General features: G+C 41.9%; 4 protein-coding genes across 25 annotated transcripts; 3 read left to right on the plus strand and 1 right to left on the minus strand.

Moving 5' to 3' along the window:
• Nucleotides 1-52,409: 52,409 nt before the first annotated feature.
• KIF2A (kinesin family member 2A) lies at nucleotides 52,410-141,382 on the plus strand. Of its 6 annotated transcripts, none has more exons than XM_037902880.2 (21): nucleotides 52,410-52,915; nucleotides 85,029-85,123; nucleotides 85,818-85,937; nucleotides 86,497-86,551; nucleotides 90,491-90,613; nucleotides 91,191-91,291; nucleotides 93,014-93,109; nucleotides 94,020-94,074; nucleotides 97,882-98,044; nucleotides 101,703-101,793; nucleotides 102,021-102,084; nucleotides 103,346-103,437; nucleotides 103,650-103,792; nucleotides 104,606-104,810; nucleotides 105,837-105,947; nucleotides 121,398-121,465; nucleotides 125,796-125,909; nucleotides 127,331-127,481; nucleotides 128,418-128,519; nucleotides 135,770-135,905; nucleotides 139,619-141,382. In XM_037902880.2, the coding sequence occupies exons 1-21, from the start codon at nucleotides 52,852-52,854 to the stop codon at nucleotides 139,702-139,704; spliced, it is 2,235 nt and encodes a 744-aa protein (XP_037758808.1). In that variant the 5' UTR covers nucleotides 52,410-52,851; the 3' UTR covers nucleotides 139,705-141,382. The 6 variants fall into 6 exon arrangements, with proteins under 6 accessions (XP_037758808.1, XP_037758809.1, XP_037758810.1 ...); XM_037902881.2 differs by having other exon boundaries at nucleotides 52,691-52,915; nucleotides 125,796-125,879; XM_037902882.2 differs by having other exon boundaries at nucleotides 52,691-52,915; nucleotides 90,491-90,556.
• DIMT1 (DIM1 rRNA methyltransferase and ribosome maturation factor) lies at nucleotides 136,547-156,487 on the minus strand. 10 transcript variants are annotated; one of them, XM_043547532.1, is made up of 13 exons: nucleotides 155,252-155,848; nucleotides 154,375-154,448; nucleotides 153,721-153,807; nucleotides 153,135-153,196; nucleotides 152,939-153,032; nucleotides 152,792-152,841; nucleotides 151,542-151,665; nucleotides 151,326-151,418; nucleotides 150,235-150,299; nucleotides 149,778-149,841; nucleotides 148,042-148,148; nucleotides 145,721-145,786; nucleotides 144,914-145,366 (listed from the first exon to the last, which is right to left on the minus strand). In XM_043547532.1, the coding sequence occupies exons 1-12, from the start codon at nucleotides 155,340-155,342 to the stop codon at nucleotides 145,759-145,761; spliced, it is 939 nt and encodes a 312-aa protein (XP_043403467.1). In that variant the 5' UTR covers nucleotides 155,343-155,848; the 3' UTR covers nucleotides 144,914-145,366; nucleotides 145,721-145,758. The 10 variants fall into 10 exon arrangements, with proteins under 10 accessions (XP_037758813.1, XP_037758817.1, XP_043403464.1 ...); XM_037902885.2 differs by lacking the exons at nucleotides 144,914-145,366; nucleotides 145,721-145,786; nucleotides 155,252-155,848 and adding exons at nucleotides 136,547-138,283; nucleotides 155,894-156,028; XM_043547529.1 differs by lacking the exons at nucleotides 144,914-145,366; nucleotides 145,721-145,786; nucleotides 155,252-155,848 and adding exons at nucleotides 137,278-138,283; nucleotides 155,882-156,005.
• IPO11 (importin 11) lies at nucleotides 155,902-451,801 on the plus strand. Of its 8 annotated transcripts, none has more exons than XR_006291241.1 (31): nucleotides 155,902-156,038; nucleotides 157,607-157,751; nucleotides 166,470-166,613; nucleotides 176,348-176,448; nucleotides 191,750-191,822; nucleotides 196,936-197,139; nucleotides 204,294-204,426; nucleotides 206,340-206,398; nucleotides 209,964-210,012; nucleotides 211,440-211,510; nucleotides 215,007-215,199; nucleotides 217,890-218,042; nucleotides 218,362-218,405; nucleotides 221,034-221,124; nucleotides 229,685-229,732; nucleotides 230,388-230,493; nucleotides 247,160-247,286; nucleotides 263,055-263,088; nucleotides 263,287-263,327; nucleotides 264,854-264,970; nucleotides 275,374-275,487; nucleotides 288,084-288,199; nucleotides 289,557-289,633; nucleotides 331,296-331,375; nucleotides 338,646-338,726; nucleotides 349,713-349,808; nucleotides 363,651-363,764; nucleotides 368,584-368,705; nucleotides 398,674-398,761; nucleotides 426,614-426,709; nucleotides 432,070-432,154. XR_006291241.1 is itself a non-coding variant. In XM_037902875.2 (31 exons), exons 3-31 carry the CDS (start codon nucleotides 166,476-166,478, stop codon nucleotides 450,375-450,377), a joined length of 2,928 nt encoding a protein of 975 aa, XP_037758803.1. In that variant the 5' UTR covers nucleotides 155,904-156,038; nucleotides 157,607-157,751; nucleotides 166,470-166,475; the 3' UTR covers nucleotides 450,378-451,801. The 8 variants fall into 8 exon arrangements, 7 of the variants coding, with proteins under 7 accessions (XP_043403460.1, XP_037758803.1, XP_037758802.1 ...); XM_037902875.2 differs by lacking the exon at nucleotides 398,674-398,761 and adding an exon at nucleotides 450,213-451,801 and having other exon boundaries at nucleotides 155,904-156,038; XM_037902874.2 differs by lacking the exons at nucleotides 155,902-156,038; nucleotides 398,674-398,761 and adding exons at nucleotides 156,051-156,176; nucleotides 450,213-451,801.
• On the plus strand, nucleotides 413,136-417,222 carry LRRC70 (leucine rich repeat containing 70). The gene has a single exon (XM_007055351.4). It carries the CDS (start codon nucleotides 413,136-413,138, stop codon nucleotides 415,059-415,061), a length of 1,926 nt encoding a protein of 641 aa, XP_007055413.1. The 3' UTR covers nucleotides 415,062-417,222.
• Nucleotides 451,802-576,716: the final 124,915 nt, after the last annotated feature.

Genomic DNA, 576,716 nt, shown 5'->3' on the forward strand with positions numbered 1-576,716 from the left:
GAATGTTGCTGTTTGGAGGAAAAGCGCTTTCCTTCTTAAAAATCTCTGAAACATTGTTAAAGAAATATGACAAAGTTTGGTTGTCTTATTCATGTTACTGAGTGTTTCTGATGAAGCCTCATGCTCCATGAGGGGGCCATCACATTGTCCAATTGGAAGGGCTTGGATTTCCTTCACAGGCTATTTCCTTTCGCACAAGCTGCTAATAACAAACAGGATTAATTTGCTTTTAAAGACTTTCCCTTTTCTCGAATTGCCTTTTGTCATTAGTTTGTGCCCTGCTGAAAAATGGTCTGTCAAGTGAATCAGATGTCACTTCTAAACTGAATAACTTTGAACAGATTACTGATGCAGAGCACAGGATATTAAACAGGGAAGATGACACATTTGTCCAGTGCTGCAGCCCTTGTGGTTGAACAACTAAAGCTGACACTGAGTCTGAAAACAGGACAAACACTAAATTCGGACCAGCAACCACCCCTGGAACTGTTGGAAGGACCAATCTACTGACCATCTGAATTCAAACAGATTAGAATATGCCTTCTAAAAATGGAAGCTTACTGAATGTTGTGCATCTAGCCCTGCTTCCTGAGTCATATTTTGTTTTGTTGCAACTGTTAATATGGAGGCAAGTTAGAAAAATGAAGCCTTCAGGTTGCTCTGGCTCTTGTTAGAATAAATAGCAAAATGCCCATTTACCTCCATAGGAGTAGGGATGGACCATCTGACAAATTCACAGGGGTGCAGACAGTGGTGGAAGCTATATGGGTGTACGTCAGGAACTGGGTATTACAACTTCGACTGATTTGGCATTCTGTGAGTATGAAAATCCATGTATCCTACAGATTAAAGGAAAAGAGGTTGTAACCTGGAAAGCAATTTACAGGAGAATGTAAAATAAAGCAGAGGGGGCTTCTTTATCTCTTACACTCATTTGCTTTTCCTGATGCATTTTCTTCTTCTCTTCCCTCAACATATAAGTCATCATAAAACATAATGAATTGATTTCAGTTAAGGATAAAGGAAAAGGAGGAACCATAAAAAAGGGGAAGGGAGAGAGAGAGATCCAGGAATGCAGAGCTGTTCCTAAACAGACTGATATTTAAAATTTGCCAAGAGGCATTGACATCTCTTTATAATATTTGAAACCTGTTTAATTACTTAAAAATGTTTGTACTGAAGCTAACAGCTGTGAGAATACATATGCTGTATGGATAAAAATTATTCAGAATAAAGAATTAATCCTCTTATGGAGTCACAATACCCAAAATATGACATAGAAATGTATGATAGTCTTTGAATCAGGTCCTACATATGTTGTCTGATTGGGGGGGAGAGGGGTTTGTACTGGGTTTTTTTACTGACCAAAAAAAGTGAAAATTACTTTACCTATCACATAGTACCAATTATTATCTGCCAGTTTACAGAATAATGGGGAGAGAGAGAGAGAGCTGTTCAGTGGGTTAAACACTGCTTTTAGATACCATCAACCTTTTGTAGTGGATATTTGCCTAAGTTCTGACTTGGATTTCACTACAGCAACTATACTGTGACTAAAAAGGTAATACTATCATCCAGCTAACTTGGTAAAATTGTTCTTACTTTCTAAAGACAGTTATTAAAAAAGAAGGTAATACTACTGTCTCTATAATGTCAAAATTACACCAAGCTGCCCAATAGAAACCACATGAACTTCACCGATAGTAGGATACTATATTCCAGTTGTGAAAAGGTACCGTATTCACGATATGCTACAGAGTAATGGCCCAAAACATTACAAGTAAGATATTCAAAAGCATTCAGCATTGGGTTAACTCTGCTCCCTGTCTGTCTACCTTAGGCTTTTATACTGCCACCCATCACGTCAGTACTGAGTGCCTTCCAAGTAAAACTAATATGAATAGCAAAGTCCCTAGTGGACTGCATTGAGTCTGGTAAAACTCTCCTTGACTTCCATGAGAGCAGAGTTAAGTCAACATCAAGCACTTTTGAAAATTCCAGCCTGGATTTATAATAGTGCTACTACACTGTTAGTGGAATACAATAATGGCCCTCTCCTTAGTAAGGGATACAGTGTGCATTTAAGTCTTGTTAATATTAATAGGAGTTATCTGTGCACCCAACATCAAGGAGGAAACAAGCCTGCCTTCCTCATGTCCCCAGCGCCTGAGATCTCTAATTTGTGCAGAGAAAAACATGGGACCAGATTCCCTCCTGGTGTAAATTGGTACATTTCCATTGTACTGTTAATCAGGAGCTAAAAGGGCAGAGAGAAGCTGAAATAAAGAAACAGCTTTTCATTCACTACAACTAGATCTCTTCTTTGCCATGAAGGTCACTGCAAATGTCTTAAAAATAAGGCTCATTAATATTCAAGTTGAAATATTTATAGCAAGAAACATTGCATGTAGAAACACATGCATTTAAACGTATAGAAATGACTGGACAAGAGAAGGTTGCTAAATATTCAAGTTTCTTCACACTTTATACTTTTAAATGAAAGTACATTGTAAAGTATCACACTGCACACTCTCAAAACAACCTGAACTCTGTACTGCCTCCCATTACCCATCCATCTAACAGGGATACTCTATAAGCACAAACTTACAGAATTTCTTCTTTAATTTTCAGTAGTAACCTGTAATGATGGGCAATAGGGCCCATAATGTTGGAAACATTCAAAGTGTCATTGTGGTAACTAGCTCTAACAAAATCCTTATATTTAATTTTGCAGGAGAACAATGTTTCTTAGCAAATTTTTCTGATGCAGCCAGATTAATGAAAAGACTAAACTAGCCTTAGCCTATCTGGGAATACTGTTGGAGAAGTTTCATTTCATCAGCATTTCATTCTAGTAAAACTGGCTCAGTTGTACCACTTTACAGCTGTGATTTGTGAAGTAAATGGCAAGGCTAAATGTGCTGAAAATCCAACATGTTCCCTGAGCAACAAAGGGACTGAAGGCAAATGTTACACAGTATCACTGACAACACCAGTAATGCTTGTTTAAGCATTTGCTTCATAAACAATGAAAAGCATTAAAAAAAAATTCAGAAACAGGCTTCTCTACCTTTTTATTCCTGCTCCAATTAGCTTTTTCACTGCTGTTTCTCTTTACACTCCCTTTAATTAAAAACTCATTTATGAAGCTTGATATCACTTTTTCCCTTCTGTGAACCTTCCTTCCTAGCATCCTTTGTCCTTTTGTGAAATATGTTTTATTATTTGCATTATTGTAGCATCTGGAAACCACAGCCAAGATTGGGTCCTCATTGTGCTAGGTGCTGTACATATAGATAGTAAGAGAGCTCCTGCCTTGAAAAACTTATGACCTAAGTGCCCAGGGTGGGAGAAAGTAACTATTACCCTCCTTTTTCAGAAGGAGAACTGAGGCATAGAGGTTAAGGGCCTGATCCTAAGAGATCTCAAGTCCCATTGACTTCATGAGCTAAGTGATTGACCCAAGGTGTCACAGGAAGTCTGTAGCCGAGCTGGCAAGAGAACCCTGATTTCCTGAGGCCCAGCCCAGAGCTTTAACCATGAGACTTTTTTTCCAGTCCAAATATTTGCCTGGTCTCTCATTTTTCTCACAACTGTGTAATATGTTCCACCTTTTTAATTTTCAAATATAAAAATTTTACTTGAACCAGTTTTCATTCCCCATTATTTTGACAGGGATCAAATCTCTCTAATAGCTTTTAACAGCATTTATAAGAGGGAGGGGGGACACAGGGCTGAGCTATGTTCAGTGCATCAAAAAAGCAGTGGGGGTAAAAGAGACTAATTTAGAGCAACCCCAGTGCAAAGAAGCTAACTAGAGAGCAGCCTTCTCAATTTAAGGTGCTACAATGACCTCTGTTCAAAGTAGTCTAATGTGTAATGAGCCTAATTCTCCTCTCACTTAAAATGGTGTAAATCTGGAATAACTCCATTGAAGTCAATGAATTTCAATTATAGAAAATTAAGGTGAGTTGAGAGGAGAATCAAGCCCAATATCTCCTCTTGGATTTGGTCATTTTCTATTTGCTATCAATTAAATTAATGTTCTTTCTTTCTTTTCTTTCAGCAGAGCTTCTTACAAGAGTGTGGGCCAAATTCTGCTCTTCTTTCTAGTGACGTAAGCCTGCTAAAGTCAGTGAAGTTGTCCTGAGATGCCTGAGAGTAGAATTTTGACCATTATTTGAAATGACAGCGGGAAGACTCAGTAGTTACAAAGTAATTGTAGTGTTAATCCCCAAGCTGTCAACACTCTTTAAAAAGTATAGCTTTTTCCCATGTGAGCCATTCAATTTCACAATCAAGGAAAAAGTGGTGGTGGCTAACAGTCCGTTGGTGGTGAGTAAGAACTTGCCTATTTGTAGCACTAGATATAAGTAGAGCACAATGAAACTGCAACCATCAACAGGAGGGAAAAAAAGATGTAAAGAATTCCAGTTAGAAATCCTGAAACTTGTTACTCTGAAATATAGATTTTAATGCCCTAAAGACGTTAAAACTACAATGCCCATTCAAAGGGTCTGACACACAGAAGAAAGAAGAGCTTACGTTTTAAAGCACAAGAAAATGAGGTGAAGACTAAAATATAAAAACTTGGAGGTGTGTGGTTTGAAAGGAGCAAGCCTCAAGGCTAAAAAGCTGCATTAACGACTCTCAGCATGCAGCTCAAAAGCCTACAACCCTTGAGCCAGCAGAGGGTCAGTCCTGTGGAAAGATTGCTGTTTCCAAGATGGAGGAGTATGGCTTACGTAATGCCTTGTTCTCAGCTGATGATGCCATGTTCACAGTTTAGGGCAAGGCAGGTTTTCACCCTATCATGGTTCTCTGGACTAGAAATAAGGCTCTGTTTTCCTAGCTGTCAAAAGATAGTTCAAGGGCTTGTCTAAACACAGAGCTGTTTTAGCTCTATTCTAGATAAGAGTGTCCCCACATGGAGCTAATCAGGGACAACTCCATGTGTAGACAAGCCCTAAAGGAAAGTGTTTGAAGAACAGTGTTAAAAAGAGAGGAGCAAACAGAAAGTAACACTACAGTTCTCACATTCCACAGTGCACTTTGGTGGGCTTCAGGGATCTGTTGTCTTGCCCTCCTTTCTTGAGTCTTGTAGATGGAGAGGGAGGAAGCTGACATTTCAAAAGAACAAGTAAATCTACAGCTATTATCTATATTTTGTTTTGCATTACCAGTTATGTAAATGGGTCAGTGAGCTGCTCATACGTAGTGTCTTTCAATGACCAGCTTTCTTCAAAATATAAAGGATAATGGAGAAATAGGGTTTGGCTTTCTAATATTAACAAAAATATACATGCAATGCTCTTTGGGGTGCAACTAGTGGGATGCACAAAACTTTGACTGTAGCTGACCCAGTGAGGGGCCTCCTCACACCATTCCTCAAGACCTACTTCTGCAATGATGTCTGTAGTAAATTGCCAACAGACTGACTGTGGCTAGACAGCCAGCTAGCAGGAGCTTCTGATATTTCTTTTTTTTTAATATATAATAAGCAGTTTTGAGTAATTTTTTATCTATGTACTTAACTGACCTGTGTAAACACCAGAACTTGTTTGAGTTTCCCGTTTCCTTCTTCTCCTACTCTTTCCTGTTTGATGCATGCACTTGCTGTTTTGCATTAAATTACCTTATAAGCTCTTTTGGGTGGGAACTGTTTGTTTACACTATGTTTGTAAAACACCAAATGCATTCTGACCCCCACTTCTGATCTAGGCTTCTAGGTATTTTTTATATATGCATCAATTTTATTTAATATTTGAACAATCATGTTTTCACATTTAGGCCCTTTTGCCCTCCTGTGTTGCATGCCATGGGGGAATCTGAAGAGAGTTAGTCACGTAGTAGGGTTTGTCTTGACTGGGATTTAAAGGTGTGTTGTTTACAAGTCATTAGATGACATGTTCCAAAACTCTAGTGTAGACAAGACAGCATAGACTTCCTAAACTGGTCAAGCTGAAGCCCCAGGCCTAGGGGAAATAACAGTTATATGGTGTGGTAGGGCATTCAGTACCTTTCATGCTTGGGCCCAATATAGTCAGCCATGCAATCACTGAACTCGTTATCAACCCATCTCTTTCCTCAGTGTATCATTTCCTTTAATGGACATGCCATCCTTAGAATTATTTTTTCTCTAGTTATAATTGCAGTTTAATTTCTATTGCATCAGTTTTTTTAAATGACTACATAAAGAAAAAATTCTCAATGTAAGCATTGCAACCATTTTTCTGTTACTTGGTTAACGTCAAATATGATGGTCTCATTTTGGCTGGATCATTGTTTTCGGGTGAGTCTATTAATTTGCACTATTGTCTGAGATAACAAATGGGAAAGACTAAATTTTATAAATTAGCAAGTAAATAGACAAAAAGAAGTAAAAAGAACAGAATATTTTGTTCACAGAATCTTAGAAGATAGAGAAGAAAAATACATGTTACATCATCCACTCACTTTAAAAGTAGGACTATTCCTTACGGTAAATTCTCTGGCATTTTGAAAAGTTTAGTTAAAAAGTCCTAAGCAAAGGGGCTTCCATCACTTTCTTTGGAGGACTGTTTCATAACCTAATACATTTTGTCAGCCATTTTTTATGATACACAGCCTAAGTTTTCCTGTTCTGACCTTCTTCTCATACTGTGCAACATGAAATTACTCCTTTCTGTCCTTGGCGTTTATATCTTGTCAGTTTATTTAGATTATCATATTCCTCTCCTTCCTTAGTCATTGCCTAATGAAGCTATATGGATCTGGTTCTTTTAAACTTTCCTCTTAAATCACTTTCTCCAGTCCCCGATCATTTTTATTGTTCTGCTCTTTAGTTCAGACTTAATGGTTTATACTATACAAGTAAAGGTTCTGCAACATATTTTGTAAAGTGTTGATGTCTTAATGTGAGACCTCTCTACAACTCTACTCTTAAATCTTTGTTGCAGAGTGGGGATAGGGCCCTGATATCTGGGTGCAAATCAAAGTGGGTGGATTAGCAAAATTCAGGTTAGTAATATCTGATTATATTTCTTTTGTAGTTGACTTGGGAAGGACCGCTAGGATCTTCTCCTTTTCTTTTCCTCCTCTTTATTTTTCTCTCCTAACCCCACGACCCAAAAAGGCACTTTGTTGCATCCACCATCTCTTTCCTTGAAAAGGACCAGACACAGGTCACTCCTGAGATCGTCAACACAGATCCAGGCATTTTAACATATGTCTGCACTGGAGATGGGAGATATAATTTCTAGCTCAAGTAGGCATACCTACACTAGCTCTGATTTGAGCTAGCATGCTAAAAATTGTACAGTAGATGGGAAAACATGGTCAGCAGATTTTATTGTTTTGTTTTGTAGGGACCCAGGAGAAATGTAGTACCACAGCATGAGTAGCAGGATGGGCTAGCTGCCAGAGTACAGTCCCACTCAGGACCCCAGGTACATACTCAGGCATCTAGCTACACCCAGCAGCTCTGCCACAGCAACTACTCTTCTGTTTTTAGCACCCAAGCTCAAACAGAGCTAGCATGATAGGTCTGCTCAAGCTGTAGATTACACTTTCCAGCTCCAGTGTAGTCATGCTCCTAGGACGAGCTGTTTAAGAGTAGCAGGAAGCATTTCCACTCTTAAGGGGCTGAGAATGCCATGTGGACAGAACAATGCATGATGCTTGGCACCTACCATCTCAGGACTTGAGATCCATGTTCTGATCCTTCATTATATTAGGCTGGCCAACAACTTTGTGTTTCACATTACCTAGGGTTTGGACTGAACCAGTACAAAGTTGGAAGCCATACAAGCTCTCTTCTGATGTCCCCTTCAAAACTGCAGAATTTAAGCATCCACTTTTAGTTGTGGGGGGAACCCATAAAGCTCAGCTTTTTGAAGCTTTTGGGCACAGAGATGCAAACTACATGTGCAATTGCATGCTTTAATTTGCCAAGGATGCCATGGGTGGACGTGGGGAAAAAACTTATACAAATGGCCAATTCTGGTCATGCATGTGCAGTGTGCACAATTGCAGTAATTTCACACATAATTCATTCATATTTCACAAGGGTTTTTAAAAAAAACAACTCTGTTTGTGTATGTTTTTTGTTTTTTGTTTTTAAATTTGGCCCCAAATGTCTATCCTTTATGCTTGCAAAGAGAATTTCCTAAATGTGAGCCAATGCAATGCTGTATTCCTGTGTCAGCATACAGATTGAAGCAATAGCTCTTGAGAGGCGTAAACATCTAAATGGGATGCTAACTCTGACAGTATAAATGCCAATATTATTTGTTTTATGGCTGATCACTCCTCAGTAGAACCATTAAACTATTGCAAGACTAGGCGGAGTCTGTATGATTGTGAGTTCCTTTGGGGCAGGGATGAATAAACTGCGGAGACTATACTGGCATAGATAGGTCACTGTAGCTATACCAATTACCCCCATAGTATAGACTCATCCTACACCAAGAGAAGTTGGAACACCACCTCCCTGCACAAAGGTATCTACATTGATGCATTCTTCCATCAACATAGTTGTGTCTATGCTGGGGGGTAGGCTGGCATAGGTATGTCGGTCAAGGGTGTGGATTTTTCATACCCCTGACTGACGTAGCTATATTGACCTAACTTTTATGTGTAGACCAAGCCTGTGTCTTCCTGTATGTGCAGAGAGAATACTATTACTAAAATGAATATGTCCCACTGCTTTTTTCCCCACTGGCATTACCCCCTTACTTTGAAAAGAGATTTAAATCTGTTACTACTTTATTAAATGAACATTCTGTGTCTTTCTTTTTTTTTTTTTTTTTTTTGGTTTGTTTGTTTCCCACTGCAGTGCTTTAAACTTTTCCCTATCATTAAGCCATTTGAGTGAAATATTGAACTGATTAATGTGGCATTTTCCACCAAACTGTTTCAGGAAATGTTGCACCTTACCAGTGGGATACTTTTGAATAATGTAATCTCCTTAGTATAATTAAAACTAAGTTCTGAAGTTAGTACCTTTTTTCCCTGGAGGCACTCATCAAAATGTCAAGTGTTCCTTCTAGTGGAACTGCCATCCTATAGTACAAACAAATATATTATCCACTGTTCCTTGCAAGCAGGAGACCTTTGCCTCCATTCTTTGTCACTTTAATTTTAACATGAGTAAATAGTGCATGAAATAATAAACAGTCTTTATGCACAGAAGGATACAGTATTTCAAAAAACTGCTTGAAGAAGAAAGATGAAGTATCACAGGTAAGAATTATAAGAGGTCCTTGTTTTGCTTTGCTAATTTTTCCTTTTAAGTGTTACTCTAAAAAACAAAGTTTAAATGCTTATTTACTGATGGAACAAATGATAAGCAACAAAACATTTGCTTCTCTCAGGATATTCGGTTTTCTTCCCTTAGAGAAAAATAAGGGTTACAGTGCCATCATCTGGATAGATGGGAAAACATGGTCAGCAGATTTTATTGTTTTGTTTTGTAGGGACCCAGGAGAAATGTAGTAGACTTCCAGGCAAAAATCCTGCTTAATAAGGAATTAAGAATGTAATTAAAAGTGGAGAACCCATTAAGAGAACTCTCAAGAAACATAAAACAGCCTGGAAATTCAGAGTTACAGTTCAACTTAAATAATTATTATGTTTGCTGAAAAACCTTCACCCTGTCCCTACCCTTCCTGCCCCATATTTACAGCATGTCAGTGTTGGTTAGGTACATTATTGAAAGGAAGGGAATTGCCTTCCTTTACAACACCATGTTATTATCTACTTCTGAACACAGACATTGGGTCTGATGGTCTGATCTAGTATGCTTAATTCTATGCATATGATAGCATCCCTTTTTAGCTATTAAAGTATTTGGTACAATACAATTTCACAATAGCATTCTATTTTCAGGAAATGTGGGTGATCAGAGGCTCACAACTAAGTTGACTTGTATTCGGTTTTAGATTTCACAGATCTAATTTGGGAAAAAGCAAGACACTTATATTCTCTGTAAATGTATAATGTTTAATTTAAATTATAACCCAATAACATCTGTGAAAACTGTTCAGGAAGCTGACTACATTTGGCCTTTTATCAAGTCACCTGTGCAAGAATGGTTTTCGTCCAACATTTTTATTATCATCATTTATTATTAAAGATGGTTGTAGTGCACCGTACACGCATGTTAAGAACCACCCTTTGGAGACTGCAAAGCCCACACATGAGCTTTCTCTTTTTTAAGAAACCTGAAGCTGTCGAGTAATCTCAACTTTCTTTCTTTTTTTAAAAAAAGTGTCTAGCCCTTGTCTTTGTGTAGACAGATTTCTACTGGTTTGACATTTTCCAGACTATTTAGAATGTAATATACCCTACTGCCTGAGTGCTAACCAAATGGAACAAAACAAAAAAAGGAAGGGCCCAAGAAGTGGAATAGATTTCTCCCTCTTCCCCAGCAGGTTCCCCTCTGTGTATGGGTGCATGTACGCAAGCCCATTTGCACGTTCTTTTCTCGCTTCTCTCTCTCTTTCTCAGTTGTTGTTATGGGAAGGCTAGGTTAACAAACTATGTTTTCACTTAGGACTTGTCCGTATGAGGAAATTACAGTGTCATAACAGATTCAAGTTTTTAACTCAACATAGTTAAACCAGTGCCAAGGGCTGTGTGATAAGTAAAAGGTTTAATTAGACCAAAACAAATCAGTCTTACGCTGAAATAAATGTCCACACGGCCTCTTGCACTGGTTTAATTAAATTGACCTAAAAGTGATCATAGTGATGCTGGACCGGTGTAACTTTCTTGTGTAGATAAGCCCTTAATGTGTAAGGCAGTGAGGTCTATGGTTACTCTCATCTCCTCTAGAAGAGACTTTCATAGTCTTGGCCAGTTGTCAAGAATGCTCTGTCTCCTGCTCTTATGAGCTTGACTCTTGAGGTTGACAGTTCCTGAAGAACATTACTTTAAAGGAAAGTCATGGTCCATAATCAAAAGGTGCTTTTTTTAGGTAACTTTATATAGTGCCATAGAGGACCTTTAAAGGTGTGACCAACACCTTGAAATGTACCTGGTTTTCACTGGGGAGTAGATCACTAGGTTGATGTGCTCTCACTGGCTGTTGTTGCTAGAGAGGTGAGCTGCTGCCCTGTGGAGCAATTGGAACATTTTTAAGATTGGGACACTTTAATTTCGTATTTATCCTACAGACTTTGAGTTATCTTAAGTTTGGTTAAGGAAATACATATGTGTTGAAAGAAAGGAGCTAAATAGCAAGAAGAAGGAAGGCCTTGAAAATGATGAGTTATAAGGGAGAAAGAATGAAGTAGGAACGAGGTCTGGATCAAATAATAACTAATGAGATACGGGGAAGTTTTTAAAAAGAAGGCCTCTGACTGAAGGGGTGACTGCAGATGGTTTTAAATAAAACAAAAAGAATCTGTTTTAAAGGGAGTCAGCGTAAACCTTTCCACCTCACACTCCAGTATTATTTTAAAAGTAAAGCCTCTGTGAACCCAGGTGGAATGAAAAAACTGTTGGTGAGCAAGAACGAGGGGAAGAAAGGCCTTGGGAAGAAAGGAGGTTGTAAATCTTATCTGGATTAAGTCTGGAACTGAGGGTGAATGGTCTCATATTGGTTTTTAGCTGAAGTCAGTAATTGGCAATGACATTTATTCTCTGAAGGGTATAAAAAGAGTTACAAATTTGAAGTTTCTTTGTCAGATCCTACCTGATCATGTGGAGCATGCCAGAATGAGATGGTTTTCCCTAGGTCTGGCCTATTTGTAAGTATACTGATCACATGATTATAAATACCATGTTACAGTATTGGGTGTAGACACAGTTTATTTTTAGGTAGTCAAGCATGTTTAGAGTAATTGTTTAAATAACATTTGGCCTTTGGGCTAAATAAAGGAATTTGTGGTTAAATTAGTGTCTGGTGGTCTCCCTGATAACATTAGAAATTATTACTATTAATAATAATTCCAACAGACACTCATTCCCTAGTATCGCAAATGTTGTAATCCAGCCTGAAAATCATAAAAGCCAGTGGATGCTGCTGCCCAGACTAAATGATGGAGCTACAGGTAACTCTACCCCTGAGCTCTGGATCCTCTTTCACCCAACACTAACTGCCTCAGAATACAGTGTCCCGCCACCACTCGCCTGTGCATGGATTCCTACACACCCTCTCTCCAGGCTGAGAAAAGCCAACACCAGGCTCAGAATTCCTCCCCCACGTATCTGATACTCATCGCCAGCAGGCTCAGGAGTCTTCCTGAAACTTGTTGCTTGGTCTGGAGAAGCAGAAGCAGAAGCCACAGAAGCCATGGGCATAAGATCTAAAATATACCCACAGCAGCCTGTATTCCTTGCTTTGTGCCTTCTCTCTCTCTGCTAGCATCTATGTGCTGTGCAGCTAGAAGTCCCGCAGGAGCAGCCAAGTGAATTGCATCCTCTAGGGGTTGGAGCAGCTCCATCCCTAAAAGGAGTTCCCAAGTGGCAGCAGATGGTACATTACGTCAGCTGCACAGTACACCAAAAACCTGACAAAAGCATGGATCACTGTGACTAGGCCATCATCCAATACTAAAGACTACATCTTTCTTGCCAGCACCAGATAGGGGGCCTTTTTTGTAACCATAGCACTTTGAGTAGTTACAAGCCAGGAGGAGTCCAGACGAACACCCACATCAAGGGTGCCAGAAGTAGTGGGGGGGGGGGCCCTCCCCATCTGTGGCTGGCTGCTCTGGTGGTGAGCTAGCTGCCCTTTCCTCTGGCACCACAGTGGGTGAAAGGTGCCCCTAGTGGGTGAAAGGTGTAATTGCAGACCCTCCCCAGCAGAATCTATTATTCTGCTGGGGGGACGGGATTTGCACTTATGTTTCTTTTGTTTAAAAGTGTTGAGGGGGGCATGGTCTCCTGGTTCTCCCCAGTTCTGGCACCGGTGACGCAAATTATGGACTAACCTCACTATTTACAAATGTAATGTCCACATAATGAGAGAGGTTAGGGTGCTGACTAAACCTTCAGTGTTTTCCTCTTCCCACCAATATCACTTCAGTGTTACTCAAGTTTAGCTTTAGCCTGCTGCCTTTCATCCACTTGTTGGTCTGTCAGACATAGGCACATTTGAGCAATAGCACTCCTGGCACTGAATGTGAGTTGAGACATAGCCAGGTGTCATCCTTATGTTGCTGATGTTTGAGACAAGTTTCCCCAATTGAGACAACTGTGATGTCTCACAGTTTCCCCAATGGCTTCATATAGATATTGAACAGGATGGGTAATGGTATATATCCAGGAGCAGCCACACAAGTGAGTAGTCGGGTAGCAGAGGAGAAGGTGACTGTCATCACACTAAGTGTGGCTTGAAAGGAAAGATCAATGGTATCAAATGTCATAGAAATAGCTAGTAATATGAAACTAGTCAACCTTCCCCTACCTATAGGGACAAGAAGAGATGATCCATTAGGGAAGCTAGTCCAGTTTCCTTTCAATGTCAAAGCCTGAAATCTTACTAGGGGAGACCCTACTGATAGTGGACCCATAGCTGGAGAAAGTTCTTTGCTAGCTCTTCAATTTAATTTGCTCAGGTAAAGAGGTTGGTTATGGGGCAGTAACTGGCTCAGTCTACAGGGTCCATAGATGGCTTCTTGAGTGCTGACCAAACTATGGGGTGCTTTAGGAGGATCACTGCCTAGGGTTGTGCTTTGGAAACCATGTGGCACAGTCACAGATCTCCCAGATATTGAAAGGGGCCCTAGACCAATTCACAGTTGTGGGGCATGGTGCCATGTAGGATATAACTGATGCAGCAAAGGCTGTCACTAGCCAGCCTTCTCTGCTTAATAGCTATTATTGTCTGCCAATAATGAAGGGTAACTCAATAGTGTCAGAGGAGTGTAGTGTCTATTGGAGTAAGCATAAGATTAAGAGCAAGGGATTCTTCTCATGATAATGGCTCACTCATCTTTCATCAGGTGACAATCACTTTTCCTCAGTTTCCTTAGCAATAAAATGAGTACAATAATGTTTACTTACCTATCTGCCCCAGAATATTGTGATGATTAATTTGTTCATGTTTGTAAAGCTCTGCTACATAAATGCTAAAATTCACCTGAAGGCATGCAAAACATTCCAGTGGCTGGGGGGAGAGGAGGGCTGACCAACACTTTAGTTGGACCATTTCTCCCTTTTTAAGTGTCAGCAATTCTGCATGAACCTGAGAACAAGTAGCTGGTCACCCTTTCTGTAGCAGGAAGCTAGTGAAAGGACATCAGAAAGGAGCAAGATGAACAAAATATATACAAAATTCTGCAATTATCTCTACTCTTCATATGTCAACATCCAGCGTACACTGGCAAGGCAGCAGGCTACGGAAGAAGTTCCCAACGTTATGTGGAAAGAAATTGAATATGCAGTTCATAACATAAAGAGAGCGAAGAGCCTGGGAGTGGATGATATTTGGCCAGAATATCTTAAAGCAGGGGACATTCTATAACAGATTTGAAAGCAACTATACTTGAACAAAAACACTTCAGAAACAGACTTCAAAGAGAAACAGCAGAACTAAAATTCATTTGCAAATTTAACACCATTAATTTGGGCTTGAATGGGGACTGGGAGTGGCTGGCTCATTACAAAAGTAGCTTTGCCTCTCCTGGAATTGACACCTCCTCATCTGTTATTGGGAATGGACTACATCCACCCTGATCGAATTGGCCCTGTCAACACTGGTTCTCCACTTGTGAGGTAACTCCCTTCTCTTCATGTGTCAGTATACTTATGTCTGCATCTGTAATTTTCACTCCATGCATCTGAAAAAGTGGGGTTTTCACCTACGAAAGCTGATGCTCAAATAAATCTGTTAGTCTTTAAGGTGCCACCGGACTCCTTGTTGTTTTTGTAGATACAGACTAACACGGCTACCCCCTGATACTTCTCTTCAAATAGTTGGTGCAATGGTTCATCAATATCTACATCAATAGCAAGTGTGTTCCGGATGCATGGAAGAAATCAAAAACAATATCATTGATGAAGAAAGATGATCCAGAAGAATTGAGCAACTACCGTCTGATCACGCTCCTCTCACAAGCGTATAAGGTCTTCACCCGTGTCATACTCAATCGGATTAAGAAGGATCTTGAAATGCATGAAAGCAGAGAACAAGCTGGTTTCCACTCAGGGTATTCGACAATTGGTCACATCCACTCAATTCGGCAGCTCATCGAAAAATGCAAGGAATACAAAGTACCATTGTCTTGCATTTGTCGACTACAAAATGGCATTTGACTCGGTGGAGATAAACGCTATACTCAGTGTGCTCAACAAAATGGGAATCGATACAAGGTACGTTGACCTGTTGGAAGAAATTAACTGCAATTGTTCGACAGAGATAACATTATTCAATGTCCCTGGCATTATTACTATACATAGAGGAGTCAGACAAGGTGACACAATCTCACAGAAGCTGTTTGGAGCAGTATTGGAGTCACTGTTCAAGAAATTGAACTGGGAAGAAGGAATCAGAATTGACAGAGAACAGTTAATGCATCTTCTCTTCTCTGACAACTGTGTAATATTGGCAAAGGACACGGCAGAACTGGAGAACAAATTGCAGCAACTACAAACACTTTCGCATGATTTTGGGTTGGAAGTGAACACGTCAAAGACTAAGTGGATGCGGAATGAGCACTGAGCAACAGGAATCATCACTGTAAATAGGAAATAATTGAGGAGGTTGACAAATATATTTACCTGGGTCAGCAGCTGAATAGAAACAACTCATTCGAAGGGGAATGCAGTAAGAGGAGAAAGGCAGGGTGGGCCAGTTTCTACAAAATAAAGACGTCTCTAATGGATGATGAACTGCCCATGAAGAAAAGGAAAGAACTGTTTAGCTCCATTGTTCTGCCAGCTATGATATATGGAGCGGAAAGCTGGTCAACGACGAAAGCGGAGGAGAAAAATTTGCTATCATCCAGAGAGCAATGGAAAGGCAAATGAGAAGATCAGAAGGCATACTGAGGTGACTGATGTAGTGCAGGCAATGTACAACGCAAAGTGGAGATGGGCGGGTCATGTAGTCCGCAGGCAAGACAATAGGTGGACAACCCACATCAGTGACTGAATCCCCAGAGACCACAAGCGACCGCTGGGCAGACCGAAAATGCACTGGGCTGATCCCATGACAAAACTTTTTAGCTAGAAATTGAAAGAACGTGCTCGCAACAAAACGGAATGGTGTGGTGTCGACTTGCATTCATGGAGGGATAAACAAGGACAAGCTGGACAAAGGTGTCAAGCTAGTGATGGCTTGAAAATCCCTGCCCCGCTTTTAATAGAAAATTAATCTTAAGTTTAGGGCTGCCCCTAAATCATCTCACTGACCATTCCCTATATCCATAAAAGATGTAATTGAACATAGCATTGTGATCAGGGTGGAGTAAAGTCATTTACATCGTTTCAACAGCAACGGTAACATTACCTTCCCTCTGGGAGAACACAATGGGCCAGTATGCTAGTATGGGAGAGTGTAAATTACACATCTCTCTATCTTCAGTAAATTTGATCTTGTGTCTATAAAACTGGTAATGACAAACTGTTAGACATCCCAGGTCTATTTACTTATGGTGGCTGTATGTAATCATAGAATCATAGAATCATAGAATATCAGGGTTGGAAGGGACCTCAGAAGGTCATCTAGTCCAACCCCCTGCTCGAAGCAGGACCAAGTCCCAGTTAAATCATCCCAGCCAGGGCTTTGTCAAGCCTGACCTTAAAAACCTCTAAGGAAGGAGATTCTACCACCTCCCTAGGTAACGCATTCCAGTGTTTCACCACCCTCTTAGTGAAAAAGTTTTTCCTAATATCCAATCTAAACCTCCCGCACTGCAACTTGAGACCATTACTCCTCGTTCTGTCATCTGCTACCATTGAGAACAGTCTAGAGCCATCCTCTCTGGAACCCCCTTTCAGGTAGTTGAAAGCAGCTATCAAATCCCCCCTCATTCTTCTCTTCTGTAGACTAAACAATCCCAGCTCCCTCAGCCTCTCCTCATAAGTCATGTGTTCTAGACCCCTAATCATTTTTGTTGCCCTTCGCTGGACTCTCTCCAATTTATCCACGTCCTTCTTGTAGTGTGGGGCCCAAAACTGGACACAGTACTCCAGATGAGGCCTCACCAATGTCGAATAGAGGGGAACGATCACGTCTCTCGATCTGCTCGCTATGCCCCTACTTATACATCCCAAAATGCCATTGGCCTTTTTTGGCAACAAGGGCACACTGCTGACTCATATCCAGCTTGTCGTCCACTGTCACCCCTAGGTCCTTTTCCGCAGAACTGCTGCCTAGCCATTTGGTCCCTAGTCTGTAGAGGTGCATTGGATTCTTCCATCCTAAGTGCAGGACCCTGCACTTATCCTTATTGAACCTCATCAGATTTCTTTTGGCCCAATCCTCCAATTTGTCTAGGTCCTTCTGTATCCTATCCCTCCCCTCCAGCATATCTACCACTCCTCCCAGTTTAGTATCATCCGCAAATTTGCTGAGAGTGCAATCCACACCATCCTCCAGATCATTTATGAAGATATTGAACAAAACCGGCCCCAGGACCGACCCCTGGGGCACTCCACTTGACACCGGCTGCCAACTAGACATGGAGCCATTGATCACTACCCGTTGAGCCCGACAATCTAGCCAACTTTCTACCCACCTTATAGTGCATTCATCCAGCCCATACTTCCTTAACTTGCTGACAAGAATACTATGGGAGACCGTGTCAAAAGCTTTGCTAAAGTCAAGAAACAATACATCCACTGCTTTCCCTTCATCCACAGAACCAGTAATCTCATCATAAAAGGCGATTAGATTAGTCAGGCATGACCTTCCCTTGGTGAATCCATGCTGGCTGTTCCTGATCTCTTTCCTCTCATGCAAGTGCTTCAGGATTGATTCTTTGAGGACCTGCTCCATGATTTTTCCAGGGACTGAGGTGAGGCTGACTGGCCTGTAGTTCCCAGGATCCTCCTTCTTCCCTTTTTTAAAGATTGGCACTACATTAGCCTTTTTCCAGTCATCTGGGACTTCCCCCGTTCGCCACGAGTTTTCAAAGATAATGGCCAATGGCTCTGCAATCACAGCCGCCAATTCCTTCAGCACTCTCGGATGCAACTCGTCCGGCCCCATGGACTTGTGCACGTCCAGCTTTTCTAAATAGTCCCTAACCACCTCTATCTCCACAGAGAGCTGGCCATCTCTTCCCCATTTTGTGATGCCCAGCGCAGCAGTCTGGGAGCTGACCTTGTTAGTGAAGACAGAGGCAAAAAAAGCATTGAGTACATTAGCTTTTTCCACATCCTCTGTCACTAGGTTGCCTCCCTCATTCATTAAGGGGCCCACACTTTCCTTGGCTTTCTTCTTGTTGCCAACATACCTGAAGAAACCCTTCTTGTTACTCTTGACATCTCTTGCTAGCTGCAGCTCCAGGTGCGATTTGGCCCTCCTGATATCATTCCTACATGCCCGAGCAATATTTTTATACTCTTCCCTGGTCATATGTCCAACCTTCCACTTCTTGTAAGCTTCTTTTTTATGTTTAAGATCCGCTAGGATTTCATCGTTAAGCCAAGCTGGTCGCCTGCCATATTTTACTATTCTTTCGACTCATCGGGATGGTTTGTCCCTGTAACCTCAACAGGGATTCCTTGAAATACAGCCAGCTCTCCTGGACTCCTTTCCCCTTCATGTTAGTCCCCCAGGGGATCCTACCCATCCGTTCCCTGAGGGAGTCGAAGTCTGCTTTCCTGAAGTCCAGGGTCCGTATCCTGCTGCTTACCTTTCTTCCCTGCGTCAGGATCCTGAACTCAACCAACTCATGGTCACTGCCTCCCAGATTCCCATCCACTTTTGCTTCCCCCACTAATTCTACCCGGTTTGTGAGCAGCAGGTCAAGAAAAGCACCCCCCCTAGTTGGCTCCTCTAGCACTTGCGCCAGGAAATTGTCCCCTACGCTTTCCAAAAACTTCCTGGATTGTCTATGCACCGCTGTATTGCTCTCCCAGCAGATATCAGGAAAATTAAAGTCACCCATGAGAATCAGGGCATGCGATCTAGTAGCTTCCGTGAGCTGCCGGAAGAAAGCCTCATCTACCTCATCCCCCTGGTCCGGTGGTCTATAGCAGATTCCCACCACTACATCACTCTTGTTGCACACACTTCTAAACTTAATCCAGAGACACTCAGGTTTTTCTACAGTTTCGTACCGGAGCTCTGAGCAGTCATACTGCTCCCTTACATACAGTGCTACTCCCCGACCTTTTCTGCCCTGCCTGTCCTTCCTGAACAGTTTATAACCATCCATGACAGTACTCCAGTCATGTGAGTTATCCCACCAAGTCTCTGTTATTCCGATCACGTCATAGTTCCTTGACATCACCAGGACCTCCATTGTGTCCTGATTGTTATAGGTTTCTTGTCTATATAAAAGTACTGCTCTTTTCATAAACTGGGTTCTGTCAGACAGTGGGCTCCTGCACTAGCCTAGTGAGGAACCAGTGCTACATCCAAGTCTGTTTCAGGCCCTGGCTTCAGGAAACAGTTTACAAAACTCACGAAGTAACACAAAACAAAGCTATTCCCCTGACTGCACCCATCCTCCTTTCCTCTTGTCTCTCTCTTCCCCTCTGGAAAAGGGACATACCCCTGCTTAATCCTGTGACAGGCTCTTTACTTTTTCCTGGTGTTTCACCATGTCATAAGCATACACAAGAGTGGGATCCAGGAAACACTCTTCATCTAACAAGCCTCCCCCTTCCTGCGAGAAGAAATGTACATTCACATGGGTTGCACCAGATCTGTGGCATACCATGATGGCATAGGACTGCAGAGTCAGTGCATCAGCCTAGAGTTGGTCTCCTTCATAGACTGCAGCCATTACTCATGGGGTGGGGAGGGGTTGGTAACTAGATCTTCTCCATTAGCCACTGAAACATGGCCAGGGCCCATGAATCCCGGAGAAAAGTGTTTGAAACTGTTATAAGCCAAATGGGGTAGCAAAGGCTATTATCTCCCTGGACTCTGAGGCCAAAGGTATTTACCAATACCACTTGGTGAGGTGCAGAGTGGTTATATATGTGGCCTTTCCTACTGTCTCCAATATCTCATCCAGCCAAGTCTAGGCATCAAGCTTCAAAACTGCATTCACTTTCCTTAAGTAAATGGAGAAGTGGATACTCTTATCCGGCTTCAGAAGTAGCATAATCGTCCTGCACAATTTGCTCTGGGACTCCTCTATTGCCCATACTGGAGCATAATCTCCAGTTCCTCCTTCACAGCATCCCTCATCTACACAGAGATTCAGAACCATCCCTTCTGAACAGAGTTCCAGGGCTTATGGGGAATATGGTGATCCACCAGAAAAGTCCTCCCTGGGATGGTAGAAAAGCCATCTTCAAAGTACTCGATCAGCTCCCAGGCTTTCTCCTTTTGTGCACTGGAGAGATTTTCTCTCAAAGGCAACTGTGTGTTAAACCCTAAATCTAGTTTTTGTGTTACCACGTGGACATAGAGCGCCTCCCTCTCTTTCTATGGTTTCAGTAGATTTATAGGATATATCTGTAACCCTTGCTACTTTCCTACTGTGCGGATCTCATAGTCCACTTTTGCAACATGATGCATGATTTCAAAGGGACCTACCACTTTGCTAACAGTTTGCTTTCAGATGAGGGGACCCTATCCCCTCGTTGACAGACCCACAGTTTCTTTTACACATGAAAGGATACATTCTACCTGCAAGATTGATTTTCACCCAAAGAGAGATGCAGTCTGCCCAGGCCTCCTTGGCACACATGGTTGCTCAGGAAGGGATTGTGCCACACTGGACTTTCCTATTTATAGGGCTGTAAGTAGTTTTAATGAAGAGGAATTACACTGATGGGTGAGAAAGTAAGGAGTTTAACTAAAGTCTCTAACTTTTTGGAACTGACTTTTGGAATCGCTATCTAGAGACACATCATGTCACTGCATGGTTCAAGTGTTCTGGGGGTTTCTGTCTGCATTAGATCCCTGACTGCATGATTCTAGTCCTTAGTGTAGGATAAGCTGTTCACATACTGTTGTGCAAGCCACAGACCCTTTGTTAGGCTGTTCGTCAAATTCCTCAAAATATTCAAGATAGAGAGGACAGACAATTGCTAACGGATTCACCTGATAGATTGATTTGAATCCCCTGCTCTTCTTCTGAACTTCATCTCCTTTGACACTAAAGTATGAGTTAGAGACTACTTACATAACAATTAAACTGGCAGCCAGAGTCAAGTCCAGTAGCAGTAACTGAATAAAATCATATATCTAACTATTCTTTTTATAGTGATGTTGCAGCACTTTCACTTGAGTTGAGTATCTTATACTTAACATTATACCACTGTAAACATCATAGGTGAAACCTTATGGGTCACACTTCCACCCCATTGTTTCTTTTTAGATCTAGTTTAAATGGGTTTTCAAGGCTGGCTCTACAGTACTCTTAGCTAAAGGTTAGTTGATGGTCAGCTAAAGAACATTTGGCCTACTCTGTGTGATGTGTCAGTATGTTACAACTCCAGTCTAACAATCAGTGAAGAAAACGCCTTAAAAATACACAGAAGATACTTACCTCAAAAGACCTACATCTGAACAGGGATGTATCAAAGGAGACTAATAATAGCCAGTTTATTCCAATGAACAGTATACAGCACTCTTTGAGGTGAATGCAATAAGTATCAACCCTTTTGTGTGTGGCTTGTTAATTGTAAGTGTGATTGCATAATATAGTTTCCAAGATAACAATTGTTAGTGCAGAGTTCTCTTGCCAACACAATTTCAATTTTCCTGTTGATACAACAAATATTATATGACATTTTTACCCAAAAAGAGAGAGGTTAAACAAAGCCTTTTTCTCCTGAGGGAAAGAAAGATAAGGAATTATTAATAATGTTTATTCAAAATGTTGGTGGTATGTTTGATCAATAATCAACAGTGTGTTTATTCAGCATATTTTTTCAACTTTAAAAATGTCTGGCTCTTACCTGGGATTTATTTATTTTTTTACAAGTGCTTATTAACTTTTAGATGTTTAGCCCTCTCAGGCCGATTATTGCTTAGTTTCCCCAACCTTGTGGCATGATCATTTCTAACAATTTATTATTTCTGTTAGTAATATTTCTACATAGCATAGGTAAGGAAACCAGGGCATTGGAACTGCCATACTAGATCAGAGCAGCCATCATCTGATCCGTTAATTATTATTATTCAGGTAGACGCCAAATAACACAGTCAAGATCAAGGTTCCCTCATACTGGGTGCTGTACAAATTTATAGAATGGCCTGGTCCCTGCCCTGGAGAGTTTACAATCTAGTTTAAGACAAGAAGCAACAAGGGAGTGTAACCAAAGGAGAAGCGAGGATGAGGATACGGCGACCAGTCTAACAGTGTGCATTCCTTGAATGGTCTACAGTGATAGAAGATTATCTTTTTCAAAATATGAAACTGCTGCCTATTAATATTGTAACCAGTGTTGTTGTAGCCAGGTTGATCCCAGGATATTAGAGAGAGAAGTTGGGTGAGGTAATAACTTTTTTTGGACATGGGCCGATACTAGGTATAATCCTGGCCTCCAGCCTTCTGGAGCAAAAAGGGGAGGCTCAATTCCTTTCCTGGAGCTGAGGCTGGGGGGTGTGTGGCATATGTGCCAGAGATTAGCTGCTTGTCTTGTACTGAGGATGCTCACACAGATGGAGCGTGCTCACTAACAGCTGCTGAGGCCACTTCCCTCATTCTAAACCCCCCGCCCCCCCACTCCTCCATCAGCAGGTACAGGTTGTCTCTGTCCTGGAGTATTGCTGGGCAGGGCAGCTATGTGCAGTTCCCCACACAGGACAACTTTTCACACCACAATCTAATTTATTGCAACTGCCAAATCTGAATAGGATGAAATGAGACATCTAAAGAGTGTGGGCATTAAAAAAAGAGAAAAATTTGCTTCAGTTTCTGTCTGGAGCCAGCCTGGGCTGTCTGGATTTGTATCCTCTAAATTATTAAATAAGTCAGGGAAAGAGAAGACTCTCTGAAATATTTTAGTGTCAGGATTCTTTCTTAACACATGCAAATCACACTCTGATTTCATATGAAGTCTCTCTGCAATGAGCTATGAGCCTGCTGAGCATCAGAGTAGTTTGGGTTTCCTTCCAGACCTGTTAAAAGGGCCAGAAACCCTTATTGTACAGGTGAAAAAAGCAGATGTGGCAGGTCTGGTAGTGCTTTTTGGACCTCAACCCATGAAGAGTTGGGAAGGACTGAGGATTCTCTAGCTCCCTGGACAGTTCATCTTGGGCAAGGATAACTAATTTGGCTGTTTGGACTACTGAATATACCACCCATTCTTTGCATGTAAGTGCAGGGACATTGTACCAAGTTGTAGTGAAATATCAATTTTCCTTCAGACTGTTCTCTGAGATAAACAGAAGTGGTCTGTTACTTTTGGTTTCTTGTTCCTGTATATTCTTTAGGCCTGAGTCACCATAGCACTATTCCTGTTTTCACAGCGCTGTAACATCACTGAAATCAATAGTAACTTCAGTTTTGGGTCAGTGTAACATTGTAGAGAACAAAAATCTCCATCTAAATGTTTCATTCCAAATTAATGGCATTAAGGTATCATGCTATAATACAAGGGACATACATGTGGGAACAACCTAAGGAACTCTATTTCCTATTATGGCAAAGAGTAGGTAATCTCATTCCTAAAGTGGCATGCTTGATCTTCAAAAGTAGATGTTCCACAATACCTGTAGGAGACTTCCTAACAAGAACTTACTCTAGGATTTACACTAGGTTTGCACTGGGGACCATATTGTATGGTGCCACAAGATCAGCCAGGGGAAGAAAGGGATCTCTCTTGCTCATTTTAAATAAGTGTTCTGAGGCAGGGATCTTCTTTTAGGTGCCTCTAAATAGAGAGCCAACAAAAACTTGGGTAATGTTAAAATTAATACTAATGTGATGCTGTGAGGTGTTAGCGACTGCTATCAAGAATGTCTGTGACCTATAAATTAATCACACCTCTGGTTAAAGTTGATTGGGGTGCTATCTATTTTCTTTCAGGCTAAATGGAAGGAGTGTGTGTGTGTGTGTGTGTGTGTGTGTGTGTGTGTGTGTGTGTGTGTGTGAGAGTGAGAGAGAGAGATGCAAAAAACAAGAGGCCTGGCTTACACTTAAAATTTAGGTCAATAGCTATGTCAGTCAGATGTGAAAAATCCACACACTTGCACACTACAGCTATTGTGATCTAATCACTATCATTCAGGGAGATGGTATTCTTACAGCACTGGAAAAGCCCTTCCATGGCTGTAGGCTGCCTCCTCATAACAGGGTTATGCTGGCATAGCTACAGCATTGTAGCTATGGTGATATAGTCCCCTTAGTATAGGCAGATCCGTAATGACCCTGGGAGAGAGCAGGGGGACAGAGCTTCTTGGGCATAGAACATGCAGAAAAGGCAGGTATGGAAACTGTGAGAAAGGAAATTGCTTGCTGCTCTTTATTTCCCTGAATGCAGTGGAAACAAGGACGTCATGTATGTTCTTTGTCAACAAACAGTGCTGTACCAAAGAAGCACCTGACTCATTTCATCAATCTATCTCCTAATGGAAACAGTCCAGCAAGGCCTAGAATACTGGCTAACCACTCAGGCCAACAGTAACAATATTAATAATAATTTGGACTATGTACAGTAGGTTACAACTTGACTGTTATATTTATTTCTTCTAAAGTCCCCTGTTTTTCTATGTTAATCCTAAATTTGTGTTCAGCATGTTTTGAGCATGGAAAAAGAATCCTAAAGAACAAAAACAAAATAAATGACCGAAACAAATAATCAGCCTCATTTAAAAAATAAAGTGTGAACTGAAGGAAGCTGGAAATAAAAATATGCACAGGATCACATTGTTGAAAACGTCTGAAGAGAGCAAAAACTGCTAGTTTGGCAGAAAAGCTCAGTGAATCTGACTCGTAAATCAGGTTTGGATAACATTAATTACAATGATATAGACTGTACCGTTGAATTTGCCATAACACCTTCCGTATATCAATTCTCTGAAGATATTTTGACCAAATAATGAAAGTGAACTGAATCATTGCAACACTGTGATTGCAATGTTAACATGATTGTATTTTATATGTATACCATTCCGGCTTTGTCCTATAAAACCTAGATATGCTTTTGTGTCCTAAGAATTTTACATAAAGATGGATGAAATGCTTGATTCAGAACAATAGGTGCTAAGGAAAACTTCAATCTTCTATTTTGAAAAATGCACCAGTACAAATCAAATTTTTCCAGGGGCTTGATGTCCACTGAAGTATGTGCATTTTATATGTGCACGCGCACACACAGATTTTGGAGCAATAACATCTACATGCACAGTTTAACGATTCTAACACCTGCACACACAGTTCTTAGAATGTCACCAGCAAAATCTATTTGGACCAATGGGGTTTGTATCTGAAAATTCTGTCATCTGTGTATGCAGGTGTTAAAATTTGTCATATCCCTGTGCACCAAAGTATGCATTGCAGAAATGTACATGTGTAAATCTAATCATTGGGTCTGGCAGAAGCTATCTGACAGTAGATGCCAGGATATAAGGTGGTCTCTTCCAATGGCATCTACCCATGTCTATCAAAAGATTAGTCAAGTCAAGAGGTGCTTAAATATCATGCCCGAACTGCTAATAATGTTCCTCCAGTCTGCCAGATTCCTAATATGGGGTAGTGTTGCAAAACCATCTTTGTTATTATATTAGCTTGGTGGGTGCAAAAATGTAGCATTGATATATTTTTGTGCTTCAGTAATGTGATTGTATGTTGCCATGCAAAAATAAATGTTTAAAGAGTAATTTTGTTCCATTTGAATACAATGTAACATCTGCTAAGCACAAAGCACTTGCAATAGGATTGTATCTAAAGTTGTTTCTTCTCTTTGTTAGCCTTTGTCAGGTCCATCCATATGCCAGGGGATTCAGAAATCATGTGTATATCCAGAAACACGAAAGTTTGTTCTAAACTATTCCTCTCCGCAAGCTTTTCGGTTAGTGGAAAGTAATACTGCTTCCTTTGTATCCATGTGCTGGATGTTGCTAGTTTTAGTCATTTAGTTATTTTTAAACAATAAAATACTTCCAAATGTAAAGTGACACAATATCAATCTATAATACCTTATAACCTACCAGTCATTATCCATGAATGCCACTGAAATGTAATTTTAACTTCTTTTGAAGATCAGATTAATTACATGGAAACAAAGGCCATTGATCTATTTCAACATATATCTTCTCATATCCTGTCTTCAATCATTGCCTGTACCAGATGTTTCAGGAAAAAAAAGTTCCCACCCCATAATGCCCTTGAATAACTGCAATATACCAGCAGGACACATTTCTTCTTTACACCGGCCAATCATCACTTTGGGTCTTGAAGAATGAGAATTGATACTTTTTGTAATGTTAGCCAGGCTATTTTGAGTGTAAATTCTGCATGTAAACATCTTACTCTTTTGTAAGTCTTTACTAAACAATTGACCAGTAGCAAACCTGTTGCAAGATAGGAAAACAATAGAGGAAGATCAACTATAATGACCTCTTTATTGCAAGAGTGACATCTCAAACATTTTGATATTTTCTGCCCTCTGTCCACTTCACTGGTGTACAGGGAGGTTGGAGAATGAGGTTGGTGGAGTTTTCTCCACCACCACGCTAAGCTATTTTTCTTTTTTCCTCCTATACATTTCTTTTCAAGATTCTTTTTTCATCTTTCCTCCTTTTAGTAATGGTGCAGATAATTTTAAAGCCAAATATCTAGAGAAACTGCTTTAACATTTTTTTTAAAAGCATATAATTTCTCAGTTTTAAACTGCTAGCTTTTTGGAAGGGTAATTATTTAACCCCCAATTTTGCTAATAGTTAAGAAATTAGGTAGCCCACCAGCAACAGGAATGAGTAAACAGGTAATGAAATCTAAATTTGAATCTTCCAAGCTTCACTTTGATTATTCTCTTCTAATATTTTACAAAACAAATTAGCTTCATTGCAGCAGAAATAGAGAGAGAGGCTTTTAAATATAGCGACCTTATTGTGCTATACTCTTAAGGGAGCTTGTCAGCAGCTGTCTGATTAACAACTCTGATCTTGCTTTGCATTGTAAACATCAAAGACACCTTTTGTGTCTTCCCTTCAAAAATCAGTGTCAGAATCCAGGCTAGAATCTTACTGTTTTTTTGTTTTTGGGATGGTTTTTTGCAACAAACTCTGCTGCCTGTGGAACTGATAAGAGCGGCCCTAAATGTTTTTTCAGGTTAATCGACCCATTTCCTCCTGCTTCACCCAGTCAGTATTCACTGTCCTAGTGACTATTACTCCAATTGTATTCTTTTGTGTTTCTTGTAGGGAAATTTCCCTCAGAAACAACAAAAATTGTAGTAGCTTGAATCAATATAATGGCAGGCTTCAAACATTTAAGCTTGTCAGCATCAGAGTATGTCCTTCTTAGTTCTTTTCGACACAACAGACTAGATCCTTAACAGATCCTTGAGTGCCATACCTCTATTGACCTTGTGCCATAGTCTGCTCTCAGTTATGCAGTTGTAAATCCAGAGTAACCCACTGAAGATACTATCGGAACTTTGGATTTGTTGTGCAACTGAGAGCAGACTATGGTTAAGTGTACATCTCTAGAAATTGTGAACGCTACATAGCTCCCTTGGCATGCAGCAGACATACAATTTTATTATCTACATTTTACTTAAGCAATAGTGTCCAATCCATGCAGTTGGGACCTAAGCCAGTTCCCGGTGAAGTCATTTAAAAGACTTCTATTAGCTCCAATGGGATTTGGATCATGCTCTTGTTGCAAGCACTACCTGTGAGTAATAGATCAGGATGTGACTCCGTTCAGGAAACAAAGGCATCAAGGTTCATTATCTGTCCATAGAACCTATAATAACTGTAATACCATCAAATATTATAAGAGTGATCTAAAAGCAATAGAGGAGAACATCTGGAATACAGAATAGCAAGAGGTTTTTTAAAAATGTGAACAGCTTGTATATTCTAAAAGGCTTCTAAAATGGTAGAGCCCAGTAGAAAGAGAATCTGACTGAGACTGCCCATTGTATGCTTCTAACTTTTTCATATTTGTAGTGGTGCATATATGATCAATTATTTGCAGTATAATTATCACATGAATTAAAGCACTGCATTCTACGTTAAACAAGTAAAATGTATGTTGCATATTTTATGCTAATTTTATAATGTGATCCTGTAATGCGTGTGATGGAGCAGAGAAATGGCACAGCAGCAGGAAAAGAGTTGAAGAGAGCCTATGGGCCTAGCTAGCCCTGTCCCACTATATCTGCTGTCAATGCCAGGTCTGAAGGGCAAAGAAAAGGTGAGAACCTGACTCAGTTCAGGGCTGACTGGCAAAGAGGCAGGAGGTAGCCCCGTCTTTCTACATGAGAGAGATGCAACAGGAGGCCAGAAGGTTCCTGGCCTAAGGAAACAGGCACTTCTGCCAGGAAGTCAGGTGTGCTAACTGCTAGGCAGCCTGGCCCTGCAAGTACCCTGTTACATTGTGAATTAAAGCTCTGGGAAATACAATTGCAGATCACTTTAGTCTTACAAAGTTAGTTTAAAAATAAAATTGGTGTTCTTACTAAACATTTTTAAACTAAGACTAATAAATTAGTGACATGCATTTTATAAGTTGGCTATCACCTCAGTCTTTTCAAATAAGCAGAGTTCTGAATTAAACAGAGGTAGACTAATCAGGGCTGACTTTAGCAAGTTAAATATCAGTATACATTTTCATTGCTGTGATAATTTAAAAAGGAGCTGTCAAAATGTCTGCAACATAACCATCTAGTCAGTATTACTGTAGCATCATAACCAGGCTACCACTTGTAATGAGCAATTACAATTTGATGCATTTTAAAGAAATGTGCAGTAGCTACAGTGAAATGTCCAATAATTATTTGTGCCTCAGCTAGTACTTAAATACCTGTGCTGTATTTGGAGAGTGACAAACAGAAGGGGAGACTAAGGGTCCCACAATTGATTCCTTCTGGGGGAGAAATCAATATTGTGAGAGGGGAAAAATCTTTTAATATCTTTTCCTGTCTTTTTAAAGAATTTTAGATGCTCTGTGTTTTATGCATTTGGTGAGATTGCTACAACTATTACAATTACCTCATCTGAGATTATTTTAATCATATAGATTAATTCCCATTATTCTAAAAAAGAACAAACTGAATCTCCAAACATGTACTGGATGTTTAGAGAGAATCTAGGGCACGAGAATATGCAGAATAAGTTTCAGCTTCCAACTAGTGACAGTTTTTTCATTAGCCATAGTAGATTTCTTTTCATGTGTCTAAGATGATATTGTAATGCTGAGCATTAAAATTTTATTTTCTTCATCATGAGAAATAGGAAAACATTTTAAATCATTCTCCAAAATATTGGCTCGTAAGGGAGACCTTTCTGAGTTCATATCCTGTAAAGTGAAGAATACCTCCTGAGAAATGCTGAGTCTCCCTCATCTCCCACTGACTTCAAATAAACTTGCAAAACTAAAAAAGTGACCACGTATCCTACACAATATTCAGTAATGGCAACTTCACTATACAATAAGGTGTAATGTTAGCTCAATTATTACTTTTGGTTCAACCAATATATTGCAACCTATACATTTTCAAAGTTTTAAAAAACTGAATGTGTTTTTGAACATTCTGAATTCTGATCTGTTTTCTTGTCAGTGTCTTACAAGTGGATTTGATGAACATTTAAAATATATCTATCTTACCTGTCTATGCATCTATACCACACTTGTCACAGTATTGCCTGTGCACTGAACAAATTTATCACCATTGTAGAATATAGAAGTGCATGTGGACTAATTTGTTCCCTCTTTTCCCTTTTATTATTTTTATTCCTTTTATTCCTCTTCCATGTTTATCTTCTTCCCTTTTCACTATTATTACTTACTGAAAACACTTGCTGACAACATGGTGTACAATACAAATGTAAAACTGCACCATTGCTTATGATGTATGCTACAGGGTCATTCAAGATGTAGATAGGTTTTAAAATTCAGAAATCAAATTTAAGCAATTTTTCACACAATGTAAAAGAAACAATTCCCGAGTGAATTAAGTTTCTTACAAATGTTAATTACATATATGTTGACTGTTTCAAATTGAGTAGAACGAGGCTGTATTAAATATTCACCAGTAGCCCTTTTCCTAAGTGGGGAATTGCACCAATTCACATTTCATCTTCACTCCTTCTACTTCAACTTTCATCAGAATCTGGTCTAGTCTGTCACAATTCATATTGCATATCTGCAGTGTAATCTACAGGAACCAGCATGAGATTGGGAGTCAGGGAACCTTGACTGTTAATGCCCTGCACTTCTTCTGTGCTGCTGAAGGCAAATCACTTACATGATCACTGGATCTATACATAATAGTTTCCCTACCTGTAAAGTAGGAATAGTAAAGTTTATCTGACTATCACATGGGGCTTGGTTATGATTAATAAATGTTTGAACAATTCTTTGACTGTTTAAGGAGCCGTACAAATACTAAGTGTTAATATTATTCTACAACCATGAGGGCTAGAAACATGGTTTCAAATGAAAGATCAGTTTCTTACACAAAAACATGACCCCAGGAACTAAGAGTTTAAGAAAAACAGCCAATATCATGAGACTTGCAATAAAATCACTAGGGTTGGCAACTCTGCTACTGTTAGCTCTCCTTGAAGACTGTTTGCACAGTGAAGAATGTGGAAAATGTGAGGAGAAACATACAGTTTTAAAAAAACTGTCAGGAAGCTTGACAGAAGGGGATGGGGAAAGATCTAGGCAACAGCGAGCGAAACAGAGAGTAACAGGGTAGCTAGGGATAATGCTGTTTTCCTTATTCTAATAAGTTCCTGTAGAAAAAGCAACTCTGATTCTCTGCTATTGTCACATGACAGTAACCCCCTCTTCTGTAGCCTTCTGCCTGCCCCATGTCCTCTGTAGTCCTCTTCCATGTCCCTGTAATCCTCTCGGTACACCTTCCCTTCACCCCTTCAGAGAGGCGACTAGTAGGAGGGATACAAAGGGGGCACCAACTAAAGAGAGGCACGTGACCTCCCCACATCACCCCCCCACATGACTCCCTCACGTGACTCCTCCCCACCCCACTCCCCACGTGATTCGTCCCCGTACTCCCCCCAGCCCGGGGGCCCCGAGCTCTCCCCATCCCACGTTACCTGGCAGGGAGGGAGGTGAGGGGGAGCTCTGCTCCAGTCCCCCTGCCATGTGTGGAGCCACTAATGCACTCTCCCAGGCAGCCTCCAGCCACGCTGCCTGGCAGGGACGACATCCAGTGCAGTGTCACACCCCCACGACACCTCAGGGCATTCCCTGGGAAGGCAGATCAGCACTGCATGTTGCTAACACTGTTGCAAGCATCGCAAAGCATTTTGGGGAGGGTCAAAGGTATGAGTGTGGAGTGGAAGATTCCTTTGCAGGCTGCGAGAGGCCAAAGGGGGAGGGAGGAAGAGAGCAGAGAATGGGTTAACTCAATACTTCAGCTAGCTCAGTTTGAAGATAAGACGCTGGCCACAGTCAAAGGTCACGGAGCCTGATGAGAAGTCCGCAGCTGTATTCATGTCTTAGCTAACCCCAGCCAGCCGTAAGAAAAGGAGAACCAAGCTGAGCAGGACTGAAGAGATTGCAAAAATGAATGAGACAGCAAAGGCCAGCAGAAAGCAGTGGGAAACAAAGTTTCACGTCCCTGGAGCTGATGTGTTTTGGGAAAGCTGAGGAGGCCACAGAGACCCGGTTTGTACTGGTACAAAGAGCACTGGGAACAGAGGTCACTGAATGAAACGCCCCCAAAAGAACCCAGGACTTAAAAATCCTTCTGAGAGCCGAGGCAAATCGGAGATCAACAGTGGATCCTGGACGACTTGTACACACAGGACAGAACTCCCGTCCACCCCTCCCCCTCTTCTTCTTACATTACACCTAGGCCTGGCCAGCCTTGGGTAGTGCGTGTGAGTATGAAAGTGGGTTAGGGCTTGGGGCACTAAAGCTTTCTTTCTTCTTCTGAGTGACATAGGGAACCACCCCCCCCAGCACTCTCCACTGTTATTTTATTCTTTTATCAATAAAGCTTTGAAACTCAGTTACTTGGTATGCTCCATCATCTTCTCCTAAAGATCCTGCAGCTTCAGCCTGATCACCTGATGCCCCAGGCAGATTTATGTTACCAATCTGTCACAGCGGCACGCAGTAGCTGCACTCTCCCAGGCAGCCTCCAGCCACACTGCCTGCCTGGGACGCTGCCCGGTGTAACACACAGCAGCTGGCAAGCAACACGGTCGGAGACTGCCTGGGAGAGTGCAGCTGCTGCATGGCACACCAGGCAGCGTGGCCAGAAGAGATGGGACTCTGGCCCCACCTCTTCTCTTCTGGCTCTGGGCCTCCCACTTCATCTCCCTGGCTGCCAGCCTTGCCCCCCGCCCCTGGTGTTTTGGGGATGGTCACATGATCCTTCACCCCCCACCCCCATTTACTGTTTTTTTTTCTCCCTGAACCTCTTCTGGCTCTTCATGGTCTTATATCCCCTCCATGCAGCCAGTTGTCTCCCTGCTTCAAAATTTAAAGTGTTTCTCACTTTTATTTTGTGGAATGGGACAAGGAATTGGTGGAGATGGAAAGAAGAGGCATGGAACTGAGGAAATGGTCTGGGTAGCTTGGACTGGGCACCCATCTGAGCAGCGGACTGGGGAGAGATAAGCAGTGCTACTGAGAAAGCTGTGAGGCAAACCATGTAGCTAGGACGCCTGTTCCCAGCCCTTACATTTCCTGCCTTCCTGGTTCACCTGCTCTGCTCCTAACATCGACACCTAGTCAGTCCTTCACCCATGCCTTCTCTGTACCTTCCTACCGTCACATCACTTTCACACAAAAACAGCCTCCTGTTAAATCCTAATCTTATCACATGAAGGCAACAGCCTGAGATGCAAATCATCTTCCCTAGGGAAGAGGCACAATCTCTATCCCCTTAATCTTCTGTGCTTACAATAGACAAGTGCTAGTCTGGACTTAAACTCCTGATGATGCATTTTATGATGTCAGTGGGAAGGATGGAGAGGGGACAAGAATGGAGGGGAGGCCTAGAGAGGGCCTGGCGAGAGGTCAATATTAGGAGAGGCACTGAGATACCAAAGAGACAATGTTAGAAAAGTGTATACCTTACAAAAAATTTTTACCCAAATTATGTGATATTGTTGTTATTTCTGAAGTATGAATTTCTTTAGTGCTCAGCTGAAGCTATACAGTGTGGTTTTGAGCATATGGCTTGAAGGAGTATTTGGATCCAGGGTAGTGATTCAATGCATTATAGAAATAAGGCCCAGCTGCAAAATTCTAGAGCCAGAAACAAATCTAAGTTTCCACAGACTTGAAGGCTGTTCAAATCTAGGGTTTGGGGTTGAGGTTGGGCCCATCTCAGTGTCTTAGTATATTTGCCAGTAACATCCATGAATTATTTTGCAATAATGGTAGCTACAATGTTAATCCTTCTTGTTTTTGGAGTGCTCTTTCATTTTCAGCATGGTATATTAGAACACAAATAAGAGGTATGACTTTAAGAGGAATTAGACTTGGAACAAAGAATAAAACTGCTGGGTAGGCTCTTGAAATCAAATAATACCACGCTGAGTAGTGTTATCACCAAGTCCAAAAAAGATCACAGGTTGGCTAAACTGCAAAATATAAACATTTGAATTTACAGAGTTTCTTCTGCAGACTGAAAACCTGACTTTCTGCTATCTTTAATAAACACTTTTCCCCACTAATCAGAACTTTCCCTCGTGTTCCATTATGGAAAAAGGAAATTTAGTTTCCCTTTTTTGTAAGAAGAAATAATGGAGATCAGAAATGATCTACCCTTGGGGAAGATTCTGTGTCCAAATGGGCTTTCTGCAGCCTTCTGAAAAATAATTGCATGCAGACTTTTAGTAAACATGTTCAGTTATGTGATAGGAAAAAAGAAATTAGAGGAAAATATTAGGCATTTCTAAGAAAAGCAAAGACTCAAAAAACCTACAAGTGTTATTATCCAAATCCATTTGTATAAACAAGAAAATACTAATAAAAATATTGGCTAATTATTTGCTGAGCTAATCAGAAAATTTATTACTGTCTCCGACAGATTTTGGCTGTGGCTTTAGCGCCTTCTGCAATGTACAATGTTTAAATATGTTGCAATAATCTAATGAAAATAAATATTCCATTCCCATTTCCTTAGATACAGTAGGGTTTTTGATGTTGAGTTCCTGCATCTAGCTCTAATTGTATTTAGATGTAAATACTGCCTCTGAGGTGGGCTACATTAAAAGCTCAAAGTTTGGCTAATATTTATCAAACACCTTCCCTCTTCTATCTTAGGACTTTCCTGTTCCCTGAAGCATTCCTGCTATAAAAACTCCACTCCATGTTTGTTCTGTCAGATTGTGCTTTACTTTCTCATACTTCAAAGCATCATTAACATAATTAGCTTTAAATATTACCAAAAAGAAAAATTCTTGCTCAAAACCCCAAGTACCTCAGGGTTGACTCAAACCAAAGTTTCTGGGACACAATTGGACTCTCTAATCTCCTGGGAGACAAGTACAACAGCTCCTCTGGAAGCCTCTGTCCTTCCGCTAGATATCAACCTCCCTTCAAAGGTTTTTATTTCAATAACGGAGTATAGCTACCTTTAGTGAATTATGCTCCAGTGAGATCAGGAACTCCTCCCTCACTTCTCTGAGCAGAGAGAAACTCTCCAAAGTCCTAGCTTCAGCTGGAACCTGCCTTTATCAGGATGAAATCCTAGCTTTGTTTGAGTCAATAGGAGTTTGCCATTGATTTGAACAAGACCAATTTTTACCCCCAATCTCAAGGCCAGTGCATCTTCTTTTTCCTTAGGAAAACTGGGTGTAACAGAAATTTAAACTCATCCTTTTGAAACTCTGACGTGTCTATGCCACCCACCAGAGACTCAGCAGTTTTTAGGGTGTAGTTGCCCTACCATTTAAGACATTTGTAAAGGAACCATTGATTTCAGCTGAAGTTACAGTCAGTGCTTAATTTTGATTACAGTAATGTTCACACATGTGGTAATGGGGAAGCTACACTGGCAGTTTATTCTATTCTTGTTCCTTTCATCACCCTCCTCATTTTGGTGGAAGAGAGAAAAATGGTAATGTATTTGTCCCATGATAGGTTGATAGTACAATTACACTCTGTTTTATACGTTTTGCAATTTCTGAAGTCCTGAAAGAGGGCCTGTCATTTGACTTTTTTCCACTATTTTAATAAACAAACATGTTTACTTTTTTATTGATGAATGACCTGAATAGTGGTTTCTAGTACTTTGTCCATTGTTGTAAGCTCTTTGATTGCTGTCAAAAAAGTAATAAAAATGCCTTTTCAAAAAAGTTCATGAGTCTTTCTGCATGTTTGCAGTACTCATAACTCAAAAGGGTTTATAAGCATAAATAACCCATGTTAGGATAAGCATAAACAATCTATGTCTGCGTCAAATACACAAATCAGTCAGCAGGGTGAGCTATGGGAATAGTGTGGAACTTTATCTTTCATCCTAGAGTCTGCATATATCATTCATGGCTAGTTTTTTCTGGTGAATATTGGGGATATGCAGCATATTTTTAGCTAAGGTATACACAAAGAGTGAGTAAATCTTACAAATGACTTTTGTTTTTCTATTGGTTTAGTGGGAAAATTATTCACATTGTAAAAGCACTTTTTGATCCTCAGAAGAAAGTTATTGTACAAGTATAAAATATTTATTTTTATCAGATTATTAGTACATAATTACATTTTAAAAATATTATTATTTAGTAGTTATGGATTTTTTAAAATGTACTTTTTTTTGTTTTATAACAAACTGAACCAAATTTTTAAGAAAACCCCTAAAAAATGTTATGATCCTAGACCAAATTTTCTGATGTTGTAAATGGGTAAAACCCCTGGAAGGTCAGTGGATCTGTAACTACTTACACCAGCAAAGAATTTAGCCCATTATATATATTTTGTTTTTACTTGGCTTATATTTTCACCATTATAATTTGCATTTAAACTTTAAAGTTCCTTCTCAGTGCCAATTACACTTTTAACTTAACACAAGAAAGATGTCTGGCAGTGCAAAGAGTCTGTATATCTGGCTCAAACAGCCATAATGGGAATCTTCTCATCATAATCAGACCTATGTCACCCACTTCCCATATTCTGCAAAGGGGCGGGGGGTTGGGGGAGGCAGAGTGTCAATGCACACTGTCTCCTGTCCTGGCAGTCTCCAGCTTGCAGATGGCCCCCCGAGGGCTCTTTTAATCAGGGAGTCCTGACTGGCTGAGGACTGAGAAGCTGCAATTTGTCCTTTGTGGCTTTTTCCACCTCTGCTGAACTTAGTGAAGACTGGCCACATCAGAGGACTGAGCTCCTCTCTTTCTGTTTGTACTGTAAAGTGCCTAGCACACACTTAGGAGTTGCAAAAATATATAATAAATATAGTAGTATCAAAGTAATCACAAAAAGACATTAGAATAGAGGCATAGGTAATAAGGAGAAAGACTTCTAAACAAATGTCTTGTGTAACAAAAATTATTGGAAATTCTATATAGAAATAATTTGTTAAAGATTTTTCCAAGGGTTTGTTAAATTGTTTTATATAAGCATTGATACATCTGTGGTATCAGAAGTTAGTTTGGATGATTCTGAAATATACATTTTAAATATATGAGTCACTTATAAGATGAGACATCTCTAAACACAGAAGAACAAGAACAAATTATGTAACAGGTCATTATTTTTTGGGGCAAATCCTACTTCATTACTCACATGAGGAGCCCCATTGATGAGGGAAAGAAAGACCCTGTTTTTTGGGCTGAAGGAGCAGGCTGATGAATCCACTTTAGTATTATTGTTAATATTATTTAGTATTATATAGGATAATAACACAGAACACTTTCTCTGACTGGACAACACATAGTTGGATTTCACAGGCGTTGCCTGGGAAGTATCTTTACCACTTAATTTTATTGCCAAACAGGAGCAATGTTTGAGCAAGAGATTTTCTGAGATTATCCCTGAATGGGGTGGGTGTGGGCGGAAGTTAAGGCTAAAATAAATTATCTCTACCATATTGCTGGCCTGGACTTGCTGGCTGGCAGCAAGGGTCTTTGACAGAGCCATAATTCCACCCTATTTTGCTTGTGTAGTTTGCTATCTAACAATAATTCTGTGTTTCATGGAGTCATTAGAAATGCAAAATGAAATATGATCCTACATACATAGCTGCCTCGGACCAATGATCCAGCAATACCATATGGAATGAATGAGACAGTGTAATGTACACATCAGAGCCATAGTGATCACTCATCAGCTTATTGCAATAAATATATCCAGTTTTGTTATTTTCAATATTTGTGTCTTTGTGACTTTTTGAACTAGTACATTTTTTCCTGCTTGACTGCCATTTTGAGTCCAGTCACGTGACATGGCTCATCTGGTACAGCCACCTCAGCTTTAATCATGTGTATGTTAGTACATTTGAATTTTGGCCCACACTTTGTAACAGGCTTTGGGCAGATTTTCAAAGGCATAAAGGGCAGCTGGGCACCCAACTCCCAGTGAAAGTCAATGCACATCTTGCCAGGAAGGTGGGAAATGGGAAAGGGTGCTGTCAATTTGCTATAATCTTAGAATAATCTCATCCATGCTTTTGATCACATCTTGTTTCTCTTCTTGGTTCCTGGCAATGTTGTCCTCCTCTCAGCAACATAGTGCAGGATTCCTCTGTGCACAATCAGACCCGGCTCCCTGGATGGCCATACTGCAAGAATTCACTCAATATCCTCCATAAAAAGATCAGTTTTCATCCCTTCAAAAGCAAATAAAACTTGCCTTAAATACAAATACCCAAACATTATTCCTATTTGGACTGCCCAAAAACATAAGAACGGCCATACTGAGTCAGAGCAGAGGTCCATCTAGCCCAGTATCCTGTCTTCCAACACTGGCCAATGTCAGGTGCCCAAGAGGGAATGAATAGAACAGATAATCATCAAATGATCCATTCCCTGTCTCCCATTCCCAGCTTCTGGCAAACAGAGGCTAGGGACACCATCCCTGCCCATCCTGGCTAATACCCATTGATGGACCAATCCTCCATGAATTTATCTAGTTCTTTTTTGAACCCTGTTATAGTCTTGGCCTTCACAACATCCTCTGGCAAAGAGTTCCACAGGTTGACTGTGCATTGTGTGAAGAAATACTTCCTTTTGTTTCTGTTAAGCATGCTGCCTATTGATTTCATTTGGTGACCCCTAGTTCTTGTGTTATGAGAAAGAGTAAATAACACTTCCTTATTTACTTTCTCCACACCAGTCATGATTTTATAGACCTCAATCATATCTGAACTTAGTTGTATCTCTTAGTTGTTGCCCTTTTTGACCTTTTCCAATTCCAATACATCTTTTTTGAGATGTGGAGACCACAGCTGCACACAGTATTCAAGATGTGGGCAAACCATAGATTTATATAGAAGCAATATGATATTTTCTGTCTTATCTATCCCTTTCTTAACGATGCCCAACATTGTTTGCTTTTTTGATTTCCACTGCACATTGAGTGGATGTTTTCAGAGAACTGTCCACAATGACTCCAAGATCTCTTTCTTGAGTGGTAACAGCTAATTTAACCCCATCATTTTATATGTATAGTTGGGATTATGTTTTCCAATGTGCATTACTTTGCATTTATCAACATTGAATTTCTTCTGCCATTTTTTTGCCCAGTCACCTAGTTTTGGAATCTGCCTGGAACTTAACTTAAGTCTGCCTGGGACTTAACTATCTTGAGTATTTTTGTAGTTTGAGTAGTTTTGTATCATTTGCAAATTTTGCCACCTCACTGTTTACTGTTTATGAATATGTTGAATAGGACTGGTCCCAGTACAGACCCCTGGGGAACACCACTATTTACCTCTCTCCATTCTGAAAACTGACCATTTATTCCTACCCTTTGTTTCCTATCTTTTAACTAGTTACCAATCCATGAGAGGACCTTCCCCCTTATCACATGACAGCCTACTTTGCTTAAGAGCCTTTGGTGATGGAACTTGTCAAAGGCTTTCTGAAAATCTAAGTACACTATATCCACTGGATCCCCCTTGTCCACCTGCTTGTTGACCCCCTCAAAGAATTCGAGTAGATTGGTGAGGCATGATTTCCCTTTTTAAAAACCTTGTTGACTCTTCCCCAACAAATTACGTTAATCAATTTGTCTGGCAATTTTGTTCTTTACTATAGTTTCAACTAATTTGCCCAGTACTGAAGTCAGGCTTACTAGCCTGTAATTGCACCTCTGGAGCCCTTTTTAAAAATTGGCATCACATTAGCTATCCTTCCGTCATTTGGCACAGAAGCTGATTTAAATGATAGGTTACAGACTACAGTTAGTAGTTCTGAAATTTCACATTCGAGTTCCTTCAGAACTGGTGACTTATTACTGTTTAGTTTATCAATTTGTTCCAAAACCTCCTCTAATTAATTTCAATCTGGGACAGTTCCTCAGATTTGTCACCTAAAAAGAATGGCTCAGGTTTGGGAATCTCCCTCACATCCTCAGCTGTGAAGACTGATGCAAAGAATTCATTTGTTTCTCCGCAATGGCCTTATTGTCCTTGAGTGCTCCTTCAGCATCTCAATCATTCAGTGGCCTCACTGATTGTTTAGGAGGCTTCCTGCTTCTGATGTTCTTCAAATTCTTTTTTGGCCTTCCTAATTACATTTTTACACTTCATTTGGCAGTGTCATAAATATAAAGGGAAGGGTAAACCCCTGTAAAATCCCTCCTGGCCAGAGGAAATCTCCTCTCACCTGTAAAGGGTTAAGAAGCTAAAGGTAACCTCGCTGGCACCTGACCAAAATGACCAATGAGGAGACAAGATAATTTCAAAAGCTGGGAGGAGGGAGAGAAACAAAGGGTATGTGTGTCTGTCTATATTTTGTCTTTGCCGGGGATAGACCAGGAATGAAGCCTTAGAACTTTTAGTAAGTAATCTAGCTAGGTACGTGTTAGATTATGATTTCTTTAAATGGCTGAGAAAAGAATTGTGCTGAATAGAATAACTATTTCTGTCTGTGTATCTTTTTTGTAACTTAAGGTTTTGCCTAGAGGGGTTCTCTATGTTTTGAATCTAATTACCCTGTAAAGTATTTACCATCCTGATTTTACAGGGGGGATTTTTTTTTATTTCTATTTACTTCTATTTCTATTAAAAGTCTTCTTGTAAGAAAACTGAATGCTTTTTCATTGTTCTCAGATCCAAGGGTTTGGGTCTGTGGTCACCTATGCAAATTGGTGAGGCTTTTTATCCAACATTTCCCTGGAAAGGGGGGGTGCAAGTGTTGGGAGGATTGTTCATTGTTCTTAAGATCCAAGGGTCTGGGTCTGTAGTCACCTAGGCAAATTGGTGAGGCTTTTTACCAAACCTTGTCCAGGAAGTGGGGTGCAAGGTTTTGGGAAGTATTTTGGGGGGAAAGACGTGTCCAAACAGCTCTTCCCCAGTAACCAGTATTTGTTTGGTGGTGGTAGCGGCCAATCCAAGGACAAAGGGTGGAATATTTTGTACCTTGGGGAAGTTTTGACCTAAGCTGGTAAAGATAAGCTTAGGAGGTTTTTTTCATGCAGGTCCCCACATCTGTACCCTAGAGTTCAGAGTGGGGGAGGAACCTTGACATGGTGGCAGAGTGGTGGGATTAACCTGAAATCATTTTGAGATCCAGTTGAGATTTTGTTGAACTAGAAATACAGATTTTTAAAAAGGAAGTCCAGAAGCAGCTGAAACTGAAAGCAGCTTGTTTTTTTTCTCTGCTTTGTGGCCAAGCAGAGACAAAAGGGGATTATCTTTGTGAATTGCAGGTTTTCTTTGCCTGGAGGCAGGGTACTTAACTCCTGCAGGGAAATTCACAGTCTTCCAACCCAGAGTTTTTTTTTCCCTAAAAGTAAATAGAAGGGGGGGTGTTCTACCCATTTGCCTGGAGACAAAAGTGGCAAGGGTTTTTTTTTTGGATTTTGATTTTTTACAAGGAGCACAAGTTTAAAAAGGAAACTTGGTTTTTCTTTGGGCTGGGTAAACAGGTTTCAAAGTAGCTGGAAGTTTTTGCTTTGATTTGGGCCCAGAGCAGAGACAAGGGAATTGTCTTTTTTTTTTTTTTGTAGGCTGACAATCACTATCAGAGAATAGGTATTCTATTCCAGCACAGCAAAATTTTACAGCCAAGTTTTTTTTTGTTTATTTCTAAACCTCGGGTGTAAAGTTAGTTAAAAACAGAGAGGTTAGAATGACAATATCTGCGGCTCGACTACGGCTGGAATTAGCCAGATTTCAGGCTGAGGAAAGACAAAGGGAACATGAAAGACAGATAGAACTCATGCGGCTGAAGAAGGAGGAGAAGGAACAAGAAAGGGAGGCAGCGAAAGAGGCAGCGAAAGAGGCAGAACAACACCAAGCGGCTGCTCACAGGAGAGCTATGGAAGCAAGGGACAAAGAGCTGGAGGAGAAGGAAAAAGAGAGGAAGTATGTGGAGGAGATAGAGAAGATAAAGGCTCAGGAGAATATCCCAACAAACCCTAGCTATCCTTCTCCAAGTACCACTTCCCATCCCAGAAAGTTCCCCACCTACAAAGCAGGCGATGATACTGAGGCCTTCCTAGAAAACTTCGAAAGGGCCTGCCTTGGGTACAACATCTCTACTGACCAATACATGGTAGAGCTGAGGCCGCAGCTCAGTGGACCCTTAGCTGAGGTGGCAGCTGAAATGCCTAAAGAACACATGAACAAGTATGAACTGTTTAAATCCAAGGCGAGAGTCAGAATGGGGATAACACCCGAGCAGTCTCGTCGGAGGTTCAGAGCCCTAAGGTGGAAACCAGATGTGTCATTTACCCGACATGCCTACCACATTGTGAAGCATTGGGAGGCCTGGATATCCGGAGCAAGTGTTGAATCTCCAGTAAATTTGCCCTTCCTAATGCAAATGGAACAATTCTTAGAGGGTGTTCCTGAGGAAATAGAAAGATACATCCTAGATGGGAAGCCCAAAACTGTAATCGAGGCAGGAGAGATTGGAGCCAGATGGGTGGAGGTGGCAGAGAAGAAGAAAACTGGTCGCAGTTGGAGCGGAGACCAGAAGGGACAACCCCAGACCACACCCTATTACCGGGGGCCGCCCAAAGCCCCACCTACCTCCCAAAGAACCCTCCAGACCCCTTATCGTCCCTCCACCCCGTTCTCCAGCAACCCTCCTCGCCCCAGTGACCAGTCAGCTGGACGATGTTTTAAATGTAACGAGCTGGGGCATGTAAAGGCCAACTGCCCCAAGAACCCCAACAGATTACAGTTCATTGCACCGGAATCGCACCAGAGGTCCACAGGCCCAGATACCTCCCAGATACCCTTGGAGCGGAGGGAAACTGTGAGTGTGGGCGGGAAGAAGGTCACCGCGTGGAGGGACACCGGAGCACAAGTGTCAGCTATCCATGCTTCCTTAGTGGACCCCAATTTAATCAACCCAGAGATCCAAGTGACGATTCAACCCTTCAAGTCCAACTCTTTCGATTTGCCTACAGCCAAGTTGCCTGTCCAGTACAAGGGCTGGTCCGGAACGTGGACTTTTGCAGTCTATGATGATTATCCCATCCCCATGCTGTTGGGGGAAGACTTGGCCAATCATGTGAAGCAGGCCAAGAGGGTGGGAACGGTCACCCGCAGCCAGGCTAACCAAGCCGTGAGGCCTAGCTCTGTTCCGGAAACTTCTATCAGGACCCGGTCAGAGGTGATGGATCCGGACCCCAGACCAATGTCTGCAACAGCAGTAGTGGATCCAGTCCCAGAGACCCAGACGGAACCAGTCCCAGAACCGGAACCAGCCGAACAACCAACACCAGACCCATTGCCAGCACTGAATCCAGTACTTGCAACCTCAACACCAGAGGGCCCCACCGACCCTGAACCGACAGCAGCCGATAACCCGACACAAGAGGCTCAGCCGGAGCCTGAATCCCAACATAGTTCACCAGCGGAGAGCGGTTCACAGTCAACAGAAACAGCCCCATCCCCTATATCGCTTCCAGAGGGACCAAGCCTAGGTCCACAATCCAATAAGGAACTGATGTCTCCAGCATCAAGGGAACAGTTCCAGACCGAACAGGAAGCAGATGAAAGCCTCCAGAGAGCTTGGACGGCGGCACGGAGCCACCCACCGCCTCTCAGCTCTTCTAATCGATCCAGGTTTGTTGTAGAAAGAGGACTTTTATACAAGGAAACTCTTTCTGGTGGACACCAGGAAGACTGGCATCCTCAGAGACAGTTGGTAGTTCCAACTAAATACCGGGCCAAGCTCTTGAGCTTAGCCCATGATCACCCTAGTGGCCATGCTGGGGTGAACAGGACCAAAGACCGTTTGGGGGGGTCATTCCACTGGGAGGGAATGGGCAAGGATGTTTCTACCTATGTCCAGTCTTGTGAGGTGTGCCAAAGAGTGGGAAAGCCCCAAGACCAGGTCAAAGCCCCTCTCCAGCCACTCCCCATCATTGAAGTTCCATTTCAGCGAGTAGCTGTGGATATTCTGGGTCCTTTTCCGAAAAAGACACCCAGAGGAAAGCAGTACATACTGACTTTCATGGATTTTGCCACCCGATGGCCGGAAGCAGTAGCTCTAAGCAACACCAGGGCTAAAAGTGTGTGCCAGGCACTAGCAGACATTTTTGCCAGGGTAGGTTGGCCCTCCGACATCCTCACAGATGCAGGGACTAATTTCCTGGCAGGAACTATGAAAAACCTTTGGGAAGCTCATGGGGTAAATCACTTGGTTGCCACTCCTTACCACCATCAAACAAATGGCATGGTGGAGAAGTTTAATGGAACTTTGGGGGCCATGATACGTAAATTCGTAAATGAGCACTCCAATGATTGGGACCTAGTGTTGCAGCAGTTGCTCTTTGCCTACAGAGCTGTACCACACCCCAGTTTAGGGTTTTCCCCATTTGAACTTGTATATGGCCGTGAGGTTAAGGGGCCATTGCAGTTGGTGAAGCAGCAATGGGAGGGATTTACACCTTCTCCAGGAACTAACATTCTGGACTTTGTAACCAACCTACAAAACACCCTCCGAACCTCTTTAGCCCTTGCTAAAGAAAACTTACAGGATGCTCAAAAAGAGCAAAAAGCCTGGTATGATAAACATGCCAGAGAGCGTTCCTTCAAAGTAGGGGACCAGGTCATGGTCTTAAAGGCGCTCCAGGCCCATAAAATGGAAGCATCGTGGGAAGGGCCATTCACGGTCCAGGAGCGCCTGGGAGCTGTTAATTATCTCATAGCATTCCCCACCTCCAACCGAAAGCCTAAGGTGTACCATATTAATTCTCTAAAGCCCTTTTATTCCAGAGAATTAAAGGTTTGTCAGTTTACAGCCCAGGGAGGAGACGACGCTGAGTGGCCTGAAGGTGTCTACTACGAAGGGAAATGTGCTGGTGGTGTGGAAGAGGTGAACCTCTCCATGACCCTTGGGCGTATGCAGCGACAGCAGATCCAGGAGCTGTGCACTAGCTACGCGCCAACGTTCTCAGCCACCCCAGGACTGACTGAACGGGCATACCACTCCATTGACACAGGTAATGCTCGCCCAATTAGAGTCCAACCTTACCGGGTGTCTCCTCAAGCTAAAACTGCTATAGAACGGGAGATCCGGGATATGTTACAGATGGGTGTAATCCGCCCCTCTGAAAGTGCATGGGCATCTCCAGTGGTTCTAGTTCCCAAACCAGATGGGGAAATACGTTTTTGCGTGGACTACCGTAAGCTAAATGCTGTAACTCGCCCAGACAACTATCCAATGCCACGCACAGATGAACTATTAGAGAAACTGGGACGGGCCCAGTTCATCTCTACCTTGGACTTAACCAAGGGGTACTGGCAGGTACCGCTAGATGAATCTGCCAAGGAAAGGTCAGCCTTCACCACACATCTCGGGCTGTATGAATTTAATGTACTCCCTTTCGGGCTGCGAAATGCACCCGCCACCTTCCAAAGACTTGTAGATGGTCTCCTAGCAGGATTAGGAGAATATGCAGTCGCCTACCTTGACGATGTGGCCATATTTTCGGATTCCTGGGCAGACCACCTGGAACATCTACAAAAAGTCCTTGAGCGCATAAGGGAGGCAGGACTAACTGTTAAGGCTAAGAAGTGTCAAATAGGCCTAAACAGAGTGACTTACCTTGGACACCAGGTGGGTCAAGGAACTATCAGCCCCCTACAGGCCAAAGTGGATGCTATCCAAAAGTGGCCTGTCCCAAAGTCAAAGAAACAGGTTCAATCCTTCTTAGGCTTGGCCGGTTATTACAGACGATTTGTACCGCACTACAGCCAAATCGCCGCCCCACTGACAGACCTAACCAAAAAGAAACAGCCAAATGCGGTTCAGTGGACCGAAAAGTGTCAGAAGGCCTTTAACAAGCTTAAAGCGACACTCATGTCTGACCCTGTACTAAGGGCCCCAGACTTTGACAAACCGTTCCTAGTAACCACAGATGCGTCCGAGCGTGGTGTGGGAGCAGTTTTAATGCAGAAAGGACCTGATCAAGAATTCCACCCTGTAGTGTTTCTCAGCAAAAAACTGTCTGAGAGGGAAAGCCACTGGTCAGTCACTGAAAAAGAATGTTACGCCATTGTCTACGCTCTGGAAAAGCTAAGCCCATATGTTTGGGGACGGCGTTTCCACCTGCAAACCGACCATGCTGCACTGAAGTGGCTTCACACGGTCAAAGAAAATAGCAAAAAACTTCTTCGGTGGAGTTTAGCTCTCCAAGATTTTGATTTTGACATCCAACACATCTCAGGAGCTTCTAACAAAGTGGCTGATGCACTCTCCCGTGAAAGTTTCCCAGAATCAACTGGTTAAAATCGTCCTTGAGATGTAGAAAATATTGTTAGTCTTTATGTACTTGGTAGTATATTTAGAGATGCATGTGTCTTATTAACTCTGTTTTTCCTAGAGCTCCAGGAAGAAATCCCAGCCAGTGTTTCACCCTAGCTGAGATTTGGGGGGCGTGTCATAAATATAAAGGGAAGGGTAAACCCCTGTAAAATCCCTCCTGGCCAGAGGAAATCTCCTCTCACCTGTAAAGGGTTAAGAAGCTAAAGGTAACCTCGCTGGCACCTGACCAAAATGACCAATGAGGAGACAAGATAATTTCAAAAGCTGGGAGGAGGGAGAGAAACAAAGGGTATGTGTGTCTGTCTATATTTTGTCTTTGCCGGGGATAGACCAGGAATGAAGCCTTAGAACTTTTAGTAAGTAATCTAGCTAGGTACGTGTTAGATTATGATTTCTTTAAATGGCTGAGAAAAGAATTGTGCTGAATAGAATAACTATTTCTGTCTGTGTATCTTTTTTGTAACTTAAGGTTTTGCCTAGAGGGGTTCTCTATGTTTTGAATCTAATTACCCTGTAAAGTATTTACCATCCTGATTTTACAGGGGGGATTTTTTTTTATTTCTATTTACTTCTATTTCTATTAAAAGTCTTCTTGTAAGAAAACTGAATGCTTTTTCATTGTTCTCAGATCCAAGGGTTTGGGTCTGTGGTCACCTATGCAAATTGGTGAGGCTTTTTATCCAACATTTCCCTGGAAAGGGGGGGTGCAAGTGTTGGGAGGATTGTTCATTGTTCTTAAGATCCAAGGGTCTGGGTCTGTAGTCACCTAGGCAAATTGGTGAGGCTTTTTACCAAACCTTGTCCAGGAAGTGGGGTGCAAGGTTTTGGGAAGTATTTTGGGGGGAAAGACGTGTCCAAACAGCTCTTCCCCAGTAACCAGTATTTGTTTGGTGGTGGTAGCGGCCAATCCAAGGACAAAGGGTGGAATATTTTGTACCTTGGGGAAGTTTTGACCTAAGCTGGTAAAGATAAGCTTAGGAGGTTTTTTTCATGCAGGTCCCCACATCTGTACCCTAGAGTTCAGAGTGGGGGAGGAACCTTGACAGGCAGGGTTTATATTCCTTTCTATTTTCCTCACTAGGATTTAACTTCCACTTTTTAAAGGATGCCTTTTTGCCTCTTACTGCTTCTTTTACTTTGTTTAGCCACGGTGGAACTTTTTTGGTTCTCTTACTATGTTTTTTAATTTGGGGTATACATTTAAGTTGAGCCTCTATTATGGTGTCTTCCATGCAGCTTGCAGAGATTTCACTTTTTGCGCTGTACCTTTTAATTTCTGTTTCACTAACTTCCTCATTTTTGTGTAGTGCCCCTTTCTAAAATTAAATGTTACAGCGTTGGGCTGCTGTGGTATTTTCCCCACTACAGGGATGTTAAATTTAATTATATTATGGTCACTATTTCCAAGCAGTCCAGCTATATTCACCTCTTAGACCAGATCCTGTGCTCCACTTAGAATTAAATCAAAGAATTGCCTCTCCTTTTGTGGGTTCCAGGACTAGCTGCTCCAAGAAGCAGTCATTTAAGGTGTGATGAAACTTTATCTCTGCACCCCGTCCTGAGGTAGCATGTACCCAGTCAATATGGGGATAATTAAAATTCCCCATTATTATTTTTTTTATTTTAATAGCCTCTCTAATCTCCCAGAGCATTTCACAGTCACTATCACCACCCTGGTCAAGTGGTTGGTAATATATCCCTACTTCTATATTCTTATTATTAGGGCATGAAATTACTATCCATAGAGATTCTATGGTACAGTTAGGTTCATTTAAGATTTTTACTTCATAGAATCATAGAAGATTTGGGTAGGAAGAGACCTCAGGAGGTCATCTAGTCCAAACCCCTGCTCAAAGCAGGACCAGCCCCAACTAAATCATCCCAGACAGGGCTTTGTCAGGGCTTTTGCTTAATTTGATTCTATGCTTTCTTTCACATATAGTGCCACTCCCCCACCAGCACAACCTGTTCTGTCCTTCCGATGTATTTTGTACCCTGGTATTACTGTGTCCCATTGATTATCCTCATTCCACCAACTTTCTGTGATGCCCATTATATCAATATACTCATTTAATACGAGACACTCTAGTTCACCCATCTTATTATTTAGACTTCTAGAGTGTGTTGTGGTCTAAGGATTGAAATGTACTATTTTCGAAGTTTTGCAAACATTGCAAAAATCATACAAATTCTGGATGTACTTTCTCATAAATGCTGCATAAGGATAGTTTTCCATATTAGCAGCCATCCATATGCAACCCACCATGTAATTAGTTTTTCCTGTACTTTAATTAAAAACGCATAATGTAGTTGTGGACCTCACAGCATTCCTCTACTGTTAACATTGGTTTGAACATCTATTGTTAACTTAAATTGTTGAAAGAGGGGCATATACTCAAAATAGGGAAAAAGGCTATTGTGTCCTTTGGAAAATAATTGTAGGTGATATGCAAATGAAAAATCAACCCTCACTTAGAAAACTACTAGGCAACTTTATTTGCATGACAACTCTCTCTAATGCTCTGTCATACTTTAAAGGCATTTGAATTGATATTTTATTTTTACTATTATACATTCTCCCCAGACATGCAAGGACTTTGATCTGCTTATATCTTCATATATACTGTGCGGTGATGGCAATATCTCATTTGTAACTCGGTGAACTTCCAAGGTGCTAACTTCAATGGGCTAGTCATGTACTTAAAGTTAAGCACATGCTTAAGTGTTTCACTAGGCTGGGGCTAAATTGCTTCACATATTTCCAGATCGAGTCTACAATGACATTTGAATTTTGTTTTACTGTATTTTGTTTTAACCAAAGCCCAAGTTCAGCTAACACTGATGCATGTGCTTAACTTTATGCACAAGTCATCCTGTTTATTTCTGTGGGGTTACTTGTGTCTAAAATTAAACTTGTGTGTTTGCAGAATCAATGCCGAGACACAGAATATCTCTTTGTTTACCTGTAACTTGCCTTTCAAATTTTTTAGTAAAACATTCCTTAAAATTAATAGGCAAAACAATTGGTTCTGAATGAGAATTAATATTATGCCTTGTTTGGGTTTTTAAAACAAAGCTGCTTTTTTAATTATTTTAGAATAAGAAAAAGCATCTTAAATTCACATATTTTCATTTTTGTATTTATATACAATTCAAAACATCTAAACATGTTTTGTCAATTTGACCACAAAATATCACTATCAAACTGAGATTAAGCAATGGATATTTAAACCTGAAAGCATTATTTTACCAGCCTTACTGGAAAAAAAAGAGTTTAAATAACATTGTATTATTTTTATATAGCATGGAATCATAGAAATATAGGGCTGGAAGGGATTTCTATAGGTTATCTAATCCAGCCCCATGCATTGAGGCAGGACCAAGTATCTCTCCACCATCCCTGACAGTTGTTTGTCTGACCTGTTCTTTAAAACTTCCACTGAAGGGGATTCCACAACCTCCTTGGAAGCCTATTCCAGTGCTTAACAGTGCTTAATAGTTAGAAAGTTTTTCCTAATATCTAAACTAAATCTCCCTTGCTGCAGACTGAGCTTATTACTTCTTGTCCTACCTTCAGAGGACATGGAGAGCAATTGATCACCATTCTCATTATAACAGCCCTTACCATATTTGAAGACTGTTATCCAGTCCCACTGCAGTCTTTTTTTCTCAAGATTAAATATGGCCAGTTTTTTTTAACTTTCCTCATAGGTCAGGTTTTCTAAACCTTTTTTTCATTTTTGTAGCTCTCCTCTGAACACTGTCCAATTTGTTCACATTGTTCCTGAAGTGTTGTGTCCAGAACTGGACACTGTACTCCAGCTGAGGCCTCACCAGAAGCTATCTCCTATATTTTACATACAATACTCTTATTACTACACCCAGAATATTAGACTTTTTTTTACAACTATATCATAGTGTTGGCTCTCATTTAATCTGTGACGTACTATAACACCCAGATCCTTTTCAGCAGTACTTCATCCTGGAGTACTTTACAAAATATAAACAGCATAACAGAAGTGCTGCAATCTCAGATTTAAAGATAGTGTACAAAAGAAAATAATCCTTCTTTATGAACTTTGATGAAGGCTTGAAAGATTTGTTAATTCACACTTTCTGCTTTAATATATATTAGGAATATCAAGTCTTGACTTCATTAGTGGTGATCTCCTTCGAAAAATCAAAGAACTGGAGTGGGTACTTTCTGAATTGTTAAGGATTCAACATTTTTTCCCCTTTAGTTAACAAGAGATATTTCCTCCCAACACTTGAGTTATATAGGTATTAACAAAAACAAAAATACTAAAGTATTGTTAGCAGTTTTATAAGTCCATTCCCCTTGATACCTTTGATGGCAACTCTATCTACTACACTACTACTGTATCTCCAGTTGAGAGTGTCTTCCAGAAATAGAAACAGGATGAATAAAACCTAAATTTCTCATGTAAAAAATGCAGAGAAACAAACCTTTTTTGGGTTGGAGGGTGGAAGAATCTCTGACCTTTCAACAGTATAAAGAGGCATAACAGCCCCCCATTTTTAAATGTGCAGGTCAACTTTAAAGGGTGGTTATACTGTTTAAGTACTGATGTAAAAAGCAGCTAGAGGACGCTCTCTGCAGCACACAATGAGTTTTATTGATCCTATGAAGCTCAGGAACTGTGCTACATATTCTTGGGCCTAATCTATTGGCACCTTACCTATTAGTTACCTATTTACATACATACAAATGTGGAGCATTCCTGCATGAATACTCCTCCCCATCAAAGGAAAAAATTGGTTTGTTATCTTTAGTTTCTCAGTGATATATAAAGATCTTCAGCAGCATAGTCAAGTGTTTAGAGGGCAGGGCAATAGCAGCCTGAGTTTTTGGCCCAGCACTGCTTCTGGCTCAATGTGTGACCTTGGGCAAATCAGTTAATCTCTGCCTAATTTTCCTCATCTGTAAAATGGGGAAGGTACTTATCACCTTTGTAAAGTGCTTTAAAATACCACATGAAAAGCACTAATATATATGTTTAAAGTAGTGCCAGAGATACCTCTCTGATGGAAAGAACCATGAGGTACCAAATTTTAGTGACAAACTTTGCTCGACTTAGGGAGTTGTGTAGTGGGAATTAATTGGAGGAGCCAGTTTTTACATCTTCTTGACAGAGTGGGGGAGGTTTTGGGGGGGCGGGGGAAGCTAAATCTGAGGAGTGCATTACTAATGGGTTGGCTTTGTCAGAATGGGGAGGTTGTCAAAGTGTATGTGGGGGAAATAAAGTTGAGGTGCTGATGTTTAACAGTGACTTTGCTGGGGTGATAGAGAGGAGCTAAAAGTGAGGTGCAGATTTTTAATGGACTGGCTTTACTGGAGAGGAAGTCATTGTGTCTTTGTGTTGAGGGCAGAGGAAGAGTGTCAATTTTTACTGAGATACTTTGCTCCAGTGGGGGATGTCACAGGGGGTGGGGCGGAGGAGGAATAAATGTGAATACCAATTGTAAATAGGGGGCTTTGGCATAGTCTGGTGATGTCCGGAGGGATAAACTCAAGGTACAATTTTTAATGGGGTGACTCACCGGAAGCAGGGGAATCATCGTGAGAAAAGGATGAATATGAAGTGTTTTTATAGGATTGTTTTAACAGGTTAGGGGAGTCGTTTGTGAGCTGAAGCTAGTAGGATGTATGTTGTTAACAAAATGGCTTTGGCCTGGCTGGAGGAATTGCTGGCAACTGGGAATAAATCAATGAGAGGTGGTGCATTTGGTAAGGGTGTGGTTTTGCTCAGCACCAGAGAAGTTGTCCTGTCCCTGTTGTTCATTAGTTGTCCCACGTAATTATCTGGTTTTCCAGGTCCTGTGGACCCCCCTCTTAGGCGGGGGAGGGGGGGGGATCCTTTAGCAGTGCCAATAAGACCAGAGCAGTTGTCACAAGAGAAGATAAAGCAGGGTTTTAATAGGGTTGCTGAGGCCTGTGTGGGTACAGATGAGGTGGTGACTTTGTGAAACTGGGGACAGGAGGAGGTGGAGGCATAAAGCTAGGGCACGGGTTGACTCACAGCGGCCTTGTTGGGGGGATAATCCTGAGCTCTGGTTTTAACAGGGTGGACTGGAGTTGCTGAGAGTGCATTACAGGGAGAGCCAGGTTTTGAACAGGGGAACGCTGAGCTGGGGGAGGGAAAAGATAGGAGCAAAGTGCTGGTTTTAACGGGCTGCCTTTACCGCCACGGTCGGGCTGTCACCCTGGGATGGGAGGGTTGATCAGTGCGAGGTGCAGTGTCTAACAGGGTGGCTGTGGGATCAGCGCGGGAGGCGGGTTAGAACAGGGCGGCGGTACCGGGGTGTCTGGGGGCTCAGCGGCCACGGGCGGCGGAATCAAACCGGCGGGGCGGGTGCCCGAGGCGCTCTGCAGTCGGCAGGGGCCATGGCCTCGCTCACCGCCACATCCCCGCGAGCGCTCCCGGGCAGAGCTCCCGAGGGCCAGGGGAGGGGAGCGGGCCGAGCGCCCCCGCCCGCTGGGGGAGGAGGCGGCAGGCGGAGGCCAAGGCGGAGGTGCCACCTTCCCCTCCCATCCCTTAAGCCGGTCCCGCCGAGTGACGCCTCCGTGAAGTGCGCAGGCGCAGCGGCTCCCAGCGCCTGTTGTATCCGGCCGGCGCCTTTTCTCCCCTCCCCCGGAGCCGCTGCCGCTGCCCTGTGCCCTCCCCGCCCCCTGCGCGTCCGCCCGGCAGCGCCTCGGACCCCGGCTGCCCCATGAAGCGATGGCAGCGGCCAACTTCGGCAAGATCCAGATCGGGATCTATGTGGAGATCAAGCGCAGCGATGGTGAGCGAAGGGGAGGAGGCTGAGCGGCCGCAGCCCCCGGCCCCCGCCGTCTCCCCCGCGAGGCAGGGGGCTGCGCGCGGGGCCCATTGTGCGCGTGGGGCCCGGGGAGGGGCCGGGCCTGCTGTCTGCCGCGGTTGTTAGGGCTCGTTGCTGTCGTTTCCCGGGTGCGCTGGGGGCGGGGCGGCGCGAGGACACGGGCGGCAGCCGCCGTGGCTGGAGACAGGGAGGCTGCTGCAGTGCTGGAGGGGGGGAGGAGGAGGGGCTGGCAAGGGGATGGCGAGGGGAGAAGGTCTGACTCGGGGGGTGGGCTGAGCAAGGGGTGGAGGGAATGAGCTAGGGGAGGAAGAAGGGTCGGGGGATATCGGCTGATGGCGGGAGGGGAAGGGAAGGCAAAAATGAAAATGGGTGAGGCGGTGGATAACGGGGGGAGGGGAGGCGAACTGGTTTGGGGTGAAGACGGAAGAGGGAAGTTTGGGCGGGGGGTGGGGGTGCGGTTGAGAGATGGGCTGGGGGGGGGGAAGGAGCAGAAGGGGTGATGTACAGCAGTAACTTCTCAGTCATATTGAAACCCAAGCTGTGATTAGCTGTACTTACAGTGTACTGCAATGTACAGTGCCAGAGAGATGGCTTGGGACACTCCCTCTCTCCATCATTAGTTAACAAAAAAAACCTGATGCTCTTTTGGCTATTTTGTGCCTCTTTGCAATGTAAATACACTGCTCTGTACTTAGACCTCTCTGTTGCTGATCCAATGTTTCCCTTCCTGTCTGCTCAGTAGCATGTGCAGTGGTTCGGGAGACGCACGTGAAGTTAGGAGATGAGTGACTGGGTTTTGAGGTGATATCCCTTGTGTGATGGGTCTGTTGTCTGGATGGAGGCTTATGGGCAGAGGCTGGATGGGGATTTTGGTGTCTGTATCAATGGGCAGGCCTCTCATACCTTCAGTTTTGTAATTTGAATGGAGATACGTCAGCACATCCCCAAGACCAGTTGAGAACGGAAGTCCCGTGGGGTGGGGACATGTTGGGATTGTCTCTGGAAAATCAGTTTATTCTCCAGCAGTGTGACTATTCAGAACCATTCTGGGAAAGTTCAGATGCTTGTGCAGCATCTGAGAAAAACCTGGAGATCCAGGGTGCTGAAACTAGAGTATGGCTAGAGCATGAAGCAGCATATAAGCTGCATGAGGATGTGCTGTTAACTACCTTTCCTTCCCACTCTCTAGATTGAACGTTCTTAAACACTGCATTTTTGTTTTGTCATTAAGACTGCCATCACTCATTATACATAACATCTCAGTTTGCGAATAATGACTTGTGTGTGACACAAAGAACCGGATAGGCTTTTCATTGATTGTGTGTGTAACCTATTGCAGGTTTCTTTATAGATACTGTTTTATTTTTTTATACTTCATTGTGCTTGTCAGATGATTTCACTGAGAGCTCTGTGAGCTTTCAGTAGCCATAATTGGGGATTGTGTGTCTTGCTTACATTTAAAAATATTTGCCTCATACAATAATTGTTTTCCTGACTACTTCTGGTCACTATTGACACCAGAAATGAGAACAGTTAAGTCTTGTATATGATACCCATATTAATAATTAGTTTAAGTGATGCAGCAAAATATGTAATGGTTACATATAGTCCAATAAAAGTATTTGATTTCTGTAAAACATTTTGGGTATTTCTTCATATACACAGAAAAAACGTGGGTGATCTGCAGCTGGGTTAGCCCAACAGGGTGCAGCTGTGCTGTAAATCTATACCCAAATTATGTGTCCTCACTGGTGCTGCACACCCTGGTGTGCCACTAGAACTTCTGGGGCATATCTCATGTTTATTTTTGCTCCCACGCTGAATATTTCCCAGTGAATTGAGGAAAAACTGTCCTTCTGGGCACATGGGGGAACTGTGGGAAGGCACAGAGGACTGTCAGCATTGCAGTGATTTAACCTATGTCTCGGTGCAAAAGAGGCAGATTAGCAGCCTGAGTGAAAGTTTAGGGCAGGAGTGGGCAAACTTTTTGGCCTGAGGGCTGCATAGAGTTTCTGAAATTGTATGGAGGGCCGGTTAGGGGAGGCTGTGCCTCCCCAAACAGCCAGGCATAGCCCGGCCGCTGCCCCCTAGCTGACCCCCCTCCCCCCCCCCCCGCTTCTCGCCCCCCCGGGACTCCTGCCCCATCCAACCCAGCCTGTTCCCTGACCACTCCCTCCCCCCCCGCTGCCCTATCCAACCCTCTCCTCCTTCCTGACTGCCCCCTGGGACCCCGCCCCTATTCAACCCTCCTGTTCCTCGCCCCGACCCTTATCCACCCCTCCACCCCCTGACCATCACCCCAACTCCCCTGCCCTCTATCCAACCCTCCCCGCCCCCTTACCGCACTGCCTGGAACACCGGTGGCTGACGATGCTGCAGCCGAGCCGCCCAGAGCCCCAGGCTCTACAGCTGCGCTGCCCGGCAAGAGCTCGCAGCCTTGCTGGTGGTGCAGTGAGCTGAGGCTGTGGGGGAGGGGGAACAGCAGGGGAGGGGATGGGGGCTAGCCTCCCAGGCCAGGAGCTCAGGGGCCGGGCAGGAGGATCCCATGGGCTGGATGTGGCCCATGGGCCGTAGTTTGCCCACCTCTGGGTTAGGGCAATGCTCAGGTAGGAATCCAGGCTAACTCCAAGTGAACACACACCCTTTCTAAAACAAAACACGAATTCGAGTGGTAAGTATGATCTCTAAAAATCAAGTAGCTGTTTATTTACCTGTTTGTTTACCTGAATATTCTTTAGGATCAGACAACTAAGTTTTGATCAGTTTCTAGGGGACACCAAAGGGTAGGAAGAATCTCCAGTTTGTCCACCAGTCATTTTAAATGTTTTTCTGTGCACAGAACTGCATTGAAATTGTAACACTTTAAGCCCCCCCTTTATAAAATTGTGGACTTTTTTTTTTTTTAAATTATTGTAAGGAATATCAACTTTCTATAAAATACCTTGATTTTGATTCATATATAGCACTTGATGGTCTTACATATTGCAACAAAAAATAAGTATAATGATGGAATAATACACTTGAGAGCAAGGGCATCAGAATACTCCAGTAAGATGAATTATTGTGTTTTTCATTGTGATTCACAGTTTCATAGATACTAAGGTCAGAAGGGACCATTATGATCATCTAGTCTGACCTCCTGCGCAACGCAGGCCACAGAATCTCACCCACCCACTCCAACAGTGGTCTGTTGTAAGAGGCAAATGGAAAATAAGTATAATAGAAATAAAATATATTATTAGAATCAGTAACCAAAATATCATGACAGGTTTTGGATGAAACTCAACATTTCCAAGAAGAGACGTTATAGCAGTTTTTGCAGGGAATTGTCGGTTTCTTCAGATGAGCGTTGGTACAAATGCCGTCTTGGTATCTTGAATTATAATTGTAGAGAATAACTAGTTCCCTTCATTTAGAATGGAACAGCAGTAACCAGCCAACTAATTCAGTTACTTAAAAAGCATCTATTATGTTTAAATTTAATGTTCATGTTTCAAAATAATGAACATGTAGCTGGAAAAGAGCATCTGTTAACCCCATTGACAAGTAACAGCTCTGCTCAGAAGCAAAACCTCAATCACATGAATAACTTAACATAGTTTGAATTTTATGTGCCATATTTGCACAGTTTGAACAACGTTCCCATTACCTCCTAGCCCTATGGACTAAACCTGCTCACCAGACCAAAATATACCAGTGCCACAGGTTGTGCCCGTGTTTCCTGGTTGCTGGGGTCCAAACATGGCCTGTTTCCTGCTTGAGTAATACACCTGAGTAATAGCTGCCCACCACTTATATATATACACACAAACTACACCAAATCAATTAATGCTGCTTCCATTTCACTCACACAGTAATACAGCTAATGATGGCCACTCTCAGTAAATCAATTTATGCTAACTCTTCTCCATAATAAATCATCGTATGTTGGCTTTCCTTCTACAAGTACAATCTTTTGGTGAGATAGGCAAAGCTTACCCCATGCCTGGCATCCCTTTGCTGGGGTGGCTGGAATCCCTCTCCCCTCCCCATGGTGCTCCCTGCCCAGTCCAGCCCTCAGAGCAGCAGCTTTTTCACCCCACTTTTTTCCCTCCTCGCCCAAACAGTATTAGAGCTGTGTCTCTGCAGGCTTGGAACAGTATGAGAAAGAACACTGAAATTATTAAATTATTATAATACCCTTGTACATACTGGTGTTTTCCACCTACGTGGAATACTCTGTTCAGTGCTACTCACTACTTCAAAAATGATTTAGTAGAAATAGAGAGCCCTCACAGGTGGTTGGGAAGAATGAATAAAAGCATAGAAAAACTTTAATATGAAGAGAATGTAAAGACTGGGAGTGTTTACCTTAGGGGATGAATAAGAGGTGACACAATAACGATGTGGTTAAGGCGCTTCCTGTACTGTTAATGATGATTTTCAATAAGTCTTGGAGCACTAGGGAAGTTTGAGAAGACTGGAAGACAACTAATGTTGTGCCCGCTTATAAAAAGGGTAAACGGGCTGACCCGGTAATTGTAGACCCGTCAACCTGACATTGATCCCAAGCAAGCTAATGGAGCAGCTGATAAGAGACTAGATTAATAAATATTAAAGGAGGGTAATCTAATCAATACAAATTAACATGGGTTTATGGAAAATAGATCCTGTCAAACTAACTTGATTTTTTTTGAGATTACAACTTTGATAAAGGTAATAGTGTTGACGTGATTTACTGAGACTTGTGTAAGGTATTTGACTTGGTACTACACAATATTTTGATTAAAAAACTAGAACAATATAAAATTAACATAGCGTACATTAAATAGATTAAAAACTGGCTAACTGATAGGTCTCAAAATGTAACAATAAACAGGGAATTATCATCGAGAGGGTGTATTTCCAGCAGGGTCCTGCATGGATCATTTCTTAGCCCTATGCTATTTGGCTTTTGTATTCATGACCTGGAAGAAAACAACAAATCCTCGCTGATAAAGTTTGCAGATGACCCAAAAATTGGGGAGTGGTAAATAATTAAGAGGACTGATTCAGAGTGATCTGGATCACTTGGTAAACTGGACACAATTTAACAGTATGTGTTTGAATGTGGCTAAATGTAAATGTATACATCTAGGAACCAAGAATGTAGGCCATACTTACAGGATGGGGGATTCTATCCTTGGAAGCAGTGACTCTGAAAAAGATCTGGGTGTCATGATGGATAATCAGCTGAACTTGAGCCACCTGTGTGAAGTTGTCACCAAAACATCAGGGGATGGATCACTTGATGATTGCCTGTTCTGGTCATTCCCTCTGGGACATCTGGCATTGGCTACTGTCGGAAGACAGGATACTGGGCTAGATGGACCTTTGGTCTGACCTAGTATGGCCATTCTTATAGCTAAAGTGATCCAGGGATGCGAGATCCAGGGGAATCTCGTGGGGGAGTAGAGGGGTTATTTTCCCTCTGTATTTGGCACCGGTGTGACTTCTGTTGGAATACTGTGTACCGTTCTGATGCCCACTGTTCAAGAAGGATAATAAATTGCAGAGCGTACAGAGAAGAGTCATAAGAACATACGAAGGATTAGAAAACTTGCCTTACAGTGATAGATTGAGGTCTGAGTCTATTTAGCTTAAAAAAGAGAAGACTAAGGGGTTAATTGGTTATACACTCTGTAAATATCTACATGGGGAACAAATATTTGATAATGGACTCCAGGGCCGTCCCTAAGAGGGGTGAGGGGCCAGGGACATAGGCCCTGAGTTTCTAATCGGCTGGGGGGGTACTCCCCCCATCCCCCCCCCGGCTCTGCCCAAGCCATGCCCCAACTCCACCCCTTCCCCTACTCGCCCTGCCTCTTCCTGTCCCGCCCAGTTCCACCCCCCTCCCCTAAATGCGCTGCACCCTTGCTTCTCTCCCCTTCCTCCCAGTGCCTCCTGATGCCGCGAAACACCTGATCTGTGGCAGGCGGGAGGCGCTGAGAGGGAGGGGAAGGTGCTGATTGCCGGGGTCTGCTGGCAGGCAGGAGGCGATGGGAGGAGGGGGAGGTTCTGGTAGGAGGCTTCTCCCCACCTGCCTACCGCTCGCCTCCCCGTTTGCCTCCTCACCCCGCTCTGCGCCTGCCTCACCTCCCTGCCTGCCTTCTCGCGATTTTATCGAAGCATGGGGACTCCCAAAGCGCAGCGCCCAGGGCGGTCACCCCGATTTGCCATACCCAAGGGACTGCTCTTAAGGGCTCTTTAATCTAGCAGAGAAAGTACAATATGATACAATGGTTTGAAGTTGAAACTAGACAAATTCAGACTGGAAATAAGGCATAATTTTTTTTACAGTGAGGGTAATTCACCACTGGAACAAATTGCCAAGAGTTGTTGTGAAGTCTCTATCACTGATGATTTTAATATCAAGATTGGATTTTTTTCTAACGGATATCCTCTAGGAATTATTTTGGGGAAGTTCTATGGCCTGTGTTATACAGGAGGTCAGACAAGATGATAGTGGTCCCTGCTGGCCTTGGAATCTATGAATGATATGGAGAAAGTGGATCAAGCATTTCCATTCACCTTTTTTCATAATACAAGAACAAGAGGACATTCCTTGATATTGAAAGATAGCTAATTTAAAACAGATAAAAGAGAATAAGCAATACACAATTAGTTTGTGGAACTCCTTGCCACAAGATATCAGTGAGGCAAGAGCTTTGTAGGATTAAAAAAACTATTGAATGTTGACATGGATGGAAGAAATATTGGATGTTATACAAAGAATTAGTGAAACACAAAAAAAAACCCCCAAGAGTCTTGGAAGGGATATAAACCACTGGCTGCAGGACATAAGCTGGCCTCTAACTGATGGAATTTAGGAAGAAACTTTCCATCTGGGCATATTATTCTGCAGTTGCCTGCTGTAGGGTTTATTGTACTTCTCTCTGAAGCAGCTGGTCATGGTCATTTTTAGAGACAGGGTACTGGACTAGATGGACTTCTGGTCTGATCTTGTGTGGCAGTTCCTAGACTTATAGCGATGTTACTACACCTGTTAATCTTAAAAACATGACCTGAGAGTAATTTTTGTAACAATAAGTGCTGTAAACTTAATTTTTTTAAAACAAAACCATAGATTTTGCAGAATTTTGATATTGCTCCTCCTTGAAAGAGCGCTGCTGGCCTCAATTTGTCAAGATCCCCTGTGTCATATTCTTTATGTTCAGCTTCTACTGATATCATTGGGAATTTCATATTAAGGTTGAAAGTCCAATATGACCCTATATAATTGTGTTAAGTTTGGGTCATTTTGCTGTTTTGCAGACCCTTACGGATAACTTGAAGTCAGAGCACACTTTTGCTCTCCTCTTTGGTGACAGATATGTTTTGTGATTGAAGCCATGGGCTTTGCTTTGGGCTCTAGAGTGGTGCAGCTGTAGCTAGCTGTGCCTCTGTAGAGCAGTAGTGTAGACGCTTCCTACAACAATGGAAGGGGTTTGTCTGTTTCTGTAGTTAATCTGCCTCTCTGAGTGGCAGTAGCTAGATCAATAGAAGAATGCTACCAATTGACCTAGCAATGTCTACACTAGGGATTAGGATGGCTTAACTGGGTAGTCAGGGGTGGGAAAAATTCACATCCCTGAGTGTTGTAGTTTAGGTTGATCTAATTTTTAAATGTGCACCAGGCCTGGTTGGTTTTAAGACTACTCAAATGTGCTAACAAATAACTTGACTCAGTTACCTTATCCTGGATAATCCATGCTGACACAATGTATCTTTGTCCTCCAACTAGTGGCCAGACCACATAAAGAGCTTTGAGTCTGGTACTGCATCTGAGCTAATGGACGTGACCCTTTAACTTGAGTAGTAAAGGTTCATGTTCTTAGATTCAGGCATTCTGGTTTCAGTCCCTGCAGACGACATGACAAAGATTGTTGTTACTTGTTGGTGGCATATCATGTGTAATTCAAACTTTAAAAAGCATTAGTTTTTTACTGTGCTGTACATTGGTTTTAAAGTTAAAGATGTAACCTGTAGCCTTTCCTGGTATTTGTGCTGCTTTTCTATACTGTTTGATTATTGTCGTCATAAATATAAAGGGAAGGGTAAACACCTTTAAAATCCTTCCTGGCCAGACGAAAAATCCTTTCACCTCTAAAGGGTTAAGAAGCTAGGATAACCTCGCTGGCACCTGACCAAAATGACCAATGAGGAGACAAGATACTTTCAAAAGCTGGGGGGAGGGAGAAAACAAATGTCTGTCTGTCTGTCTGTGTGATGCTTTTGCTGGGGACAGAACAGGAATGCAGTCTTAGAACTTAGTAAGTAATCTAGCTAGATATGCGTTAGATTATGATTTCTTTTAATGGCTGAGAAAAGAATGGATATTCCTGTCTGTGTGCCTTTTTGTAATTTAAGGTTTTGCCTAGAGGGATTCTCTATGTTTTGAATCTAATTACCCTGTAAGGTATTTACCATCCTGATTTTACAGAGGTGATTCTTTTTATTGTTACTTCTATTAAAATTCTTCTTTTCAAGAACTGAATGCTTTTTTTCATTATTCTTAAGATCCAAGAGTTTGGGTCTGTGGTCACCTAGGCAAATTGGTGAGGATTTTTATCAAACCTTCCCCAGGAAGTGGGGTGCAAGGGTTGGGAGGCTTTTGAGGGGAAAGACGTTTCCAAACAGGCTCTTTCCTAATAAAATAAACCTGGTCAGACGTTTGGTGGTGGCAGTGGAAGTCCAAGGGCAAAGGGTAAAATAGTTTGTACCTTGGGGAAGTTTTAACCTAAGCTGGTAAAAGTAAGCTTAGGAGGTTTTCATGCAGGTCCCCACATCTGTACCCTAGAGTTCAGAGTGGGGAAAGAACCTTGTCAATTATAAATAACTCTTCAAAGTCAAAAATAGAAATCTTCTTCCTTAGAGAAATTTTGTTTTCTTCGGTACTTCTATACCACAGGCTTGTTTAGTGTAAAGCTATTTCTAATGGTGGATTTAAAGCTCCTGTGTGATCACTGGGATTACATAATCATGGTCTCTCTCCCTTCCCAGTTCTTTTTCCCTGATGGAGAAACCCATGCTGTAGCTCAACCTGCCTAGTAGAAGATTTTGGCTCAGCCCCCACTCTGACAAGATGGAACTATTAGTCGGGGAGCAGCTAGAAAGCTACTCTCCGGATCCCCAGCCACTGGCTAAAGAGCTGATCTGAAGCTTCCCTTCAGAAAATTAAGATCTTCCCCTCTCATATTATTGGAGTTGGTGTGGCTGCAGAAGCACTAAGTTCTCCTCTGAAGCACCTCTCTCCTGAATTGCTGAGATAAATGCTACTCAAAGCATGTCAGTGAATGAGGGGTGTAAGAGAAATACAAGAGGGAAAAGGATACAGGTGTGTGGGGAAAGAGAAGATGCGCATACGAAGAGGTGGCTTGTGGGAGAAATTAAATCCATTTAGCTCTTACCATGTCTTTCATTTTGAAAGAATGTTTTTATTTTTCTATACCATAAAATTTGACTAAAGATGAATAGCAGCCCTGAACTGTTGTGTCATTTTTTTGGTAGTTTTTTTAAATTAATATTGTTGCCATTTCAATCCACTGGGATTTGAAGGATAAGGCTATACAGAACTAGAACTAAAAAGGGCTTGGAGCAATTAAAATATGAAGAATGATTAAGATAATTTAATATGTATAGCTTGGGGTGGAGAGTGAAAGAATAAGCGGTGACATACATCTACAAATATCTGAAAGGTGTCAACATCAAGGAGGAAAAAGACCTGTTCAGGTTGGTGTGGCAAGAATAATGAGTAGAGGTATAAAATTGCACAAAGGAAAAAATAGACTAGGCTGTAAGCTAAAAGCTGCTGAAATGTAGGCCCTGTCTTTGGGTTTCTGAGACCTTAAAATTAAGGTATCTGAACAGGTTGATAGTGGCCCTGTAAGCACAAATCCAAGCAAAAGTGGCTTATTACTTCTCCTAGCAAGTGTATGATTTAAATATTTAGTCACAGAGGAAAACTATGCAAAAGTGGCAGGAGGGTTTAGTGTATACATCAGTAATGCAAGGTTAAAAACAATTATAGAGATTTTGCAAGTATCCCAGAAGCAAGTATTACAAACCCAGGAAATTGAATTAAGATTAAATTTAAAAGAAACCCCATCATGTTCAGCCATTTTTGCTTAAATGCGATAGCAACAATTTTGGAAGAGGATAGTTAGTTCATGGAATTCATTATATAGAAGAATATGTTCAGCTTTAGCTGAAGGAGAGTCTTCCAGTTATGAACAATAATGGCAAAAGAGGACCATTCTAAAAGGCTACACTCCAAAAAGATTCTAAACATAAGATTAGATTTTAGTAAGTGTTAACTTTGTTGGAAGTTTGAAGGTCTGAGCGCTTTCATGTACAAAACGCAGTCTAAGGGTATGTCTACGCTGGCAGAGTTACTGCTTCGGCAGTTACAGCGCCGATCAGAGAGCGCTGAAGGGAAACCGCTGTTGTGTGTTCACACTGTCAGCTTGCCTGCGCAATAGCGTGTTCACACTTGCAGCGGTATTCGGAGCGGTGAACTCTGGGCAGCTATCCCACAGAGCATCTCTTCCTCTTTTGCTGCTAAGAGTTATGGGAAGGTGGAGGGGGTCATGGGGCATCCTGGGTCCTGTCCCAATGCCCCCGTGATGCACTGCTTCGCATCCCAGCAATCCCTGTGCTTCCGTCCGCATTTGGCGCCATCTTTCAACGGTTTGTGTCCTGCGTACTCTGCCTCTTCGGTCTGCAGGAATGGATCCCAAACTGTTGACCAGTATGCTACTTGCTCTGATTAACACGTCACGAGTGGCAGTGGAGTTATTCCTTAAACTACAAAGGCAAGAGGAGTGCGACATTGATCTCACCACATGAACTAGCTACGACACGAGATTGCTTGTGTCCACAGTGCTGACCACTTTTGGGCTTCAGAAACAAGCACTGAGTAGTGGGATCACATTGTCATGCACGTCTGGGCTGATGAGCAGTGGCTGCAGAACTTTTGGATGAGGAAAGCCACATTCATGGCATTGTGTGTGATGAACTCGCCTCAGCCCTGCTGTGCACGGACATGAGAATGAGAGCTGCCCTGCCATTGGAGAAGCGCGTGGTGATTGCACTGTGAAACCTGGGTACTCCGCACTGCTACCGATTAGTTGCTAACCAGTTCGGAGTGGGAAAGTTGACGGTTGGACTCGTGTTGATGAAAGTGTGTAGGACCATTAATCGCATCCTGCTTCGAAAGAATGTGACTCTGGGCAACGTGCGTGACAGTGTGGATGGCTTTGCACAAATGGGCTTTATTAACTGTGAAGGGGCGATAGATGTGACGCATATTCCAATTCTGGCACCAGACCACCTAGCCACCGAGTAAATTAATCGGAAGGGGTATTTCTCAATGGTTCTCCAGGCGCTTGTGGATCACCATGGGCATTTCACAGATATTAACGCAGGCTGGTCTGGAAAGGTGGCTGACGCACGCATCTTTCGGAACACTGGCCTGTTCAGGAAGCTGCAAGCAAGGACTTTCTTCCCGGACCAGAAGATCACCGTAGGGGAAGTCGAAATGCCCATTGTGATCCTGGGAGACTCCGCCTACCCCTTAATGTCAGGGCTTATAAAGCCATACACGGGACACCTTGACAGCAGCAAGGAGTGGTTCAACAACTAGATAAGATAGATAAGAGTGGATGTTGTACATTGTCAGTGCTAAACATGTTTTTGGTTGGTGCATTTCTTATCAGTTATGCAGAAAAAAGGTGAAAAATCACAGCACAGACAACATCTATAAGTGATCTTATATTAATGAGCACAGGAGGAACATCAAGTGGGACAAAGCAAAAAATTCCAGAAAGCATTAGATTTCTTGCAAAGAATATCCAAAAAGTGAGACAATCCAGTGAAAAAACATGAAAAAGGTGTAATTTTGAAACTTTCTTTCTGTATCAACCCAGTTTTCATCAAACTACTGTGAACAATCCAAATAGTACTCAATTTACTTTCTGTGATTTGCTATTTTAATGAGATTTTACAAACTAAACATTTAAAACTGTGAAACTGAAAACTTCCAACTCCACCAGGGTGGATAAAAATCCAGTTTTTATTTAAAGCTGACACAAATCACAAGTAAACAAATCAATTGTCTAGTAAATAAGAAATGTTATTCACTGTTCTCTATCATAAGTTTCATGTTAAGCTATATAATTGCTTAAATAAGTGTACATAGTGTATACTACTAGTTAGTAAAAAAGACATACCAAATTATACCAACAAATAAGTCGGTCTTTCTTTAGGAAAATCACTAAAGCATACAAATGCAAAACAGGATTAGAATCATAGAAGTGTAGGACTGGAAGGGACCTCAGTAGGTCATCTAGTCCAGTCACCTGCACTCAAGGCAGGACTAAGTAATAACTAGACCATTCCTGACAGGTGTTTGTCTAACCTGTTCTTAAAAACCTCCAATGACGGAAATTCCACAGCCTCCCTAAGCAATTTGTTTCAGTGCTTAACTAGCCTGACAGGAAGTTTTTCCTAATGTCCAACCTAAACCTCCTTTACTGCAAATCTATTAAAAAAAGGCTTCCTGCATGCCAGTTTAAATCAAAGTGATTTAAATCGGTCTACCCTGTACTATAGAGTTTTAACCAGCAGCTCCATAATAAATGAAACACTGCAACCTGGGTGTGTTCCTTCCAGCAAATTTAAACTTGCAAGTTGACATGAGACACATACCTCTTGTGCGCCTCCTGCTGCATTAGATACTGCAGGCCTTTTTCTGCTTCTAGCGCCCCCTGTACGTTGTCAGCCTCAATAGGCAGGTCTTCAGTGGCTCAGCCTCTGGTTAAGTCACACAGATAAACAATAGATTAAACCCTTCCAGGGTAACAAAGTCCAACAAGAACTTTCAGTGTGTCCCTATTAGTGTCTTCAGCCCAGTCTCTTAGCCCTTTGTGTCTAGTCCCTTTCTCAGGCTTTTAAACTGTGTCCCCTTTCTGGGCTTAGATCACTTCAGCATTGGCTGGTGGTGGTGGTGGATAGGGGTTAAATCTGGGCTCGCCCACTACTCCAGGTCCTGGCCCAGGGACCCTGTACATAGCAACCACATAGTGTTCCCTCCAGTTTGCTGCTGCTATTCCCTGGGCTGTTTCCCACTGTAGCCTGCTTCTCTTCTCCATACCTCAGGGCTGAAGTTCTCAGAGCCTCTTCCTCCTTGCTGAATGTAAAATACCTCCAGAACCCATCTTCTGGTTCACTTTCAAGCTCCTGTGACTGGCCAGGAGAACATTTCCTTGCTTCTCTGGGTTGAGCTAGGAATTGACCTGCTCAGGCCCTCCAGCTCCTTTTATCTGAGCATTCTGGGCTCAGATTAGCTGCTTCTGTGCAGCCTTTTAAAAAAGGCCTGGAGGACCTCCTTCTGCTGCCCCTTCCTGGGGCAGAGAGTGGTAGGGCTGCAGGGCCTCAAGCAGGGAGCCTCAAAGGGCCAGGTATACCCTGTCACACAGGTCCACTGTTGGATTCTGCAAATAAAGAAATTAAAAAAATTAAAGGAATCAACAGTGACATTAATACAAGATGGCTGGTATAGGATCTGACCAGGTAATGGCTACCTTCATCCATAAAATGAGGAAAAATGTGTTTCTACTTAATGCTATTGACTCTGTTTGAAAAGAAAACCATAAGAACTACCATAATGGGTCAGACCAGTGGTCCATCTGGGTCAGTATCCTGTCTCTGACAGTGGCCCATGCCAGAGCTTAAGGGGGAATGTACAGAATAGAGCAATTTTGGAGGGATCCACTCTTTCCTTCCACTCCTTGCTTCTGGCAGCCAGAGGTTTAGGGTAGCTCCAATCATGGGGTTACATCCTTGACCGTCTTGGCTAATAGCCATTGATGGAGCTCTCCTCCAGGAACCTATTCAGTTCTTTTGTTAACTCAGTTATACTTTTGGCCATCACAACGTCCCGTGGCAATCAGTTTCACAAATTAATTGTGCATTGTGTGAAAAAGTATTTACTCTTATTTGTATTTAGCATGCTCCCTATTAATTTAATCAAGTGGCCCCTTGTTTTTATATTGTGTAAAGGGTAAGTAACACTTTCTCCCCACCATTTATGATTTTATAGACCTCTATCATATCCTCCCTTAATAGTCTCTTTTCTAAGATGAACAGCCCTAATTTTTTTAATCTCTCCTTGTATGGACGCCATTGCATACCTGTGAACATCTTTGTTCCCCTTCTCTGAACCTTTTCCAGTTCCACTATATATCCTTTTTAAGATGGGACAACCAGAACTGGATACGGTATTCAAGGTGTGGGCGCACATTGTATTTATATATTTGATATAATGGTATTTTCTGTTTTATTCTTTTTTAATTCTTTTCCTAACAGTTCTTAACATCCTATTAGCGTTTTTGACCACTCCTGTGTATTGAGCAGATGTTTTCAGAGAACTCTCAACAATGACTCCAAGATCTCTCTTCAGTAGTCACAGTTTATTTAGAACCCCTAATTACGTATGTGTAGCTGGGATTATTTTTTCTAGTGTGCATCACTTTGCACTTACAGTATCAATGTTGAATTTCATTTGTCGTTTTGTTGCGCAGTCATCCCGTTTTGTGAGATTCCCTGTAACTCTTTGCAGCTTGGGACTTAACTATCTTGAATTATTTTGTATCTTCTGTAAACTTTGTCTATTCCCTGTTCACTCCTGTTTGCTCTCATCTGGAATATTGTGTACAATATTGGTCACTTCATCTCACACAGAAATATCAGAATTTGAGTGAGTTCAGAGATGGGCAGTGAGAATGATTGGTGCACAGAAAAACTTGATGGAGAGAATAAGATTGGGAGTTTTTATCTTGGAAAAGCGAGAAATTCAAAGGGAGATGATACAAGTATATAAAACAATAAATGACATAGAGAAGGTAGATCTGGAGCTTCTATTCTCTCTGTCTCATAACACCAGTAGTAGGGGACATACAGTGTAATTGAAAGGCAACTAATTTAAAAGTAATTTAAAAAAAATTACTTTTTTGATACAAAAGTTTGTTTCTTTATGTTCTAGTAGCTGAAATTGAAGATCCAGATTTCTACTCAAACCTGTTGTGTCAAAATGATGAGAAATTTGTGAAGTGTCATTTGAAGTCACTGGATAGATGGCAATTGGATCTGGTTCAAATTGAGTAAATGGAAGAAAAGGTTCTCAGAGGAGTCTAGGAATCTGAAGCAGGAAAATCTCTCAGGGTTTTCAATGAAAAGAAAATGAAAACTAAAAAACTCAGACGTGCATCAAAGGGGTGTGCAACCAAAAAGCCTCTGTAAAAGAGGAAACTATGACAAACTTGTGTTCTGTATGTACTGGGAAACTTCATAGACGTACATGGAAAATGAAAAGTCAGCAGAACAGTTGATTGAAATTTGGGAAGACTTAAAAGTGTAGGAAAAGCAAACAAAAAATATTTATAGTAGAAATAGAATATGGTTCCAGGTAATCCATATGGAGGAGGAGCACCAACGTAGCAAGCTTGAATCTGGTATGACTGGTACTCCTAAGATTGGGCTATGTTTCTTATCCACTACCTCAGCGAAAGTGTAGCATGAGTGCAAGAAATGGAGTGGAACTTAGTTCTTTCTCTTGAGCTTTAGCTCTCCAGCTGTGGCGGTTTTATACTTTGGCACTCAACTTGGCACTTCAGTGTCTATTTTTGGGTGGTACCGGTGCCTCTGTACCAATGTGTGTTTGGTGCTCAACCTCCATTTTGGCTTCTGTTGATGCTTCAGTGCCTGTCTTGGTACTCCAGCAGCATTAGTACGTAAAGTAGTTCAGCATTGGCTTGATATGCTGGTGCTCCAGAGATTGATACCTGTTTTGGTGCCTCACTTCTTGTCTGTGGAATAAGCTGCGTGGGGTAAGTTAGGAAATGTCAGAATTGAGGGTTGCCTATGCAGTCTTTCACAAGGAGGAAAATAATATATGCATTATGATTGTATATAATGTAATGTAATTAGAGACTGCCCTTTATTACCACAGGACTCCTCTCTCATTTAATGCAAAGCATAGATGGTGTTCAGTGGTTCAGGCAGCTGTTGAATATTTTTTATTATTGTCATCATTGTGTGTTGTCTTATGCTTTCTTTGCTGCACACCAGCCAAACCCTGCACCCCACAGACATTAACCACTTAATATTTACAACAGCCATGTGAGGTAGGGAGGCAAAATCATTTTACAAATGGGGGAACTGAGGTCCAGATTTAAGGGCAAAATTTGCAAGTGTCTCTGAAATCTGAGTGTTTCAGTGATTGGGTGACAATTAGGGTCTGACTTTTCAGAGTTGCTGAAGATTCATAACTCTCAGTGACTTTAACTTAGTGTGACTGCTGAGCACTTGAAGAAGATTGGGCTCTAGGAGTGTCAGATTGGATGCCAAAATATAGAAACACAGTAGAGGCCATCTGTGGAAAATTTTGGTCTTAGATGTTTTGCCCAGAATCGCGTAAGAAATCTGTGGCAGAGCCAATGATAGATCTCAGTTATTTTGCTATGTATTTAAGTGCTTTAACCACAAGACCATTGTTTCTCTTCCTGCAGACCCATGCCTTATTAGCAACATACTTTCCAATTTAAGTAGCGAATGAGGTAGTGTTTCATAGGCAACAGCCTTGCCCTCTACCTAAAGCTGGTTAATTCACTGAGCATTATCTATCCTAAGCACTGAATGAGGCTGAGGTTCTTTGGAAGAAAACAATGTCATCATTTTAATTAGTCTCTATATCATAATGTGCATATGGGGGCAGAGTTAAGGTTGCATGGACTACTGTAATTCTGGTATATCCTAACTTTGGGCTTGATTTTACAACCTCAGTATTCTCTCTTTTAACATAAATGTTTATATGCTATTTCCAGTATATTTATAAGGATAATTTTTTCAATGTACAATTGCACTTTTACTGTGGAAATTAAAATGGGAATTTTCAGAGGATTATAACATGGCCAGATATGTTTGACATGAACATTATCTTGTTAGTTAACCATTGACTGATGAGGTGAGGATACCTCTTGCCTATTGACAAACTATTTCACAATTAGACACTGTCTTCTTTTAAGGAATGGGAGGCACATGGATGCTACAGTGATGAGGCCTATGTAGGTACTTGTATAGATACCTAGAATAGGTAAACGTCTGCTTTAGGGTTTCTTACAACTTCCTATGAAGCATCTAGTGCTGACCACTGTCAAAGACCACTGGTCTGAATTAGAGTAACACCTCCCACGTTCTTTAAGAGACAAGGTCAGAAATATTACACTAAAGTTCTTTGTTTTCTTTCATGAAAATTGCCTCCAGCAATTCTCATTTTCATGCCACCTTAACCTGGAACTATTACAAACAGTTAGCTGATATTTGAGGTCACATGACTAATTGCACACACCCTATGATGCTTATAGATTGGCTCCAGTGCTCTCCTTCCTGCTACAGTTTTTGCAGGGAGTAATGAGAGGATTAGAGAGCAAATGTGATGTTTTATTGTGTATCGTCAGACCTGGAATCTTTGTGTGGAATTGGAATTAACTTGTTCTATTAGTTTTGCATTTGTTACTTGGGGCTGTGTGGTTTCAGAGGTATTCCTAGGGCTTTAGAAGCTTCTCCACAGCACAGTGCTCTAAGTCAGGATTTCAAATTGCACAGGGAAAAATGAAAATACAGTGTTCCTTGTACACCATTATAACTTTTTTGTTTTTGGGGAAGGGCTGCCCTCCTTTTTCCTGGCTTAAGCTTTGGGCCTGCTGGGACAGTGAGAAGTAACTTAAAATTCACCTGTGGGGAAAATACCTTAACATAGTGTAATTATTGTTAACCAACCATCTTGACATTTTTTCGTCCTATCAATGCTGGCTCAGTGCTGATAGGTAGCTTGCATAATACAATGAAATCTTTTAGAAAGATTCCAAAGCGTTAGTCCCATATGGGGTCATTTCCTCCAGAATTAGGGCAGATTCAAGGAGTTTCTTGGGTAAAAAACATCCAATCCAAGTGTGGGTAAAAAGCTATGTACAATTCAGTACACACACTTACTCAGTATCACTGACTGAATTTAGGAGTTAGTTGGGATGTTTAATTTGGCCCAAGAGTTTTCGCAATTTCTCCTTATTCCTAAACTTTCTCCTGTACTGTTATCCAGTCTCCAAAAAAATTCTCTGAATGTTTGCACTTGCTTTATCTGCTCACTTGTCTTCAGGCTTTCCTTACTGTGTCTGGGAAATGAAGGGAGTGTGGCTGACATTCTTCATTTTTACACCTAGGGTGTCAGTAACACACAGGGTATGTGTGTTGGAAGAATGTGGCTAAAAGCTAAGCTAACTGTATTTTGGTAATTTTAAATCCACATGTCATGTATAATGTGTAGATATGAGAGGTATAGTATAAGTACTGCAGCTTGTGGGAAGAAACATAGGTATTCCTTACACTGTGAACACAGGTTTATTTATACAGATAATACAGGCATTCTACATAACTTCTCAGTTAGACTGATATCTGTAGCAATGTGACTTTTTGGGAAGCTGTTGTGCTGTAATGTGAATCACAATCCTGTGATTATAGGAAAGAGAAATTGAAGAAACACTGAGTTTGAAATCTTAGTGCATCAGGAACAGCTGCTGCATTTTTTTTTTCCCTTTTGGAGAGTCTATGTTGTAGAAAAAAATAATTAGATAAAGAATTTTCTATCTTTGTCCTGTCAAATGCATTTTAATAAAAATCCTTGTATTTGAGATTTTAAATACTCTAACTCCAGAAAATGGACTATGAATCAAGGACTGATGCCTTTCAACAACTCTCTGAAGATTCATTTGGCTATTGTGCTTCAGCATTTGAAATTGAATCTCACTTTATATGCAAGACAAGGTTTATGCCAGCCTAATTGGTTACTGGCATTTCTTAGTCTCACAGCTGCTATATTCAGCTGTGTACTAGAAAAATATAATGGAATAGTGTTTGCAGAGAGCAAGAGGCGATTGTAAAGATATAAAACTTTCTGCCAGTTTTTTTGTTGTAAAGCAGATAAATTTTGAGCAGTAAACTGAGTAGTATCTATTTTAACGTTACACTATATGCTTACTAGTTTAGCTGGGAATATTTAGAAGCTAGCCATAACTTTTTTGGTTTTGGTAGTGTTATTTATTGAATCCTAATCCTAAAAAAAATTAATTTTTTTTTTTTTTTTGCCACAAGGCAGATCACGATTGGCATAGAGTTGGAATGAGTATTGTGAGGTTTTATTATAGTCTGCTGGCTTCTGTTTGTGAGAAAATTCAGTCTTCTCCATTTCAGATCTAGGCTGCTTTGATCTTCTTTCATTTACTATGGCAAAGAGAAGACTTTTGGCTCTTGGATGACCTAATGTGGAATAGACTCCTAGTTTAATAAATAATGCTTTCTTAGATGGCCCATTGATTGAGTTTTGAGAACTGCTTTTCCTTCAAGACTTGCAAAATATGGTTTCTTATTAAAGATGAGTTGTCTTAGGGCATGCCTTCCCTCTAGTATCCCCCTGCTGTGGTCAAATGTGGCATTGTAGGCACTTCCTATCTCAGTTTCCCCTCAACAGCGTATTTTGTCTCTCCCAAGGATTTCCATGGCTCAGCCCTCTGTTTGGATATCACTGAGTTCAGTCACCTTCTGGTGTAATTAAAGTCCAAATAAATGGTTCTTCTGCCCCACTTGGGCTCCTCTTCAACCCACCTACCAGGCTCAGTTTGTGTCTGTACTCTGGGATAGAGCTTGATTCCCAGGCTGCTTCTCTGGAGTCCCCTCACAGTTTTGTCCCCTATAGGTTGCCTTTCAGTCTTCACCGCTTTAGGATAGAGTATGGACTCCCAGGCTATTTTGCTGAAGTCGTTCTAGACTGTACTTCAGGGCCTTCCAAAGGAGCCCAACTTACTCCCTGTGGTTCTTTCTCCAAATGGTGTTTTCTCACACCTTTTATGAGGCCCCGGTGTTTGTCTGTCACCTGTCCCCCATTAGTTCAGCCCCCTTAGTTTGGGGGCCAGTTAATTATAGCACAGGCGGGGCTGATTGAACCAGGCCTACTGGACCTGTTACACAGTTCTATAGAATATTAATTTTCTTCTCTTCAGATGGAAGAAATAGCAGTTCTAAAATATCAGCCAGTGAACAAAGATAATCCTATAATGTCTCACTAGTTAATTAACTAACAAACTTTTCATTTCTGAGTTGTCTCCTTACTCTAGATTGGCAAATGGACTAAACATTAAATAGTACCCCTGAGACAATAGAAAATGTAATCTCAATAAATTTTATTTTCCAGTTTTAAAACACTGGTGAAAGGTCTTAAGGATTTGTAAAGAATGGCTGATTGAGCCTTGCAAATCAACCCCAAAACACTCTTTGTACAACAAGCAGAGATAACGCCTTTACAAACAAAAACAGATATTACTTTCTTTACCAAGAAAACAGATAACTAGTTAAACCAGTTTTGAAAGAAAATCCTTTTGCAAGAGTTCAAATTGTTACAGGTCATTAACTGTGTATGAAAATCTAGTGGAGAACTGTACCTGTTGTCTCACACCAGACTTTTCCTAGAGGTGCTTGCCAGAGCAAGTGAAATAGATTAGGACTGTGTTGTCTCTATCTATTTTGTTCCTACAGGTAGGCCTGCTCCTGCAAATAGTCCCGGGAAATTATTTAAAAGAACATAGGTGTGATGGTCTGCTGTTATAGTGAGGTTTCTGTTGTGGGGTGTAACAGGGTGGCTCATCCCTTAATGAATGGGAATAGCCAACCCTGATTACAGAATGAACTACTTGTGGAGGAGATCAGGGTGATTGCTGTATAAAGAGCAAAGGGGGAAAACTGAGAAAATTATAGAGAAACTGTGGAGTGTGTAAAAGGCTCTTGCAGGGAATACCCTGAGACTGAGGAAGCTGTGATGGCGAGCCAAAGATTTTTTGCTAGAGACCCGTACTAAAGTAAGCCTGCGAGACTTTGAATTGGGACTTTGCTCTGGGAGGAAGGGCTGGGGACTCCCTACCTAAAGGGGGGGAGTGAATGAACTGGGGTTGAAGTCTGGAGGGCCAGTTTATAAGGACTCAACAAATGGAACCCAAGGAGGGGGAGGATATTTTAATTACCTATCTGTGAGTTAAGGGGCCTTGAAGAGGGGAGAAATTGGTGGCAGGGCAGTGGCGAATGACATCTGGTCATGAGGGGGTGATCAGGAGGTGGCTGTCCCTGTTATAGGCGGCAATCGGCTTACCAACGGGAATGGTGAGAGGCTTATGGTAGGCAAGGAGGGCTATGTATGAGTCTTAGACCTTGTCTACACAGGAAAAAAACCTTCAGTATATAACTCAAAATATGAATTTAAACTGATATAGTCATACCAGTTTAAACCCTGTGTGGACATTCCTGTCTCTTTGTAAGGGTAGCTTTTTTTTTTACTTTAGCTTATGTCATTTGTGAAGAGGTGTAATCCAAACAAACAAAAAAGGCACACTCATACTGCAATAAGTGTGTCTTCACAGGGGAGTTATACGGCTATTACTATACCTGTTCGAATTCACACCTTGGGTTACACTGAATTTGTTCCCCCTCACATAATCTACGCTTGTATATCAGTATAATTGGTAAAACTTTTCCCTGTCAAAAAGCCTAGTTATTGCCTATACAGATTTAGGCTTAAGCTTGTGCCCTTGCCATTTGTGCTAGCATTGAAGAAGCACAGTCAGTGGTCCCAGTTAACTTGGATTCTACTGGTGAAACCTGGGCTGTGGCCTGAGGTGTAGACAGTCTGAATGGGCACTGCAGGCTATGCTGAGGGGAAAGGAGGGGGAGAAAGTCTTAGGCGCTGCCCACAAATTGGACAATTGTGGTCAAAGAAGGGCATGGCCAGAGTTCCTGGGAGCACATCTTCCTTGCAGCCTCTGCTAATGTGGTTCCTGGAGAGGAGAACTGACCTAGGCTGGCAGAGGGTGACAATGGTACCACTGCCTGGCCTCCTGGAATCTCCTTTTAGGTGCATCTGCAGAAGCAGTGCAAGAGATTGCAAACTGTAATCCTCATGGATGCAGAGGTGAATTGAGTCCAGCGTGTAGAGGGAGACCTTGTGTCACTATCTAATCCTATCTGAATAACTTAAGAAACGACGTTGATTGGCTCTAGGTGTGTTGGGAAATGGAAGGAAATCCAACAGCCATAACAAAGTGGAATTGAGAGTGATGCAGAAGCAAGGATGTGGAAGAGATTAAAGTTAAGGGAGCCAGGAAGGTGAGAGATGCAGTCAGGAAAAAAGTGGGGTAGAAGAATGTAAATACACAATATCTAGGGATGGGAAAAATCAGATAAAAAAGGAGATTGAAATAGACAGTTGCTTAGCTTTTTTTTTATGGGGGATTAAAGCTTGCAGTTGTACTTTTAGATCTGACAAGGTTACATCCAAACTAAACAGGGTTGGTCTGTGCCTTGCATGGAAGACATCCCAGGGGAAAAGTGTGCTGTAGAAGAAATTGGTTAACTATCTGGTCATTAATGAACTCCTAGCATTTTCATACTGAATATTTAATGTTATGTAGTAATTTTTTGGTAGCCACTGTACAAACACATAATAAAACAGCACAATCCCTGCCCAGAAGTACTAGCCACATTGTCCTGGCCCAATTCCAGTTTAAGTAGATAATGCACGGTATGTTTGCGCCTTCCTTGTGGTGGTTCAGTGGAGCTACACCTGTGCACTACTCAGTTGAAGGACTGTGTACTGTTATATAATGTTAAATAGTTGCTGTATTCCATTCCACCTGTGACAACATTTAATTAGCTGCACATACGTACTTACTTAGCCTTTAGGATGAAAGGATATATTGTATTGGATATTCACCTGAACCTACTAGAATTCTGGGAGTTGAGATCAAGGTAGTAAACTCCCATGATTCCTTTCTTGATATCCCACAATGTATCCAGTTTTAGCAATTCAGTACCATTTTTAAACTTCTGTAAGGCAACGTGGAGGAAGTACTGCTGAGTGCCACAATCTTCGCAACCATTAATACAAACAGTATGCTCCAGAGATATTGACAGTCTGGCTGCATGAGTTGGGAGACAGCTACGAGTATAGTCTCCTTGAAGCCATGCGAATGCTACTGGAGGAGGAGGAGGATGAAACTGAGCATTTAACTTTTGCATGATGTTTTCCTGGAATGGCTTTACTTGGTGGAGTGCTGCTTCTAGGCTTGGCCAGCCAACATTGGTGGGACAAAATAGTGCTGCAGAGCTGGGATGACCAGCAGCAGCTGCAGAACATCAGGTTACAGAAGGCTGCTTTCCTAGAGATCTGCGTAGAGCACATACCACAGTGGCAGAAACCAACATGAGAATTCCCCTCAGTACAGAGAAGTGTGTGGTCATTGCCATCTGGAAGCTTGCCATCCCCAGTTGTTGTCAATCAGTAGCTAACCAGTTCAGTGATGGCAGGTCAACTGTGAGGGCTGCTGTCATGGAGGTTTGTGTTACTGTTAAGAAGGTGCCGTTGCCCCAGGTCATAAAGCTGGACAGTGCACAGGAGATTGATAAATTTGCATGGTTGGGGTTCCTGAATTGTATCCAGATCATTGGGCCCCACATGCCTTTCTTTTTGCAAACCCCCTCCACCTCCGAAAAGTAGGCTTCAGAGTTCATGAACAGAAAAAGGCATTTCTTTATGATGATGCAAGATCTAGTCGATCACCATAGTAGGTTCCAGTATTAACATGGGGTGGTCTGGAAAGGTCCATGATCCCAGGATCACACCAGTTTTAGGCACTGGAAAAATTGTACTTCTGCTCTCAGTACTACTGTGGAGGATTAATAGTGTTGTGATTCCTTCAGTCATCCTGGGAAACCCCACTTATCAAACTCTGCTTCGTTGGCTTATGAAGCCTTTTAGTGGACACTTGGATAGAAGAAAGTAGCTGTTTAACTTTACACTGAGTAGCTGCAGAATGACAACAGAGTGTGCATTTAGCAGACTGAAGGGAAGGTGGAGGTGTTTCATAACTAGGCTGGATGCTTCTGAGAAATATTTGTCTCATGTTATAACTGCTCTCTGTATTTTGCACAACATCTATGAGAGCAAGGGAGAGAGCCCCATTGAGAGCTGGGAGGCACAGGTGGAGAGACTTCCAGGGCTTTCTGAACAGTTGGACTGGGTGCCTCTACAAATTTCCCCAACTTGACAGGGGACCAGCATTGTATCTGCAGAGTCATGGAAGGAAATTGATATGATTTGTATGACTGTTTTACTAGGAATGGATGTTATTATGGGGAATTATACCTCAATGAAATTAGTCAGCAAAGCTTTTTTTTTTTTTTTTTTTTTTTAAATCAAACAAACCAGCCCTGATTTTTTTAGTTGATTGCACTGTGTGCTCTCTATTGTTAAAAGTTTAAACTAGTGGAAATGGGGCAGATGTGCCTAAAGTGCTGAGTGCACTAATCTTTGGGGAAGGGGAGGCACAATGTGTAAAAATGTACAGGCTTGTAGTTGTTTGTTTTTTTGTCTTGTGGGGGTAGAATGGCATGGGAAAGGCCTGCCCTTGTAGTTGGGGAAGTGAAAGGGGTGTCTCAGTATTGTGTTCTTGGCAGACTGCATGACATGGCTAGGTTGGGGTGCTGTTATGCTTTGCTCACGTACAATGTTCTCTAGTAAGTTGTATGCCATATGTCTGATATCTTTTCCTGGATGTCCTCTTCTCTGTCCATGTGTTTCCCTAGATTGCTCCCTGTCCTTTCATTTTTATCCTGGAGTATAAAATCTTTGCTTAACTGTCTTATTCAGTCTCTGTTGGGATTCTGTGATGAGATCAGCAAAAAGTCCTCCCTTGTCCTCTTTCTTTTCCCTCACAGGTTAGCTGGGTGTTGAGCAACTGATAATGCCCCTCTCTGTGTGGGCTGCGTCGTATCAGATGCTAACAGAACAGAGAAACAATACAAGTAGTAACTGTTCTATACTATCTTGCATGGTGACAGGTTTCAGAGTGGTAGCCGTGTTAGTCTGTATCAGCAAAAACAATGAGGAGTCCTGATGGCACCGTAGAGACTAACAAATTTATTTGGGCATAAGCTTTCGTGGGCTAAAACCCACTTCATCAGATGCATGGAGTGGAAAATACAGTAGGGGGGTATAAATACACAGCGTATAAAAAGATGGGAGTTGCCTTACCAAGAGGGGGGGGGCGGGTCAGGGCTAACGAGCCAATTCAATTAAGGTGGAAGTGCGCTATTCTCAACAGTTGACGAGAAGCGGTAGAAATCACTTTTGTAGTGCCAATGAGGCCAATGTAATCAAGGTGACAGTTGACAAGAAAGCATGAGTATCAGCAGGGGGAAATTAGTTTTTGTAGTGACCTATCCACTCCCAGTCTTTATTCAGGCCTAATTTGATGGTGTCCAGTTTGCAAATTAATTCTAGTTCTGCAGTTTCTTGTTGGAGTCTGTTTTTGAAGTTTTTTTTTGTTGAAGAATTGCCACTTTTAAGTCTGCTAGTGAGTGTCCAGGGAGATTGAAGTATTCTCCTACTGGTTTTTGAATGTTATAATTCTTGATGTCAGATTTGTGTCCATTTATTCTTTTGCGTAGAGACGGTCTCGTTTGGCCAGTGTACATGGCAGGGGGCATTGCTGGCACATGATGGCATATATCACATTGGTAGATGTGCAGGTGAACGAGCCCCTGATGGTGTGGCTGATGCGGTTAGGTCCTATGATGATGTCCCTTGAATAGATATGCAGACAGAGTTGGCATTGGGTTTGTTGCAGGGTTTGGTTCCTGGGTTAGTGTTTTTGTTGTGTGGTGTGTGGTTGCTGGTGAGTATTTGCTTCAGGCTGGGGGGGCTGTCTGTAAGCAAGGACTGGCCTATCTCCCAAGGTCTGTGAGAGTGAGGGATCGTCCTTCGGGATAGGTTGTAGATCCTTGATGATGCGCTGGAGAGGTTTTAGTTTGGGGCTGTAGGTGGTGGCTACTGGTGTTCTGTTATTTTGTTTGTTGGGCCTATCACAGAAAGCCACTAGCCATTCTATACTAGTCTCCCTGCCAACAGTGATAGAATATCACTCCCCTGTCAATTTCAGAATTCCTTTCCCCTCTGCTCTTCCAATTCTGGGGTACACTTGAAGATGGTAAGACACTTTCCAACTTATTTCCCCCTTACACAAGTCCCCTGTACTAATACTGAGTATATGGAGCTGGAGGTGTAAGGGTGGGTGTGCCCCCCAAGAGGCAGGTTAGTAACTGCATGTTATGTCTGCAGGCTGTCTCTACACTGCAGGATGTTACCCTGAGGGGTGTCCCCAAGAGATGGAGAGGATTCTATTTAAAAAAGGCAGTGGGATAACTGGGAGATAGGGAGTGCTGCTGTTTATGAGGATGGTGCCCCTCAGCTGGTGCAGGAGTGGAAGGGAAACACCACCTATATGGGCAGCTGCAAGAAGGACTCGTTGCCTTGCAATCAATGTGCCAAAATAGAGCACTGCCGTTGCCTTGAATTCTGTTGTATAACACCTACAGATCAGCACAAAGTGCACTACAAAAGAGGTAGACTTCTTCAGTGAGTGGTCTGAACCCCTTTTGCTGCAAAGGGTTTAATGATTCTGAGGATCGGACTGAAAATGACCATGGGCTTCTGTAACTTGTGTAGCCACCAATGCCTTATACGCTCAGTGCATTGAGCATATCTCTGTAGCCCCATTTGGGCAATTTTCCTCATAATCCAGTGCATGTTGTAAATGTAAAGGTAGCTAAAAGCTCAGGGCACTGATCAGACTGTCATCCAAATTACTTTTCCTGTTGCCTTTTCTCTTTCTCTGTCTGCTGTGACAATAAATATGCCTGCTATACAATGCATTTGGTATTTTTTTTTTTTAGCCCACAGGGTGCCACCATCTTGAGCGGGGGGTAGGGGTAGAGAGACCTGCTATTGGCCAGGAGGGAGAGGGAGCATCAAGGAGAATGGGAAGGGGGGTGAGGACACTTATTCCATAGTTGTGGGATTTGACATAAAGGGAAAGAAACCCTTCTGAGCTTCTGGAGCTGATGCCATTTGGGGGAATGGGTGGGGTGGAGAGCAGGTGGAAAGAGGCCTGTGTCTACTCTCAGCTCCCAGGTGGTATCAGGAACCAAGTTGTTTAAATCCCTCTATGTAGTCAGTATTTGGACAGTTTATTGTAATGCAGCACATAATGTTTATGATTGAGGTCCCCTCTGCAGTATAGTCAGGCTGAGTCACTGCCTGGCTCTCAGGGGTCATCTCCAGTGCTACCTCTGCCTAAGTGTCTGGCTTGGAGTTAGGTGTGCTGAAGAGATTGTGGCTGTTTGGGGAAATCTCCTCCTTGCTGGGGTCTGTGGTCAGCTGGGTGCCTTTGAAACTGTCCACTGCACAGCAGGGTTCTGTGGTGGTCTTCCTCACAACAGTTGGTCTAGCTCCTCATACTATGCACGTTGCTGGGAGTGTTACCAGCGTGCTTGTTTTTGTACCATGTGTTTTCATAATTCTGCTGGAGCTCCTTAGCTTGGGTGTTGCACTGGGCCATGTCCCGGGAGTGCCCCTTCTTCTGCGCTTGCTCCATAGCTGCTCATAGATTGTCACACTCTGATGGCTCCTATAAAGATGGGACTGGACGTGCTTTTGTCCCCCTGAGGGCAAGGGAGTCCTGGATCTCTGGATTGGACCACACGGAAGCATAGGGCCTGGCTACTATGATGGACTGTGGGTATCCATACTTGTCACAAACTGAAATTGCAAATGAGTGCACCTACGTGTGTGCCATCATTTAAACAGGGAGGTGATAGCTAGTCAAGATGATCCTTTGAGCATTGGAGGGCACACAGGTAAACAGACAGGTGGGTCCATGTGTAAATCAGTACAGTATGGGTTGGCAGTAAGACAAGTGCCTAAAGTGGTTTTATCAATTTGAAATAGGAATGTATCCACACAGATCTTATACTAGTATAACTCATTCAGGAACAAAGTTATGTTGCTTCCAGAAAGATTAATTAAAGCAGGAAAGGACGCCAAAAAAATCGAAAAAAGAACTGTGTGTGGATGCAAGAGAGTTTATGCCAGAAAAACTCTGAAAAAGCTTTTCTGTGCAGAAGATCTAACATGGAAGATCCTGTGTGCTGTATCTTTGTCTTTAGAATCCCTTGGAGGATGTGTTTTATAAGGCTTGGCTGGGTCTGTTCTACCATGGCCCAATATCTAAACAAATACTTTGCCTCACTCTTTAATGAGGCTAATGAGGATCTTAGGGATAATGGTAGCATGACAAATGGGAATGAGGATGTGGAGGTAGATATTACCATATCTGAGGTAGAAGCGAAACTTGAACAGCTTAATGGGACTAAATCGGGGGGCCCAGATAATCTTCATCCAAGAATATTAAAGCAATTGGCACATGAAATTGCAAGCCTATTAGCAAGAATTTTTAATGAATCTGTAAACTCAAGGGTTGTACCGTATGATTGGAGAATTGCTAACATAGTTCCTATTTTTAAGAAAGGAAAAAAAAAGTGATCCGGGTAACTACAGGCCTGTTAGTTTGACATCTGTAGTATGCAAGGTCTTGGAAAAAATTTTGAAGGAGAAAGTAGTTAAGGACATTGAGGTCAATGGTAAATGGGACAAAATACAACATGGTTTTACAAAAGGTAGATCGTGCCAAACCAACCTGATCTCCTTCTTTGAGAAAGTAACAGATTTTTTTAGACAAAAGAAACGCAGTGGATCTAATTTACCTTGATTTCAGTAAGGCGTTTGATACTGTGCCACATAGGGAATTATTAGTTAAATTGGAAAAGATGGGGATCAATATGAACACTGAAAGGTGGATAAGGAATTGGTTAACAGGGAGACTACAGCGGGTCCTACAGAAAGGTGAACTGTCAGGCTGGAGGGAGGTTACCAGTGGAGTTCCTCAGGGATCGGTTTTGGGACCAATCTCATTTAATCTTTTTATTACTGACCTCGGCACAAAAAATGGGAGTGCGCTAATAAAGTTTGCGGATGACACAAAGCTGGGAGGTATTGCCAATTCAGAGAAGGACCGGGATATCATACAGGAAGATCTGGATGACCTTGTAAACTGGAGTAATAATAATAGGATAAAATAATAGTGAGAAGTGTAAGGTTATGCATTTAGGGATTAATAAGAATTTTAGTTATAAGCTGGGGACGCATCAATTGGAAGTAAGAGAGGAGGAAAAGGACCTCGGAGTATTGGTTGATCATAGGATGACTATGAGCCGCCAATGTGATATGGCCGTGAAAAAAGCTAATGCGGTCTTGGGATGCATCAGGTGAGGTATTTCCAGTAGAGATAAGGAGGTTTTAGTACTGTTATACAAGGCACTGGTGAGACCTCACCTGGAATACTGCGTGCAGTTCTGGTCTCCCAGTTTGAATTCATCCTTCTTAAACATAGAAGAGGTACAGAGAAGGGCTACTAGGATGATCCGAGGAATGGAAAACCTGTCTTATGAACGGAGACTCAAGGAGCTTGGCTTGTTTAGCCTAACTAGAAGAAGGTTGAGGGGAGATATGATTGCTCTCTATAAATATATCAGAGGGATAAATACTGGAGAGGGAGAGGAATTATTTAAGCTCAGTACCAATGTGGACACAAGAACAAATGGATATAAACTGGCCACCGGGAAGTTTAGACTTGAAATTAGATGAAGGTTTCTAACCATCAGAGGAGTGAAGTTTTGGAATCGCCTTCCAAGGGAAGCAGTGGGGGCAAAAGACCTATCTGGCTTTAAGATTAAGCTCGATAAGTTTATGGAGGAGATGGTATGATGGGATAACATGATTTTGGTAATTAATTGATCTTTAACTAACTATTCATGGTAAATAGGCCCAATGGCCTATGATGGGATGTTAGATGGGGTGGGATCTGAGTTACTACAGAAAATTCTTTCCTGGGTATCTGGCTGGTGACCCTTGCCCATATGCTCAGGGTTTAGCTGATTGCCATATTTGGGGTCGGGAAGGATTTTTCCTCCAGGGCAGATTGGAAGAGGCCCTGGAGGTTTTTTGCCTTCCTCTGTAGCATGAGGCATGGGTCACTTGCTGGAGGATTCTCTGCTCCTTGAAGTCTTTAAACCACGATTTGAGGACTTCAATAGCTCAGACATAGGTGAGAGGTTTTTCGCAGGAATGGGTGGGTGAGATTCTGTGGCCTGCATTGTGCAGGAGGTCAGACTAGATGATCATAATGGTCCCTTCTGACCTCAGTATCTATGATTTCTCTCAAAAATAGAGGGGGGTGTGCGGGAGCGGGAGGCGGTGTCTGGAAGAAATGGCTCTCTAGCCATTTTACCCACCAGGGGCTTTGTGCACTCCTCCATTCTCCCTCTATTTCAGGGACTCCCTACAATTTCTTCTTCCAGTGCTTCTGTGTACTGCCTATTCTCCCTCCTCCCGTACCAGGGTCCGCAATCTCCCCCTCATGCCAGTGGCTCTGTACAAACCCATTTCTGCGTCCTTTCTTCCCTCCTATTGTTCCCTCCATGTCAGTGGCTCTGTGTCAGTCCTCTGTTTCACCCTTCCTCCAACTCCCACCCATGGTAGGGGCTCAGTGTACCTACCCCCAGCTCCCAAAGTAGGATCCCCCAGTATCCTTCACCAGAGATTCTGTGTGCCTGCCATTCTTCTCTCCCACATTCTCTCCCTGTGGTAGGGTCTCTGTGTGCTCCCTATTCTCCCTACCTTCACACCCATACCACAGTCCCTCAATCTCCCCCCTGCTAGGGTTTCTGTGTGCTTTCCATTCCCCCGCCCCCCCCGCCAGGGGCACTGTATGCACAATCCCCACTTCTCTTCCACCCCCATCATTGTTGTTTCTCTGGGAGAAAAGTTATTCAGGGTTTGAACACGTTAAACTATATTGGGAGATTGCATGGAGATGGGATATTGTCACGTTGGAAGGCATTATGGGTACCATTACCCAGTTTGATCTGCAGGCAATTGCAGAGGTGCTTGAAGTTGTGGCTGTACTAAACAGATGGCAGGGCCTCCATGTGTCCCTCATTTTTCCTCTTGCAGTTCCCTCAAAATCAATAGGGTTCTGGCCATTGAGGTCTAAACAATCCCTGAAATTTTGGAATTCATCTGATGCAACATTCAAAGTTGTCCAATTACAGACGGACAAATGCCATCAAGCTGAGTGTATGGCCTTACAAGCTCAGTTGACCAATTTGTAGTACACTAAATATTCATGATGAAAATTCTTCAGTCCTTGTCTCCATATAAAATGTTTCCAGTCTCAATATACTTCATGAAGATTTACATGCTGTTTGCAAAGTCATATCCACAAAACCTCTGCTTCTTCAACAATGATCAATTCATGTTGCTTGCACTTTGATATTTCCGATCTGATGGTGGTGCTAATGATCAAATCCTCTCCATTTTGGTTGGATGACTAGCTTATCCATTCCCTTTCAACTGAGGGCATCAGAAAAGCTGTTCAGGGGGCTCTGAGCCTATTTCAGGAACTCAATAGAAGACTGCAAAAAAGCATATGTTTATCTTGACTATATACAGTACACACAGGTAATGTGAAAGGATCACAAAACAGGAACTGCTAATGAAACCCCTCTAAGCCAAGAAAGTTTGCCAGATTGCACCTCTCCTGCATAATTAGCAGTCAGATTTTAATTTTTTAACTCCTGTGATTCTGTGCATACTAATGTCTTGTCACAAGCTAGTTTTGTGGGCTCAGCCTTGGTCTCAGTGTGTTGTCTGTTTACACTGTGAGCTTTTGGAGGCAGGGATTGTCTATTTTTATATAAAAATCTGCATAGTGCCTAGTTCAATGAGGCCTCTAGGCACTACCATGATAGAAATAAAATAAACTGTCCACATTCATTTTGTTTGGAAGAGTTTGGGGGAAATTGGAACTACTTCCTTTTCTTTCATATCTTTTTGTGAGGGAAGTTGCAAGATCAGAACCAAAACTTCTGGGATGCAGACTGGGACTAAAATAATTTCAGGGAAAATTCCGTAACTGCTAATAAATGAGTGCTAATGTCTCCCTTCTAGGTCGAATACATCAAGCTATGGTAACATCTCTCAATGAAGATAATGAAAGCGTTACTGTTGAATGGATTGAAAATGGAGACACTAAAGGCAAAGAGGTACACTAAATATTTTAGAACTTATCTATTTTTTTAAACTTTTTTCTAGAATAAAGACTATTGGAATGCTCTTTTTAAAAACTGTATATTTTATCTTGAACCTGAATTAGTTCATACAGTAAAACTACTGGACAATGTTTGTTTTTTAAATTAAATTGTGATTCCGTGGTTCCAGATATTGTTTAATGTGCATCACAGAACAAATGACATCAGTTTCTGTGGTGCTATAGTTTATTTCCTGAGTATACATTTCTAGAATAATAATACTGAGTTCTTATGTAGGACTTTTCATTATAGATCTCAATGTTCTTTACACCGGCAGTCAGTCTCATTATCCCCATTTTACAGACAGGGGAAACAGACACAGTGAAGAAAGTGACTTGCATAATGTCATCTAGCAGGCCTGTGTCAGAGCTGGGAATAGAAAAACTCCTTTTTGCAATATAATATCAAACTATTGATGCTTTCTTTTATTTATATAATTTTCAGGCAACCTAAGGACCAAAATTGTTCAAAATTTTCTTTAGCTGAGGATACACGAAGTATCTAAGTTTACAAAGCTAAATGAATGATGGACTAAAATCACTAAAGGTGTCTGCTGGCCTGTGTGTAAATTTAAAAAGAGAGATATGGGTGAATTTGCTTGAGCAGACTCACAAGTGTGCACGTCTTTTTTTTTTTCTCTTGTTAATAGATTGACTTGGAGAGTATATTCTCACTTAACCCAGATCTTGCGCCTGATGAAGATATTGAACCCAGCCCAGAGACTCCACCACCTCCCACTCCTTCAGCCAAAGTAAACAAAATTGTGAAGGTCGGTGATATGTTCAATTAAAATTACTGTTGTCCCATTCATATTAGTATTTTACCCGCAATATTTAAGAATTTTAAGTTTAATTTTCATTTCTGTGAATTATAACCCAATTCAGGAATATTTTAGAAATCCGTATTCATTATGAAAAAACGTAAGAGATTTCTGAAGGGCAGAACTGGAAAAAGAAGAAATCAGCGATTAATCTAAATGATCTTTCAAAGGGGATTGAGTGAATTTCTTAGCTTGGAACCAACTTTAAACTTGTTAAATATAGCTTGTGACCTTTATTGTGAAATGTTTGTATATCTTGAGGAAAATGATATTTGGACCTTTTGTCTTAGAGAAGGTTTTGGAGGTTATTAAATGATACATTTAGCTCGCATCCTGTATCCTCTTCATCATACGTGCTGCTGGGAGGGACTGTGCAGCACCACCTCCCCATGCTGTTCATGCTGATATCTGTGATTACTTCTGTTCACTGAAAGTAAGCAGAGATTGGGCTACAGCTTACAAAAGAGGTGATAAAGTGAATAGATTATAGAGATTTCTCTCTTTATAGAATCGACGGACTGTGGCTCCTATTAAGAATGAAACTCCTGCCAGAGACAACAGAGGTAAACAATCAGTTGTATCTTTCCATTCCACAAAGCAAGAAAGTGAAAATGTTAAACTGACACTTATTTAAAGTTCTCTAGTATCATATGTTCTCTTTGGTTTATTACATGGCCATGTTAAATTTAATGGACAGGGTGAGTAACTACTGGAACTATTAAGATAATGTATTCTTAAAAAGTTAGTATGTAATCAGTTTTATATATAAGGCCAGATTTACACTTAAAACTTCTATTGACCTAGTTACCGCCACTTGGGGAGGTGGTGTTCCTATGCAGTGGGAACATCATCTGTCGCTGTAGGTTGAGTCTATGTTGTGGGGTTATGCTGGCATAGCTATGATACCATAGCTTTGGTGCTATAGTCCCTAGAGTGTAGACATGGCCTAAGTTCAGTATAAGAGATTTAGTGCATGTTTATATTTTATTCATCTATGTATTTACATATTTATGTATCTAATAAATATATTCTTTAAAACAGTCTCTTGTCATATTTCACCATTTCAGACATTCCTTTGTGCTTTTGATACTATTTTTGTTTGTTCCTCAATTCAGTATTTGAATATCTCTAAAAGCATGTCTACAGGACATTCAGGAAAGTTAAGAGTGAATTAAGCTAAAGTGAACTAAAGTCACTTTACCTTTGAATTATGAGCATCCACACAGGAGTTTAATGCACTTCAGGTTCATGTCTTCAGTTAATTTAGCTGAACTTGCCTCTGTCCCTGTGTAGACATGCCCTTAGAGCAGTGATACACAGACTGAGGCTCAGGAGCTGCAAAGTGGCTCTTTAATGTGTCTCCTGCAGCTCTTTGCAGCCCATGATATAAAATATTGTGTGGTTTAATTATTAACCAATCAGGATGCTTTTACTATGTTATTAACCAATTGTAGTGGATTATATATATGTAAAAAAAAAAAAAGACCAAGTATTATTTTATCAGCTACAATTAATTAATGAAACAATGAATTCACATTACTGTGGGTCTTTTGATTAATACTGATCGCTAATTTGGCTCCTGAATCACTGAGATTTGAGTATCACTACTTTAGTGACTACTGTATTTAAATTCTGGATTGATCAACAATCAAAAGCACAAAGGAATGTATTGTAAAAAGCCAGCAGATGGCGCCCAAGTGCGAGCAGCCAAGTCCTGGAGGCTCAATGGCCTAGAGGGGCAAGAAGCCGGAGGGTTCCGGGATGGCTGGAAGGAGCCCGGAAGGTGAGGGGCAATCTTGGCTGTAGTACTGTGGGCAGCCTCTGTGAAAGCGAGGAGGACTGTGCCGCATGCAGAGCAAATGTGTGAGAGCCTTGGGAGCGGTACTGTGGTGGGCTGGGGATGGTGGCGAGCGCTTAGGCTTGTGTGTGTCCTGGGAGAAGGTGACGGCCCCCGGGGAACATTGTATCTCACCAGGTTGGAGGCCCAGACTGAGCAGACACAGAACTGATACCTTACCAGGCTATCACCTCTCAGCTCTGTGTGCACCGCTAGTGGGATTAGAGGCCTCCGGGGGTGGGGTGGTTAGTGAAGGTTTTGGGCACCTCTGGAGGTGGGGGAAGGGATTGTGCTGTTGTTGAATTCCCTTAAGTTTCCCAGCCATATTACATCCCATTGTTCTGTACCCATTCCCTTGCCTTACATTCTTTTATATAAATAGTTGAAATACCCCTCTGTGTGTTGTTGGGTTTTGTGCCAGGAGTTTCCGGACTCACGTAAACAAAGGGGGAAAATGCTCAACCTGGAGAGGAATAGGTGCAGGCTTGCTAGCTTAGGGTATCTACCAGCACCTCTGACCAGCACGAGGGGGTTAACACAGCATGAAATCATGAAATATGACAAAAGAGTGTTTTTAAAAACATATATATTTATTAGATAAATAAATATGTGATGCATAAAGTCCCTAAAAAAATACCAAAATAAAAATGTATTATCTAGCTAAGGGTGTTTTTGTTCTCTCTATTGTGTTAAAATTATTTAATTTTTACTGACTATACATTAGAACAATTTTGTTAAATGATTTAACTTAAAAATTTTGAGTGATCTCTGCATATTCCTATTTGTGGGTTCAAGGCACCTGCATCATAAACTTCCAGAATCTTCTGATGGGCAATTGGGACCACTCTGTCCCTTCTCCCTCCTCAGGCAGAGACATCCATTGGAATAAAAAGGGGAAAAGAAAATTTCAGTGTGTATTGGCGGGGGAGGGAAAGAATTCTTGTTTTAAATTAATTTGATTGACCTAAATTTAAAACACTTAATTGCATCCTTCCTTTAAAAATAAAAAGCGAATTAATATCGTGAAACAATTTATAAATCTAGGTCTGCAAATGTTGATATTGTCAGTGTTGTCTATGTGCCTTTGTACAGTAGTAACTTCAGCTTGGTGCAGGAGAGCTGTACAACTCTCATTCACTGTGATGGGAGCTGCACTTCTTATCCTCCACCTTTTGACCCTAAGAATTTTTCCTTTTTTGGTCATTCAGTTAAGCCTTTGTGTCAGTATACTATTTTGTTCAGTAAGTTGATTGATACTGTAAACTAGATCCCATTTGTTGATGAATTGGAACTCTGATGTCTTATCATATTTTCCCCTCAGCTATACCAGGGGAGTGTTTGTTTGTCCATCCATGTGTTTGCTGCTCCCACAGTTGTCTTCATGCTCTAATTTCATGTTGTCTTTCATGCATGGACTGTCCTCTCCAAACTGCTACTCAAACCATTACCCTCTCCTCCTTCAAATCCCTTCTCATAACCCACTATTTCTGTGATACTTACAGGAACTTGGCCAACTGAAAAGGGATAGTTTTAAGCATCTATTATGGGTACAGTTTAATGTCTCTGAAAAAAATCATGCCGTAAATCTGTGTAAAACATTAAACACCTGCCACTCCCATTGACTTAAGTGGGAAGATGGGATTGCTCAGCACCTCTGAAAATCAGGCCAAATGGATATATAAAAAATGCACATATTTTTATTGTATCCTCGACACCTACCCTTTGTATGTCACCTGCCCTTAGCTGCCAAAATAAAAATGAGATATGTCTATAAGCATTCAGAGTGCTCTGCTTTGTATATTGTATCCTGTTCCCTCTTTCTTTTCTGCCCCACACTCCTTTCCACCCCCAAATATTTCAAGCTCTCTGAGGCAGGGACTATGTATTATTATGTATTAGAGCACCTAGAACAATGGGACCCTTGTCTTGTCTCAGGTCTTTAGCTGTAATCACAGTGCAAATAAATAACTCAGAATTTTAGGCCCCAGTACTACAAATACAAATATATGGTTAATTTCACTCATGTGAATAGTTCTATTTACCTTAAGTTAAATGCTTGCTTAAATGTTTGTGGGATTGAGGCCTGAGTTGCTAGTTTATGTTGATTATAACTAGGGCTCTGTGTTTGTCATGGAGGTTGCGAAAGTCATGGATTCTGTGACTCTCTGTGACTTCTGCAGTGGCCACTGCAGCTGACCCCAGGGCCGCCCAAGCAGCTGGCTCCCCACCAGCAGCGGCCCCTCCAGATGCCCTCCTCCTTCTCCCCCCAGCACCAACCCCCTTAAGATTTAGTCAGTGGTACTTTTAATAAAAGTCATGGACAGGTCACGGGCAGTGAATTTTTGTTTATTGCTTGTGACATGTCCATGACTTTTACTAAAAATACCTGTGACTAAATCGTAGCCTTAATTATAACATTAGGATTAGTAATTCACTATATAGTCTGTCTTAACTAAAAACACACCTTTTATTTTTTTCTAGTAAACTACTTGTTTACTTAGATGTCACTAAAAGACCTTTTTGTTGTTGTTGTTTTTAATCATAAAATATTTCAGAATTTGACAGTAATATGGGAAATGTGAAAAGGTCATTCTATTAAATGAAAAATATGTTAAATTTTCATGTCAAGATTTGTTTTAGACCATTTTATGTTTTTCTTTTGCAGCGGTTGGTTCTGCACGTGCACGACCTACTCAACTTCCTGAACAGTCTTCCTCTGCACAACAGAATGGTAGTGTTTCAGATATATCTCCAGTTCAAGCTGCAAAAAAGGAATTTGGACCCCCTTGTATGTAAACCACGTATCAAGGATTCATTAATTCTAGGCATTACATGTACACTCTCTTGGACATCTGTGTAATCCATAATTGTTGAATGGTCTAAACACACAGTTGTGTCTGTAGATCTCCGTAAGAAGCATTTTCAGATTACTGTGGGAAACAAAAGGTTGAATTCTGTCATTGTCCTATTGGTAATTAGGTTTTAAATTTTTCCTTCAATTTTTTTAAACCTTGACTGTTCATTTAAAACACACTAAAAATATTTTAAATTGTCCAGTCTTTTTTAGTTCAAACCAAGCGATCACATAAATCAGTTAGTATGTTTTTAAGGGCCATCGTCTATTTTTTTATTTGGGTATTTCTTGTCCAGTTCCCATGACTAGTTTTTTAATTCAGAGGCTAGTAAATTTCAGAAATAAAGTTGCAGTAGTTATGCTTTGCAAGTATTGAGCTGTTTTGAGGAGCTAATCAGTGTAAAGATTTAAATAAATTATAATTATTGATAACATAATTGAAAACCGGTAGTGTAAATATTCAATCCATGTGACAATCTGAATATTCCAAAATTGTATCTTTTTCTTTAAGCACGTAGAAAATCTAATTGTGTGAAAGAGGTTGAAAAATTGCAAGAGAAACGTGAGAAAAGAAGGCTACAGCAGCAGGAACTTAGAGAAAAAAGAGCTCAGGTTTGTATTGGTAGTTCAGAGCTGAATTCTACACATCGCAGAAAGCCTGTGTCAAGAAGATCTATGCCAAGTTATTGTGATTTTTATTGTTTATATAAAACATGACTAGCTTGAAACTAAATGTTGTCATCTTATGTACAAAACTGCATGATTAGTCTTCAAGTTCCGTAGTCATTTAGGGTGCATGGTTGTGTTGTTGTGGTAACTCACCTTATCATTTTGTCTGATTCTTTTGTTTCACGTACATTTATTTTTTAAGTTTTGCGTTTGCTGGCCTGGCCGTAAATACTTACAAATGCAATCTCAGTAATAACTGTTGCCTCAGAAAAACATGTGGACAAAAATATGAAGATTCTTCGCCTCAAAATGGGGCATCACATTTGTGACAAATTACCCTTTTCTTATCTTCGTTGGGGTGTGAGTGGTATATTTGAGAGCTTGAGGTTTGAAGAATGTTTTTTAAAAACCTCTACAGACATTTTAGTTTTGTAACATACAAGCAACATGGCACCAAGTTGTTAGAACTTTTTGTTAAAATGTGAAGTTGCTAATCCTGTAACATTAAGATTTTAATATTAATGACTTTGTCATAGGGGAGTAAAAGATTTAGAAAGACCAGTAGCATAATCTTGCTGGCAGTCCTGTATGTATGTTTTAGTCTCTAAGGAGATACTAGCAATCTGCTAATGACATAATAAGTACCACCAGAAAGTAAATGATTCAAGCAACTTGATTTCATGGCTTTATGATGGGCCTAAGCTTATCTAAAAGGATATATGTGGATTTTTTTCTCTCTACTTTTCATCCATTTAAATTAATCAGAAAAGTACTGTTTCTTTCTATGAGAACAAATAATACATAGTATCCTGTTTTTTAAAGTATTTCTTTTTTGAGATTTTGCCCGTATTAAATCTTGAATGAAATCTTAAATTATTTGATTGATTCCAAGAAGCCTTTTTTTGTGTCTAGCATTTCTAACTTCTGTATATGGGAGTTACTCTGCTGATCTATGTGACTGTGCAAGTGTGTTGTGTTCGTTTTCAAATGTTTCTTTTTAAAAATGCAATAGTAGTAGAGTACTACTTTAGTCAAAGCTTTTTCAGTTCTTGAACCCCAAGTGCTAAGTTTTCAGAATAGTAGGAAGGCCAAGACTTTTTTGTAATGAATAGTGTAACTTTCTGAATCTTAGAAAGAAGCAGGCATGAAGGTAACACGTTTTATGTAGATTTCTTTCGGATAATTTTTCAGTTTTTATAAGTGAGTGATGATGAATTTGTAGATGAGCTATTTTATTTTATTAATTATTATTACTTTAGGCAGTATTGTTTTAATGGAGAAGATTTTGGAAAAGGGCAAGAGGTTCCCCCTCCCCCTTTCAAGTTTTCTTATGTTGAGTCCTTATCACGGATGTTTGGGGTTGCCTATTAATCAAAAGTTTATTTTAAAATTGAACAGAATGCTTGTATTTTTTTTTGCTTTTGTTTTTACCGTAGAAATCCAGCTTGTTTCTTGATGAGTAAAATAGTCACATAGTCAAAACTAATGATGTGTGAACAATATGTGGTTTAAATTTTGCAAAACATGACTTTTGAAGAAAGTTAAAACTTTAGCAAACATCATATATCTCTGTTCTTGTTTCTGTAGCTTTTCTATAATTATATCTGGAAAGTATTTGCAAGTGTCATGTTAATGAAAACTTTGTAACTCTATTTTTTTTCATAGGATGTTGATGCTACAAACCCAAATTATGAAATTATGTGTATGATAAGAGACTTCAGGGGAAGTTTGGATTATAGACCATTGACAACAGCCGATCCTGTAAGTTTACCTCAGGAATTGTTTTTAAAAGGCAAGGATTTTCTTCACAGACTTTTTTTTTTTTTTTTTAGCCCTTTAAATTATTTTACCACACTTTAATTTTTTTTAAAGATATTGATGTATTTGTGAAGCAGTAAAGCCCAGATTTTTAAAAGGTATTTAGGCATTGCAGTGTCTAAGTCCCATTTTCAAAAGTGATTTAGGCTCCTAAGTCCCATTGACATTCAATGAGCTTTAGGCTATTAAGTGCTTTAGTTGCTTTTGAAAATGACTTAGACATTGCAGTGTTGAGTGCTGCAGGGTCTAATACCTTTTACAAATCTGGGCCTGAGTGATTCAACACCTAAAAGTAGTTTTTGTACCCTAGGATTATAATTCTATAACTTTTAACTTGTTGAATGCTATTTGCATTGAAAGGAATTATTAAATTTTATGTCATTAAAATGTGTGCTAACTCTACAATATTAGAACTCTACCAATGTACATTTATAAGACAGAATCTTCAAAGGTGCCTAAGGTGTCTAACTCCCTTAGGTTCCTTTGAAAACCCAATTCTAAATGTGTAGATTTAGGGCCTTATCTCCCACCCCCTCAGCTGGTGTAAAATGTCATAGATTTATTGAAATCAGTGGTGCTGTGATGATTTACACTAGCTGAGTATCTGCCCCAGTATGAGCAGAGGTTACTCAACACCTTTCAGGATGTGTGCTGCACCCTGCAGGATCTGGTCGTAAGTGCTCATAGCAGTGAATATAGAGCTGTGCCCATGGTTTGTTGGATACTGCACATTCAGCACTTTTGCTTTTTAAAAGTTCAGATTTACTACCTTCAGAATAATTGCTATAATAATCAGACTTTTAAAATACTCTCCATTAAAATTAGTACTTACTTCAGATTTTTTTTTTGGTAGATTGATGAGCACAGGATATGTGTTTGTGTAAGAAAACGGCCGCTCAATAAAAAAGGTATGACCATTTAATGTTTAGCTGGTATTAGTCTCACTTAACAGCAGCTTCTGGTGGTGTTTGGTAGTATTTTTGTATTATGGAATCAGCTAGAGGCACCAACCAGAATTGGGGCCCCATTGAACTAGGCACTGTGCGTGCATGCATGTAGGAAGAGAGAGTTCCTGCTCCAAAGAGCTTATAATCTAAATAGACAAAATGGACAAAAGGTGGTAGAAAAGTAATAGTAGTATCATCATTTTGCAGATAGAAAACTGAGGCACAGAGAGATTAGGTGACTTGCACAAGGTCACATAAGAAGTCTTTGGTTGAGCTGGGAATTGTACTGTAATATCTTGAATCTCATTCCAGTGCCTTGACCACAAAGTCCTTTTTTTCTAATTCACTCAGATTTTCTTTTTAAGTGATCAATTAACTTGCGTTATCATGTAACCACCTAATGAAAGTTCTTCCTCAGTATATTCATTTGTATAATAGAAAATATGTATCTTTATAACCTAAAATTAAAAATCAAAATGACTGGCCGTTAAACTATAATTATATATACATAGCACAGTCTTACTCAAATGTGTGGTGGGTTTAGTAATACATCCTTTCTGAAACATAAATACCATAGTTAGCCAAGATGACGAAAACAGATTGATTGAAATATTTCATGGGCTTTTTAGAGTAGAAAGTGGTATTATGTCAAGACATTAAATGAGGACAGTTGTGTACAGGATTTTAACAGACAAGATAATGGTTCGAGGTGTGGTCAAAATGGTTCCCCACTTGTGCAATGGAAGACATGAGAACAATATTCCAACAAACCTCTTGTAGAATTCCATCTGATACAAAGAATATTTGAGAACTACCTGGCAGAGAGACCACACTACTAGTCCTGTATTCATATAGTTGCCAGCTTCTCCTTTACTACCCATTACTGACTGGAGTTCAGTCATCACTGAAATAAGTTAACTAACTTTTTGAAAAAAGAAAAGGAGTACTTGTGGCACCTTAGAGACTAACAAATGTATTTGAGCATAAGCTTTTTTCCCTTCTGTTAAAATTTTCAGGGATATCTTGGTTGGCTGAAGATTTCAGAGCATAATTTTCATACCCTCAAAATACCAAAGGGTTGCAGTGAGTCTTTTGGAATTGTGTCCCAGAATGACACATTCTGGAGTATCTTCAGCAAGACAGGAAGTGACAGGAAAATTTTGGAGAAGGGGTGGGAGAGAAAGGTACATTGTTGTTTGTACACAGTGAGAGCTCGCCTTTCTTTCATGTTTCTTCTTTCATTATTCCTTGATTGTTTTATTGATCTGAAAGCAGTCACAAAATCAGATTATTTAAAACTGCTCCCCGCAGCCTGGTTGGTTAGAGACATTCAGCATATGAATCTGGTAGCAATTCAATTTTCATTTTAGCATTGCAGTTCATCTTGAATAAAGTATGACCTAGGAAACTAATACATTGGGGGAAAATGTCATAGGTGATAACTAATTGGACAAAGCTAATTAGAGAGGAAACAGCAAATTGGCAGCCAGTTGTCATGAGTCATGATTTATGGGTCTCTTGTGGTGCAGAACTGGGTCTGGTTCTGTTCCAGTCATCTGTATTGGTGGCTGACATCAGTGAAGGAACTGATTCCGTGCAGGATGCTGGGGAGATGAGCAGCTGGTTGGAAATGGGATACAAGACTGAAGTTTTGCATCTGCAGAAGGAACTAAAAAAATTCACTGTGGAGGAACCATAGCCAAAAAAAAAAGTCAGGTGCACACATAATACATTGAATAACATTCTGAAAAACATGCGCACTTTTATTGTGGAGGGTTAGAAGGAACAATATTTTCAACTGCCCCAATCTTCTAATTGGAGAAGAGAAAAGACTTGAAGAAACTTGTGTACGGTAGCTTAAAAGGAGAGAAGGTGAACAGGGAGCTTATCGTATTAAAAAAAGGAATAACTTATATATTCAAAAAGTAGTGTTTCCCTATTCAAGCTCCACGTTTGGAATATTTTTACTGTATTAGTCATCTAGTTTAAAATGGGACATAAAAGACTCAATTTCTACCAATCTTACACAGGCCGAATTCACGGAAGTCAGTGGGAGTTCCATGCACTGAGAGCTTGCAAGAACTGGGCTGGGCCCTAAAATAGTAAGGTTTGGGTAATTAGAAGATTTCATTTGTGTGATATATTGTTAGTTTCTTAGGAAAAGGGCAGATTCTGAGATTGAAAAATGTTCAGTTTTGTAAAATCTTGATTCAAGAAAAAACGTATTCATGATTTACAATAGCTTGATGAGATCGTCCTAGGATATAGGCCAAGATCCATTCACACTTCAGTGTTAAACTGTAATGTCCAGTAATTAACATAAAGCAAAAATAAATATAGTTTGGATTTCAGAGGTTATCCCAGAGGATTATCCGCAAGTAGCACAGGCTGCCATATCAGATGATTATGACAGGCATTATAAGAGTATTTAAGACTACCCCTTATACACATTCTGACTACTTAGAAGTAAGGTACAGTTTCAATGCAAAGTATGGACCTATTAAACTCTCCTTTCACCCATATTCTTCTGTGTGTCAGTTACACATTTACTGCAGAATAATGCATATTTTAAATGTGCAATACTGCACTTGAAAACTGAGTAATTTACTTGGTAACTTAATTTATACTTTAGTTACTTCCTAATACCTGTGTAATTAAAAGATGATGGCCAAGAATCAAAACATAATTATTGAAGTCAAAACCTTCCGTCTAATTGTGGAAAAGTACATTGTATTCTTAAATTGTGTGCCTCAGAGATTTTATATACAGACAGAAGCAGGGCACATCAGTGGTCTTGACTGTACATACAAAGGATCTTTATTTTTGTGCATCTTGTAGATGACTGGGTTCTCTGTGTGTTTTACTGATTCATACATCTCATGCAATTAACAAACTCTAGTGATGTGTAGTAATTATAGCCCATGATCTTAATAATGCATTTCTTTTGTTTGTTTGAGAAGACCGGCAACATCCTTTGAAATTTGCAGCCTTTTCTTCTTACAAAATCATTTTAAAAGGGTTTTCACTTCAGCAGAATAAAATTTTAAAGATCAATTTTTGTGATTGCTGACTAAAGAATCTGCTCCTGGAGTGATTGTGAATGAAGATATATTGTATATAAAATGGAATAAAAAGTTTCCATGGTTGAAAAAATCTTCACATAATAAGGGTATAGCTATAAGGAGTTAAGCAAAGGGCATGTGTGAAAAAGAAATGGTAGCGTTTGTAAAAATGTCCAGCTATATAGGTAATAATTATATTTATGAATTTAAGACTGATAGTCAAAATAGTGTTGGATTGTAGTTGTCCAGCTGAGGAGGGGATGTAATGAGCAATTTATTTATTTATTTAAAAAAAGGTAAAACATAAGGCAATAATCTTTGGATATGTCATAAATAAACCCTTAGAAGAATTAAAGCATTTTTTTAGAAAGTAATTCTAGAACAAACAGGCAATTGTGAATTATGAAGCTATCATTCTTTCGAGTGATACTAGAAAGGTGCTCAGAAACTGCATTTTCAAAACTTTAGTAATTTGTATAATCACTAGAACTCCACGATGGAATTACACACTTACGAATCATAATGTGCCTGATTTTTTTTAAAATGTAGGGATCAGAAGCCGAGATCCATGGCATCACATTTACTTGGAGCAGTTTCATTACCTTGGACATTGTAAGAATGTAGATGACCAAATGGTGTAAAAGTTAATATGCATAGATAGTATATATATAGATTCATATTTATATATCAATCATTTATTTTATAGAAACTGTAATGAAAGACCTTGATGTAATCACAATTCCTAGTAAAGATGTTGTGATGGTACATGAACCCAAACAAAAGGTGGATTTAACAAGGTACCTAGAAAACCAAACTTTTCGCTTTGACTATGCCTTTGATGACACTGCTCCTAATGAAATGGTTTACAGGTATGTGTTTATACTTTTTGTGACTATTTTCCTATTTCTTTTCACTTTCTCTATTTTTGGGCTTATCTTTGAATCTAGACTTTACTCCTCCTCCTACAATTGGTCTTCAAATCTGTTTGCCACTTCCATAGCTTTGCCCGTGTATATTTTTCCTTTAACTCAATTTGTGCTGAATTCATCTGTCCCATAACCTCCACTTGCCTTGAGTATTGTAATTCTCTGGCCTTCCTCAAATCACACCTTTCTAGACCATGATGTGCAGAATGTTGCTTCCTTCCTTCTCATGCATGCAGTATGTATCATTAACTCTTTCATCAGACCAGTCTGTTGGCCCTGTGGTCACTTTTAGGATCCAGTTAAAAAAATCACCCTTCATATTTTAAAAGCCCTTTATTGATGCAGATTGGAGCATACCTATATTTTTGCATGTTTCTTTTTCTATTTCTTTCACCAGTCCCTCCCTTCATCTAGTGCTAGCCTCTGTTCTGTCCTGGCACAGTGTCTGCCCTCTGGGAACCTTCTATCTGTAGTGCACGTGCTCTAGAACATTTTGCATCCTATTTAATAATCTGCATTTCTCCAATCTCTGTACCTCTTTAATCTCACTCTTCCTTTGGTATTATTTTTCTCTTATCTTTGTAACTGTACTGTTTAACTCTGAAAGGAGTTTTAAGTTTGTATGAAAGTTTGTGTACTTAGATCCTTGTGCATGGTTTCTTTCATAAAACTTAATAAAAACTGCTTGCATATATATAATACACATATGCGTGCGCACACCCACTCTTATACTGAAACAGTAAATCTCAGATCTCTTTTATGTTAACAGAGGTTTCTCTCTTCCCTTCGTACAACATGGTGGTGTGTTTTCTTCCATTTTTTTTTTTCTTATTTGGGAGGATAATCAAATTTAGCCTTCCCATTAAAGAAGTATTTGAAAAAAGATATGTATTTTAATGCATTACCACCATTTAGTTAATGCACAAAGAAAAGACGATTTAGTGTGATGAATTCCAGTTTAATTCAGGATTTTAAATCCCCTCATATTTTCATACTGAAAATTTAAATTTGGGAATCAGGAGTGTTCAGCTCTACCGCATAATCATCTATCTTTTTTTGATGACCTAGTCTATTGCAGTGTTTTCTACACTCATGGCAGTCAGGCTAATGTCATCTTCTTAAATATATAAAAGAAGTTATATCACATCTTAATTTTAAACCTGATACTACTACTGGATTTTCAGGAAGGACTAATCTTTGTATTTCTGAAAGCCTAGGATTGCATTTAAGGAACATACCAAGAGTAAAGTTGGAGTATCTTTGGGCTTGGTATCATGTTAGCTCTTGAACAGTCAAGGACTTATTTTATTAAATATTTCTTAGATATATTTGTGTTTCTGCCTTGTGTTAAAACAACTTCAGTCTGTTCAATATACATTGTAAGTATATAATGTCAAACCCATTTATATGGAAAGCTACGTGTGCATATTCTCAGGCTAGACAGACCATTTTTTTTGTAATAGATCATAAATATAAAAGATACAACTTCCAACCTATGGTAAATGACCACTCTCTTTATAATGTGTATGATAATCAAGGTGGGCCATTTATGCTGGAAATGATGATTTATGCTGGAAATGGCCCACCTTGATTATCATACACATTGTAAGGAGAGTGGTCAGTTTGGATGAGCTATTACCAGCAGGAGAGTGAGTTTGTGTGTGTGGTTTTTAGAGGGGGGTGGGGGGGTGAGAGAACCTGGATTTGTGCTGGAAATGGCCCACCTTGATTATCATACACATTGTAAAGAGAAGAAAAGGAGTACTTGTGGCACCTTAGAGACTAACCAATTTATTTGAGCAATTTATTTGAGCAAAGAGAGTGGTCACTTTGGATGGGCTATTACCAGCAGGAGAGTGAGTTTGTGTGTGTGGGGGGCGGAGGGTGAGAAAACCTGGATTTGTGCTGGAAATGGCCCAACTTGATGATCACTTTAGATAAGCTATTACCAGCAGGAGAGTGGGGTGGGAGGAGGTATTGTTTCATGGTCTCTGTGTATATAATGTCTTCTGCAGTTTCCACAGTATGCATCCGATGAAGTGAGCTGTAGCTCACGAGAGCTCATGCTCAAATAAATTGGTTAGTCTCTAAGGTGCCACAAGTACTCCTTTTCTTTTTGCGAATACAGACTAACACGGCTGTTACTCTGAAACCTGTCTTCCTTCAGGCTCTCCTGTGCCTTGGAGATTTTCATGAAGTAATATTCCCTGTAACAAACTCTCTCTCTCTCGTAGCCAGGGGAGGGGAAATAATATTATCACTTGAAAGGAAAGTTTGTGACCCCATTTCTGCAGGGTTGATGTCCCCTAACAAATTAAGTATTCTCCAGGAATGTTCAAGCTTTTCCTATGTAATCTAGGGTTTTCTAAAACACTGTCTCCAACATTTGTGATCTCTTCAAAACCTCTAGAGAATTTTTTTTTAGTGGTGTTTTTATAAGATCCTGAAATTGAGGGTGGGGGGAGAGAATCTCTATAAATGGCTATTTCCAGGATTTGGTGTTACTGCTCAATGCAGCTATGAGCTAAAAAGTTTTAGTTACTTTTAAACTCTATTTAACTGTTCCGGTGCTTATTACACACTGTATAATTGTTAGGCTCTTTTCCATTGATCTTATCCTGTGCCCAAATCTACTCAGTTATCAAGGGCTCATTCTTCTTTTATTAATTTAGGTCTCCTTTTTATGGTAAATTAGGTTGACAGTAATTGGCCAGTTTTTTTCAAAAGGGATCACTATCCTATGAAAAGCAAAGAATTTGTCCCTTAAATATAGCAAATTATGTATTTTTCAAGAGTACTTCCTCACTGATCCTTTGTAATATAAACTTAAAATGCTTATGCTCTTTCCTTCTGAGAGTTTTCTTTTACCCATGGCAGGTAAAAAAAAAACAACTGAAACAAGAAGATTTCAGTGGCCTTCCCTTAAACTTAGGAAACCTGTGTACTTAGAGGTACACAAAGGTGTTTGTCCAGGCAAATACCTAATAGTCACTTAATATACATTTCCTCCTCCCCCTCCCCCCTTCAAGTAGTACAAATTAATTCCATTCTAAACACAATTTTCATCTAAAGTGACTGCTATATTTTTCTACTGATGGGAGTATTGCTGTGTCATGTCTGATTTGGTTGTTATAGAAGAGATGGGATAATGTGTGACTTGTTCTGTTTTGCCATGTCTCTTGGCTATGGAAGTATCTATTAGAGAATTCAACTGCAAAGAAGTTGTTAGGGGTTTGGAGAGCTTGTGAAATCTTCTCCCTTTTGGAGCGCCTATGTAAGTATTGGTTCCTAGGCAGAAAACATGATGACTGTTACATTTGACTAGGGATGCAGTAACTTGTGTCATAAATTACTCTATTTATGCAAATCCACTGTCAGTATACATAACTACAATAAACTGTTTAAAAGATTGTTTTAATCCTTTGATTTAGACAGTCTTTCCTAGCTTGACTTTCTAACAGTAACTTATTGAACAAATACTTAAGAAAATGTTTAGGAAAAGAAGAAAGAGTTCTTATGATGGGGGAAAATGTTGGATTTACATTTAACTTTGCTAAACTTCAATGAAAAACCTCTAATGCTTCTGCTTTTTTGATTTAAGGTTTACAGCTCGACCATTAGTGGAGACCATATTTGAAAGGGGAATGGCCACATGTTTTGCATATGGGCAAACAGGCAGTGGAAAAACCCATGTAAGCAATTCTTGTAAGCTCAGTAACACAATGTATCCACAATACAATTTTCTTTGCCAACACTTTCACTTAATTGTTTCACTTATTAAATAACCAGACTTGTAGAAGAGCTCTGTGTAGCTTGAAAGCTTGTCCCTCTCACCATCAAAAGTTGGTCCAATAAAAATATATTATCTCACCCAACTTGTGTCTCTGATAATAAACATGTTTTGCCATTTTTATTTTAGACTATGGGTGGTGACTTTTCAGGAAAGAACCAAGATTGTTCTAAAGGAATTTATGCACTTGCAGGTAAGTAATCTGGTGTGTGCATGTATTTTCTTGCCAGTTGCAGGAGATAAACAGAATGTAGAAAAATCTAGTTTACCCATTTTAATTTAAGTGCCTGCATATTTTGCATTATTATAGAAGGGAGGCACCAAAATAGCTTTTAAGCTTGTAAACTTTGTTTATTTCAATATATGTATCAGTGTAGTTAAGAAAGTTTGAGTATAAATGGCTGAGGAATTGAGCTTCCCATTTGTAGGGGTTTCTGTAACTCTCTCCAAAATGCTAGTTTTAACTCCAGAAGGAATTCTTATGACAAATATACTAACTCGTTTTAAAAGAAGGCCTTGGAATGTGTAGGAGTGCCTGGCCATCCCCCTCTGTCAATCTCTAAGGGAGGCCATGCCTCCTAGCCGTCACGCGCTTAGAATGGTAATCTGTAAAAGGGGGAAATTAGCTGTCTCTAGAGCTCAGGCCCTCTGGGCTGAACAGTATTTTGTCGTTGGGGCTCAAGCCCGCAATCAGGGTGGTGCACCCAAACAGTACAAGGGACTCTGGCCCTCTGGCAGGGCACAGCAATAAAGGGTTTAGCGTCCTAGCTCTGACAGATGGTAGACTAACACAGACCCCCTGGCCTAAGGCGGGGAGATTGCCACCCCAGGGGTGAGGTAGTAGGGGGTAAGCCCAGGGCCCTAAAGGTGGTGGATTGTTCTGCCACTAGGACAGCAGGGATCTGGCTGCAACACACTGACCTGGGTTCAGGCAGCAAAGCAACTAGACTGTTCTCAGCTATTCCTGGGCTACTTCCTACCCTCCCTTTGGGGTGTACCTGAATCCTGGGATCATCCTCCATCTCCCCGGGGTACACCACCAATGGCAATCCCAGCAGCTCCTCAGCCTCTTGGAGCTCTGGTGAGTCCTCGGGACAGCAATGGTTTTCTGCACACTCCTGCTCCAGCAGCAGGTTGGAAGTGTATGTCTTCCTCCGCAACTCCAGCTCAACTGAGCTGCAGGACCTGCCTTTTGTACTTTCTGTTCTTGTCCCACCCCTCTTCTTCTGGTGGAGTGGGTGTGGCCTTCCAGGTCCCACCCACCAGGGGGCATATGGCTTTTCCTCCCTGTCAATCTCCCAGGGAGGCAATCCCTCCTCACTACAGAATGGAATAGTTGTAACATGTATGCGAGAGATACACGTTAATAAGACAGACAATTTGTGTATTTAAAGATTCTTGACTAGATGAAAATGCATAACTAGATTTCTGTATATTTGAAAATTTATTCACAGCTCGAGATGTCTTTTTAATGCTAAAGAAGCCAAACTATAAGAAGTTAGAACTTCAAGTATATGCAACATTTTTTGAGATTTACAGTGGGAAGGTAAGTGCAAGTTCTTGATTCGGGAAAAATATCTTCAGAAAATACAAGGGTTGTGAACAGAACACAGAAGGATTTCTCATTTTATTTTCATGTGGATATTTAGAGCATTTTTCTAATCACTTGTTTGGCTGAATTATTCTGAGTTTTATTATTATTATTTAGAATTAAGTGTGTCCTAAAGACCTCTTATTATACACAATTTTTTTTTTAAGGTTTTTGACTTGTTGAACAGGAAGACCAAATTAAGGGTGCTGGAGGATGGTAAACAGCAGGTCCAAGTGGTGGGATTACAGGAACGGGAGGTTAAATGTGTTGAAGATGTACTCAAGCTTATTGAAATAGGCAACAGCTGCAGGTATCTACTATGTTTTTTTTTAATTAGTTTTTCAGTGTAAACTATAGTGAATCAGAACACTTTCACCGTAATAAGCGTGTGTGTTTGTCATTTCAAAGTCCTAGCTTTCTACACTGTACAATACAGCTTTTCTTGAGTTGATTGACTACAGTTGTGCTGTTGCCTCCCTTTTGGATAAAGGTTGTTTGGTTGTCTGCATCTGCCAAGAGGAGTTGAGATGAATTTTCTGTGTGCTGTGAGCTGTATGTATTTATGTAACCAGCTTACTGTCTTAATGTCACTTTGCTAATACTCTGGAATACTGCCAGATTTTTAGGTTTTAAAAGCAAGCATGCATTTATGTTATGTGACAGAGGTTCTTAACTGTAAAATGTTTTTTTTTTTTTTTTTTTTTTTTTAAATCCAGCCTTACTATGTTTAAAAATTGGTTTTTTGCCATGATTATTGCTCTCAGTAGTTTAAAATGTTCTTTCTAGGATCCAGTTTTAAAATGCTTTGAGTCTGATTATACATTTAACGGGGGGGAGGGGGAGGGGAAGAATGTTTGGATACTGCTCTTTCTCTTTCATGCTCTCCCCGCTTTTTCCCAGTAGAAGAGATGGAGCAATAGATGTAATTTTACTGTTGTTGTCAAGTTGTATTTTGGTAGTGTCCACAACGTGTTAGGCACTATCAACACTTATAACAAAAAACTTCCCTGCCCGGAAGAGCTAACTTACAGGATGCTTCAGTGTGGGTGTGGTCCTTCATATGCACTAAATAGTATTCCCCCTCCCCACTTTTTTAATTTTTTTTTTTTTTTTTTATTTTAAGAACATCTGGTCAGACATCTGCAAATGCACACTCATCTCGGAGCCATGCAGTGTTTCAGATTATTCTCAGAAGGAAAGGGAAACTGCATGGTAAATTTTCTCTGATTGATTTGGCTGGAAATGAAAGAGGAGCAGATACTTCCAGTGCAGACAGGCAAACACGACTGGAAGGTGCTGAAATTAACAAGAGCCTTTTAGCACTCAAGGTAAATAAAATTCACTCAAAAGTATTTGAGCAGATGGAAGTCTTCTCGTTCTTCTTCTTCACGTGACAAAAAAAAAGTCTCTAATAAGATGGGTGTTTGTGTAAGTAGGTCTTGTCCACTAAATTGATAAATTGATTGATATGGCATTTTAAATGTTTCCTCTAAATGCTTGAGAACACTTGAACTGTATTTCTACTTGTTAATTACTGTGTAACAAGCATGATATAGAACATAAAATTGGCAATATGGTATGAAGATTTTCTTAGCATAAGCATGGGATGGCAACACTATTAATAAGTGAAATTCAGGGCCTAGATCCACAAAGGGATTTTGTGCCTAAGTCCAACACTTAAGCACCATTGAGATCCTCAAAACCCTTGCTCAGCTGACCTAACCTTGCATGTACTGAATTCCCTAGAACTCCAGATTCACAATCCTAATATGTTTCCTTGCTAGACCACGCTTCCGCCACAAAGTGTGGTTGTGTGCTTGTTTTTCAATGCATTAACTACAGTGCTGTGATTGTGAACTTGGAGACTAAAGGTTTGTCTGCCCTTGACCTGGAGATGTAATTTCCAGCTAAGGTTGACATGTATACGCTAGATTTGATCAAGCAAGCATGCTAAAAATAGTTGCATAACTGCAGCAGCCTGGGTGGCAGAATGAGCTATCCATCTTAGTACCTAGGGCTGCAGGTGGGATTATACTCAGGGTGGCTAGCCTGTCATGCTGCTTGTGCCGCCACTGCTATAATGCTATTTTTAGTGTGTTAGCTTGATCAAAGCTAGTCTGCATATGTCTGCCTACAATGAAAATTACACCCCCAGCTTGAGTGTAGACATACCGTTAGTATTAATTCTGAACTTCTGTCATCACGTTCATTGAAGGTGGACTCCTAACATTAACTTAATATTAATTTAAAGTACAGCAACATATCATCCAGTGCTTATATTTTCTGTATGTGGATTGCATTTATATTGAAATATTTTTGCTTTGATTATGAACATAAACTTGTTTGTTTTTTAGGAGTGCATTAGAGCCTTAGGCCGAAATAAACCTCATACTCCATTCAGAGCAAGCAAACTTACTCAGGTGCTAAGAGATTCATTCATAGGAGAAAACTCCCGTACCTGTATGGTAAGTTTATTTATTAGATTGTAAGTGATATATTTATAAAGAGAACAGGAACTGCCTATTAATGATCTTATGGTTAGTCTTGGTAACTTGCTACTGAGAGTGTGTATTAAACTTGATTGTATCCAACATTTGGCATGACACCTAGAGATCATCTTTCAACAGGAAAATCCTCCCCCTTTTCCTTCTCCCCAGCCAGATATCTTCAGTGTGTGTGTGTTTGGCAGTAGTATCAGAATCTTGAAAAAGATGGGGGTGAAAATGCATGAGAGTCTCTGGCCTGACAAAAAGATAAATTCAGAGCTAGTATCAAGTACTCAGTCTGTAGGATAGTCTGCTTGGAGGTGAGAGGGATTAGAGAAGTTAGTATAGGAGAATTAAAGAAGGGAATAGAGACATACTTATATCAAAGTGCAATATCGTTACTCAGCATACATTCTGAAAAGCAGGAGTAGTTCTGCCAAATTGGCAGAGGGAACAGATTAGGAGAACCAAAGGTTCTATTGTGAAATCTAATTAGTAAAAATGACATTTGGTGTTCCATAACTGTTCTCTCTCAATAACATCTGGATCAAATGTTGAATTTATAAATGGAAATGTGGTGCTCTTCCCGCCCCTCAACCTCCTCCGAATAGCTGACTCAACTAATTTCACCCAGAACCAGAAATCTGAGCTGTGTTCTTTCTGACTTGTGCATGAGCACTAGTGTTAGGGGGCTTATTCCTTCACCCACTTACTTCCCTGGTCCTTCTCGCATGAAGAGAGAGCAACAACACCTGAAGTCCAAAGGTGCAGACAATTCGATGTTTATTGGGGTGAACTTCCAGCAAGCATGATTCCAGTTTCCTTCCTTAGTGTCCCCCTTCCCAGCTCTGACACCACAGAGCCTTACACCTGTGTCCCTGTTCCCATTCCTGCCCTTATCCAAACATGATTCCAATTTCCTTACCCCCATTCCCTGTTCCCATTTCCCCCTTTAGCAAAACATGATTCCAGTTTCCCCACCCCCATTCCCTGTTCCCACACTCACTCACTCACTTCCTGATTGACTGCAGACTATATAGTAAAACTTGAGTTCTGCTTAGCTATACCTTAACCAATCATTTTCCTGAAATTTAACTAACCAATCCTAACATATTGTAACATGTTTCAGAGTAACAGCCTTGTTAGTCTGTATTCGCAAAAAGAAAAGGAGTACTTGTGGCACCTTAGAGACTAACCAATTTATTTGAGCATAACCTTTCGTGAGCTACAGCTCACTTCATCGGATGCATACTGTGGAAAGTGTAGAAGATCTTATTATATACACACAAAGCATGAAAAAATACCTTTTTCATTTTTTTTCATTTTTTCATGCTTTGTGTGTATATGATAAGATCTTCTACACTTTCCACAGTATGCATCCGATGAAGTGAGCTGTAGCTCACGAAAGCTTATGCTCAAATAAATTGGTTAGTCTCTAAGGTGCCACAAGTACTCCTTTTCTTTTTGCATATTGTAACATGATTATGTCACCAATTATATCCCACCATCTTAATTAGTTTACACCCAGCAAAATTAATTATACGGCAGGCAGGAACAATCACAGAACCAGACAGAGACTATACAGACAAACAATAGCAAAGTGGGAACTATAATGACAAAACAATACAGAAGTGAGGATTTCACATCCCAGCTATTGATAAGTGAGTTCTTGCCAGACAGGATGCTATCAAACTAAGTTTCCTTTTACATTTTCTAGGCACTTCCCTTTCTCTGGAGGCGATAGGCATTATCAGGACAGGATTGTATTCCTAACAGCCCAATAGCACCTTATTTCAATATGACTAGGTTGGAATGTGAGGATGTGACCAGTCCCTTCCCAGCTTATGGCTGCCTCTGTTGCTTAGCCAAAGGCCTTAGCCTAAGAACAGGGCCTCAGACTGTCACAGTAAGAGAAGGACCTTACACCAGCAGACAGTGATTTTGATTCTTTCTTTTATACCTCTATAACTAGCCAAGTGATAAGAATATACTTAAATTCTTAGAGTATAGGCCTTTACAGACAGGCCTGAATATCTATATCCTAACAACTAGTAATAAAGATTCTGCAAGTTAGTCTTCCATTACTTGTGCCTGTTTTCCATGAGCAGAAATTGACCCTACAGTTAGTTTCTTTAATATTGTTTTATTACTAGTGCATAAGCCAGAATAGACCAAGCTCACTTTGCCATAACTGTATTAGATCTGCTGTGGTAACAGTGGTGAAAACTTGTTTAAATCAAAAAAGTAAACCGATAGGAATACATACAATAGAGTTATTGAATCAGAGTGCAGTTCTGATTAAAATCATACCACTCTTTGAGTACTACCTAGATATCTGTATATTATTTTCCTGATTTCCCAGGTTGAATTTGCTTAGTTTTATAATTTTGTGACATCTGTGAGAAGAATTTACTCTTTTTGTTTTTTGTTTTTATTGCATTGAGAATGCTGGAGTGGTTCTTATGATTCTTTGATCAGTTCTTTGTGATTTAATTGTGGATGAAACATTCATTTTTTTAATTTCAGAAATATATTCACTGTAAAATGAGCCTCTGAATGTGGGGGTTTGGAAATTTGACTGCATGATATTTTTTTTGTTTTTGTTTTCCAACCACATAATTACAGTATTCCCATAATTAGGAATTTGAAGACCCTTTCATTATAAGCCACATATTTTTCAGGCACTTAACTTTTTATTTTGAATTTTCTCATGCTTATTGTCAGCCTAAAGACAAGATGTTGGGTTTTGGGCTATTTTTTGTATATGTAAGTTTAAACAAATATTTTTGGCTGTGGGGTTTTTTTTTTTTTTTATAAACAGTGAAAAAATGTTTTGTAGCAATTATTTCTTGTATGCTGTTTTTGCATTTAGATTTTTTTTTTTAAAGATTTATTTTTAAAACTCTGTATGGTTGATGTATTTATGAAAACATTTGTAGAAACAAGGTTTATAAGTAACTGGAAAATTACTCATTTTTAACAAAGTAGAGAAATGGGAAAATTCCAGGTATGTACAAATTGCACCACTTGTGAAGTAACGTATTATCAAATATAGTTTAAGATAGTTAGGACAGACTAGTCAGCTGTTCAGCACCTCCACAAACCCTAGCCAGCCTTTCCTACCCTCGAAATAGTCTTTCTGTTTCTTCTGACCACTTTTACTCCCCAACCATTGATATGTTATGAATTAGATCCGGGGTTCTCAAACTTCATTGCACCATGACCCCCTTCTGACAACAAAAATTACTACATGACCGCAGGAGAGGGGACTAAAGCCTGAGCCCACCCGAGCCGTGCTGCCCTGGGCGGGAGGGCCAATTCCAAAACTGGGTGGGGCCTAAACTGAAGCCCAAGAGCTTCTGCCTCAGGCAAGGGCCTGTAATCTGAGCCCCGCCAACCAGGGCTGAAGACCTCGGGCTTTGGCTTTGATCCCGGGTGGTGGGGCTCGGGCTTTGGCCCCAGACCCTGGCAAGTCTAATGCCAGCCCTGGTGACCCCATTAAAATGGGGTTGTGACCCACTTTGGCGTCCCGACCCGCAGTTTGAGAGCTGCTGAATTAGATCATGTCATTGGTGACACACTCAGTTCAAATTTCACATGCTCTAGTCTAGGACATCAACTTAATTTACTGTGCTCTACTGAAAGTGCAAAACTGAAACTGATGCAGAGAGTGTAGCAAAGGGCTTGCCAGCCTTGAGAAACTAAATCTGATGCTGCCTTTTTTCTTACCCCTATATTTTAAAATGGCATTGTAAAGGATGCAACAAACTTGCAGATCTTTTTGCTAAGACTGTCTACACTGCTGTTTTCAGAATTTATACTTTCAAGCACAATGTGTTCTGTGTAAAGGGCGTAAAGTCCTAGTGTGTGAAAAATGTGAGTATGCAATGTAATGACTACATTTATTTGACTGTAGAATACCATGATCATGTGTGTCCTTGTCTCTTTTTTTTTTTTTTTTTTTTAATATATTTATTAAAAGAAGGAACTTCTAAAAACTGCTAGAGCAACTTTGTGATTATTTTACACACACAGATGTCAGGAACTTGTAAGTTATGGTTCTCATAATAATAATTACAACTCTGATTAAAACTTTAGTATATGTGCAAAGTTAACATCTTATGCGGTATGTAAGCTAGAACACATGGGTTGTCAGCTAATACAAACACACCTTTGATTTGCTGAGGCATAAGATTTCAAGTATTTTTAGCCTTACAATGTGGATTATTGTTTTGTTTTGTTTTTAACAAAAAGTAAATATTTTAAAAGAAAATAGTCTCATTTTATTGATCATGTAAAATACTTTACCAAAATTTCACTTTTTTTTTTTTTTTTTTAAATTATCCTGTCTGTTGGCAGTGAGAGAATCTTTTCTTGTAAGGAGATTTGTTTACAAGAGAAATCTGTCTCAAATGTTCTAATTTGCCATTAGAATTCAAAACATTTTGCAAATGTGGGTTGTATATATTATCCATACACTTCCATCTTAAGGAACATCTTGTATGCATGTGAATTCATGACTATCAGGTTCTTGAAATGTGCTAGTGCATACCCACTAGTTCATTTTCTTTTGCACAAATTAGCCTTGGAGGGCTGCTCTTTGAGCCTGAAAAGCTCTTTATGAGTAATTCATGGATTGTTTTATCCAAATTGTCCTTTTATAGTTTTTAGGTTTTCTGTTATAATTTTTAGTACAGTATTAAGCCTTAGTGGGCCTAGTGTTTAAAATGTTCTCTACTGTATGTAGGAAATCAGAATGTGATCCAGAAGCTTCAAGAGTTGAAAAAGAGATGTTCAATGTGGACAGTTATGAGTGGGACCTGTTTCGCTATAAAGAAAGCCACAGATGTAAGATCTGCTTAAAGATATTGTTTTGAGCTATCAGAGCTCAGAAGGAGAAGTTGCAATCATACCTTGCGACCCTCTGAGAAGCAGAACTCTGGTTTGCTGGCACAATACTCTTTCTAGTTTTCTTGCAGTACCTTGAGTATTTGGAAGTTGGAAACATCCAACAAAATCTCCAGCTTCAAAGGAGCATCAGCGTAGCTCCAGACTTTTAGTAAGGGCATCCTTTTTGAGTTTGTAAATACTGTATTATTGCTTAATCTAAGTGGGATATTAAGGGATGTGTGTGTATAAACATAAGCATATATTATTATGACTGTTCTTATTAATTATATAAGAGAGCACTGGAATGTAAAGCCATTTTCCCCAGCTTTTGACTGCTCTAGAAGTTTTACTGATTATACCAAACTGATTGGCCCTTTGAAGCAACAAAGGTAGACTAAATCACAATGAGATATGGGACTTGTCTGGATTAGGATTTAAAGGTGCAATGTTAGCATGTTTTAACTAACGCATGCTAGCATATTTGAAAAGACTAGTGTATATAAGGCTCACTGCTTTTAACATGTATTAATTTCAGTTCACATCAAAGCCACCACTGTAATTTAACTTGTTAAAGTAGCATGCCTTCACTGTGATAGCCTTTTAAAATGTGTGTACAGTATTAGCACAACGTCATGGTTGCAGAACTAACACTTGGTAACTTACTGATTACAAATGTTAAGGGCTAAATATTTGAAGTTCCTGAAATAAGATGTATAAGGTAATGAGTCAAAATCAGCGATACCCCTGGCTCTTACTGCTAATTTAATAAAAACATTAGAGAAAAACTCTGCTATAAAAACTTCACATTGCACTGTATTTTTAAATAAAGCCAGAATGGAGATTTAAAAAAATAATTATCTACCTCTTCTTAAATTCTTAAAGCAGTGTTATGGGTGATACTTAAATGTATAAGAAGCCAATAAATTGAAAAGTTTTGTTTCTAATTATGCTACATTGCAAAAATATTACGTTAAGGCAAATTAACTATATGAAGTACAAAAAACGTTAGGTTTATGCAAGGATGCAAAGTTAGTTGCTGTGGGAATATTTGAATTGACTGATGTGTGTGTTTTTAAGTCTTAATGTTGCATTAACATAGTTGTTTGTCCTTTATCCCCTGTATTTATAAAAGCAAGGAAGCAGAGCATTAAATGTTAATGTATAGTAAAACAAATTTGACTGCAAATTCAAATTAATACAGAGGACCATTAATTTGAATGTGCAGTCCGTACATTCTGGTCATACATTACATGTGCCGAGCTGCTGTAGCGCTTTGGTGTAGGCACTTACTACAGTGATGGGAGGGGTTCTCCTATTGTTCTTGGTAATCCATGTATCTGAGAGGTGATAGCTAGAATCAGATAAATAGAAGAATTCTTCTGTTGACCTGGCGCTGTCTACACCAGGGATTAGGTTGATTTGACTGCATCTTCGGGTTATGGATTTTTCACACCCCTGAGAGATGTAGCTATGCCCATGTAACTTTTCAGTGTAGACCAGCTCTTATTCACCAGTGAGAGAAACCACTGCAGTGTGGGGATCTCAACATTATCCTTACAAACCTGATGGAGCCCCCCCCCCTTTGAGCCTCTTTCTGAATGATCTTTACTCTTGTACTGAAGATGGCCATTTTAGTCACCATTACATCAGTTGGAACTGAACTCCAAGCTCTCATGGTTAACCCTCCTTACACATCCATTCACAGAGATATGATGATATAAAAACTTCATCCCAAGTTGATTCCCAAAGTTGTGGCAGACTTTCATTTGACTTACTTTATCCATTCCCCTCCTCCCCCTAAGAATCCATACCTTTCAGAGGGAGAGAGAATTCCATACTTTGGGAGGGAATATAATATACTAATTTGGCAGAACGAACCCTTTTAGGCTGTCTTGCCCTCCACCTCCGCCCTTCTTTTTTTGCCATCTCCTTTCAAGAGAATTTCAAAATGGATTGCACAGTGTATATCTGTCCTCTATTATAGGATAGTATGGCTTTTATACCAATTTCTTCACATATTAGAGCTCACTCCACTAGAGCACAAGCTACAAACTCTCCATGCTTTATGATTTCTGTGTCTGAAATTTTCAAGGCAGCTACGTAGAGTTAATCCTCTTAATTTCATTAAAGCTGTGCCCTTCACCTGGCTGCTAGATCAGATACCAAATTTGATAGAGCAGTTTCAGTTGTTTTAGTTAAGTGACAGAACTCCTCAGTCACACCTAGAGTGGGATCCACACAGACACATACTTGAAGCAAAAAATGCTTATGTTATAGTCACTGGTTTTTGAGATGTTGTTTGTGTGGATCCCATGATGTGCTGTCCATCACTGCTTTCCCAGTCTTTCTTATCTGGGATTCTGAAATAGTGAGGGAGCTGAGGGATTGCTGAGGGATTTCATATCCAGGGAGGCACATGCACAGTGTGGATGGGGCCCAACACACATTTCTCTTCAGAATATTCTGATTTTGCTGCACTCATGGGGCATGTGAGCACCTAGAGTGGGATCTGCATAGGCAGCAACATCTCAAAGAATCACAGTTACTATAAGGTTAAGTAACCATTCTTTTCACACTCGAATAACTCAGAAAAGATTGAACAGATTAAATTAGATTTTGTTTTGCAGTCCTCTGCTGAGTAAGACCAAGTTTGAGAAATATTAGCTAGGGGTAGCAGTTTAGGAAAATAAGACCCTGATAAAAGAGACTTGGAACAAGCATGTCTTCTCCAATGCTGTTTACTGTCTCCATAATGTCAGCCTGCTTCCAAATCAGTGTGCAACGATGGTTGTCGGTACATGGCAGGTAACTAGAGTGTCAAATTATAACTTGCTAAAGTAATACAACAATAGGCAGCAACAGGTGAATCATTCCTCTTGAGACCTGAATACATTATAAATATTTACAAAGCATCTTCTTTGGCATTATATTACACTAAGAACCTGTTGGTTTTGTCTGTGTACTATGTATGTTGTTTTGTAACTGAATGTCTTTGTCTTTCCTCTCTCATATCTGTATCTGTTGTTCATTTGTGATATGTGAATTTAGAAATATGGGGCTTTTTGTAATGATTTTGGGTTCATGTTTCCAAAGGAAATATGGAGCAGAATTGTTCTCCAAATGTAGCCATTTCCAAAATGATAGAGAGAGGGTTTTTTTTCCTACCAAAGAGTAGAGTGAAGAGATGTAGTTCAGGAACAAAGATTCAAAAACTGTAACCTAATGGAGTAAGGAAAGGTGCCTGACGATTTTAAGAAACGTGCTAACTTTTACCTGGAAAGTACTAGTGGAAATTTTTTTTTTTTTTTTTTTTTTTGCAGTATTGGTCCCAGGATATTAGAAAGACAGCTGCTGTGTGTAAGCTTGTCTTTCCCCAATAGAAGTTGATCTAACAAAAGATATTACCTCATTGATCTTGTCTCTCTAGTGGAAATTTTAACATTTATACCTAAATATTGCAGCGTATGTAGTCCTCTGTCAAATATCTTCTGAATAGATTGATTGTAGCGAGTGAAAGAAAAACTGAAAGTCTTGCTGTGTGTGATGTTATTGATGTCTTCACTCAGAACTCTTTAAGAATGGAATGTGTAAAGAAATGCCAAAGCTGTATTTAGGACAGTGTGAATGATACAGTAGTACATTCACAAAACTCAGTTACTCAGCTCTCTTGAGGTACTCGAACAATTGTCAGGTGAGGGCTTAGTTTGAACACAACTTGATGCAAGCTACTGCCTGATAATCCCTTTACACAGTAATGGCTTTGCAAGGATTTAGAAACTTGCAGATCTTGTTTATTAGGTCCCATAGTAATTCACAAAGAAAAGCTTGTGGCAGTCATGTGATCTGTTTAAATGAATAATTTTTCTCTGTTTTTCTTAGCAACCAGTATGTACTAATATCAGAGGTTTAAATTTGATGTGGGATAGCAGGACTCCCTAGACTTTTCCAGCCTTCCCTACCCCCATATTTTGCCATTCTCTGAAGTAGGAGAATTTCTTCTCAGGATGATTGCCTGTGCTCTTGTACAATACATGATCTTCACTACACTACACTTCATCTATTTCAAACTGATGATGTCTGGATTGGCAGAAAAGTGTTAGTGTGAAGGATTATAGACATAGTTGCCCTGAGTAGTCCTATGTTTACCTTTTCCTACAGCACTTTGAGGGGCAAACTAGATAATGTGGAAGACACAGTTATGCCACTAGTACTTGATTTAGCATAATTAAATTTCCTGAATGTTGAAAAGATGCTTACAGTTGCAGTATTTTACTTTGATACTTAATTGGAAATTGAAACAAGAATAGGATCCAGACCTCTTTGTTTGATACTTAATTAGCAATTTAAATTTCTCTATAAAGTTCCCAATTCAGAAAAGCATCTCTGTTCAGGAAAGCATGTAAGCATATATTTAACTTTTAAACAGACTCATGTACACTCCTGAATTGGGGGCCAAAATGAATCTCTCAAATCAGTACGTCTGTCAGGTCACATGAGTGCTGAAACCGAGAACAGTTCTTTGAGTAGATCAGCCACGTGTTCCACTTAGGTGTGTGCACTCCAGAGCTGGACAATTTTGCGTTGCAGAACCTGTGGTGAGGCAGTGCTTGTGTCTTGTGGCCATAGCCCTTCCTTCCCTGGCTATATGAGGTGGCACCGCCCCAACCCCCTTTAGTTCTTTTACACTGCTCGGGGATGGAGTCAGAGGTCTGTGTGGTCTTAATCTCACAGCTTCTCCCTATTTTAGTGTGTTTTTTTTTTTTTTTTTAATTAGTAGTACCCTTAATGTTGGTTAGATTAGTGTTAGTTGTATTTAGTTAAGTATTCCCCTGTAATGCCCTCTCTGGGGTTTTGTTGTCATGTGGCGGAGCAATTCCTAATAATGATCACCACGCCTGGTGCTTGCTGTTCTTGAGTGAGGCCCATGTCAAGGAATGGTGTTTTGTCTGTAGATGATTTGGTCTCTAGAAACGGATTCAAGTGGCTAGGGATCTTTGCCTAAAACAGCACCTGCTCAAACAGGCCCTGCAGCATACTTTGACACACAGATCCCTTGTCAGATCAGAGGTCACCCTCAGGTTCCGAGAATGCTGCTGCTTCGCACTCTGGAGCAGGCACCTCTCCAAAGAAATGGAGGAGCTGTTCCCTGTCGAATGCATTGAGGGAAAGGTCGCATAAGATCAATTGAGACCACTCTGGGTTTCGTGGGGTCTCCTCTGCCTCCTCCAGGAAGATCGTGGACTGGCCTGGGGTTAGTGCCGGTGCCCAGGATGGTGCGGGTGCCTCTTAAGTGCTCCCTGGTACCAAGTTGGGAGGTTAGTAATCTTCGCATAGATGCAGTCATGTATTCCACTTAGGTGACTCTCAAACTGTACTGTACTGTTGACTCCAGTTCTGGCCTCAGGGCATCTGTTGAGTCCGGTACTGATGGCTGGCACTAACTATTTCCACATCAGTGGCATACCAGGGGCTACAGACTTCCTCTGCCTTTTTGTCCCAACCTCTCCTTTGGTCCAGGACTTTGCAAGGGCTGCATCATTGATAGCCATTGGCTGGACAGGCTGCTGAACCCTTGCGTCTGTTGGCATCACAGCCCAGTGTTCCCCTTCCACAGTCTATGGAAGCAGGACTGGACTCAGTGCAAGGAACTCGGCACCAGGAAACTCCTTGTCACTATTGCAGTCCGCAATACAGATGTTACAGTGGTGGCTTTCACTACTGTCCACTTAGGCACTGGCAGCTGTTTCAGTACCACTGCTGACTTCGGGGTCAACACCACTTCTGGCATTGGTGTACTTGATGCTGGCGGTACTGCTTCCATTATTGGTGCCGATCCCTGCCTCGTTCTGGGTGATAGATGAGTTAGACTGGTTACTTGCTCCCTCAGGACTAGCTTAACCTTTATCCTCAGAAACCTGAGACACCTCAGCATTGAGGTCAGGATCTTTCTCCTGTTCTTCATCACCCGACCCACATCATTTATGGGGAACTACAGGCACCAGGATTGGCACTCGTCTCGCAGTCGGGATGGGGGGCCCCTGGCCTGGTGCCTACTGGCCACCAATGCCCTATCCCCTTACCAATGCCCAATCCATCCTCTCATATGCATCACTCTGCACTTACTTGACTGGGTCACATCCTCAATACAGGAAAGTCCGCATTGGTTCCTGCTCAGAAAATTGAGTTCATTGGGGCCCTAATAGACTGTGCGCGTTCGAGAGCATTCCTGCTGATTGACTGTGTGGTCATTGGCCTGCAGAATTCAGCCGATGTTGGCTAGCATTGAAGACATCTTGGACGGTTTGCTGCATCTTCAGTTGTTGGGACTTACACTTAGCTCGTTGTGGGGCATCTATTGGTGATCTCAGCCTTTCATCTACCCCTTCACATAAGATCGGTGTTTTCCAATGCCATAGTGGCAAGATCCTTGAAAGGAATTCTTCGTCTCCATCCACTGGTAGGGGAACTGGTTCCCTTGTGGGACCTTAACATGGCCGTAGCAGGTCTCAGGGGACCTCTGTTCAAGCCTCTGGCATCCTGCCCCTTTCCTCTCTCATGTCAAAAAACTGCTTTCCTCATAGCAATAACATCTCTGAGTGTGTGAGTTGCAGTCTTTGATGGTGGAGTCTTCTTACGTGGAATTCTCCAAAGACGAAGTGATGTTGCAGCTACACCCGAAATTTTTGTCTCAAGTGGTCTCTTGGTTTCATTTAAGCCAAGCAGTATGTTTTACTTGTGTTTTTTCCTAAATCACATTCATTCCTGGAGGAGCAGTGCCTTCACACATGAGATGTCAGATGATGTCTGGCCTTTTACCCGCACAGGACTAAACCCTTTTGGGCTTTGCCTCTTCTGTTTTATGTCATATGCAGACTATATGAAGGGACAAGCAGTCTCCTCACAGACTATCTCTAAGTGGATAACTTCCTGTGTCAAGACTGCATATGAAATGCACACTACATACAGGTCCGAGCCCATAGCGTTCTTAAGTGATGTGTCAATATTAAACATTTGCAGGGCTGCCACATGATCATTGATACATATGTTTACAAACCATTATGCCATTACAGTGGCATCCAGAGCAGATGCAAATGTTGGGAATCAGTCCTGCAGTTCTTGTTTAAATAGACTCTGAGCCCCACCACCAGCGGGTACAGTTTGAGAGTCACCTAAGTGGAATACATGACTACATCTATGCGAAGAATACTTTACTGTAACTGTGGTTCTTTGAGATGTGATGCAGACATTCATTCCACAACCCTTCCTCCATCCTATCTGAATGTCTCTGGGCATTCAGTGTGAAGGAGCTGAGGGGGGTCTGGGTGATGGCACCTGATCAAGCCAGAGGAGAGGCTATGGCCATGAGGTGTGAACGCCCCCCTCTACAGATACTGCTAGGTAAAATTCTTCAACTTCAGTGCGCTGGGCGCGCACACACCCAAGTGTGCATCACATCTCGAAGAACCACGTTTACAGTAAGTAACTGTTTTTTCTACTGTTTCTTACAAAATTTGAAAGGGGGAAGAAAAAAAATCTGGTAACTCATGCCAGGATCCAGTAAACTGGGCCTCCCACTTATGAGCCTGGCTTTTAAAAGCAAAATTCTGTGACATCTGGAAGAAAATCAACTAAAATTCCCTTCTATTTGATGGGGATTGGGGCTCTTTTATAAAGATTAAGCTGAAATGTTCAGTTGAGAGTAACTCTGCATTTGTACTTGTTATGTCAATTACTCCTGGGGGAATTCTGTGCCAAAAATTAAAAATTCTGTGCACAATATTTTAAAATTCTGCATATTTTTATGTCAAAATAAAATATCATGCCAGTTTCAATTGTTTTGGTAATTTATTTCAAAATACCTTTCAGCAACTATGTCTGTAACAATATGGATAACCAAAAAGATTTAGGAATTACTTTTTAACAAATAGATTCCCTATTAGGCATATTAATATAGAACTTTGAGTAATAATTCATTTAAACTACAATACAGAAACATATTTCCTGCATGCCTCAGAAGCAGTGCAGAGGCTTGGGGGAGTCAGGGATAACGGAAGAGCTGAGGGAGAGGGAAGTAATTGCTGGGAGGGAACCTGGAGGATTGTTGGGTGCGGGTGGGAGAAATATGGAAGAGGTTTTTTTTGTTTGTTTGTTTTTTTGAAGGCGGAGTTGTTAGGGAGTTTGGGAGCCTCCCCCGTGCAGACTCTGGCTGACCCTTAGGCTCTCCCATTCAGTCAGGCACATCTGCTGCCATCCCCACATGTCCCTGCACCCCCCCTCAGCCATCCCCATCTCCATGTGTCCCTGCACCCCCACTCAGCCACTTACTGTCCTCGTGTGGCCCTGCACGCCACTGCTCCCTTTCCCCATGTGGCCCTGCACCCTCAGTCAGCCCCCCCGTCCCCATGTGGCCCACTCCCATTCAGCTGCCACCACAGTCTGTCTTCCCCGACTAGCCCTTCTGAACTCTAGTCTATGTGACTCCCCAGCAGCCCTGTGTGTCCTGCTGTCTGTCTGGCCCCACAGGCAGGGCACTGTGAGGAATGCAGCCTCTCCTCCTCCCTGTCGGCTGCTGACTGTTATGGCCAGTGAGCCAGCTGCCCTCTGTTCTTGTGCGACAGCAGCCCCTGGTGGGCAAAAGGCATATCTCAGTGCCTCTCCAGTAGAACGTATTTTCTGTGGAGAAAAAAAATCTGCAGGGTATATGAATTCTTCGCACGTGCAGTGGCACAGAATTCCCCCAGAAGTAGCCAATGTATGAGAGAACCTAAACATGTAATATATGGGGTTAATTTTATTTGTAGGCTAGAGTTGCTCAGTGAGATGAAATTTAAGCACCAAAATTAGAATGCTAGGATGCTCAGTATTATGAGAGGGAGTGGGAGTAACAACCACCCATTTCTCAGGCGCTCACCTAAAATCAGATTTTATGTTTGTAAATGCTGGGAGTCTGAACATAGGGAAGGCTTCTGAATGAAAGAGAACCATGGAGTTAAATGGATGGAGCTCAAAAGCTGTGATGATTTTACTTTGTGTTTAAAACAAACAAACAAAAAAAAAAATAGAAGTTGTTTGAAGTTGCAGTGCATGGCTCTGGTGCTGAAATAATGAAGTAAGGTCAATGAGATGGACTTAGTGGAAATGATAATGCTGTGTGTTTAATGCTGTTTTGTCAATTTCCTAAAACGTGGAGTCTGTGGTAATTCCTCCCAACACCCTCCCTCCCCCCCCCCCCCCAGTCTGATCCACAGTTCATTAAAGGTTGCAGAAAGACTGACTTCAGTAGGCTTTTGGATCAGACCCCAAGCATTGTATGGGGTTCTGTACCACATCAGAAGAGCACTACGGGTCTAGTAAATGTTAGTGGTTCATATAGGGTGCGTAAATAAATACTTAGTGACATACAGCACTTTCAGGTTGTTTCACTTGTTATTAGCAAATCCGGTATCCTTAACAGTAGTTGTCAGAGCAGACCAGAGGGATGCTGGATAGGAGGGGAAAACCCATATGGCAGTTTGCCATTGGAAAAATCTCTTCCAGATCCCAAAACTGGAGATCTAGCCCCAGGGATCAAAGGAGACCCATTATATTAATTTAAGGGTGGGACTGAAACAGGGGGCCCCAAATAGCTATTTGCCAGGGTAACAAACATAGCCAATCATCAGGTCCTGTTACCGCCCCCACCACCTAATGGCATCAGTGGTGGGTGGTCAGGGCTTGATGCAGAATGTGATAGCCTCTGCCCACGCCCTGTACCATGAAGAATAGGGGGAAGAGGAAGGGGAGGAAGAAAGAGAGAGAAGCAGCTTCCACTTCCCCACCATACACAAGGAGGCAAGTGGGAGGGGGAAGTAAAGGGAACACTTGGCGCACTGCTTTAGCTGCTCCCAGTTGAGATCTCCTACCCCTCACACCTGCTGAGGGTGTCTCCACTGCTCCCGGCCACATCAAAGCCTCACCCTGGCTAGCAGGGTGACCGTTTAAGGTATGGAAAATATACTTTTATAGGGAGAGATGATAAATGGTCAGTCAATTTGGTTTATCCAAAAGAAGGTTAAGAAGTGACTTGATCATAGTCTACACATACCTACATAGGGGAGAGATCTCTGGTAGTAGACAGTTCCTTAATCTAGGAGAAAAAGGCATAGTTTGATCCAGTGGTGAGAAGCTGAAACTAGACAAAATCAGACTAGAAATAACATGGAAATTTTTAGCAGCAAAGGTAACTAACGATTGGAATAATTTACCTTGGGATTGTGGTAGATTCTCCATCACTTTGAAGTCCTGAAATCAAGATTGGGTATTGTTTTAAAAGATGTGTTGAAGCTCAGCCAGAAATTATGGGCTTGATGCAGAAATTACTGAGTAAGTTTCTTTGGCCTGTGTTATGCAGGAGGTCAGATTAAATTATCATTATGGTCCCTTCTGGCCTTAAAAATCTGTTAATCTGTATGACATCTGAAGTGCAAGGTAAACTTATTAAATTCTGCAGTGTTGTTATTTTTACAAAAAGTTTGTTGACTTGTGGTTTGTTTTCCCCAGATTGCTACTATCTCTCCAGGGATGGCATCCTGTGAAAACACTCTAAATACACTGAGATATGCAAATAGGTATGGGAAATATTTTATTTATAGCTAATTTAGCTGTTGTATTAGATCTCTGAATTGTGGTATTCTGTTACTGTGTGACACACAATTATTTTAGGCACTTTCTAATTGTTTTTAGTGATGCTTGCATTTCGTTCTAAAATACAGACCAAAAGACTGATCCAAGCATTATTTGAAGTTAATTTCACGCTTGTGAAAGGTAACAAGTTAACAGCACTGGAAACTGAATTCCAGTATTTATTGGTAGACAGGATGACAACAGTGTGTAAGCACCTTCACACTGACCAATATACTTCAGTCCTGTTCTGGAGGTGTCGCCTTTTGGGGTAAGAAGACAGGTTCAGTCTCCAGGTGGATTCTGTCCTTGAGGACCTCTGCTGAGATGGTCAGTTGTAGCGTGTACACTTTTTCACTAGGAATTGAGACCCTGTCGCTGTGAAAGGCACAGTATTGCTTCCCAGAACCTGAGCTTCCAGGCTGGTCTATAATAGAAAATGTTGCTGCTTTAACTGTATTGGTATAATTACACCCACAAAAAGCCCCTAGTGTGGATGCAATTATACTGGTGTAGAACTGTCTGTACTAGGACTTTTACTGGTGTAACTATAGGTATGTCTACACATACAGCGGTGTGTAGAGTACAGACCCTGCATGCTCAGCTAGCACAGGTATACAGTGAGGCACTGCTTAGGGGAGTAGAATACGGACAGGCCATAACCTTAGGGTATGCTTGTGATGTCCTGCTTAGGACACCCAGAGCTGTGAGCCACTGTTACTGCTCTGTCTCGTTGGAAGTAGTTACTCTAATGATTTCTGAGTGCGTCCAGTGAGAGGGACTGGACGCTTCAGGGAGACATCTCTGGGGACCATGGGAGATGGGGTTCCCTGATTGTTACCTGCAAGGCAAGGTAGATCTTGAAGAGCTGGCTGACAAGGCAGACAGGTTCATGTGTCAGCAAACTGACACACAGCTTGGCAGAAGCAAAGCTCTCACTCTTGCTAAGGCGGAGTGGTAACTCAGTTGCTCACAGCTCTGGGTGTCTTGAGCACAACGTTATAGTGTTCCCTGCATGGCTTTCTACATGCCCACTGCTATTTTTAGCAGTGTAGTGTCCCACTGCTGGAGCCTTTTCCTGCTGCAGGGAAAGACTCTCACAGCTCCCTGCTGTCGGAACCTTTCCCTGCTCCCTTTCCATTGCCAGAATCTTTCATTGCCATGTGTATCAACATACTGCAAGTGTAGACAAGGCCTATATCAGCAAAAAATCACACCCCTCACTGATATAGTTATAACACTCAAACTTTTAAGTGTAGACCAGCCCTTCTAGATTCCTCCTTTTCCCCACTATTTCTGTTTTTATTTTTAAACTGTTTCTTCCCTTCAAGAAACAAAAATGCTTTTTACATGTTTCTGGTTGAGTATGGATATCCTGTATTGCTTTAATTTCTTCGCTTTTACCTTTTTGACACAAGTACAGAAGTATGCAATACAAATAGGATTTTTGTCACCTGTAAATTTAAGTTTTCTTTTAAACTTGATAACTTGATCCGTAAATGCATAGAATAAAGCTGTTGGGCATATATTTTAACTGTCAAGAAGTGGGGAGGTAGAATTTCTCTTATTTTTATACTACTCCTTTTAGAAGAATTGGGCATGTGAGTAGACATGGGTAGTCAGGGACTCCTCAGTTGCATAGTGCTTTTTCCATAGTTCGCAAAAAAAAAAAAAAAACTTTATAGATCTAAGAAACGTTTTAAAGTTACTGTATATTTGAGTATACTGCTGGAACAAGACCTCTGAAATAAATGTTCAGCAGTAAACATATGAGATCATTGAAGAGCTTTACTTTTTCATAATTCAGGGGAGGCAGTTAATTTGTGTTCTATTTCAAGCATATAAAACTGTTCCTGTGCTTGTGATGCTATTATGTTTTGCAAAAATAATGCACTACAAGCCTGTAATGTGTTTTTAATGTTTCTGTAACAAGTTTCTTAGAGAACTTGGTTTACGTTTTCGAGAGACCATATACTGTGCAGAAGTATTAATTATATTTTTCTTTGTATGCCAAAATCTAATATGTACCTAACAACATTTGTAGACTTTGTCCATACATTTAAATCTTGCACTTGCCTTTGTATTTTAACTCTTTAATGCTCTTTTAGCAATGTGCCATTTTCATATCAATTTTAGGGCTGTCAGTCAATCACAGTTAACTCATGCAATTAACTCAAAAATAATCATGATTAAAAAAAGTATTGTGATTGATCACAATGTTAAACAATAGAATACCAATTGAAATTTATTAAATATTTTCATGTTTTTCTACATTTTCAAATATATTGATTTATATTACAACACAGAATACAAAGTGTAGAGTGCTCACTTTATATTATTATTTTTATTACAAATATTTGCACTGTAAAAATGAAAAATACTATTTCTTTTGTTTATCAGTTCACCTCATACAAGTACTGTAGTGCAATCTCTTTATCATGAAAGTGCAACTTACAAATGTAGATTTTTGTTGTTGTTACATAACTGCTCTCAAAAACAATGTACATCTTTAAAGCTTACAAGTCCACTCAGTCCTACTTCTTGTTCAGCCAATTGCTAAGACAAACAAGTTGTTTACATTTACAGGAGATGCTGTTGCCTGCTTCTTATTTACAATGTCACCTGAAAGTGAGAACAGGCGTTCTAATGATACTTTTGTAGATGGCGTTGCAAAGTATTTGTGCCAGATATGCTAAATATTCATATGCCGCTTCGGCCACCATTCCAGAGGACATGCTTCTGTGCTGCTGATGCTCGTTAAAAAAATAATGAGTTAATGAAATTTGTGACTGAACTCCTTGGGGGAGAACTGTATGTTTTCGGCTCTGTTTTACTTGCATTCTGCCATATCTTTCATGTTATAGCAGTCTCAGATGATGACCCAGCACATGTTCGTTTTAAGAACACTTTCATAGCAGATTTGACAAAATGCAAAGAAGATACCAATGTAAGATTTCTAAAAATAGTTATAGCATTCAACCCAAGGTTTAAGAATCAGAAGTGCCTTCCAAAATCTAAGAGTCCGAGGTGTGGAGCATGCTTTCAGAAGTCTTAAAAGAGCAACACTCAGATGCGGAAGCTGCAGAACCCGAACCACCAAAAAAGAAAATCAACCTTCTGCTGGTGGCATCTGATTCAGATGATGAAAATGAATATGCATCAGTCCACTCTGCTTTGGATCGTTATCGAGCAGAACCCATCATCAGCATGGATGCATGTCCTATGGAATGGTGGTTGAAGATGAAGGGATATATGAATCTTTAGCGCATCTGGCAAGTAAATATCTTGCTACGACGGCTACAACAGTGCCATGCAAATGCCTGTTCTCACTTTCAGGTGACATTGTAAACAAGAAGTGGGCAGCATTATATCCTGCAAATTGTAACCAAGTTTGTTTGTCTGAGCGATTGGCTGAAGTAGGACTGAGTGGACTTGGAGGCTCTAAAGTTTTACATTGTTCTATTTTTCAAGGCAGTTATTTTTTTTTGTACATAATTCTACATTTGTAAGTTCAACTTTCATAATAAAGAGATTGCACTACAGTACTTGTACGAGGTGAATTGAAAAATACTATTTCTTTTGTTTCTTACAGTGCAAATATTTGTAATAAAAAATAAATATAAAGTGAGCACTGTGCACTTGTATTCTGTGTTGTAACTGAAATCAATATATTTGAAAATGTAGAAAACATCCAAAAATATTTAAAGAAATGGTATTCCATTATTGTTAAACAATGTGATTAATCACAATTATTTTTTTTAATCGCTTGACAGCGCTAATCAATTTATAAATAAGTGACTTCCTGCAGATATTATATAAACTCTACACACACTAAATAGTAATGTGTACGCAGTTTACAATACGCATAAAACTGGGTAGTATGCAGTTTGAAGTAATTATAACTGTAGTCACCTAATGTTTTGAAAGGAGCAATTCTATGGAATATTCATCTCAGGCCAAATTCTGTTCATTATACCAATGTATACCCAGAATAACTCCACTGAAGACAGTGGAATTATTACAAATTTACACTGCTGTAAATTAGCAGAATTTGGCCAGTTGAATTTTCTTAGGAACATGCTTGAAACTCAAATTTGAGGAAGGCCTAAATATCTCACCACTGTCTCAAAACATGTTTTATCTTAAAAACAAACTGCTTCATTTGTTTCATTCTTTTCAAAACTATAAAGGAGAATGCTAAATGAAAAGTTGTCATTTTAATGAATGTCTTTACAAGAACACTTTCTTTTAATATGCTGCTGTATCTTGCTGCTGCAGAGTAAAGGAATTTGGAATTAGTCCTTCGGACATTCCCTTCTCACAGAGTAGTGGCAGTCGCTCTGATCTCTCTCCTTCCTATGAGTATGACGACTTTTCTCCTTCGATCACCAGGTCTACTTCATTCTATACATGGAATCTTTATTTTAAGTTTTTCTGTTTAGCTGTATAATTTTACAGACCCAAACCTTCATTTATTCCCTTGCCTTGAGTCATCGTATACTTTGTTTTCATCCTGTTTGACAGGTGATGGTACTGCATGGTCTGCAATCATCTTTCCAATTTTTGTTCATTTTTCTTAAACATTTGAATATTTCATATTCAGGCTTGCTTTTCCCTTCATACATAAAAACGGTGATGTCACCTTTGTAGATTTAGTGGATTGATTCTCATAAGTCTGTTTAGAGTAATTCTAACTCTGTGAATTTTACTACCTGATAAAAAATAAAAGGAACTGTAATACCTTCGTTATTTTCATTAGTGTAGTGAATCCTACATATACGCGTGGGGGTTTTTGGTGGTGGTGTTTTTTGTTTTTGTTTTTTTTACTCCATATTAGCAAGTTGTTAAGGTTAGTTATTACTGAAGGATATTTGTCTAACCTTTTTGGTTTATTTGCAAATTTGGATTCATTTAGTTCATAAACTTTTTTTAAAGTGACAGGTTTCAGAGTAGCAGCCGTGTTAGTCTGTATTCGCAAAAAGAACAGGAGTGCTTGTGGCACCTTAGAGACTAACATTTATTTGAGCATAAGCTTTCGTGAGCTACAGCATCCAATGAAGTGAGCTGTAGCTCACGAAAGCTTATGCTCAAATAAATTTGTTAGTCTCTGAGGTGCCACAAGTACTCCTTTTTTTTAAAGTGGACATCCTTATTTGAAAGGATGGTGTCAGCTGCTATTTTGTAAAGTTCAACTTTTCTAAGAATCTCAAAGTTGAAATTGGTTTTAATTAATGATCTGTCCAATCTTTGTGGACACTAGATTGTTTTGTTTTGTTTTGTTTACTGGCGGTGATTTGTTTTTTAAAGTCAAAAAGTGCTGAATCATTTATTAACCAAAAAGATGCACACAAAGATAGAGAAATATATTGGCCAGTTTTTGGTGTACAATCTGTGAAGCTATATTTACACTAATGATTACAACTATTATTGACTTGTTATACAGTTCTTTAATGTTTATGGTTAGGGTTGTTTTTTCCCTTCTTGTACCTGTTTATTACAAAGACAGTCTTGCATTCACTATCTTTAAATCTAAACTGGATGTTTTTCTAACGGATATGTTCTAACTCAACCACAAGTTATTGGCCTTGATGAAATTCTGTGTCCTGTGTTTATATAGAAGGGTAGACTAGATGATCACAATGGTCCTTTTTTGGCCTTAAGATCACATTAAATTTGTGAAGTTGACATCACCTTTATTAAATGAATTAAATTGCATCTGAATCCATAAGCCTTTAATTTATTTTTGCTATTTTAAATAGAACATCATTTATTTTAAAATAAAATCTTTTTTTTTTTTTTTTTTATGATTGTAGGGTGAAGGAACTGACGGTTGATCCTAGTGCGGCAGGAGATATCCGTCCAATTATACACCATGCTCCAAATCAAATTGATGATTTAGAGACACAGTGGGGTGTAGGGAGCTCACCTCAGAGAGATGATCTTAAACTTCTTTGTGAACAAAATGTGAGTAGCTTTCATCATTTTAGGCGTGTGTATATATAATATTGTCTTTGAATTCAACAGTAGATCATATCCTGAGTAACATATGTTTATAAGGCTACTAGCTACTTGGTTGAGTATAGTTAGCCTCTGGACTCTTTCAGATTGTCATAAAGTTAATGCTAATGCTAAAAATGTGTTTTTGGGAGTTTGCTTAGTTTTAGATTTGTTCTGTTTTCCTTGCTGCTAAGGACACTTCAGTAGCGCTGCCTGTTTGTTTTGGAAGTTGCTGCTCTTTCTCTGGATAGTTTTTCCTAGCATGCCTTCATCCCATATTAGGCAACTGGCAGCATTCTGTAAAGCCCTTTCTTTCCATTATTAAGAACATAAGAATGGCCATACTGGGTCCGACCAAAGGTCCATCCAGCCCAGTATCTTGTCTACGGACAGTGGCCAACATCAAGTGCCCCAGAGGGAGTGAACCTAACAGGTAATGATCAAGTGATCTCTCTCCTGCCATCCATCTCCACCCTCTGACAAACAGAGGCTAGGGACACCATTTCTTACCCATCCTGGCTAATAGCCATTAATGGACGTAACCTCCATGAATTTATCCCATTCTCTTTTAAACCCTGTTATAGTCCTAGCCTTCACAACCAGAGCATAGAGAATACTTTAGAATGATTCTGAGAGCTTGTCTGTACTTTGAAACTTGCAGACATAACATAGCTATTCCAGAATAATTATAATGATCATTATTACTGTATAAAACGCCATGTGGATGGTCTTATTCCAAAATAGATTTATTCAGGCATAAGCTTTTGTGGGTAAAATACCCACTTCTTCAGATGCTCTATATATTTCCCTTTCTTATCTTGGGATAGGATGAAACACCTATTTAATTTATTAGTTTTAAAGCAAAATTCATCAAAGAATAATAAACTTTATTATTTTTTCAAGGAGGAAGAAGTTTCTCCACAGTTGTTTACTTTCCATGAAGCTGTGTCACAAATGGTAGAAATGGAAGAGCAAGTAGTAGAAGACCACAGGGCTGTCTTCCAGGTAAAATATTGATCACTGCATTGTATTAATCAAATAGCTCACACTGGCCAGAGAGAAGTTCTAACTCTTTGGACATAAGATGTCATGTGGTATACTAGTGCAGTCAGACCTTCACAGATTTCTAAACACAATTCTTACAGGCAAGGCCATTGTGGCAAGATACAGAGTCAGAATCATATATAATACACCCTGTCCCCCAACCACCAGCTCCTTTGTCACAGTGGCAAAGGAGAAGCATACTGCTATATTGTCTGTGGAAACCCAGTGTAACTTCTGTTGTTTTCTTTTCAGAAGCTGATAGTCTTCAAGAAGTCATGTTACCATAGAGCATTTACTGTTCTTTTTTTTTAATATTGAATTAATCCTTCTGCTTTGGTTCCTTTCTGGTTTTGGCCATGCCTTCCAGTGTTAGTGGCTGCATGTTTTGGGGATGAAGCTTATTTGGCACTAACCCCACAATCTGAGCTTGAAATTTGACTGACTAATCAAAAGACTATATGTACAAACCAAGGCTGATTATAGACAATGAGTCCCCACCAGCGTCCACGACCAACTAATTCAGAGGCTAGTTTCATCAGACAGACCTGCCTCTAGTTGCATGACTAGTTATTTTATGTGGGAGCTAGGTAGGTTGGTTCTTTCACCACAAGCCACTCCATTTAGAAGAATACCACCAAGCACATGGGGTCCTGATTGTGACTAGGGCTCATAGGCACTACTGAAATACAAATAATGAGTAGTAATAATAAAGTGCCAGCTCTCAAGGCCTCTAGATCAGGTAAGGAAAAGTCTTCAGGCAGGCTTGAAACCTGCTCCTAAAGAAATGGTCCTGGTTATGCTGAGCAAAATATTGACCATCTGCTTTTTCTGGGTTGTGGTTTGCCAAGGATTCCCACCTTCAGTTGTTCAGAGGAAAGATGGGTACTGCATTTTGTGGACAACCTTTAACTATGACGGAGTTGATTTGCATCATTTACATTGCTTAGTTGCAGAAATTGCACTTCCCACGCTTACATTCTTTTCTAGTTTTTTGCTGATCCAGGCACTTTTCCTATGAATGGATGGTTTTTTGGTTTTGTTTGTTTTAGGTTTGTTTTGTTTGTTTTAGGTTTGTTTTGTTTGTTTTAGGTTTGTTTTGTTTGTTTTTGTTGAGATTTTTTTTATGTTGTATATTGGGTATATTTTGCCTTATGAATGTACATTGTAACAAGCTAACCCTGATTTTCTTGCTACCAAAAATCCCCCTAAAAACATTGAGCTTTGTGTTTTGTTTAAAGAATGTTGCCAACTTTATGCTGGATAGTGCTCAATGTAGTAATCTTTTGGGGGAAATGAGTATTTAGAAGTTCCCTATTTAAATATTCCTTTGCAGATTGTGTCTGATTAGAATAATCCTCGTGGCCATTGAAAGGTAAAATATTTTTAAAAAGCTTTAAGGTGATATAGGTAATATTTTTGTTAAGATTCTTAATAGCAGGTTTTAAAAGAGATATGGAAATGTATTTATTTTGATTTGCCCAAACAAATTAAACAAGCGCCTATTCTGCGCTGTGAGGGCCTTTTATAAATTTACTTTAAAAACACAGCGGACACAAATAACTTCACCTTGGGCCCAAAACATTAGACTGCACGGAAATTTTCAAAAGTGTCCCATTTTCAAATGTGAAGTAGTCAGCTAGGAGCATAACTCTCATTGAAAGCCACTGGGACTTAGGAGACTAATTGCATGAGTCATTTCTGAAAATGGAACTTAGTCTCCTAAGTCACTTTTGAAAATTGTACCTCTTGTCTAGCTCCTTCCTCCCCGAAAGCCTGAGGTAGATGGGTTTTGTGGTGTGCCCTGATGATTGAACAGTTTGGGCTACTGAGGGTTGGACTAGGGGACAGGGAAAGAATTCATTCCAGTGTTGTGGGTCCATCCTCCAGAACCCCCTGTCAGCGGCTTTCTCGTTTAGACTGAAATGTTTTCAGCTGGAGTGCTTCTCCTGATCATAGCTGAAGCAGGATCTCATTGGGTGAGGGGTAGTCTCCAGAGTAGACCAGTTTAAGCCAGTGAACCCCATTGTCCCCTGCCATAGGACAGCTTTGCACTTCCAGAGTGTTTGAAAGCTGCCCTAAAGCTGGCTTAGCCAGCCCTAGAGGTCTCCCTCAGTGTAGGGGGCGGTTCTCAAACTGTGGGTCGGGACCCCAAAGTGGGTTGGGTCGCCAGGGCTGGTTTAGACTTGCTGGGGTCTGGGGCCAGAGCTGAAGCCTGAGCCCTACCACCCAGGGCCAAAGCTGAAGCCTGAGGACTTTAGTCCTGGGTGGCAGGACTCATAAGAACATAAAAGCGGCCATACCGGGTCAGACCAAAGGTCCATCTAGCCCAGTATCCTGTCTTCCAACAGTGGCCAATTCCAGGTGCCCTAGAGGGAATGAACAGAACAGGTAATCATCCCCTGTTGCCCATTCTCAGCTTCTGGCAAACAGAGGCTAGGGACACCATCCCTGGCCATCCTGGCTAATACCTATTGATGGACCTATTCTCCATGAATTTATCTAGTTCTTTTTTGAACTATGTTATAGTCTTGGCCTTCAAAACATCCTCTGGCAAGGAGCTCCACAGGTTGACTGTGCATTGCGTGAAAAAATATTTCCTTTTGTTTGTTTTAAACCTGCTGCCTATTAACTTCATTTGGTGACCCCTAGATCTTGTGTTATGAGAAGGAGTAAATAGCACTTCCTTATTTACTTTCTCTACACCAGTCATGATTTTATAGACCTCAATCATATCCCCCCTTAGTCATCTCTTTTCCAGTCTGAAAAGTCCGAGTTTTATTAATCTCTCCTCACACAGAAGTCGTTCCATACCCCTAATAATTTTTGTTGTCCTTTTCTGAACCTTTTCCAATTCCAATATATCTTTTTTTGAGATGGGGCGACCACATCTGCGTGCAGTATTCAAGATGTGGGCGTACCATGGATTTATATAGAGGCAATATGATATTTTCTGTCTTATTATCTATCCTTTTCTGAATGATGCCCAACATTCTGTTTGCTTTTTTGCCTGCTGCTGCACATTGAGTGGCTATTTTCAGAGAAGGGGAGGGATAGCTCAGTGGTTTGAGCATTGGCCTGCTAAACCCAGGGTTGTGAGTTCAATCCTTGAGGGGGCCATTTAGGGATCTGGGGCAAAAATTGGGGATTGGTCCTGCTTTGAGCAGGGGGTTGGACTAGATGACCTCCTGGGGTCCCTTCCAACCCTGATATTCTATGATTCTATGACTCCAAGATCTTTCTTGAGTGGTAACAACTAATTTAGACCCCATCATTTTATATGTATAGTTGGGATTATGTTTTCCAATGTGTATTACTTTGCATTTATCAACTTTGAATTTCATCTGCCATTTTGTTATCCAGTTGCCCAGTTTGTGAGATACAAAACTGCTCAAGATAGTTATCTTTGGATCATCTGCAGAGGACCTAGATCTAGGGTGACCATATTTCTCTAAACTGAAACTGGTGTTGCTACTCGTGCCCCCGCAAATGTTTTTCCGCACCCCCAGTGAGCCAAGTAGCAGAGATGGGGGCAGAGGGAAGAGAAATGGATACGGAAGTCAGGCTTACTGGCCTGTAATTGCCAGGATCATCTCTGGAGCCCTTTTTAAAAATTGGCATCTCATTAGCTACCCTCTAGTCATTGGGTACAGAAGCTTATTTAAGTGATAGGTTACAGACTACAATTAGTAGTTCTAACATTTCACATTTGAGTTCCTTCAGAACTCTTGGGTGAATACCGTCTGGTCCTGGTGACTTATTACTGTTTAGTTTATCAATTTGTTCCAAAACATCCTCTAATAACACCTCAATCTGGGACAGTTCCTCAGATTGCCACCTAAAAAGAATGGCTCAGGTTTGAGAATCTCTCTCACATCCTCAGTCGTGAAGACGATGCAAACAGTTCATTTAGTTTCTCTGCAATGGCCTTATTGTCCTTCAGTGCTCCTTTAGCATTTTGATCATCCAGTAGCCCCACTGGTTGTTTAGCAGGCTTCCTGCTTCTGATGTACTTCACATTTTTTTGGTATTACTTTTTGAGTTTTTGGCTAGCTGTTCTTCAAATTATTTTTGGCCTTCGTAATTATATTTTTATACTTCATTTGCCAGAGTTTATGCGCCTTTCTGTTTTCCTCTCTAGGATTTAACTTCCACTTTTTAAAGGATGTCTTTTTGCCTCTCATTGCTTCTTTTACTTTGTTGGCTAGCCATGGTGGCACTTTTTGGTTCTCTTACTATGTTTTTAATTTGCGGTATATGTTTAAGTTGAGCCTCAATTATGGTGTCTTTAGAAAGTGTACATGCAGCTTGCAGGGATTTAATTTTTTGCGCGGTATCTTTTAATTTGTGTCACTAACTTCCTCATTTTTATATAGTGCCTGTTTCTGAAATTAAATGCTACAGTGTTGGGCTGCTGTGGTATTTTCCCCGCCACAGGGACGTTAAATTTAATAAACAGGGATGGTCACTATTACCAAGCAGTCCAGCTATATTCACCTCTTGGACTAGATCCTGTGCTCGACTTCGGACTAAATCAAGAATTGCCTCTCCTCTTGTGGGTTCCAGGACTAGCTGCTCCAAGAAGCAGTCATTTACAGTGTCAAGAAACTTTATCTCTGCATCCCATCCTGAAGTGACATGTACCCAGTCAGTATGGGAATAGTTGAAATCCACCATTATTATTGAATTTTTTATTTTTGTAGCCTCTCTAATATCCCTGAGCATTTCACAGTCACTATCACCATCCTGGTCAGGTGGTCGGTAATATATCCCTACTTCTATATTCTTATTATTAGAGCATGAAATTACTATCCATAAAGATTCTGTGGCACAGTTTGGTTCATTTAAGATTTTTACTTCATTTGATTCTATGCTTTTTTTCACATGTAGTGCCACTCCCCCACCAGCATAACCTGTTCTGTCCTTCCAGTATATTTTGTACCCTGGTATTACTGTGTCCCACTGATCATCCTCATTCCACCAAGTTTCTGTGATGCCTAGTATATCAATATCCTCGTTTAATACGCGGCACTCTAGTTCACTCATTTTATTATTTAGACTTCTAGCATTGGTATATAAGCACTTTAAAAACTTGTCACTTTTAGCTGTCTGCCATTACATGATATTATTGAATGGGACTTTTTTTCATTTGACTGTTTCTCATCAGATCCGACCTGTATTTTATCATCTTCCATCCTCTCCTTCTTTCTAGGACATAGAATCTCCATTAATAGATCCTCCCCTAAGCGATGTCTCTTTCCAAACCATGTGCTCCTCTTCACCTGTCGGCTTTCCCCCAGCCCTTAGTTTAAAAACTGCTCAATGACCTTTTTAATTTCAAGTGCCAGCAGTCTGGTTCCATTTTGGTTTAGGTGGAGCCCATTCTTCCTGTATAGGCTCCCCCTTTCCTAAAAGTTTCCCCAGTTCCTAATAAATCTAAACCCCTCCTCCCTACACCATCATCTCATCAACGCATTGAGACCCTGCAGTTCTGCCTGTCTAACTGGCCCTGCATGTGGAACTGGAAGCATTTCAGAGAATGCTACCATGGAGATCCTGGACTTGAGTCTCTTACCTACCAGCCTAAATTTGGCCTCCAGGACCTCTTTTCTGTCCTTCTCTATGTCTTTAGTACCTACATGTACTATGACCACCGGCTCCTTCCCAGCACTACACGTAAGTCTATCTAGATGTCTCGAGAGATCCACAACCTTTGCACCAGGCAGGGAAGTCTCCATGCAGTTCTCCTAATCATTGCAAACCCAGCTATCTATGTTTCTAATGATCAAATCACACATTACTAATATCTGTCTCTTCCTAATAACTGGAGTTCCCTCCCCCATAGAGGTATCCTCAGTGCGAGAGGATACCACACCATCATCTGGAACAGGAGGGTCCCAACTATGGGATCGATTCCCTCTGCTCCAGTTGGATGTTCTCTTTCACTGAGACTTTCATCCTCCTCAACAGCACAGAAGCTGTCAGACTGGGGGTAGGGCCATTCTACTGTGTCCCAGAAAGTGTCATCTGTGTACCTCTCTGTCTCCCTGATCTCCTCCAGTTCAGCTGCTCTGGTCTCCAGAGCCTGTACATGGTCTCTGAGGGCCAGGAGCGCCTTTCACTGAATGCACACATATACCACCTACCCATAGGGAAGATAATCACACATGCTGCATTGGGTGCAATGAACTGGGTAGCCCCAACTCCATTGCTGGACTTCTGCCTGCAGTATCTTTTTACTCCTGAAGCTTGTTCCCTGGTTGATGTTTCATTTTTATCGGGGGGTGTTTTTGACTCTAAGTTTAAAGAATGTTACGTTTATCTAGCCCAGCCCCCCACGCTTCCCTTCTAAACTTCCTCGCAAAACTCCCGTTAGCTGCTCCTGTTTGCTGTCTCCCTTGGTAACTCAAGTTACAGGCCCCCTGCCTGCGGCTGAAGCTCTTGGGCTTTGGCTTTGCCTCCCTGCCCAAGGTGTTGGGACTCAGGTGGGCTCAGGCTTCAGTCCCCCTCCTGGGGTTGTGTAGTAATTTTTGTTGTCAGAAGGGGCTCGTGGTGCAATGAAGTTTGAGAACCCCTGATGTAGGGGAATCCTCTTGTGGAGTAGAGCTGTTGTAGTGGCTCCTATGGCACAAGCCCCTCCCACAAAGCTTGCGTGTCCTCCTTCTCGGGGTGTCAGAATGGTCCCTTGGACTTGTGGGCAACCAACATGTACTTGCATTACCAGTCTCGCTCAGTGCATGGTGTCCTTATATCAGGGCTACAAGGGTGGCATAAAGCAGAGATTTTTCCCCCCTGTCTGCGGCTATGCTGAGTGCTCCAGACTGTAGCCGAGAACTGGGGCTACTATCTTTGGCCATTCCTGACACAGTCATTGGAATGAAGGAAGCATGTATAAAACATTAGAAACCTAGTTTTGCTACATAGAAAACAAAAATTCAGATACTGAAGTAAATTCGTGAAGTGAGCTGTAGCTCACGAAAGCTCATGCTCAAATAAATTGGTTAGTCTCTAAGGTGCCACAAGTACTCCTTTTCTTTTTGTGAATACAGATTAACACGGCTGTTACTCTGAAACCAGTTCATGAAATTGTTTGTCTAGTAAAAGGGTATAACTAGCTTTGGGAAAGCAGAAAGACTTCGTGAATTCAACCGTCTGCCTTCAAACCTGTCTCGTGGCTAATGCATTCAGCTGTTGTGCATCTCTTGTCTTTTCAGGAATCTATTCGATGGTTGGAAGATGAAAAAGCTCTTCTAGAGATGACTGAAGAAGTAGATTATGATGTGGATTCTTATGCTACACAACTTGAAGCAATCCTAGAACAAAAAATTGACATTCTGACTGAACTCCGAGGTAAGGCTGTGTTTTTTGTCCATTTATGGGTCTACCAGATTCACAGCTGTGAAAATCTCATCATGGACAGTGGAATCTGGTCTCCCCCATGAAATGTGGCCTCCGGTCACTCAGCTCTGAAGGCAGAGTGGAAAGTGAGAGCTTCTGGCCAGGTGTCCATCTTTGAAGACAGTGTCGCCATCAGCAGCAGCCGAGCAGTAAGGGTGGCAATACTGTGACCCCGTAATAAGCTTGCAACTCCCTGTGATGGGTTGCCCCCCCTTCAAGATGCCACCTGATGTGCTGAGATACAACTGAGCCCACTTGTTCTGCCAGCATGGGCCCCCTTTAACCTGTCTTGCTGAGCCAGGCTCTTAAACCTCCTCTAGCATACATACACACAGGCAGGGCCACACACAGCTGCAGAAAGACACAGACACAGAGTTCTGGGAAGACTCATCTTAAGGGATTTACCGCAGCAGTCAGGTGTCCACCTCCCTTGGAGTGCAGACCCAAAAGTATATTGTCTTGTGCTGTAGAGAAATGTATACAACGTAAGCTGATAAATTCACCCCCTCCCTCAATGTGGAGGAAGATATGCACAATTGCATCTCCCCCCCACCCCTTTTTGCCCCCAGTTAGAAATTACAGAAACTGGGTTTAATATAAAGAAAACAAAATTTATTAACTCTAGAAGGCAGATTTTAAGTGGTTAAAGGGATAGCAAACAGAACAAAGCAGATTACTGAGCAAATAAAACAAAACACGCAAACTAAGTTTGATTCACTAAAGAAACAGGTTACAAAAAATAATTTCTCACCCTAAATGTTGAATTAGGCAGAATGCAGAGTTTCTGTAGGTCAGAGTTCTAGTTATTTCTTCTTACAGCCTGGACCCCTGTCTCAGTCTGGACTCACCCCTGCCTTTCCCTTCAGGTTAGTCTCTTTTGTCCGTTCAGGTTCTTTCAGCAGTCCTCCTCCTTGGTTAGGCCATGGAGGAGAGTCTGGAATGCCTTCCCTCCCAGCCTTAAATACAGTTTACATAAGGCGGGAAGCCTTTTGTTTCCCAAACTTGACCGTCTCTTCCTGTGAGTGGAAAATTACTAGAAGTCCAAGGTGGTGTTTAGTACCAGGTGGCAGAACCACCTGACCTAGTAGTGTCACAGCTAGGTCCAGGTGCCTCCCAGGAAGGAGAGAGATTAGAATCTTCACAGTCTCATTGTTTCTTCCTGATGGCCCATCAAATTTGATGGCCTGTTGTCTGGTGGGTATCTTCCAGCTGTAATTGTTACATAGTCCATATTCCTAACTTTAGATACAGAAATGGTACATGCATACAAATTGGATAATCACATTCAGTAAATGATAACCTTTCCAATGATATCTTACATGAGCCATCTTGCATGAAGTATATCTCAGTTATGTCACATCCATATCATAAGCATATTTTCATAAAGAATATGGAGTGTAACGTCACACTCTTTTTTTGGGTCGGGTCCCCCAGTTTGAGAAACGCTGCGGAGGAATCGTACATTTTTCATTTGTTGGACAGGGCATAAATAGCAAATTTCACAAATGTGTTACACATCTGTGAAACTTGCTATGTATGCCATGACCAACCCGTGAAAAATGTGTGATTTCTCCGTGATTTAAATAGACCCCTATTTATGTGTGCATTACTAGCTGTGGGTTCTTATACATCAAAGGGACTAACTAACAATAATGAGCTATAACTGAACATTGTTATGAATTTTCTCTTCCTCCGTCCTACAACCCATATTCAATACAGAGAACACTATAGCTCCATTACACCGGATCAAGGAAGCAAATAATCTGTCTGTACTAGTATAGAGGAAAAATTCTTCACTTTGCTCCCCTGGATCCTGGAAGTATGGAACCCAGGCTCAGTCTTCCAGCTTTTTTCTCTTTGTCTATCTCTCTGTCCTAGTCCATCCAAAACAACAAAGGAAGGAAACAGTCTCAATGGAATTGCAGGAAAAGGGAAAATAAGGCAGAGAGAAATAAATAGTCTGCCAGTTAACTCTCAACTGTTGCTTTATTTCCCAGCTGCGTAACAGAGGCTGGGGAGACTGCTTCTCTTACATTGTCACCCTTCTAAGTCTTCCCACCAGAGTTTAGCTCTGGGTCCAGTTATGAACAGCTCTTGCTTACCAATATGTCCTCAGCTCAGAAGCCTTCATCTCTGCAGCTTGTTTTCAACCTCTCTTTCAATCACATCAGAATGCAGATTCTTCTCAGTGCCCCTGATTGTCTCTTCAAACTGTATCTAATCTAGAGCCACTGCTCACAGCATGATTGCTCACTCCAGTGAGAGTAAGGAGGGTGAATTGGTTTTGGATATATTGGGTTTCTTTGAAACCATAATGTTGGGAAGTTCCTCTAAAAAATGAAAAAAGTTTTAGATTTTGCACTGCAATCTGAGTATGTCCTGCAGGCCACATGAATGCATTTATTGCATGTGTCCCACGAGTTATATATTTAATGCTCCTGCTCTAACACTGTATGTTGGGTTAAGTGTAACTCAAATAGATCTGTCAAAAGAACGTTATACTTTCCTTGTGCCACCTGTGAGCCCATTAGCTAGAGGATTGCTTCCTCTGAGGAAGACAAGTTGGTAGACGTTGGCCGTGGCTGTGGTAAAGCAGCAATTTGGGCAACTCCACTCTCTTTCAGAATCATTACAGGCTGCCTTTGAAATAAGGTGCTGCGAGCATAGCTATTTAGAATAAACACTTGCCTCTGTTCATACTGACTGGTACACTTGCTGTCTATGAATTCTTTGTAGGGTGGGGAAAAAGAGAGGGAAAACGAAATTATTGCCAGTGATTGATTGTACTTCTCCCATTCCCCCCCTTGGAAAGTATTGGTCATGGTGATGAGTACTCCAACTCTTGTTTATTGCTCAGAGATTTGGGAACTAGTTTCCCTATACTGGTCCCAACTTGACTGTCTGATCTCCTTGTTTCTCGGGAGATGGAGCTGTGTAACTAACTGGATTATTGTGTTGCAGGATGCAAAAAGGAAGACAGTGACAGAATAACCTGTAGACACCCTTCTCTTCCAGGCCGTTTCTCAGTATTCTTTAATCCTCTGGAGTTTTGCAGTGAAATAAATAAACATGGAGGAATTCTCCATTTCTTGTGTAACTGCAGTCACAAAAGTCAGTTCCTATGTTACAGGAAAACAGTGGATTCTGGAAGGCATTGTTTGCATTTAGATGTTTAAATCAGTCATGTCAGTATAAAGAATGGTTTCAAATCCAATTCTAGAGACTTTAAAGTTAGCACTGGAAGTTGCATTAATATGTAGAAACCATGTAAGAGATGTAATCCTGCACAGGTCAATTGGAGATTTGGTGCATATAGGTGTGTATAAATGATAAGGAGGACAGGGAGTGCCTGGGAAGCACACTCTGCATTGAATGTGCCACTGTGAAGTTTCCTAGAAACAGGAGTAAGGCCTAAGAGGGGAGCAGGTGGCTAAGAAACTTGTTTATATAGGAATATTACGCTTGAGCTTATGTACTCAAGCGTCCATTATCTTCCCTGGCTCCTTGTTGTCTGTAGCCTCTGCTCACATGTATGGAGGAATGCTACAACCTTGTGCTCTTTGCTGGTGAAATACTTGCAACCTCAAGACTTATCTACAAAACACCCACAGAACATGAGCACAGTGGCATTTCTTTCTTTCTTTTTTTCTTTCTTTTTTTTAAAGATAAAGTGAAATCTTTCCGGGCAGCTCTACAAGAGGAGGAACAGGCCAGTAAACAGATCAATCCGAAGAGACCACGTGCCCTTTGAAATGGGCCTCTGCTGCTAATGGACCCTCCGAACCTTACTGCTGTAACATACAGTTGTTATGAGATGGTGGCTGTAAGAACTCAACTACTTGAAAGCGTAAAAACTTTTGAAGTGTCTGTGGAAATGTCCAGTTTCTCCTTCACCTGAATGACGTTTTCAGTTTTGTGTGAAACACTTCAATGATGTCTCCAGAATGCTTCTAGACCAGACAGCACAGCACAACCATGTAGGGTTCAGAGCTGTGAAGCACTTTGTTTAAAATGTTTCATTTATTCAAATTGTGAATTTTATGTTTTGGAAATCTTTGCCATTTTTTTTAATAATGAAGTAAAACTGTGGACTTTAAAAACTTCACTATTTCCTTTTAACTATGTTCAATTTTGTTTCAAAGACCAGCTGTGCAGTTTTAAATTGTGTTTGCGTGCATGCACACCTCATCAGTGATTGTACATAACTTCTCTTCTAGAGACTGCTGTGCTAACCTCTTCCCATTCTGTGCCTTGATGAAGGCGACTTGACCCTAAATGTCCTTTCTGAAGCACAGCCTTAATAAATGACATTCCTTATTTGTCAATGTAAGTTACTTTTATTGTGTGCACATCTTTAAAGTGTGAGTTTTTTTTTTTTTTGGTAACTAGTTCATTTCACAGGATGTACCATATCATTGAACAGGAACTAAAAGAGCTGTTAGAGTGGCCAAACAGCTGGACATTCCATCCTCATAGAAATCTGGAATCATGATTTATTTGACTACCATAAAAAATGGTTATATAATGCTAACATTTTCTTTGTAAAGAACAATATAAATTAGTTGATGTATAATAAAAGGTAACATGGAGGAGAGTTGTATGTTAGAATAATACAGATATACAGTATGTGTATAAGTGTGATAAATGCTGTCTAGAATAAAGGTGCAATCTGATCTCTACGTATGGGTAGGAGGACTATAAAAGTTCAGGGATCCAGTGAATAGCATAAACAAAATACCTTTTCACATACTATTAAAAATTTGGCTTCTGATGCATGACAACTTACATGTGCATTAACTGTAGTTTGCAGATAGTTTGTATGGAGTAGTACTGTTGCTTTAAAGAAAGTAGCTAATGCATATTTTTCCCTTTGTACAGTGCCAGCAGCTGAAAAGTGGGGTGAAGCTTTATCATTTGAGATTTGCATAATAGGCTGCACAAACTCTACATAACGCTATACAAATCCCACAGGTACCTGAAGTCTCACAAATAGCACCATACGTATCCAGCACTTTTTAGGTGGTGGCACTTGAGTTATTTTTGCAAGGCAGTGTCCAAAAGGAAAAAACCCAACCTTTTATGTAAGAACTTTGTCAAACAACTGTAGCCCTCTCTGAGTTCTCCCTGTTTCCAGGACAGATTCCAGGAGTTAATATCAGCAGACCCTAAGGAATGGTTTTAAACTTGGTTTTTGGAACACAATCCCATTTATGCTGAGACTGAAAGGAAATAAAGGGAAGGCAATGAAAAGAGAGCTAAATGAGCCAGAGATTCTCAGTATTTAATGTTTGTAACTCCCATAGGAAGGTAGGCTACGGGAGACCCTTGTTGCATCATGGTAAAAAGCTCCTATCTGTAAACATGAAAGCTGAAAAAGCAATGTAGATTTTACACAATGTGTTTAATAAATTTAAACAATGAAACATCAATTAGAGATGAGAATTTACTTCTATGTAACTCACATTTGCTTTGGGAAGGAATTTACTTTGTGATCACATCTACTGAAATTAGATGTATCTGATTTTTTTTTAAAAATCATACTTAAAACGCACATGGTGCTAGAATGGGTGTTTTTATTGTAATAACCATCCTGTACAAGCTGGTATTGGGTTTCACTGACTTCAGTCCTTAAACAGCTATATCAAAATGTACTGATCTTTCACTGCATTCATCTAAGAATGCAATCCATCAAAAATTAAGAGGAAATTTTATTAGATAACTAAGTAAAACTAGCTAAAGTGTTTCTGTTCATAGTAACTGATGATGCAAGTTAAAAGCATTCCCTGTTTCTTAAATCAAAAGCTTTCATTAAAATGATCTGAATTGATAAGTCTAAATCTCACTTTTCCTCAAGGCTTGAGCCATATTATGTAGAGGATTTATATACAAGAAGTCAAGATAACATGGGTGGCGTTCCTTTAGCAAGGCACAGCCTTTCTTTTTTCACAGTAGTAGCCGTGTTAGTCTGTATCAGCAAAAACAACGAGGAGTCCTTGTGGCCCATTTCAAACAGTTGGCAAGAAGGTGTGAGTAACAGTATGGGGAAATTTAGTTTCTGTAATGACTCATTACCATGACAAAAGTCGTTTTTCCTCCCTTGGTATTCTACTGTTAATTGAATTGTCTCGTTAGACTGACCCCCAACTTGATAAGGCTACTCCCATCTTTTTGTGTGTGTGTGTGTGTGTGTGTGTGTGTGTGTGTGTATGTATATATATACCTGCTACTGTATTTTCCACTCCATGCATCTGATGAAGTTGGGTCTAGCCCACGAAAGCTTATGCCCAAATAAATTTGTTAGTCTCTAAGGTGCCACAAAGACTCCTCGTTGTTTTAACCTTTCTTTTGTCTACCTGTAAAGAGTCTTGTGAACATAAAGTGCTTTAAGATCCTCTGAAAAGTGTAATCTAAATGTGATTCATTTTGGATTATTGCATCAAACTGCAAATTAAGAATGGTAGATGCTATTCAGACAGCTGTAAGTTTCATGAGAAACTGTGCAGCTAGTTTAAATATGAATCTGCTGTATTTATATAATATGCCTGCTTCTATCCATGTCCAATTTTTAAAATAACTCCCCTGTCAAATATATTTTACTTTTATTTACACTTTCATCACTGCTGATGGGAGATTCTTTTAAAATGTTTTCAGTATTGTTCACGGACTAGTTCTTGTCTCCTACACTAGCCTCGCATCACAAAAGGACTCATGTGGGTTAATAATGGAAAGGAAAGTAGTATGATCACTTAATGTATTTCCCCTTTTAAAAGAAAAAAGGGAGAGTAGCTTCTTAGGAACATTCTCCTATGATGGACAGCCAGTGATATCTTTGTGGCAAACACATTCACCAACGGGTGAGGAACTCTTACACTTAGGGCAAGTGGATGTTTATAGTAGGAAATCAGGACTCTTGCTGATTTGAGGGTTTAAAAGGGTAGAATACTACACCAATTAAGGTTGGCTGTCTCAGCTTGCATTGAGGGAAGTTAGAGAATAGAGTCTAAATCCTATCAAAGTGTGTGTGATAAAACCTTAATTTTACTAATACCCCCGTCCTAAAATGGGACCAGTGCTGCTACTCCAGTCAGCTACTGGCTACAACAGAGGTGGGCAAACTATGGCCTGCAGGACTGTCCTGCCCGGCCCTTGAGCCCCCGGCCCCTCCCCCGCAGCCTCAGCGTGCCACACCACCAGGGATCTGGCCTGCTGCTCCTCCCAGGGCAGCGTGGCTGGCTCTGGCCAGGCTGCAAGCTCCTGCTGCTCTGAGTAGCATGGTAAGTGGGTGGGAGGTTAGATAAGGGGCTGGGGGTCAGTCAGGGAATAGGGAGGGTTGGATAGGCATGGGAGTCCCAGGGGGCCTGTGAGGGAGTGGGGGTGTGGACAGGGGTTGGGGCAGTCAGGACAAGGAACAGGGGGGGTTGGCTGGGTCAGATAGGGGGCTGGAGCCAGGCTGTTTGGGGAGGCATAGCCTTCCCTACCTGGCCCTCCATACAGTTTTGCAACCCTGATGTGGCCCTCGGGCCCAAAAATTTGCCCACCCCTGGGCTACAGATTGGTCTGTCAAGCTAGGCTTTGCTAGTTTTGTAGAGATTGCTTCTTAAGGGGCAACTTATTTTTTGCATGCTGGGAGAAGAAGGCTGTCATGCTAGCCTAAGGTGAATAGAAGCTCTCTTGTCTAGACTCCAAAGCAATGCTTGCTTTTTGAACCTTATGATAGAGTGACATGCTTGTTCCTTGTAAGATGCTGTTCCAGGCCTGCAGAGCTCCAGCTGTTGCATTTACAGATTTTGCACATAAGGCTATCAACCAACTCCTCACTGGCAGAAGGAAGAGAGTGTTATAGAATCAGTGTTCCTAGGCTGATCTACCTTTACCTACCACTCCTAAGCATGGGCAATTTGCACAAGTGCATTTACTTTGTCTTCAACTGTTAATAGTGTGACCCTGTAGCTCTTAACCCATAATTCAAACTATGAGCAAAGACTCAGTTTTAGAACTAGGACATGTGCCCAGCTCCTACAATACCAAAAGTATTAAAATACTTTTTTGGAACATTTTGTAAGTTTCATTAACAAAAACAGAATAATGCAGCTAGCATTGTAACAGAAGTCTACTGCCTATATTCAATGTTAAGAATTAAAAAATTAAAGGGAGATTTAAGGGGGAAAATCATGCAAGAAACAGCCTCTCCCGCTTGCCCAGAGCAGTAATCTGGTAATAATCTCTGATATATAGCACTCTTCAGTACTGTACAGCTGCCTACAGTTTGAGATAAATATTTAAGTATACGGATCTCTATTGAGACTAGATGTACATAGGCTCTAGTATTTAATGTATGCAGTTTAGTGAAAAGCCACTGCAGTTAATGCACATCTTAGGGTTATTTGTATAAGAAAGAGGTAGGGACAGTGGTGATCTCTGTGCCCAGCTCGGCCACTGACATTTAACCTGTGCTCCTCAGTTAAAGTCTGTGAAATGGGATAATACTGCTTACCCAGCCCTATAAAGCACTTTAAGGTCTATAACAGATGGAATACTTAAGTGTACAGTATGGTTAAGGCAGTTTAAGAAAGCTTAAAGGCACCATACAATGTTTCAGTCAAACTGCATTGTTACTGAAGATTTTTATGTGAAAATGATAGTATCATATTCTTAGCTGCCTCTGAATGCAATTCAGGATCTAGCAGTTAACAGGTGTAACTGCAGCTGAAAACAAGTTTGGATGTTTAAGAGGTCTGTACTAGGCAAAAGAACTGTTCTGTCTTTTTAAAGCCTACCATTCTCTTGGGCACCTTGGCTGTGCAACCTGATAGCAAGAGTTTAACTGCCCCAACATCTAGAACATATACAGTGGTGATCTGCTCATTGTAGCAGAAATTTCTCTAATAGGCCAGGGCCGGTGGTAGCTAGCAGAAAGGAAAGGTTAAAGAAATGCACACTTCATCTTTTTTTTTTAAAAAAAAAAAGTTAATTTATTCTAAACTTCCAGGAATGGGCATCTACAAATAGTTCTGTGGTGGCCGAACAAACAGAGGTCTGAATGTAATGGCAGAAGAAGGTGCAAAGTCAGGGAGGGAAAGGTTTAATTTGGGGCCACTCCATATCACAGGGTACATCTAAAAAGTGCTCTGATGGGGAAAAAAAGGTACAGAGCTTCAGTCCTGACAGTTACAATTTTAAAATGCAACACAGCACCTTTACAGCTATTGTCTTCAAACAAGTACTTCTGAGCAGTTATTGCAAAACAGTCAGATGTACTTTGTATGCTGGTGATTGCTCTCAACATGAGAGTTCTTCTTCTATGAACACCTTGGTCCATGTCTCATTTCCGTTCTTCCCAGAGAATGTAAAATGCTCCCTGGTCAGCCATTTATGAAAAATGGATGCCTTCTGAATTGAAGCCATGCAGCACTCTGAAAAATTCAAGTGGTCAGCTTACATGAATTTGTACTTCACACAGTAACACTTACTTCAAAAACTACCTTGATGAAGGGAGTGGATAAGAAGTCTTAAAATACGGCTTTCTGTTCCAGTCATTACAGCAAAGAGCTGTTAATAGGTTTGCAGTAAGGACGAGTAGTGAGCCCTCAACTTTGAAAGGTCAGGACAGATGTAATGCTAGGGCAACCTTGTCTGCCACTCAGTTTAACCTTTACTAGCCAAAGAACAGCAGTTGATTTAGATGGTCACAGCAGCAAGACATGTTGAGTCACTTCTGCCAAGAAGTTGTGATTAGTTATAGCAGACTAATGCCCCTAGGAACCTACCCTCGTGGGTGTAGCTCCTCTCCACCGGAGTCAAGAGCTCAATGCCTGATTAGCTGGCCACATTTCCTAAACAATGAATAGGCAACAGTATAGAAAGGAAAACAAGTACTTCCTTGTATGTAAGCCTTCTAGGCCACTTCTTTAACATATTGTGTTACATTTGAGTAAACAATGTGTCTAAAATATTCTGAAGCTACACATTAAGAGATGGGATTTCTACTGCCTAATTTGATGACCAGCAACAAGAGCACACATGGTCATTAATATAACAGCTGCAGTTTCAGAATCCTGTAGTGTGTCTAATGCTGCTAGAAACTCTAAGGGAGAGATGTAGAAGACTTCAGGGAAGATGAAAATTAAAGCTAACTTGTCATAGTCCTATAATGCAATTTATGGAAGGAGATTTAGGTACTCCAGAATGCTGTAAACAGCAGTTTAATCCATATAATCTGTTTTTTCATACTAAGGGATCAGGATCTTCATCTTTGGTGATAAAGTACTTCTCCCAGCCTTATGTAATCCAACTGTCAAGGTCCTTTTCAACAGAAATTTGATTCAAATGTGTGTTGCTTTGTTGCCCTCAGCCTGTGTGTGTGGCATCATCATGTGTAGTAAAGATGTGTTTAAAGATATATAAATAATGCCCCTCACAGAAGACTCAGATCATTGGAGTCTAGGGCAGCGGTTCTCAACCAGGGGTCTGGGAGTTCGTGAGCCCTTTCAGGGAAGCTGCAGAGGCCTACAACTGAAACCCGGTGCCCCCAGCGCTGAAGCTGGCAGCACCGCTTCCGCCCCAGCTGAGAGCAGCGCAGGGGTGAAGCCGGCAAACCTCCCCCGCCGCCCACAAGCCAGGAGCAGCAAGGGGGCTGAAGCTGGGCGCCCCAGGTGCCTCCCCCTGAAGCTGGGAGCCCCCCCCTGCCTGTACGCAGCCCCTAGCTACCCCCTCACTGTACCCTGAGCTACACCCCTCACTTCACACAGCCCTTAGCTCAGAGGTGGCAAACTACAGCCTGTGGGACCATCCTGCCCAGCCCCTGAGCTCCTGGCCCAGGAGGCTTGCCCCCAGCCATGCAGAGCAATGCTCTGGGCTGCAGAGCCCGGCCTGACCCAGTGCTCTGTGCTGCATGGCATAGCTGCCTGTCCTGGTGCAGCCGCACCGCCAGCTACACCAGTGGGGGGGAGGGGGTGGGGTTGGATAGAGGGCAGGGGAGTTGGGGCGGTTGAATGGGGGCAGGGGTCCCCAGGGGGCAGTCAGGAAGGAGAGGAGGGGTTGGATGGAGTGGCGGGGGGCGATCAGGGGATGGATGGGGCAGGGGTCCCAGGGGGGGCAGTCAGGAAGGGGGGCGAGGGTTGAAGAGGGTGGTGGGGGGCAGTCAGGGGACCGATAGTAGGGGGATGGATGGGGCAGGGGTCCCCGGGGGGGCCATCAGGGAACGGGGGGGGGGAGGTCCTCAGGGGGGGTCAGATAGCGCGCGGGAGCCGGGCCATGCCTGGCTGCTTGAGGAGGCACAGCCTCCCCTAACCATCCCTCCATACAATTTCAGAAACCTGATGAGGCCCTCAGGCCAAAAAGTTTGCCCGCCCCAGCCTTAGCTACTCCCTTCCTGCACCCTGAGCGGTTTTCAAACTTTCTGAACTGAGTCCCCACTTTGAATTATATTTTTTGGTTGTGTCCCCCAACAGCCCAGACAGGCTGGGTGGCCTCCTGAGTGAGTCCGCGGGTGGCGGTGGTGCTCCCTCTTTGGACCCCGCTGTGCGGAGCTGGCTCGAGCCCCACCAGCTCTTGCCCCCTCCGAAAGAGAAGTAAAACTATGCCCATGCCCTAGGGTCCCCCCTGGCCTGGAGCCCTGAGTCCACCCCTCCCCAGGCCCTGGCGTATTTATAGCATTTGGTGGGGGCGGGGGGCTCAGCAAGAAAAAGGTTGAGAACCCCTGGTCTAGAGTAAGTTTTCAACTAACTACAGCACAAATTTCACTTCTTGTTAGTCTAGAAGTTTCCAACAGACTCAGTCTTCTGTTCAGAATCCCTATTGTTTTCATATATATTAATTGTTGGACCTAAAATCATCCTAGACTACTAGAGTTAAAGACTGTAGTAAGAGGTAGTTTTCCCTATATTTACAGTAATTTCCTCACTGGATCCATAACATGTCAGTAGTTCGACATCTTATTTCAAAAGTGGGTGGTGTTTGGGCTATCACTACTTTTCCCCCAATTCAACCCAATGCAAATCTACTAGTTTTATACTAGAGATGTCCCTGCAGTTTTAGAACAGAGCAGTGTTTGAAGTATGAAGGGAATTCACAGAGAGAATGAGTTTACCTAATGAAGTCATCTATATCCATTGAGCGAGCCCGTTTTTCAGAGAAACCTGTATTTTTTAGAACCATCTGTATTTTCTCTGCAATTTTGAAGTCTTCTGGTATTTCCTGTCAATGTAAGTTGCAATACAGATAAGTTATTTCTTCAGTATTAATGATTTTTAAAAGCTTGTGCATTCCACAAGTCTTCAGTTATCTAAGCACCATGCCCAACCTTTGCTATGCATCAAGGTGACTGACCATTCCAGATGAAAAATGCTTTAAAAAAAATTCAGGTTGCTGTTTTCTCACCAAGGTACACAGACTGTCCAACAATCCTGGGTTTTGCAGTACTGTCCCGCTTTGATACACAAACCCTCCAGCTGAAGCAGCTCCTGCCCCATGTGACTGGCTGGACTAGGCTCCCTGCTCCAGGCATTGTGACCTGGCCCCTGCTGTCCAGGTTTGCAACACTGCTCAGATTTGGCCTGGCCCCTGACAGGGGTGGGGGTGGCAAATCTGAGTGAGTGGCATTGCAACTTGGTGCACAGGGTTGCAACACCCTTTGCTCAGATTTGGCCCAGCTGGGCTAAACCTGGGCCACGTTACAACTTATGTGCCAGGGTCCAGGTCACAGTACCCAGAGCAGGGACTTGAGGCCCGCCAGCCCTGCAGAACAGGAGCTGCCACTGCAGAACAACCTGCTTTGCACTCACCCTGCAAAATTCCCCTCCCCACCCCATGCAGGGGACAGGATCTGCCCCATCCTCCCAACCTGTCCTCTCAGTCCCTGGAGGCATTACCCAACCCACATTAGCTACTTTGAATGTTGGGAGGTATGTATACACCTGAGAAAGAAGCAGGAACCATGCCTACCTCTATATTCATAGTACACGGAGGCATGGCCAGGTGGATAAGTATTTCAGATAATGTAGTTATTTTTCTAGATTAGACTACTTAGTTTCTACCTAATTAAACTGTTTATTCTATATCAATGGTTGGCTCTATATGCACAAATAAAAGATCATAAAGTCTAAAGAGAAATTTATTTTTGAATAATGTGTATCCCCACAGCAAATTGGAAGTTTTGATGCAGCACCATGCAAGTTAGGAAGACTAAAGAACTGTACAGCATAGTGAATGTCACATTAGTCAGTATTAAAATGTGGAACTATTGTATATTTTTGAAAAAAAAAAAAAGGTACTTTAGATGTTAAGCACAATTCTATACATAACAGATCACTGTAGCTGAAATTAGCCTGACTAACCATTCTCTTCCAGGGATCAGATCTTATTTTATAAGATAATAAAATATTTATAATTTATAAAATAATTTAAAAAAGGATCAGTGTAGGCCTGGTTTCTAGATTTTTGTAAACAACCTCAAACTCACTGCAGATGAGTCACTAGAAATATTTTCAAGTAGATGCAGCATCAATGGTTTTATACTATGCCAGCTCTGAGCAGTCCTAACATGGGGCCAGGAGGGGAGGAGAGTAAATTACACCCCTGGAGACATCAATGGAATCTCAATATATCCTTTGTTGCTAAATTTTCATGTAAACCCTCATTATAGTTTAGAGGATCTTAGAATTCTGTTTATTTTAAATATTCTGTTATTCTAAGGGTACTCTTTGGTTTTAACTTCTGGATGAAAGATTTTTGTACCATCTTGCCTCTGTTGAATTTTACATCTCATAGTTAGCTCACCTTGTATGTTACATTTAACACATTAAAACCAAAAAACATCCTACTTACAATGTTATGTATAGAACAGTGAATTCGATAATTCTGATCCAGCAGCTGCTGCACCGCACTTGATCTGAAAGTGAGTCAATACAGTGAGTCAACCATTGATAAAGACATCTAACTACAGTGAAACCTGTTTTTTTTAAAAAACAAGTTGTGATTTGTGTGGCTGTTCAGAGGTTTTTAAAATAAATATTCAACAGCTGTACTGAACACAATGGATGATCTCTTAAGGCAGCTGCCTAATTGGCATGTAAAGGTTTCACTATATAAGATTTCCATGACCACAGTGTAAACTGTCCAACCCTGCACTATGGGGATGCCTGAATGGTCTGATTAATATGGTTGTTGAAGCAAGGCTTGCTACAGAACTAGACTGGAGGATTGCTAGGTATTTTTGTAGGCGAAACAAGCAATTCGATAAACTCTTAAACTTTGAAAAAACTCTCTAATAGAAGTAACTTACTTAAATGCTGCAGAAAGTGTCTTGTTTTTCCTGACAAAGGCTATCCTTACTAGACCGTCCCATTCCTGAAATACAAAATGCACAACGTTTGCCTGAAGCAATATACAGCTGCTAATAACCAGGCCAGACTATCTACTATTAATTTCATGACAGCACAATGACAAAGAGGTAAATCTTAGTAATAGCACAACATGGCTTAGTTCTGTACAATATAGTACAAATTGACAAGCTAAATACTTCACTAGCAAAGGCAGGCAGACATTACCGAACTGCTAACTGGACAATGACCCAGATCTCTAGATAGCTATAAGTCACATGGCTGAGGAACATCTGGCTGAACCTGGGCACAACTATGGTGATGATATTAAGGTGTTTCCCTTTTTTACATAAATGTCTAGAGTAATATTGCCCTGGAGCGTTGATCTTCAGCAAGAGCGCATAGTCTCCGAGTCCTAAAGGACTCTTCTTTGCTCTTGATCAATTAAATACTGCCAACAGCCATAAATGTCTTTTAAGCACTTTAAGGTCTATAGATGAAAAGCACTACAAAAGAGCTAGGTATTATCACCACCACCTGCTAGCCAGGAGCTTTTACCTTTCAGTCTGAGACAAACCTAACCACAGCGATCCTGGTCTGTGTCACTTCTAGAAAAGGAACAGGGGTTTTGAGGAAAGTTGAGTTTGAATTGCTGTTGGGGCATCCAGATAATGTTGGAAAGATACTCGATGAGAGTCTGATCAAGAAGGGAGAGGTACAATGGAGAGTCAATGAATGTCTAGTGCAGTGATTTTCAACCTGTGGTTTGCAGATCATGTTTAAGATTTTCAAGGGGGTCCACACCTCCATTTGAAATTTTTTAGCAGTCTACAAATGAAAAAAGGTTGAAAACCACTGGTCTAGTCTTTTGATATGATGGAGTTAGGCCTATTTAAACTGTCTAAAAAAAAATCCTTTAACACTGTTTATGTAAGTTACATGAGTTGTATCGTGTTGCTTTTACACCATTTGAAAGAACATACAGAACAAAACATTGAACAGCACTATTATTCAGTTATTTTATTGGATATGGTCTGCAGTATTTGAATCTCACCTGAAAATTAATAGGTGGTGGAGGGTTCTTTGGCTCTATTCTGACAACACTGGATTCAACTTTGGGTGGAGGCTTGAAATTATTCCTTCCAACCTGTTAACCATTAAAAAGTAGGTAACTATCTCAAACAGCAGGAGGCAAATATTCACATACTTGAGAAAGCCTCCTCACTCTGACATACATTCCTACATTGGTTATAGATGTAGTTTCACTTACTTTCATTAGATGATCCACACGGGCTAATAACTGAGTGTTAATTGAAAGTCTGCAGTATAGTTTATTTCCTGGTTTTGCAACCAAACGAAGAGCAAATTCTCTCTGAAACATAAGTATTGCACACCTGAGAATTAAAGAAATGAAAACATGAGTGCTATATTGCAAATAATTTATTCCTAGAAGCTCTATTACTTGTAGATTGGCTTTTTATTTTAAAGGCAAGCATAGAGATGTGTCATACACTCATATTAGAGAGCCTCAGCCCTGATGTAAGTTAGGCACAACTACAGCAAACCACTATAGCACCTCCTTACCCTCGGTCTGAACTTGGCTATTTGTACCTAGTGGTCAGAAGGAAATTAAGAGAATTTAGTCTCAGTCTTACATATATGACCTGTGTGAAATAATTCCACCTGCTTATACCTCTCATTCTGGACCTCTGAAAGCCAGAGGTTTCTTTTGAAATGAACTTTCCTGAGTAAAATTGTTAAAATAGTAAATTAACAGCCTCCACTGTTTTTAATTGCTTTTTGGTAATTCACTAAGTTAAAGAAGTGCTGATCACCAATCTTGCATTGTATGTGACAAGTTTCCTGACTGCTAATAGGCATATTGGTACCTAATGTCACTGATTAGTACTGTAGCAAGAAGTCTGAATCTGCAGAACTGCCAAACTAGAATAAAAGTGAGCTATTTGCATTTCAAAACTTATCTAATTTTAGGAAAAAAAAACAAACAAAAAAACAGTAAAAATAGATACTCCTACTAGTCCTTCAAATCCAGTCAATGGCATCAACAATAGCACTACTCGAGTTCATGGTATCACTGCTAACTGCCAACAAGTTAAACTATCAGCAAGAGCACTTAAGCAAGCTATGCAACCATATATTAAACATACAGTTGCTTTGATTTCCCTGGAGACACCCCACAACCCCCCAGTCCAAATCTGCTCTACTTCTCCACAACTCTTAAGACACCCTGCTTAGGCCTGGGGTTGTCCTTTCTAGAGTAAGCAGGAGCAAACTCCTATTTACTTTAGTGGGAGCTGCACTTGTTATGCCAAGTCTCAAATTCTTCCTAGGTGTTTAACACTTCGGCACTGGCAACAGCCATTGGGAGTACTATGCTAGGGAGAGTTCTTGACTAGTGGTTTCCTGGGCTGATATCTTTAACAATAATCCCAAATCAGATGTTTTGTAAAATTAGCCTTTGTTTTGCATTAGGCAATCCAGAGAGTCTCATCTACATACCTGAAAAAAGGTCTATGTAGCAACAGCTTGAAAACAAAAGGTGAAGAGATCTAGGGAAAGAGTAACACTGTTAGTACGTCCTCTCTGAACAAGTACCATCAAAAATTCATGTAAACTGTTATTCCACTGCACTTGCTTTGCCCCTACCTGATAAGGCAAGTTAGCCACACACGTATCAAAGAATGGTAAGTCAGTTTTCAACACATCTCCAACCTTTATTTCTAGTTTATTTGCTAGGCATCTAGGGGTGGGAAAACGCACTGTTATTACCTTAGAAATACACATTTCTAAAGAGGTCAGGCCCCTAAAATGCAGTGGAGCTATTTCCAGTGTTAGTACTTACGTGCCCTGGACTCTCTTCTGAAGTTCACCCACAAGTCGTGTGTCAAGTTCACAAGCAATTACCTGAAAACAAGGAGTTATATTTGCAACTTTAACTAAATCAGAACTATGAATAGATTTCTTGCTATTATCTCAGAGTAAGAATAGCTTTTGTTACATCTAAAAAAAATCTTATATTAGGATATGCACATTTTCTATCACCAAAATATCAGACTATATTAAAATTTCAGAAGGATAACAAGGCCATTGAAGAGAACTACACATGTAAAGCACAATTCTTTACCTAAATGTAGTTGAATGCCTTGTAAAAATGGTAAAGATCCACACAAATGTTAATGCAGTCAATTACAATTACATTGCGTATCCAATTATCAAATATTCTTAACTTCACTTTAGAAACACCGTTGTTACTCTATCGGTGGAGTTGTACAGAGAGAAGGATATGAACATCCAGAAAGGAATAGATACATTATCCCCCCCCACCCCCATTTGAATAGAGCAGTTGGACACCTTTTCATTTGTTCATCTACTAAGTAGCAGTTTGTTCAGTGAAAAATCAAGATGAATTTTTCCTAACTCATTCTTACCTTTTTAACTTTCTCTAGCATTTTTACTGTCAGGTTACCAGTTCCAGGTCCTACTTCAAGGACAACATCTGTGGGCCGTAAGGCTGCCTAAGAACAAAGGAGGTTGTAGGAAACCAATACAAAAAAAAAAAAAAAATTGCAAAGTAATCTTAACTAAGGAATTCTATGTGCAGACATTAGTGGAGCTAATCCTGTATATGGTTAACAAATTTGGAGAACCTGTTTTCAAGGCAAAAGCAAAGTTGCCCAACAGTTTCACTTTTAATTGCATGCAACCTTTTGAAAACGTAGCCATTAGGTAATCACATATCTTTTTGTCACACAAAACCCTGTGTGTAACCTTGGCTCCACTTAAGACAATGGGAGCTTTGCCACTGACTTCAATGGGGCCAGGATTTTACCCGCGGCCATTCTGAAGGAAAAGAGAAAGCACTTAGAAAATCTTTCACCAAATGCACATCTTGAATTAACATTTCTCATACCTTTCAAGAGGCCAGGAGGGGATTAAGCACCTCAGACTTACACAGTATCCAATTTTAAGTAATGATGTAAATTGTTTACAAGCATTTGCCTTAAAAGATTTTATGACAGAGAACGTTTGAATGCAACTCTTATGACAGCTATTTTAATTGGTTAGGTCCAGTTATTACCAACCTTCTCTATAATGTTGTTAACAATGAGGGGATTTTTCAGGATGTGCTGGCCAATTCCAGTATTGAACATGATACCTAAAATAAGGTATAACCAAGCCAGTTATATCACTATCATTAAAAATATCACAGTTATTTTGGTACAGCAAACTAAATTTTATACTTCTAAAGCAGTGATTCACATTCTTTTACTGTAACTAGACCACTTTACCAGTCTAACACCTGGTCTACACCTACACCTGAGCTACATGGCTCAGGGCTCTGAAATATCTCATGCCCTGTGTGACAGGTTGACCTAACCCCACTGTAGACACATGTAGGATGACAGAAAGTTGCTGCCTCTTAAAGAGATGAATTACCCACACTGACTGAAAAACCCCTTCCCACCGGGTAGGAAGCATCTACACTACAATGCTACAGCTGCAATGCCACAACTGTGCCTCTGTAGTGTAAACATAAGAACAGCCATATTGGGTCAAGCCCACAATCCACCAAGCCCAGGATCCTGTCTCCTGACAGTGGCCAATTCCAGGTGTCATATTCTAAGACATTAACAATAACAACACTGCCTCTCTCCTTCCATTGATATGTGTGTAGTACACTTATCCCCTTGGAGTATACAATGCCCTTGTGATTGTAAAGGCTGGCACTTGGAATTAATGACATTTCAGAAGCAGGGGAGCCCATAGTATCAACCACCGTAGCTGGAAATACCATTATTAGTGATACTGGGAACAACAAATGTAAAACAATAAGAAAATTGGTGACACTGTACTCAGGTTAAAGCAATAAATTACACATCAACACTACTTCCAGGATCCTAAAACCACAACTATTTTTTTCACTATTGCATTTAGATAGAACTCTTTTAGGACAGGGACCTGGTCTTTTTACACAGCTGCATAGTAATAAAATCGGAGTGACAACAGCATGCTCGCCCGTGTACAAGTACGAGCCAGGAGTGGAGGCCATCAGCCAAAGGGCTTGCGAAGAAGCATGTTCTAAGGAGATCTTAAAACAAGCAGAGCCCGCGCCTTCATCAGCTTGCACTAGGGACACGGGGCGACCGAGGAGAGCAGACTGCAGCCGCCAGGCGGCTGAAGGCTCCCGCCGGGCTCTGCCTGCCCGCGCACAGCTCCATTCCGCAGGCCGCAGCCGAGAGGGGAAGGATACAGCAGCGCCTCCAAGAGACCGGCTCTCCAGCCCTCCCTACCGGCGACTCCGATGGCGGCGGGGCTGCTGAGAGCGTCACAGAGAGCGAGTGACGGCCCCACACCGTCTCCCCCCGCGGCACTCAGAGCCTCGGCTCCTTTGCCACCGCCGCCGTCGCCACCACCCCCCGGTCTGCGGTCCCTTTTCCCCGAGCGGCCCCCGCCGGCGCCTGTCGCCGGCACCGCCACGCCCCGGCCGGAGAGCAGCGGCACACGCCAGCCCTGGGCCAGCTCCCCGCACGCCCGAACGGGGCTAGGGAACGCGACCTGCGGCCGCAGCCCAGCCTCTCCCCGCCGAGCCCGCGCACTCACCTGGGCCCTGGCCCTCGCGGCGCTGCGGCCGGCACCGCTTCTCCGCCTTGACTTTCGGCATGGCGGCGCCCCGGAGACACGCACGCTAGTGGCACACACCCCACCGGAGGAGGAAGCCGGGGCAGTATTGTCGCCTTTCGATGACGTAAGTAATACGCGCCGGCGGGGGGAGGGGGGGAGCGGGGCGCGTGTCTGCTGCAGCTGCAGCCGAATGGTCCCGGCTCGTGGCGCGAGCTTCGGAAGAGGCGGGGGTCGCGTCACGTGCAGCGGCTCTGACCCAACGGTGAGCGCGGGCCCCGGGCGCTGAGGGGTGGCTGGCCGAGCCTGGGGCAGGGTCGGGGGCGGGCCGGGCTGGGGACTGTGCGTGGCCGGGGCAGGGGCAGCGGGACTCACCTGTGCCAGCGCCCAGAGCGGGGGAGCTGCCCCGAGTGTGAGCCAACGCCCCAGCCGGCGCCGCCGGACTCCGGACAGCCCGGCCGGCAGGGCCCCAGCGGCCTCGGGGCACTTGGACCAGGGACCCCAATGTGCAGCCTGTGAAAAGTCCCGAGAGATCGCCAAAGTGCACATCGAGGTGCTCGCCCCTTAGTTCCCTCGCCCTCCTGCCAAGCTACGGTACACCGAGTTTATCCCCCGTGGAAGCATGTAGGATAAAGGCTCATAGCTGCACCTCGGCAGGGATAATTAGCGGAACAGAGGGGGTGAGAGGAGGATGCTAGAGGAGGTGAGGTCCGAGACTTGGATGTGGTAATTGTGGGGGCCTTAAAGGGAGCACAACCTTTAAAAAAAACGGGTGTGGTGATCACTGGGGAGCCAGTGCAAGGATTCCAAGGGCATGTGTGACATGGTCATGTCAGACCAAGAACGTGCCTTCAGTTGCTGTGTTTTGTATGGAGAGGAGATGTGAGTACTGCATAGGGTAGAGGAAAGGTGGCAATAATCAAAATGGGGGATAATCAGGGCGTGGAGGAAGGTTTTAGCTCTTAGAACAGAGAGGATCAGATTTGCTATGTATGTTGTGAAAGAAAAAATAAGATTTGTTTGTAACATAGGTTGATGGGGAGAAGCAAGGAGAAAAGTAAAAGAAACTTCCCCTTTGTGCAGGTTATTCCATAATTATTCATTACAGGGTTTTTTTGCACCTTCCTCTGAAATATTTGGTACTGTTCAGGGTCAGAGACAAGATACGGGATCACTCTTCTGATACAATATGCCATTTGCTGTTCTAGGTGCAAAGAAGACTGTTCAGGATTCTTCTTAGTCTTTGTCTACACTGGCACTTCGTCCGTAACACTTTTGTCTTTCAGGGGAGTTTAAAAAAAAAAACAGCCCCCCCCCCCCCGACAAAAAGTGCCAGTGTGAACAGCTGTGAAGAAAGCTGCTGCCGCTCCTGAGGGGGTGGAAGTTTTTTATTGGCAGGAGCTCTCTCCAGCCGACAAATAGTAGCTACACTGCATGCCTTTAGTGGCACGGCTGTAGCGGCACAGCCATGTCCCTAAAAGCCTTGTAGTGTAGCCATAGCCTTAGCGAGTCTTGTGTTGTCTAGGTGTGTCAAAGTACTTCCTTTTGATATGGAGGAGAAAGTGGGCTATTATCCATTTCTCCAGTCCCACACCTTCAGCCCCATAGTTATCTTCTGGCTTCCTGTTGGGGAAACTGGAAGGACTGAGGCATTAGCTCCATATTTCTTCACAGGCTGTGCTTTTCTCACTTTAGGTTATTTCCCTCTTCCTTCAGAAGATTCCTCCTTCCAGTCAGAGAATTGCCATCTCTTCGTAGAGGTCTTTGAAAAAGCAGGATTTGGGACCCATTCACAACACCATTTTTCACCAGAACTGGAGAAAGGGCTGTCACAGTAGTGGTGAGTTACTTTTCCCTTTTCTAATTTTATTAGAATATAACCTTAGTACACGTGGTACATAATAATCCCACCTTGTCCATGGTATGTATTGGATGGTATCTTGGCTTCTCTGAAAATTAAGAGACTCATAGCCGCATTGCTTTTGGAAGCCTTTGGAACAAATGATCACTATGGGTATATGTTAGCCCTCATCTCCAAATGATACTGTAATCTGTTTACAGCATAAAAACCATGACAGTCATTATAAGGAGGGGTTATTTCTGATGGGTGAGTTCTATAATCCTCAGATCCTTTTTTGCAGTACTAGTTCCTAACTAGTTATTTCCCATTTTGTATTTGTGCATTTGATTTTTCCCTTCATAAGAGTAGTACTTTGCATTGTCTTTATTGAATTTCATATTGTTGGTTTCAGACCAGTTCTCTAAATTATCCAGGTCATTTTGAATTTTATTTTTGTCCTCCAAACTGATTGCAACCCCTCCCAGCTTGGTGTCATTTGCAAATTTTATAAGAACACTCTGCCTCCTGTTTTCCAAGTAATTAATGAAAATATTTAATAGTACTGGGCCCTAGACAGATCCCTCTGATACCCTGCTAGATCCTCTCATTTTGACAGGAAGCCATTTAAGCTACTTTTTTGCTATGATTTTTTAGCCAGTTACGCACCCACTTCATAGTAATTGATTTTGGGCTTTAGACATATTTGAGGTTATTTTAAAAATAGGAGGCACAACAACATGTTCAGTGCTTTCTATTGGGAAAAGGAGTTTTGGTCTCGCGTCATATAATCAGATGGGAAGTCCTGGGGACAAACCAGGAACCATGAGTAAAATGGCATTCCTACTAAAGGAGAGATTAGCGCCACTCACTAAATAGAGGTACTGAAATTATGACAGATATTTTTATGAATAGTTCTGAAATAAAAGAAATCAGTAAATAAGTAGCTACCTAAGATATAATAACCTCTGTGCACTCTGTCCTTGCTAAGAATCTATGGGATTGCTTATCCAAGTTTCCCAGAATGTGCCAATACTGTGTCTCCTAATTATGTTTTTATATATGAATGCAGAAACCTGAATGGCACTTGGTTATTGTGTGTGTGGTGTGGTGGGGAGGAACCCTTCTATGTGGACACAACTCAACTATGTTTGTTGTAATTTAGGGTAAATCATAAGCTGATTATTAGACATGGTTGTACTTGTAGTGCCTTAGCTTTTATTGTGGAGAATCGAAGAAGCATTGCTCTGGAGCATTCTTCAGTCCATGCCACATTCTGTTTGCCCACTTACTTGATGAAAAGTACAATAATATTAGTGTTTTAATTATTGTTATTGTCAGAGTTGGTGAGAAGATTTTGTTATCTGGGCTGGTAAATTTCCATGACGCTAGCTGATATTTGAAATACCATTAGCAATGTCCTTTGAGGACACTGCATGTTCCAGTCTGGAGGATGTAAGTGGAAGTGCAGTCCATTGTAAAGAAATGTAGGTTGACTGGGTGTTAGCCACAGAAATAAGGTTATGTATTTCCCCTATTGTCCCACTTTTAATGTTGTCTAGGTTATGTGGACTAATTCCATAAACAAAAGTTTTGTTTAAAAGGAATTAAATTGGGGATAATGCAAAACCTTAATTGCAAATTATTCTGGGTTGACAAGTACCAAGAGTGAAGTATGTTTTGTGCTCATGGAAGATGCTTGACATTTTAATTAAGGTTTTGTGTTTTGCTCTGAGGAGATTAATGTATAGTATGTTTTCTTATCAAATAGAAGCAGAGTGATGTTCTTTGTGAGTATGAGGAAGTTTGACAATGTCAGTGGAAATGTGCTGTGTGGGCATTAGGGTATAGTTGAGAGGTGTCTCATAACATGGTATTCCCTTGAGTTTTAGGGTTTATGTTGGAGATTGGTGGTGGAAAGAAGCACGTAACCTACCTAAATCCCTTTTAAATAAATATCTTGGTTGTGGAATATCCTGTATTTTTGTATGGAAAATGTAGGCTGTTTTGGGGGGCATGAAAGGGGGATATGGAGGCAATTAAGGTATCAGCCACCCCATTTTACAAGTAAGAGTAACGGAGGTAGTACATGATCTTTTCTAGCAGAGCTGGAAATGGAACCCAGATATGTAATGTAGCATAGACCAGTCTTATCTACTCAGCCACACTGCCTCTCTGATAGAATCTGACAAATATTTGTGCTTGACTACATGCTCCATCCTAGAAGTGGGAGAAGAACCTAGGAGTCCTGATTTCTAGCACTTTTCTGATGTTTAGTAAATAGTTGCTTAACCCACTCCCAAAGAGTTTGTTGATTCCTACTTTAATGGTGATCCACATAGAGGAAGATCTAGGAGGGGTCCTTATGGCTTCACATGGTAGAATTCCTGTTTTTCCATATATATAATATATATATTTTTGTAATAATTGGCTTAATTCACACAGTGAAGAAATTTACTGAGGGCAGGGATATTTCTGGTTCAATTCTAAGTTATGGGAAATAGTAGCCATTTTGAATAAGGGAAGATTGTGACTATATTGGGAAAGGTAGGAAAAGACAGTTAATAGACTGTAATTAAGTAAATTTAAGTTCCTGAAATGTACATTCCAAGTTGGCAGATAAGTCTTAATTATATGGAAAATGTGAATAACAAACCAGCCATTTGTTAGCAAAAGGGCTACAGAGACAGATCACACAATGGAGAGAAAATTCTTGAAGGGCCCATTTTAAATTAATTTTAGTTCACAAACTGAGTAACAGATTTTGCTGAAAAATCTCCAGAAAATTCATGATGTACTCTCAGATTCTGTGCTCTAAGCTCAGGGAACGTACAGTGTTGCGTTACAAAACAAAGAGCTTGAATTCCAGCTTTAAGTGTGAAACTTAACCCCCCTTAATAATAGAAGTGTTACCATGCCAATCTAATATCTGGATAGTGTTTGGATCATTCTAAAAATGGGAGCTTGTAGAAGGGATAATGGTAAAATAATTAGCAAAACTATAGCCTGTGTTCTTAAGAAATTATAACTCATATAATTGAACTTGCTGGTGCATCGTGGAATAGTTCATATGTAATCTTCAATTAAGCAACAGTTCTGTGCATTCTGTATTTCTCTTTTATTACCAAGTGTATTATGGGGAAAGTATAATCTTACATTCTGGAAAAGTCTTTGTTTTCAATGACATGCCTTTTCAGAAGGTTTTTTTGGTCTTTTGGAAAAATGAATTCTTTCGATGCAAACACCATCTGCCTCCGTTTCTCTTAAAAGAAGTGCTGTTGTCATTAGTGTTTCTTGAACACATTCTGGGTGCTGACATTATACATGTTTTCTTAATCCATGACATTTTCTTTCCCATAAAATGATACAACAAGGCTACATATTGCACAACATTCTGGCTTTTGGTAAGCTCTTTATCTATATGTGTGCAAATGCTGGGAAGAATTGTTGCAATAATATTAAATTCCAGAGCAGAAAGATCTGCTGCAGAATGTTTGGCATGCTCCATTCCTGTTTCAGAAGTGAGACAGGGAAAAATAATTCAGATAGGTGTGACTTGATTTTAAATAAAAATAGGCTTGGCAGGATTCAGTTTAAAGTGATAGATGTTGGTAAACATCAATTATCAGCTGAGATACTGAAACAGATGAAAAAAATCCGTTGATAACAGTTGATGTGAGTGCAGCCTCCCTGCCCGCATCAGCACTTGCAGGGATTGGATGGCATCGGCCCTGTGGTAGCAGGGAAAGTCCTGGGAGTTAGTGAGCAGGGCCATGACGCTGAGCTGCAGAGAGCTCCTGTGCTGTCACAGGGCTGATGACCCCGATTCCTGCATGCAGGAGGAGAGGGGAAGGCTGTGGTCCCTCCCAGCTATGACCTGGAGGAGGATGAGACCCTGGTCAGAGGGGAGGCCACCATGCTGCTGATTGGCTCTGACCCTGGGCAGGAGTTATTCCTGGCAGTCCTCGCCCTCTGTTCTGCCCCACCAATACTGCAGCTTCCTTGCACCTTGTGCTGTAGATATCCCGTGTCACTGGCCCTGCAGCTGTGCAGCTCTGCTGTCATGACTCCACTTGCTCAGCAGGAACTGTTCAGCATCAGGGTGGCCTACCCCATGCTCAGGTGCTTGTCCTCCTTGTAGCTGTGATTGAGGGTCTCTGTTCTGCTGGGCCAGGACTACAACCTCCCCCACACCTTGTGGAAAGGTATCTTGGACCCCTTCACCATGTGGGGAGCCCCCTGCAGCCCTGTTGTCAGTACTGGGAACCTCTTGCAGCCCCACTGTCTGTGCTACCCTAACCCTACACAACCCCATAACTTCTTACAACCGTAAAAATAAAAATACTTAATTGTCAAAATTGAAAAAAAAATTGAATTCTGCCAAGCCTAAATATAAAATAGCAACACTGTTTAAATGCTAGATTTAGGTTACAAAGTATATAACTTTAAGGGTTTGGAAAGAGATTGAATGAATTGTTACCACTTGGTGGCAATATAACATACTATTTTATCACAAATTGAGATTTCTGGCTATGAATGAGTTGTTATATTGGGTTCTTTAGGATCCAGGAAATGCAAGATTTACATGCTTTTGCTGAAGTAATCCTTTGATTTATTTCTTTATATCAATTTCCTTGCCAGTACTGTAGCTGTACCCAATTTATTTGTACAATTAGAGTTTTAGTTAACAGGTTATATTAACTAATTCATGTTCTAAACTAGTTAAATTGTCCAACTTTTAAAGGATCAATTTCTTCTTAAAGATAGGTTAGTTTTTAAAAGGAAATCTTAAACTTGAAATCTAGTTAGTTTTAAAAAAGTTAAAAAAATAATTTGCTACTACCCTTGCCTCTGCCAATTTTTGTGGCTTTATTATAATTTTCCTATAATTCAAAAATGTTTTTTTCCTCCTACTGTATGAAAGACACGCACAAAGGAAACTGACTATACACAAAGTGTTGTCAACTGTGTACTGTTAAATTGTAAAAGAGAGAAATAGATTGTCTCTAATCTTTCAATTATGTAATATTACTGGCAGTTATGCAACACCTAGCAGATAAGTTTTTAGAAGTACTCATTAAGTTGATTGCCTATTTAATATTATGCTTTGCATAGTAATTTGATTGAATAATTTTTAAAAAGGAAGTAATTTTGTCAGTGTAGAACATAACGTAATTATTAAACTTAATTTCTTTCAGTTGTAAAGGGCCTATCCGAGAATATGTATGTTGTCCTCATATACTAAAAAATAGAAAATCTGCATGATCTAATATCAGCACTAAAATCCTTCTCACCACCCAGTCAAACTTCTCATCTCGGAGTGAGCCGTCATAAATAGATATGCAAAATTATCTGTTTGACAAAGGGGAGGATCAAGTTCCACATCTTGGGCCCTCCACCAATGTATCTAGATCCTTACATTTTGATCACTCAAGTTGTTCAACTGATGGGGTAAAACATGAGGGGGTGCTGCCTCTAAGATATACAAGATCCAAACAATATAAAGTTTTATAAATAAAACACTTTCAAATTCATGTATAAATTTACTGGAATTTAGTGCAGAGCAATGCTGAGCACTGTTCATATATGCTGCCTGTGGGAAACGCTGCTAAGCAAAGGCAGCTGCATTCTGTGGTAGATAAAATTTTAGTGTGGTTTTCAGATGTAGCTCCAAGTAGAGAACCTTGCAGTAAGTCAAACTAGATGCAACAAAGTTATGGATGAATGTGGTAAAAGCTGCGTCCAGAAGAAAAAAGTTGTAAATTTCTTGCTAGCCTCATCAAAAAAAGCACACTTGACGACTGCTGTTGTCTGAACTTACAGAGCTACTGTAATCCTACAATATCCCTGCTTTGTGAACCTGATTAACAAAAGTTAGGCATACTCTCTCAGGACAGGTATTATTTAAGCCATTTTTCATTGCTTGTTCCTCTACCCTACCACAGTCCAAGAGATAAGATTGTAAACAGGGAGGTGCACGTTCATTGAATTATTTGAAACCTGTATTCAGTTTTTCTCTGTACTAAAGAAGCATTGTTGATATTAACTGCAAAAAGCTTCAGAGGGAGTGGAACAACCAAAAATTGTCTGGTGTTTTTCTGGGGTGAGCGTGAACAAAGAACAAAAAATATTTTGTGCTTTGTTTAGGAACCATTAAGAAGCAGAAAGGAAAATTTTGGATGTGATCTTTCTTGTTCACCTTTAAGACTCTTTCATGTGCTTATCACTGTGGTATGCAAATAGTATCTGTTTCAGGTTTTAGAGGAAACTTGTGCTTTGTTTTATTTTTTAAATGACTGAATTATTTTCTATAATTTAGGTGCATGAAATAAAAAAATATTTTCTGCTAATTTGCATCTGTATCTTGAAATGTTTGTTTAGTACAGACTTAGAACAACAGCTTTATGTCCTATCTAATTTTATTTATAATTATTCCTAGGTGTTTTCCTTTTTAAATTGACAAAACAGTATCTCTGCAATCATGTTAATTACTCCTGGGGGAATTCTGCATCACTGTGCATGCACAGAATTCATGTCCCTTGCAGATTTCTTTGCTTCCATGCAGAAGAATGACTTCTGATGGGGAAGCAAAGGTAAGCTGCAAGAGTGGTCATGCATCTCTCCCTGGCAGCGCAAGCAGGTTGGTTTGGGCACTTGGAGCAGCCAGTAGAGATGTAAATAACTACCCGGGAGCGAGGAGTGCTTTGCAGTCCTGTGTGTGAAAAGGAGACCCCCTCTGTCCCTTTCGCTCGCTATTGCAGCATGCTTGGTGTGGGTGTGGAGGGGCAGGCTTTGGGATGTTTCTGAGGAGGTAGGTGTGGACAGGCAATGTCCCCTAAGACAGAGCAGAATGTAGCAGCCTGCCTGCTTACTGAATTGTTCCCATTCTCTGTGAATTCCCCCAGGAGTATAAAACAGGTGTAAAAGTTTTAAGGCTCCTTTGCATTGCCAGAGTTGTGTAAGGACAGTATGGCCTTATAAATGCTTATGGTGCTTTAGTGATTAGAACTGGTCTAAATTTTTGAACTGAAAAAAATTCCTATCAGAATGTGCTCCAGAAACTGTTTGCTACTGACCTTTCTGGAGATGGTCAGTAGCCAATTTAAATTGTGAGTTTGATTCCCCAGCCCTCACTTGCTCTTCCGTTGTCTATGATATAATACTGAGCATATGGCTGCATATATTTGTTGACTAATAACTAGAAATAAAGGGTCAAACCTAGTTGCATTACTGTTAGGCACGGGTGTTTGGGGATTTCCTCCAATGCTCCCCACTCCCATTCTCCCTCCATTGTTTTGTAGTTTAAATAAATTCCTGAAATAATTGAAACCAGAGTGATTATATTGCGTTATTTTGACAAAATATGCAGAATTTTATATTGTGCGCAGAATTTTTAATTTTTTGCTGCAGAATTCCCCCACAAGTAGTTAATGTAACATCTGCTTCTTTTAATCGGACAGCAAGGTCATTATAAATTCACATTTAAAAGGGAAAGAACTATGAGAACAAATTTATGTTTTGTGGCAAAGTAAGTAATTAGCATTCCCTGTTCAGAAGAATTAGGTTTATGTGCGTTAACATGGATGCCTAATGAGTGCAAATATGCCTAGAAAGTTCTATATCTTTTTGTCTCTAGTTTTGAAGCTCTACAATCTAGCCTCTTAATTTAAATAGATATAAAATGCTTAAATAGATGAGATTGTGTAAATTAAGTATTGGAAATGGATCAGTTACTTTTAACAAAGCAACATTTTATTCAGAATAGGCAAAAGAGCTAATATTTAATTTTTGCTCATCTGACACTTTCATATCATCCCAGGCGGTGCTCTGCCTGTTGTGAAAGTTAAAGCTACTTACAGTATTGCTCTGATCCTGTTGCGCTTTGCAGAAAGTTAATTAATAAAAAACGCCTCCAAGAAACCCTGACTGTTTTTGTAAGGCTCTGGATATGGAGAAAACTTGCAAACATAGATTATGGGCTTGTTCTCCTACTGAAACTTATGAAGCCTATATGCGCTCAGAAGGGCTGTATTACAAGTGAAGACACTGGAAGAACTTTGGCTAATTTATGTCCAAAGTTGTATCCTCTGCTACCAGACAAAAGCAATAAACAGCATTACTCCTAATACTTGTACCATTCCAGGGAAAAAAGGATAAGTTAAGGATATAGTTTATCACAGTATGAATGTTTATATTTTTCTTTTGTCAATAGGCACCACTGAAAGTTGAAAGCTGCTAAACTTATATTCTTTCTGGTATCTTAACAATTACTCACATCCAGTTTTCTCTTAGCATTTTAGGAGAGGATGGGCTGCATGCTACTAATGTGGAAAAATTGGCATTAGAGAGAGAAAATAGTTCTGTGGATAAGGCACTAAATTGGGACTCAGTAAATTCGGGTTCTGTCATGGTGCCCCAGATTTCCTTAAACGAGTCACTTAATTGCCCTGTGACTTGGCTTCCCATATGTAAAATGGGGAGCAGTACTCTGCTTTGCATAGGTGGCGTGAGGATAAATTCATTTATATATTCAAGTGCTTAAATACTATTGTGTTGCGTGCCATAGAACACTATGTACATTTTTTTTGTAAGGGCTTGATCCTATAAGTTGATTAAAACAAAATGTATGCTTAGGTGCTTTGCTGGATTGGGAGTGTAGTGTTCAGCATCTTTCATTAATCTGTACATTAATGTTTTTTCCTTTTTAAATATCCTTATCAGATTTTCATGGATCTCAATAGTGCCAGCACTGTTGTTCTGCAGGTCTTGACCCAAGCCACCAGTCAAGACAGTGCTGTGCTGAAACCAGCTGAGGAACAGTTGAAGCAGTGGGAGATACAGCCGGGTTTTTATTCAGTCTTGTTGGTAAGCTGGAGTGAAAAGTGCTGTTCATTACATGTTCCACTATATATGGCTAAGGTTTGAAGAGGTGGGCAGGACACTTATTTATACTTGGAGGAAGTACCATATATACTCGATCATAAGCTGGTTAGTTTATAAGCCAACCCCCCTCCCCCGCCATGATGGATAAGTAAAAATGGAAAATTTTTATGACCCATTCATAAGCCGACCCTGTAATTAAGGGGTCAGCAAACTTTGGCTCTCAGGCCATCAAGATAAGCTGCTGGCGGGCCGAGGTGATTTGTTTACCTCGAGCGTCCGCAGGTATGGAGGTAAACCTAAGTAAACAAAGTGTCCTGCACCAGCTGCTTACCCTGATGGGCTGGGACAGCAACTGGTGGGGAAGTTTTTTTGGGGGGGGAGAAGCTGGGAGTCAGGGGAGTAACCCCTGTGACCACCTCCCACATTTCCCCATCCCTAGCCCGGGACCCCCACACTCTCCCCATCCCATCCCTTCCCACATTATCTGGGGAGGGCCAGGGGAGGATGTCTCTGGCCTGGCCGCAGCATGCTCCGGTGGGGGGGGCCGGGCGGCACGGCCGCAGCGTGCTCCGGTGGGCGGGTTCCGGAGCTGCAGCTGCTTCGTAGGTTGTGGGGAGAGCAGCGTGGCCAGAAGCAGAGAGGCCCCGTCTCTTCCCTTTTGGCTCTGCTGGCTGTGCTGCCTCTCCTTGCTCCCTTTGTTGTGGAGAGGGGCTGTGTCCCACCTCTCCCTCTCTATCACCGTTCATAAGCTGACCCTCTTCTCTGGTGCTTCCCTTTTTTACTAAAAAAATTTGGCTTATGAACAAGTATATACTGTAAGTCTTAATCTTGCTTCTGTAGTAGTCTGAGAATAGTTTTCTCCTACCAGTGGTAGCAAATAAACTATTTTCAACGCTGGTTCAGGAGTACTTGTTGCTAGTAACATGCCATCTGTGACAAGTCAAGTTTTTAATGTAGTTAGGTCTTCAGTGACTAGGTACTTGTCTTTTGCTTTAGTGAGTCATATCTTAATCACAAAGAGAGGGGAATGTGGTACTCTAAACTTCCACATGTTTGGTTTTTTTTAGAAGAGTTGATGTGGTATTTAAATGTCTGCATAAAAATACTCTTATTAAAAACAGGAGGCAAATCAATTGCCATATGTCAGACTATTATAGTAAAATATGACTGTGGGCCAAATCATAACATCTGCATGGAAAGGAGGAGGATGGGGAAAGTAAATTTCATCTTGCAATTTCCTTGGAATCATCCCATGAGGGGTGTGTGTGGTTTGCCTCTTGTGGAGTGCTGGGTGAGCATGGCCCTTCAAACCAGGTGCTGTCATGATATCCGCAGGGCTTTCCCACAGATCTTACTATATTTGAGGAGGGCTGGAATGTTTGCTTGGAGGCCCAGAAGACTCTGCATTACTCCTAATGTTTCCACTTCCCCTCTCCCAAAATAGCAGTAAGGTTCTTCAGGAACCATTATGACAGCAGTCCCAAACTTCTCCTCCCCACCGTTATAAGGGGATCAATTTGTGGAAGGTCTTAGAGAGGGTTAGCACTATGTTACCTGAGGAAATCTCTGCAGATTTGAAGGGGAATAAGTGAGATAATAAGTGCTGAATAACAGTCTTCTCGCTCTGCCTCTCTTGTCTAGCCACACTCCCTGAAACTGCAGAGCCCTAAACTTGTGGAAATCTGGTTGGAATTGAGGGTGAGGAAGGTGATACTTAAACTCAACAATTCCCCACTCCTCACACTCTTGTGACAGAAATTGGTCCATTTCTATAGTTTTTCATCCCCTGTGTATGGAAAAATAGAAGTTGAGCTAGCCCTGTTTTTATTCTATAAGACAAGAATATTTAATTAAAATGTTTCAATAGCAGTCATTTTAAACTATGGTGATCTCCTTTTTACAATTTTGTTTTCATTGAATGTTTTCTATTGTTTCTAAAACTTAAGGGGGTTTTTATCTCTTTGCACAACACATTGGACCCATTAATGGTAAAGCACATTTTCAACAGAATATTTTTCGTTTGGTGAAAAAGATCAGCAATGATAAAAGAACTGTTTCATTTGACAGTAATGCAGCCAGAGCACATTGCACTTCTTTGGTTAGGGATCTGATGTATTTTTGTGCATTGCAAAATCAGAAGCTTCTTAAAGATGCCCATGTATCTCTTTTGTCTCCTGGCATAAAGTTGACATTGTTTAATTCCCCAACAGCTCTCTTGTACCAACAATTACCTTCTCCAAGATACTGTCTTTAAAGTTAATCTTTTAATTACTTCTGCGCCAAAACATTAACAATTCTGCATATTTTATTTGTCAAAATAACACAATATAATCACACCAGTTTCAATTATTTTGGGTTATTTATTTCAAAATACATGTCAGCAAGTATGTCTGTAACAATACAGACAACAAAAGAGATTCAGGAAATATATTTTCACAAATAGATTCATTACTAGGCATATTAATACAGAACTCTGAGTAATAATTCATATAAACTACAACACAGAACCGTATTTCCTGCACCCCTCAGAAGCAGTGCAAAGGATTGGAGGAGTCATCGGTAATGGAGGAGCTGAGGGAGAGGGAAGTAAATTGCTCGGAAGGAGCCTGGGTGTGAACTTGGAGGGTTGTTGGGTATGGGTGGGAAAAGTATGGAACAGGTTTTTTGGGGGGGCACGGAGGGGTTGTTAGGGAGCTTCCCCCATTCAGAGCCTGGCTGACCCCGAGCCTCTCCCATTCAGTCAGGCACATCTTCCCTGCCCCTGTGTGTTCCTGCACCCCCATGTGTCCTTGCACGCCCTGGCCGCATGTGTCCCTCCACCCCCACTCAGACACCCACTCCCCCCATCCCCATTTGGCCCTGCACCCCCTCCCCCATGTGGCTCTGTACCCCCTCCCTATGTGTCTCTGTGCCCCCAGCCAGTCACTCCCCTGTCCCTGTGTCCCTGTACCTCCTCCCCCTGTCTCCATGTGTCTCTGTACCCCCACCCAACCACTCCCCTGGCCCTATGTGTCCCTGCACCCGCACCCCCCCCCCCCCCCCCCCGTTCTCATGTGTCTCTGTGCCCTCACCCAGCCATCCCCTCTCCCTATGTAGCTCTGCACCCCTCCCCCATCACCATGTGTCTCCGCATCTCCCTACCCCCTGCGGCCTTGTGCCTCCACTTCCATTCAGCCCCTGCCCCAGTCTGTCCTCTTCCATTAGCCCTTATGAGCTGCTATCTCCCCATAGCCTGTCTCCTGACGTGGCCTTTGGCGAAGAAGGCAGGCTCTTTCTCTTTTCTTGCTGGTGGGGATCTGCTGCTTTGTTCTGTTGCCACAGCGCTGTCTGGTGTATAAAAGGAGGAACTGCAGAAGTTATTTCCTGCTGGGAGCTGCTGCAGTTCTTACGCCACAGCACCATCTGTTGGGAAAAATGTGGAACTGCAGCAACAATTCGGCAGAAGCTTTTTTCTGCACAAAAAAATAAAAATATGCGGGTCTCAGTAATTATGCACACACGCAGTAGCGCAACATTCCCCCAGGAGTATTTTAATGGAAGTTTTTGTGGTGTTAAAACGATTTAGAAAATCACATATAGCTGTGGCAAAAAGGTATCTTAAACACACATTTTTCCTGTATTGGGTTGCCTCCATTGCTACACTTTACACGTCTGCTGCCTAGTATTGTCCTTTGCACTTCCCTCTTCATGGTGAGAATGAATTCTGAGGCCTGGAAGTGTAGCTTCAGACTCCTCCTCCTGAATGTCTTATGTATACAGTCTACTCCTGAGGGAATTCTGTGCTAAAAAATTAAAAATTCTGCACACAATATTTTAAAATTCTGCATACCTTATTAACACAATATCACACAAGTTTCAATTATTTTGGTAATTTATTTCAAATTATCTGTCAACAAATATGTCTGTAACAACACAGACAACAAAAAAGATTCAGGAAATGCTTTTTGACAAATAGATTCCTTACTAGTATATTAATACAAAACTTTGAGTAATAATTCATTTGAACTACAATACAGAAACATATTTCCTGCGCACTTCAGAAGTAGTGCAAAGGCTTGGGGCACTTTGGGTTAATGGAGGAGCTGAGGGAGAGGGAAGTAATTGCTGGGAAGGAGGTTGGGAGTGAACTTGGAGGGTTGTTGGGTATGGGTGGGAGAAGTATGGAACAGATTTTCTTTTTTTGTGGGGCGGCGGGGGAGATTGTTAGGGAGTTGGGGAGCCTCCCGCATGCAGACACTGTCTGACCCCCAGCCACTCCCATTCAGTCGAAAATATCTGCTCTTGTCTCTATGTGAGCCTGCACCCCTTCGCCCCCGTCCCCATGTGTCCCTGCACCCCCACTCAGCCACCCCCCCATGTGTTCCTGCACCCCGTCTTCATGGGTCCCTGCACCCCCACTCAGCCACCCCCTCCCCCGTCCCCATGTGTCTCTTTACTCTCCTTTCCCCCATCCCCATGTGCTCCTGGAACCCCACTCAGCCTCTCTCCTCCCCCTGTCCTCATGTCACCCTGCAACCCCCCCCCCCCCCAAGTGTCCCTGCACTCCCAATACCATTCAGCTCCTGGCTCAATGCTGTCACCCCATTAGCTCCTGTTCCCCCACCCCAGGCTGTCCCCCCACTAGCTCTTCTGAATCCCAGTCTGTTACCCCCCATCCCCAGCAGCCCCATGTGTCCCATTCTGTACGTCCCCCCCCATATCCCATGCCTCCTCACCTGGCCCCGCGGTAGGGCACTGTGAGGAATGCAGCCTCTGCTCCCTGCCTCTGTGTGGCTGGCTGCTCCAGCGCGAGAGCCAGCTGCCTTCTGTTCTGGTGCCACAGCAGCCCCTGGTGGGTAAAAGGTGTAATTGTAGCCCCTCGCCAGCAGAATCTATTTTCTGTGGCGTAAAAAATACCTGCGGGGGGACATATATGAATAACATCGGGTATTATGAGATGATTACATCATTTTGAATTCTCTTATTCTTAAAAATTTCCACCATAAACCTTCTCCAATTAATATAAATTTTGAGATGTTTGTGTTTAACTCTAAAGTCAAATTTATTTCAGTAGGAGAGTTCTGGGTCTCTGCTACTTTGTTATTAACCTTGTTTAGAATATAAATCACAACATTAAATTAACTATAATGTTATATCCATTCAGTATACTGTGTCCATATAGAGTAAAATATCCTGGGTGCTGTATAGCCCAGCTTCCATTTCGCTATATCCCTTTGTCATAACCACATGGATATAATATTCATTATTTATTGTATTGGAGAATTGGTCTGAAAACAACAGGATGCAATTCAATAAAGATAAGTGCAGAGTACTGCACTTAGGAAGGAGAAATCAAATGTACATCTACAAAATGGGGATTAACTGGTGAGTTGGTAGTACTGCTGAAAAGGATGTGTGGGTTATAGTAGATCACAAACTGAATATGAGTCAATAATGTGATGCAGTTGTGATAAAGGCTAATATTCTGGAGTGTATTAACAAGACTGTTATACATAAAACACAGGAGGTAATTGTTCTGCTGTGTTTGGCATTGGTGAGGCCTCAGCTGGAGTACTATCTAATTCTGGGTACCACACTTTAGGAAAGATGCCAAAAAATTGGAGAGAGTCCGAAGGGAAGGAACAAAAATGATAAAAGGTTTAGAAAACCTGACATGTGAGAAAAGATTTTAAAAACTGAGCATGTTTAATCTTGAGGGGAAAAAAGACTCAGCGGGGACCTGATATGTCTTCAAATATGTTAAGGGCTGTTACAAAGAGGACGGTGATCAATTGTTTTCCACCTAAGGTATGACAAGAAGTAATGGGCTTAAGCTGCAGCAAGGGAGATTTAGGTTAGATACCAGGAAAAGTGTAGTTAAGCTCTGGAATAGGCTTCCAAGGGAAGCTGTGGAATTCCCATCATTGGTGATTTTTAAGAACAGGTGGGACAAACACTTGTCAGGGATGGTGTAGGTTTACTTGGTCCTGCCTCAGTGCTGGGGGCTGGTATTGATGACTTTTTGGGGTCCCCCCAGCCCTACATTCTATGATTAGACCATATACTAATCTTGTTCTTCTGCATCTGGACTATTTCTTCTGCTCTCATGTCTGGCCTTTTGTCTTGATGATGCATCTTTGAGCTGCCCGGACTCTTTGATCTGACTGATTCCCAGTGATTTCTTTTTGACTTCTAGGACCAATGCCTTTGATCCCATTCAGATTGTTCTTGAGCTGATTCACCTATTCCCATGTCTATAAGTACCTGTTTACTTTGTTTTGGATCTGTCCTTCCGTTTAAATGACTGTCTAAATGGGAACCCCCATTTGTATCTTATATAGTTCTGTCTAAGAATTGTGGTCACCTGGTCACTCTTCACTTTGTAAGGGCTCTTTGAAAATTTGTATCAGCTGATTAACAATTGTCAATGGTTCAGATCTCTCCCTCGGTATTTTGTCCTTGTCTTGATAATAGTGTAGACAGACAGTTACATCTCTTTATCTGGAGCCTGCTGGGGGCCTGAAGACAAGGGATTTGTGAACCCTTCCAATTTGAATGAGATCTTTATTGCCCTCTTTTAATATGGCATGGAAAATATTGTCCAGTATGTCCACTCTCTGTCCTGCTTTCAGAGTCTTGGCTACCATAGACTCCAAATTATGGGAGAACTGAGGGAAGGGTTCTTTCTGTCCTCACAGGGAGCATGAGGAGGCACAGGGCACACTGTGGACAGAGGGCCTCAGTGTACACTGCTCTTTAAAAGAATCCAGTCTCTAGGTGTATATGAGCCTCATGTAGGAGAGTGGAAATCCACACGAACAACATCTTGAAGAACCGCTGTTACTGTATAGTAGGCAATGGCTCTTTCTGCCTTATTAGGGGAGAAAGGCCATCTGTCTGAATCAAAGTTAGAGGTTCCAATTATGTATAGATTAAAAATAAAAGGAACATGTATTATAGGTGGGGCTATTATCACTTGTTAAGGTTGACCGACACTTTCCATTATAATACTCTGTTTTCATTTGATTATAACTTTGTTAGACTTTACCATTTGGGCCAAAATTTTCCATGCTGGGTTCTGTTTCTGGATGCATTTTTCTGGAAAACTTCAGCTAAAATATTGCAGCCATTTCTGAGAATGAAGCTAAGGAAAAGATAGGTTGCTCTGCTCGTAATTGAGGGCACCAGAAATAAATTTGAAAAGTCCTAGTGCCCCCATGCTTGGGGTAGGGTTTTGAAATTTTGGTAAGGGAGGTGGGCTTTTTCAGGGATATGGCTTTTAATTCCCTATGAAAATCTGTCCAAATTTGTTCACGTTTTAAACCTTTTAAATATCGCACTTAGTACATGCTCATTAGAGACTTCTTAGATTTTAGCTGCTAAATTCCCAAAGATTCTGACAAGGCTGGGCATGTTCCAGGCTGAGCAGAACTCTTCTTGCAATTGCGATTCTGGTCTGCTGTGGTTTCCTCTGAGTTGTCAGTGACCACCTGCTTGCTTGGCCCATGCAGCATATACAGGAGGAAGCTGATTTTCAGAGAGGACAAGAGCTGGACTTGCAAGAGGGTGGGTGTGGGAGAGTAAATTGAAAGGAGGAGTCTGGCAGGGAGACTGGGACTGTAGACTGGCAGGGGAGTAGTGAGGGGGAGACTGGGAGTTGGGGTTGGGAGAGACTGGGTCTGGAAGCTGAGGAGGGAAACTGGGATGCAGAGACTGGGAGCCAGTAAGTGCTTGTGACAGGTTGGGTCACAGAAACCCCCTTGGGACTGCAACCTGATGTACTGGGACAACCTCTGAGCCCGTTTTCCCTGCAACTTGGGACTTCAGTACCTTGCCTGGTTGTTCCAGACATGCTCGCCTGCTACAAACACAAACCCAGGTCTGAATCACGTCCCCCAAAAGCTGCTGGCTTAACTGAAAACAGCTTAAGAAGTGCTCCTGACTCCAACACCCAGATACCCAGTTCCCAATGGGATCCAAACCCCAAATAAATTCATTTTACTCTGTATAAAACTTATACAGGGTAAACTCATAAATTGTTCTCCCTCTATAACACTGATAGATATGCACAGCTGTTTGTTCCCCCAGGAATTAATTGCTTGCTCTGGGTTAATTTAATAAGTAAAAAGTGATTTTATTATATGTAAAAAGTAGGATTTAAGTGGTTCCAAGTAGTAACAGACAGAACAAAGTGAATTACCAAGCAAAAAAAAGAAAACACGCACGTGTAAGCCTAATACAGTAAGAAACTAAATGCAGGTAAATCTCACCCTCAGAGATGTTCCAATAAGCTTCTTTTACAGACTAGACTTCCTCCTAGTCTGGGTCGAGCAATCACTCACACCCCTGTAGTTACTGTCCTTTTTCCCAGTTTCTTTCAGGCATCTCTTTGGGGTGGAGAGGCTATCTTCTGAGCCAGCTGAAGACAAAATGGAGGGATTTCCAGGGGCTTATATAGTCTCTCTCTTGTGGGTGGAAACCCCCCTCTCTCTCCCCATGTAGAATCACAGCTACAAGATGGAGTTTTGGAGTGACATGGGCAAGTCACATGTCCATGCATGACTCAGTTCTCTACAGGCTGAGCCATTGCCCACATGTTAACACGAATGTTTCCAGGAAAGCTCAGATGTGGATTGGCATCTATCAAGATCCAATGTTAGCCAAGTACTTCCATTTACTTGAATAACCCCTTCACACTACGTTGACTAAATCTGCGTTAGGTGCTTTCTACAGCAAATACTTTAAATACAAGCATAGAGCCAATGCTCATAACTTCAGATATAAAAATGATACATGCATACAAATAGGATGAATACATGCAGAAGAACATAACCTTTGCAAAGATATGTTACATGGCATATCTAGCATAAAACATATTCCAGTTATATCATATTTATACTTATAAGCATATTTCTATAAAGCATTATGGGGTGCAACGTCACAGTGTTGTTGGGGAGAGACTGGGATCAGATGAGGTGCTTGGGTGGGCGAGGGTTGGGATTAGTTGGACAAGGAGACTAGGTATTGTGCAACTGAACGGCAGGCAATTGAATTCTGTCTACAACTATTGTTTTGTGTTCCTGCAGGATTTAACCCACGGTCAGTTGTTAGCCAGCAATACAATAACCACCAAACCTGCAGACAGCTAGATATAAATATATATAAAACACACACACACAGATTTATACAAATGCCTTCCATGTTCTTCACGCCAACAGTACATATTACTTTTCTGGATTCATTTGTTTAATTCCTCGAGTCAAAGCAAAAATACTTAGAGGGTGATAGATCAACTGATTTAAACAACAAAAAATGGGCATTTTTGATTCATCTAGGTTCTTATACTGCCTCCCTCACCATGCTCTGAGTATTGGATGGCAAGATAAGATAATCTGGGAAGGTTGTTGCATCCTCAGAGGCATCACTTAGAGGTCTAATCTTCAGGTTTGACTTATCTAGACTCCAAGGAATAAGAAAAATTCAAATCCAGCTAGCCTTAGCCTATTATTTTCCCATGATGTAACTAAATGGAGTTCAATCAATTTACTGTATTGAAGGTTCTTCTGGATGAGATCTTACAAACACAGATCTAATTTGCTGTGTATGTACAATAAAGATGACATGGGGAAAAATGTATCACTCATTATGATGATTGGAAGAAAGGGGAAGTCTTAACTTTGGGAGACTTGTGGACCAGACCAAGAAGTAAATAACGTTTTAACTTTTTTTCTTTACAGAATATCTTTACAAATCATACTCTGGATGTAAATGTAAGGTGGTTAGCTGTGCTGTACTTTAAAAATGGAATTGACCGCTATTGGAGGCGTGTAGCACCACAGTAAGTTGTATGTTCCCTTTGTTTACATGTTAGAGTAGATTTTGTTACAGTTTCACCACTGTTTAAAAAAAATATATATATATAACTGATAGGAGGGAAGAAATGTGCCTGGAAGTTATAGATAAGACAACTGGAAGGGACGTGAAAAAGCCAAATAACTCATTAATGAACTAGTTTATTCATACTTTGGCACTTACAATTTGGTCTGTGTTGTGTTTCTTTTAAGGACTGTGTTACCCAGTCTAGTCATGTTTACTAGATTTTTGTGGTAGGCACTGAACAGTGGCTATCTGAAAGTCTTAGTAATGACAGTCATTTGAAAACATTAAAGGCTCTTTTGGATATTTTATGGTTACTCTTATACTCTATTTGTCTAGAACTTGTACTGTAGGTGTATGTGTCAGATTTACAATCGATGTAGGAAATTAGAGATCAGGGAGATGTCTCGAAATCTATGACCTACGCCCTTTCTGTTCCAATTTTGGGTCATTTTGATGATGTGGAAATTCACAATTAAGGTTCCACAAATAAACTTAAATTTCACCATTATTCTTGTCTACCAAACCATATACCTAAAATTTACCTGGGGTTGCTATCATAATATAATATGAAACCATGTATAACTATATATGTCTTACAGGATAGTTTCTTTTTAGGCGTAGATGCGAGTACAGATTTTTTTAGGACTCCCAGCACTATATCAGGAGTTAAATAAGGGAGGCATTTTGGGGTCCTGATCCAGTAACTCTCCAATACAGTACAGTAATCTGTACAATAAGCTTCCAAGATTGTCACACACTATGTCACACTGAAGCCTACAATATCTGTTGAATAAGTGTGAAGTGAGGGAAACAGCTATGAGCGTGGTTGAGAGCTCTTTTTGTCCCGAATATCACCAGAGTCGATCATCACCGAGATGCATGGTCTGTTATTGTCCTGTTTTTAAGTTCTCAGCCATTTTGACTTTGAGTCTTGGACCATTGTGATGTCAGAGGTAACTCAACCAATCACCACCCTTACTCTACACCTAATTTGCACATAGCAGTGTCATTGATTATAGGAGGGGGACTTCGCAGATGGTGGATCACTTGGCCCAGCTGCCTCACCTGTGTGACAACATGGGCTTGTAGCTGCTAGTACTACTTCTACTACTAATAGTGGGATATTATAGTCACAATATAGTTTGAATAGTAGATAATGTAGGCTGGATTCGCAAGCCCGATCTTTCTGGAATTGGCTGTTCTGAACCAGTTGGTGAAGATGTGGCAGCATTTTTGTATTTTCCTTGCTGTATCTAAGGTGGCTAATAGGAATGCCTTTTGCACAGGGACTACATAAACTGTTCTTCTGGACAAGAATAGTGATGGACACTGTGACCATGTTCAAGATCATTTGTTGTTTGCATTGTGTTAGAAATTTGAGAATGAAGAACGTCGCCTCACTGTGCTGTCCAAACATATACAGAGAGATGGTTTCCACCTCATAGAGATTACAAACTAGGTTAAGAGAAGATACAGCTGTTGGGGGGAGGGAGGCAATTTTATGTAGCTGTGCAGTGTACAAGACCTTAAAAGTTCATAATACAACACCCAATGACTATATAATTGAACTGCTAGGGTATTCTTAAATGCATATTCTTATTGGCCTGCAATGCTGACATCTTACATTTGGAATTGCCAATCTTTCAGGGCCAAATACCAGTTTGAGTGAGGAGGAAGGCGCATACCTTTGAGATTTCTTTTCACAGAGAGATAATGCTGCTTTGGTTTACACCAATGGTTCTTATTAAATAAGGAGCACTGGTCAACAAGTGGAAACCTACTGTGGCAAGAGGTTTATATTTATAGTATATTTTCATTTTTATCTGCCAGTCTTTATCTTAGTGGTAAAATCCATTGTCTTCTCCTGGGAAAAGTAAATTGGCTGCAAGTTGAATTGTTTGCGTGTGACTCCATGTTAAATTTGCTACTAGATTTCCATTATAAGCCCTATTTTGATCTCATTTCTAACTTCCTCTGGAAACTTCTTACATATTTCAAGGGAGATTTTTTTTTTTTTTTTTTAAGAAAACTCCCTATTAGTCAGGGAAGGTGTTTCAGAGAGAAATATCTGAAACATGCTATTTTAGGGTGTAAAAGCGGTTCAGTTTATTAACTTTAATTTTATGCTGTTCATCTTTCGTTTGAGAACCAGCCCATTTGAATATTTCTGGACTGATCAAGTGGTTCATTTTGGATTGTTTGCTATCAACTTTGAACCATTCTAAAGTCTGTGAGCTCTATGCGAAATTTATGAAGGGTACAGTTCTTGCCATGAGGTGCTTTAAGAAGTCTACAAGAGTAGCTTTAAAAAAATCTTTTTATATAGCAAAAACGATATCAAGATATGTTAATTAACACATCTGTCATCTAGGATGCCATCTTATTTACATATTTGTGGAGAGTCAATAAGAAACACCAATTATTGCTCACCACAAATTATTTAAATAAATTAATAATCTTGGGTCTGTGCTTGGGCTTTGTGGGAACTCCCATAAATCTAAATTTCTATTCTATTGATTCTACCAGAGCTAGCTCCACGCTATTGCTGCTGAGGTAACTGGAACACTGAAAATAACCTTCACTTCTTTTCTTACTTGCAACAAACTACTAAAACAGGAAAAGAATAAGAAATTACATAATCATAACTTCTTTGCAGAGGAAGGCAGCTGAGAGGTATGCAATTAAAATACATATTGCCGCAGAGCATCAACTACAACACCAGTTTTCTAAAGATATCGTTCTTAAAGGGTTCTCAGACAAAAAAGCTCCAGGAATCTCTGCTCCGCGCTCTCAAAAAAATGTAACAGGTAGTAAGACTGACTAAGGCATGTTTGCTTTGTGAATAGATTAAGAATAACAATATTCTATATATTTGTACCCGCAACTATTTTTAATAATGGACTTTTGGAGGAAGTAACCATAATCATCTTGTGGTGTTGGAGGTGAAGAGAATGGGAGACCTGCTGGGGCCACAGGGAAGACAACAGCCCCTATTTTATAGTTGAAGAGTTTTCTGGAAAATGAGAAGGTGACTCACTGAACTTCGTTTGGCCCCTCCACTCTTCCCCAGGTCTGGGGAAAAGGACTTGGGCATACCAAGAACTAATGTATGTTCACACCAGGGCTGACTATAACATCTTTTCTTCCAGTTGCTGATCTAAGCAATACTAGTTCTAGCTGCTAGACTGGGTAATGGGCTTCCTCTAAAGCAGATTTAATTGTTTGTACAGCACCTGGATATATTGCAAGCATAGTAGTCCAGCTGCTTAAGCTTGATAAGTATGTACTTACATGTCTTTTTTGCAGCACTTCATATCCCCTATTCTAGGAGAGATTGATTTCTCCTTTTCCTTTTGTCTGGCATCTACTTACTTTGACAATGTTGTCTCTCTAGCAGTGTCATCACTTCTCTTCCTGACATAGGCACAGCATAGCATTTGGGCCTCTCAAGAACACAGAAGGTACCACCTAGTTTCTACTTGACATGGAGGCTTACAGCTGCCTCCCCATGGCTTCCTGTGGGCTGTTCAGCAGCCTAGAATTACTCCAGAGGGAATTCTGAGCCAAAAAATAAAAATTACGTGCACAATATTTTAAAATTCTGCAAATTTTATTTGGCAATAAATAAATGTGGCTCTAGCATGGCAGTGGGGAGTATAGGCCACTGGATGAATTGAGGTGGGAGATCACCCTGAAGCCCCCACCTCCCCGGTACAGGGACTTGGCAGTGAGGCTGCATCTGACCCTGACACAGTGCAAGGGCTGGGCCTGCTCCAGAAACAACCTGGGGCCCTGCCCCGCTTTGGCAGGTGCACCAGGTGTAGGTGGGCAGGCTCAGCCCAGCAGGATCCAAGTGTGGAGGGGCTTAGTGTGGGGGATCCAGGTATGGGGAGAGAGGGTTCTGTGTGGGGCAGTCTGGGTGTGGGCAGCTCAGTGGGAGATCTAGATGCACAGGGGCTCATTGGGGGTTCTGGGTGCAGGGGCAATGGTACTCTGCAGGGGATCCAGGTGAAGGTGGTTGGGGCTCAGCGGGATGTGTGTGTGGGGAGATGGGGATCTGGGTGTGTGGGGCTCGCTGTGGGGGTCTGGGTGTTGGAGGAGTGGGGCTTGATGGGGTGGGGGTCCAGGTGCAGCTGGTTGGGGCTCAGTGGGGTGGGGTCATAGGGGGTTCCAGGTGTAGGGGGGATAGGGCTTGTCAGGGTGAGGGGTCGATGGGCCTGCATAATGGGAGAGCCCTAGCTGCTGCCAGGGGAATTCCCCTATCCCTTTTTCTTCCCCATTTCATCCTTCTCTGCCCCATTCCCCTCCCGTCACTCCCACATTCCCCGCCCCCTGCCCTATTCCACCACCCCTTCCTTCCCCACTGCCTTTTCCCCCCGTCCCATCAGCCACCTTCCCTCATTTCCCCAGCCCCACCGCAGGCACTCACTGTTGCACAGAAAACAGGAAGGCTCCTACTACACAGAAGGGGATCACAACTGGCACTAAGACCCAGGAGGCAGTGTTCAGCTGCAGAGTCAGCACAGCTGAGATTCAGCCTCCTTCAGCTGAGCAGCTCTGCCCTTGCAGAAATGAGAGGGAGGGTAGTGGTACATAACCCCGTGTGCCCCCCCATGCCTCGCCTCTGTTTGGGGCCCCCCGAACTGCACCCATATTTTCTGCAGGGAAGCACAGGAATTCTGGTTGGGGGTGGGGCGTTTTCTGAGGGCACGCAGTCCCACAGAATTCCCCCAGGAGTATCAACGTCTGTAGTGCTGAATGCTATGGCCACTTCTCCCTCCTGCTACAAAAAAACACCCATGCCAGGGGCTGAAAAAGAGCAGGGGTTATTGCCCAGGCTGCTATGGCCTCTTTACAGCTCCCTGTTTGTCGCTGGAATTGGGCAGGGGCTATAATCTCGCCAGTTGTCTCTAGGATTCTATCTGTTACACATTCAACACCTCCTTAAGTTGGTGCTTTTCTTGCTCCTCGCTTTTTTCTCTGGGGGAAGTTTTTAAAAGCTGTCTTCTTTTCTGAGCTTGTGTTCCTTTGCTGCATTGTTTTTCTTGCTATTGTGGATTGCTTTTCACTTGGTTCTTGTATATGTGGTGCCCCTCAATTAGGTTATTGTGGTAGCAACTTGAATAATGATCTCTTACACCAAATTTATGCTTGGATTTGTGAGTGCTCAGGATAATTTGTCTTTCATCCTGGATTTCTGGTTTAGAAATAGTAACAGTTTATTAAAATGGTTCCAAAGAGAAATGACAAAAGAAAATATTTATTTGAATGTGAATGTCTGTTTTTCCTCTTTCCACACTTCATAACAGAGCAAGAGCAAGTCCCCCTCTTCCTCCCCTCCAGTCAAAAGAAAAAAAGTGTTTAATTGCCCAAACCTTAATGATTTCAGTACCTCTGATGCCAACTCCTATCTTTCTGACTTCCAACTGAAGCAATTTAATAGTGTTGCCTGTCCTAGCTTTTCAGTCCATGAATTTTAGCACTGAAGTGAAGTTAATTTAGCAAATGGTACTACAGTCACTTTCTCTATTAAATAATTATTTTCTCTGTTAAATAATTATATTACAACTTAAAATATTAAGGGAAGATCACAATCTCTCTCGGTTTTTGACTCTCCAGCAAGTCTTTTGCAGTGGGCTCAACATAATATGAATGGGCAATTCCCATCCAGCAGATGTCACTGTTGCATCACATGAGCTGCTTATCAATTCAGAAAAAAGTGTTCTGTAAACATGAGTTTCTTGTTTTTAAAGTGTCTTGAGACATTTTATTACATGTAATTATTAATGAGCATATTTTTGCTTTTTTTCTTCTCTTGCGCACTTGACAGTTCTTAGAAAGATCAATACGTTCAGAATAAACCTCAGATACGTAACTTGTGCACAAATCAATTTTTCAAGTGCTTTTCAGCACTTTGCCACATTTGCTTATCAGAAGATATTTGTGTCTGAAAATTTTTCTCCTGAATAGTCCATCTTCTCCTACTTGATCCTGTAGTAGAACCCTAATTCTAAATCTTTCACATTATGGTTTTTATATGAAGGTTGAGTTGGGTGTATATATTTAACAGATATGACTATTGTGGGATTGAGTGGAAAGAAAATTTGGCATATGGGATGAGTTCCTGTTAAATAATACACAAAATAAATGAAAACGTATGCAGAAAATTAGCAATTCAGTAGTTTTTTTAATGCTTTCTGTTTTTCCCAAGAGTATCCTTTTGTAATAGTTACTTTTACAATCAAGATTAAATTTCTTAATTGTAAGCACAGTAGCTTACAAATATCAGAAAATGTCACTCAGAAGTATAGGCTTTTGTGATTGGCTATTTTTTAAGACGTACTTGATATGTCTAACTCAGTGGTCCTCAAACTTCATTGCACCGCAGCCCCCTTCTGACAACAAAATTACTACATGACCCCGGGGAGGAGTAGGGGTGGGGCGGGGGAGAGAAGGGTGCAGTGGAGCCCGGATACTGAGCCCCATCGTCCAGGGATGGGGTGGAGCTCAGGCTTCAGCTTCTCATCCAGGTCCCAGCAAGTCAAAAGCTGGCCCTTTTGACCCCATTAAAATGGAGTTGCGATCCGCTTTGGGGTCCTGACCCACAATTTGAGAACTGTTGGTCTAACGAAATAAAATTATGGTAATGTCTGTTTTTTTAAATGGAATCTGGATACTTCAGATCAATAATTGGAATTACTGTTTCCTGAACATATTTTCCACTTTTATAGAGCTATTCAAAAACAGTAGGGTAAAATTTTGAAAAGCATCCACGTCCCATTTCCAAAAAGATACATAAGCATCTAAGTCTCATTGCAAGTCAATTGGACTTAGGCTCCTAAGTGCTTAAATTCATTTTGAAAATGAGACTTAAAGCACTTTTGAAAATTTACCCATATACTATAAATTTGTCTAAGTTAATCTGGGGAGTAGGAGAGAGGAGAGTATATGTGATGTAGCTGGAAAGGAACGTCACTGAAAACTAGGAAAATTGCTATAAATGTTTGATGTAAGACCACATCTCATTTTGCTCTGTATTGTATTGACTTGGACCTTTAAGGCTTGTCTAGACTAGGCTAAAAGGTATATTTTTAAGATAACATATTTTAAACAATAGGGAACTTAGTGGTATTTGCTGGGAGAACTGAATCCTAGAAGGGAATCAGTCTGGCTAGTGTCTGGTACGTTTTTCTCTGTTGCTTGAGAAAACTATGAAAAGGAATGTAGATTCTGGAACTGTCAGCAAACTCAGGAAGATAACACTGGTTCATTTAACATTTGTAAGTGTCTCTCTGCAGCCATAAAGGCTTGATAGAAATGATTTAGGTGAAAGCTTACATTCTGCTGAAAATTATCATTTAGGTCCTTTGCTAGAGATCTTTCCATGTGCCAACAGTTAATGTGTGAGGTTTTTTTTTCTTTCAGGCACTGTATAATCTGTAAATCCTGATAAAATGTTTTAAAAATTCCTTATTTTGAATACACAATATGCCATTGTCTAACAATTTTTTCATTCAGACGTCTCTAAAAAAGATATATAACTACAGTCGTATGCAATATGGTATGTTACAAGAGTGAAAAATGGTTAAATTATATAGTAATAGATAGACTCAAATTGTATAAGAAGTTACATTAAATAAATGTGAAAGGAAAGCTTAAAACTATATTTGCATAAAAGTTGACTTCCCTAATCTGTTTTTCTAGTATGTTATTGCTATATATATGAAGAATTTTCACTCAAATGCTGCCTCTTCTAAAGGACCCTCAGTTTTCCAATATAGCAATATGTTTTCATGGCAGTAAACTGTGAAAGATGTTTCTGGACTTAGCAAAAACCTTTCTTATTATTGACCTAATGGTATAAGAAATCATTCTAAAAGTGCCACATTTGGAATGAAAAATTTGGGCTATGATATACTGTCAGCATTTGCACATCAGCAAAAGTCCAGAATAAGTGGCTACTAGAGTTCTCTCTTCACTGTAACCCTCAAGGCAGCTTCCCCTGGTGCCCGGCGGAAAATGGGGTGGCGTGAAGCCCCAGGCAGCTTACGGTGGCTTCTGCGCTCCCAGCAGGGAACAGGGAGCGGAGGTGGGAGGGCGGCCTGCCGAGATCCTGCCGGCAGCCTGTAGGGCAGCCGGGCTCCCAGCAGGGAGCTGCCAGTGGAGCTGAGAAACCGGGCTCTCATCTCTCCACACTGGCCCTCATAGGTCTGTGGAAGTGCTCCACTGACCCATGGAGGGTAGTGTGGACATGTACCACCACAGTAATTACTGCGGTGGCTGTAAGTCAACCTAATATAGGTCGACTTACATTTCTAGTGTAGACCTACCCTCAGCCATTCCCGCATCTTCCTTCTAGGATTTTCTTAAATCGTTCCTTCAGTTTTGGGAATTATTCTATGATAAAACTGAATTTTTATGAAAAATATTTTCATTTTCATTTTCAGTTCAGTAGTTGTTGGATGACAAATGTTGTTTGAACTGCAGTTACCAAGATCTATTATGTGATTCAAAAGGCTATTCCCGAGGGAATTCTGTGTCAAAAAAATTAAAATTTTGATACAAAAAGAATAAAAATTCTGCACACAATATTTTAAAAAATCTGCATATTTTATTTGTCAATAAATAAATGTGGAGGCTCCAGGATGGCAGAGCGGAGCACAGGCCACTGGCTGCACAGAGGTGGGAGCCCACCCTGCAGTCCTCCCTCACACCCCGGGACATGGGCTGGCGGTGAGGCTGCATATGACCCGGATACAGCAGAAGTGCCTGGCCTGCCCCAGAAATACCCTGGGGCCTGCCCCTCTGTGCCAGATGCACCAAGATATCAATTGAGAGGGCCAGAGTCTCACATGTACGCCCAACGCTGGCCCCCAATCCAGGTGTGGGGGCAAGCAGGCTCAGAGCAGCAGGATCCAAATGTGGAGGGGTTTAGTGTGTGGAGTGAAAAGGTTCTGTGTGGGGCAATCTGAATGCGGGCAGCTTGGGAAGGGGTGTGTGGGGGATCTGGATGCACAGGGGCTTGTGTGGGGATTCTGGGGGAATAGGACTCTGGGAGAGGTCCAGGTGAAGGTGATTGGAGCTTAGCGGGGTGTGGGGGGATTTGAGTGTGGGGCAAATAGGGCTTGGTGGCAGGGTCTGGGTGCTGGGGGTGTGGGGTGGGGGTGTGGGTGCAGCTGGTTGGGGCTCAATGGGATGGGGGTGTTGGATTGGGTAAGGGGGGCTCATCTGGGTGGTCCAGGTGGGGGTTCCAATATGGGGGGCTCAGTGGGGGTTGGTCTGGGTGCAGGGGTGGAGATCCAGATGCAGGGTTGGTGGAGCTTGGCGGGGAGGAGGGCGCGGACTGGATGCAGAGAGGCTCTGGATGCACGGGGTGAGGCTCATCGGGGTGGGGGTTTGGGTGCAGGGGGATCTGAGCATGAGGGGGGGTCCAGATGCATAGGGGTTGGATGTATGGAGCAGCTCCCTGTACAGTGACTCCTCCCCCCGTCTCTGAGGCACGATGCGGGCAGGAAGCGGGGAATTGGGGGAGTGCACAGGCAGGGAGATTTCTGGGTGTGGGTCTGACCTGGCATTGACCCTGACACTCCTTACAGGGGAAGAGGGAATTCCATTCTCCCTGTCCCCTGCCCAGCTGGGACTAGCAGCTGAGCCTGCCATTGGATGTGGCATCACCAGCCCTACCCCCCTGTGGTGATTTAACTCTCTTCTGGCTGCTTCAGGTGCCTGAAACAACGTACCTGCAGTGCTGGGGAAGGGCACGTGACTGCTCTTGCGGCTTCCTTTTACTTCCCCGTTAGAAGTCATTTTTCTGCAGGGAAGCAAAGAAATCTTTGGGGGACATGTATTCTGCACGTGTGCAGTGGCACAGAATTCCCACAGGAGTAGAAGGCTGTGGGATCAATGTTTGAGTTCATATCTTATGCTAACTTTCATGGGCAAGAGCTGGAAATTTGGTAGAGGCATGAGACTTAAACGCTGGAAATCACTCGGCATGTTCTTCAGCAGTTCTCTAGTTCACAGGTTCTCAAACTGGGGATCCCTTAGGGGGTTGCGAGGTTATTACAGGGGGGTTGCGAGCTGTCAGCCTTCATCCCAAACCCCGCTTTGTCTCCAGCATTTATAATGGTGTTAAATATCTAAAAAAATGGTTTTAATTTATAAGGGGGGGTCGCACTCAGAGGTTTGCTATGTGAAAGGGGTCACCAGTACAAAAGTTTGAGAACCATGGCTCTAGTTGGTGCCTATGCTGATTCTGGAGAGAAGTGTTCAGTTTTTGGCTGGGAGAGGGAGACTCAACATGTTGGTGATGGGTGGGGAATGTAACGGGTTCAAATGTGAGAGTTTGCGGGAGATCGTGTAGGTGATGTAATGCCTTAGAACAAGACAGAAGTATCCTTAAGGACAAAATGTCAGAATGTTTCAAATGTTGAATTTCTAATTTTTGATTAGCTATATATTTATCATACTTGGAGTGGTAGTGATATGTGTATTAAAGTTGCATAACCCTTCCCATTGTAATCCTTTGTTTTCAGTTGGTTCTTACTTTTGTTGGTTGTGTATTAATTAAATTGAAATTACTTCAGAATTCCCAGTTAACACTCTGTGGTTTGACAAGTTCTTGTCCCGTGATAAGGCCTGGACTTAGGAGTTACTATTAATTTGGAACCCTGACATGCATGAGAGAAATGCTCATCCTTTTGAATTTGCAATGGCTTTATTAACACAATTAGTAAAAGCACAAGCGCTTCAAGCCAAACAAGTAGGTAAACAGTACAGAATTGTCCTTATATCAGTATCAGGACAATTGTTTACTCACACCATCCTTGTGAAGACCTAGGACAGGACCTTCCTGGACCACCACTTGTCTCACCAGTTCTATCTCTAGAGACAAGGTGTATGAGGTAATATATTTTATTGGACCAACTGCTGTTGGTGAAAGAGACGTGTTTGAGCTTTTGGAGTTTTCAAGCCCCAGGACTTGAAGTAATACAATTTCATGAGAATATCAACTCTCATTTTTAAAAGAGAATGTTTCTAGCCTCATGGATGCAGAGAAAAGCTGATAAATGTGAGTCCTAAAGGTTCAAAAATTGGAAAGCAAGTAAGACATTTATTATTTTTTAAAATCTCATGATTTTTGAGCCAGTCTGACCTTTTTGGGACATGACTCATGATTTTTTTAAAACTAGAGGTTGTCAATACTGCTTTGTACATGTGCAGTAGAATGTTTACAGCTTTTTATTCTTAATTTTCATGTGTCGCTTGCACTGTGCGTACTCCTAGGGCAGGCAAGGGCAAACTACCGCCGGCGGGCCGGATCCAGCCTGTCAGGGCTTTCAATACAGCCCACGGGATTGCCAGCCCCATGGCTCAACGGGGCTAAGGGGGGCTCCCTGCCTGCCCTGGCCTTGTGCTGCTCCCGGAAGCGGCTGGCACCACGTCCTTGCAGCTCCTAGGGGTGGGGGGTGGGGCAGAGGGCTCTGTGCTCTGCTCTTGCCTGCAGGCACTCTCCCCCGCAGTTCCCATTGGCCGGCAACAGGGAATCGCAGCCAATGGGAGTTTTGGGGGTGGTACCCGCAGGTGAGGGTAGCGTGCGGCAGAGCTGCCTGCCCCATCCCAGCCCTTGGAACCACTGCCGGACATGCTGGCCACTTTTGGGAGTGGTGCAGGGCCAGGGCAGGTAGGGAGCCTGCCTTAGCCCCGCTGCGCACCCCTACCACTCCGGAGCCACTTGAGGTAAGTGGCGCTGGGCTGGAGTCTGCACCCTGCACTCCAACCCCCTGCCCTGAGACCCCTGCCACACCCCTCCTCTATCCCAACCCCCTGGCATGAGCCCCCTCCTGCACTCCAACCCTTTGCCCTGAGCCCCTTCCTGCACACTGCACCCCCTCCCACACCCCGCACTCCCTCCTGCACCCCTGCCCCTGCCCTACATTCATGGCCCTGCATAAAATTTCCCCACCCAGATGTGGCTCTCGGGCCAGAAAGTTTGCCTACTTTTGTCCTAGGCCCTGCTAAGTCTCTTGCATTCTTCTGAAGCAGCCACACCCATAAACCTCCAGATGAGACAGATCTGCTGCAATGGCTTTCTCCTGTACCGTGGAAAAATAGTTTGTGATCATGTAGTATAAAGGCTTTACTTGAATAAAGCTGAATGTCCGATGGGTCAGAATTAAAGTTGAACGATCAACCTAAATTGTAGCATTTTCTAATTCTGAGTGCTTGATTTTGTAATTTTACAATTAATGGTCTTTTTTGCCATTAATATTCATAAATCAAAGTTTTACTTTCAAAAGGGGGTAACCAATAAAGTTATAGTATAGAAGAATTGCCTTTGATTGTTGGCCTTTTTAAGAAGGTCTTTTCTCTCCTATTGTTTCTCAGTAGGACTTAGGGTATGTCTATACTGTGGTAGAAGACTTCTGGCACAGCTACGGCTGGCCCATGTCAACTGACTTGGGCCTTCAGATTGTATCCGTGTCTTTGCATAGCGGGTATCCATTTTCCCAGAAAGCAACTTGGTTCATTCTCGTTGAGAACAATGGGAGATTAGAGGCCATTTTGATCAAGGACAGTTCTTGAGTTTCTCTGAAGGAAGGTTTATGCTCCTGCCCCTGCTGACAGATACATTTTCAGTTGTGATAAGCAATGGCACAAATGACTTAATCCTAAAATTTTATTTTCTAAAGCTACTGTTGGCACTGGATCTGTTCAATATCGAAAGTGAGAGAGAGGGGGAACATGCATGCAGATGAATGCAGGGAGAGAGGCAGGGAGAAATTAAGGTCTCTCCATGTTCACAAGTGAATACAGGGAGGTACAAAAACAGGGACAGGGAAAACTGGGATTTGCTGCTGTGGCAAAACAAAGCAGCTCTGAACTCAGTTGAATTGGTCTGTGTGTTTTGCACAACCTAGAGTGGGGTAAATTATTGTGAATCTGGTCATACAAGTTAAAATGATTTAATGTTGATACTTCATATTGTCATATAATTAGAACTATCACATTATAACATTCTCTTGGAGATTCTTGTTTTAGTGTTCATGTACGTAGTTTTTAATTACGTAAAAGCAAGGAAATTCCCAGACAAAGCAATGCTAAAATGGAATTAAAATTGATAGCGCATCTCAATTTAGGATAAAAATAAACATTACTGGGATATTGTAATTATCCCAAAATCAAGTAGGGAAATTCAGAGTTAAGATTTAATTTTTAAGAAATCCAAACATGTTAAGTTATAAACATTTACTGTTATGTAATCCAAACAACTTTAATGTTGCCCTGTAGTGACGATATGAAAGGAAAACAAGAAAATGCATGTTTAAAAATCAGCAGAATGACTTAATTATAATGTTTTTTGCATTGTGTCAATATCACTTAATCTTTTTGGAGCTTAATTTAACCTTATGTGAAAATGATACAATATCTAATAACCTCATAGGTGTTTTGAGGCTTAATTGTTTGAAACATACTTTAAAATACTTTGGTGAAAAGTACAGCGCTGTATAAAGATAAAGTAAAAAGTATTATTTACTTGCATTAGGTCCCTCACTGTTCATCCCTCCTTGTTGTACATCAGCTTACAGTTCTATACATAATATTTCATACACAGTGTCAGTTTGATCCTGTTTTCTATATTTGTCTTACACTCACAAATAACTTGCAAAAGGATATATGTGTTGGGTTTGAGTCTGTTAATAATGGATTGCAACCAAGATAAATCTGTCATAAGTCTGTGTGTATTACCTAGTTACACACAACCACTTGCAACGTGATTTATATGCCCTGCTGGAAGTCAATAAAAAGTTGATGACAAAAGGTCTCATAAGTTCATGTATTCGTCCATCTTTGTGTCCTCCTATTGTCTCTCCACTTTCTCAAATGTCAATGACCTGAATAATGATCTTTTTATACTTCACCAGGCTGAAGTTTTTTTAGTAGCAAGAAAACTATATGCATGAAAATATTCTTCATCCAATCAGATGTATTAAACTCAAATGGAAATGGGTCTTTTCAGGGTGGATTGATTTAAATCAGAGCAATTTAAATCACTGATTTTAATCTTGATTTAAATCAGGATACAGGAAACCTTGATTTAAATAATTGATTTTAATCATATTTTGCATTTGTACTTTTTTAGTTATTTTCCCACAGAAAGGTTTTTTCTTTGGTTGGTAACCATTAAAATGTTAATTTGCAACTAAATACACTAAATACCTTTACACTAAATTTGGTTCTCCTTTCTTATAAGCCAGAGGATATGCTCTGTCTACACCAATTAAGCAGTTATGTAGCTTAATTTACATATATTTAGATTATTAATTTTTACAGTATGTTAGAAAATGTTGAATGACATTACTTGTGATTTGTGACTTGTGATTTGTGTTATGCTCTATTTGGATGGAAATTGGAATTCAATTAAACATGCACAAAACCAGCATTTTATTTTTTAAAATTAATTAAATAAAATTACCTTAAATGTGGTAGATACATAAGAAAAAAAATTATTAAAACACGTTTTGCATTTAAGATTGATTTATTAATCAAAGGACGTATTATCCTTAGTTAGTGAAGTGGTTGTTTCAGGTCGTCATGTCCTGGAAGATTTTAGAACTAGTAGATCTCATGTTCTCACACCTACTTTTGATTCTGATTGGAAGAAAAAACAAGCTTTCATGCTTTTCCAGTTCCTAATTGGTTTCTTAACTTTGAATAAACTAGTCATTGAGCTGAACTAGTTGAATAAGCTAAAATGAAGAAAATATTCTCACTGCACCTGCAGAAGAGGCTACTGCTGTCAAAAGCTGGTTTAGCATGCTCATCATGTTATGGTTCCAGGTGCTTAACCAGTGACTTCCAGCCGTTCAGTGGTCTGACTTTCTTTAAAACTTGGCAGCAAACGTATACTGCTTAATATTATATTTTGTTTAATTTTAAAAGATTTCAATAGATTATAAGTATATGTCTCACAATAGGTTGTCAATTTCAAATTTAATTTTAAATAGGTTATTTTTAAAAAAATAAACTTGTATCTAATGTAAGTAGTAAAAACAATTTAAATTAAAAATGTTCAATTTAAATTAACAAATCTAATATTTTGATTTTTCAAAAAATCATTGATTTTTATCCATCCTGGGTCTTCAGATTTTTTACTGATACAACCTATAAAAATAACTCTCTATAAATATGCATTATAAGTTGGGGGGGATTTATAGTTTGAAAATATAACATGTTAATTAAACATCTTATTATAACAGTGCTCTTTCGGAAGAGGAGAAATCTACATTGCGTGCTGGGCTCATCACCAGCTTCAATGAACCAGTGAATCAGGTTAGTAATGAAATTAATGATGATTAGTTATTCTCTTAACAAGTGCTCTTATTGGGATGTAACTTTTTTTTTTTTAATGAAAGTTTAAAAATGAGATGTGACAGAATTTCCAATTTTCATGTTTCCTTTCAGATAGTATTTCATGTTAATGTGGGATATAAGATTTTATCACAGAATAAAGCTTTTCTTAAGTATCAAGTTTTTCTTAATTTGAATGGATTACCATAATTACACCCTCTTATATTTCAGAATTAAATTTGTATCTTCTTGTGTTATAAAATAACTAATTTTTGCACTTCTGGGTTTGTCTGAGGCAGACTAAAGACTCATTCTTTGAGTGCTGCTCCCTAAGTTTATTCCACTGTGAAGGCAGTGTCTGTTGGTCCGTACATGTGCCCTCTCTCTCCTTGTGCCTCTAATCACGGAGATAAAGGGCAGAGCGGACTGTCTACCTCTCCAATTCCTTCATCCTGCTGCTCGGTCTGGGTTGGAAACTCCAGCATTCAGAGCTTCATCTTCCTTTATTGTTCAATCATATGTATATATTTTGTAAATAGATGAGAATTTTACTTGATAGTTTTTAGTTATGTTTATAGTTAGTTAGATTCTTCATCCCTTCCACCAGTACCCCATTGCGGGTGCTGAACTATGTACAGGACTCTGGGCTTCAAAATCTGTGCTTCTTGTCAACACTTCTTCTCAATCAGTTATGACCATCAGTGCTGCCAGTACAGCCTCGGGGAAGCTCACATTGTGGCAAGGTGCAGTATATGCTGCTCCTTCCCCAGGGGGGTGGGAATTTCGTCTTAAGAACTGCTTAATGGAGAAAGCAGTCGGACTCAGATTGGAGGATCCCCCTCCAGTACATCAGCCTGACTCAGCAATAAGTATACATCCTGTTGTGAGGTCTGACTTAGGAGCTAGGGAATCTACTCCCACAGATCCCACATTGGGGTCTTGTCGGGAGGGCAGGAGCATTCTCATAAAAACAAGAGCAAATTCTCCTCCAAAACCTCTTCAAAATTGGATACAACCCTGCATAAGTCAAATAAGTTTTCCCACTCATCCCATGAGGACTTAGAAAATCCTAAGTCTCAGGATCATGACAAGGGAGCCCCCAAATACAGGGCTCCTTTGCTACCAGACCACGCTCCAGTGACAGTGCTCTGGTACCAACTTAAGCCTAAACCCCGATAAACAATGACACTGACAAAAGCCAAACATAGGGAGCCTCAACCACCAGCAGCATTGGCTCTGCCTTACTTAACTGTGGCACAAACTGTAGCTGCGCTAGCTCTGTCATTCTGGGCAGGCCAGGACCCTTTGTGCTCCAGGGAGAGCAGAGTTTTACTCTACCCCAACAACATTTTTGCTTTCCCGGATCCCCAGTCTCCATCACAGTCCTGCCCTTACCTCATAATGGAGGTCTGGATTCCACCAAGAGATGCAGCTTGTGGGAGGTGTCTGTTTCCCATTCCGTCATCCAACCATGGTTTCCCTCCAGTGGAGAGAACTGCTGATAGATTCAGAATAAGTGTTTTCTTTCTCAGGAGTCTCTGAACCACACAAAGAACCAATGTCTCCTCTACTGAGGCATGCTTTCCCAGATAGGGGACCTGGATCATTCTGAAACCAACACCCACCTCAGCATCTGCCTTGAAGCAGTTGGTACCCCATGCCATGGGGACCTTCCCAACCACTCTTTGACCCAGCTTAGTGCCCGTAATGGAGACTGTGGGACCTGTACCACCTTGCAGAGTTGACACAATCCATTAGGGGGTCAGTCTACTCCTCCCCTGTGAGAGGACAGCAAGAGAGTCCTCCTGACCCGATGGAAAGGGATGATTATGAGCTGGATCTGGCAGTTTTGCCCATAACATCAAGACTGTTCTCAGGATCTCTGGATGAAGCAGTCACTCCAATGATTGCATCTCCATCCCCACAATGACTATAAGCAGTTCGAGGAACTGTTACTTAGGGTTGCGGAGGAGCTACAGATCCTCCAATCCTCCAGATCCAGCCAAATTGTGTTTCTTGTTAATGTAACCATTTTGGAACTAACTAGAACACTCTGACATATCCCAGTCACTTGCATCCATACCCCTAAGAGGAAAGAACAACACTGTTTTGTCCCATCCAGAGGGGCAGAATTTCTCTTTTCTCATTCTGCTTCTAACTCTTTGGTTGTCCAGGCTACCACAGAAACATCTATACAGCAACACTCTAGATCTACTCTGGTCAATAAGGAGGGTATATGCCTTGATTTATTGGGAAGGAAGGTTTTCATTTCTACTAGCCTCCAGTTCAGAATAGCCAATTGCCAAGTACTGTTGGCTAAGTATGATTACTTGAACTATTGCAAATTCACACTCTTTGTCGACAATCTTCCGCAACAATATAGAGCTCAATTTCAAGCTCTCATTGAGGCAGGCAAGTTGGTTGCCAGAACCACTCTTCAATCAGAGGTAGATGCACAGCAGATACATCTTGTGATGTGATGTGAATCATGGCTTCATGCTTTGGGGTTTCCCAGGGAGGTCCAGAATATCACAAAGGACCTGCCATTTGAAGAAACTCATCTTTTTAACCAAAAAACAGATGAATCCTTACACTCTCTAAAGGACCATCACCTGCTCCCTGGGATATGTACCCCTGCCCCAAAGAGAAAATGCCACAGCCAGTCATAGAAGCTTAGACCAATAGCTCAACCTTATGTGCCACTCCATAAGAGGCAAAGCTTTCAGAAGTTCTGTTTCCATGCACCTTCTGTGTTTCCATGCACCTTCTGTGGAAATATAATCATCCCAGTTCCAGCTCCCATCTAAACAATATTTTTGATTGGTGTTCAAGAGCTGCAAACCAGTGACGCCAACACCTGCCAATTCTCATACACCCTTTGGGGATCATCTAGCACTATTTTTCCATCTCTGGAATGCAATAACAACAGAAAAATAGGCTTGTGATCAAATTTACCTCTCTGCCCCTCCAAAACCCCCATCCTCACTCCTTTTCAGGGGCCATTTTCATGAGGAGATTCTCATACAAGAAGTAGAATCCCTCTTACAACAAGGAGCAACAGAGTGGGTGTAACTCTTCAGTACCAAGGAAAGGGTTTTTGCTCATCATACTTCCTGGTTCCCAAAATGAAGAGTAGCTGGAGAACCCTCCTCGATCTCCACCATCTCAGGTGCTTTATTTGCAAACTGAAATTTTGCATGGTCACACTGGCACCTATGTGTATTTTTATTCATTAAACTACATGAGCATTTTTTCCATTTTTGAGCATTTCAATTTGTGAAATAGCTAGGGCTTCAAGAAAGATGCCTTTAAAAAGGATTAAAACCTTTTTGTCTTTTGCAGTAGTATGAAGTTTCTTTTGTATCTTAATTCACAGGCACCTTTCTCTGTAGTACCTAAGTGCCCGTAATCTGGTTTACTGTCTACCTGGTGTATTTATCATGGACAACTGTACAGCTTGATGGGTTGGGTTCTTGGTGAACAGTATTCATTGTTGTTTTCTGACAGCAGGTCTGTAACATGAACACTACAGTCGTGCATAATGTTGCTCATAAGGTTGGGAAATGAAGACTCAGACAAATTAAATTATATAGACAAATAAATCCAGACAAATTATAGAAAAAGGTGTGTGTGCATGGAGATTAAATAAGTAGGATATTACTATCTGGTGAGTAGTAGAGTTTCTGATTTTTGGGAATCCACAAGATATGTGGATGCAGCCCTGCACCCCAGGAATAAATCGACCATATGGAGGGTACAAAGAATCAAAGTGCTTCTGTGGATATCAGTCGGCTGATTCTGATGCTTACAAAACCAACCCTCGTGAATACTTTTTTTTTAGGCTATCCTGCAGATCTACCTAAGCTGCTGACAGCCTTTCTGTTCCTGTTAGCCCTTTGTGCTGCTGTTGGGAAGGAAGAGAAAACAGGATCTGAATTTCACCAGCAACTCTACCTCCTTCTACTGCCAATGACATAATAAAAAAACTGGCAGGAAGGGGTGTTGCACGGGAAATTGGAGATATCAAAACTTAGGTCAGACAATTAAAGAAGCAATGAAACAAGTTATATGTTTTTACCCTTGCAAACTCCCTCTGTCCCCATAGCTTGCTTTGTCTCTCTTTGGCTGGTTGGAGCATATCTTTTGACCCTCCTGACTGGAAGATGTCTTTTTGGATGGAGCAAGGGGCCAATACTGGTTTTTGAACCTGGGCAACTCTTCGTACTGCAAGCTTGCAAGCTGCCTCAGGTTCTGATTTAGCAAAGCACTTACGGATGAGTTTAACCACAAGTAGTTCTAGTGACTTACACAAACACACACCATCCTCTTTAGTTTTAATTTGTACAGACTGGCTGCTGCTGGAAAAGGGTGATGAGTCTGCTCTTGAATCCAACCCATAAAACCCCCCAAAACATAGTCATCCATGGCAAATCTCAGGGGGAAATAGGACAAGTTACTGCTGCTTGAAGCAGACTAGCAAGCTAAGTCCTTGATCCAGTAAAGTGCATTGAGTGCATAACTTTAAGCATGTGCTTAAATGCTTAGCTGCTCCAAGCACTTAGTTTGTGGCTGTTTGAGGCTACAGCCTGTTTTTAGCATTATGTTCTGCCTACACTTTTCTTACCTTTATACAAATAGAGAAGGCAAAAAGGCCATGTACAGAAACAGGAAGTGGTGCTCATATACTATGCTGATGAGTGCCATATGTATTGTTAACACTACCTAGCTTTCTATATATGTGTGTTTATCTTCTGTGTGTGTGTGTGTGTGTGTGTGTGTGTGTAAAAAAACTTTATAGAATTAAACAGGAAGGGAAATGAGGTCAGCTTAAAAACTTTTCATTGGGTCAAGAATGGTCTCTAAATTACTGAATCCTAACTACAATAGGGCTGCTAAAATGTGTACAATGACTCTAGTTGCCCTTTAAAATCCAGTAATACAGTAAAATGTTGGCTGAAGTCTCAACTAAACAACTAGCTTAAAATTTTAATAGCGGGTTTATTAAATGTAACAGAAGTTATGTTTCTGGAATGTAAATTTTATGAAATCTGTCTTGGCCTTATGTGTATCTTTCTGGTAATTGTTTTCTCTGCAGATAGCCACTCAGATCTCTGTGTTGATTGCTAAAGTTGCTAGGCTGGACTGCCCTAGACAGTGGCCAGAGCTTATTCCTACTCTTCTAGAATCAGTGAAAATCCAAGATGACCTCCGCCAACACAGAGCATTACTTACTTTTTATCATGTTACTAAGACTCTGGCATCTAAACGACTTGCTGCAGATAGGAAACTTTTCTATGATGTAAGTAACACTATTGATAATGCAACATGTAATATTCTGGGCTTGAGAGAGGAGTAGAAATGCAGTTTTACATATTTGTTTAAAAAAGTTTGTGATGGTTGTGGAAGTGGGTACATGGGAGGTTTACATGTGAAAGGGTGTCATAAATGGTTATTTATTCTCTATACATGACATGAGTCATAATATGTAATGTATTTTTTTTTTTTTTAAAGTAGGCTAAGGTGAGCTGGTAGTATCACCTATTAGGTTGCCTGATGCTTTCCATGATAAGATCCTGTTTTCAGTTGCGCATTACTCTCACAAACTTTTAACCATTGGGCTGAAATTTTCCATGCTAGATGTCTTCCTCAGGCTGATTTGTTTGTTTGTTTAAATTTTAACCAACATGATTCAGTAATTACAAGTATGAGGCTAGGGAAAAATACATTGCTTTGCTGTGTTTAAAAAAAAAAAAAAATTCTGGTGACCTATTCTCTGAGAAGCTTTAGTGGCTCTGTGATGGTGTGGAGGTCCGGTGTGTGCCCCTTTCGGTTTGGTATGACATCACAGGAGAACCCTTCCTCACTACCCTTAACCTGGGTTATAAACAAGTCCAGACAGATCTTTTTTTAATCAAAGAGCAACCTCCTTGCAAGTGTTTTATTATTTATTATTTATAATTTACTATTGACAGCCATAAGCACAAGTAGAAGCTCACTCAGACACACCCGGGGACATTTATCACCTTGGGCTTGGTCTAACTAGCTGTCTCTGGCTGGCTCCTTCCTTCAGGAGACTCTTTCCTATGTCAGTAAACAGCCTCTGTTCTGGGAAACCTTCCCAGTTCCTTCTTGGGATTACCCCTTTTCAGTCCTTCCTTTCACAAGAATCCCCAGCCCTCCTCTTTGGAATACAACTTTATTGGTTAGTTTTACACTTTCTCCTTATCTAGGAGTCTCCCCAGCTCTCCTCCCTGGAGTTGGGTTCTGTTAATCAAGTTTTCTAGTCCTTCCTAAGCAGCATCTTTTCAGCCTCTTAAAGGGCCATGCCACGTGACGGGGTGGGTGACCATTATGATTCACTATCCCATCATAGCCTCCCTGCTTTGGAGCAGAGACTCAAAATTTATCAGGTGGGATGTGTCTTTTGCTTGTCCTGTGAAAATCCCCCCAAGTTTGGCCAAATTACAAGGCATTGAAAACTCGGTTTGCTCATGCTCAGTAGAGAATTCTTAGAATTCAGCATCTAAAGTGCCAGAAGATTCCATCCACCCTGAGCACGCTCCATTCCCTAACAACTCCTACTGCTGGCCAGACTGAATGTGCACCATACGTACAGAGTGACTCGGCATGCTCCACACTAGGTGTGGCTCAGAAGAATGGAATGTGCCAAAGTGATGCCGGGAAATGGAACTGAGAGCCAGGAGTCTGCGTCTCCAGTGCTCTCAGTGACCCCCTTGCTGGCTCATGGGAAGTGTGGAGGAGGAAGCTGACTGACTTGAATGCAGAGGGAACAAGAGCTGGACAGGGGGGATGGGAAAGGAATAGTTTGGGGCTAGGAATCTGGTGAGACTGGGACTGGGGTGGAAGACAGAAACTAGGACTTGTAATCATTGGGGGATGACAGAGACTAGTGGACAAGGCAGCTGTGAATGAGAGACATGAAGAGGGGATTTGGGGACTCGCTGGGCATTCGAGATGAGGCATGGAGGCTGGCACTGGCAGATGGGACTTAGAGGTTGGTACTGGTTGGGTAAGGAGACTGGGAATGGGAGCTGGAGGTTGGGGCTGGTTGGGCTTGGAGGCTGGGACAGGGAGCTGGGGTGTGTGTGGGTGGCTTGGATTGGGAGCCAGTGAGGGATACTAGGGGAAGATGAGGGAGGGAGGGAAGACACAAAATCAGGCAAAGAGGAGATAGTGGGATTGTCTGGAGGAAGAGAAAGAGAACCAGTGAGGAGAAGGAGAATGGAGAGGGGATGAGTCAGGAACAGCGGGAGAATTGGGACTGGCTGGGCAATTGGGACAAGGAGTCAGGGAAGAGTTTTGTTGGTGAAAAGGGAGACTGAGATTGGATCCAATGTGTGCGCGTCACAGTGAGGGAGAGACGGATTGGACAAGGAGCTGGTAGGATGGAAACTAGAACTGGCTGGGAAGGAGACTGGCACTGGGATGAGAAACTTAAGTGGAGACTGGAAATGCGATAGGAGGACAGGTTGGTGGTGATGGGGTAGAAGGATGAGCTCTAGGGAGGACAAAACAGACAAGCAGAAGGGACTGTGATCTCTAGAGTACTCCTCTCCAGAGCCTGGACCCAAGGTTGCTAAGTTTTGCCATTCCTTTGCTGTCTGTAAATATCTGTGAAACCCACTGGCCAAATGTGTGTGTCATCTCCCTCTAATACTGCTCTACGTAGAGGGTAACAACCTATTATTGCTACCAGTAATTCCATCCTCTAAAGTGGCAGAGGTCTGTGTGCGGTGGACCCAAAGGTTCCAACTCTGCAGAAGAACACAAGGGTGTCAATATGATGTGATGTGATGGAATTTGTTTTTTCAGTTTGCTTTTTTAAAAACCTAGGAAATTACAGAAATAAAACTGAAAAAAATATTAAAGTTGCAAAATGAAGCACTCAAAAGTTAGGAAATTGACAGCATTACAGTATCCTGTACAACCTTTATTCAATCCCCTTATGTTATTCATTATGATACAGTCTTTAATTACACAGTAACTATTTCTTGCCACAGGACCCCTGCCTCATTCAGTGCACAAGATGGAGGGGGCTCAGTTAATAAGAAGCTATTCAACATTTTGTTTTCTTGTATAATATCTGACCCCGTAAGCTTTATTTACTGCACGCTATTCAAACAGTGCTGTGAATACAAAATTATGAATTTACTCTTGGGCTTTTCTGTGACACTCATCACTTTAGTATCAGAGTGTTTCACAGTCATTAATTAATCTTCACAACATCCTTGTGACGTGAGGGGTTTTTATTATTCCTGTTTTACACATGGGGAGCAGAGGCACAAAGAGACGAAGGTCAGAATTGTTCACTAATTTTGGGGGCCCAATATGAGACACCTATGGCCTGATTCTTCAGAGTACTTTACGTTATGTAGCACTTTATATGTTCAAAGTACAGCTTCTGTTGACTTCAGTTGCAGCTGTGAGTGCTCAGCATTTCTGTAAATCAGACTCTGGATTCTCAAGACCAACACCCAGAAATTGGGAACACAATTAGTCCCCGCCTGTAGGAAGTTTGGTTTAAGTAACTTGCCCAACATCACATAGGATCTCTGTGGCAGAGGAGAAATAAAATTCAATTATCCCAGGCAGCATTCAACTGCCTGTATTAATTTAACAGGTCTGAATGAAAATGACAAATCAGGCCTCATGCAACTGCTCTCACCATTGTAAAAATCTATTGATTATAGCATATAGATTTGTCCTATATATTAAAGAATAGTGCATCTTCCACCCACTGTCAGCTAATATGAAGTATATTTTGTAAAGCTGTTTTCTAGCACGATTAGGCACAGAGAACTGTATTAGTACCGTTCTGTCAAGAATTACATTAAACAATGGTTATCTAGAAAGGTGCTGATGGTATTTCCAAATTCATTATAAGCCGGGCATTAATATTCAGGTTCATGTTGTGCAAGGGTGTGTATTCAGGATGCTCAATACTATTTAACTGAACAAACAGGGGCTGTCTGAGTACACATTAGTAGGTGTCCAAATTCACAGAAAAAAAAGTGACAGAAAAATCTCTTTGCTGAAGTGGTCAGTCGTCCTTCCGGGAAAATATAATTATGTGGTAGATGTTCTAAGCTACAGTGTAATGCTTTTAGGGAAATATAATTTCCTTTCCTCTGTCTTTTGGTCTCTTGTGTTTGATTGGGGGCAGCTGTGGCCTTAACAGACCTGTTTGCATTCTTCTTGAAACCCAAGTTTCCTCAGTCATTCTGCCAAAGGTGGCGCATCAAGTTGCTGCAATGCCTTTGTGATCTGATTGACCCACTTTCTTGTACAAGTTACTCCCTAATGCTTCCTGCATAAGATGACCTGCAAGAGTTTGGGTGAGCAAAAGCCCCTAACCCAGGTAAGCTTATTTTGAACATCTGGTTCAGCTGTCCGTATGAAAATACAGCATGCTGCCTCTGATTCCTAAACTGCTCTCTGAGGCCAGTGTGAAGATGCTAGTGCTGATCCCATGATTCGAGAGTGAAACGAACTAAGGGCTTGTCTATTCGGGGCCACTCAGGAAAGTCCAAATTAACTACAGGTGTAAATTTAAAGTGGATTCATTAAACTGCTTTAAATCCCAGTGTGGACACACTCATTCTGAATGAAAATAGTCTTAATGCAGTTTAACTTAATTCACGACAGCATTTAGTGAGGTTGGTGAGGTCCCTGGGTTATGTACTTTTGTTAATTAGCAAAAAAAAAAAAAAAAAAAAAAGGGTTTTTCATCATAACTGTTGGTTTACATAACTGTTGACCAAATGAGCATCACGGTTTACCATGTGAGACTCTGGTTTATGAATTCAGTGTTGATAAGTGCAAAGCGTAATTAATGTTAATAAAAATAATCCCAACTATACGTACAAAATGATAGTGACTAAATTAGCTGTTACCAGTCACAAAAAAGATCTTGCAGTCATTGTGGATAGTTAGAGCTCATTGAAGGCACTGTCTACAATAACAGTCTGAGGTTCCTCTCCTCCAGTGCCACCCTTGACCTTCTCTAGTCCAGCTTCCCCACTTTGCACTCCACTGAAGCCACTCTCGCCAAAGTCTCTAATGACTTCTTTCTAGTTAAAGCTCAGAACCAGTACCTCATTCTCATCCTCCTTGACTTGTCAGCCTCCTTCGACATAGTCAACCTTGTTCTTCCTCTTGAAATATTGTACTCCTGACTCTCTCCTTCTCTGGTTCTCCTCCTACCTCTCTAATTGCTCCTTCAGTGTGACCTTCAGAATGTCCTCTTCATCCATCCTACAGCTTTCTTTGGGGTTCTGCAGGGTTCTGTCCTTGGTCCCTTCTCTTTACCTTATCTCTGGATAATCTCATCTACAAATTCAGCTACTATCTCTATGCTGATGACTCACAGATCCTCCTCTTTATTCCAGGCCTATCTCCTTCTGTTCAAACTAATATCTGGGGATGTCTAACTGTCAGCTCATGCCCAGCATGGCTAAAAAGAAAGCTCATATCCTCCCATCCCCTGAAGGCTCTCTTCTTTCTTTCCTTTTTTCTTGACCACTGTGGACAACACTGCCATCCTGCCTATCACTCAGGCCTGTAACCTGTGCATCATCTTTAACTCAGATCTGTGTTCTAGATCCTCCTGTCTAAATCTTGCTTCGTCTTTCTTCATAACATGTCAATGATACAACCTTTTCTACTCATCCACACAGCTAAAACTCTTGTCCAAGCTGTCCTCATATCATGTCTCAACTAGTGCAGTGTCCATTTGTCTGGCCTTGACAAATGCATCCTTACCCTCTTCGTATCCATTCAAAATGCTGCTGGAAAGATTATTCTCCTAGCCCATTACGTCACCTCATCACTGGCTCCCCCTTCTCTGTTTGTATCAAATATAAATTACTGCTTGCATTCACTTACATGGCGCTTCACAGCTTATCCCTATCATACCTGTCCTGTCTCATTCATTATTGGAAATATTGACTCCCACCTCTGATTGGCCCATGATGCCAGCCTCCTTTGCCCACTTGTTAAATTTTCAACCAAGCATGTTTGTGCTTTTCCCTTACTACCCGTGGAAATGTTTCAAAGGCTCAAATACACCTTTCCATTTACATGAGGAGAATGCAAACTCAGTCAGGGAAGGCCATCTCTGCAGCATTCTCCTCCCAGGGAACAACGGAAACTCTGCAGGTTCTCTACAGACTTCAGACTCCATGGATGCAAAGCATTTTGGGGCTTGAGGAGCAGTTGCTTTCAGTAGTATAAATTCCCTTTCACCTCCAAACCCATGAGTTTGCCCACTGCAGATTTATTGTGACTGAACTAGCATTAACTTGCGCAGACTCCTGGTTGGCAGTGTGGACAGCTGTTGCGTGCCATACACAAGAAGTGTTCTGGGAACAGTGGCTGGCTGGATGCCCCTCACAGCATGGCTCCATCAGAGCTGTGCTGCCAGACAGCCAGAGTGAGGAAATGAGATGCTAGGGAAGTTAGAGTCACGAGGACTCTGCATTAATATTCTTGGTCTCTATTGGCTTACCTGTGTTTTGTGAGGCTGAATCAAGTGCATATACACTCCATCTAATGGGATAAATGAGCAGGAAACTCAGTGCAGACTACTAAATCCTCATTCTCTAGGTTGGAATAACTCATTCTGGGAAATTTAGGGTATCATCCTGTCTTCTTACATGAAAGTAACCTTTATTTCTTCTAATATTTTCTAAATACAGTATGCCCCTTTACTTTTTTGCAGGATGGATAAAAGATTAAGGTTTTTGAAATGTAAATTGAGTTATTTATATATAAAGACTTGCTCCACACTTTTAAATTTGCAACTAACTATCTGTCTCAACCTCACTATCATTTCTTAACTTAAATAACTTGGGGAAGAAAATCAGTTTAATATGCTTCATCAGTGAAGAATATGCATAACTAAGCAGCTGTCATCAAAACAGGGTTCAACACATGCACGTACTGTACAGTACTACTACTTTTTATTACGCAACATAAATATGACTAGAAATTGGAGCAGAGTGTAACAGACATTCACCAGTCTACAATATATGTTGCGTTGAAACTTGTTTGAAAAGAAACCAGTTCTCCAGTTTTGTTCTCCATCAAGAAAAATTGTTGTCGCAAAACCCTTTTTGTAGCCATGTGGATTATCCAGATAAATTCGAATTGGAAATAAAGGAACACATTTTTAATAATTGAAACAAACTACGAAGAGAAGTGGGGGATTCTTTGTCTCTTTGCTGTCTTCAAAATCAAAACTGGATGCCTTTATGGAAGATTTTTTTTTTTTTAATCAAACAAGCTATTATATAGGAGTGATGATGGCCTATGTTATAGTGGAGGTCAGACTAGATTTTACATTCCATTCTGGCCTTAAAGATCTATGAATCTATAAATTTATTGTACTAGTGTCAAATATTGGGATTCAAGTGTATTGTTTTTTCTTTACAGTTAGCATCTGGAATTTATAGTTTTGCCTGTTCCTTATGGAATCATCACACAGATACATTCCTACAACAGATCTTTACAGGAGATGAAGCTGCAGCTACAAATTCATTAGAAAGAACTCTGTTGTCATTGAAAGGTAATAATTAAAAAGATTGTTAAATATGTATGCTTAATGTGCTATAAAAGATGAAATAAGGTTATTCAGGTGACATTTGTGTATTCCTGTTGTTGGGTTACGGTGTCCCTGGCATCTTGTGTGAACCTTGGAAACTTGATCTGTTTACCTGGATCTGCTTTTATCAGAAACCAATTGGAAATAGCTATAACTTGAGTATTTTGGATAACTTCTTTAATAGTTGTTAGCCATTTAGTATAGCTGTTGCACATTTTAGAGTTGCTGTTTCTACTTTGTGCTATGGGTGACCCTAGTCTTATGTTGGGTTTCAAGATATGCAGTTTGTGAATCTCTCTATTCCTTCTGTGTATGGACTATAAACACAACTGTTAGAAACATCAGAAGATTGAAAAGGAAGGCTCTGTGGGCTGTAGTATTCAGGAGTTTCTAGAAACGCCACATTATCTTCCCTGTGAAAACTCCAGAAATGGTAAAATTAGGGCACTGGATCCTTTATGATAGACCAGGAAAAGAAGAACTTCTTTGGAGTTACCTTTTTTTCGTTGTTGTCCATTAGCTTTATTTTGACATGAATGGAACCTTAAAGTAGAGCTGGGTGAATATTTATTGGCAAATAGTAAATTTACCACAAAATTAATTTTTCAGGGCACTGAAGCTCTTTGTGATATTGACATGAATTTTGCTGAACAGTTTCAGTTAAAACATTTTTTGGGGGGGGGCACGGCACTAAGGCACCATTCACAAAATGGCAGGATGAGGTACTGCCACTATCCATCTTATAACTTGTAGTCCAGTGGTTAGGACATTCAGCTGAGATGTGGGAGAGCTAGGTTCAATTTTCTGCTTCATGTGGAGAAGGGATTTGAACTTGGGTTTCCCGCATTGCAGAAGAGTTCCCCAGTCACTGGGCTCTCTGATATTATTGTGTGGGTCTCTTTCAGTCTCTCATGTTGAAGCTGTTCCACTGTATATTATATTATGTATAAATAATAAGTCTTTGGAGCAGGGACGTTAACTATCGATATACAGTCATATGGGTGAATTGGATCTCCGACATTGAGGAAGACTGTCCTGATCCCTGGACTTTAGGGTAGTCCACGGTGGGTCTTTTTCAGTCTCTTGTGCTGAAGCTGTTCCACTTTGTATAAATAATCATTTGGCCAGAAAGAGAGAGAGATTCTGACTTTATATTCTAGTGGTTAGGGCACTCATCTGAGAGGTGGGACACCCAACTTGATGTCCCTGCTCCATTGGCTATTTAATTTAGACCCAATGGAAGAGCTTCACTAGGAGAGACTGAGGGATCCACCTCAGAATATCTCATAGCTCAGTGGGTGGGGCACGCTCTTGCAATGTGAGACCCATGTTCAGATCCCTTCTCCACATTTGGGAGAGAGGAGAGTTGAACCCTGGTCTCCCACATCCTGGGTGAATGCCTTAACAAGTGGGCTAAAGCTTGTACGGGAGGCACCATAACCACCACCCCTTTCTCCTCCCCCTCCAGCAGCTTGTGAATCTAGCCCTTTAAAAATGCCCAGAAACAAAATATTTCAGGTTGAACAATATGTTTTGTTCAACCTGAAACAGACGTTTTTAATTGACTGAAATTTTTCTGAATTTAAATTTTTTCCTAATTTTTCAGAACTGCCAGCTAATCACAAAATCAATTATTTACCCAGCTCTACCTTAAAGTAGTACTGCCAAACTTAAATTAGTGGGAAAAATGCAGGTGAGGAGTCTAAAGGTGCAAAATAAATGCAATTTATTTCATAATTGAATAATTAGAGGCTTTTATAGCAAAGCAAAAGATATTGTAGCTATTTGTTTAATTACTTGATATCTGGGTGGGTGGGGAGCGGGGCAGCATTCTACAAAAATAGACTGTGCAAGCAAGATATTACTGTATTTTTCAGTGCTTCGTAAATTGACAGTTCATGGGTTTGTGGAACCTCATCGGAATGTAGAGGTGATGGTAAGTGATATGTGTGTTTGTTTCTAGATATAATTCAGAATTCTTTCCATGACATTCTAGGCATTGTTAGAATTTCATTCACTTTATAAAAATTTATGAAATGATGCATAATTATATTATGTATAGATGGCTCAAGAGACAAGCCTGATAAATATAAAACAATAAGCTTAATATGTTATGCTGATGCTACGTATTTAAAGGGCTAGGGTGGTGGGAAAAGTCTGAAATGTTCAATTTGGATAAAGATAGCCTGTATGAACTTAGTGACGGGCCTTCTCTAAATGAGAAAGTTTCTGCAGTTTAATATATGTTGTGATTTTTAAACAGCTTAGTTATACCAGTTCAAACATCTCTGTATACACTCCTGTTTTGGTGTAAATCAGGCCTATTTCTGTTTAACTTAAATCAATTTAAGATAAACTGAAATAACTCTGGTTTACAGCAGCTGTTAGCCACAGCTGAAAACTCCACACCCTTTCCAACATTTAGATTATTTTAGTGACCAGTTTTAGAAACCAATAAGTATCAATATGTATCAGATTGAAAATTGCACTTGTTTGAATTATGACCCACTATATTTATTGGTTAACCATTGATATACTGTGAAAACTGTCATTATTTAAGTGCTGATATGGTTTCCCATCACATTACAGAATGTTATAAAATAAAGCATTGATTTTTTGCCCTGAGGCTGAAGTACTGGAATGCAAAATCATACTATTTTGATTACTGTTTAGCTTTTTAAATTAATTAATTCCAACATGATTTTGGCTTGTATCATCTTGATATTTTGCTTGAACTAGAAATCAAATCATTTTTGTACCATCTTAAGCTTTTTCTGGTGATATTGCAGTTATTTGAAATTCTGTATGTTTCTAAGCAATACTACTTAATTCAAATTTTGCCGTAACTAATTTGATATACTTGTTGACCAAGAGTTCTGTTGTACAGGGAGTTAAGCTTTTACATTGTTGCAAAGCAGCCAAACAATCCTAGTGATGATACCTTCTCATGTTCCAAAAATAATCTGGTTATGAGCAGGTCTTTATTTTCTTCAGGGTTTTACTCAAGAGTAAACAAAAAGACTGGTAATAGCCAAGTTTTAATAAATGAATAAAACAACATGTCTAAATGGTTCTGAGACTGCGTTTAGCTAAGCATCCGTTAGTTGTGATAAGCTTTGGGTCAATAAGGCCTTATGTCTTCTGTGTTCTGTGTCTGTATATTCCCAAATTTAGGAGTTGCAGTCTCTGATGCCTTGAGCTTAGAATATTTTAGAAGCTATGTCAGTTTCATAGAGGTGGATACACAAGCTGTAGAATTGGTCGCAAGAGCTGCTAAATCTAAAAAAATTTGTGTAAAGGAGGATATCTCTTATGTTTCTGACTCAGAACTTCCAGTTGTGAACCAAATGTGAATTGCTGCATTTCTGTCTTCCCTTCCAAATCTTGAAACCATAGTTCTGCCATGTGTGGACTTTGCCATTAATTTAATGAGGCATTCACTGTGAAACATAAAATATGATCGTTTCAATGGCAGTATTGTTAACCATTTTATTGCTGATATTCAGAAAATATTAGGTTTGGCAATAGATTGTACACAAAATACTAATATTGCCATTGGCATATAAATGAGTGTTAACCAGTAGCTCTGTTTACTACACAGGGTTCTCAAAGAGGGCCTGCAGATCTAAGCAGTCATTTTTTTAGCCCTGCAGAGATACCCAGACTGTCTTCAGAATTTCAAGTGATATCTATAATTTCAAAGCCGTTGAAATATATGTAGACAGCTTCCTCCCTAAGAGGAATTCCCAGTTAACCATGTATGTTCATCATTTTTTACAATTGTCTTTTTTTTCCTATTATTTTTAACTTTGTCTTAGTGCACAGAAGCATGATTACTATACATTCAGCAAAGTAAACCCCAGCAATATAATACCAACCAAGTATTTGACCGAACGTTATTTCTTTTTAGCAAGTAGTTTTGTGCCCTTATATATGTTATCCTCCTTTTTTTAGTACACTGCAGTCACCTTATGCTTCTCATACATACTTCAAAATTAAGAGATACCAGATCTAGTGGATAGGGGAGTCTCCACTACTATTTCAAAGAAGGGCTGCCAAAGGACATAATTAGTAAATGCATTTTTGCTACAATATAACAAATTTTATAAGGCTACGATGTCCTAAATCCTTCCCCAGTGTTTAAGACAAAGGATCACGGGATCTTACCATTTCCATAAGGTATGTTTCACTCACATAACTTCGTGAGTGTGTAGCTCCTTGTGTAATCAGACTTCCAGTACAATAGGAAGAAGCCTTGCTAAATAAACTATGGGATGTAAAAACAGATTTTTCTTTTGTGATTATAAAGATGTATACCTGCTGCTTTCCATAATTCAGTTATTAATGGACAGAGCTACCAATTATATAACAGTATGTCCTTACAATCACAGCCTTTTCATGATCGTATCAAGAACTCTTTTAATCTTTGAAACCTGAAGAACAGTTGATTTAAGTAGTTGATGTGTAATTATAAACTATGTAATTTATAAGCAACAACTAGAGAAACTGTCCGATTACTTTAATAGATATATTTATAGGTGCTCAGACTTTAATGGATGAAAATAACCATTCACTTTATAAGTGCTTATCAAGCTTATATCTGGCTTATGTTTATTTTGCAGTATCAGTATTTGGGCTAGTCATTTGCTCAGTGCGACATTCCCATTTATCGATGTGTATGATACCACTTGTTAACACTGTGAATGCTAAGGTGCAGCCACTCCTGATGGAGAAATTTCTTATGATTTTGGATTTCATAAGAGTATATTAGACACACACTGTTGGTGAAATGAATTATATATAAATTGGCAATGGAGTGAGCTACTCTACCCAGATCACAGGACATATTTTTATTTTCAGGGGTCATAGCACTTTCAGTAATTTTGCTTCTAAGCACTTAGAATCTCAGTGTAATGTTTCTTTATGACTTAAGTTTATTAAAGTGCTTAGCCTGAGACTGATGTAATGTTAAAGAAATATCTAATTTCTTTCTATCACTAAGGCAAAAATTTTTACTCATAAATAACCACAGGATTTAACCATAGCTTCAGGATTAAGTATGATTTACTGAAATTTCATTTACTGGAGAAAACCCTCACCTCTCGTTTTCAACAAAGTGTTAGCTTACAAAGGGAGAGGTTCAAAGGAGGAAGATCGTCATTATTAGTTCTGCAGCAGCGTTTTTGTTGTTTTTTCTTGAGAAATGATTGGATTGTGAATGAAAAATAGTAAAAATCAAAACAAAATTGTATTTATATAAAATATATAATTCAAATAGAAGAATGTACTTTTCATTATATTTGTATTTAATTTTTCTAACAGTAATGAAGTAATGTAGGGAATTATTTTAAACCCTGCAATTGCTTCTGAACTGACTTCTCAGTTTGACGGATCTTTAGTGAAATCCTCCATCTTTTATATGCAAATAATACTTTTCCTCCCTTCATACAGTTCACAATGGGCTTCACTTTTTAAAGAAATGTGACTTTGATATTTTTCAGGGATTTCTACATGCAGTATTTGAGCGACTAAAACAGTTTCTGGAATGTAGTAAGTACTTTTTTCAAGCATGCTGTCCTCTTCTGGTACATTAATAATATTAAGATTCCCCCAACCTCTAATATTTAAACAAATAGTTGGTGTCTAAGGCATTTTGACATTTTCTCATGAATACAAAACAAACTGTATTTCAATGCGCTTCTCAATCCTAGTGTACAGAAAAGATGTTCAGCAATAATACAGATCTTAATTTTGAATGCTAAATAACCAATATATCTCATATAAACCACAGAACAAAGAGGAAACATACAAAAAAAGGTTACATACATAGAATGTAAAAAGAAACTAAGCCATCTCAAGCTTTTCCTTGGAAGATGCCATGGATGAGTTTTGGAAAATGTCAAATGGGAGAGAATTTGTGATTATTGCCTCCAATGATATCATGAAACAGTCAGTAGTTTTAATCTCAAATTTCATTTACCGTGACAGGAAATATTGTGACAGATGTTTTTTTCAGGTACATTTGTCCAAAAATACATTTGTGGTTCATTTAGTCCAATATCCTGTCTATGGCAATGATCAGTACCAGATGTTTCAGATGAAGGTACAAGAAACCCTGTAGGGGACAATTAGGGAACAACCTACCTATAGGGAAAGTTTCTTCCTGACATTTGGTTAATGATTAGCTTATGCTTTGAAACATTAGTGTTTAATATATCTTTCAGTGTTTATCCTGTCTAATCTAGCAGCGAATGTTCTTATGTAGATATCTACATATATATCCTATTAAGACCTTTGCATACATGGTAGCTTGTGGCAATGGGTTCCATAGGTTTCATTGAATGATGCTGTTTTTGTTAAGTGGGTAAATTAGCACAGAGTTTACCTTTACTATACGATTCATTGTGTCATATATATACCTCTACTGTGTCTCTTCTTATTTGTGTCTTCCTTAAAGAGTCCCGGTCTTATCATTGTATACTTATTCAGAAATGTCTCTGTGCCTGTAATCATTTTTGTAATCAGTCTTTGAATCCATTCTGTTTTGGCTATATCTTTTTGAAATAAGGGGACCAGAAGTGAATATAGTATTCCATGCCGTGGGTGTACCATGGACTTTTAATAATGGAATTATAAGCTTGTCAGTGTTTTCTACCCCCTTCCTTGTCCCTCCTAGCCGTTGTTTGCTTTTATGACAGCTTTTTCACTGAGCTGTCCATAATGATGCTCATGTTTTTTCCTGAGCTTTTTTAGCTAATTTAGAAGTAGCTGCTTGCCCAGTATTTGGGTCTTTGAATTTGTCAGCACTGAATTTCATCTGCCTTAGTGTTATCTGTTCACCTTGCTTCATCTGCAGTTAGGAAGATATGATAGCAAGAGTGAGCTGTGTCTCCAAAGATAATTTTTCCAAATGTGGATATTAGGAAATAAAGCAAAGATTAAGAAATGATGTTTGTTAAATATCTGTGATTTACCAGGTAGAAGTATAGGAACAGAAAATGTATGCAGAGACCGTCTGGAAAAGACTATTATTCTGTTCACTAAAGTGGTAAGTTTCAAGTTCACAATTCCTTTACTAGAATGGAGTTTTCAGCATTTTGAATGAATAATCCACATTAAGTTAAATATATATTCTTTAAAACTCGTTTTATATACTGTGAGGAAGTAGTTAATTGTAATTCATAGCTTCACTCTCTCAAAATATAATCTTGAAAACATGTATTCCTTTTAAGAGAAGAGTATCTGCTTTACTCAGGACACCAATGTGAACTGTCAGAATGTAACATACACTTCAATACCTAAAATAAAATTAAATGTATTTCAAAAGTAAAATTTATAGCCACTGTTTTGGAGCCTGTTGTTGACAGACATATTTTAAAAAAAAGGTAAATATAAGTGATTGTAAACAATTTTCCAGTCTTCTCTATTAAACATCTGCACTCACTTGAAAATGTGGGTTGTGAGTAACAAATAAGAATAGTCATGATCATATTAAGTAACTGACCGTTCTTGATTAGTTTACTTAAAAAATAAACAAAAACCAACTCAGACTTTTCAGCTGCAATTTAGTATTTTAGGCCTGCACAAGGAGTATGTGCTTATGGCAGAAGACAGTTTTAGTAGATTTAGGTGCATCATCTTTCAGACATGCAACACCAGTAACATTCCCAGTATTTGAGGATTCCATCTGCTGGCCCATATGACTTCTTACTTAAACATGGAGCCTGATTATCAGAGATGCCAAGCACTTGCAGTTCCAATTGAAGTCAAGCTGCAGGCAGTCAATATCTCTGAAAATTAGGCCCATAGTTTTTTGATGTCTCCTGCAAACAAAGCATTCATATATCTTTCTTTCTCATTCAAACTAACAACCGGAGAGTACAGGGACTGTTCCCAAATTCATCTTTCATTTATTTTCTTGGTAGATGTGAAGAAGCAATTCATTCTCCTCAGACTAGCCTCCCTGAGGATTGTGTGGATGCAAGCCTTTTGGGCTCAGGTGACCGTGTGTGACTCAAAGAAACAAGGGGGGGTGAGGCAATATCTTTTATTGGACCAACTTTTGTTGGTGAAGGAGACATGCTTTCAAGCTACACGGAGCTCTTCTTGGTCGCAGAAGAGCTCTGTATAGCTCAAAAGCTTGTCTCTGTCACCAACAGAAGTTGGTTCAATAAAAGATATTGCCTCACCCACCTTGTCTCTCTCATATCCTGGGACCAAAACAGCTACAAGAAAACTGCAAACAACATGTCTGACTCAGTCATTTTTGGAGTGCTACAGAAATTTGAAGGAGCTGAAGAGAAAATTCTAGAGTAAAGGCCAGGAAGCTAGGTAACTCAGAACACTTCAGAATTTTAATCCTTATGGATTCGAAGGCTTCATGGAAGAAAACATAGCCTATATACCGCATGAACAAAGCCTGATTCACATAGGAGACTAGTCTTTCTTCCTCTTTTGTCTCTCTCCTGTTGTGCCTATCTTTCTTGGTCTCCTGTGTTCTTTAACTCTGAATAAGCTTGCTACAGATAGAAAATGAATGGAAGTCTAATCTTGTGCTGAGATTGAGTTTGTTGAAAGCACATCTAGAGTGCAATAGCAGAGACAGCACTGAACAAATTGAGGGGAAGACTTTTAACTTTCCCCATTCAAGTAGACAATTTCCATTGCTGCCACTTAGAAAGAATTTCAGAGTAGAGAATGATTATAGTCACTAATAGGGGCTTATGTGAGCCTTTTGTTAACAGGCCCAGCCTTTGGCTCTGCAAAGAAGAATCAGATTTCATTTTAAAAAGTTTCCAACCTTGCAGAGATACCTTTGAAAATACATAGTTTAAAATGGTTTTTATAACTAATTACTAAGGTTTAAAGGAACAAATGCCTGGACAGGAGTGAGGGGGAAAGAAACTGAAGATTCCTTTGTACGCACCTGTCAAGGTTCCTTCCGCCTCTGAACTCTATGATACAGATGTGAGAACTTGCATGAAGGACCCCCTAAGCTTATTCTTACCAGCTTAGGTTAAAAACTTCCCCAAGGTACAAATTTTGCCTTGTCCTTGAACTGTATGCTGCCACCACCAAGCAATTTAAACAAAGAACAGGGAAATAGACCACTTGGAGACGTCTTCCCTGAAAATATCCCCCCAAGCCCTTCCTGGGGAGGCTTGAGAATAAACAAGTTGAGCACAGACCAGCTTGGGTTTCTTAGGACCCTAAGAACCCAATCAGATTCTTAAAAAACAGAACTTTATTCGAAAAACAAAACAAAGATAAAAGAAACACTCTGTAATATTAGAATGGAAGATAATCTCACAGGCAGGCAGATTCAAACCACAGAGAATCCCTCTAGGCAAAACCTTAAATTACAAAAAGCCACAAAAACAGGAATACACATTCCCTCCAGCACAGTGAATTTTACAAGCGAAAAAACAAAAGAAAATCTAACACATTTTCTAGCTAGATTACTTACTAACTTTACAGGAGTTGGAAGGCTTGCATCCTTGATCTGTTCCTGGCAAAGGTATCACACAGACAAAACCCTTTGTCCCCCCTCCTCCAGATTTGAAATTATCTTGTCCCCTCATTGGTCATTTTGGGTCAGGTGCCAGCGAGGTTACCTTAGCTTCTTAACCCTTTACAGGTGAAAGGATTTTGCCTCTGGCCAGGAGGGATTTTATAGCACTGTATACAGAAAGGTGGTTACCCTTCCCATTATATTTATGACAGCACCTTTTTTACAGAAAAAGTTATTCAGTTATAATGGAAGAGTATCCCAACAGATCAAATCACTAATCCTTCTCAAGCCCCAGTACATATTGGTGTGATTATCATAGACAGAAATCTCTTAATATTTAGGGGATGGGCAGCAAAATATTATCTTCCAGGCACATCCCAAAATCCTCAGTTTGTCCCTGTGCATACTGGTATGATGCTTGATTGATGGGGCACCTGTCACAGTTGGAGAACATAGGATTGGCAAAAAAATTTTGTAGGTCTGATTTAAAAAGAAATGCCACGGGTTGGCTCTGCTTGTTAAAATGTTCAGCCCTCTCCGAAGCTGGGATTTGTCATGACCAATGCAGTGTCTAAAAAGCATCTAGGTGGAGTAAACTGGTAAAGTAAATGTTCAGTACTTTAAATATGGTTGGAAACGGGTATGAATGGTGGGTTACTAATAAGAATATTGTTAATTTGGGGGCTAGCTTTTTTCTTGTTTTAGGGAAAATCAGTTCTTACATCTGTGAATTGTTACTTATCAATAAAATAGCACTGAATAGTTGAAAAAGTACATGGTTCCTTAAACTGTCATTCTTATAAACAAAACATTGCTTTGGAATTGAGAATTAGAACGCCAACAGATAAAATGAATGAATCAGTAAGCACCGTAAAAGTGATTTTGTTTTAATTTAATTTTTGTGGCCAACTGTTAGATTTGCACATTACATTAATGTGCTCCTGTTTTTGCAAGATGGTTTATGAAAGTCCTTTGTGCACATAAAATGTGTATGAATTAAGTCATATGATGTTTTTCTTCCCTCACTTTTTAGCTTTTGGACTTCCTGGACCAACATCCTTTTTCATTCACCCCTCTGATTCAGAGATCATTGGAGTTTGCTGTAAGCTATGTTTTCACAGAGGCCGGTGAAGGAGTTACATTTGAGCGATTTATTGTCCAGTGCATGAATCTCATTAAGATGATTGTAAAAAATTATGCTTACAAGCCATCAAAACGTTTCGAAGGTACTGCTGCTCTTTCCTCAGCATGTTTTCCCATTCTTGGAAAAAAAGAAAAAGCTTGCCAGCTGTGACACAACACTAACTTCAAATATTCTTAAGAGAGCCATTTTAAAAGGTGTTTAAAATTCTTAACATTGTACTAGTTAACATGATCATATAATAAATATTGCATATTATTAATATTTTGACTGTGAAAACCAAGCTTTAGGAAAGAATCTCCAAATCGTTTTATAATTACCACTTAAATCCATAAGGAACATGCAGCAAAACAGCTTTCCCACATAAAAATGCAGAGAAATTACTTACTGCTTTGGCTTTCATTAACCGTATAAAATAAAGAGCCCGTATTTAGTTCAAGGGCCAAGTTAATTTATGGTTCATCAAACTCAGTGATGTCTTTTTCCTTTGCTAGGAAAATGTCTAATAAAAGAATGTTTCTACTGTGTACCATAGTTCACAGCAGTACTGTCTGAGCTACAGAATCAAAGTAAAAGTTTCCGCATGTTGTTGAATGCAATTACTTTTTCTGCAATTCTGACTCTATGGTTGTTTCACAAGAGGCTGGCTCGAGCTAAAATTTTTTTAATTTAATGCATGGATAGTTACAATTACTTTCCTTAGTGTTGAAACAAATCTGTCTATAAAGATTACTTAATTTTAGTTTTAGTTTCATCTTTGCATATGATGAGACACCAGCATCTAATTGGATTCAGAAAAAAAGTATTGTGATAAAGTTCTTCCTCTGTCTTGGTGGGTCTTGCGCTTATTGGCGGATTTTGCTCCCCTCAGAGATTCACGGCAGCCTTCAGTTTGGTCACTTTTGCTAGTGGCTCAAACCTGCTGTTCACTCAGCTAACCTCATCACTGGCCAGCATGGGGAAAAGGGAGGAGAACAATCCCCACAGTTTCTGCTGACCCACCTAGTGGGTCGGGGGACAGGCCAAGGACCTTCCTCTCTGGTGAGACCCACAGTCCCAGGTCAACTCCTCTTGTATCAAATAAGGAGTTGGGAAGATGGGGGGAATCTGGACCCGCCCTCTACTCCGGGTTCCAGCCCAGGGCCCTGTGGATCGCAACTGTCTACAGCGTTTCCTGTAACAGCTGTGTGACAGCTACAACTCCCTGGGCTATTTCCCCATGGCCTCCTCCCAACACCTTTGTTTTCCTCACTGCATGACTTTCCTTCTGATGCCTGATAAAGCTTGTACTCCTCAGTTGTCCAACAGTACGCCTTCTCGCTCTCAGCTCCTTGTGCACCTCTTGCTCCCAGCTTCTCGCACGCACCTCACTAACTGAAGTGAGGTCCTTTTTAAGCCAGATGCCCTGATTAGCCTAATTGATTCTAGTAGCTTCTTAATTGGCTTCAGGTGTCCAAATTAGCCGGCCTGACATAATTGGTTCCAGCAACTTCCTGATTGTTCTGGAACAGCCCATTATCTTAGGGAAAAGGGACCTGCTTAATTGGGGGCTAATGTATCTACTTTCTATCACTCTCCTGTAACCATTGGCCTGACCCTGACACAGTATGTAATTTTCCTTTCCAAATTAAAATAATCCAGTGATGGAACTACATTTTTCAAGAGGTTCAGAAATTCTAATGATTTTAATTCAGATTATCAAATCCAGTACTTAAAAATATGTTGCAGGATGAACTGCAGATCTTCAATTGTTTTTTGATATTCTTGTCGCAGGTATTAAAATGTCAATGAACAAATTGTAACATTTTGGATTATGAACTATTAACAGAGAATTAATTATTATGGAAATGCTACTTGCAGTTCCATAATTATGATTTACTTTTTGGAATTAAAGGAGGAGTTAAAACACTTTATGTATGAAGAATACAATGTATCCTGCTAAAAATTACAGCACTTACTCTTTGGGCACCAGATGAATTTTCTGAGAATTTGAAAGTAAGCCTGTTAATTAGTTTGGATTAAAATTAGTTAAAAAAATTGGTTATTTAAGAAATTTAGCATCCTGTCAGGCCATTTTTATGTCCTGAATGATCTTAATAATGGAGCAACATAAACTTTTCAAACTTCACATGTGGTTGAAACTCACTGGAATCTCGTGACTTGGTACAATTCAATAATTATTTTAGGCTTAATGGTCATTTTTTGCGTGTATTATTCTTCATATCTGAAATTTTAATTTTTATCAAAGATGAAGGATATTTTTCTTCTGAGAATTCCACAATGAACTGCCCTCTTTCACAATAGCTGTCATTTTGTATTATTCTCAGTGATGATGTAGCTGTAGGGCTACCCACTAACAAAAATGTCCTCTTTCAGAATGGCCTCCTAGTGTTTGTTTCCAATCACAGTGGAGCCAAGCTGATTCAGGGAAGATGGTGGCTCCTGACAGGATAGGATAACGGTCTTTTCTGAGGGTAGAATCTTTCAGTTATGAAGAACAACAACAAAAAAGACTATTAATCCGAATAATTTAATTAGCAGTCAGGGCTTATTTTATGAGGCATCACTTTCACCAATATTTTCAGCTGATAGAACAATCTTACTTGCTAAACAGTTTTAGGTGCTTTATAAGAAAGTGTCTTTAAGTCAATATGGAGATGTAATTGTTCCTTTCAGTATGAGAGTCTTCAGTCTAGCATTTTCTTTCTTTCTTGATTAATAGGATTCTGGTATAATGTTAAGTCATGGAATGGTAATTGTGTATTACTATTACAGATAGCAGTCCTGAAACTCTTGAAGCACATAAGATAAAGACATCATTCTTCACATACCCAACATTAATGGAGATATGTAGGAGATTAGTCTCTCACTATTTCCTGCTAACAGAGGAAGAATTGACAATGTGGGAAGAGGACCCAGAAGGCTTCAGTAAGAAATTACATCGTATTTTCATCTAATTTTATTAAGATATTTATTACTACCTGTTCCCTTTGGACAGCGCATCCAAAAAATGCTCATAGTAAGATCCACAGGAGAAAGTGGCTGGCATTTTTCTTTGTACAGTCTTGTATAGAGAGATTACATTCTCGAGATTCTATACATAACCTGAGATGTGCAGTAACTCATAATGTTTACCTATCCATAATGTTTTCATACTGATTAAATAAGTCACTAATATTGTTTAAAACCATAACTAAAATACTCGTATTTTTCTGTAATGTTTTCTTGTTTTCTTTATGGACTGTAGCTGTAGAGGAGACAGGAGGAGATTCTTGGAAATACAGTCTCAGAGTAAGTATTTCAATTTGAATGAAAAAAGATTAATTAAAAGGAAAAGTTGTTCTTCGTGCCTTTGCTGAGTGGCCTGTAGCCCAAAGATGTGGCATTTATTAAAAAAGTATAAACCAACATTTGCAGAAGAATCTGAACTTAGTTACTGTGAACTTCAATCTGTAGCATTATATTTGAATTTGTGTTAAGATATTGACTAATGTTTAGTCTTAAATACACTAGAAAGTAAGTGTACAGTGTGCTTTGGTAAAAGAGGTGGAGTTGATATTCTATACAGTACTGTAAAAATACTGAGTGAGTGAAGGTAATTTCTTTATCATATTTTTCATGTTTTATGTAAAAATTCTAGGTCAGAGACCTATCTTTCTCTGTTCTTTGAGACGTTTAGCACATCTTTGAGTACTGTAAAATAAATACTAAATAAAGGTTCCTGAGATTCTTTGGCGTAACATTTTCAAGTGTTACATTTTTTAAAACCAAACTATTGTAACAAACAAGATCAGAGGAAGAAGATGCACATATTTAAAAACCAAAATACCCTACAGAATGTAGCATTTCCGTGAGTCAGCATCTGTAGCTTTCAAAGGTGTATCCTTTGATTTCAAAAGCATGATGATACAAAAAGGCATAATATAGAGCATACGTCAGTAAGGGTTGCGTATGCTGTCTTGGAAGACAAAAGAGCATACACTGTGTCAGTTGACACCTCATTGTATAAAATAAACTAACAAAAAAAGACAGAAACTGTGTGTGTATGTGTACATCTTACACACACACACACACACTTTTTTCTATATATTTTTTCTTTAAGCCTGTTGGTTTATATACATAACACACTTGAGCAAATCAAGTCAGAGAATTTTAGAAAACTTTATTTAATGTTTATACCATGCTGAAAGATGTGCCAGGTTCCTTACAAAACATAGAGAAAGCTCTGCTCTATAGAGTATGCAGTCTAGATCAAAACATGAAATAAAACTGATGGTGATTAGAAACATAAAGGGCTAAGCAATGGGAGTAGGGCACAGTTACATTATTAAGATTACACATTAATTTAGATTAGTTACATACATTTCATGACTGTTCAGTGGAGGCTTTTAGTGGTATTTTTCAAGCCTCCTCTACATCAGCTCTTGCCAGATTCTGGAGTTAATATCCCTGTTTTACAGTCCTTTCCTTGGTCAAAAAGACCATTATGTGGAACAAACACACCAAACAAATATTAGTTTTACTTTCCCTTCTTCAAAGAGTGATTCCATAGCTTCTCTGGCTTCCTCTAACACTCTCCTTTTTCTGGGGTGAGGGCCGGATTTATATAAACTTGTCTTCCAGCATGCCTTATACAGTCCTGGCTTACAGCTGGCTGCTAGGAAACTGCTTTCCCAGTTATCCCACTGTATTAAGGGAAATTTCAATCCATGCTGCTCTTTGAACTCCAGTTTTGGGTACTACACTTAGGAGCCTGGATGTTCATGCGTAACTCAGAATACTTCCTCCGGGACCTCTACTTTGTTTTCCTAGAAAGGAAGAGAATTGAATTAGATTGTTATTAGAATGAGGGCTGCAAAGAGCTCTTTTTGGTCCCTCCCTAAACAGTTCTGCCCTGTTCTTCCTCAGTTCATTGTTTCGTTTATCGTTCTCCTTTGGTTGTAGAAATGAGAGCAGTGTGTTGTTTCAAGAACAGATATTCCATATTCATTGGTCACTTAATACTGGTACACAGGACTTGCTGGGCACACAGGGTTGTACTCTGTGCTTTTTATTGGAGTCCAAAATACACTAAAGGAGGCAGCTTATATCCTTATGTATGTAAAATTTTACTAATATCTTGATTCCCCCTACTTCAATTTAAATATATACGCAACACTAAAATTGCAAAAAGTCTCGGTTTTAAATAGCTGTGAGAACTGGGATTATCCTATTGTTCCCCCCATAGTGCGCATCACATTGTATTAGAAATTCTTGTGTATCACCTCCATTCTTATTTGCAATCATATAACATTCATGTGATATTGACAGCAATACCTTGTACATGGGAAAAGAAAAAATGTTTGTATATTGTTAACTGTCTTTTAATTCATTTTAACAATTGGAAAGAAGGCGCAGGAGTCTGTGATCAGCCAGCTCTCTCCACAGATGAGCAGTAATCTATAGACCACAGTTTATGAGCCACTTGTGTAAAGATCTACTGTATGCAAGACATTAGTAGCAAAGAACTGAAAAATATGCTAAGTGAAAATAGAGCAGAGAGACCTGAAGAATACATTTTGGGTAGCTTTGTTAAATATTGGAAATCTAGTATAAAGGTGTAACTTGTTTGTTGTGCATGCTATAGGAATAAAAATTGGCTAATTATATTTCTCTCCATTATTTTCTGATTTATTTAGTAACTGATTGGCAAACTTGGAATGTAAACCTTACATTGTGAATGTGATGTGACTGTGTCAAAATCTTGCTCTAATTGAACATGCCATATTGTGACAAAGTTACTTTCAGTAAATTGTAGTGTTGGAGTGTTTTCCTTATGAGCTATTTAGTAGTTTAAATGTATTTATTTTACTGTATCTTAGAACTAGGCTAGACTTGTCTTATTTAGGTTTTTATAACAGATTTGTTTTACTTTTTCAGCCATGCACAGAGGTTCTTTTTATTGATATTTTCCATGAATATAACCAGACCCTTACTCCTGTGCTTTTAGAAATGGTTCACAGTCTACAAGGTAAGATTTTAAAAATGTTTTTAATATACTGGAATTTCTATGCTATTTCATTTTGTGCAGACTGTATATTAATCTTAATGTTTATGTATTTGTGAACTCTAAATTTGTATCGTAAAATATTTCCCCCATCTTTCAAATAATTCTGAATGATATTGGAGTTGTTTTGTAAGTATATTGTGATAAAAATGAAGGGTATATTTACAGAAAGGAAATATTATGAATTTTTGTTTTCATGGACCTAGACTGTATGGTGTCTTTAATAACTATATCAACAACATAGGGTTTCGTGGCTGAAAAGGAGGTTATTCAGTGTTTATGGTTAGATTTCTTTAGCTGGGGCAAAATTTGGAGCAAGGTCTGTTCTTTAGTGAGGATTTAGAACTCGTAGGATTTTCTACAGTTGCTGACCACCTTCATAAGTCCCGTGAGTTATTTTACAAGGGGCTTACCAAGAAGTCCTTGATTTGTTTAAATACTCCGAAAGAGTTTATGATGTGTCTGACATCACTGCAGAAGCCACAGAATATACTTAAAGGAGATGATGCCAGAGCTTTTCAATCATCCCAGATGTTCTAGCTGAGGTGAAGAATCTTCGGTTAGAAAAGTTCAATCCTTTTCAGTTAGACAGAGGTCCTCTTGGCCAATCTGAAAATAACCAGGACTGCTGCTCAGTCTCTGAGTTTTACAGTCAACCTAAAGGTGTTAGCAGGCCTCACCATACTTTTCATGATGGTAACCTTTGTTTTTACCCCGTGTACCCTGTTTTCCCCCATAGTGTGCATCACAGTTTATTGAAGAGGTTCTTGTGGATCACTTCCATTCTTATTTGCAGTCATAAAAAATTTGTGATATTGACAACAATTCCTTATGGCACATAAAAAAAGAAAAATATTTGTATATGGTTAGCTGTCTTTCAGTGCCATTTAATAGTTGGAAAGGAGGAGCAGGAGCCTGTTGGTGATCAACCAGCCCTCTCCTCAGACTAGCAGTGATCCATAGACCACAGTTTAAGAGTCTGTAGACCTGTCTACCCTGTAGACCCAAGCAATCAGTTGTCTTTGTGTGATCAGGAGTCAAGACATTTTAATGGATGATTGCAGAAGTTGGGCCTTATTGCTAGCTCTATCTGCTTCATTCCTAGCCAAGCACAGATTTTGAGAGATGAACCGTAAAACCCGAGAATCAATTTTCACAACCCAATTACTTTCCATTTCCCACTTTTTGGGGAATTAACACATCTTTCTTTCTTCTTGGCTTGTTATTTCATTATGTTGGATTGATAGGTTTTGAAGATTGTGAAAGGGCTGCACTCTTTACTACAGATAGGTTAATTCAGTTTCTACTGACATAGTTTTGTTCTTAGACCTAGCGACAATGCCTGTTCTGAGATTTCCTGGAAACTGATCTTTTTTGCCATAGAAAACAACAATAAATGTCACTAGTTCTGCTTCCGACCAGGAAGTTGTCAAAGAGTATCAATGGACGCTTTCCCGAAAGACTAGAGTTTAATAGTGAGGGGATGTCCTTCAGCATTTTCCCTGTTTTTTTCCAATCCCCAAAGTTTTTCACAAAGGAGTGCCAGAGAATACCATATGATCTCAATAACCTCAGAAGGTGGACATCAGAGCTATTAGAGGGAGCTGCCTCTATTTCTTCCCCATCAGTCTCAACTTGCAACCTGGATCGGTGTCCAAAACTATGTTATGGATTTTGAGGATATATTTTTAATATGTACCTAGAGTAATGGATGTTGAATTCTAAATAAATAGAAATAAAGAAATACTTCTTACCCGAGGAATAGATTTTACATCCAGACACAACTTCTGTGCACAGACCTTGGATATTTAAGATCTTAGATTGTTTGAATGCTTTGGTACTGTAGGAATTACAGGTTTCTAGCATGGAGGTGACAAAATTAGACTCCCTTAAGGTAAAAATCTGGAAATGTTCGTCACTCCTCTGCCAAAAGCTTTTTTGTGTTCCCAAGGTAGGGCCTCCACATTATTAGCTGTAAATACACCTGAAATTTTTGAGGTCTCAAGTATTGTCAGCATGGGAATTACCATTGCCAAAATTGTTTAAGGCATAAAAAAGTCAAAATTAAATGTTTAACTTGTTAGAACTTTATTACATTTAATTATATAACAATTCTTTGAGTGATTGCTCGTGTATTCCACAGTAGGTGCGCATGCTCGCCACGTGCACAGGTGCCGGAAGTTTTTCACCTAGCACTTACCCGTGGGGGGAAGTGCCCCCCGCGGCCCCTGGAGTGGCGCCTGCCTGGTGCGGTATAAGGGCAGCTGCATGCTTTCCCAACCCTCAGTTCCTTCTTGCCACCAGTGAAGGTGTGTCCGAACTGCTCTGCTCCAGCTTTCTGTAGCTCGTCCCCAGAATTGTTCATTCATTCAGTGTTACTGCCTGTAGTTCGTTAGCTGTTTAGTTAGTTTAGTCAGTGAGCCTGGGCTGGGGCATGCCCCACGCCCCGGGGTTTAAGTTGTGCGGCTCTTGTAGGCATTCTGTGCCAAGAAGTGACCTGAATGCAGACTGTTTGCTCTGTTTGGGAGAAACCCATATCAGCGAAAGGTGCAAGATTTGCAAGTCGTTTAAGCCTCGGACCAAAAGAGGAAGGGACATTAGGATCCGGGCCATCCTGATGGAATCGGTGCTGACCCCGGCTCCAGCACGCCATTCAGAATCGGTACCCAGCACCACGGTGTCGGTACACGGTGACCCTCCGGTGCTATTGACCAAGCGGCACTGCTACCCCTCCGCGGGGCATGCCAAGAGGGCCAGGAAGACTCCCTCTTCACAGCGGCACCGAGAGAAGTCTGGGACAGAGGCTAGGCCCATGTTGAGCAGTCCTTGATCCCAACTGGGCCCCAGGTCTCCGACTCATGTTGAGTGGAGTAGGCTGGCCCCTTCAGAACAGGCCTCTCTGGATGTCCGGATGCCATCCACGCCTGAAGCCCTCCAGGTGGCTCAGGACGTTATGTCATGCTGGTGCCCGCAGCACCGCCGATGTCAGCCCCATGCTCCAGAGGCAGGCCGCCTCTGGGACCTCTGCAGTCTCCTCCGGCCCGGTACCGGTCTCAGTCGAGGGAATGTTCCTGACTCCGTTCACCGCCCAGCAACCGCTCGGGGCAGAGTCCATGTGGATCGCTCTCAACGCCGACCAGACTGTCTGGCTGGGTTCCGGCCGTCCGGGACTCTCAGCACCGCTCGTCCTCAAGGAGCGAATATTGACGGGACCGCAGCAGGTCTCACCAACAGTCCTCGTCTCGGAGAGGACACTGCAGTTGGTCATGGCACGGTTGTCGACGCTGTTCCCACTTGGACTTCCACTCCAAGTCTCCGCCAAGACATTGCAGCCCTGGGTGTCGATTGCCGTCATCTTGCCCTCGCGGGTCCGCCCGTTGAGGCCCTTCGCGGAGCAGTTGTTACCGTCGGTACCGGTCCTCCACGTCAAGATCGCGGTCCCATGGCCTTTGTAGATCCCAGGACTGCCACTCCTTCCGGTCCAGTGACAGCAGCAGATTTTATGCCAGCCCGGTCTCCAGTCGTAGCCGTCCCTCGATGGGCCAGGCCAGCCAACCCAAACAGCTGGTGCAACAGCAGGTGCAGGGGCACCGAGCATCGTGGGCGGCCCAGTGGTACCAGTGGGCACCGTGGCCTCCAGTGTAGCCCCCAGTGGGAGCCTGCTCAGTGGCTGGAGCTTCAGAGACACCGTCGGCATTTTTTTTTTTTTTGTAAGACTCCCAAGAAAGGAGTCGGTGGGACATATGTCCTCGGCACCATGCCTGGATTCTGACCAGGTGGTGGACCCACCGATGCCGGATGACACCCAGAGAACTGCACCTGCCTCCTCGCACCGCCCGGAGGAGGCAATTGCGGCCCCACCCTCCTCTGTCCCGCAGGAGGACTTCTGGGCCCACCAAGAACTCTTAAAGAGGGTGGCAGCAAGCCTCCACCTCCAAGCAGAGGAGATGGAGGAGCCCTCAGACTCCCTGTTTAACGTGTTGTCCCTGTCGGCACTGGGTAGGGTGGCCTTGCCCCTCCATGAAGGGGTGGCTAAGATTTCAAATGCCCTGTGCAAATTCCAGCCTCATTGGTCAGTCGAGTCAGTCAACCACAGGGAACGGCAGGGTCAGCCAGCTCCGACCCCAAAGAACAAAGAGTCTCGGAAACTGGACTCTTTCAGAAGGAAAATGTATTAGTCTTCGAGCTTCCAGTTACAAGTGGCAAATCATCAGGCTCTCCTGGGCCGGTACGAATTCAATCTGTGGGGCTCCCTGCCCAAGTTTGAGGACTCACTCCAGGAGCACGATAGGAAGGAGTTCAAAGTGCTAGTGGAGGAAGGGGCAGCAGCCACTAGGGCGTCCCTGCAGGCAGCCTCGGATGCTGTGGACATGGCTCCTGCTCTGTGGGCTGTCCAGCAAGGCGCAGTCTTCCATGCAGGATCTCCCGTTTGACGGGAAAGCTCTGTTTGCGGAGGAAACAGATACAAGACTGCATGGCATGAAAGACTCCTGCATGACCCTCCAGACTCTGGGCCTCTATGTCCCGGCTCCGGCAAAACCTAAGTTCAAGCCACAGCAGACTCCCGACCAGGCCGCCCTCCCGGAGTATGGGGCTGCCCATAAGAAGCAGCAGGACTATAAGAGATGCCTCAGAGGCAGTCTCGGTCTGCCCCCCAGCCTGGGTCCTCCAAGGGCAGGCAGGCGGGGAAAAGGCGTTTTTGACGGGACGCTCGGGGGCACCCCGCCAGTCCTCACCAGGGATCCAATAAAGCTACCCTTCTCCAACTGGTTGTGTGCTTTCCTCCCAGAATTGTCGTGGCTAACCTCGGACCGATGGGTCCTCAACACCATCTCCTGGGGTTACATCCTCCGGTTTACTTCCTCCCCGCCCAACAACGCCCCTGCCCCTGTCCCTCTTGGGGGACCCCTCGCACGAAGCTCTGCTTGAGCAGGAGGTGGGGTGGCTCCTAGGAGTAGGAGCGATAAAGGTGGTGCCCGAGGAGTTCATGGGCAGGGTTATTACTCCCATTATTTCCTTATCCCGAAGGCCAAAGGGGGGCTCAGGCCCATCCTGGACCTGCGAGGTCTGAACCAGTACATGGTGAAACTCAAATTCTGCATGGTCTCCCTGGCCTCCATCATCCCCTCCCTGTATCCCGAGGACTGGTATGCTGCCCTTGATCTACAGGACGCATACTTCCACATCCACATATTCGAGGGGCACAGGTGCTTCCTCCGTTCTGTGGTGGGACAGAATCATTACCAATTCACGGTCCTCCTGTTTGGTCTGTCCACTCTTCCCAGGATGTTTACAAAATGCATGTCGGTGGTAGCGGCCTACCTCAAACTGCGGGGGGTCCAGATATTTCCCTATCTGGACGATTGGCTTGTCAAGGGCACCTCCCGGTCGCAGGTGAGGGATCACGTGGTGCTCCTCCTGTCCACGTGCACCACCTTGGGCCTGTTGGTAAACAACACCAAGTCCACGTTAGTAACAGTCCAACGCATAGAGTTTATTGGGGCGCTCCTGGATGCAGTGTTGGCCAGGGCCTCTCTCCTGCCAGACAGATTCGAGACCCTGAAAGGTCTCATCAACTCGGTCACAAGGTTCACGGTGACAACAGCCAGGATTTTCCTGCAACTCTTGGGACGCATGTTGGCGTGCACGTACGTGGTCCGTCACACCAGACTCAGGATGGCCTCCAGCTCTGGTTGGCCTCGAAGTTCTCCCAAGCCACAGACAGGATAGACAAGGTTCTCACCATGACAGACTCTGTGATCACCTCCCTACAGTGGTGGTCTGCCCCAAACAATATGCTCCAAGGGTCCTGTTCAGGGACAGGGGCCCCGTTGTTGGAGCTGTTGTCCGATGTGTCGGACCTGGGTTGGGGGGGGCGCATGTGGGGAGCTTTCAGACCCAGGGCCTGTGGTTGGCTCAAGACCTGACCCTATATAAAAATGTCAAGGAGCTCAGGGCGGTGCGGCTGGCGTGCATGGCCTTCTGCTCGCACTTGGAGGGCAAGGTAGTAAGGATCCTCACGGACAACACAGCCTCGATGTTCTATATCAACAGGCAAGGCGGGGCCCAATCCTCTGCTTTCTGCCACGAAGCCCTCAGGCTGTGGGACTTCTGTATAGCCCACGACATCCACCTGAAGGCCTTCCACCTACCGGGCGCCCGGAACGAGAGGGCGGATCGCTTGAGCAGGGACTTTTCCTCGCAACACGAGTGGTCCCTCCACCCGGAAGTGGCTCACCAGCTCTTCCGAAGGTGGGGAACTACCCAGGTGGTCCTATTTGCAACTCGGAAGAACTGGCAGTGCCCCCAGTTCTGCTCCAAGGGGGACCTGGGGAGGGGTGCTATCTCTGATGCCTTTCTCCTGTCCTGGTCAGGCCGACTTCTCTACGCCTTTCCCCCGTTCCCTCTAATCAGCAGGGTCCTGGAGAAGATAAAGACGGACAAGGCCCAGGTCCTCCTGATTGCCCCGGCGTGGCCCAGGCAGCATTCCCCCATGGCCGTTGCTGCTCCGCCCGGATCTTCTCTCTCAGGACCAGGGCCGCCTCCTCCATCCCAACCTAGTGGCGCTTCACATCGTGGCGTGGCTGCTCAGTGGTTAGGTGGAGAGGAAAGCACGTGCTCAGAACAGGTTCAGCATGTCCACCTCGAAAGTAGACGGCACTCCACTCGCCGTGCTTATTTGGCGAAGTGGTCCTGTTTCTCTAGGTGGGCAGTGGACCAGGGTCTCTCCCCGGTGGCCACCCCAGTCCACCTTATCCTTGATTACCTCCTCTACCTGAGGGCCCAGGGCCAGGCGCCCTCATCAGTCAAGGTGCACCCGGCAGCCATATCGGCCTTCCATCCACCGGTGCAAGGGCACATGGTATTTTCCCATGCTATGACTGGCTGGTTCCTGAAGGGTTTGGACTGTCTTTTTCCGTATTCTAGACCCCCGGTCCCGCAGTGGGACCTAAACCTGGTGTTGGCTCGTCTCATGGGACTCCCGTTTGAACCTCTGGCCACATGCTCCTGGTCTCACCTCTTGTGGAAGGTGGCCTTCCTGGTTGCAATCACGTTGGCCAGGGCCCTGACCTCCGAGCCGCCAAACACAGTCTTTCATAAGGGTAAGGTCCAGTTCCGCCCACACCCCGCGTTCGTCCCAAAGGTGGTCTCCGTCTACCACATGGGTCAGGACATTTTTCTACTGGTCCTCTGCCCCAAGCCTCACTCGTCCAGTGAGGAGCACCGTCTCCACATGCTCGATGTGCGGCGGGCTCTGGCTTTCTACCTCGAGCGGACCAAGCCTTTCAGAAAGTCCTCGCAACTGTTCGTTGCCACGGCTGAGTGCACGAGAGGCCAGCCGATTTCCACTCAGCAGCTTTCCAATTGGATCACTTCGCGCATCCGCTCCTGCTATGAGCTGGCGGGTGTCCCCCCGCCACCCATCGTGAGGGCACCCTCAACTCGGGTGCAGGCCTCGTTGCCTGCCTTCAGGGTCCACGTCCCAGTCCAGGACATTTGTAGGGCCTCCATGTGGTCTTCGGTTCACACGTTCACCTTGCACTGTGCAATTGTTTCCCAAACCAGGGATGACGCCGGGTTCGGCAGGGCTGTCCTCCGTCCTGGGAACTTGTGAACTCCTACCCACCTCCAACAGATATAGCTTGGAATTGCCTATTGTGGAATACACATGAGCAATCACTTGAAGAAAAAAGAGTTACCTTTTCCATAACTGGTGTTCTTCGAGATGTGTTGCTCATGTCTATTCCACATCCCACACTCCTTCCCCTCTGTCTGAGTTGTCTGGCAAGAAGGAACTGAGGGTGTGGGGAGTGCTCAGCTCCCCTTATACTGAGCCATGGAAGCACCACTCCAGGGGTACTGCTAGGAGAAAAACTTCCGGCACTGGTGCACGTGGCGAGCACACAGAGCTATTGTGGAATAGACATGAGCAACACATCTCGAAGAACACCAGTTACGGAAAAGGTAACTGTCTTTTTTATGTAATGTGTAGAAGTAACCAGGTGGTCACTTTTTCTGCAAATAGTCATTACTTGATGGCCATTCTTTACCAATTCCTATTTTTTTTCCAGAGTTTTTTTTTTATAAAATACTTACCTTTGTGAGTACTCTGTAGCTGCATATTTTATGATAAATGTAATTAACTACAACTGCCAAGATGACAAAGTGTGGTACAATAATGATTTTTATTTCCTTTGCTTTCTTCAATGAACATATTGTAGATACTTTGCAATCACAAATTCAGTATTTCAGTAAGGCACAGAAATATTCTTGATATGCAGTATATTCTCTTAATCAGAATGGGTCCTCTCTTAGAGGTTTGAAAAAACCAAAAGCATCAGCATAACAGTGCTGTACTTTTTTAAATACAGGATGCATTACTTTTAGGTTTGTATTTATAAAGAGGCGTGTATATTTCGTTTCTTTGCTATGTACTACTTCACTGAAATATCCATGGGTCTTACATTGTTTGTTTAGTTAATGCGTTTTTTGTATAATTGCTTTTATTTTAACTTTATTGCAGGACCTACGAATGTGGAAGATACTAATGCTCTACTGATTAAAGATGCTGGTAAATTAAATTTCACTTTGTCTTTTAAGGAACAAAGGTGTTTACATATGTGCCTGAGTTCTATAAAATGTCTGAGAAGAATTTGTGAGATGTAATTTTGACATTTTGAAAAACAGAATCAAAATTATTTTTTCATAGACCTGAGTTTGAGCAGTTCAAACAGCAGAAACTATAGGCAAGAATTTTAGAAATAGGGTATATAATAATATAGTACTTTTCAGTACTTTTGCAAAAATTTAATCCTGCAGCATTTCTGTGAGGGAGATGTTCTTTCCATTTCACAAGCAAGGAAATTGAGGGCAGGACAGATGACTTGTCTAAGGCATCTGATGGAATCATTGGTAGAGTTAGGTTTAGAGCTGTGGAGTTCCTGACTCCTTTAACTGCTGTGAACACTACATGACACCCCTCTCAGGAGAACTGAATTTATTTGTAACTAAAGAGAACTCTGAGGGAAGTTTTGTAAGGTTTTGTCATTGTTTTACTCAAATACTCCTTTTTAAATTTCTTAATTTTCAGAATATAAATGTTGGATAATATTCCTTACTGCACAAAAGTGATTTAAGCATAATTTTCAACATTTATTCAATTTTAGTTTTTAGAATTTTAACAAAGTTTGACTAGAGCAAAATCTAATTTCTCTGTTTTTCTCCAGTCTACAATGCAGTTGGGCTGGCAGCTTATGAGCTATTTGACAGTGTGGATTTTGATCAGTGGTTTAAAAATCAGCTATTAGCAGAGCTACAGGTCTCTCATAACAGGTAAGCACCCTAATCTTTCTTTGTATCTTGGCTGTTTATGTAATTTGTTGGTACAAGTTTAAGATGTGGTATGAAGCAAGTGTAGCTCTGGTGAATATTCATTGTTTAAATATACCTGTTAAATGAGCAGAAAGGTATAAAATATTTATTTACAGATGACTGATGTGTACCCTTGCAGGGCTCACCTGAACCGCCTTTCCCATGCCTCCCGGAGCTGGGGCTGACCCCTTCCCCTGTGCTGCCCAAGGTTGAGACTGACCCCCATCCTGAGCTCAGGGGCAGACCCCAACCCCTGAGCCCCATGCTGCCTGGGGCTGGGGCTGATCCCCCTGCCCAAGCCCTGTGCTGTTCGCAGCTGGGGCTGATCTCCCCTGCCCCAAGCCCCGTGCTGCCCTCAGCGGGGGCTGACTCTCCCCCACACGAGCCCCGTGCCACCCAGGGCTGGGACTGGCCCCCATCCCAAGCTCAGGGGCTAACCACCCCCAAGCTCAGCGCCTCCCCAGGCTGAGGCTGATTTCTCCCACACAACTCCCGTTCACTCAGCTGAAGGGAGCCCACCTAGCTCAGTAAAAGGAGGTGAGCCTGGTGAGCCCAGTACCAGAAACCACCCTTCCAGAAGCAGCAGCAAGACACCTTAATCACCCTCCTCCTGCACAAGTTATTGCATACTTCCCCCTACCCCTGTCCTCCCCCAACTCCGAGTGACTGACTGGCTGAACAAGAAGTAGGACTGAGTGGGCTTGTAGGCTCTGAAGTTTTACATTGTTTTATTGTTCAGTGCAATTACTCTTTTTTACATAATTCTACATTTGTAAGTTCCTCTTTCCTGATAGAGATTGCACTACAGTGCTTCAATGAGGTAAAGAGAAGTTTCTTTTTTACAAAAGGAGTACTTGTGGCACCTTAGAGACTAACAAATTTATTAGAGCATAAGCTTTCGTGAGCTACAGCTCCCGATGCATCCGATGAAGTGAGCTGTAGCTCACGAAAGCTTATGCTCTATTAAATTTGTTAGTCTCTAAGGTGCCACAAGTACTCCTTTTCTTTTTACGAATACAGACTAACACGGCTGCTACTGAACCTTTCAAACTGATGACATACGGGGAGTGTATCTAGGACAGGTCAGCTGAAACACAAAGTCATACATAGTTTGGATGTATGGTCTGTGTAAATTGCAATTGTAAAAATTATATAGATTATTGCACTTACCTCTTAATTTTTCTTTGTTGCTGTTTCTCCAGCTGACTGTGAAGTATTTCAGGAAATGGGCTATATAAAAGATTATATTTTACAAATGTTTGAGTAAGAAGTATAAAAAATTTTGAGACTTAAAATCCCTCTGTGGGCCAGTTCCTGATCCCTTGCTCAAGGGTTGTGTAAAAGAGCTTTGGGTGGGAAGCTATCTAAGTGTTTTGGAGAGAGTAGGGGGTCTGAATATTTATTTACCTGACAACTCAGAGGCAAGGCATGCTGCTTCCGTAGAGGCTAGCCACGGCTACTTCAGCTCATAGTCCATAGAACAGTGGTGGGCAACCTGCAGCCCGCGAGCCGCACACCTTTGTGCTTCTCTGAAGAAAGCCAGCATGAAAGAATAGAGGACTCTACAGAGCTTGTTTTGGGTGGGCTTTCCATAGCCTGGCTCTCAATCCTGGATGTGTTTTAAGCCTTACATTCCCAGTGTGATGTTAATTCAAGACAAATTTTGTCATAGCATTGGTTTGAAATCTTCAGTTGGTAGAGATGATTGCACATTCAAATACACCACATATATTTCCTTTATTTTTACAAGTTTTTAATATTTTGTAAGAAAATAAAATGCAAAAAAGAATGTTAATGTAACAGGATGGATTGATTTAAATCAAACTGATTTAAATCACTGATATCAATAATGATCTAAACAGGAAACCTTGATTTAAATTAATTTTTATCCTGTTTTGAATTTGTACTTTCTAGTTACAGTACTTTTGCTAAAGAAAGATTGATTCTCATGGGATAGTACCAGAGGTGAAAGTAAGCTGGTACAGTCTGGTATGGCGTACTGGCGCCATGCCATGTCGGACCAGACCGGCTTCCCCAGGCTGGCGATTTAAAGGGCCAAGGGCCCTGGGCCCTTTAAATCACTGCCGGAGCCCTGCAGCGGGGCTCGGGCGCTTTAAAGGGCCTGGGGCTCCCTGCATCAGCAGGAGCCCCGGACCCTTTAAAGCGCTGCTCAAGCCCTGCCACCGCTACCCTGGGGCTCCAGCAGCCGGGCTCGGGCAGCAATTTAAAGGATCCAGGGCTCCTGCTGCTGCGGAGAGTCCCGGCCCTTTAAAGCACCGCCTGAGCCCTGCCGCTGCTACCCTGGGGCTCTGGCAGCCGGGTTGGGGCAGCGATTTAAAGGGCCCGGAGCTCTGCTGCGGTGGCTGGAGCCCCGGGCCCTTTAAATCTCCCCTGAGTCCCGGGGCTTCCAGCCGCCTCTGCAGCTTGGAGCTCCAGGGGTGATTTAAAGACCCTGGAGCTCCCAACCGCAGCCAGAGCCCCGGGGCCTTTAAATCTTTAAAGGTCCAGCCTCTTCTGGTTGAGACCACACCTCTTCCGGTTGTGGCCACGGCCCCGCTCAGGACTCCTGCATACAGTTAAGTCCTTTTAAGTTACTTTCACCCCTGGATAGTACAAACATTAAAACATGTTGATTTGCAATTAAATAAACCCTTTACACTTAATTTGGTATGAATTTGCTAACCAGGGGGATATATTATCTATACACATTTATTTAAGCTATTATATAGATTAACATACATTTATTTAAGAAGAGTTTACTGCCATCAAAAGATGGTTTAACTTTCCAGAAAACTATGGTTCCAGCTTGCTTACCCAGTGACTTCAATTTCAAAACCATTTCAGTGGTTTGACTTTCTTTAAAACATCCGCAGCAAACATGGACTGCTTGAATTTTATTTTTATTTAATTTAAATTGTTTTAATAAATTATACTAAATGTAGGCCGTAATAGAGGTTGTCATTTCAAATTTAATTTGATGTTGTTTTTTATTTAAATAAAATTAAAATAGATAAAATCAATTTTAAAATACTAAGAGAAAATTGTCAATTTCTATCCACCCTGTAATGCAGATTTAATGTTGAGTTTTTAATCATATCATGTAAGATAGAGTGGAGATGATGTAGGATTAATTTCGGCAGTCAGAGAACAAGAGTCTGAATAGCAGCTTGAAAATTTTTTGGAATGTTTCTAATAACATGATCTTTAGAAGTTCTCCAAAAGTTTTAAATTCCCAGGAAGTTGGCCTCTTGCAGCTGTTGCTGTCTGTCAGAAGGGAGTGTGTAATGGAGTAGGATTTATCCTGTTGCCAAATAAGCACGCACCTGCCTCCACTCTGAACACTGCTTTCTACACACCCACATCTGGACCCATGTCCATATAGGGACCATCACTCGATGAAGAAGGGGAGGTTCCTTAGTGTAACTAGATGTTCTTCGAGATGTGTGATCCTTATTTGGATTCTAATACCTGCCCTCCATCCCCTCCGCTGTGGACTCCATTACTTGCAGGTAAGAGGGATTCTGGAGTGGTATCAACTCGCATGCCCTCTTATAGCCTTGGACTCAGACACAAGGACGATGCATGTGTGGGTCAGTGAACACTAGTAAAAAACAGTTCCGGCTCCGGTGCATGGTGCACGTGCGCACCCATGTCTGGAATCCTGATAGGGACCAAACATCTCAAAGAACCTCCAGTTACAGTAAGTAACCTCCCCTTATGTGCTGTTATCCTCTTACGCACTTTGCCAAAGCATTTTAAAAGAGAATCAGGTTTAGTCTCCTTCAGCTGTTCTTCATCCATGAGCTGATCTCATGGGCCATCTTGGTGGCGGTCATATGTAGTGAAGGATAAATACAGCTGTGTGTCATCTGCATATCACTGGCACTTGAGTCCACATCATCTGACCAGTTCACCTAGTGGTTGCATAAAGATGTTAAAAAGAACCAAAGGAAGAATTGATCTTTATGGAATTCCACAGATGAAGGTATTGTGGTGGTAATGTAGTTTCCTGTCACTAGTCTTTGGGTGCATCCCTCCAGGAAGGACTCAGATCATTTTTGTGCATTATCCTGGACGCATGCAGTCTCTCTCAGGTGAGATGGCAGTCTCTCATGGTCAGCAGTGTTGAACACTGCAGAGGTCCAAGATGATGTTGGTGAGCAGAGGAAAGTATTTTAATGAATTTGCAGTCACGTTGCACTCTTCTTTGAGTGAAGGCTCACATCCGCAATTGGTCAGTTCAAACCGTAGTCTAGGACAGTGGCTCTCAGCCTTTCCAGACTCTGTACCCTTTTGGGAGTCTGATTTGTCTTGCATACTCGCAAGTTTCACCTCACTTAACAACTACTTGCTTACAAAATCAGACATAAAAATACAAAAGTGTCACAGCACACTATTACTGACAAATTGCTTACTTTCTCATTTTTACAATATAATTATTAAATAAATCAATTGGAATATAAATATTGTACTTACATTTGTGTATATTATATAGAGTAGTATAAAAAAGTCGTTGTCTGTATGAAATTTTAGTTTGTACTGACTTTGCTAGTGCTTTTTCTGTAGCCTGTTATAAAACTAGGGAAATATCTTGATGAGTTGATGTACCCCCTGGAAGACATCTGCACATGTCGTCCCCCCAGGGGTGCACGTACCCCGGGTTGAGAACCACTGGTCTAGGAATACTCTTGGATTCCTCGCTGACAGTGAACTCTCACATCTCAATGGCCATGAGCAGCACTTTCTATTTTTTATCATCTTCGCTTGGCCAAGAGATTCCATCTCATCCTACCAGAGGAAGACCTAGCCTCAGTTATTCATGCCTTTGCCACCTCTTGCTGAACTACAGCAATACACTGTACTTGGACCTGTAACCTGCAGCACTTAGGATACTCCAATTACTACAAAATGCTGCAGAATGTCTCCTCAGCAACACAGGCTACTAGGAACACATCACATTTGTCCTCCACACTCTGCCCTGGCTTTCCATAGAACTTCAAATCAAGTTTAAGGTGTCTTGGTCCTTATCTTCAGAAAGATCCATGGCCTGGCCTAGGATACCTAAAAGACTGTCAAAACTCTGGGACGAAGACCATAGTTAACAGCTTCACTCCTATGGCCAAATGTTATTCTCACCATAAGTGTAAAGCTCCTCTCCATAGGAAACAGAACATTTCTCCTGGGGTGGAATGAACTCCCTCAGGAAATATGGATTATTATAAACCATACTGCTTTCCAATCCAAATGCAAGGCACATTTCTTTGACCTTGCGTTTTCTGATATAAACACATAGCAACAGATAGATTTATTTAAAAAATAATAATAAAAATCCCCCTACCAAAAGGACTTCTTTGCATATGCTTCTCCCTCTAGGGAGAAGATGTGATAACAAACATGTGACAGATGTTTAATGCTTAATGCACTACTTGAATGCACTCAGATACGATAATATTGGTATAAAAACCTATAAAGAACAAAATAGTCAAGAAGTGTTTGTGTTACATCAGAGATCTGAACAATTTGGTAAAGACTTGGGTCTTCAATATAATAGCTGTTGCTTTGATTACCAGGATCTCTATGGAGCTATTTGAGCTTTTTACCTGAAGAAGAACTCTGTGTAAGCTTGAAAGCGTATCTCTCTGACCAAGAAAAGTTGGTCCAACAAAAGATATTACCTCATCCACCTTGTCTCTAATATCCTGGGACTAGTACAGCTACAACACTGCTGCATATATTAAAATACCTATGCGCTTGCCAGCTGACTGACCAGCTAGTGGGTATATATTTTTGGATCTCTGCACTTTCCAAGTCAGAAATTACTGGAGCGGGGAAGTTCTTTGTTTTGCAAACAGGTGACCTACTCATGTCAATGACTTTAGAAGGGGAGTGCCCCATTCTGATTCACCAAAAAATTCCTGACAAAGAACCCTAAGGGGGAGGAACCAGCCTACCCACCAACTTCAAGAACTTGGAAGATGAAGAATCCTTTGCATCTGCCTTCTGCCATGGCTGCTGGCTTCTGACCATGTGATGTCACCGTTCCTCGTAAAGAGCCCCATGCTTTTTCCATCTTCCTGACTGGCTACTCATGAGAAGGAGTCCTGATTGGATTTCTACGAACAGCCAACCTGTGGCCAGCTAGAGTGTCCATTGCATTGACTTTAATCACCAGAGCCAAGAAAACCTCTAGCCAAACTTTTATTAATGAGAGTGCATTCAAGGGGTAACCACATAAAATTTACCAAGGATTCTTTTCCAATACGCAATCCCCGAAGTAAGCAATTGAACTTGACTTTGAAAGAAAATGTTGATTTAAGTAATTAAATTAACAAAATAAAATGAATACACACATTGAGTATGTAATTAAGTATATACAATGAAAAGTGAATAAATGAGTAGTACGGGGCATTGATACTTAAAATCGACTGCTCATTACTTACGAAATTCTGAAAAATAAGACAATTGTAGCAAAAATCGATTAACTGGTAGAACAGAGAGACAAGGTGTGTGAGGTAATATCTTTTATTGGATTATCTTACTTTGGTGAAAGAGACAATCTTTTGAGCTGACATAGAATTCATCATGTCTGGGAAAGGTATTCAGAATGTTACAGCTAAATACAAGGTGAAACAGATAGTTTAGCATAAGTAGGTAATAAGTATTGTAAGAGACCATTCAAAATGAAGTGCCCATTTAACACCTCTATGGTCATGGAACAAAAAGGGGGGCTAGAGGCTTACAGATTATTGTAATAAGCAATAAATCCGTAGTCTTTATTAAGTCCATACTTTTTAGTGTCTAGCAAAGTTATGAATTTAAGCTCCCAGGCTCGTCTTTTGAAGGTGTTGTCCAAGTTTCCTTTGAGGACAAGGACTGATAGGTCAGCTATGGAGTGATCACTTTATGACAAGTATACACAATGGGTGATGTGGTGTTTTTGTCTTTTATAATTTTTCTGAGAGAGTTCATTCAAGAGCATAGGGATTGTCTGGTTTCATCCACATAGTCATTACTGGAGCATTGAGTGTACTTTATGAGGTACACTGTGTGTTGTGGTAGGCATGTATAGGACCCATGAAAGGTGTACTGTGGGGGGTTGTTGATTATAGTAGCAATGGAGATACGTCTACAGGTTTTGCATTTATTGTTCTGGCAGGATCTGTTGCTGCTTTGAGTTAGTGTGTCCTGGCTTTTGGGGAGCTTGCTTCTGATGATGAGCTTGGTGAGGTTGGGGGGTTGTTTTCAGGCCAGAAGAGGGAAGGATTTATTTCAGAATGTGGTCCCCAATGAGTATGGACTGCAATTGTTTAATGATACCCCATATGGGTTCTAGTGTGGGGTGATAGGTGACAACTAAGGTTGTGCTGTTGGAGGGTTTTTTTCCCCCAATACTGAAGCAGTTTGTCTTGGAGTATTTGGGTTGTCCATTTCATGATGCAATTTACTTCTCTGGTGTCCTTGCTTGGTGAAGGTGGCCTTAAGTGTGTTAAGGTGTATATCCTGTACTGTCTTCTCAGAGCATATTTTTGTGGTATCTGAGTGCCTGGTTGTAGATAACAGATTTCTTGGTGTGTTGGGGTGGTTATTGGATCTGAGAAGGGAAGTGTGGAGATCTATGGGTTTCTGATATATAGTTATACATAGGGTTCCATTGTTGAAACTGATTGTGATGTCTGGGAAGTTGATGCTGATGTGGGAATATTCTAGAACTGGGGTTCTCAAACTGGGGGTCGGGACCCCTCAGGGGGTCACGAGGTTATTACATGGGGGGTCGTGAGCTGTCAGCCTCCACCCTAAACCCCGCTTTGCATCCAGCATTTATAATGGTTTTAATTTATAAGGGGGGTTGCACTCAGAGGCTTGCTATATGAAAGGGGTCACCAGTACAAAAGTTTGAGAACTATTGTTCTAGAGAGAGTTTGATGGATGGATAGTGGAGGTTGAAGTTGGGGTGGAAATCTGTGAGGGAGTTTAGGGTGTCTATCCAGAGGATTAAAATAGCATCAATATATCTGAGGTATATATCACTGGTTTCATGGTGAATTTGTAGAAAGCATGTGATTCATATGATAGAACTAGTAACATAGATGGGCAAAACTGCAAAAGCCATGAGACTCAACTCTCATGCTAAGTCAGTCAATTACTCCAGGGCACTAAACATATCAAAGGGTATTTGTCTCCTGTTGATGGAGGTTAATGGTTAAGCATCAATATCAATTTAATAAACACGTAAATATAATATCAAATAACCAAGGTTAATTGAATGAAGGTAACTAGATTAAAACACTATTACTGAATTTAATGTAAAAAATCTCTTAAATTGAAGAGAAACTATTTTGATGAAACTAGATAGACTGGATAGAACAATGTAATTGAAAGTAGTATCAACTTAAAAGCTAACAAAACCATTACTAGTTTTTATTTCTGTCTTAAAAATAGTATTCTAAGGGCTGAGCTTGATTCATAAGGCAAATTCCGTCATATAAGCACTACAGGTTGAAATTAAGCAATGTTTAGATACATATGCCCAGTTGAAGTGTTACTAGGACAACATGGAAAATCTAGGGTATAAGAATCACCCAATATAATCAACAGCGCAGAGCCAGTGGGGTTAGCTCTGGTTTGATGGAACTAATAGGCTAAAGTTTGGAAATGGTGGAAGATAGTAACAGAGGGCTTGTCTACCCTGCAATGTTGTTGACAAAACTTTTGTCTTTCATGGGTACTTAAAAAAGCCCCTCCCCCGCCCCCCCGAAAGACAAAAGTTTTGCCAACTCAAGTGGCAGTGTGAACGTGTCTTTGTCGGCAAGAGTGTTCTCCTGCCAACAAAGCTAACGCCGCTCGCGGGGCTGGCGGTATTTTGTCGGCAAAAGTACTGGCAAAATACCGACAGAGAGTGTTTACACACGCTAAAAGAAAAGGAGTACTAGTGGCACCTTAGAGACTAACCAATTTATTTGAGCATAAGCTTTCGTGAGCTACAGCTCACTTCATCGGATTACACATGCTGACTTTTAGCAACAAGGGCAGAGCAGAACATTGATTTAACAAAGCTACCAGGTCTCAGTAGTACTTAAAGTTAGGAAATAAGTTTAAACAAAACAAAAATTAACTATCAAACAATGAATGTTCACAGAGATCTACAGTGTATTGTACAGTTCCAGATACTTGAACATACATAACAAGACAGTTACGAGCTCGAGGTCCATTCTTTAAGCATCAGCAAAATAGCTTTGGTAAGCTAGTAATGTTAGATCAGCCTTAACATATAAAAATTCAAATATTATTTCCTCACAATTACTATGCGCTCTGGATGAAAAACAGACAATTGAATTTAGGCACAAGTACTTAGTTACAAGGCATTAAGTTTAAATCCTGTAAATCCGTCCAATTATGATTCATAGGAGACTACACCTCTATCCCGATATAACGCGGTCCTCGGGAGACAAAACATCTGACTGCATTGTAGGTGAGACCGCATTATATCGAACTTGCTTTGGCTCCCCCTGTTCCTTGTTCTCTGACTGCTCCAACCCCTATCCACACCCCCGCCCCCTGCCAGGCACTCACTGGCAGCGGCGGGAAGCAAAGCAATGCGGCCCCAGCCTGCTCCACTCCGCCACCTCCCAGCTGCGGTGCTCCGCTTCCCACCGCCGGTGAGTGCGGGGAGGTTGGGGAAAGGACACCCTCCGCATTCACCAGCGGCGGGAAGCGGAGCAGCCCAGCCTGCTCTGCTTTCCTTGCCCTGGCCCCAGCCGTGTTGCTGGGGGGAGGAGGGGAGTTTGGGGAAAGGTCCCACACTCACCTGTGGTGGGAAGCAGAGTGCTGTGGCTGGGAGCTGGCGGAGTGGAGCGGGCTGGGGTCGGGCTGCTCCGCTTCCCGGTGAGTATGGGGGGATCCCTTCCCCCAAGCCCCCTCCTCCGAGCGACACACCTGGGGCTGGGGCCGGGGCCAGGGAAGCAGAGTGGGCTGCTCCTGGCGCCCCACTAATTCCCTGGGCCACTCTGGGACTGCGGGACTCCCCAAAGTGCCCCCCCCCCCACAGCTCCTGCCTGCCTCCCAGACCTTGGGGGGTGGGAGCCCCTGACCGTCCCTGAGACCCTCTGCCCCTTCTCCGACCTCTTGGCCCCGGCCCGGCCCCCTTTACATGCTGCTCAGAGCAGCATGTCGGAGCTTTGCCGCTTCGTATGTGAACCAGCGTTATATTGGGGTAGAGGTGTATTTCAAATCTTAAGCCTACTTTAAGACTCTATTCCTTTCCTATTGGTAGTATAATCTTTCTTGGTAATTATGTGGAATTATAATATCTTGATAGTATCAGTGGAAGTGAATTTTATTAATCTGGAATTTCAATTCAAGGACCCAGAACAATTGTTTGGACTTCTGGTACAAGAATCTGAACTACAAGGTTCAGGATTCTAGAAAGGCAATATTTTCATTCTCCAAGGCCAAATTCTGACTTTTCAATCTTCCTACACATTAGAGCAAAGTGGGATTTATCTAATTTTTCCTTTTGCTGTCCAGAGAGTCTTCTGGCATGGTGATGATTTCTTCGATCTTCAGGAAAGCACTTTCTTTCTTAAGGCTACTTATATTTGAGACTTTAAACCTTGAAGGTTCTAAAGCCCAGGTTTTTGTTCATAAAGGACTTTTAGTTAAAAGATACTCTCTTGGAAGAGTAAAATCACTGAACACTGAGAATTCTAGTAACTGGTGTTTGTTGGTCCATGCCTGCAACCTTTCTCTACTTGTGCTTCATGCTGAAGGTATAAGGCAGTGGTACCTTATATCTCAACCAGGAGTACATGTCCCCCTGCAAGTATGCAGAGGTCTTCCAGGGGGTACATCAACACATCTAGATGTTGGTCTAGTTTTACAACAGGCTACAGAAAAAGCACTAGCAAAGTCAGTACAAACTAAAATTTCATACAGACAATGACTTGTTTATACTGTTCTATATACTGTACACTGAAACATAAATACAATATTTATATTCCAATTGATTTATTTAATAATTATATGGTACAAATGAGAATGTAAACAATTTGTCAGTAATAGTGTGCTGTGACACTTTTTTGTATTTTTATGTCTGATTTTGTAAGCAAGTAGTTGTGACGGGTTAGATCACAGCTTGGGAGCTGCCAACTGATGTGCCAAGACTACTTCTGCCCCTGCTTTCCTGCCCAGTCAGCTTAGGACTTCAGTGCCCTGCCTGGTTTGAGCCAGACCTGCTAGCCTGCTGCAAACCCAGACCCAGGTCTGAACCACGTCCCCTTACAGCTGCTGGCTTAACTGAAAGCAGTTTACAGAAGTGTGCCTGTCTTTAACACTCAGATGCCCAACTCCCAACGGGGTCCAAACTCCAAATAAATCCTTTTTACCCTGTATAAAGCTTATACAGGGTAAACTCATAAATTGTTCGCTCTCTATAACACTGATAGAGAGATATGCGCAGCTGTTTGTCCCTCCGAGTACATACTCTGGGTTAATTAATAAGTAAAAAGTGATTTTATTAAATACAAAAAGTAGGATTTAAGTGGTTCCAAGTAGTAACAGACAGAACAAAGTGAATTACCAAGCAAAATAAAATAAAACGCGCAAGTCTATGTCTAATCAAACTGAATACAGATAAAATCCTCACCAGTTCCAGTGAGCTCTCTTTTACAGACTAATCTCCTTCTAGTCTGGGTCCAGCAAGCACTCACACCCCCTGTAGTTACTGTCCTTTGTTTCAGTTTCTTTCAGGTATCCTTGGGGGTGGAAAGGCTATCTCCTTAGCCAGCTGAAGACAAAATGGAGGGGTCTCCCACAGGCTTAAATAGACTCTCTCTCCTATGCAAAGTCCAGCTCCAAGATGGAGTTCTGGAGTCACCTGGGCAAGTCACATATCCATGCATGACTCTCAGTTTTTACAGGCAGAAGCCATTGGCCACATGGTATCTTGAATGTCTCCAGGTAAACTTTTTATGTGGATTGGAGCATTCCAAGATGCATTGTTCCTTAAGTGCTTCTTGATTGGGCACTTAACTTTGTGAATTCCTTTCTCCAGGAACTGACCAAATGCTCTACTAAGGTTATTTAGAAATCAAGCCAGGACATGGCCAATATTAATAACTTCGAATACAAAAATGATACATGCATACAAATAGGATTAATAGATTCAGTAGGTCATAATCTTTACAAAGATATGTTACATGGCATATGTATCATAGAACATATTCCAGTTATGTCATATATATTCATAAGCATGTTTCCATACAGCCTTATGAGGGGCACTGTTTCAGTAGTTTGTAAGTGAGGTTTGGGGTACGCAAGACAAATCAGACTTCTGAAAGGGGCACAGTAATCTGGAAAGGTTGAGAGCCACTGTTATAAGAACCCAGAATTTGCTGGCAGACAGCTTCAGCAGGCACTTTGCCACTGACCATGAGTGGGAGTTACACAGCTCAGTGGTGAACAGCATCTTCACTCAGTGGAGAACACCTACCCGGGATCTGTTCTTCTTCTAGACAAACAGGAAGTATATTTTATACTGTTCTAGGAGAGCTCAGGGCCAGTTCTCCTGGGGGGCGATGCTCTCCTGCTCCCTTCGACAGACCACTTGAACGTTGTCTTTCCTTCTATCCCACTGCTTCCTCAAGTATTGTGGAAGATTTGACAGGACAGAGAACAAGTTTTCTCATCATGTCCAAATGGCCCAGGCAGATCTGATTCCCAGGTCTGCATAAGTCAGCTTGGCTACTCATCAGCATTCATCCCTTTCCACACCTCCTGACTCAAGATAATGGTAATGTCAGACATCCTGTCCCGGAAGCTCTTCACAGTTTGGTATTTGGATGGGTGTCGGACCTATAACCTTCCTGTTCTGAAACTGCTTAAGCTATACTTACTAATAGTAGATATTTGCAAGGCAGCAACGAGGAGTTCCATCCACACATTCACAAGACATGACACCTTGGTCCAAGCCTCCTGTCCTGACACATTTGTTGAAACCTCAGTAGTACAGGCAGCCATATCACTTGCATCCTTACACCGTCCTCTTATGTGAGTACTGCTGGTCAGTCACCCACAGTGAAATATACGTAAGTTCCAGACTTTGAAGAAGAAAAGGAAGTTACTTATGCTTTGTAATTGGAGCTCTTTGAGATGTATGGTCCCCATCTGTATTCCATTACCCACCCACCTGCAGGTGGATGCGAGGCTAGACAGCTCTGTGCACTGCCTCCTCCCACAGGTGCGACCCCCACAGCTCCTATTGGTCACGGTCCCCAGCCAATGGGAGCTGCAGAGCCAACACTGGGGCGGGGACAGTATGCAGAACCGCCTAGCTGTGCCTCCTCCTAGGAGCAGCAGGCACATGGAACCGCCCGAGGTGAGTGTTACCTGGATCAAGTACCCCACACCTCCTCCTGTGCCCCAAGCCCCTGTCCCAAGCCCCTTCCCGCACCCAAACTTCCTCCCACACTCCAAATCCCTCGTGGCTGTTCCTCTGTCTAGGAGCCGCAGGGACATGTCACTGCTTCCGGGATAGCCACGTGGAGCCAGGTAGGGAGCTTGCCAGCCCTGCGCCAACCAGACTATAAACCAGACTGGTTTATATGCTGGTTTATAGAGCTTTCTGGTTGGTAAAGTGCCAGATAACACAGCTTTTACTGTATTATGAATTCGGGAATATTGTGAGATGATAACTTCAATTAATGTATTCCTTTACACATTGTAAAGAGGTGCATTAATGGTCGTGTGGGACGATAGTATCTAGTTTGCTCGAAGATAAGAAATTTTTCCCAAAACAGCTTTGGAGGTGTTTATTTTAGAGAATCTCAGCTTTATGGTCTCACTTGCTGGCTAAGCTTTAATTTTATAGCTTCTTTATGTGGATCTTGACTTTTTAACTAGGAGGAATTGCATGCACTGACACAGAGAAACCAAATTGCAGTATCGTTTGTGTAGGTTTTTGTGTCACTTGTAAGAAGATGAATTAAATCATTTGTTTGTATATTAAGTATATTTTGAGGCTTTTTGGTGTATTACATCTTATTTTATAAGTGTTTTAATTTAATACATGCTTATTGAAAGTGTTAAATTGAAATCTAAACAGAAAAAGATAGGAAGAAGGAACAGGTCACTCTTTTAGTGTCTGGAATGCGTAGGAATGTTAAGAGGCCTTAGTTTCTTCCCTTACAACCATACATTTTCACTTGAAGATATCAAGTTAACATTATGCACTTAAAAGGTCTGTTAGTTCAAGATACAGGAAAAGGATCATAAAACCATTTAAACCAGCTCAGGATTCAACTGAATGTCACTTGGCTTAAAATCAGGCCTTTGTTAGATTTTGATGCAAGAGTGCATGATTCAGATTGGGAGCTATTTCATGGTATCATTACCTTATAACTTTTAAGTAAAAGAATATCAAAATTACATATTCAGGGGCCAAAATCAGATCCTTTATGTGCCATATAGCCTATGCTAGAGATGAGATGGGAGGAGATTGTCCCCTAGCTGCCTGTAATATGGGTAGCCTGCCTTAATTGGCACAAGAAATGTAGTTTCAAAACTAGCTTCTATTTGGGAGTGATTTGAACACCATAACCTAACCTACCCTCCTGCACGCCAAATCAGCCATTTCACTGAAATATAAATGTATCACTTGACATTGAGATTGATAATGCCTTATTACTTTTAGCGCTCATGCTGAAAAAAGACTGCTGTCTTCTCAAATTATTAAATAACGCTTATAAAGAATTGTTAGTGTATACCTGATATGGTTTAATCAACCTGTTAATTAGATTACTTTGGTTTGATCATATCCACTTTTTAATTTTATTTGTTTACATGAATTATGGTCTGTTCATTTTCCTTAGTTACTTAGTTTAGCATATATATAATTGGAAATCTCTGTGGATGCAATGTCATGTCCCCCACTCAGAGACAGGGCTGATAACACTTGAGGCAGAGGAGATAGTGTTCTTTGATCCAGCTAGTGGTGTTCCATATAACTCCACCTGTTATGCTCACTGCACAAAAATGCTACATTATTTGTCAGTTAAGATTTCTTTATAGCATACCGAAGAAAACCTAAAAAGCAAAGCAAATCAAAGTTAATGCTTCTAACAGTATATCCTCCTAACTCTGCATGAGTAGGGATCCTAGCGTTTCAGCACTTTCTTCTTCAAACCTGAGAGTTGGTAGTGTCACACTGTGCCTTCTTCACAGTCCTGTGTACAGAGTGGAGACCTGGTCTTACAACAGATAATCGGTAGCATCGAATGACTGCTCCAACCCTTGTTTAGATAGTATAGCCCCCAGTGCATGTAAGTATAATTAATGCTGATTGTAGAAGAGCTTCCCACACCTGTAGTGCTGCGGTAAAGTAATTTTGTTGCTTCATTAGCAGGTCCAAATCTTCTAACAAGGTATTCCTTAGGCTTTCCTTCTGCTCACTGCCTTAGTAGTTGTAGGCTATGTCTATACTTAAAACGCTACAGTGGCACAGCTGCAGCTATATCACGGTAGCATTTCAGTGTAGAGACCTATTACAGCGACGGGAAATAATCCGTGGCTTCTCTCCAGCTAGTACTGTCTTCACCAGATTTTCACACCCCTGAGGCACGTAGCTATGCTTATGTAACTTTTCAGTGTATACCAGCTCTGAGGGTAGACCATGAGTGCTGGCAGTGGGATCCATGTTTCAATGTTGCTGCAAGCTGCAGGTTCTGAGGCAAGCATCTCGGAGCTGTGACCTCTGTCAAGGGGTTTTCTTAAGGCAGAAGGCCCTGGAATCCTCTAATCAGGCCTTCAGGTGCTTCATCCTAACTTCCTATCTAGTGCCAATGAGCTCTCAAAATGGATTATACCTTTGGCACTGACTGAATCAGGGAGATCAAGTGGACCCTCTGGTTACCCTGGTGGGCATTATAGAAATGCTGATCTCTTTCTAAAAGGGGGGAAGGAGGAATGGGGGCCTACAAAGGGAGAGACTCCTGGGTTATAGTTAATCCTAGCAGACAACATGATAATAAAGGGGTAGTTTTATTTTTAAATATATTGACATTGATTTATTGTGTGCAGAGTAGATTCTCTCTCTAATGGAACCTGGTAAATATAAAGCTGAGCTTTATATAAAATAAATAGAAGTCTTAAACTATTTCCTTGTAAGCTTTGTGGGAGATGTTGGTATGAAGGAAGGACTTAAATGCGGCGAGGTGGTGGCCTTGCATTCCATTTAAAGAAGGGCATTAGCATGTTTGGCCGTGATCTGAAAGAAAACACTGAGATGGTTTGGGAGAAGAGTATGAATAAGGTTTTTTTGGATGATGTCCTTGGCAGAGCAGAGGGGGCATGGAAAAACAAGGGGCACAGTGAAATCAATGTAATAAGACAAGGCCAATAAATAAGGAAGGGCAGTTTTCTCAACAAAAATAGTGCCTGCTAGTGAGGCAGTATCACTTAATACTTCAGAACTTTAAAGGTGTAGTTCTCACCAGTCATGTTTAAGGAAAGATGTGAAAAATGGATTTGTTGGACATTGTCTTACAGTATTCTTCTAAAACAGTTTTTCTTAATACAGAAATTTATTAACAAGGATAGTAAGAATCTGGTATAATAATTCTTTTTTGTTTTAAAGGTATAAGCCAATACGCCGGCGAGTAATTTGGCTGATCGGACAATGGATTTCTGTAAAATTCAAATCTGACTTGAGACCAATGTTATATGAGGCAATTCGTAACTTGCTTCAAGACCAAGACTTAGTGGTATGTATACATAAAAGTAACTATTTTTAACAAATATTTTAGATTATGTTTCATTTATTTCTTACCTACATTTAGATGAAAAGTTTTAATTCCCTACACTTTAGAATTGAACAGTATATACTTCAGGAGCAAAATTATCTTGTCAGGGAGATCTCTGGTGTATCTCTTCTTTCCCTAAAAATATCTGCCCAAGGGCAAGGCATTGGATTTCATTTTGAATCCTGCCTAGAAGTTGTGGGAAAAGTTTCCAAATCCGCACTTCTCTGACTTATTCATAACCTGTTTTCAAGCATCGCTAATCCTCATCTTGTATTAATTATACACATCTCTCTCTCCTGCTAAGTAGCTAATCAATATACATGCATTTTGTGATTGTTGAGGCACACCTATTTTGTACTTCAGTGAACTTGTTTGGTTCACAAATTGTTTAACAAACACACAGTCATACTAGTTACATAGAGTTGCGTGGTATTGTTCATACCTTCTGGTACAGTGTTCTACTACACAGCTGTGTTTTTTACAAACACTACCTTGAGAGATGGTATTGCTACAGAGAAGGCTACATAGCTAGTTAACAGTGTATTACTGTATCACTTCTGGGATTACGGCTTTCACTGACTTTTCTGCAAATGAATTAAAAGTATAGTGGTGTTTGTGATGGAGAGTTTGATAAATTGTATCCATAACTTGTTTCATGTCTTCAATGAACTACCAGCTTTGAAAGTACACAAATGTCTTTAAAAATTGTGCTTTTTCTTAAAAATACTAAAAGATAGCAATTTGCTCTAGAAAAATGAGTTTGATAACTCACATCTTTGATCAGTCTTCTACCAGTTATAGTGTTACTATTTAAGTCATTAATTTGTGAGAAGTTTAATAGAAACAGGTAGGTCAGAATGTTTGATAAATAAACATCATGTAGTGCTGGAATCTTTATTAAATATCTGTATTCACTGTAATGTAGTTGTTTCATTCCCAATGTTATGTTGTAATTGAAGGCTGTAAGTTAAAATATTGCAGGTTTTTTCCCATTTTCTAACATGATGGTTACAGGGCTAGCTGTGCCTCTGTCTCTTTCTTTGACTGTCTGAGTTTATCCCCTCAGGTGTTATGCCTAATGCCCTTACCTTTTTTGGGGAGGAGTCTGCAGTTCTCCTAGTCTTAGACAGGGTCTCCAGGCTACAGCCCTGTGTGCACCAACTGTGATTGCTCAGCCAGCCTGACTGGGTTCAGTCCCAAAAATTCATCAGGGTACTGTGACCAGTGGTTAACACCAGACAGCGTTCTTAAAAAGAACTATTCTTTAAACTTAATGGTAGGAACACAGCAAAGCATAAGGGAAAAAAAGGATTATAACACAATGAAAGGTCTACATGCAGAGCTATCTTACCTGAAGTACTAGGTAGGCTTATCTTACCTCTGGAGTCTGGTTCACATTAACTCAATACCACAGTCTTCTCTCTTCAGGTAGGGTATCTCTTTAAGTCCAGCCAAGTTCTTTGTTTTCTCCTGTGTCCCTTGAGCCTGGTCAAACTGGTTTGACCAGCTCCCAAGGGTAATGAACTTCAAAACGGTGGTTTGTGCGTTGTCTCAAGTGTTTTATGAGCAGCTGGTTTCAGGAAGCATTGTGGTTCTTCCTGCACAGGTGTAGCCAATTCCTGTCTGAATTAACTCTTTATACTCAGACAGTAAATAACAATAACTATTGGACAAACGTAACATATACTCATAAATTATTGCAGCAGAAATTATTCACAACCAACAGAAACTACTTGCAATGAAATTCTGATGTTCACTGAATCAGCTCCATTGCTCTTTTTTTTTCAGCAGCAGTGCTCTTCACACTAGATTTCCAGGTTTCTATTTAAGGGAGATATTCCTGTCACATTCTGGGGTGCAATCCAGACCAGTAAGGGGTTGTCACCACCTGTCTCACAACTTTGAGTGCCTCACAATGCTTTGCTGTTGTAGCCCCACCCTGGGCTGTTCACAAACAGCCAAACTCATCAGATCCTGAGTGTCTGAGTATAGTTGCAGTCCTGGCCTATCAGCCAATCAGCAACACACCAGTTACAGTGGCTTCCACCAGCCTTGGTTACTGCTTTCAGGACGTCCTCAACACACGCTCAGTCTCAAACTTTCCAAAAACGTGTTCTGCACTGTCCAGCCCTTTCTTCAACCGTTCAGATATTATGATCTGTTGCCCCTTTAAGGAGAGAATATTCAGCGGTTTGCTACTTTAACTGGAGTTACAAAACAGTTCAATTTAAGCACAGAACTGGATTGTCTTATTAAAGATAAAAACAAGTTTATTAACAATAAAATAGAATTTTAAATGAATTCAAGTTTGAGATTAAGTTAGAAGTGATTACAAGCAAATAAAAGTGAAAACATGGCTAAAAGTCTAAAACTTCATCTGGCAAATTTTGGTTCAAGGCTTTGTTTAAGATGGCTTTCTCACCCACAGTCTTGCAGCAAGATAGCGACTTACCCTTTTGTTGGTCGGGATCTCTCCCAGAGGCCCAAAAGTGCTCATGCCTTTGTCGTCTTAGGTGAAAGAGAGTGAACTTGGGATTCTCTGCCCCTTTCTGTTATAGTCCAGTGAATCTTTTAAGTGGATTTTTCGACGGTTACCCTTCAAAGTAAAGTTTATTCAAGCAGTATAGAAGGTGACATGGAGTCTGGTGATATAGGAGTCTTCATGCTCTTTCTTTTACCATGTGTGTTTTCTGAAATCCAAATTGTTCTGTTTCCTGCCATCTCCTCCCCCTGCTGTCTCGAGGACCGTGTTTACTACTTCTGGTTAAACTGAGGTAAACACACCTTCCTTTATTTAGGATAGGCTTGTTTAAAAACTTCTATCTAGGCAGGGCTGTATGGTTTTGAACATGTGCTAATAACATACGGGGGGAATTCATAACTTTACATATAATGTTGCTATATACATTTCACTGTGATATTCTTCACCAGTCAGTTATTAGTTTTCAAATGATACCTCACAAGGCATATTTTGTACAAAGATTATTACAATAGTGTGTAGGGTGTAAATTACAGGGTTGCTTTCAGTCAGTTCCCCACGCAGATTAGTTGGTAGTAGATTAGATTATTGTTTTAAATGCCGTCTTTATTTTTGAATTCCTTTTATTCTGATGAACAGACTTTATTGGGACCATTTCTCTTCTAGTCATCTCCCACTAATGGAGGATCCTAAGGGTATAAGAGAGCAAGTGGCCCCAAATTCCCTTAAGTTCCTTTGACTAGTTCAGGGAAATGCAAAGGGTCTACAGCTAGCCTGGTGGAAAAGTTGCGTGCCAATCCAGGTCTCCCACTGCACAAGGACATTTTCAGTTACCCCAGAGCACAACTTACATCGAGGCATCCATTGTGGTCTCAACTGCGAGATGAAAATCTGTCAGAATCAACACTATGGTGCATTGACTGGTCACCTAAAGACTTATAGAATTGTTTCCTTGTTGCTGATCTGACCGTTCAACGGCTTGGATTTGACCTGCCACGTCACGTTTGGCGATCAGGTTCCGAACTGTCCAAGGAATATTCACATCCAGCGTCTACTCGTGGGGGCTGTGCAATGATCCACATAATCATTTTGGCCTCCATCAGTCAATGGTGCAATGTTGTTGACAAGTGTCAACTGACAAGATTTCATGGTGGCCTAAGGGCCCTTCACTGTTCTGATGAAGCTGCTGTTGGGTGGCTCAGCAAGCACTGCAAATGCTAGAATTTTGAAAGTTGCTTTCCTGTCCCATCTGTAAAAGGTTAGATTGAATTGCAGGATTCAGAATAACAGAATTGAACTGAGTAGGTCTATCACTTGTATGTTATGTATATTTAATATGTATCCATTGCTTTCATCACTATATTCCTCTGTTAAACACTCTAATTCTTCATTTTAATGAATGTGTCCCCTTTTACCATATCTGATATGTGCTATGTAATTGCATCTGATCAGCATATTGTAGATTAGTTGGGTATATGGGAATTTCTCTGGTTAGAGAAATATTGTTTTGCTTTGTAGAGCAGGGTGCAGTAAATCCACTGTGCACAACTTCTCAGGATGGACAAAAAAATAGTTACTTAAGAAAAGTAGTGTTCGACTGAAGGTGGATTACATTTATTGCAAAAATGTTTGGGGAAGGTTTGGTTTCATCTCAAGTAGGTATTTTAGAATGGATGCTTACAATAGTGGTGGCCTTAAATAGCCTCACTTTATATTATGTCTCATTTGCTAGTCATTCTAGATAACTGTCAAGAAGTAATTATTCAACTGTGAATAATTAATTACTTTGAGTGGCCTCTGTATGCTCGTGTCACCATCCCATCTTCCAGTTTAGTGTCGTGCTCAATTTCCATCTCTTTCAGGCCACTAACCTGTTTATATTTCATCATTCTCACCATTGCCAGGTGTTCAACTGCCAGGAGATATCAAAGTGTAGTAAATTAAGTTTTATATGCACTATCTAAAGGGATGCCTTTGTCATAGAATTTTGCAAAGCTGCTTTTGAAGCAGTATATGGGCTTTAATTTTATCTCTCACCTGAGATCTGATCTGAAAGAGTGAAATTAGTCATTTCTAATCCTCTTGACCTGCCATCCAGTGCTGATGCTCATTTTGGCAGGTCTACAGTCCTTGTTTGCTTAAAATGCCTTGCCTCACTTTACTGGGCATTATGGTGCTTGGTAACCTCCCACAAGCCTCACTGTATAGAGGCCACTTAAAGAAAGAGAAGTTATGTACCATTAACTCTTGTTCTTCCAGAATCTTGAGCTAGCATATTCACACTCTTTGCTCACCTTCCCCACTTCTCCAGAGCCTTAGTGGAATCCCTGAGATAGTGGAAGGAACTTAAGGGCATATGGGGCCACTTGCTTTTTTTATACCCTCAGAGCCCTCCATGAGCAGGAGCTGACTAGAAGGGAAATGCCCCGATAGACTCTGCTCATCTGAAAATTGCAGTGGCTTGCAGTACAGACACCTTAACCTCAGAAATAGGGATATAGAGAGGGAACATTCTTGAAGAAGAACAGTTACTATAAGTAATTTTCTTTCTTATCCCTACATCTAGCTACCAAGAATAAACCACTAAAATATTTTAAGTATCTTAAATATAATAAAGAGTAATTAACAGTTCACTAGGAAGCTGTTAAAAGAACAGGAGTACTTGTTGCACCTTAGAGACTAACAAATTTATTTGAGCATAAGCTTTTGTAGGCTACAGCCCACTTCATCAGATGCATAGAATGGAACATACAGTAAGAAGATATATATATATATATATATATATATATATATATATATATATATATATCATACAGTAAGAAGATATATATATATCATACAGTAAGAAGATAGAGATATATATATATATATACATACACACACACACACACACACACACACACACACACACACACACACACACACAGAGAACATGAAATAGTGGAGTAAGAGGCTAATTAATTAAGATGAGCTATTATCAGCAGGAGAAAAAAACTTTTGTAGTGATAATCAAAATGGCCCATTTAGACAGTTGATGAGGAGTGAGGATACTTAACATGGGGAAATAGATTCAATATGTGTAATGACCCAGCCACGCCCAGTCTCTATTCAAACCCAAGTTAATAGTATCTAGTTTGCATATTAATTCAAGCTGTTGTCATTGACAGTCTGATGTGGACTGGAGTCAGCGAATTAGGCTCCTATTTGAATATGTAAGAAAACTTTAGCTTTAAAATTTGTAAGTAAGATTTATTTTTATTGCCTTTTTGGTTCACAGTTAAACCATCTTAAAATTACTTATTTAAAATGATCTAATCTTACAACAGTTTTGGAAATTTCTGCTTTTCAATGTGTTTTTTCAATAGAAACTGCATTCTTTGTCTTAACTCACATCACCAGTATTGGCAGTTTCCACTGAAATACTATTTATATCACTCGTAAATTAGTTAGTAATGAAATAGTGACAGGTATTTTAAAAAGTCTTATTTCAGCAATATATACAATGATGTTTAAGGCATTGGTAGACTGAAGGGAGTCAGACTTGATATTGAAGAAATGAGAACAGACTGAAGGTGTGGGGGAGTTGTTCAAGGCCACGAATGTTAGGATGAGATGCTTGCACAGTAAATTTTTAATAATTGTTTAAACAGATCTCAGGATGGCTTTAAAAAAAGAAAAGTGTTGTTGTTTCCTCACATGTATGTGGATTTTTAGATCATATACATAAAAGTGGTGACTTCTGGCTCCTGGGTACCGATATAGCCAAGACTCTGAGATTAGTAGCTAAGATGAATGAAAACCTTGTTTCAGTTTTGGTGTTCTAGGTAAATAAAATGTGTTTAATTTTTTTCATTAAAAACTAGGAAATAAGTCAAAACTTTGTTAATAGAAAATTAATGGTGCAAAGCATTCAAGCCAGGAAATGCAATAGTTAAGATTTCACACGATCACATACTATCATTTCCAAAGGTCTTGTCTCTTCCAGCATGAATCGTGAATGCTATAGTGAATGAAGCATATATTTTTAATTGACTTCATTAGAACAGATTTGAAGAGAAGGTGCACATAGATCATCTGCAATTTGTCAATACTTTAAAAACTTCTATGCAAACTGAAGTTATTAAATTGTTAAAATATTTATCATGAATTATCACTGTTAAATGAATATTTTTGAATTGAGGGCAAAATTTATGGTAAATCCATTGACACCCCATCCCCTGCATGCCCTCATTTGTTGGTGTGGACACTTCATGCTAACCCCATTGCTAATAGTAGACTCTAAACCCACTGCATTTAAACTGTGTCCTCCCTGAGATGATCTGATGCCCTTAATCGATGTACACAGCAGATGCCTCTTCTGCCTCAAGGAGGAATATATTCCTGATAGGTGTTCCATCTACTGCTGCTTCTCATTCTGGACCCAGAAATTTTGAGATACAAGAATCAAACTAAACCTCTTGGAGCAATGCCTGGAGATCACATCTGATTCTGGAGAGGAGTTGTCCTTCAAACTGGGGCCAAGGAGATTATATTTGACAAATGCCCTAGCTGCTAGTCACCCTGCCTTGTCTCCAGCAAGGAGCAGAAAAGAAAAGAACTTCAGTATCCTGTCCTGTCTGGAGGCATTCCTCCCCCCCCTCCCCCACAGCATCTAGTAGACTCATAATTTTTTTTTTTCCAGTTTAAAAAAAAAAAAGTAAAGACACCTTCTGCATTCCTCCCTGCTTGAGGAGGACACCCCCTGCCCAGAGGCATGCCTGGCTCTCTCTGCTCCAAGTGGTGCCTCTCCTGCCAGGAGTCAGTTCCTGTAATGGCCAGACACTCTCACTGTGCCTGGGAGAGCCTCACAGAAGTGCTTTACCTGCCACAGCTAAAATGGCAGCCTCACAGGAGCTGGGAGCTGAAGTTAAAACTCCTCCCTATGGAGAAAACACTTCAGTCTGCAGGGGACTCTGGTGAGTGCTGACCCCGGATCATCCCTGGAGCCTTCACTTCAAAAGGGGTCGAGTCGTGAAGAGGAGAAGAAGAAGAAGGGGAAAAAAAAAGCCACCAGCAGACTCCCCCCTGGAAAGGCTCATAAAAAGAGCTTCTCCAAGCAACTGGCTAGCCAGAGGGGTTCCCCAGTGTGGCCATCTCAGCACTGATCCAAACACATGCATTCCGAGTAGCTGGCCAGCCAGTGGAACTCCTCAGAGCGGCCACCTCAGTAGGACAACACCAGCAGCTCTGAAGCAGGGCACTGAGAAGCGGCCCCCTGCTGTGACCTCTGCCCTGCTGTGAGCTCTGCTCTACGGCACCGTCAGCACCGCAGCTCTGAAGCAGGCACCTGAGAAGGGGCCCTCTGCTGTGACCTCTGCTCTGGTGCAAGCTCTGCTCTGTGACCTCTGCCCTGCTGCGAGCTCTGCTCTGCGGCACCGTCAGCACTGCAGCTCTGAAGCAGGCACCCGAGAAGGGGCCCTCTGCTGTGAGCTCTGCTCTGCAGCACCGTCCCCAAAGCACTGTTCCAGAGACGCAAGGAGCTTCCACAGTTATGCTCTGAGGCAACGGTGGCGCCCCCTAAGGAGAGGGGACAATTATCGTACCATCTCTAAAAGAGTGTCACAGAGAAACCCTTTGGTACCAGGTGCAACAAAACTCCCATCTAGGAAGTGTTCTGCACCTTCCCAACCATCGATACTGACAACATACTACAGATTCTCCTCTGAGGTACCACATGAGCCCATGGTAACACATGTGCTCTGATACTCTGGAGACCTGTGGCCTCAGTACCCAGGGAGAGAGAATTACCGTACCATCTCTAAAATAGTGGCGCCAACAAACTTTCTGTAGTGGGCACAACCAAATTCTCATTTAGGGAGTGCTCTGCCCAACTGTCGGTACTGACAACGTACCACGCACACTCCTTTGTGGTACCAAATGAACCCATGATACTGCATGAGCTCTGGTACCCTGGAGACCTGATGATTGGGGAAGAACCGCAATCCCCATTACTTGGTACCAGGACCTTGGTATCGAGTACATCCTGGAACCCAGAATCACTCTTGGCACCAGGCTATATACTGCCAATACCCCAGTCAGCACCACCCTTACCCACTGAAGAATCTGACACTGGCCAGGAGGAGATCATTTCCCTGGCCCTCATCATGGCTCACCATCACACTACAAGGGTCCTCCCCAATTCCATCAAGCCAACCTACAATCGTGGTAGGGGCCCCCTGAGGTAAGCCTACCGCCCATGCCCGGCTTCTTCCCTCTCCCCCTCCCAAGGCCATATTGTAATTCTTGGGTGACATACACACACGTGTTGTGACTATCCCCAGTGTCTCTCAGGGAGAGTCCACCAGATGATTTGCTAAAGCCTGGCTGTCCAGAACACCTAAGCCAGGGCAAGAGGAAGCTTTTTCAGAACAGGAAAAAGAACCTTAAGAGGAAGCGACCCCTCCAGCCCCAGATGAGGCTGTGCTGCCCAGCCCTCATCACTAAGTGAAGATTTTAAGAACTTTCTCAATCTTACCAAGAGGGCTGCAGACGAGCTGCAGATTCCCCTACAGGAGGTGGCAGATACACATCACAAGTTGGTGGAAATTCTGCATACCACCTTCTCATCTAGAATTGTCCTCCCAATTAATGAGGCGGTTCTAGATCCTACCAAAGTCATCTGGCGGACACCTGCCTCCATCGCACTATCCAGCAACAGAGTGTAAAAAACAAACAAAAAAAACCCCTACATCTCTACCCGAAGAGACAGACTTTGTTTTCAACATCCACAACTCAACTCCATCATAGTGGATGTGGTTAATGCATGAAGCAAGCAACATGATGCCAAGTCAACTCCATACGATCAGGCTTGGAAAGATGGTGTATTTGTCAACAACATTACTGTTTAGAGTCATAAATTACCAAACTGTCATGGTCAAATACAGTTTTATTAATTATGTGAAACCCAATGTATTTGTGGAATATTACTGGAAACACGAAAAGAACAGATTCAGACCATTCTTAGAAACAGTCAGTTAATAGCCAGACTGGTTGTAGAGACAGCTGCCCTCCCGGTCTCCATGACAGTGGTACTGAGGTGGGTGTGTGTTTTTGTTTTGCTACACCTCTCTAGATTGCTCAGTCTGTGACATCTCAAACTGCCTCTTATAAGCACTGTTGATGAGCACGTCGAGGGCCTGAACAATGATACCTTACAGCATCAGCTGCCATCTATACACCTGTCACATCACTCAGAAGTCACCTTGCCCTACTTCACAGCAGTTAGGACCAGCTCTAAAGCAAGGAGATTGATTTCTAGCTGTGAACCTATAGGGTGCCTACTTCTATATCTCAAAACAACCATCGTACAGCAGATTTGCTACTGCTTACCTTTGGGGCAGGATAATTTTCAATACAGACTGCTTCACAGAGGGTATTTTCAAGGGTTCTCTTCATTGTAGTGGCATACTAACCCCGGTACAGTGACTGAACTCTATCAGCACCAACCTTAATACAGTACAAGCGAGAGCGTTCCTCTCGCTACCCACATTCACCACCCTGGGACACATGTCTCCCTAATACACTGGGAGATCACATACACAACCACAAGGTTCAAGACAAATGGTCTTCCACAGAAATGACCTTCCATATCACTCTTTTGGGGCTAAGGGCTATCAGGAGTGTCTGTGCGCACTTTCTGCCTTTCATCAAAAACAACACACAAAGGTCATGATGGACCTAATGTGACCTGTATGTTTTGTATAAACTGCCAAGGAGCTCCCAGATCTCCCTCCCTCTACAAGACAGCACTCAGACTTTGGAATTGATGCACCCATCACAATGTGTTCATCTCAGCTGTCTATCTACCAGGGATACAGAACGTCAGAGCCGAGTCTCAGTTGCAATTTTCTCATGACAATGAGTGTGTACTGAATTCAGAGGTGCTTCAAGATATGTCCGCCCTTTGGGGAACCCTGACTATGGATTTCTTCACTACTTAACGGAACAAGAAAGGTCCTTGTTACTGCTCCAGGGCCGGCCAGGGGAAACATTCACTGGCAGTTGCCCTCATCTTCCCAGGGGACAGGGCCCACTAGTATGTCTTTTCCCAGTTTCCTACGCTGTCCAAGATTCTGTAGAAAATTCAACAAGACCAAGCGAGAGTTATTCTGATTGCCCTTCTTAACCATGACAAGTTTGGCTCCCTTAGCTGACACAGATGGCAGTATGCCCTCCTGTTTCTGTTCAGCCCATCCCTCACCCATTCTCTTAAAACAATGGGCTGACCCTTCACCCCAATCCGCAGGTCCTCCGCCTCCAGGCTTGGGTCCTTCTTAGTTCCAAGGCTTAAAGGCAACACAACCAAAAGTTGACCACTCAACATACTTATCTACAAAATGGAAGCAACTCCAAGTTTGTGTCATTTCAAAGACACAGACCCAACCTCATCTTTCCTCCCTCTGATTTTGCACTACATTTTAAACTCTCACTCAGCTCCCTTGAGGTACATCTTGCGGCGAAAATGGCTTCCCACTTGGTGTTTGCTCACCCACAAATGTGTAAATTCTTTAAGGGCATTAGGAATCTTTTCCTGCATGTGACACCACCCACTCTAGCCTGGGACTATAACCTAGTTCTCAGGGTTTTGACTAGACCTCCCTCTGACTCCAAGGCAACTTGTTCTCTCTTACACCTGTCCACGAAGACAGCATTTCTAATTGCCATCACCTCAGGTAGGCACATAGGAGAAATAGTGGCCCTGATGGCACATCCATCATTCACAGCCCTTTTTTTTTAAAGACAAAGTACCTCTAAGGCCATATCCCAAGTTTCTCCCTACTTTCTCTGCACTTACCATATGAATCAACAGATCCATCTTCCTGTTTTTTCCCAAAACCACTTTGTGATAACTGGGAGACAATTGTGCATATGCTAGATATTAGAAGGACATTAGCATTCTACTTGGACAGGACTAAGGACTTCAGGAAATCCCCATAACTCTTCCTTTTGTCCACAGAAAGATCGAAAAGCTCTGTGATAATCAGCTCAAAAACTATCCAAATGAGTCTCTAGTTGCATTAATCACTTATCAAGGGCGCAACTTGCGTCTGTCCAGAGTCCATACGCACTCCACGAGGTCAGTTTCTACCTCAGTCATATTCTGTAGGGATATCCCGGTCTCAGCAATCTATAGAGCAACAACTTGGGCCTCTGCCCATGCTTTCGCAGAACATTATGCGATCACTGAAGATTTGGCCACTGACACCATCTTCAACTCCACAGTACTCTCTGTAGTAAAAGACTCCACTCCGAAGTCCCAGCCTCCAGTGGTGGGTACTGCTCCGGAGTCACCTATAGTGGAGCACCCATAGGGACACTACTCGAAAAGAAGAGGAAGTTACTTACCTTGTGCAGTAACGATGGTTCTTTGAGATGTGTGTCCCTATGGGTGCTCCACAACCCGCCCCCCTCCCCTCTACTTTGGAGCTCTCTGTAGGGCTCTGTGGTAGAGAAGGTAGTGGGGTGGGGGGGGGAGGTTCGCCCATGCAGTGCTAAATAGCCTTGAGGCAGACCATGAGGGAGGGCACATGCGCGGGTTCAACGTGACACTGTTACAAAAAATCTCCGATTAGAGGCGCAGGGGCACAGACACACCTACAGTGGAGCACCCCTAGGGACACACATCTCGAAGAACCATTGTTACTGCACAAGGTGAGTAACTTCCTCTTCCTCCCTGCATTCCAGCGGAGGCCAAGAGAGGAGGGGTGTCACCCTTTCCCACATAGAAAAACTGTACTTTGTGAACAGGGTGTGGCAGTTTGCAATTCTGAATTGTAGGATGCCTATTAATAGGCCTTTTGTCTAAAGGTCTAAAGAGGTTCAGTTTCTTGGAATCCTTGTCTAACCTAAATCTCCCTTGTTTCAATTTAAATTAAGCAGATGGCTAGTTTATATTACAGTATTTGGAGTTTTTAAAGATGTGTGGCTTCATTCCAGATATGAGTTGCAATAAATAAGTGTGACAGGAGCGACTGTAACAACTATTTCCCTTCTTAGTATTATGGGAAAAGCCTTTGCCCGAGTTGTCCTGAACAGACTTCAAACCCTTTCAGACAGAATCTATCCTGAATGACAGTGCGGCTTCAGAGCTGAAAGGTCTTCTATTGGCATGATCTTCTCTCTGAGACAACTACAAGAGAAATGCAGAGAACAAATAAGGCCCCTCTACTTAACCTTCATCAATCTCACAAAGGCTTTTGACTTTGTCAGTAAAAGTGGACTATTCACGCTCTTAAAAAGGATTGGACGTCCCCCCAAGCTCTTAAGCATGATTCAATCCTTCCATGAAAACATGTACGGCACAGTCCAATATGATGGCTCTGTGTTTGAACTTTCCAGATTTGTAGTGGAGTTAAGCAAGGTTGTGAACTTGCCCCATCTTTGTTTGGGATCTTCTTCTCCCTGCTACTGAAATAAGTTTTTAGTTCCTCAACTGAAGGAATCTACTTACACACAAGATCTGATGGAAAGCTGTTCAATCTTGCAAGACTCAGATCTAAAACCAAGAATCGGGAGGCCCTTATCCATCACCTTATCTTTGCTGATGACTCAGCAGTGACAACCCATACAGACGCTCATCTTCAAAGCCTAATGGACAGTTTTTCCAAAGCCTGCTGAGACTTCGGGCTTACTATAAGCCTAAAAAAGAAAACATAATGTGCCCAGGAGTTGAGGAAGCACCCTCCATGAAGATCAACAACTATGACCTTAAAGTGGTGAACGAATTCATATACCTAGGCTCCACTATCGCAGTCAGCCTTTCACTTGAAACAGAACTCAATATCTGCATTGGAAAGGCCACCACAACAATGCCTAAACTGAACGAGAGGGTATGGCAAAACAACAAACTGACAGAACACACAAAGATGTGTGCGTATCGTGCATATGTTATCAGCACACTTTTATAAGGGCCTTATACTCCCATCAGGAAAAGAGACTCAACAGCTTTTATATGCGTTGCCTACGTCAAATCTTTGGAATCTCCTGGAGGGACAGAGTCACCAACACTGAGGTGCTCAAACAGGCCAGCATGCAAACACTCCTCAAACGGAGACCTCTCCTCTGGCTTGGGCATGTGTGTCAAGTGAATGATGGATACATCCCAAGGGACATCTTCTATGGTGAATTGGCATCTGGAAAAAGACTCAAAGAACTCCCCAAATTGTGTTTCAAGGATGCGTGCAAGCAAGACCTCAAAGAAATGGACATGGATGTGGACAAATGGGGGAAGGTCACGCTCAGGACCGCAGCCTTTAGAACCAAGAGCTTAACAGAGGTCTCTGGAGTTACGAGAGGAAGCAGTCCAGCTTAGTAGAGGAGAAGAGCTCGCAGAAGGCAGACCCCAAAGGGTCGAAACATCACCATTAAATGTGACAGATGCAGCAGAGATTGTCTCTCTTGAGTGGGTCTCTTCAGCCACGTTTGTGGCTGCCATAAAACCAACTGAGTAAATTCTTTACCTCGCCAGGGCACATACCCATAGTCTCCCGAGACTGAAGGATGCCCACTAAATCCTCCTTTCCATGGTTCTTTTGTCATTCAGTGGCACCGAGTCCCAGAGGGCCCCAAGGCTGCAGGGACTGACTTAACTTTCTGAGAAATGGTGCTATTTGTTTGATGTAAAAGATGTAGAATTAGGTGTCATCTCTATGATGCAGGCCCTTCAGTTTATATTGTCTTACCAGCTCTCCTAATGGCTTCACATAGATGTTGAGTAATATGGGGGAGAGGAATAAATCATAGGAGATTCTACATTACTGTTTTTGAGGTGGAAGAACAGATGCCAATAATAGCTATCTGGATTTAGTTTGAGAGGAAGGTCTTGAACCATATCAGGGCATTTTTTTCACCTCTGCAGCTTCCTGTGGATTGGACAGGTTTGTTTGGTGATCAACAATATCATATGCAGCAGCGAGGCCCACAGAATAAATATATGTTTTATTTCCATGTATGTGATCAGGACCAGAGCAGGATACCAGTAGCTGACAGTTGGCATTTGGGAAGCTAGCAAAAAAAAAAAAAAAAAAAAAAACCCCTAAAAAAAACTAGCCTTCGTTAGTTGGACACTGGTTATTAGGTTGAACTCTGTAGCATTGAGCAATGATTTTTGTGGTGCTCGGTGGCCTAGTGCATGGTTTAAGGCAGGAGTGGCCAACCTGTGGCTCCGGAGCCACATACAGCTCTTCAGAAGTTAACATGTGGCTCCTTGTATAGGTACCAACTCCGGGGCTGGGGCTGGAGCTACAGGCACCAACTTTCCAATGTGCTGGGGGGTGCTCACTGCTCAACCTCTGGCTCTGCCACAGGCCCTGCCCCCACTCCACCCCTCCTTGCCCGCCCCCCCACCCCCGATCCTGCCATACCCTTGCTCCTCCCCCTTCCTCCTCAGATCCTCCTGCATGCCACGAAACAGCTGATCGGGAGGGAGAGGGAGGCGCTGACTGGCAGGGCTGCCAGTGGGCAGGAGGCGCTGGGAGCGGTGGGGGTTAGAACTGTTGGGGGGCTGCTGACGTATTACTGTGGGTCTTTGGCAATGTACATTGGTAAATTCTGGCTCCTTCTCAGGCTCAGGTTGGCCACCCCTGGTATAAGGTGAGGCAATAAAATCCTTAAATTTTCTCTGTTAGTAGGGGTCCCAGTGTTCTGTCTTACCATCTAGATGGGGTAGGGCTGAGTGTAACTGGTTATGGCCGAGGTTGCAGTTAATGCTTCCTTGAGTGCTACTTCTCATAATTGTCTAAATTCTTGGAAATAGGGTGTTCATGGCCCTGAAGTTGGTTTGTTGGTGGTAGCCCATGAGAACCATCCCAGAAACAGGTGATCCCCTCTGTCTCAAGAATTCTCATCAAAGCCATAGGGCCCGCTTCTGAATCTTTACTTGACTTAACTGAGTGTTTTGCCTGAGTAGGGAATGCTGAGCAGGTCCTGCAGGTGGTGTGGTTCTTGGCAATTTGTAGTCATTTTTTAAATCCTGAAAAATTCTAATTTATGTAAAAACTGCTCCTTATAAAAAATATAAAGCTAAAAACCCTGGGAAAATACAGAAATATGTCAGGGTTAAATTAATTTTATTTTATCTCTGGAAACATGTAGAGTATATGTGAAAGCTTAACAATTTCAGATCTGAAAATATTACACTAACTTCTGTGAGATAATCAAAGTAATATTTTATAAGGGTAACAGCATGGTATTTCCTGATTTTTGTCTTTCAGGTCCGCATTGAGACAGCTACAACACTGAAGTTAAATATCCTTTTCATTAACTACAATTTTCTATTTTATTATTACTTTATTCAAAGCTACTGGAAATTAATTATTTTTGATCATTAATAATTCAGATTTTAATAGTAATTGTGTAGCCTCACTAACAGTTGAATATCAGATTGAGTCAAAGATATTGTAATAATGGTGTTCAATCTTCAGTTTTTCTTTAACTGTTGTTCACCTGTAGATGACTTTGAGTTTAGAACTGACCAGTTTTTACCGGTAAGGGCATTTATGTGAGTGTGAGTGCTTGTGTGGGTGGAGGAAGGGAGGGAAAGAAACAATTCCAGTTCCGTTTCAGAATAAACTGTTCAATGGTTGCTGTATTTATTTAACTTCAATAACAAGAAAAAAGCTATTCTTTTGTTGCACAGAGACTTTATTGTGCAACAGTTAAGGTTTCCACACACACATCTTACCTGACACAGAAGCAAGGAAAAGCCTCCTGACAATACATATATACTCCACTCTTCCACCCACAGGTACACACCTTGTCATTACCACAGTTACCACACATCTGAGACTAAACATTATTCCAAGTATGGGTGCCAATCTTCACTAAACTTCCTCTTCCACTTATACCTGATTTCCCTTCAGAGCTCCTTCCTGCACACACTGCTTCCTAAACTACCCTTTGCCAGAAATATTAGTTGCAGTTGTTTGGTGTAATGCAATATATTAGGAATGTAGCAAAATTTCCCCAGCGTTTATCTTTGTGAACACAGTGTTGGCAGTAAATAAATAATGAGATAGTAATTACTGTACAGTAGATTGTTGTCTGTTTCAATTCATATTTTTTTGGTGTGATCTATTTGATAAGCTATAAAAAGTATCATCTTATAATTTATACTGTTGACCACTTGTGTCTACATGCATTATGCATTTGGTATTTTTGGTTTAGCTGTTTGAAACTGTTGGGATAAGTAAGAAAAATGTCATCATTAATAACTTTAGGAAACAAAATTTTTGTCAAAGTTTATAACTTTTGCCAGACCTCTAGCAAATTGTCAGAGACTGCTTAAGAGAATCTGCTGCCCTATGCAAAACTTCTGTGTGCCACCCATCCCTGCCACCCACTAGAATAGACTCTAAATTGTGGGGGAGGGCACACGGAGGACTTTCGGGGTTGGGGGGAGGGTGATTGCAGTGAGTATTCTGGTCTTTTGGTGGTTATGGTAGCATAACTGGAGAGGGGGCCTTGCAGCACCACTCACTAAGGTTTGGCCCAGTGCTTCTTTGTCATGACAAAGGGGCAGCCAGGCCAAATCTGAGAGTGGCATTGTGACCTGGTGCACAGGGTTACAGCGCTGCTCAAGTTTGGCCCCTGTTGCTCTAGGCAGTTGCCTCGTTTTCCCATAGATAAAGTGGCCTCTGAGTATCATTACCTCCAGAGATGCTGATAGCTTCCAACTTTTAGGAATTTAAACTTTGAAGTAATTTTAATACATTTAAACCTGAGAGCAAAGCTTATTGAAACTGGTCCCACACTTGAATTCTTATGCAAGCCTAGTACATGTTAGGTACTGAAACTTTTTAAAGTTCAATTTTGGATTATGAGTGGTCAACATGTATTAGATTATTTTTCGAAATGCAAGACCAACATGTTGCAGAACTTCCAACACACTAAAAGTTCATGAGAAATTTCAGGCCAGTGCTGTAGGCAGATAAGAAAATTGCTGTTTTAGATTTCTATTTGCATTCTTGATAATCTAACTAATCCATAGTTTTTGAATTTCTTTTTATTGTAGTATCTGGAATCCATGTTCACTCTACTCTTTCAGCTACTTCAAGAAGTCACAGAATGTGACACAAAGATGCATGTTCTTCATGTTCTTTCTTGTGTGATTGAAAGAGTCAATATACAGGTAACTGTTACAGACTATAATATGAAATTTGAAGCCTAGCACACTTGTCCATTGATGAGAGCAAAGAAGATTTTTTTTCTATATATTGCTATTACATTATATCAAAATGATGGAAGAGATTTTATGTATATATATAATCTATCTAGTAATTACCCCACAGTGTTTGTTTTATTTCAGTAATCTACACAGCTCTGCTTCTACTTCCCCTGTTCACATTTGTAACCTCTTTTTTTTGCCCAACACACTTGCTCTGCCTGGTCTCCTCCCTCTCAACTTTCTGTATTTTTTTGCTGTTCCTTACATATGGAACAGTTCTTCCTGTTCCGATGTGCAAAATTTAATTTAATTTTTATAATTCCCTTCTTTGTCTTAGACTTTCATCTCTAATCACCCTCTCTCACTTCTGCCTTTTCATATTTTTTGTTATATCTAATTACAACATATGTTTTTGAGATGCCCATCATTGTAGTGTCTAGGCAGTTTAGTTTATAGCAGTTCAAAGACATGGAGCTCAGTTTCCTACAAGGTTATAAGGTTAAAATTGTTGGCCTCACCGTTACTACTTCCTTTCCTTAGTATGGAAGTATATTTTCAGTTTAAATTTAGGAAATTCAAGATGTTCCTGAGGAAATAAAGTTTGATTGTTGTCTGCAGTCATCTCTTAACTTTCTAAGGTACTCACCTCAAGTGGGGTAGAGAAAAGTAAGGCAAGGTAGAGGTAGTAGCAGTTCCTCTGACCTGTAAGTGGTCCTCGAAGCAGCAGCTTTCTTTGTGAATTTCTGAGACAAATGTAACTTTTCTGTTTATCCCCTGTATGAACAGAGAGACTGGTAGTGGCTCCTCACTCCTTTCATAAATGTTTCTTCTCCCTCCACAATAGTTTGTCCTAGTGGCATCTCCTTTTCTCTCCATGGAAAGAGCGCTGTTGATTCCTGTTTTTCCTTTACCCATTAATGGAGGTCTTGATATAGTGATAGGAGCAGTAAGGCTGATAGGGGCTCGATGTGGGTGGTGGAGGATAAGTGATGCTTAATTTAAAATAGTTTTAAAGTGATTGTTTTATATCCTGGCACGCTTTTGTGTGCATTGCTCATCATCTTGGATTGCGAACTCTTCATGGTGAGGTTTGCATCTTACTCTACATGTGGAAAGCACATAGCACATTCTGAGTGCTGTTGTAATGCAGATAATAAAGGTATGTAAATTGTGAGAGTGTCTGGATAAGAGATGAAGTTCACATGAGATTTACTTTGGCACTAATACTGATGCTGCTCTGGATTATGTGAGTGTTTGAGGCACATATAGATCCTCTCACTTGGACTCCTTCATCACTGGAATTAGTTTTGCGGGAATGCAACCATCTAGCACAGCCCTTAATCTCTCCTAATTTATGCTAGCCAGCTGTGTTGATTGATGACTGGCTCCATGAACTGGAAACTGCTGGCAAGCAATATTTTTCTTGTCATTTCTGGCTGAAATAGTATACCATGCTTAATTAAGCTGATGATTTAGTGTATCCTAGCATTAAATTTAATTCTATATGAGATTATTAAAATAGGGACAAGAAACATACAAAATATGTAATAAATGAGACAAAATTTACAAAGTTTTTGTCCATACTTTGTGTTGAACATACCATGTGAAGAAAAAACAAGTTATCCTTTCAGCATTAAAAACTAATATGTAGAAGTTGTTAATTTATGATACTCTATATAGGTAGCTAACAAAATGAATTGGAAATCTGGAAATTTATAAAGAAAGATAATTATACAACATGCACAAGGTGTTAAGAATTATACATCTTGTAGTTTTTATTGTACATTTTGTTAAAACACCTTTTGATTTATTCTACTATGATGTCATAGAACTCATGCAAGGAAGAACTTTTACAATGTGCAATAAGGATGTGCAAATAAAACAGTAATTTCATGTTTCAACTATTTGAATTGGTGTTAAATACAACATGCTGTATTATAGTTACATTAGTTTCATGGTTGTGTTGTTGGTGGTGGATTTAATGTTATGAACTCAGATTTCCAGTTTATAATTCTGCTATAAATACTTGTTCTGACTGAAACTTTTCATATAATCTGATATTCTGCTAGGAAATTTATTCCTTCTTTGAGTAGTGTACCTGTGGGTGCTCTACTTCAAGTATGCATGCTCTCTGTGCCTTTCATTAGAGACTTTTGGTAGCAGTGCCCATTTGATCTGTGCATGTTCCTTGCCCATCCTTGTGTCCCATACCGAGGCTATATAGGAATGTGCAGCCTTACAGCCTTTTCAACAGTGCCTTTTCAACCCCCTTCAGCCAGACATGGAGTTTAGTGTGTTCTTGTTTTCTCCAGAGTTAGAATAGTATATAGTGTTAGTTCTTTAGCAATTTATAGAATACTTAGTATCTTATAGTTGTTGGAACTGTTGTTCCTGTTTTCTACTCCTTCCCCTCCACTCCCCCAATTGTTTTTCTCTTACTGAGGGGGTGTACAATTCTTTTTTTGGGGTGGGAGGGGATCTGGGAGGTTGGGCTCCCCAGATTTTAAAAGGTGCCTTTTCTGTTAAGAAGCCATTCCCATCAGCAATGGGCATTAGAATCATAGAATATCAGGGTAGGAAGGGACATCAGGAGGTCATCTAGTCCAACCCCCTGCTCAAAGCAGGACCAGTCCCCAACTAAATGATCCCAGCCAGGGCTTTATCAAGCCTGACCGTAAAAACTTCTAAGGAAGGAGATTCCACCACCTCCCTAACTAACGCATTCCAGTGCTTCACCACCCTCCTAGTGAAAAAGTTTTTCCTAATATCCAACCTAAACCTCCCCCACTGCAACTTGAGACCATTACTCCTCATTCTGTCATCTGCTACCACTGAGAACAGTCTAGAGCCATCCTCTTTGGAACCCCCTTTCAGGTAGTTGAAAGCAACTATCAAATCCCCCCTCATCTCTTCCGCAGACTAAACAATCCCAGTTCCCTCAGCCTCTCCTCATAAGTTATGTGTTCCAGTCCCCTAATCATTTTTGTTGCCCTCTGCTGGATGTTTTCCAATTTTTCCACATCCTTCTTGTAGTGTGAGGCCCAAAACTGGACACAGTATTCCAGATGAAGCCTCACCAATGTCGAATAGAGGGGAACGATCACGTCCCTCGATCTGCTGGCAATGCCCCTACTTATACATCCCAAAATGCCATTGGCCTTCTTGGCAACAAGGGCATACTGTTGACTCATATCCAGCTTCTTGTCCACTGTAACCCCTAGGTCCTTTTCTTCAGAACTGCTGCCGAGCCATTCGGTTCCTAGTCTGTGGCGGTGCATGGGATTCTTCCGTCCTAAGTGCAGGACTCTGCACTTGTCCTTGTTGAATCTCATCAGATTTCTTTTGGCCCAATCCTCCAATTTGTCTAGGTCCCTCTGTATTCTATCCCTACCCTCCAGCGTATCTACCTCTCCTCCCAGTTTAGTGTCATCTGCAGACTTGCTGAGGGTACAATCCACACCATCCTTCCAGATCATTTATGAAGATATTGAACAAAACCGGACTGAGGACCGACCCTTGGGTCACTCCGCTTGATACCGGCTGCCAGCTAGACATGGAGCCATTGATCACTATCCGTTGAGCCCAACAATCTAGACAACTTTCTATCCACCTTATAGTCCATTCATCCAGCCCATACTTCTTTAACTTGCTGGCAAGAATACTGTGGGAGACCATGTCAAAAGCTTTGCTAAAGTCAAGGAACAACACGTCCACTGCTTTCCCCTCATCCACAGAGCCAGTGATCTCGTCATAGAAGGCAATTAGATTAGTCAGGCATGACTTTCCCTTGGTGAATCCATGCTGACTGTTCCTGATCACTTTCCTCTCCTCTAAGTGCTTCAGAATTGATTCCTTGAGGACCTGCTCCATGATTTTTCCAGGGAGTGAGGTGAGGCTGACTGGCCTGTAGTTCCCAGGATCCTCCTCCTTCCCTTTTTTAAAGATGGGCACTACATTAGCCTTTTTCCAGTCGTCCGGGACTTCCCCCGATCGCCATGAGTTTTCAAAGATAATGTCCAGTGGCTCTGCAATCACATCCACCAACTCCTTTAGCACTCTCGGATGCAGCGCATCCGGCCCCATGGACTTGTGCTCATCCAGCTTTTCTAAATAGTCCTGAACCACTTCTTTCTCCACAGAGGGTTGGTCACCTCCTCCCCATGCTGTGCTGCCCAGTGCAGCAGTCTGGGAGCTGACCTTGTTCGTGAAGACAGAGGCAAAAAAAGCATTGAGTACATTATCTTTTTCCATATCCTCTGTCACTAGGTTGCCTCCCTCATTCAGTAAGGGGCCCACACTTTCCTTGACTTTCTTCTTGTTGCTAACATACCTGAAGAAACCCTTCTTGTTACTCTTGACATCCCTTGCTAGCTGCAACTCCAGGTGTGATTTGGCCTTCCTGATTTCACTCTTGCATGCCCGAGCAATATTTTTATACTCTTCCCTGGTCATTTGTCCAATCTTCCACTTCTTGTAAGCTTCTTTTTTGTGTTTAAGATCAGCAAGGATTTCACTGTGAAGCCAAGCTGGTCGCCTGCCATATTTGCTACTCTTTCTACACATCGGGATGGTTTGTCCCTGTAACCTCAATAAGGATTCTTTAAAATACAGCCAGCTCTCCTGTACTCCTTTCCCCCTCATGTGTACATTCTCAGGGTATACGTTACTTGGGAGACTTGCATATTCCCAGCAAGTGCAAAATTTGCACTTCTTTTAAGGGAAGATACCGTAAAAACAAGGAAATGAAGTATAGACTATTAGTGATGGAGCAAGCCTTAAGATTGGCTTTGGACCCTGATACAGAAAACCCCCATGTACAGGGTCCCTCTGCTTCTGTTAGTGCCCCATCTACATTGAGATCATGGCACCCGAGAGCTTCCAAGATGAAAGCAGCGTCAAGACCATGGTATACAACACTCTCTGAGTGAGGTAACGATAACTGTGCCACCAGTACTGAGAACTTCGTACTCAGAGATTAAGGAGGGGCATAAGAGGAGCAGAACTAAGAGTTCCCCCTCAAAAAAAGATTTTGTCACAGGAGACCTCAGGCCGTGAGAGGAGTGCTATTGAGGCTCTGAGTACTTTGGGTAACATGAGTACTCTAAGACTTCATCTAAGTTCCATATCTCTGCGCTAATGGCCATGGTACTGAAGACCGCTACTGCCACCATCAGGGCCAATGATAGGAAGAGAGCAGCCTTACTGGAATCTGTGGTACCCTCAATATCGGCACCAGCACCTCAGAGACATTGGTAACAAGCTCCCAGTACCGTAGGAGTTGTGGTACCCTAAAGACCTTATGGTACTGAATGAGCCTGAGTCTCCTGTCCTTGGGATCTCTGGACACCTCTCAGTAGTGAGATCTGTTAGGTCACAGACCATACATCATGTAGTGAGACTATTCCACTATTCAGAAAGAAGGGTTGTCACTTTCTGTACAATATGTGGAGGAGCATTCAGACTCAGAGCTTTCAGTTCAAGGCTCTCCAGTTTACTCTGGGAGTCGTTATTTCCCTCTGCAGATGCAAGAAAGAAAGGATACAAGACATTTGCATCTTAATACTTGGGATGATCAATGATGGATACTTCCCCCTCCTCCCCATGCCTTATGGTCCTCCTCACTGGCCTTCTTGGGACCCGTGGGCTATTTACAGCCAGCAGTTTTGAAGGGCCCTGATTCAATCTTATAAGGAACACAGAAGACCTCATTCCCTGGTACTATCCATCCATCCCTCCCCTCCAGTCTGAATCAGCAGAGGAGACCTTTGAGGAGCAAGAGGCGAGGGCGTACTAGGCGGTCACCCCTCTTACAAATATCTCTTCATCACCTGATAAGGCAGTAAAGCCACCACTGCCATCATTAGCTGATGACTTTTGGGAGTTCCAGGATCTGATGAAGTGAGCTGTAGACCTGCTTCAGATTCTGCTGGGACTTCTTCCATCACAGGCTCCTGGACATATTGCATACTTCTTCAGCACAGGTGGTATTGCTGATGAACTAAGCTCTTCTTGAGCCAGCTAAGACCATCTGGCAAACTCCAGCAAAGGCACCCCCTAAATGCAAGCATGCCAATTAAAAAAAAATGCTACATCCTGGAAAGGTTTGTGCCGGATGTGAAAACAGAGACTCATAAGTTCTTTGGTTGTGGACACAGTTAATGAAAGGTGGAGACAGCATATTCTAAAAGCTACTCCATATAACAAGGACGTCTCTTTATTCCAACAGGCATGGGAGGCTTTAATGTTGGACAGATGGGTTTTGGAGCCCATTATATCTGGTTACACAAATCATTTTACCTTCATCCCTCCTTTCTGCTCCCTCCAGCCCCCTTCTCCCCTTTCAGGGACCCCTCTCACCCCCCACTTTCAGGGACCCCTCTCAGTCTGTTGCTGAGACTGAAGTTTACTCCTAAGTCCCACGGCCATCAAACCAGTTCCATTTCAACACAGAGGAAAAAGATTTTGTTCGAGGTATTTTTTGATACTTAAGAAAAAAAGGGGTTGGAGGCCAATACTAGATCTCAGACAACTAAACATGTATGTCAGAGCCATGAAATTCCAGATGGTGTCCCTAGCAACTGTAATTCCCTCCATGGAATCCGGGAACTGTAATTCTTGACCTCAAAGATGCCTACTTCCATATAGCAATTCATCCCTCTCAGAAAAGATTTCTGAATTTCGCATTCGATCACAATCACTACCAGTACTGGATCCTAACCTTCAGCCTTTCTTCTGCTCTCAAAAAACATGGCAGTTGTAGGTGCCCACCTCTATCGTCTAGGAATAACAGTCTTTCCCTACCTTGATGACTGGCTTCTTGAGGGCTGATCTCATCAGGGGTTCTATTGGCAGTTAAACAACAACTTCACTATTCCCCTGTTTATGTCTACAAATAAATCTCAAGAAATTGGTCTTGACCTCTACACAATAAATACTTTTTATAGGCATGTTTCTGGATTAGATGATGGGCAGGTTTATCTCCCTTCCAACAGGTTCCTCACTCTGAAGAACGTTATCCAAAGAATGCAGCTCAGTCTTCAAGTTCTGGGAAATGTGGCACCTTATGTTTTCATAACACAAAATGTCAGGTTCCATCTTCAATGGAAGTCGCTCCGGACAGTTTATATACCCAACAAACAGGTCCGAACAAGCAAGTGTCGGAACCCAGTGGTGTCCTGCAGTCACTCACCTGGTGGAACGATCCTTCCAAAGTATGTGCAGGAATCTCATTCATACAGACTCCCTCTATGGTCATGATAACATTAGACATTTCCCTCTTGGAATGGGGAGCACATTTAGGTCCTCACACAGCCCAAGACAAATGGTCACAGCAAGAACAATGCTTGCACATCACTCTTCTGGAGTTAAGGGTGGTCAGAAATGTCTGCCTCCTGTTTTTACCCTAGCCAAAAACAAGTCAATCAAGATCATAACAGACAACATAGCTTGTATATATTATATCAATCATCAGGGAGGAGCACATTCCTCCGCTCTCTGCACTTAAGTGATAAAGCTCTGGAATTGGTGGCTGGCCAACCAGATAGTCATTTTGGCTTCTTACTTCCTGGATATACAAAATTCCATGGCAGACAATCTCCGCAGAAATTTCCCCCTAAATTACAACTGGGAGTTGGACTCTCAAGTCCTCAAACAAAATGATCCTATCTTGGGGGTTTCCAGAGGTCAATCTTTTTGCCACTGCAACCAACACAAAATGCAGAAAATTCTGTTCCAGAGGAGGACTCAATCCCCAGACTCTAGAAAACACTTTTCTCTTTACGTGGGCAAAGGGTCTTTTTATGCATATCCACCAACTCCAGTGCTCATAAAGGGTCTCAACAAGATTGAGAAGGACTGAGCCAAGGTCATTTTGACTGCACCAACTCATCCAAGACAATTTTGGTTTCCTTACCTCATCAGACTCACTTCTCACCATGCATGGTAGCTTTTGATCAGTTCTCAGCTGATGTCTCAGAATGCAGGTTGAACACATTACCCCAATCTGAGTGTTCTGTAACTCCAAACATGACTCCTCAATGTTTTTTGGGACTATATAGGAGCATCCTGTTCATTGGGAGTACAAAATGTTCCCTTAAATAGCAGGAGGGAAACTACAAGATACACTTACCTTCAGAAATAGAGACAATATTGCCTTTGGTGTAACTGCCGTCATCTTTCGCCTGTCCAACCATCTCTTTCCATAGTCTTAGGTTCAATCCCAATAGGTAATCCATCAAGGTTCACTCAGCATCTATAACAGCTTTCCACTTGCCAGAAGAAGGTATGTCAGTTTTCACATAACTGACCATAGTGAGATTCCTGAAACCTTTTTCTGCAGATTAGAAATGCTAATCTGCTTTGCGATCTCACATTGTTTGTAACCATCTCATGAAACAGCCTTTTGAGCCACTAGCTATGTGCTCTTTGTTACAGTTGTCTGAAGGCAGCCTTTTTGGTGGCCATCACTTCTGCATGAAGGTTGGGCAGATTGGGGCTCTAATGGCAGACCCTCCATTTACTGTGTTCTTCAAGAAAAACGGCATCTTTACAACTTTTACAACATCCAAAACTTTTACCTAAGGTTTCTTCTGTGTTTCATATTAACCATACTATTCACCTTTCAGTTTTCTTTCCTAAGCCATATCAGTCTATGCAGGAAGCTACTTTCCATGCAGTAGGTATTAAGAGGGCATCGCCCTTTTACTTGGACAGAACCAGATCATTCAGGAAATCCCCTAGACTTTTTGTTTCTGTTGTGGCTAGGTCTAGCACAGGGGTGGCCAACCTGTGGCTCCAGAGCCACATGCAGCTCTTCAGAAGTTAATATGCGGTTCCTTGTATCGGCACCGACTCCAGAGCTGGAGCTACAGGCACAAACTTTCCAGCGTGCCGGAGGGTGCTCACTGCTCAACCCTTGGCTCTGCCACAGGCCCTGTCCCCACTCCACCCCTTCCCGCCCTCTCCCCTGAGCCTGCCATGCCCTCGCTCCTCCCCCCCCACAGAGCCTCCTGCAAGCCATGAAACAGCTGATCGGGAGGTGCAGGGAGGGAGAGGGAGGCGCTGGTTGGCTGGGCTGCAGGTAGGTGGGAGGCGCTGGGAGTGGGGATGGGGGGAGCTACTGATGTATTACTGTGGCTTTTTGGCAATGTACATTGGTAAATTCTGGCTCCTTCTCAGGCTCAGGTTGGCCACCCTTGGTCTAGTGGATTCACTGTCTCCATGCAGAGACTTTGATTGATCTTTGGATGTATTATTGCCTGTTATAATTTGGCTCATATGCCATCCCCCTTCTGAGTGACTGCACATTCTACTAGATCAGAATTTATGTCTGTAGCCCTCCTCAAGGATGTTCCAGTTGCTGAAAACGGCAAAGCTGCATCATGTTCTTCGGTGCATACTTTTTCCAGCCATTATGCTGTAGTTCACACTGCTAAATTGGATGCTGCTGTGGGCAACATAGTTCTCTCCTCAGTGCTGGCCTCTGTTCCAAAACTCCTGCTTACTTAAGGGGGTTACTGCTAAGGAGTCGCCTGAAGTGGAGCACCCACAGGAATACTACTCAAAGAAGGAGAGGTTACTCACCTTGTGCAGTAACTGGAATTCTTTGAGATGTGTGTCCCTGTGAGTGCTCCACTACCTGCCCTCCTCCTCCTCTGCTTCTGAAGTTTCCCCTGTGGGACTTTGTAATAGAGAAGGAACTGAGGGTGGTTTGTACACAGAGCCTTATATAGCCTCAGTATGTGGCATAAACATATATGTAGGGTGCATGCACGAGTCGAGTGGGCACTGCTACCAAAAATCTCCAGTCAAAGGCACAGAGCACATGCACACCTGAAGTGGAGCACCTACAAGTGGACACATCTTGAAGAAGTCCAGTACTGCACAAGATGAGTAACCTCTCCTTTCCTTTTACTGAACTTGGTTTTTCTTGGACTCTTTCTTCCCACACAATTGAATTATATAAACTATTCTAATCCCTACTTTAGGCAAAACCACTTCAATATGAAAACATCGTCAGTTACCAAAATACATTTTCTTCTTTTCATGCATGCTTAAGCTTTTACTCACATTTTCATAAAGTCTGCTATGAATAACATGTTCTGTGTAATAGTTACATAATCATGGACCATTTAACTCTCTTGGTAAGAAATGTTAGGTATTTTTGTTAATGGAAAAAGAAGGAGCAAGTTCAAAACAAAAATTATATTTACTATTGTGACAAAACCAACTGAACCTAGCTTGTGCAATTTTGTCTCAAAGATAATGTGTGAAATTTTTGGAGATTTAATAGCTTTTGTATAGTTTCATGGTTAAGTAAAATATTTTACTCTGTTAAAAATATTGTCATTTTGATTTTTTAACGGTAGATACGACCATATGTAGGATGTTTGGTTCAGTATTTACCTCTCCTTTGGAAACAAAGCGAGGAGCACAATATGCTGAGATGTGCCATTCTAACCACTCTAATTCATCTTATTCAGGTAAAGTATCAAAATCTTCCTGATATTTTCTCACATTTGTATATTCTGTGTAATATTTTATGCTGGTAAACTGAAGATAGAATTTAGCTTTATAGAGTATTATTTACATCTTAGTTATCCTTAAGTGCTTTATAATAGTATATTAGAAACATAGTGCTATAATTGTGTAGGCAAGAATTGCAAGTATTATACATTCAATGGTTTTGTTTACATAGTTTTGGCCATTAAAAGGTGCTTTATTGAGTTTTGTTGTTGTTAAGGTAATCAAGTAACTCTTCATTTTGGAATTGTACCTTTTAATCTTCTTTATGAAGTAATGAAGAATGCCTGAAAGGTTTTAACAATTTGCTTTTTTCTGGCTTCTTCTCCTTCCCTTAATCCAAATGTTTAGGTTGCATGTCTCTTCTTGCAAATACTGGAGATAGTTCAGAGTTGTCCACAAAACTCTTGGGCTTGGCCACATCTCTTCCACTTTTGCACCACATTCTTTGCCTATTGAGGATGTATTCCTTCATTTACTCCTCATTTATATCTCAAAGTATGGAGAGCTCTGAGGCTTGAGACCCTGTCCAACCCCTCTCACTCTAAAAGCTAAGACCCAAATCAGAGTAAGAAGAGTTCTTACCCTTGAGACATGTTTGGATCCATGAGGAAGGTGGCAGCCACTGGCGATGGAGAGAGAATAAGCAAGCTAAAGGCAAGGACAAAGATGTAATCAAACAGGAATGGAAAACTCCTGAGAAAATGAAGAGATTCTGTGCTGGGTCCTAGAACACAGACATTTTCTTATTATCCTACCTCAGATTGGGGCAGCAGGGCTATCCCAGGTAAAGGGTTTATCTGTTGAATTTTCAGGTCAAGTTAAACAGTTAGTTTTCTGTACTGCACTGCTTGGCTTTTGCCAAATGATAACTAACAATCCACTTCTTTGAAATTGCATTAATTTTCTACAGTTCTGAGCGTCAGTCTCTTTCTACTGTGTATAAACTGAATACAAACCGTTTTGCTTTTGGGGACTGCCCACCCTATGATATTCAGTGCTTTCACACCTGTTTTTATAGGAAACGTTTATAGAAGGATAATGAGGGTGACTCCAGTTTCTTTAGCCTTCATCTATTCAATTTTTTCAGGAGCTCTCAACACATTCCTTCCTATTTAATAAATGAAAATGTACTGTGATTGCCTCTTTTTTCCTTGATGTTTTTAATATAGCATATTCTTGGTTTTGACAAGAACCAAAAAGAAAATGAGATGGTAGCTTTTGGAAAATCACACCTTGGACAACTCCATCTTTACACAATACCAAGCCAGCCCAAACAGGACCAAGTACTTGTTCTGAAATATGTTTTTACCAGCTTTTAGAAAAGGAAAGGCATATTACAACCCTAATGGGGGCAGGAGGGAGCTGTATATATGATAGTTAAAAGTGTGCTCTATGTGCAGCTGCAGTATTTAATAAAATAGCACACATAAAGCATAGCATGGAGAATAATATGGAAAATGTCCTAATGCTATTATCTAAATCAATGCTTTGCCCTTACTGGGAATACTGCATTCAATACTGGTCATTGATCTCAAAAAGGATTTTCCAGAATTAGAGGGAGTCCAGAGATGATCAGTAAGAATGAGTAGGGGACTGGAAAAACGCTCACACAAAGAGATATTGAGGTTGAGCAGAGATTCACGGCATCTCAGTAAAGGGGAGTTACATGGCACCAGAGGAACTCCAAGTTCTTGAGGAACCTGAGTCATCTTTATTTTCAGTTGGGTTTAGCATTGCCACCGTATGTACTCTCACTGTTTCATCAGTAATGGGCTCCTCTCTGGCACCAGCTGCTACTACTGTGTTACAATCCAATACTCTTGCCTCAGCAGCCCATCTTTAGAGGTAGAATTTTCTTGTTCTTCATTTGGCTCATAGCACAATGGGGAAGGATCTCCCACATGTTCTCTTAGGCCCCTTTCTTCTGAGTTCTTGGGTTGGAAAGGGAGTCTAGCATTTCCTATAAACCTAAGCTCCGAAGGAATTATGAGGGTAGCCATATTCTCTGGTACTCTTCCTCTTGCGCCCCTGGTTTCTACCTGTTTAATGTTCCTGTATGGCCACACTGGAACCCTGGGGTCCTTATCATGAGCATCCTCCTCATGCACTACCTCATAATGAGACTTCTATCAGAAGAACATAACAGTGCAACATCAGAATCTCCTCATGATCCTCAGCCTGCAGAGGAAGTCTTTGGGGAGGAGGAACAGCTCCAAAATGAGGACATTACGCCCCAGTTGGGTATTTCATCTTTGTGTCCGGAGGAGATGTTAATCTGTTTAGCACAGTCTCATTTGGATGACTATAAATTTTCAGGATTTACTGAGAAAGGTTGCTGAGATTAATAACAGCCACACTGGGTTAGACCAATGGTCCATCTAGCCCAGGGTCTTGCCTCTGACAGTGCCAGATACTTCTGAGGGAATGAACAGAACATGGCAATTTCGAGTGATCCATCCTCTCTTGTCCCTCTCAACTGCTGGGAGTTGGAGGTTTAGGGACATCCAGAGTATGGGGTTGTGTCCCTAACCATCTTGGCTAATAGCCATTGATGGACCTATCCTTCATGAACTTACCTAGTTCTTTTTTAAACCCAGTTATACATTTGGTCTTCACAACATCTCATGGCAATTAGTTCCACAGGCTGACTGTGTGTTGTATGAAATAGTACTTCTGTTTGTGTGTTTGGAATCTGGTGCCTGTTAGTTTCATTGGGTAACCCCTGGTTAGTATGTTATGCAAAGGGGTAAATAACACTTTCCTATTTAATTTCTCCATATCATTATGATTTTATAGACCTCTCCCATTTTCCCCCTTAGTCGTCTTTTTTCTAAGCTGAACAGTCCCAGTTTTTTTACTCTCTCCTCATATGGAAGCTGTTCCATCCCACTAATCATTTTTGTTGCCCTTCTCTGCACCTTTTTCCAATTCTTCTATATCTTTTTTGTGATGGGGCGACCAGAGCTGTACCCAGTATTCAAGGAGTGGGCATACCATGGATTTAGATATTTTCTGTCTCATTCCTAATGGTTCCTAACATTCTGTTAGGTTTTTTTTGACTGCCACTGCACATGAAGCGAATGTTTTCAGAGAACTGTTCCATTTGAAGAGGTGCAGGAGACCCCTCACAAATTGTTGCATATCCTGTATACTTTGATGCCAAGGAGAGTAGCTCTTCCTATTAATGAGGGTTTATTGGAACTTGCTAAAAATATTTAGCAAACAGCAGCAACTGTCACCGCAAGTTTAAAAACAAACAAACAAAAAAAACCCCAGACAAAAGATACTAAATGCCATTTTTTCAGAATATCTTTGTTCAAATCTGGTACCAGGCTCTTTATCTGTGGCTGCTGCAATCGAGAAGATTATACAGCCCCAACCCAAGATTACTCCATTTGAGGAAGAGCTGAAAATAACTAGATCTGTTTGATCATCAAATTCATCGGCAAGCTTACAATTTAGAATGCTTGCCTGTTATTTTTTTAATTATAATTAAATTCACAGATTAAGTTGCTATAGAAACATAGGAAAGACTTCAAATTCCTGATTAATGAAGGACAGTTAGTTTGCAAAAAGCACTGGAAGCAGCAGATGATGCCTTGCGATCTATGGTAATATCTGTAGTAATGGGGCAATCTTCTTGGCTCCAAAGTTTCAGTATCCCAAGAAAAGTACAGTCAACAATGGAGGATCTATCCAGAGTTTTGATAGTAAACTTTAAAAAGTAGAGTTTGGCAAGACATATAATAAAACCTCATTTTTGAGGGTTTATGTTAATATCTGATTATATGATATTAGGAGGAGATTTCCCTAGAGTGCAGATTATCTCTCATCTTTCTTCTGTGGCATTTCTTGCATCTTCCTCTGAAGCTTATGGTGTTGGTTACTTTTGGAGACAGAATAGTGGACTAGAGGGACCACAGGCCTGATCCATTCTGGCAAGTCCTATGCGCCTATGAAATATATTTTCATTTGTATACTAAGATTGTGCTTTCTGAATATATTTATTATTTTTGTGTAGCACCTTTGATTTGTTTTCTTTGTTCAGAGTCTTTAAATAGAGAAGTCCTTCCTCCCTTTTGCAGAGGCATCTGCTATTTTTATATTGAGATGCCGCCTGCTACATGAAACACTTCTTTCTTCTAAAGACCTCATTTTTGTTCTTTCCTGACATCCAAAGATACTTCAGATTTGGCACTTCTCCCTGTGTTCGTTCTGTGGAAAGACAAAGGAGAAAGCATCTGCTCTAGAAATACATGCTTTAGCAGTTTTCTACCTCATAGGGAATTTGCTCAGAGGAATTCACCGAGACTTTCCAGGAGACTACTGCTTACCAGATGTCCTAATAAATACAGCTCTGTATGTATCCCCAGGAAGTCAAAGCAGTTAACCCTCTTGAAAAAGGAATCTAAAATAAAGGCAACAAGTTATGAAAGTTGGAAAACTTCCTGTTTTCTTTTCTTCCATATATAAACTCCTAAAAAACAAACTAGTTAACAATATATGGACAGAGGACAAAACTAAATACAGGACCGAAAGAGAAAATACAACATAATTCAAAACCAAAATGGGGCCTGAGGTCTAAAAAGGGTTATCCGAATGATAGCCTCAAAATAATTCAAAAACAGGCATGAAGTCCAGAGTTGAGCAAATAATATGCACCAAAGTCTGTGGTGTTGATGGAGAGCATGCTCTAAAAGGGTAATTCTCAGTGATACGGGAATAAGAACCAGAAGTAGGCTTGAGACCGTGGCAGGATCCAATGCATAAAGGCATGCAAATATATTTTATGGAGAAGTGCATTAATTCTTCAGTCGTATATTCTATAAATAAGATGATAATGAAAGGCTCCTGTCATAAACATCATGAAGATTTAGGACGCTTTTTCTTTTTTTACTCACTCTTAATCTGGTCCTTGAAAATTGCAGGTTAAAACAGACATTTTAACCAGTTGGATTAGAAAATAGTCTAGAAGTGATGCAATCCTGGTCCCCTTGAAATCAAGGGGAATTTTGACATTGACTTCAAATGAGCCAGGTTTTCATCTAAGATTTTTTCCGCCAGATGGAATTTCTAAAGTGAATACTTATTTGCCTTGCATACAAAGTGTGATAGGTTGGACCCCTTGGGAAGCCACCTGATCTGAGATATCACTGAGACTACTTGTTCTGCCAGCATGGGCCCCCTTTAACCTGTCTTGCTGAGCCAGGCTCTTAAAACCTCCTCTATCACGCACATAGGCCGGGCCACACAAAGCTGCAGATCAGCTCTGGGAAGACTCAGCTCAAGGGGCTTGCCATGGCACCTAGATGTCAACCCCCACCCTTGGAGTACAAACCCAAAATTATATGAAATTCACCTCTTTCCTCAATGTGGAGGAAGGTATGCACAACTTCTCTCCCCCTAGTTAGAAATCACATAAACTGGGTTATATTGTAAACCAGAAATAAATGTATTAACTATAACAGATGTATTTTAAGTAGTTAAGGAGGTAGCAGACAGAACAAGGCAGATTACTAAGAAAATAAAACAGAGCAAGCGAACTAAGGTTAATACACTAAAGAAACTGGTTACATGTAAGTTCTCACTCTAAACGTGGTTCTGATCATCATCTTCACAGCTAGATGCCCTTCCAGCCTGGGTCCAGTTCTTTCCCCCAGTTCAGTCTTAATTGTTTCCAGCAGTCATCTTGGGTGGGGTAGCAGGGGAGAACTGATGACCTGGATTACCTCACTCCCCACCCTTAAATAGGATTTGCATAAGGCGGGAGTCCTTTGTTTTCTAGTTTGACACCCTCCACCCCTCCAGCTTCTCATGGAAAAGTACGGAATTCAAGATGGGTTCCAGTGTCAGGTGACATGGTCACATGCATCTGTAGGGCCTCTGTAGCCATTCTTTACAGGCTGACCCACATGTTCACAGGATGATTAAGCTCTTTTGCAGTCCATTGTCTCTTGCTGATGGGCCATCAGCACTGTCTGGATTTTTCATTATTGTACCTGAAGTGTTAGCAGGGGGCGTCACCCAAAGTAACATAGTTGAAATATAGATACATAGTCAATATTCCTAATTTCAGATACAAAAATGATATATGCATACAAATAGGATAATCATATTCAGTAAATCATAACCTGTCCAATGATACCTTACAAGGTCCATCTTGCTTATGGTACATGTTAGTTATGTCCGCCTATCATAGTATAGTATAGTATATACTCCTATCATAAGCATATTTTCATAAAGAATATGGAATGACACATCACAAGAAGAATATAAATGAGAGCTTTTAAGCATATTATATTTAAGTAGTTAAGTTTTATAAAGCAGCTTTATCAGCAGATATCTTTACAATTTTATATTTGTTTTAGAACTACAAGATTCACATTTGCCTTTCTTAAATTTCTAAGGCAGCTACTAAGTTTTGCAGTTTGGGATATTAATAGTTTCATTATACATGATTTCATATTTCATGAAATGGAAAGCGAACACAATCTAGATGTAACAGTATGTTACATAATTTTAGAAATGTAACCAATATGGGTCAAATAACTGTCTTGGCATGGCATTGTAGGCTTGTCTTCACTAAATAAAAAAAGGCTACATAAGAATCCAAATTTAATTTAGTGATTTTATATTAACCTACAACGGGTTCAGTTCCTGTTCTACAGTTTCAAGCTCAACAGAGTGAAAATCACCTCTGGTGCTTTTCTCAAATTTGGCAAATCCAGGAAGACCAAGGATAGTGACCAAAATCACAAGTACAAAGTCTTATCTCTACTACAAGTTTTGTTAAAGCATTAAGTAAAGTTACAATTACCCATGCATATATAAATCGTACAAAAACCCAAGCAATGACTAAGAATGTATCCCCAAACGTATTCAAGGCTCTGATGGGTTTCTCAACGGATGATCATTGATAGAGCGGTGCTTCCTGCAGGGATTTCCTGTGTGTCTTCCGTTGGGGTCTTCCCACTTTTACTCAACCAGGGAACCTCTTTTATATTGCTGTTCTGACCCTGCCTAACACCTTATGCATATGAATGAGGGTTTCAACCCTCTTTTCTTTATCTGTACTTCCACACCCCCTGACTATTGGGGCGCCCTGTTTTTCATAGGTTGTTTTCTTAGTTGCCCTTATTCTCATGTGTGTCCGTGATAACCTGCAGTCAGACCAGGATGTCCTATGATCTTACAATCAGGTGTCTTGTGGTCTTGGACAGTACATTGCGGTCTACATCGCGTATTGGCACAACTTCTACAGCATTGATTCTCAGCCAGGGGTATGTGTACATCAACTCATCTAGATATTTGCCTAGTTTTACAACAGGCTACAGAAAAAGTACTAGTGAAGTCAGTACAAACTAAAATTTCCTACAGACAATGACTTGTTTATATTGCTCTACGTACTATACACTGAAATGTAAGTACAGTAGTTATTTTCCAATTAATTTATTTTATAATTATATGGTAAAAATGAGAAGATAAGCAATTTGTCAGTAACAGTGTGCTGTGACACTTTTGTATTTTTATGTCTGATTTAGTAAGCAAGTAGTTTTTAAGTAAGGTGAAACTTGGTGGTACGCAAGACAATCAGACTTCTGAAAGGGGTACAGTAGTCTGGAAAGGTTGAGAGCCACTGTTTTACAGTAACCCTGTAACACTACTAGCATAGGGTTATTCCTAGGTCACACATTCATCTCAGACATTTTTAAGCCTACGCCCCAGTATGGCTAAGCTAAAATCTTACATGCCTCAGCCTATTGGCCTTGCATTCCAGCCATGTTTTACTCATGTACCTAATAGACGCTCATTATTCCTAAATGCTTGTCAATCTTATACATATATATTCTTACAATTTAAATCTATTTAGCATACATTGATTATATATGAAATAGCATATGAGTTGATCACAATACTAAATAACATAATGATAAATGGATAAAATGAACTAATTGGCTACAGTTAGCTTGAGCTTGAGGTTTGCCCTTAGCCTAATTCCCATCTACAAACAAAAATCTCTAAATTGAGTCAAATGGTGCTTTAAACTAGAGTTAGCTGGCCTATCAGGGTTGAAACTCAAATGCTGCTGATTATCAAGCTAGTAATGCAGCGGAAATACGGCAGCTCGAGTTATAGCAGCTCAACAGATGCTAATCCAATCACTCTTTGATGCTTATCAAATTCCTCTGTGTAGCTCTAATCAGGGCCAGATTAAGGCATAAACTAACTAAGCTACAGTTGAGGGCCTCTCAGTATGAGGGGCCTCTAAAAAATAAAGAAACTGACTCCATTTCAAATTTTATCAAAATCGGTTGATAAATAAAGGAGATCTGGGGAAAAGAAGATTCTCTCTAAATAATGACAAAAATATATACATCTGGCTACCCTTACCCTTCACTAATTGTTCATTATTGGCAGGCAGGAGGCCAAGGCTAAGAAAAAAATGATAATTGCACTGGTAAAATTAGTATTTCTACGAGTAAATCTGCTATCAGTCTCCTAAGGCAGTGTTTTGTTGGCCAGCTGCTACTGGTAAAATTCTGACTGTGCCTTCATAACGTATCTAAATAAATAAATAATCTCACTACCGATAAAATCGGGGAAAAAGTGAAATTGGAGATGGCAGTGTCGTGAAGAAATCCTGCCGAGCTCATACTCGTATGGGACTTGTGCTGGGAGTGATGTCATGTATAGCGTCCCCCTTGGCTGGTAATAGCTGGAAAGCCGCCATCTTTTGCTTACGGTCCAGCACGCTCAGTCATATAGTGTCTTCATTCCTGTTTTTCTTTGTTTTCTTAAGTGTTAGTGTGTTCTTTCTTTTTTGATCTGTACATATGTACAATTGTGTATTTTAGTGTGCACACCACCTTCTGCTTCATGCACTATCCATGCTTCACATGATTGAGTTTGCAGGTGAGCATCTTATGGACTTGGGTCAAGTGGATCTTGAGGAGAATAAATTTGTGTTGGCTTCCCTCCGTCAGTTTTGGGAACCTTCACAGTAAATATCAGAGAGTGCTGACAAAAGGATAAATAAAGGGTTTTGAGAAAAATGAAGGAAGATATATATATATATCAAAATATTCTGAGTACTTGGTGAGCAAGTTATTTCAAACTATCTGAATATATGATTTATAGGCTATTAAGGCCTATAATATTCATTATGTTTGCTTGAATATAGGCTAGTTTTTCCTCACTTTCTCAATGTCTGTCTATTGATTACCAGTCGTTTTTCTGGTAAATTTTTTCTCTGACAACAAGCTATATGCGTGAGTCTGTGTCCCCAAGGTGTTTACTCGAGATTAATTAGTGGCTCTGGGGGAGACAGCGGACAGAGAAGCAAACGCGAAGAGAGAGAGCTTTTCTTGCAGCATTTTCTAGACAGACATCTGCCCTAAGCATTCTGTGCACTGAAAGTGACAAACTCCGTAGCTTATCATTTGAGGATGTCATCAATGACTTTGCTCTCCAAAAATCATGAAAGAAAATGTTTTAAATTTCAGTGTTAAAATTAATGTGATGTGCAAACAGACATACTGTAGGTTGTACTGCTTCCATTAGGTAAGCTGGTCTGTGTAACTGTAACTGCTTTTGTGTTGCTGTAGATATAAAGTTTTCATATCTACTAATTAAGAAATCATAGACAAAAATATGTTCATTTGAAACTATTTTATAATGTAAACAAGCATATTGCAAGACATGTTTTAGTTAGATTATTATTCTGTTTTTACAACTTTGACTTTGTATATATGCAAATATAAAGCTTTCGTGTTTATATATTAAATGTCCTTTCTGTGAAAATAATAAATTATTTTTTTAATGGTATGGGGCCTCTTACACTTGACACACTTTAGGGCCTCAGAATGTCTTAATCCGGCCCTGGCTACAGAAGGTAGAGGTGGGCAAACTACGGCCCGTGGGCCACATCTGGCCCACGGGACCATCCTGCCTGGCCCTTGAGCTCCTTCCCAGGGAGGCTAGCCCCCAGCTCCTCCCCTGCCGTCCCTCCTCCCCCACAGCCTCAGCTCGCTGAGCCGTCAGCGCTCTGGCCCGCCATGGCTGGCTCTGGCATGGTAAGGGGGAGGGGAGCAGGGGGGTCGGATAAAGGGGCAGGGGGTCACAGGGCGAAATCAGGGTACAGGGAGCAGGGGATGGTTGGATGGGGCAGAGGTTCTTGGGGGGGAGGGGGCGGTCAGGGGACGGGGAGCAGGGGGAGTTGGATAGGGGATGGGGTCCCAGGGGTGTGGATAGGGGTTGGGGCAGTCAGGGAACAGGGGGAGTGAATGGGGGTGGGGTCCTGGGGTGTGGTTAGGGGCGGGGGCGGTCAGGGGTCAAGGAGCGGGGGAGGTTGGATGGGTTGGGGGTTCTGAGGGGGGCGGGAAGTGGGAGGGTGCAGATAGGGGGTGGGGGCCAGGCTGTTTGGGGAAGCACGGCCTTCCCTACCCGGCCCTCCATACAGTTGTGCAACCCCGATGTGGCCCTTGGGCCAAAAAGTTTGCCCACCCCTGCTCTAGAGCTTGGTCTCTCTCGAGCTAGGCTAGCTTGAGTGGAGTAACTTGATAATAGAGATAAGGTAGTATCAGAGATTGAGGTGTTTTATCATTTGAATTTGAATTATTGTTTCAACCAGTTTATCAGGTACAGATTTAAGATTTACTGGACTGTAGTTTCCCAGTTCACCCCTAGATTTTTTTTTTAAAATATAAGTACAGCATTTGCTACAGTGGTGCAGGAGATGTTTTTAGTGAGAGATTGCATATATTTGTTGGAAGTTCAGCCACTACATACTTAAACTCCTTCAAACTCTTGGATGTATACCCTCTGGGCCTGGTGACTTATTACTTTCCAAAATATTAGTTTCTCCAAGCACCTTTTCTTCTGACACGTCAATCTCTGATAGTACCTCATCTCTATTATCGGAAAAGAGGAAGTCCAGAGTAGGTATCTCTCCATACCACCTTATAGTCAAAGAAAGGAACTGTTGAGATAGAGTTAAGGTTGAGAGTACAATGCAGTAATTTAGGGTGAAATATGTTACAGGCAAGGTATAATTATTACAAAAACAAGAATTCACCCAGGAATTTCTGAGATAAAATTAAAGCATAAAATAAATCCAAACATTAGCTTATGGAAATGGAGAGTTACTATATCAAACTTCCTTAATTCTGCTCCGTAGTGAGAATATACAATAACCATGTTTTAAAATTAAGGCATGTTAGTCCCAGATTAGATTAAATTGATTTTAAAGATGTGTTAGGTTGTGTGCTGTGTTTTCTGTGCCTTATAGCCACAAGTAGAGGTCGTTCTTTATATTAGTTATTAGAAAAATAACTGTCATTATAAATATGAATCCTTGTTAGAAGAATTTATATTATTCCTGTTTCAAGAACATTTCAAAAGCTTTAAGGTGTGATAAAATCCACAAAGTAAATTTTGACAGCTTTCCCTGCTTCAAATTTTGTATCCTCTTGTTTCCATTAAGTATTTATAGGCTCCATCTGTGCTACTCTAAAGTTTTTCTAGAGAAAGCATGATCGACATTGAAATGATTTTAAAATGTGTATACTGTTTATAATCAGTTTTGCAAACTTTTCATAATTTTACTGTCCTCTAAATATTTGAAGAGGGATCAGGAGTGATATAATAATTATATTTACTTGCTGTGTACAATTGATATATTTTAGTTTGTATATCATTAGTCATATACACCTCTACCCCGATATAATTCTGTCCTCGGGAGCCAAAAATCTTACCGTGTTATATCGAACTTGCTTTCATCCACCGGCGCGCTCAGCTCCCCCCTTTCCCCCCCCCCGGAGCACTGCTTTACAGCATTATATCCGAATTCGTGCTATATCGGGTCGCGTTATATCGGGTTAAAGGTGTAGTTCCAAAGTCTGGTTTGAGATCCTTCTGCTGATGCTGCTCTAGTAAGCCCCAGAACCTGTCTTAGGCCTTATCCTCTAAAAAGTGGTGGTGGGATTTCCTGACTCAGGTGATTAACTGCAGAGGGATATATGGGTGGTAGGACTTAGATGGAAGGTGCTGTGAAACCCCAGCCTCTCTTCCTCGTCAGTCCATTAGTTTTTATTTTCTCATATGTTCACCTCAAAGAGAAGAGAACAGGCCATCCCCAAATGCTGCTGCTTCTACTCTCCCAGTGGGTTTAAAGATTAAACCTGAATGGATCTAAAGACAAATCTTAATCAGTTTTCCCTAAGTAGTGAAAGTCTAAATTGTTTTGCTGGTGTGTCTGTTGCCCAAGACATTTTAAAGTGTGTGGTTTTATATATATATGCTCTAGTGTAATATGTGGCATAAAAATGTAGCGACTGTGTGTGCTAGGCTTATGGTTTTATTTTTAGTGCCAGTATGCTAGAATTTGTTGTGTTCCATTACTAATTATCAAAAATGAAATCCAGCTGACTTCGTTCGTGTAATGAGTAATGGTAGAAAATAGGTGTGGCCTAAAAAGAAAATATCTTGAATTTTCTGTTTCAGATCAGATTTTTTTTTAAATTGTTTTACGTTCTTTTGTTTATTCCTCCTGCAGGGATTAGGAGCAGAGAGCAAGAACCTCTACCCTTTCCTACTTCCAATTATTCAGCTAAGTACAGATGTTTCCCAGCCTCCACATGTTTATCTTCTGGAAGATGGCTTGGAATTATGGTAAGTGGAAGAACTTTGGTCAGCAGATTTTTTTTTATTTTTTTTCTTATTTTCCCCAAGAGAAGAGAACAGTGCACATTAACATTTCTATCACTATTACAAAAAAAAAAAAAGACTTGCTTAGAAACATATATGTAATATGTACACTAAACTGACCATGTGGCAAGCTCAGATTTGGGATCAAGCAAACTATGGACTATTGCTGCTTTGACCAGTGGAGGAGATGCTAAGTTTTAAGGGGTGAAATACAGGTTAATAATTTTCAAGAACTCCTGCTGTCTGTTGAATGAATTAATGTTAAAAAAAAAAAAAAAAAAAAAAAAACCTCAGTAACCAGGTTTACTGGGAAGAATGAGTTGCTGATAATATCAGAGGTAGATAAAATTCTAAAGACAAAAAATAGTGATTCAAGCTGAATTACTGCCCTCCTCTGTAGTGAGAGGTTCCTATGGCATAAATTGGCACCCCAATTACAAACCACATATGCCAGTCTCTAAACAAGCTTTTTTATCTATAACAAACAGTAAGTTTAAAAACATTTTTATGGGAGTACTGGATGCAGTAATCGTGAAACATAGGGTGCTTGATTCTGTTTCTAAGTCAAGTGCCATAATACCCTTTCAGTTTACCAATTCATGGGTCTTGGACATTTTATAGCAGTGCTGGTGTTGGGAACAATCCAGAAGGTTTGACTGTCTGAGCATGTAGTGTTTTTTTAATCATGTGCTTTGCTTATAAACATAATGAGAAATTTCATTGATTCTTTCCATCCACAGGAATTATAAATTGGAACACAGAATGATGAATGTAGTCTGCTCTCACCTGATTATCACCAATGCAGGATATTACACCTCAGAACAACGATATTTTGAGGGGATAAGGAGACATTTCTGTAGCATGGGTTTCTTTAACTGGTGACTCTTTGAAATTTCTTAGAGGTCTAGAATGCTACTATGTTGTCTTGATGCATGTAGCATGCAACTTTATCCACCTTACCTGCACTCTGCCCATTAATCCCCCTCCCATGTGGATACTTTGAACATTCCAAACTGCTGAGCAGCTTCAAACAGTCATCATTTAAAAACAAAAATAGAGAGGCATAAAAATGTTTCCTTCTTTCCCCCATTCTTTTGAGATGACAGAACAAGCAAGTATTCCACAGACCAGCAGCGTGGGAAATACTCTTCTGAAAGATAATCATTTCAAATAATTGTAGCATTCTTCATTTGGAGAGATTTTATATCGATACTAGAAGATTACAATATTTTTACACCTGTCAAAATTGTTCCTCTTATCATGTTTATTATGCGAAACAGGGAACTAAATATAACCAATGTTGTATTTAATCTACTCTTAGGTTAGTGACATTGGAGAATAGCCCTTGTCTTACTCCTGAGCTGCTGCGAATCTTTCAGAATATGTCTGCCCTTCTTGGTGAGTCTTCATAATAAGGATTCTGTTTGCTATACTAACAACGTTGTTCATGTTCTATTAATAAGATAACTAAGGCTGTAAGAAGTTGAGATATCAAAATTCTTACTATTCAAAATGCTTGAACAAGCTTGAACAAGCTTTGACTGACTTAAAGAATTTCCCATTTTCTTGCACCCTGATTGTGTTTAAATCAATCAACATTTTAAGTGCTTTGTACTTAAAAAGGCAAAGAAACAAACTGCAGATGATGCTTTTTATTAAACTGTTTCCTAGTTAAAGACAAAGGGCGACATTCTGGACCAGTTGAAGTCAATTGGAGATTTGCCATTGACTTCAATGGGTCCGAAATTTCATCCAAAATATTTGCTGGTTGGTAGGCTAATTTTGATAGGTATCTCTGCACAAATATCTGTTTATTCTCCATGGTGTAATTTTTATTTATGAGACTGTATGTTCTTGGAGGCATATGTTTCACAAAAGATTCCGTGGGTCTTATGTTTGGAGACTATATGATGTATATTCATACATGCAGTGTGAGTGCTATTAAAATGTAGAACTAACTGAAGTTGCTTAGCAACTGAATGTTACTTGACAATTAATTTTGGAAATATAATTCAGCTATATATAGTTTATTAGCTTACTTATTGCAAAAAAAAAAATCAACTGAGTTGGACTTCATAGTGTTCCATCAAGACTGCACAGTCACTGATTTTATAAAAGCCCCTCAAAGCTTAACACCAAATCAAATAATAACATTGCGTTTGTGTGTAGAGAATAGCTGACTATTCTACTTGCTTAATCAGATAATAATCCTACTTGCTACTCAGGAGAACATAAAGAATTAATGGCTCCATTCCAAATCATTAATATTCAGGTAGTAAATTTTCAAATTGTGTGTGTCTTGAAGTAAGTTATCCAATCAGGCAGTAATGACATGGATGGGGTAGGTTTATATGTGTGTCAGTGAAATATAACTTCTTGCTGAAACTTTAGGGGGTTCAATCCTTAGGAAGTGGATTTTCTTCACCTTTTTGTATAACTCTTTTGAGAATTTAAAAATACTGCAGTAATTTTTAGAGAGAGAAGGTGGTTGAGATAATATCTTTTATTGGATCAACTTATGCTGGTGAGAGAGACAAGCTTTTGAGCTTTTACAGAGCTCTTCTTCAGGTCTGGGAAACTTACTGAGGTCTGGTCTACACTACAGATGTATATGGATATAACTACGTTGCTCAGGAGTGTGAAAAACCCACACCTCTGAGCGACATAGTTATACTGACCTAACCCCATGGCATAGACAGCATGTCGGCTGGAGAAGGTCTCCTGCCAACATAACTACCGCCTCTAGGGGAGGTAAGTACACCCATAGGGGAGGATTAACTATGCCGACAGGAGAGCTCTCTCCTGACAGTGTAGATTGTCTTCATTAAAGCGCTGCAAAAGCACAGCTGCACTGATGCAAAGTTTTAAGTGTAGACTTGCCCTTAGAGTGTCACAGCTAAACACAAGGTGGAATGGATTGTTTGCCATAAGTAGTTAACATACATTTCAAGGGACCATTCAAGGTGAAGTGGCCCATTAACACCCCTCTAGTAATAGGGAGAAAAGGAAGGAGGAGGGTAAACAGCTGGAAGGGGAGTTATTTGTGGGTTATACATAGGGCCTACCAAATTCATGGTTTGTTTTGGTCAATTTCACAGTCCTAGGATTTTAAAAATCACAAATTTCATGAGTTCAGATATTTAAATCTAACATTTCATGGTGTTGTAACTGTAAGGGTCCTGACCCAACTCTGAAGGCAGTAGCTCAGAAGTAAGGGTGGCATGATAAGGTATTGCTAGACTTACTTCTGCACTGCTAGTGGGTGCTGCCTTCAGAGCTGGGTGTCTGGCCAGCAGCTGCTGCTCTCTGACCACCCAGTTTTAAAGGCAGTGCAGGAGTAAGGGTGGCAATACCGCAACCCCCCTACAATAACATCACGACCCTCCCCCATGACCCTCTTTTGCGTTGGGACCCCCAGTTTGAGAAATGCTGGTCTTCTCTCCCCCACCCCCACCGCAGTGAAATCTGTATAGTATAGGGTAAAAGTACACAAAAGCCCAGATATCACGGGGGAGACCAGATTTCACAGTCTGTGATGCATTTTTCACAGCCATGAATTTGGTAGGGCACTAGTTATACATTGTAGTAATAAGCCATAAATCCAGTGTCTCCAGTCAATCCATGATTTTTAGTGTCTAACACAGTTATGAGTTTAAGCCCCCAGGTTTGTCTTTTGAAAGTAATGTGCAGATTTCCTTTGAGGATGAAGACTGATGGGTCAGATACAGAGTGATCGTTTTGTGAAAAGTGTTCACCCACAGGTTATGTGGTGTTTTTGTCTTTTATCATTTTCCTGTTTGAATCCATTTGAAAGCATATTGTTTGTCTGGTTTCACCCATGTTGCTATTGGGGCATTTAATACACTGGATGAGGTACACCACATGTTGTGATAGGCATGTTGTGAGCTGTGAGCCCACAGCTGGACCAGGGTCAACTTCCCTTTTGGGGGATGCAGGAGTGTCTGACTTTTTTTGGGGGTGGGGGAATAGTTCAGTGGTTTGAGCATTGGCCTGTTAAACCCAGGGTTGTGAGTTCAATCCCTGAGGGGGCCATTGAGGGATCTGGGGCAAAAATTGGGGATTGGTCCTGCTTTGAGCAGGGGGTTGGACTAGATGGCCTCCTGAGGTCCCTTCCAACCCTGATATTCTATGATTCTATGTGTTGGACCCATGAGTCTTGAAAGATGTGTTGTGGGGAATGTTGATAATCGTAGCCATGGAGATGTCTGCAAATTTTGCATCTGTTGTTCTAGCAGGGTCTGGTGCTGCTTTGAGTTGGTGTGTCCTGGTCTGTGCGGAGCTTGCTTCTGATGATGAGCTTGGAGAGGTTGAGGGGTTGTTTGAAGGCCAGAAGAGGGGGTTCAGGAAAGATTTCTTTCAGGATGGGGTCCCCATCGAATATGGGTTGTAGTTGTTTGATACCCCATATGGGTTCCACTGGGGGTGGTAGGTGACAACTAGGGGTATGCCGTTGGAGCGGGTTTTATTTCTGTACTGAAGCAGGTTCTCTTGGAGTATTTGGATGGCCCATTCCATGATGTGATCTACTTCTCCGGTGGAATGTCCTTGTTTGGTGAAGGTAGTTTTGCGTGTGTTACAACAATACAGTACACAGTAATTTTTGTTATGCAAATATTTCTTTGCTTTCCTTTAATTATTTTCTGCACTTTTATGTGCTTTTGGAGATTAATGAACTAATTGCTATAGCAAATGGATTTTTCAGAAGAATAATTTTAAATCATAAAAGAAAATGTAGAAGTTAACATTTCTGAATTGGTCATGACCTTTTATCATATTTTCTAAGATTAATTTCAGTACTTCATATTTTATTATGAAGGTTGATGAGATGTGTTCCGTATAGTAGGCAGGCTTAACGTAGTCCCTCTCCTATGATCTTCCCATGTATCTTAATACTAATGATCGAAATTGTGCTTCAAGGAAAAGTACTGCAATTACAAAGAGCCAAGGTTTTGTAGATGGTTCACTATTTAACTTCAGATTTACATGTCCACCATCTTTGTAATTGCTAGACGCTTCCTGTTAATCTTCCTTCTGTATCTTTTGAACATCTCTTTTTGGGTATAAATTTGGTAACATAGTATTGTCGAAGTGGTCTTGATTTTCATAGTTATCCTACATTGCCCTTCCACGTATCTTAAATTCAGAGATTACCCGTGTTTTTTCTCAGTCATACGTCTGCATTAGATGGAGGGAAGTAAAAGGTATGGAATGAGCAGCTCATACCTTCGTACACGCTCCTAATAGTTGTTAAGAAATCTCCTATGTTTGTGATGCCTGCCTTATTTTAAGAATTTACCCCAGAGCATACTGATGCTTCTCTTTGGAAGAATTCAAGTTGGAGAGGAAATTCTTTAAATATGTACTTAAATGCCACAGTTAAAATTAAGCAGAGCTAACTTTATGCTTTGGGTCTACAGTAATTAATTTCATATTTTTATTAAGATTTTATTTTGATACTGTTTACCACCCTACCAAAAACAATACCACCAGCAGCTAAAAAACTGTGCAACAAAAATAAGATAAATCTCCCACTTTCCGTATGCAACCCTTAGGAAATATTTACTTTTGTAAGCAGCTTTCTGAGAAAGAAGTGCCGTTGAGCTTGTTCTCACGTCAACACATTTTGGTCGCTGTAAAACAAAATGGGGAGTGCTTTCTACAGGAAAGAGACCTTCATGCAGAGCATCCTGCCAGCAGCCCACTATTGTTTACGTCACGGGGAGTGTAACAGAAATACCACCACAGATTTCAACTATGGCAGTACAGCATGGGGTGAGAGATTGTATCTCAGGTAGGATGGTGCTATAGGGTCTTATAGATCTAAACCAACACCTTAAATTACGCCCAGAAACTCACAGCCAGCTAGTACAGATCATGGCCCACTGGTTCAGTATATTTGTAGCAGGACACTCCACTTAAAATTTGCTTCTGAATGGGCTTTAGGTATAGCCCCACAAAGAGCAAAATAATTAAATCCATATTGTATTGAGAATCAGTGCCACATTCAACAATTTGATAAAAGTTCTCAACTGAAGTTTCAATGTTTTGCTCAAGTAGTTGTCAATCATCTGGTGGAAAGGAGTTCGATGTGCTTCAGCAATGATCTTTTAGAATTCAGGACTTTGTTTAAAAAAAATGTCATAACCATCAGGCGAGAGTAGCCATTACTAGTCATAAAAACAAATATGGCTTTGACTTGACTCTATGCAAATATTATTTTTGCACCAACTTATTATGGAGTGTAATGCTTTTTCTTTAGGCAAACAAAAGTGTTTTCCCTGATGGTGGGAGGGAAGGTAAGCAATTAGACTCTTTAGTTCAACAAATTTTCTCTTCCATGTTAAAATGCACTTAATTAATAAAACCACCTAATGGAAGCTAGACCTTGTGGCTTTCTGCTCCTTGTTATTCAAAAGGAGAACCCACAATAACTCTGAAAACAAATGGTTGTAGAAAATAATGAACAAGGATGTGGCTTGGAATTCTTGATGAAATCACTAGGAAAGGTCAAGTCCCCAATCCAGGAATTTCCTGAAACATTCCAATCGACTGAGCTATGGAGCATCTCTAGGACATCGGAGCACTGGAGGAAAGTGCCCAGGAAGGAAAGGTTCATCCTGGTTGTATTTCATCATCTTTGTGGGTTTCAAGACGTCTTGGGCACTGCTATTCACAACATACCATCCTCAAGACTGAAACTCTGCCTACAGTATTGGCAGCAATATTACCTGAAGAATTCATGTCAGTATATGTGACCGAAACCCATTTATCTTTCTCACAGGTAGTATTGGGTATACACATCCATTTCCTATTCTATTCTATTCTATTCTATGTATACAAATGTGTCAGTAAAGTGAGTTCTAAATGAGTCAGTGCTAGTTATGCAGGTCCTAGTTCTCTGCAATAGGGCAAATTATAGTCCAGAGTCCCATAAATACTACCATCATGCAAGACCTGCTTCAGTTATGGACAGATTTCCATTCAAGCTGAACTTAGCCGCATGATAGCCAAAAGGAAGATCCTGAGATGCAAAAGATGTTCTGGGTGCATAATTGGCTCATTTGTGGCTCCAGAAAGAAATGGCCAGAGTGTACTGTAGGGTATAAAGAATTAAAATCTAATTGAACATAGGATTAACCAAAGGAAACCACCTGTTCTTCAGCTAACTAATGTCTTTAACTGGGTACAATAAATCCAGTCTATAGAGAATGTTTCACTCTAGTAGCCACTATTCTGGCCAGTCCCTGTAGATCCTAATAGTATCCAGGCATTCTCTCCTGCACGCCCCACCCCCAGGCCTTAGGGAGCACTAGCAGGACAAATGAAATTTCATCAAATGTCTGAGATTTCAGTGGACTCTAAAATTCAGTCTACACATGAGATGAAGTGTCCCAGTCACCATATTATATCTTGTGTGACTTGACAGTGCCTCTTGAAGAGGCAGGATAGCGGATTTTCAGATATAATGACCCCAGAGCTGTTCAGGAGAATGAAGTCCTTCAGCCATCTGGGAAAAAGACTGATTAAGTTCCAAGAGCTACTTTTCCAAATTGATGTGTAACTTGCTTTGGCCAGGGGGATTTCCAGATGGTAAGTGAACACTCCCCTAGCAAAGTCCTGATGATTATGACCACAGATTCATTGTTAAACATCTTTTGGCTGTCATCAGGGGGAGGGGGAAGGCAATATCCAGAATGGATTAAAAGTTACCTATTGTACAAGTAATGTAACAATGATGTGACTACATAATTGGAATGTAATGAATTTTTTGAGTTGATGGACACAAGAAATTCCCTTAGTATAGTATCTGGAGTATTGTGTGGGAAATTTCTTTAAAGAAGTATAGAGAGGCAAAGTAGGTGAGGTAATATCTTTTAATGGACCAACTTCTGTTGGAGTGAGAGACAGGCTTTTGAGCCACACAGAGCTCTTCTTGAGGTTTGGAAGAGCTCTGTGTGGCTTGAAAGCTTGTTTCTCTCACCAACAGAAGTTGGTCCAATAAAAGATATTACCTCACCCACCTTGTCTCTCTAATATCTTGGGACTGACATGGCCACAACTACTGCATTTACAGAAGGATATCATTCAGAAAATCTTATTTAGGAGTCAGAGATTTAAAATAAGGTAGAACCTCAACCTTATTACTCAGAGTGTGGAGAAAGAGAATGTAGCAGTATTAGTATTAATAGAAGCTGTCTTCCTATAAGGTTCTGGAGCAATGGCCTGTTCTGCAAACTCTGTAATTCCAGAGCTTGTTTTGATGTGATCCTTAGGGCAGAAAGACAAAATTATGTAGGGTATCCATGCCTTATTACCATTTAAGTCCCAAGAGTCTGTATTAGAATTGTTCCGGGTGTCTGTAAAATATCGTAATCTTATTCTGGCTGACCAGGCTTGTTTTGGGGCTAGCAAAAACTGTGCCAGGATCTCTGCAGACAGGATGCTTGAAGACCCAGGATAAAATCCAGACAGAGGAACTCTTTGAGTGGCTTCTTCCTGCCTAGAGTCTGCTAGTCTTGAAACAGTCATGATCATCACTTTTGGTGAAACTAATCACTTTTCTGGAGAGAGAATGGGTTGACTGTGTGGAGAAGGGTTTGAATTTCAGTCCTCCCTCTTAGGTTAGGGAAAGGATCAGGAATTTAGAGTGCTGGACAGAGGGGTTTACTTTGGATTCCACAAATTCTGTTTGGTCCACGTTCTGAAATGTTTCTCCCACTTTCCTATCGTTTAGAACATTGAGTCATGTTCTGTTCCTAAGCTTTTGTATTCCATGACCTTAGTCAAAAGTCACTTCACCCCATGGTATTGTTACACAGGGTTTTCTGAACCCAAAGGTCTTGGTAACTTTATTCTTTGTGAGGCAGTGTCAGGAAATAAATCAATGGGGACACAGCACATTTGTCTGATAGGTAGCTGGTATAAACAGTGCAAACAAGAGTGTTTTTTCGCTTAAAACTTTTATTTTATTTAGTCTCAGGCACTTACACATGTCTGCAATAGGTTGTTAGAGCACCCCACATCAATAATTACCAAAATCTGTAGTGGTCTTTAAGTGGGTCTGTCAAGGTTCCTTCCCCACTCTGAACTCTAGGGTACAGATGTGGGGACCTGCATGAAAGACCCCCTAAGCTTATTCTTACCATCTTAGGTTAAAAACTTCCCCAAGGTACAAACTTTGCCTTGTCCTTGAACTGTATGCTGCCACCACCAAGCGTTTTAAACAAAGAACAGGGAAAGAGCCCACTTGGAGATGTCTTCCCCTAAAATATCCCCCCAAACCCTACACCCGCTTTCCTGGGGAAGGCTTGATAAGAATCCTCACCAATTTGTACACGTGAAAACAGACCCAAACGCTTGGATCTTAGGAACAATGAAAAATCAATCAGGCTTTTAAAAGAAGAATTTTAATTAAAGAAAAGGTAAAAGAATCACCTCTGTAAAATCAGGATGGTAAATACCTTACAGGGTAATCAGATTCAAAACATAGAGAATTCCTCTAGGCAAAACCTTAAGTTACAAAAAGACACAAAAACAGGAAAATACATTCCATCCAGCACAGCATATTTTACCAGCCATTAAGCAAAAGGAAATCTAACGCATTTCTAGCTAGATTGCTTACTAACTTAACAGGGGTGTAGGACTGCATTCCTGATCTTTTCCCGGCAAAAGCATCACACAAACAGCCAAACCCTTTGTCCGTTGTCCCCCGTCCTCCCCCCTCCCTCCCAGATTTGAAAGTATCTCGTCCCCTCATTGGTCATTTTGGGTCAGGTGCCAGCGAGGTTATCTTAGCTTCTTAACCATTTACAGGTGAGAAAGGGTTTTGCCTCTGGCCAGAAGGGATTTTATAGCACTGTATACAGAAAGGTGGTTACCCTTCCCTTTATATTTACGACAGGGTCAGTGACAGGTTTCTGGTGGCCGGCCTTCCATCTGCTGCGGGGATCTTAAGATATGTCCATGAAGTGTCCACCTAACTCAGACCTTTTATGCATGTTAGTGTTATATAGGTTGTCAATCAAAAAACAACACATTAAGCAAGAGTTAAGCAAGAAGTTTCCAGTCATGAGTTGAACAGATGTGTTTTTGCAGAGTCTGCAGTCTTGTGGGCCCCGACAAACACACACCAGAAGTCAAATATAAACCGACTTTGTGTTTTTCAAAGCTGCATACTTCAGCAGTTTAAAAGAAAAAGCCCAATAGGATGGTGCAGGGTCTTGTGCCTAATTCTTGTGGTAACTCACCGCCCATCCTGGCTTGCCTAATTATGCTAAGGTTGCTGCAAAGGCCTACTAGCCTAGCTGTTTTTGACAATAAATGTAGTAACCAATGTTCCAGTTATTGTCAGTGGCCTAGGCCATTTCCTGGACTGTCAAAATAATCCCCTACAGTAGAAGTGCTCATGGATCTAGCCACTGTGTGTGCCCTATTAACTGTCTATCCAAAATCTGTCTGATTATGTATACTAAGCTCAAAATTGAAGAATTTCAACCTGTTAGAGGTATTGTAGAGAAAGGTGGTGATATAGGGTTCCTCCCATATTTGATCTGTTGTGGGCTTTGTCCCATTTGTTCACTACTAATTGATGACATTACCCTTATCGAGCTACATGACTTTAGCTGTAAAAATGATATGGATGGACAGGGTTCATGTCATGATGTTGTATGCTCTGTGAAGAGTGTTGTCTTCATACCTGTTTGTGATACTCTATACCTTGGGGGAGCCACCCTGTAACCCCCATATTCATCACTTTTATATATAGCATGCCATGCCATACAAGGTATCATGTGATGTACGCATGCCATGTAAGGTATCATGGGAAAGGTTATGATCTGCTGAAAGCCATTGTTCTATCTAAATATGTATATCATTAGTGCTTATGAAGTTATGAGATTGTATTGTATGGGTATTAAAATATGCTGTGAGTTGGGGAATTGCCCAGATATTAGCTCCGGAGAGACAAGAACAATGGAGGTAACCAGCACCCAGGCGGGTATCAAACAACCATCAACACCCGTTGACCAGCAAGGGAGTTACAATTCAGTGACTCACTTGTACAAGGCCACACCAGGGGAATTACCTAGCGTTGCCTGGTGACTCAGCAGCACCCATCAGACGTGCCTGGACTTGTGTTCTCCAAACACATGGAATGAGGATATAAAATAGAGGACAGAGGCCTTGTGGTTTATACTTTCTCGTCTGCCACCTACGCTGAAGACAACGAGAACACTGGAGCTGAGGAAACTGGTCCCTAGGCTAACAGGAAGAGGCTGCATACAAAAGACTAACCAACCTGCGGTATCGAGTGGGATGAGAAAAACTGCTTAGTCTAGATATTGCTTATTATAGATATTACCTAGTCTAATAAGGTTGAGAATTTAGACTGTGTGCTTATCTTTTATTTTCCTTTGGAAACTACTCTGACTTTGCCTATCACTTATAATCACTTAAAATCTATCTTTTTTACTCAATAAGCTTATTCTAATCCTTACCAGTGAGCTTGACTGAAGTGCTTGGTAAATTTGCTCAGGTTACAAAGGCTGGTATATGTCTACTTTCCATTAATGAAGTGGTAAACCAATTAATAAATTTACCTTGCTCAAGAAAGGGTTTTAGCAGTGTAAGATGGTGTATTCCTGTGGTACAGTGCTGGGAGCTGGAGGGATTTGGCTGGTGCCTTTCTCTGTTTGATTCGTAAGTAGCGCTGGGAGCATTCATGCAATCTAGGTGGGTGAGGGTTTTCACATGCAGTTGTACTGAGTGGTAACAGCACCTGGAGGGATTGTGAGAGACAACACAGAATAGTGAGTTAAGGGGGCACAGTGGTACCAGAGTCCTAGATTGCACCCCAGGGATCCCATCACACAGTTACAGTTGTGGAGTAGAAAGATACAGTGTTGATCATTAAAACCTTGTTTATACAGGATAAGCCACTGAGAATCTGAGGTGTGGCCCACCTTGATTATCAAACACAATGTAAGGAGAGTGGTCACTTTGGATAAGCTATTACCAGCAGGAGAGTGAGTTTGTGTGTGTGTTGGGGGGGGGGGTGAGAGAACCTGGATTTGTGCTGGAAATGGCCCACCTTGATTATCATACACATTGTAAGGAGAGTGGTCACTTTAGATAAGCTATTACTAGCAGGAGAGTGAGTTTGTGGGGGGCGGGGGGGGTGAGAAAACCTGGATTTGTGCTGGAAATGGCCCAACTTCATTATCATACACATTGTAAGGAGAGTGATCACTTTGGATGGGCTATTGCCAGCAGGAGAGTGGGGTGGGAGGAGGTATTTTTTCATGCTTTTTGTGTGTATATAATAAGATCTTCTATACTTTCCACAGTATGCATCCGATGAAGTGAGCTGTAGCTCACGAAAGCTTATGCTCAGATAAATTGGTTAGTCTCTAAGGTGCCACAAGTCCTCCTTTTCTTTTTGCGAATACAGACTAACACGGCTGTTACTCTGAAACCTGAGGTGGGAATGGCTGCATCTGGCTCCTAGGATTATGCAGTACTTATTCTCAAAGTCCTTAAAGACAGAAACTATCTTGGTTTAATCCCAGGATATCATCAAGCAAGTAGAATGTTACTGTGGATTGATCAGGAGTCTGCCTCTCTTAAATGCACCTTTGGCTTCCAAACCAGAAGAGGTAATAGGTCTGACAATGATATTCCCAGAGCCTGTTCTGATGATTGTTATCCTCCTACTCTTCTAGAGCATCCGCTGATATCTTACATAATTTATCTGATCCTGAAGGTGATTCATAGTTTGTAGGACCAATTTTAGTAATGTGGTAGCATTGATCTTCTTCGAGTAGTGTCCCTATGGGTGCTCCACTGTAGGTGTATGCGTGCCCCTGCGCCTCTAATCGGAGATTTTTGGTAGCAGTGTCCTGTTGAGCCCGCGCATGTGCCCTCCCTCCCTCATGGTCTGCCTACAGGCTATTTAGCACTGCACAGGCAAACCCCGCCCCCCCCTTCCTTCTCTACCACTTTGGCCTCAGACTGAATGAGCAGTTGTCCCTTCCTTATCTGTGTCATTAGCATAAGTAGTGTTTGTTTGTTTTGTTCTCCTTTGTTCTCCTTAAAAGTAGGTAGGCTAGTGTGTGTTTATTTTATTTTATTCCTTTGGGTTAAAAAAGAAGAAGAAGAAGAAGAGCTAGAGAGAGAAAGGAAAAGAACTTCAGTTTCCTGCCCTGTCTGGGGGCATTTCCCCTTCCCCCCCTCCGCACCCCCCCCCCCCCCGCATCTGTAGATTCATCATTTTTTATTTTCAGTTTAAAAAAAAAACAACAAAACTAAAGACACCTTCTTCTGCATTCCTCCCTGCTAGAGGATGACACCCCCTGCCCAGGAGCTTGCCTGGCTCTCTGCTCCAAGTGGTGCCTCTCCTGCCAGGAGTCAGTTCCTGTAATGGCCAGACACTCTCACTGTGGCTGGGAGAGCCTCACAGAAGTGCTTTACCTGCCACAGCTATAACGGCAGCTCACAAGAGCTGGGAGCTGAAGTTAAAACTCCTCCCTATGGAGAAAACACTTCAGTCTGCAGGGGACTCCAGTGGATGCTGACCCCGGATCGTCCCCGTCCCTGGAGCCTTCACTTCAAAAGGGGTCGAGTCGTGAAGAGGAGAAGAAGTGGAGGGAAGCCACCAGCAGACTCCCCCTGGAAAGGCTCATAAAAAAAGCTCCTCCAAGCAACTGGCCAGCCAGAGGGGTTCCCCAGTGTGGCCATATTGGCACCGATCCCAGCACATGGGTTCCGACTAGCTGGCCAGCCAGTGGGGCTCCCCAGAGCGGCCACTTCAGTATGACGACACCAGCAGCTCTGAAGCACCTCACCAATAAGGGGCCCCCTGCTGTGAGTTCTGCTGGGGCACCTGCACCAGAGTTCTGAAGCAGGCACCCGAAAAGGGGTCTCCTGCTGTGAGCTCTGCTGCCCCACCATCCACAGGGCACTGAGGGGCTTCAGGAGTCAGGCTCTCAGGCAATGGTACTGCCCCCTAAGGAGAGGGGACAATTACCATATCATCTCTAAAAAGAGTGGCACAGAGAAACCCTTTGGTACCAGGTGCAACAAAACTCCCATCTAGGAAGTGTTCTACACCTTCCCAAGCATCGATACTGACAACATACTACAGACGCTCCTCTGAGGTACCACATGAGCCCATGGTAACACACGTGCTCTGATACTCTGGAGACCTGTGGCCTCAGTACCCAGGGAGAGAGAATTACCGTACCATCTCTAAAATAGTGGCGCCAACAAACTCTCTGTAGTGGGCACAACCAAATTCTCATTTAGGGAGTGCTCTGCCCAACTGTCGGTACTGACAACGTACCACGCACACTCCTTTGTGGTACCAAATGAACCCATGGTACTGCATGAGCTCTGGTACCCTGGAGACCTGATGATTGGGGAAGAACCGCAATCCCCATTACTTGGTACCAGGACCTTGGTATCGAGCACATCCTGGCACCCAGAATCACTCTTGGCACTAGGCTGTATGCCAATACCCCAGTCAGCACCACCCTTACCCACTGAAGAATCTGACACTGGCCAGGAGGAGATCATTTCCCTGGCCCTCATCGTGGCTCACCGTCACACTACAAGGGTCCTCCCCAATTCCATCAAACCAACCTACAATCACAGTAGGGGCCCCCTGAGGTATGCCCACCGCCCATGCCCGCCTTCCTCCCTCACCCCCCCCCCCCGGCCATATTGTAATTCTTGGGTGACATACACACACGTGTTGTGACCATCCCCAGTGTTTCTCAGGGAGAGTCCACCAGATGATTTGCTACAGCCTGGCTGACCAGAACACCTGAGTCAGTGCAGGAGGAAGCTTTTCAGAACGGGAAAAAGAACCTGAAAAGGGAGCGACCTCTCCAGCACACTTCTCCTCATCTCTCCCAGATGAGGCTGTGCTGCCCAGCCCTCATCACTAAGTGAAGATTTTAAGAACTTTCTCGATCTTACCAAGAGGGCTGCAGACTAGCTGCAGATTCCCCTACAGGAGGTGGCAGATACATATCACAAGTTGGTGGAAATTCTGCATACCACCTTCTCATCTAGAATTGTCCTCCGAATTAATGAGGCGGTTCTAGATCCTACCAAAGTCATCTGGCAGACACCAGCCTCCATTACACCAACCAGCAACAGAGTGTAAAAAACAAACAACCAACCAAACCAAAAAAAAAAAAAAACAACCAAAAAACAAAAAACCCCTACATCTCTACCCACAGAGGCAGACTTTGTTTTCAACATCATAGTGGATGTGGTTAATGCATGAAGCAAGCAACGTGATGCCAAGTCAACTCCATATGATCAGGCTTGGCAAGATGGCGTATTTGTTGACAACATTACTGTTGAGAGCCATAAATTAACAAACTATCATGGCCAAATACAATTTTATTAATTATGGGAAACCCATTGTGTTTCTGGAACATTACTGGAAACACAAAAAGAACAGATTCAAGCCATTCTTCAAGATGGTCCGTCAATAGCCAGACTGGTCCCAGAGACAGCATTGGATGTAGCTGTTACAGCTGCCTGCCCAGTCTCCATGACAGTGGCACTGAGGCGGGTTGTGTTGTTTTTGTTTTTTGGGCTACTCCTCTTTAGATTGCCCAAAAAGCTACAGACTTCCAGTTTGAAGGGCCAAACTCTTTGTGGAGAAGACAGATTTCTCTCCACATCCTGAAGGATTCTTGGACCACATTACACTGCTTAGGAATCTACACTGTGGGACAGAAGAGAAGACATACCTCTCAACCACACCACAGGTCACAGTCTTCTCAATATCCACCATCTCAGTGCTGTTATGAGCCACAGTGTAAGAGGACCAGGGCTCAAAAGTGGGAACAGGGTGCACCCCAGTCCGTGACCTCTCAAACTGTCTCTTATAAGCGCTTTTGATGAGCTGGTTGAGGGCCTGAACAATGATACCTTACAGCATCAGCTGCCATCTATCACACCACTCAGAAGTCACCTTGCCCTACTTCACAGCAGTTAGGACCAGCTCTAGAGCAAGGAGATTGATTTCTAGCCGTGAACCTATAGGGTGCCTACTTCCATATCTCAAAACAACCATCATATAGCAGATTTCCTGCTGCTTACCTTTGGGGCAGGATCATTTTCAGTACAGACTGCTCCACACAGGGTATTCTCCAAGGTTCTCTTCATTGTAGCGGCACACTAACCCCAGTACAGTGACTAGACTTTATCAGCACCAACCTTAATACAGTACAAGCGAGAGTGTTCCTCTCGCTACCCACATTCACCACTCTGGGGTACATGTCTCCCTAATGCACTGGGAGATCACCTGCACAACCACAAGGTTCAAGACGAATGGCTTTCCACAGAAATGACCTTCCATATCACTCTTTTGGGGCTAAGGGCTATCAGGAGTGCCTGTGCACACTTTCTGCCTTTCATCAAAAACAACACACAAAGGTCATGATGGACTTAATGTGACCTGTATGTTTTGTATAAACCGCCAAGGGGCTTTCCTCCCTTTACAAGACAGCACTCAAACTTTGGAATTGATGCACCCATCACAATGTGTTCATCTCAGCTGTCTATCTACCAGGGATACAGAAAGTCAGAGCCGAGAGTCTCAGTTGCAATTTTCTCATGACAATGAGTGCGTACTGAATTCAGAGGTGCTTCAAGATATGTCCGCCCTTTGGGGAACCCTGACTGTGGATTTCTTCACTACTTAACGGAACAAGAAAGGTCCTTGTTACTGCTCCAGGGCTGGCCAGGGGAAACATTCACTGGCAGTTGCCCTCATCTTCCCACAGAGCAGGGCCCACTTGTATGTCTCTTCCCAGTGTCCTACTCTATCCAAGATTCTGTTGAAAATTCAACGAGACAAGGCAAGAGTTATTCTGATTGCCCCTCTTAACCATGACAAGTCTGGCTTCCTTACCTGACACAGATGGCAATATGCCCTCCTGTTTCTGTTGAGCCCATCCCTCACCCACTCTCTCAAAACAACGAGCTGACCCTTCACCCCAAACCACGGGTCCTCCACCTCCAGGCTTGGGTCCTTCTTAGTTCCAAGGCTTAGAGGCAGAATGCTCTGACCAGCTGAAGGATGTGTTACAACACAACCAAAAGTTGACCACTCAACATACTTATCTACAAACTGGAAACTACTCCAAGTTTGTGTCATTTCAAACACAGAGACCCAACCTCATCTTTCCTCCCTCTGATTTTGCACTACATTTTAAACTCTCACTGAGCTTCGTTAAGGTTCATCCCGTGGCAAAATCAGCTTCCCACTTTTGCGTAGATTCTTTAAGGGGATTGGGAATCTCTTCCCGCATGGGACACCATCCGCTCCAGCCTGGCACTTTAACCTAGTTCTCAGGGCTTTGACTAGACCTCCCTCCGAGTCCAGGGCAACTTGTTCTCTCCTATACCTGTCCATGAAGACAGCATTACTAATTGCCATCACCTCAGCTAGGCACATAGGAGAAATAGCGGCCCTGATGGCACATCCATCATTCACGGCCTTTTTTTTTTTTTTTTTTTTTTAAAGACAAAGTACCTCTAAGGCCATATCCCAAGTTTCTCCCTACTTTCTCTGCACTTTCCATATGAATCAACAGATCCATCTCCCTGTTTTTTCCCAAAACCACATTGTGACAACTGGGAGATAATTGTGCATATGCTAGATATTAGAAGGTCATTAGCATTCTACTTGGACAGGACTAAGGACTTCAGGAAATCCCCATAACTCTTCCTTTTGTGCACAGAAAGATCGAAAAGCTCTGTGATATCAGCTCAAAGACTATCCAAATGGGTCTCTAATTGCATTAATCACTTATCAAGGGTGCAACTTGCTTCCGTCCAGAGTCCATATGCACTCCACGATGTCAGTTTTTACCTCAGTCACATTCCGTAGGGATACCCCATCTCAGCAATCTATAGAGCAACAACTTGGGCCTCTGCCCATGCTTTTGCAGAACATTATGCAATCACTGAAGATTTTGCTGCTCACACCATCTTCAACCTCTGTAGTAAAAGACTCCACTCCGAAGTCCCAGCCTCCAGTGGTGGGTACTGCTCCGGAGTCACCTACAGTGGAGCACCCATAGGCACACTACTCAAAGAAGAAGAGGAAGTTACTCACCTTGTGCAGTAATGATGGTTCTTTGAGATGTGTGTCCCTATGGGTGCACCACAACCCGCCCTCCTCCTCTCTACTTCGGAGTTCTCTATAGGGCTGTGTGGTAGAGAAGGAAGTGGGGGGAGAGGGGGTTTCGCCCATGCAGTGCTAAATAGCCTCGAGGCAAACCACGAGGGAGGGAGGGCGGGCACATGCGCGGATTCAACAGGACACAAAAATCTCTGCTTAGAGTCGCAGGGACACACATACACCTACTGTGGAGCACCCATAGGGACACACATTTCAAAGAACCATCGTTACTGCACAAGGTGAGTAACTTCCTCTTTTTACACTTTGGTTAGGGTGGGAGAATCATAGAATCATGAAACGAGGAAGCACAGCTGGCAGGACATGGGGAGAGTATCTTTAGATTGTTGTGATCTCTTCTGTAAGAAATGCTTTGAGGTATTCAGTTAAAATATAGGGGGTTTTGTAGCATTTTTCATCTGAAAGTAAAAAAAGTTGAGGTCATCCAAGGTACAAACAATCCTTGGTTAACAGAGGTACCTGTGTATTCAGTGGGGTAATGGGACCCAGCAGAATAAGGGACTTGGTAGGGGCAGAGAGACTGGGTGCCTAAAAATTCAGGGATTTCAGTGATCTAGAAAAGCCTCCCTTTTTGGTCTCTGAACACAGGAGCAGTGAACATGTCCACATCAGGCACATCAGATTTCCTGTTTGTAGGAAGGTGAAGAGAAGACAATGACATAGAATCAGTGATAAGTAATTTTCTCATATCTAAGGTCTCAGCTGAGATTGATGTGATTTTACTGTTAAGCAGTATATCTGTGAGACTCATGTTTATAGACAGAATGACACCAGCTTTTGGCTCCTTGGGATGAGGGCATACTTGACTGTGTTTTGCCTCTGTGAGTCCTGTCATCTTATTCATGTCACTGCTCTTGGGAAATATGTTTGCCTATATTATAAGGCAGGGTGGACATAGAATGAATAACTAAGAAGATGTTGTATCTTCTTGAATGTGTTCCAGTTGTTCTAGTGTATCTACATTTTCATATACCACATTGATAATATGTTAGCAGTGATTCCAACATTTAACCCTTGAAATACTAGTAGCATTAGACTTTCAGTGCAAGTAGCACTACTGTTCACTTCCAGTGGAACAGTGGTGACTTGTATTTTATTCTATGTAGGTTGTTGTGCCAAGGCACTGTCCCACAGCTTGAAATTAACTACTGTAGAGGTTACTGATGAGATTAAGTTTGGGAATCCAGAGGAAGTGATAAAGTTTCAAACTGGACCCCCTGTCAAGCACTAGTTGAGAAAGAGAGGTTTCACTGAGCTAATGGAAGCTCCTATTTGTTGCTATAAATAGTGAGGGTCATTATCACTAATGATTAAACTTCGAAGTTCGGATGATCACACTTCTCTTAATGACACTAAAGGGATTTAGGAAAGATATTGCATTATTTCTGGCTTGCAGACTCAAGAAAACAAATATGCATTGATTTACATGTCAAGAATTTCTTAACTATAGGTGGCCTTTATCTGTTTTTCTTTAAATTAAAGTTTACTTTTTTCTCACTGAAAAATCTGTAGACAGACCTGTTTCTGAGATTCTCCACTTTCCTTGAGGAAGATGCAGGGAAAACATCTCCTATCTCTTTGCTTCTCCTCATGATATATTTGTGTGTATGTCTGTGTATTTATAACTTATAGTGTGTGATAGTTTTCAGTAGTCATTTCATGTAATTGCCGTGAAAAATAATTACAGGATTTTATATGGCTGTCCAATTGAATCAATCAGAAATTACTTCTGCACATGTTTCCTGGTATTAACAAATAAAAAGCTTTGACAGAGAAGATTAAGGACACACTGATACAGTGCATATACTATCTTACTATATGTTTGACAGTTCAGACTGAAGGAATGAACAGGTAGAGCAAATGAACTGTTTTTCTTGAAACTGCCAATTTTGAGTGTGAAACTGATGTTTTCCCCAACTTTCTTGCTTTTCTTTGTTTTCAGATAAATTGAAATGAAGAAAAGTTATTAATATTACTAAGAGTCCTATTCTTTGTCTAAAAGTCATTAATTATCTGCTTGGGCAGATAAAAAAACAGTTACCTATCCTTAACAGCTTACAATCAAAATGAAGATAGATTTTTTTCACTCCTATTTCCTACATTGTAGTTCTATTTTTGCCCCTAATTAGATTTAGATTAATAGATTTTTAGGTCCAGAAGGGATTTTCATGATGGTATAGTCTGATGTCCTATAAAACACAGGCCATAGAGTTTCATCTGGTGATTATTGTGTCTGGCCCAACAACTTGTCACTGAACTAAAGCATATCTTTTTTGAAAGATTCCAAGTGAAGAAAAATTTACACTTCTTCGAGAGAGATGTCCCTGTGGGTGCTCCACTCCAGGTGTTGGTGTGTCCCTGCGCCTTCGCTCGGAGATTTTTACAACGGTACTCGTGTCGGTCGCGCACGTGCAGAGCCTGCTCCCCGCCCCCCCACACACACACTCCGAGTGTACCTTAATAGTACGCATGCACAACCGGTCTCCTCAGTTCCTTCTCTACCGTCCTGGCCTGAGACGGAGATCAGCAGACTCGTTAGAGATTTTCTCTGCCTTTGTTACAGTTACCTTTCTAGTTGGTTAATTGTTACCAGTAGTACTCAGTTACCATTTTTCTATCTTTTCTCTAGGAAAAAAAAAAAAAAATTCCTTCATTCCTGTCAGTGGCAGCCACTTCCGACATGCCTGCTCCCCAAGCTTTAAGCGCTGCTCTACCTGCAATGATGCCATCCCTCTGTCGGATGGCCATTCAAAATGCATAAAATGTTTGGGGGAGTCCCACATCCACCCAAAATGTGCCCACTGCAGCAAACTTAAATCCAGGGCACGGAAGGACAGGGAGCTGAGGCTAAAACTGCTCCTCCTCCAGAAATCCTTAGGGTCAGCTTCAGACCAGGGCACCGACTCCACTACACACCACAGCCCCCTCACCTCAAAGAAAGATAAGAAAACTTAAAAAAAACGGCACCTTCTCTCACCGGCAAAGGGAACTTTGCGGCACAAGCCTTCCCCGGGCAGGTCTACAGCCTCCCTCCCAGCGCTTCCCCGGCTGAGTACTTTTGACGCTCCAGGCTCCTCCGGCATCGCGCGAAACCCGCCTGCGGCTGCAGCGATAGCACAAAACTCCAATGCCAAGGCTTGAGGCTTCCAGTTCCCCGCTCATCTAGCCGGCAGTGAAACAATGCTCAGGACACCGGTGCAGAGGAACTTTTCTTCACAGCAGATTCCTCTTGCACAGCCCTCACCTCACAGAGGAGCTCCAGCACCACAATTTAGGGACCTGCTGGTGTCATCTGTCCTGCAGTCACCCCTACTTAATGCCTACTTCTCTCCAAATGCTCAGTCAGGGTCCGGACAGCCTTCCTCCAGTGAGGAGGAAGCTGGACTGAAGGGGGAATTTTCACCATATCAACCCCACCATCCTCAGCTCCCAATCAATAGAGGCCATAGAAAAATTACCTCATTCTACTCTGAGGATCCTGCCCCGTGGTGCATAAACCCCTGGATGGCACCACCTATGCCCTTCCCACCACAGTGACAATATTGGTCTCCATGGGCAACTTATTCTCAAGACCACACTTGCTATGCCATCACAGCCAGGCACGATACCTGCCTGGCACCCCCAGCTGATGAACCTGCCACTGACGTAGGAGACCAGGCAGCACCGTCACAACTGCAGGATCAGTCACGACCTGCCTCAAACCCAGTAGACCCAGTTGTAATGCCTGGTGAAGCCTTACTTCCTCCTCCCCCGACATCTTCAGATGACTTCTCAAAATTTCAAGACCTTTTAGAAAGAGTTGCCAGTGAATTAAGAATTAACTTGGAGGAGGTTCCTGAACAGCAGCGTGAGTTAACGGACATCCTGCAGCCGTCTTCTTCTAGGATTGCATTACCGATCAACGCAGCCCTTTTGGAAACTGCTAAGGCCATCTGGCAGACTTCCTCTGTAAGCCTACCTACCTGTAAACGAGCGGATCGCAAGTACTTCATCCCTTCCAAGGGCTCTGAATTCTTTTTCACTCATCCGGCCCCAAACTCACTGGTAGTAGATGCAGTTAAACAAAAGTCCTCCACCCCATCCGACAAGGACAGTAAGCGATTAGATCTGCTTGGACGTAAAGTATACGTATCTTCTACATTACAATTTCGCACAGCTAATTATACTGCCGTTCTGGCAAAATATGACCACAAAAATTACAAAATATGACCACAAATTCATGGACTTTATTGATGATATTCCAGAAGAAAAGAAACAACAATTCATGGCTCTAGTTTCTGAGGGACAGATCATCTCACATACCGCGCTTCAAGCGGCCCTCGATGCAGCTGATACTGCAGCAAGATCCACTGCTACAGCAGTGGTCATGTGCCGAGGGTCATGGCTTTCCTTCTCTTCCTTTCCTCGAGAGGTCCAGAATACCATTGAAGATCTTCCCTTCGACGGCGACAAACTCTTTGCCTCCATGACGAACGACATTACTTCATTCAATGAAAGACTCCAGGGCAACTCTCCGGTCTTTAGGGATTGAAACCCCTACGACCAGAAGGTGACAAGATAGATATCAACCTTACCAGCATCCACGGTACCCCATATATACCCAGCAATTCCAAAGATCACATGAGCAAGAACAACAACAGGAACGCCAGAGACCCAGATACCAGTGTCGCTATCCCAGTTCCTCGGCAGCATCTCAACCCTCTCCAATTAAGCAGATCTGAAGCCTTGGTTGAGGGTTTAGAAAACAAGATTCCCACTTCAGTGCTTATACCGCATGTCCCTATTTTTGGACACCACATACGACCATTCTCCCATCAATGGCAGAACATTACCACCGACAAGTGGGTTACAGAGGTCGTCACAATTGGCTATTCCATCCCTTTCCTATCCTTGCCTCCTACCCACCCACCCTCCCCGTCCCTCTTCAGGGACCCTTTTCACGAGCAACTGCTCCTCCAAGAAGTACAACTTCTCCTTCTATTGGGAGCAATGGAACTTGTGCCCAAACGACACAGAGGGAAGTGGTTTTATTCCCATTATTTTGTAAAAGAAAAGAAAACCAGGGATGGCGATCGATCCTGGACCTCAGGCGGCTCAACAAATTTATCAAAAAGCAAAAGTTCAAAATGGTTACCCTCACCACCATACTCCCAGCGCTGGAGCAGGGCGATTGGTTTTCAGCCCTCGATCGATAGGACGCCTATTTTTATGTGACTATACACCTGGCCCACAGACGTTTCCTTCGTTTTACCCTCGGATTGACATATTTTCAATACAGGGTACTACCTAGCCTAGCCACCGCGACCCCCTTCCCCCCCACCCCCCCGTGTTTTTTTCCAAGCTCCTAGCCATAGTCACTGCCTACCTCAGGAAACAATGGGTCATAATATTTCCTTACTTCGATGATTGTCTCCTCGAAGCCTCAATGCTCGACGAAGCACTTCGATTCACACAGCTCACCGTCAATTGTTTCCTATCCCTCGGACTACAAATAAACAAAAACAAATCCAAATTATCTCCTACCCAGCACCTGGAGTTCATAGGAGCACATCTTCGATTCCCGGACGGGAATAGCATCTCTCCCGCCTGATTGCTTCAACAACATAAAACTATTGGCAATGAGACTTAGCAACAGTCCGCAGGTCACCGCTCAAGACTGTCTGCAACTACTAGGTCACATGGCCTCATGCACTTTCGTGGTCCAAAACGCATGACTATACATGAGGTGCTTCCAAGCTTGGTTGGCCACGGTTTACAGACCGAATGCGCATGCTCAAAACAAGCCTCTATCCATACCTTTCAGAGTCAAAGACTCTCTTCTATTGTGGACAGTTCCCTCCAACCTCTGCTCTGGAGTCCCCTTTTTCCAGGATGCCTCATCCATCATAATGACTACCGATGCATCCCTCACAGGCTGGGGTGCACACATGTCCCACCACACAACCCAGGGGCTATGGTCTTCAACCAAAACCTCCCTCCACATAAATATCCTAGAACTTTGAGCCATACGCAATGCCTGCCATCACTTCCTCCCATTAATCTGGAACCAGCGTGTACAGATAATGACAGACAACATGGCCTGCATGTTCTGTGTAAACAGGCAGGGAGGAGCTTGCTCTCACTCGCTTTGCACAGAAGCTATGAAGCTCTGGAATTGGTGCCTTGCGAACAACATTCGGATATCAGCCACCTATCTTCCCGGAACCATGAATACCAGAGCGGATGAATGAAGGAGATGCTTTCCCTGGGATCACGAATGGGAGATAAACAAGACAATCATCCACAACATATTCTGCATGTGGGGCTACCCAACCATAGACCTCTACGCAACTGCAAAAAACACCAAATGTCCCAAATTTTCCTCCAGAGCGGGATTGGGCAAACATTCTCTGGGAGATGCGTTCATGATCCGATGGCACCAGGATTTGCTATACGCTTTTCCTCCGATACCGGTTCTCCACAGAGTTCTCACAAAGATACGGCCAGATTGTGCCATGATAATTCTGATTGCCCTGTCATGGCCCAGACAACCATGATTTCCGTTCCTCACCAAAATGTCAGTCCACCCACCAATCTCGTTGCCCCTCACTTCGAATCTCCTATTACAGCAACACAGCCAATTTCTTCACCCCAACCTGTCCATGCTTCACCTCAAAGCTTGGTTCCTACATGGTTCTCCCAAAACGAACTAGCATGCTCTGAGCAGGTTCAAAGAATGCTCCTGCGTAGCAGAACACAATCTACTCGCATCACCTGTCTCCAAAAGTGGAAGCGATTCACACAATGGTGCTCAACTAAACAACATCCTCCTACTTCTTCACCTCTTCCGCTCATACTTGACTACCTATTAGACCTCAAGCAATCAGGCCTTTCTTTCAGCTCCATCAAAGTCCACTTAGCTGCTATTACAACTTTTCATGACAAGATTGACAATACCTCTGTTTTTGTTCATCCAATCACCAAGCATTTTCTCAAGGGACTCCAATCCCTATACCCAGACATTAAACCTCCTACCCCTCCATGGGACCTTCACTTAGTTTTATCCTGCTTAACCCAACAACCATTCGAGCCACTTGCTCCCTCTTACACCTCTCTATGAAAAAAGCATTCTTAGTGGTAATCACCTCCGCCAGACAGGCAGGAGAAATAGCAGCTCTCATGGCAGACCCACCGTATACACTAAGTTTTAAGGACAAGGTTACCCTTCGATTACACCCCAAATTCCTTCCGAACGTGCATTCATCATTCCACATCAATGAGTCGTTGACACCTACCAATGTTCTTTCCTAAACCAAATGCAAACTCTTTTGAATCCACCATGCATACGTTAGATGTACGCAGGGCTTTGTCCTTCTATTTGGATAGAACCAAGCCCTGTAGGAAGTATTCTAGACTCTTTGTCTCCATCATAGAGCATTCCAAAGGGACACCTATTTCTACCCAGAGTCTTTCAAAGTGGATTTCTGAGCGTATCCGACTGTGCTATCAGATAAAGAAAGTGACGCCTCCAGCCGACATCAGAACTCACTCCACTGGATCTGTGGCTACCTCCGTGGCTTTTCTATGCAAAGTTCCCCGGCTGACATCTGTAAAGCGGCCACTTGGTATTCTGAACGCACATTTGTTAAGCACTGTCCCTTGCTCAAGGCCTGTCTTTAATACATGATGAGGCAGAGCTGTATTATCTACTGCATTCCTACCAAATCCGAAGTCCCTACCTCCTTGAGATACATTGCTTTTCAGTCACCTGGAGTGGAGCACCCACAGGGACATCTCTTGAAGAAAAAGAGGTGGTTACTCACCCCGTGCAGTAACTGACATTCTTTGAGATGAGTGTCCCTGTGGGTGCTCCACTACTCACCCTCCTCCCTTCTACTTCGGAGTTGGGGTAACCTCTATTGTAGAGAAGGAACTGAAGAGACTGGTTGCGCACGCATACTATTAAGGTACACTCAGAGCCGGGGGATAGGCTCTTTGCGTGTGCGACAAGCACAAGTACTGCTGTAAAAAATCTCCAAGCGAAGGCGCTGGGATGCACCAACACCTGGAGTGGAGCACCCCCAGGGACACTCATCTCGAAGAACGTCAGTTACTGCATAGGGTGAGTAACCTTCTCATCCCTTGGTAATCTGGTCCAATGGTTAATTACCTACACTGTTAAAAAATTGCATCTTATCTCTAGTTTGAACTTTGCTGACTTCAACTTCCAGCCATTCGATCTTACACCTTTGTCTGCTAGAAGAGTCCCCTAATATCAAATATCTTTTCCCTGTTTAGGTAATGATATACACAGACCATAATCAAATTGCCCCTTAATCTTCTCTTCAATAAAATGAATAATTTGAGCTTCCTTTGTCTCTTATTGAATTAGACATGTTTTCCAGACCGCTAAACATTCTTGTAGCTCTGAACACTCTCTAATTTAGATAATGCTCATTTTCTTTTTATCAGTTCCTTTGTGGCCCATACCTATTTTATTTTAAAACTTTTGCTGATTTTTTTTCATTTTTTTGTTGTTTTATTTTAACCCTTTTTATATTTTTAGTTAATGTTATGGTATTCTTATTGATCATTATATCAGTCCCACTTTTCCCTTCCTTATTAGAGCTATCTCCAGCTTTGGTCAGAGAACTTAGCACTTGTCACAGCTTCCTCAACTGAAACTCCAAATGAGATTCCCCTTTCCCTCAGTAGCAGCATATAATCAAATCAAGAAAGACACTTTTCACTGAAGCATCGTCCAGATGACAGCATCTTACTGCTGGGACTGTGATGATATTCCTTCAGTTCGGGTGGCTGATGCTGTGCCGCCTCCTAGGTGAGGTGAAGATGTTAAGATTTTTTGTATTTGTGTCTTTTACAGTGACATGCACATATTGGTACTTAATAACTATTCTGTTCCATGTTCTTTGCTGGATGACTAAATTATGTGTGCTGCCAGAATACTGCAGTTGTCATAGTGGCATGGCGGTGATTCTCTGATTTAAAGTGAAGATGGGCATTGCAGTAACTCATAATTCAGTTATTTGTTGCTCTGGTTAAAAAAAAAATCTTATCAATTTAGCACTTAGATAATTAACTTCGTCTCTGGTTGCCATGAGCCTGGATTTTGATTCAGTTCTCAGGGAAAAGGTAATCATTAAATTTAAAGGAAAAACACCTTTGTACTGTAAATAAAATAATTTATTTTATTTTATTTACAGTACAGGGTCCAAAGTCTGAGCAAGCAAATTCATGTGTACATCTGTATGTGCAACTGACTACTTAGATACTTAGTAATTGTACATGCACTCACTTAACTTACAGCACAGTTGTCAATTCCAAGCAAAAATGTAGTGATCCCATTCTAAAGCCATTTTTGCCAGTACAGATGGGCCTCTTATCAAGTACAAAGCTTCTTTTTTAACATCTGTCTCCATTTGAATGCATAAGAAAGAATGAGAAATTTTAAAAAATGTTTTAATGTACATTCCTTTTATAAATGTAGGATAACAGAAAAGTTAAATTTACTACTAAAAATAATAGAACTTAACTTAGAATAACTTCTAAGGTCCCTGCTGGTCATATATTGGTTGTAGTGGATTTCTTATGCCCTAATTTAGCTGATTGGACTATATCAGCTGGAAAGCATTGATAAAATGGTCACTGTGCTCTCACTGAGGTCATGTCTACACTACAAACTTAAGTCAACCTATATTAGGTTGATTTACAGCCACTGCAGTAATTCAGCTGTTTGTGTCCACACTACTCTCCCTCTGTCGGTGGTATGCGTCCTCACCAGGAGAGCTTCCACCGACTTAAGAGGGGCAGTGTTGGGGGCTGAGAGCCTGGACTCTTGGCTCCAGCCTGGCTGCCCCCTGGGCTCTTGGCTCCCTCCGGGCTCTTGGGTCCCCACTCTATGCCAGGAGCTCAGCTGCCCTCCACCTCCTCCCTTCCCCCAGCCCCGGCTCAGAGCGGGGAGCTGGGAGCATGATCGTCACCCAGCTCAGAGAGGGGAGCATTAGAAGCGGCCTGGCTGGGAGTGAGGAGCCATGATCGCAAGGGGGCAGCAAGGTTCCCAGCAGAAAGCCCTGCAGGCAGCGTGAGCCAGGGTGGCAGCCCGGCTGGGAGCAGAATCAGAATTGGGCTTTCTTGTCAATTTCACAGCTCCAGCAAGGAGCCAAGAAATTGGCTGCTGGCTGTCGTTGTCAATGTAAGTATCCCACAGTGTCTACATGACCACTGAGTTGCCCTAACTACACCGACATAAGCCCTACGCCTCTCATGGAGGTGGAGTAGTTATGTCAGTGTAGTAGGACACTTAAGTTGGTGGGAGAAAGGCTATAGTGTAGACACTGACATAATTAGGTTGACATAAGCTGCCTTACGTCAACCTGACTCTCTGTAGTGATAACTGGTTTCAGAGTAGTAGCCGTGTTAGTCTGTATCTGCAAAAAGAAAAGGAGTACTTGTGGCACCTTGGAGACTAACACATTTATTTGAGCATAAGCTTTCGTGATAACTGTAGCTTTCGCGGTTTCTTTAAAAAAATGATATTGAAGTAATCACAAGGGTTTTTTTCTAAAAGCTGCTTTGAAAATTACATTTAGTTAAAGATGTATAACAAATCTTTAGGTTTTCCTTTAAATGAGAAAGATGAGGAAATTCATAGGAGTTTACCTCTAATTTACCTTTTATGTTTTTTCATTTAGATATTACAGCAATCTGTAAATGGAATGTGGTTTTACATGTCCTGTCCTATGCTGCAGTATTTAGAGCCTGCATATACTATACTACATGTGTAATGTACTATACAATTTATAAATCGATGTAGTGTAAAATTCTTCGTAATTTTTATTCTGGTTTTTCTGTTGCAGTGTTTCATTTTACCTTAAAATCCATTCCTTTTTTCTTGTAATCTTGTGTTCAATGAGCTGAACATTTCCACCCACTATTATTAATCTGTTTTAGCTTCTGTTAGTTTAAAGAATTAATTTTACGGTTTTAGGGATGACCTTTTTCATGAGATGACTTTCTGTATCCTGAAGATTAAGATCCAGTTTATACACTTAAGGTGTAGCCAGCAGCCATATGACAGCAGTCTTTTTATCTGTTCCTCCTGAACTGCTTAAACCAATTGGAAATTCAAGATTCATTTCATGCACTGTTTGTCTCTCAGGTGTTTCCCTACAGTACTTTATGCTGTTTGGCTTTTGGTAAAGCCTCTTTTGAAAATATGTGGCTCAGATTTTAATTGTTTCTTGTTTAATACCATACATTGTACCAAAATTCATTTTATTTGTTGCATGTGGAATGCTTGTTCTAGCTTAGGGATGTTTATATAGAATAGAGTTAAATTAGAAGGAATTTTAGAAAAGAAGACGGTTAAGGAAGGAATTTAGCTAGCTAATCTATGTGGCTTATATTAACCTATGACTGATCCACTTTCCTCCCAAATAGAGTTCCGTGGGAATAAAAGGAAATAGGTTCCAACCTCTACTCAATTTTCTCATGACTGAAGATATTTCAAACTCTTAGTACACTATAATCGCGGTTAACTCGTGATTAACTCAAAAAATTAATCACGAATGAAAAAAGTAATCGCGATTAATTGCTGTTTTAATCACATTGTTAAACAATAGAATACCAATTGAAATTTATTAAATTTTTTGAATGTTTTTTACATTTTCAAATATATTGATTTCAGTTACAACACAGAATACAAAGTGTACACTGCTCACTTTATATTATTTTTATTACAAATATTTGCACTGTAAAAATGATAAAAGAAACAGTATTTTTCAGTTCACCTCATAAAAGTACTGTAGTGCAATATTTATCGTGAAAGTACAGCTTACAAATGTAGATTTTTTTTGTTACATGACTGCACTCAAAAACAAAACAATGTAAAACTTTAGCGCCTACAAGTCTGCTCAATCCTACTTCTCATTCAGTCAATCTCGAAGACAAACAAGTTTATTTACATTTACGAGAGATAATTATTTACAGTGTCACCAGAAAGTGAGAACAGGTGTTCATATGGGACTTTTGTAGCCAGCATTGCAAGGTATTTACTTGCCAAATATGCTAAACATTCGTATGCCCCTTCGTGCTTCGTCCACCATTGCAGAGAACATGCTTCCGTGCTGCTGACTGAATTCCTTGGGGGAGAATGGTATGTCTACGGCTCTATTTACCCGCCTTCTGTCATATATTTTATGTTATAGCAGTCTCAGATGATGGCTCAGCACATGTTCATTTTAAGAAAACTGTTGCTGCAGATTTGACAAAATGCAAAGAAGGTACCAATGTGAGATTTCTCAAGATAGCTACAGCACTCGACCCAGGGTTTAAGAATCTGAAGTGCCTTGCAAAATCTGAACAGGACAAGGTGTGGAGCATGCTTTCAGAAGTCTTAAAAGAGCAACACTCCGAATCAGAAACTACAGAACCCAAACCACCATAAAAGAAAATCAACCTTCTGCTGGTGGCATCTGACTCAGATAATGAAAATGAACATGCATCAGTCCACGCAGCTTTGGATTGTTATCAAGCTGAACCTGTCACCAGCATGGACGCATGTCCTCTGGAATGGTGGTTGAAGCATGAAGGGACATATGAAGCGCATCTGGCATGTAAATATTTTGTGATATCTGCTACAACAGTGCCATGAGAACACCTGTTTTCACTTTCAGGTGACATTGTGAACAAGAAGCAGGCAGCATTATCTCCTGCAAATGTGAACAAACTTGTTTGTCTGAGCAATTGGCTGAACAAGAAATAGGACTGAGTAGACTTGTAGGCTCTAAAGTTTTACGTTGTTTTATTTTTGAATGCCATTATTTTTGTACATACATTTGTAAGTTCAACTTTCATGATAAAGAGATTGCACTACAGTACTTGTATTAGGTGAGTTGAAAAATACAATTTCTTTTGTTTTTTACAGTGTAAATATCTGTAATCAAAAATAAATATAAAGTGAGTACTGTACACTTTGTATTCTGTTATAATTGAAATCAATATATTTGAAAATGTAGAAAACCTCCAAAAATATTTAAATAAATGGTATTCTATTATTGTTTAATAGTGTAATTAATCATGATTAATTTTTAGTCACTTGACAGCCCTAACTTATTATTAGAACTCACGAAAATTAGAGCCTCAAATCTCAAAAGATGGGAGAGACTCTTTAGGTTCAGTTGACTAAATCCGGCGATGTGTAAACCCCCCATCAACTTTGAAGGCCCAGTCAAAGTGGCTTTATGCCTATCAGAAGTAATACCAAGTTGCCTAGATCTGTCCAGGTTGACCAGGTCTGATGCCAAGATCCATCACCATTGACTACTGGAGAACTGGCAGTTTTCTAGGGCAAAATGCAGGGGTTTGTGAAAGTGTTTTGTGGATTTGTTGCTTAAATGGTTTGATCGGATTTAATAGTTCCTGCAATGTGGTGTCTTGTGGGAGCACAACAGTGCTACATTGATGTCAGACTAACACGAATGCAGAGTTGGTACCTGTGACAAAGGGCTAGACAATATCCTGTTTTTAATTAATCTTTGTTTTTTTTATTGATTATTACTGTATGGGTATTTATCCTTTATCTTTAAGGCAGACATCCTTAAAGAGTAGAAAACCAATGTAACCTGGAATTAGAGGTGCTACAAGCTAAAAAGTATCTGGAACCTACACCTAATTCCTCTCTTGGTCAAGAAGCAATGGGCAATTGTGTCCTCTTCCAGTGAGCTGTGTTGCAATCAGGCTGCAAGAAATGAACACAAGGGGAGAAGTCTTAAGGACCAAGATGGGGATGAAATTTCAGAGGGTGTTGGTCACAGTACATCTGTACAACACTGGGTTGTAAATTATCTGGATCTCCCATAGGCAGAGTCTGGCTTGGCCAGTACTTGAATGAGAGACCTCTAGGAATTAGTGTTAGTTATTCATTAGGCAGTGCTCTTCTCTTTGGGTTATTACTGATCAACTGCCTCAGCGTGTATGTTGTTTCATAGGATCACAGAAATATAGGGCTGGAAGTCATCAAATCCAGCCCCCTGCATTGTGGCAGGAGGAAGTAAACCTAGACTATCCCTGACAAGTGTTTGTCCAAACTGTTTTATCAGGTCCCCCCTTGGTCTTTTCTCAAGACTAAACATGCCCCTTTTTTTAATCTTTCCTCATAAGTCAAGTTTTCTAAACCTTTTATAATGTTTGTTGCTCTCCTCTGGACACTCTCCAGATTGTCCACATCTTTCCAAAAATGTGGTGCCCAGAACTGTATACAGTACTCCAGCTGAGGCCTCACCACTGCTAAGTGGACTGTGGCAATTATCTCTTGTGCTTTGCATACAAAACTTTGGTTAATACACCCTAGAATGATATTAGACTTTTTCTCAGCCTCATCACCTTGTTGATGCATAAGAATGGCCCTACAGGGTCAGACCAAAGGTCCGTCTAGCCCAGTATCCTGTCTTCCGACCGTGGCCAGGTGCCCCAGAGGGAATGAACAGAACAGGTAATGATCAAGTGATCAATCCCCTGTCACTCATTCCCAGCTTCTGGCAAACAGAGGCTAGGGACACCATTCCTGCCCATCCTGGCTGATAGCCATTGATGGACCTATCCTCCATGAATTTATCTAGTTCTTTTTTGTTGTGGTCTTGGCCTTCACAACATCCTCTGGCAAGGAGTTCCGTAGGTTGACTGCGTGTTGTGTGAAGAAATACTTCCTTTTATTTGTTTTAAACATGCTACCTATTATTTTCATTTGGTGACCCCTTGTTCTTGTGTTATGAGTAGTAGTAAACAACACTTCCTTATCTACTTTCTCTATGCCAGTCATGATTTTATAGACCTCAATCATATCTCCCTTTAACCGTCTCTTTTCCAAGCTGAAAAGTCCCAGTTTTATTAATCTCGCTTCATACGGAAGCTGTTCCAGACCCCTAATAATTTCTGTTGCCCTTTTCTGAATCTTTTCCAATTCCAATATATTTTTTTTGAGGTGGGCCGACCACATCTGCAAACAGTATTCAAGATGTGGACGTACCATGGATTTATATAGAGGCAATATTCAATTTGTAATCCACTATGACCCTCGGATCCTTCTTTGCAGTACTACCACCAAGCCAGTTATTTCCCATTTTATAGTTGTGCATTTGATTTTTTCCTTCCTAAGAGAAGTACTTTGCATGTGTCTATATTGAATTTCATCTTGTTGAATTCAGACCAATTCTCCAATTTGTCATGATCATTTTGAACTCTAATCCTGTCCTCCAAGATGCTTGCAACCCCTCTCAGCTTGATGTCATCTGCAGATTTTATAAGCGTATTCTCCACTCCATTATCGAAAATATTAAATAGTACTGGACCCAGGACTGTGGGCCCCAAAAGATACACCCGCCCAGTTTGACAGCAAACTATTAATAACTACTCTTTGAGTATAGTTTTTCAGCTAGTTGTGGAGCTAATTTATCGTAATTTCAACTAGACCTGATTTCCCTAGTTTGCTTATGAGAATATCATGTGAGACTTGTCAAAGCCTTAACTCAAGATATATCACTTCTACTGCTTCCTCCCCATCCAGTAGTCCAGCAAACCTGTCAAAGAAGGAAATTAGGTTGGCTTGGCAGGATTTGTTCTTGACAAATCCATACTGGCTATCGTCCCAGTGCTTACAAATTGATTGTTTACTAATTTGTTCCATTATCTTTCCAGGGGTCGAAGTTAAGCTGACTGTAATTTCCCGGATCCTCTTTGTTCCCCCCAGGATAATTGCTAATAGTTCCAAGATTGCTTCAGCTAGTTCCTTAAGTATCCTAGGATGAATTTCATCAGGACCTGCTGCCTTGAATATACCTAACTTATCTAAATAGTCTTTAAACTGTTCTTTCACTACTTTAGCTGCATTCCTTCCCCCTACTTGTTAATATTAATATCTGGTCACCATTAATCTTTTTAGTGAAGACTGAAGCAAAACAGGCATTAAACACCTCAGCGTTATTAATGTTATCAGTTATTAGCCTCCTTCCCTGCTAAGTAGAGCACCTACACTTTCCTTAGTATTTCTCTTGCTCCTAATGTGTTTAAAGAACCTATTCTTAGCCCTGGTCTATGCTACAAGTTTAGGTCGAATTTAGCAGCGTTAGATCGATTTAACCCTGCACCCGTCCACACAACAAAGCCATTTTTGTCAACTTAATGGGTGCTTAAAATCGATTTCTGTACTCCTCCCCGACAAGGGGATTAGTGCTGAAATCGACATTGCTGGGTCGAATTTGGGTTAGGGTGGACGCAATTTGATGGTATTGGCCTCCGGGAGCTATCCCACAGTGCTCCATTGTGACCGCTCTGGGCAGCACTCTGAACTCGGTAGAGTGGCCAGGTAGACAGGAAAAGCCCTGCGAACTTTTGAATTTCATTTCCTGTTTGGCCAGTGTGGCAAGCTGATCAGCACAGGTGACCGTGCAGATCTCATCAGCAGAGGTGACCATGGAGTCCCAGAATCGCAAAAGAGCTCCATCGTGGACCAAATGGGAGGTATTGGATCTGATCGCTGTATGGGGAGACGAATCCATGCTATCAGAACTCCATTCCAAAAGAAGAAATGCCAAAATATTTGAAAGAATCTCCAAGGGCTGAAGGACAGAGACTATCACAGGGACCCACAGCAGTGCCACGTGAAACTTAAGGACCTTAGGCTAGCGTACCAAAAAACCCAAGAGGCAAACGCCCACTCGGAGTCAGAGCCCCAGACATGCCACTTCTATGATGAGCTGCATGCAATTCTACGGGGGGCCCCTACCACTGCCTCACCCCTGTACGTGGACTCCTCCAAGGGGGGAGTCTCACACAACAGGGATGAGGATTTTGGGGACAAGGAAGATGATAGCACACACCAGGCAAGCGGAGAAACCGTTCTCCCTGACGGCCAGGAACTGTTTATCACCATGGATCCAATACCCTCCCAACCCGGGCTCCCGGACCTTGAAGGCGGAGAAGGCAGCTCTGGTGAGTGTACTTTTGTAAATATAATTCACGGTTTAAAAGCAAGTGTGTTGAATGATTACTTTGCCCTGAAGACTTGGGATGCATTCACGGCCAGTACAGCTACTGGAAAAGTCTGTTAACATGTCTGGGGTTGGGGCAGAAATCCTCCAGGGACATCTCAATGAAGCTGTCCTGGAGGTACTCCCAAAGCCTTTGCAAAAGGTTTCTGGGGAGGGCAGCCTTATTGCGTCCTCCATGGTAGGACACTTTACCATGGCAGGCCAGTAGCACAAAGTCTGGAATCATTGCATAAGAGAGCATGGTAGCGTGTGGTCCCGGTGTTTGCTGGCATTCAAGAAACATCCGTTCTTTATCTCTCTGTGTTATCCTCAGGAGAGTGATATCATTCATCGTCACCTGGTTGAAATAGGGGAATTTTATTTAGGGGACATTCAGAGGTGGGCGTTCCTGTTGGGCTGTTTGCCTGTAGCTGAAAAGAAATCATCCCTGCTGTTAGCTGCGCGGTGGGGGGAGGGGTGAAGCGCTAATCCCAGAGAAATGGGGGGTGGGGGAGGTTTGTGCTGCACGTTAACCCGAAAACATCAGCCCCTCCTTTTAAATGGCCAATGTGTCTTTTTCAATTTTAATCTCCCTTTTTTCCCTCCCACAGCTGCAAATGTTTCAACGCTGCGACTAGCATCTCCATCCCAGAGGCTAGCACAGATAAGAAGGCGAAAAAAACGCACTCGCGATGAAATGTTCTCTGAGCTCATGCAGTCCACCCAAACTGAAAGAGCCCAGCAGAATGCATGGAGGCAGACAATGGGAGAGTCCCAGAAAGCACAAAATGAACACAAGGATAGGAGGGATGTGCGAGAGGACATGTGGCAGGAGTAACAGGAGAGGTGGCGGGATCAAGAGGAAAGGTGGCAGCAGCATGATGAGAGGAGGCAGGATACAATGCTGAGGCTACTGGAGGATCAAATTGATATGCTCCGGTGTATGGTTGAGGTGCAGGAAAGGAACAGACCGCCACTGCAGCCCCTGTGTAATCAACTGCCCTCCTCCTAAAGTTCCATAGCCTCCTCACCCAGGTGCCCAAGAACCCGGGGGGGAGAGGGGCGCCCTCTGGGTACCCAACCACTCTGCCCCAGAGGACTGCCCAAGCAACAGAAGGCTGTCATTCAATAAGTTCTGAAGTGCAGTGTGGCCTTGTCCTTCCCCCCCCCCGCCCTCCCACCCCAACCTGTGCTTTCCTCCTCCCCCACTCCTCCCAGGCTACCTTGGCAGTTATCCCCCTATTTGTGTGACAAATTAATAAAGAATGCATGAATTTGAAACAACAATGACTTTATTGCCTCTGCAAGCAGTGATCAAAGGGGAGGGCAGGTGGCTTACAGGGAAGTAGAGTGAACCAAGGGGGCGGGTTATCATCAAGGAGAAACAAACAGAACTGTCACACCGTAGCCTGGTCAGCCATGAAACTGGTTTTCAAAGCTTCTCTGATGCGCAGCGTGCCTGTTGTGCTCTTCTAACCGCCCTGGTGTCTGGCTGCACATAATCAGCGGCCAGGCGATTTGCCTCAACTTCCCGCCCCGCCATAAACATCTCCTCCTTGCTCTCACAGATATTGTGGAGAACACAGCAAGCAGTAATAACAGTGGGAATATTGGTTTCGCTGAGGTCTAACCGAGTCAGTAAACTGTGTCAGCATGCTTTTAAACGTCCAAATGCACATTCGACCACCATTCTGCACTTGCTCAGCCTATAGTTGAACAGCTCCTGACTACTGTTCAGGCTGCCTGCGTACGGCTTCATGAGCCATGGCATTAAGGGGTAGGCTGGTTCCCCAAGGATAACTATAGGCATTTCAACATCCCCAACAGTTATTATCTGGTCTGGGAATAAAGTCCCTTCCTGCAGCTTTTGAAACAGACCAGAGTTCCTGAAGATGCGAGCGTCATGTACCTTTCCCGGCCAGCCCACGTTGATGTTGGTGAAACGTCCCTTGTGATCTACCAGTGCTTGCAGCACCATTGAAAAGTATCCCTTTCGGTTTATGTACTGGCTGCCTTGGTGGTCCGGTCCCAAGATAGGGATATGCATTCCGTCTATGGCCCCACCACAGTTAGGGAATCCCATTGCAGCAAAGCCATCCGCGAGAACCTGCACATTTTCGAGAGTCACTACCCTTGATAGCAGCAGCTCAGTGATTGTGCTGGCTACTTGGATCACAGCAGCCCCCACAGTAGATTTGCCCACTCCAAATTGATTCCCAACTGACCGGTAGCTGTCTGGCGTTACAAGCTTCCAGAGGGCTATCACCACTTACTTGTGATCTTGGTATTCTGGCCCTTCAGGGCAGGGGACAGCAAGTTACAAAGTTCAATGAAAGTGCCCTTAAGCATGCGAAAGTTTCGCAGCCACTGGAAATCATCCCAGACCTGCAACACTATGTGGTCCCACCAGTCTGTGCTTGTTTCACGGGCCCAGAATCAGCATTCCACGGCATAAGCCTGCCCCATTACCACCAGGATGGCCAAATTGCTGGGGCCCGTGCTTTGAGAGAAGTCTGTGTCCACGTCCTCATCACTCTCGTCACCGTGCTGCCATTGCCTCCTCACCTGCTTTTGCAGGTTCTGGTTCTGCATATACTGCATGATAATGTGCGAGGTATTTACAATGCTCATAACTGCCACGGTGATCTGAGCAGGCTCCATGCTTGCTATGGTATGGCATCTGCAGGAGAGCAGAGTGGCAGCGGAAGCGATCGTTCAATGACGATGGTTTGCAGACCTACTGCACCATCTGCTGCCAGGACACAATAGATGAGTGGGCTGAACGCTTGCCGTGTTATGGCGAGACAAGAGCAGCCAAGCAGAGTTGCAGTGGAAGCGGCCCTGCGAGACCAGCAGGAGAGCAGAGTGGCAGCGGAAGTGGTGGCTGATGACCTGCGAGGTGGATTCATGAGAGCAGAGTTGCAGCGGAAGCGGGAGCCCATGAGAGACAACATGGAGAAATTCGCTGTCAAGACTAGCAGGAGAGCAGAATGGCAGCGGAAGCGGTGGTTCGATGACTATGGTTAGCAGTCCTACTGCACCGTCTGCTGAAAGCAGTATGGCTCCCGCATGGAAAAAGGCCGCGAAACGATTGTCTGCTGTTGCTTTCACGGAGGGAGGGGTGACTGACGACATGTACCCAAAACCACCCGCGTCAATGTTTTTGCCCCATCAGGCATTGGGAGCTTAACCCAGTATTTCAATGGGCAGCGGAGACTGCAGGAACTGTGGGATAGCTACCTACAGTGCAATGCTACAAAAGTTGACGCTCACCTCGGTACTGTGGACGTGCCCTGCCAACTTAATGCGCTTAGTGGGGACACACACAATCAACTGTATAAAATCACTTTCTAAAAATCGACTTCTATAAATTCAACCTAATTTTGTAGCGTAGACATGCCCTTATTGTCTTTTATGTCTCTTGTTAGGTGTAACTCCATTTATTCCTCAGGCCTGGTATACACTAGCAATTTATGTTGGTATAACTACATTACTCAGCGTTGTGGAAAATCCACACACTTATACTGACTAATTCCTGGTTTGACAGCAATATGTCGATGGGAGGGCTTTTCCCATTGATATAGCCACTGCCTCTCAGGGAGGTGAATTACCTGCGCCAATGGGAGAAGCTTTCCTGTTGGTTTAGGTAGCATCTTCACTGAAGTGCTGCTGCAGCCTTTTAAGTATAGACAAGTTCTCAGCCTTTCTGATTTTGTTCCTACATGCTTGTGCTATTCTTGTGTACTCCTCTTTAACAATGTGTCCATTTTTGTTTAAAAATCTTGACCTGTAATATGTATAAACATGTTTTTCCTCATGCTAGTATGTTTTCCTTCAGTAAAGATGTAAAGGAGTGGCATAAATAGAATTAAAGATACTTTGTGCAAAATATGCACCTGGTTATCAAGAAGTGTGTTGATAGATATCAGTAGATTTACTGCAGAGTTCTGTGCTTGCTTTGATTAATGACTACATATGAAAATGTTGCCTATAAATTGCAGTGCAGTGCTATTAAGTTTTGTACTTAATGCTCACTGTAGAAGCACTTGCCCTTCTTTCCTCGGATTCCTAACCCACCAGCAGTCCTTCAAGCACCAGTACCTGCAAACCCATTTGTTGTTTTCTCTTGTGATTTTTCCCAAGAAGTGCTGATTGCCCTTCTAGCTACCAAACATTCCTGCTAGCAGACTTGACCTCCATTCCAGCTGCAATTTTACAGCCCAGGGGAATAACCATTTTTAGTTGCCTAGCCTCTCCCATGTTGCATAGGGAGTTTTGTAAGTGGCTTATACATGGTGTTAGTCAGTAAAGTAGACCTAATGCATGATTAAAAGCAGTCAGATTTTTTTAATGATTTCCTTTACATTGTGATTCATAGTCATATTTTTGCATTATTTGAATGTCTTTTAAGAGTGATTATTACCTTTTTAACAAGTGTAGCCAGTGTAGACACTTGCAAGAACAAAGATATAGACCAGGGATAGGCAATCTATGGCACACATGCCAAAGGCAGCACGCGAGCTGATTTTCAGTGGCACTCACGCTGCCTGGGTCCTGGCCACTGGTCCAGGGGACACTGCATTTTAATTTAATTTTAAATGAAGCTTCTTAAATATTTTAAAAACCTTATTTACTTTACATATAATAATTATAAACTTTTAGAAAGAGACCTTCTAAAAAGGTTAAAATGTATTACTGGCACGCGAAACCTTAAATTAGAGTGAATAAATGAAGACTTGGCACACCACTTCTGAAAGGTTGCCGACCCCTGATGTAGACACTTGCAAGAACAAAGATCAATAGGCACCTGGATCAAGAGAGCCTTTTAAGTAAGATTGCTGTTTAGTTGCATCATATTTTTGATTTGTTGAAAGATGTGTAAATAACTCATACTTCTCCGCTTTTCCCACCCTCAGGAGGTCAAAGAGAGTACATTTTGCTCAAGGATATTTCTAATGGTTTCACACCTCCACACAAGAGCTTAGTGATTGAGGAGAAGCTATGGTTTAGGGGGAAGACAAACTGAACCCAGAACCCTGCGGTTCAGTGCCGATCTTTTCTCAAACAATTTGCCAATGTACAACTGCTACCTTACCTGCCCAGCCCATGTGGCCAAAGGGCAGTTTGAGTTGTAGGCTTATAGTTTACAAACATGTGTATGAAGTGGGAGTCACAGTGATGAGGGTTGCGGTCTTAGGAGTGGATTCTTAGAGATGTGGTTGGCTGCTAATATCAGGAGTAGACCCAGAAAAAGGTTGAGGACCTTTTGTTTGCTTGAGGACCTCTATGGAAATCAGGAGGAGGCTACATTGCACAGACAAAAGCCCCTAAGTAAAAATTAGATCATTTGGCGACTCAATAAAATAGCAGACTGAAATGTGTGCACTTTATTTTAAAGCTGCAATTATTCTTGATCCAAAGCTTAGTTAAAATCAATATGAATCAGTTCTATGTCTGATAGAAGACCACGGACTGGGAGAAAATGAAGGACAGGTGGCAACTCTGAACTGTAAAAGATAAGTGTCTGTTATGCATGATTTAATTGAAGATGTTGCATAATAGAGCTGCTGTTTTAGTTAAGCTTTTTATTGAAACTTCATCACATTTTTACTTTGTGTGTTTTTGTTTTTCCTCTTTGTTCCTTTTTTCTTCATACTGTGTCTCATACAAATCTGTTGGCTATCAGTACCTGAAGCCTATATAATATCTCTAGAATGTCTCCATCACTGAAATATGCAAGGCAGTTACCTGAAGCTCAGTACATTTACTCAGTATTCTCTTGACTTGACAGCTAGCGCTGAAGTCCAGTTTGGAAGAGCAGTCCTGCAATCTTTGTTTCACTAGCTCTACTCAGATTTGCTTTGTATAAGGTAAAAAGAAAAGGAGTACTTGTGGCACCTTAGAGACTAACCAGTTTATTTGGTTAGTCTCTAAGGTGCCACAAGTACTCCTTTTCTTTTTGCGAATACAGACTAACATGGCTGTTACTCTGAAACTTTTGTATAAGGTGTTTATCATTGCTTCTTAATCTACAGATACTTTTTGAGAGAGAGAGAGGGAGATTACTTACCAGTAACTGTAGTTCAAGAAAACTGCATGTATAGATCCCACCTCTTCATTCATTTTTTTTTGGTGATTCTTAAATGGATTCCTGAATAAGCTGAAGGAACAGAGTGGCAATTGAAACTGTTGTTTCTCACTTTTATGGGGTGCTGCTACGATGCATGTGTTACTCCTGGGAGAATTCTGTGCCAAAAAATTGAAAATTCTGCACACAATATTTGAAAATTTTATTTGTCAAAATAACACAATATAAGCATGCCAGTTTCAATTATTTTGATAATTTATTTCAAAATATCTGTCGGCAAGTATGTCTAACAATGCAGACCAAAAAAAAAAAGTGTGTTTTTTTTTTTTTTTTTTTTTTTTTTTTTTACAAATAGATTCCTTACTAGGCATATTAATACAGAACTTTGAGTAATTCATTTAAATTCTAATACAGAACTGTATTTTCTGCACCTGTCAGAAGCAGTGCAAAGGCTTGGAGGAGCCAGGATTAGTGGGGGAGCTGAGGGAGAGGGAAGGAGCCTAGGACTGAACCTGTTGGGTGTGGGTGGTAGGTTTTTTTTGTTTTGTTTTGTTTTGGGGTGGGGGGGGGGGGGAGATTCCTAAGTAGTTGGGAAGCCTCCCCTTATGCAAACCCTGGCTGACCCAAGCCCTCTCTCATTTAGGCAGGCACATCTGCCCCTGTCCCCACAGCCCCCAACCCCATGGTCTCTGCAACCCCCTTCTCCTGTCCCCAGGCTCAATGCTGTCATCATATGAGCTCCTAAGCCCATGCCCCAGTGTGTCCCCTCCACAGGCCATTCTGAACTCCAGTCTGTGACCCCCCCCCCCCACCCCCCGAAGCCCTGTGTGCCCCACTCTGTCCTAACCTGGTTCTGCGGGCAGGGTGCTGTGATGAACTTCCACTCTTTGGGGAATTCTGCAGCACTGGGCATAGCTTTTTTTCCCCCTAGAAAATATATTCTGCCCCAGAAGTGCCGCAGTTCCCCCTTTTGCCCACCAGGGGTTGTTCTGACATCACAGTGGTCTCTCGTTGGCAAAAGGCGGAACTGCAGCACTTTAGGCAAAATGTATTTCATGCAGGAAAATACAAAATTATGTGGGACAGAGGTATTCCACGTGTCTGCAGATGCACACAATTCACCCAGGAGTAGTGTGTGTGGCCTCAGTGGACACTGCTAAGTATTGAAGTGCCACACAGATTCCAATTGTGCATATCCACACAGGCAATTGTTTTACTGGTAAATAAACTTAATTATTTTCCTTTGTGAAAAATATTACACTAAAAGGGTAATAATTTATTACAAATTTCTACTCATCTGCCTTTTCCCCTCAGTTGATGTATTGTAATGCTTGTAGTAATATTTCATTCAAAAATAGAATGGGATATTAGAGAGCAGACTTACTTCCCCTCAATTAGTGGGTATATACCATTTGCTGTCAAGGTGGCTTTTCCCAAAGTTTTGCTTGTAGAAAGTTTATTAGCCATGTATTGGGAGTATGAATCCAGGTATATGGATCTGTAATTCCTGACTTATTTGGAAAATAATATCCTACCAGGTAAGTAATTCTGTGATATAACAAAACAATAAGAGGAAACTAAAGCAAACAAATATCACACAAAGGTAAATATGACTAATTGTTTAAAAAGTTAATTTTTAGTTAAATCCTTGTAAAAATAGTTTGTTGGCAAAGACACTGAATCATCTGACACTTATTTTTGCAGAGCTAAGTTCAGAAAACCTCAGAACCTGCTTTAAGATCATCAATGCTTATATTTTTTTATCATCTTCTGAATTTCTACAGGTATGTGGGGAAATGAAGTTACTATTTTGTGAAGCTTTGTGTTCACCATTTAATTTTGATTGTTAGTAGTGTATTGTGCCAAAAGACACTTTTCAACTTTTTTCTATATCAGGACATATTTTTCATATCAAAATATTATTTTGCTGTAATAACTGATTCATTGCACATTGTGGGCTTTCAGTAAAATAATGTAGTTGAAGATTCTGGTTTCTAGACTTATACAGCATTATATTAACCGTATTTACAATTTTAAAATATCCATTGAAACATTCTTATTAGGGAACAATAGTTTGAAATTTTTAATAAAAATAATAATAATGTTTTTATTATACTAGTGCCCACAGGCACTAAGTTAGTTCTGAAACACATTGTGCTAGGTGCTGTATACATACATAGTAAGTGATAATCCCTTCTCCGAAAGAGTTTACAATTTAATTAGGCAAGACAGACTAAGGAAGGAAGTTGGTAGTACTGTATTCTCATTTCATAGATGGGGAATTTAGACCCAGAGATTAAGGATCAGATTTTTGAAGGTATTGAAATCAATGGGCGCTAAGTGCCTAAATACTTTTTAAAATCTGGGCCTAAATGACTTTTCCAAAGCGTCTGAGGAATTCTGTGGCGGAGGTGGGAATTGAATCGAGATCATGTGATTTCAAGCGCAGTGACTTAACCATAAAATGATCCTAGTCCATCTCTTTCTCTGTTGTGCCTCCCTTCCTATTCCATTTTGATTGTAACTCAAAGGTTGAATTCCTTTCGTTTTAAATAGGAATGTAAGAGACATGCAAGAAGTATTTTTTAAATTTATATGTGGGTTGTCAGGAATAGCCTGTGTGATGCTCAGCTGTGCAGAAGTAGAATTAATGCATCCAGAATCAACTAGGGTTTATTGGAAAGAAAAGGGAAGTTTTCATTTTAATAAAATTGACTGCATTACATTTGTTTTCTGGTCAACCATCCTCTGTCACTTGAAACTGGTTATTGCTTGAGTAGCGTAGAATCGCCCATTTCACTGTAATTGAGACAATCTGAACTGTCACCTGTTAGGCTATTTTTAACTGTGAGAGAAGGAAATCAGACCTGTTTGTTACGCCATCCCCTAAATCTCTGTTTTTGCAAGAAGAAAGATGTAAAATACAGAAAAATTGAGAAAAGTTGGGCTTTATGTATTCTTTTACCTAAATTTATTCCTGTACTTTGATAAAGCTTAATTGGGAACTTAATTTGCTTATTAAATAGCTATTACTAAAATAAGGTGTATACTGATCCTATAATTTTAATTTCTTTAATAAGCAGAAAAGTCAAATGTCAAGTGAAAATTATTGGAGACTAAACTATGTTCCATATGAAACTCTGCAGAGTTCAATTTAAATGGATTTTACTTCTGTACCCAATCTGATTTAAAATGTAATCTCACTTAAATTCTAAATGGAGAAATTTATGATTATATACATATTTTTTAAATTGTTGAATCATAGTCTCTCAGGGTTATAACATTTAAAGGGGCAGTGGTTTTCATTGAAAACGTAAGTCAAAAGTATTCCCCCTTCCCCATTTGGCTGTAGAATTAATATTTTTTGTGACTTGATTTCCATAATGTTTAGTAAAGCAAGTGTTTAACAGGAAATGAAATTATTGAAGTAATTCTTACTTTCTGGACAGTACTAAGTTGTTCTTTGATTAACATTATTTTTAAGTGTAGAATTCAAATTTTTGTAGATATTGTACATGACAGGATTCTCACAGAAGAGACTAGTGGTGAAAATCTGTTGAATGCTCTTTTAAAGAAGAAAGATATTATGCACCGCTTCAGTTAAGAAACATTTTTGAGTGCCCTCAAGATTCTTTTGAAAATTATATCAGAAATGCTGTCACTGGAAGAATATTTTATTCCTATGCAGGTTTTGCTAATGGGTAGTTAAGGTTACTAACTACACTTCTTAGTACAATAACTAAAATTCTAGGAAATCATCAGTTAAACCAACAGTCTCATCCAGTCCAGCCTCATCTCAGATGCTCTTCCATGCAAACATCGTAATACCAAAATAAATATTCCTCAGTCCTTCCACAGGTGACTCTCTTTTGATTCCATAATATAACCAACCACAGTGCACACATGTCCTTCCTCATAATCACAATTAAATGCATAACTTGAACTCTGATTTTTCAGCTAAATTAAGATGTTACATGTAGAATTATGTGCAGCATTAAATTTAATGTATTTGTAAATGAACAAGTATGAAGTTAGAGTTAAGACTGTGTTTGCAGAAGTCCTGAGTATCTGCACTTCCCAGTTGAAATTGAGTTCTCAACATTTTTAAAGAACAAGATTTCTCAAGATGGGTAACCAAAAATGAAACATCCTAAACTTTGGTACTATTTTTAATTATACAGTACTTGTGAAAGGTAAATAAATAAAGGGGATCTGCTGGGGCCCAGCTGAAGGGAGAAAAAGAGACATAGTACTGAGAATTAGGTAATCTACAGAACAGAAGAAAATATAAATAGGTGACTGATGGAATGGGAATTGAGATTGAAAGAATGGAATAATATAGGAGGCAAAGGGACTGCAGAATCCAGAGGAAAAGGGATAATGAATTGGAGGGGAGGAGGGAGAGCTGTAGAGGAAAAAGTCAAAAGTTAAAACAGAATGAACAATAAGCAGAAAAAAAAAATGAAGAAAATCCTTAGAGATAAAAGGAGAAAATGAAAGGACAAAGATGGAGAAAACAATAAACAAATAATGACACAACACTGATTACTTAAAAATGCATATCGTTATCCACTCTTTGGCTTTATGTTCAATTCCAGCCAAATAATATTTCTGAACAGCTGCATTCTACACTATCTGAAGATTCCAACTGGAAGTAAAAGATTTCAGGTTTATCAGTCTGCTTTTTCCAGGTATTAATCCAGATTCTGAGCTTTGGTACACTGCTAATACTAATCAAATGAGAATGACAGAATCTTGTATACTTAAGAATTTGAATGGAGTTGCATGTAGTCCACCCACACTACAGTGGAGTGGACCATTGTTCCTCACTAGTGAGGGAATGAATGGCCTCTAAACAAGAGGGATTTTTTAATTCCTACCTCAGAAAGGGTAAGCTGCCAAGAACTTTCAAACAAGCAGTGGTCAGCCATCTGCCTGTCACAGGGTCCACTCACCACTAGGGTGCCTCCTCCTGGCTGCTCTGGGCATTAAGTCCTTCCAGGTGCTGTGCCTTCTGCTATCAGTCTCTCAGCCCATCTCTGCAACTCCATGTGCTCTATCTTCGTGACTTGGTTCTCAGGCCAGGTCACTATGGTCCTCCCCTTCTGGGGTAACAGAGTATTTCAGGGCAAACCATCCCAGGCAGTCTACTCTCCACTGCCTGGCCTGTGCCACATCCCCAGTGGTTAGCAGGGGAATCTGGGTCCACGCTTTACTCCAGGATCCAGATCAAGGGCCCTCTCTTCAGCAGCCAAGATCTGTATTATCTTATTCCTTGCTGCTTTTCCTCTGAGTCTTTCCTCCTTTCTGGCTCTCCCCCATTTCTGGATTTGCCAGCCCAAACTCCCTTTTCCCAGGGAGTGACTGCAGACTACTTCCCTGCAGCCCCCAGCTGCTCTCAGCTACTGGGCTTTATACAGGCTCCACCTGTTTCTGTCCAGCTGAACCTCATCTAATTAATCCTTGGCTCCACCTCCAGGTGCATCTGGGGAATAAATTGGCCCATCCAGCCACCTTAACCTCTCCTGGGAATGGTGGAGGGCAACACCTCATCACACTGCCCAAGAAATCAATTGTGGACACTGTTGCTTCTTGCCTCTCTTTTCTGGAAAAGATCCCTGAGAAGGTGGTTGTTGGCCAACTCCAACATATGGCACTCATAGGTTCTTTGGACTTCATCCACTCAGGTATGATCACCCTATGGCACAGAAAGAGTGCTTATAGTTGTGGCTGACAATCTCAGGGCAACGGACAGAGGCCAGGCTGCCACAGTGATCTGTGGTCATAGGGTATTGCTGACCTGACTACAAGACCTTTTAAAGCTGATTGAATTAAACTAGAATAGTTCCACTTGTTTCTCTCAGTACTAACTCGGATACTAGTTTTGGTTGGCTGCTGTTCCTTTCTGAAGACTTTCATTCATAGATTCCAGGATTATTCTGATCACCTCTTCTGTTCAGTGATAGACATGTTTATATATGAGACAATATGGTTTACAGTGTTTTCAGCAGCTTTTGAAAAATGTATCTTGCTCCTATTAGCCTATGGACTAGAGCTATAGGCCAGCATGAAAAATACCTGTATTGTCACACCTCCTGTAATTTAAAGGAATAAAACAACTCTGAATTTTTGTACTGTATTTAATTGAAGTATATTGCAAAATCAACTTCATGTTTTCCTGCTTTGCTGATTTTCAGTTTTCCTCCTTATTTATTATTACTGTAATCAGCCAGTAGATGGTACCCAAGTGCAAGAAGCCAAGTCCTGGAGGCTCAGTGGCTTAGGGCGGTGGTTTTCAACTTTTTTTCATTTGTAGCCCCCTAAAAAATGTTTAATGGAGGTGCGAACTCCTTTGGAAATCTTAGACATAGCCTGTGGACCCCCAGGGACCACAAGTTGAAAACCACTGCTCTATGGTGGTAACAACCTTTGCGAACCCCAGGTTGAAAGCCACTGACTTACAGGGTCAAGAAGTCAGAGGATTCCAGGACTGTTGGGAGGAGCCATGGAGAGAGGTGGTGTAGAGGTCACCACTTGGCAGGACTGTGTGGGTGTGGGCCTCGAAGAAAGGAAGAAGGACTGTGTTGTCCTGGATGCAGAGCGTAAACCTGGGGGGAAAGGACTTGTGATGGACACTGCTAATTTGGGACTGGTGGTGAACACTTTGAACGTAGACCAACAAATTAAATAAATAAATCTCTACAGTTAACAGAGCAGTTTATTTTTTGCCTTATGGCCTGGATCACAGACATTCACTTGCTTCACTTGCAGGATAAACCCCACAATCCGACCTCTGTCATCAATTTGTTTTACACACATGCATCCCCCATTCCATCTGGACACAGGTGCCGGTAGATGTCCTAAGACACCTTTTTCCACTTTGAGATGAGCAGAGACCCTGTTTGTTTATGTTCATCTGGAAGCCCCTGATACAAAGACCCAATTGCACACACAGGAGTTTTGAGACCATTTATATAAAAGAATATTAGGCAAGGAAATAGGTACAGACCAATGGGCCAAAATGTGATAGAGGACTGGGGAATTCAACAGCAACAGTGAAATATTTAAAAAAAAACAACAAAAAACACAATCCATTCTTCTGCCTCTAGAAGTATCCAACCCCACCAGCCACCTAAGGCCTCTGATCCCACCAGTGGTGCATATAGAACTGAGATGCAATAGCCTAGTGAGGTTGCTGCTCAGTGTCTGCTCAGGCTGGACCTCCAGCCTGATGAGGTAGGATACTCCTCAGCTACTCATACTTCACCTTCCCTTGGGGGACACACGCGCACACACACACACAAACCTAAGTCCAAAGTGCTTACCACCAGTCCCAGTCTAGCAGTGGCCATCACAGTCCTGTATCCTGGGCTCACCCACATCCAGGACAACACAGTCCTTCCCTTCCACCAAGGCCCTGCCCCACTTGGCTCCTCCCAAGTGTCCTGGAATCCTCTGGCTTCTTGCCCCTCTAGATCATTGATCCTCGTAGACTTGGCTTCTCACAGTTACATGCCATCTGCTGGCATATTAAATTATCCTGGATATTTGCTTGAAAACACAATCTTTGTTTCTCGGTTTATCAGTTCCTGATACTTACTACTGCCATTATCACATGGATTTTAAATCATCCCTCACTATAGTGTCTGGAGGTCAGATTCTGTCACTCTTATGCATAGTAAGTAGTACCTTATTCACCAAGTAGTTCCACTGATTTGGGCTACTGTCTGAGCAATGTACTGCCTACTGTGAGCAAAGGTGACAGAACCTGGCCCTTGGTGGCATTTTTTCTCTTTTTTTACAGAAATCATTACAGACGTTAGGGCAGAAGGAACCATTATGATCTACGACAAAATTTTCAAAAATGCTTAAGTGCCACTTTCAAAAATGATGTAGATATGTAGGAGCTTTTAGGTGTGAGAAAACCATAAGGCTTATGCTACACCAGCCGATCAGCCAAAGAGACCCCTTCATTCCCTCCTCAAGCTCATGAGGAAGATGAGTGCTGCTCAGAAGGGGAGGAAAAACAGAGGCGGGCAATCCTTATATGGGGCCAAGAATTTTCTTTCCCCTGCTGTTCTAGACAAAGTACTGAAGATTCAAGGGCAAGACATTTGGAGTTTTTTAACTTCTGTTTCCAGCCACTGGATTTTTTTGTGTCTCTTTGCCAGATTAAAGAGTCATCTGGTACCAGATGTCTTCTCCCTGTATAGGTACTTGTAATGGAGTCACCTTTCAACCTTTTCTTTAATAAGCTAAAATAGTTTGAGCTTGTTTAGTCTCATGGTAAAGAATATTTTCCAGACCACAAATCTTTCTTGTGGTGCTGTTCAGAGGCCCCTCCAATTTTCAACTTACTTTTTAAAATGTGGACACCAGAAATAAGCACAACATTCCAGTAGTGATCTCACCAATACCAAACACAGAGGAAAAATTACCTCCCTAATCTTCAGTATTCCTGTTTATACAGATCTAGAAATATCCACAAGTAAGGTATATAGCCTTTCTTCACTGCCTAACTGTGATTAATCTATAATGCTGTTTGGAGAAGTTAATTGTAATATTATAGAAGTTTTGATAGCTTTTTGGATTACATATAAATAACAACCGATTAGTTTAGAAACAACAAAGATCCTCCTCTCTATGGAAGTATTGCTAGCAATAAAAAAGAAAGAAATGCACATAAGGGGAGAGAAAGATACAAAAAATGTGATGCAAATTGATGAAATCATCACAATTCTCAGCAATTTTAAAAAAAATTCAAAGACACTAGCTGGTCATTTTGGATTTTTTGTGGCTGTACAGTAGATTATAACTTTTCAATAACTACCATTTTCCTACAATGTAGAGGGTAAAGTTTAAATGTCATGCAATTTAAATGTACATCTTGCTGCAGCTTATGACAGAATTAGTTCTTTGAGTTTCACTCAGAATAGCAGTTGTAAATAAAATTGATTTACAGAATTCATAATATGTCAAGGTTTAAGGGGTTTTTTTTGCCCTTCATATAATGCAAATAGCAAACGTTTCATTTTGGTTTTCATTTAATTTCAGGTGTATTCAGGTGACCTATGCCAATCATTTTGTGAGCTCTTAAAGGACATAACTACTGAAGGTCAAGTTCAAGTGCTGAAGGTAGTGTATATTGTCATTTTTGATGTTCCACTTAAAGTGAGTAAAAAAATCAGTAACTTATTACAAACAGCAGGCCTTTGTAACACGTTTAGGTATAGCATTTAGCTCTTACAATCATCTTAATACTCAAGGGGCCTGATAGAAGAAAACCTCTCATTGTTTCCAGTAGTAATTACTAGTGAAAGCACCGGTTGTTTTTTTGTTTCGTTTTTTTTGACATTTTAACCATACAAATTTTAACATGCTCACTTGATGAAATAATATTAGTACATTTAGTTATGAAGTCTTCTGTAATATAAAAATGGAACAGGAAAGATTTGGGATTTTTATAGGAAACAGTAAGTAAATTTCTGAAACCTGTCATGGGTAACAGAAATATCTGAAGACGAGTTCTGTGTAGCTTGAAAGCCTGTCTTTCACCAAAAGAAGTTGTACCAATAAAAGATATTACCTCAAACACCTTGTCTCTCTAACAGAAAATTATCAGTCATATAGTGGTAAAGGTATAATGCTCATAGATTCATAGATATTTAGGTCAGAAGGGACCATTATGATCATCCAGTCTGACCTCCTGCACAATGCAGGCCACAGAATTTCACCCACCACTCCTACAAAAAAACCTTCACACCTATATCTGTGCTATTGAAGTCCTCAAATCGTAGTTTAAAGACTTCAAGGAGCAGAGAATCCTCCAACAAGTGACCTGTGCCCCATGCTACAGAGGAAGGTGAAAAACCTCCAGGGCCTCTTCCAATCTGCCCTGGAGGAAAATTCCTTCCCGACCCCAAATATGGCGATCAGCTAAACCCTGAGCATATGGGCAAGATTCATCAGCCAGATACTACAGAAAATTCTTTCCTGGGTAACTTGGATCTCACCCCATCTAATAGCCCATCACAGGCCATTGGGCCTATTTACCATGAATATTTAATTACCAAAACCATGTTATCCCATCATACCATCTCCTCCATAAACTTATCGAGTTTAATCTTAAAGCCAGATAGATCTTTTGCCCCCACTGCTTCCCTCGGAAGGCTATTCCAAAACTTCACTCCTCTGATGATTAAAAACCTTAGTCTAATTTCTAGTCTAAATTTCCTAGTGGCCAGTTTATATCCATTTGTTCTTGTGTCCACATTGGTACTGAGCTTAAATAATTCCTCTCCCTTTCCGGTATTTATCCCTCTGATATATTTATAGAGAGCAATCATATCTCCCCTCAACCTTTTTTTAGTTAGGCTAAACAAGCCAAGCTCCCTGAGTCTCCTTTCATAAGAAAGTTTTCCATTCCTCGGATCATCCTAGTAGCCCTTCTCTGTACCTGTTCCAGTTTGAATTCATCCTTCTTAAACATGGGAGACCAGAACTGCACACACTATTCCAGGTGAGGTCTCACCAGTGCCTTGTATAACGGTACTAAAACCTCCTTATCCCTACTGGAAATACCTCTCCTGATGCATCCCGAGACCACATTAGCTTTTTTCACAGCCATATCACATTGGCGGCTCATAGTCATCCTATGATCAACCAATACTCCGAGGTCCTTTTCCTCCTCCGTTACTTCTAATTGATGCGTCCCTAGCTTATAACTAAAATTCTTGTTATTAATCCCTAAATGCATGACCTTACACTTCTCACTATTAAATTTCATCCTATTACTATTACTGCAGTTTACAAGGTCATCCAGATCCTCCTGTAGGGTATCCCTATCCTTCTCTAAATTCGCAGTACCTCCCAGCTTTGTATTATCCGCAAACTTTATTAGCACACTCCCACTTTTTGTGCCAAGGTCAGTAATAAAAAGATTAAATAAGATTGGTCCCAAAACCGATCCTTGAGGAACTCCACTGGTAACCTCCCTCCAGCCTGACAGTTCACCTTTCAGTAGGACCCGTTGTAGTCTCTCCTTTAACCAATTCCTTATCCACCTTTCAATTTTCCTATTGATCCCCATCTTATCCAATTTAACTAATAATTCCCCATGTGGCACAGTATCAAATGCCTTACTAAAATCTAGGTAAATTAGATCCACTGCGTTTCCTTTGTCTAAAAAATCTGTTACTTTCTCAAAAAAGGAGTTCAGGTTGGTTTGGCACGACTTACCTTTTGTAAAACCATGTTGTATTTTGTCCCATTTACCATTGACTTCAATGTCCTTAACTACCTTCTCCTTCAAAATTTTTTCCAAGACCTTGCATACTACAGATGTCAAACTAACAGGCCTGTAATTACCCGGATCACTTTTTTTCCCTTTCTTAAAAATAGGAACTATGTTAGCAATTCTCCAATCATACGGTACAACCCCTGAGTTTACAGATTCATTAAAAATTCTTGCTAATGGGCTTGCAATTTCCTGTGCCAATTCCTTTAATATTCTTGGATGAAGATTATCTGGGCCCCCCGATTTAGTCCCATTAAGCTGTTTGAGTTTTGCTTCTGCCTCAAATATGGTAATGTCTACCTCCATATCCTCATTCCCATTTGTCATGCTACCATTATCCCTAAGATCCTCTTTAGTCTTATTAAAGACTGAGGCAAAGTATTTGTTTGATATTGGGCCATGCATAGATTATCCTTGACCTCCACTCCATCCTCAGTGTTTAGCTTTTTTCACAGCCATATCACATTACCTCAACCACCTTGTCTCTCTAACAGAAAATTATCAGTCATATAGTGGTAAAGGTATAATGCTCAGATATCCTTCTTAAGATTTGACTGATTTTCTGTATGCTATTATTTATGGTGAGTCTGATGCCACTTGTTGGTTAAAGTATTGATTAGAGGATGGAAGTCCTAGAGAGGGAAAGTAAAACACAGCAGCAGAAAACCCAAGTGTAGATGTAAAGATCAAGATTTAAATTAGTAATTTTCTATTGTGAAATGTCTTCAGAAGATCCCCATTTTAAGAAGCTTACCAAGCTGTATGATCACTGGACCATTTTAAGCAGTTTAGCCAGTAATAAGCGTGTACTCTTTAATCCAAATATGACTGTACAAGACTTCACTTCTGTAATGGAACTTATTTTTCTTCTTCTCCTTTTTTTGTTGATAGATGGAAGAAATCTTGAATAATGGTATTAAGCCACTGACCCATAAAAGCAAGAATGTCATGATGCAACATAGAACTTGCAAAAAAAAAAGTTTGGGTCATTTAACACAGCTCAGGGTCGGAGGCGAAGGTGGCTCTAAGCTACCTTTTTATCTCCCCCAGGCCTATCTTGGAGCAGCCTAAAGGCACCAGCTCTAGTGCTCTGGTCATGCTTTCCCCAGATGTTTCACACACATCTGTTCTTTGCACTGATGGAGCTGGATTAAAGTGGTCATGAGATTTTTTCCCCAGTCACTTAACTCTACAGGCAGCTTGGAGTATGGAGCTTAGTGAGGACTTGTGAGTGTAGTGGCCCAGTGAATGTAATGTGACTTTAAAATAATTGTATTGGTTTGTTCCATAGCCTAGCAGCAATACTTTTACACTGTAGAGACAAATTTGTGAGTGGCCAACCATTGTATTGTAAAGCTGTTGTACTCAGGAAATCTCAGGGACCTAGTTACATTTGCCTTTACTTGCATTTGGGTATGATGAGAGAGAACTAATGGAAGCTAGATAGTTGTGCTATTTATACTTTTTTAAAAAACAAACAAACCTACATTAACAATTCACCACACTGGAACATTCCACGTTCAAAGAAAGACCTTGGGGTCAGCACTATTGTATTTAATATATGGCTAGCAGTGAAATCTTGGAATCTGCAGGAAGCTAATCACAATTGTATTTGACTATCATGGCAGTTCAGATACGAAAGGGATATTGTGTGAGGTGGACATAGGTTTAAATAGGTAGGTATTTCGTATAATGTGGCCTAAAATATAATATAGAGGATACACATCACTATTAACTAAAAAAGAAAATGCAAAAAAATAATTCACAACTCCAAATACATTTTAGAAAATTGCTATTATTTTATTTTTAAACTTGGTTCTGAATTTAGTTATAGTTTTAGAATATTTTACTTTTCATTATTTGGATAAAAGTGCAACATTAAGAAATTGTATTTAATTCTAAAATTGCTTAAAATATTTCTTAACCTAGATTATTTTGTAATAAATAACAAATGTTTCTCACTGACATATTAAAAGGTAATTAACTTTGTCTAACACTCCAGAAATCTTAGGGTTCTTCCCATACATCTAAGTATTTGGTCATATGGGTAGTGAAAACTATTTTATCTTGTGGCTGCTTCCTTTCTGTAAATGTAATATTAAATGTGGTATATTTTAGTTGCACTCTTTAGTATACTTTCAGCCTGCAAAAATGTCATCCAGTTCAATTATTTTAAATACAAGTACAAACAAGCAAGAAATGTCAGAAAAATTTTGGGGGGGAGGCATGAGTGTATGTGTGTAGATTCTGTATTACCTTAGCACCGAGGAGTTCTAGACATAGTTCATAGGCACTGTATAAAAACAGAGAAAAAAGATTATCTCTGCCCCAAGGAGTTTACAATCCGAAATATAAAACAAGAGACAACAGATGGATACAGTTGGAGTATGAGAAAACAATGAGACAATACTGGTCATAATAGGCAGTTGTCACAACACACCAACATCTTAACCACTGTCAAGTGTTTTATAGGCACAGTGGCAAAGCAGAGTTTTGAGGAGGGATTTGAAGGTGAATAATGAGATAGCTTTGCAGATGTTTACAGACAGTGCTTCCCAAGTGTGTGGGGCAGCATGGGAGAAAGCACAAGGGTGCTTGTTTGAAAATTTAATAAATGGGCAAAGAAGTTTGTCATCATAGGCTTATTGGAAGCAAGCTTTGGCAGCTCTGTAGTGAATGAGAGATGTTAGGTAAGCTGGACATTGACTGTAAAGGGCCTTGAAAGTGAATACACTCAGCTTATGTTTGATGTACTAGAGAAGGGGAAGACAGTGTAGGGATGCAATGAGGGATGTGACGTGGTCAAAGCGACACGGTAGAAGAATGATCTTTGCAGCAGCATTCTGAATGGAGATGAGTGGGGCAAGATTGCATTTGTCAAACCCAGAGAGAAGGGTGTTTCCATTAGTCAAGACACGAGATGAGAGTTTGGACAAGATTTTTAGCTAGATGGATGGTTAAGAAAGGCCATATCTTAGAGATGTTATGGAGAAAGAATTGGCAAGATTTATGCATAGCTTGGATGTGAGGACCTAGAGAAATGTTGAAGTTGAAGATGATGCCCAGGTTATGGGCCTGATGGTGATATTGTCCACACTGATCAAGAAGGGAGATAGCAGGGAGGGCTTGAGGAGGATGATTAGGAACTCCGTTTTAGCCATGTTGATTTTGAGCTGATAGCTAGACATCTACAAAGAGATGTTAGAGAAAGAAGCTGAGATTTTTAGTACGGACAGAAGGAAATAGGTCTGGAGTAGCGGTAGATCTGTGAGTCATCAATATAGAAATGGTAGTTGAATTGAGATTTCCCGGAGATAAGGTGTAAAGGGAGAGGAGAAGAGGACTAAGGACAGAGCCCTGTGGAATCCTGACAGAAAGTTGAAGGACAGATGAGGATGATCCTCTGAACAACACACTGAAGAAGTGATGAGAGAGGTAGGAGGAGTACCAAGAGAGGATGGAGTTATGGAAGTGAAGGGAGGACAAGATTTCAAAAAGAGGAGCATTGCTGATGGTGTCCAAGGTGACTGACACGTCAAGGAGGATGAGGATGGAGTACTGCTTCTGAGCTTTAGCTGGCAGAGCTCATAAAAGACTTGGCAAGAGCAGTTTCAGTGGCATGCAAGAGTCTAGGATAGAGTTAGAGGAGAGGGACTCCGGATAGTGATTGTAGATGGCGCATTTGGTGAGCACTGTTTAGAGCGGAAGGATGGTCTTGTGATTTAGGCACTGGACTGAGAGTTGGGAGGTCTGGGTTAATTTCCTGGTGCTGCCACAGATTTCCTATTTGGCTTTGGGCATCTGATTTAATTTCTCAATGCCACAATTTCCCATCTTTAACAAAGTGGATAATACTCCCTTTTTCCCACCCCCTTTGTCTTGTTATTTAGATTGTAAACTCTTCTAGATAAGAATTATCTCCTACTTTGCATTTGTACAGTGCCTTGCACAATCTTGGTTAGGGTACTAGTTGCTACTGTAATATAAATAGCTGTTTTTATAAATTGTATTGTTGGGTTCATTCATGTTACCTTTTTTTTTTTTTTAATAAAGTTTTTGGGAACTCCAAATAGATATTGTGAAAAACAAATCTTGGTAAATTCATTTCTGAGATCTAAAAATACAAGTATTGACACTTTAAATATGCCTTTTGAGGAAACTCGGAAGAAAATAAGAGATTCATACTGTGCAATTCAGATGTTAGAATAATTATGGTTTATTACTGTCACTGTTTGAAAAAATGATGTCTTTGCTAGGAGGTTTAACTGTGTCTCTTAAGTCTTAGTTTGACTTGCATTCTATTTTATTAATACAACATTATTATTCATATAGCAGAAGTCTTCAATGAACTGATTTCTCATTGTGATATACTATTTATGATAAAAAAAATTGCAGTGTATTTTGTCCCAAGGAAAGCCAAGAAAAACATTTTCTGTTCTGAAGTATTCATGATGGAACTTGAAAGTTAATAAGCTCCTTTTTTGGTACCAAAATACTGGAGAAGCTTTGTTTCCATTCTCACTCCAGTTCCCATCTCCCTCCCCCCAAAAAACTATCTATATGGGGAGAAGATTTCCAATAGTAGAGGCCTTTTTTATCTGGCAGACAAAGGCATACTGAGATGCAGTGCCTGGAAGAAGAAGCTGAGCTGTATACAATTTTCTGCATACAGTACTTGTCACTTAATGTACCTAGGCTGGGGGTGTGGAGCCTTTGGTTTGGGGGCCACTTTTGATCCTTGAGATGCTAAATTGTGGCCCTCGAGGGCACTTCTATTCAGAAGAAAAAAATTATTTGATTATTAATTGAAAATGTGTTTCCTGAGCCAGGCCCTGTGATTTTTAAAGTGAAGTACTTGAATCAACCATCTCACTCTTGGGGTTATGTCCACACTGCAAATGTTTAGACTTGGGCTGCAGCCCAAGCTCTGGGACCCTCCCACCTCACAGGGTCCTAGAGCCTGGGCTCCAGCCTGAGCTCAAACATCTACACCGCAATTAAACAGCCCCTGAGCCCAGCAAACCCAACCCAGCTGGCATGGTCCAGCTGTGGGTATCTAATTGCAGTGTAGATGTACCCTGGGAGGAGGTAGTGGACACTGTTTTCCCACCTGCCTCTCATTGCCTTCTTGCAGCCCCAACAACAATTCTGATGGGATCCCATATCTCTGCAAACAGTTCCATTAGGCAGTTCATTGGCCACCCTCCATCACTGTTGGGATGCGAGAGCCACAGAAGGAACAGATTGCAGCCCAGATGGTTTTTAAATGGCTTCCCTTACTCACAGTAGCCTGGTGGAGGGGAAAAAGGGAAGAAGCTGACAGTCATACCTACGATTCCTAGGTGGCTTGTGGCTGCAGCACTAGCTGATTATGATCCCCAAGAAATCATATGCCACTTGACTATAGCCAGAGTGCATTGTACGCCAGCCGTTCCCTCTCCCCATCTTCAATATGTTTCTGCACATCTCAACATTTCCCCTATGATAGATAATGTGGGGAAGGGAGACATCAGAGCCACATATACTGGCTCTGTACCCTACTAGTGACTCTCACGCACTGGGGGAAGTCCCAAAAAGAGATTTGTGGGTGATTTCTGCTCCCTTTTTGCACCCTGAGAGATGCCAAATGGAGCAGAGTGGCCCAGAGGATCTGTCCCAAAATATTGATTGTAGCCTCTTGACCTTTGTGAAATAACATGTTTGGCCCTCAAGCTGAAAAGGTTGGATACCATCTCATTCACTGCCTCATTCATTCACCTTCTTTTTGTGAACAAGTAGAGACAACTTTAGTCTTCTGATGTTTAGCAATGTGGTATCAATTTATATTCTTTTTTTTTTTTTAGTCTCCCCTCTTAGTCTTCTATCTGGTTGTATCTCTGAAATATACTTGGAGGAAATTACTTTGTTTTGAAAAATGCACCAGTATTTTGTATGCAAACATCTGTCTTATACTACTAACGTTACAAATTATGCATAATGTTTTTAAAGACACATGCTTTATTTTAATTACTTTGTAATTCAGGGAACTTTCTCAGTGTATATTTCAACAATCTAATTTACATTAAATCCCATAAATTACTGACCAGCAAACTGTCATGTTAAGGTTTCCTTCCATATCAAAAATTGACATGCCATATTTTCCTCTCAACATTTTAATATTAAGGCAACTTTGGGGCTTAGATATGGTATGAAAATTTATACTTTAAAGAAAGTAATTTGAATACATTGATTTTGAATAATCTTGTAAACTAATCTGTTGAATTTAGATAGGCTGGAGCTTTCCTGACAAAATTTTGTTTTCTTAATATCTACAGTCAGTTTCCTCTGGGTGTTTATAATTTTTGTGTAGGGTTAAAAAGGCTCTGTGTACTAAGCATTTAGAATCTAAAATAGAGTTATTCTGTGTTTATAGCCACTGAAGTACAAGATGTCCATCTTGAATTAAGATGACCAAATGGTTTGCATGTACATTTGTGGTGTCAACTCATGGAGTACTGGATTACTGTTCTTGATAATTTGTGATTCTCACTTGGAGACATTCAGAAGAATGAAAGATTTGGAGATGGAAGGGCAAAATTCTCTCTCCCACTCCATCCTGCTACAGTGGTAGAAAGGGAATGTAATCTGTGCAACTGATCATTCTCCCAACACAAGGAGGCCTCCAGCAGATGCAGACCTGGAGTATTAAGCCCCTATGCAGCCTTAATCTCTGTGCCTGGGGTGTAAAGGAGTCTTGGCTGGATTGTGCTGCACTTTGGGTATCCTCTCTGCTAGATGACCCTTTGGGGGCCCCATTGCCTATTGGCACAAGTTAGAGCAGCCTTTAGAACTACTCTAAACTGGATTGGAGCTGATCAGAAAGTGAAGGAGTAGTAATTGGCTTTGATGGCCTTTCTTCCACCCCCTTTGTGTCCTGAGCTTATCACAGCCACAGCAGAGAATCTGGCTCAAGATATTTAAAGGAGAGACATTGCTCAAAGCTGTACTATTTTGAGCTGCTACTCTAAAAGTTATGCTTAGAGTAGTAGAAAGAGGCTTAGTTACTCCATTTATAAAAGAAGAGGGCTTGGCCATTCCTCACTGAAATTTTTCAATGGTAACTGTGGATTCTTCAAGTTATTGTTCCTATGGGTGCTCTACCATTGGATATGTGCATGCCCATGTGCTCTTGATCAGAGACTTAAATTAGCAGTGTCTGCAGGTCCGCACCTGTTCATTGTATAACCGCGTGCTCCAGTGCAAGAGCATATAGGGAGACTCACCACCATTTCAGTTCCTTCTTAACTGCTTTTGGCTCCAGATCTGTTCCACCTACCATTTTGCTGTGATGCTGGGAGTACCTTTCTCAGACCTGAAGAAGAGCTCTGTGTGGCTCGAAAGCTTTCTCTCTCTCCAGCAGAAGCTGGTCCAGTAAAAGATAACACCTTACCCACCTTGTCTCTCTGCTGCTCTCTGACCTTCAGCCCTCTCCAGCCCTGGCTTCAGAAAGTCAACCTGCAGATCCTTTTTAGTGCTCTTGCTTTGTCTTTTCCCAGGAACCATCTACAGTTCCCATCTAAGACCTTCCACAGTCTCCTGATCTCTGACAGCTCTCACTTGCCCTTTTCCTGACTGTCCGAGTCTGTGCTGTAAGGAGACCCTTACTCACTAAGACCTTGTCTACGCTACAGGGCAAATTTGATCTAAGCTACACAATTTGAATTACGTGAATAGTGTAACTCAAATCGACGTAGCTTAGATCTACTTATTGCAGGGCCCACACTATGTGATGTTGATGGGAGACGTCTACTCCCCCTCCTCTTCTCGATCCGGGCTAAAACAGGAGTCGACGGGAGAGCAACCTGCAGTCAATTTAGCGGGTCTTCACTAGACCCGCTAAATCAACCACCGATGCACCGATCGCCGCTTGTTGATCCCCCGGTAAGTGTAGACAAGCCCTTAGCCCTGGTCTACACTAGGAGGGGAATCGATCTAAGTTATGCAACTTCAGCTACGTGAATAACGTAGCTGAAGTCGACGTACTTAGATCTATTCACCGCGGTGTCTTCACTACAGTGAGTCAACTGCTGCCGCTCCTCTGTCGACTCTGCCTGTGCCTCTCATAGTGGTGGAGTACAGGAGTCGACAGCAGAGCGCTTGGGGATTGATTTATCGCGTCTAGACTAGACGCGATAAATCGACTCCTGCTGGATCGATCGCTGCCCGCCGATCCAGTGGGTAGTGTAGACATACCCTTTGACTCTTCCTTTCTCAGATTCTTCCTGATCCTATATAGCCCCAGGAGCTGCCCTTCCCTCTTAATAGACCAAACTGGGAGCACCTGTTCTTGCACAGGGGAACTGTATCTGCTTTATTGACAGAGTTCATCCCATGTGATGGGGCTTATACTAAATAAATTGTCACAGATTGCTTGCTAGCTAATATTTTACTTAGCTGTGGAACCTACTGTCCTGTGTCTCCCTCCCACCAAACACCTTTTTACTTTAGTCTTCAAAATTGATTGTATGTGGTATTTTTTATCTGTTCCAAATGCAAATCAGTTAGAAACAGCAAAGCGTCACCAATCAGCTGCTTACATATGTATTGGTTCAGTTGTACTGTTCAGTTTAGCAGGATATTTATGAATGCATTTGATAACATTTTAAGGTTTGTACATTTCTGAAGAGTATTGTAAATGTCTGTTTTTTATAGTTTATGAAATAGCCCACATTCTATCACCCAGACTAATAGACATTAATATGCATAAGTCATGGAGCTTCCATTGTAGTTTTTCAGTGTGGTTTTTTGCTTGTTTTTTATGTTTTTGTTTGTTTTTGTTTTTTTAGGTTGTGGAAAATGTCCTAAAAGTAAACCCAGCATTGGGGCCTCAAATGTTTCAACCCCTTTTGCCATCTGTGTTCAGGGGGATTATAGAGGGGGAGGTAAGAATGATTTTCTTAAAACTACTTTAGTTTTTCATGGCAAATGTATTTGCTTTCAACTTATTTTCCATACGGTTGTACCCAGATACCTATATTAAGTAAGTAATAGATTTAATTTTAAAAAGCAACGACTGGAAAATGAAATGTTGTGACTGGAATATTTCCTGTGATTTCACAGGCTTATTTCTTACCTTTCCAAATGAACATATACACCACTATACTTTTTCACCTCTGCCCTTCTGAATTCAGTTTTACAAATTCAAATATTCTATTTGGGGTAGTTTTTAATTACATTTTATGAAGTGTGTAGTATATTAACATCATAGAAGAAATTCAAGTCATCAAGTACATCCCCCTGGGAGTCAGGTATAATGAAGAATAGATGAAGTATCAAATTTAATTACAGATATTAAATTGATTTTACCCTTGATATTAGTAGTTCTACTCTCTTCTGTATATAAAATGCAGGTTTTATAGAAAATACAGATTTTAGGAAAGTTCTTAAGGCATTTGTTTCTCATTACTAGAGCCTTCTTATAATGTCTACTGATCCCTGCTGCTCTTGGCAAGTCTCATCAGAACCCCACCAGCTCATATTGTGGGCCTAAGCATTAGGCCCCTAAGCCTTAAGATCAGTTCAAAGCTAATGTTTTTCACCACAACCCCCCAGCAGTCTGCACTTTCCCAGCTGTCCAGCCATTTAAAAAAAAAAAGCAAAATCTGTTCTTGCATAAATACATTTAAATCTCAAAACTTTAAATCAGTGAAACATTATTTAAACTTGGCTCACTTCTGAGATCTCAGTGAGATCTATAAAACAAGCCTAAAATGGGTTACATGCAGGCAGACTTTTGTGCTTGTGCAGAGCCTCAGGAAAGTCATTGGAGTTCTGTGTAGTTTACTCCTGAAGACATTCTGTGCTAACAAAATAAAAATTCCATGCATATTATTTTAAAACTGCAAAATTCTGTAAATTTTATTTGTCAAATAAATGTGGAGACTCCAGCATGGCATTGGGGAGCACAGGCGTCTGGCTGCACAGAAGTGGGAGATCACTGTGCAGCTTCCACCCAAGACACGGACTCAGCGATGAAGCTGTACCCAACCCTGACACAGCACAAGGACAGGGCCTGCCCCAGAAACACCCCAGGGCCCTGCCCCTCCATGGCAGGTGCACCAGGTATGGGCAGGCAGGCTCAGCAAGGCAGGATCCAAGTGTGGAGGGGCTTAATGTGGGGGGATCCAGGTGTGGGTTGAAAGGGTTCTGTGTGGGGCAATCTGGGCATGGGAGGCTCAGTGGGGGATCCAGGTGCAGGGGGGATCTGGATGCACAGGGGCTTGTTGTTGGGTTCTGGGTGCAATGGTAATGGGACTCTGAAGGGGGGGGGGTCCAGGTGAAGGTGGTTGGGGCTCAGCGGGGGAGAGGGATCTGGGTGTGGGAGGGATAGAGCTCAGCAGGGGGGGTCTGGGTGTGGAGGGCTCAGTGAGGGGTCCAGATGCTGGGGGAGTGAGGTTCAGTGGGGTGGGGATCCAGGTGTGGTTGTTTGGGGTTCGATAGGGTGGGGATCCAGGTGTGGGTGACTCCTCAGGGTGGTCCAGGTGCAGGGGAAGTGGTGCTTGTTGGGGGGTTCTGGGTGCAGGGAGGGTAAGGCTCAGTGGGAGGGTCTGGCTGCATGGAGGTTGGGTGGTTGGGAGGAGCAGCTCCCTTTACAGTGACCCCTCCCCCTGCAGCAGAGGAGCAATGAGTGTAGGAAGCGTGGGGAGGGGGAGTTTGCATTGCTTCCTACAGGTGGAGGAGAAATCTGGGGGTGGGTCTGACATGGCCCCAGATGCCGTGCAGGGGAAGAGGAAGTCCCATCCTCCCCAGCCCAGCCGGGACTAGCAGCTGGAGGGTGGGAGCCACCAGCTGGGTCTTCCACAGTCACACGCCCTACCCCACAGTGATTTTACCTTTCTGCCGGCTGCCCTGGGCACCTGAAATATACTGCTAGGGAGGGTCACATGACCACACTTGTGGCTTCTCTTTGCTTCCCTGTCAGAAAGTCATTTTTCTGCGGGGAAGCAAAGAAATATACAGAAGACATAAATTCTGCGCGTGCACAGTGGTGCAGAATTCCCTCAGGAGTAGTAGTTTCAGGGATCCTTTTATAATGCATTGCAGGATTGGGACTTAAAGTTTTAGCAAATTTGTGATTGGTTAAAGCATTGAAGTTGTGTGTGTCTAATTTCTGATCATACTGTGTGGGAAAGTGTGTGTCAGTTTAACCCAGAACCAAAAATAAATGACTTCTTTGATTTTGCTCAGACCTTAAAAAAAAAAAATGTTTAGGCTGATACTAAGTAGGGAAAATTTCAGCCAAAATTAATTTGTTTCAGAATATGTGGCTGATGTTGAAAATAGATTAAAAAAATGATAGTTTATATATACTCATAATATCACCCAAAACATGGTGTGTATTGTAAACTATTATACAATACTGTATTAATTGACAGGTTTCAGAGTAGCAGCCATGTTAGTCTGTATTCGCAAAAAGAAAAGGAGTACTTGTGGCACCTTAGAGACTAACAAATTTATTTGAGCATAAGCTTTCGTGCTACAGCTTATGCTTATGAAAGCTTATGCTCAAATAAATTTGTTAGTCTCTAAGGTGCCACAAGTACTCCTTTTCTTTTTGTATTAATTGAGTTTGTACAGCACCTTATGAACAATAAGGTTCTCCACACTAATTAGAAGTGTTTTGAGTTTTTTTGTTAGCAACTAATTAATTCAAATTCAAAAAAGATGCATAGGTAAGTAAATAAAGCAAATAAATGGTGGAGATAAAATGTGGTAGTCTGGGAAGTTATAACATCTTTAGTATCACTTATTTGGGTAGAGTTCTAATATCGCATTTGACTAAGGAGCAACCTTTTGTTTTAAGTGAACATTTTAAAGTACCTCTCAGGTTTCAATTTTAGTGAACGTAAGAACATAATATCAGCCATACTGGGTCAGACCAATGGTTCATCTAGCCCAGTATCCTGTCTCTGATGGTGACCAGTGCTAAATGCATTGGAGGGAATGAACACAACAGGGCAATTTTGAGTGATCTCTCCCCTATCATCCAGTCCCAGCTTCTGGAATCAGAGGTTTAGGGACACTCAGTGCATGGGGTTGTGTCCTTGACCAGTTTGGCTAAAAGCTATTGATGGACCTATCCATCATGAACTTATCTAATACTTTTTAGTACCCAGTTATACTTTTGGCCTTCACAACGTCCCATGGCAACGAGTTCCACAGGTTGACTGTGCATCGTATGGAAAAAGTACTCCCTTTAGTTTGTGTTAAACCTGCTGCATATTAATTTCATTGGGTGACCCTTTGTTCTTCTGTTATGTGAAGGAGTAAATAACACTTCCCTATTCATTTAATAAGGAATGTCAGTCATTTAAAACCTACATTTACTGTACACACTTGATTCCATTTTGTTACTGTAAAATATACCCATATAATTATATATTATAAGTAATTTAGATATTAGAATATTGAATTAAGAGAATGCGTTTAAAGAAAACATATACTAAATAAATTAATACCATGTCTTTATTTTAAATCTTTGTGCACTGAAATTTATCTTGTCAGTCAGTTTTTTCTTCCTTTTGTTTAAACTTTGGCAGACAGAACAACTATAGAGTTTCAGGGGGTTACTTCATCCCCTTCTGTTACATGACCTAAGGTTTTCATTTCATTTCTCTTTTTCTCTGTGGTTTTTAAGTATACCTGATAAATCCTATTATTTTCTCACATTGAATAAAAAGACTTGAAATAACCAGTAGGTGATACCATGAAGTGGTAAAATAACATATTTCAGCACTTTCTCTGTCATCTGTTATTTCACCAATTTGTGTATTTGCACGCTGCTATTCCTTAACTGTTACCATGAGGAAGTGTCACCACAGAGAATTACCCTGATGAGTTGCTGTTGCCAGACCAACAGCACTTTTATAAAGCCAACAAAAGGGCTGATAAATTGGGAAAGGAACCAAACTACTACTGGCAATTTGTTGAGTCCCCTGTGCCAGGGACAAATGAACTAGATAAAAAAGGAAAAGGAGACAGTATCAAGCTGCTACTGATGTTCTGCATAGCTCAGTGACTTGAAGTATCACTGAATAAGGATGCTAACTGAGATAGGAGAGAAGTATGCTATTTTGCTTTTGTTTTGTGCTCAGAATTCCATGTTCTCCCTTTCAGTGGTGCTGTTGTATCAACATTGCGTAGATTGAGTGGGTTAAACACTGCTTTTCCGGCATTTTTCTTGAACTTTGAGAGGATATTCTGCATTTCTTAAAATGGGGGCAATGTCGTTCCTAAATTCATAATAACGGTTAAGAGGCAAATTTTAATTCAGTCAATAGCCTGAATAAATGAGCTGTGCAGCCTAAGTAAAGGAATGTGGAATTTCATGGGAATTGGGAAAGTGTCTGTTGTGTAGCCTTTGTGGGTTTTGGAATTCCTTGCTGTCCAACATACTGCTCCAATGCGCTAGAGGAGTTCAGGGAATCACCACAAAGCACAACACAGCGTGCAAGAAGTACAGAATACTTGTATGGTGGCTTAGTATCCTTCCTATATCGCTGCACAAAAATTCCACTAATTCAGAATGTTCCTACAACCATCTTAATTCTGTACCTTGTAGCATATGCATTTTTTTCTTACAGTATCTCTGCACTTTGAGCTTGAGGGTGTGATTCCCAGGTTGAGGAGACATACTTGTGCTACCTCTCATCAAGCTAGTTCACTAAAAGCAGAATGGAGCTGCAACAGCAGGACGGCTAGCCAGCCCAAATTCATATTCGTCTGAGACCCTAGGCATGTACTAGGAGTGGCTAACCCATCCCGTTGTTCGTGCTCCCATGGCTACACTCTATTTTTAGTGCTCTATCCTGATGAAAGCTAGCACGGGTAGGTCTCCTTGAGCTGGGAATCACACTCCCAACTCAAAGTGTAAACATACCCTCAGTGACACCTGTGTAACTCTTGGACTTCAATACAGGTACAAAGGTGTGACTGATTGTAGCATGTTAAACAACTGTTGATGCACAAGAAAGAACAAAATACAGCTTACTCTTTGAACGATGTTGACTCCTGCTATGCTAATAGGAAGAAAAAAGCAGTAAAAACTTAATTTTGTTACAGTCAGCACATATAATTATGAATAGCAGATAGATTGAGTAAAACGGTGCTGGTTTTACAGTCAATTTTTTAGAGTCAAACTATACTTTCAGAAGTCAGTATTGTCAACCTGTTAGCAAAGATATTTTCAAGTCTAAGTATTATTTATTCTTTTTTGAGATGTGCTGTATGTTTTCCGCTCTTGGGTGTTTGAGCATTGGAGACTGGAATTGTTTTGATCACCACTTCCCATTGGCCCACATTCTATCTGCCCTCATGCTTCCTATTCTAAGGACATAAAGAGGTGGGTCAACCAATCTTAGTTTCTTCTAATGCAATGAAAGCAGTGTCTTTACTCTAGCTAAGTCTATTTCCATAGTTTATTTACAGTAAATTTTGACTATAGTTAGTATTCTACTAGTTTTTAGTAGGTTAGGTTTCATTTGGGCAACTTTTCTCTATATATGTAGCTCTTTGCTACGTAGTCCTGGGTCTTCAGTCTTTATGACTGAACAAAAATTCCCTGGCTTTAAATACTGTCACCCACGTGACACAGCCATCTCACCTAATGATGGAATCAGGCTTGTCAGCCATTGGGAACAGAGAGATACACTCTAATCCTGATACCACTTCCCTGATCTATCAATTTGCATATGTTCCATACTCCTTATCACAACTGGGGCTTGGGACATCAGAGCTAGTAGTCGGAGCCAGAGTCAGAATCTGGAGTCGAGCCAAGGGTCAGAAGTGGGTTGGAGTCGAGACTCAAACCAAGGAGCAGGAAGGCAGGGACCAGGACAAGGCAGAGAAGCAGGGCTCAGGAGTCAGGCGCGAAGACAGGGGTCAATGTAGCAGCCAGTCAGGAATTCACCCAGTTGCATGGACAACTTTCTTTGCCTTCTTCTGGCTTAAATAGCACAGCTGGACCAATCAGTGGGGTCGGGCACTGCTGTAATCAGTACTCCCATGAGTAGTGCCTCAGATGGGGTTAGGCTTCCATTAGCCACTCAGTCCATCAGTTACTAACAAGATGGATGGTGGCCAGGATGCAAAGATTGCCTGGGGACCCACGGACCTGGTTTCAACTCCTGTAGAGCTTCATACTCCTGGTTATACCGGACTTCTCGGGGCCCTCAATTTTTGAGAAGACTGTGTCATGAAAATATTCTAGACCATCGTCCCCTTCTCCAGTCAGGCCATATGCATCTTGTGCAGAACAGCAGCCTCATGTTTCTCCAGGTCAGCAGCAAATCCAAACTTCTAAAGAAGAGCAGTTTCATCAGACTGATTTCCTCCAGCTGCACTTTTATCTTCTTAGCCTGCCAAAGCTGCGATCCCATCTTCTTCAGCACCACCTGAGGACTCTCATACATTTCAGAAGCTTCTGAAGAGATTGGCTGAAACATAAGAGAGCCTGGTGGAAGTGGTGAGTGAAAAATCCCACAGACATCTAGACATATTAAATACTGCACTTCTAGAAAGGCTGACAATGCCAGTTAGTGAGGACCTGCTGGAATTGGCTCAGCTTTTGTGGCAAACACCATCACAATTCCTGCTTCCTCAAAAGAGATCAATAGCAGGTATCAGGTACCATCATCAAGGTTTGAATTGTTCTCTACTGACCCCATACCAGGCTCTCTTGTGGTTGTAGCAGGTCAGAAGCATACTAAACAACTAAGCTCCAAGTCAACTGCAAAGGAAAAGGAGCCCAATCATTTAGACTTGCTGAGAAGGAAGAGCTTTGCCTCTGCCAGTCTTCAAATGAGAATCTCAAATTATCAAGCTCTCCTTTCTAAAGGCAACTATCTCTGCCGGAATAGGATCTCCAGGTTCCTTGACAAGATACCCAGGAGTCCAGATCAGAACTGCAATCTCTGATTAATGAACAACTATCTCCAAAACCCCATTACAAGCCGCAATGGATGTATCAGATGCTGCTGTGTATTTCATGATGACTGCCAAAACAACGAGGCAAGTGTCTCGGTTCCAGTCTTTGGGTATCCCACATGAAGTTGAGAGCACTACTGAGGATTTACCATTCTAGAGCTGAGAGCTACTTAGCTTTAAAACAGATGACATCCTACATATCTCCGTAAGATCCACTGAAAATTTAAGGTTTCAGAGTAACAGCCGTGTTAGTCTGTATTCGCAAAAAGAAAAGGAGTACTTGTGGCACCTTAGAGACTAACCAATTTATTTGAGCATAAGCTTTCGTGAGCTACAGCTCACTTCATCGGATGCATCCGATGAAGTGAGCTGTAGCTCATGAAAGCTTATGCTCAAATAAATTGGTTAGTCTCTAAGGTGCCACAAGTACTCCTTTTCTTTTTTTGAAAATTTAAGGTCATTTGGAAGAATACAGGCAGTTGGGGGCGGGGAATTCCTGCAGTCTCAGATGATGATGTGTCTATTACAAACCTTGTATCACAAATCTTTTGGCCTGCTAGTAAAAAACAGTGTTTCCATCAAAGGTACCCATCTGCTTCAGTTACGTCTATCAACAGGCAGCAAGTTTGATGGTCATGTCGAGAACTCAAAACTGATTGTTATGCATCTTTTTCTCTTACTTACCCCTTTTGGAAACCATCTATTATATTTTTGAGAAATCTGGAATAATATTTCATCAGACAAATAGGGCAAAGATGAGGTTCCTCATCGATTCAGGGGAAGAGGTTTTTATTCTTATTTATTCCTTAGCCCCTAGGGCATTAACAAAAGTGCCTGGTGGTCATTGCAGCATTTCTATGAAAGCAGACCATTGGAGTTTATCCTTACCTCAGTGATCAGCTGATACATGTGTCCTCCCCTCAGCAGGTCTTGGAAAATATTCATTGCATTCTTCAGCTCTTGGCCATTCTGGACGAAGTGTAAACAAGGAAAAGTCTGTACTGATTCCATTTAAATAATAGAATTCATAGGTACTCTTCTGGACCCCATGGCATCAGCTTACCCACCTCAGTCCAGATTCAAGAAGATCATGCAAATGATAATTCAATTACAGAACACCCAACACAAAACTATAAGATACAGTTAAGAGTCTTGCGTTACATGGCATTGTGCAAGTTTGTTACTCCTCGTGGCAGACTTCGCCTTTGTTTGCAAGGATGGCTGAAATCAGTCTACATTCCATCAAGTTACCGTATAGACATGCTAGTGCAGATCCCACAGTATGTCGTCTTTTTGCTTCAGTGGTGAAAAGATCCAGTTCATGTATGCAAGGATCTTCTCTGTACACCTATTTCCAATGTTAACTCTGTTGCCAGATGAATCCAAACAAGGCTGAGGAGCTCACCTGGGGCATCATCAAACACAAGCACCATGGACAAAGGATGAATCCCTTCTACGTTTAAACATTTTACAACACAGGACGATTCTTCTCGCCTGTCTAGTATTTTGTCTCTAACCCATGGCAAGTCTATACAGGTAAATGACAAACAACACCACTGATATTTTTATATAAACAGGCAGGGAGGAGCACGGTCATCTCCCCTATGCCAAGAAGTAATCCAGCTTTGTGAGTGGTGCATCAAACATGGAATTTTTATTCAAGTTATTCATCTCCCAGAACTGATGAACACTGTTGCAGATTGTCTGAGTAGGAACTTTTCTTCTGACCATGAGTGGTCCATAAATATCTGTTGTTCAGCAGATTTTTTCAGAAATGGGGTCACCCAGTTATAGATCTGTTTGCCATGGCATTGATAGTCAACAGCTTTTACTCGAGAGGCAGACAGAGTCCAGGGTCTTTTTCAGATACCTTTCTAATTTTGTGGTCAAGAGGACTCATGTATGCTTATCTGGAGATACTTTTCATACAGTGAATTCTGACAGGTTTCAGAGTAGCAGCCGTGTTAGTCTGTATTTCCAAAAAAAAAAAAGGAGTACTTGTGGCACCTGAGAGACTAACAAATTTATTTGAGCATAAGCTTTCGTGAGCTACAGCTCACTTCATAACTATTTCACATTTGGGGACAATGTATACCTTCAAATCAGCAGCACTGCTATGGGTACCCGCATGGCCCCACAGTATGCCAACATTTTTATGGCTGACTTAGAACAACGCTTCCTCAGCTCTCGGCCCTTAATGCCCCTACTCTACTTGCGCTACATTGATGACATCTTCATCATCTGGACCCATGGAAAAGAAGCCCTTGAGGAATTCCACCAGGATTTCAACAATTTCCATCCCACCATCAACCTCAGCCTGGACCAGTCCACACAAGAGATCCACTTCCTGGACACTACGGTGCTAATAAGCGATGGTCACATAAACACCACCCTATACCGGAAACCTACTGACCGCTATTCCTACCTACATGCCTCCAGCTTTCATCCAGACCACACCACACGATCCATTGTCTACAGCCAAGCTCTATGATACAACCGCATTTGCTCCAACCCCTCAGACAGAGACAAATACCTACAAGATCTCTATCAAGCGTTCTTACAACTACAATACTCACCTGCTGAAGTGAAGAAACAGATGGACAGAGCCAGAAGAGTACCCAGAAGTCACCTACTACAGGACAGGCCCAACAAAGAAAATAACAGAACGCCACTAGCCATCACCTTCAGCCCCCCCAACTAAAACCTCTCCAACACATCATCAAGGATCTACAACCTATCCTGAAGGATGACCCATCACTCTCACAGATCTTGGGAGACAGGCCAGTACTTGCTTACAGACAGCTCCCCAACCTGAAGCAAATACTCACCAGCAACCACACACCACACAACAGAACCACTAACCCAGGAACCTATCCTTGCAACAAAGCCCACTGCCAACTGTGTCCACATATCTATTCAGGGGACACCATCATAGGGCCTAATCACATCAGCCACACTATCAGAGGCTTGTTCACCTGCACATCTACCAATGTGATATGTGCCAGCAATGCCCCTCTGCCATGTACAGTGGTCAAACTGGACAGTCTCTACGTAAAAGAATAAATGGACACAAATCAGACGTCAAGAATTATAACATTCAAAAACCAGTCGGAGAACACTTCAATCTCTTTGGTCACTCGATTACAGACCTAAAAGTGGCAATACTTCAACAAAAAAACTTCAGAAACAGACTCCAACGAGAGACTGCTGAATTGGAATTAATTTGCAAAGTGGATACAATTAACTTTTTAAAGTGAATGAATCCGATGAAGTGAGCTGTAGCTTATGCTCAAATAAATTTGTTAGTCTCTAAGGTGCCACAAGTACTCCTTTTCTTTTTAGTGAATTTTGGGGAAACTCAAGAAGGATACTGCAGTGATGATTCTCATTGCACCAGCTTGGCCGAGGTTTTCCAGACCTGTTAAGAATGTCAAGTCGGACTCCAATATTGCTACCTTTAATTCTGTATTTGATCTCTCCAGATGAGGGGAGAACTCTTTATCAAGATGTACCATCTCTGCACCTTACAGCTCAGATCCTTGCTGCTTAAATGACTTGGAGAGGTCCTGCTCCCAGGTTGTCTAAAGTAGTCTAAAGGATAGCTCAGTGGTTTGAGCATTGGCCTGTTAAACCCAAGGTTGTGAGCTCAATCCTTGAGGGAGCCATTTAGGGATCTGGGGCAAAAATTGGAGATTGGTCCTGCTTTGAGCAGGGGGTTGGACTAGATGACCTCCTGAGGTCCCTTCCAACCCTGTGATTCTGTGAATTACTACTCCTAGCCTGAAACTGAAGTAATAGTAGAAAAGACTTTAAAATCTACCCATAATGCCAAATGGAAATGGTTCACCATTTGGGCACAGTGACATCATGTTTTACCTTTCCTAACAGGCATCCTATATATCAGGGGTGGGCAAACTTTTTGGGCCGAGGGCCACATCTGGGTGGAGAAATTGTGTGCAGGGCTGGGGCAGGGGGTTGGGGTGTGGGAGGGAGTGCGGGGTGTGGGAGGGGTGCGGGGTGCAAAAACGGGCTCAGGGCAAGGTATTGGGGCAGAGGAGGGGTGCGGGGTGTATGAGGGGGCTCAGGGCAGGGGTGCAGGAGGTGTGCAGACTGCGGGAGGGAGCTCAGGGCTGGGGTTTGGGGTGCAGGAGGAGTTCAGGGTGCGATGGGGCTTAGAGAAGGGAGTTGGGGTGCAGGAGGGGTGCAAAGTGCAGGCAGGGTGCTGGGGTGCAGGAGGGGTGCAAAGTGCAGGCAGGGTGCTGGGGTGCAGGAGGGGTGCAGGGTGCAACAGGGGGCTCAGGGCAGGGAGTTGGGGTGCAGGAGGGGTGTGAGGTGCAGGCAGGGGACTTAGGGCAGGGAGTTGGGCAGGGTGCAGAAAGGGTTCTGGCTCCGGCCCTGCGCCGCTTACCTAAAGCAGCTCCAGGGTGGCAGTGGTGCGCACCGGAGCCAGGGCAGGCTCCATGCCTGTCTGCCCTGGCCCCATGCCACGCCGCTCCAGGAAGTGGCCGGAACCACATCCCTTTGTGGCCCCTGGGGGAGGCAGGGGGCACAGGGCGCCGCCCACTGCCCTTGCCATGCCTCCAGGTACCTCCCCCGAAGCTCCCATTGGCCGTGGTTCCCCGTTCCTGGCCAATGGGAGCTGCGGGAGGTGGTGCCTGGAGGCAAGAGCAATGCACGGAGCTGTCTGCTCCTGTCAGGGTGGTTTCAGTCTCTGTTAAATGGCTAAACAGGATGCTTCTGTTCATATAAAATCTCTCTCTGCTAGAGGTCAGGCTACTTCAGTGGCTTTCTTTAGAAATGTTCCTATTGCCAGAATTTGTAGAGCTGCCACATAGAGTTCGATCCATACATTTACTAAACAGTATGCAATAGCACTATGAATAGGGAAGGTTTCCAGAGCTGGCACGTCTTTTGGCATGGCAGTTTTTCAGCCTTTAGTTACTTAAGATTCAGATTTCCGACATCCTTGCATGGGAGTCTACGTATATTCTAAGGCCAGAAGGGACCATAATGATAATCTAAAGTGACCTGCATGTTGCAGGCTACAGAACCTCATCCACACATATAATATGCCCGTAACCTCTGGTTGAGTTACTGGAGCCCTCAAATCTTGATTTAAATACTTCAAAGTTATAGAAAATCCACCATTTACGCTAGTACAAACCAGCAAGTGACTCATGCCCCATGCTGTAGAGGAGGTAAAAAAAACCCCAGGGTCTCTGCCAGTCTGAGCTGAGGAAAAATTCCTGCCTGATCCCAAATATGGCGATCAGTTAGATCCTGAGCATGTGGGCAAGACCCACCAGCCAGACAACAATTCTCTGTAGTAACTGAGCCCTCCCCATCTAATGTCCCATCTCCAACTGTTGGAGATATTTGCTAATAGCAGTTTCAGATGTGCCCTATGCCATTATAGGCATTCTCCATAAACTTATCAAGCTCACTCTTAAAACAAATTAGGTTTTTTGCCTCCACTACTCCCCTTGGAAGGCTGTTCTGGAACTTCACTCCTCTGATTAGAAACCTTTGTCTAATTTCAAGCCTAAACTTACTGATGGCCAGTTTAGACAACAGCCGTATAGGCAATCGCTTGAAGATGTGTTGTCTATATATGTTCCACGATCTTCCCTCCTTTCCTACAACACTGAAATCTCTAACAATTGAGAGACGGTTGGCCCCACCTGTTTTGCTTTCCCCTTGTGAGGGTATACAAGGGTAGCTAGGGCGCAAGCTGGAGAAAACAATTCAACTCACTGGTGCTGGGGCCATGCAAACACCCAAGAGTGGAAAACATATAAACAACACATGTCAAGAACGTCCATTACTGTAAGCTAAATAACCTCTTTTTATGTGTTTATTTAGAGACAGTAATATGCTTGTTGGTTTACAAAACACAAAAATAAAGACAGTCTCTGCCCAGAAGAAAATATAATCTAAAAGATGCACAAGACAAAATATACAGAAAAAAACTGGATGTGGATATTAAAGATGTTTTCTCTCTCATAATTATAATAAATTCACTTGCCCATATCTAAAAAATCTCAGATATCATTGTGGGGTATCTGCTTTTTCATTTTTCAAGTACAAAATATTGTAAAATATTTGTTTATAACTTGCTAGAGGCAAGAGTCAATACCAGAAATACCATTGATATCTCCTGAATTGAACAATATTAACTGATACAAATATCTTACAACAATCCTGTGAGCTTCTGAATACTAAGGCCATTATTGTAACTAGCTAAGGCACATCTTAAAAATATAAACTGAATTTTGGGAGACTAGCAAATTAGCCACTGTATAGACTTGCCAAAAGCTATCAAAGAGAACTGTAACAATATTTTAAGAGATATTAAACAGTTCTAGATATAATTAATAAATACTCATTTTACAAAAATACATTCCAAATTTGCATTTGCTAACAGAATGCCATGTTACCAGTACAATACATGCTTCATAGTGTAAGATGCAATTAGTCTAAACTGTACAGTATCTTGAAAGTTTGCATCTGACAGCATTTACTACTCAGTGGTATAGAATCTAACATTACAATAGTTTGTCCAGATTGGTAGAATAGGAGCTACCTTTGTGGTAATGGTAGGTCAATACTGTATCTCTGGTGGCTTCTGCAGTACACGTCAATAATTCCTGATTTGGTAAAGGAAGGTAAGGCATCAAGAAAGGGAATTCATGCAAGCATTCTCCCTATATTGCCTATACTGTTTTGGTATTTCTGTAGTGTAGTATGTATTTTTTCTACATTAAAATAAAAATCTTCTGTTTTCTTTATTTTTGTTTCAGAGGTATCCAGTGGTGATGTCTACTTACTTGGGAGTCATAGGTAGAGTTCTGCTACAAAATGCAAGTTTTTTTTCACTGCTTCTGAGCCAGATGGCATGTGAGTGTGGTCAAGAGGTAAGAGGATTTGTCTTGGCATTTCAAATGAACTGTTTATGAAAGGCTTGATCCTATGAACACCAAGTGCTATTATTCACAAGAGTAAAGTTACTCTCACACTTTATTGGTTGACATACCCCAAATGTGCAAGTGGAAATAAAAGGTCATTCTGCTTTCACCTTCTATCTTCTCCCACTCTCCAAGAAAGTTTGTTTTAAAACATTTTGAAATGTCTGTGAAATATTTTCCTGTTGTGAATTCCAAGGACTGCCCACAACCATGTGTAGACCACTAGACAAGGCAACCATCAGGCCTGGGCATTTCTGAGAACTCATCCCTTTTAAGAGAAGTCAGACTGATATCTAATTTGCAGGGAAGGGTGTGAGGGGTTCCCCGTGGTGAAACCTGGAACTGGGGTACTGCTGGGCCCTTTGGTTTACCAACCTGGACTCCCTCTCACACTGTGATATTGTGACAAGCTGCAAACTTTTCCAGGTACTGCACTTATACAGACATCCACAGACAGGGAGTTACATGAATGCTGCTCATGGACCAACAACAGAGAGGTTCTTGCCAATTCCCCACAGCTCCCCAGCCTAGGATCTCATAGCTGTACCGTCCTGCCCCGATCAGAAGCCTGACCAGTGTAAGTTTATAACCCAGTCTGCCCCTCCCTTAATGTGGAGAAGACATGTACCAGCTTTTGTTCCTGAGCTGAGGTTTCCAAAGCACTTCAAGCAAAACACACTGTTTTAGGTAAAATATAAAACCAGTTTTATTAACTACAGAAAAATAGATTTTAAGTGGTTATAAGTGGTAGGCATAAAAGGACAGAGATGGTCACCAAATAAAATAAAAATAAGCGCCCAATGTATATTCTATAAACTAAACAGGATTTGAATCAAGCAATATTCTCACCACATTGGATGTTCCAGTCCTTAATGTACAGACTTTCCTCCTGAAGTCTGGACCAGTCTCCTCAGATGATCTTTGTCTTCTTGGCGTCCTGGTTGTTTCCAGTGTAGGTGATAGAGGAGAAAGGCCCTTGCCTGCTGCAGTTGTCCTTTATTTTATACCCTTGTGCCTGGCATTCTAGCAGATACTGGCCCAGGCATATCCTGGTGGGCTTTGCTGAGGGCTTGTCTACACTGGCTTGTGTAGTTGCGGCACAGCGCCTGTGCTCTAAAAAAACCACCTCCACAAGGGGTGTAGCTCCCAGCGCTGGGAGCGCGGCTCCCAGCGCTGGTGCACTGTCTATACTGGCATGTTATAGCACTGAAACGTGCAGTGCTCAGGGGGGTGTTTTTTCACACCCCTGACCAAGAAAGTTGCAGCGCTGTAAAGTGCCAGTGTAGACAAACCCTAAGTCACTGGGAATGATCAGTTCCCATTGTGTGGTGCTTGCATAGTTGAGTCACACAGTTGATTAATGAGTGGTCAGCACCCACCTGGGCAGGGATTCTTTGTGTGTCACTAGCAAAGTGACAGCACATTTCAGTAACAACCATAGCACACTAATGATACGCACGTTTGGGTAGAACAACGGGTTTCAGCAGATCATGACTTTCATATGGTACCTTACATGGCATGTTTTATATGAAATATCACAACTATATATGAATAATGAATATGGGGGTTACAGGGTGTCATTCTGAGGCACAGTGTGTCACAAAGGGTTATTTCCCCAACTCTTGAACACTGAAAGATTAAGAGCAGCAGCCACCCTTCCCATCAATTTAACTCTTTGGAGGAAAATCTAACCCATGCTGCCAGGATGAACTGCCGCAGATGCCACTAGCTTCAAATGTACTGGCATACATCAGCAATAACCAGGACTGTGTCTGGGATAAGAGATCCCATTCTTCCTGTATCTTTTTCACTTGCAAACTAGCCGCTGGGAAACTATGACATAGCTCCTGGTCGTCTTAGCCATTCTGTGACCTATCAAACAATTAGTGTCAGTCTGTTTAATGCATTGCTTTTAGTTTGCCTTTCTGGTCAGACTCAGTAATGTTACAAAAGGTAGATGTCTCTTTGCCAGCTAAGCTAGACTCTTATTAGACAGAAAGCAAGCAGAGAAAAGAAGAAATAGGAGATATAAAGTGGGGAAAGAAAAATTACATATTAGGGAGAGGGGGTCAAAGCATGTTGGCAATGCTGTATGTTTTTCAAAATTGATCCATTCCTGATTGGTGGTTATGTTCTCTGATTGCATCCTCTCTCTCCATTCACGAAACCTAAAGCCCAGTTTTGTGATATTAGAAACTGGGTTTACAGGAGGTGGTGTCAAACATGATGGTGAATCTCACTCCCTTAAACTATTCAATCTACAAATTTAGATGTTCTGTACACTGGCTGTCAGGTCAGATAAGTGCAGAGAAAAGGACAGTCTTTCAGATTTAGTAGTCAGTTATCCTTTATCATTGTACCTGGCCTCCACCAAACTCATGATGCCAATTCACCCAGCAGGAGTAGCCTGAAAAACTGAGGAAAAGGCAATCTCAATCAGTATTACTCCCAACTCTTACCCTGAGGCGTGCTACCAAAAGCCCACACAACAATAAGAAAGGTTAGGGCTGCCACATCACCAATATATGCACCACTGAAATCCTCTGTAGTAGGGTCCTTGGTGGTAGGGTTGCCAACTTGGTAATATTTAAAAAACAGACACTCCAGCAGGAGTGCCGGATCCTCCCCTGCCCCACTTATTCCCCCCAAACCCTACCCTGCCCGCCTGTTCCCCCAAAGCCCCACCCATGCCATGCCTATTTCAAGAATCATGGACTATCAGGGTTGGAAGGGACCTCAGGAGGTCATCTAGTCCAACTCCCTGCTCAAAGCAGGACCAATCCCCCATTTTTGCCCCAGACCCCTAAATGGCCCCCTCAAGGATTGAACTCACAACCCTGGGTTTAACAGGTCAATGCTCAAACCACTGAGCTATCCCTTTCCCCAAAGCCCTGCCTCTTCCTCAGGTCCCACCCTGCTTCTTCCCCCCAAAGCCCTGCCCCCATCCACTCCTCTCACCCCCTCCCCCTGTCGCTTGCTGCTTTCCCCCTCCAACTCACCCTGCCTTGGTCAGGAGGGACTTGCCTGCGTAGCCAAGGCTGGGAGCTGCAACCACCCAGCGCAGGCAGGAGGTGGCCCTGGCTGAGTGGGGGTTGGCGTGGGTGATGACTCGGCGCCTCCCCATCTCACCTGCCTGCAATAGCCAGACCACTGACATACAATTCGCTTCAGACTGTACATCCTCCCCAGGGTGCTCTTTGAGATTTGGACTTATTTTCTTCCTCTGTCTCAGTTCATAGCCATTGGATTACAAGGCCAAATATCTCCCCCTCCCACACACCTTCTTGACCTTCATCCACTGAAGTCATCATGTCCCTTCACTCTTCACTTGGGTTTTTCTTGCTTATATTGCACTCAGATTAGCATCTGGGCTTCTCCATCAATTGATTCATTCTCTTTGTCTGTCTCTCACCTCCCTTTTTTTCCCTTCTGGCCTGCCAGCTTGTGCTAGTTCTCTCTCGGTCTGCTGATCCTGCTTCTATTGGAGTTAATGGGAGTTTTTTTTCATTGACTTCAATAGGAATAAGAATATGCCTTTTAGTGTCAGCAGTTACTCTGATTCTTGAAGATAAACGTGTATGCTAGCTCTGAGGTTGAATCACATGATCACCTCAGATTGTTAAGGAAATGTGTTTAAAACAAAACAAAAAGAAAATATATGCGCGCACACACACACCATCCAGGTCACTCATTTGAAAGGCAATCACACACCTGGGTGGAATTAACATTCCAAGGAACTGTAAGAAAGCAACATGAAAGTAGAGGATGCACTTTCCTTCTTTAAATATACTGCCCAACAGTTGTGTTCAACATAACTATTTACAACTGAAAATGCATACTCTTTTCTAGTTTTTTAAGAATTTAATCATTCTTGATTTGCTTACAGTGTACTATAGTATAAATTTACCATGAAACCATTGCTCAGAGGGTGAAAATATAGTGCACTTACCTAATGTATTCCCTAGCATCCAAAATGCTGTTTCTGTGCAGCGAATTAATTATTAATTGAAAAGTATGAATTCACACAGATTAATCTGAAACTTCATAATATAGATTCTGAGTAGGAGTGGGGAGGTGATTTTACTTCTGTATATGGTGTTGCTGAGACCAGTACTAGAATACTGTCTGATTCTGGTGTCCACATTTTAAAAGGGATATTGAAAAATTGGAGAGGGTTCAGAAAAGAGCCACAAAAATAATACCAAGGCCCAAGAATATGCCTTACAGTGAGTGACTTAGAGCTCAATCTTTTTAGTTTGAATTAAATGGGAGAAAATACTGGGTACTAAAGGGCCATTTAATTTAGATGAGAAAGGTATAACAAGAACTGAACCAATGGCTGGAAATTGAAGTCAAGACCAATTCAAATTAGAATTAAGGCAAAGATTTTTCACAGTAAGGTAATTAATCACTAGAACAAACTACCAAAGGAAATGGTGGTTTTTCTATATCTTGAAGTCTTGGAATCAAGACTGGATGCCTTTCTGGAAGATATGTTTGGTCAATCTCAAGTTATTAGGCTCAAAACAGGGGTAAGTGAGAGAAATTAAATGGCCTGCTTTATACAGGAAGTCAGATTATATGATCTAAATTAAGAGCAAAATTAAAATAATTGAATTTCTAATATACTGAAATATACACATTCAGATTATGTGAAACAAGTCTCACTTTTACATATTCACATACAGGGAAATACTTTCCTACATCAAGAGTTTAACACTGCATGTGTAGACTATATGTAATATTTTGGCGGGGATTGTTTTTGCAGTTGGACCAGCTTCTTGGTAACATGATTGAAATGTGGGTTGACCGCATGGATAATATTACCCAGCCAGAAAGAAGAAAGCTTTCAGCTTTGGCATTACTTTCACTTCTGCCATCAGACAATAGGTAAGCAAAATTTAATAGATATCACTCTTTATCACTAATATTAAAACAAATTAAAAAGAACTTGCCTGATGATTTTTAAACATTTTAAGAAGAATATATTGATAAATAATTTTGCTGTATCTGTTGTTAGTGACCAAAGAAATGAAAAAGCTTAATATAAAATAGTATGAAATAATTCTTCTCTTTTATAGTTCTGCATAGTTACTATAATTTGTCTGCTTCTCTCCTGGACAGCATTACTTGAACATATTGAATATATGAAGTAGATAATTGTGCTTCAGGTTCCCCCCAGTTTAAAACTAAAGAGTTGCTGCTTCTCTCTTCCACATTTAAGTAGTTGGATCAATTGGCTCGTTAGGCTTTTGATGTTCCCTTGTGAGGACAGTTTTTGTTTAGTCTCATTTCATATCAGAGCAGATCTGTCTGCTATAGGATCTTTATCAACATGACAATGAGGCGGGGGGGGGGAAAGCTGCATGTGTAGATGTATGTGAACCCAATAGGTGCAACTTATTTTATTTTGCTGCTTTTACTCTTGGGACCTATCATGGAGAAATAAGGCATTCTAAATAAGCTTTGTCTGTGCGTATGGAGGCATTGCCGCCACCACCATATGATCTTCCACCATATGATGGACTCTGAGCCTAGGACTCAGTTTGAGAACATGGGTCCAAATCTGATTCAGCTATTCCTGTATATAGAGAAGAACAACTGTACCCCTCCATCCAAGGTTTGTAGTTATTACCACCTTAATTCTTTTTTGAACTCAGTTATACTTTTGGCCTTCACAACATCCTCTGGCAATGAGTTCCTCTGGTTGACTGTATGTTGTGTAAAGAAGTACTTCCTTAGGTTTCTTTTAAACCTGCTGCCTATTAATTTCATTGGGTGACCACCTGGTTCTTGTGTTATGTGAAGGGGTAAATAACACTTCCTTATTCACTTTCTCCACACCATTCATGATTTTATAGACTGCGATCATATTCCCACTCAATTGTCTATTTTCTAAAATGAACAGTCCCAGTCTATTTTAATCTCTTATCATGTGGAAGCTGTTCCATACCCCTAATCATTTTTGTTGCCCTTCTCTGTATTTTTTCCATTTCTTATATATCTTTTTTTGAGATGGGGAGACCAGAACTACATGTAGTATTCAAGGTGTGGACATTCCATGGATTTATATAGTGACATTATAATATAATATTTACTGTCTTATTATTACATCTTTCCTAATGGTTCCTAACATTCTGCTAAGCTTTTTTGTCTGCTGCTGCTGTAGAGTGAGTGGATTTTCTCAGAGAACTAGCCACAGTGGGTCCAAGATCTCTTTCTTGAATGGTAACAGTTAATTTAGACCCCCATCGTTTTGTATGTATAGTTAGGATTGTGTTTTCCAATAATTTTATCAACACTGAATTTCCTCTGCCATTTTATTGCCCAGTCACCCAGTTTTGTGAGATCCCTTTGTAAGTCTTCGCAGGCTTCTTTGGACTTTACTAGTTTAAGTAATTTTGTATCATCTGCAAACTTTGTCACCTCACTGTTTACCCCTTTTTCCAAATCATTTTTGCATATGTTGAACAGCACTGGTCCCAGTACAGATCCCTGGAGGACACCAGTGTTTATCGCTCTCCATTCTGAAAACTGACCATTTGTTCCTGCCCGTTGTTTCCTGTCTTTTAACCAGTTCCTGATCTTCCCTCTTATCCCATGACTTCTTGGTCTGGTTAAGAGCCTTTGGTGAGGGACCTTGTCAAAGGCTTTCTGAAAGTCCAAGTACACTATATTCACCAGATCATCCTTGTCTACATGTTTGTTGACTCACTCAAAGAAATCAGGTAGACTGGTGCAGCATGATTTCCCTTTACAAAAGCCATGTTGACTCTTCCCCAACATATCGCATTAATCTACGTGTCTGATAATTCTGTTCTTTTCTGTAGTTTCAACCAGTTTGCCTGGTACAAAAGTTAGGCTTACCGGCTTGTAATTGCTAGGATCGCCTCTGGAGTCTTTTAAAAAAAATTATCACATAAGCTATCCTCCAGTCATCTGATACAGAAGCTGATTTAAGTGATGGGTTACATACCACAATATGGATCCTGGACAACAGGATGGATCTCTCAATCTCCGTTCTGTTCACTCCCTCTGAAGCATCTGGCACTGGCCACTGTCCAAAGATAGGATACTGGGCTAGTGCCAAAGAATTTTGCATTTACAACATGTAGTTGTATAGAAGTTGCTATGTGGAAAGCTGGAGATTTTGGCAGCTGGTTAGGGAGCATTTGGACTTTCAGCATCAGGCAGGAGTTGGGAGATTATTTAAGGTTTGAACATCTGTTAGGTGTTCAAAGCTTTTGAGATTAGGGAGTGAATGTTCTTCCTCTTCCATTCTCCTTTGATGAGCAGGACATAGTTGATTTATCTTTAGGGAGAGATGGGGGGGTTGAATATCTAATATATTGTTAATGAACAAAAAAATGGAAAAACATGAATTCCTCCCCCTGCAGACCACACTAGCAACCAGCTACATCATTGCCCCTTCCTCAGTATGCCCTACTACATCCACCAGTGATAGATAAGTACATAAACTGGATGGGGTTTTTTGTTCTGATTTTTTGCTAAAATGATGAACAGTGTAATAGCAGGCATTGAAATTATCACTGTTGGAATTCATAGTTATCATATATATAGATAGATAGATAGATAAGAAAGGGCATTTCACAGTTACCTGAGAAATACTGTTCAGTCTGCCTTGAGACTCAGGAAGTCAGTATGGCATAAAGTTAAACTTGGGGTTCACAATTTTTCCATGAGCCCCATAATTTTTTTTGAATGCGGCCAAATTCTACAGTCAGTTCTGTATCCATGAAATTATAGAAAACATAGGCCTAGTCATATCTCCCCAAATGGGGAGCATTTGGGTGAATAGCTCAGCTCAGGAGGGATCATTGCTTTTATAATGAACAGAAGCTTATCTCCAGTCCACCAGGGCAAGGCATCTAGCCATGAGTCTGAACCAGCGTGTGGACTGCCTCAATTGCTTCTTGGGAAATGCTCTTAAAAAAATTTCAGCAGGTCTGCACAGAATAGAGTTTGGTGGACTTATTTGTAACCAAATTCAAAACTTAGCTGAAGAGGTTTTATCGTAGATTCAGGTTGTCGGGAGTTCTGGCAGTGGATGGAATCTTTGATGCATGTCTTTCCTCCTTCAAAGAGTCTCTGAAAGACATGAATGTAGGGAGCAAAACTTAGGTTGATCGCTTTAGACTGGTCTTTCCAACCCTGGTACTAAAAACATTTTGAACCACAGTTATCTCATTCTGCTTCTAGCTGCTCCAGATTTCCTGTTGTAAAGATCAAACCTTCCTGGTGAGCCTTAAAGATGAATTACTGCAGGAAAGTGTTTTTTATGCACTCTCAAAGGTCAGCATCAGTCATAGACAAGACTCCAGGGTACATTGAAGACCAGTCTGTTGGGTCCCCAGTCCAGTAATTAGTTTCTTTTTCATGGCATTAGAGAAATTGGCTGCCCACCTTAGCAAATGATTACCTGCTTGGAGGATCAGTTTAGTGTTATGAAGATTTCCCTACCCTCCTTGAATCTGTTGACTCATTTTTCTTTCTTGGGCAGCCCTCAAGGTAGTGTTCCAGTAAGGAATTACCCTAGCCTTGTATCTGGGATACTAGCAGCCCTGTTTTGTAAATTCTCTTTTATTGCTTTTGCTGAGGTAAAATTATTGTTAGAACAAGGTCTGGGATATTCATTTAACATTTATTTGGTCTAATCCCAATTTGGCTTTTCCCAATATTTCCCTTTTAAAGCAAAAAACAAAATAAAGTTGACATTCATTGGATTTACTTAGAACTTTAAAGTTTTGTCTTTCAGCAGAACTCAAGAAATCTGATTCCCTTATGTGTAATCTAATGTCTTAAGAATTGCCAAAAAGTCACTCATCCTTAGCTAATGGGATACAATCTTGTATCAAGCAATGTTATTAGGCTAAAGGGGGTCATTTCACTCCTTGCTGTGAGCTCACACTCTGCCAGAGGCCTTCTTGAACATATGGTAATTCTGTTTCAGTTGTAGTGACGTTTCTTAGTCTGACTTGGTACATTTTCCATAGGCATTAACATGCTGACTCAAACTTCTCTTCAGATCCAACATTCAGAAGAAGAGATTTGAGTGCAGTAGTACATATCAACACAGTGTAGTCCCTTTCAGCTGACCTTGCCTGTCACAGGTGTGATGGTTTACTATAAAATGTGCTTTTCGTTATATGATCATTTAATGTTGGGTCTTCATATAACTTAAGACAGACAAAATGTACTTTTGAAATGAGTGTTTTACATTCTATCATACTGATTGTGTGTTGACAGTATGTGGGTTTTATACACAATAACATGTTCTGTGCTGAATGTTGTTTGAGGAGAAAAGGTGCGTTATCTAAAAGGGAGAAAAATGTATAGTCTGATTAAATGATGAGGATTCCAAACTATAGTATTGTTTGTGACCATGGGACAGATGAACTTAAGCGTATTTTTGAAAACTATTAAGCTGCTTGTTATTGAAGATGGGAAAATTGCACAAAATATAAAAGAATCTGAGTAAACCTCAAGTGAAGGATGCTCTTTACTTTTGGGGAATACTTTCCCATTTTTTTTCTCTCCATCTCCAAAAGTTGGGCTACTTCTTAAGTTAACATTTTCATTTTCAGTTGTTTACCTTACCTGAGACCTAGTTGCAACATTATGGTATGGAAAGTATATGTGGTTTGCACATAGCCTTGTTTTCCCCTAGAAGTCTTCCTTCCAAATACTAATGTGGACGAGCCCTACTTAACTTGAAAATATTGGGCCTGTACCTGAAAAGCCTTATTCATATGAATAACACCATTTAAATCAATAGGATTATTCATTCAAGTAAGGATGGGCTTGCAGGATGATATTAATGAGGTGAGGCACACAGTATTCATGCCAGCAAGCAATGCTCTTTCAACTTTCTGCAATTACATATTTGTGATTCCCATAATGTATTCATTTCAGGATATACTAGCTATAACATTTGAGTTTATTACACCATTAACTTTAAAATCTTATAAATGTAGTGAGCAAATTACAAGTTCTTTTTGTGGGGTTTCCAAGTCATTGTTGCAAGAAAAAGATGCTGAGGAATTCTATCCTTGAGTAAAACTTCAGTCGTTAGCAAGCATATTTATTTAATTTATGTCACATGTACAAAATCAGATCATCATAAAATTTCACAATTTTCCTATATGACACCTAGTAAGATTGCCAGGTCCAAAATACCCTCTCAAAGAGAATCAGTTGGGCTATGAAAATCACCGATCAAATAACTGCCCTGCCACTATTGAAGATTATGGTCCTATACATCTTCTGCAGTTCCAGGAACTTATACTTCATGTACTCAGTACACAGGTCTGTAACTTGCATTAAAAGAAAGGCCTTCCAAATTCATTAGTCATTCAAGCACAAGTTAAGTTGGAAATTTTTAAACAAAACCCTTTTGTGTTATCCAAGCACATGCACACACAGAAAAAGTGAGTAAGTTTTTCCCCTAAAGATTTCCCATTCAGTTGACTTGATGCTTCAGCCATGTGACAAGGTGGGTTTGATCTGTCTTCGTGTTTCTTACTGTGGAGAACACCAGATTAATCCAGAATGAGGAGGAGGGACTGAAGGAGAGGAATGGCACAGTAGAGATGGTGAAAACAGCCTGACTTTTGTTTCCTTCCCCTTTCTGCCTTCTGAACTGCTTAGTTTTGCTTTGGCTTTTTGTAGATGCTTTTCCTAGTGTGCTTTTCCTAGTATGCTCTTCTAGTCTGTGGCCCTTTTAATCTGACAGAGACTTGCAGCTGCAGATTTAAAGTCACCATTTTGGTTGTGCTTGCTGCAGACTTTGCCTCCTTCCCATCCGGATGACAACTTAATTTACGTAAGAGCCTAGTTACCCCTTTCCATTCTGAAAATTTACCGTTTATTCCTACCCTTTGTTCCCCGTCTTTTAACCAGTTCTGAGTCCATGAAAGGATCTTCCCTCTTATCCCATGACAACTTAATTTACATAAGAGCCTTTGGTGAGGGACCTTGTCAAAGGCTTTCTGGAAATCTAAGTACGCTATGTCCACTGGATCCCCTTGTCCACATGTGTGTTGATCCCTTCAGAGAACTCTAATAGATTAGTAAGACATGATTTCCCTTTACAGAAACCATGTTGACTTTTGCCCAACAATTTGTTCCTCTATGTGTCTGACAATTTTATTCTTTATTATTATTTCAAATAATTTGCCTGTGACTGATGTTAGACTTACCGGTCTGTAATTACTGGGATCACCTCTAAAGCCCTTTTTAAATATTGGTGTTACATTAGCTATCTTCCAGTCATTGGGTACAGAAGCGGATTTAAAGGACAGGTTACAAACCATAGTTAATAGTTCTGCAATTTCACATTTGAATTCTTTCAGAACTCTTGGGTGAATGCCATCTGGTCCCAGTGACTTGTTACTGTTAAGTTTCTCAATTAATTCCAAAACCTCCTCTAGTGACACTTCAGTCTGTGACAATTCCTCAGATTTGTCACCTACAAAAGACAGCTCAGGTTGGGGAATCTCCCTAATATCCTCAGCCATGAAGACTGAAGCAAAGAATTCATTTAGTTTCTTTGCAATGACTTTATTGTCTTTAAGTGCTCCTTTAGTATCTTGATTGTCCAGGAGCCCCACTGATTGTTTAGCAGGCTTCCTGCTTCTAATGTACTTAAAAGACATTTTGTTGTTATCTTTTGAGTTTTTAGCTAGCTGTTCTTCAAACTCCTTTTCGGCTTTTCTTATTACATTTTTACACTTAATTTGGCAGTGTTTATGCTCCTTTCTGTTTACCTCACTAGGATTTGATTTCCACTTTTTAAAAGATGCCTTTTTATATCTCACTGCTTCTTTTACATGGTTGTTAAGCCACGGTGGCTCCTTTTTAGTTCTTTTACGGTTTTTTTTAATTTGGGGTATACATTTAAGTTGAGCCTCTATTATGGTGTCTTTGAAAAGTGTCCACGCAGCTTGCAGGGATTTCACTGTAGTCACTGTACCTTTTAATTTCTGTTTAACTAACCTCCTCATTTTTGCGTAGTTCCCCTTTCTGAAATTAAATGCCACTGTGTTGGGCTGTTGCGGTGTTCTTCCCACTACAGGAATGTTAAATGTTGTTATATTATGGTCACTATTTCCAAGCGGTCCTGTTATAGTTACCTCTTGGACCAGATCCTGCGCTCCACTCAGGACTAAATTGAGAGTTGCCTCTCCCCTTGTGGGTTCCTGTACCAGCTGCTCCAAGAAGCAGTCATTTAAAGTATCGAGAAATTTTGTGTCTGCATTTCGTCCTGAGGTGACATGTACCCAGTCAATATGAGGATAATTGAAATCCCCCTCTATTATTGAGTTCTTTATTTTGATAGCCTCTATAATCTCCCTTAGTATTTCATCGTCACTATCACTGTCCTGGTCAGGTGGTCGATAATAGATCCCTACTGTTATATTCCTATTAGAGCATGGAATTACTATCCATAGAGATTCTATGGAACATGTGGATTCATTTAAGATTTTTATTTCCTTTGATTCTACATTTTCTTTCACATATAGTGCCGCTCCCCCCTACTCCCTGCACAACCTGTTCTGTCCTTTCAATATATTTTGTACCCCAAATGATTGTGTCCCATTCGTTGTCCTCACTCCACCAGGTTTCTGTGATGCCTATTATATCAATATCCTCCTTTAACATGAGACACTCTAGTTCACCCATCTTATTATTTAGACTTCTAGCATTTGTGTACAAGCACTTTAAAAACTTGTCACTGTTTATTTGTCTGCCCTCTTATGATGTGTCAGATTCTTTTTTATGTGACTGTTTCTCATCTGATCTGGCCAATACTTTATCCTCTTCCATCCCCTCCTCCTAAGTAAAACCTAGAAAATCTCTATCAATAGACTCTCCTCTAAGAGAAGTCTCTGTCCAATCCACGGGCTCCTCTCCAGCAATCGGCTTTCCCCCATCTCTTAGTTTAAAAACTGCTCTGTAATCTTTTTAATGTTAAGTGCCAGCAGTCTGGATCCACTTTGATTTAGGTGGAGCCCATCCTTCCTGTATAGGCTCCCCCTTTCCCAAAAGTTTCCCCAGTTCCTAATAAATCTAAACCCCTCCTCTCTACACCATCGTCTCATCCATGCATTGAGACTCTGAAACTCTGCCTGCCTACATGCCGCTGCTCATGGAACTGGTAGCATTTCTGAGAATGCCACCATAGAGGTCCTGGATTTCAGTCTCTTTCCTAGCAGCCTAAATTTGGCCTCCAGGATGTGTCTCCTACCCTTCCCTATGTCATTGGTACCTACATGTACCATGACCACCAACTCCTCCCCAGCACTACACAAAAGTCTATCTAGATTCCTCGAGAGATCCGCAATCTTCGCACCAGGCAGGCAAGTCACCATACGGTTCTCCTGGTCATCACAAACCCAGCTATCTATGTTTCTAATGATCGAATCTCCCATTACTAACACCTGCCTTTTCCTAGTGACTGGAATTCCCTCCCCCAGAGGGGTAACCTCAGTGCGAGAGGATACCCCAACATCATCTGGAAGGGAGGGTCCCAACTATGGGAAGGTTTCTCTCTGCTCCTGTTGACTGCTCTCCTTCTCTGGGCCTTTCATCCTCTTCAACAGCTCAGGGGCTGTCTGACCGGAGGTGGGACAAATCTACAGTGTCTTGGAAAGCTTCATCAACATACCTCTCTGCCTCCCTTAGCTCCTCCAGTTCCGCCACCCTAGCCTCCAAAGCCCGTAAGTGGTCTCTGAGGGCCAGGAGCTCCTTGCACTGAATGCACACATACACCACCCACCCACAGGGCAGGTAATCATACATGCTACACTGAGTGCGATAAACAGGATAGCCCCTACTCTACTGCTGGGCTTCTGCCTGCATTCTCTCCTACAGCTACCTAAGTTAATGGTAGGGTTTTTGTTAAAATCAAGAAGTTTTGATTGTAGTTTAGTTTAAAGACTTTAAAGAATGGCAAGTGTACCTTGCCCCCTTTTCACTCCCCTTCCAAACTCCCTCTCGAAACTCCCTGTTAGTGGCCCGTTTGCAAAGCTCCCTGGTCAGTTGCTCACTGCTTTATAAAGCCCTGGCCTTCTTGATAGCCCCACCCCCTGACTAAGGCTCATATAAAACACCACAAAATAGAACACAAACGATAAACAATGGTTTCTGGCCCATTCTGGTACAGTCTCTTATGTATGTCTCTCTGTGGAGAGCTTTCAACAGAGATTACCCATCCCGATGAGTCGAAAGAATAGTAAATATGGCAGGCGACCAGCTTGGCTTAATGGTGAAATCCTAGCGGATCTTAAACATAAAAAAGAAGCTTACAAGAAGTGGAAGGTTGGACATATGACCAGGGAAGAGTATAAAAATATTGCTCGGGCATGTAGGAAAGATATCAGGAGGGCCAAATCGCACCTGGAGCTGCAGCTAGCAAGAGATGTCAAGAGTAACAAGAAGGGTTTCTTCAGGTATGTTGGCAACAAGAAGAAAGCCAAGGAAAGTGTGGGCCCCTTACTGAATGAGGGAGGCAACCTAGTGACAGAGGATGTGGAAAAAGCTAACGTACTCAATGCTTTTTTTGCCTCTGTTTTCACTAACAAGGTCAGCTCCCAGACTGCTGCGCTGGGCATCACAAAATGGGGAAGAGATGGCCAGCCCTCTGTAGAGATAGAGGTGGTTAGCGACTATTTAGAAAAACTGGACGTGCACAAGTCCATGGGGCCGGACGAATTGCATCCGAGAGTGCTGAAGGAATTGGCGGCTGTGATTGCAGAGCCCTTGGCCATTATCTTTGAAAACTCGTGGCGAACGGGGGAAGTCCCGGATGACTGGAAAAAGGCTAATGTAGTGCCCATCTTTAAAAAAGGGAAGAAGGAGGATCCTGGGAACTACAGGCCAGTCAGCCTCACCTCAGTCCCTGGAAAAATCATGGAGCAGGTCCTCAAAGAATCAATCCTGAAGCACTTAGAGGAGAGGAAAGTGATCAGGAACAGTCAGCATGGATTCACCAAGGGAAGGTCATGCCTGACTAATCTAATCGCCTTTTATGATGAGATTACTGGTTCTGTGGATGAAGGGAAAGCAGTGGATGTATTGTTTCTTGACTTTAGCAAAGCTTTTGACACGGTCTCCCACAGCATTCTTGTCAGCAAGTTAAGGAAGTATGGGCTGGATGAATGCACTATAAGGTGGGTAGAAAGCTGGCTAGATTGTCGGGCTCAACGGGTAGTGATCAATGGCTCCATGTCTAGTTGGCAGCCGGTGTCAAGTGGAGTGCCCCAGGGGTCGGTCCTGGGGCCGGTTTTGTTCAATATCTTCATAAATGATCTGGAGGATGGTGTGGATTGCACTCTCAGCAAATTTGCGGATGATACTAAATTGGGAGGAGTGGTAGATACGCTGGAGGGGAGGGATAGGATACAGAAGGACCTAGACAAATTGGAGGATTGGGCCAAAAGAAATCTGATGAGGTTCAATAAGGATAAGTGCAGGGTCCTGCACTTAGGACGGAAGAACCCAATGCACCGCTACAGACTAGGGACCGAATGGCTAGGCAGCAGTTCTGCGGAAAAGGACCTAGGGGTGACAGTGGACGAGAAGCTGGATATGAGTCAGCAGTGTGCCCTTGTTGCCAAGAAGGCCAATGGCATTTTGGGATGTATAAGTAGGGGCATAGCGAGCAGATCGAGGGATGTGATCGTTCCCCTCTATTCGACACTGGTGAGGCCTCATCTGGAGTACTGTGTCCAGTTTTGGGCCCCACACTACAAGAAGGATGTGGATAAATTGGAAAGAGTCCAGCGAAGGGCAACAAAAATGATTAGGGGTCTAGAGCACATGACTTATGAGGAGAGGCTGAGGGAGCTGGGATTGTTTAGTCTGCAGAAGAGAAGAATGAGGGGGGATTTGATAGCTGCTTTCAACTACCTGAAAGGGGGTTCCAAAGAGGATGGCTCTAGACTGTTCTCAATGGTAGCAGATGACAGAACGAGGAGTAATGGTCTCAAGTTGCAATGGGGGAGGTTTAGATTGGATATTAGGAAAAACTTTTTCACTAAGAGGGTGGTGAAACACTGGAATGCGTTACCTAGGGAGGTGGTAGAATCTCCTTCCTTACAGGTTTTTAAGGTCAGGCTTGACATAGCCCTGGCTGGGATGATTTAACTGGGACTTGGTCCTGCTTTGAGCAGGGGGTTGGACTAGATGACCTTCTGGGGTCCCTTCCAACCCTGATATTCTATGATTCTATGATTCTATGATTACAACTTTGAGAGAGACCTGCCTCTGGAGCATTCTTCTCTTGGTAAGTTAAAACCAAGGTATTATTTCTCAAAATTATTTTGCATTTAGTCTTAATATATCACCGATAACTAAAACCATTTATAAATGGATCAAAAGAATTTTGTTTAAGGACAGCTGAGTCCTGTTTGGTATATCCTCGATAACCTAAACAATATCTAATTGGCCAAAGTAAACAACCTTAATTAAATCCTGTGATATCAAAGAAAATGGTTTAATCAGTTACTTAGGTCTTGTCTACACTAGATATGCTACAGTGGCACCGCTGCAGCTGCACTGCTATAGTGCTTCACCTGAGACACTACCTACATCAACAGGAGGAATTCTCCTGTCAGTGTAGGTAATCCACCTCCCTGAGAGGTGGTAGATAGGGGGAGAGGTAGCTCACAGGGGGAGAGGTAGCTCAGTGGTTTGAGCATTGGCCTGCTAAACCCAGGGTAGTGAGTTCAATCCTTGAGGGGGCCATTTAGGGATCTGGGCCAAAAATTGGGGATTGGTCCTGCTTTGAGCAGGGGGTTGGACTAGATGACCTCCTGAGGTCCCTTCCAACACTGATATTCTATTCTATTCTATTCTATTCTATGGCTTTTGTTATGCCCAGGTCAGACTAGATTATCATTATGGTCTATTCTGGCCTTAAAATCTATTAATCCATAAACTCTTTTAAAATTGTCCTCTATCTGAATAGAAGCATTTTCATGAACAGGCCTGTTAAACTTACATTTCAGTTAAACTCTCTAGTGAGATGTACCTTAATTTGGAATAGCCGTTGACTTTTAATTCTTAATATTATGTAAGGTGTTAATAAGAAATATACAATTGCTTTTATTTGTTTTCACTGTTTCATGATCATTTAAATATATTGCAGAAATTTCACTACATTTCTGTGTGGACTGTAATATGCCATATTATTAATTAGGAGTTTAATATCATATTATGTCTCTGTCGGACCTAGTTTAAAGGCTGATCTACACACACACACAAACCAAAATAGCAAATAGTGTAAACTAAAAGTGATCTAGTTATTTTGGTCCAAGTCTTTGTGTGGACAATCTTATTTTTGGAATAAAACTGGCTAATGTCAATTTAGCTAACGTTGGTAAGAAAGTGTGTCCAAACCCTAACTGATATTGAAATAACTTAGCTGGTTTTAGGAACCCAATTTAGTTAAATCAACACATGTTTGCGTATAGCCTAGATCTAATTTATTTGCATTTTTATGGTTTGACTTTTAATTTTTTTTTGTCTTAAATTCTGATGGCCAGTTTTTATAGTAGGAAGGGTGGCACTGGCTACTTGTGCAAACCTTAGGCTTGTGATTCTGAGTTTACATTATCAGGTCCAGGTTCCCAATAGGTCTCTTCTCTGCACACTGTTATGGAGAAAATAGACGTTTCATACCAAATGTTTCAGTGCTAATTTGTAGCTTGGAAATAAACATGCTATTGTGAGTGCTATGATTAGCACTGGCAGTGCCAACAAAGCAAGTCAGCACTGAATGAAGGTACGTTGAACTATAATCTCAGGAATCTTGAACAAATACTTCTGTGCACTCCCCTGAGGGCTTCATAAAAGTGGTTTGAGGGGCTCTGTGTCTGTAGTTGGTTACTGATCCTAGAAAACTAACCTCCTTAGAACTCACTTAAGAAATCTTCCATTCTCCTTCTTGAGTATTGCTTGTGCAGATCCCCCTCTTAGTCATGTACCAAGCCTCAGGGAACAGGAGTTGTTAAACACAACTAATCCATCTTAGAATATTCTGGGGCATCTGAACTATGGCACTGAGACCACCTGAGGTGGAGTAAAACTTAATGGGACCTACATCTAAATCAAACAAAGGCCTCCCACTCTCCCTCCAGAAATTTAAAATATTTGCATAGGGCTGGCAGTGAAGTAAAACATACATGTACTTGTAAACCTGGCACATTTGGCATGGAAGTCAGTGAGACAGTAAACCTGGAATACTACAATGCCGTGTTTACAGTCACTTTTCACAGTAACATCACTCTTTCTTCCCTCCTCCCCCCAAAATTGTATATGGTCATGTATTGCCCTGAGAGAGATCTGCCTGAAACAGTCACTCTAAGAACTATAAACTTACACATTCATCTCTATGGGCTGTTACCTCCAAGACCCACAGCTCTTTGGGGTCCTCCCCATACCACTTCAAAATATGATTCTGTGTGTTAGTTGATGAGAGCATCAGGTCCAGCTCCTCCACCAAAGCAGCCAGGCTGTCAATACTAGGAGGGCTCCCTCCTACCCTGCCAATTCTCCCCCCGCCACCTCTCACCCCACCCCGCTGTGGAGAGGAGGTCACTGCTGTGTCTTGGGAGCAGAGGAGGAGGGGACCTGTGTTCCTTGGCTTGCCTCCCTCAGAAGGAGAGGAGGTCCTGTGTTACCATCACTTCAAGTTGCAGGGGGCAGAAGCAGGACTGCAGGGAGGCCCACATCATGATGTGTTGTTAACGGGGCCCTGAGTGTAGGAATTGTGTTCATTTTACAGAGCTAAACATACTGTTAGCACTTAGCAAACAATTAACAGCATCAGTGCTGCTTACAATATATAGTGGTTACAAAATAGCATTTCATTAATAATTTGAGAAGCATGTAATTATTTTCTGGGTTTAATCAGAAAGAAAATACACAGTAATCTGTCGTTAATTATTTTAAAATAGAAAATCAAGACTCATGATATTACAGGTATTGTAAAGACTTACTAAAATAATATAACACTTAATTTTTTCTTGGCTTTGTATTTATTATTTTTTAGTGCAGACTTTGTATGAATTCTGCTAGTCTGAAACCCCCTAACCTCCCCGCCATTTCCCAGGTCAACAAATTATTTATTTGTATATTTTTCTTGTTGTCTGTACAGAAAGGTATGTTGTTTCATTCAATGATGTTGTTTAAAAACCAATTAAGTCTATACATGTTTCAATATGTGGGCTGTATAACATCTCAATTGAAAATGTTTGTCCTTCAGACCTCATTGAAAATCCAATAAGTGGCAGCTATCCAAGAACACTGACGCTTTTAAATGACACAGTCAGTTAATTATACTGAAATATCTGTAGATTAACTTCTGTTTATTTAATTTCTTCACTCAAGGAAATAAATATCTTCCACAGGGTATGTTCATCAGTCTGAATGCCTTATAATTCTTAATGTACTTATCTTTACAATACCTGTGTGAGTAGGAAAGTGCTATTATCCCCATTTTACAGATGGGGAACTGAGACCCTGAGAAGCTAAGTGACTTACCCAAGGTTACAAAGGAAGTCTGTGGTAGAGGAGGAAATTGAATCCAGGTCTCCTGAATCCCAGGTTAGCACCCTAACCTCTGGACCAGCTTGTGTATGTGTATAGCTAAATAAAGGGAGTGCTTTACATATAGATAGATAGATAGTTTATTTATATAGAGACAGCAAGAGAGACCATGCTCACCGATAACAACCTCTGTATTTAGGTTGCTTTATACTTCCCATTATAAAAGATTCTTGTGGCCTTTTATCTGGGAAGCTGTCTCACCACCTTTGTTTTCTGCAAGACTTCAATGTTCATCAGGGAAATACCCTCAGTTTCAGCCGTATTTTATTCCGTGAAATTTTGTTCAGCCTTTGCTCAGATATAAATTGTTTAAAATCTCCATTTTCCTTTTCTGTCTTGTATTGCTCAAGAAAATGCTAGGAGCCTGCTAAAAATAACTGAACACACTAACATTTTGAAGCCAGGCTCGTGCCTCCTTCTCAGACTCTCCTGGGGAGCAGGAGGGATGAGATGACCAGTCTAGGTAACCCTACTGCCCCCCCTCAAGCCCTCAAAAAAACCCCACAAAAAACAGCTGGACCCATCGGTCTTTTCCTCACCCCAAGGCATTCCATGCATCTCAAGCTCTCAACTCCTGTTGCAATAAGAGACAGACACAGGCCTCATTCCTCCCAAACACCCCCTGGACCAGCACATGTCCCCAGCAGCCTGTCCTATTCTCTCTAGACCACATGGGGCAAGAGATCCTCAACTTCTAGGCGGTGGGGAGAGAGCCAGAAGAGCATGAGCTCTCCCTGCCAACTCAATAGACATCCTCTCTGATAAGAGTCTTCTCCTGTTACTAACACTGTTAGTCCTGTAGCTCAAGTGGTAGCAGTCTGTATTGCAGTGGTGAAAGTTCAAGGTTCAGATGGTGCTCATAATTCATCATGGGACAGACAATGTCACAGTTGTACATAATAAAAAAAAAAGTTTTTATATTTATCCTTACAAAAAAACTTTGTTAAAAGAAAGTTATTTAGGTTGTAAAGTCAAGCACTTGAAAGTTAGGAAATGCCAGACTCACAGTTGCCTGCGCAACCTTAATTTTGTCTCTTTGTGTATATATGTTATGGTACAGTATTTAATTACATTAACACCTAACTATTTCATCCACTGGACCCATGCCTCATTCAAAGTACAGAATGTACTCACAAGGGTTGCACAGGCAACTGTAAATCTGGCATTTCCTCACCTTTTTGAGTGCTTGTAACCTAAATAACATAAGGTATTTTATGTATGTGCACATATAGTTAGCTAGATATAAATAAATGTTTGTAAAACAAAATATATGCAAGAATAATTACTACAGACACATTTATTATGACTAATTTAAATTATAGCAGATAAAGGCACATTTTTCATGCAGCATCTACATAATTAAATGCTCATCTTCCCTTTCAACATCTAGAACATCTAGTCACTGGGTAAGATGTTGGTCAAGATTTCAGAAGACTGATGCCGAAGTTAGGCTACAAAACTACGCATTTTACAGCTTTGGTGGTGGTTGTTCGTATTTGTGGTACTACCCAATCAGGATCAGAATCACGTTATGGTAGGATTACCCTCTTTTGCTGTTGAAAGGGAAGATGAGCATTTAATTATGTAGATGCTGCATGAAAAATGTGCCTTTATCTGCTATAATTTAAATTAGTCATAATAAATGTGTTTGTAGTAATTATTCTTGCATATATTTTGTTTAACTTGTTAAACTGTATCTGTAGGATAATGTGGAAAACTCACTTGGGGAATAACGTTAACCGGGACGACATTAGGTGAGGAGTTCCTGTATCATCTTCATGCAATGCCTCAATATGCGCACAGTCACAGAGACCCTTAGCACTATAAGGTTTAGGAGGTTCCAGGTCCTAGCGTACACTCATACCTAGCCAAATCCCCTGAAAGAACAGCACACACGTACAGTTGAAGGACCACTTAGAATCATAGAATCATAGAATATCAGGGTTGGAAGGGACCTCAGGAGGTCATCTAGTCCAACCCCCTGCTCAAAGCAGGACCAATCCCCAATTAAATCATCCCAGCTAGGGCTTTGTCAAGCCTGACCTTAAAAACTTCTAAGGAAGGAGATTCTACCACCTCCCTAGGTAACTTCACACTCCCTTATACTTATTCACAGATTACCATCATTTCACTTCACCATTATTAAAGCATCAGAATGCTCTCTTATTCCACCTCCTTGCTGACAATATTCTTTATAATAAAAGCCCTGTGCCCTGGTATTGACATAACTGACACAATTCTGCATAGAAATTATGCACGCGTTGTACCCCTTCCCCTTCCTCAAACACATGAGACTGGAAAATGTAGGTCTCCTTATATCACAGTCACAGCTCTGTCACACATGTCAGAGTAATACACAGATCTTGCAAAGACACCTCTGCCAAGCAGAACTGACTGCTTCCACCATTCAGTACAGCTACACGTGACTCTGACCATACTCACGTCACCTGGTATCAGAGCCGTCCCTTGGGTACAGTGAATCGGAGCCCTGGCCCCACGCTTTGGGGAGCCCTGCAGGGGAGGCAAGCGGGGAGGGGAGGCGAGAGGTGAGCGGTGGTGGGGGTGAGGAGGAGCCCCCCCACCAGAACATCCCCCTTCCCCCAGCGCTTCCTGCCTGCCGGTGGGCCCTGCTGATCAGCATCTCCCCCTTCCTCCTACCGCCTTCCACGGATCAGATGTTTTGCGGTGTCAGGAGACGCTGGGGGGAGGCAGGAGGAGCGAGGGCGCAGCATGCTTGGGGGAGGGGATGGAACTGGGCAGGAAAGAGGCTGGGGGGGCCGGAAAAAGCAGCGGGGGGGTAGGGCTTTGGAGGAAGGGGCAGGGCACCCCCTGGGAGATAGGCGCCTGGTTTGCATGCAGATAATAAATGCTTAGACTGCTCTCGTATCCCAGCTTGCTACTGACCATATCCTTTGTAATAATCTGTGCCTTGCTAATTATATAACATACACAATTCTGCATTGAAATGAAGTACACTGGCTCCTGAAGGTACATAGCTCTTCCCTCTGTTCTTACACATCTGAGGATGCAAAACACAGATCTCCTCATATAATAATAATCACCACTCTATCACACACCTTAAAGTAATCCACACATATTCTCACATCACCAACACACCTTTATCGAGCAGGCCCAACAACTGCCTCCACCTTTTAGTGCATGTACACCTAACATGCTGACTGCACCTGGAATGTATTGAAATAATTCTAGTTGGCTTCTGCCAGCACTAGGGGAACAGAGGGAAGGTGACACTTCCTTTTTGTCCTTTAATAGTGTTAGATGGAATCCTGTAGGTGAGAGTGAATGGGATGTAAAAGGAGGTGAAGAACTTGTACATTTCAGCAACTCTAGTAGTGACAGAGTGAGGGTATGTGTGTGAATGTGGTGTATTGGGGCATTGCTGAAAGAGGGCAGAGTTAAGGTTGAATTTCTGCAAGGGGATGACAAACCACCAAGCAACCTTACCTCTGCGTTCACATAGTTTTTTGTCATTTCATTTCCTAGTCTTCTTTTAACAGGAAAAGATATGCTGCTGTTAGGAGTTAGTAGTCATTTAGGCAGTTGTACATACATGTCCCACAATTAGCATACTGAGTCAGCCGCCCCCTGCCAGACACATCAGCCCTGCTTTGGCATACCTCCCCAGCCATGGCTCAACCCATTCACTGCATTTCCCCTCCCCACTACTGTACCTAGGCCTCCCCCACCACGAACAAGGAATGCATCTCCCTGAAGTCTTTACTTGATATAAAAACATTCTACTGCAATTACTTCCTGCCTCCTAAAACCTGACTCTCATGCTGTGCCTGACCAAAGGACAACTGTTACAATAGAATAGTGTTGGGGTGCGGGGGAGGGGGGGAGGGTTGATGTCCACTGGCAGAGCTGTGGGATGCAGGGAGTTTGCGTTGCAGGAAAGTAGGGGTGCACTGGCAGAGTGGTGGTGTGCAGGAAGATGGGGGGCACTGGCATAGCTGGGGGTGAGGGGGAGCTAGGATGCACTGGCAGAGCTGGGATGCAGGAAAGTAGGGGTGCACTGGAAGAGCTAAGGCTGCAGGGGGGTTGGGGTGCACTGGTAGAACTGGAGGGTTCACAGGAGCTGAGATGCACTCTCCGAACTCAGGCTTCCAGGAGTTTGGATGAAGGAAGCAGGGATACACTGGCTGAGTTGTTAAATGCAGAAAGGTTATGGTTCAAGTTGATTGGGGTGCAGTGGCAGAGCAGGGGCTGCAGAGGGCTAGGGTGCAGGAGATTGGGGTGCACTGTCAGCTGTGGGGTGCAGGAAGGTTCGTGTGCGGGGGGAGGAGTGCTGGGTGGTAGTGGCAGAGTTGGCACTTCCCTCATCTGAGCCCCAAAGCACTCTCCCCTCCCTTACCATCTATCATTTATTTCCCTCCCCATAATCCTCCCCTCATGGCAGCCCCCAAACTCTTCTCCCGCTGTTCCTCCACTCCTCTGCCTCCTAATACCTTTCCCCTCCCAGGAAGCATTCACATGTACAGAAGGAGTACAAAAGAATAGTATAAACATTTAGGAACAAAATCAGAAAGGCAAAGACACAGAATGAGTTACTCCAAGCAAGGGACATAAAAGACAAGAAGAGGTTCTTGCTCCTATATTAGGAACAAGAGAAATACAATGGAAAGTATAGGTCCTCTACTTAGTAGGGAAGGACTGCTAATAACTGATGACATCAAGACAGCTGAGGGGTTTAATGCCTAATTTGCTTTAGTCTCCACTAAAAATGGTTAATGGTGACCAGATACTCAACACAATAACAACAAGAGGGAAGGAATGCAAGCCAAAAAAAAAAAAGAGGGGGGGGGGGGAAGAACGGGTTAAAGAATATATAGATACATTAGATGTATTCAGGTTATCAGGGCCTCATCCTCGGGTACTTAAGGAACTAGTTGAAGCAATCTCAGAACTGTTAGCAGTTATCTCTGAGAACCCATGGAGGACAGGTGAGGTCCCCAATGACTGGAGAAGGGCAGACATAGCACCCATCTTTTAAAAGGGGAACAAAGAGCACCTGAGGAATTATAGACCAGTCAACTTAACTTTAATACCCGGAAATGTAATGCTACAAACTATTAAACAGTCAGTTTGTAAGCATCTAGAGGATGATAGGGTTTAAGGAATAGTCAGTATGGATTTGTCAGGAACAAATCATGCCAATCTAGCCTAATTTCCTTCTTTGACAGGGTTACTGGCCGGGTAGATAGGTAGGAAGCAGTAGACATTATGTTTCTTGATTTAAGTAAGGATTTTGACACCATAGTCTCAGAAGCAAACTAAGGAAATGTGGTCTAGATGAAACTACTGGTTGAAAGATCGTACTCAAAGAATAGTTATGGTTTGTTGCCAAACTTGGAGGGCATATCTAGTAGGGTCCCATTAGGGTCAGTCCAGGGTCTGGAAATATTCAGCATTTTCATTAATGACTTGGATAATGGAGTGGAAAATCTGCTTATGAATTTGAAGATGATGCCAAGCTGGGAAGGGCTGCCAGCACTTTAAAGGTCAGGAATAGAATTCAAAACAACCTTGACAAATTGGAGAATTGGTCTGAATTCAGCAAGATGAAATTCAATAAAAACTATTGAAAAATATTTAATTTAGGAAGGAAAAATCAAATGCACAACCGAAAAATGGGAAATAACAGGCTAGGTGGTAGTACTGCTGAAAAGAATCTGGGGATTATAGTGCATCACAAATTGAATATGAGTCAACAACGTGATGCAGTTGCGAAAAAGGCTAATACCATTCTAGTGTGTATTAACAGGAGTGTTGTATGTAAAACACAAGAGATAATTGTCCCAGTTTGCTTGGCACTGGTGAGGCTTCTGATGGAGTACTGTGTCCAATTCTAGATGTCACACTTTAGAAAGATGTGGACAAACTGGAGAGAGTCCAGAGGAGAGCAACACAATTATAAAAGATTTCAAAAACCTGACCTATGAGGAAAGGTTAAAAAAACTGTGCATGATTAATCTTGAAAAAGGAAGATGGAGGGGAGACCTGATCATACTCTTCATATATGTTAAGTCCTGTTCTAAAGAGGACAGTGATCGATTGTTCTCCATGTCCACTGAAGGTGTGGGACAAAACGTAATGGGCTTCATCTGTAGTAAGGGAGATTTAGGTTGGATACTAGGAAAAACTTTCTAACGATAAGGAAAGTTGGCATCTGGAATTGCCTTGCAAGGGAGGTTGTGGAATCCCCATCATTGAAAGTTTTTAAGTATAGGTTAGACAAACACCTTTCAAAAATTATCAGGTTTACTTGATCCTTGCTCAGCCCAGGGTGGCTGCACTTGATGATTTCTCGAGAGCCCTTTGAGCCTTACATTTCTATGATTCTGTGTCTACTTCTCTCCTTCTGAAGACATTGATTAGATTTCCACCAAAATAAAAATGCAACCCTTGACTCACTTCCAGCCACTTAGTCCAAAACTCCTTTTGTCTTAGGTGGGGAGTTGTGATTAACTTATCTTTACATGTTAGTTGAAGGGTGAGTTCACAACCATCAAGAGGTCTGTGATTCATGCAGTCATTAGTACCTCTGTTTAACAGTAAAATGCAGCAGAAGGAAAACTTTTTATGGAAGCTATAACTCAAGAACCCCTTGGTCAAATGACCCCAAATGGGGATCATTAACACTACCTCACACTCCCATGTGTAACACCAAATTTCAAGTATTTTGATTAACCACTTGGATTTCAGAGAATAAAGATGGTGGGAATAGAAATCCTTTCACTGCTTTTCTGTATTAGTGAATGTGTACAAAATTAACATTTTCGTAAATGCTATTCTCAGTTTGGGTCCTCCAAATATTTAGTGGGTGCCACGCACTGCCTTGGGTAAAACTCGACAGATTGGGACCATTTTGATGTGCATCGTATCAATAATTTGTTCTCTAACACTGGGCAAACCCCCCTCCACCCTCCAAACCTGGAAACTTTTTGAAAAATGGCTAAGGGGTGGGGGGTCAGGGGAGGTTGTGTCTCCAAAACCTCTGGCTCAAATAACTGTAAATTTGCATCACTAACTCTAACCTGCACCCTTCTGAGGCATACCAAATTCCAAAGACATCTGACGAAGCATGTTGAATTTAGAGGACTTAGAAAGGTCAACCTTTCAACAGATGTCATGACGAAAGCTCAATTAGAGTGGCACTGCCACACCGTTGTAATATAATGAGAAAATATTGTAGAACTTTGAATACAGACATAATATAGTTCAGACTCTTCTTTTCATTTATAATAGGAACTTGTGATTACTTTGATAAAGTAATTATAGCACAAAGGCTTACTGAACAAAAGATTGGTGTTTAAGTTGCGGTTTTTCACATTGCTAAATCTTTGACTTTTTCATTTTTCTCTGTCCAACAGAAGGACTTGAGTTACAAAGGAATCTTTTAATGATGAGTAGGCTAAGCCTCTGGCAAGCCTATTTACAACAAAAGAAAATGTGCATTTTCATTTTCATTGAGATAATTGTTATAATTTGCTCTCTCTTGGCTCATGAGGATAGTTGAAGGACAGGTAAAGTAACAAAAATTGTTAGTGATATTCATCATAATTAAAAACTTAGGTACCACAGATAGCCTTCTGTTCTCTGATGTAACATTTGAACAACTTGCAAACACTGTGAGAGGGAAATAATAATCAGGTTTCAGAGTGGTAGCCGTGTTAGTCTGTATCAGCAAAAACAATGAGGAGTCCTTGTGACACTTTAGAGACTAACACATTTATTTGGGCATAAGCTTTCGTGAGCTAAACGCCACTTCATCAGATGCATGGAGTGGAACATACAGTAGGGAGATATAAATACACAGCATATAAAAAGATGGGAGTTGCCTTACCAAGTTTGGGTTCAGTGCTAAGAAGCCAATTCAATTTAACTTGGAAGTAGGCAATTTTCAACATTTGACAAGAAGGAGTGGAAATCACTTTTGTAGTGTTAATGAGGCCAATATAAACAAAGTCGCCCATTTCAAACAGTTGACAAGAAGGTTTGAGTATTTAGCAAAGGAAAATTAGTTTTTGTTAAAACAATGAGGAGTACTTGTGGCACCTTAGAAACTAACAAATTTATTTAGTTTCTGTAGTGACCCATCCACTCGCAGTCTCTATTCAGCCCTAATTTGATGGTGTCCAGTTTGCAAATTAATTCCAGTTCTGCAGTTTCTCGTTGGAGTCTGTTTTTTTTGTTGAAGAACTGCCACTTTTAAATCTGTTATTGAGTGACCAGGGAGATTGAAGTATTCTCCTACTGGTTTTTGAATGCTACAATTCCTGATGTCAGATTTGTGTCCATTTATTCTTTTGTGCAGAGACTATCCTGTTTGGCCAATGTACATGGCAGAGGGGCATTGCTGGCACATGATGGCATATATCACATTGATAGATGTGCAGGTGAACGAGCCCCTGATGGTGTGGCTGATGTGGTTAGGTCCTATGATGGTGTCCCTTGAATAGATATGCGGACATAGTTGGCACTGGGGTTTGTTGCAGGGTTTGGTTCCTGGGGTTAGTGTTTTTGTTGCGTGGTGTGTAGTTGCTGGTGAGTATCTGCTTCAGGCTGGGGGGCTGTCTGTAAGCGAGGACTGGCCTGTCCCCCAAGGTCTGTGAGAATGAGGGATCATCCTTCAGGATGGATTGTAGATCCTTGATGATGCGCTGGAGAGGTTTTCGTTGTGGGGCTGAAGGTGATGGCTAGTGGCGTTCTGTTACTTTCTTTGTTGGGCCTGTCTTGTAGTAGGTGACTTTTGGGTACCCTTCTGGCTCTGTCAATCTGTTTCTTCACTTCACCAATATATTGTCTATTGCCAGAAGCCCTTCAATAATGCCCCCTCTATCCTAAAACAGTGGAAGGAGTGGTGGATTTTCTAGTCTGGGGACAGTTGTGGGGCCTTATGGAAGAGGCTCTTTGACAAAGCATTGGCTACTTTAGTGAAAGACATCATCTTTGTAGAAAAGTATGTGCATTGCAGAACAGCTTTGAATAATATGCAACACATAGTTTGTGTATTAGTAAATTGTTTTTTAAAAAGTGAATTCCTTGTGGGAGTGATGGCTAATCCTTTCTAGGTAGCATGTGTGTTAAGAGTTGCAGGATTCAAAGGCATGAGGATGCTCCCTTTTAGCTTGATAATAACCTGCCTAGTCCTAGACTGAGAAACATTTGAGCCAAAGTATATTGATCCTACAATAAACATACCACCTCAAGTTTTTATCTATATAATCATAAAGTGGACTGAATAAATTCCAGCACCCAGCAACAACAATATGGGGAGGATTATGGGGTGAGAAGGGTCAGGGTCAGAGTATGATGTACTCTGGCAATCTTGGTCCCTTGAGGGCAGTTTTGTTGGTGCTAGTTAGAGCAGCACTTTATCTACTCTAGTTTAAGATAGGGAGGAGAAGAGCAGTTTTGTCAAGTCATCAATAGCAGAAGGTGAGCAGATTGTTGTAAAGCTGCTGATCTTGCAACCCCACTAAATGAAGTGCAGTACCCAGGCGTCCAAGCTTACCAGGAGCCATTAAGGGTATTCACTACTCCTAGTCTCCAGCAATGCTTACTACGCGTGCTATACAAAATCTAGATATTAGATTGGTGAGCCCTGAAGTATAGGCAGTAGCAGGCTAGCTCTATGCTCTGCAACGCTTCACTTTATTTTTCATATCAAAGTGGCTGAATTCCTGCTGCAGGTACAAAGTGGAGCCTGACTTTAACTCCCATCCGGTGACTTCGCCTTTCCATGACTTCCAGTCCATAAGTGGTTTCTCATCTCCTCCCTATCCTCTCTTCCCTTTCTGCCTTTGATGTGGCTGTTGATTCTCTCTAGGATTCACTCTCTCCCATCCTTAACTCTTTTGACCTCTCTCCCATTGCAAAGTCTGCCCCGCCAGCCCCCATCCCTGGCTCACCTGCAACATCCACTTCTAATGCTTCTGCTCTCATATTTCAGAGCATCTCTGACAGAAATCCTGTGACCAGACTGACTTCCTTCACTACAAATTAATTTCTCTTTCTTCAATTCTGCCATCTTCCTTGCTAAGCAACTGTGCTTCGCAAATTGAATTGAATCCCACACCCACAATCCCAGCTGCCTTTTTGACACCTTTGTCTCACGTCTCAAAACCCTCTCCTCTTTCTGCCTCCACTTGTCTCTCTGTGCAGGATCTTGTCAATTTCTTCCAAAAGAAAAATGACAAAATACAACGAGGCCTTCCTTTCCTACACTCTCTCCTCTGTGACAGATTTCCTTTACCAATCTGCCTGAGGCATCAGGTGATCAGGCTGAGGCCGCAGAATCGTTGGGGGAGGAGATGACGGAGCACACCAAGTAACTGAGTTTTAAAGCTTTATTGATAAAATAATAACAGGGGAGAGTGCTGGGGAGTGGTCACTCAGGTCACTCAAAGGAAGGAAGAAAGCGTTAGTGCCCCAAGCCCTAACCCACTTTCATACTCACACCCACACTACCCGAGGCTGGCCAAGCCTGGGTGTAACGTAAGAAGGAGAGGGGGAAGGGTGAACGGGAGTTCTGTCCTGTTCACAGGTCGTCCAGGGTCCACTGTTGATCTCCGATTTGCCTCAGCTCCCAGGAGGGTTTTTAAGTCATGGAGTCTCTTGGGGGCGTCTCCTTCAGGGCCCTTTGTTCCCCATGCTGGTTCTACCAGTCCAAACCGGCCTTATTGGCTTCTTCAGCTTTCCCAAAACACATCGGCTTCAGGGACACTACAGCGGTTGTTTACCCCCTCACCGGCCTTCACTTTCTCGCTGGGTTTTACAGCCCCTGCAGGTTTGTGCAGCTGAATCTTCCTTTCTCACAGTCGGGGGTGGGGGAATCCAGGCCCCCATCTTTCTGGGCAGGCAGCCCAGCGTCGGTTGTGTGCTGTGGCCTTGGGCGGGAGCCAGCGTCTTATCTTCGGACCTGGATCGTCAAGTTAACCCATTCCTTTCTCCTTCCGCCCCACTTTAGGCCTCTCGCAACCAGCAAAAGAATCTTCCACTCCACACTCACACCTTTAAACCTTCCCCAACATGCCTTGTAATGCTTTCACAGCATTAGCAACATAAAATGCTGATTTGCCTCCCCAGGGGACCCCCTAAGGGAGGGGGCCCTTGGGTTGTGACACCTCCTCCAGCATGAGACACACAAGCTTCTAATCTGCTCTCCTCCTCTAACCCCTCCACTTCCATCAGTGAACCCCATGCCCTCCCCTGATATCCCTTGTGCCCACTGTCATGCCTTCCCTACTCTTCGCCTGAACTTCTTTCCCATGACTCTTTCCCCTCAAAACATAAGCTGCTTTAGTCTTTCCCAGATTTAAAAAACCCACCTTTGACTCCACTGTTTCTCCAAATACTACCCCATCTCCCTTTCATCTCAGCTGTTTAAACACACTGATTACAATGTGCACTCAATTGAAACTGCTTTCACCAAAATATCTAGTAACCTATTCTTTGCTAAAGCACAGAACTAATATACCACCTTCATGATCCTTGGCCTGTCAGCCAGCTTTGGCATTTCCTTCTTTAGTGTCCATAATTCTGTCCACTCCTGGTTCTCCTCCTACTTATCTAATTGCTCATTCAGTATATCCTCTAGTGTTCTTCCTCATCCCCCTTCAACTTTCTGTGAGAGTTCCACGGGGCTCTGTCCACTTCTCTTCCCCCACTGCACCTTATTTCTGTAATATCACCTGCAAACATAAATTCAACTACCTTCTCTGTGCTGCCAACTCACCAGTCTGCCTCTTTGCTCCAGATCTATCACCTTCTATTCAAACTAAAACCTTGACCTGTCTCTCTGACATCTCCTTGTGAGGGTCTAGCTGTCATATCAAGCCCAACATGGCTAAAACAGAGCTCTTAATATTACTCCCCCTAAGCCCTTCCTGCTACTTCCTGTCTCAGTCAGTGTGGACAACACCACCATCCTGCCTGACACAAAGGGCCTGTAATCTGGGTGTGACCTTTGACTCAAACGCCTCTAGATTTTCACATCCAGGCTGTGTCTAAATCTTGCAGATTCTTTCTGCATAACATCGCTAAGATAAAACCTTTGATATCCATCCACACAACTAAAACTCTCCTCCAGGTACTTATCTTGCATCAGGATTACTGCAACATCCTTCTCTAGGGCCTTGACAATTGCAGCCTTGCCCTGCTCATATCCATTCAGAATGCTGCTGCAAAGATCAGTCTTCTACCCATCTCTTTGACCATGTCACTCCTCTATTTGCATCCTCCAGTGGCTTCCACTCTCTATCACATATATTATAACCTACTTGTATTCACTTTCAAGGCCTCTCACAGACTATCCCCACCCTACTCAAAGAGGTGTCGACTCCTGCCTCCAGTTGGCTTTTGAAGCCAACATTTGTCACTCACTTGATAAATCTTCAACCAGGCACCTTCATGCTTTCTCCCATGCTGTTGCTCATGCTTGGGAGGAGCTTCCTGTAAAAATCTGCAAAATTACCTCATTATCCTCCTTCAGATCGCTCCATAAAGCTCTCTGCCAGGATGCCTACAAAAAATCTGACAAAAGCTAGGCTGCTAGTGTGGTGAGACCCACTGTTTCCTTGTATCCCCACATCTGTCTCTCTATCCATCTGTTATCTATTGCTTTATACTTACATTGTAAGCTCTTCGGAGCAGAAGACTGTCTTTTTGTTCTCTTTTTGTACAGCACCTAGCACAATGGGATCCTGGTAACTAGTGATCCCAAATACTATAACAACAATAAAAATAAGTAATTATCAACAACTAAAAAGTCCCTTGAGATGTGGGATGTTAATGTGGGCGTGATAAAACGGATGAAAGGTTCTTTTGAACCACTCAGATCCTGTAAAATCTTCTTTTCTGAAGACTAACCATGTTGGTTTTAACCTTTCCTCATTGGTCAGCTTTTCTAAATCTTTCGTCATTTTGTTGCTGTCCTCTGGACTCTCTCCAGTTTGCCCACATCTTTCCTAAAGTATGGTGTCTAGATTTGGACACAGTACTCCAGCTGCAAATAGCCCCCAAAATTGCCTTTTTTGCAACTGCATCACATTGTTGACTCATATTCAATTCATGATCTACTATAACCTCAGATTCTTTTCAGCAGGACTACCACTTAGCCTGCTATTTCCCATTTTGTAGTTGTGCTTTTGATTTTTTCTTCCTCAGTGAAACACTGTGCACTTGTTTTTGTTTAATTTCATCCTGTTGAATTCAGACCAGTTCTCCAATTTGTCTCAGTCATTTTGAATTCTAATCCTGCCTCACAAAGTGCTTGCAACCCCTCCCAGCTTGGTATCAGTTGCGTATTATATAAACAGATTTTCCAATCCATTATCTTATGTTCTTATCCAAGTAATTCATGAAAATATTGAATATTTCCAGACCGAAGACTGACCTCTGTGAGACTCCACTAGATACACCCTCCCTGTCTGACAACGAATCATAGATAACTGCACTTTGTGTATGGTATGTCGAACAGTTGTGCACCCATCTGATAGTAATTTCATCTAGACTACCCTTCCCTTGTTTATTTATGAGACTGTCATGTGGGTCTATGTCAATAGCCTTACATAAAAGATGATTTTCCTAGAGACAGCTTGCAGAGTGAGCAAATTTCAAGTCCTGGTGACTTTTATCCAACTTATCTAAATTTTACCAGGATATGTCAGGGCTTCAGAAACATCCAAAATTCCTTTACAAGAAGATGAGGGAATTCCACCTTAATGATCCTATTGTCTTATAAAAACGTTTTCCCATCCTGGTGAAGTCATTCTCCACATGCTCAGTATTAAAAGATCTTTGGGGTTGTATTTGGAACAGTTTTTGCCTAGTTTTTTAATTTTATTTATGCAGTGTTGGGAAGGAAAACTTACATGTATGCAATATTAACCAAGAGAAAAAGATGATTTTAGCAAAAACTGACTTTTCCTAATGAGAAAATTTCAGGTGAAATCCTGGAGGTTTTTTATGTAAAACAGAATTTTTTAAAAGCCACAAATTTACTGAATTATCTTGAAGTGAGAAGATTTTCAGGCTATATTTATTCACATCTTTATTATTTGTTTATTATAGTCTGCGTGCATATGAGGTTCTCCAATTTATTTATTTATTTATTTTTGCATGGACAGACTTGTTTGCAACATAATTTACACATCTCAATTTCAGTATTTAAAGTGAAGTGATGTAGGCTGTTTGTCACTTAATTCCCACCACCAGTATGAGAAATGGGTCCCTAGGTTGTTCTGCTCATGACAGCTTCTGCTGTAAACAGAAGCCTGCTCCCAAAGTCGAGAGTAACATCCCCATACTTTTAGTTTTACAACTTGAGTACTGCCAATTACATAATTGGTACACTGCAAGTATATGTATTTATAGTGTGCAATTATAAATCCTCATTAGGTAATTACAGTTAATTATTATGTAGTTTTGCTTCCTTCTGCCACTTGGTAATGTCAGCTTAAATTATGAAAATAAAATTTCATCACAAGAGGTTTTATACACAATTTAAGAAAAGGATAAAAACTGCTTTATAAAATTGTGTATGCCCCCTCAAGGTACTTACATAACAGGCTTGTTACTTCACAGGCACAAGAATAAATAATTTTAGCATACATCCCTTACCCCTCCCACCCACTCACACTCACTCACCCCACTAGCAGAAATGTTCCCCTCTGATATTGGTACATTTGGGGAGTTGTGGCATAGGTGGGGACACATCTCTGTAATGTCTGTGGCAAAAGATGAATACCCTTTGCCCTTGTAATTATGTGCACTGGTGGACATGTTGACTGCCAGATAATGGGACAGTTTGAATTACTTCAGTAAGAATTATGGCCTCAGCCTTTAGTCTAGTTACCAATGTGTTTTATTTCTGCATCTACTTGAGTGTCGTAAGCAAAGACTCTTCAGCATGGTGAGTGTTTTCTCTAATGGCACTGGCCGGAGACATAGATTTAAAGGCCAGAAGGGACTGTGGTAATCATCTGCTGTATAACACAGGCCATAGAATTTCCCACAAATAATTCCTAGAGCATGTCTTTTAGAAAAATGTCCAATCTGGATTTTAAAATTGTCAGTGATAGAGAATCCACCACTACCCTTCGTAAATTGTTCCAATGGTTAATTTATGCCTAATGTCCAGTCTGAATTTTTCTAGCTTCAACTTCCAACCATTGAATCATGTTATATCTTTCTTTGCTAGAGTGAAGAGCCCATTATCAAATATTTGTTCGCCAAGTAGGTGTTTATGGACTGTAATTGAGTTCCTCCTTAACCTTCTCTTTATCAAGGTAAATAAATTGAGCTCTTTGACTCTGTCGCTACAAGGCACGTTTTCTAGTTCTTTGATCATTCTTGTGGCTCTTCTCTGTAGTCTCTCCAATTTATATCAACATCCTTCTTGAATTGTGGACATATATACAATAGGCAGACACTATGCAAACTTTCTTATATAGCTCTCTATGTATGTATGTATGCAGCTACCCCTCTATTGGCACTTGTTCACGTTTCTTGAGGCAGGGATTGCCAGTTGAATGGTCACTTAAAGCCTTTTCTGTGCTACAGAATTTACTCATTGCTGACATGTTTGCAGAGAAACTGTTGCACTTTTGCTAACTTCAGGAGTCAAAACTCATGAGTTAAGCCCCTTAAAATCAAGAGATTTGGTTAAAAAAAAAAAATGGATTTTTAAAAAATAATAAAGTTGGGGTATTTTTTATTTGTCTTGCCTTCTGTGAGCTGTTAGGGTGCACTCACTTCATGTCTGCAAGCTTTATTTCCACAACCATACGGACTAGAAACTAAAAAAAAGGAGAGAGAGAGAGAGAGAGATTTCATGAGTATTTCTTTCTTCTAGCATCTGGAACTTTAAAAAAAATCACCAAATATCACAAGACTCTCAATAAAATTGCAAGGGTTCACCAAAACTTATTGATGTGTCTCATTTCTTGAAATACTAGTTAGTCTGGTCCTATGAATGAATGGTTGTGTTTAGACAGACTATGACTTGCAAGAGATTGTGTACTGCATGAGTTAATATTCAGGAACTTCCCAATATCTAGTAACACTAAAATAGTTAACATTTTGATTTTTCAGGAAAACTGTACAATATATTACTAGTTATGGAAAGTTTGTATTGTCTTCAATTTTCAGGAAGTCTGCTAAGCTTTTTATGCTTCCTCTGTTTTGTGTAATTACCTGGCTCTTGAGATGTTCACAGCTACTTGTGATGACAGCATATCAGTAGAGCCCTGCAAATCTGCGGATATCTGTTTTATATCTGTGGATATCCGCTAATCATGTTTGCAGATTGCAGGTGGATGCAGATCCAAATTTTATATGTAAAGCCTTGCAAATCTGCGGATATCCGCTTTATATCCATGGATATGTGTGGACCACGTTTGCAGAGCATGGATTGAATTCAGTTACAAATTTTGTATCCACACAGGGCTTTACATATCAGTGCTGTCTCCTGAGCCATCAGGCAGTGAAGTGTTGCTGAAAGCTGAAAGTTCAATTGTTTCAGTTTTTAGTCTAATCCCAGAAGACCTGTTAAATTATTATGATTTAAAGGTAGACATTAACCTCAATATACTTAAATCTCTCATTTTGAATTTAACTTGCCATCATTTGTCATTGTGCAATTGGAACTCAGCATCAAGGAAGCCAGATGTTCAATAGTATTATAAAGAATTAGGTGGTAATGTAATAATGACAAGACCTTTCCAGTATTGTAGACATGTTATAATTTTTTCAAAAGACATTTGTGTTACTGTTTAGATACATTTATTAGATTTTCCCATTTGTGGTTTGAACTGAATTTGATGATTTTATTTAAGTGTATTTTGTTTTAGTGTGCCACAGCTGCTCACTAAACTAGTGAGTAACATTTCTTGATGCCATATATACTGCTTTATTTAAATGCAGTATGTTATATATTTACTGTATATAACTGCTTGTTTTATTCTGCTCAGTTTGCTTGGCAACTATCGCTTGCTAGAACTTTCTAGTAAAAATTGATGTTTTGTACACAGCTATTATAATTTGGGGTACAAACTTTGCCAAGTCACCTTAGAGCCTTGCTAATTAATGATTCTGGTGATGAAATCTTACATTTTATTGGGTGCTTTCGGTGAGTTCATTTGATTTAGGATTAAATTTGAAAAAGGCTTGTGAAGATAGAGCTTGTTCATTTTGCTACTTGGGAGAAAAAAAATGTGTATTAATTTCACAGTTACTGCATGTAGAGTATATAGTAGTGATTATGATTGTTTCTAGCATGTTTGAATGACAGGTTTACTTTTATGGGTTTCCTTTTATAATTGGAATTTACTATTTTTTATTAAACTAATAGGATAGCATCATAATTTTGCAATGGATTTTATGATGTTGGATAAAAATATCAGTTAGTAGTGTTGCTGTGTTTTTAACTAGTGGTTTTAGTTTGTGAAAGGTTGTTAACGGGATATAAATATTGTTAAAAAGTCTGAGAACTGTTGAGATTTTTTTTTTTTTTTGCTATTTGGATTAATCACTGTTTGCTAGTGATGAAAAATAAATTATCCATCAGCTGTTTCATGTCCTATATTTTCAGTGAGATGGTGTGAGAGTATCCATCTCACAAAAATTAACATTATTATTATATAAATAGAAGAATCCAAATATTCCAATATCGTACAGAAATGTTTATTTCATTTATGGGAAGAAATATTTTTATTTGGGGAGCTGATATGCCAATTGAAAGTTGATTTGGAAATGTTCCAGGAGATGCTGTTTATTTTATGTTACAACAGTACCTAGAGGCTCCAAAATCAGGATTGGGCTGTGCTCTGTACAGTTACATAGTAGGCAACAGTCCCAGGTTCAAAGAGTCTGTTGGCTGAACAGACAAATGAAGGGTAGGGAGGGGAAACAGAGGTACAGAGAGGTGCAGTGGCTTCCCAAAGAGTGCAGAAGATCAGTAATAGAGCCAGGAATAGAACAAGGTCTCTTTACTCCCAATCCCGTGCTCTGTTCACTAGAGTATACTGTCTCGAGATTTTGGAGGCATTTTTGGAAATAAATTGGCTCAATTAAAGTGACAGTTTCTTTAGATTTTTCAGTTCATTATCAGAAATTCTTGCAATTGATTGAGCGCATACATTATTGGAATTATTTTGCGTGGGAAGGGTTTTTCATGGGAGAGACCATTTAATAGAGCCCTCAGCCCCAGCTGGGGAGTGGGATCGGGAGCTTGCCCCGCTCGGTGCGGCTCCCAGGATTTGACTCGACCCCCCCTCGGGCTCCTACGTTGTACGTGGAGATGGGGCCAGGCGGCCATGCGCACCGCCCTGTCCGCAGTTGCCACCCCCACAGCTCCCACTGGCCGTAGTCCCGGCCAATGGGAGCTGCTGGGGTGATGCCTGTGGATGGGGCAGCGCGCAGAGCCACCTGCCTGCACCTTGGAGCCGGAGAGGGGACATGCTTCCGGGAGCTGCTTGCAGTAAGCGCCGCCCGGAGCCTGCACCCCTGAGGACCCCCTCCCCCCACGACCCAATCCCCTGCCACAGCCCTGATCTCCCTCCCGCCCTCTGAACCTCTCGATCCCAGCCCAGAGCCCCCTTTTGTACCCCAAGCCCCTCATCCCCAGAGCCCGCACTCCCAGCCACTGCCTTCACACGCCCCACAAGCCTGCCCCATCCCTGATCCCCCTCCTGCCCTCCAAACCCATTGGTCCCAGCCTGGAGCACCTTCCTGCACCCCAAACTCCTCATTCCTGTCCCCACCCCTGAGACCGCACCCCCAGCTGGAGCCCTCACACCCCTCCCCCGTACCCCAATCCCCTGCCCCAGCCCTGATCTTTCTCCTCCACCCTAAACCCCTCATCCCCAACCCCACCCCAGAGCCCTCACCTCCTGGTACCCCAACCCGGAGTCCCCTCGTGCACCCTGAATGCTCATTTCTGACCCCACCTCAAAGCCCAAACCCCTAGCTGGAGCCCTCACCCCCCCCCCCCACACCCCTACCCCCAGTTTCATGAGCATTCATGGCCCACCAGACAATTTCCATATCCCGATGTGGCCCTCAGACCAAAAAGTTTGCCCGCCCCAGATATAGATGGATGGCGGTTGAATTTGTGTGAGTTGATGAGATCTCTCTGGCAATCCCCTGGAGAGTAGGGGGAAAAAATCTTGAAAGAAGCATTGAACAAATCATCAGAGTAGTAGGAGGATTTAAGTCACAAAAGCCAAGGAAGGACAATATTTTTTGGAGGTTGTGATTGATCGTGGCAGCAGTAGAGAGGTCCAAGAGATTGAAGATGGTATAGAGACCCTGAAATTTGACCCTAAATTTTATACTGAGATCTTGACAGTGTATTGCAGCTGAAACCACAATTGTATACTATTTTTACGTTGTTACATACTTTTTTCCTACCTTTTATGAAAAATAAACACTGCCATAAGCAAAGTTGGCTCTGCAAGTTAAGGAGCTTCACTGTGATTTTTCCTGTCTAGCATACTTAAATTTAAAAAGGGAAAAAGATCAGTACAGAATTTGCAAGTTCGAAAGAATAATTGTGGCGATATGAATTGTTTTTCATCTATTGTGTGCAGTTTAGTGTAATTTGTAATAATTATAGGTTTGGGTTTCTCTGTAAAAATCCACTTTGATACCATCTTTAATGTTGTTATTTTCTGAATAAGGTAGAGGTGGATCAATTTAGTTCTTGTTTTGAATTTACTGCATAATTTCCTGCTATGCATAAATTGATACTCTGAATTGGTTAAAATTCATAGCCTGAATTATATTAGCTTTAATCTAACACAGGTTGGCGGGTAGAGATAAGATACAGGTGGCTTGGAAAGATTACAGTTGATGCAACAATTGTGTATTCACAGCCTGCATCTGTAGACCAATCTTTTCATTTAAATCTGACAAATTACTGTGTCTGCAACTTAGTATAAATATTTACAAGTATTATAAAAGGAGTACTTTTTGCACCTTAGAGACTAACAAATTTATTTGAGCATAAGCTTTCGTGAGCTACAGCTCACTTCATCGGATGCTTGCAGTGGAAAATGCAGTGGGGAGATTATATATACACAGAGAACATGAAACAAAGGGTGTTACCATGCACACTGTAACAAGAGTGATCAGGTAAAGTGAGCTATTACCAGCAGGAGAGAAAAAAAACAACCTTTTGTAGTGATAATCAAGGTGAGCCATTTCCAGCAGCTGACAAGAACCTGTGCACGTTCTTGTCAACTGCTGGAAATGGCCCACCTTGATTATCACTACAAAAGGGTTTTTTTTTTGTTTTTGTATTTTTTTCCTCCTGATGGTAATAGCTCACCTTACCTGATCACTCTTGTTATAGTGAGTATGGTAACACGCATTGTTTCATGTTCTCTGTGTATATAAAATCTCCCCACTGTATTTTCCACTGCATGTATCGGATGAGGTGAGCTGTAGCTCACGAAAGCTTATACTCAAATAAATTTGTTAGTCTCTAAGGTGCCACAAGTACTCCTTTTCTTTTTGCAGATACAGGCTAACAATGCTGCTACTCTGAAACGGGTATTATAGTAATTTATATGCATTGTTTATGCCTTCTGACATTAACTTTTAACATGTAAAATTCAATGACATTAGTAATTTTTATCCAATTGTAATGTGAGCATATTTAGGTGGAAGTCACTACAGCATTCAAAATAAATGTTATTTATTAACGTATAAGACTTGACGTTTCCATTACCATTGGAGAACAAGATCAGTAATAAGTTGAAATGCAGTGATCTAGCGCCACATTATTTGGGATAATTCTTTTAAAAGTTGTGATTTTTTTTTTTAATTTACCAAAGTGTGGTTTTCAGCCATTTATGAATGTTGTTTCTTGAGAGGGACCTAAGATTTTGGGAAGCAGCTATTTCAGTTGTGTACCAATCTCATGGTGGGTACATTTTGGTTCTCTCCCCGCTTGCACCTTCTTTCCTAAGGAATTAATTATCATCAAATACTGTTGCAGTACAATAACCGTTGTGGTAGCACCTAGAGGTCCCAACCAAGATCAGGGGCCTACGGTGTTCAGTGCTGAATGTACAAAGTGAAAGACAGTCTTTGTCCCAAAGATCTTACGATGTAAATGGACAAGACAAAACAAACGGTGAGAGAAAGGAAGCATTATTGTCCCCATTTTGCAGATGGGGAACAGAGACAGAGTGATGTAAGTGGTTTACTCGGGGCCACAGTGGCATGAATGCTGCCTGTGGCAGAGACAGGATTTGAACCCAGATCTCCAGAATCTCAGTTCAGCACCTTAACCACAAAATCATAATTCAGCGACTTCTTGGTTATTATTTCAGGGTTGTTTTTTTTCTTGTGATGCTGCAGATATGTTATACATTTTTTAAAATAAAATGAGACTGAAGATATTGAAGGCTTTTACAGGCATTTCACTAACTTTTAATGAGACTTAGACTCCTAAATGCCTAAGGGCTTGTCTACACGAACATTTAGTTCACGCCAAGCTGAGATGGGAATCTACCTCACACTAACCTGCTGCACACTGACTGTCTGTGTAGACCTTGCTGATGTCTACTACCCCATTGCCAAGTGGGATGGATTAAAGCATACTAAGGAACTGTTAGTGCACATCAGCAGGGCCCACATGGACAGTTAGTGCATGGCAGGCCAGTGCAGGGTTGATTTACACCCCAGCTTGCCACAAACTGTATGTTTGTGTAGACAAGCCCTAAGTTAATTTTGAAAATGGGACTTGAGAAGCTAAGTCATGTAGGCATTTTTGAAATTTTTTTGGAATCTTCTTTGCATGTTGCTAAAATTTTTCCTTTGGAATAATACATTTAAAGACTCTTTTTTGGTAACACTGATCTCTTTATTTACAGTTACACCCATGGATATTTTGTATTAAGAATCAGTAATATCAATTTAATAAGCATATTTTTTTGTCTCTTCTACACCAATCCATAAACAGGAAAAACAGGGTAATCCAAATACCATACTGGAATATGGCATTTCCAGTAGGAAATAGGAGGAAACTAATTCTAATTCACCTACGTGCAAGTTTAGCACTTCCCCATTTCTGATCACACCCTTTCACTAGAGATAAGTCTGAGTTCCAGTGTGCCCTCCCATATTTCCCAAAAATTTTGAACTATTCAGGACTTATCTCTGTTTCTTACTTCCTGTTTCAGGAAGCATAGAAGCTGATTCCTGTCATGGTTTGGAGAGGATTCACAAATGTCCACCTTCTTTTTCTCCTGGATTATAGAGAAAAATCAAGAGATAAGGAGCACAGTTTCATGAAATCATGGATGGCAGGACGTTATTGATCCCTGGTTTCTAAATCTCCCACTCCTGAGATCCTAGGCTCTTTGAATTACAGCACTGCCTACTGTTATGATCTGTGCTAAATAGCTCTCCAGTGCCTTCAAAACCACAGTCTTTGTGTAATCTCTATTACATGTTTCAGGGGGTTTTGCCTCCATATTGTCTCTTTCCCTTAATTGGTTTCTATCCCATCAGGGTTCATGGAGCTGCTCCAGCAGCTCTTTTGGCCTCATTGACATTATAAATTTTGGTAATTCTAACATCAGTTATCTCTGACTGAGGCTCCAATACCTGCTATTGAGGACTACCTATTCAATTCCGGACTAGTTATGAGCTTCTTAAAGGACCACGTGGCAGCAATACAGCTAACTATCCTGCAATTCAGTATTTTCACACCCTACACTTGTTAGATTCCTGAAACGCCTTATGCATATGTAGTCTTGGGCAGCCACCCCTTCCTTGAGATATTAATGCTGACCAGATTGATGCGTTCACCATCTGAGCCCCTAGCTACAAATTACCTTTTCTGCCTATCCATCAAAACAGATTTCCTAGTAACAATAACATCTGCTAGAAGGGTGGGAGAAATAAAAGCACTTATCACAGGACCTCTCTATGTACTTGACACCTCATTCAAAATTTTTACCAAAGGTAGGTTGTGACTTCCTTCTCAACCAATTGCTACACCTACTTGTCATCTTCCATAAACCTCATTCCAACAAAAGGGAGAAGCCAGACTTCACACCCTTTTGTACGCTGTCTTTTTATGTAGACGGGACTAGGCCTTTTAGGGTGCTCCCCTCCACTGGGAACTTTGTCGTTTACACAGATAGGGTAAAAAGTCAGGTTATACTGACCCAGAAATTATCTAATTGGATTTCTACACGCATTAAGACATGCTGTGATTTAACTAGCTTAGACCCACCATGAAGAATTACAGCCCTTTCCATCAGGGATTTGGCAGCTTTGCCATGTTCTTTGAGAAACTTTGCAGTCTTAAAAAGAAAAGGAGTACTTGTGGCACCTGAGAGACTAACAAATTTATTTGAGCATAAGCTTTCGTGAGCTACAGCTCACTTCACTCACGAAAGCTTATGCACAAATAAATTTGTTAGCCTCTAAGGTGCCACAAGTACTCCTTTTCCTTTTGCGGATACAGACTAACACAGCTGCTACTCTGAAACTTTGCAAACTTAGAAATCTGTAGGACAGCAATATGTGGTTTGGTACGTACATTTACAAAACTTTACTCCTTAGTAGAGGCAATAAGATCTGATTCCCACTTTGGCAGAGCTGTCTTATAATCACTATTCAGCTAGAGTCTGAGCACCCCCTTCTTAAAAATTAGGTTATTACTTGTGCGTTACCAAGAGTGGAATACATACGGACAAGCACTTAAAGAAGAAACGGTTAATTGCCTTAAAGTAATTACTGTTTTTCAAGATGCATTTTCCATAAATATTCAATGACCCAGCATCCTTTCCCACTACTGTGAAGTCCTTTAAAACCTGGATTCTGTAATAGGCAAAGGAACTGCGAGACAGCTGGGGTTGCCCCACTCTTTATACTCTCTGATGGGGAATTCTGCAATGTGCTTAAGTGGAATTTGGAAAGTAAAACCCAAAAGGAGCTATGTTTTACCTGTAATGTTAAAATAGAATTATTATTATGCCTATGTACAACAAGATAATTTCAGACAGTAATTTATGGTTTTCTTTTAAAGACAACAAGACAGTGTTTGCTTCTAATGTACGAAAGAAGCACAGCGTGCATTTTATGAATATGGCCTTGCCGCTATTCTACTAGATTTGGACATTCTAATTTTTGCTTCCCTAGAAATTTGTGTTAGCATCTGTCATTACAAAACAGCTTGCAGAACTAACACTCAAGATTGAAAGATTTTCAGGGCAAGTATTGTACTTTTTGTCAGTAACATATCATGCATATTTATGGCACTATATAAATAATATTTGCTAAATTGAGAAATAAATCTGGGAAAAAAATGCGAAATACAGATTGCAAAATCAGAGTAATTACTTCAGCAATAATGACCAAACCATGGTGCATTTAGTTGGGATAAAAGGCTAGGTGGGGATAATTCATTTTGCCTCAGCCTGTTTGCTCCAGCCATTTATTTGTCCAAGAGATACTCTGTTACAAGGCCATTACTGCTTTTATAAGGTGAAAATGAAAAATGTAGGCTTTTGGCTATTTTTATAGGTAATGTTGTTTTAGGCCCAGATCTTGCAAATTACAGTGTATGAGCAAGCTGTTGCAACCACACACTATCATTTGCAGACTACTCAGTTGGTGTGTACATGACATTTGCAGTGCTCTGTCCATGAATTAACAAGACATTCTAACTTCTTTTTCATGTACATTCCATTTATGTTGGAATTGCCGTGTGTCAAAAAAAGTGACAGTTACTTTTTTAATCCTCTCCAAAAAATAGTTTGAAATTAACTTTTGGTACTACTGGTTGTTTAGTTACAACAGTTGTGAAATTAAGCACAAAAGACAATTTGTACTAAAATGGCAAACTACATTACTACTACAAATTGCTGCAAAAGATCTATATGCTCACTGATGGGACAAGAAACATAAGAAATCATTAAAAAATGAGGAGTACTTGTGGCACTTTAGAGACTAACAAATGTATTTGCGCATAAGCTTTCATGGGCTAAAACCCACTTCATTGTTATTCAGTGTTTACTATGTACTCTACAAAAGCTTCTATAAAAATGCCCACTGATTGGGCATACCAAGGATCTGTCAACAACATTCTGTGCAGCTGGAATGCTGTTCATCTGTTCCATTTGCAGTGTTGGGATTATTTAAAAGGGTGACAAACCTTAGGAAACCAAAATTTCATACAGAGGGGAAGGATTGTTGAAAATCCCAGGTTAAAAATCTCTGAGGATGTTACTCTGTTAAAGTAATGGCAAGAATTTGGCCTTCTACAAAGAATTTGTACCAATTTACCTTCTGCAAAGAAACGTCCATAATTTTATGAAGCAAACATGTAGGAAAGATGATAAATCAACCCTTTAAACTTGTATATACATTGACTATACATATACTTAGCATAACCTTACTGAGATGAATAATGCAGTTTGGAGCAGAGTTTAAAGTGGCTGGAAGTTATTTCCATGTCAGCATTTTTGTGCCAAAAATACCTTTTTTTTATAGGCGAGGCTGGTAGCAACACCTGTAGTTAAGGTGTTTCCATTATAAGACATTATGTTCAATTGCTTACAACCTTGCAAAATTTAGGGCTTAAATTTTCCCTGCCAGATGTGTGCCTTGGGATGATTTTTTGTAAAGTTTTAGCAAAGACAGTTCAGTGGTTTCTGAGAACAAAGTTAGGGAAAAGTATGTTGTTTTGCCTGTGTTTGGTTGTGGTTTTTTGTTTGGTTGGTTGGTTGGTTGGTTGATTTTTTTAACAACCATTTCATTGAGAAGCTTTAGTGCATCCAGGTATTGGAGCAGAAACTTGAAATTTGTCTGGGGGTTTCACCGTGATATTGAGCATTTGCCCTTTGCTGTCCTCATGAAAATCTACCCAAAATTAATTTCCCCATACTAATTTCCCCCTACTGTTACTCACACCTTCTTGTCATCTATTTGAAATGGGCTACCCTGATTACATTGGCCTCATTACCACTACAAAAGTGATTTTTCCTCCCTTGGTATTCTACTGTTGAGAATAGCCCACTTCCATTTTAGTTGAATTGTCTCATTAGCACTGACCCCCCACTTGGTAAGGCAACTCCCATCTTTTCAGGTACTGTGTATATATACCTGCCTACTCTATTTTCCACTCCATGCATCTGATGAAATGGGTTTTAGCCCACAAAAGCTTATGCCCAAATAAATTTGTTAGTCTCTAAGGTGCTACAAGTACTCCTTGTTGTTTTTGCTGAAAAATTACAGTTTGCCCATCCACTGTAGAGGTTTGTTAGAGGTAGGCAGCATTATATTCCAAAGACTCATCTGCACTGAGAATCCTCCATTGCCACACAACTTTTGTGTGATAACTGGAATGCACACAGGACATCCCCACAGAGGGACTGTGTGGTCCGTTCTGGAGATTCAGGGACTGGGCAGGACTTTTCCTGGAATTGCTCATTCTAGCTGCCAAGAGCAGTTGTGGTGCCACATGCCAGAACTGAAAGCAGGGAGACTCTCTCTTCTACGCTATAAATTCTCCCCTCCTAGCTGCAAGGAGGAAAAGGAGAAAGCAGCCTGACTAGAATGCAAAGGAGTGAGGAGTCAAGGGGGGAAAAGAAGTAGGAACCAGGGAAGGGATAGGAGCAGTCTGAGGCCAGAAACAGGCAGAAGGATCTATAATAGCTAGAGCATGCTAACATCCAGAATCTGCAATTGACTTGAGTTGATTCTGGTGCTGTTTAGCAAACAGCTGTGAAACTTACTGGCAAAGCCCCCTTTGGTGGCTGAGCCACATAGAAGATAACAACTTACTACTGCTACTTGTTAGCTCAAATGGTAAAGGTCTGTGCTGTGGATCTAAAGTTCCTATTTCTGCTGATGACCCATGTTGAGTCAATATGGTTCTAGGTGAATAAAATGCTTATAAGATGTTACATGCTTTGAAAAATCAGGCCCTTAGGCCTCTCAAGTTGGGCTCCCAAAGTTAAAGGACGCTTGAAAAATTTGTTCTTAATCTTCCTATGGTTCAATTTCTTATCTGTAAAGTGGGGATAATATCTTACATTGAAGAGGTGTTGTAAAGATAAATTCATTAATGTTTGTGAATGGTTCTGGGTGTCATAGAAAAAGCCTCTGAGGAAATTTAATAATTTTTTATTCAGTGCAGGTTTTAAATACTATGCAGTAAATAAGACATGGGGACATACATTGAATGATGATGATAAAATGGAATAGTGACTAGATACCCATTCAGAGAATATTATCCATCTTGTGCACTAAATGAGGCAAAGTCCTATAGAAAAATAGCACACAATCATGTAAATAAAGATTGTCTTAATGCACATTGACAGAGGAGCAAATTAAGGTTCAACAAGCAACCTAATTTTGGCAGTTTTCTGACTTTTGAGTGTTTGACTTTGCAGCCTTAATGTTATTAGCACAGTGTTTTTGTATGTAATATGCATTCTCAATAAGGACAGACTCTTCAGAGATCATGTGTGAAGTGATATTTTTCAGAGGCTTATTTATTATTTGGCCAAATTTGAGTGGATTTTCACAGCGATGGCAAACACACACATCTCTGAGCCAAAGCCCTCCCTCCCCAGCCAACTTTAAGTCACTGTTCCAAAGCAAGGGGACATTAGATATCCTCAAAGAAAAAGTTACCAGCGTGTTTTAATATGGACAAAGCAATGAGTTTATCCCTAACCTCATTCATGGAAATGGCAGAACTGTTTTAACTGAATTTTTCCCCAAAAAAAGTTCAGCGTCAGGCAGATATGCAGCATTGGAAAATTTCAACCGTAACACTGCAGTTTGGGAAAGCTTTAAGCAACTGAATCATGTGGGAAGTGTCAGGCAACCTTAATATCGGGCGGTGCTACCAGCCCTGCTTATCATAGGGATGACTGAATTGCTGCTGAAACATAAAAAGTTATATGTGAGATATGTCATGAATTCTACATACATAACTACAAAACTATGTTTTAAGAGGGGACAAGAATAACTTCTCCAGTTGAAGCTGCAGGGAGAATTTTAGGCAGTCATATTAATTTTGGCTGGAACATGGATGCAGAGATTTCCAGTTTAACAGTAATTATCACAAGATCTTTTAATTATCGCAAGATTTCACAACTTCCGTTTTTATACCTCCCAAAGATGATGCGTAGTATTTTCAGAAGCACCTAAGTGATTTAGTAGCAAATATCTCATTGAAAGTCACTTGCGTGCTTTTGAAAATTGCATCGGACACCCCCAGCAACATAATGGCATGTTATGATATGCTGGATCAAGTTCAAAAAATGACTTAGATAAAATATTGCTTTCTGTTGTCTCACCACACCATTTCCTACACAATCTAAGATTTCGTTGCTTTTCCATCCAAATACTGACCAAACCTGATTTTGCTTAATTTGTGAGACCTGATGAGATCACAGCCCAAGTCCCCTTTTATAGACAGTACTTTCTTACTTGGTAAGAGTACATTAATTATGTTGTTTGCATTAGGAACAACTTTTCTCTGTAGTCAGTGAACTGTGTAAATGCTTAAAATGATTTATTTTCTGTTTGTGAAAATAACTTTTACGTTTACAATGTGTGTTATCACAATAGATAAGTTTTACTCTGTGATATTTAGATCTACCTAGCCATCTGACATGCAACTCTTATTGTGCACCACCAGTTTTTAAAAAGTAAGCATGTATGAACTGTAACGGCTATGTACTACAACAAGTGAATTTATTTCTGGGTTTTCTAGAAATAAATAGCTGAGATTTCCTTTCCAACAATACTTTAGAAGCACAGATAAAATGACTTCCTGTCTCACTATTTCCTGTATCCATGGTAACCTCTCTTTAACCACTCACTGTGGAAGAGCCTATAGGAAGACTGTTTCCTGAGTGAACAGTTGCAAATCCTAGGGCAAAAAGTGAGTGCTCTGATAAACCGGAATGTTGCTAACAAAAGTCTTACAGCAAGTCTAAAAAGTAAACTTGTAAGTAAATCAAATGAACTGCCTCACAAGCCAACCGATAATATGAAGTTGTGGTTTGCGGTAAGACTTTTTTTTTTTATATATATATATATATTTTTTGACCTTAACTGGGCTCACTTGAAAGTAAAATTCAAAACGGGAATGAAAGGTTATGGATGAAAAGAAACTTGTTTCAATGTATAAAATAAGTCAGTAAGTATTTCTTTATGAATGCCAGTAAAGCTTTAAAACTAGGCATTTTCAAATATATAAAAATAAGGAAAAGAATTTGCAATGTGTTGAACTTACTGAAAGCCATTGTTATGACAGAATTAGTTGCTTTTAAATCTTTGAAATGATAACTGATTAAATATATTTCAACTAGCTTGGCAAGCGTATTCATTTTACCATTCTTTTACTCTATTTTTAGTGCCCTTCTAATATAGGGTAATTGCCTAAGAAGCAGTATAATCTTTATGATGTTTAACTATTTAGTGTCCAAAGAGAGAAGATGTAGAATACAGTATTTAAAAGTACTGTTTGTTCATTTATATGGCATATTGTCTGAGAATATTAAAAATATCACAAAGAGTTGCATCTGTTTTTTAAAATTATACGAATAGAATCTTAGAACTTTAAATGAGCAATATTTATAAATTTGATTTTTTTTATCTCTAATAGCTAAGTCAGAGATGACTGGAAAAGCCAAAGACAGGGATGTGTGTGGACTTCAAAGTTCTGTACCCTGCACACGAGTATTCCTCCATATCCTTAACTGTTTTCTTTTGTTGCTGCTCCAGAAAGAGGTACTTGGCTGTCCATCCGTCTGCCAGCTCTGCACTGGGAAACAAGTTAACTGTCGTAACTTAGGTCTTTCAAGCATTCCAAAGAACTTTCCAAAAAGTACAGTACTTGTATACCTCAGTGGAAATAATATATCGCATGTAATTCCAAATGAATTAACAGGCCTTCAGAAGCTTGCTGTGCTCTATTTGGATAATTCCAGCATTTCATATGTGCATCCAAAGGCTTTTGTTGAACTTAGTGAACTGTGCTACTTACATCTAAATAATAATCACATAAAACGTTTGGATCCAGGAATATTTGAAGGGCTTTCAGATCTTCATTGTTTATACCTTCAGAATAATCAAATATCTTTTGTTCCTAGAGGATTATTTAGTGGTCTTATTTCAGTTCGATACTTAACGCTTAAAAGAAATCGCCTCAGTATCCTTGGAAGTGGCACTTTCTTGGGAATGATTAATCTTCAAACGCTTAACCTAGCCAACAATAAGATTTCACGGATATCAGATACAGCATTTCATCACCTTGGAAACCTTGTGTATTTGTACCTTGAAGGTAATAATTTAACACACGTGCCATCAAAGGCTATTGGAATACTTAAAAATCTAGAAAGACTTTTCTTGTCTCACAACCCTGTTGGGTCAATACATCCTTTTGCATTTAAAGGACTTGTCAGGCTTGAATATCTATCTTTAAAAAGTGCAAAAATAAAAAGCATTGTCATGAATGGATTTGCTGGATTAGATAACCTTAAAAAGTTAATTTTAAGCCATAATGATTTAGAACATGTAAATTCCAACACTTTTACTGTGTTGCATAATTTAATGTACCTGCAACTAGACAAGAATAAAATAGTTAGCATTGGTGATAATACATTTGAAAAAATGGGATCTTCTTTGAAGATTCTAGATCTAGCATTTAATAACCTTACCTATTTGCAGCCGAAAGTGCTCAAGCCTTTGGTTTCATTAACTCATCTACAGGCAAATAACAACCCTTGGAACTGTAGCTGCACACTGCTTGGGCTACGTAATTGGCTGGCATCATCTTCAATCTCTGTCAAAATCCATTGTCAGAATCCCTCAAGATTGCGTGGTAGACCTTTGCATTATGTTAAATGGACCGAATTTACAAATTGTGCTATCGCTACCACTAATCCAGAAACCGCCTGGAGTGTAGCATCTGTAGGTATCCATCATAGCACCACCACTTTAGTGATGGCATGGCATATGGTAACCAAATATGATACACTTGTACATTTGGAAAATGCTGGAACTAAACACGTTACTTTCTGGGGAAGAGCTCCAACCACATCTGCCAGTCAATTTCTTTATGAAGAATATGCTGCTGGGAATCCATCAGAAGCAACAACAGTGTTATCAGTATTACCAGTGCAAACAGCTGCACAGATTGTGCCAGTTAACTTGACCATGGAACAAAAAAGTGTATTTCCTCCAGATGCTGCATCTGTATCCTTAAAAACATCTCTAATCTGTACACAGCAGATGGAGAAACTGAATCAGGCATTTGACATTTTATTAGCCTTTTTCATTTTGGCTTGTGCTGTGATCCTTTTTCTAATCTATAAAATCGTCCAGTTTAGACAGAAGCTGAAGATGCTGGGAGATTCAGTGGAAAAGGGAATAGAGTACTACAGTTTTTACGAGGCTGGTAGATACAATGTAACTGACCCAGTTCAGTCCCTACCTCAAAATCCAATGAGAAGTTCAGAATTGGACCAAATTAGGCTTATCAAACGAACAATGCCTGAAAGTCAGGCACAAGTCATCTTGTTTGAACATTCAGTATTGTAACTTACTCAGCTAGACTTTTGATGTTGAATCTATTGTGGTTTGAAATGTCAAGAAATCAAGTGTATTAAATTCTCTTAAAAATAGTTGAAATTTTTCTGTTCAGTTAACTGGTTGATGGTTTTGTAGAAAATGCTATAATTTGGAACTTATATCATGATTCTTACTCCAAATGTCACAAAATTTCTTAACTTTTAATAGCTATATGGTCATTTGAATCTTAAATCTGTGTCATGGACAAATCTCATTCTACTCTGTCCCCATATGAGGGAATCCTTCATTCATAAATCCTGTAGCTAAAAATGAGTGTTCACCCTGTGTGAGAAGCTAAAACTATGCTTTTAAAAGGTTTTGTTCTTTTCAAATATTTATTATTTTTAATAGAAGCAACATAAAATAGCTTGTAAATGAGTAAGCAAAACTGATGGTGATTGTTGTTGTCAGCATCATGAAACTGAAATATTTGTGTGAGAAAATGGTTCTCTTAGGAAGATTGTCTCTTAATATGTGACTAGTAATTCAAAATGACTATCTGAAATGGAGCAGAAAACAAAAGGGATGAGCATTCCTTTTCATTTAACTTGGATTAGGTTAAATCTTCTGAGAAACAGGCAAAATAAACTATACATTATTTGTATTTAAACACAAAATATATGTTGCTAATATTCGGAGTAATTGTTACAGTGTGTATAGTATGTATATTAAAACAATATATACAGTATAATTAATTATCCAAAAATCATAGTTATCCGAATCCACAGTAAGTCCCCCTATGTTAGTTAATAGCATTTCCATTATCCAAATGCCCAGTTATCCAAAAGTTTTGGCTGTCCCCCAGGCATAGGCAGCAGGTGGCTAAGACTAGAGGGCGCTCGGCCTCCCTAAATCTATCTCTGCCTCTGTGGTATAGTCACGAGTGGGTTGGGTGGGTCTTAGCACCCAGGCCCACCCAAATCTGAGCACCAGCCACAGTTCTTAAAGTGATGGCGGTTATGGAGGGGTCTCAGCCCTAGATTTTTTATTTTATTTTTTTAAGATTGAGCCAGGTTGCCAAGGGGCATAGTCTTCTAGTAGAAATGCTGCCACCTCATATCATTCTACACATCTCTGCTTCCCGATCAACACAGGCTCTGATTGTTTGGAAGCTGAAAGCCAATCAAGTTTTGGCCAGGGTGCCCACCCAGCAATGGATGAGGGCAGGGCCTCCAGCAATAGGAAAGGAAGTAACCTAAGCTGGGTGGCATTGGCTAGAGATGGAGTTTGTATTGATGGGGAACGGAACAAAGCCTGGGACTGGCAGCACGAGCCTGTTTACCAGGTCTCAAGACCACTCCTTGGTGCAACCACTTCTCTCACACTCATGCAAAAGAGGGACTCTGCCCCTTACTACCTAGCTCTGGTTACTCCTTTCCCATGGGCTACTATCTCCCATAGCTAATCTGATTATAGCCAACATCTGCCACCCACCCAGGGCCGTGGATGGGTTGAGGCACGCTTCAGCCAATGGGGAATCAGTAACCAGAGCTGTATGGTGTAATGGCAGAACCACTTCCCTATTGTCATAACGGAGCAGTGGCCAGGCCATGTTTGAGTGGCATTGTGACCTGGCACGCAGGGTCTTACTACTTCCTGCCTCTTCTCTGCTCCCACATGGACACAAGCTGCACCCACATAAGCCTACGTGTGGCTATGCCCGTGGTCATCCTCCCCTTCCCCCTGCGCCCCAAATATATCACCATCCTCCCAGGCCACGTGGATAAACAGAAGTGAACTGTATATTGTTTGTTCATGTATGTATATATCTTCTCTCTGCATATCACACTAAGTGGAAAATAGGGTATATAGAGAAATAAATTTTCCTGTACACTGAAAAAAGGACTTCATAATATCCAGCATCAGAGGCCTAGATAATTATTGCTTAGTAGGAGGTATTTTTTCATCCCAAGGTTAATATTTTTTTTCCTATAAACTTGTAAATGCCAGTTTATGTATCATTCATCATCCCATTTAAGATTTTTTAATTAAAAGCGCCGTATTATTAGATAGCCTTGGCTGAGTGGTCCATTTTGAATCACAAGGTGAAATGACTTTGTCTCAGCCAGTACCAGAGATTTAGCTCTTAAGATCAGGATTCATCTTGAATAAATGTAAATTAGTTTTTAATTCGTACCTTGCATCTGTTTTAGCTATTTATTTTTACTCAGCATATTGTTTGATTATGTCTGCTGGTAGCCTGGGGTGTGTTTTAAACTGTTTTAATTTTCTTTTATTTTGGGGCTATATTTATTTGATGTTTTCCTCCCCAAACAATGTGAATGATAGCACTAAAAAAGGTAGGTATAAAAGTTTGTCACAACTACTAATTTAGGGTCAGATTTTCAGCCAACCCTAAACTGGGTCTCCATTTTTGTAGGTGCAGTTTTGCATCCATAGGTAGTGCCCAGAAATGTAGATCATTTATGTATCAAAGCAACCAAATCTACAAGCACAATATTTGTGCCTATAGTTTTGCGCCAGTAAAAATGGAGACCAGTGTTTGAAAATGTGTTCCCAAATGTGAAATGAATTCATGTTGTTCAACTATAGAGCCAGATCCTTTATTTTCAGAGTACCAGCCGTGTTAGTCTGTATTCGCAAAAAGAAGAGGAGGACTTGTGGCACCTTAGAGACTAACAAATTTATTTGAGCATAAGCTTTTGTGAGCTTGCATTCGATGCATTCGATGAAGTGAGCTGTAGCTCACGAAAGCTTATGCTCAAATAAATTTGTTAGTCTCTAAGGTGCCACAAATACTCCTTTTCTTTTTAAGATCCTTTAGTGTTGCACGTCCCTTTTTCATCATGCTGCCAGTAGATTCTGGTCAGTCTGCCATGGGACGATCACCACAATGTGCAAAGGGCATCCTCTAAAGCGATGTTTTTCAAAGTTCAGGTCGCGACCCAGTACTGGGTCGCGGCATGTAAGGCACTGGGTCACCTTGCTCAGCACCCAGGGACCCGAGTGGTTCTGGTGAGCACTGCCGACCGGGACGTTAAAAGTGCCGTCAGCAGTGCTGCCCAGCTAAGGCAGGCTAGTGCCTACCTGTTCCAACACCGCGCCGCTCCCCAGAAGCGGCCAGCAGCGGGTCTGGCTTCGCGCGCTGCCGTGCTCCAAGCACTGTGTCTGCACTCCCAGCCAATGGGAGCTGGCAGGGACGGTGCTGTGGGCGAGAGCTGTGCGGAGCCACTTTTGCATGCCTCTGCTTAGGAGCCAGACCTGCTGCTGGCTGTTTCCAGGGCACAGCACAGTCTGCGGTGCCAGGACAGGCAGGAAGCCTGCCTCTGCATCCTGACTGTGCCGCTGACCAGGAGCCACCAGAGGTAAGTCCACACCCCAACCCCACGCCCCTGCCCCAGCCCTGAGCCCTCCCCCCCAAACCTGGGACCCCTTCCTGCACCCCCAACTCCTCATCCCCGGCCCCACCCCAGAGCCTGCACCCCCAACGCAAAGCCCTGACTCCCTCCTGCACCTCAACCCCTTTTCCCAGCCCTGAGATCCCCCCAAACCCAGAGCCCCTCCTGCACCCCAAACCCCTCAACTCCAGTCCATTGGGTTGCAGGCATCAACAATTTTCTTCAACCGGGTCCCCAGAAAAAAAGTTTGAAAACCACTGCTTTAAAGGCATAGAACCACCAAAGGGCTCCTGTATCATCCCACTTTCCTGCTGGCAGCATAGGGCACATGTCTGAGATTCCTCTATGTTGGATTGATCCCCAGCTGCAGTTTCAGCTTCTCAGGTTACTCTAAGCTGCTATTGAGGACTGCTCCTGTTCACAACAGCCCCAGTGCAAAAACAAGCTTTCCACTACCTTCAGACCTGTGCTCTCAACCTACGCTGCACTATATACTCCTTGCTATAGCTGAGTGTGTGACCCATGATTTCTTTGTATTAAATGTGGTGCAGCATCAGCATCCTTTAATGAGACTTTTCTATTTTAGGTCATCTATTTTAAGTTTAAAAATGGATCACTAATATGCTACTAAGGCAACAGCTACTATGGGTCACATGACCTTGTTTCAACCAATTGGCTTATTTGGCATTAGAAGGATACTTTTACAACTCTGTGTGCTATAGAGATGTTAAGTATAATATGCACATGTATTTAGAGGGGAGGAAAGCATGGAAAATATTTACTGCCTTGGATTCAGATTTAAAATGAGATTTATATATCATGGTCATTGAAGCTGAAACAGAGCTATCCAACATCTTAGCTTTCTTCTTGCCCCATTGTGCTTATTGTCGCATTCTGGTTCTTATATAGAATTTCACTGATCTGGTGGTGGTAGGTTTTCTTGTGGGGTTAGTAACAATTACAGAATATGAAATGAGTGGATATTTTAAAATATTTCCGTCTTCCTAAACAGTCTGTAACATTTTATATGTCTGTACTTAGTAGTATGGGATCAATATAATGTCCTAAGTTAGAGAAATTCATGTGGCTTCTCTTATAACAGAAGGGATCATATGGACCATGCTTTTCAGTTTTTATACATTTGTTCCTTAGATCAGGGGTTCCCACTGTTTCAGAGTATAGGTTACATTTTAATACAGCAACCCCTCAAAATCAGACTGCCCTCTCATTTTTGATTGCGTAACATTCCTGAGGCAGCTACAGCCATTGCTTACATGCACAAGTGATATTAGGTAATTATTTAATGTAGTTTTAGGCTGTTTCTCTATGTGATTTATTAGTTGGAAATGAGGAGAAACCAGTTCCATGTGACCAACAAGTGCTCTGTGGACCACAAGCATTCCACTGACCACAGTTAGTGAAATTCTTCATTACATTTTCTTAAAGATACTACAAAGATGGTGTTGATATGGAAGCAATTTTGAGAAAAAAATTCCATTGTCAAATGAAAAATACCATTGGTCTGATTTTTCGAAGTGCTGAGCACCCAAAAATCCTGCCGATGTTGATATGAGGTTTGGAATCAGACTGGGGGTGAGGGTGGGTGTATTTTTTTCTATTAAAGGAAGCATGCATTAATTTTCCAATATTCACATTTAATATATTTTTTTTTAATTCAAATGCTATTTTAGTAAATGAAAAGAAGTATATTCATTGTGGTGTATTTCTGGCGTTATTCCCATCCTCCTAGCCCATGGAGAAAAAGAGTGAAGTTTTAATCTACCCTTGCCACCTCTGCTACCCTTGGCCAATAGGGAAGTAATTTTAATGTTCTTTCCCATTGACTTATCAGTTCCTACATCAATCCTCTGGGCCGTTGTGGAAGAGTATTGAAGATTTCACCTCTGTACTTTTCCTCCTGATCTTCAAGAAAGGGAAGCAAAGATTCCAGTTCCCAGTCCAGCTCGTCCCCCTCCCTCCTCCTTCCCCCTCACCCCCCCACCAAGGTGGTGATCTCACAACTCCCTTTCTGACAGACTAACAGGATATACACTTTAGGGGCAGGGGCAATGTGGTTGAGTACCCACTTTTTGATTCTTCGGGGTATGTGTTTTATTAAAATGATGGTGGCAGAATTTTGTCTACAGTAGTTTGGTATGTTGTTGATATGGTGAAGCTGAATTTTTGCACAAACTTATTAGAATAATAAAAAATTGTGAATAGCATGGTTGGTGGAGTAGAGAGAGGGCAAACGTTTATAATATTTTCCCTGGAACCCACACCATTTGGATGCTACATCTCACTTCCATTTTTATTCTGAGAAAGTAAATATATATTAAAACAAGAGATGTAAACCTAAACATGTCACAAGTACACATACTACATCCTGGTGTAATTTTAATTATAGCATAAGTTTTTACTTGCAGACAGGCCCTTCCACCAATTAAAATACTGTTTATGGAGCATTGGAGCTGGGTCCTACAGTCCTTACTAACAGGAGATATAAACCAGCGGTGCTGGATCCTAAGTTTTTTTCACAGGATTCCAGAGAAAAGTTATGCTCTGAATAATGAGGGAAATGCGATTATCATGAAAGCACCACCGGCTAGTAATAAAAGTATTTTCATTGGCTGAAATAGAACTATATGGAATAAGAGGAGAAGGGTATGGCCTAGATGCTTACTTTTTTCTGTATTAAACTCCTACTATAGACAATATTAATTGTTTAATTTTTGAAAGAAAAGTTCATTTGAACCAGGGGTGAGCAAACTTTTTGGCCCGAGGGCCACATTGGCGTGGGGAAATTGCATGCAGGGCCATGAATGTAGGGCTGGGGCAGGGGGTGCAGTGTTCAGGAAGGGGCTCAGGGCAAGAGGTTGGGGCAGAGAAGGGGGGTGGGGTGTACAAGGGGGCTCAGGGAAGGGGGTTGGGGTGCAGGAGGGGTAAAGGCAGAATGCGGCAGGGGGCTCAGGGCAGGGGGTTGGGGTGTAGGTGGGGTATGGCGGGGGCTCAAGGCAGGGGGTTTGGGTGCAGGAGGGAGTGCGGGGTGCAGCAGGGGGGTCGGGGTTGGGGTGCAGGAGGGGTTCAGAGTACGGTCTCCGGCCCAGCACTGCTTACCTGGAGCAGCTCCAGGGTGGCAGCAGCACGCAGCAGGGCCAGGGAAGGCTCTCTGCCTGCCTGCCCGCGCTGGCCTCGGCCCCGCGCCACTCTGGGAAGCAGCCAGCACCACGTCACTGTGGCCCCTGGGGGACGGTGGGCCGAGGTCTCCACGCGCTGCCCTTGCCTGTGGGTACCTCCCCTGAAGTTCCCATTGACCGCAGTTCCCCATTCCTGGCCAATGGGAGCTTCGGGGGAGGTATCCACAGGCAAGGGCAGTGCGCGGAGCCCTCTTCCCCCCTCCCCCAGGGGCCGCAGGGACGTGGTGCCAGCCATTTCCCGGAGCGGCACAGGGGTGGCAAGCTCACGGGCTGGATCCAAAGCCCTGAGGGGCCGGATCCAGCCTGCGGGCCGTAGTTTGCCCACCCCTCATTTAAACACAGTGTCCCTAGTGCTGTCTTGAATCGGCCTTCCACTTTGATTTGCCAGTACCTTTCTAGGAACAGACACTGGCTAATTTTGTAAATCCTTTATTTTGTTACATTGATTTGCAAGAGGTTTACTTGAGAATAAGTGAGAGTAAGACATAACACATTTTATATTGCCCTTGATCTTTAATGTAGGTTTGTTTTTAGACAATGGTAACCATGCATAGACTTGTTTTTTTCAATATGTGTCTTGTATTCTAAAAAAATTGTACTGTTTAATTATTTGATATTTGGTAAGGGTTTTGGCATAGTTGGAAAAAGAAACTTTGTTCCTTTTGTTCCATGGCTGAAAAGTCACACGCATCTTTACTGAGCACTATAATTTTTACCCACTTTTGGCAAGTGTTCTGCATTCCCTGACTATCAACTTTGCAGTAGTCTACATTTTTTAATCTTTTTACCAGATCCTGCAAGCACAAAGAATAAAAATGATAATTTCTCTTATATATAAATGTAATAGAAAGATCCTTTCTCCACTCCCAGATAAGAGGAAGAAAACGATGATGAAACAAATTTATAATCCAGATTCCTCCCTTTCAGAATGTTCCTGACCAAACAATGTTACCACAAAGCTCTATACCACTTCTTGCTTCCACCCTAGCTCCAGATGACAGGATCTCAGGTTCCCAATGGTCAATCTTCTCCGATATGGTTTGGAGAATCACAGATCCTTTGAAGCTTAGGTGTTCAGGTGGGCCTTCCTATGAGCTTTTGCCACCAATTTTGTAAAAACTGAAACCCCCCAAAAATGTGAATAAGAGAGCTGCCCAGTGTAGTTTGCACTCTGGCCACTTAAGATAATCCACTCAAGAGACCCCTGAACAGGTGGATTACAGTTGGCCATTTCCTGTCCTGCAGAACTGTACTTTCCATAGACCAGCCCTTGTTGATATATAGATACCAAAACCCCAACAATGGTCCAAGAATCATGCATCTTGAGAGCAATAGAAAATATATGCCAGATGGCTTGTGCTTCTGATTGAGTGTCATATGCTCAAAGGGTATAGTCTACACCTCCAGAATCCCAGAGCTATTCAAATGCAGGAACTCGTTGAAACCAGCCCTGTATGTTCTTTGCATGCTTGGGCCATGTGCCATATCTGCTATACTGTGTCCTGCTTGTGTCCCCTTGTTGCGTCCTTTTGTGTACAATTAGACTATTCTACGCTTCATACTGAAGCATTTGATAACTGATGTGGATTTTTGGTGTTAGACGTTTTAACACCAAGTTACAAGTTCATTTCCTAGAGGACATGTTCTAGACTTGAGTGAAAGATGGGACAAAAGCTTTTGATGTCAGGATGGTTATTTAATCATAGATTAAATAAAGTAATATCAAAGCAGGTTTTAAAAAAACTTTTCATGTATTCACTATAAAACTTCAGAAACAAAGACATGAAACATCCTAGTGCTAGATGCAGTGTGTCTATTTTTCCTAGGTATGTAGTATATTTTCTTCCTTTTTTGGATGAAAAGAGAACATATTCAAATAACTATAAGTAATCTGAAAGCTGCATTTTATAATCTTTTATAAGCAATTCTCATCTTAAATATGAAAGTAAAATGAGAACCTGACAAGAATTAGAAAGTAGAACTTCAATTAAAAAAAAAACAATTTTAGATTATTTTTACCACCACTTAAATACAGTTTTACTTTAGAAAATAGAATATTTAGAAGATAGGACTGAGGTAAGCCAACTGCAATATACCTGGGCATGAAGGCTTCAACAATTAGGAAACTCCAGCTAGTATAAAACACTGGGGTAAGTCTCCTCAGCAACAGAGGCTACCACAAACACATCACACCTGTCCTCCGCTCTATACACTGGCTTCCCATGGAATTTCGAATCAAGTTCAAGGTCTTCATCCTTATCTTAAAGATGCTCAATGGCTGAGGCCCAGATTATCTAAAAGATCCACCCCAGTTTGAAGATAAAGTCCAAGGCTGTGAACTTTGCTCTTCTGGCACAGTGGAACTTTCTACAATAATGATAGCTCTTTCTTGGGAACTGGCCCAAGACAAAAGAATGAACTTCCACAAGAACTAATAACCATCACAAATCTCACTACTTTCCACTCTAAGAGCAAGGCATATTTCTTTGGCCTTGCCTTTTCTCATATAAACATATAGCTCTGTGTGTATGTGTGTGTAAATATATTTTTTTAAATCCAAAGTAAAACATTCCATTGCACACAGTCTTCCCCTGGGGAGGAGATGAAAGAACAAACAAGCAACAGATTTTCGTCACATTGCTTAATGCATTACTGGAGGGTACTCAGATATTATGGTTAAAGGTGCGGTATAAGAACCTATATAGAACAGAATAGTATATACGTAGGCCGTGTGCTGTTAAAGTGGCTTGTTAAGAGGTTGGATGCTCCAGCAGAGTCGATAGGAGCATTCTAGTGCCTTCATGAGACTAAGCAAGCACTGCAATATCTGTATCAGAAAAAAATGTTTCCTAAAGTATTACATGCTTCCAGTATCGCCCTTCCCAAAATAGTGAAAGTTATGAGGCCAGTTCAACAAATCCATTTGCAAGCTATGAAAGGATGAAATGGGCCTTAAAATAGAACAGGAGAGTCACTACCATCAACCTGTCACAATGAAGTATAAAAGACTGTTTTATAGCTGTCTTCAAAGCTAGGTACAAGGTCTTGTTTCCCTTAGCTGCTTCATTCAAACTAAAACTTTGAAAAATTAAACTTTTAATAGAGGGCTCTTCAATCTACCAGACAAAGGCATAAAAGATACAATGACTGGAAGCTGAAGCTAGATAAATTCAGGCTAGATTTAAGGCACAGTTTTTTAAGAGTGATGATAGTTAACCATCGGGATGTTGTGGATTCTCAATCACTTAAAGTCTTTAAATCAGAATTGGATGATGCTCTAAAAGATGTGCTGGGTGAAATTCTGTGCCCTGTCTTACACAGTAAGTCAAAACAAGATCATATTGGTCCTTACTGGCCTTGATGTAAAAACAGCCTATTGCTGGTAAGGGTATTCATTCAAATCCAAGATTTTTCTTGAATTTCATTTCTCACATGACTGTTGAATTCAAAAATTAAATTTAAGTAATTTTGTTATTCAAGAAGGAAAGCATTTTTGGGGTAGCCACAATTTGTTCACAAGCTTATATACAGTATTTTAGTACAAAGCCATCTTTCATAAAGACAATGTTGATATGCTCCTCCTGTAATAGCAAATTTTAGAAGTTGTTTAAGAAAAATTGTTCTCCTTAACCTCTGAGGATAGGACAAGAAGCAATGGGCTTAAATTGCAGCAAGGACGGCTTAGGTTGGGCATTAAGAAAAATTTCCTGTCAGGGTGGTTAAGCACTGGAATAAATTGCCCAGGGAGGTTGTGGAATCTCTGTCATTGAAGATTTCAAGAGTAGGTTAGACAAACATCTGTCAGGGATGGTCTAGATAATACTTAATCCTGCCTTGAGTGCAGTGGACTGCACTAGAAGACCTCTCGAGGTCCCTTCCAGGTGTACAATTCTGTGAAATATATTATTGCTATTAGAAACCATGCTTCTTAGAATCAGTCCAGTATCACTCTTTCTCCCATACTTTTAATCTTCCTTAGGATTACATAGTCTTTTTTTAAAAGAGCAAAATACATTCTCCCTCCTCCTTGTAACAACCTTTTATGTACTGGAAACTGTTATCATGTCACACCGCTCAGTCTTCTCGTCTTCAGACTAAACAAACCCAATTTTTTCAATCTTCCCTCATAGGTCATGTTTTCTAGACTTTTGATCATTTTTGTTGCTCTTCTCTGGACTTTTTCCAATTTGTCCACATCTTTCCTGAAATGTGGTGCCTAGAACTGGACACAATACTCTAGTTGAAGCCTAATCAGCGTGGAGTAGAGCAGAAGAATTACTTCTTGTGTCTTATTTACAACACTCCTGCTAATACATCCCAGATTGATGTTCTCTTTTTTTGCAACAGTGTTTCACTATTGACTTATATTTAGCTCGTGATCCACTATGACCCCCAGCTCCCTTTCCAGAGTACTCCTTCCTAGGCAGTCAATTCCCATTTTCTATGTGTGCAACTGATTATTCTTTCCTAAGTGGAGTACTTTGCATTTGTTCTTACTGAATTTCATCCTATTTACTTCAGACCATTTCTCCAGTTTGTGCACATCATTTTGAGTTTTAATCCTATCCTCCAAATTTAAAGATGAATTGCACTCATATAGTAATGATAAATGTTTTCCCCTTATTTAAGATACTTCAATTTTTGTCCAGTTTTGTAACTGTCTACAAAGTTGTATGGTATAAGTTATTGGTAGACGTATAGTGCAGTCTCATTCTTCTAAAGGGAAAAAAAAGAAAACTCTACATTTCTAGTTATTTACCTCTTAGATACTTTTGGTCACTTGTTTTGCCAGTTGCTTCCTAGCTGTTTTGTGTAATTTATTTTAAAAGTTTTGAAAAGCTACTTGACAATGTGCTCAGCTGAGCATTAAATAATGAAAACATTGTAATATAGGTGTGCCCTATGCTTATCAAGCAAATTTCCTGTTTAGCTAGTCCAGCTAAAACATTTTCCTGTTTTTTTCCAGTGTTATCCAAGATAAATTCTGTGGCATCATTAACATTTCTGTGGAAGGGCTGCATGATGTTATGACCGAAGATCCTGAAACAAGAACATACAAAGAGTAAGTGGAAAATCTAATTAACCCTTGTGTGCTGAATAGTACTAGCAGTTTAAGATTTGTGCTCTCGCTCTCCCTCTCCCTGGAAAAACTGCTTTGGGGAGTTGAGACAGTTGCATGTTCTGAAGAAGTCTGTTTTCACAATAGTAGATTTTTTTTGTATGGGGGTTTCATGGGAGTATTGAAGCATGAGAAAAGTTTTGTAATTTTGTAACAAGCTTGAAGTGGGAGTAGACTAAATTAGACTTTGGCTAATAAATTCACCTAGCACATGGTTTTACAAATTGTGCATGTGCGTGCGTGTGTGTGTGTGTGCTCCGATTTGTAAGACATTGTGGTAGGTAAATGTATGAGGCAATGTCTAATTTGTAAGGCTGTCGATTAATCGCAGTTAACTCACGCGATTAACTCAAAAAATTGTAATTAAAAAAATTAATCGTGATTAATCACAGTTTTAATTTCACTGTTAAACAGTAGAATACTAATTTAAATGTATTAAATATTTTGGACATTTTTCTACATTTTCATATATTGTATTCTGTGTTGTAACTGAAATCAAAGTGTATATTATTTTTATTACAAATATTTGCCCTGTAAAAATTATAAAAGAAATAGCATTTTTCAATTCACATCATACAAGTACTGTAGATTTTTTCGGTTACCTAACTGCACTCAAAAACAAAACAATGTAAAGCTTCAGAGCCTACAAGTCCACTCAGTCCTACTTCTTACATTTAGAGGAGATAATGCTGCCCTCTTATTTACAATGTCACCAGAAAGTGAGAACAGGCATTTGCATGGCACTTTTGTAGCCGGCATTGCAAGGTATTTACATGCCAGATATGCTAAACATTCGTATGCCCCTTCATACATAGGCCACGTTTCCAGAGGACAATATTTAAATAAATGGTATTCTATTATTGTTTAACAGTGTGATTAATCACGATTAATTTTTTTAAGCGCTTGACAGCTTTATTAACTTGATCTCTTTATTGCATGGCTTTTCATGAGCATGTGTATGTACACCCCTATGTATATATTAAAGAGCATTTGGTTTATAAATTATATGTACTTCATTCAGTGTTTCTCCTAAGGTGGTACACCTCTACCCTGATATAACGCTGTCCTCAGGAGCCAAAAAATCTTACCACATTCTAGGTGAAACTGCGTTATATCGAACTTGCTTTGATCCACTGAAGCATTCCCCCCCCCCCCCCCCCCCCCGAGCGCTGCTTTACCGCGTTCTATCTGAATTCGTGTTATATCAGGTCGCGTTATATCGGGGTAGAGGTGTATCAATGAAAGCATAAGTTTTTCGGGCTTGTTCCCAAAGCAACAAAGCTTGCCTGTTGAGACTAAATTGTATAAAATGGACATAAAATGACCTTGATTTATTGCTTAAAATGAACCATGTGTTTTTGCAAGATATCCTGTTTCTAGTGTTTGGGGAGAAAATCAAGACTGGATGAAATTTGGTACCCAACTTACAGCACTGGAGAGACTGGGAGCCCATTCTACAAGAGTAACCCTTCCTCCACAGCTTGTTTACATAATAGTATCTGCATCTTAGATGTAAAAGTCTTTATTTAAATGGTCCTCATCCCTCTTCACGAGAATTACTGTGTGCTAATCTTCTGCAAGGCATATCTGATGATGCAGTTTCTTGAGAGAGAAAGGAACCTTATTAATCAGTAACTGGAGCTCCCAAAATATATTGTTGCTGCAGATCCACATTTATCCATCCTCCTTCCTTGCTTCTTGGGAGTACTGCACCTAGTTTAGACGAAGTAGAGAAATGAATACTTATGTGACGAGGCCTGGTTCTTGGGTCCGCAGATGGAAATCCCCCTCCCCCCCATGTTTAAAATATGTTAGAATGGTTGTGAAATTGCAAGGCCAGTGTGTCTCTGCGGAGGTTATATATTCTGAGAACTCTAGTCATTGGTAAGAAATTTTCCTTCTACAGAGGTCATAAGCACTGTGACTCAGGTGTTTTCGGACTTACAAAGGATTCCTTAACAACCTTAGAAGTACTTCTAAGTCACAATGTATTTATGGTCAGGTAGAGCCTTTGTAATTCTGAATGTGCTGCTCTGCCTAAATGCATTAAAACAACGTAAATTACAGAGGTATTTCGGAGTGTAAAAAAACAAATGTAGGTACTGCTTTCACGCGTCCAATTCCTTTATGCCTTAATCCTCCTTACACATTTACAATGAAATATAAAAATAAATAAAATAAAATGAACAATCGTGAAGAGTAAACCTTTTTGTTAATGGAAAAAACAAAGACTAGCAATAACACATCAATATAAGCTGCCATCATATTTTATTCCCCAAGCAGAGACCATATCAGCTACAAGAGAGAGAAAGCAGGATTTTACGTATAAATATCTTCCTATTGACAACACTCACACATATGTATGAGGGGGAAAAATCTGTTCTCCAATGCTATGGTTCTAAGGATATCAAAATACAATGTATTCTAGAAAGCAAGAGTGTCATTATGGAGATTTTCTCCAGCATGTTTATCTTCTGTCAAGTTAGAGGATGTTTTAGCTGAAAAATAATTTGAATTCAGTTTACAACTTTATATTGCAAAAAATCAGTGTTGTTCAGGCTCATAAATAATATACACTGTTCCTCTGTTTAATTTGGCAGCAACAGGGATATTAAACAGGAAGAAGTTAAATTCTGCTATATATTTTAACCCCCTGCTAAAAAAATTAAAAAGTGTTCCGTTTGAACTACATCAAACACATCCCTACAAGAAAAAAACAGAACTTTAAAACTCAGAGATAACACACAATTTCTTTATCTCATCAGCTCCAAAATTCAGTGTCAATCTGACAAAAAAACAGATATCACAATGAAAGCAGAGTGTGATGTCATAGCTGACATTGGTTCAAAATATGGATTATCCATTGTCAACAGATCCCTCTTGTACCTGTGAAGAGAACATGGAGCTTAAGCGTTATAATGCAGGAATCAAAAAGGTCTTACTATAGGAGAGGAGCGTTCCTTTAATTTCAACCATCTCTTAGATATAATTTAAACACATTGAGGGGTTTGTTAATTAAGTAACTGTCAGTATGGAAGAGAAATGTACAAAATATAAATTGATTGAATATTTTGTTTTTTCCATTGCAACGCAGCATATCTGAACACCACATCAAACCAGTAATCTGTGTAGCCTGATATCCTGTCGCTGATAATGACCAATGCAACATACTTCAGAGGAAGGTTGCAATAAACTCCATAGTAGATAAATAAGGATAAACTGCCTGATAGGGGACAATTCTTTCTAACCGCTTTGTTTGTATGTTTTAATTGGTTTATGCCCTAAAGCAGGAGGTCTTTATATCTGGTACAAAAAGTTTTTTTACCCTATGTATGTAACTGTGGATGTTCCCATTTTTCATCCAAGTGTGTAATCCTTGTGACAATGAGTTGTACAGGTTAAGTATGTGCTGTGTAAAAAGAGTATTTTCCTTTATCAGATTTTATATATTACTTTTAAATTTCATGGAATATTCTTTGTTCCACTCTGCTTCTCAGAGATTCATTGTCCTAAATTAAAGTCTCAGTTTGTTCATGTAAAGAAGCAAGTTTACTTGCTGTACTGGTTTGTGTAAGTCACCTAAACTCCATGCTGAGGTATGAATCAAATCCAATTTCTGTTCTACTGATTCATGTGTCATTATCAGAGCAAGTTTTTGTGTGGTTAGAACTTAGTAACATTTTCTGCCTCTTCATTTTGTGTAACTTCTGAAAGTATTATTTCAGCTGTAAGTTGCAAAGTCTGATTTTGTTAACTGCCAGATGGTCCATAATACTACTACCTCCTTACCATAGGCTTTTGCAAAGAGCTCTGTGGATCTGGTTATTTTATGGTTGGTAGTTTGTTACTGGTTAAGAATCTCTCTCTAATTGCCTTCCCCAGTGTTTATTTAGACACTAAAGGAACTGGGATAGGGTTGTATTAATGTTTTGTCAAGGGCAGTTTTTGTTTTTGTTCCCCCCCTCCCAGAGACAGTTTATTTACTATCCCCAGTGAAAAAATACTCAAAAATCTTAGACTTCAATTATAATGCAGCCTGGAACCTTCATTGGCAACTTGGGTTTACACTACAATGGTGCAGACTCCATGGCTTATCTTAAACATAAAACAAGGGAAACCCTTGGGTTCTGTGGTTGCTGTTCAAACACAAACTTCTCTTTCACATTGCTAATATATATAGTTTTGTAGTATGCTCTTGACTTGCAAAGGGGACAGAAAGGATCTGTGAACTAACTAGTGTCAGAACTGATGCGAGTCTTGTGATACATTTCCCAAGTACAGATATGTCCTAAGAGAGAACAGTCTTGAAACAAAGGGAACTGACACCTTCTTCATTAGCTCATTGAGGAGCACTTGGACTGCAGCGTCTTCACCACAGGGGGCTTATTACATTATTTATTGGCTCATCATAACTTTGGGGTCAGAAATTTGCAGCCCCACATCCATATGTGTGCCTTTCCTTTCATTTCTACCTATCTACATCAAATTATGGAACACACATCTCCTTTTGAAAATAAATTTCTTATTCACCAATTCACTTTTACTGAAGACCCTAATCACTTTTTACTGTAATAAAACAAACCTCTGAGAGCCATTTTTAAAGTGCACCAAGCATTTGTGACGTGAAATACTGGGATTATATAGCACTGTTATTAAACTGAACCTTGAAAAACCTTAATGAAAGAATAAGTTAAACCACCACAGAGCACAAAAGTAGAGACAACTTTATTAGTAAGCAGCATTCAACAGTAGGCTTACTTTGCAGCCTTGGCACATGCACAGTTCTTATAAAGCAGAACCAATCCCTCAGCATCTGAAATTTTTAAATTTTACTTCAAAACCTGACTTAAACCAGAGACTTAAATAGAAAAACATTTGAGCCCTCCCTGTAACCACAGTAACTTCTAAATCCATATGTCTATTTAGTGTAGCAAACAAACTGAAAAAAACGGGACTTGGTTTTACATATGACGTAGGAATACATGTTTTAAAAACTGGCTCAATATATTCTAGCTGAAAACAAATTGTCTAAGCAAGTTGGCAATTTAAAAAGGACATTATTGCCTCTAACAGTGGAAGCACCCCTTTACAATAAAATAGGTACCGCTAAACCTCTTGAGTGACATGGGACCCTTTGTTATCTGTTGATAATCCTGTTGAGGTGGCTACTGTTAAAAAGCAATGCTAGTTTTTAAATAACTTATAAATATTTTTCCATTATCTTGAAGACCTAGTCTGCCATTTATTTCTTGAGTGTTTTAATTCTTAGTGTGAATTTACAATATCTGTATTCCTGTTCTTAGCTGCATGTTGATGTCTCATTTTGAGGAGCCCAAAATGACAGAAGATGAGGAACCTCCTACAGAACAGGACAAAAGGAAGAAGACGGTAAGTTCTTTATATCTTTAGTTAAATGTTTGGAGTTATAATTTAATACAGTAGTCAACCTTAAGTCTTTGCCACTGGATTTGGTTCATCCATTGTTGTCATTTATAGTACGCTTTAAAAACTCTACTCCCAATCTGAGAGGTCAGGAACCTTTAGAACAAATTGCATAGAATAGACAATTATACTTTTGCATTTTTTTCAGACTCTAAAGTCTAGTAAAGAACAAAATAGTCAGACACATAGCAGAACATAATTTTTTGGGGAATAGTCAACACGTTTTTTGTAAAGGGAAATCATACCTCCCCAATCTACTAGAATTCTTTAAGGGGGTCAACAAGCATGTGGACAAGGGGGATCCAGTGCATATAGTGTATTTAGATTTTCAGAAAGCCTTTGACAAGGTCCCTCACCAAAGGCACTTAAGCAAAGTAAGCAGTCGTGGGATAAGAAGGAAGGTTCTCTCATGGATTGGTAACTGGTTTAAAAGATCGGAAACAAAGGGTAGGAATAAATGGTCAGTTTTCAGAATGGAGAGAGGTAAATAGTGGTGTCCCCCAGGGGTCTGTACTGGGCCCAGTCCTATTTAACATATTCATAAATGATCTGGAAAAGGGGGTAAACAGTGGGGTGGCAAAATTTGAAGATGATACAAAACTACTCAAGATAGTTAAGTCCCAGGCAGACTGCGAATTGCTACAAAAGGATCTCTCAAAACTTGGTGACTGGGCAACAAAATGGCAGATGAAATTCAATGTTGATAAATGCAAAGTAATGCACATCAGAAAACATAATCCCAACTATACATATAAAATGATGGGGTCTAAATTAGCTGTTACCACTCAAGAAAGAGATCTTGGAGTCATGGTGGATAGTTCTGTGAAAACATACACTCAATGTGCAGCAGCAGTCAAAAAAGCGAACAGAATGTTGGGAATAATTAAGAAAGGGATAGATAATAAGACAGAAAATATCATATTGCCTCTATATAAATCCATGGTATGCCCACATCTTGAATACTGCATGCAGATGTGGTCGCCCCATCACAAAAAGGATATATTGGAATTGGAAGAGGTTCAGAAAAGGACAACAAAAATGGTTAGGGGTATGGAACGGCTACCGTTTGAGGAGAGGTTAATAAAACTGGGACTTTTCAGCTTGGAAAAGAAATGACTAAGGGGGGATATGATTGAGGTCTATAAAATCATGACTGATGTGAAGAAAGTAAATAAGGAAGTGTTATTTACTCCTTCTCTTAACACAAGAACTAGGGGTCAACAAATGAAATTAATAGGCAGCAGGTTTAAAACAAACAAAAAGAAGTATTTTTTCACACAACACAGTCAACCTGTGGAACTTCTTGCCAGAGGAGGTTGTGAAGGCCAAGACTACAACAGGGTTCCAAAAAAAGAACTAGATAAATTCATGGAGGATAGGTGCATCAATGGGTATTAGCCAGGATGGGCAGGGATGGTGTCCTTAGCCTCTGTTTGCCAGAAGCTGGGAATGGGTGACAGGGGATGGATCACTTAATGATTACCTGTTCTGTTCATTCCCTCTGGGGCAACTGGCACTGGCCACTGTCGGAAGACAGAATACTGGGCTAGATGGAACTTTGATCTGACCCAGTATGGTCGTTCTTATATTCTTAAAGAAATGCTGCCAAGAAGTGATGGGGGGGAGGAGAAAAAAAATCCCTCAGTATGTCTTCCAGTTTTTGGCTATGTCTCAAACGGGAACATTACTAAGGATTTCCAAAAATTTAGCCTTTCTTGCAGGGAAAAAAAAAGTATAAGCACAGAATAGTAGTTAGAAACTTGAAACATTTTCTATCCTCTAGAAAGAAGTGACAGTACATATCTGTAATGATTTACGTCATATTTCATTCTTTCTTTGGTAGGAAGCCAACATCTTATATAAACATTTGGCTTTCGTGTTTTTTGGTATATAGTTGGCAGTTTTCTCAGGTGGTTCTTAATTTCCTTAAATTGTATGAAAGGTTTCAGAGTAGCAGCCGTGTTAGTCTGTATCCGCAAAAAGAAAAAGAGGACTTGTGGCACCTTAGAGACTAAGAAATTTATTTGAGCATAAGCTTTTGAGAGCTACAGCTCACTTCATCGGATGCATGTAGTGGAAAATACAGTGGGGAGATTTTATATACACAGAGAACATGAAACAATGGGTGTTACCATACACACTGTAACAAGAGTGATCAGGTAAGGTGAGCTAATACCAGCAGGAGAGCGAGGGCGAGGGGGGGGATAACCTTTTGTAGTGATAATCAAGGTGGGCCATTTCCAGCAGTTGACAAGAATGTCTGAGGAACAGTAAGGGGGGGAAATAAACATGGGGAAATAGTTTTACTTTGTGTAATGACATATCCACTCCCAGTCTTTATTCAAGCCTAAGTTAATTGTATCCAGTTTGCAAATTAATTCCAATTCAGGAGTCTCTCGTTGGAGTCTGTTTCTGAAGTTTTTTTGTTGAAGAATTGCCACTTTTAGGTCTGTAATTGAGTGACCAGAGAGACTGAAGTGTTCTCCAACTGGTTTTTGAATGTTATAATTCTTGATGTCTGATTTGTGTCCATTGATTCTTTTACGTAGAGACTGTCCAGTTTGACCAATGTACATGGCAGAGGGGCATTGCTGGCACATGATGGCATATATCACATTGGTAGATGTGCAGGTGAACGAGCCTCTGATAGTGTGGCTGATGTGATTAGGCCCTATGATGGTGTCCCCTGAATAGATATGTGGACACAGTTGGCAACAGGCTTTGTTGCAAGGATTGGTTCCTGGGTTAGTGTTTTTGTTGTGTGGTGTGCGGTTGCTGGTGAGTATTTGCTTCAGGTTGGGGGGCTGTTTGTAAGCAAGGACTGGCCTGTCTCCCAAGATCTATGAGAGTGATGGGTCGTCCTTCAGGATAGGTTGTAGATCCTTGATGATGCCCTGGAGAGGTTTTAGTTGGGGGCTGAAGGTGATGGCTAGTGGCGTTCTGTTATTTTCTTTGTTGGTCCTGTCCTGTAGTAGGTAACTTCTGGGTACTCTTCTGGCTCTGTCAATCTGTTTCTTCACTTCACCAGATCAGACAAATCAGACATCAAGACGTCTCTAAGGTGCCACAAGTCCTCCTTTTTTAAATTGTATGCTAATTTTAAGTAGAGCCGATTAATGTTTTAGGTCAACTCTGCATATTAATCTAGCTAAATCCACTTTTCATTAAGATTGCAGTATCCCTAATTATAATAATCCCATTCAACTGTTTTTAATTTTGTATTTTTAATTCTAAACTTCCATAGTTTAAGTTAATTAGAACATATTCATTAAAAGAAATAATAAAACAGTTTCACAATCCACAAAAATATTATCCTACTGATACATAGCAGGTTTATTGTATCCTTTTATAATGATAGTGGTTTGGTTGCTTTAATAGAGCCAAGTTCAGTAAGAATGCAATGCTTGTAAATTGTTTTGAAGACCTGTTTGCAATAAAATTCTATGCTAAGTACTCCCTTTTTGGCAGCAGGTACCCAGACCCAACAATGCTAATTCGGGATATATTTGCTATTGCATAAAATAATCCACTTCTTCTCTTCGCCTTAGTCGTTGTCTTTTAGTCCAAGCTTGAATTTTTGTTCTTCCTCCCTAGGTTTTTTTTTTTTCCTGATAGGGTACTAATATATAAAACCCATCATCTGAACTGTCATAGACCAAGCCACAGAATGACATTGTATGCCATTCACCTTTTAATTTACTTTGTGTGTCTCATTTGAGACAATGCAGACTCACTACCAACCAGGCTTTCCAAGCACTGGTGTTTACAAGAAATCCACCATCTTATATAGGGAGGTAGAGTAGCTTAACATATTTCTTTCAGGTCGGAAGGAAGTAATGTGGAGAAGCAGAGGAGGGAGTCCTAGATAACAGGGAAATCTTCTTCAGTGGTAACTTGTCGTCATCCTAGTAGTCACAGTAAGTGACAAGGAGAAATCCAGCATCTGCACTTCTGCAACTGAGCCACCAAAAGCAAATTTGCCAGTGAGAGGGAATGTAAAATCTCTCTAGTGTAATTTTGTTATTTCATTAGACAAAATATTTCTTTGAGTAACAGAACATTTAGATAAAAGGGCTGCATCTGGTACGCCAAAAATCAGTTTTTGAAAATGACATCATGATATTAAGCATGTGCATTTCTTTTTTTGTCTGCATTGTTTTATCAGCTGACTTCTAAGAATGAATGGTTCTTCAAGTGTTTTCTCATGTCGATTCCATTCTAGGTATGCGCACGCCCACGTGCGCGGTCGTCAGAGATTTTTGCCTTATTTTTGCCTGGATTATTTAATTTAAACACCACTAAGGTTCTTGAAGTTAGTGGTATTCGTAGAGCTAGCTGTGGCGCCATCTCCAGTGCTGCACTCATGCGTCGGTATATCAGGTGCCACCGGCTCTATGCTCTCTCAGTTCCTTCTTACCGCCTGTGGTAGTTAGTCGGAGCACCTGTCTTTGCATAGCAAGGGCTAGCGGTTTCATCTCTTCCGACTTCGAGCCTTAGGGCCTTGTAAATAGTTGTTAATAGTAGTTAGTGTTACGTAGTTGTTAAATGTAGTCAGGAGTTAGAAGTTAGAGTCCCAGCGGGGACTTTGCCCCAGGTGAAGCATGCCCCAGTCTCCAGGGTTTAAGCCCTGTGCGGACTGTCACAGACCTATGCCTGTAAGTGACCCCCACAACTGCCTCCTCAAGTGCTTTGGGGAGTCACATGTGAAAGACATGTGCCATATTTGTAAAAATTTTCGACCTCGGATTCAGAAAGAGCGGGATATTGGTTTGCGGGCTTTCCTCATGGAGGTGGCCCTTTGTCTGACTTCCGAGTCTTCCCGCCAAGACTCGCCTAGTACCTCGGCCTCAGTGCACAGCACACCCCTGGCACCAGGCTCCGCCCGGAACCTCTCCCCATCACCCAGAAAGAAAATGAAGAAGCCCAAGACAGGCAGCATTCTCTATTTCCATGCCACAGATCTCCAGCAGCACAGCCCAGATATTCTGGGGCTCACTGTCGGTCACTGGCACCACAATCATGATCCCCACCATCTCGATGCAGATCGCCTCAGGGAAGGCGCCAGTCTCCGTTGCACTGGCACACCGTTCATCCTCCACCGGTCATCCTCAGCCCAGCTCTCGGTTGCCTGCCCTGTGGGAGCGCTCCCCGTCGCAATTCCAGTCCCCCTGGCCCTCTTGATACCAGCACAGGTCCTCCCACTCCAAACATCGGTCTCCGGCAGCAATGGTCAGCAGGCAGACACAGGGGTCAATGGCCCCGCCGTGGTCACCAGAAGGGGATTCCTCTGGCACAGAAGGGCAGTTCAGCCCCTCGCCAAGACCCCACCAGCGCGAATGGTCACCTAAGGCCGCGTCGACATCTACGGTCGCCTTGGTAGCACAGCCAGTGGCCAGCGCAGTGGCCTTAAAAGAGTGCATGGGTCATGCTGGTAATGCACTGCCAGTGGAGGAGATGGCTGAGCAGGTGGACACCTTGTTCAGTGTCCTCTCAGCCTCCACTCCGGCATGTGGTGCACTACTAGTGCATGACGGGGTCCTGAAAATTGCCATGGCCCTCTGGTAAACCCCGTCATCCATCCCTCCCACCCCCAAAAGGGCTGAAAAAAAGTACTTCGTCCCATCCAAAGGGTTTGAGTACCTTTATACCTGCCCACCTCCAGACTTGCTGGTTGTCTCTGTGGCCAATGAAAAGGACAAGCATGGGCAATCTAGTTCAACTGCCAAAAATAAAGAGGCCAAAAGACTGGACATTTTGGAGAGAAAAATGTATTCAACAGCCAGCCTGCAATTCCAGATGGTGAACCATCAGGCCCTCTTGGGCAGGTACAATTTTAACTCATGGGACTCCCTCCGTAAGTTCAAGGCTTCCCTCCCTCAGGATCTAGCCCAGGATTTCGGTACCCTGGTGGAGGAGGGCACCACGGCAGCTAGGTGCTCTCTCCAGATGGCGAGGGATGTGGCAGACTCGGCAGCTAGGGTGGTTGCATCGGGGTGGTCATGAGGTGCAGCTCCTGGCTTCAGACTCCCAGCCTGTCCCAAGATATGCAGACCTCTATCCAGGACCTCCCATTCGATGGGAATGGTCTCTTTTCAGAGCAAACTGATGCGACACTGCATTGGTTAAAGGACACTCGGGCCACCCTTCACTCGCTGGGCATGCATATGCCCCAGTCTGCATGGAAGCAGTTATGGCCGCCCCTGCCACCAAGCCCTTGGCAGCCTCGTCAAGGGTATACAAGGAGAAGGGAGAAAGACACGAGCTTGTGAGTCTCCTAGAATGGAATCAACATGAGCAAGCATGCAAAGAAGAAAAAACGGTGACCTATCTTTTCGTACCTGTTGTTCTTCGAGATGTGTTGCTCATGTCCATTCCATTACCCGCCCTCCGACCCCTTTGTCGGGGTTGTCGGCAAGAAGGAACTGAGAGGGCGTAGGGCTGGTGGCGCTTGATATACCGACACATAAACGCAGCACTCAAGGGGGTGCCAGAGCTGGCCCTATCGATACCGCTAAGGCAAAAAGCTCCAATGACCACACACGTGGGCGCGTGCACATCTAGAATGGAATGGACATGAGCAACACATCTTGAAGAACAACAGTTATGAAAGGTAGGTAACTGTTTGTTTTTTACTTTTGAATGATTGACAGTGCAGCCTGTCAGAAATCTACTGTATTATTTTTTCATGCATTATGGAGAGATACTTTATTTGTAAATATAGTTTTATAAGAGGATAGCAAGTTAGTTACTAGAGTGTTGTTCTCTCTATATTTAAGAGTGTTTCAGTACAGCAGTTAAAAGTTTTTCTAAAGTACATCATGCTCCATTAACTGTAAATCTAGGGCCAGACTCTCAGCTGCACTTAATCCATCTTGCAGTAAATGGTCTGAATTCAAACAGTAGTCCCATGACCCATGAGATGTTGGGAACACAATGCAAAAAGTCTCTGTAAAATGAAGGTTAAATAATACTTTCTGGTCAGTTAAGGATTATTTAATTTAAACACCACTGAGGTTTATCTTGGAATAGAATGTTAATTCATTGCTTTATAGTTTTAGAGACAGATTTCTTCTGATAATGAGTATCACAACATAACTGAAACATTTTTAAAGTGACATAACAGTGTGCACTGCGTACTAGGGAAAAAGAAAAGGAGGACTTGTGGCACCTTAGAGACTAAGAAATTTATTTGAGCATAAGCTTTTGTGAGCTACAGCTCACTTCATCAGATGCATGTAGTGGAAAATACAGTGGGGAGATTTTATATACACAGAGAACATGAAACAATGGGTGTTACCATACACAAGAATGTAACAAGAATGATCAGGTAAGGTGAGCTATTACCAGCAGGAGAGCGGTGGGGGGGAACCTTTTGTAGTGATAATCAAGGTGGGCCATTTCCAGCAGTTGACAAGAACATGTGAGGAACAGTAGGGGGGGAGATAAACATGGGGAAATAGTTTTACTTTGTGTAATGACACATCCACTCCCAGACACCACACGATCCATTGTCTACAGCCAAGCTCTACGATACAACCGCATTTGCTTCAACCCCTCAGACAGAGACAAACACCTACAAGATCTCTATCTAGCATTCTTACAACTACAATACCCACCTGCTGAAGTGAAGAAACAGATTGACAGAGCCAGAAGAGTACCCAGAAGTCACCTACTACAGGACAGGACCAACAAAGAAAATAACAGAATGCCACTAGCCATCACCTTCAGCCCCCAACTGAAACCTCTCCAGGGCATCATCAAGGATCTACAATCTATCCTGAAGGACGACCGATCACTCTCACAGATCTTGGGAGACAGGCCAGTCCTTGCTTACAAACAGCCCCCCAGCCTGAAGCAAATACTCACCAGCAACCGCACACCACACAACAAAAACACTAACCCAGGAACCTATCCTTGCAACAAAGCCTGTTGCCAGCTGTGTCCACATATCTATTCAGGGGACACCATCATAGGGCCTAATCACATCAGCCACACTATCAGAGGCTCGTTCACCTGCACATCTACCAATGTGATATATGCCATCAAGTGCCAGCAATGCCCCTCTGCCATGTACATTGGTCAAACTGGACAGTCTCTACGTAAAAGAATCAATGGACACAAATCAGACATCAAGAATTATAACATTCAAAAACCAGTTGGAGAACACTTCAATATCTCTTGTAACTCAATTACAGACCTAAAAGTGGCAATTCTTCAACAAAAAAACTTCAGAAACAGACTCCAACGAGAGACTCCTGAATTGGAATTAATTTGCAAACTGGATACAATTAACTTAGGCTTGAATAAAGACTGGGAGTGGATATGTCATTACACAAAGTAAAACTATTTCCCCATGTTTATTTCCCCCCCTTACTGTTCCTCAGACATTCTTGTCAACTGCTGGAAATGGCCCACCTTGATTATCACTACAAAAGGTTACCCCCCACCCCCCTCGCCCTCGCTCTCCTGCTGGTATTAGCTCACCTTACCTGATCGCTCTTGTTACAGTGTGTATGGTAACACCCATTGTTTCATGTTCTCTGTGTATATAAAATCTCCCCACTGTATTTTCCACTACATGCATCCGATGAAGTGAGCTGTAGCTCTCAAAAGCTTATGCTCAAATAAATTTCTTAGTCTCTAAGGTGCCACAAGTCCTCTTTTTCTTTTTGCAGTTACAGACTAACACGGCTGCTACTCTGCAACCTGCATACTAGGGGTCTGAGAATGCTTAACTTTATATTGAAGTAAATGATTTTTTGGTTGAAGTTAGATTACTTTCATATGGGTATGTATTTGGAACTTTTTTTTTATTCTCTTGCCTAGTATTTCTTATAATTTGCTGAGAAAATAACATATATATATATATATATATATATATATATATATATATATATACACTGTGAGAAATTGTACTTGTTCACTGCTTATAATAATAAAAAAAAAAGTTAACCACTGTGATTATAAAGAGACTATTGATTTGTCTCTCTTATTATATTGTAAATCTAACTCTGAGGATTAGGCTGCATTTGACTCATCCCTGCCTGATCTTGAATTAAAGTATTTGTCTGATCCTTTCCTGTGAGATAAGTTCATCCCTGGGGAAGTCATGCAATGCCGTTTTTCTGATGAGACTGTAGATAGCTCAAGATACTTAAAGGAAAACAGAATCCAGTTTGCATAGGCATGTTGGCTGAAATTTTTTAAAATAAAGAGCCTTTCTCACAATAAGGAACCCATGAGAGACCTTCCTTGTTGCAGCCATCTTGCTGGAAAATGATTTTTATTGGGATTTTTTGTACATAATATAGTGCATCACACACAAATATAGATTTGTAAAAAGTATACAGAAATCAATAAGAAAAATATTGGTACAGTACTAATTATAAATAGCTTTATTTGTTTTTTTTATTAGCTTGTTTGCAATACAATGAACACAGTAAAATATTGTTTCCCATACAGTGCAACAGTATTGTTGATAGCATGAGAACAATTTGGTGTTAATCAACGAAACTGTGGATTATTTCTCTTTAACATCTTCAAAGTTCTACTGGCATTGAACCCTCATTGCTTAAGCTTAAAAAAAACCCATGAATTTTATCTCTTTTCAAGCTTAAAGCCACATTAACCTTTCTCCCTGTGTGCTGCAAGTTCTGTGCTAGGTCTCTAAGAGGCTCAGTCCAGAACCTCACCCTCTGTCTCTGCTCATTGGGAAAGGGACTTCTATATTCTATACTTCTATATTTGTACAGCACCCAATCCTGATCATGACCTCTGGATGCTTTCATAATATAAATAACTGGGAAATGAGAGCTATAGCAGATTCAGTGACTTGATTCCAGTGCACACTTCTGAGTCAGTTCTGACCTCAGAGAAGTGGCATCATCATAAATTAGTGACTGCTTTGAGGTACTTAGATACTACACTGATGGTAGCCTGATAAATACCTAGACAAAGATTACTCGTTTCAACATTAAAAGTACTATTTATCAGCCTGTTAGAAAGCTATGCAGCAGTGTTTCATATGCCAACTACAATGGTATCTGCTTTATTGGGAAACCTTTACTGAGTGTCTGTCATCGTGATTAAGCAGTTGTTCTGATAATCTTTTTTTCATAAACAGTCTGAAAAGCTTTATAATGAGGGTTAACACTGAACTGAATAAAAAGGCTGATACTGAGCTGATATTCAATACATTTCTTCTTTTAATCCTTCCTTGGCCATTTCTGAATTCGAAGGCTAAGCATTTCAAATGTAAATATTACTTAACCCCTTGACACTGACTGAATCCTCATTGAGCAGAATTTTTGCTAGTGCTGTCCCAATTAAGTAACAATCAATGCCATACATTATAATTAGGCTAGTTCAATTTTCAGGAAAATGTCTCACTTAAGTTGCTGTCCTTATTAAGAATATCCTAATTCAATTTAGTAGACCAATTATAGCAATAATAATATGTATTTCTATAGGGCCTACCTTATGAAGATCTCCAAACACAACACATGTTAGTTAGAATTAAATAGTATTATTCCCCACGTTTATCCCCGTGTGGAAAATGAGGCACAGAAATTAAGTGCCCAGGGTTACACAGGAGGTCTGTGGAAGAACTAGAAATAGAAACCAGATACTCGATCTGAATTACATGTCAAATTTATTTTTCCCATGGGGAGTTTTCCTGATTCATGTACAGAGTAAGACCAAGAATCTTGTCAGGTGTATATACATTACCAAGCTTGTTATTTTATGATCATGTAGAAAAGTTTCCATTCATATAATGCAATAACTTCAATAAAATCCCAACACAAAATTTAAACAAAGATCCCTAACTAAAGGTCAATTTCAATACAAACTTTAAAAAAAAAATTCTTGATACAAAATCACAATATTTTAGAAGACGGTGCAGTTTAAATATATGCAAATTGTTCAAATCTGTCAGTTTGCTGTACAAAATATTAAAATGCTTTACAAAAATAATATTAAGTGCCTTTCATATAACTGTCATCTGAACAGAGACCTGTAAGGAACAACTCATTCACACTTTACCATGTACGGTAACTGGTAACTTATTAATAGTATCTCAGCTCTCTAGGCAATAATGAGAAATTATCAGTTATTCTGTCAGAGAGATTAGTTTAACCAATCTTAGCATTCTTGTCATTTTAAATTTCTCATTCAAAGATTCCTAGCAGCTGAGTTATTGGTGGGTCTCCTACAGATTGGCCTACCTAGCTGCCTTACATCCCAGGGAAAGTTGAACCTTAAACTTAAGCTTCACTAGTATATTAGACTTCCAGGTGAGCACAATTCATATGCATGAAGCTGACATGGAGGTAAGCAAACCTAATGCCACGGTTGCTAACAATTTAATTCAGCTTGGAAAGAGGGTCCAGATTTTGTAAGGATATTCAGTTCAGAATAACCAATCAAAGGGAGGGAGCACTTCAAAGAAAATATGATGACATAAGTGCAGAATATCTGAGGAAGACTTGATTGCTAAGAATGCAGCTTATCACTCAACGTACCTTTCTTCCTAGGTCCGTAAAACAAATCATAAAGCAAAACCATCTAGTTACACTGCAACAATACATGCACCTGATGACATTGCATTTTATCAGGTGATGGAAGAGCTAGACAATGGTCTCATGTACAACAAGGCTCGTCTCCTCTCCAAGCTGCTACAAAGATATAAAGCCCTACTTCCCTCAGATGTAGAAAATGCAAGCTATTCCAGTAGCAAATTACAGGCAAAATTAGGAAGACACTATGTTCTGCAATTTCATTCCATGCACAGCATGGACAAAGCAAGTCTACCCTTGTTCTATGCAGTTCAGTAACATTAACTGATGCTATCCAAGCTGCTAGTAATCTCAGACAGGAATTTAAATTCACATTTTGTGAATGTTCTTCTGGCGAGTGAGCCTGATGAGAAGCTTTCAAATGAACAAGTGGTTTTATATAATTCTGCTTCAATCCTTCACTCTGAAATAGGCAGAAGGAAAGACTCTGTATTATCTAAAGCCAGGTGATTGTAGTTTATAGAGGTCAGCTACTTTTATGCCCCACTTGGAGCAGAAGTTTGTCCTTTGGTTGATAGATAAAGAGCCATATAATTCAGCTAGCAATGAGTATCATCATTCAGAAGACATTCAAATTGTAGAGTACATAGTATTTAACTGGTCCAAAATTATGACACCACTACACATAAACCTTGCTGCACAGCTACACCGTGAATTTAATAGAGATACTACACTTCCATGGATTTTTTTTTTATCAGTGATGATGAGCTGAGTCGGTTAATCACTAATGCTGCAAAAACTGAAATAGAAAGACTCCAGGTAGATTTGTTAATTCCAAATTGAATTATACCACTTTGTGCTGGTTGTAATCTCATCCATAAAGAAGGTGATAATATAGACATCACTACAGAGGCCGGTAATGGAACAAGCACCTTCCATTCATAGTCTAGAATAGTAATTCAAGAACAGTCTGCAGATAGTCCAGCGTCACAAGAAATATCATGGAAGGTGGGAAGGAAGTCACCTACTCTTCCTGGGCAACCCAAGTCTTTTATACAGTGTGCAGCATTTGAGAACCTAGAACATGTCCAGAACCAACTCCCCATGAAAAAGTACTTGAGAAAATAAACTCTTGTCACCTACAAATAAACACCATTTGAGCTCGCTCTTGGTGACTTTTAACAGTACTACCTCCGACCAATAGCAAAATGATGGTGATATTGTTAACACTCAGGTGATTCTATTTTGGGTTGATTTAAACCACAAGCTTGCAACAAAGAATAGCACCTACACAGCAGTTGCATATGCACTTATTGTGGATGTCCAACCAGCTGTCATGGCCACAGTCTATGCCAGAATGCTGAAACGTAAGGAAATGTCAGCAGCTGTTGGACAGCTACATGCCATTCAGACCATAGATCAGCAGCTCTGTGCTGTTGCTCAGCAAGTGACATGGACTCCCCCAAATGAACTTGGTACCAGTGTGATTTGTCGGGGTGCTTTTCACCTAGACAAATCACATTGCAAGTCCTTCTTATTGATTCTGAGGTGTATGCAGCTCGTACTGGAGATCAAATGCTTGCTGGGAAGTGATTCGCCTTGCTCTACACAGCTTGAATCTAGTGTTTGAGGCCCTGAGTGTGCTAAAACTTTTTTCATTTGTTAAATCGTGTGAGCAGGGAGGAGGTGCTCATGTAGTTCCAGCATTTGTCAGGGAAATGTTGGATGACTCAAAAGGTGTTTTGAATCTGCTGCCTACCCATTGGCCCTTTGTGTGCTCCTGCTCTCACTAGTTTCTTCCTGCTTTACCTCTTCACCCTCCCCAGTCCCACTACCCTTCCATATCCCCCCAGGTGGGGTACGTCACATTCCCAGTGCTGTGTGGAGAACCAGCCCCCGGACAGAGCGCTCAGCTCACCACCAGCCTGGCCAGCAGGCTCCTTCCTTCCTCCACTGCCTCTGGAAAGTCCAAGCCCACCACCCTCCAGCCTGGGGCGCTGGCCAGGAGGAGCTGAGCCCTGCATGTGCCAAAGCCCTGCACAGCGCTGGCATGGGGAAGCCTCTCCACCCATCAGCTAAGCTCTGGAGTGGGGTAGGAAGCAATTTCCAACCTGTTCCTGCTCCTGCCCAAAGGGAGTGCGGGGATGCTTCATCCCCTAGGCACCCTCCCCAGCTGAGCCACCTCACTGTTAAAATTCAAGCACATAAGTGCTTTGCTGATTTGCAGCCTTTAGTTTGTATCTAAGTTTGTATCTCTGGACAGGTTTGCTGAAGCCCCTGCAGTCTGGTTCCCTGGGCCCTGGTGCACAATGCATCCTTAGGGTTTAACTCCTTCCTGCCTGCACTGAAGCTGGAAGCAGCTGGGTTATGTTGGTGGCCAGCAGCAGCCTGGAGGTGTTAGCTGCCTTTTGACACTGTGTGAGCAGGAAGGGACAAGCTGCTTCCAGCCACATGGGGTAGGGGTGTGGAGGGAAGAAGAGATGAGCTCTACAAAGACAGGGGCCAGGTCATCCCTTCCCCGGCTCTTCCTTCCCTGCACCTGGAAGTAGCTCCCATCTCTTCCCTCCCACAGGGCTGCTGCTGGCCACATTCTGGTGTGAACCCTGGCAGAAATCTGGGGGGAGGGGGCATGTGACCCTGTGTGCCCCCCACTTGTTGCTTTGGGAAGCTGCGACACTAGGTACCAGGAGAGGCAGGTCTGTCCCAGAAGCCCAGCTAGGCATAGAGTGCGGAGAGAACCGGGCAGGGAGGGTCGGGTGGATTGGTCACACCACCACCCACCCCGTGTGAAAGAGGTGTACTGGAGTGTGTGTGTGTCATCTCTCCCCATGTGTGGTGGGGTAGAGGGGTGTCACCCCTGCCCGTGTGAACCCTAAAGCCTTAAAGAGAAGAAGATAAATAAAAAGAATCCAACTATGCAGAATTTCTTTTTAACAGGGGCTCAGTCAACTTGATGTTAATTTGAATGTTTGTACTGCATAGTTCTGACTGATTGCCGTTGAAGTCGCTTGAATATGAGTACTTTTACCAGGTGTTCCATATTCAGCATAGGGAAATATGGTCACCCTATAGACAAGTCTACATTCTTGACATGTTAAATCTCCCTGAAGAAGTAAACAGTGGCTCTGAATGGTGGAATTTGTCACCCATGGAGTGACAAGGGAATAAAGAAACTTTCATCAGGGACTCAAAGGATAGCAGTGGGATTGTAGGACTGACAAGAAAGAAGCCAGCCCTTGTCAATCCTATCACTCACCTATTTCGGTAATAAAGATGTTGAAAAAAGGTAGTGCTTTTAAAAAAAAAAAATTGGAAAGTACATATTTTCCACTCTGCTCACATTCAGGAACACCTGTATCTGGGATCAGAGCCCCATTGTATTAGGTACTATAACCACACACACAAGGAAAAGTTGCACCCTGCCCCTTACAACCTAAGTAGCCAGTGAGACTACTCATGCCTAAATGCTTTGCTGGATCAAAGCCAAAATGCTCAGAACCTAGTGGGATCAAGACTTTAGTTCCATAAGGAAGGACATTTTCTTCAGATATAAGAGAATGGTATGAAGTAGATTTCAGATTTCTCCCTCAAGCCAGGTACTAATCTGGTTTATAAAGATAATACCTGAGAAGTAGTTATTAACCTCCCTTCCCCACTATTAGTGTCAAGTGGATTGGTCCTGCTTTGAGCAGGGGGTTGGACTAGATGACCTCCTGAGGTCCCTTCCAGCCCTGATATTCTATGATTCTATGACCCTGAAAAAGGATCCACAAAGAAGTACCCCTGTGCCTCTAGTACACATTAGAAATAGCTAGTGTGTTCCAATTTGTGGAATCTCATTGATTACACTGGGGATCTGCATTGGTGCCTATATGATTTGTTTTGGCAATCATTATAATCATATATTAGTTATGATTTCTGATGGGCTTTGTCTAGAAATCCTTGAAAAGAGCTTTAAAAATTCAATTTTCAGATTGATTCTGGATATCAGGTACAAAAAATCCTAACATATATTGGAGAATACTGTAACATGCTTAAAGCACATCAACTCCCACTGTGGAGGTTTTTTAAATTTACAAAAAACAAACAAACCTATTTGGAGCATGTATGTTTTAATGAAATCAAATGTAGTACCCCAAGCTGTAAATCTTTAAAAGTAAAAGACTGTAGCTCAAACATAAGAAGCATTCATTGGAGTACTGAAGGTCATATTTGGCCTCGAGATATTAGATCGGTGGTTCATAAATTGTTCCAGTCATGCCCCGTTTACCATTAACAGAATCTGTGTGCAACTCCCCCCAGCCCATTACTGGACAGCCAAGGCTTCCTCACCAGCGGAGCTTGGGCTGAAAGCAGATCTGGGGTCAGAACTGGGGATGGGGAAGGAGCTGGGGCTAGAGGCGGAGCTGGTCTGGGGGCAGAGAGGGAATGAGGGGAGAACTGAGCTAGGGGTGGAGCATGGGGTGGAGTGGACCTGGGGGCGGAGCAGGACTGTGGTGGAGCTGGTCTGGGGGCAGAGTGGGACTGGAAGCATGGTGCTCCTTCACTGCCCCCTATGGGGGCTAGCCCGGGCCTGGAGGCAGAGCAGGACTGGGGCCTGAATGGTGGTGGGGGAGGAGCGAGGCTGGGGGCAGAGCTGGTCTGGGGGCGGAGTGGGGCTGAAAGAATGACGCTCCCCCCCACCCATCATGGGGGCTGGCCTGGGCCCACTGCATGCTCCCCTCCCCCCCGCGAACGTTCCTCTGTGCCCCTCCTCGCCCGCCTGTACCCCACAGTTTGGGGACCACTGTTCTAGGCAGAGTGGGTAGATTAAGAGTCACTTTGGATTGTCTGGTACTTTTAGGTTTGTGAGATTCCTCACGTTGGTTTTTTTCATGATTAATCACTTTAGTAACATTAAATATTGTATAAATCAATAATATTAGATATATTATTTGGTGGATTCTGAAAACGTCTAATGTCACTCCATAGAATGCATTTATTATTATACACGTGCATCCAGTGTTTAAAGTTCAGTTGCGCTTTGTACCTAAAGCAGGGATTTGAACTCCTTGTTATGTATGAAGAATACAGTGTATCTGCCCCAAACTTTTAGCACTTGCTATTTGAGTTCAGAATGATTTTTATGAGTATTTACAAGCAACTTTGTTAATTAGTATGAGTTAAAATTAATTAAAAACATGACATTTGAGAAATTCAGTGCCATCTCACCTTTTCTAAGGCTGAAAGATCTAAATAACAAAATAGTAGACTACTCAAATTTTCCATATGGTTGACACTCACATAAAACTCCATCCTCCAATCTAGCAGACATATCAGAGAGGAACAGAGGGACAGCTGGGGTTAAGGGCTTTATACTCTTGATTCCAGAGTGTTGGAACATAGGGTCATGCACTCCCATCCAGAAGGGCTAATTGCTTTGAAATGGGTTCTGTTACTGTGTGGCAATGCATGCACTCTACCAATATAGATCTTCAAAAGCAATACCCTCAGAGAACAAGTTACCTTGGCGGTAATGGGTGTAGTATAGAATTTGCTTTTTTGCATACAGTAGAACCTCAGAGTTACGAACACCAAAGTTATGACCTGAAAAGTCAACCACACACCTCATTTGGAACTGGAAGTACGCAATCAGTCAGCTGCAGAGACACGCCCCCCCCGCCCCCCTCCCCCAAAAAAATACAGTACAGTACTGTGTTAAACGTAAATCACTAAAAAATTAAAGGGAAAGTTTTGTTTTTTGTTTTTTTTTTTTTAAAGAATTGACAAGGCAAGGAAACTGTTTCTGTGCTTTTCATTTAAATTAAGATGGTTAAAAGCAGCGTTTTTCTTCTGTATAGTATAGTTTAAAAGCTGTATTAAGTCAATGTTCTGTTGAAAACTTTTGAAAGGACAACCATAATGTTTTGTTCAGAGTTATGAACAACCTCCATTCCGGAGGCGTTCATAGCTCTTGAGTTTCTACTGTATATATCTAAACATTATTAATATATATTAATGAATAAGACTTGATGGTGTTATCTTAGCATATACATTACAAAAACTGCTAGACATGTGAAATTACTACACGTTAGAAATAACTAATGTGTTTCAATTTGCAAAGCCTTTTACAATATGGAAACTAATGTACATAGGTGCGGAAACATTTGCTATACAGAGATCACTAAAAAGAAGAAGTTGGGATTGAAAGTATAAGAATAGTTGGAAGAAGTTATAGAAGTGCAAAGTATTTTAGCAGTTTGAGTCCATGGGTGAGAATGGTCATTTAACTAGTTTGAAACTACAGATTAATTTTCATTGTGGAGGTAACTGAGTTCTCCTTGGAAGAATTTGACTCAGTGAGACCATTTCTCAGCATAAGTACAAAGGAAAGCAAAAGCTTTTTATTACTCCAGCTCAGATTATAAAATAGATGTATGAGTCACTGGTGTGTTGGGACTCCCTCTTGCCTGCATTACTATATTTTTGCGCTTATCTGTTTTCCACAGCTTGCACTGAAGGACCCTGTACACACTGTGTCGCTGCAGCAATTCGTCTATGAGAAGCTAAAGGCACAGCAAGAATTACTGGGAGAACAAGCCTTTCAGGCACTTATGGAAACAGTGGATACAGAAATAGTCACACAACTACAAGAATTCTTGCAAGGCTTCTAAAGAGTCAGAAACAAGATTTTGGATCTCTAACTCTCCAGTTCAAAAATAGGGGAAAACACCTAGCCTTCCATCTTACATGCAAAAACCTGCTTAAAAGCTAAAAATAACTTGTGTAAAAAATAACAAAGCAGAGACAGTGAAACTGATTTTTTTTTTCTTTCTGAAGGATTGACACAATAAACGTAAATTGGCTCCTAACTAGAGTTTACAAACCTGTTTCACAAGAGTGTAATTTTATATATATGAGGAATAGCATGAGGTAATGTGTACAGTGAAAACAACTGCTTAATTTACTGTTAATAGAAAAAGAAATGTTTTCATTATCTGATAATCATGTGTGTTTAACACTTTGAGGAAAAGTGAGGGCTAATGTTGGAGATATTTTGTGTAACAACAGCTCAATTTGGCTGCCTTACATTTTTAATTGTTTATTACACCATAATTAAAAAACCCAATTCTGCTCAGCCATTTAAACAAGTGAAATTATTGCAGCAGGAGACTAAAAGACATTGTCTTTAATTGGATTTTAATATTATATATTACTTACATCCATATACGTACATATTCGTAAGATTTTCATGCTTGGGGAGATAAACACCAATTTGAAAAGAAAATAGATTTATCAGCCAAATGTTTTATTTTCATGATACTGATCCATGTATGGGTAAACTTGTTCGAAAAGGGAAATTGTCTTATTTTATTTTCTGCAGACATGTTTTCTACTTAAATATGTAGTGTAAGAACCCAAAGATGTTGGGGTAATGCACTTCTGTCCTGTATCAGAGACCCAAGTTCATTTTCTGATCCTAGTCTCTTTCTCTCAGGCTGGTGGGAGCTGAGTGTATTGTGGATATATACTACCAGCCTTGCGAGAAGTTGGGGTGAAAGGTATGCTCTGTGTTGCTGAATAGTGCGCTCTTCAGAAGATTAAGGATCTGATCCGTAGCCCTTTGACTTCCATGAGCTTTAACTTCGGCTCAGACACGATGAATGGTGATGAGAATGGTAAATTAAGAAAGATGGAGGAAGGAATGTTCAGGGCTCTGTCAGTGACACAAAGGAAAGTTTCTGTCCATCCCTCTTTCCTGTCCTCATCCCCAGGAGAGAAAAAAAGTGTTTTTTGTTGTTTTTTGGGTGGTTTGGTTTTTTGAGGGTTTGGGGGTGCTTTACATTTCCTATCTGCCCTCTATTGTCAAAACCCTTTTTAGTTGTGGATTGTTTTTTTTTTTTTTAAAGGAAACTGTTGAAAACATGGTAGCAAAATGTACAGTATGAATTTTGTATAGAAACCTGGGTACAGTATGTAACTGGAGAACTTACTGCCCCTTTGTAATCTTATAGAACTGAAAATGTGCTGGAAATGTTGATTCTTCCAAAAAGACAAAAACAGTAAAGTTTCAATTAAACTTTCCAAAGATATCTCACCTCTGACTGTCTTAATCTTTATGCTTTTATTCTTAAGTATTCAAAACACTCTCAATAATTTAGAGATTCATACGTCCTTCAAGAGTCTTATTGTACCTATAAGGTATAACAGTGCTGTGAATTGTAAATGGCAATATTATGGTTCTGAATTCTTCACTAAAGATTTAACTTTTGTGCTTGGTGATTCAGGCTAAAAGCTACTTAGCATGATCCCCCCCCTCCACTGTTAAAATATTTCCATTACACATTCTAAAATAAATTTAAATAGAACATATTAAATAGGCTTTTCTGACATATTCTGTAGACTGCCTATGTCTGTTAATGTGATGATAAATACTAAGGCATAAATATTTTTTAAGATAGAAATTCTCACAGAATGCACATCTTTCCACCTCCTGATGGGTTTTCAGCTTAAGTATTGATACAGCAGATTTACTAAAATAGCTATTTTAACTATTACTTTATTTAAATCCCTCGATAAAAATATAGCTTTTAATTCAAAGTGCCAAAAACACCCTAAGTTCTAAGAGTATTTTTGTTAAAATGCAATCACAAAATTAACAAAAAGTTATTTTGAAAAATATGTGGTCTTTAATGTCAAAACAATACCTCGCTGATTCCTAATGTGCCCACTCTCCAGGAGAATGAGCTTCGAAACAAAGTTTTTTTGCATGTCATACAATGTTATGTTATAAATGGATAGTTCTGGAGCTGTATGACAGAGATTTCTTGAGGGAGTGTGTACTAGTCTGTAACTGATTCCAGCAATACATGCTTAACACTGCTTTTTTGGTAGTTTTGTAATTGTATGTCCATTAACTCTTGTTCTGCGTGTGGAACATACCCAATCACCCCTCAGAAGAAATGTGTGATAGGCAAATCCTAGAAAGTTGTGAGATTTGGTTGCTATGGATTAGAAAGGAACAGGAACTCAAGGGTGGTTGGGGCCATTCCCCCTTTTGTATCCTTTCAACCCTCCATGATGGGAGGGGCAAAGGGTCCCAATGGACACAGCATTCCAGAAGGTTCTGGAAGCCGATGGCATGGGTGCCTTGATCCCACCATGCAGACACTCGTCTCAAAAAACTCCAGTTACAGGTAAGTAACCTTCATTTTCTTAAGAGAGCTATGCTAACCTTGATTTCCACTGGTCTGGAAATAAATGGAACAGACTCTTTCTTACAGGATTTTGGTACTTCTTGAACTATGTTTGCAGAGCTGAGAGTGACTTCTTAGAGATCAAAAATCCTATCCCTATTAGCAAAATTCTTACTATAATCAGGAAAATGTTCTTGTGTTTAGTTTTTGTTTTTCTCTCCCTTGGCTAAATCTATGGTATCTCTTTCCCTCTGTGTTGAGTAATTAATTTAAATTAACAGTCTCTTATGACTGATTTCATAAAATGCTGTAATCCAGTACCTCAGGTCATTGGTTATTCATCAGAGGACAGCACCAGGATCTTGCCCGTTCATTCAAAATGTAATTAGTCTTTGTCTTCCTCATAATTCCCATTGAAAAGTCCAGCTGAGATAAAAACAATTCAAATAATTATCTGTAAGCCTTAGACACAAAGACAGCTTGAAATAACATTAATTAATTATTATTATTATTTATTAATTACCTAAACAAATGCAGGAATGACAGGGAACATTTCTGTTTTCTGCATGTCATTGTTTTTCATATTAGAGACTTGATCCACCCTTGACTAATTAACAGACTAGTTGTTAATGTTAAATGACTGTTGCGATTAAAAATGTAATAGGCTTTCACAACACTGTTATTGTTAATCAATTACTTTAAATAATAATTAAAAAAAAGATTGTTCTCCATTTTGGGGGATTTCATATTTTAGCCCTGGACTATTAAATCCAATGGTAGCTTTGCCATTTACTTCAGTGAGAGTAAGATTAACCCTTAGGCCCAGATTTTCAAAAGTATTTAGGTGACTGAAGATGCAGCTAGGCACCTGGGTGCTTTTGAAAATCTCACTAGGTACTTTTATGTTACAGATTCTCATTCATTACTAGTGGACAGAGGCAGATTATGGTTTTGTGGGGCCCTGGGCCAGAGCAAGAAGGGGGCCCTCCCCACTGTGACTGCATTTTGCCCCTCCCCTGCCCCTCCCAGCACTCCTGCCGGGGAGCAGGGTCGGGCATGGGGGCTTCTCTCACTCCCCACAGGAACACCGGGCCAGTGGAGCAGGGCAAGCCCCCACACCCCGACTCCACTGCCCAGCAGGAGCACCAGGTGGGCAGAGCGGGGCAAGCCCCCACATCCTGACCCTGCTCCCCGGCAGGAGCACCGAGCAGATCGGGGCACAGGGGCGCCCATTCTCCTTCGCCCTCCTGCTGAGGGAGTGTTTGCTGGGGCTTTTCTCCTGCACACAGAGTCTCTGTAGCACGCTCACCGCCCACCCTCCAGCATGTCTAGGCAGGCAGAGAAGCTTCTTTGTCCCTCCAGTGTAGTAGCCCTGCCTCAGACTGCAGCCTCATGGGAATTGTGGCTGCCTGGCTTTCAGCCCACAGACCCTCGCTCTGCCAGGAAAGTGGTTCAGATTTGAGGCAGCAGTGGAATGGGAATTGTGCCCTCTGAGCATCAGCCAGAAACCGTGCTGTGCCATGAATAGGGGCTCAGACTCTGAAAGGCAGGAGAGGGTCTCTGCCTCTTTCTGTCCCCTTCCCTGCCCCACATTCAGCAAGGCAAGCAGGAGACTGCTGCTTTCGCTTCTGCCTGCCCTGGCTCAGCGCCTTGCCTGGGCCCCTGCCCTGCTGGTTCAGTGCCTATACAGCAGGCAGGTCCTACAGGAAGTGCAGTTTCTTCCTTCCTTCCTCTTAAAGGACAGGCATGGAGGACAGGGATTAGCTGGGGGGTTGGGGGGAGAGGGAGGAGGAGACAATCACAAGTGGAGGAGCAATGGAGAGAGTGAGGTTGGTTTGGGGGAAGAAGAAGGAAATTCTGAGGAATGGGAATAGAGGTTGGAGGGATTGTGGAGAGGGAAAAGAAACTGTCCAAACGAGAGGCTGGGGGAACTTCAGAGGGAGGACAGAATGAAGTATGCTGGGGCAAGAATGAGGTAAGTTTGGGAAAAGGGAGAGCATGTGGGGAAAGGGCTGGTAGAGGAGAGACTGATGTTTGTGAGGAGGGGAGAGGGAGAACATATTGGAGGCGTTTGTGAGAAGTAGATGAACCAAGTGAGCTTTCAAGTGGAGAGACACCTACGGGGGAATTCTGGAGGGGGTGGAAATATGGCATGCTGTCTGAAGACTGCTGCAGCGCCGGATGGGAGCCTGTCCAGGAAGGTATCATAGGAGAGATGGGCAGAGGCCAAAGTAAGTGCTAGAGGCTTGTTTATGTGTTTTTATTGAAGGGGAAGAAAGTAGCTTGTGTTAAAACATATTTCTGCTGCACAACTTCTGGTTCATAACAAATGCGTAACACTCCGGCCCCTCCACTTGGGAAGTTTGGAGGTGGTTTAATATTATTGCTGGAGGCTCCAGGACTAATCCATGCCCTTCAATTCAGTCCACCAGAAATTCTGCCTCTGGCAGTGTAACAAGTTTTATGACTTTAATTTTTATTCATCTTTGTGCATTAGCGACTTCATTTAAGCTCCTAGCTCCTCTCTCCTTGTCCTCAACTGAGGAATCACCTGCAGGAGCACTGAGGCTCTAACCCTTTTGTTCAGCACTACTCCAACAAGCTCCCTCTCCTCCTTCAACAACAGTAGGGAAGTCTTGTAAGCATCTAGAGCTTTGTCAGCTCTTCCAATTCCCCCCGTCCCTGACATGATTTTAGCTGGGGTGGAGCCAGTCTTCGGGTGATACCAGAAGTTCTAGCCCTCTAGCAAATTGGTGCCCTCTGGTTGTCTGCCCACTTGCCCTGGGGCAAAGCTGCTGCTGGCAGTGCTTGCATGCTCGCTCTCTCTCTCTGTAGATGTTAGTCTTGTACTCGCTGGCATGTTATGCATCTGGGAAGCCATTCAAAGATGGGAATCAGTGATCCCTCTCCACAGTCCTTAGTTATACTGTGTGAAGTGTGCATCTCTGCCTCATCTGAGAAAGAATGGCAAAGTAAGTTTCTGTTCCTCTGCAGGGGCATCCTTTGGTAGAAAGGTGCAATTGTACACAGTTTCTTTGGGGACCACATTGTATTAAGTTTATAAATGGTTTATGTATCACTGTAAGCCAGGGATTGTATGCAACTCGGGGGGGAGAGGGTTACCACAGCTCCTCCAAGGACTAAAAATAGTGGGGAATGATTAAAGTGATTCACTCAGGTTGTAACACCCCCCTTCCCCCCCCTCCCCTCTAGATGTACAACCCCTTGGGGAGGTTTGCATGTACTAGTTCAAACTGGGTTTTCCAGAGACCAACAGATAAAGAAAAGGCTTTTGGTATAAAATGGCTGAGTTTAGACTAACAAAGGCCTTTTCATTCAGCAAATGGACAGGATCCTCTGCCCAAGGGAGGACCGCAACCCTTGTGAAATGATGTTGGCTTACTGGACCCCATAAAACCGATGGGAGACCGCTGGTAAGCTTTTAACATGTGCATAGAAACTTTTATTCTTTTTATATGTTTCCTCTGTAATGCTTTTACCCTAAGAATAAATGTGTTTTTCTTTCTGAAGACTGGTTGGTAACTGGTATACATTCTTATAGCCTCTGGAGAACGTTTAACCACAAGCACTAGACCCTAGTCAGACCTCCTGGGGAAGTCACAGTGAAGTTCAGAGGAAGGCAAGCCTAAACCTCCAGTCTGGAGAGCGAGAGACATTGGTCTCCACTTGAGTGAGCTGACAGCTAGGAAGCCTGAAACCTTTATGTGGCTGCCCTCGAGGAAGACCAGGATGGGGACCAAGTGTGCTAGAGGTTACTGGATTATTTCGCAAATACTTTTTTCAGTTACTAAGCTTTTGCTTTATATGGGGGGAATTTCATCTTGCTCATATTATTCTACTATTATCATTAAAATTCTGCTTTATCCTTCTCCCTACCTACTCGGGGGAATCGCTTCTCACTACTTCCTATTTGTGATGAGTCAGGAGAGATGCTATGCAGCAAAATGAGAAATTTCTTACCTGTTGATAATTTACTTTCTTCTGGCAGTTTCTTTCCTCCTTCAACCCATTGATAGTCTGGTAATGACCCAGAATACAATATATAACAATTAGAACTTTTTCTCTAAAGGGAAACTTAAACATATAATTGCCTTAAGGTTTGTCAATGTAATGTCAAGTTTTTATCTTAATGCTAACGGTTGGTGGCTGGAGTGTTTCTCCAATTTTGGAAAAACTTGTTTGGTGGTCTTGATGGAAGAACGGGGTTTAGTCCAGAGCCTCCAGCAATAATATTGACCATCTCCAATTTCTACATTAGTTATGAATGAGGGGAAAAAATCAGCTTAGAAATTTCTCATTCTGGCACTGAGGAAGACTGGTCTTGCAGGGCTGCAAAGGAATGTATCTGTCTCCTCCCAACCCCAATTTTTGGGCAAAATTATTCAACTGATACATACCAACAATGTGCTAGACCAGTGGTCCCCAAACTTTTTACATTATGCTCCCCCTTACCTCTGTCCATACCCCCTCCTCTCCCGAGAGCTGGGAATGGGGCCACAGCAGATGGGATCCAGGGGCCAAGGCTAGGGGTGTCTGGGCCAGGAGTGAAGCCACGGCCAAGCTGGGGCTGAGGCTGGGGGGGCAGAGCTGAGGCTGCGGCCGGGAGTGGAGCTGCGGCCAGGTCAGGGCCACCAGCTGAGGCCACAGCCAGGTGCAGAGCTGCGGCCTGGTCAGGAGCCATGGGCCAATGCTGGGACCACAGCTGGGGTGGGGCCAGGAGTAGACCTGGGGCCAGAACAGAGCAGGGCTGGGTGGCACTCCATCCCCACCCCCTATAGGGGCTGGCCCGGCCCTGCCACGCCCTCCGAAACATTCCTCTATGCCCCGTTAAGTGGGCACGCCCCACAGTTTGGGGACCATTATGCTGGACACTGCATACAGATGTGAAGACAAGGTTCTGACCAAAAGAGTTTATAATCTGAATGGTAGTGGGAAGCCGTGAAAGCAGTGTGATTAAATAAGAAGTTTAGCATGTAGCCAAGTAAATATGTGAGTTTTGTTGTTGGTTTTTAAATTGGAATCTTGAGAAATAGTTGTTGTGGGGGGGAACAAATGGTTTTGGTTTTGTTTTGTACAGATCTCTGTTGCACTGACCATCAACACAGTGAAAAGCTGTGGAAGTGCTGCATTTCTAACCTAATGTGCACCTCAGGTTGCTCATGAATGATTAGGCCCTAAATGCTGTTTATTCAGTAATTATTTTAGCCATCAATAAAGTACAGCCAGCTTTGGGGTAAAACTATTTAACAGTGCATAGCAACACTCCACATAATTATTTGTTTGAAATTGGAGATACAAGCATGTCCAATGAAACTACAGAAGGAATTTGGCCAGGACACTAAGGCTAGTACCCTTGTTCTTAAAAAATTTGCTATTGGATCATTAATGGCCCGGGGCCAGACTCTTGGTTTTACTTATCACCCAAGCACCAGCTTATGTCAGTGTTCCCTAAAAGTAAATCCTGCTTTTGATGTTGACTTGGTACTGACCTAGGTATTGTTATAGGTATTGAATTGACACCACCTCTTTCTGTGGCGCTTGACTTTTCATTGGAAGCTTCCTAAGTATTGATCAAACTGGATCCTGTTTAACTTCTGATTGGTCAGGCTCACAGCCTGAGATGGTATGACCAGTGCTTAGAGACCTGCTTTTCATAACTGCCATGTTCACAAAAGCTTTGATATAGTGTACGTACTAAGAGTTGTTTACCAAAAACCATACATTTTCAATGGTAGCATGATTTCCACCCAATACCATTTGCTCAGCAGGAATATTCTACCTTGAGGCAGTTGGAAGTGTGCTAAGTTCTCATTTCAGGGCATCCACTGGTTTGCTAATAGGGTGTGATCTGTATAGGTGCTAAATATTTCATCATGATTGTGCTGTATTGCCATCTTCAAGTTACATTATTTTATTATTTATTTATTTATTTATTACTATAGCACCTAGCAGCCCTACTCATTGATCAGTACCCTATTGGGCTAGGCACTGTGCCTCAAAGTGCTTACAGTCTAGGGGTGATTGTGGGATCATTGCTGTATGAGTATAAATAAAATAATAGACAGCCATGTATAGCACGCTGCAATTCCATTGATAATTAAATTGTATTACATACCCACAACCAGACTAGCATTTTCCTATTGGCATTGCTTTAAAGAGCATTTAATCTGGATAGAATTTAAATTATAATGTGAAGAAAATAAATCTAGAATAAAAGTTGTAAACACCCCACCAGTTAAGTTAAAAAAACAAATCCTATTGATTCTAACCATGGCCAGGCCATCCTGACTGTTTGAAAATTGTCTACTTTATGGAGTCTATTCCTGTAGCTTAGCTGTCCATCAAAAATCTGTTTTTTCATGGATATTTAGATCCTTTTATGATAAGACTACTGAATGACAGACAAGTTATCGACATGGACATGACTCATCACCTATCTGCATAACCAATGTTTCATTTTCTTTGACAGCTCAACAATTATAAAATTCCATTTATAGTTCACAAGATAATCACAAATCCATTGTCAGATCTTTACTCAATGGTATTAGCTATAGTTTAATAAAAAAAATTTTCGATTGTTTATTTCCAAACTCTTTATAATGCTTAATTTAGAGATTTTAAGGAGATTTGAACAACTGAACATACTATGTCTTGAGTTAGCAAATACAGCATATTTATAATTAAGGTGCACATTTTGAGGGCTTTCCAGACTCATTTACTTGTCTTGCTTGAATGCTGCTGCTTCAGAAAGTAAATGATTAATTGCTAATTCTTCAAAGTTCTCAACTTCCATCTTACTTCCTAGCTATAATTAATAATGATGAGTAATCATCATATAATCAGCTTGAACTGCTTCAGAAGAAACTTTCCATAAGGTACAGTAGTTGCACATACATACTGGATTTTGCTGACTCTTGGGGAATGCAAAATGAATGGAAGAAAACTGACTACAATTAACTTTTGTTCAAAAATCTATTGTTGAAGCTATTTGGGGCAGTTAGAGGACAATGATACAGATTATCACCTCTAAATTCCCACCCACTATCTAAGATTCTGCTGTGCTTTACTGCAGTTAGCACATAATTTGTGTTTAAGAAAAATTATTTAGTGCAAGAATTTCCTTTCAAACGTCCTTAAAACTGATACTATGAAATATGGATTTTTGGTTATACAATGGGAAACTTACACCAAGTGCAAAAGAAGGGAAGAAAGAATCAGGGGGGAAAGCAAATATGTCCAAAGCAACTTTTTATATAATTTTTATATTGAAATCAGAAACTTAGAATCAGTTTTCCAGGGTTTGCACCATAAAAACGATTCTCGCAGTTTTACTTAGTCAAGAACAGAAATTATACCACATAGCCTGTGTGTCAATTCAGAACTAATGACTATGTCCCTAACATCAAATATTGACAGTGACCTACTTGTGAACAATCTGCTGGGCAAGAATTAGTTACACACATTTGACAAATAATTTCAAATAATGTTTAAATTTGAATATAACTTATGTTGCTCATAGGCAGATCACAAACAAAAAAAAACCCCTAATTTTTTAGGATAATTACAGTACTAATTATTTTCTCAGTGGCAGTGCCTCATAATAGAACATGTCAGGATCCTGGGTAAAGGTAGGCAGAACTAGTGGCAGGAGTTTGGGTGCCAGGAACCAAAGCCAGGGGGTCATGGTCAATGCCAGAGTCAAGCTGTCTCGGGGTGCTCCACTCACTGCTTGTCTGGTGCCTCCTCCTGGTCATTCTGGAGATTAGCTCTCAAGGCCGACGCCCCCTTCCATGGTTTGCACGCCGTTGCTCTGACTCTCTCTCTCTACTCTGCAGCTTCTCTCGCTTCAGGACCCACAGCATCCTCCTGATGACTCAGCCCTCCAGTCAGGTCACTCAGCGTTCTCCCTTTCAGTGTACAATCCATCACCAGTCCCAGGCAGTCTTCCCATTCATTGCCTCAGGTCTGTGACATGCACTTAGTGGCTGGTAGGGGAACCCGGGCCCATCCTCTACTCCAGGTTCCAGTCCAAGAACCCTCAACCCAGCAGTTCTGGGCTTTCCTCTCTCAGTCCTCACTGCTACTTCCCTGGACTGCTTCCTACCACTCTGGTTCTCCTCTGTCTGGGAGTACCAGCTCCAAACCCTTTTCCCAGGGAGTGACTGCAGAGTGCATGCCTCTACAGCCCAAACTCTTCTCCCTCTTCCCAGGGAGTGACTGCAGCCTGCACGCCTCTATAGCCCAAACCATTCTCCCTCTTCCCAGGGAGTGACTTCCCTTTCCCACAGCAGCCCAGTCTGTAGCCCGCTAGCTGGCTTATGGCCTTGCCTGTTCCTAATCAATCTCCTGCTCCCTGCACCTGCTCCAGGTGCAGCCTGTGGAGTAAATACCTGGCCACCTTTACCCTGCTCAATTCAATGTGGGGTAGACACCCCATCACACAAGCCAAGGGTCAGAGCCAGAGATGGAGTCAGGAATAGGGCTGAGGATCAATACCAGGTATTGGGATTGGTGTTTGGGTTCCAGGAACCAGAATCCAAGTCAGAGACAGGAGTTCGGAAGCTGGGTGGTCGTGGCAGCTAGTTAGGGATCTGCTTTGTTGTCTGGACACTTCCTGGTGTGCCCCAGGGGTTTATAGCGGATCAAGGATCCAATCGGAGATTGATAAGACAAATATCTGTTGGATCACTCAAGATGGGACTTTCTGTGGTGTGCTACCTCTGTGGATTGTGGGTCACAGGCAGTGTCTGGGATACAGCTGGGGATGTTGGTTGCCAGGTAGCCCTTCAGGCCCATGTTCAAGTCCCACTGATCCCTACATCACTCCACCCCCACCCCATGCCTGGAGGTGCATAGTCGGGGCAACAAGGTTTGTCTGGGTGGACTGTATGGAAGGCTACCACTAGGTCGGGTGCATGGACCTGGGATGCTGGCTCCCACAGTGAGATACCAGAGGGAGCCTGTATTTTGTTGACCACATATTTGTCATGATCCTGGACCTGAACTTGGCAGGGGAGGTGGTTGTATTCAATGTGCAAAGAGATTGTTGGTGTATGGCTTCAGTAAAGATACATGAAACATTGAGTGACCCATGAAAGATCTGTGTAGTCGGAGTCAAACAAACAGTCACAGAGTTGATCACCTGGCTAATCAAGTATGGGCCAAGGTACTGGTGATCCAGTTTGTGATAGGGATGGTCCCCATGGGGGTGTTGTGCTGAAAGCCACACCTTCTGTCCCACAGCAAACACTGAGCCTTCCTGATGCAGCCAGCATGTCACCTGTAGTCCTTTGCATTCCCAAGGTGTGATTTAAGCTCCTCCTGGACCTGCCAGACCCAGTGTGTGGCTGTGGCAGTGCTTAATTTGTGCCAGGGCTGAACCTCAGCACCTCTAGGCTTGGCAGTTCATTTCCCTGTAACCTCTGGGCTTGCTGCATCAGTTTTGAATGTAAAAATATTGCTTGAGCACCAGCACCTAATTGCTTAAGCCCCGGCACCTCTTTCATTACAAATTAAGCACTGGGCTGTGGGGTTTGTAGAGGTGGTAGGTACAGTCAAGTAGAGATGGGGATGGAACTTGAAGTTCATGTAGAAAGGACTCTGGCTGGTGGAGACATGGTAAGTGTTGTTGTACACACCTGCTATGGGCAGAAGAACTGACCAGTCATTTTCATAACTCATAAAGCGTCGCAGGTATTGCTCCAAAACCTGATGAGAGAGGTCATTAGTCTGTGGAGGACATATGAGCATGGACCTTGAGCAACAGTATTTTCGCACCAAAACCATGATATGAATTGTGGTCCTTGGTCATACATAATCCATTGAGGGAGTCTGTGGAGACAGATAATGTGTATCACCAGGAGCTGGTCTGTTTCCTCTGTGGAGGGCACATGTGCCATGAGGGTGACTTTTTTTTAGTCACTCTACCATTGTTAGGGTGACTGTGTGCCTATATGATGTTTTGGGGTTCACCCAGGTCAGTAAAGGGTTTGGTCGCCATCTGCCTTGTAAACCTGGGTGTCTTGTGGCTGTACAGCTTTGGTCTAGAACTCTGACCCCAATAGCCTTCTAGCAGCCCACAAAGTTCACCCTGGCTTTGCCCAACTTGTTTACTCCTTGCAGGCTGTACACTAAGCCTCGAATTCTCCCTAAAATCGTCTTACTGCAGGGACCAGTCTCTCTCACTGGACCCTTACAGAAAAAGTGTTAGGTTTACTGCCTTTACAGAGACAATAAAACACTCCAACTTTTTAGCTTTCTAGATGAACACGCTTTACTGAACTTACACAGCACTGACGATTTATAAAATGAAAGCAAAACAAGCTTATTAACAAAAGAACATGGACTAAGTGATTAATCCGTGTTCCATGGAATAAGTAAAAGGGATAAAGGTAGAAATGGTTACAAGCAAATAAAAGTGAAAATATACATCTAAAAGACTAAAACTTAATCTCTCAAGATATAGGCCTTGTCTACACTATACAGTTTTGTCAAGAGAAGTCAACTTTTGTCGACAACACAGTGGAGGTATACACACTGCAACGCTCCTCCCACTGATTTAACTCTCCTGCTATGCCAACATAATAAAACCACCTTGATGAGCTGCAAAGAGCTTTTTGAGACAAAGTTAGAGTGAGGCAGTGTCCGTGTAGACACTGTGCTTGCTTATGTTGCCCTAAGTTGCCTCCAGAAGGTGTCCCACAATGCCCATTGTAACTGCTCTGGTCAGCAGTTTCAACTCCGCTGCCCTGCAGCCAGGTACAGAGGCATGTGCCCCTCCCCATTTAAAACCATGGGAATTTTTAAACTTCCACTTCCACTGTTTGCTCGGCTTGGAGAGTTCACAATGCATCTTCCCAGCTCACCATGCCGGCTTTCCGCAGAAAACATGCTCACTCCTGGAGTACACTGGAGTTGTTGGCTCTATTGGGTCTGTGGGGAGAGGAGGCTGTGCAGTCGCAGCGCCAATCCAGCCATAGGAACTTTGCTACCTATGCGCAGATTGCACGTGACATGGAGAAGAAAGAGCACAAAAGAACAAGCAGCAGTGCCATGCTAAGATCAAGGAGCTGAGGCACGCCATACCAGAAGGCAAGGAAGGGCAACCATTACTCTGGTGCCACTTCTCCAAAGAGCTGCATGCTGTCCTCGGCAGTGACGCCACCACCAACAGCCCTATGGATACTTTGCGGGGACTGGAGACAATGGCCAGCAGAGTCAGCCCCAAGAATGAAGTGATAGACAAGGAGGTCGAGTTGGAGGAGGATGTGAGACAGGTGACAGGGTTGTCTGGTGGCGTGATGAACCAGGATCTCTTTTTGACTCCAGAGGGGACTAGCCAATCCCAGTACTCCAGCTCTGGTGTGCCTAAAGCAGGAGAGGGGAGTTCTGGTAAGTACTTATTTTGCTTTGATGCTGTACAGTGACATGAGGCAGAGGTGGCCTTTATTTTGATACATGGTGCAAGTGGGAGAAGGGATAGATATTAACAACACTCTAGTTACTGTTTGCATCTGCTTCTCATTCCCCTCTGGAGTTACACAGTGGGGCCACGCAGAAAAGTTTAATGCACACTGGAATCTCCTGGAAATCCTCCATAGAGATCTCTAGGAAACTTTCCTGAAGGTACTCTGCAATCCTCTGCTGGAGGTTCCTTGACAGAGCTGCTTTGTTTCTTCCCCTATTGTAGGAAACTTTGCCATGTTAATTGGCAATTACTTCTGCAGAAACCAAAGGAGCACACAGGCAAACAGCATATGGACCCAGTCTGAAGCCGCATGCATGCAGGAGATGTATCCTTGGTTACCCTCAGTAGTGAGATATCAGCTTTGATCACCCCTGCCTGTAGAAGATGGTGCCAGTATTCAGAATAGTGTCCCTAGGCACTTGTAGGTGATCCCCTTCTGATACCACCCAGATCCTTTGTCCCATTTTGCACCTCCCCCAATCCCAGCCAAACTCACCATGTTTAGTGGTTTGGCCATGCTGCGTGCTTGCCAAAGGAAAGTGAGAAAGAGATATATGTAACTTTTATGATTCAAAACTTCCTGATACACTCCATGGTCTTATATATGATCAAGGAGCCAATCGGGGATCACTATGGTAACTGTCTTTCAGATCAGTCAAGGTGGGACTTCCTGTGGAATGCAATCTCTGTGGATTGTGGGTCACAAGGGGTGCCCACATTACAGCTGCTTCCAACTGGTAATGTTGGTTGCCTGGTAGCCCTGCAGGCTGGGTCTCAAGTCCTGCCAATCCTTACGTCTGCAACGTTTTCAGCACAAATGGGTTTTTCTTTAGTTATAGGTAATGTCATTGTGTCACAAGGTAATGAGCTTATATTTAATTTGGAGACTCTAGTTTTCTTCTCTAGACCTTAAGAAGAGCTCTGTGAAGCTCGAAAGCTTGTCCTTTCCACCAGCAGAAGTTGGCCCAATAAAAGATATTACCTCGTCTACCTTGACTCTCTCATATCCTGGAACCAACATGGCTACAACAACCCTAGATACACATGTATATTTAAAGGCTCAAACTTTGTTTCCTCCTGTCTGCCAGTGATGCCTGCCTTGAGACACTGTTTTAATAAGCCACTGGCTTTTTGAAAGAATTGAAATATGGAAATACAGAACAATATTAAGGATAAATAACAAATCCATACTGCCTCTAGGAAACGAGAGACCTGAAATTGAGATTTAAAAAGCAATGGACAAAACAGAACTTTATAATACCCAGAAGCACAATTTAAGGGAAGTTGCTCTATAAAATCTGACAGGGAGTTAGAGGATCAAGATAATGAAAATAAAGGTGTTACCTCCTTCCTTGAAAGGAAGATCAGAGAGAACTCAATTTTTTGAAATAAGCAATTATGGGGACAGATAAGAAGTGTAGAGGTGAGTGACATCTGAAACTATCAAAAGATTCAAAGGTTTCAGAGTAACAGCCGTGTTAGTCTGTATTCGCAGAAAGAAAAGGAGTACTTGTGGCACCTTAGAGACTAACCAATTTATTTGAGCATGAGCTTTCGTGAGCTACAGCTCACTTCATCGGATGCATACTGTGGAAATCGCAGAAGACATTATATACACAGACACCATGAAACAATACCTCCTCCCACCCCACTCTCCTGCTGGTAATAGCTTATCTAAAGTGATCATCAAGTTGGGCCATTTCCAGCACAAATCCAGGTTTTCTCACCCTCCGCCCTCCCACAAACAAACTCACTCTCTTGCTGGTAATAGCCCATCCAAAGTGAACACTGTCTTCACAATGCGTATGATAATCAAGGTGGGCCATTTCCTGCAGAAATCCAGGTTCTCTCACCCCCTCACCCCCCTCCAAAAACCACACACACAAACTCACTCTCCTGCTGGTAATAGCCTATCCAAAGTGACCACTCTCCTTACAACCTGCATGAAAATCAAAGTGGGCCATTTCCAGCACAAATCCAGGTTTTCTCACTCCCCCACCCCCATACTCACACAAACTCACTCTCCTGCTGGTAATAGCTCATCCGAAGTGACCACTCCCCCTACAATGTGCATGATAATCAAGGTGGGCCATTTCCAGCACAAATCCAGGTTTTCTCACACCCCCCCCACACACACACAAACTCACTCTCCTGCTGGCAATAGCTCATCCAAACTGACCACTCTCCCCACACTGTGCATGACAATCAAGGTGGGCCACTTCCAGCATAAATCCAAGTTTAACCAGAACGTCTGGGGGGGGGAGGAAAAAACAAGGGGAAATAGGCTACCTTGCATAATGACTTAGCCACTCCCAGTCTCTATTTAAGCCTAAATTAATAGTATCCAATTTGCAAATGAATTCCAATTCAGCAGTTTCTCGCTGGATTCTGGATTTGAAGTTTTTTTGTTGTAAGATAGCGACCTTCATGTCTCTGATTCAAAGTTCCACCCCAGAATGCTAAAGGGAGCAGAGAATGAACCAGCTTTGGCAAATATTTTTAGAAGCATACCTCTTAAGGAGATGGATCAGCCACATCAGATCACCAAAACAATCTGAAATATAAATTTAACAAGTGGGTCCCCCCTCTCCACTCCTCCAAAATTTGCCACTTTATTTCCCAGTTAGCTCTGCCTGTCTGCTATATTAAAGAAAAGATGGTGTTTAATTCATAAATGAGACTCCAGAAAATTCCACACATATTCTAACTTATAAAACACTCTAGTGAGACCCATCACATCATAGTAGTATTCCTACAGAGCTTTCTAGCCATGTACATGTGTGTATTTTCATGTGATTGTTAATCATGGAATTGCACAAAATGTTAAAAAACAGATTTCTACAACTATAACAATAGAGAAGCCTGAATACGAACTCTTCGGCCTCATCCTACTTCTTCTTACCCATATCATATGGGCTACTTTGTATAAATTTAGATGGAGAAATGCCAGAAATTTTTTTTTAGAGGGACAAGGTGGATGAGGTAATATCTCTTCTTGGACCAATTTCTGTTAGTAAAAGAGACAAGCTTTCGATCTAAACAGAGTTCTTCTTCAGTGTAGCTCAAAAGCTTGTCTTTTTTACCACCAGAAGTTGGTCCAATAAAAGATATTACCTCAACTACCTTTTCTCTCTCATATGCTAGGACCACCAGGCTGCAATAACACTGCAAACATAAATTCTCTCTGTAGTAAAGAACTGTCATCTCTAGTTCCTCACCATTAGTGCTGGCCTGCCCACTGTGAAAAGAACCTTGCTGAGGTCATCTGCAGTTTAAGTACTTTTTTGGTATCAAGTAATAGCTTGATCCCATCAGAAGCCACCCTCCATAGTTCCTGGATAGAGCCTGTAAGACAGTGTCTCTCACAAACTGGAGGATCCCAAGTGAGCTTTGAATGCTCTGGAAATCACACAGGAGTATCCTGCTCCTTTGAATGCAATAAAGCTCTTTGGCTCCTTGCCGCTATGATCCCCATTCGCTTACAGTTCTTGAAGTGCACTGCTTCATAGTTGCTCACTCTAGAAGCCAAGCATCTAGCACAGCAGCCAGCATCCATCTATCCTGGAGCAGCAGGGCTATTGCCATTATTAGTCGGAGCAGCTCCCTATAGAATATCAATGTAATAATCAACAAGTACATTTGGCAATCTGATTTTGGAAATGACTAAAGGAAAACAGTGCCTCTCCACTCTGTTAGGGTTCTTTGAGCATGTCAGCAAACTAGCAGATAAAGAGAAAACACTTGACATAATTTAAACTTTTGTAGCCGGCGTTGCAAGATATTTACATGCCAGATATGCTAAACATTCATATGCCCCTTCATGCTTTGGCCACCATTCCAGAGGACATGCTTCCATGCTCATTAAAAAAATAATGTATTAATTAAATTTGTGACTGAACTCCTTGGGGGAGAATTGTATGTCTCCCGTTCTGTTTTACCTGCATTCTGCCATATATTTCATGTTATAGCAGTCTCAGATGATGACCCAGCACATGTACGTTTTAAGAACATTTTCACAGCAGATTTGGCAAAACACAAAGAAGGTACCAATGTGAGATTTCTAAGGACAGATACAGCACTTGACCCAAGGTTTAAAAATCTGAAGTGCCTTCCAAAATCTGAAAGGGACAAGGTGTGGCGCATGCTTTCAGATGTCTTAAAAGAGCAACACTCCAGTGTGGAAACTATACAACCCGAACAACCAAAAAAGAAAATCAACCTTCTGCTGGTGGCATCTGACTCAGATAATGAAAATGAACGTGCGTCGGTCAGCTCTGCTTTGGATCGTTATCGAGCAGAACCCGTCATCAGCATGGACGCATATATTCTGAAATGGTGGTTGAAGCATGAAGGGACATATGAAGTTTTAGCGCATCTGGCACGTAAATATCTTGCGATGCCGGCTTCAACAGTGCCATGCGAACGCCTGTTCTCACTTTCAGGTGACATTGTAAACAAGAAGCGGGCAGCATTATCTCCTGCAAATTGTAACCAAACTTGTTTGTCTGAGCGATTGGCTGAAGTAGGACTGAGTGGACTTGTAGGTTCTAAAGTTTTACATTGTTTTGTTTTTGAATGCAGTTATTTTTTGTGCATAATTCTACATTTGTAAGTTCAACTTTCATTATAAAGAGTACTTGTATTAGGTGAATTGAAATATACTATTTCTTTTTTTACAGTGCAAATATTTGTAATAAAAAATAAATAAGAAGTGAGCACTGTACACTTTGTATTCTGTGTTGTAATTGAAATCAATATATTTGAAAATGTAGAAACATCCAAAAATATTTAAATAAATGGTATTCCGTTTTTGTTTAACAGTGCGATTAATCGCGATTAATTTTTTTTATTGCTTGACAGCCCTAGTTAGAAGCTAACTAAGAGGCAAAGACAGAAAACAAAGACAGAATAAGTGGTCAGTTTTTAACATGATAAAAGACTAATAGAGGGGTGCCTCAAGATTCTGTATCAGGATCAGTGTTTAATATCTTCATTAATAATTTGGAAAAGAGGATAAACAGTGAGGTGGCAAAATTTGCAAACGTCATAGGAACTTTCAAGAGTCTTAACCAAGTTAGGTGAATAGGCTGCACAATGGTACATGAAACTGAGCGTTGGAAAATGCTCGTGTTACAGGGTAAGTGAGGCCTTTCAAAGGAGTTGAAATCAAGGCCTCACCTGTGCCTAATTTTCCTTGCATATTTGTAGCCCAGAGATCAAGTTGCTGAGACAGAGAAAGATCTGCTGGTCAGGGAGAAAAGCTTCCTATTGTCAGGGGTGTGGGGACAGAGCCCTGACTAATGGTGGGTTGGAAAAGTCCTTCTAGGGCTGACATAGTTCTCTGTGGAGAGGGAGCTGGGAACAGAGATCGGCTTAGGAAGGGCTTGAAGGAGACTGCCTCCTAAGACGCGGCCATGGGGAGCAATGAAACAGGGCAGTTTTGTGGTTAGGACAAAGAACTGCTCCGTGGTTTAGGGTCCCAGAGCCAGATTCCTAGTAAAGTGAGGGGCATGAGCCAACTCTGATAACTAGAGGTGCTGTTGAAACCCTGTGATGGGAGGGTGAAGATATTTCAGCCCTGGTAAAACAAAAAAGGACTATAGCTACCCCTAGACTAAACAAGACAGGAAGGTTATGTGGACCCAGAGAAGAGAGCAATACCCAGTAAAGGGAAAGGGACTGCTTTGCCCAGAGAAGGCGAGGTTCTGTTGGTGGAGCCCCAGCACCAACCAAGGAATGATGGACTGTTATTTTGGTTTTGGCTTTTTATTTACCCCAGAAGAGGAGATTTGATCTGGCCAGAGGGCCAAGTCACCCCACCAGCCTGGAAAAGACAGGCTTCCTCAAGGAAACTGAGGCATGGCCACATAGCTGATGGAGAGGTGAACTACACCCACACAGCTATCTACTGCAGGAGAGAGTGTTTGGATTTACTCTGTATAGATGTATGGATTCTAAATCAACTGTAGCCACTCTGTATGTAGGAACTGCGACGGTGCTCATAGACAGAGACATAGGGGAGAAAGGTAGGCTCCTTTAGCCCTCTTCTACTTAGCCCTCGCTGCAAGACCAGGCACAACTGAGCCCTTTTTGAACAGTGTTTCCTAGGAAGGTTCAGACTCTATGACCCTGATCCTCAAAGATTTATGCATGTGCTTATCTTTGCACACTGTGAGTCATCCCACTGACTTCAATGGGACTACTTAAATCTTTGCAGGAGCAAGGCCTATGTTTGCAACAAATGACACAGTTATGGCTAAGGGTTTAAGGCACTGCCTCTGGGTTCAAATATTAATTCATTTCACTGATGAAATGCATGTAATGGTCTTTGCCTGAGTTCTTAGATTACTCACATGGCAAAAAAGCACAAAACTAACTGTTTTAGTTCAGAATATGCCCACACATAGAATAGCGGAAGGGCTTCTGGGCATGCTTTGATGTATGGGCATTGGCAGAGTTTCATGGGAATGTGTTCACAGCATCTACTCCCACTATACCTCGTGTATGAGTTCCTTATTTTCGTAAGCACTAAAAGTCACTCACTAAATTAGAACATAATGCGTTATTACCAATAAAGAATCAACAAAAGTAATCTGGTTTAATTTACACTGTGTAAATCAGTTATAAATAGTAAGAGGTAAAATGACAGAAAATAGCTTTAAAATCAGACTTATGTTATTCCAGTCTTTTTATTAGCATTCTTACGTTCCATTAAAGTTTTATAGAACGTTTAAAGGTAGCAGAGCATATCAGAGTATTTTGTTTTAATATTTTATTCTGAACTTCTTTCATCATTTACTGTAATGTATTTCAGGATGCTGTTTCTGATTCCTGCACTGTGTTAAACTAGTATTTCGCTGCTTGCCATATTCAGAAGGTTTAAGACATTCATTAATTTTGCAATACTTCTACCTTTCCATGTACAGTTCTTAAGCCAATGTTACACGTATCATTAATTACCTGTTAAAGTTATAGTATAAAGAATAATTTACATAATTCGTCTAAAGAATCAACCAAACCAAACTTGTTAATCTGTACCTGAAATCCACGTGAGTCTGAGGGTGCATAGAATACAATGTCAATATTCTATACAGTCATCTCTGTTAACTGAGGTAGCAAGAAAAAACAGAATGTGCCACAAATACAGACATGTTTTGCCAAGATCCAACTCAATGGAGCTAACAGAAAATGGCTACAAAGACAGGATTATTCATTATTTACTTGGACCATCACAAGAGAAATCAAACACTGTTTACTAAAAAAAAAAAAAAAAGAAAGGAAAAAAAATATTTTTAATGGTGTGACTTGACTGCTCTGAAAACTGTACAAGCTTCCCGATATGGCTCTACCTATACACCTCAGCCCTAATTTATAATATCCCTGCTTCTCCAGTTCTGGATGATATGCAGTAGTTTTGTGAGAATTTAGTTGAAACCTCCAAACTCGCTTCTTTTGACACTTATGATAAGATTAGAGCTTAAGCTTGTGTCGGTGATGGCTACAGTCAGACTGTGAACCTCTCATTGACTAGCAAGCGACTGCATAAGTAGTCCCAGTGAAATCTGCTAAGAGAGTAAACTGGGTTCTCTTCCTTCTTGTGCATCATTCGCACAGTAGTTTACTAAATTCCAATTAGTTAAAGTCATGAGAACCCACTGAAGACAATGGGCTTACACAGGTGATTCTGGGGGCCATAATTTGAAGACAATTGCATACTAGTTGTCACTGAGGGTCTAGTGTAGCTTGTAGAATTCTTATTAGTGCTGATGCTCAAGAAGGAAAGAACCCACTTCAGCCTCAGATCCCCAGGGCAGGTTGTAGGGTTGGCAGTTAGAAACAGAGGATGGGACTTTCAAAAGCTTCCAATATATTCCTAGCTCTCAGGTCCCATTGGAATCAATGGTGAATGTTTGTGTTTTACTTGTAAACAAAACACATTTTGTTGGAAATCCGGACAATAAGCAGGGACCCCACAATGCCACTTTTACAGAGCCAATTCTCAGCATAGAATTGCACATTAGACACTGCATTTCCAAAACAACAAATCTTTGTTCTCAGATGAGTGGTTTTACTGTGTAGCTTGTGTTTGGGCAGTTTGAGTGCTCCCCCTTCCAGAAAGTAAATGCAGCCAGCACAAGGGCTTCCTGAGTAGGAATTTGAGGAAATGGACTGAGGAAAGTGGGGAAAAAATAGAATATGTGGGCCCTGGAGAAATAAATAAGAGGGGGCAAATGAAGAGAGGGAACAAGCAAACTGATGGAAAGAAGGGAAAAGGGAATTTGAACACAGACAAGAAAAGAATGAAAATTGAGATACAGAAAAGATTAAAAGAAACACAAAAGGGTGAGGTGCAAGAAAAGACAGAGACTAACTACATAAATTTGTTAGTCTCTAAGGTGCCACAAGTACTCCTTTTCTTCTAACTACATTATGGTAAGACATGTTTAATACATGTTTATACTTGTTTGTCTTTGTTTCAGGGGCAGATGTCAAGGATATAGACCAAGATTTTCAAAGCTGGTTGGCAACGTAAGCTTCTGGGTCCATATTTAAGCACCTAAATGAGTGATCTGGTTTTCAGAAGTCAGTGGGAACTTCTGGGTGTTCAGGTGTTATGAAAACCAGAGCATTATATAGGTGCCTAAATATGGAAGCCTTACTTTAGGCACCCAGTTTGAAAAACTTGGACTTGATCTGCAAGCTTTATTCAAATCAAAAACAGTCAATTAGTAGAATAGAATCATAGTACTGAAAGGGACCTCGAGAGGTCATCTAGTCCAGTCCCCTGCACTCATGGCAGGACTAAGTATTATCTAGACCATCCCTGACAGGTGTTTGTCTAACCCACTCTTAAAAATCTCCAATGATGGAGATTCCACAACTTCCCTAAGCAATTTATTCCAATACTTAACCATCCTGACAGTTAGGAAATTTTTCCTAATGTCCAACCTAAACTGCCCTTGCTGCAATTTAAGCCCATTGCTTATTGTCCTATCCTCAGAGTTTAAGGAGAACAATTTTTCTCCCTCCTCCTTGTAACAACCTTTTATGTACTTGAAAACTATTATCAGGTCCCCTCTCAGTCTTCTCTTCTCCACACTAAAGAAACCCCATTTTTTTCAGTCTTCCCTCATACGTCATGTTTTCTAGACCTTTAATCATTTTTGGTTGCTCTTCTCTGGACTTTCTCCAATTTGTCCACATCTTTCCTGAAATGTGGTACCCAGAACTGGACACAATACTCCAGTTGAGGCCTAATCAGCATAGAGTAGAGCAGAAGAATTACTTCTTGTGTCTTGCTCACAACATTCCTGCTAATACATCCCAGAATGATGTTTGTTTCTTTTGTACATGTTACACTGTTCACTCATATTTAGCTTGTGATGCACTATGGTCCCCAGGTCCCTTGCTCCTTCATTGGCAGTTATTTCCCATTTTGTATGTGTTCAACTGATTGTCCCTTCCTAAGAGGAATACTTTACATTTGTCCTTATTGAATTTCATCCTATCTACTTCAGCCCATTTCTCCAGTTTGTCCAGATCATTTTGAATTTTAATCCGATCCTCCAAAGCACTTGGAATCCCTCCCATCTTGATATTGTCTGCAAACTTTATAAGTTTACTCTCTATGCCATTATCTAAATCATTGATGAAGATATTGAAGAGAACCAGACCAAGAACTGATCCGTTCCGGGACAATATAAATTATTGTCCTTTTCTTTTTTTTTCTTTTAAACACAGAGACTGGGTGGTGGAACTTTAATCTCTAGAGCTGTCAGTCCATCACCTTTAAGTTTTTTAATTGAATTTAATTTTTGTATGTTACTTTACACTTTTTTTTTTACTGAAAAATCCCATATTAATCTAAAAATCTGAGCTACTTTCCACTGCAAGTAGTTGTGTTTATACTTGAAAATGTCAATAAAATATTTCAGTAATAAAAACCTACATAACTCAAATAGTTCAAACATGTCCATGTTAGTATAGGATGCTCTCCTTGTGTGCAGTTTCCTAGTCAAATTGAAGTGCTAACTCATCTTGGTTTTCCAATAAAGCTGGGGACTATACTATTAAAACTACAAGTGAATGCCCATAAATATGATAGCTTAGTCCAAACAAAAATCTATTCTGTCTTGGGGTGCAGTGTAAAATATAAAGGTTATGGCATTATGTAACAAATCATATTGTAGCTGAAACACACTATCACTGGAAGAAGTACTGGCAGACATAACCAAACAAAATACTGTACGACTTTGAGGTATCCTTTTCTGTTTGTTCTCTAGCTTGTGGTGTATGATATGAGAAACTTGGTAATGCATAGATATTTAGGAGTCAGAGGATTTGTATGACAAAGAATTGCTGAGGAGGAAAATGCCATGTCATGCATGTTAGTCCTTTATATTTATCTCAACCTACCTCTCCTGGTCTCCTTTATAATCTTTAGTACTTTTAAATTAAAAAAATGTTTAGGGCCAAATTATGGCAGCTTCAGCATGAACAAATGAAATGGAGAGAGGTTACAGGATTCAGCCATCATTCACCTGCTGGCCTTGGGTGTGTAAGGGGTGTGTGTGACTGGCTGTTGCTGCCAACAGCATAAGGGACACCAGAAATTGGTCGGGAAGGTTATTTAGACAGCAGCAGGATCATAGCCCTACCCCAGGCTTCCTATCAGCTCCAGGCAGAGCTCTGGCTACATATATTACACATCTCTCAACACTCCTGCCCCTCAGGACTTAGGGGAATTATGCATTTCAAAGACCTAATGCCTCCAAGCACTAACACTGCCTCTAAAGAAGATTAGTCATTTACCAGGCCCCATGGGAGCAAGAGAGAGAGTGATGTGACATAGGATATGTCTACAGAGGGATAAAAGATCCACAGCAGGGCCATGGCTGTCCAGAGACAGATGACTCAGGCTCGCAGGGCTCGGGCTGTGGGGCTAAAAATCAGGTCCCAGAGCTTGGGCTCCAGTCCGTGCATCTACACAGTAATTTTTCAGCACCAAAGCCCGAGCCCAAGTCAGCTGACCTGTGCCAGCTGTGTGGGTATTTTATCCCTGTGTAGAAAGAGGTTCAGATGGTGCAGTGGGAACATGACATTGTGGGATAAGAGAAATAGAGTGAGGCACATGTTAACCTATGAATTCCTACATAATATGTCACAATATAACAAAGTATCACCAGTATGTCCACTGCAAATATCTGAAATACAGAGACCAGTTCCACTCTCAGTTACATCAATATAATTGAGTTAAGTATAGAACACGGTAGGTGTGTCTGAGTCATTGTGTGACATATCTATATTTGTCTTGTGACGTATCACAAAACATCTCATAAATACTACAGCAATAACCAAAATTGATTAGAAAGAGAGTGACATTGTGGGCCTAAAGTTGCTATCCACAAACAGGCAAAACTCCCGCTAAAAATAGAGGGAGTTTTTTCTTGTGTAAAGACTGCTGTCTTGGCTACCAAAATGCTGTAGGAGAGAAGCAGTGTAAGTGAGATGTTTATAGGATTTGCTAGGTGAGAGTACTCATGGGGAAGGAAAAAGTAATTCATTCACTGTAATTAGTTGTAACAGAAGTTCAGCTACCCAAAATATGCAGTAATGTTTCTCTATCCTGATAAATGATAGCACTTCGTGTAGTATGGGGTATTCTTGAATAGGGATTGACAATTACTATAACATATGCTTCATTGGTTTTGTTATGTTCACAAATGGGGAAAGGTCTACACTCACACTAGAACCTTTAGCCTGTCAGAGACTAGGATGTGGGCAGCTGTGCTTAGTGGTTGGAGCAGGAATCAGCTGCTAGAGCCAAAGGTCAGAACTGGAGTCAGAGGTCAGGAATTGGAGCAGAAGGTCAGAACCAAAGTCAGGGGCCAGATGCCAGAGCCAAGGGTCACAGCTGAAGTCAGGAATTGGAGCCAAGGGTCAGAGCTGAGTAACGGGAAGTGGTTCAGGGGGCAAGGCAGGAGCTGTCACAGCCATGGGCAAATGATTTGAGCAGCCATTGCACAGCTGCTGGACTTAAGAGCTTGTCTGCTGACTTCCCTCCAGACAGGAGGTGTAGCCACTACATGCCAGCTGCACTTGTTAGGTTGCTTGGAGACTAGCTCTTCTGTGGGCCCTGATTTCTTGCACAGCCAGAACTCAAGTTCTTCTCTCGAGGTGAATGGACAGTGCCATTCACCCTTGGAGTCTTCTCGTCTTGGTACTGTATTGTACTGCCTCTTTTCTATTAAAATAGACACTAAATAGTACTTATGTTCTGCTACTTTTAAAAAAATTCCATATTAGAAAATATTTAGCTGTGAAACAGTGACACAACAAATTGTCTCAGGAAGACTTTATGGGCATGAGTTTGGGATGACTCCATTACTCATGAGTAATGAAATTGCTCAGTTAAAACAAATACTAATAAAATCTTTGTGCGGCACACCACCAACATGCAAAATGTATATTTTAGAAATGTGTGAGAGTTTGAAACATTATCAGGTGTATCCTTCTGCCCACAAAGCCATGTGCCTTAGTTACCATGACCTTAACTGTACATGACGAAGGGAGAGAAATAGAATGTAATTTGTAAAGTTTCTTCTACAATATTTTCTCTCTCTCATAATATTGTGGCTTCAAGGACTGATATCTTGGAGCCTTCCAGTGCTAGTAGCATATGTTGTATGTCCCACAAGAAAGTCAATATTCTTCCACTTCTAGCCCAAATGATTCATGAGACATTGGATTTGGTTCAAGACTGAATCTAGTGAGTCCTGAAGAGGGCCTCAGACTAGAGTAATTTGGGGTGGCAGAAAAATTGCTCAGTTCTTTGGGGGTGGGAAGGATGCAGGGGGCAATTAATTATACGGTTCTTCAGTGTATTGCATATATATCCTTATAACATATGTATATCTTTAATATACACTACCATGTAATAAATTGTATTTATCATGAATCTTGACTGGTTCATCTGAACTCTGCCCTCTACTCCATCTACCTGGGACTGTCTAACATTCCAAACTTTTGAGCAGCTACAAACAGGCATGACTTCAAACAGAAAACCAACCTGTCAGAGAAACATTTGCTTTTTTCACCACAATGTGGAATTTCCCCCCAAATTATACCAGCCCATGGCCCAGGGTAGGGAATATTTAGGTCTGCACCAATGGAGGGCTTAAGGGTAACCTTGACCCGTCAGGGCTTTATTTTATTGGGGACAGTCCCAAATTTCCAGCAGAGCCGCACACTTGCTTCTAGCTTTGAAAGATTCAGCAGCATTGGGCCTTAACACTCATAGACTCTAAGATCAGAGGGGACTTTTGTGATCATCTCGTCTGACTTCCTCACATTGCAGGCCACAGAACCTCACCCACCCACTTCTGAAATAGACCGCTAACCTCTGGCTGAGTTACTAAACCTCAAATCATGGTTTAAAGACTTCAAGTTACAGAGAATTCACCATTTACACTCGTATAAACCTGCATGTGACCCGGGCCCCATGCTACAGAGGAAGGCTGACTTTTTAAATGCGTCTAGAAAAGCAATTTTAGGTCACTTTTATAGGGCTTTTGGCTCCATCTGAGGCAAATGGTGACTAGTGCAGCTGGTGTTACAGTTGGAGGATATTTTTAAAAAGTCCCAGTAAATGCTCTAAAACAGTTTTTCTGTAAAATACGTGACATACATAGAACACCCAATACGGTCTGGTATAAATGTTTTCTTGGTACTTGTTTGGGATGGCCTGAATAACTGCCTTTGTTAGTTCTGAGTAATGCAATTATCCCACACTCATGATATTAACACCTTAATAATGACATGTTGTTATTGCACACAGACATTTAGCTGAACATTTGTAAGGGGAATGAATTATTAATAATAATTATCATAAATAAAAATGCCAAAACAAAGTTAGGAACATAGGCATTGCCATACGGGATCGTACCTGAGGTCCATCGAGTCCCATGTTCTGTCTCGGGGGATGGATCACTTGATGGTTACCTATTCTGTTCATTCCCTCTGGGGCACCTGGCACTGGCCACTGTCAGAAGACAGGATACTGGGCTAGATGGACCTTTGGTCTGACCCAGTATGGCCGTCCGTATGTTCTCAGACAGTGACTGATACCAGATATGTCAGAGAAAGGTGCAAGAACCCCCACAGCAGGCAGATATGGGATAATATGTGTCACACATAGGTCTCATCCTGATCTCTGATAGAGATTACCTTAAACCCTGAACTCCTTCCACAAAATGTATCATTATAATTATGATAGCTCTGGGTATTCTTGGTATCCACATAAGTATCCAATCCCTTTTTGAATTTTGTTGTCTCTCTGACTTCCACAGTTTAACTTCACATTGTGTGAATAACTATAAAATATATGGTTTATACTCTGTAGCAGCCACAGTAGCACAAGAGGGGGTTTCAGATTCAAAATGAAAAAGTTAGTCCCAAATTGTGTGCCAAAATCAGTCAAATGAGTGCTAATTAGCTAAGCAGTTGGTGGAGCAAGAATAAAGAGTTCTGATGATCTTGGTGAAGTGTTTGAAGTAAATGTCAGAGTAATGGTGGTCAGCAGTAGGATACTTGTCATTGCTATGGAGAAAGTGTTTACTGAAAGGACTGCATTAGGCAATGTGAACTGAGGTTTTTCCAGATAATTGTGTGGACTACTACTTAAAAGCAATAACATGAAAATACACGATAGCTATTCCACAGGATATTATGGGCATTCTTTAAACTTTGTGATGTTCAAGAGAGATCTGTTTGTCATTGTGCAGTCTTATTGATAAAGGCTAGACATCTGTTCAATAGAGCCCTGTCACTGATCAGAGAGATATTGTTTATTAAGTGAGAGACTATAAACAAAAATCCTAGGTTTTTTCTAGTAGGGAGAAGTGCAATTATAAATTCATAATGGATTGTGTTGGAGTACGTGCTGGGGAAGGAGAGGGTTGCTCTGTATCTCTAGCAAATCTTCACTGTAGCAAACCTGGTACAAATATTGCATATTTTGGTACAGTTTTAGAACTATGTGACTTGTCATCAAATACCTTTAAAGTAGTTTATGTTTCCTTCATAAATTCAACAAATCCACCATATTCAACCAAAAGAACCACTTTCTTTTAACATATTTCGGGATACCAGCAATTGTGAAGCATTTGGCCAACCTCAGGCAATACTTGAGTGGATTTCAAGCAGGGCCATACATAGAAACTATATCAAACCCAAACTTTGCACTCCATGCAGAGTCAAACTTCATCAGGATTAGTGTATACAAACTATTTGTTTTCACAATATAGAGCATAGAATGTACTGGAGCAGCCTACACTTGGGGTACTTCAGATGCTGCCACATCCTGAAGCCAGGAAAACTGCTCTCACTCACATCCTCTGCTCCCAGTGCCAATGAACTGCTATGAACCAGGGTCAAGGAGGATACTGTTGGCCTGATTTGTCAGAGATGCTGAGTAACCTTAGTTCCTGTTGACTTCAGAAAGTCCTGATTTTGTAAAGGTCCTTAGTTTGGCCTCCAATTTTGTGGGTGCAATTTTTCACTTATGGTTAATTACAGGTGCAAATTCTTTACTTACGTATCTTCATTTGATTTGTAGTGTGGTCAGACAGCTAAACATGTGCTAGCATTTGTGTCTTCCATGTCAGAGATTATGTTGAAGAAGTAGGCTCCAAACCACATGGCAGCATGAGGGAAATTGATATTCCTCTTGTTCCATGTAACTCCATTGCTGTGCATGGCTGTTAAACACCCCTAATAGCTTTATTTCTCTTGAGCCTTGAAGGGTTATTCCATAAAATTGCTTGGAACTGAAACGCAATCCTATGCCCTATTGACCTTCAGTACCATGGCGAAGATGAATGTTGTATTGCCCAGATGAATAAATCACCCAAACACTGAGCCTTGGTCTACACTAGGAGTTGAGGTTGAATTTAGCAGCATTAAATCGATTTAACCCTGCACCCGTCCACACGACAAAGCCCTTTTTTTTCCACTTAAAGGGCTCTTAAAATCGATTTCCTTACTCCACCCCCGACAAGGGGATTAGTGCTGAAATGGGCCTTGCTAGGTTGAATTTGGGGTACTGTGGACACAATTAGATGGTATTGACCTCCGGGAGCTATCCCAAAGTGCTCCATTGTGACCGCTCTGGACAGCACTCTCAACTCAGATGCACTGGCCAGGTAGAAAGGAAAAGGCCCCCGAACTTTTGAATTTCAATTTCCTGTTTGGCCAGCGTGGCAAGCTGCAGGTGACCATGCAGAGCTCATCAGCAGAGGTGACCATGATGGAGTCCCAGAATCGCAAAAGAGCTCCAGCATGGACCAAACGGGAGGTACGGGATCTGATCGCTGTATCGGGAGAGGAATCTGTGCTATCAGAACTACATTCCAGTTTTCGAAATGCCAAAACATTTGTCAAAATCTCCCAGGGCATGAAGGACAGAGGCCATAACAGGGACCTGAAGCAATGCCACGTGAAACTTAAGGAGCTGAGGCAAGCCTACCAGAAAACCAGAGAGGCGAATGGCCGCTTTGAGTCAAAGCCCAAAACATGTTGCTTCTATAATGAGCGGCATGCCATTTTAGGGGGTTCAGCCACCACTACCCCAACCATGATGTTTGACTCCCTTCAGTGAAGATGGAGGCAACACGGAAGCAGGTTTTGGGGACGAGGAAGACGATGAGGAGGAGGTTGTAGGTAGCTCACAGCAAGCAAGCGGAGAAACCGGTTTTCCCGACAGCCAGGAACTGTTTCTCACCCTGGACCTGGAGCCAGTACCCCCCGAACCCACCCAAGGCTGCCTCCCGGACCCGCCAGGCGGAGAAGGGACCTCTGGTGAGTGTACCTTTTAAAATACTATACATGGTTTAAAAGCAAGCATGTTTAATGATTAATTTGCCCTGGCATTCACAGCTCTCCTGGATGTACTCCCAAAGCCTTTGCAAAAGGTTTCTGGGGAGAGCAGCCTTAGTCCGTCCACCATGGTAGGACACTTTACCACTCCAGGCCAGTAGCACGTACTCGGGAATCATTGTAGAACAAAGGATTGCAGTATATGTTTGCTGGCATTCAAACAACATCCGTTCTTTATCTCTCTGTGTTTTCCTCAGGAGAGTGATATCATTCATGGTCACCTGGTTGAAATAGGGTGCTTTTCTTAAGGGGACAGAAAAAAGGCGCGGAACGATTGTCTGCTGTTGCTCTGATGGAGGGAGGGGCGACTGACGACATGGCTTACAGGGTTGGCTTAAAGGGAATTAAAATCAACAAAGGTGGTGGCTTTGCGAGAAACAGAATGGTCCCCTCAAGGATAGAACTCAAAACTGGTTTTAGCAGGCCGTTGATTTCATGGGGGGAGGGAGGAGAAAATGAATACAAAACAAATCTGGTCTATTTCTTGTTCTGATCCACTTCATCTATCTTTATACATCTTACTGGCAGCAGACTGTGCATTCGACCGCTAGCCATCGTCATCTCCTGGGTGCTCGGCAGAAGACGGTGCAGTATGACTGCTGGCCATCGTCTTCTGCTGGCTGCAGATTAAAAGACAGTGCACTGCCGGAAGGACTGAATCACCATGAAACGAAACTTGAAAGGGAAATGACTTGGCTGAATCACTCCCATGTTTTGCCCAGGCGCCCCTGACCTCATTGAGGTCGGTTAAAAGAGAACCCTGGACTACGTCGACGATGGCTACCAGTCATATTGCACTGTTTGTTGCCAAAAGGCAATAAACTGTTGCTGTGTAGCAATGCAGTACCGCATCTGCCAGCACCCAGGAGACATACGGTGACGGTTAGCTGAGCGGGCTCCATGCTTGCCGTGGTATGGCATCTGCACAGGTAACTCAAGAAAAAAGGCGCAAAATGATTGTCTGCTCTTGCTTTCACAGAGGGAGGGAGGGAAGGAAGGGGGGCCTGACGATATGTACCCAGAACCACCTGTGACAATGTTTTAGCCCCATCAGGCACTGAGATTTCTACCCAGAATTTAAATGGGTGGCGGAGACTGCGGGAACTGTGGGATAGCTACCCACAGTGCAACCCTCCGGAAGTCGATGGTTACCTCGGTACTGTGGACACGCTCTGCCGACTACATGCACTTAGAGCATTTGTGTGGGGACACACACAATCGACTGTATAAAAACGCTTTCTACAAAACCAACTTCTATAAATTCGACCTAGTGTAGACATACCCTGAGACAGCAGCCTCCTCACCACAGGAGACCACACATTTAGATCATTGCTAAATCCTATCACATCTCTATAAATCCATCCTTTCTTTGCTATTTCTACCATCAATATCTTCATTTAGGTTTCTCCCACCTCATTCTCTCTGCCCTACCTTACACCCACCCCACTTCCTTGCATTCAAGATGTCTCAGCCAAACTAGTCTTCACTACATGCTGCTCTGATTATGTCTCTCTCTAGGATCACTTGGTAGTCTGCACCTTTGAAACACAAGACACTCTTAAGGTGTCTAAATAGAAATGTAGGTGCCTAATTTTAGGCACCCACTCTTGAAAACCTTTGGTCTGAATCTTGATAGGGCACGATACAAAATTTAAAAAAATAAAGCTGCCTGGAATCCAGCAAATTTTCCAAACTCTATTACATTTTCACTTGGGTGTTTGTGCCCATCTCACTTCATTCTTTCTCTTCTGTTTCCTTGTCTTGCATCTCCTTCTTTACCTGGTTTGCGATCGTGAGAGGGAGAAAGAAACAACTTATGCACAGGAGCCTGGCTGATTACATGCATGTTCCACAGAGGAGGTATTGTGAGATTTTTTTCAGAATATGAAAATTGATCTATGGGAGGTGGAATACGATTTCTGCTCTTGGGCTTGCATTCAGTGTGATAACATTACAGGAATTTGAATAATGATGGAATAAAACAAGCATGACCTGGGGAGTGCTCATAAAGACATGAAAAGGAATGTAAGACTTGCAGCTTGTTTGGTTGCATTAACTCCAGTTTAGGAAAGGAAGATCCTGTGAACAATCAAGGAAGTGAAATAAGACATCCATTAAAACCAAACAGAATACACATCAGATCAAAGATACACATTTCAGACAACTAAGGTGTATCTTTGTTATTAGGGATGTGTGGACTTCTGAAATTTTGGAATTTCAGTTCTCACACTTCCCCAGGCTTCTTGAAGTTACAAGTAGAAAGTTATATTAGATGTGTCAGGAACTGATTTTTTTTTTTAATTGTCAGAAGTTTAGTAGGAAAATTTGTTATAATTTGTTTGATTACTTCAGGTTTTCTGTAGTAAAAACACCAAGATGTTGCAGAGGAGAATGGAGAGGTACGTGGAAGCTGCGCTTGCAGAGAAATGGGGACTGGATTTAGACTAAGACAAAGTACAAGTAGGTCAGCTATTTGTGATAAAACAGATATCTGAGAAGTACACAGAACACAGCATAATGGTTACAACAAACTTATAGACTTGAAACAGGCATTTGACAGCATTTGTCAGAAAGGGTTATGACAAGTCTTCAGAATGTTTGGGATCCCCAAGAAATTGATCAAGCTGATAGAACATACCTACATCAAGTCAATGGGCATGGTGAAAGTAGGCAAGAAGCTGGTAATGTGGTTCAGGATGACCAAAGATGCACGCTTTTGCCAGTTTTGTTCAACTTTGTACTGGAAGCAGTAATGGCAGTAGTACTAAAAAATGAAATGAGAGGCGTCATATTACAATAGAGGATAGTGAATAACCTTATGTTCCCAGATGATATTGACCTCATACATTGACCAAGGAGGATTTATAGAGAATAACTGACAAGGAAGACTGGGAAAGCAGAAATTCTGACTGAAGAGCAGCATGGAGAAGACAAAATCTGTGGCAACTGGAAGATAAGAGGAAAAGGTAAAGATCAAAGTTGAAGTCAAAGAACTAGAACAAGTGGAAAAATGTGAGTATCTTGAAGGACTAGTATCATAGAATGGAACTGTGAACATAACATAAAAGGGAGAATTGAACCTGCTGCTATTGCATTTGGGAAAACTGCAAGATCTGGAAAGCTAAAGACATTTTGATAAAAATGAAAATCAGTGTACATGAGACAGTTGTCAAGTCAATACTGCAGTATGGGTCAGAATGTTGGAGTATGAGGAAAGCTGACTGCAGAAGTGAACTGGCTGAGTGGAGATTACTGACAGTTTCAAGACTGCGGAAAATGAAAAAATGAAGTGATAAGATAATGGCCAGGGAATGAAACAATGCTGTACTTAATATTCCAGAAAGATGACTGTGATGATTTGGACACATATTAAGAATGGACCCCAAAAGGATATGTGATAGACCCAGGCAAGTTGGGTATGGCAGAGTAGCAAAAGGCAGATATACTGGCCACTGGATTAAGTTTTCTGTTCCCTGACTGACCAGAGCAGGGGCCGCTCCAGGCTAATGAGAACGCCTGACTCCAATTAACCTGCAAAGAGTCAGGTGAGGCCATTAAGCTAATGTGACCACCTGATTCTAATTAAGGCCCCTCTGATACTATAAAAGGGCTCACTCCAGTCAGGCAGAGGGGAGCCAGAGGAGAGGAAGTGTGGCTGAAGGGCTGGTTAATGAAGACACCATCAAGTCATTGGTAAGGGTGAAGAAGGGATAAGCAGGAGGGCTGTGGGGAAGTGGCCCAGGTAATGTAGCAACTCTGGCAGTGAAAGGTTGGCTGCCAACAGCTGCTACCGTTAGGGTCCCTGGGCCGGAACTCGGAGTAGAGGGTGGGCCCAGGTTCCCCCCAACTCACCAGTACAGAAACACCTCGTGGGAGGGGAAAACAGGCCCCTGTCAGGACAGGAGGCTAAACTGTTTTGGTATGAGGTCATAGGAGCAACAGAGACTGTGGGAATTCTCTCACCAACCTCCTTGATGGCTGAGGATGAAAAGGGCTCAGTAGACTGTATCCCTGGCCCTAGAGAGAGAAGGGCTATGTGGAGGGTTGCAGTGAGCCTCTGAAGCTAGCATAAACCGCCTGGAAGTGCGGGACCCATGGGGACAAGGTCGGAGTTCTGCCACAGATATTATACATGGCAATATGTACCAGAGTGTGAGGAACTAGAAATAGAGGAAGACCAAGGTGCTTTGGATAGATACAGTGAAGAATGACATAGAACAAAAATGCTTAAAGATGAACAAAGCTGTGAGGCTGGTACAAGACCGAAAGTGGTGGAAAGACTTCATTAGGTCCCATTGTTACTGCTGAGCTGATAGATGGGAATCAAAAACTAACAGTACATTTATATAAATGTACAGTGGGGAGGTTAATCACTGCTTCTGAATAGTCTGTTATTCTCACTCATAATTCTATAGTATTATATTAACTGACTGGAGATAATTCGGCAAGTGTTTGAAATCATAGTATTATAGAATATCAGGGTTGGAAAGGACCTCAGGAGGTCATCTAGTCCAACGCCCTTCTCAAAGCAGGACCAATCCCCAACTAAATCATCCCAGCCAGGGCTTTGTCAAGCCTGACCTTAAAAACTTCTAAGGAAGGAGATTCCACCACCTCCCTAGGTAACGCATTCCAGTGTTTCACCACCCTCCTAGTGAAAAAGTTTTTCCTAATATCCAACCTAAACCTCCCTCACTGCAACTTGAGACCATTACTCCTTGTTCTGTCGTCTGCTACCACTGAGAACAGTCTAGATCCATCCTCTTTGGAACCCCCGTTCAGGTAGTTGAAAGCAGCTATCAAATCCCCCCTCATTCTTCTCTTCTGCAGACTAAACAATCCCAGTTCCCTCAGCTTCTCGTCATAAGTCATGTGTTCCAGCCCCCTAATCATTTTTGTTGCCCTCTGCTGGACGTTTTCCAATTTTTTCACATCCTTCTTGTAGTGTGGGGCCCAAAACTGGACACAGTACTCCAGATGAGGCCTCACCAATGTCAAATAGAGGGGAATGATCACGTCCCTCGATCTGCTGTCAATGCCCCTACTTATACACCCCAAAATGTCATTGGCCTTCTTGGCAACAAGGGCACACTGTTGACTCATATCCAGCTTCTCGTCCACTGTAACCCCTAGGTCCTTTTCTGCAGAACCATTCGGTCCCTAGTCTGTAGCGGTGCATGGGATTCTTCTGTCCTAAGTGCAGGACTCTGCACTTGTCCTTGTTGAACCTCATCAGATTTCTTTTGGCCCAATCCTCCAATTTGTCTAGGTCCCTCTGTATCCTATCCTTACCCTCCAACGTATCTACCTCTCCTCCCAGTTTAGTGTCATCTGCAAACTTGCTGAGGGTGCAATCCACACCATCCTCCAGATCATTAATGAAGATACTGAACAAAACTGGCCCGAGGACCGACCCTTGGGTCACTCCACTTGATACTGGCTGCCAACTAGACATGGAGCCATTGATCACTACCCGTTGAGCTCGACAATCTAGCCAACTATCTATCCACCTTATAGTGCATTCGTCCAGCCCATGCTTCTTTAACTTACTGGCAAGAATACTGTGGGAGACTATGTCAAAAGCTTTGCTAAAGTCAAGGAACAAGACGTCCACGGCTTTCCCCTCATCCACAGAGCCAGTGATCTCGTCATAGAAGGCAATTAGATTAGTCAGGCATGACTTGCCCTTGGTGAATCCATGCTGACTGTTCCTGATCACTTTCCTCTCCTCTAAGTGCTTCAGAAATACACAGTTCTTTCACAGCTTGGTGCTTCATATCTATGTCAGTTCTTTGTATTAATAATATAGGTTAGAACATGGGGCTGAGAGTCTGAGGACCCATTTTCAACTCTGGCTATGTGATCTCAGGCTAGACATTTAACCTCTACATCAGTGGTTCTCAAACTTATTCCACCGCTTGTGCAGGTAAAGCCCCTGGTGGGCCGGGCTGGTTTGTTTACCTGCTGCGTCCGCAGGTTTGGCTGATCGCGGCTCCCAGTGGCCGCGGTTCGCTGCTCTGGGCCAATGGGAACTGCTGGAAGCGGCGGCCAGTACGTCCCTCAGCCCGAGCCACTTCCTGCAGCTCCCATTGGCCCGGAGCAGTGAACTGTGGCCACTGGGAGCCACAATCAGCCAAACGTGCGGACACGGCAAGTAAAGAAACCGGCCCGTCCTGCCAGGGGCTTTCCCTGCACAAGCGATGGAACAAGTTTGGGAACCACTGCTCTACGTCAAGGTAATCCACTGGCAAGCCATGAGATGGTTTGTTTACATTGACCATCTGCAGGCACGACCGCCTGCTGCTCCCATTGGCCGTGGTTTGCTGTTCATGGCCAATGGGAGTTGCGGAAAGTGGCACGTGGGTCCTTCCACTCGGAGGTCATCAAAATGATCTTCCAGAGATGGGGAACTCCCCAAGCGGACCTGTTTGCCACCTGTTCTGCTCCCTTCAGGGGCTCAACAGCGGATCGCTTTCCGATGCTTTTCTCCTGTCTTGGACAGGTGACCTGATGTACGCCTTCCCGCCAATCCCACTCATCAGCAAGGCCCTCCTGAAGATCAAGAGGGAAAAGGACAGGGTCATCATGATCGCACCAGCATTGGTTCGGCATGCTCATGGACTTGGCAACAGTGCCCCATGGACGCTTCCCAAGCGTCCAGACCTGCTCTCTCAGGCATTATGACAAAGACCTGTTAAGAAGATGTCTTTGCCAAGGGCTGATTTTTTTTCATTGGTAGTTGGCCTTCAGCTTAAGCTGCTACAGTGACAAACAGAAATTTGGCCTGATGCTTGGTTTATCTTAACGTGCTGGGTTATATCCTCCCACCTTTTTATACTACTGCTTGGGGGAAATCACAGATTCACTGTTTCTCTTTTAATCATGATAATTATTTCTACAACTCCTTAGTAAAGCTATTGCATTTTTTCCAGGTCAGGTATTTTATTATACTTTGGCCAAATTATTTACAGAATTGGCAATCATAATGGCATTTACCCCAGGAGGGCTGGCATTACAATAGTTTCTGCAGTTAACACAATAGATAGGCTATTTCATTATACAGTTTAATAGTAAGCTATTATTTTCCTGCTCTGTACAGTCCACCTGCCTCCTACCATCTTCCCTGCTTACAGTTCAGCTGCGATAGACACCAGATGGTGCTCATAATGCTACCTTAAAGATGCTTTATGAAACAGAAACTCATGTAGATTAAATAAAGTCTAGTCTCGTTATGCAACTCATTTTAATTCACTATTGCCCATTTCAACCAGGTGCCTTTCTGTAACCAGAAATCAGGAGCAGCCAAGTGAGTCAGCTCTGACAAGAATTCCATTCTAGATAGGATTAGTCTTCTGTAGCTGTTAATGTTATCCAACTTTACTTTGGAAATGATCAGTTGGTAGAAAGGTTGATGTGAAAAAAGAGAAATGGCTACGCCAAGCTGTATGCTTCCATGTGTTGCCTTTCCACACAAAGGGAACAAGCTACCATGTGCTAAAGGTGATGTATGCCTCTGGAGGCCCTTCTACTCCCACTGGCAGTTGGGGTCTTTGGCATACAATAGCAGAGATCTTCATGGAGGGGCCGTTGCTGGCTTGGTTCTCACTTTGGCAGCATGAAACTTTGAATTAAGGTCCCTCTCTAGCTTGGCACTGGGAATCTCTGGGAAGAAGTTATTCCTTCTAGCATCAAAGAAATTCATAGGGAGACTGTGGTTTGGTATGTCCTTTGGGATCAGCATCCCTCCTCATTACAGAAATCCCTGGTTGGATCCTGATATCTGCCACATATTTCACTGTCTCCTAGAGTTGTTTGTTATTTCCTAACACTAGAGCAGTTGGGAGAGGTAATTTAAATAAGTCTCCAGGAGTCTGAAAGTTGTGTTTTGAATTCAGCTGGAAAAAAAATAATATTTAACATTTAGACTTATAATTGAATTTCACTTTCTGAGTGTTAAGAATATATATTGCTCCTTTTATTTATATTTTTTTTAAAAGAAAGGCTGTTTCAGTTAGTCAAAGAGCATCAGCAAGGAAATCAGTGTTTAAGATTACTAGTTTTACATCTTAATACATAAGCAGCATTTCTGAGGGCATAATAAATGCACTAGGGTGGTATTGCAAGGCAATACCAACAAGGACCAGGAAATATACTTTCTAAAAAGTATACTTCCATAGTACAAACTCTTGTTCAGTATTAAAGATCCTGTGTGGGGAAACTGATTGATTGATTTGCAGGACATCCTGTAGTTGAGAATTTGGCCTCATTGCACTAGATGCTATATAAACTTATAGTAAGGGAGAGTCCTTGCCTTCAAGAGATGTCAGTTTAAATATACCAAGCAGTCAAAGGAAGGGGGTGTGTGAATGAGTACTACCAACCACATTTTTCAGGTAGGGAACTGAGGCATAAAGAAGTGACATCGACTTCCAGCTTTAGAAATCCCAAGGCTGGGGAGAGATGTGGACATACCATGTTTGTCTGGAGCACCTCAGGACAGAGCACATTTAGAAAGTACCTTATCACATTTCATTGGTAATTGACAGGTTTAAGATACATACCAAAAATCTGATTGACAAAGTTGTTTTTTCCCCCAGGGAATATTTTCCAAGTTTACAGATGTACAGGAATTTAGTTTTAAAGTTACTGTAGATTTTTTCTCCAATAGCTTGTATTCCTGCTGGAACAACTTACAGCATGTGGAATGTTCTGCACTTCAGACGGGTTCATTTCTGGCACAAATGGTGTTTGACTCTGCGCCTGTAGTCAGAGATTTTGGGAGGACCACCCACGTTTGTGCAAAAACAAGTGAAATTAGTCCACTGACGACAATCTTCCTCCACAACAGCCTGGGTGCTTGAGGCAGAGCACTGTAATGTCTGCATGCACAATGTGGTAATGACTTCTACTGTGTACTACCCAGGTCCCCTGAAGGGTAAAATCGTGAACACTTATCTGCGTTTTTGGGGGGTCAGGGAGAATTACGTTTTTTTCCCCTTTCTTGAGAGTTGCAGCAAAATATTTGCAGGTAAATACTGGTAAATAAGCTTCTGAAAAACTCAGAACAACAGTCTACTTCATGTTTCTTTTGTTCTCTGTGGGAACATTTCTTTGGAAATGGGATTTTTGTTCCATAGAATTTCATTTGCTCTTTCTGTTTGTCACTGGAAGTTATACTCCTCTCTGTGATCCAATCATCTCCAAATAATTGTCTGATATTTGTAAGCTCCAGTGCTGTGCTCATTTCTGTACAAGATAGGGTGATCATATTTCCCTATGCTGAATACGGGACACCTGGTAAAATTACTCCTATTCAAGGTAGTTCTCTGGCAATCAATCAGAACTATGCAGTACAAATGTTCAAATTAACATCAAGTTGACTGAACCACTGTAAAAAAGAAATACTGTGTAGGTGGATTCTTTTTATTTACCTTCTTATCCTTAAGGCTTTAGGATTCACACGGGGAGAGGTGACACCCCCCCACAACTGTACACCTCTCTCACATGGGGGGGTGTGTGACTGATTGACCTACCCCTCCCTGCCTGGTGCTCTCCGCCCTCCATGCCTGGCTGCATCCCCAGGATGGACTCTCCTCTCCTGGTACCTGTTGCATGTCTTCCCGAAGCAACACGCGGGGGGGGCGGGGCACACAAAGTCACATGCCCGTCCTCCCCAGATTTCTGCCAAGGTTCACAGCAGAATGTGGCCAGCAGCAGGCTTTCAGCACTGTGCAGGAGGGAAGGGACGGGAGCTGCTTCCAGCCACAGGGAAGGAGGAGGGGGGGAAGGGATGACCTGGCCCATGTCTTTGCAGAGGTCATCTCCCCTGTGGCTGGAAGCAACTTATCCTTTCCTGCCTGCACAGTGTCAAAAGGCAGCTAACACCTCCAGGCTGCTACTGACCACCAGCATAACCCAGCCACTTCCTGTCACCTGGCTACCGCATGGGCAGGAAGGGGTTAAGCCCTAAGGATGCAGAGGCTTTGGTGAGAGGTGGCTCAGGAGGGGAGGGTGCCTATGGGATGGAGCAGCTCCATTCTCCCAGGGGGCAGGACCCAGGGCAGTGGCGAAGGGGGTGCTAAGCCCCTGCCCGGGGGGGGTTGCTGTGGAGCCGGCAAGGTTGGGCCGTGAACATGCTGGAAATCACTTCCCCCCGCCACTCCAGAGCTTAGCTGAGGGGCGGGAGGCTTCCCCCTGCCATAGCGGTGCAAGGCTTTGGCACACGCAGGGCTCAGCTCCTCTTGGACAGCACCCCGGACCAGAGGGTCTTGGGCTTTCCCAGGGCTCCGGCCCAGCCAGAGGCAGTGGGGGAAGGGAGGAGCCTGCCGGTCAGGCTCTTGGTGAGTTGAGCGCTCCTGCCAGGGACTGTTTCTCTGCACAGCGTTGGGAGTAGGACGTGCCCTGCCGGGGGGATATGGAAGAGCAGCAGGGCGGGGGGTGAAGGGGCAAAGCAGTGAGAGGACAGCAAGAGGGGGAGCATGTAAAGGGCTGATGAGTGGGCAGCAGAGGCGACATGTAACTAGCCGCTGCCTGGTGCCTGCCCGCACTCACCAGCTAGTGCAGCTCGCAGCGCGTAGCGAGTGACGGCTGGAAACGGGACAGGGGGTGGGGCCCTGCTGACGCACCAGCAGGGGGAGCGGTTGGTCCGGCACGCTGCAGCTTTGGCCCGCCACCAGCCTTGCACCCCTACCCCCATCGTGAGCCACTGGATCCCTCCCCCCACCACTCACTGCTGGTGGGTGGGTGGCTGGTGAGCAGGGATCCAGACAGCAGCAGGGCCCACCAGTACTGATGCGTGGGGGAGGAGAGAAAATATGGGACAATTTGCCCATTTTTAAGAAAAAGTCAGGACATCTGCAGGAGGGCTTAAATACAGGACTGTCCCTTTAAAAACGGGATATCTGGTCACCCTAGCACAAGACCCAAAAATAAAGATGACTTGCCACCAAAGAAAGTACAGTCTAAAGCCTTCCCAGGTCTTGTAAAGACTTACAAAAGGGCTTAGCTTTATGCACTGTGAGTAGGCCCACACCTCAATGGAAAGATGCACAATGCATAAAGTTAAGCATGTTTATAGCAGAGCAGTAGCCTAGAAGACAGGACGCACTAGCAGACTCACAGCAGGGAATAAACTTAGATATATTTTTATTACTTATTTATATTTGTATTTATTATTAATACATATAAAATATGTACGTAAATTATATATATAAATATAAAAATTGGATATATGTAAATTATTAATATTTTCATTTCCTTCCTCCTTTTTCATGTTTGTGAACTTTGCATGAAAATAAAGTCTTTCAGAGGGATTGAAATTACTACTAGAATTACCAATTAGGGAGGAATAAGCCAGGAGGCAGGTGACCTGATAAGGGAAAAAATGACCGTGCAAAGGTCCATGCTAATAAAAAACCAGGGAAAATAAAATCAGAAATGCCATATATTAGCACACAGCGTATAAACGTATGTACGTACGCAGGCTGTCTCACCAGAGAATGTTGACAAGGTTTTTATGAGGCAGCAGTAGAACTTTAAAAGAAGGGAGGTTCTGTAAATAGAAGTCACCAACATCAATTTAAAAAAAAATCAAAGCAATTGAAAATAAAACCAAAAGGTTGCAGGAAGGTGCTGTTTGGTCACTTTAATGTCATTGGTAGCGTGTGGGTGGGCCCTTGGTCCTGTGTGGAGCCCCCTGTTGGAATCTTCAGATTGGCAGATTGTTGGCACCCCTATAAAACCAACTTGATGCACCTGTATTTTGTGTGTGTGTGTGTTACTGAAATGTATGTCGTACTTAAAATGTCTCACAACTTCCACACATGGAAATAAGTTAACCTACAGCAGATGTCAAACAAAAGGACTTTCATTAGTTCTTAATGCTTCATTTGCAGTCTTTTTCTGAGTGATGGGACAGGGTGAAATCATAAGTAATACTTGGGAAGGGGTTGAGGGGGAAGGTCTGTGCAGAAGGGAAAAAGAGTCACTCTTGACTCCCAGCTAGGTAGTTTTCTCTTTCCTAGCTGCAGCTGCTGTGGAGAGTTCTCAGATTTGTCTAACTGGGTGTGTGGCTAAGGAGGGCAGGAGGAGTTGGGGAACAACAGTTCTCTCCCCTCACAGGACAGTATAAATTATGATGCAAAATACACTGAAATTACTGTTCCTCCAAGCAACACCAATTCACTTTTTGTGGCTTCTGCCTACCAAGGAGAGAGATATAGGCAGCAAAGGGGTTTAGCCATTGCAGTATGGTACGTGTGCAAGCTGTTTTCCCATTTTTGGTGTGTGGGTGGAAGGAACGCCCCAATAAGGACAATGGGAGACCCTCACACGTAGCCAGAGGCCGATGAAATATGCCTTGCCATTCCCTATGGTTCACAACCTACCAGATACATTCTTTCCCTACACCCTTCTTTTCCAGATGGTTGGGTAGGAGGCCATATGACTGTAGATTGATATGCTCCCCTTCAGTAAAGCTTTGCAGGGGAAAGGAAGCATTCTGACCCCCTAGGGAAGGCTTTCATTTCATGGTCTCTGTGTAAATGCATATCCCACAGTGAAGTATTGTTCAGAAAGGAATATGAAATACCATAATGAAAAATCTTTAGAACTGTATGGCAGCTTTCCCTTAAGTATTCAGAATTAGACACTGCTGTAATAGTTAAAACTGAAATTTCTGGATCTCAGGGGGAGTGTAAAGAGGAGGAAGGCAAGATTAAGTTGGCTCCAGTGAAAAGAGGCTTTCAGGCTATTTTGAAGCCAAATCTTCTGAGGAATTATGCTGAGATAATATAGTGCATTAGGAAGTGTGTATAAATGAAGCCCCTAATTTGCATTGGACCACATATTCCACTTATGAGGAATAGTTCCCTATACCCTTAGTGTCCCTACTGATTTCAATATGGCTATTTGTAGAGTAAGGGTACTATTCAACTTGAGTAGGAAATGCCCTTTAAAAGGAGTGAAACCATACTGGAAAGTTGACTGGTGACCAGACAATCAGAGGAATGGCAGTTGTGAGGGAAGGTTGCTGAACTCCTAAATGTTGTGGAAGCTGGGGATCTGGATTGGTGACATCTTGAGTTTTTTGCCTTCTTTTTTTCTTTTTGGATCACATATTGACTGCAAAAAGATTGTGTTTTTCTTACATTTGCATGTTGTTTGAAATTATTGGCCAAATAATTTTTTAAAATAATTTTTGGTCTATGGATTGCTTCCAACCCTGATATTCTATGATTCTATACAGACATTTGTTTGTATTCAATATTCAAAATTATAAGCTGGCTGTCATTGGCTTTCTGTCTATGTTTCTGTTCAAATCCTATGACTTTCCGAGCTGGAGTCTGTTGTGTGATGTATGAGATAGCTATGTTCTTTGTTTTGCAGTGATATTTTGTTTCTGTAATATGCAGATCCATTGTGGATATTAGTTATTTCCTTTGCTTAAGACTTACTGCCTTTCATAACAGAATCTCCCAATTAACTTGAGTGAGTGATATGACATGACTTGTTTTCCGACTTTGTTCACCTGGGGACGTCAGCTCTTCAAAAGACCATCCTTCTATTCTTCCAAGCAATGCTGCAAACAAAAGTGAGGTATTGCTGTTTAAAGCATTAGCGGCAGGTTTGGATAATTTTTGGTGGTGCCCAGAATGGGTCCAAGTCCCGCCTCCCTGGGGCACGGGGTTGGGGTGCAGGAGAGGGTGCGGGGATCATCGCTTACCTTGGGTGGTGCTGGCTCCTGAAAGTGACCTGCACACCAGTCTGGCAGTGGCTTGGGGCGGGGGCAGTGCGCAGAGACACCCACCCAGCCCCCGGGGCCTCAGGGACGTGCCGGCCACTTCCAGATGCAGCACGGAGCAGGGAGGCAGGAAGCCGCCTTAGCCCCGCTGCACTGCCAATGGTGGCGGACGGGGGACCCTGGGCCTTTTAAATTGTCCTGGGGCAGCAGGAAGGGCCAAGATGCTCCAGGGGACATGCGTGGGGGTGGCAGGCAGGGCTGGGGGAGAGACCCGGCACCGAACATTGATGGAGCCTGGGCACCACAGGCCCAAAGAATTTGCCGCCCCTGGTTTAAAGTGAGACTAATTACACATATTTACATTTTTAAAATATGCTTACTGGAAATGTGGAGTTTCATTTCCCTTTGAGATGAACAAGGACCCTAACAGAAGAAGAAAAATAGAGTTCAGAAAGTTCTGTGTTTGTGGTATTAAGGGTATATCATGGAAGTTCTTGAACACTTCTCTTGACGGTGTACGTGCTAACTTTTGCTGCCCTCCTCATTACTTATCTGCTGGGTAATATCAGTTCCCCTAGGCGATTCATCGCTATTTTCAGAAGTTGGATCTCCTAGGTTTGTGGTACAGTGTGTCAGGAAACTGTCATTAAAAGTTTGTTGAAGAGAATGAATTACATTTCTTTGCAGATACAGAAAATAACTATTCTTTTACATGTGTCAATGTGTCATAAAACTTGAATAATGTTTGTATTACATTAATTATAACTATATAAGGCTAGTTTTGGCGATCAAAGCATTTGCATATTAATGTCATAAAAATAGGGCTGTGAAAAGTGTATTCTGGAAATGTAACAGACTTTAACATATTGAGTTTTAAATAATCTGATGGGACAGATTATTTTCCGTTTACAATTCTATTAGAAATATTCAGCCGGATTCTTGGATATGGGCGAGGAGACAAAAGCGCAGATCAGCAGAAGACGTGTGTGCAAAGGTTGGTGTATAGTTCACATCCACGTCCTTTGATCCTGAACTGCCAGAAACCTATAGTCAAACAATTTATAGTCAGGCCTCTACTCAAAAGTCAACTTTGGACACCAGTATCTTACTACTGAGTCTTTAACCTCTCCTGTTAAAGAATATCACTGACAGATCAGTGGCAGGTCACCTAACAACCTCAAGTTCAAGTTTACCCCAATCAAAACTTCTTTTAGTAGTGAGATTATTGATCCTGTTCTTCTCTGGAAAACTCAGGGTCAGATATTCTGTAGAGAAAGGAATGAAAATTTGTCTATTAGAATTCTCAATCAGCTGAAAAGTGACTGGCAAAAATTGCAAAGGCTAACAGAACCCAGAACGCTACCGGGGATCAGAGTCACCTCACACTGACTGATACAGTGCCATCTTTCTAATAAGTGCTTTAGAATTTGAGTTTTGATGGTTCAGTTTAACAAAGAAAAGGCACAGGAAAGCTTTCAGCAGGAGTGTTTCTATGTTACTAGGAATATCCAGGCATTTCATTGGAGAGACAGCGGTATCTTCTTAATGGCTCTTTACCTCATTGCTCCTTTGCTCTACAACTACCCCTACTACCACCGCTGCTCAAACTACCCTGAGAAGTTCCCAACACCACTACTGCTCTTTGATTAGTTCTCACCTTGTAAAATCTCTCTCTCTGATATGCCTCGCCCTCGGATGAGTTTGTTAATGTTTTTCTGAAAGTAATAGCCCAATACAGTACAGTACAATAGCCCAATACAATGCTGAATAGAGGGGAATGATCACGTCCCTTGATCTGCTGGCAATGCCCCTACTTATACACCCCAAAATGCCATTGGCCTTCTTGGCAACAAGGGCACACTGTTGACTCATATCCATCTTCTTGTCCACTGTAACCCCTAGGTCCTTTTCTTCAGAACTGCTGCCGAGCCATTCGGTCCCTAGTCTGTAGATGTGCATGGGATTCTTCTGTCCTAAGTGCAGGACTCTGCACTTGTCCTTGTTGAACCTCATCAGATTTCTTTTGGCCCAATCCTCAAATTTGTCTAGGTCCCTCTGTATCCTATCCCTACCCTCCAGCGTATCTACCTCTCCTCCCAGTTTAGTGTCACCTGCAAACTTGCTGAGGGTGCAATCCACGCCATCCTCCAGATCATTAATGAAGATATTGAACAAAACTGGCCTGAGGACCGACCCTTGGGGCACTCCACTTGATACCGGCTGCCAACTAGACATGGAGCCATTGATCACTACCCGTTGAGCCCGACAATCTAGCCAGCTTTCTATCCACCTTATAGTCCATTCATCCAGCCCATACTTCTTTAACTTGCTGGCAACAATACTGTGGGAGACTATTTCAAAAGCTTTGCTAAAGTCAAGGAACAACGCGTCCACTGCTTTCCCCTCATCCACAGAGTCAATTATCTCGTCATAGAAGGCAACTAGATTAGTCAGGCATGATTTGCCCTTGGTGAATCCATTCTGACTGTTCCTGATCACTTTCCTCTACTCTAAGTGCTTCAGAATTGATTCCTTGAGGACCTGCTCCATGATTTTTCCAGGGACTGAGGTGAGGCTGACTGGACTGTAGTTCCCCAGATCCTCCTCCTTCCCTTTTTTAAAGATGGGCACTACATTAGCCTTTTTCCAGTCATCTGGGATCTCCCCCGATCGCCATGAGTTTTCAAAGACAATGGCCAATGGCTCTGCAATCACATCCGCCAACTCCTTTAGCACTCTTGGATGCAGCGCGTCCGCCCCATGGATTTGTGCTCGTCCAGCTTTTCTAAATAGTCCCGAACCACTTCTTTCTCCACAGAGGGCTGGTCACCTCCTCCCCATGCTGTGCTGCCCAGTGCAGCAGTCTGGGAGCTGACCTTGTTCGTGAAGACAGAGGCAAAAAAAGCATTGAGTACATTAGCTTTTTCCACATCCTCTGTCACTAGGTTGCCTCCCTCATTCAGTAAGGGGCCCACACTTTCCTTGACGTTCTTCTTGTTGCTAACATACCTGAAGAAACCCTTCTTGTTACTCTTGACAACTCTTGCTAGCTGCAACTCCAGGTGTGATTTGGCCTTCCTGCTTTCACTCCTGCGTGCCCAAGCAATATTTTTATACTCTTCCCTGGTCATTTGTCTAATCTTCCACTTCTTGTAAGCTTCTTTTTTGTGTTCAAGATCAGCAAGGATTTCACTGTTAAGCCAAGCTGGTCACCTGCCATATTTACTATTCTTTCTACACATCGGGATGGTTTGTCCCTGTAACCTCAATAAGGATTCTTTAAAATACAGCCAGCTCTCCTGGACTCATTTCCCCCTCATATTATTCTCCCAGGGGATCCTGCCCATCAGTTCCCTGAGGGAGTCAAAGTCTGCTTTTCTGAAGTCCAGGGTCCGTATTCTGCTGCTCTCCTTTCTTTCTTGTGTCAGGATCCTGAACTCGACCATCTCATTGTCACTGCCTCCCAGGTTCCCATCCATTTTTGCTTCTCCTGCTAATTCTTCCCGGTTTGTGAGTCAGCAAAGCACATAAGCACATGCTTATATTTATGCTCAGGCCCAAATCCCATTGACTTAAATGGGACATAAGCAGAGGTGAAAGTAACTTAAAGGACTAACTGGTATGCAGGGTGTCCAGGCTCCTGGGCAAGGTGGGGGGGCGGCTCTGGCCCCTGAATGGGGTGGAGCCTCAGGCGGAAGGGGCAGGGCTGGGGCCAGACTCCCCCAGCCAGCCCTTCAGCACTGCACTGCCCAGCCTGTGCCGCTCAGCGCTCTGGTGGCGATTTAAATGGCCCGGGACGCCGACCTCTGCTGGGAACCCCAGGCGCGTTTAAATTGCCAGGCCGCGGGGCAGCTGCCCCTTTTGCCCCATCCCCCATCAGCAGCCATGCCGGTATGGTCCTTAAATCAGACCACATCGGCTGCGTACCGGCCTGTATCGGCGGCCACTTTCTTACTGGTACACCGTACTGGCCTGTACCGACTTACTTTCACTTCTGGACATAAGTGTTTTGCTGAACTGGGGCCTTATTGAGGTACCACTATAGCATAATTATATCAAGTAACAATTCCATCCCTTTATAGATTTTCCTCTTGGCTTATGTTAGTACAAAATATAATCACAAGTACCCTCCATACTATAGTCACAAAGTGCAAACCATTACTAATGAGGATTGGAAATGGGAAGGCTTACTTACTCTGTGATATCTCACTTAAGAAAACCTCAGACTAAACTGGGCCTGTCTGTCCTTGAGGTTTGATCTTGCTGTAGTAGATAGTTCGGTGTTTCTTCGTAGACCAAACTAAGCTGCCAAAGGGATATATTTAAGAGGATTGTTAGTGCAGTTAATCACAGCAGTAATTTCTTATGCACAAGGGGACAAAAAAGTTTGGTTCATGTTTCTAAATATGGGTCCTCACAACTCCATATTTCTGTTTGTAAGTCTATTATTTTAGTTGTATTCTCTAGTCCAAATAGCCCAGGGACTGTCACATGTTCTCTAGTTCTTCTTTGAGTGCTTGCTCATGTTGATTCCATTCTAGCTGTGCGCGCGCCCATGTGCGTGGTTGTCGGAGATTTTTGCCTTAGTGGTATCCATAGGGCCGGCTGTGGCACCCCCTTCAGGGCCACACTCATGCGTCAGTATATCAGGCATCGCCAGCCCTAGCCCTCTCAATTCCTTCTTACTGCCCATGGTGGTTAGTCGGAGCACGTATCTTTGCATTGCAAGGTCTAGCAGTTTTGTCTCTCCTGACTTTGAGCCTTAGGGCCTTGTAAATAGTTGTTTATAGTAGTTATTGTTAAGTGTAGTTAGGAGTTAAAAGTTAGAGTCTCAGCAGGGACTTTGCTCCAGGTGGAGCATGCCCCAGTCTCCAAGGTTTAAGCCCTGTGCATACTGTCACAGTCCTATGCCTGTAAGTGACCCCCACAGCAGCTGCCCCAAGTGCTTTGGGGAGTCACATGTGAAGGACAAGTGCCTTATTTGTAAAAAATTTTGACCCCCGATTCAGAAAGAGCGGGATTCATGCGGGTATGTGTATGGAGGTGGCCCTTCGTCCGGCTTCCAAGCCATCCCGCCATGACTCACCTAGTACCTTGGCCTCAGTGCACAGCACACCCCTGGCACTGGACTCTGCCCGGCACCGCTCCCCATCACCGGTGCCCAGAAAGAAAATGAAGAAGCACGGCTCCCTGGCACCTGGCAAGAAAAGCCATGGGGCATCAGTTTGGGCCGTGCTACCACTCCAGAGCCACATGGACATGCATCCCAGTTTGGGGCCCTTAGCCCCTTAAAGGTTCTACCACGACTCCCAGGAGCGGTAGGGGACCCAAACTTCTGTCAGCATTGAAGACTTCCCAAGCTCCCCCGGTGCTGAGAGAGCAGACACTTCCGTCCACGCCACTGGCACTGCACGTGCCGCAGGAAGTAGCAAAGTTTCCCTACGAGGGCAAGCCAGCCGCTAAGATCCATAACGGGGCAGTGGAGCGCCACAGATCTGGCATGCCACCCTTGACTTTGAGGATGCTTATTTCCATATTCCAAGGTCACGGATGTTTCTTCTGTTTCATGATGGGCGAATGCCATTTTCAATTAATGGCACTGCCCTTTGGCCTCTCATTGGCCCCCGAGTATGTTCACAAAATGTATGGCGCCAGTGGCTGCTTACCTGAGATGTCGAGGCGTTCAGGTCTTCCCGTGTCTCGAGGACTGGCTCATTAAGAGTAAGTCTCAGGAGCAAGTGCAGAGGAGCCTCGATCTGGTCCGTTCCCCCTGCCACAACCTGGGCCTGTTAATAAATGAGAAAAAATCCACCTTATCACCAGTCCAGTGAATAGAGTTCATTGAGGCAGTTCTCGACTCCGCGCGAGCCAGAGCCTTCCTTCCGGAAGAGTGTTTTCAGGCCATGTCGGACCTGATCTCCCATGCAAAGAGCCACCTGCTCACCAGGGCTCATGCCTGGCTGTGGTTGTTGGGCCACATGGCCGCGTGTACATATGCAGTCAGCCATGCTCAGCTCCATCTCCAGCCTCTGCAAGTGTGACTGGCATTGGTCTACATCCCCAACAGGCATGACTTAGACCGGGTAGTCAGGGTACCGGATCATATCAGGTCGTCCCTGGATTGGTGGTTGGACCCCAGGTTGGTGTTGGAGGGTGTTCCCTTCGCGATCCCGTCACTGACCCTGGTCTCTGATGTTTCGGACCTGGGCGGGGGAGCCCACCTGCGCGAGCTGAGCACCCAGGGATGCTGGTTGCAGGCCAGTCTGGCCCTCCACATCAACGTCAGGGAGCTCAGAGCAGTTTGTCTGGCCTGCCAGGCTTTCTTGCCCCACTTGAAGGGCAAGGTGGTGCAGATCCTGACGGACAATAGCGCTGCGATGTATTACATCAACAGGCAGGGCGGCGTCAGGTCTTCAGCCCTTTGTCAAGAAGCTCTCCACCTTTGGGATTTTTGTGTGCGGCATGCCATTCATCTGTTAGCCATGCACCTGCCCAGAACCAGGAAAGTCTTAGCAGACCACCTCAGCAGGACTGTCTCGTCTCACCACAAGCGGTCGCTCCATCTGGAGGCGGTCAGCATAATCTTCCAGAGGTGGGGGACTCCCCAGGTGGACCTGTTTGTGTCCAGGCAGAACAGAAAATGCCAAGTGTTCTGTTCACTCTGCGGGATGGACCGGGGCCCCCTATCAGAGACCTTTCTCATTCTGTGGACGGGGGCACTGATGTATGCCTTCCCCCAGTGCTGTTGATTCACAGGGTCCTTGTGAAGATCAAGCAAGACAAGGTGAGAATTATCCTAATAGCCCCCTCTTGGCCTTGCCAGCACTGGTTCGTCACACTGCTGAGCCTTTCAGTAGCCGACCCGCTGCAGCTGCCCCTCTGGCCGGATCTGCTGTCCCAGAACCATGCAGCCTTTTGCACCCAAACCTAGCAGTGCTACACTTGACAGCTTGGCTACTGCATGGCTAAACATGGATGAATGGGCATATTCAGCCCATGTTCAGCCCAGGTGTTGCTAGGGTAGCAGGAAACCCTCTGCCAGAGCGACTTACCTGGCCAAATGGAAAAGGTTCATGTGATGGGCCTTGGAACGGCATATCTGGGCTGAGCAGGCCCCACTGCTGGAGATCCTGGATTATCTGATGCACCTCAAACTCCAAGGTTTGTCCCTGTCATCGATCAAGGTCCACCTAGCCACTATCTCGGCTTTCTCCTATCTCGCTATCTCCTCCATTCAAAGTCACGTCGATCTTCGCTCACAACATGACAGCAAGGTTTTTGAAAAGTCTGGAGCGTCTCTACCTGCACATCCAGGATCCCGTCCCTCCCTGGGATGTGAATCTCATGCTGTTGAGGCTCATGGGGCCTCCCTTTGAGCCTCTGGCTTCCTGCTCTTTCCTGCTTCTCTCCTCGAAAGTTTCGTTCTTGGTCGTGATAATGTCGGCCCGCAGGGTGTCTGAGATCAGGAAGCTTACTTCAGAACTGCCCTATATGGTCTTCTACAAGGATAAGGTCCAGTTGTGACTGCACCCAGTATTTCTGCCCAAGGTTGTTTCCCAGTTTCATGCTGGCCCGGACATCTACTTACCAGTCTTCTTTCCAAAGCCTTATATGTCAGATAAGGAGCGCAGGCTACAGACCCTGGACGTCAGGAGAGTGCTGGCCTTTTACGTAGATAGAACAAAGCTGTTCTGTAAGTCAGTGCAGATGTTCATTGCGGTGGCAGACACAATAAAAGGTCGCCCCCTGCTCAGAGGATTTCTTCCTGGATTTCGGCTTGCATCTGCCACTGCTATAAGCTGGTAAAGGTGCCTCCTCTGGTAATCATGATGGCACACTCGACTAGGGCACAAGTATCATCAGTGGCCTTCCTGGCACAGGTGCCAATCCAAGAGATCTGTAGGGCCGCTACCTGGTCATCTGTCCACGCGTTCGCATCTCATTATGCGCTTACCCAGCAAGCTCGAGACAATGCTGGCTTTGGCAGAGCAATGCTGCAAGCTGCAAGACTGTGAACTCCGAGCCCACCTCCATGGACACTGCTTGTGAGTCACGTAGAATAGAATCAACGTGAATAAGCACTCGAAGAAGAAAAACGGTTACCTACCTTTTCGTAACTGTTGTTCTTCGAGATGCATTGCTCGTGTCCATTCCATTACCCACCCTCCTGCCCTTCTGTTGGAGTTGCCAGCAAGAAGGAACTGAGCGGGTGTAGGTCCGGCGGCATGTGATATAGCGATGCATGAGCATGGCACTCAAGAGGGCGCCACAGCCGGCCCTATGGATACCGCTAAGGCAAAAATCTCTGATGACCACGCACGTGGGCACGCACACACCTAGAATGGAATGGACATGAGCAACACATCTCAAAGAACAACAGTTATAAAAAGGCAAGTAACCGTGCTTGTTTTTTACTTGGGATGGAAGAACTTCTTGGTTTAAGCAGAGTAACAGAACATATTATAACCAGATTGGCACGCTAAGGCTATGAGAGGATATTATAAATTAGATGTAATACTCCACTGGCTTTTTGAAGTGGGAGCACTAGCTAGTGGCCTACAATGGTGAGAGGTTTCATTCATTCATTTATTTTTTTTCTTGAGGCTAAATTCAGAGGCAGACATGAAGTCTTTTGAGATATTTTTTTCCTCTCACTACCATTAGCACAAAGGGAAAGTTTCTGGGTAGTCCAAAGGTAAAGTAGAAAAAAGAAAAAAGATTTGATATCCGATGTAGTGATTTCCATTTACTGTTACACCAGAGCTGTTTTGTTCATGAGCTTTTTCCACATCCCCTGCAGAGGACTCTACAGCAACCATTTGAATTATGAATACTGTACTTTTAACAGGGCTACTAAATAATTCATGTCAATTTGCCCATTTATTGCCAGACTCAAACTCTTCCATCCCAGTCATTATATTGGGGAAGACTTCTTATTAAAAATGGTTGTGCCATATGTCCAGGAATCCAGCTGAAGGAGGTTTGATTTGATTGGAAAATAAGTAAAGCTGCACAGCTGTACTGCTTGTAAGGTCACTTTTAGTCAGGTCTCAGTAGAGTCTCTGCCCAGAGAGTACAAATCTGCAGAGATCCTTAAAACAAGTGTTCAGAGGTTAATAGTGATGAGAAGGGGATTGTGCACAAAGAGAAAGGTTTATTGATTCTTGTTTTCTGTTTTGCCAGAAATATAGATGCCTTTCTTGTCCACTGAGATATCTTCTCTTGATATCTGGCCCATCTGAATTTAAGAGAAAAGAAAGACTTCCATTTCAGGAAGGAAGCCAATAAACTTAAATTACAGTCCTGAAGAACTGACCTAAAAAATTCAAACCAAAGAGATTTCCTGAAGAAAAGATCATTAAGTCAGGTAACAGCTCAGGATTAATGGGTTATACCTAATATTCAGAAAAACTTTAAATGCTTTCATCATTGTGTAATCTCTCAGCAGGTTATATAAATCCTCAAAATCAACGAGTTACAATTCATGCCAATGTCCAATCTCTCAATATACCCAGATAGCCCTTTCCAGTTACTCATGCTGTCACCTTAAGTGTTGCTTCAATCTTCTCTGTTAGAAATGAGTCACTTCTACTAAGCCATTATATTCTTGTCAAAAGTACCAGACTGTAGTGTGTACAGAGGTGTTTCTGTCAGATCAGAAAATCATAGAAATGTAGGACTGGAAGGGATCTCAAGAGATCATGTAATCCATCCGTCTGTGCTGAAGTAGGATTAAATATACCTAGCCCATCCCTGACAGGTGTTTGTCTTACCTGTTCTTAAAAACTTCCAATGATGAGGATTCCAAAACCTCCATTTAAAGCTTTTTCCAGAGCTGAACTAAGCTGACAGTTAGAAAGTTTTTCCTAATATTTAACCTAAATCTCCCTTGCTGCAAACTAAGCCAATTATGTCTTGTCCTACCCTTAGTAAACAAAGAAAACAATTGATCACTGTCTTCTTTATAACAGCCCTTAATATATTTGAAGGCTGTTGTCATGTCCCCCTTTGGCCTTTTCCTCTCCAGAGTAAACATGCCCAATTCTTTCAACCTTTCCTTCTGGTAATGTTTTCTAAATCCCTTAAAATTTTTGTTGCTCTTCTCTGGCCTCTCCTATTTGTTTACCTCTTTCTTAAAGTGTGGTGCTCAAAACTGGAGATAATTCACCAGCTGAAGCCTCACCAGTGCCAAGTAAAGTGGAACAATTACTTCCCATGTCTGAGGGCTTGTCACATGGTGAGTTAGTGCACAGCAAGCTGGGATATAAATCTAGAGTGCCGTAGCATGCCGCCCATTAACTATCAATGTGAACCCTACTGCCATGCACTAAATGTTCCCTAGTGTGCTATAAAATCAACTTATGTTAATGGGTTCAAAGCACGCTAGGGAATGTTCAGCACCTGGCAGCAGGCTACACACAGACAGTTAGTGTGCAGCACGCGTATGCACTATAGATTTACACCCCAGCTTGCCACACACTAACTCACCATCTAGACATGACCTTACATATGGCACTCCTGCTAATACATCCCAGAACAACGTTTGCCTTTTTCGCAACAGCATCACTTTGTTGGCTTATGTTCAGTGTGTGATCCACTCTAACCTCCAGATCCACTGCAGCAGTACTGCTGCCTATTCAGTTGTTACCCATTTTGTAGTTGTGCATTTGATTTTTCTTTCAAGTAGTTCTTTGCCCTTGTCTTTATTGAATTTCATCTTGTTGATTTCAGGCAAAATTTCCAGTTTATCAAGAACATTTTGAATTCTAATCCAGTCCTCCAAAGAGCTTGCAATCCCTCCCAGCTTGTAGACATCTGCAGATTTTATAAGAATACTGTCCATTCCATTGTTCAAGTAATTAATGAAAATATTGAATAGTACTGGGTTAGTCACAGATCCCTGCAAGACCCCATTTGATATGTCCTCCAAATCTGATAGTGAAGCATTGATAACTACTCTTTGAGTACAGTCTTTCATGCATTTATGCACCCGCTTTATAGTAATTTCATTTAGACCATATTCTTCTAGTTTGCTTATTAGAATGTCATGTGGGATTGTGTCAAAAGCTTTACTAATGTCCAGATATATGCTGTCTACTGTTTCCCCCATCCACTACTATGGTTACCCCATCAAAGAGGGAAATTAGGTTGGTTTGGCATTATTTTCTCTTGTTGACTGTTGCTTATCACCTTAATGATGATAAGGTTAATCATCCTTGGTTGGTTTGGCATTATTTTCTCTTGTTGACTGTTGCTTATCATCCTTAGTGACGATAAGGTTAATCATTGGTTATCAATGTTGACTGTTGCTTATCACCTTATAATCATCTAGGTTTGAACAATTTGGTTGTTTAATAATTTGTTCCAGTGTCTTTCCAGATATCAAAGTTAGGCTGACTGGTTTATATTTCCTGAGGTCCTCCTTTTTTCCCCTTTTTGAGGATAGGTATTATGTTTGCCCTTCTCCGGTCATCTGGGATATCACCTATCCTCCATGAGTTCTTGAAGATTGCTTTGGCTAGTTGCTTAACTCCTCTATGTTCTAAGAACTTGTTGGACAGTATGTGTCTTGCTATATTGTTTTTCCAACAGATATCTGGGTAGTTAAAGTCCTCTGTTAACATCAGGTCCTGTGCTTTGGATAATTCTGTTGTTTGTTCTAAAAATACCTTATCCACCTTCTCCTTCTGATTTGGTAGCTTATTCTAGATCCTACAATTGCCCCCAGTTTTTTCTCCTTTTTTATTTTATTTTATTTTATTTTATTTTGTTTTGTTTTCACTCAGATGCCATTATGCTGTTATTTTCCTGCTTTGGAGCGCAAGTGTTCTTTTCTACTTCACTTCCTATTCCACACGCTTGGTACAAAAAGTTTGAGTTTATAAAAAATAGAAATCACTAGTTACTTTTAAAAAAAACTATTTCTTTGTGAGTGTTGTTTACTACTTGGTAAATTAGCACCTCCGCTTTGGTAAAGAGAGAACCATTTGATGCCATAGGCCAACATTTAAAGCTAAAATTAGGCATGTGCATCCATAGAGATATGCTCATATTTACCAAGAAGCTTAGCTCCCCCAAGTTCTGCAGTGCTAAATCAGTATGTGCTGCTGGGTGCTCAGCACTTCTGAAAATGAGGCTACTTATTTCGATTCCTAAATATGGATGTAGGTGCCTAACTTTAGGAACCCAAGATTGAAAATAGTGGCTGTAGTTAATATTTTGACCTGCCTTCTGACCATTTGGCAAAAACCAGTTTTCCTACTTGACTATCTGCTTTCAAAGAAACATTTTAGAATTATTTATTAGGCTAGTTAGAGTTATCATCAAAAGGGTAGGCTACAGAGCTTCAGTGTTGCTTTACAGCCAAATTAATTTATTTTCAAAAGGTGATAGTCAAAATCTCATTTTCTACTAGTTGTCTTCATGCTTTGTGTGGTTGACATGTTACACTGCAGCACCATTGCTGCAGCATTTGGCTGTGATCCTCAGTCTCTGGCAATATTACTGAGATTTTTCATGTTAAGGTAGAATTTTCCTTTTATCAATGACTGTGACATCTGTGTATATCTGGAGGGTTCAGCCAAGGCCTGTGCACCGTTCAGCTCCCATTTAATCCTGCAAAATGAATACATAAATGGGTGTGTTAGTAGTGCTGTAATCTTTCATCTAGAGTATATGCACAGTATTTCTAATTTCATGTCAAGTAATGCTGGCTTAATTTGCCTGATGGATTGATGTGTGAAGGAGAAGTGATGGCACTAGATAATCAAATGCTCAAAGAATAGAGATATGATCATTTAGTTAAGTCTTTGTGGAATTCCCATGAGGTTGGAATCTCAGCTAGGTAACCATAATGCAGTGTACTGATAGAGTCTATCACAAAATACTTGTAATAGTTCTTATTTGGCTACTCACTTAGAAAGAATCATAGGAGTTGGACTTACTTATACTTGCTTTATAGAAGAGCACTTATCAGCTCTGTTTAACACTTCGGTACCTTAAGATGAATACGAACATGTCTTTCTGTGAAACATTCAAATACATTGATATTTATTATTATTAATGTATTTAGTTCTATAACCATAGCACCTAGGAGCCATAGTCATAAACACGGACCCCCAGTGTGCTAGGTGCTGTACCAACACAGAACAAAATGACAGTCTGTGCTCTAAGGAGCTTGAAATCCAAGTATAAGACAAGAGACAACAGCTGGATACAAACGGATGGGGAAGTACAAGTAAACAATAAGACAATATTGGTAAGGGTGATGGGCTGTGGTTAGGCAGTGGTTCCAGCAGCCTAGCCATTCTCAAGTTATTTGTAGGCATGTAATGACCTTCACTGCAGAAAAAATGAGCTGTTAAAGCTCCAAAAGGCAGATATTATCAAGCAGAATGTACAGCAACAGGGATATTTCAAGATTTAGGATTAGGCCAGTTTTCTTTCAGACCTTAAAAGTTATGTTTAAAAAAATGGATATCCTTAGGCAAATGGGGAAAAGGAAAATAAGAATAAATCTAAGTCTCAATGTAAGATAATGTAACCATATTTATTAGGTTTCCATTTCAGTTTGAAGGAGATTAATTACATTAACTTCATCAGGTCTGCTGGAAAAACATGTAGCTGGCTTTCTTTGTATTTAATAATGCTGTATATCCATGCTTTTGAGTCCTTTGGGCACTGTGACTTCTGACAGATGGATTACCAAAATTATAGTCTTACTCATTCTAGTTCCTTATTAGTAATCTCTTCACTAGGGGCCAGATTCTGACCCTTTCCCTCTGGGGAGGGATCTCAATTACGTATCAGAATCCAGATTTCATTACTGTTATTTTGCTAACCACTTGCTCAGACGTCACAATGCACATGATTGGAAATGGTCTGTTGTTCAGTTTATATAAATTATGGGAAGGATTGAAATCTTCTAAGATGAAAAACTCTATTTCATTGCCCAAAGGAGCAGCAGTATCATACTGTCTGTAAGAATATAGCTTTATCAGCACCACATCTCTAACATATAGCTTTTGGTATTCTACATAAGAGGTGTAGCCCAGCAGAGATTCAGTACAGTCTTTGAGTGAATATATATTGAGTGGTCTTAGCGCATTGATCCATAATGTATTTTTCCACGTTGCAAATTCATAAATGCATGGTTATAATAGGCTTGGCAGGATTCAGTTTTAATTGGTAACTGTCAGTAAATGTTGATTTCAGCTGACACACTGCAATCACCCTCCCCCCAAAATCAATCAGTAACAGTCGGGGTGCCTGAAGGGATCAGTTGTCGCTGGTCCTGCGGCCATGCAAGGAGCCCTCCTGACATGGGATTGAGTGAGCATGTCCGTGACAGCAGATCTGCAGATGGATCCCTGTGTTGCCTCAGGGCTGGTGATACCCAAGCCCCAAAGGCATAAGGTATGGGAGTGGGTGGGGAGTGGGGAGGCTGTGGTTTTGGTGGGGCAGAGCAGAGACTCCTAGCCAGGACTGCAAGGAGGAGGAAGAGGACAAGCCCTTGCCTGTGGGAGAGGCCATCCCGCTGCTGAAAGACTTCTGTGGCCATGCAGGGAGCCCTCTGCAGCTCTGCTGTCATGGACCAGCTCTCTCACTCACCAGCTCGGGGATCTCTGCTCTTTCCCACCAGCGCTGCCCTAATTCTAACACCAACCCTTCCCCTCACAAATGTAAAAATAAAAATAGAGGAAAAATCTTAAAAATGAAAACTGATAAAAATTATTGAAATTAGTAAAAAAGATCAAATTCTGCCAGCGTGCTTATGAAACCAGTAGGGACAGGGACCATTGTAACCATCTAGTTCAAGCCCCTATATTACACTGGCAATAGGATTCCTCTGAATTCATTCCTGTTTGAACAACAGCATATCTTTTAGAAAAGCACCCAATCTTGATTTAAAAATTGCCAGTGGTAGAGAACCATCAGAAGCCTTGGAAAGATGTTCCAGTGGTTAATTACCTTCACAGTTAAGATGTATTTCCAGTCTACATTTGTCTAGCTTCATCTTCCAACCACTGGATCTTGTTATACCTTTGTCTGCTAGAGTGAAAAGTGTTCTGTCATCAAATATTTGTTCTCCCTGTAACTACTGATAGACTGATCACTTCACTCCTTAACCTTCTCTTCATTAAGGAAACAGATTGAGCTCTGTGAGTCTTTCACGAGAAGGCATATTTTTCAATCCTTTACTCATTCTTGTGGCTCTTCTCTGAATCCTCTCCAATTTAATCAACATGCTTCTTGGATTGTGGACACCAGAACTAGACACAGTATTCAATGGAGGTAATATGATCTCTCTACTCCTATTTGCTATTCCGCTGTTTATGTAGCCAAGGATTGCATTAGCCCTTTTGGCTACATTGTTGCAGGGGAGCTCATGTTCAGCTGATAAGCCACCATTACTTCCAAAAAGAAAAGGATTACTTGTGGCACCTTAGAGACTAACCAATTTATTTGAGCATGAGCTTTCGTGAGCTACAGCTCACTTCATCAGATGCATAAAGTGGAAAATGCAGTGAGGATGTTTTATACACACAGACCATGAAAAACTGGGTGTTTATCACTTCAAAAGGTTTTCTCTCCCTCCACCCCACTCTCCTGCTGGTAATAGCTTATCTAAAGTGATTGCTCTCCTTACAATGTGTATGATAATCAAGGTGGGCCATTTCCAGCACAAATACAGGGTTTAACAAGAACGTCTGAGGAACAGTGGGGGGGGGGGGGGGTAGGAAAAACCAAGGCTTATGCTCAAATAAATTGGTTAGTCTCTAAGGTGCCACAAGTACTCCTTTTCTTTTTGCGAATACAGACTAACACGGCTACTACTCTGAAACCTGTCATTACTCCCAAGTAGAGCTGGTCAGACAAGACAAACAAGAATGTCAGTTTCATTCAGCAGCTGCAGGTCCTGGGAAGCAAATTTCATTTCAGAAACACTGTGTGTTGGTGTTTCCAAAGCAATTTTTTTGAAAGATTTCTGGTTCGCAAGACACTTCAAAATGCCCAAATGTCTTGCAAACCAGAAATCCTGAGTTTCAATGGGCACTACTCCCAATTCCTTTTCAATCGCTGCTTTCCATGTATGCTTGACTTTACATTTGGGCATATTAAATCAATATATTATTCACTTGTAACTGACTTAACTAAGCAATCGTTCAGTATCAATGACCTATTCTCTTCAGAATTTCTCTCTCCCCCAATCTTTGTGTCATCTGCAAATTTAAGTAGTGATTTTCTGTTTTCTTCCAGCTCATTGGTAACATTGTTAAATAGCACAGCATTGAGAACTGATCCCTGTGAGACCCCACTAGAAACACAACCAATTGATGATGATCCCTCATTTTTTTAATCCATGTAATTGATTTTGTGTCATTCTAGTGTAACGAAAATGTCAGATTAAATGCCTGACTGAAGTCTATTATGTCAACACTATTACCTTTATCAACCAAACTTGTAATCTCATCAAAAAAGTTACCAAGTTAGTTTGACAAGTTTTCTATATTATTATATTTATCTTATATTTTCTATAAACCTGTGTTGTTTGAAATTATTTCTGTTACCCTACTTTAGTTCTTTATTAGTCATGTGCCTATATCTGCTATTCCATTAGTTTGACCAAGATCAGTGTCAGGCTGACAGGCCTTTGATTGCCCAGATCATCCCATTCAACTTTTTAAAATGGGACAAGGCATTAGGGGATTGGTCAGTGGTGTATTTGGTATGTCTGTTTTTTATTTTCCTTGAGGCTGTAGCTGGGCTGAAGGAGTGCCCCCATCTTTTTGAAATTATTTTGTTTAGTTAATTTTGAAATCATGGTCTTAAGCTACAGTTTTGATCTTGCTTGTGGTTTTATATATATATATATATATATATATATATATATATATATATATATATATATATAAACTCTAGCTTAAGACCATGATTTCAAAATGAACTTAGCAAAAAAAATCTTAAGCTAGAGTTTTAGAGAGAGAGGGAGAGAGCTTATATGTATCTTAAGCTAGAGTTTTGATCTTGCTTTTGCAAGATCAAAACTCTAGAAAAAAAAATATTAACATATTGGATACTGAATACAAATCTCCAGTTATTGTACCCTGTTCTAGCAGCATTTGCTGGTGGGGAAATCACATTTTTCCAAACTGATTTATAGCATCTTCTCAGCTGCATGTTCTCCAAGCTTTCTGTGGAATAAAATAATCTTGCTTCAAGTTCCTAATAATCACATCACGACCCAGAGCACGTTTCCCGTTTAATGTTACATCTTGACAGTCAAGATACCTTTAACAAACGATTTTCTTGCTTATGTCCTTCCATGCTGGTATGCGGTTGTCTGTCTTCTTTTGCGGGTTAGCTAAGGGAATAACTCAGTGGTACAGGAACTGGCTTGAAGCACAAAGAGTCTCTGGAATCACGAGTTCAAATTATAACATTGGCAACTCAGCATTCCATCATCATCATTATTGTTATTTATTATTAATTTATTTGTACTGAGGTGGGTCCTCTAGGTTCCAACAAGGGATCAGGGCTCCATTGTACTAGACAATGTACAAACATACAGCAAAAGGACAATCCATGTCGCTCTGTGTGTCTGTGTGTGTGTGTAGAAAAATCTAAACAGCTTACAAGCACGTGGGTTTTTGATTAGTTACATAGTGCTACTCATCTGAAGAGTACAAAACACTTTACAAAGATGAATAAGTGTTGTTATACCTATTTCCCAGTTAGGGGAGCTGGCTGGAAAATTTCAAATCGTTTCTAAATGTCAATGGAAGACACAAAATTTCAATAAAAATTTTTTGCAGAAAATTTTTTCCCATTCTTTTGATCAGCTCTAAAATTGATGCACAGGGAAGTTAAATGCCTTGGTTAAGGTAACACAGAGAGTCAGGAATAGAGCCTAGCTCTTCTTGCTCCCAGTCCTGTGATCTAACCACTAGCCATTTTCCTTTGAAGCACTGGCCTTCACTGAGAATAGTGTGGAGACCCAGTGCCCCGGGGGAGCGCTAGGAAATATTGTGACACAGGCTGGCAAAATCCTTCTAAGAGATCCAAGAAATTGTGATGTTACTGCTTAAGCCTGATCAGTCATCCCAGAATAAAAGACAATTAATTGAGGAGAGTCATGATCTGTTATATAGTTGGGGTAACCAGGAAGATACTATACTGAGTTAATGGTTTAGTATGTGGGAACTTGAGAAGGCTATAGATAACAGCAAGAATACATCCCCAGGTAAATATAAGATGTATACCATAAAGTTTAATCTCTCTCTGAAAGCAGTTTGAGGGGTCTCTTGGAATTGTACAACACTATATGGGAAAAAGGAGTGATAAAGAAAGGGTGGAAATTCCAATGGGAAAACCAGGCAAACTATCCATAAAAGTGGATGCCACCACATCCTGTCCAATTGCCCATATTTCCTGTCTGGGTAACATTATGGAGAGAATGATGGATGAAAGATTGGTTGCCTATCTTGAAAACAATGGCAGTACAAATAAGGTGCAGAGTGATTTTAGGAGAGGAAGATGCACCATTGAATATGTTGTTAAATTAGAAAATGAAATACAAAATGTATGTGGCACAAAAGGTTTAACGATAGCTGTCTTTTTAGATATCGAAAGGGCTTATGACATTCAGTGGAGGGAAGGCTCGTTGTATGGAGTAGGTGCTCTAGGGATAAGGGGAAGAATGAATGGGTATAGAATGAATGGGGTGTGTGTGTGTGTGTGTGTGTGTATATATATATATATATATAAATAAAATTAAAAATGGTACATGACAGGGAAGTGTTATCACACCAACCTTATTTAATATTATGATAAATGATCTCCCAAAACAAATAAGTGCCAGGGTAGGTCTTACTGTATTCACAAATGACTGTGCTCTGTGGGTTAGGAGCAGTAATATTGAGGTGGCAGAAAAGAGAATCAACAAAACATTACAAGAGACTTCTGACTGGGGAAATGCATGGAGTTTCAAGTTCTCCATTGCTAAAGCCAAAGGATGAATGTTTACAAAAAGGCAAGTTACAAAGGAATGTAAACTGTGGGTCTTTATGGAGAATCAATAGATATAGTTAAAATGTTAACATTTGACTCAAAGCCTAATGAATGCTTGGAAGAAAAGGAAGTTAACAAAAATCAGCAGTCCCTTCCTTTCTATTAATGTGTGAAATCTCCCAATAAATGTCACAGAAAAGTCTCTCAAAGTCCTCCACCAAAGCCAGGGAAATCTGGAATTCATGTTCCTGATTTTTCTAAGATACCCCAGATTTTCTGGGGGGGCGGGGTATGATGATAAACAACCTTCATTGACAACCCTGTAGACTAGGGATTGGCCCTACAACAAAGAAAGGTCTACAGCAGGGATCGGCAACCTTTGGCACGTGGCCCATCAGGGAAATCCCACAGCCCCCATTGGCCTGGAACGGTGAACCACGACCAGTCCACAGGTTCTGCCAGCTGTTGAACTGCAATTGGCCAAACCTGTGGATGCTGCAGGTAAACAAACCATCCTGGCCCGCCTGTGGCTTTCCCTGATGGGCCACATTCCAAAGGCTGATGATCCCTGCTGTAGACCTTTCTTTGTTGTTGGGCACAATCCTGCAACAAGATCTTAGTTGCTTTAGTTGGTGTTGGTCCTGCTTTGAGCAGCGGTTGGACTAGATGACTTGCTGAGGTCTTTTCCAACCCTAATCTTCTACGATTCTGTGATCTGCTAATGAGGACCCTTGCATACATTCACAGTCCCACTAAAGTCAGTGGGGTACCATACAGTGTAAATCTGTGCAGGTTCAGGAACTAAAAACAAAAAAGGGCACAAACCCAATTTAAATATCTTTTGCAGATCACTTTTAACTTTAGAAATTATATTTTGTGCCAAGACAAGTTCTACAAAAGAACAGCTCTCTTTAGGAGAAAGGGAAAGTTGGTAAAAGTTAATTAAACTTTAGAAAATTAATGATTTAAACTATTTGTTTAATTTTTCATTTGCAATGTAAAGGCATTGGCTTGCATGTAACTCCTGCACAGGCCCAGCATTTGATTGCTTTAAGTCTGCCAGGGCTTGATTCTGGCCACAACTTCACAGGTGTAAATCCCATAGACTGAGGGCACAGTTAGGTCCATTGTAACACATTTTATGAAAAAGAGAAGAGATCCATTCACACGCATGTGCACACTTTTTATACCTGCAGTTATTGCAACTGCATGTGGAAATCAGGGCTTGATCCTGCAGGGTTCTGAGAATGGTGGTCTTAGTCCAAGCAAAACTTTTACACATCTGCTTCTCTTTAAATGCATGAGTAGTCTGATTGATTTACATTGGACAACTCACATACTTAAAGTTAAGCTGATGCTTACGAGTCTTTCTGGTTTCGGGCCAGACTGCTTAGCACCTCACAGAAGTGAGCCAGAACTGCAGAGCTCCAGCTGGTTTTACATAGCATTGCTCCAGGGTATGTCTACTGGAGGTATAGTTTTCAGTTCTGGTTGATGTACTCATGCTATACCGCTAAAAATAGCAGCATAGCCATGGTAGTGTCGATGGCAGGATGGGCTTGCTGCCTGAGTAAGTACTTAGGGTCCTTGGTGGGATTGTACTTTGGGCAGCTGGCTCATTCCGCCAGACCTGCCATTGCAGCTACACTTTTCTTTTAGTGCACTGGCTTGATCTAAGCTGGTCCAGGAATGCCAACCAAGCTGGAAGTTACATTGCTAGCTTGAGTGTAGACATACTCTTAGTGAGGTCAGGGTTTGCCCTGTTGAGAAAGATGGGGAAGAGGTGAATGTAAATGGCCTTCAAAATAAGGTTGTGAAAATATCACACTCCGTATACAACTTTGTTTGGTTGCCATTTATAAAGACCTTTGGCTGTCTTGAAAAATTATCTTCGACAGTTCATTAAGTCCTATGATCTATGTGCTTAATAATATATTACAAATCTCTTTAAGTTTTGTCATGGGCCATTGCTCTTAATAGAGGTCATGCATATATTGGAGCTGACTGTGTTAAAGAAGATTATCCTAATAATGGGAGGAAGAAAAGAACAGTTTTTTTTTAAAGCTTGTGACAGTACATGACCTTTAGCTAGTTAAAGGACAGAAAATACAGTTTTCCAGTTTTACATAAGTACGTTACCTACACTAAACCCTAACACAGACAAAGTATTTGATCCCACCTTCCTGAGAGACTCTGAGCCCACAGATCTCACACTGACTTCAATGGGAGTTCAGGGCACTCAGCACCTTGTGGGGAGGTGCCTCAGCATCTTACAGGATCAAGCTCTATAAACCAGAGGATGTTTACTTCTGCATATCAAAAATTTAATAATCTTTTCAGGAAGATATAGAGAGAGTTTAGTTTTCTCCAAAAAGGAGAACTGAAAAGCTACCATATGAGTTTCATAAAACCCAGAGCTAGTTACTTATGGGAACACTCTCAGGCTAAACATTATGGGCTTGATCCTGCAAACACTTAAGGCCTGATTTGCAGAGGTGCTGAGCACTTGCAGCTCCCATTCCCTTGAGCTGGAGTTGTGAGTCCTCAGCACCTTTAAAAATCAGGCCCTAACTGTACTAGCAGACATAGTGCTTTCTGCTGTGAGAAGTCAGTAATAAGCGTTTGCAGGATGGGGGCTGGATGGGGGTGGAGAGAACCCTACATGTTTCCTCTCCTGTATCATCAAGATCATCTTAACTTATTACAAATGAAAGAATACTAAAAGTCCTGTTTCCTTTTCTCATGTTGCTGTTTGTTTACCTTTTTGCCTCTTACTCATCTTATGTAATGGAACTAGATGACTTAACTTCACTTTTGTTTCTAGTCAATTTTGCTTTCTGGTTCCCATGTACTCACACAGCATGGCAATGTTTGGACTACAAATAATTATATTCATGAAATTGTTCTAAGACATGTTTCTAATTATCCTGGCAAAAGTACCTAAGTCCCATACTCAAAAAATTATTTAGAAACCTAAGGGTATGTCTACACTACGAAATTACGTCAAATGTATAGAAGTCGGTTTTTTAGAAATTGTTTTTATATAGTTGATTGTGTGTGTCCCCACACAAAATGCTCAAATGCAATAACTCGGCGGAGTGCTTCCACAGTACCAAGGCTAGCGTCGACTTCGGAGCGTTGCACTGTGGGTAGCTATCCCACAGTTCCCGCAGTCTCTGCCGCCTATTGGAATTCTGGGTTGAGATCCCAATGCCTAATGGGGCAAAAACATTGTCGCAGGTTGTTCTGAGTATATGTCATCAGGCCCTCCCTCCCTCCTGAAAGCAGTGGCAGACAATCATTTCCCGCCTTTTTTCCTGAGTTACCTGTGCAGATGCCATACCACGGCAAGCATGGAGCCCACTCAGCTCACTGTCACCGTACGTCTCTTGGATGCTGGCAGACGCGGTACTGCATTGCTACACAGCAGCAACCCATTGCCTTGTGGCAGCAGACGGTGCAATAGGCCTGATAACCATCATCATCATGTCCGAGGTGCTCCTGGCCGCCTCGGTAAGGTCGGTCAGGAGTGCCTGGGCAGACATGGGCGCAGGGACTAAAATAGGAATGACTCGACCAGGTCATTCTCTTTAGTCCTGCCAGCAGTCCTATTGTACTGTGTTCTGTCGAGAAGCCAGGAGATGAGGATGGCTAGCAGTCCTACTGCACCGTCTGCTGCCAGCCAAAGATGTAAAAGGTAGATGGAGTGGATCAAAACAAGAAATACACCAGATTTGTTTTGTATTCATTTGCTCCCCCCTCCCTCCGTGAAATCAATGGCCAACAATCATTTCGGTGAGGTCTGTCAGGGGCACCTTGAAAAGTTTAATGGAGATTCAGTCCTGCCTGAAATACTGGGGGGAGGGATAACTCAGAGGGTTGAGCATTGGGTTGAGCATTGGCCTGCTAAACCCAGGGTTTTGAGTTCAATCCTTGAGGGGGCCATTCTGTGTGACAGTTGTTTTTGTTTCTCCTTGATGTAAAGCCACCCCCTTCGTTGATTTTAATTCCCTGTAAGCCAACCCTGTAAACTATGTCGTCAGTTGCCCCTCCCTCTGTCACAGCAACGGCAGACAATCGTTCTGCACCTTTTTTCTGTGCAGGCGCCATACCACGGCAAGCATGGAGCCCGCTCAGATCACTTTGGCAATTAGGAGCACATTAAACACCACGCGCATTATCCAGCAGTATATGCAGCACCAGAACCTGGCAAAGTGAAACCGGGCGAGTAGGCGACATGAGCGCGGTGACGAGAGTGATGAGGACATAGACACAGACTTCTCTCAAAGGGAATGTGGGCATCATGGTGCTAATGGGGCAGGTTCATGTGGTGGAACACCGATTCTGGGCCTGGGAAACAAGCACAGATTGATGGGACCGCACAGTGTTGCAGGTCTGGGATGATTCCCAGTGGCTGTGAAACTTTCTCATGCGTAAGGGCACTTTCATGGAACTTTGTGACTTGCTTTCCCCTACCCTGAGGCGCAAGAATACCAAGATGAGAGCAGCCCTCACAGTTGAGAAGCGAGTGGCAATAGCCCTGTGGAAGCTTGCAATGCCAGACAGCTACCTTTTCAGTAGGGAATCAATTTGGAGTGGGCAAATCTACTGTGGGGACTGCTGTGATGCAAGTAGCCAATGCAATCAAAGATCTGCTGATATCAAGGGTAGTGACCCTGGGAAATGTGCAGGTCATAGTGGATGGCTTTGCTGCAATGGGATTCCCTAACTGTGGTGGGGCCATAGATGGAACCCATATCCCTATCTTGGCACCGGAGCACCAAGCTGGCAAGTACATAAACCGCAAGGGGTACTTTTCAATAGTGCTGCAAGCACTGGTGGATCACAAGGTTCATTTCACCAACATCAATGTGGGATGGCTGGGAAAGGTACATGACGATCGCATCTTCAGGAACTTTGGTCTGTTTCAAAAACTGCAGGAAGGGACTTTATTCCCAGACCAGAAAATAACTGTTGGGGATGTTGAAATGCCTATAGTTATCCTTGGGGACCCAGCCTACCCCTTAATGCCATGGCTCATGAGGCCATACACAGGCAGCCTGGACAGTAGTCAGGAGCTGTTCAACTACAGGCTGAGCAAGTGCAGAATGGTGGTAGAATGTGCATTTGGATGTTTAAAAGTGCGCTGGCGCAGTTTACTGACTCGGTTAGACCTCAGCTAAACCAATGTTCCCACTGTTATTACTGCTTGCTGTGTGCTCCACAATATCTGTGAGAGTCATGGGGAGACGCTTATGGCGGGGTGGGAGGTTGAGGCAAATCGCCTAGCTGCTGATTACGCACATCCAGACACCAGGGCGGTTAGAAGAGCACAGGAGGGTGCGGTGCGCATCAGAGAAGCTTTGAAAACCAGGTTCATGACTGGCCAGGCTACAGTGTGAAAGTTCTGTTTGTTTCTCCTTGATGAAACTGCCCCCCCCCCGCCTTGGTTCACTCTACTTCCCTCTAAGCTAACCACCCTCCCCTCCTCCCTTCGATCACCGCTTGCAGAGGCAATAAAGTCATTGTTGTTTCACATTCATGCATTCTTTATTAATTCATCACACAAATAGGGGGATAACTGCCAAGGTAGCCCGGAAGAGGTGGTGGAGGAGGGAAGCATCGGGAGGGGTGGTGGAGGAGGGAAGTACAAGGCAACACAGCACTTTAAAAGTTTAAAACTTTAAAACTTATTGAATGCCAGCCTTCTGTTGCTTGGGCAATCTTCTGGGGTGGAGTGGCTGGGTGGCCAGAGGTCCCCCCACCGCATTCTTGGGCGTCTGGGTGAGGAGGCTATGGAACTTGGGGAGGAGGGCGGTTGGTTACACAGGGGCTGCAGCAGTGGTCTGTGCTCCTGCTGCCTTTCCTGCAGCTCAACCATATGCTGGAGCATATTAGTTTGATCTTCCAGCAGCCTCAGCATTGAATCCTGCCTCCTCTCATTACGCTGCTGCCACCTTTCAGCTTCAGCCCTCTCTTCAGCCCGCCACGTACTCTCTTCAGCATGCCACCTCTCCTCCCGGTCATTTTGTGTTTTCCTGCACTCTGACATTGTCTGCCTCCATGCATTCGTCTCTGCTCTGTCAGTGTGGGAGGACAGCATGAGCTCAGAGAACATTTCATCATGAGTGTGTTTTTTTCGCCTTCTAATCTTCGCTAGCCTCTGGGAAGGAAAATATCCTGTGATCCTTGAAAAACATGAAGCTCGTGGAGAAAAAAAAAAGGGACAGTGGTATTTAAAAAGACACATTTTATAAAACAATGGCTACACTCTTTCAGGGTAAACCTTGCTGTTAACATTACATTCATAGTACACGTGCTTTCGTTATAAGGTCGCATTTTGCCTCCCCCCACCACGTGGCTACCCCCTCAACCCTCCCCCGTCCCCGTGGCTAACAGCGGGGAACACTTCTGTTCAGCCACAGGCAAACAGCCCAGCAGGAATGGGCACCTCTGAGTGTCCCCTGAAGAAAAGCACCCTATTTCAACCAGGTGACCATGAATGATATCACTCTCCTGAGGATAACACAGAAAGATAAAGAACGGATGTTGTTTGAACTCCAGCAAACATACACTGCAATGCTTTGTTCTGCAATGATTCCTGACTATGTGCTACTGGCCTTGCATGGTAAAGTGTCCTACCATGGTGGACAGAATAAGGCTGCCCTCCCCAGAAACCTTTTGCAAAGGCTTTGGGAGTACATCCAGGAGAGCTTTATGGAGATGTCCCTGGAGGGTTTCTGCTCCATCCCCAGACACGTTAACAGACTTTTCCAGTAGCTGTACTGGCCGCAAATGCCAGGGCAAATTAATCATTTAACATGCTTGCTTTTAAACCATGTATAGTATTTTAAAAGGTACACTCACCAGAGGTCCCTTCTCCGCCTGGCACATCTGGGAGGCAGCCTTGGGTGGGTTCGGGGGGTACTGGCTCCAGGTCCAGGGTGAGAAACAGTTCCTGGCTGTCGGGAAAACCGGTTTCTCCGCTTGCTTGCTGTGAGCTATCTACAACTTCCTCCTCATCATCTTCCTCGTCCCCAAAACCTGCTTCCGTGTTGCCTCCATCTCCATTGAAGGAGTCAAACAACACAGTTGGGGTAGTGGTGGCTGAACCCCCTAAAATGGCATGCCGCTCATTATAGAAGCAACATGTTTTGGGCTTTGACTCAAAGCGGCCATTCGCCTCTCTGGTTTTCTGGTAGGCTTGCCTCAGCTCCTTAAGTTTCACACGGCACTGCTTCAGGTCCCTGTTATGGCCTCTGTCCTTCATGCCCTGGGAGATTTTGACAAATGTTTTGGAATTTCGAAAACTGGAACATAGTTCTCATAGCACGGATTCCTCTCCCCATACAGCGATCAGATCCCGTACCTCCCGTTCGGTCCATGCTGGAGCTCTTTTGCGATTCTGGGACTCCATCATGGTCACCTCTGCTGATGAGCTCTGCCTGGTCACCTCTGCTGATGAGCTCTGCACTCACCTGCAGCTTGCCATGCTGGCCAAACAGGAAATGAAATTCAAAAGTCGGGGGCCTTTTCCTGTCTACCTGGCCAGTGCATCTGAGTTGAGAGTGCTGTCCAGAGCGGTCATAATGGAGCACTCTGGGATAGCTCCCGGAGGCCAATGCTGTCTAATTGTGTCCACAGTACCCCAAATTCAACCCAGCAAGGCCGATTTCAGCGCTAATCCCCTTGTCAGGGGTGGAGTAAGGAAATTGATTTTAAGAGCCCTTTAAGTCGAAAAAAAGGGCTTTGTCGTGTGGACGGGTGTAGGGTTAAATCGATTTAACGCTGCTAAATTCGACCTCAACTCCTAGTGTAGACCAGGGCTAAGTCTCATTGAAGTCAATGGGACTAAAACTGGTAAGTGCCTGAGTCACTTTTGAAAATGAGACTTAGGCTACTAGGTCACATAGACACTTTTGAAAATTTTACCCTTGAAAGCATATTACAAATATGGGTCAAATTTTCAAGGTAAACTTTTCCAAACTGTACACACAAATGGTTCTGTGCACATCAACCTCATTTGTATTCCGGCTAGCCTTTCAAGTATTTATTTCCTCTTTAATTTTATATGAATCCACGAACAGAACAGCCGAATCCCAGCATGAAGGCTGAATGGCCAGTTGATTTTTACTCTATTGTTTTTCTGTCAGGGAAGTGTTTAAACTAAAACCAAACCAGTACCTTTGCTTTCTAAGGGCTGTGAGAACAGGACTTAGTGACTCTTTTTTTGAGGAAAATTAGAGAATATAAATGACTAATTGGCTGATGATTAATACTTATTTACAATAAATGAAAATGAACATGTGCTATAACTATCTCCCCACAGGATTGATTCAAAAAGGAGATTGAATCACCTATAACTATTGGTCATAGGTTACCTGCACTAATAGTCTAGCCAAGCTGAAGTAAGTGAGAAACTGTAAGAAATGTACATTGTAGTTATCCCCACTGTATCTAACGTAGCTGGATGATAAATATTATACTCAACTTTCTCGTGCTGCAAGTTTTGTATGTACTTTAATTAACTTAATTGCTTTTATTTAAACTGAATCTCTGCTAACCCTGCACAGCTCTCAGTGGGATATGATATGGGAATATAAAAGAATAGTGCTTTTCTACCCTAACCTTTCACTGATGGAAAGAACAATAGGCCACATACTATACTAGAACTAGATTGTGTTTGTTCCTTGTATAAATCCATGGAGTGAAAAGGGAAAGGTACTTGGAATCTCCCAATATTACACCCTATTATTTGCCTATGAAAACATTGGCAAAACTGTTTCTGTACATTTGCTTTGATTTACTGAAAGAAAAGATGCCACATTTTTGAGTGGCTTTAAAAAAAGGGAGCTTGGAAATTATTGACAAAGTGGTAAGTGTATGAACTGGAGGTATTAGTAATTGCCCAAAATCATCATTAATGCACAGTTAAGGTTGCCCGGTGGGATCTTGTGCCCTTCCAGAACATCAAGTTTAGGAAAACTCAGATCCCTGGAAACCAGGAAATAGAGTTATGGTACACACCCTTACAAGCTTAACTCTGCCTCCCTGGGGCTGGCAATAGCCACTGGGAATTATCTCCATGCATTTCAGCTTCATTCACTGTATTAGGTGGAGCTGTATTGAATGGTGGAGGAATTAGTTGGAGCAGTTTGGCAGAGTCATGATTGTGATATGAGGAGCTCTGCCCTTTTGTGGGAGGTGTCTGAGCGATTCTCTCTCCCTACATGCATGTGTACCGTGAGAGACCCAGTGTGCATCATTCCAGCACTGTGTTGTGTAGGTTTTCAGTAATAGGGAACAGGGGTCTTTTTCCCATGGGGATTATCAACGGTAAGGTGGGATATGAGAGTGATCTGTGTGTTTAATGATGGGAGAGTGAACCTATAGTGTTAAATAGCATCTTGTGTGTATGGATGAAGGAGCTGTAAAAGGGGTGAAAGGGCTATAACATTTAGCAGGCAAAGAGTTTGAGTGTAGAGCACCTAAGCAGGTTCTGCCATAGCAAAGAGAAAGCAGTAGACTCTAACCTGCAGTAATCACATGCTCTATTACTTGAGTGTCCTGCACTGTCTGTAAAGTCAGAGCATGAGTATGTGTGTTATGAGCATTAACTCTTTCTCCCCCCAACCCCCTGCGATTTGCAGAAGCATGAATTGCACTGAACTCACTGTTCCGGGAGAGCACAAGATACCACTAGGCAGCTTCAACTCTGTGTTAACAAAAGTCTTTGTCAGTGTATTTCCTAGGTTTTTTTTTAAAACAGAAAGAGAAATGTTTTTTGTAGGAGTTAGTGTTAATTTAGGCAGATGTAATATCCCGTAGGATTGCAGTCGAAGTGCTACTGTAGCTAGCTAAAGGTAAAGGATGCTGTGTGATTCCTAAGTGGTCCGTCCCCCCCTTCTGTATACTTCATTATAGCGATAATGTCTGGAGGGTGGAGTTGCTGATAGAGCAGGGAGAGAAATCACAGATGTGGTCTATGTCCCAAAATGTTGACAGTTTTATTATTTGGTGGTTACAGTAACTTTAAGCATGTGAGAGAAGACACTTGTGTTTCTCTTCACCTGTGTTCCCGCCATCCCCCTGCAACATAGCCCCCCTGCCAATATTTCCTGCTGACCCTCCCCTTTCCATCTCATTGAGCCATTAGCACCGTAGAAGCTGTTAGCATGTGAAAAGTTGCTCCTTGTGGTCTGGAACCCTCTGTTGCTGCTTACACATATCACAGGCAGCAGCTTACTGGGAGGTTGCCCACTTTCTTGGTTATATAGCCTGAGCTGTATACAGAACTGGGCCCCATACCCCACTGTGCCTCGCAATTGGTCTCCCCATCCCTTCTTCACACAGACTCTCAACTGTGCCTCTGACACATCCAGCCAACCCTCCACAGGGGCGATGTGTACCTTAACTTGGTATTTCTTCATTTTCAGAGGTATACAATTTGTGTAACCTCAGAGCTTTTCCAGATCCTGGCTCGCATCATGGGGGACAAGGAGAGAGACTCAGACCTGCCCCAGAGGGGCAAGGTCTCCCTAGATCCTGGCTCCCACATGAGGGGGAGGATGTCAGGGAAAGGGTCTCACACACCCCGAGAGGGTCAGAGCCCCCAGATCCCAGCATGCACAAGAGGCAGGGAGATGAGCTTTGACCACTTAGAGGAGCAGGGATCCCCCAGATACTGGGGCACTTGGGAGAGGAACTCAAATATTCCCCCCTCCCGAGTGGGAGGGCCCCCAGATCATGGCACACAGAGAAAGGAAGAAAGTAAGGCTGACAGGTGCTCCCACTCCTAATTCCCCCCATTCCTCCTAATTGCCAACCCTTCTCCCCTCCTCCATTCCCTTTATCCTACTCCCCAAATGCAGACCCAACCCCCTTTTTCCCTATCTGTAGCTGAGGCCTGGACTGACATGAGTAATATAGGATTAGGGAAGGAAATAGGATAGGATTAGGGAAGATAGGATTTGTGAAGGAAATAAATTATTAGGTTGAAAACAGAATGTTTGTGTTAAATAAGATAAGTAAATAGGTCAGTAGGCTAAGAAGACAAAATGTCTGAGCCAGCTAAGATAAGAGGCAAAACACTCAGGAAACTATTTACTATGAACTAGATAAGTAGGGACAAAATAAATTAGGAATGTAGAGATCAAGTAAAGAGGAAGTCGAAGCATGGACAGTGCATAGACAGCGCATGCTGCACAGGGTTTTGTTCCTGCAAAGTAACCAATCCAATCCAAACGTGTGATACAATGTATAGTAAATGCAGTGAGATTTGGAACCGGTATAAAGGGAGAAGTTTCTGTGTAACTTTGGAGCTGTGACATACACTGCATCCATCACTTCTGCATTTGAGTGTGATCAACACAGTTTAGCACTGCTGTATGCCAAATAAAGATACCTGAGTGATGAAGGCTGGAGCTGAACTCAGTTCTTGGGAAGCCAAGTGGAAAGAGGTTTTAGAGGGAATCTCAACACTATCCCCCACGCTCCTTTATGTTGTGATGAGTAAGCCTATAAATTTAGCCTAATTGTGAGCTCAAATGTAAAAAGGGAGTGAAAGTTTATAACATATCACAGTAACCTAAACACATGTTGATGGGAAAAGGTGTACAAGGACGATAGGCTGAATTAGTCCAAACAAAAAGGCCTACTGATATAACTTGAGGACTGTGTTAAGATCATGCCTGGTAAACAAGAGACGTGTGGGACTGGAAATGAATGTACCAAAGTTGATGTGTTGGAAAGTAAGCCTAACTGGTGAACAAAATAATGAGGGGATGAGCTATTCCATGCATCACTCCTTTTTGGGGTCTATCATGGGGTTCTCCAGTCACTGCTGCCCTGGCACCTCCTCCTGGTCACTCTGGGCATTAGCTCCTGAGGTAGACACACCCATCCGTGGTTTGCATGCCATCACTCTGACTCTGGTCTGCAGCTCCTTTTGCACCAGGACCCTCAGTGCCTCTTTTGTGACCTAACCCTCAGTGTTCCCGCTTCAGAGGGGTTCAGTCCATCACTGGTCCTAGGCAGTCTTCCCATTCACTGCCTCAGGTCTACGCCATGCTCTTGGTTGCAGGTAGGGGAACCTGGGCCCGTCTTCTTCTCCAGGTTCCATCCAGAGATGCTCAGCAGTTCTGGGCTTCCTCTCTCTGTCTTCACTGCTTCTTCCCACACTTCCGGTTCCCCTCCTTTCTCCGGGCATACCAGCTCCAAATCTTCCTCCCTCTTCCCAGGGAGTGTCTGCTGCCTGGCTTCCTGTAGCCTTTCCTAGCACCCCCAAACATGCCTCCCTCTTCCCAGGGAACGACTGCCCTTTCTCAGCCACCCAGTCTGTCGCCTGCTACCTGGCTTTATAGGTCATTCTTGTTCTCTTCAATCAGCTGTCTCCAGCCTAAAGCTTCCCTGTTTGCAGCCTAATTAGATATTGGGCACACCCAGCCGGACCCAGCTCTTGCAGGGCTAATGTGGGGAGCTCTCCCCATCTCAGGGTTATTGAAAGAAGAGCATTAGAGCATTTGTGTGTGTGCGGGGTTGGGGGGAGAGGGAAGCTGGGTACTGTGACGCTGGCTGACTGAAGGTAGGGGAAGGAGCAAGCATCACCATCATGGCTGCTGCCTTCACCATCTTCTGGGACCCCAGGACTCAGCATGACAACATTGTGCCTTCATCCTGATCAGACTTGACCAGAGAGAGAGACCCCAATGACATTGTCATCTCCACTGGCTCTGGCTAAATCCCAAACACCACCTCGGATGTCAGACTTTGTCACACATACCCATCCCTCCCCCTGTGTCCTTTTCCTCCCCGCTTGTTTCTTCTCTTTCCTATCTCTTTGCTTTTGCTTCTATCTAATAAGAGTCTAGTCCAGCCAGCCAAGACAATATTTTCAGCACTGCTGAAACCCTGTGACCAGAAAGGCAGCTAAAGCCAATGCCCTACACAGCCTGATGCTGGTACAAGTTTGTCAGGTCTCGGAGCCGCTAATAAGACTATGTGCCGGGCCTGGGTTTTTCCAACAATGAGACTGCAAGTAAAAATCGACACCAGAGACAGAAAGTTCATTTGCTATCTTTGCTGTTCTTCTCTCTTCCCTCCTGTGAGTGTTTGTCTTGTCTTGTCTTTTTTAGGAACTGGGATTGGCCTTTAACAACAACAGCATCTCCAGCCCATCTCAACCAACTTCTTTTTTCCCTAAAAGAGGCCAGTTATTAGCATTTTTAATACCATTTAACAGACTGTGAACTTTGGTTAAACAGACTTTGACTCTTTGGGCCCATTTATTCCCTCTAAATTAATACATCACCCTCTCTCATCTCTCTGCGCTTTCCCATCCCTGACACCATGCAGCAAGCATTCACACATGTAATCCATTTTCATTCTGTAAATAGTTTGAACTACTTCTGAATTATCTGTTGTATCCAGATTATATTCCCTCAAACTAAAAAGCCCCATTGACAAAGGTGATAATAGGTACTTGCCTATAGCTCTTTCTCAGATCTCTATCCGGGGTAGGGTTTGAACTTACAGTAACTACTTGCAGCATAGGTTCAATAGCCACAACATGTTCTCTTGTGCCATAAAGTTCATACTTGAAATCCTCTTAGCTAGTCTTTCTGCATATGTGCGTTGCAATCTGCAATATTCTTTTCTGAAAGGGGCAGTGGGTGCCATGTACAAGCTGAACTAAATGTCGAGTGACTGAGATTAGCTTTGGGACCCATGGTTGGAGTCCCAGATGTGTGCAAAAAAGGGTAGAGTCCGTTGACTTTATGAAAATGCTATTTCTCTCCCCCCCCCCCCCCCCCGATGTCTGTATGTTGGGAACTTCTGGCTGAAATTACCCCAAATTTGGATCACTAATGCTATCCTGCACTCCCCATGCAACAAAGAAAATTTCAAGACAATCCAACTAAGTCTCAGTATTTTAGAGCACGTAGAAGAATTGTTCTTTAAACAGAAAGGAGTTCTTAACCTTAACTGTAGCAGATCTGGTACTATAATGAGAACACAAAAGATCAATTTGTATCTAGTGTCAGTTGCATTAATTAATTCAGTTACAGAGACGAGAGCACAAAGAGTGCCAAAACTCAAAGGCTTTTCTTTCATGAAATGATAAAATGCACTATTTCTGAACCTTGGAATTACAGTGCCACTGTTTTGGTTGTTAGACTGATGTGTTATCAGGAAGAAGAATTATAGCAGCCTAAGCTATTGTGTCTCATTGTGGTCATATTAATCTCATTATTGTTGCTCTTAGAACTCTAAATGGCAGCAGATAACTGTGCTCTCCATATGTGACTGGCACTTTTGCTTATATTTAGAATTTGGACATCTTATGTCACAACTGCAGTTGTTGCTAACCTATGAAAATGCTAGGAAGTGCAGAAGTAAAGTACTGGTTTGTTGTAACAACTATAGTCATATGTTTCTTTTTGGATTTAAACTATTCCCTTTGGTTATTAACAACCCTAAAAAAGACAGCTGATTTTTATGCTTATGCTGCTTCACTACAAACTGGATCAAATTCAATTCTACAGTGTGGAATGGTTAAGAAGATTATGAATACAGAGCTCCCTATCAGCTTGTGAAAGTTTGAATAGTCAATATGTACAGTCAGTATGTTTGGTCTTTAGCAGATTCCTTAAACGAAACTAAAGACTTGTCTATACAGGGAAATTTACTGGCCTGATTATATCACTGTAGTTATACCAGTATAACTCCAGTGTGGACACACTTATACTAGAATAAGAGTGCTACACAGGAAGTTATATCAGTATAATTATACTGGGAAATTTCCTTCTGTAGATAAGTCCAAAGCCTCAGTCCTGTGATGAAATTTGCTGTTTTGGCATTTAATGGGACTCTGCAGAGCTGCCAGAATCCATGCTATTGGATCTTACCGCAGGATAAAGGCTTTAATTTGTATTTTTCTTGGTGCATTATGGTTGTTAATTCAAAATCTTGAAGACTTTTATTTAATTTTCAGACTACAACTCTTCTAAATTCATTAGCAGAGAGATGTTAACTTGAAGAAGTTCAGGGAAAATAATCAAAACTGTTAAGGGCCTGGAAAGAGACTTCTGAGCTAATGCTAAAAGTATTAAGTTTATATAGCCTGGCCAAACACCAAGTGTGACAGAGAGTCTGGGCCTCTGTCCATAATCCACAGGTCATGACAAAAGGAAAAAAACCCTCCTGAGTGGGGCTTACCAATAGGCTTGACTGAAACTGGCTAGAGCCAGCTATGATGGGCTGTGAAAGGTGTTGTCTGAGCCTGGTAATCATAGGTAAGATTTATCTTCCTCAGTAGACCGTCTCCTGGATGATGGGGACTGAAACTGTTTGCCAGACTCCATGGTGTGTTTAGGTGTCTGGAGAAAACTGTTTGGAAAGCAGGGATAGCTGCTCAGAATCAGCAAGCACAGGAGCAGGGCTTGGTAAGAGAGATCTCTTCACAGCAGGGAGTTGCTGTCCAGGGAGCAAGTGATACAGACAGGTAGAATAAAGTGGTCAGAGAGCTTTCAAGGGGTGTAAGCTATTCAGCTTTTGTTTGTTTCTCTGAAAGTAATTTGTAATTTAGTATGAATTGAAGACTCCAGTATGGAAACCTCAGAGGCTTTTAGGCAGGAACTCTCAAACAAATACCTTGAAAGAAATTTAAAAGCTGAACCTTCAGTGAGTCAAGAGAGACAAATGGTCTGCAGAGACAATGGCTGCACCTGGGTTCCAAGGCCCAAAGCTAAATCAGACCTACATAAACTGGCAAGGATAGGTTGAGTTTGGGTGGGATGATATGCATTTCGGCTTTTGTTTTAACCCTTTCCTCTCTCTTAATGTTGCTGTGAATAAATATATAGTACTGGTTTTAAAGAGGCTGTCCTTAGTGACTGCAGTTTCATACTTATCACACTTATAGCAGGGTCCAAACCCAGTGAAGCCTACTGAAATAATATGGTTGGTAAACAGGGGTGCTATAGCCTGGTAAATCCACTGTAAATGTCGGGTGACTCATGGGATTCCACTCTGAGAGAATGCAGGTGTTGCTTGGAAGAAGAGCCTGGGGAAAGGTACAGCTCCATCCCTGAACCACGTAACAATAACTCCATTGCTTTGGATGATCAAAATTAGTTTGGACAATGCACTTACAAGTATCACTGTTATCCTCATACTCCCCTTCCCATTTCCTTTCTTTTCTTCATTCCATCCAAGACTTTACAGTGTCTTGTCTTAAATTAGTCTGTAAATTCTTTGCAGGAAAGAACATATCTTGTTATAACTATGTACAGTACCTAGTATAACAGGTCTCCAACCCTATGCTATAAAACATATAAATAATTAGCACTACTAATAAGGGAACAATCCTGCATGGGCAGGAAAATGGCCTTTGTCACTAGTATAGATTGTGTGTCTCTAAATCTTTGATTTCTGTGATCATCTTACTACAATTTTAAAGCTCAGTTCCTTGATCACTTATATTATCTTAGAGAAGAATAATAGGAAACCATTCACATTATGGATTCAGTTTCCTGAAAATTAAATTTCAAAAACGACATTTTTTTAAATTCAGTAGTCAACACACACACATGTATGTATGTGCAACTCTCATTGTAATGTTTCACTTCCTATTATATTTTTCTTTTTAAGAAAAATTCAATAAGGACTCAATTCTACCATCTGCACTTACGTCGAGTAGTACTGCAAGTAGTCCCCATGCAAAAGGGTGGTAGAATACATCCTAAAAAGTTTCACTACACAATTGTATAAAATTCTCTCTGTCTCTCTCACAATTTGTTCAGAAGTATTGCTCCTGGACTGAAGGCCTTAATGCTAAACTTCAGCCCAAACTTTCAGAGCTAAGCTCTAAATCCCTGGAAATGTCTATGGACTGTTATCACTTGAGCACCAGCGGGTGTCGCTATAATAATATTTATGTAAAAATTACAATAAACCTCAGCACAGAGGGTATTCTCATCCGATAGTGCTCACTGTTAAAATACCTTAGCTGTCAGCTGCTGAGTTACCTTACCCCAAAGAACATTTGGGATAACAGCTAATAACTACTAGAATGGACACATTGCATGAGTAGTGAAGAACCTGTACTAAAAAATACAGAACACATTGTAACAACTCAGGTTGAAGGCTTTGATGTACTCTAAACCCTCTTCCCTGTACACAATAATTTACTTTCCATACCGCAAAAGATAAAAACGTAGTAGCTAGATGGCATTGGAGAGTGAAGCCTTCTGTTGATAAATGGTGTGGAGGACAGAAAAAACGTAGTGCTATCTTTGCTTCGGTGCTCTGCCAATGTGCTTCATCATTATTTTGAGGAGTTAGAAATTAATACAGTCTCCAAGGTACATTACAAAGCCTATTTCCCTCTCCCCTCCCATGGGGAAGGTTATAGATGGGGGGTTGAATTTGTAATGGTTTTGAAGAATTTCTGGATTGAAATTATCCATTTGAAATGTGTCTGTATCATCTAAAGAAGGGGGGGAAATGGAGAGGAGGAAGACTTAAAATAAAACATCCCCTGAAAGCATTCTTTTGCCTTCTGCTGTACAGGGGAAGTGGAAAAAATACTTTGAGCAGTTCAACATAAAAAAGTGATAAGAATGAAATTGGCTTTTTAAATCAGCTCTGAATGCTTTCTTTCTTTGTGGATTTTGGACTAGGTATATTTGGAATAAGCTTCAAACAAGGGCTCTAAAGTTCAGCTCAAAGTGCTCAAAACAATTTTATTTCACTATTTAATATGGATGAAATTCAACTCTGTGCAGAAGGCCAGCAAAAAGCCTGTTCAGCACTTAAGACTCACTTCAGCCCTTTGAAATCTATATGCTCACGTACAATTTTTTCTTTATCTCTGAAGTGTAATCTTTGAAATCTCTGAGAAGTAAATTTAATATTCAGAATTACTTAGGTTAAAAAAGCACACCAGATCAAGGAATTTTGCAAAGAGCAATTCAAAAGATCACAAATGACATGTACACTGTGGGGAGAATTCAGGTTTCAGAGTAGCAGCCGTGTTAGTCTGTATTCGCAAAAAGAAAAGGAGTACTTGTGGCACCTTAGAGACTAACAAATTTATTTGAGCATAAGCTTTCGTGAGCTACAGTCATCCGATGAAGTGAGCTGTAGCTCACAAAAGCTTATGCTCAAATAATTTTGTTAGTCTCTAAGGTGCCACAAGTACTCCTTTTCTTTTTGTGGGGAGAATATTTTCATATTTTCACAATTTTCATAAAACTTCAGCAGGTATGTCAGAGCTAAGCCTCTTGCTCTTTTTGCTATCAGGAGAGATGAGTGCCCTTGCTAAAGTACCTTTTGATTCAAATTTAGGTGAAGGAATCTTGTTCCAGTTTTTCAGCATACACTTTTAAAATATAACATGGCTTTTTTTTCCTTTTTGGATTGATCAATGAAGCTTAAATAATGTCATTTCTCTGAAAAAGCAAATACCTGTTACATTGCCTCTTACATGCAGTGCCTGACAGAAAATCCCATGTGTGTAATATAATTGCAAGCTTCTCCAATGAGACACATTGAGGATTGTAAGGGTTACCAAGGTGTTTTGTAATCACCTCTCCTTGTTTTCAGTTCTACAAAAACAAGGTACCCATTTTCAGTTGAAGCCACCATCTATAATGATCATTTTGTCTCGTCAGATGATCAGATTGGAGAATACTGTCCCAGTAAGGTTTGCATGCATTTATTAATCCTATAATGGACATTGTAATGATTAGAGATGTGTCCGTTTCAAGGGTGGGGAAAAGGGTATTTTAGCACATATGAAACTGGATGCAAATTTTATATATACCCCTTCTCTTTGTATTGGGCTGATTGAAACCGAAATGTGACAAAGGTAAAGAATCCAGAAAGAGTCAATATCTTATAACATTGAACAAGGAATTTTATGGCTTTAAGGATACAGTAACACATAGCTTTGCCCTAACCCTGCATCTGAACCTCTCCCTGATGTTTAGGGGCTTTCAAAAGCCCATTTTAAGATTGTTGTAAATGTATCAGGCTAATGGGGACTTGCTTTGGTAAAGAGTTTTTGCATCCTTCCTTCTGAAAAGATACAAAGTTTATGTGGGGTGAAGTGTGGTGTGGCATGGCGTGATGTGGCTGGGCCGGGTGGAACATTCCAGCTCAGGAGTCTGCTCATACACCTTTCTCTCTCTCTCTCTCTCTCTCTCTCTCTGCAGCAGCTTCATTGAGGTTACAAAGGTTGTTGGACTTCACACTAATTTGACCTATCAAGGCTTGGTCCAGCTAGTGCACAGCTGACATATGCAGGAGTAATAGATTTACATGGCTTTTACTTCTGCATAAACATGGGGCAGGATTTGGCCCTAAGATAGCAAGAATAATGTTACAGAGGGAATAATCTTTGGGAACAAGCCCCATGGAGTGGGTGAGGATCCACTTCAATATTTGATTTTTATTCTCCCTTTAGGGGAAAAAATGGACTGAGACTTTATTGAAAGAAAAAAAAACTAGTATTTAATATTAATAGTAAATGGATATAGGATGACAGGTGAAGCAACGGTCCTTTCACTTCTTAGAGCATGGGAAGATCCTGTAATATTAGCTGTAAACACTGCTGCATATATGGCTTTGAGAATCAGGGAAGGAACGTGTACAGATTGAGCCTTATGTTATGAAGTGTTGATGTATTCTTATAAATTTTATGTCATCTTGTCCAGAAAGATAGAAATGACTTTGCAGTATGTCGGTTATTTTGGGAGGCATTAAGGAGCAGTTGTCCTATTTGGACAGTGTCTGTTTGCCTTATAGATATAATCTTGTGTCATCTTTTTAATCCTGGTGAAAGCAAACACACGCCTCCTGCCTCAGACCTTTTTCAGATACAAACATGGTTAATCAGTGAAGTGCTTTGCACAATGGAGCACTAGCTGCTACTTCTTTTTTTTTTTTTTTTTTGCCTTTAGTCAATAAAACAAGAGCCAGAACATCATTTTGGGCTTCCCAGCGATGGAATAATTAATCCTTTTGTCCCATTCCATGTACTTTTTGGAAGTATGCCAAAGCCCATACTATATTTGGGTTGAAAGGCCTTAAAGGAAGAAAAGTACCTAAACATCGAAATAAGAAATCATTAAAAATATCCCCAGACTTATTTACAATAATTCATCTATAGATCTGAAAATGCTTTACAAAGGATCATTGGACCTATTATACAAACAGTTGGACTTGTCTTGGTACCTGGGAAAATGACTAATAGCCTAGTTATAGATCCACTGTTATAACATTTGAGTATGTGCAGTATATTTCCATTTACCCAAAACGGTGTTATCTGAACCTCCACATTAGCCAAATCCCTTCCTTGTCCCTCAGCATGAGATGCCTGAGATAAATGCCTTCTGTAGCATGTATCTCACACTGGGGGGACAAGGAAGGGATTTGGCTAATGTGAAGGTTCAAATAGTAGAGCACAGACCCCGCAGCCAGGAGGAGAACGAGCATCTGTGGGGGAGGCCACCCTGCTGTCTTCTATAAATTTCAGTCATTCATCCACAAAATAATAAATCAACCTTTTTGGCAGAGTCTAATGAACAGATCCTAGAAATGAACACCACCCGGCTTAAAAATTTAGTTTTGTATCTAAATTTTAGGGAAAGATGGTAAGTCATTGCTGATGTGTTTTGAATTTCCAGGGGTTTTCAAGAAATTCCAAGAGCTTGGTCCAAAATGAATGAAATCCATAGTCCAGCAATCCCACACAGCATGCCAACATTTCTTGGGAATTACATTACATTTTGTACATGTATCACTGTTATGCTTTTCCTTTTTTTAAAAAATGACAAATTGTCAAAAGATTCTGGCTTTGTGAATTTCTAGTCCGTTATATTAACAGTATTAGCAAGAATTTTGTTCCAAGCACTATGATGTAGTTGCCTGAGGGCAACAGTAACAGATTCATATTAAAGGACAAATCAAACCCCTTCTTCAGTGGCTCTTTGTAGTGACACTTGAGCATTTCAGCTGTGTGAACTCAGGGTCCTGAAAATGTCGGGGGGAGAGGGCATGTTAGGAGCGTGTACCGCCTGTGCTGCATAGGTCTCTTGCACACAAGTAGTGAACAGGTATTAGGACATGGATGGGGAAGGACACTAGATTTTGCTGCTACGTGGGTCTTTCTAGCCCTCCTTTCAGAAGGTTTTCTTCGCACCTACTAAAACCAAAATCTTACTTTTTTTTTAAATTGAAGTTTGTTTGCTATCTATCTGTCTGTCCGTCTGTCTGTCTATCTGTCAATTTTTATACTGCCACCCACCTCTGTAGTATCTGAGCACCTTCCATATAAAATCAATAGCAATAATGAAATTCCTAGTGGACTGCCTGAAATCTTTGGCACTTCTCTTTTAAGGGGTCAGAACTCTGCTTGAGGTAGGGTTTTTGTTTTTGTTTTTTTGTGGGGGAGGTTGGGAGGGGCTTGGGGGGAAAAGGAGTGCTTTGAATCGTGTGGTAGACTTATGGTAGAAAGACTTTGCTAAAGAGAAAGATATGTTTCCTAAAGATGGCCGGACTCTGGATTTGCCTTATTGCCTCTGGCAATTTGTTCCATCGCTAGGTCCCCTTGACTGAGAATGCTTTTTGCCCAGTTCTTATGAGTTTTGTCCTGGGCTTTCTGATCTGCATTGTCACCGAGGAATGCAGCTGTTGTTGTGGTTCACAGATTGAAACGTGGTCTCTGATGCAGTGAGTCTTGATTTATTAATTTTTTTGAAGATTAAAACTAAGGCCTTAAACTGGCATCAGAACTTGACTCAGAGCCAGTGAAGGGACATGAGACAAGCCCGATGGTGGTGCAGCCACTTCCTGTACCAGCTGGAGCCTGTGCATCATATTCACATTCAGCTTCAGGTACAATGAATTGTCATAGAATTGTAGGACTGGAAGGGACCTGGAGAGGTCATCTACTCCAGTGGTTCTCAAAGTCGGTCTGCCGCTTGTTTAGGGAAAGCCTCTGGCGGGCCGGACCAGTTTGTTTACCTGCCGCATCTGCAGATTTGGCCGATCGCGGCTCCCACTGGCCGCGGTTCGCTGCTCCAGGCCAATGAGGGCTGCGGGAAGGGCGGCCAGCATGTCCCTTGGCCCACACCGCTTCCTGCAGCCCCCATTGGCCTGGAGCGGTGAACCGCAGCCGGGGAGCCGCGATTGGCCAAACCTGCGGACATGGCAGGTAAACAAATCAGTCCGGCCTGCTAGGGGCTTTCCCTGAACAAGCGGTGGACCAGCTTTGAGAACCACTGATCTAGTCCAGTCCCCTGCACTCAAGGCAGGACTCAGTATTATATAGACCATCTCTGACAGGTGTTTGTCTAACCTGCTCTTAAAAATCTCCAATGACAGAGATTCCACAACCTCCCTAGGCAATTTATTCCAGTGTTTAACTATCCTGACAGTTAGGAAGCTTTTTCCTTATGTCTACCCTAAACAACCCTTGTTGCAATTTAAGCCCATTGCTTCTTGTCCTATCCTCAGAGATTAAAGAAAACAATTTTTCTCCCTCCTCCTTGTAACAACTTTTATATACTTGAAAACTGTTATCATGTCCCCTCTCAGTCTTCTCTTCTCCACACTAAACAAACCCCATTTTTTCAATCTTCCCTCATAGGTCATGTTTTCTAGACCTTTAATCATTTTTGTTGTTCCTCTCCTGACTTTCTCCAATTAGTCCACATCTTTCCTCAGATGTGGTGCCCAGAACTGGACACAATACTCCAGTTGAGACCTAATCAGCGTGGAGTAGAGCAGAAGAATTACTTCTCGTGTCTTGCTTACAACGCTGCTGCTAATACATCCCAGCGTGATGTTTACTTTTTTTGCAACAATGTTACGCTGTTGACTCATATTTAGCTTGTGATCCACACTGACTCCCAGATCCCTTTCTGCAGTACTCCTTCCAAGGCAGGCGTTTCCTATTTTGTATGCATGCAACCAATTGTTTCTTCCTAAGTGGAGTACTTTGCACTTGTCCTTATTGAATTTCATCCTATTTACTTCAGACCATTTCTCCAGTTTTAGATCATTTTGAATTCTAATCCTCCAAAGTACTTGCAACCCCTCACAGCTTTGTATAGTCCACAAACTTTATAACTGTACTCTCTATGCCACTACCTAAATCACTGATATTGAACAGACCTGGACCCAGAACTGATCCCTGTGAGACTCCACTCAATATGCCCTTCCAGCTTGGAACAGTTTTCTAACCTGTATTGCACCCACCTTATTGTATCTCCATGTAGGTTGAGGAGAGGGGGCTTGGGGCAGCTTTGCGCGGGGGGCTGGCTGGGAGGGCAGAAAGGGAGTGGGGGTGGCTGGCTGGGGGAGGGAAAGGGAGAGGGGGCTTGGGCCAGCTTGACACAGTGGGGAGTGAAAGGGAGAGGCGGCTCAGCCAGCTCCACGCGGGAGGCAGGGAGAACCTCACTCTCTACACAGGCTCTGTCTGTCTTATAGAATCATAGAATATTAGGGTTGGAAGAGACCTCAGGAGGTCATCTAGTCCAAACCCCTGCTCAAAACAGGACCAACACCAACTAAATCATCCCAACCAGGGCTTTGTCAAGCCGGGCCTTAAACACCTCTAAGATAGAGATTCCACCACCTCCCTAGGTAACCCATTCCAGTGCTTCACCACCCTCCTAGTGAAATACTGTTTCCTAATATCCAACCCTAGACCTCCCCCACTGCAACTTGAGACCATTGCTTCTTGTTCTGTCATCTGCCACCACTGAGAACAGCCTAGCTCCATCCTCTTTGGGAGCCCCCTTCAGGTAGCTGAAGGCTGTTATCAAATCCCCCCTCACTCTTCTTTTCTGCAGACTAAATAACCCCAGTTCCTTCAGTCTCTCCTTGTAAGTCATGTCCCCAGCCCCCTAATCATTTTTGTTGCCCTCCGCTAGACTCTCTCCAATTTGTCCACATGCCTTCTATAGTGGGGGGACCAAAACTGGATGCAATACTCCAGGTGTGGCTTCACCAGTGCTGAATAGAGGGGCATAATCACTTCCCTCGATCTGTTGGCAATGCTCCTACTAATACAGCCCAATATGTGATTGTCCTTCTTAGCAACAAGTGCACACTGCTGACTCATATCCAGCTTCTCATCCACTGTAATCCCTAGGTCCTTTTCTGCAGAACTGCTGCTTAGCTATTCAGTCCCCAGCCTGTAGCGGTGCATGGGATTCTTCCGTCCTAAGTGCAGGACTCTGCACTTGTCCTTGTTGAACCTCATCAGATTTCTTTTGGCCCAATCCTCCAATTTGTCTAGGTCACTCTGGACCCTATCCCTACCCTCCAGCATATCTCCCTCTCCCCCCAGCTTAGTGTCATAGAATCATAGAATATCAGGGTTGGAAGGGACCTCAGGAGGTCATCTAGTCCAACCCCCTGCTCAAAGCAGGACCGATCCGCAATTAAATCATCCCAGCCAGGGCTTTGTCAAGCCTGACCTTAAAAACTTCTAAGGAAGGAGATTCCACCACCTCCCTAGGTAACGCATTCCAGTGTTTCACCACCCTCCTAGTGAAAAAGTTTTTCCTAATATCCAACCTAAATCTCCCCCACCGCAACTTGAGACCATTACTCCTTGTTCTGTCATCTGCTACCACTGAGAACAGTCTAGATCCATCATCTTTGGAACCCCCTTTCAGGTAGTTGAAAGCAGCTATCAAATCCCCCCTCATTCTTCTCTTCCGTAGACTAAACGTCCCCAGTTCCCTCAGCCTCTCCTCATAACTCATGTGTTCCAGCCCCCTAATCATTTTTGTTGCCCTCCGCTGGACTCTTTCCAATTTTTCCACATCCTCCTTGTAGTGTGGGGCCCAAAACTGGACACAGTACTCCAGATGAGGCCTCACCAATGTCAAATAGAGGGGAATGATCACGTTCCTCGATCTGCTGGCAATGCCCCTACTTATACATCCCAAAATGCTATTGGCCTTCTCGGCAACAATGGCACACTGTTGACTCATATCCAGCTTCTCGTCCACTGTAACCCCTGGGTCCTTTTCTGCAGAACTGCTGCCGAGCCATTCGGAAGGAGGAGCAGGGAAGAGAACATGAGCTGAGGGGCGGGACAGGGAGGGTGGAAGAGCAGCGGGGGCAGGATCAGCGTGATGGGCCACGTCGGCCCATATGGTAATCCACCACTGATTCTACTGTGTCAAAGGCTGCGGAGAGGTCCAGCTGTATGAGCTTGGAAATCTTACCTGTGTCCTTGGTCAAGAGGGGATTGTCTTTAGCACTGTTAGAGATATCCAGGATGTTGGCTGATGTCATGTGTTGTTGGGGGTTGGTCATGACTATTTTCTCTGCATTCTGCAGAACCTGAATCTGTGATGCATGTCTGATACATGCATCATGCAGGCCTGATCTGACCTGGAGGCCCAATGTTTTTCACCTCTTTCTTAAAGATCTGAACCTCCTAAAAGATGTTTTGCTCAGAATGCTTATGAGCATAAAGGCTTCTAGTGGAATTTTCTGCAGTCATCTTTTTTTTCCTTTTTAACTTGTGGGGATATGTGAAAATATCAGTAAAATATCTGTGGTAATCACAAAGCCTGTAATTTCTATAATATATAATGTATGTATGGACAAACGGCAAGTATTTGCAGATAAAACTGTTATACCGTTAGTCACAAGAACTTAAATGTGAATAGACAGATTTGAGCACTCATCAATTGTTTGTTTGGTTATCAGTAAATAAATCTAATGTACTCATTATGCCCTATTAGATTTGTTGTTCCTATGCATGAAGGGAGAACACAGGATGATATTTAGGATTCAAAATTACAAGAAAAATCCTAAAAAGCCATGATTCTTCTCTCATGTTATGTGTTCTATGCAATACAACACTCCAGAATAGTGTCTGGATCTCAAAGGATATGAACCATGCACTAACAAATGTATCATCTATGAAAATTTAATTAGTGACTTAAAAACAGATAAACCTACTGAAGTGTGATTCCACTGTGGTTTTAGTTTAATTTATTGACATGTAGTTACACATGTTTGGGCTGACCTCTCTGCCACTCATGGGGAATATGGTATTAATATTCGGGAATAAAGCTTTCAGAAGTTAGGATGTACAACTTGAGGTGGAAAACTCAAGCACTCAAAAGTCAGGAAGGCAAAATTAAGGATGAAAGTGCAACCTTAATTCTGGCTCCTTGCCTATCTACCTTGTCTGATCCACTCTGACCCCCAGATCCCTTTCTGCAGTACTCCTTACTAATCCGGCATTTCCCATTTTGTGTGTATGCAACTGACTGTTCCTTCCTAAGTGGAGTACTTTGCATTTGTCCCTATTGAATTTCATCCTTTTTACTTCAGACCGTTTCTCCAGTTTGTCTAGATCAGGGGTTCTCAACCTTTTCCTTGTTGAGGCCACCCTCAACATGCTATAAAAACTGCAAGACCCAGTGGGGAGGGGGACTCGGGGCTCCAGGCCAGGGGTGGATACCCTTGGGCATAGGCATAGTTTTACTTCTATTTTGGAGGGGCAAGGTCTGGTGGGGCTCAAGCCAGCACCACTCAGTGGGGTCCAGAGAGGGAGCACCACCTCCACCCCCTAACTCACTAAGGGGCCACCCAGCCTGCAAACAAAAAATATAGCTTGAAGGGGGGACTCAGTTCAAAAAGTTTGAAAACTGCTCAGAGTGCAGGGAGGGGGTAGCTAGGGGCTGTGTGAAGTGAGGGGAGAAGCTCAGGGTGCAGATAGGGAGTAGCTAGGGGCTGTGTTAAGATGGGCGGGGGCTCCCAGTGCGGCTGACAGCTTCGGCGCTGGGGCTCGGGGCACCTGGTTTCAACCACAGGGCCCTGCGGCCCCCCTGAGGCCACAGCCCCTGGTTGAAAATCGCTAGTCTAGATCATGTTGATTTCTAATCCTATCCTCGAAAGTATTTGTAACCCCTCCTAGCTTGATATTGTCTGCAAAGTTTATAAATGTACTCTCTATGCCACTATCTAAAGGGTTGATATAAAGAACATAAGAACAGCCATACTGGGCTAGATGGACCTTTGGTCTGTCTTCCAACAGTGGCCAATGGCAGGTGCTTCAGAGGGAATGAACAGAAGAGGTAATCATCAAGTGATCCATCCCCTGTTGCCCATTCCCAGTTTCTGGCAAACAGAGCCTAGGGATAGCATCCCTACCCATCCTGGCTTATACCCATTGATGGACCTGTCCTCCATGAATTTATCTAGTTCTTTTTTGAACCCTGTTATAGTCTTGGCCTTCACAACATCCTCTCAAGGAATTCCACAGGTTGACTGTGCGCTGTGTGAACCAACTCCTTTTGTTTGTTTTAAACCTGCTGACTATTAATTACATTTGGTGACCCCTAGTTCTCATGAGAAGGAGTAAATAACACTTCCTTATTTACTTTCTCCACACCAGTCATGATTTTATAGACCTCAATCATATCCCCCCTTAGTTGTCTCTTTTCCAAGCTGAAAGGTCCCATGGGATCTTATCTACCAACTCCCTGAGTTTGCTGAAGTCTGCCTTATTGAAATCCATTATCTTTATTGTGCTGTTTTCCCTCCTTATATGGCAGCCATTCCATACCCCTAATCATTTTTGTTGCCCTTTTCTGAACATTTTCCAATTCCAATATATTGAATAGAACTGGATCCCTGTGAGTGATCCCCCCCACTCAATGTGCCCTTCCAGCTTGACTGTGTACCACTGATAACTATTATCTGGAAACAGTTTTCAACCAATATTGCACCCACCTTATCGTATCTGCACCTAGGTTGTATTTCCCTAGTTTGTTTATAAGAATGTCACACGTCAAAAGTCTTACTAAAGTCAAGATATACCACATCTACTGCTTCCCCCTATCCACAAGGCTTGTTATCCTGTCAAAGAAAGCTATTAGGTTGGTTTGACATGATTTGTTCTTGACAAATCCATGCTGACTGTTACTTAAGTGTTTGCAAATTGATTGCTTAATTGTTTGCTCCATTATCCTTCTGGGTACTGAAGTTAAGTGACTGGTCCGTAACTCCTCTGGTTGTCTTTACTTCACTTTTTTATAGATGGGCACTGTATTTTCCCCTTTCCAGTCCTCTAGAATCTCTCCTGTCTTCCATGACTTTTCGAAGATAATTGCTAATGTCTATCTCTTCAGTTACCTCCTTGAGTATTCTAGGATGGATTTTGTCAGTTCCTGGTGTCTTGAAGACATGTAACTTGTCTAAGTAATTTTTCACTTGTTTCCCCCTCCCCTATTTTAGCCTCTGATCCTACCTCATTTTCACAGGCATTCACTATGTTAGACCTAAAATCGCTACAAACCTTTTTGGTGAAAACTGAAAGAAAAAAGTCATTTAACACTTTTGCCATTTCCACATTTTCTGTTGTTATTCCCGCCCTCATTGACTTATGGGCCTATCCTGTCCTTTGTCTTCCTCTTGCTTCTAATGTATTTATAGAACATTTTCTTGTTACCCTTTATGTCTTTTGCTAGTTTAATCTCATTTTGTGACTTGGCCTTTCTAATTTTGTCCCTACATACTTGTAGTATTTGTTTATAGTCATCCTTTGTAGTTTGACCTACTTTCCACTTTTTGTAGAACTTTTTTTTGAGTTTTAGATCATTGAAGATCTCCTGGTTAAGCCAGGGTAGTCTCTTGCCATTCTTCCTATTTTTCCTATGCAATGGGATAGTTTGCTCTTGTGCCCTTAATAGTGTCTCTTTGAAAAACCGTTAGCTCTCTTGAAAAGTTTTCCCCTTAGTCTTGCTTCCTATGGGATCTTCTCTGCCAACTCCCTGAGTTTGCTGATGTCAGCCTTCTTGAAATCCATTATCTTTATTGTGCTGTTTTCCCTCCTACTATTCCTTAGAGTCATGAACTCTACCATTTCATGATCACTTGCACCCAAGCTACCTTCCACTTTCAAATTCTCAGCCAGTTCCTCCTCCCTATTTGTCAAAATCAAACCTAGAACAGCCTCCCCCCTAGTAGCTTTCTCCACCTTCTGAACTAAAAAATTGTGTCCAATACATTCCAAGAACTTGTTGGATAATCTGTGCCCTGCTGTATTATTTTTCCAACAGATGTCTGGGTAGTTGATGTCATGCATCACCAGCAAGTCCTGTGCTTTGGATGATTTTGTCAGTTGTTTAAAAAAGGCCTCATCCACCTCTTCTTCCTGGTTAAGTGGTCTGTAGTAGACCCCTACCATGACATCACCCTTGTTTTTTACCCCTTTAATCCTTACCTAGACGTGTTCAACAAGTCTGTCTTCTTTTTCCATCTTAACATCAATCCAAGTGTATATATATATAAGGCAACATAATATATATATTAATATATATTAATTAATTAATATATAAGGCAACACCTCCTCCCTTTTTTCCCTGCCTCTCTTTTCTGAATGAGCAGTACACTTCTATACCAATATTTCAGTCATGCATATTATCCCACCTAGTCTCTGTGATGCCAACGATGTCATAGTTGTGTTTATTAACTAGAATTTCAAGTTCTTCCTGCTTATTCCCCATTCTTCTTGCATCAGTATACAGACATCTAAGATACTGATTTCCCCTCTGTGTTCTCTCTTGTCCCTCTCTTATCCCTGCTATAATGGCCCATGCTCCCTTCCCCACCCCCCATTTCCAATCCTTCTCCATGTTTTGGACTTACCTGTGGGCTTTTGTGCAACATTAAACATTTTGTTTCAGTAACAGAGATGGGATACTTTTATTGATGCTATAAGTAACAAATGTGTACATGCAATTTAGAATTTCCCGAGAAAGTCAATATGAACCTTGCTCATGATGAATGTGGAAATATTTCCTTATATATATTTTAGCTACACTTACAAATTAAAAATACAAACTTTTCTTCATCTCCAAGGCTCCATATCATTGAACTAGTTCCTTCTGAAATTCAGTGTTGGGGGGGTGATTTCACTATTTAAGAAATCTTACAATATAGAGAGGCTAATCCATCAGAGCATTTTATGTTGGCATGAGGAATTTTTTAAACTTCACTTAAGAAATTCTTGGCTTTGAAAATTTTTCACATGCCTAAAAAGGTTCAAGAATAAAGAAATATTGCCCCTGTAACTTTCATGGATTATGGTTATATAATTGCTTATGCTGAATTATTTCTTAGGGCTTGTTTATACTTACCGGAGGATCGACGCTGTGGTGATCAATGCATCGGCAGTTGATTTAGCAGGTTTAGTGAAGACCCACTAAATTGACTGCCGATCGCTCTCCCGTCGACTTCTATACTCCACCGGATCGAGAAGAGTAAGGGGAGTCGATGCGAGAGCGTCTCCTGTCAACATCACATAGTGTGGACCCCGTGGTAAGTAGGTCTAAGCTACGTCGATTTGAGTTACGCTATTCATGTAACTCAAATTGCGTAGCTTAGATTGACTTTTCCCTTTATTGTAGACAAGGCCTTAATAAATGTAACCCTTCTGCCAGGCCAAGTTGATAGCAGCAAGGGCCGGGTTCAGTACACAGGGGTTCCCTCTCATCAAAGCAAATGCAAAACTGGCTCGAGCCCCCACCCAGTGACCTGGGAAAATCTTACACACCCCCTGAGCGCCTCAACGAAGCAATACTTCCCCTCTCTACTTCCCCTCTCGCAAGCACAGAGTCTCGGTGTAGCAGAGAATCTTTAATAACATGAGGTAAATGACATCAGCATTAAATTGGGGAAACACCACAACTAGTGTTCATTAACCAAACCATGAGCAAAGACCGACCCCAGCAAATTGGGCCACATCCTTTCCCTCGGGTTCTTGAGTCCCAGAACCCAAACGTCTCTTGAGTCCAGCAATCCACAAATCACCCAAAGTTCAGAAAGTCCAGCCCCAGAGTTCAAAAGTTCATCTGCAGAGTGTTACTCCCCAGTCTGGCTAAAATGTGCCTGTGTGTGGGGGAAAGAGGAAGGGGCACCTTACGTGTCCTGAAGCTGACTGCCCCACAGGGCTCTGCTCTGCTCCGCTCCGCTCTCACGACCGGCTCCGCTCTGCACAGTTCGCCGTCTCATGAACAGCTCTGCTCAGCTCGCCGTCTCACGAACACTTCACTGTCTCACGAACGGCTCCGCTCTGCACAGCTCACCTCGCCGTCTCACGAACACTCTGCCAGCCTATCCGTGAACAGCACCACTGCACTCTAGTTCTTCCAGCTCCCCACTACTTGACACAGTGCTCAGTGATTCCAGCTCTCAGTGATTCCAGCTCATAGTAGTGGGAGCCTTAGTGCTGGTGCACCATAAGGCCAAAGTGAATTCAGCACAGTACCTGTAGCAAGACTCTTAATAAACCCAAAATTAGCTCTGACATTCCACAGTGGAGAGAGACAGAGGTGCAATTGGTCTTTCAGGCCCTCACAAAGGGGCCCACACCACCAGGTACAAGTACCTGTCTCAAGCCTCTCTCCATTCACAGAGTTTTGGAACCCATGTCCCTTGCCTAGCAAGTGCTACTTAGTTGATGGTGAGTCCCTCCATCATAACAAAAGGCCAATTACAGTTCCAAGCGCAGTTCCCATAATCAGGGTAATAACAATTTATTCTTCCTGCCCCAATAACAGAGACACTGGGGATCCCACAACAGCCAAAGTGACCATTTGGGCAGTTATGGCCTCATTCTAGGCGGGGTGGGTGTGCCTATGCAAATGAGATCAGCCCCTGAAGTTCTTTTCCACAACTTGCCACACCTCACCACCAGATGTCAGCGTGGAGCTCATCCTGACTCTGCTTACATAAAGAAAAATGTTTACCTACTCATCTACATTACTGCAACCCCATTGACTTCAACAGAGGTATTTCTGTGTGTGAGAGGAGAATTAGTCCCAAGGATTTACAATATCTCCCATTCCCATAAGGTAAAGGGTGCCTCTTGCAGAAGGAAGTCTCATAGCTGGAGTTCTGTTTCTTGAAAAACTATTGCTACAGATTTTGTATGTAACTATTTTGACCCTCTTCTTTAAGGGTTATTGGGCAGTCTGCTTACATGCCATGAGAGAGCATGTTCTTGGTAGAGAGTGTCGGATATGAAAAGAATGACTTGACCTTCAGCTAATACAAGCTCTAACTGGTTTGGTCAGAACAAAAGATTCCCTTTGGGCTCCCTGGTAGAGCACCAGGCTTTGGACAAAGAGTCGTGTTTTGAATCTCTCTTGCAGCGATATGTGGAATACCCAGCGAGTCCAGACATTGCATGGCTGACTTCACTAATTAGATAGGTCTGCTAAGCTGCCATAGTGTGTTACCATAAAACTTGCTTCTGGCCTATGATTCAAAGAGAGGCCCACTAGACCCTAAAGAGTTTGTTCTTTCTCTGACTGAAAAATAACAAGCAGTAAGAGCAGATGGCTGAGAGACCATCCTTCTGCAAATAAAGAGAGCAAGCAACCAGCTCTGGTAATCATACCAGCTTGTTGTCCTTAAGAATATTTATTTCACAAATATGGCAATGAAAAGATTTATAAAAGCTGTGAGCTTAATGCAGCATACAGACGACTAGCTATGATACAGTACATTCTATCAGCCGGCTCTGTGAAATCAGCTGGAACATGGGGATAGTCACAGATACTTAACCTAACAATGCAGCTCGCTCAGGGTCTTAACACACAATACACCACCAGAAGAAACTTCCCTTAAGGAATGAAACCACACAAGTGTCTTGCCACAACTAACAGACAGAACAGCAGGGCAGACTTAGCATTTTGGGACAGGCACAAGAAACACATTTTTGCTTCCCTTTCCTTCAGATGCAACTGATTTCTGTCCTCTGTAATCACATGGACAGGGCTGGCATTGGATTTGGGGGATGGTTAGTGAAATTATTGTTTGGGATATGCTTTTATTTAAAATTAATTTAAAACATATTTGTATTTTTAGATTCCCCCTCAACCTCCTGCTGCAGAAGTAGAGCTCAGTTGTCTTTTCCTTTCATCCCTAGCAATCTATTGCATTGGTTTATGTTTTCAAAACTATCTTCACAAGGAAAAAGGCTAGCAAATTCTGTTTTAAAAATGAAAGCTGAGATTCTCCTTTATATTTCAGGGTCCCCCAAATCAGAGCGACCATGCCCATAGGCTTCATGGCCCTTAATGGCCCAGCCCAGTGGAACAGAGACCTATTAAAAAAACTTAATTTTTCTCCATTTCTAAAACGCAGCTTCAGGGTAATTCCTGCTTCTGGTAAATGAAAACTCACAGAAGGATACAGCAGTTGACTTTATTTCAAGAACAGAACTCTGAAAAAGCTCTAGCTACCTACAGTACACACACACTACATATAGAGTAGCTTAAAAGTGTAGCCTGCCTACTTCATGCTGAGTTTAACTGCCCTGAAGGGAAAATGACATTTGGCTCAGGCGAAAAACACACTGCAGGGCTGGCATACTTTTAGATGTATTGTACCTATCAGAGTCCTAATGTCTGTATTTTGAGAAAAAACAAATGCATCAATGTGGAAAAAAGAATCCCTCGTGCACTAATATTTTAACATATTTTCTTCATTAGTATTTTGATCTAGGCTATAACAGATCTGGCCTTTGGCAAACATCAAATTATTCAGCAATGATATTAAAATAACTTTAAAAGGTACATGAAAATTTACCCTTGTAAATAAAAACATGATGCTCTTATATTCCAGAAGTGTAATTGTATGCATTAATACATGTATGCTCTTAAGAACTGTATTACAGAGAGTATATGTGGTCACATAGAAGCTGTGTGCTATGGAAGAAATATAATTTGCATACCATTTTGCCAAATGCATGCAGTTAAGTCTGCTGTGTTTTCTAGGATCAAGAGAGATAATTGTTCCTCCCAGTTAAGATTTTGTATTGTGCTTGAGTTCAAGATATCAAATTACTTTAACTTGTTCAGAAATGCTTTATAGTTATCAGCCACACATGGAGTGCAATTTCTGGAGTGCTGCAAGAAGTTTTAGGAGGGGGTTATCAGTCTTAAATAAAAGCATTTAGCCACCCACAAGCACGCTTAATATTATAAATTTTATCCACCTAAACTTTGTTAAGTTCACAAACACTGAACAATTTATACATAATACAAGGTCATTAAGTCACTGTGCATGGAAAGGATTTCTGCTCGCCTTCCCTACGGAATGCTGCTGGCAACAGGGACACAAAATTTAATAAAATGTCTGAGGCAAACAATTTTTAATGCACAAGTGAAGTAGCTAGTTATGTTTTGTGGAGATATTATATATTATTTATGATAGCCACATTGGTATCAAATTAGTACATCATGATTAATAGCATTACAATGGATGCAGATTAAATTAATAATGACTGGCCACTTACTGTAGAGGATTAGGACAACAGACAACCCCATATATGAGGGTTCCCAAACAGACATTTCATTCACATATAAATTGCAATAAATGAATAAATAAATAAAAATATCTCCACGGATAGGATTGATCTGATGGTCCAAAGTAAATACAATCTGCTGTCATGAGGGGGATGTGAATTGGATTTTCAAATAAAAAAGGTCGGCGGCAGAACAGGGTAAGTCTATCAAGGTCTTGGTTGCACCATCAAGGTAGTATGTGTGAGTGGAGGAAATGAGACCCTTAAATTCAACAGCTATGGTCCTGATAATCACTCAACTGGACCACTGAAAATGTAAAAAAATCAGATGTGTCAACATCTTGCATGGGACTCCAGTGTAATACCAGCTGAGCCTATTGACTTCATAGGTAATTATTTGAGTTGGTGAAGTACAAAATTGCCAGGCTGTTTAATTTGAAAAGCACTACATGTTTGTTAATGAGAACAAACAGGACCAGTGGAGGGTAGAAAGGCAAATTTAATACAGTAAGTGAAAAACAAGGGATGGAAAATATGCTAAAATTAAATAAGGAATCTATTGCTTATTTGCTCTACCATAGCTCAATAACAATAACTCTAATCCCATTCCTTGTACACAAAAGTAATGCTTCACAAGTCCATTGCTCAGTGGTAATTTACTAGGGAATACCTACAGGATGAACTAATTACATGAATGCTAAACGAATTCATTAAGAACAATGTTCTTACAATGCAACTCAACTGAATTGATTACAACTGAACTTTTAAAGTGCTATAGTACTAAGTATTGGCACCTCAAAGAGAGGAAGTGTGAAAGGCATGTTACATTTGCATGACTATTCCTCCATAATAGGTTGAGTGCTGAAGGCAGAACCATTACTCTCACTGCCCTTTTCATCTCAAAGTTGCTGTCAGATTCACTTTCCTTCATAGCTGGGTTAGGGTTGCCAGATGTCCAGTATTTGACCGGAATGCCCAGTCGAAAAGGGACCCTGGTGGCTCTGGTCAGCGCCACTGACCGGGCCGTTAAAAGTCCAGTCGGTGGTGCAGCAGGGCTAAAGCAGACTCCGTGCCTTTCCTGGCTCCATGCAGCTCCCGACATGTCTAGCTCCTAGGCACAGAGGCGGCCAGGCGGCTCTGTGTGCTGCCCATGCCTGTAGGCACTGCCTCCGCAGCTCTGGCCAATGGGACCTGCTGGCACAGGCAGTGCACAGAGCCCCCTGGCCCCTCCGCATAGGAGCTGGATATGCCGGCCGCTGTACAGAGCCAGGGCCGCAGGGAGCCTGCCTTAGCCCAGCTGTGCCATAGACCGGGAGCTGCCTGATGTAAGCATTGCCCAGCTGGAGCATGCATCCTGAACCCGCTCCTGCACTCCAAACCCCCTGCTCCTGGTCGGAACCCCCTCCCGCACCCCAGCCCCAGCCATGATCCCCCTCCTGCACCCAAACTCCCTCCCGGAGCCCACACCCCAACTCCCTGCCCCAGCCCTGAGCCCGCACCCCCTCCCGCACCGCAGCCCCAAGCCTCCTCCCACACCCAAACTCCTCTTGGAGCCCACATCCCACACCTCCTCCCACCCCCAACCATTTGCCCCAGCCCTAAGGCCCTTCCTGCACACCAGCCCCCTCATCCCCGGCTCCACCCCACAGCCCATACCCACAGCCAGAGCCTACAACCCCTCCCACATCCCAACCCTCTGCCCCAGCCCTGAACCCACTCCCGCACTCCGAAATTCTTGGCTCCAGTGGGATAGGGGTGGAGCCTTGGGGAGGGGGCTGGGAAAGGGGCAGAGCAAGGGTGTTCAGTTTTGTGCGATTAGAAAGTTGGCAACCCTAGCTGGGGTACAACATTGTTTTGGCTTGAGTTAGATGAGAAAAAGTGATACATAGTGTCTGGTACCCTCATCTGTACATACCTCTTGGTCTTTCAACAGTTTGCTTACTGGTCCTTGGTGTTGTTCAATAATATATCTAGTGTCCTCCTGCTGGCACTGATGATAAGTTACTATTCAGAAGGTCCCAGATCTCCGTGCAGCTCCCGGAGTGGTATTTAGGCTCCTAATTTCTACTGATTATGATATCTTTGAGAATCTGGACTCAGGCCTTCTTCTGGGGATAAAGAATGGCAAAGCCAGAGAGAATCAATAGGATGGTTGTAGCATCCACCATTCTAACTTCAAGAGGAACCTAAAAAGTATTTAAGGCTGCTACTGATAAGAAGGCATGACCACTTCCCTTTCTAGTGAGTTTATCTTTTTCATTTTATTTTGGCACAGCAGAAAATACAAAAGAAATTGAAATGACGAGGGTTTATCTGCAGATGTTTGATATAGCTCGGGCTGGGAAGACCTTTAGGGTGCTCCTTGTAATGTCATGGCATTAGATCAATGGTTTTCCACCTGTAGTCTGTGGATCCCTCGGGTTCACAGGCTATGTATAAGGGATCCACAACAGGTGACTATGAAAATAAAGTTTCAGATCCCAGAAAAGACATTCTGTTTTTCTGATCAATCAAAAGTATGTGAATACCCCCACCTACAGGTCAAAAACCCAGAAGTGTTGTCGTTACCATAGAAGCCCACAGTTTAGTACCCTTTCTCACTCTTTGGAGTAGACTACATCCACCCTGATCGAATTGGCCCTGTCAGCACTGGTTTTCCACTTGTGAGGTAACTCCCTTCTCTTCATGTGTCAGTATATAATGCCTGCATCTGTAATTTTCACTCCATGCATCTGAATAAGTTGTTTTTTACCCATGAAAGCTTATGCCCAAATTAATCTGTTAGTCTTTAAGGTGCCACCGGACTCCTTGTTGACTTTCTCACTCTGCGTCAAATGCCATACTGAGCATGTGCAACGTTTATAGGTGAATTCTGTTCAGTTAGTTTTCAGTCTAAGACTTCTATGGTAGGAGTCCACGGAGAACAGGTTGAATTTCCAAAGGGGTCCACACCTCCATTTGAAATTTTTTAGGGGGTGTGCAAATGAAAAAAAGATGAAAACAACTGCATTAGATTAAAAGAAGTAAGTGTGAGTTAATACATCAGTTATATTTGTTTGCCATTTATTTATTTCCCGATAAAGAGATATGACTTTGGTCTTATTTCAGTTAGTGACACTGAAGGAAAATAAAAAGAGAATTAGTATACAGTACTGGCCCTAGTTCCATTAAAGGGACCTGGGAGCTAGGGTCTTCCTGCAGTTGCAGAGTACACAGCTGTCCCTGAACAGCCATGTCCCAACTATCATTCACTCTCCTATCTTCAGCTTTTTCTGCTTACCCATTGTGGCAAGGCTTCTTGTCAGGTGCAGAGCTAGGTGAATAACTGATTTTTTGGTGTGCTGGCAGTTCCAACTTTCTCCTGTTGAAGTTGTTCCACTTTCAATAAACTACGTGAATAGTCATTGAGCCAGAAAGAAAGAGAGCATGTGTATGAAAATGACTCACTAGCCTATTGGTTAGGATACTCACCTGAGAGGGGGAAGCCCCAAGAACCCGTTCCAATGAATATGATTACTTATACCAAGTGGAACAATTTCAATAGGAGAGAATGAGAGTCTGTTCTCAGAATAGCCAATAGCCTGATGATTAGAGCACTCCCTTCAGAGGTGGGAGACTTGGGTTTCCCACATACCAAATGAATGCCCTCACCATGGGGCTAAAAGTTGTAAGATAGACACCACCTTCTCTGACTGTTTTGTGAATCTAGGTTGACCCCCACCAAAAAAAAAAAATATTTCTGACTGAAACTATTCACTAAATTCATGTTAAATTTGCAAATAGTTTCAAGTCCACCCAAACTGCATTTTTCAGTGAAGAAACTATTCATCTAAAAATTTCACCCATCTCTAGTCATGTGTGTTTGTTTGTGGGAAGCCTGGTGGCCTGCTATGTAACCTCCCTCCAGGCCAACCAGGAGCCCAGGGAGTGGGATTGGATATTTCACAATGCCCCAGTTCATTCTTGGGAAGTGATTGTAACGATTAAATGGACTTTTGTGAATGAAACCTGGGTTCCATAATGGTTAGAGCAGGCCTTCCATTAGCCTCCTTGCCAAACCTTGCAAGCAACAGAGGGAAATAGAAGCCTCTGGCCCACCCCAGGAAGAAGACAACAGCATGTAGTGAGGAAAGGATTTGTAGTGAGAATAAATTGGCCTAGTTCCCCCTCGAAAGGCTTGAATAAGCTTTGTATCTTTTTCCAAAGAACAGAAGCATAACTCAGATCAGTTCAGTTTCTCTCCTCAATAATCCATACTCAAATATACCATGACAGGACTTTTGAATAATGACAACAGTTCTCCAGAGGGAGAAGAAGATACATGTGACATGGGATTGTGTGTGGGTATGTATGTTTGGAGGGTATGAGACTGTAAGGGGGTCTTTTGATGGAGGGCTTGAGATTCTCAGAAAGATAAGAAGGTCATTAAGTAAGGGTAAGGAGAAGGGACAAGCATTAATGGACTAAGCAACTGAGAGTGGGTGGGTTCCACTGGGGTAAGGAAAGAAGGTGGCATAAGTTAAGGAAGGAGGTTTTGGGTGGGTGAGTGGACAGGAATTTTGAGGGGGGGTTGCTGGCCACTGGATCTACAAATCACGCTGCTGGGCAATGCCAGGCTACTTAGAATGTTCTCTCCGCTTGCATCTGGTGTGGAATCCATCTCCGGGTGTGAAGTCCTTCTTGCATGTACACTTTTTTAGTCTCCACCCCTGCAAGGATTGCCACCTGAAGCTGATGAGTAAATTACTTGGACATATGTTACATATAACCATATTTCCTCTGATACTGTTTACAGCAATGTGCTGTTTTTCTACAGTATTACAGTGTCATCAGTTTCATTTTAAGTCTTTTTAGATTTATTTCCTTTTTTAACAAAAGAAACCAAATGAGCTGCAATCAGAGGAAAAGCCAACAGAGGGAGTTTGCCTGGGAATGGTCTGAGAGGAGCTATGGTGAGTGCTGCATTGGGGGGTCTGTGTTGTGAGCTGATGGGGTGAATATCTGAATGTCCGTCTGCTGTGACCATTTATTTGACTAGTGCTAGTTGCAGGGACTGTTTGACCCTGTGTTTGTTTGTTTGAAAAGTGTGAACTGGGAGTGCTTTGTTCCAGGTGGGCTGAGAGTGATTGATTGTGCTTTGAGCCCGGGCAACTGCTTTGAGCCAGCAGCCTTTTAAAAAAGCAGCCAGTTGCGAACTGAGTGAGCTGAGAACAGAGGAGAAGCCAACAGAGGGAGTTTGCCTGGGGGGAGTTCCCACAGAGTTTTTGCCTTTCAGGCTTCTGTGAGCAGTAATTACATCTGAAGAGGCTCTTAGAAGGAAGTCTATATGAATAGTGAATGATCAGCTGTTGTGACCTGCACAAGATGTGCCATGTTTGTCTTTCTCCCAGAGGATAGAATCGACTTTGTCTGTACGAAGTGCAAGCTGGTCTCCATATTGGAAGAGAAGGTTAAATACTAGAGACCCAAGTATCAACCCTGTGTTGCATCAGAGAAAATGAAAATTTTCTGGATAGAAGTCAGCGTTTGGTACTGCAGGCACAGCATCCTGAAGAATCAGAGGGCAATGCAGAATGGAAAGGAAATTGGCAGCATGTGACCTCCAGAAGAAGAAAAAGGAGAACCCACGTACCCCCAATGCAGATAGAGGAAAGAAACCGTTTTCAGGCACTCCACACAGGTACTATCGTGGAGAATGCTGTGGAAGAATCATCTGAGGGAAGGGATCAGAAGGATGCCCCATTGACTGGAAGGCATAGGGTGCATTGTCTTAGGGCTTGGAGGACTACCACTCCCAAGAGAAGGAGATGGGTGGTGGTGGTCGGGGACTCCCTCCTAAGCGGGATGGAGTCATCCATCTGCCATCCAGACTGGGAAACTGGAGAAATGTGCTGCTTCCTTGGAGCTAGAATTCAGGATGTGACGGAGTGTCTGCCAAGACTGATCAAGCCCTCGGACCACTACCCCTTCCTACTTCTCCATGTGGACACCAATGATACTGCCAAGAATGACCTTGAGAGGGTCACTGCAGACTACGTGGCTCTGGGAAGAAGGATAAAGAAGTTTGAGGTGCAAGTCATGTTCTCGTCCATCCTCCCTCTTGCAGGAAAAGGTCCAGGTAAGGACCATCGAATTGTGGAAGTAAATGCGTCGTTATGCAGGTGGTGTCGGAAAGAGGGCTTTGGATTCTTTGAGCATGGGATGTTGTTCCAGGAAGAAGAATTGCTAGGAAGAGATGGGAACCACCTAACGAAGACGGGGAAGAGTATCTTCACAGGCAGGCTTGCTAACCTAGTGAAGAGGGCTTTAAACTAGGTTAGCTGGGGGATGGAGACGTAAGCCCTGAGGTAAGTGGGATACTGGGAGGATAACAAGAAGAAGGGTGCAACAGGGGAGGCCTCCTGATTCATACTGAGAAAGTAGGGCAATCAGCTAGTTATCTTAGGTGCCTGTACATGAACGCAAGAAGCCTGGGAAACAAGCAGGAAGAATTGGAAGTACTGGCACAGTCAAGGAACTATGATGTGATTGGAATAACAGAGACTTGGTGGGGTAACTCACATGACTGGAGCACTGTCATGGATGAGTATAAACTGTTCAGGAAGGACAGGCGGGGGAGAAAAGGTAAAGGAGTTGCACTGTATGTAAGAGAGCAGTATGGTTGGTCAGAGCTCCAATATGAAACTGGAGAAAAGCCTGTTGAGAGTCTTTGGGTTAAGTTTAGAGGTGAGAGCAATAAGGGTGATGTCATGGTGGGCGTCTGCTGTAGACGACCAGACCAGGAGGATGAGGTAGACAAGGCTTTCTTCAGACAACTAACAGAAGTTCCAGATCACAGGCTCTGGTTCTCATGGGGGACTTCAGTCACCCTGATATCCGTTGGGAGAGCAATATGACAGTGCACAGACAATCCAGAAAGTTTTTGGAGAGTGTTGGGGACAACTTCCTGGTGCAACTTCCTGGTGCTGGAGGAACCAACTAGGGGCCATGCTCCTCTTGACCTGCTGCTCACAAACAGGGAAGAATTGCTAGGGGAAGTAGAAGTACTGGCAAACTGGGCAGCAGTGACCTTGAGATGGTCCAATTCAGGATCCTGAGAAAAGGAAGAAAGGAGAGCAGCAGAATACGGACCCCGGACTTCAGAAACACAGACTTTGACTCCCTTAGGGAGCTGATGGGCAGGATCCCCTGGGAGGCTAATATGAGGGGGAAAGGAATCCAGGAGACCTGGCTGTATTTTAAAGAAGCCTTTTTGAGGGCGCAGAATGCAACCATGCCGACGTACAGAAAGAATAGCAAATATGGGCAGGTGACCAGCTTGGCTTAACAGAGAAATCTTCAGTGAGCTTAAACACAGAAAGGAAGCTTACAAGAAGAGGAAACCTGGACAGGTGACTAGGGAGGAGTATAAAAATATTGCTCGAGCATATAGGGGTGTAATCAGGAAGGCCAAAGCACAACTGGAGTTGCAGCTAGCAAAGGATGTGAGGGGCAACAAGAAGGGTTTCTACAGGTATGTTAACAACAAAATAAGATCAGGGAAAGTGTGGGACCCTTACTGAATGGGGGAGGCAACCTAGTGACAAATGATGTGGAAAAAGCTAAAGTACTCAATGCTTTTTTTGCCTTGGTCTCAAAGGTGAAAATAAGCCAGTCCGGTCCCATCCGGTGTACCGGCAAGAGCCAGTACGCCGTGCTGGACCGGACCTGCTTCCCCAGGCGGGCGCTTTAAAGGGCCCGGGGCTCCCCCAGTGGCCGGAGCCCTGGGCCCTTTAAAGCGTCGCCCAAGCTCCGCTGCCAGAGCCCCTGGAGTAGCGGCGTCAGGGCTCCAGTGGCGCTTTAAAGGGCCCGGGGCTCCAGCCTCTGCGGGGAGCCCCGGGCCCTTTAAAGCACCCCCCGAGCCCCGCTGCCAGAGCCCCTCTGGCCACTGTGGGGAGCCCCAGGGGCACTTTAAAGGGCCCCAGACTCTACAGGTCCCGGGGCTCCCCGCAGCAGCCAGAGTCTGGGGCCCTTTAAAGTGCCCCTGGGGCTCCCCGCAGTGGCCAGAGGGGCTCTGGCAGCGGGGCTCGGGGGGTGCTTTAAAGGCCCCGGGGCTCCCCGCAGCGGCTGGAGCCCCGGGCCCTTTAAAGCGCCACTGGAGCCCTGACGCCGCTATCCCAGGGGCTCCAGCAGCAGGGCTCAGGTGGCACTTTACAGGTCCCGGGGCTTCCCGCAGCAGCCAAAGTGCCACCTGAGCCCTGCTGCTGGAGCCCCTGGGATAGCAGCGTCAGGGCTCCAGTGGCGCTTTAAAGGGTCCAGGGCTCTGGCTTCTGCAGGGAGCCCCGGGCCCTTTAAAGCGCCCCCAGGGCTCCCTGCAGCGGCTGGAGCCCCAGGGCCCTTCAAAGCACCACCCGAGCCCCGCTGCTGGAGCCCCTAGGGTAGCAGCGGCAGGGCTCCGGGGGTGATTTAAAGGGCCAGGGGCTCCAGCTGCTGCAGGGAGCCCTGGGCCATTTAAAGCGCCACCCAAGCAAGGAGCCCCCGGGTCTCCCCGCAGTGGCTGGAGTCTCCGGGCCCTTTAAAGCACCACCTGAGCCCACTCTAGGGTACAGATGTGGGGACCTGCATGAAAGACCCCCTAAGTTTATTCTTACCAGTTTAGGTTAAAAACTTCCCCAAGGTACAAACTTTGCCTTGTCCTTGAACAGTATGCTGCCACCACCAAGCGTTTTAAACAAAGAACAGGGAAAGAGACCACTTGGAGACATCTTCCCCCAAAATATCCCCCCAAGCCCTACACACACCCTTTCCTGGGGAGGCTTGAGAATAATATCCCAACCAATTTGTTACAAAATCATCAAAGACCCAAACCCCTGGATCTTGGAACAGTGGAAAAATCAGTCAGGTTCTTAAAAGAAGGATTTTATTAAAAAAAAAAAAAAAAAGAAAGGTAAAATCTCTGTAAAATCAGGATGGAAAATACTTTACAGGATATTCTGATTCAAAACACAGAGGATACCTCTCTGGGCAAAACCTTAAAGTTACAGAAAACAGGAATAAACCTCCCTCTTAACACAGGGAAAATTCACATAAGACAAAAGATAAACTAATCCACCTTGCCTGGTTTACCTATACTGGTTGTAATATTGGAGACTTGGATTAGGACGGGTTGGAGAAGATGGATTTCTGTCTGGCCTCTCTCAGTCCCAAGAGAGAACAACCACGTAAACAAAGAGCACAAAACAAAAGCCTTTCCCCTCCCCCAAGATTTGAAAGTATCTTGTCCCCTTATTGGTCCTTTGGGTCAGGTGCCAGCGGGGTTACCTTAGCTTCTTAACCCTTTACAGGTAACAGGATGTTGCCTCTGGCCAGGAGGGATTTTATAGCACTGTATACAGAAAGGTGGTTACCCTTCCCTTTATATTTATGACAGCCCCACTGCTGGAGGCTGGGGTAGTGGCGGCAGGGCTCCAGCGGTGATTTAAAGGGCCCAGAGCTCCGCTGCGGTAGCAGTGGCTGGAGCCCGGAGCCCTTTAAATTGCCCCTGAGCCCGAGGCTCCCAGCTGCCTCTGCAGCTGGTAGCTCCGGGGGTGATTTAAAGGCCTGGGGGCTCCCAGCCACAGCCGGAGCACTGGGCCTTTAAATCTTGATTTAAAGGGCCTGGGTATTTAAAGGCCCCACCTCTTCTGGTTGAGGCCACGCCTTTTCTGGTCTGGGCCACGCCCTCCTGCTCAGGACTCCGGAGTACCGGCAAGTCCTTTAAGTTACTTTCACCCCTGCTCAGTCTTCACAGACAAGGTCAGCTCCCAGACTGCTGCACTGGGCAGCACAGTATGGGGAGGAGGTGAACAGCCCTCAGTGGTGAAAGAACACGTTAAGGACTATTTAGAAAAGCTGGCCATGCACAAGTCCATGGGGCTGGACGCAATGCATCCGAGGGTGCTGAGGGAGTTGGCTGATGGGATTGCAGAGCCATTGACTATTATCTCTGAAAACTCATGGCGATCGGGGGAGGTCCTGGATGATTGGAAAAAGGCAAATATAATGCCCATCTTTAAAAAAGGGATGAAGGAGAATCCGGGGGACTACTGGTCAACCTCACCTCAGTCCCTCGAAAAATCATGGACCAGGTCTTCAAGGAATCCATTTTGAAGCACTTGGAGGAGAGTAAGGTGATCAGGAACAGTCAACATGGATTCACCAAGGGCAAGTCATGCCTGACCAACCTGATTGCTTTCTATGATGAGATAACTGGCTCTGTGGATGAGAGGAAAACAGTGGACATGTTATTCCTTGACTTTAGCAAAGCTTTTGATACAGTCTCCCACAGTATTCTTGGCAGCAAGTTAAAGAAGTATGGGCTGGATGAATGGACTCTAAGGTGGATAGAAAGCTGGCTAGATCGTCAGGATCAACAGCGCAATGTGTAGTTGGCAGCCAGTATCAAGTGGAGTGCCTGAGGGGTCAGTCGTTGGGCCGATTTTGTTCAACATCTTCATTTATTATCTGGATGATGGGGTGGATTGCACCCTCGGCAAGTTCGCAGATGACATTAAGGTGGGGGGAGAGGTAGATACACTGGAGGATAGGGTCCAGAGTGATCTAGACAAATTGGAGGATTGGGCTAAAAGAAATCTGAGGAGGTTCAACAAGGACCAGTGCAGAGTCCTGCGCTTAGGACGGAAGAATCCCATGCACCGCTACAGGCTGGGGACCGACTGGCTAAGCGGCAGTTCTGCAGAAAAGGACCTGGGGATTACAGTGGATAAGAAGCTGGACAGTATGCCCTTGTTGCCAAGAAGACTAACGGCATATTGGACTGCATTAGTAGGAGCATTGCCAGCAGATTGAGGGAAGTGATTATTCCCCTCTATTTGGCACTGGTGAGGCCACATCTGGAGTATTGCATCCAGTTTGCTCCCCTCAACTCCCACAGAAGGTATGTGGACAAATTGGAGAGAGTCCAGTGGAGGGCAATGAAAATTATTAGGGGGCTGGGGCATATGACTTATGAGAGAGGCTGAGGGAACTGGGCTTATTTAGTCTGCAGAAGAGAAGAGCAGCCTTCAATTACCTGAAGGGGGCTTCCAAAGAGGATGGCTCTAGGCTGTTCTCAGTGGTGGCAGATGACCGAACAAGGAGCAATGGTCTCAAGTTGCATTGGAGGAAGTCTAGGTTGGATATTAGGAAAAACTATTTCACTAGGAGGGTGGGGGAAGCACTGGAATGGGTTACCTAGGGAGGTGGTGGAATCTCCATTCTTAGAGGTTTTTAAGGCCAGTCTTGACAAAGTCCTGGCTGGGATGATTTATTTGGGATTGGTCCTGTTTTGAGCAGGGGGTTGGACTAGTTGACCTTCCGAGGTCTCTTCCAACCCTAATCTTCTATGGTTCAATGATTCTATAAACAGAGTGGTGATCACTCACAAAAGGGAAATATTTTTCAGTCCGATTCAAGGAAAACATTTTGAGAAATAATTTTTGTAGACCTTGTGGAATGGATAGGATTATTTTCCATCTTTGCATATTAAACATAACCATAAATAGTAAAAACATATCAACAAAAAAGTGATTAAAGATATGCATGAGGAGCTATACTTGATCTATTATTCAACCATCTGTTCTAGTCTAGTAGCAATGAATTAATTTTGTTGCAAACTTATTTGGTTATGTGTGAAGTTCAAGTTTTCATCACATACCAGAATTGGAAACTTATTTTAGATGAGTTGTCATTGATGTAATCTGAAGAAGAACTGGACAGTTTATCTGATATAACAGGGAAAGGAAAGTTTATCTTCAGGTGTAGATGAACTGTCAATTGAAAGGTTATGTTTAAATACAAAGACCTTAAGAGAAACGTTGAGAGTGAAAGAAAAGGACTTGAAATATAAATTAATGACTTGTATAAAATCCCACTTAGTGATGACCTAATTCTGTGAAGTGCTCAGGACCTGATAAGATCAGGCCCTAAGTGAATATGAAAGTTTATGTTTGTTCTGTTTTCTTATTTTCATTTTTGCATATGATAAGTTTTGTACTAACTGACCAGTGAGGCAATGGATCAGCTACAGTTGATAATAAAAGAAATGTAAATACTCAAAGGCGAAGACGATATTCCACTTTCTCCCCAATCACATCAATTGGGCCAGTTTAAATAAAAGTTAACATGACAGTCAGAAATCAAATTTAACAGCCAAAAAATGTTTTCAATTTGATTTTAATAGAAATAATGGAGTCAGCCTGGTGAATCTCTCTCAGAAGAACATTCTATCACTCAAGTGGCTAACTGGGCAAAGATACAATATGTAGAGACCATAAAAGGGAGAAGTGGGGGAGCCACTGAGTACAAGAAATGTGACTGGGATGTGTCAAGAATCAAATCAGAGAAGGGGCAAAGGTACAACATTTCTTAAGCACCAAAAATAGAATTTTAAACATAACTTTCAAGTTTATCAGCAGCTAATGTAGATAACTAAAGAAGTGATATGAGAATAGTAAGGGGAAAAAAAGTTAACCTAGTAGCATCATGCTGAGTAGACTGTAAGTTGTGAATGGAGGAGACAGAGTCCTGCAATTGTAGATGAAAAATGAAATAAAATGGCTACCCAAATTAATACAAGCGCCTCAATTTTATCCCTTCTCTTATATATCATTTTGTTAAATCCTGTCACCTGAGATAAAGCCATGCTGTTTCTTAAACATGTCACAGTATTTATTAATGTATTTTCACTATTCTAGACTCACCCATAAGGCAATCAGTGCAAATGGAAACCGTACCAATTCTCAGATTTCTAAGTTGACTTAGTAAATTACATTCCCAATGTGAAAAATCATAAACTTGGGTGATTATACAGGCAGGTATTTCTGAAATAGCAACTTCTCCCATATTTGGCCTGACCTTTCATTAAAATTGATGGATGCTTGTAAATTCCACAGCATATGCATGTATGATCCTGCCTCCCTGTGTTGTCTCCAGCATAACCTAGGTTATAACCTGGACCCAATTTCTAGAACTTCAGTGACTCCAATATATTCTATGAATAATTTTACAGTAAATTCAACTTATATTATTTTCTCTTCCCTTAAACCCGCTTAGCTTAGTAAGAACATCATTCCAGCTCTCCCTGAATATATGATTCTTTCAAATCCCATCATTCAGCTTTCCTTGCAAATATGGAAGGGTAACTCTGGGGAAACTGAGACATAATGTTGTGATGCTAGTTTTCAAAATTTGACTCCTCTCTTTACAAATTCATAGAGTTGTATCATCGGTTCTTATCTTTTTCATATATTTATTAATACAGACTCTCAGCTGCATGTAGCACCAGAATTGTTTCTCATGTGTTTCTATATGGGCTTCTAGAAGGGAAGTTGATGTTCTCTTTTCATGTATTGTGTGTGGATTTCGGTGGCGTTTTACTGACGTTGGTTTTGCTCATGTTTTATGTGGTTTTGGTCTCTTATGGATAGGGCGGTTTGTAATGCACTGCTGGATCTATTTGGGTTTGTTTCTTGCAGTGGTGATGCTATGTTTTTGGAAATGTTTAATTTTTTAAAAGTATTTGAAGGTGAGTTCTGGCATGCTGTACAGCAGACCTATTTTAAATTACCATGAACACTCAGACAGGTGGGTGAAGTAATATCTTTTAGCAGACTAACTTCTGTTGGTGACTAGGGTTGCCAACTTTCTAATCACACAAAACCGAACACCCTCGCCCTACCCCACCCCTTCCCGAGGCCTCGCTCCCACTCACTTCATCCCTCCATTGGTCGCTCTCCTCCACCCTCACTCACTTTCACTGGGCTGGGGCAGTGGGTTGGGGTGCGGGAGGGGGTGAGGGCTCCAGCTGGGGGTGTGGGCTCCAGGGTGCAGGAGGGGGCTCTGGGCTGGGGCAGGGGTTCAGAAGGGGGTGAGGGCTCTGGCTGGGGGTGTGGGCTCTGGGGTGGGGCTGGGAAGGAGGGGGTGTTCTTGGTTGGGGCTGAGAGGTTCGGAGTGTAGAAACGGGGTCAGGGCTGGGGCAGCGGATTGGGGTGCGGGAGGGGATGCAGGCTCTGGGAGAGAGATAGGGTGTGGGAGGGGGTTTGGGGTGCAGATTCCAGCCAGGTGGTGCTTATCTCAGACGGCTAGTACCAGGTTTACAATGGTGCCACTGGCACCAGGCCCAGGCTCCAAAGGGGCCCTGGCTCACTCTGCTTGGGCTGCAGTCCAAGGCCCTGCCAGCTCTTCTCCGCCCGCCGCCTCCATCTTACACCCACCGGCAGCCAAGCTGTCCCCTCCCCGCCTCTTCTCCGCCTCCTCCCGCAGTGTGCTGCATTCCTGCTCCTCCCTCTCCCTCCCAGCGCTTCCCCCCCCATCGAACAGCTGTTTGCTGGTGCTCCGGGGGGGAGGAGGAGGAGTGGGGTTGCAGCGCACTCGGGGGAGGGGGCGGAGAAGAAGTGTGGGGGGGTCTTTGGGCAAGGGGTGGAATTGTGGCATGGCAGAGCAAAGGCGGAACCCCTGCACTCCCAGGGCAGGGGGTGGGGTGGCGGGCTGGGAGCACCCCCAAACGACCCCAGTCCACACCCCTAGACCCCTGCCCTGACTCCTGCACCCCCTCCTGCCCTCACGACCCCAGGCCTGACTCCTGCACCCACCACACATACCCAGCCCCCCTACACCCCATGCCCTGGCTCCTGTATCCCACCCCACACCCTGAGCACCAAATGGGAGTTCCTGCACCTCCCACATTCCCACCTGCACCCCTCGCATCAAACAGGAGCTGCCCCATGTAAGCGCTCCACACCCCAACCTCCTGCCCCAAACGTGAGCCACCTCCTGCACCCTAACTCTCTCTCAGACCCTACATCCCAAGCCCTGACTCTAGATCGCAGGCCCTGGTTCTCATGGGAGACTTCAGTCACCCTGACACCTGCTGGGAGAGCAATACAGAGCTGCACAGACAATCCAGGAAGTTTTTGGAAAGCGTAGGGGACAATTTCCTGGTGCAAGTGCTGGAGGAACCAACTAGGGGCAGAGCTCTTCTTGACCTGCTGCTCACAAACGGGGAAGAATTAGAAGGGAAGCAAAAGTGGATGGGAACCTGGGAGGCAGTGACCATGAGATGGTCGAGTTCAGGATCCTGACACAGGGAAGAAAGGAGAGCAGCAGAATACAAATGCTGAACTTCAGAAAAGCAGACTTTGACAACCTCAGGGAACTGATGGGCAGGATCCCCTGGGAGAATAACATGAGGGGGAAAGGAGTCCAGGAGAGTTGGCTGTATTTTAAAGAATCCTTATTGAGGTTACAGGGACAAACTATCTCTATGTGTAGAAAGAATAGTAAATATGGCAGGCGACCAGCTTGGCTTAATAGTGAAATCCTTGCTGATCCTAAACACAAAAAAGAAACTTACAAGAAGTGGAAGGTTGGACAAATGACCTGGGAGGAGTATAAAAATATTGCTCAGGCATGCAGGAGTGAAATCAGAAAGGCCAAATCACACCTGGAGTTGCAGCTAGCAAGAGATGTTAAGAGTAACAAGAAGGGTTTCTTCAGGTATGTTAGCAACAAGAAGAAAGTCAAGGAAAGTGTGGGCCCCTTACTGAATGAGGGAGGCAACCTAGTGACAGAGGATGTGGAAAAGCTAATGTACTCAATGCTTTTTTTTGCCTCTGTCTTCATGAACAAGGTCAGCTCCCAGACTACTGCACTGGGCAGCCCAGCATGGGGGGTGGAACATGACCAGCCCTCTGTGGAGAAAGAAGTGGTTCGGGACTATTTAGAAAAGCTGGACGAGCACAAGGGGCCATGGGGCCGGATGCGCTGCATCCAAGGGTGCTAAAGGAGTTGGCCGATGTGATTACAGAGCCATTGGCCATTATCTTTGAAAACTCATGGCGATCGGGGGAGATCCCAGATGACTGGAAAAAGGCTAATGTAGTGCCCATCTTTAAAAAAGGGAAGAAGGAGGATCCTGGGAACTACAGGCCAGTCAGCCTCACCTCAGTCCCTGGAAAAATCATGGAGCAGATCCTCAAGGAATCAATTCTGAAGCACTTAGAGGAGAGGAAAGTGATCAGGAACAGTCAGCATGGATTCACCAAGGGCAAGTCATGCCTACTAATCTAATTGCCTTCTATGACGAGATCACTGGCCCTGTGGATGAGGGGAAAGCAGTGGACGTGTTATTCCTTGACTTTAGCAAAGCTTTTGACACGGTCTCCCACAGTATTGTTGCCAGCAAGTTAAAGAAGTATGGGCTGGACGTATGGACTCTAAGGTGGATAGAAAGCTGGCTAGATCAGGCTCAACAGGTAGTGATCAACGGCTCCGTGTCCAGTTGGCAGCTGGTATCAAGCAGAATGCTCCAAGGGTTGGTCCTGTGGCTGGTTTTGTTCAATATCTTCATTAATGATCTGGAAGATGGCATGGACTGCACCCTCAGCAACTTTGCAGATGACACTAAACTGGGAGGAGAGGTAGATACGCTGGAGGGTAGGGATAGGATACAGAGGGACCTAGACAAATTCGAGGATTGGGCCAAAAGAAATCTGATGAGGTTCAACAAGGACAAGTGCAGAGTCCTGCACTTAGGACGGAAGAACCCCATGCACCACTACAGACTAGGGACCGAATGGCTAGGCAGCAGTTCTACAGAAAATGACCTAGGGGTTACAGTGGATGAGAAGCTGGATATGAGTCAACAGTGTACCCTTGTTGCCAAGAAGGCCTATGGCATTTTGGGCTGTATAAGTAGGGGCATTGCCAACAGATCGAGGGATGTGATTGTTTCCCTCTATTCAACATTGGTGAGGCCTCATCTGGAGTACTGTGTCCAGTTTTGGGCCCCAGACTACAAGACGGATGCGGAAAAATTGGAAAGAGTCCGGCGGAGGGCAACAAAAATGATTAGGGGGCTGGAACACATGAGTTATGAGGAGAGGCTGAGGGAACTGGGGATGTTTAGTCTACGGAAGAGAAGAATGAGGGGGGATTTGATAGCTGCATTAAACTACCTGAAAGGGGGCTCTAAATAGGATGGATCTAGACTGTTCTCAGTGGTAGCAGATGACAGAACAAGGAGTAATGGTCTCAAGTTGCAGTGGGGGAGGTTTAGGTTGGATATTAGGAAAAAGTTTTTCACTGGGAGGGTGGTGAAGCAGTGGAATGCATTACCTAGGGAGGTGGTGGAATCTCCTTCCTTTAAGGTTTTTAAGGTCAGGCTTCACAAAGCACTGGCCGGGATGATTTAGTTGGGGATTGGTCCTGCTTTGAGCAGGGGGTTGGACTAGATGACCTCCTGAGGTCCCTTCCAACCCTGATATTATATGATTCTATGACTCCTGCACCCACCTCACACATCCCCAGCCCCCTGCCCTCCCTGACTCTTGTACCCCTCTCACACACACCCAGCTCCCTGCCCCTTACTCTGAGGACTGACCTCCCCATGCCATGCTCCTTTGCCCCTATGGGGGCCCACAAATATGTTTGGTGCCGGGCCCACAAAAGGTTAATCTGGCCCTTGAGGTGGCTCCCGGTTGGCGGTGCAACAGTGCTAAGGCAGGCTTCCTGCCTGCCCTGGCTCCGCGCGGCTCCCAGAAGCAGCCAGCATGTCTGGCTCCTTGGCACAGGGGCAGGCAGGTGCCTCTGCACCTGCAGACGCTATCCCCGCAGTTTCCATTGGCCACAGTTCCCGGACAATGGGAACTGTGGAGCCGGTAGTTGGGGCGGGGTCAGTGCGCAGCGCTTCCCTGATTGTCTCTGTGCCTAGGGGGCCACAGGGACACCGGCCGCTTCCGGGAGCAGAGCCAGGGAAGTCAGGGAGCCTGCCTTAGCCCCGCTGCACTGCCGACCAGACTTTTAATGGCCCGGTCAGTGGTTCTGACTGGAGCCACCAGGATCCCTTTTTGACTGGGTGTTCCAGTTGAAAACCGGACACCTGGCAACCCAATTGGTGACAGAGATAAGCTTTCAAGCTAACACAGCTCTTCTTCAGGTCTGGGAATACTTAGACAAAACACAAGCTCCATTTCATCTTAATGCACCACTGCTGGTGGTCATAGTCCCATTATTAATAGAAAGATGCCCATATCACAAAACCACCACCAGAACTGGCATCTTGCTAGCTATTTGAGTGGCCAGTGACTAAATGGAACTGGAAACTGAATTACCTTCTCATCCCTAGTGTTACCCCGAAAACAGATTTAGGGTACACCAGAATGTAATTAATCTGTTCTCATTCGGTATGGATCTCCAGGGTGGCTAAGGAAATATTTGGAGGACACAGATACAGCCTTCCGATAAATAAATGATTGACACAAACCGTGTTCTTTCCAAAGCAAGGCACCTTTTTACTGATACAAGTAACAATCCCTGATACAATAACAATCTAAACACAAATCCCTTATAACAAGTTAAAACACTTCAAACCACATTGCCTTATAGTTTGAAATTATATTAAGTGGCTGCTCCCTGCTTACGGTGATCAGTCATTCACAGGTAGTTGACAGCAATTTTCAGATGTTCATTTGGTTTCACACATATAAATCCCTCTCACAGTCAACACACATCCATCCATCCATCCATCCATCTGTATGAACCCCCTCACACACACACACACTAACACCACTATACTATGCTATAACTATTCCTTAGTCTGACATACTCAGCTGACTGCACAGTATCTTCTGTTTCCTCTCAGCTCACCTCTTCTTTTCCTTTGTCTCACCCTTACCTCCTTCTCACCTCTCTCTCTCTCTTTCAAACCTTTCTGCTGTGCCCTTCTTCTCTCTCCTCTGTCGGCTGCCTCACCCTACTTTGCTAACGGTCACCTGTCAATCATTCCCTTTGACTGTTATTTCCATGATCTGTCAATCATTGTTTACCGCCTTCTTTTTCCCGCCAATTCTATAATGTGACCTTTAGCCTACATTCTATTTACCTCGCAGTGTTATCATCTGTTTACCACTTTTCCTGCCAATTTGTTATTTAGTGCTATGTGACCACTTAATGGTGGTTTTACTCTTGCATATTTAAAATGGAAGTCAGGAACATAAAATGGAGTTTCTCTGGTATCACTAGATGTGATCTCTCTAAGTCAGTGGCTCTCAACCTTTCCAGACTACTGTACTCCTTTCAGGAGTCTGACTTGTCTTGTGTACTCCAAGTTTCACCTCATCTAAAAACTATTTGCTTACAAAATTAGACATAAAAATACAAAAGTGTCACAGCACACTATTACAGAAAAATTGCTTACTTTCTCATTTTTACCATATAGTTATAAAATAAATTAATTGGAATATAAATATTGTACGTACATTTCCATGTATAGTATATAGAACAGTATAAACAAGTCATTATCTGTATAAAATTTTAGTTTGTACTGACTTTGCTGGTGATTTTTATGCAATGTTGTAAAACTAGCTAAATATCTATATAAAATGATGTATCCCCTGGAAAATCTCTGTGTAACCTCAGGGGTACACATACCCCTGGTTGAGAACCACTGATCTAAGTAACGGTTGAAGTGAATTATAGCCATGTTAGTCACATAAACCCTGATGTGAGGGAACTTGCACTAGCATAACTATCTTTATTGCTGTGTCCTATTTGCCCAGTGGATAACACATTTGAGTCCTCAGGGTTTTCAATCTTGCACCTTTCATGATAATTTACAGGTCCAGCTTTTTGGTGTATTAAAATATTAAGAAAGAAAATAATTTAATTGTGCATTGCCACCATTTTAAATGCTTTCAGCTTTTTAAGCTGAGAAATCTGTCATTTACCTCTCTAAATTAAATAATAAACTACCTTTTCATCTTAGTGGAGTGTTTACATTCTTCTGAACTAAACCTTTACAAATCAAATGTAATCAGAATCCTCCAAATATCTCCTACTTATTAATAATACTGTAATCATATGCAGCTCTCATATATGAATCTAGTTACTCTTTGAATAGAGTACAACTCTGTTTTGTTCAAATTAAGCCTAAAAACTTGAGAGGACACTGAAGTTGCCTGTTAATTCCAAGACAGATAAAAGAGAGGTAGCAGGATTCCCTCACATAAATAAAATATCATATGGACGCACAACTAATTTGGATGTTCTCTTTCCCATTTGTATCCCAGAATGCATCTCAGTTGCAAAGGGGTTATAAAGACAAGGAAAATAATAGGAAAAAGCAAAGACAGCTAGTTCCTAGAGAAAGAAAGAAAGATAGGGAGATAGATCTGTTTGTTGGTTACAACTGAGTTTTTAAATCCATTTTCAGATATTGATCCTAGAACCAAATATATTTTGTATGTGAATGAGATTACATCCATTCAAATTCTGCTCTGAGTTGGCAGCGATATGGACTGAATGACTTAATAGGTTTTTTCTATCTTTAATTGTTATAGTTCTATCAAAGACTTTTTCTGTATCAGCAGACCATGGCTATTTCAATGGCTTAGAAGCATATATTAGATGAAGGTGCCTTTGCAGATTGTCCACCGCAATTCTACTTGTAACTCATTGAATGAATAAGTATAGGCATAACCTTTCCCTACCTCACTGCCAGTATTCAAGAAAGCAAGTTACTGCCCAATCTCAATAAGGGAATATAGGTATAATTTGCAAAAACAATGGCTGAATCAACAATAATTCTGTCTGGGATTGGGAATCACTGTTGTAGCATTGCATATACTATATGGTAATTGTCCACTGTTTGAACCTTGGTACACAACTTCTTTAAGGACTCTGTTGTAGCATGGTGGTAGGGGTTATATTATAAGCCATGGTTGGGGATGGAGTATATGTGAAGAGAAGCCAATGACAGCTTCTGGAAGCCCTGAACCTGACATAGACAAAATGCACACACAACAGTAGCCACTCCTGCACCCTTAAACATGATACACTTCTCCCTGTGCTGAGTTCTGCTTGCCAGGGCAGAATTGACCTTCCCCAGCCTTTCCCTCCCGGTGGAGTTTTTAGTGTCACCTGTGGTGATAAATTCTTCTGATCCTTGTGTTCATGGTGCGGAAGAATTAATATTGTGATTCTTGTGCAAGGTGGGATGGATGCCCCTGATGCCCTCTCCCTCTGCATTTTACATAGGTATTCAGATGTGGAGAAGGTTAGAGATTCCAATAGTATCTCAGATTTGGAGTGGAGGGAGTTGAAAAGGTAGTAGCTCTGGATCTAGATTTACATCTACTGTAGAGAATCCTACAAGTGTCAGTGGACTATTTCTCTGTCAGTGAAATTCACCCATATGCATAGAGTAAGCACAAAGCCTATGCAAGTCCCATGTAATTCCCCAAAAGAAGATTTAAATGGTGCAAAAACTTTATCCTGACCCGTCATACAGGGACAAATTTTACCCTGTATTCATTGTATTAATAATATTGAGCACTTAAGTTACATTTTCATCTGTATGTATTTCAGAGAGTATGTCTACATGAGGATAACAAATCTGCAGCTGGCCCAGGTCAGCTGAATTGGGTTCGGACTATGGGGCAGAAAAAATGTTGTGTAGACATTTGGGCTTAGGCTGGAGCCAGAGCTTTGGGACCCTGCAAGGGTGGAGGCTTCAGTGGTGGATTAACCATGGGGCCAATTGGGCCCATTCCCAGGGAGCATGGTCAATTGGGGGGCCCTGGAAAACAGGGCACTCCCAGGCCCCAACCTGCCCCCCCCCGGCACTCATGGTGGAGAGCGGGGTCAGGGTGTAGAAGCTTGCCTCGCTCTGCCCACTTGGCGCTCCTGCTGGGGAGCGGGGGAAGCCCCTGCACCCTGACCCCATTTCCCCAGCAGGACTGCTGGGAGGGAGGGCAGAGCGGGAATTGCACACAGAAGACGTGGGGAGGGGCCCCCACTTGCTCTGGCTAAGGCCCCACAAAACCGTAATCTGAGGCTTTTATCCCTGTGTAGACATTCCCAAAGTGCTTTATAATAGTAAGTGAGCATTGTTGTCCTCATTAAACAGATGGAGAACCTGAAGCATATAGATGTTAGTTGATTTGTCCAAACTCATCCATGAACCTGAAGCATAGAGATGTTAGTTGATTTGTCCAAACTCATCCAGGAGCATGAGAGGTTCTCTCACCAAAAATCTGGCTTGCTAGGAAACAAGTGTGTCATCTGATCTATCTGCATCACATGCTGGCTATTTTACTGTGGTGGGTTGAGAGACAGTCTCTTGCACAATTAAAAAGCAAACACCACTTTCTATATATATAAATTCACTTCTCCCCTTTTATTTCCTCTCCTTCTATCCGGTAGATGAAACTGCTGCTCCAAAACGTATTGGTAAAGATTTTAATATAGATTTGGATACTGACAGAGCCAGACAAGGCACTCATTTTATTGCAAAACTGGTAACGGAAAAATGACTCTACTTGTTTAATTTTGTCCTCTGTCTTCATCAGATTATGTGTGTTTTGGGTACAGGGAATAACTTCAATTATGGATTCACTGGACACTGGAAGCAAAGTACTGCAGCTAACAATGTGGGTGGTATTTTGTTCTACTATCTCTATTTGTAACATTAATTGGTAGGTTATCAAATGTGCTACATCCATATTCTGCTGTTATAAGGTGGGTGAGACGATGCCCCTCTGCCCCTCCTTTTTGTTGCTTCATTGCAGATCCCACATGACATTTATCCTTGATACACTCCATCACTCACATTAATGAAGAACAGGATCATGTCCCTCTGGCTTTTCTTGGTAGCTTCCAGCTCACCCAAGACATTCCTCCCTTCTCTCCCCCACCTTGCTTGTATTCTTCACAGATTTTCATTGGGTTCACCCCAGGCTTGAGACACTGCTGAACTTGAGCTCTTTTAAAATGTAAAGCAAAGTTTGCTAACCAGGCAGGCTCTCCTAGCTCAGCTAGTTATTTCAGCACATTCAGTAAGCAGGAGAAAGACATATAAATATACCCAGCAAAGCACAGACTGTGGAAGACCTCAATGGAATGGAACCCTAAGAGGTTTGATGTACCAGGGGGCTGGGGGAATGGCAGCTCTTGAATGGGTACAGGGACGAACTCCATAACCACTGCAAATGATCGAGCAGGGTTCTGCACCAAATGTGTATGGCTGAGTGCATGGGAACAATTTGGAATTGGTTTAGGAAAGAGCAGGATCATGACTGCTGGTTGCACAGATTTTTGGGTACAAATGCTATTTCAAGGTCTGGAATAGTAGCTGTGAAGGGGCTGTGGAATTACTCTGTGACCACAATTTGGGGATGAATTTCTTTCCATCAACCCTGCCCATAGTTTTGCAAAGACCATTTATTCAGAGTGCACAGGGCTGGGATTACTTTCACCAATTTTCTTTAAATGATCAGGTAGTTTGTGCCATCTATCGCTTTGGCAAATCCTTTGTAATTGCTGCAGACTTGCAATGCTGTTCCTTGAGGGAGTTCCGTATCCTTTAGATAATGTTTTGTAAAAATGTTCAGAATCCTTTTGGTATTTAAACTTTTTAATTTTAATATTTCAGAGTTTAAAGTCCCTCAGTGGCTGAGGATAGAGTTTAAAAAGCCTTCAGTACTAAATCTTCAGCATAAATCATAGGGAGTTAGCTATTATACATGGCTCTCTGATTAAGGTTAATAGGAGCCATGCAGTGGGATCCCTCTGAATCATCCTGGAAATGTATCACTTCATTTTTCAACCCTTTTGATGTCTAAATATAAATCATTTTTAGCTACTATTTTTATTGAGGGTGTAAACATTCTTGATGGTCTAAGATGCTATTTTACAAAGGGTAAAATTCTACCACCTCTCCTGTGGCTGTGGAGAGCCCTCACTGTGGTGGAGTTCTGTCATGCAGGATTTCTGGAGCCTGTGTGGGATTCCACAGCCCTTGTATGCTAGTGAGCATAGTAGTATAAGGACTCCACTGCTCACCCCCACTGCCCCACACCACAGCCCCCCCCCTTCAATAGAACAGGGCAGGGGGTATCAGAGTAGTGGGAGCTACTACAATCTCAGGGCCTCAACTGCTGCAGATCCCCTTGCACCAAGACCAATTCATTATGCCTGGTGCTGAGTTATTGGTGGCAAGAGCTATACATTCCTATTATTATAAAACATACATCAAGAATTTAGTATGGTGATATTACTCATATATGAGCCTCTCAGTACAGTGTGCAGCTAGTACTGAATGAGGCATTAGGGATATTTGCTTGCTGCTAATTCTTAGGGGACCCAGATCCCTGGTCCCTTCGAGGATGCATATAGGGAATACTGACTAGTGCTATCCACCATTTGTTTGTCCCTGTGTCTGTGCAGCTGTAGCAAACAGTGTGTCATCAATACCTGGACTTCATATCACAGAGAGTTACTCTTGTTCATGTGCAGATCACAGGCAGAATTTACCATAATGTGGATGACTGTGTCCTCTGAGACTGTGTGTTGTTTATTGATCCAAGTTATTCCTATCAATGGAAGTTCCTGATGTGATTCCTTGACATGAGACATGAAATTACACTTATAAAGTTTGCAGATGATACCAGGCTGGAAGGGGTTGAAAGTGCTTTGGAGAATAGGATTAGAGTTCAAAATAATCTTGACAAACTGGAGAAATGGTTTGAAATAAATAGGATGAAATTCAAAAGGACAAATGCAAAGTACTACACTTAGGAAGGAATAATTAGTTGCACAAATACAAAATGGCTAATGCGGTTTGCTGCTCCAGGCCTATGGGGGTTGCGGGAAGTGGTGTGGGCCGAGGGAAGTACTGGCCACTGCTTCCAGCAGCTCCCATTGGCCTGGAGCAGCGAACCGGGGCCACTGGGAGCCGCGATCGGCCGAATCTGCGGATGTGGCAGGTAAGCAAACCGGCCCGGCCCGGCAGTGGCTTTCTCTGCACAAGCGGTGGAACAAGTTTGGGAACCACTGGTCTAAATAATACTTAGTTCTGCCTCAGTGCAGGGGGCTGGACTAGATGACCCTATCGAGGTCCCTTCCAGTCTTACATTTCTATGATCCTATCTGTTTAGGGACTTCCTGCAGTATATGCTGCATTCTGCAATGTTTGTTTTTACCTTTTTTTACTTTGTTGTTAGTGTCCATCTTTGTCTTTTTTCTGTCACAAAGATGCACACACCCCAACGTAAATCAATATGCTGCAGCCTAGTTAACTCAGCTTTGCAGAAAAGTATCTCCAACCAAACTGTATGCTCAATTGTACCTTTTACATGATAGTCAATATAGAGCCAGTGACCAATGTACAATGCCTCCCTGAATTCCAGAATGTACAGGAAGAGCATGGGTGCTGTAACACCCATTACAGTGGTGCAGCATGTATTCCCCTCATAACCAGGCTGATCTGCTGGCCAGTGTATAATGGGGAATGGGCCACTGCCCCACCTCCCCTTTTTTGAGGTGATTAATAGGGTGGAGTCCGTATTTAGTCTTGCCTCAGTGCAGGCCCCTCATCTAGATGACCTATCAAGGTCCATTCCAATCCAACATTTCTATGATTTTTATGTTCCTGTATCTTTCCTTGAAATGTGTCAATTTGGGGTGAAAATATGCTGCAGAAACCTCTTTATCTGATGTACATTTCACTAACAAGTATTCTTCAACATTCTTCCAGCAGCTGTTCCAAGCAGGCTTAATATCAATGATCTGATGAATTGTGCATTCTCATCCAAGCAAAATTTGCATTTCTTATGGCTTTCATGTTTCCTGGATCTCTGTGTGTGTGGGTCCTTCAGATTGCCCAGTAGTCATCACATAGACCTTGTCTGTATAGCGTCCAAAAATAGGGCAGAAATACTGCTGTTTGTGTCAGATAGTTGGCAAAGCAGTGGCTGGGTACCAGAGACTAACATGGCAGACACCTTTTGAAAATTCTAAGGCTGTTCTCAGCTTCTCAGCTAGTGTCCAGGCATCTTTAGCACCCAGAAGTTCTGTAAACTTGACTCCTGCTCTGGGCTCTCCATTCAAAGCTCTGTAAATTCTCCTGATTATTAACAACATCCAAAACTGAGCACTACAGTTCCTTGCTCCAATTCCCCAGTCTGTGTTTATACCGAGCTAGTAGACCCAACATCCTGTGTGCTAGCCACCTTTGAAAAACATCCTGTTAACCTCTCTTTGCCTTAGATCCCTCATCTATAAAATGAGGACAATAATGCTTCCCTTCTTCATATGGATGCATAGGTGCTGGAACTAGGGGTGCTGCTGCATCCCCTGGCTTGAAGTAGGAATAACAACCCAGATACATGGTTTCTGCCTTTAGCAGCCCCACTATAAAAATTGTTCCAGCACCACTGTATGGGTGTCCTGAGGCTAAATTAATTAATTATTTGTAGAAATATTGAGATATGCTATATTAGTGCTCAGCGTTATTGTTATAAGACATGAGATGTAAAATAATAATTGTACTTCAGCTTGGAGCCATTCTTAGAGGTCAAAAATATAATTATTCATTTCTAAGACTATAAAACATCAATTAAAAAGTGTGGCATTTCTCTCTCTCTCTCTCTCTTTCTTTTTTTGGTCTAGACCTGCAAAATGGTATAAAACCTCAAATGTTAAATTAAATTGCAGAACCCTACAGCAGCTGTAAAACATCACATACTAAATAAAGAATGTTTGTCTTCAATCTTTAATCTTTTTACTTCAAATGATATATTCAAATATATTGGTTTTACACCCTAAGGCAGTTCTACAAAATCAAAAGTTAAATAAAACTCATTTTTCTCCAGCCCTGGACTAGTTTTAAAACATTAACTATAGTAAATGAAACTCCTGCCAGCCAATCACACTGATAAATGGTGGAATCCTATTTATGAATAAAAGTTAAAGAAAATAATACAACAGCAGCCTATCAGAAAACAGTTTATTGATAAAGCACAATGAATTATTATTTAATCTGTGTTTTTATTAGTAAACTGTCTTCTAATGTGCTAGGGCATAGATCAAATATATTATTTAAGGCAATCACGAGTGGGTAAAATCACTTCAGATATTGTTTGAAAGCACATCTCTTCTTCATTGCCTCTGTTCCTTAATTTCTCTCTCCCTCTGCTATTACATTTTACATAACACTATAAAAAGCATTTAGTGATGCAATTTATATGAAAGATATTGTCAAAAATGAAGTTGCATGGCATAGTAAACAACACTCTCCACTGCACCTCTGTTTATTAGATGGAATAAAAACATTCACCTTATTAGTCATTTGGTGTAATGAGAATGAACTTGCAGGATCAATGTGGTATGCAGCAGTCACAGGATCAGTGTATTCCAATCTGAAAATAAATGTCTTGGCTTCTTTTCCATATTTATCATTGATAGATGGCAAAGTGAAGCAGCAGGAAATCATTAATGTAGACTATCCATTTGCAGCCTTGGAACTGCTGTACAGTATTGTATATTTAAAATATTCTCGAAATCTCTGGACGCACTCTAGAAAGTATTTTGGAAAATATTTTCAAAGTAGCACCTAATGGTATCCTACCCATCAATAGTAGGTCTGATCCCTATTGTTCTGAAGTCTACACAACATGGAAAATTAACCTGTTTACTTCAGTAATATCTTATTCACCACAAGTATGCAGCATATTAAAACTATTGCAACAGCTGCAGAACTGCTCTAGGAGTGAAATTTACCCATGGTGTAATAAGCCAGTGTAAGGCCCTCCATACATGGGCTGTATGGGGTGTGGAAAGGGACTGTAGATGGAGAGGCTTTTATATAATTATGCTAGCAAAAAAGCTGTGCAGTGATGCTTCTGCATGCTTATATGCTGTGGATACTGTCTCTGTGACAGCTGCAATAGCAGGGGCCAGGGGAGAGGCTAGGAGAATCTCTGTTTACATGGTGCAATGGATGGAATGGAGTTCATGCTAGACAATTAAGGACTTGATCTTTCTGTCACGGAAGTCAATGGGTAGATATGTTATTGATTTCATTGGGAACAATAACACTCCTTAAATGTTATATATAGTGTCTCTGTGTTACAGAAATTCTGTCAAGCTATTCATTTGACTAAATATCTGAAACTTACAGTCATTTGGTCAATGTCCATTTTCCCTGGGCATTTGATCACAAAGATTAACCTTTTTGACGGAAGTTAAATAACCAAATAATTATGGAAAAGTCCCACAGAACTTAACAGAGAATGTGATAGGTTGGGGGTTTTTTTCCCTAGAATCTTTCTGGCCCCAATCTAGCAAAGCACTTAAACATGTGCTTAAACTTAAAACTACAGAATATTTCTGATCATAGCTATAAAACAATTTAATAATATAGATTAAAATGTGTTTTTGTAGAAAATAAACTACTAAACTATCAAGCAAGAAGTTGAATTTAATAAA

Source organism: Chelonia mydas, chromosome 5 (genome assembly GCF_015237465.2).
Source record: "Chelonia mydas isolate rCheMyd1 chromosome 5, rCheMyd1.pri.v2, whole genome shotgun sequence".
In the NCBI taxonomy this organism is placed as follows: Eukaryota; Metazoa; Chordata; order Testudines; family Cheloniidae; genus Chelonia; species Chelonia mydas.

Bases quoted from the DNA above. Each gene is read 5' to 3' on its own strand.
- DIMT1 (XM_043547528.1), bottom strand. From the start codon at position 155,342: ATGGCCTCCACTCCTGGCTCGTACTTGTACACGGGCGAGCATGCTGTT. The intron at 151,666-152,791 runs GTATGTAGATGA...TTTAATTCTCAG, and splicing joins CTACATAGACCTTTTTTCAG to GTGTGCAATACTTATGTTTC. The intron at 148,149-149,777 runs GTAAGTAGGATG...TTACATTGACAG, and splicing joins ACTGTTCTATACATAACATT to GAAATACCAGAAGACTTCAA.
- KIF2A (XM_037902880.2), top strand. From the start codon at position 52,852: ATGGCAGCGGCCAACTTCGGCAAGATCCAGATCGGGATCTATGTGGAG. The intron at 101,794-102,020 runs GTAAGCAATTCT...TTTTTATTTTAG, and splicing joins CAGGCAGTGGAAAAACCCAT to ACTATGGGTGGTGACTTTTC. The intron at 103,438-103,649 runs GTAAGTGCAAGT...TTTTTTTTTAAG, and splicing joins TTGAGATTTACAGTGGGAAG to GTTTTTGACTTGTTGAACAG.
- IPO11 (XM_037902875.2), top strand. From the start codon at position 166,476: ATGGATCTCAATAGTGCCAGCACTGTTGTTCTGCAGGTCTTGACCCAA. The intron at 221,125-229,684 runs GTAAGATTTTAA...ACTTTATTGCAG, and splicing joins AATGGTTCACAGTCTACAAG to GACCTACGAATGTGGAAGAT. The intron at 349,809-363,650 runs GTAAGAATGATT...TTTTTGTTTCAG, and splicing joins GGGGGATTATAGAGGGGGAG to AGGTATCCAGTGGTGATGTC.
- LRRC70 (XM_007055351.4), top strand. From the start codon at position 413,136: ATGACTGGAAAAGCCAAAGACAGGGATGTGTGTGGACTTCAAAGTTCT.